Source organism: Mytilus californianus, unplaced genomic scaffold, assembly GCF_021869535.1.
Source record: "Mytilus californianus isolate M0D057914Y unplaced genomic scaffold, xbMytCali1.0.p SCAF_3, whole genome shotgun sequence".
Taxonomy (NCBI): domain Eukaryota; kingdom Metazoa; phylum Mollusca; class Bivalvia; order Mytilida; family Mytilidae; genus Mytilus; species Mytilus californianus.
In genome coordinates, this window is record NW_026262679.1 from 53,566,973 (window position 1) to 54,143,688 (window position 576,716).

The 576,716-nt window shown below is 31.8% G+C and overlaps 4 protein-coding genes and 9 long non-coding RNA genes across 20 annotated transcripts; 9 read left to right on the forward strand and 4 right to left on the reverse strand.

The window, feature by feature from the left end:
- Positions 1 to 4,233: 4,233 nt before the first annotated feature.
- Positions 4,234 to 64,536, forward strand: LOC127734874 (galactose-1-phosphate uridylyltransferase-like). 2 transcript variants are annotated; one of them, XM_052244923.1, is made up of 10 exons: positions 4,234 to 4,355; positions 47,716 to 47,885; positions 48,891 to 48,966; positions 50,928 to 51,106; positions 52,153 to 52,209; positions 53,511 to 53,633; positions 56,084 to 56,216; positions 58,158 to 58,241; positions 60,989 to 61,143; positions 64,099 to 64,536. In XM_052244923.1, the coding sequence occupies exons 1-10, from the start codon at positions 4,334 to 4,336 to the stop codon at positions 64,147 to 64,149; spliced, it is 1,050 nt and encodes a 349-aa protein (XP_052100883.1). In that variant the 5' UTR covers positions 4,234 to 4,333; the 3' UTR covers positions 64,150 to 64,536. The 2 variants fall into 2 exon arrangements, with proteins under 2 accessions (XP_052100883.1, XP_052100884.1); XM_052244924.1 differs by lacking the exon at positions 4,234 to 4,355 and adding an exon at positions 43,315 to 43,590.
- Positions 64,537 to 69,293: 4,757 nt separating this feature from the next.
- Positions 69,294 to 77,849, reverse strand: LOC127734872 (G2/mitotic-specific cyclin-B-like). The gene is made up of 8 exons (XM_052244920.1): positions 77,686 to 77,849; positions 75,448 to 75,723; positions 74,861 to 75,088; positions 72,992 to 73,150; positions 72,327 to 72,563; positions 71,775 to 71,915; positions 71,258 to 71,362; positions 69,294 to 70,365 (listed from the first exon to the last, which is right to left on the reverse strand). Exons 1-8 carry the CDS (start codon positions 77,710 to 77,712, stop codon positions 70,249 to 70,251), a joined length of 1,290 nt encoding a protein of 429 aa, XP_052100880.1. The 5' UTR covers positions 77,713 to 77,849; the 3' UTR covers positions 69,294 to 70,248.
- Positions 77,850 to 78,128: 279 nt separating this feature from the next.
- Positions 78,129 to 397,580, forward strand: LOC127734858 (focadhesin-like). Its single transcript, XM_052244903.1, has 39 exons — positions 78,129 to 78,172; positions 81,177 to 81,264; positions 228,119 to 228,193; positions 228,478 to 228,632; positions 229,323 to 229,430; positions 262,918 to 263,019; positions 271,592 to 271,766; positions 272,804 to 272,995; positions 273,455 to 273,542; positions 285,587 to 285,777; positions 300,100 to 300,372; positions 303,312 to 303,416; positions 309,306 to 309,514; positions 311,173 to 311,299; positions 311,701 to 311,759; positions 329,556 to 329,631; positions 330,535 to 330,669; positions 331,272 to 331,413; positions 334,454 to 334,764; positions 338,565 to 338,657; positions 339,824 to 339,912; positions 342,668 to 342,709; positions 345,592 to 345,817; positions 355,958 to 356,209; positions 358,075 to 358,142; positions 358,626 to 358,770; positions 359,683 to 359,802; positions 367,759 to 367,881; positions 369,911 to 369,988; positions 370,917 to 371,088; positions 373,973 to 374,053; positions 386,676 to 386,801; positions 389,383 to 389,498; positions 390,516 to 390,758; positions 391,807 to 392,006; positions 393,496 to 393,670; positions 394,176 to 394,388; positions 395,904 to 395,973; positions 397,466 to 397,580. Exons 2-39 carry the CDS (start codon positions 81,211 to 81,213, stop codon positions 397,543 to 397,545), a joined length of 5,289 nt encoding a protein of 1,762 aa, XP_052100863.1. The 5' UTR covers positions 78,129 to 78,172; positions 81,177 to 81,210; the 3' UTR covers positions 397,546 to 397,580.
- LOC127734871 (FMRFamide receptor-like) lies at positions 123,230 to 170,775 on the reverse strand. Of its 2 annotated transcripts, none has more exons than XM_052244919.1 (2): positions 170,695 to 170,775; positions 123,230 to 124,961 (listed from the first exon to the last, which is right to left on the reverse strand). In XM_052244919.1, the coding sequence occupies exon 2, from the start codon at positions 124,804 to 124,806 to the stop codon at positions 123,400 to 123,402; it is 1,407 nt and encodes a 468-aa protein (XP_052100879.1). In that variant the 5' UTR covers positions 124,807 to 124,961; positions 170,695 to 170,775; the 3' UTR covers positions 123,230 to 123,399. The 2 variants fall into 2 exon arrangements, with proteins under 2 accessions (XP_052100879.1, XP_052100878.1); XM_052244918.1 differs by lacking the exon at positions 170,695 to 170,775 and adding an exon at positions 135,717 to 135,815.
- Positions 397,581 to 406,096: 8,516 nt separating the features above from the next.
- On the reverse strand, positions 406,097 to 410,645 carry LOC127734896 (uncharacterized). Its single transcript, XR_007997816.1, has 4 exons — positions 410,422 to 410,645; positions 409,807 to 409,874; positions 408,455 to 408,530; positions 406,097 to 406,236 (listed from the first exon to the last, which is right to left on the reverse strand). It is a non-coding gene; the product is annotated as an uncharacterized LOC127734896 (long non-coding RNA).
- A 7,085-nt stretch (positions 410,646 to 417,730) lies between these two features.
- Positions 417,731 to 435,012, forward strand: LOC127734881 (uncharacterized). 5 transcript variants are annotated; one of them, XR_007997800.1, is made up of 6 exons: positions 417,731 to 417,956; positions 422,569 to 422,661; positions 423,986 to 424,131; positions 425,839 to 426,016; positions 427,497 to 427,565; positions 432,177 to 435,012. It is a non-coding gene; the product is annotated as an uncharacterized LOC127734881 (long non-coding RNA). The 5 variants fall into 5 exon arrangements; XR_007997798.1 differs by having other exon boundaries at positions 425,843 to 426,016; XR_007997799.1 differs by having other exon boundaries at positions 417,815 to 417,956; positions 423,986 to 424,052; positions 425,843 to 426,016.
- A 26,491-nt stretch (positions 435,013 to 461,503) lies between these two features.
- On the reverse strand, positions 461,504 to 465,682 carry LOC127734880 (uncharacterized). Of its 2 annotated transcripts, XR_007997797.1 has the most exons (5): positions 465,304 to 465,682; positions 464,646 to 464,680; positions 463,383 to 463,455; positions 462,736 to 462,853; positions 461,504 to 461,676 (listed from the first exon to the last, which is right to left on the reverse strand). It is a non-coding gene; the product is annotated as an uncharacterized LOC127734880 (long non-coding RNA). The 2 variants fall into 2 exon arrangements; XR_007997796.1 differs by lacking the exon at positions 465,304 to 465,682 and having other exon boundaries at positions 464,646 to 465,297.
- Positions 465,683 to 493,269: 27,587 nt separating this feature from the next.
- LOC127734892 (uncharacterized) lies at positions 493,270 to 522,892 on the forward strand. The gene is made up of 5 exons (XR_007997813.1): positions 493,270 to 493,387; positions 513,012 to 513,081; positions 513,570 to 513,637; positions 522,433 to 522,507; positions 522,810 to 522,892. It is a non-coding gene; the product is annotated as an uncharacterized LOC127734892 (long non-coding RNA).
- Positions 522,893 to 535,253: 12,361 nt separating this feature from the next.
- On the forward strand, positions 535,254 to 537,286 carry LOC127734895 (uncharacterized). The gene is made up of 4 exons (XR_007997815.1): positions 535,254 to 535,324; positions 535,611 to 535,684; positions 536,827 to 536,903; positions 537,211 to 537,286. It is a non-coding gene; the product is annotated as an uncharacterized LOC127734895 (long non-coding RNA).
- Positions 537,287 to 545,611: 8,325 nt separating this feature from the next.
- On the forward strand, positions 545,612 to 547,735 carry LOC127734894 (uncharacterized). The gene is made up of 6 exons (XR_007997814.1): positions 545,612 to 545,679; positions 546,168 to 546,235; positions 546,533 to 546,607; positions 546,910 to 546,989; positions 547,294 to 547,367; positions 547,655 to 547,735. It is a non-coding gene; the product is annotated as an uncharacterized LOC127734894 (long non-coding RNA).
- Positions 547,736 to 549,627: 1,892 nt separating this feature from the next.
- On the forward strand, positions 549,628 to 550,620 carry LOC127734898 (uncharacterized). Its single transcript, XR_007997818.1, has 3 exons — positions 549,628 to 549,695; positions 550,184 to 550,251; positions 550,549 to 550,620. It is a non-coding gene; the product is annotated as an uncharacterized LOC127734898 (long non-coding RNA).
- A 3,019-nt stretch (positions 550,621 to 553,639) lies between these two features.
- LOC127734897 (uncharacterized) lies at positions 553,640 to 554,635 on the forward strand. Its single transcript, XR_007997817.1, has 3 exons — positions 553,640 to 553,710; positions 554,199 to 554,266; positions 554,564 to 554,635. It is a non-coding gene; the product is annotated as an uncharacterized LOC127734897 (long non-coding RNA).
- Positions 554,636 to 563,357: 8,722 nt separating this feature from the next.
- On the forward strand, positions 563,358 to 571,100 carry LOC127734884 (uncharacterized). Its single transcript, XR_007997805.1, has 8 exons — positions 563,358 to 563,434; positions 563,721 to 563,794; positions 564,933 to 565,009; positions 565,317 to 565,392; positions 565,701 to 565,770; positions 566,258 to 566,325; positions 570,641 to 570,715; positions 571,018 to 571,100. It is a non-coding gene; the product is annotated as an uncharacterized LOC127734884 (long non-coding RNA).
- Positions 571,101 to 576,716: the final 5,616 nt, after the last annotated feature.

The window sequence follows — 576,716 nt, forward strand, 5'->3', positions numbered from 1 at the left end:
GCAGTGGGTTTAAACGTTTTAACTTTCATCCTACCTGAAACAATAGTGTAACATCACAACATAGGAAGACACACTATAAAATATCAATTGAAATGGCTTAACTCAATCAAACGACATATTAACAAAAACAAGTGAACATACACTGAACGAATAAATTTGATCTATGACACAGTGTTAATACAAAATTATTAAACAAGGGGGTTAGATGCAAAACAATATCAGAAAGACAACCATAACCTTGGACAAAATGCCGCCAAATAAAATAACGCACACAGGTGTATATATATGAACTGCTCACTTGTACAATTTCCTTGGGGAATTGTGCATTGTATACAGATCGTATGAAAATAATAATACAATGCATGCCCAGTTCAACAAACAATTGTAAAACTAGACATGCTCAGCTCTGCAAAATTAGGTGACAAAACATACCTCGACCAACGTACTTATAATTATTTGATTTACTGTTGAATTTGTTCTCGTCTTGAATAAATTTATAAAGATGCGTGTAATATTTGCCACTTAACTTTACACATACAACAGTCAATGAATAAGGCTTCCGATCGTGTGGGTAATTATTAATATACCGCGGTCGGATAACGTAGCCGGATATTGCAATTGATACCATTTCAGGTTTGCTAGTTTGCATAACAAAATGCTTCACTGTTCTACGATGTTTTTGTTGCATGCGTTTGGTTTGAATTGATCCTTTCGTGTATTTTCCTCCTTGTATTTTGATTTTTCTTTCTGACTCCTCTGGTATTTACTTGAAGTCGCAGATAGCATGTCACCCGACACGGCCTTCAACAATTACCGCAACCAATATAGTGAACGGTAAGTCAAATCTTATAAAAAGAAAACATCTGTGAAAGTTTCGCGATGGATCTGAAATTTGATCAGATTGTTTTAGGCTATAAAAGGTCAATGGATAACAAGATGTGAAATTATATTCAAAAGACGAAACTAACGGTCTGATCAGTTAAACTATTAATATTCATAACATATTAAACTTTATTCATTGGTATTTCCAAGGATTTTAATAGTCGTGATATAAAAAAATCCTTAGTGTTTCACTATGATAGTTATTTCATAGACATATTTTCACAGATAGAAGAGGGGTGGTTGAGAAATCTTTGTTTTCATGTGTGTTTTTTTCCTTCTTTTTTCGCATATATACATAGTATATACACATTTAAAGGAAAAGAAAAGAAAAACCGAATACAAAGACCAATGGTTTATTTCCAACATATGTTTTCATGAAATTATTTGACATTTTGTCCATAATATGAAAAGTGGGGGTAAGAAGCCATATCCGAGTCCGGACTACACAAACATATCGTATTATTTGAAACTGAAGCCACGCAAAATCCGATACACCGTGTCAAAATACAGAAATTTACATACAGTGAAAATCGCACTGGTTAATCATTCTATGTCATGATATGACACGTAGAAGAAGCCAATTTACGTGTATACTGTCATCTACCAAAACTCACCCTCATGAAGCCATTTTGGGTTTTCGTTTTCCGTTAAAAAGCAGATGCAGTAGGTTTATACTTCAAACACGTTAATCTGGTTAATACTGAATACACCGTACCGAATCACTATTAATATCAGAAATGGTTGCTTTCACGAGACAGCAGCGAGCAGAGTATATCCGTCTTCATGCAAACGAACGGAAATACCGTCTGGCAAAGAAACAGGTTAGGTTCCTTGAAGAAAAAATTCGGTCCATTCAGAAAAGATTCGAAAGGGCTAGTGCGTCTAACCAAAAAGTGTATGCAGAGATGTACTGGTCTCGTCTCCAGGTCTCGGAACGAATGATGCTCATCTACTTGAAGTATGCTGTTTCCAAGTTTGACGATGTCATTCGCCAAGTTAACCTGTTGGTAAACAATGACGAAGATTTTGTACAAAATGATGGAGAGGCTAATATGTAGACACGATCAGAAATATAAATTTCTAAGAAACAGCTCTTTTAAGAGCTACATAATTTTTAAAAAAAGAATGTCTAATTGTTTGTGTTGTGAATATTTTTCTATTTAGATTTTTAGGTAATAAAAAAAGTGTAGTCTGTAATATGAACTGACACGAAAAAATCATTCGTGCATAACCATTCACGTTCATTTTCTTCATTTTTTTATTTCTTGGTTTTGTTTTCATCAGACAAGCTTGCGTACGGATTCTTGTGGTTCAATGTCTATAAACTGACAAATTTAATAATAATTGAAAAATGATATTTTAATCAAATTAGAAAAGTATAATTAAGCAGTAATAATAATAATAATAATAATGGCTTTATTTAAAGAGGGTCACTCAATAAGCATTCACTTATCTAGCTTGAGACACTCACAAAAAACATACAGAACAAGTATTACAAATATTACAATTTTTGAACATAAAATTAAACTTTTACGCTAAATGATTGTCTGTAGAAAAAGAAACTTTAAGACAAAATTATACATTATACACAAACATTAAAAAGACATGATATAGTTCAAGAGTTGTTACATATCATTTATAGTTAAAAAAAATCTACACATTTTCCTTTTAAAAAATCCAAGATTTTCACATAGTTTTATTTCATTGGTAGTTTATATGTGAATGATTTTTTCATCGAATTTGTATTAGGCCTCACTACAGCTAGATTATTATTTTCAGAAGATCTTAAATTTCTGCTGTGTAGGTTTATAATTGGACAACATAGTTCTTTAAGGTAACAAGGTGCTTTATTATTAAGAATTTTAAAGTAGATGTTAGTATTGATGCATCCAGTATAATGCTGGCAGCTCTTTTCTTCATCTTAGCAATTCTTTTAATTCCATCTGCATTACAATTTTCCCATATTGAGCAACAAAAATCAAATATGGGCACAATATCAGCATTATAAAATAATTTTCTACTACTAATGTCTAAATTTTTCTTAATTCTGAATAGCAGCTGCAATACGAGAACTTATACTTTTACATACATTATCAATTTGAAATTTCCAGTCTAAATTTTAATCAATATATATATACATAGAAGCTTTTGTGTTTCGATACTGGATGGTATTGGTCTATCTTGTATTGATATATTTAGTTTATGACCTACCAAAGCTCGTTTTTGATTCGTTCCAACCAGCAGATTTATTACCATTTTGTTGTTTAAACACCAATTATTTATAGTGTTGGCATCATGGTTTAGTTTCTCTCTATCTCTTACTTATTTATACCATGGGTATGAAGAGTTGTTTCATCAGCATACATGTCAATGACTGAATTTGATGCCTCTAAAGACATATCATTTATGAATAAAACGAACAGTAGGGGGGACCTAAAATGGATCCTTAAGGAACCCCATATTTGATTAAATCAGAATCTGTAGCTGTATCACCTGAACACTTTTTTGTGGTTTATTAGAGAGGTATGACACGAGTCATTTCACTGAATGATCTGAGACTTTGTATAAATGTAATTTATTGCAGAGAATGAGATGATCAACAAGGTCAAATGCTTTTTTTCGGATCGAGAAAGACTTTCCTGCAATAGTCCCGTCGTCAATATATTTAAGCCAGTTACCTCATCTGAACTGAATAAATACCATGGCAATTAACTTCAAATTATACCGGTTAAATAGAAATATGGCAGTCCCACTGGCTACGATTACCCACAATTTAAAAAGTAACAATTGTTTCTTCCGAGACTAATTGCCGAAATGTATTTTCTGAAGAGGGACTCGATTTCATACGGAAATTGCAAGTAACAATAACATATTTTTTATGGTTACCTGCAGTTATTATTCCAAACCCTGGAACCCCCCTGGATCCGCCACTGACAATATTGCATCATGTATATAGATGAAAAATATGCCAATTAGATAAAAAAAAAATGATGAAATTCCAACCAATGTTATGAAAGAGGGTTGGGTTGGGGGTCTTTATTTCTGTATTCTAATAAATGTTAGGCCGTTTTCTCTATTCTTTATAAATTTTACAAAAAATACACGAACATTCTTAATCAATGCTGTACATGGTTTAAACCTTAACTAAATAGGAAATCGCACACATTTGAAGCTCAGTTTTTCTTACCACTTGAAGCATTAATACAAAGGAGATGGCAAATATCATATACAGTATTAGGTTTATCATCAATTATATGGAACCAAAACTTAACAATTCTATGTTTTCTCAAAATGAGTTTCAAAGGGATAGTTGTTGCATATTATTTTTATTCCGGTTTATGATTTTCAGACAAACCATTTCTCCTGCTGAAGCTAAACACCAACAACGTTTCTGCATCCTCTTTGAATTTTTATTAGATTTTATGTAATTTAAGACCTCGGTTTGCTTCGAATGGCAAATTTCGACCCGAATGGTGAGATATTATTGTTTAATTAAATGTCTGATAAATTCAATTAAAAGTAATTGTGTAATGCAAGATTAAAAGTTGACTGAAGGTTAACCGGTAAGTTAGGCTGAAGACCGAAAACCTTATAGTTAGAAAAGATCGATATCAACCTATCTTTATTTGCATACATCCAGCCCACCTGATCAGACAACTATATCTTTACACACAAAACTTCTTTTTTTCTAGTATAGTCTACTCTAATATAATATGAGGAAGGCGCTACCTTGAATGCCAGCTTACCCGAAATCTATGTCCTACATATTGATTGATTGTTGGTTTGCTTAACGCCCAGTGGCAAATATTTCATGCATGTTAATGACGAAGGTCCTACATATAGTTTTTGTCTAAAATAAAATAATAGGTTTAGATGGAAAATGTTTAGGGAAAGATCATTGAACTTCAAAAGGCAGAAGGGGGTATGGTATTTTTTTTTGCTTTGGTGCGTCGCAGGAAGGCGTCAAAGCAAAAATTTAAAATAGCCTTCCTGGACGTCATAATTATTTGGACTAGTATTTTTCTTTAAAAAATGGTGACAAAAATTACTCTGTTCAAGCAGAGGACAAAAAAAAATATTCTGAATCCAGATTTTCCCCATACCTTCTAGTGTTATATTTTGACTAAATAATTTTGATTGATAGCATTGAAGTGCTTCACGTGTAAAAAATCTGACTCAAACAAAAAACCATACCTCCCCCCTTTGAAGCTAAATGGTTGCTCCCATATTGTTTTCTGCTGAAAATGAATTTATTGGTGATTTATATAAATGACAATGCTTACATTCATTATCTTGTGCATTTTCATATCCATTTTTTTTTCTTTGCAAATTTTACAAAATTTAAAACAATAAGACATTTGTTTAATTTCAAAACTATGAATACTGTTATACAATCCATAACTTTATTAAATTAATTTTTTGTTGATTTTCATGAAAAGGTGGACGATTTGGAATATCTTTTTCATCAATATCTAAAAGTTGTAGCTGTTTTTTTTATTTAGTATTGCAAACAACGCTTTCTGTTTGTTGAATTATTTTTACTTTCTAAATTAGCTGGTTGTTCATATTGTATTCCCAGTTTCCTGCATCTCATATATATGTGATCAGCAAGAGGTGCATTCTGATTGTTAAAAGAAGAGTTTGAATTTACAGTGAGCCTGTTTAGAATAATGTTTTGATCAGATTTTTCATTTTCATCTAAGCATATAAGGAACCATAAATAGGATTGTTAAGTTGATAATCTAAAGATTTTGCTATTTTCTAGGATGCTATTTAAAATTTGAGGGGAGAACACTGCTCAGCAGTATAAATGTATTCCTGATCATCTTCTTTTTGTGGGTTTCTACATCAATTTCATGTACTAATTCAGAGTCGGTTTTTATGTTATTACTTGCATAATTTGTTTTATTAGCTTACTTTTCAAGTTTTTATACGACGGCAAAATAAAATTGAGAATGGAAATGGGGAATATGTCAAAAATTTGCTTTCGAGTAATGCTATCATGTCACTGTTGCTGTCCGAAGACACATTTGGTTTCCAGACAATAACCTTAGTTTAAGTAAATGGATCTCTATGACAATGTATGAAATTGTACCAGAAGGTTCAATACACAAAAGGAAGGTTAGAATTGATTTTGGGGGTTATGGTACCAACAGATTAGGAGTCAGTGGTAAAAAGCAACATTTTTGGGTTGTTTTTTCCAATAATTTTGGGGTTTTTTCTCCAAAAATTTACCATTTTTACATTGATTATTTCTCCATTTTGTTCTCATTTATATATAAATGCAACAAATACTGATATGGCAGGTGATACACACGAAACAGTGTGTGTAAATTATTTTATCGGTAATTTGTGCATTTTTCCTTTGATGTGTACTCCTTGTCCTTGATAATGTCGACGTCATTATCAGTGGACTGGTCATGATATAGAAAATATATTGGGTTAGTTCGCAATTGACATGCACAAGTGCACCGCAAAAGGATCTTCTTTCCCTTTAATTCACAAAATTGCACATGATTTTTTCGCAGAAATGCACACGTTATTTCATGAATGAAATGCTTGTCATTGTTTGAAACTTTCAGTAATCAGCTGGCAATAAAACGTTAGTTTAGCCTTTTTGAACGATTCACTGATTGTGTGAAAATTTGAACAGAAAATGTACGATAAACCTGATAAAATTGCGGAATTATTGATAGCTTTCCTTACTATTCAGAAGAGTCTTAGGACATACCACTAACATATCGTCCATGCTATTCCGAATTGAGTTTTTATTCCTACATAGTCTGGCATGGCTGGTGCTGTTCCAAGTTGTCTTCTTTTTCTGCATGTTTCTTGAGAAGTATTTGTTTGACCTGGTCGGTCACTATAAAGTGTTACAATTCATATTTAGACGCAACACATAAATAGTGACCAAAAAGGTTCCGCTTTCACATGCATGACATGAGAGAATCTAGAAAAAAAATTAAATGTACACATTTTCAACATTTTTGTGGGACTATCATATAAAATTAAGGAGATATGTAGTTGGAGACTGCTGCTGAATAGAAATGTTTGGGCTCACCTGATACCTGTTTTCAAATTAGTCCATGTTAAAGTTTGAAGGGTCCAAAATTAAAATATGTTTGATTTCAACTGACATAAAATTTTTGGTGTTTTTTATATGCTGAATCTACATCTGTGGTTGTATCAGGCTGTGCTTGGCGAAGCATTTTATTGCTGTTTTGTTTGTACTTTATTTTATTTTGGTCATGAAAATTAACTTGTAGTTGTGAAGTTGCTAACATTTTTAAAAGTTGATAATAAGATAACTTCGCATGGTGACGACACTGATGTTTTCGTAGATTTACTTTTTCCCAGGAATGCTTCATCTGTTGATACATGTATATTCTCACTGTGAACGAATTGTGTATATTTGAATATATTAACCTATGTTGAAAGACGTGTATAATGTCAAATCATAACAATACAAAATTGTTTTGTCTCAAAAAAAAACTTGTAAGATTTCTGCAGTTATTTTTGTTGAATACATTCATACACATAGGGTGCAAATTGGGTACTTGGTGCAATTTGGGTACTGTGACGTTATAGCCATAATTGTTTATTGCTTTAATAGGTTGAAATGTGCACCTGATAAAAGTATTCGGTAGAGTGAAAATGTTTTGATCAGGTTTAAACTGACGCATAAAATATACAGGTGACTGCGGGAGGCAAATATTTATATTGCCTCCAAATAATGTGTCTGCAGCTTGAATTTCAAAGGATGTAGCCCACATACTTCCAAGTAACATGCTCTATACCTACCAAAAGTCATGGTATTATCATGGGTTATCATAACTCCATCGTAATTCCCATAAAATCCAATTTTGGACAATATGGGAGCATACAATATATACCTAAATGTATCACTCAGACTCAAGTCTCCTTTTACAATGATTAAACTTAGAGAGTGAAAAAAAAACCAGTCTCCATCTCCTGGGACTGTTTAAGGTAGATATGTGTCATAATTAATGACAAGATTTGTTGAGAGTTTGTCAAAGGAAGTACAGTGACAGTCTACAAAATTATAAGATTGTGAATTTGAATATATATATTTTTTTTAAACTTTTGTTAAGTTTTGAATTTCAACTGCATTTGTCTGTTAGCTAGGAATAACAGTGACCACATTCCACAGTATAACCAACTTCATTATCACTGTAACTTGATATTGGAAATTCTCTAGCAGATTTTACTAGTATACTACCTTCACCTCCGCCTCCGGCTACGTTTCTCCCAAAATGTATTGCTTGCAGAGGGTTTTTCTGTGTTCCCACGGCTGGACGGAACTTTTACACTACAAATGTTATCATTAATTATGATATTGTGACTTTTAAATGAAGTACCTGTGGTAAATTAGGAGATTTGTCACTGATAATGGAAAGATGAAGCAGACGATGAAAACATGGCGTAAGATGTTGTTGTCCAAACTTCGGTTATTTCCGTGGTACAATAAAATTTAAATAAACTGCACAAGTTACTAAAATTTCTAAATTCTTGTTTTTGTAAACAAATAAAAATTCATGTCGTATTTAACATCGAATTTATTCCGTTTTGTCCCGTTTTTTCAAGATCGCGATTAAACGAGAATCTGGCAGCCATTAAAAATATAGGTTAAACTAATGTCCTGAAATTGTCCTTACGGATATTCCAATGCTAATTTCGTTTTCATTATTTGAAGAATTGACCTTATATTTGGAGCCAAGCAAGAATACAATGTTTATTTAATAAATATTATGAAAATAAAAGAAAACAAATATTTTTAAGAGTTAGATAACTTGACTTGATCTACTTCGAAAATTAAAAAAAAAAAACGTACGAGATTTAACGAGAGTGACGAAACTTTTTAGATGGTCCAAGGACACAGTTATCGTCCTTTGGTTTTCGTTGTCTACGAATATAGTCCCTAGTGTGAACAGTGTATAACTTGCATTTTTTTTTTAATACACTTTCCAAATTTATTTCTTGATATTTTATGCATGAAATATTAAGTAAGGGGATGAAATAACATGTTAAAAAAATTTGGGTGCTGAATCTTTATGTTAAGTAGTGATTGGGTCCAGTTAAAAAAGGTCAAAAATTAGAATGTCGGAAGCTGTCAAACTGAATTTTAGCCCCCCTTAACACAGAATTGTCAATATTTTGAGTTAGAGCTGGTAGAAGTTTCTATTATTTTGATATTATTTGTATCAATAGTAGTACACTACACTGTAAACATCTTTTTGAGATAGAGCAGGTGCGATTTTTTTAATTTGAATTTATTGTCTAAAAGAAATGCACTACGAAATAACTGTGTTCTCGGGCCTAAGAGATGAATTCCGTAAATGTAGATTCTGTACTTTGGCAACTTTCCTGAATGGTTTTCTGGTTTCAATTTGTCAAACTCAATAAAAGTAAAGGATTTACATCTTTGTTTGACAGAAATTCTGTTAAAATGTCCCATTTTGGCATTATACGGCTAAAATAAGCATTTCAAAGCAGTTTCCATTTTATGCCTAAGAGCCATGCTGACTTTCTATCTGACAGCTTTTTATGTTCCTGATATTTGTGTTTCTATGCTTAAATCAAATTTAATTAACCATCTGTGAACTCGGAATCTAGAGAAAAGTAGATTATCACAGAAAAAATGTGCAGAATATTTGTATTTATGTCCCTGGTTAAACGGCCTGTTTGATGTATGTGAAATGTGAAGAGCTTTGTATATAAAATCTGTAGTCCGTCACAAATATTTCACTAAATCTGTTAAAAAAAACACTTTACAATGATCAGTACACCCTATTCATTTCATATGCTACCATAATTTTCTTCTTTAGGATAGTAAGTGGTTCAAATATATGCCAAGTGAGGCTAAAACTACATGCAAGTTTTCCATTGAAAAGGGAAAAACTGTCATCAGACCATATTGTCTGCAAAAAAAAGTTGAATTCAAGAGTCCTTTTGCAATTAGACTTCTTGTATCATGACTTCTTAGCATAGAAATGAGCAAAAAGTAACAAATTTCAATTCCTTATAGCCTCTGTGTGCATTTTTATATGTAAATATGGGCTACGGCCTAAATCGACTCTAAATAATTCTCAGTCTTACATGGCCTAAGACCATTTTATACTCATGTGGTATGCTTTTTGTAACTTTTCTTTACATTTAAAGTACATTTAATATATATGGAAGAATAATGTATGGTTAAAAACTTTCAAAAACTTCAAATTGGTTGAAAAAAATGCATGTTTATGTAAGGCTTCCCTTAATTCGAAAATCTCTATTTTCAGGCACAGGCTCATATAAATTTGACTTTTGAATAACTGTAATAAATCTGATAAATCAAATGAGTGTTCCGTTGCTTTTAATACTTATTATATTAAATTCAAGAGTATTTAAAAAGCAAATTTTTGCAATATTTAAATTTTTTAGGCCAAAATCTTGACAGTTGAAAATATTTGATTTAAACATCAAAAATAAACATCCAAATTTCAATATTAAAATGGCCCTAGTTTCTATAATATATATCCTATGGCCATGAAACTTGGCCAACTATCTTACAATTGCCTAAGCTTAAGTCATGCAAAGTTTTATTAAAATTGGTCAAGTCTTTCTATCCTATTAGGTCCAAGGACACAGTTATCGTCCTTTGGTTTTCGTTGTCTACGAATATAGTCCCTAGTGTGAACAGTGTATAACTTGCATTTTTTTTTTAATACACTTTCCAAATTTATTTCTTGATATTTTATGCATGAAATATTAAGTAAGGGGATGAAATAACATGTTAAAAAAATTTGGGTGCTGAATCTTTATGTTAAGTAGTGATTGGGTCCAGTTAAAAAAGGTCAAAAATTAGAATGTCGGAAGCTGTCAAACTGAATTTTAGCCCCCCTTAACACAGAATTGTCAATATTTTGAGTTAGAGCTGGTAGAAGTTTCTATTATTTTGATATTATTTGTATCAATAGTAGTACACTACACTGTAAACATCTTTTTGAGATAGAGCAGGTGCGATTTTTTTAATTTGAATTTATTGTCTAAAAGAAATGCACTACGAAATAACTGTGTTCTCGGGCCTAAGAGATGAATTCCGTAAATGTAGATTCTGTACTTTGGCAACTTTCCTGAATGGTTTTCTGGTTTCAATTTGTCAAACTCAATAAAAGTAAAGGATTTACATCTTTGTTTGACAGAAATTCTGTTAAAATGTCCCATTTTGGCATTATACGGCTAAAATAAGCATTTCAAAGCAGTTTCCATTTTATGCCTAAGAGCCATGCTGACTTTCTATCTGACAGCTTTTTATGTTCCTGATATTTGTGTTTCTATGCTTAAATCAAATTTAATTAACCATCTGTGAACTCGGAATCTAGAGAAAAGTAGATTATCACAGAAAAAATGTGCAGAATATTTGTATTTATGTCCCTGGTTAAACGGCCTGTTTGATGTATGTGAAATGTGAAGAGCTTTGTATATAAAATCTGTAGTCCGTCACAAATATTTCACTAAATCTGTTAAAAAAAACACTTTACAATGATCAGTACACCCTATTCATTTCATATGCTACCATAATTTTCTTCTTTAGGATAGTAAGTGGTTCAAATATATGCCAAGTGAGGCTAAAACTACATGCAAGTTTTCCATTGAAAAGGGAAAAACTGTCATCAGACCATATTGTCTGCAAAAAAAAGTTGAATTCAAGAGTCCTTTTGCAATTAGACTTCTTGTATCATGACTTCTTAGCATAGAAATGAGCAAAAAGTAACAAATTTCAATTCCTTATAGCCTCTGTGTGCATTTTTATATGTAAATATGGGCTACGGCCTAAATCGACTCTAAATAATTCTCAGTCTTACATGGCCTAAGACCATTTTATACTCATGTGGTATGCTTTTTGTAACTTTTCTTTACATTTAAAGTACATTTAATATATATGGAAGAATAATGTATGGTTAAAAACTTTCAAAAACTTCAAATTGGTTGAAAAAAATGCATGTTTATGTAAGGCTTCCCTTAATTCGAAAATCTCTATTTTCAGGCACAGGCTCATATAAATTTGACTTTTGAATAACTGTAATAAATCTGATAAATCAAATGAGTGTTCCGTTGCTTTTAATACTTATTATATTAAATTCAAGAGTATTTAAAAAGCAAATTTTTGCAATATTTAAATTTTTTAGGCCAAAATCTTGACAGTTGAAAATATTTGATTTAAACATCAAAAATAAACATCCAAATTTCAATATTAAAATGGCCCTAGTTTCTATAATATATATCCTATGGCCATGAAACTTGGCCAACTATCTTACAATTGCCTAAGCTTAAGTCATGCAAAGTTTTATTAAAATTGGTCAAGTCTTTCTATCCTATTAGGTCCAAGGACACAGTTATCGTCCTTTGGTTTTCGTTGTCTACGAATATAGTCCCTAGTGTGAACAGTGTATAACTTGCATTTTTTTTTTAATACACTTTCCAAATTTATTTCTTGATATTTTATGCATGAAATATTAAGTAAGGGGATGAAATAACATGTTAAAAAAATTTGGGTGCTGAATCTTTATGTTAAGTAGTGATTGGGTCCAGTTAAAAAAGGTCAAAAATTAGAATGTCGGAAGCTGTCAAACTGAATTTTAGCCCCCCTTAACACAGAATTGTCAATATTTTGAGTTAGAGCTGGTAGAAGTTTCTATTATTTTGATATTATTTGTATCAATAGTAGTACACTACACTGTAAACATCTTTTTGAGATAGAGCAGGTGCGATTTTTTTAATTTGAATTTATTGTCTAAAAGAAATGCACTACGAAATAACTGTGTTCTCGGGCCTAAGAGATGAATTCCGTAAATGTAGATTCTGTACTTTGGCAACTTTCCTGAATGGTTTTCTGGTTTCAATTTGTCAAACTCAATAAAAGTAAAGGATTTACATCTTTGTTTGACAGAAATTCTGTTAAAATGTCCCATTTTGGCATTATACGGCTAAAATAAGCATTTCAAAGCAGTTTCCATTTTATGCCTAAGAGCCATGCTGACTTTCTATCTGACAGCTTTTTATGTTCCTGATATTTGTGTTTCTATGCTTAAATCAAATTTAATTAACCATCTGTGAACTCGGAATCTAGAGAAAAGTAGATTATCACAGAAAAAATGTGCAGAATATTTGTATTTATGTCCCTGGTTAAACGGCCTGTTTGATGTATGTGAAATGTGAAGAGCTTTGTATATAAAATCTGTAGTCCGTCACAAATATTTCACTAAATCTGTTAAAAAAAACACTTTACAATGATCAGTACACCCTATTCATTTCATATGCTACCATAATTTTCTTCTTTAGGATAGTAAGTGGTTCAAATATATGCCAAGTGAGGCTAAAACTACATGCAAGTTTTCCATTGAAAAGGGAAAAACTGTCATCAGACCATATTGTCTGCAAAAAAAAGTTGAATTCAAGAGTCCTTTTGCAATTAGACTTCTTGTATCATGACTTCTTAGCATAGAAATGAGCAAAAAGTAACAAATTTCAATTCCTTATAGCCTCTGTGTGCATTTTTATATGTAAATATGGGCTACGGCCTAAATCGACTCTAAATAATTCTCAGTCTTACATGGCCTAAGACCATTTTATACTCATGTGGTATGCTTTTTGTAACTTTTCTTTACATTTAAAGTACATTTAATATATATGGAAGAATAATGTATGGTTAAAAACTTTCAAAAACTTCAAATTGGTTGAAAAAAATGCATGTTTATGTAAGGCTTCCCTTAATTCGAAAATCTCTATTTTCAGGCACAGGCTCATATAAATTTGACTTTTGAATAACTGTAATAAATCTGATAAATCAAATGAGTGTTCCGTTGCTTTTAATACTTATTATATTAAATTCAAGAGTATTTAAAAAGCAAATTTTTGCAATATTTAAATTTTTTAGGCCAAAATCTTGACAGTTGAAAATATTTGATTTAAACATCAAAAATAAACATCCAAATTTCAATATTAAAATGGCCCTAGTTTCTATAATATATATCCTATGGCCATGAAACTTGGCCAACTATCTTACAATTGCCTAAGCTTAAGTCATGCAAAGTTTTATTAAAATTGGTCAAGTCTTTCTATCCTATTAGGTCCAAGGACACAGTTATCGTCCTTTGGTTTTCGTTGTCTACGAATATAGTCCCTAGTGTGAACAGTGTATAACTTGCATTTTTTTTTTAATACACTTTCCAAATTTATTTCTTGATATTTTATGCATGAAATATTAAGTAAGGGGATGAAATAACATGTTAAAAAAATTTGGGTGCTGAATCTTTATGTTAAGTAGTGATTGGGTCCAGTTAAAAAAGGTCAAAAATTAGAATGTCGGAAGCTGTCAAACTGAATTTTAGCCCCCCTTAACACAGAATTGTCAATATTTTGAGTTAGAGCTGGTAGAAGTTTCTATTATTTTGATATTATTTGTATCAATAGTAGTACACTACACTGTAAACATCTTTTTGAGATAGAGCAGGTGCGATTTTTTTAATTTGAATTTATTGTCTAAAAGAAATGCACTACGAAATAACTGTGTTCTCGGGCCTAAGAGATGAATTCCGTAAATGTAGATTCTGTACTTTGGCAACTTTCCTGAATGGTTTTCTGGTTTCAATTTGTCAAACTCAATAAAAGTAAAGGATTTACATCTTTGTTTGACAGAAATTCTGTTAAAATGTCCCATTTTGGCATTATACGGCTAAAATAAGCATTTCAAAGCAGTTTCCATTTTATGCCTAAGAGCCATGCTGACTTTCTATCTGACAGCTTTTTATGTTCCTGATATTTGTGTTTCTATGCTTAAATCAAATTTAATTAACCATCTGTGAACTCGGAATCTAGAGAAAAGTAGATTATCACAGAAAAAATGTGCAGAATATTTGTATTTATGTCCCTGGTTAAACGGCCTGTTTGATGTATGTGAAATGTGAAGAGCTTTGTATATAAAATCTGTAGTCCGTCACAAATATTTCACTAAATCTGTTAAAAAAAACACTTTACAATGATCAGTACACCCTATTCATTTCATATGCTACCATAATTTTCTTCTTTAGGATAGTAAGTGGTTCAAATATATGCCAAGTGAGGCTAAAACTACATGCAAGTTTTCCATTGAAAAGGGAAAAACTGTCATCAGACCATATTGTCTGCAAAAAAAAGTTGAATTCAAGAGTCCTTTTGCAATTAGACTTCTTGTATCATGACTTCTTAGCATAGAAATGAGCAAAAAGTAACAAATTTCAATTCCTTATAGCCTCTGTGTGCATTTTTATATGTAAATATGGGCTACGGCCTAAATCGACTCTAAATAATTCTCAGTCTTACATGGCCTAAGACCATTTTATACTCATGTGGTATGCTTTTTGTAACTTTTCTTTACATTTAAAGTACATTTAATATATATGGAAGAATAATGTATGGTTAAAAACTTTCAAAAACTTCAAATTGGTTGAAAAAAATGCATGTTTATGTAAGGCTTCCCTTAATTCGAAAATCTCTATTTTCAGGCACAGGCTCATATAAATTTGACTTTTGAATAACTGTAATAAATCTGATAAATCAAATGAGTGTTCCGTTGCTTTTAATACTTATTATATTAAATTCAAGAGTATTTAAAAAGCAAATTTTTGCAATATTTAAATTTTTTAGGCCAAAATCTTGACAGTTGAAAATATTTGATTTAAACATCAAAAATAAACATCCAAATTTCAATATTAAAATGGCCCTAGTTTCTATAATATATATCCTATGGCCATGAAACTTGGCCAACTATCTTACAATTGCCTAAGCTTAAGTCATGCAAAGTTTTATTAAAATTGGTCAAGTCTTTCTATCCTATTAGGTCCAAGGACACAGTTATCGTCCTTTGGTTTTCGTTGTCTACGAATATAGTCCCTAGTGTGAACAGTGTATAACTTGCATTTTTTTTTTAATACACTTTCCAAATTTATTTCTTGATATTTTATGCATGAAATATTAAGTAAGGGGATGAAATAACATGTTAAAAAAATTTGGGTGCTGAATCTTTATGTTAAGTAGTGATTGGGTCCAGTTAAAAAAGGTCAAAAATTAGAATGTCGGAAGCTGTCAAACTGAATTTTAGCCCCCCTTAACACAGAATTGTCAATATTTTGAGTTAGAGCTGGTAGAAGTTTCTATTATTTTGATATTATTTGTATCAATAGTAGTACACTACACTGTAAACATCTTTTTGAGATAGAGCAGGTGCGATTTTTTTAATTTGAATTTATTGTCTAAAAGAAATGCACTACGAAATAACTGTGTTCTCGGGCCTAAGAGATGAATTCCGTAAATGTAGATTCTGTACTTTGGCAACTTTCCTGAATGGTTTTCTGGTTTCAATTTGTCAAACTCAATAAAAGTAAAGGATTTACATCTTTGTTTGACAGAAATTCTGTTAAAATGTCCCATTTTGGCATTATACGGCTAAAATAAGCATTTCAAAGCAGTTTCCATTTTATGCCTAAGAGCCATGCTGACTTTCTATCTGACAGCTTTTTATGTTCCTGATATTTGTGTTTCTATGCTTAAATCAAATTTAATTAACCATCTGTGAACTCGGAATCTAGAGAAAAGTAGATTATCACAGAAAAAATGTGCAGAATATTTGTATTTATGTCCCTGGTTAAACGGCCTGTTTGATGTATGTGAAATGTGAAGAGCTTTGTATATAAAATCTGTAGTCCGTCACAAATATTTCACTAAATCTGTTAAAAAAAACACTTTACAATGATCAGTACACCCTATTCATTTCATATGCTACCATAATTTTCTTCTTTAGGATAGTAAGTGGTTCAAATATATGCCAAGTGAGGCTAAAACTACATGCAAGTTTTCCATTGAAAAGGGAAAAACTGTCATCAGACCATATTGTCTGCAAAAAAAAGTTGAATTCAAGAGTCCTTTTGCAATTAGACTTCTTGTATCATGACTTCTTAGCATAGAAATGAGCAAAAAGTAACAAATTTCAATTCCTTATAGCCTCTGTGTGCATTTTTATATGTAAATATGGGCTACGGCCTAAATCGACTCTAAATAATTCTCAGTCTTACATGGCCTAAGACCATTTTATACTCATGTGGTATGCTTTTTGTAACTTTTCTTTACATTTAAAGTACATTTAATATATATGGAAGAATAATGTATGGTTAAAAACTTTCAAAAACTTCAAATTGGTTGAAAAAAATGCATGTTTATGTAAGGCTTCCCTTAATTCGAAAATCTCTATTTTCAGGCACAGGCTCATATAAATTTGACTTTTGAATAACTGTAATAAATCTGATAAATCAAATGAGTGTTCCGTTGCTTTTAATACTTATTATATTAAATTCAAGAGTATTTAAAAAGCAAATTTTTGCAATATTTAAATTTTTTAGGCCAAAATCTTGACAGTTGAAAATATTTGATTTAAACATCAAAAATAAACATCCAAATTTCAATATTAAAATGGCCCTAGTTTCTATAATATATATCCTATGGCCATGAAACTTGGCCAACTATCTTACAATTGCCTAAGCTTAAGTCATGCAAAGTTTTATTAAAATTGGTCAAGTCTTTCTATCCTATTAGGTCCAAGGACACAGTTATCGTCCTTTGGTTTTCGTTGTCTACGAATATAGTCCCTAGTGTGAACAGTGTATAACTTGCATTTTTTTTTTAATACACTTTCCAAATTTATTTCTTGATATTTTATGCATGAAATATTAAGTAAGGGGATGAAATAACATGTTAAAAAAATTTGGGTGCTGAATCTTTATGTTAAGTAGTGATTGGGTCCAGTTAAAAAAGGTCAAAAATTAGAATGTCGGAAGCTGTCAAACTGAATTTTAGCCCCCCTTAACACAGAATTGTCAATATTTTGAGTTAGAGCTGGTAGAAGTTTCTATTATTTTGATATTATTTGTATCAATAGTAGTACACTACACTGTAAACATCTTTTTGAGATAGAGCAGGTGCGATTTTTTTAATTTGAATTTATTGTCTAAAAGAAATGCACTACGAAATAACTGTGTTCTCGGGCCTAAGAGATGAATTCCGTAAATGTAGATTCTGTACTTTGGCAACTTTCCTGAATGGTTTTCTGGTTTCAATTTGTCAAACTCAATAAAAGTAAAGGATTTACATCTTTGTTTGACAGAAATTCTGTTAAAATGTCCCATTTTGGCATTATACGGCTAAAATAAGCATTTCAAAGCAGTTTCCATTTTATGCCTAAGAGCCATGCTGACTTTCTATCTGACAGCTTTTTATGTTCCTGATATTTGTGTTTCTATGCTTAAATCAAATTTAATTAACCATCTGTGAACTCGGAATCTAGAGAAAAGTAGATTATCACAGAAAAAATGTGCAGAATATTTGTATTTATGTCCCTGGTTAAACGGCCTGTTTGATGTATGTGAAATGTGAAGAGCTTTGTATATAAAATCTGTAGTCCGTCACAAATATTTCACTAAATCTGTTAAAAAAAACACTTTACAATGATCAGTACACCCTATTCATTTCATATGCTACCATAATTTTCTTCTTTAGGATAGTAAGTGGTTCAAATATATGCCAAGTGAGGCTAAAACTACATGCAAGTTTTCCATTGAAAAGGGAAAAACTGTCATCAGACCATATTGTCTGCAAAAAAAAGTTGAATTCAAGAGTCCTTTTGCAATTAGACTTCTTGTATCATGACTTCTTAGCATAGAAATGAGCAAAAAGTAACAAATTTCAATTCCTTATAGCCTCTGTGTGCATTTTTATATGTAAATATGGGCTACGGCCTAAATCGACTCTAAATAATTCTCAGTCTTACATGGCCTAAGACCATTTTATACTCATGTGGTATGCTTTTTGTAACTTTTCTTTACATTTAAAGTACATTTAATATATATGGAAGAATAATGTATGGTTAAAAACTTTCAAAAACTTCAAATTGGTTGAAAAAAATGCATGTTTATGTAAGGCTTCCCTTAATTCGAAAATCTCTATTTTCAGGCACAGGCTCATATAAATTTGACTTTTGAATAACTGTAATAAATCTGATAAATCAAATGAGTGTTCCGTTGCTTTTAATACTTATTATATTAAATTCAAGAGTATTTAAAAAGCAAATTTTTGCAATATTTAAATTTTTTAGGCCAAAATCTTGACAGTTGAAAATATTTGATTTAAACATCAAAAATAAACATCCAAATTTCAATATTAAAATGGCCCTAGTTTCTATAATATATATCCTATGGCCATGAAACTTGGCCAACTATCTTACAATTGCCTAAGCTTAAGTCATGCAAAGTTTTATTAAAATTGGTCAAGTCTTTCTATCCTATTAGGTCCAAGGACACAGTTATCGTCCTTTGGTTTTCGTTGTCTACGAATATAGTCCCTAGTGTGAACAGTGTATAACTTGCATTTTTTTTTTAATACACTTTCCAAATTTATTTCTTGATATTTTATGCATGAAATATTAAGTAAGGGGATGAAATAACATGTTAAAAAAATTTGGGTGCTGAATCTTTATGTTAAGTAGTGATTGGGTCCAGTTAAAAAAGGTCAAAAATTAGAATGTCGGAAGCTGTCAAACTGAATTTTAGCCCCCCTTAACACAGAATTGTCAATATTTTGAGTTAGAGCTGGTAGAAGTTTCTATTATTTTGATATTATTTGTATCAATAGTAGTACACTACACTGTAAACATCTTTTTGAGATAGAGCAGGTGCGATTTTTTTAATTTGAATTTATTGTCTAAAAGAAATGCACTACGAAATAACTGTGTTCTCGGGCCTAAGAGATGAATTCCGTAAATGTAGATTCTGTACTTTGGCAACTTTCCTGAATGGTTTTCTGGTTTCAATTTGTCAAACTCAATAAAAGTAAAGGATTTACATCTTTGTTTGACAGAAATTCTGTTAAAATGTCCCATTTTGGCATTATACGGCTAAAATAAGCATTTCAAAGCAGTTTCCATTTTATGCCTAAGAGCCATGCTGACTTTCTATCTGACAGCTTTTTATGTTCCTGATATTTGTGTTTCTATGCTTAAATCAAATTTAATTAACCATCTGTGAACTCGGAATCTAGAGAAAAGTAGATTATCACAGAAAAAATGTGCAGAATATTTGTATTTATGTCCCTGGTTAAACGGCCTGTTTGATGTATGTGAAATGTGAAGAGCTTTGTATATAAAATCTGTAGTCCGTCACAAATATTTCACTAAATCTGTTAAAAAAAACACTTTACAATGATCAGTACACCCTATTCATTTCATATGCTACCATAATTTTCTTCTTTAGGATAGTAAGTGGTTCAAATATATGCCAAGTGAGGCTAAAACTACATGCAAGTTTTCCATTGAAAAGGGAAAAACTGTCATCAGACCATATTGTCTGCAAAAAAAAGTTGAATTCAAGAGTCCTTTTGCAATTAGACTTCTTGTATCATGACTTCTTAGCATAGAAATGAGCAAAAAGTAACAAATTTCAATTCCTTATAGCCTCTGTGTGCATTTTTATATGTAAATATGGGCTACGGCCTAAATCGACTCTAAATAATTCTCAGTCTTACATGGCCTAAGACCATTTTATACTCATGTGGTATGCTTTTTGTAACTTTTCTTTACATTTAAAGTACATTTAATATATATGGAAGAATAATGTATGGTTAAAAACTTTCAAAAACTTCAAATTGGTTGAAAAAAATGCATGTTTATGTAAGGCTTCCCTTAATTCGAAAATCTCTATTTTCAGGCACAGGCTCATATAAATTTGACTTTTGAATAACTGTAATAAATCTGATAAATCAAATGAGTGTTCCGTTGCTTTTAATACTTATTATATTAAATTCAAGAGTATTTAAAAAGCAAATTTTTGCAATATTTAAATTTTTTAGGCCAAAATCTTGACAGTTGAAAATATTTGATTTAAACATCAAAAATAAACATCCAAATTTCAATATTAAAATGGCCCTAGTTTCTATAATATATATCCTATGGCCATGAAACTTGGCCAACTATCTTACAATTGCCTAAGCTTAAGTCATGCAAAGTTTTATTAAAATTGGTCAAGTCTTTCTATCCTATTAGGTCCAAGGACACAGTTATCGTCCTTTGGTTTTCGTTGTCTACGAATATAGTCCCTAGTGTGAACAGTGTATAACTTGCATTTTTTTTTTAATACACTTTCCAAATTTATTTCTTGATATTTTATGCATGAAATATTAAGTAAGGGGATGAAATAACATGTTAAAAAAATTTGGGTGCTGAATCTTTATGTTAAGTAGTGATTGGGTCCAGTTAAAAAAGGTCAAAAATTAGAATGTCGGAAGCTGTCAAACTGAATTTTAGCCCCCCTTAACACAGAATTGTCAATATTTTGAGTTAGAGCTGGTAGAAGTTTCTATTATTTTGATATTATTTGTATCAATAGTAGTACACTACACTGTAAACATCTTTTTGAGATAGAGCAGGTGCGATTTTTTTAATTTGAATTTATTGTCTAAAAGAAATGCACTACGAAATAACTGTGTTCTCGGGCCTAAGAGATGAATTCCGTAAATGTAGATTCTGTACTTTGGCAACTTTCCTGAATGGTTTTCTGGTTTCAATTTGTCAAACTCAATAAAAGTAAAGGATTTACATCTTTGTTTGACAGAAATTCTGTTAAAATGTCCCATTTTGGCATTATACGGCTAAAATAAGCATTTCAAAGCAGTTTCCATTTTATGCCTAAGAGCCATGCTGACTTTCTATCTGACAGCTTTTTATGTTCCTGATATTTGTGTTTCTATGCTTAAATCAAATTTAATTAACCATCTGTGAACTCGGAATCTAGAGAAAAGTAGATTATCACAGAAAAAATGTGCAGAATATTTGTATTTATGTCCCTGGTTAAACGGCCTGTTTGATGTATGTGAAATGTGAAGAGCTTTGTATATAAAATCTGTAGTCCGTCACAAATATTTCACTAAATCTGTTAAAAAAAACACTTTACAATGATCAGTACACCCTATTCATTTCATATGCTACCATAATTTTCTTCTTTAGGATAGTAAGTGGTTCAAATATATGCCAAGTGAGGCTAAAACTACATGCAAGTTTTCCATTGAAAAGGGAAAAACTGTCATCAGACCATATTGTCTGCAAAAAAAAGTTGAATTCAAGAGTCCTTTTGCAATTAGACTTCTTGTATCATGACTTCTTAGCATAGAAATGAGCAAAAAGTAACAAATTTCAATTCCTTATAGCCTCTGTGTGCATTTTTATATGTAAATATGGGCTACGGCCTAAATCGACTCTAAATAATTCTCAGTCTTACATGGCCTAAGACCATTTTATACTCATGTGGTATGCTTTTTGTAACTTTTCTTTACATTTAAAGTACATTTAATATATATGGAAGAATAATGTATGGTTAAAAACTTTCAAAAACTTCAAATTGGTTGAAAAAAATGCATGTTTATGTAAGGCTTCCCTTAATTCGAAAATCTCTATTTTCAGGCACAGGCTCATATAAATTTGACTTTTGAATAACTGTAATAAATCTGATAAATCAAATGAGTGTTCCGTTGCTTTTAATACTTATTATATTAAATTCAAGAGTATTTAAAAAGCAAATTTTTGCAATATTTAAATTTTTTAGGCCAAAATCTTGACAGTTGAAAATATTTGATTTAAACATCAAAAATAAACATCCAAATTTCAATATTAAAATGGCCCTAGTTTCTATAATATATATCCTATGGCCATGAAACTTGGCCAACTATCTTACAATTGCCTAAGCTTAAGTCATGCAAAGTTTTATTAAAATTGGTCAAGTCTTTCTATCCTATTAGGTCCAAGGACACAGTTATCGTCCTTTGGTTTTCGTTGTCTACGAATATAGTCCCTAGTGTGAACAGTGTATAACTTGCATTTTTTTTTTAATACACTTTCCAAATTTATTTCTTGATATTTTATGCATGAAATATTAAGTAAGGGGATGAAATAACATGTTAAAAAAATTTGGGTGCTGAATCTTTATGTTAAGTAGTGATTGGGTCCAGTTAAAAAAGGTCAAAAATTAGAATGTCGGAAGCTGTCAAACTGAATTTTAGCCCCCCTTAACACAGAATTGTCAATATTTTGAGTTAGAGCTGGTAGAAGTTTCTATTATTTTGATATTATTTGTATCAATAGTAGTACACTACACTGTAAACATCTTTTTGAGATAGAGCAGGTGCGATTTTTTTAATTTGAATTTATTGTCTAAAAGAAATGCACTACGAAATAACTGTGTTCTCGGGCCTAAGAGATGAATTCCGTAAATGTAGATTCTGTACTTTGGCAACTTTCCTGAATGGTTTTCTGGTTTCAATTTGTCAAACTCAATAAAAGTAAAGGATTTACATCTTTGTTTGACAGAAATTCTGTTAAAATGTCCCATTTTGGCATTATACGGCTAAAATAAGCATTTCAAAGCAGTTTCCATTTTATGCCTAAGAGCCATGCTGACTTTCTATCTGACAGCTTTTTATGTTCCTGATATTTGTGTTTCTATGCTTAAATCAAATTTAATTAACCATCTGTGAACTCGGAATCTAGAGAAAAGTAGATTATCACAGAAAAAATGTGCAGAATATTTGTATTTATGTCCCTGGTTAAACGGCCTGTTTGATGTATGTGAAATGTGAAGAGCTTTGTATATAAAATCTGTAGTCCGTCACAAATATTTCACTAAATCTGTTAAAAAAAACACTTTACAATGATCAGTACACCCTATTCATTTCATATGCTACCATAATTTTCTTCTTTAGGATAGTAAGTGGTTCAAATATATGCCAAGTGAGGCTAAAACTACATGCAAGTTTTCCATTGAAAAGGGAAAAACTGTCATCAGACCATATTGTCTGCAAAAAAAAGTTGAATTCAAGAGTCCTTTTGCAATTAGACTTCTTGTATCATGACTTCTTAGCATAGAAATGAGCAAAAAGTAACAAATTTCAATTCCTTATAGCCTCTGTGTGCATTTTTATATGTAAATATGGGCTACGGCCTAAATCGACTCTAAATAATTCTCAGTCTTACATGGCCTAAGACCATTTTATACTCATGTGGTATGCTTTTTGTAACTTTTCTTTACATTTAAAGTACATTTAATATATATGGAAGAATAATGTATGGTTAAAAACTTTCAAAAACTTCAAATTGGTTGAAAAAAATGCATGTTTATGTAAGGCTTCCCTTAATTCGAAAATCTCTATTTTCAGGCACAGGCTCATATAAATTTGACTTTTGAATAACTGTAATAAATCTGATAAATCAAATGAGTGTTCCGTTGCTTTTAATACTTATTATATTAAATTCAAGAGTATTTAAAAAGCAAATTTTTGCAATATTTAAATTTTTTAGGCCAAAATCTTGACAGTTGAAAATATTTGATTTAAACATCAAAAATAAACATCCAAATTTCAATATTAAAATGGCCCTAGTTTCTATAATATATATCCTATGGCCATGAAACTTGGCCAACTATCTTACAATTGCCTAAGCTTAAGTCATGCAAAGTTTTATTAAAATTGGTCAAGTCTTTCTATCCTATTAGGTCCAAGGACACAGTTATCGTCCTTTGGTTTTCGTTGTCTACGAATATAGTCCCTAGTGTGAACAGTGTATAACTTGCATTTTTTTTTTAATACACTTTCCAAATTTATTTCTTGATATTTTATGCATGAAATATTAAGTAAGGGGATGAAATAACATGTTAAAAAAATTTGGGTGCTGAATCTTTATGTTAAGTAGTGATTGGGTCCAGTTAAAAAAGGTCAAAAATTAGAATGTCGGAAGCTGTCAAACTGAATTTTAGCCCCCCTTAACACAGAATTGTCAATATTTTGAGTTAGAGCTGGTAGAAGTTTCTATTATTTTGATATTATTTGTATCAATAGTAGTACACTACACTGTAAACATCTTTTTGAGATAGAGCAGGTGCGATTTTTTTAATTTGAATTTATTGTCTAAAAGAAATGCACTACGAAATAACTGTGTTCTCGGGCCTAAGAGATGAATTCCGTAAATGTAGATTCTGTACTTTGGCAACTTTCCTGAATGGTTTTCTGGTTTCAATTTGTCAAACTCAATAAAAGTAAAGGATTTACATCTTTGTTTGACAGAAATTCTGTTAAAATGTCCCATTTTGGCATTATACGGCTAAAATAAGCATTTCAAAGCAGTTTCCATTTTATGCCTAAGAGCCATGCTGACTTTCTATCTGACAGCTTTTTATGTTCCTGATATTTGTGTTTCTATGCTTAAATCAAATTTAATTAACCATCTGTGAACTCGGAATCTAGAGAAAAGTAGATTATCACAGAAAAAATGTGCAGAATATTTGTATTTATGTCCCTGGTTAAACGGCCTGTTTGATGTATGTGAAATGTGAAGAGCTTTGTATATAAAATCTGTAGTCCGTCACAAATATTTCACTAAATCTGTTAAAAAAAACACTTTACAATGATCAGTACACCCTATTCATTTCATATGCTACCATAATTTTCTTCTTTAGGATAGTAAGTGGTTCAAATATATGCCAAGTGAGGCTAAAACTACATGCAAGTTTTCCATTGAAAAGGGAAAAACTGTCATCAGACCATATTGTCTGCAAAAAAAAGTTGAATTCAAGAGTCCTTTTGCAATTAGACTTCTTGTATCATGACTTCTTAGCATAGAAATGAGCAAAAAGTAACAAATTTCAATTCCTTATAGCCTCTGTGTGCATTTTTATATGTAAATATGGGCTACGGCCTAAATCGACTCTAAATAATTCTCAGTCTTACATGGCCTAAGACCATTTTATACTCATGTGGTATGCTTTTTGTAACTTTTCTTTACATTTAAAGTACATTTAATATATATGGAAGAATAATGTATGGTTAAAAACTTTCAAAAACTTCAAATTGGTTGAAAAAAATGCATGTTTATGTAAGGCTTCCCTTAATTCGAAAATCTCTATTTTCAGGCACAGGCTCATATAAATTTGAAGAGATGAATTCCGTAAATGTAGATTCTGTACTTTGGCAACTTTCCTGAATGGTTTTCTGGTTTCAATTTGTCAAACTCAATAAAAGTAAAGGATTTACATCTTTGTTTGACAGAAATTCTGTTAAAATGTCCCATTTTGGCATTATACGGCTAAAATAAGCATTTCAAAGCAGTTTCCATTTTATGCCTAAGAGCCATGCTGACTTTCTATCTGACAGCTTTTTATGTTCCTGATATTTGTGTTTCTATGCTTAAATCAAATTTAATTAACCATCTGTGAACTCGGAATCTAGAGAAAAGTAGATTATCACAGAAAAAATGTGCAGAATATTTGTATTTATGTCCCTGGTTAAACGGCCTGTTTGATGTATGTGAAATGTGAAGAGCTTTGTATATAAAATCTGTAGTCCGTCACAAATATTTCACTAAATCTGTTAAAAAAAACACTTTACAATGATCAGTACACCCTATTCATTTCATATGCTACCATAATTTTCTTCTTTAGGATAGTAAGTGGTTCAAATATATGCCAAGTGAGGCTAAAACTACATGCAAGTTTTCCATTGAAAAGGGAAAAACTGTCATCAGACCATATTGTCTGCAAAAAAAAGTTGAATTCAAGAGTCCTTTTGCAATTAGACTTCTTGTATCATGACTTCTTAGCATAGAAATGAGCAAAAAGTAACAAATTTCAATTCCTTATAGCCTCTGTGTGCATTTTTATATGTAAATATGGGCTACGGCCTAAATCGACTCTAAATAATTCTCAGTCTTACATGGCCTAAGACCATTTTATACTCATGTGGTATGCTTTTTGTAACTTTTCTTTACATTTAAAGTACATTTAATATATATGGAAGAATAATGTATGGTTAAAAACTTTCAAAAACTTCAAATTGGTTGAAAAAAATGCATGTTTATGTAAGGCTTCCCTTAATTCGAAAATCTCTATTTTCAGGCACAGGCTCATATAAATTTGACTTTTGAATAACTGTAATAAATCTGATAAATCAAATGAGTGTTCCGTTGCTTTTAATACTTATTATATTAAATTCAAGAGTATTTAAAAAGCAAATTTTTGCAATATTTAAATTTTTTAGGCCAAAATCTTGACAGTTGAAAATATTTGATTTAAACATCAAAAATAAACATCCAAATTTCAATATTAAAATGGCCCTAGTTTCTATAATATATATCCTATGGCCATGAAACTTGGCCAACTATCTTACAATTGCCTAAGCTTAAGTCATGCAAAGTTTTATTAAAATTGGTCAAGTCTTTCTATCCTATTAGGTCCAAGGACACAGTTATCGTCCTTTGGTTTTCGTTGTCTACGAATATAGTCCCTAGTGTGAACAGTGTATAACTTGCATTTTTTTTTTAATACACTTTCCAAATTTATTTCTTGATATTTTATGCATGAAATATTAAGTAAGGGGATGAAATAACATGTTAAAAAAATTTGGGTGCTGAATCTTTATGTTAAGTAGTGATTGGGTCCAGTTAAAAAAGGTCAAAAATTAGAATGTCGGAAGCTGTCAAACTGAATTTTAGCCCCCCTTAACACAGAATTGTCAATATTTTGAGTTAGAGCTGGTAGAAGTTTCTATTATTTTGATATTATTTGTATCAATAGTAGTACACTACACTGTAAACATCTTTTTGAGATAGAGCAGGTGCGATTTTTTTAATTTGAATTTATTGTCTAAAAGAAATGCACTACGAAATAACTGTGTTCTCGGGCCTAAGAGATGAATTCCGTAAATGTAGATTCTGTACTTTGGCAACTTTCCTGAATGGTTTTCTGGTTTCAATTTGTCAAACTCAATAAAAGTAAAGGATTTACATCTTTGTTTGACAGAAATTCTGTTAAAATGTCCCATTTTGGCATTATACGGCTAAAATAAGCATTTCAAAGCAGTTTCCATTTTATGCCTAAGAGCCATGCTGACTTTCTATCTGACAGCTTTTTATGTTCCTGATATTTGTGTTTCTATGCTTAAATCAAATTTAATTAACCATCTGTGAACTCGGAATCTAGAGAAAAGTAGATTATCACAGAAAAAATGTGCAGAATATTTGTATTTATGTCCCTGGTTAAACGGCCTGTTTGATGTATGTGAAATGTGAAGAGCTTTGTATATAAAATCTGTAGTCCGTCACAAATATTTCACTAAATCTGTTAAAAAAAACACTTTACAATGATCAGTACACCCTATTCATTTCATATGCTACCATAATTTTCTTCTTTAGGATAGTAAGTGGTTCAAATATATGCCAAGTGAGGCTAAAACTACATGCAAGTTTTCCATTGAAAAGGGAAAAACTGTCATCAGACCATATTGTCTGCAAAAAAAAGTTGAATTCAAGAGTCCTTTTGCAATTAGACTTCTTGTATCATGACTTCTTAGCATAGAAATGAGCAAAAAGTAACAAATTTCAATTCCTTATAGCCTCTGTGTGCATTTTTATATGTAAATATGGGCTACGGCCTAAATCGACTCTAAATAATTCTCAGTCTTACATGGCCTAAGACCATTTTATACTCATGTGGTATGCTTTTTGTAACTTTTCTTTACATTTAAAGTACATTTAATATATATGGAAGAATAATGTATGGTTAAAAACTTTCAAAAACTTCAAATTGGTTGAAAAAAATGCATGTTTATGTAAGGCTTCCCTTAATTCGAAAATCTCTATTTTCAGGCACAGGCTCATATAAATTTGACTTTTGAATAACTGTAATAAATCTGATAAATCAAATGAGTGTTCCGTTGCTTTTAATACTTATTATATTAAATTCAAGAGTATTTAAAAAGCAAATTTTTGCAATATTTAAATTTTTTAGGCCAAAATCTTGACAGTTGAAAATATTTGATTTAAACATCAAAAATAAACATCCAAATTTCAATATTAAAATGGCCCTAGTTTCTATAATATATATCCTATGGCCATGAAACTTGGCCAACTATCTTACAATTGCCTAAGCTTAAGTCATGCAAAGTTTTATTAAAATTGGTCAAGTCTTTCTATCCTATTAGGTCCAAGGACACAGTTATCGTCCTTTGGTTTTCGTTGTCTACGAATATAGTCCCTAGTGTGAACAGTGTATAACTTGCATTTTTTTTTTAATACACTTTCCAAATTTATTTCTTGATATTTTATGCATGAAATATTAAGTAAGGGGATGAAATAACATGTTAAAAAAATTTGGGTGCTGAATCTTTATGTTAAGTAGTGATTGGGTCCAGTTAAAAAAGGTCAAAAATTAGAATGTCGGAAGCTGTCAAACTGAATTTTAGCCCCCCTTAACACAGAATTGTCAATATTTTGAGTTAGAGCTGGTAGAAGTTTCTATTATTTTGATATTATTTGTATCAATAGTAGTACACTACACTGTAAACATCTTTTTGAGATAGAGCAGGTGCGATTTTTTTAATTTGAATTTATTGTCTAAAAGAAATGCACTACGAAATAACTGTGTTCTCGGGCCTAAGAGATGAATTCCGTAAATGTAGATTCTGTACTTTGGCAACTTTCCTGAATGGTTTTCTGGTTTCAATTTGTCAAACTCAATAAAAGTAAAGGATTTACATCTTTGTTTGACAGAAATTCTGTTAAAATGTCCCATTTTGGCATTATACGGCTAAAATAAGCATTTCAAAGCAGTTTCCATTTTATGCCTAAGAGCCATGCTGACTTTCTATCTGACAGCTTTTTATGTTCCTGATATTTGTGTTTCTATGCTTAAATCAAATTTAATTAACCATCTGTGAACTCGGAATCTAGAGAAAAGTAGATTATCACAGAAAAAATGTGCAGAATATTTGTATTTATGTCCCTGGTTAAACGGCCTGTTTGATGTATGTGAAATGTGAAGAGCTTTGTATATAAAATCTGTAGTCCGTCACAAATATTTCACTAAATCTGTTAAAAAAAACACTTTACAATGATCAGTACACCCTATTCATTTCATATGCTACCATAATTTTCTTCTTTAGGATAGTAAGTGGTTCAAATATATGCCAAGTGAGGCTAAAACTACATGCAAGTTTTCCATTGAAAAGGGAAAAACTGTCATCAGACCATATTGTCTGCAAAAAAAAGTTGAATTCAAGAGTCCTTTTGCAATTAGACTTCTTGTATCATGACTTCTTAGCATAGAAATGAGCAAAAAGTAACAAATTTCAATTCCTTATAGCCTCTGTGTGCATTTTTATATGTAAATATGGGCTACGGCCTAAATCGACTCTAAATAATTCTCAGTCTTACATGGCCTAAGACCATTTTATACTCATGTGGTATGCTTTTTGTAACTTTTCTTTACATTTAAAGTACATTTAATATATATGGAAGAATAATGTATGGTTAAAAACTTTCAAAAACTTCAAATTGGTTGAAAAAAATGCATGTTTATGTAAGGCTTCCCTTAATTCGAAAATCTCTATTTTCAGGCACAGGCTCATATAAATTTGACTTTTGAATAACTGTAATAAATCTGATAAATCAAATGAGTGTTCCGTTGCTTTTAATACTTATTATATTAAATTCAAGAGTATTTAAAAAGCAAATTTTTGCAATATTTAAATTTTTTAGGCCAAAATCTTGACAGTTGAAAATATTTGATTTAAACATCAAAAATAAACATCCAAATTTCAATATTAAAATGGCCCTAGTTTCTATAATATATATCCTATGGCCATGAAACTTGGCCAACTATCTTACAATTGCCTAAGCTTAAGTCATGCAAAGTTTTATTAAAATTGGTCAAGTCTTTCTATCCTATTAGGTCCAAGGACACAGTTATCGTCCTTTGGTTTTCGTTGTCTACGAATATAGTCCCTAGTGTGAACAGTGTATAACTTGCATTTTTTTTTTAATACACTTTCCAAATTTATTTCTTGATATTTTATGCATGAAATATTAAGTAAGGGGATGAAATAACATGTTAAAAAAATTTGGGTGCTGAATCTTTATGTTAAGTAGTGATTGGGTCCAGTTAAAAAAGGTCAAAAATTAGAATGTCGGAAGCTGTCAAACTGAATTTTAGCCCCCCTTAACACAGAATTGTCAATATTTTGAGTTAGAGCTGGTAGAAGTTTCTATTATTTTGATATTATTTGTATCAATAGTAGTACACTACACTGTAAAAATCTTTTTGAGATAGAGCAGGTGCGATTTTTTTAATTTGAATTTATTGTCTAAAAGAAATGCACTACGAAATAACTGTGTTCTCGGGCCAGATTGCTCATGTAGAGAGAGTTATCGTTCTTTATTCCAATTCGATGCTTCTACCATAAGTGCCAGCTAAAGCTGGCATATCAATCCAAAGTGTCTCATATAATAAGTTACATGCCTGTAATAACTAAGCCTTGTTAACCCTCTTGATGCCTCATTAAAAAAATCAACGTTTCGACGTTGCCAATGGGCAATGACAATTTGACGTCGCCAGTACCAAATTCTTTTGACGTCGTCTTTTTGGCGTTTTTTTTTCTCATATTGATTTATAAAGTTGTTTTTTCTACGCGACCGGCATTCACAATAGCGGTGACCAGGAGATCATTTTGATAATGCTAAATTGACCGATTAAAATCTTTCTATACAAATTTGCTTCTTGATGGACCAAGGAGACTCAAGAATGTAAAGTTAACTGATAAATTTTTGAAAATACTGTTGAATTTGTGCAATTTACGTGTTAATTACTTTACCCATTTAAAATTTCGACTGATATAATTCTCCAAAACGCAAGACCAATTGTTAAAAGTTCTTTTTTTAATTGCAAGGGAATATTGTAAAGTATTATGCAATACGTATTTGCCACCTACAATTTGGCTATATATTTTCATATCATAACAGTTTTTAAAAAGATATTTTAGGGTTTTATCTTCGATTGTTTTTGTTTTCTACTGATGTGAACATTGATATTAATATTTTGCAAACTAATTTGGGTAAAATATATGACAAACTTCGGGATGAAAAATTATTGTTTATATCACCAGTAAAAGATAATTGTCCAAGGATAAATATTACTTATAAACATATTAGATTTGTGATTTTTTTCTATTAGTTGATTGAAATCCAATTAGAAATAACTTTATAAAATTTATATTTAAAAAATGTAATATATAGCCAAAAGTTGTTCGTGAAAAATACTTCTCGGCCACTGTATAAAAAGGAGTTGTACATAATTTCTTCTAAAAGGGTAATGAAAGGTCAGTTATAATCGTTTTCCCCCATGTTCAAGAACTTTTATTTTTCTATAAGTAACATTTTGATTTAACAATTACCGATAAAAAAGAAGGCGAGTAATGTCGTGATATTTTAACCTAGCAACATTGTCCTGTGCGGTCTCTATACATAAACCATGTGAGCAGTAGTCTTTTTTTTATATTACATGTAAGAACATTTTTTTCTTGCATTTAATGTTTAGGGATAAATTCAAAAGACGGGCTTAAATTTATCTTAACTTGTCTCGACACGGGACTATTAAATATATGAAGTTATATGGGTCATTTAAAAAAAATGTCGAATTTTCAGTACACCCATGCTAATTTTTTTATTTCTAATGGAAATTTCAGTTGTAATTGCTTAAATGAAAACTTGTAGGATTTATGATTCAGAACATTAATAATAAACACGATTTACATCTATTTTCATAAGATTAAAATGTATTTAAGTCCGATTTTTGGGTAATTTGTGTGCGTACAGTTTCAGAAAAACACATTTCAAATGATTTTTTCCGATTTTCTGATCGCCTTGATATCTGGAAAAGGGACTTTTTAAGAACGTTAATAATTACTCTAGCGAAAAATCATAGCTTATTTATCATTATATGTAACATTTTATCTACAAACTTAATTCAATCCGCGTACATGAAGTTCATGTCCATCCTGTTACCGCCACTTAAATCAGCCGTTAAATTATTCTCCCTATGAATATTGAATTAGTCAGTGTTGATTTCAAAAGTGCAAAGTAACCTTTACATTTAACACAGCACGTTTCTTGAACGACAGTGTAGAGAAAAGAAATTTCAAAACATTTAGTGAAAAAAAATAGAGGGTACTTTTTTTCATGTCGTGCTGTTACCAACAATTTTGATTAATTACACCAAAAGTATACGTGTAAAAAGTGCAATAACGTGTTGGAAACCAAATTCACAACAGAAAAACATTATCACCTCACCAAAGGGAGTAGTTATTTCACAACAGCATTCGAAAATGAAGAAATTTGTCTATCCTGTTATGTCTATCCTGTTACTATGGTTGCTATGGTTACAGTAACAGGATAGACAATTGTAGACAGAAACGTCGTTAAAAAGTTTATCATAACATATAGTTGTAAACAGAATGAAATCTTTCGTTGTTTGAACTCATCTTAAGGTTATAACGTCTTAATCTTCCCAATTTAGCATTTGCAGGTGCAATACTGATATCGGTAACAGGATAGACAAAAAGGTAACAGGATAGAACTTTATACAGTGATATACCATTAACGTACGTTCCTGTTACCAATGAAATAAAGACAAAAGTAAACTAACATGTGAGGGATTTACTTGATGTTGGGTTTATTTGAAAGAGAGAAAAAATGCCGAACAATATGAATTGCTATCTTAGACTTGCATTACTGGTGGTAATTTTTACAACCTTTGAAAACCAATTTTTAGAGGCATTTTTCAGTACAACCTGGAAAATTGGCAAATAATCTATTATTTCACAAAATGAATATATATAGAAGTTTATTCTCTTGAAAACCATCTAATTGGGTACGAAAAACAAGCTTAAAATTTTATCTAAACCTTTTCTTAATAACCCAAAATTTCTTTTGAAAATGGTAACAGGAGAGACAAAATATTGTACCACCTATCAAAAAATGTTTCAAGATATTCTTGTATGACATTAATAAGATTGCATCTTTTAATATGTTGTTCTATAAGTACTGTTTGTTTTGATTTGCTTATGTAGAGGGTTGTTTGAATAAGTAACTTTTAATAAATTTTTCAATTTCAAAATTCGACATTTTTTGAAAATGACCCATATAGATGTGATTGCGTATTGAATGTTTGTCAACCTCTGTTTGTCATGATTTTTTTTAATTTATTGTGTCTTTTGATGTAGGCCTAAACCACTTCTTTTTATCTTGGAGATGGGGTATTGAAGGTAACAAGATTCCTTTTGTGTAAATTTCTGTAGAACAACCTCAATTTCAAAAACATACAGCAAATAAAAAACAGTATGAAAGAAAGTATTGCCCGAAAAAGAAAATAATTTTAGTACCCATACTCCTTGTATTCTTCACCTGCAAAACAACTTATATCATTTCTAAATGGTATATTTTACATCATTAACCAAATCAAAAGGTTAAAAATAGTTCCAGATTTTAGAGGCCGTAATAACCGCTGCTGGTTTTGTGTAAAAAAAATTGTGCCAGTAGAGGGTGTCTCCTCTTATATATCTTTTCGTGTTCTCTTCTAACGAATGCATAGACATTGTGTGTTCATTTTGTATTTTTTAATGTGAATCATCGCACAGAGAAGTACGATTATCGACAAGATCCTTTTAAGTTAAATTACAAAAATGAATTTCGAACACTCGGAGAACATATTGTTTCATCAGTTTATTCTCTATAATTTATTTATGAATATTTCATGACCAGGTCTGTGGTATCTGTTTAGTGAAATTCAAATCCCTAGCTTCTGTTAAATCCGGAAAAGTCAGACTTCAAATAAAAAATACTGGTCCCTCAGGCTTTAAAATTTCAAGCTGGATACAGATGGTGCATGCATGGCTAAAAATACCAAAATAATGTCAAAAACATTCAGTAACTTTCATTTTTTTTTTGGAAAATGACGCTATCAGCGGCATGTTTCCGATACCATTGACCAGAACTAACGGAAGTTGATTATGCCTCCGCCTACCGCACTCGGTTTCATATTTACTATTTAACATACTGACTGGAATCTGATTGTATTTCGCTACACTCGAACAAAGTGCTGTAGTCGGACGGGAACCAGTTTACATACGTTATTTTATTTACCAAAAAGATATCTTGAACTGTCCATATGTTTTTTGTTATTAAATGGTATTTGGAGCTATCCCTTTGTTATATTTTTCATATTTATTCGAGCTTTGACTTTTATGCACATGTCTTACAATCGTAAACAATCGGTATGTATACATGATAAATAGATCCGATTTGTTATGGTGTTGGACTTTTTACCCTCCAATGATCAGCAATCGCTAGACAAAATAGTTCTCCTAAATAATGTCAGCCTTTCATGCCATTTCAACTTTACAATCATTAAAAAAGTAATAATCGGAATCATTTTGATATTCATTGGATAGAAACTGGTCTTTATCCAGATTTACGAAGATTTTAATAATCGGAAATTAGTAATACGGTTATACCCACGCGGTGCGTATGAATCTTTGTTTACAAAGTTATAGCAGCAGAGTCTGTAACTGTATCATTATTAATTAACTACACTGTTATTGTACTTAATATGATGAAAACTGCATATGCAATATAAGATGTCAACTCGGCCAATACAGATTTTTTTTCCGTATTGGCCGAGTTCTGATCCGGCCAAAACAGGATTTCGGAACGTCTCTAGTTTTTAGATCGTAAGTCACGATAAAATTCAAACTGAAAGTAAACAGTTGTTTGTACGACGCAGTTTTTATTTACTCACCATAAAGAAGCTGAAACGTTCAGTATGGCATATATGTTATGTTAAAGACGGTCCCATTCATTTGAAAAGCATTTTGAAAGTAGACGATGAAATTATTTCAGGTTTGTGGAATGAGTAAATTATCACAAAGTTCATTTCTTGACGACCTCATAATTTCATCATGTCGATGGTACAAATCGATTTTTATACGACCGCAAAAAAAATTTTGTGGTCGTATATTGGTATGACGTTGGCGTCGTCGTCGTCGTCGTCCAACGTCGTCGTCGTCCAGCGTCGTCGTCCGAAGACACATTAGTTTTCGCACTCTAACTTTAGTTTAAGTGAATGGATCTCAATGAAATTTTACCATAAGGTTCAATACCACAAAAGGAAGGTGGGGATTGATTTTGGAGGTTATGGTACCAACAGTTTAGGAATTAGGGGCCAAAAATAAGCATTTTTGTAACTTCTAGACATAACTTGTGTGTAAGTGTATGGATCTCTCTGACATTGTACCACAAGGTTCCATATCACAAAGGGAATGCTGGGATTGATTTTGGGGGTAATTGCCTCCAAATTTTAGGAATTAGGGGCCAAAAAGGGGAAAAAACAAGCATTTTTCTAGTTTCATGACAATAACTTGAGTGTAAGTTTATGGATCTCTCTGACATTGTATCACAAGGTTCCATATCACAAAGGGAATGCTGGGATTGATTTTGGGGGTAATTGCCTCCAAATTTTAGGAATTAGGGGCAAAAAAGGGGCAAAAAACAAGCATTTTTCTAGTTTCATGACAATAACTTGTGTGTAAGTGCATGGATCTTTATGAAATTGTACTACAAGGTTCCATATCACAAAGGGAAAGCTGGAATTGAGTTTGGGGGTAATTGCCTCCAAAAAGTTTAGGAAAAAGGGGCCAAAAATAAGCATTTTTCTAATTTCCAGACAATAACTTGTGTTCAAGTGTATGGATCTCTCTGAAATTGTACTGCAAGGTACCATATCACAAAGGGAAGGCTGGGATTGATTTTGGGGGTAATTCCCTCAAAATTTTAGTAATTAGGGGCCATAAAAGGGCAAAAAAACAAGCATTTTTCTATATTCAGGACAATAACTTGTGTGAAAGTGTATGGATCTTTATGAAATTGTACTGCAAGGTTCCATATCACGAAGGGAAAGCTGGGTTTGAGTTTGGGGGTAATTGCCGTAAACATTTAGGAATTTGGGGCCAAAAAGGGGCCAAAAAACGAGCATTTTTCTAGTTTCCAGACAATAACTTGTGTTCAAGTGTATGGATCTCTCTGAAATTGTACTGCAAGTTACCATACCACAAAGGGAAGGCTGGGATTGAGTTTGGGGGTGATGAATCATAAGGGGGTTCAAAAAATTTGGGGGGGGGGGATTTTTTTTTCCTTTTTTTTTCTTTAAAATTTTCCATTTTAAATTGGTTATTTCTGATTTATATATAAAAGCAAATAATAATGATATGGTCTGAATAGGTAAATTAAAAAATTTTAAGTTCTTAGACCACTTTCATTCTGTGTAAGAAACCTATGCTGTGTCAAATATTTAATTACAATCCAAATTCAGTGCTGTATCAAGCTTGAATGTTGTGTCCATACTTGCCCCAACTGTTCAGGGTTCGACCTCTGCGGTCATATCAAGCTGCGCCCCAGCGGAGCATTTTATTACTGTTTACTTTTGCTTCTCATGTTTTGTAAACGGTCTTTTATTTTTAAACCCGAACCAGGCATATGCATTCTGTAATTGCGCAAATCTTCGTTCTTTGGTCAATTGGCTTATGGATAGTTGTATCAATTTCAACTCTTACATTATTTTTTTTTTAAATATATTTGCATTACACATGCAATGGCAGTACCTTTCCAATTACTATTTATGTGTTGTGTCTAAATTAAAGTTGTAACACTTTATAGTGACTGGAAAGGGTAGAAAAATTCATCAGATGAGAAAAGGCTGAAGATACATGGAAACGGCACCAAATCATTAGATATTGCATCTTATAAAAAGAAACTGAGATTTGGATAGTTCCACTTCAAGGTAAAAATGTTTATCTCTTGTGAAATGAAATAAAAAAATATTGTAACACTGCAGTTAATTAATAAAGATACTATTACATGTATTTCTGTATTGGCCTTATTGTTGGTCCTCGGCCAGCAGTATTGGCCTTCGGCTTCGCCTCAGACCAGTACACCAAGACATGGACCAATAACAAGGACAATACAGAAATACTTACGCAATAATATTATAGAATGACAGTATGGTTCAATAGCGGGAATCAGCCCCTCAACTACTTTTTACATAAATATTAACTTCTGGCTTCAACTCCTTGTTCGTCTTGTCTGGAGATCTTGTTGTAGTTCCAGTTAGGCAAGCATTTTAGAGACTTATCCCGTCCATCCTCTCTTGACTTGTAATTTCTGGTGATAGATTTTGCCGCTTGACGTTGTATCCTTTCAAGCTTGTTTTTTTTTTGTTACCGTGTAGGGGTCCCATACTATGGCTCCATATTAAATTGTAAGATCCATTCCTAAAGGTCTAGATCATTGTTCTAATCTGACACAAATTTCAATAACTGGAATGCTACCCAAGTTGAATATATGGTGACCTACTAGAACAGCATTATCACTATTGAAATTGTGTTTAATACCATGATTGTTCAATGTCATTAACTTAAATGGAGACAGACATTTGGCCTGAAAGGTGGTGTGGGAGTGCAAAATCAAAAACTAACTGACTATGATATATGGTTAAAGAATGAATATCAATTACATCGGTCAACATGGTCAAGGGCAGAGTTGTTATGAAATAACAATATGGCAGAGAAGTGGTTTCAAGTTTCATATAAAGCGACCTGACTGACATGAAATAAAAAATCAAAGGAGTATCCCTAATGTCTAATCTTCAAGGTGAAATAAAACTAGTAAAACAATGTTATACTATTGTCTAAATCTACAGAAATATAATTTGCTTCAAGTAACAGAAATAACTAGGTCACTAGTAACTTATTTAATGAGTATGTGGGGTATAAGAGCTTGATAACAACAGGCTCTTCATAATCATTTGGTTTGAAAAGGATGCTAGTAGTCGATATTCTTGATTTAGAAAAATGTAATTGTAAGACAAAAATCACATTACTTAGAATACTTTAGATCATTCAGGTAGTCTTTATTTATATGTACAAAAGAACAGCCAGTAGTCATTGGATATTGTAGATCATTCAAATAGTCTTGACCTATTTATTAGTACAAAAGAACAGCCAGTAGTCAATGGATATTGTAGATCATTCTGGTAGTCTTGACCTATTTATTTATAGAAAAAAACAGCCAGTAGTCATTGGATACTGTAGATCATTCAGGTAGTCTTGTCACGGTGTTCTCCCCAGGCCCTTAAAGGACCGCGATGTATAATTTTTTACCGTGGTGGTATCGTTCTTACCGCGATGTATAATTTTTCTCCGTGGTGCTAAAATTATCAGTTAAAAAATCGTAAATCGGTAAAGTTTTAAACGACTTGTTGAATCTTTTCCGTGCGGTATAAAATTCCAGGTGAAATTTGACCAGTTCAAACCAGTTCAACACGGATTGTTACACCACGTGATCGATTTACCTTTATGAGGTTAACCTTTGTTGATTGGATTTAATCGATGTAATTAACACTTTTTACATGATTCTTTTGTGTTTTAATTTAGAGATCATAACTTTATGATCAAAGATAACTATTTTAAGGCTTCAGTCACCACCTGGAAAGTCGGCAAATACTTTGTACACAAACCGTGTTGACCCGATAGTTGTACACAAGACGGTTCATATTTTGTACATTATAAAGTTAGCTCAATACTTATATTATAGTTTTATATGTCTCTGATTAAACCATGGCCAACATTATCTTTAATTATGACATAATTATTGCATGATATTCCGGTTTCAAACTGTCAACAAGTAATTCAAAGGGGAAGGATCACATGACCCAGTTAGTTCACGTAGAATATTCAAGATTATTTACAATTAACTGCAATCTATTCTATTTTATAAATAAAATGCATGACTGTACCTTCAAACTGGATATCTATATCCATATGATCATTAATGAATAACAGAAGTGATCTTGCAATTTTAATCCATAAGCACATGTTAAATCTATTTATATCTACTTCCTGTCATTTAGGCGGGAAAATGGGGAGACTTTGTTGTTGACATTGAATATGGTTACTTATAGATCTATAGACCTAAGATAAATTTATAGATTTAGGAATTCTTTTTAAATGGATCATGACAAATAAAGATTTTAGATTTCAGTGCAGTATGAAGTCTATATCTATGTTTGATTATCACCAAAGACAAGAAAGGTTAATATTTACATGTAAAGGAAATCTATGGCAAAATGTTTGAAAATTTATGAAAAATTTCTTTTTATTAAAATTTAAGATAGAAACTGGTTCAAATTATAACACAATTTTGTTCTTGTTAATTTTATATCTCCCTATGACAGGAATCCTTTCACATACAACAACTTTCTTTCCAGAAACTAGAAAGTTTTTTAAATTGAACATTTTTGTTCTCTTTTGAATCTGGGAACAGTATATCTAACAATATATATGTTCCTGTTTGAATGATATTTTATTTTTATTGATCATGAATTTTATAAAAGATTTAATTACTTTAAATTTAGATGAATATTATGTAATGAATCATGTTTTATTTATTTTAAAAAAATATTAAAAGTATACAAACTGTTTATTGATCTTTTTAACCAATAATATTCTGACATAACACAGTACCACAGTATTAAACAAAACAAGAGACATAAAAACTGCAGTAACTAGAAATATAGCGACGCCATGCGACACAACTGATTGTATGAATCATTTCACCAAGCTGTTCACATGCGTTACCCTGGTGCTATCCAAAAATCCTGGGGAGAACACTCAGTGAGTTGACCTATACATTTGTACTAAAAAAACAGCCAGTTGTCATCTTCACATAACACACACATATACGAATATCAATTATATGCTTGCGAGACATGTTGGAATGTTAAACTAATTACGGTATGTGAAAATCAAGACTTGCATAAAAAATATCACAATATTAGAGACAGTGGCGTCATTTTTCCTCAGAGCTTTCAGCTCTTTGATTTCAATAAATGATTAAAAAGTTGTGTGTTATACTTGAACATGAGTATGAATAAGCCATATAGTATTAGAGATGAGGTTTTTCACTACAGTCTAGTCTATATTTAATAAGACCTTATGTAGTATTATGAATTAGGTCATTAATTTTCTCAATTGAATTATTTCACATTTTTCATTTCGGGGCCTTCTATAGGCGACTAGTGGTATTGTTTTTCTCATCGTTGAAGGCCGTACGGTTGCCTGCAATACTGCTGACATCCACTTCTTTTCAACTTTGGTTTATTGTTGTCTCATTTGCAGTTATACCACATTCCCTTATTTTTATATTATAAGTATAAAATATTGGTCACTGAACTAAATGACATGCAATTAATTAATCGTAAATTCAGTTTTAAAATAGCTTTACTTAAAATTTGAATTAAATATTTCGTCTATCAACTATGTGAAGCCGACTGAAATTGTCCGTCAATAATGCACCATATAATGTTTAATGACACGATTTCATTCTAAAATGTTTGTAAAATATTTTTCCTGCGGTGTTCACACAAATAAAACAGTCGAAGTTCACGAAATATATGTTTGTAAAAAATGGAATTAAACCTTTCCTCCTTCACGACAGGAACTCAGCTAGCAATAATAAGGAACACTTTGAAACATCAAAAGGAGTTAAAAACATGGTTAAATTTCAATTATCAAAAACTAATAAATACGAAATTTTGTTTATCAAATTAAAGTAAAGTATTTGTCGCTTATCAGTCAAACACCATTTGGGTAAAAGGAACTCAATTTAGATAAGAAACTGTAGGCATTGGCAGTGTGTATTTTATCGACAATGTTAGGGAATTTCTGTTGAGTTCCATGTTTAAAATTAGTGTTCTTCTAAATTTTCACAACTCCAAATCTCAATATTCTTTTGATATTTAGCGAGTCCTAACTGTGCGTTCTCTTGGGCCATGATTCTGTCATGGGTGGACCGATTTCCCGTTTCGGACTGAGAGGGTAAACACATAAACATTACTATTCGAACATACGTAATGTGCGAAACTTTCTAAAGTACTTTTCAACACAGCTTGACGAATATGTCGGATATGCGGTTAATAAAGTGTTTTATATTATGTTAGTCTGGTAAGTTACAATGCCAAAAAAAGGGCGGCCCGGTCTTGTTGTTCAATTATCTTGTGTTTCCAGCTCTTATGTCAATCTTTAAATCGTCAGCATCAGTGTCATGTGCGTGCATGCAAATATAAAAACCAACGTTGTCGTTTGCCGCTGGAAGACGGGTTTTTTTTTCAGAGAAAGAAAACTCAATTTACTTGTGCCATAATTATAACGTCACAATGACGTCATGGATATTACGTCATTGCTCCAAAATACACTAAGATGACTGATGGTCAACAATGTTATAACGCATTAATTATTTAGTGTAGTATAGGTTGCAAAGTTTTGATTTATAATATATACTTATTGTAATATTGCTGAAACGACATATATGTCGCCTTGGCATCAAACCCCCAAACGACTTATATGTCGCTTTGGCATCAACACTGAAACGACATATATGTCGCTTTGGCATTAAGAGGGTTAATGTTATATGTTACATCTAAGTTTATCACTTAAAAGCCTTGTGTCATAGACGTATTTACACTTGTATGCAAATTTGTCTGCCATTACGTAAAATCACACAGGTTCCCGTAAACTTTGACATCATAATTCAAAACATTTGACGTCACAATTAAAAAGTGATTGTAGCCTGACGTCAAAAGGTGATTCGGGGTCGATCTAAGGTCATTCGGAGGCAAAATATAGCTAAATACCAAAAGTGTAAATACGTTTATTGATTTACCATAGCTGATAAAAAATGTAATAATTTAATTGGAGAATTAGTTATCAAGGCTATGTATTAAGTTACTGCGCAAAGTTTCAAGCATTCCCAAGTGCCAACTAAAAATAAAAAATTTTCTGATTTATTTAGCAAATAACAAACATACATGACATATGTCACTACAGATTAAGAAAATTTTAGAAACAAAGAGTAGACAACTCATGAAAGTATCTGTAATAACACATGTATGTTATTTTTTCTAAAAACTTATTTAAGGTTCATCATAACAAATGGACAACAATGGCTGTATTTACACCTCAAAAAACTTCTCTGAGTACAGACTAACCTGTCCAGTTTGAAAAGTTTTAAGGCCTGGTATCCACTAGATATATAAAAGTTAAATGCATTTTGTGTTTCAGAAAGATAAAATCTTTTTTGGATTTTGATGGGCATTTTTTTTAGTTCCTGCAGATGGTGTTAAAATAAACTAAGTTGGGATACATCTTTGAGATGTTCCCTCTCAGGTAACAACTGTATTGTATAATGTATTGATTGTCCTTGATTGGAATAGACAATAGATATCTACACAACTATACGTGAGTTAAAGGGTCTAACTGAGTGGACAGGTTAGTCTGTACTCAGAGTAGTTTTTGAGGTGTAAATACAGCCATTGTTGTCCATTTGTTATGATGAACCTTAAGTTATATCCTTAACTACTTGGGGCGTGTTTTTTTGTTTTTCGGTAGTGAGCCAGAAGAGGTCCATTTCTATTTTTTTGCATTGGGAAGATCTTCTGTTCCTCTCCTATCTCTTCTTTTTAAATAGGTGGTTTAGACGGCAGAGGCATATAACAAACATGGCGTCGTTTAGTCTAAACAACATTAATAAATTTATGAATTCAGATATAATAGAATGTGTGCTGTGTGATTAACGTTTTTATGGTATTGCAGCCTTAGAACATCCCTGTAGGGACGATAACCTGGATAAATATAAAAACTACATGAACAATCAAAGTAAGGGGACAACTTTTTTATATTCTGGAGAGGGGGGAAGGGAGCAGGATAATTTTTTTGCGGATTTATTATACATTTTAATATGTCCCTAAGCATGCCATGCCTATTTTCAGCTCACACTAGGCCTCCATATTCCTTTTCAAAATCCTCATGTCCCCCATCCCTACCAAAAAAAAAAAAAAAAAAAAATAGCAAATGGTTTTTGTCGAGCCTGCGACTTTTGTCGCAGAAAGCTCGACATAGGGATAGCGATCCGGCGGCGGCGGCGGCGGCGGCGGCGGCGGCGGCGTTAGCTCACTTCTTAAAAGCTTTATATTTTAGAAGGTGGAAGGTCTGGATGCTTCATACTTTGTATATGGATGCCTCATGTTACGAAGTTTCCGTCAGTCACATGTCAAATGTCCTTGACCTCATTTTCATGGTTCAGTGACTACTTGAAAAAAAAGTTAAGATTTTTTGTAATGTTAGATTCTCTCTTATTATAAGTAATAAGATAACTATATTTGGTATGTGCGTACCTTGCAAGGTCCTCATGCCCGTCAGACAGTTTTCACTTGACCTCGACCTCATTTCATGGATCAGTGAACAAGGTTAAGTTTTGGTGGTCAAGTCCATATCTCAGATACTATAAGCAATAGGTCTAGTATATTCGGTGTATGGAAGGACTGTAAGGTGTACATGTCCAACTGGCAGGTGTCATCTGACCTTGACCTCATTTTCATGGTTCAGTGGTTATAGTTAAGTTTTTGTGTTTTGGTCTGTTTTTCTCATACTGTATGCCATAGGTCTACTATATTTGGTGTATGGAATGATTGTAAGGTGTACATGTCTAGCGGGCAGGTGTCATCTGACCTTGACCTCATTTTCATGGTTCAGTGGTCAAAGTTAAGTTTTTGAGTTTTAGTCTTTTTTTCTAATACTATGTGCAATAGTTCAACTATATTTGGTATGTGCGTACCTTGCAAGGTCCTCATGCCCTTCAGACAGTTTTCACTTGACCTCGACCTCATTTCATGGATCAATGAACAAGGTTAAGTTTTGGTGGTCAAGTCCATATCTCAGATACTATAAGCAATAGGTCTAGTATATTCGGTGTATGGAAGGACTGTAAGGTGTACATGTCCAACTGGCAGGTGTCATCTGACCTTGACCTCATTTTCATGGTTCAGTGGTTATAGTTAAGTTTTTGTGTTTTGGTCTGTTTTTCTTATACTATATGCAATAGTTCAACTATATTTGGTGTATGGAAATATTTTATGATCTATTTGGCAGTCACGCAGGTTTTATTTGACCTTGACCTCATTTTCAAGGTTCATTGCTCAGTGTTAAGTTTTTGTGTTTTGGTCTGTTTTTCTTAAACTATAAGCAATAGGTCAACTCTATTTGTTGTATGGAAGAATTGTTAGCTGTACATGCCTGCCTAGCATAGTTCATCTGACCTTGACCTCATTTTCATGGTTCATTGGTCAATGTTTAGTTTACTTGGTTAATGTTAAGTTTATGTGACAGTTGTAATAAAGCTTTATATTTAGGACTATCAACATAATATCAATGATTAGTAAAGAAGGCGAGACATTTCAGCGTGTGCACTCTTGTCTCCTTATTCAACACGAGTTTAAAATGATTGGTAGTTTGTTGCTGAATTTTAATGTCCAGGGACAGATATTTCATGCATTTTCTGGAAAAACACGCGTCTAAAAGTCAGGTATATAATATAAAAGTAAGGAGATGTGGTATGATTGCCAATGAGAAAACTATCAATTGGATTTCAAATTAAGGGGATATAAGGAATTATAGGTAACCGTATGGCCGTCAACCATGACAAAACTCCATACCGTATAGTCGGCTATTAAAGGCCTCGACATGAAAAATGTAAAACAATTGAATCGAAAAAACTAACGGCCTTATTATATATAACAAAAACAATTTACAAATATCAAATATGAGGCAACACTGAGGGCAACACACATAAACCAAAGACAAACACTGAACTTCATGCACCTGACTTGGCACAGGCACATTAAGAATATGGCAGGGTTAAACATGTTTATGATCGATCAATTCTTCCCTAAACTGGGACAGTGATGTAACTGTACAACATAAGAACAAAGTCAAACTATAAAAATCAGTTGCAATAGTAATAACTCAAAAGATTAGAGACACAAATAAATAAAACCCAACTAACATTATGACAATAGACACAAAGCATCGAAATAAGAGTATTTTCAGTTACTGAAAGTTTGTTCAAAGCCAATTACAACTAACAAATAAATCTTGTTCCCCAAACTAAAGTATCAATCATTACACAATCAACGGATTTAGTAATAAACAGTCTGGGAAACGCCATGACCATGTATACCTTGTATACATATACAATCAAAAAGTCGTGGTCCGAAGGTTTTGACCATCAGAATTTTGCAATAGAAATAAAAGTTAGGACCAGCAGATTTTCTTCAAGGGCCACCAGGGAAAAAGATTTTGAGGACTCAGCAATATCTTTTATATATGCAAAAATAATCTAGTTCTTTACTTTAAAAAATTTAATAGACAAGATGTCCAAACAAATATTGAAAAATTCTTGTACAGTTTAAGATTATTCTTTAAAATCACATGGTCGGCGCTTCTAGTCAGATTTTAGTTAGTAAAGTATAAAGAAAAATTTTTTACGAACACAGCGATTTCTTCCAACCAATTTTGTTTGTTTTTACACTTATTGTATAATTACACCAATGCTGAAACACATCTTAATTTTCTAATTAATCATCGTAAACTTCATTTATGTCATCCAACATAAAAAAATCTGATATATTCGACGGCAAATAGATTTTTTGTTTTATTGCTTCTTCTACAGAATATCTCCAGAAGAGGTCCAGATTCATTTTTTTTGACTCTTCACCAGAAGACGTTCTGGAGATGTACAGAAGAGACCAATGAAACACGCCCTTGGTGTCTGTCGTTTTTTTTCCCTTGAAGAATACATTACTTCAGCCAAATGCAGATGACATAAACTATCCTTTATTTATTTGTGTACAATTTTTCCAGGATATATTACAATAGTGTATAATTTCCACATGGACATTTTTTTCTTGCTTACTGATTTTGATATTTTTTAAACCTCCAAAAAGGGCCATGCCCTTTTTGTTTTTAATCATACACCCTTAAAAAACAACTTTTAAGAGTGTTTTAAATTCACAGCTAAACAAAGGATAAGTTATACTAAACATGGAAAAACTAACCTAGGACAATAGTTCTTCTGCAAATTATACACTAGTGCTGTAGTGTAACTTGTCCTCTGGAAAAAATACACTGGTGGAAGGAATCCACTGTTACACTTGTTCTGAAATTGTTTCCCTATCATCCTTTATAACAAGGTATATATAGGTAATTTTTTTCAAGGAGAATTGCCTGTGATCCAAACCCTCTCATATGTATCATTAATTCCTTTTTGGATTCTGTGTAGGAAGGCTTTTTCTGAGGGCGACCAAATCAGAAAATCACTGCAGACACAGAATCCCAAAAGAAATTTATTAATGTACTACATGTACTAATTAAGTATTCAGTATATATAAGAAATCCAAAATAGTATATTTCTCCTAGTAAAATATATTCATGTCATTAGTGTTCTTACCAAATAAATATGCAGAAATAATTTCTGTGGAAATCTTAATTCTTTACTTAGAAACTAAGTCTGACACTTATTTTCCTAGGATAAGTGTTAACGCCAATGGCATGAAGAGCCCTACATGTATTTGACAAAACAAATTTGGAGAATTACAAAATCATGTGATTTTTGCATGAAAATAATTGATAGATATGTGTAAACTTAAATTGTATGATCTTCCAAATATAATAAGCAGTTGTCTAAAGAACATCTGGGACGTCTTTTCAGTTTATACTGTCAACTTAACCATTACTTCTAAGTGTTAGAAGAAAAGTATGACTTGGTACAGGTATAAAATGTGATGAAGTTAAACCAGTTTTACATACACATAAACCTCCCCCATTGCCAATCTAGACTGTATCTTGAAAAGTAAAAAACACACAAAAACACTGCACAATCCATACCACATCACATACTAAACTATTTATTAAATGAATGATTATAATAACAATATTATTTTTCAGAACATCCTCACATAAGATTTAACCCTTTGAAGGATGAATGGGTAACAGTTTCTCCACATCGTATGAAGCGACCATGGCAAGGACAAGTAGAAAAACCCCAGGAATCTGAAGTTCCCAGATTTGATCCAAAGAATCCTCTTTGTCCAGGAGTAACCAGACCAAATGGAAAAGTAAAAGAATTTAATTCAGTATTCCAATACCATTATAACTCTGGTGTAAAAAAATCTTGCGACAAACATATAAATTCTGTATTAAACAGCTTAAGATCAATTTCCTTCCAATAAACTGCTAACTAAAACTCAATGAGAACACTGGAAACATTTTGATATGTAAGCAGTTTACAGTTTTATGAATAAAGAAAGATATATGGGGTAAATGTCAATGAGATAATCCCAATGAGACAAAAACACTACTTCTTTCGTTTGATCCTCATTGTACTGAACAAGTGCTATTTCCAAGAAAGGATAATAACTCATATGATTAAAATCAATGAATCAAATTCCTGCTCTCGGAAATAATTATAAGTAAAACGCTGTATTTATTAATCCCCTTCCGACGAAGTTGTAGGGGACTTTAGGTTTGCACTCTGTCTGTCTGTCTGTCTGTCTGTCCGTCTGTCAGTCTGGCAAATCAGTTTTCCACACTTTTTTTCTTCGTGCTTGAAGATATTGATTTGAAATTTGGTATATAGCTTTATCATGACAAGTTACAGATCAAGTTCGAATTTTGTTCTGGTCTGATGAGTTTGTGCAGAGTTATGGTCCTTGGACTTAGAAAATTCACTCAAATAATCAGTTTTCCGCACTTTTTTTTTTCATGCTTGAAGATATTGATTTAATAATTGGTATATAGTTTTATCATGACAAGTTACAGATCAAGTCCTAATTTTGTTCGGGTCTGATGTCGTGCAGAGTTATCATATGGTCCTTGGACTTAAAAAATTCACTCAAAGTATCAGTTTTCCACACTTTTTTTCGTCATGCTTGAAGATATTGACTTGATATTTGTTATATAGTTTACACCAGGACAAGTTATAGATCAAGTTAGCATTTTGTTCCAGTACAATGAATTCTTAACCGGTAGGGGACTATGTATTGCCATACAATACTCTCAGAATGCTTGTATTTTATAATTCTAATTTTCTTTATGGACATTATTTTGTTTTATTAACACAGGTTACCCCAGAATATGACAGTACATATGTATTTACAAACGATTTTCCAGCATTACTAGAGGAAGGACCTGCACCAGGTATACACAAAACATAAGAAAACACCAATTTGATATTTACCTGGCCTTAACAAAGTGTCAGTGGGAGCTATAATTGCTATCACTTGGTGCCTGTTGTTGTTTTGGTCTTTCTGTTATTAGAAAAAAAACTTTTCCTATGTATGGACATTTAACCAATGGAAAAATTGAATGCAAACTTGGCCTGATAATCCTTAATGGTGTGTTATTTCAAATTGAGTCCAGTGTTCTGACAGATCAACCAACATAGCTATGGATACTTCAAGTAGAACATGGGTAGAATCGCAAAATTTTAGTTATTCCTGACGCTTTTGTTTTTGTAAATACATGAAGTATTCTACTATTTTTTTAGTTCGTAATGTTGAAATAAACTGTTGTTTTTGAATCTCAGTAATAATGATAAACTAGCCAAAGATGAATAACTCTGGTTAATTTCAAGGAAAATCCAATTCCCACTGGTTAGGAGGCATACTAAGGATTTAATTGACACAACACATCATGTTGTTTGAGGTTTTACATTTTAATGAACCAACTTTTTAGTATTACCAAGGCTGTAAGTTTAAAGCAACTATAAAAATTAAAAAAATTTTACACGTGCAATAAAATTTTGTTAAGTAGGAATTAAGATTAACTGTGGATTCATTTATTTTTGTAACATCCAATTTTTGTGGATTGAGGTAAAATGGTATTTTCGTTGATATTTGATTTTGTGGTTTTGCCAAAATACATACCTGCCAACCTCTGAAACCCTCAAAGAGGGAGATCTCCCCCTCAGCTCTCTCCCCCTCAGCTCTGACAGCTGAGGGGGAGATTTTAGGCGAACGACATTTTCAAGTTAAATATATGACCTGTTTATGTATTCATCTACAAAACACCAATAAGAGTGAATAAATATACAGTATTTCTTCAATTCATGGTTATAAACTATACAAGGTGGTTTTTTTTAGCCTTTTTCAATACCTCCAAGTCTCATAACTCATAACATTCCATATTTTGATTTTGTTGTGAGTCTCACACTAAGCATGCTTTCAAACATCGTACAGACCACCAGAAGAAATCTAAAATTTGATTGAACATGATGTGCAAAAAGATTCATTGCCAAGTGAACTTGATCGTAAAAATTGAAAATCTTTCATTCAAATCTGCTTGACATTAAGATTTGCAGTTATCTATTTTTTCTTTTTTACACTATCGCTTGGTCCAGACAAAGACCTCTATCTTATTGGAGTTGACATAGCAGAACTGAATTTCGATTATTTATATATTGAACATAAAAACAACTGACCAAAGTTTTCAAATGATCGGCGATGTTTATTTATTTCTGTTGAAAGTAATGAAAAAGCCAGAGAATTACGAACGCGGGTTATTCCAGGTCAAAATATCTGAAAGCAGGAGATTTTATACTCCCGCGCAGGAGTGGACCGGCAAGCAGGAGATTTCCGGAATTTTGTTGTTTGCGCGGGAGACTCCCGCTCAAAACAGGAGGGTTGGCAGGTATGCAAAGAAGCATACATGGAGTACCTTAGCTGTATTTTGCAAAACCTTTCAGAATTTTGAGTCCTCATTGCTCTTCAACTTCATACTATATTTTGCCTTTTTACTTTTTTTATATGAGCTTCAATGATCAGTTTTTTTGTAGACAAAATGTGAGTCTGGTGTACAAAATTATAGGCCTGTTATCTTTGATGAGTTTTTTTGCTCATTGTTGAAGGCTGTGCAGTGACCTATAGTTGTTATTAAACATCTACATCATTTGGTCTCTGTTTGATAGTTGTCTCATTGGTAATCATACCACATCTCTTTATTTTATATACAAACCTATAGAGAAATTGTAAATTTGTAACTTATTTGTTGAACACTTAATTTCATTGTTAACCTATACCACAAAATCCAAGTATATATTGCTATCCTGTACAAGAATACAAATGAATCCACAGTAAGTGTTTTTTTATTTGATTTTTCAGCACCAAGTGATGATCCTTTATTCCAAGCAGCGGCAGGATTTGGGACATGTAAAGTAATATGTTTTCATCCTCACTCTGATGTCACTCTGCCAATCATGTCAAAAGAGGAGGTACGAGCTGTGATTGACAAGTGGGCAGAGATCAATGTAGATCTTGGCAAGAAGTACACATGGGTGCAGGTAAATATCATATTTATGAAAGGAGATATTGAGAGTAATTTAATTAGTCATCAAGCCAACAACACAAAATAAAACCCCATAGGTCATTTAGAGGTCAACATACAGTCTTCAACAATAGACAAGTGACTGTGCTATATTTCAGACTTAAAACAAAGTGTGGATACAGAGACTACCAAAGGTCTGCTGCCATTAACACTAAACCTACAAGAAAAAACTTGAAGGTTAATAGACAGTATTTCTGAATTTTATGTAATTTTAAAATTGAGAAATGGGGAATATGTCAAAGAGACAACAATCCGACCAAAGAGCAGAAAACAGCTGAAGGCCACCAATTGGTCTTTAATGCAGCGAGAAAATCCCGCAGCTGGTCCTCAGCTGGCCCCTAAATAAAATTGTGTGCTAGTTCAGTGAAAATGGACGTCACACTAAACTCCAAAACATAAGAATGAACTAAAATTAAAAAACATACTAGACTAACAAAGGCCAGAGGCTCCTGACTTGGGACAGGCGAAAAATGCGGTGGGTTGAAAAATTTTATGCATTTATCACTCATTTAACTGCATCTGAATATCGTAAAAAATGATATATTTAGCATTTATACTTCTAGAAATATAATCAATTAAAAATTTGTGAAAAATGTCTTTAAATGTATAGAGTGCTAATGTTGCCAATAACTGGGTAAAATCTCTCATTTTGTTTGGAAAAGCATTGAAATATGAAATTATGAGCATCAACATGCCACAATAAAACTGAAAATCAAGAAGGAATGATCTCATTGCTAACTTCTATTTTGCATATAAAAATTGACTGTTAAAAAAATTTCAGGAAAAAATCAACATTAAGATCTGTTAGATCTGTATGGTATGTCTTCAAGTATTTATAAGAAATTATTACAGATGCAATATTTGATTATTTAATTGAAACCATTACAGATTCAACATTTTATTGTTTATTCATAACCATGATTTGATAGTTCAGAAGTTTTAATTTAGGTTATAAATTTGATAGCAGTTCTAATATTTTTATGTATGTTTTTGTTTTTATAGATTTTTGAAAATAAAGGAAGTATTAACGGATGTTCTAATCCACACCCTCACTGCCAGGTAATAATTGTTCCATATTGTTTCGTCAGAAAACATTTTAAGATACATTTTTCATCTTCATTGAAAGATAATGTACCTTTCTGTGTAGATGGAATTTGTTGCTATAATATTCCATGAGTTATAATTGTTAATAAAAGGATAAGAGGGTCTGGATTTGGAAAGGGGGTCTTTATTTTTGTATTCTTTAAATTTTTAGGCCAAGTTTCTTTATTCTTTATAATTTTTGCCAATTATTCTCTACTCTTTATATGTGAGCACCCAACTATTCTGTTTTCTTTATTTTACGACCATTTTCCTCCATTCTTTATTTTTTGCCCATTATTCTCTATTCTGTTAACCCCATCTAGACCCTCATATAATGTGTACAGAATATTCATTTGTTCATCAATCCTTAAAATAATCTGAGAACCACTTCTCATCAGAATCTGCTGAACAAACCCTAAAAATTGATGGTGCTACAGCGTTGGACCTTCATGGGACCGTCATGGCAATACATACACCCAGGGTGCCATGCTTTGACTAATAGGAGGGCAGCCGTCGTCAGACTTCAGCCAATCTTAATTCATTTCTTCACCTTGTAATGTAATTGTACATCCTGTATTTGATTCCCATAAGCAGTCAAATTGAAACATTCCTGTATAATTATATATTTATAATTGTGTTCTTGCAAATCATTTCATTAAACCTTTTATGAACTCACCTTATTGATTCAGTTTCTGCATTTATGAAGGATTCAAAGTTGCCATACTATATAGCATTCAAATCGTGGAATTCTCCTTTGTATAGATGTAATTGCAAACACCATCTCCTAAACCACTAAATGAATTTCATTTGAATACATATCTGTATTATCTTATACATATCATTATTGTCAACGAGGGGGTTTTTTAACGACCTTGACTACTCATGAGGGTTTTGCAAGGTCATTATTGTTTCTTTACTTATGTCTATTTATAATAATCATTTTATGTCACATGCCCTTCATGTGGAATTCAGCCAAATTAATGTCATTTTTACTGTTTATAATATAGTAACTATTGTGCATCAGTGTTTGAATTCTGTATTTATGTTTTATATGATCAGATTTAAGAAGAAGTAAAATTTAGGAACAACTTTACTTAATATCATCATATTTTTATATACCACAGGAAAGGAAATAATTTTACATGAAAATCAAGTCTGAGTTTTTATGTGTTTGCAAGATCAATGTTGAATCTTTGTGAATCTTCTATGTTAATAATATTAAAATGATTTTGAATTAATATTCAAATTACTAGTAATATTCTTAAAATTTTTTTTAGGTTTGGGCTAGTTCTTTCTTGCCTAATGAACCAATGGTAAAAAATAGAACACAAAAACAGTATTACACAAAACATGGAACGCCTATGCTAGTGGATTATGTTAAAAAAGAACTTCAAAAACAGGTATGAGAGATAAATTTTTTTACTTAAGGTCTGGACCATTATTTTCACACCATGTTGCTAAATTATAGCTATAACTTAGATGCTATGAATTAAGATATTTCTTTTCTGACCTCACTTCCTGTGAGACAGCCTACATGCCATGGTTTTGTGTAATTTTTAAACAGCTTTTTAATCCCTTTGATAAGATGAAAAAATAAAACAAACTACAACAGGTTTGCAAGATAAGGAAATTTCCAAAACCCTCTTATTAAGAGATTCAGTTATCTGCAATGGAAGTTTTCCTTTGAAAGAAGAAAACGAAATTTGGTTCAAAACTTATCATAAATAACTTTTGTAAAAGGAAGCAAGTTGTCTCTTATCTATTTACATAAACAAATCTTTTTTTTAATGCCCCACCTTACATATTAATGATTTGCTGTATGTGCACTTATCCATCAATCTGTATGTTTGTCCGAGTCAGGTTAAAGTTTTGTTTTCAGGTAGGTTTAAGTTTTTGTTGAAGGTATTTTGTGATCACATCAACTTGAAACTTGGTGCACATAATTATTATGAATATAACTTTTAAATAAATATGTTAAGTTAGGGTTTAAAACCACGATTTTGCAGTTTACTGAACATGAAAAAATGTAATAGTGCCAGTGGTGCATGCTGTCCTATGAACACATTATTTTCATGTTTTAATTCCATGGTTCATTTGTTGTTTACCAACTTTTGGGGCACATTGTAGAAGAACAACACCAAGGACACTTTAACAGTACTCTGTTTTGTGTGTCTTTTTTTTCATTTCTGCTGATATTAAGCAAGGAATATGACATTGGAATAAATTAGTGTTGTCAAATTGAACAGTTTTGCCTATCCGGTTAGTCAGGTAATCTTTCGACCGATTAACCGGTAGTTAAGTTGATGTTTATAGACCTTATCTATAGTACCCTACAAATGTATGTTTTTATGATATGACAAATTGAAGTCTATCCTTGGGTATTATAAGGCTAGGCTTTGAGCGTTCCTGGTGAAGTTTATTTTTAATCATCCGATTCTACTGTATCTACTATGAAGTTTGTAACTTCAGATTAAGAAGATGAATATCATCTTAATCTGGTCGAGTTGACATTGTCTGAAACTGCTGATTGTTTCAATTTGAGATGATTAAGCCTGTTACTCGTACCACCAAATATACATTAATGCCATTCACATGATTTGCATTTTACCATTTTTTAGTCTGCATTTCATTTAAAGTATGACAAAACCTTGGACGATGGAGGTGGCATATTTACATGTAGGTGTATGCAATATTAAATCAAAAATGAAAATGAAATAATGAAGTAAATCGTGAAATGTAATCAACTGTTCAAAATACATGCATGCTAATTATGGTTACTTTTATCTAAATCTTGCCCTGAGGTGATAGAATTAAAAAAAAAGTCTGGTTAACCGGTTAGGGTTTTTGGTATTCAATATTCGGTCCTTCCGACGGTTAACAGGTTAATCGTCGACAACACTAGAATAAATAAATCAAAATCAAGCTTCACTCTTTGAAAGAATGCACTCTGAATGCATATTCAATGAAAAGAAAGTATTTGTGGTAAATAAACATGAAACAATGGTTTGAATATATATACATTTATTATATACCCTGTCTGAAACCTTAATGCTCATATATTGCAGATTACCCCTGCCTTAATGTAATTTCCAGTACCAAGTATTTGTTAAACACTCACCATGAAGTTTATACATTCAGTGCATGTTTCTGTATATTCTATGTACTTCACTTAAATGCACTCTTTTTTTCATCTTGACATTAATTTTTTTTACGTTAGAAATATTTTTTAAATTAAAAGTTAGTTTTCAAGTGCACTGTTTGTATGAAAGTGACTTTTTCTGTATCATGTATCATTGAGGATACTCATAACTTTTTACCCTTTGTGAGCCTATTACATTCTTTTATTTGCATGTAGATTTAAGACCAGAGATGTATTTAGGACCAGGGGGCCCAGTGTGCCCTTATGGAGCTACATTTATGGTTAATGCATAGGCCTTTTACAAGGTCTACCCCCAACATTGCTTAGTTTGCCCCTCCTGCTTTCAATTGGGATTAAAAACATCAGATATACACAGGTTTTTTCTTGAATATGAACTGACATCTCTGCGTTGTTATCCATCACAAAACTAGATACATTTGTAATCCGTAATATATTGTATATATATATCAGTTACTGTAAATTCAGAAATTATTGCATGCATTTATTATTGCGATTTTTCACAAATGGACAAAAATGTGAGTTTAATTATTGCGATTAAAAAAAAATCTGCATAAAGAAATATGTTTCAGTTATCAAAATGTGAGTTCTGATTATTGCGATACTCACCCATTTGCATTATTCGCATTAATAAAAACCTCACAATAATTTCTGAATCTACAGTAATATTTTATTAAAACAATCTGTTTTCAGGAGAGAATAGTTTTACAGAATGATCATTGGGTGTGGCTTGTACCATACTGGGCTGTGTGGCCATATGAAACCATGCTATTACCACAACGACATGTACTTAGGCTAGAAGATCTAACCAATGAAGAAAGAGATGGTGTGTGTTCTGTATGTACCAACCAATCAAATCTCATTTGAAAGTTGGTGAACTTTGAATAGCATAATTCTAAATATTTTATTTAGTAAAAAATAATAGGGACATGCAAGAATTTTACTGATTTTTTTCTGTACTGCACATAGATCACCACAGCAAAATCATTAAAGCTTACATACAGGATTTGCATTGATTTTAGTTGAAGTTTGAAAATTCAAATAAGGCTTTGTTCATTCAAAATGCTAATTTTCTAAATATATTTTACCCAATATCAGTTTGAATTCATCAAGGTATAGAAACTGGTCAACTGGTAGAATACTTTAGCTTATTGCTAGTGAACAGTTGTTAGTATGAAATAAATGAAACATAATCAGGGATCTCCATGGATGAAAATTTAACGATGGAGGAACTTTCATCTTGACAAAACCCCATGTCTACTGCGTGTCGTGATGGAAAGTATTTCAATCCTCCATTTCTATGTAAGGAATGGTGAACAGACTAATATATTGCTTATTATATTTATTTCATTATAGAATAACCAATATTTTCATTAATTGTCATTTGTAACAATTTCAGTGTCAAGCCTGCAAGGCTCCGGTTTAGTCAAGAATGGCCACTAGCTGTCCTAAAGGTTTCCAAGTCGTTTTCTTGCTATTTTGGTAATTGTTTAGGACTTAAAAATTGGAGGGATCTTTTTTTCAATGTCAAATTCAGAAGTCATGAACCATGTCCGGTATCAAAGATTTGCAGCATTACCAACAAGAAGTTTCGCACCAGTTTTGTAAAAAGTTGAATAAAGATTTGGAGGGCAAACGGTTACAACTTAAAATGGTTTTAATGACTTTAAACTGCAAATTTTATAGTAATAGACTATGCAACATGCATCTTTCGATTCTGAATGTAAACCAGATGTATTAATTTGATTTTAAGCTACAAAATGAATTCGGAATTACGATACACAATTTCTTCAGATTATCAAGTTGCAGTTAATATTCATGTATTTACTTTTAAAATTGATTCAATAATATCAATAATTGTTGTAGTCGTGTTGTTTGGCATGAAATTATGTTCTGTTTTACATCTTATTTTGTAATCATTTAAAAAGGCTGATTGTGTAAGTCAATATAAAAGCACGTGTTTGACTCGTTAAACTTTTTTCTTTGTAACTGGATTTAAAATTTATTTTTCAATCTAAATTTTCATTAGCATTTGCTGAAACGTAAATAAATAATGCAATTAAATGTCTATCTTGATAAAGTGTTCTCCTGTTGGGTGTGTTGATCTACCCGTACAAGTGACTAGCGATCTTTATCCGGATATCCCTCAGGGCTTTACAACTGTAATCAGGAGGACCCTTTGGATTATAATACAATAAGGGTTATGCAATTACATGCAATTGATTATAATTGCTAAAAAAAATGGCGGCGGCTAGCAAAAAGAAAACAAATTTTGACAATGGTGGGGATCATTTGACGATGGCAGAAGATAATTTAACAATGGCGGTGCACCATCATAAAACAGGTCATGGAGATCCCTGCATAATTAAGATTGTTCTTTAGTTATTTACTGTCTATTTTCTGAAATTGGAATAATTTTGAACTCATACTTTTCAGCAACACTGGTATAAAAAAGTTTTACTTATATATGATTAGTGATTAGTTCTATACCTTGTTTAATTGAGCAAAAAAATAATGGTATGTTTTCTAAAAAAAAGTTATTGTGTACATGTAATTTTAATAATTTAGCGACAGTTTTACATGTATTTGATATACCAGTACTTTTATAAAAGGGAGATAATTTACAGCAAAATCAACGACATGTAATATTTATGTTACACTCAACTATAATCATGTCCATGTAATATTATGTTTTCAACATAACTATTAAAACAGGCAATTATATTTTAAATAACTTTTATAAATAAATTGTTTTTTTGTTTTTCAGCTTTAGCAGATATAACCAAACAGCTGTTGACAAAATATGATAACATGTTTGAAGTCTCTTTCCCCTATTCCATGGGATGGCATGGTTTGTATAATCTTTATTTGTCTGCAAATTTTCCACTAATATAATGGTATGGTGTTTTTTGTAGATACAATCACTTATTTTCTAGATGATTGATCATTCTGAAATTTTAACACTATACAGTTATTTCCTTTGCCTGCTGGAGATATTAAGATTTCTTCACCCAAAAAAGACTTTTCAAGATGAACAAAACTTCATATCTCCCTAAGCCAAGGGAAATGAATTTTTTATTCCCCTGCCTATACTTATTTGTTTATTTTTTACATACATTTTTTTCTTATTTGCTTGCTTTTATAACTAAACACAACATAAACATTTATAAACAGTACCTATCAAAAGTTAATTATTTATTCTATGACAAGTTTTTAAAAGACCGCAAAAAATTTTGAGGTCGTATATTGGTATCACTTCGTCGTCGTTGGTGTTGTCCAAAGACATTTGGTTTCCGGACAATAACTTTAGTAAATGTAAATAGAAATCTATGAAATTTAAACACAAGGTTTATATCCACAAAAGGAAGGTTGGGATTGATTTTGGGGGTTATTGTCCTAACAGTTTAGGAATTAGGACCCAAATAAGCATTTTTCTAGTTTCCAGACAATAACTTGTGGAATGGTGTATGGATCTCTCTGAAATTATACCACAAGTTTCCATACCACAAAGGGATGGTTAGGATTGGCTTCGGGGGGTTATGGCTCAAAACGTTTAGGAATTAGGGGCAAAAAAGGGGGAAAAACCAGGGTTTCCTGGTTAATGGACAATTAAAAAAAAGTACAATGTTATGTTTGGATTACCTCCCTTACACTGCTTTTAAATTATGTATAAAGAAATGTTGTATTGTCTTGAGGTGATTAGCTGTCAATTTATTTTTAGAAGTTACTATTTAAAAGTGTTGATTAAGGAATATTAATTTTAGCCATGTTTTAAAAATGTATTTCATTTTCTATTTTAAGACTTTTATGATGTATTTAAATGGGTAATTATGTTTGCAAACTCCATTGGAAATTTGAATTGAGATTATGACCATATCTTGAGGGAAAGAATTATTTTTTTTGGAAAAGGGGGGGGGGGGGGAGGTGAAAAAAAAATTGGGGGGGGGGGTAAAAAAGAAATTGTGAGGGGTACAATTTTTTCTCATTTCAGATTTCAGAAATTAAAAAGAAAATTTCTTCAAATATTAATTTTTTTTGCAAAAAAAGGGGGGGGGGGGGTAAAAAAAAAATTTGGGGGGGGGGGGTTCAATTTGCAACAGCGTAGTGTATTGCTCAAAAGCAAAAAAAAAAGGGGGGGGTCAATTTTTTTTTTTTAATTTTTTTTTTTGGGGGGGGGGGGGGGGGGGGGGTCAATTTCGCAACAGCATAGTGTATTGCACAAAAGCAAAAAATTGAATATAAATTCAAATCATATAACCAATTCTAAGTTCTTTGACTACAGTTATTCTGTGTCAGAAACCTATTATGTGTCAAATATTTAATTACAATCCAAATTCAGACCTGTATCAAGCGCGAATATTGTGTCCATTTTTGCCCCAACTGTTCAGGGTTGGACCTCTGCGGTCGTATCTAGCTGCGCTCGGCGAAGCAATTTATTTTCTGTTTTGTTTTTTACATCTAAAATAATTTTGAATATGATAACCACTAAACTATCGCTATTTTAAGATATCATTCACTGCATTATGTTCATTTATATAACTGTGTGCATTTTTGCACGAGGTAGTCCTGATGTTCAGAGAGAAATATGATACTCAGAGGGGAATATGAATTTCGTTCAATGTCAAGTAGGATAGTCTCAACTAAATCAAATGTTGATTTCACTATCAATATTAACATGCAGTAGAATAAAATCATATATGCCACTAAAACAAGCTTTAGAATGTATGCAGGGGTTGTAGTCAAATTCTTTTTAAAACATGGATACCAATGGGCCAAAACTGTAACTTTTTGCATGTTAATTGTTACTCCATTTTTTTTTAGTATAAATTATTTAAAATATTAACAGATATGAATCACCTCTTACTGACATATGTCTGAGTCATTCAGAATAAATTTCAAATAAAATTCATTTTGAAGAAAGACTATTGACCAGGAAGAAATGTTCTTGCTGAATGTAAAACTGTACACAGAAATGTTTTTTCCTAATGTTAAACAGTACTCAGAAATGTTACTGCTTATATTAGACAGTACTCATAGATGTTAGTTTCGCTATTTAACATCCTGATACCAATTTCTATGCCAAATTTTATGCATTTGATGTATCACTTTTTTATTCATGATTGATTGATGGCTGCTTAACATTCAACATATTCATAACATACTAATGGGAAATATCACCTATGTACTAGTTCATGAAGATAACTTTGTACTAGTCCATGAAGATAACCTTCTTTGTGTTAGTCCAGATTTTTCTAACTCCACACCAACCAGTCCTTGCTTCTACTTGTCAATGCAATATGTTGAGTAGAGAAGCATTGAATACAAATTTTAATATCTTTGGTTTGACAAAAGGCAAATAAGACCCATGACCTCTAGCACACCAGGAAAGCATATGGTTAAAGAGACTACCAAGGCCTTGAAATGTTTTAACTATAAAGCTCTGCAAGTATATGATATGTTATGAATGCATTGTTTTCTAAGTGTGTGATAATCGAAATTCTGATATTGATGAATTGCCACTTATATGATTTGCTTGCTTTGGAAATGATTCTTCAGATATGTAATACAATTATAATTATTTACTGAATGTGTTTTTAGGTGCCCCAACAGGACCACGATTGAAAGATGACAATCAACATTGGCAGTTACATGCCATGTATTATCCCCCTTTATTGAGGTCTGCAACAGTAAAGAAATTTATGGTTGGGTATGAAATGTTGGCACAACCTCAGCGGGATCTTACAGCTGAACAGGTAATGTAAAAAAATATTGAGGAAACTATTACTTTTATGCCCCTTCCGTAGCGGAGGGGGTATTAAGTGTTATACTTGTCTGTCTGTACGTCTGTACGTCCCGAAATTGGTTTCCTATCTCTAACTTAACCAAATGTAATGAAACTTGTACACAATGCTTATTACCACAAAACTCAGATCAAGTTCGAATTTTGGGTGGCGTCACTATAACTGTTCTTGTCATACATGTAAATCTCCCGACGGGAGTACAATAATCCCGTTTTCAGGGGCCTCCTCCCGTCCTCCTGTTGAAGAGAAAAAAATCCTGTGTATAAAATATTTCATGAATTAAAATTTTCAGGCGCCATTTTTTTTACTACGATGATTACAAATGTTTGTTAATGAAAACAAAAAAACCCGAGAGTACCGAACATATCCGGTGTAACTGACATTACCTGTACACAACATGTGTAGATTTGACAAGGCCAACGGTTAATTACATGTAACAAGTGATAATAGTTTGATTGCATAATAAACAGGTGTCAGCTCAGGTGATAGAATATTAATATGGCTTCTGTCTATGGCACATGCAAAGGATGATTAAAGGGAAATACCGGCAATGATCAGCTGATGATAGAAAAGTGGAATGTTGTTGTCAAAACATTATTGCCAATATTGGAAGGTTTTGAAGCCGAAAAAAAACATTTCAAATTGAGAATGGAAATGGGGAATGTGTCAAAGAGACAACAACCTGATTTAATTAACTTTCAACTCATTAAAAAAAAATGCCTATTTCGCACTCCAATGCTTACATTAAAGGATTTTCATCATGCTCAACAAGATCCAAACTGACAGCAGAAAACATTGACTCAAAGACAATTCACAGCATCCTGAGTATCAAAAATAAACAAACTGTTACCAGGATCAGGATTACTTTATATATATATTGTAGAGTCAAGTTTATTGAAAGCAGCCACGTCAACTTGTACAGTTGTACTTTTTAGTCTTACATGGCCAAGTGTCAAAGACCAGTGATTCAGTAATTAAATAATATATTTCAATGGTATATAGATCTATATAGACAGTGATTTAGCTAAAAATAGTAAAATACTTTACACTGTTTGAGTCTTTAGTTTTCTAGAAAAGGACTTTCTTAATGCTTAAAAACCTTGCATTACTATTGTTATTGTTTGTTATTTTTTTCCATTTATTTATGTTATAAATGTATAGCATATTTCTTTCTTATTTATCTATACCAATGATATTGAATACAAATAAAAGGAGATGGAGACATGAATACAAATCTATACACAAAGAAAAGGTCATAGCGCTATATTTACAAGCAATTATCAAAAACAAAGCAAGAAACATATAGATTCCACCATTGCAACAAGTGTGTTACGATATTTCTCCACTCGAGACAGTTAAAATTTTAATATTTAAAGCACAAAGCTTATTGAGCTCTTGGAATATTAAAATTTAACTGTTGAGAGTGGAGAAATATCGTAATACACGAGTTATAGTGGTGGAATCTGTTTCTCTAATGATTTTTATCCTTCCTTTTCAAAGATTTGCAGAAAGTTGTGTTCTTTATTTGTCACAATCTGGAATTCAGAAGAAACCAAGAAAATTTAACGTCATAATTAAATTTCGACCAATAATTTGCCGAGAACAGATATTTCACTGGTGAGGAGAACATTTTTTTCACAATTGGTTGGGAAATGTGAAAATAGTGACAAAATTAGAGAAAGATTCTTCTCTAATTTTTTTGCTACTTTCACATTTCTTGATCGGTGTAAGAAAAATATTTCTCCTCACTAGTGAAATATCTGTTCTCGGCAAATGATTGGTCGAAATTTAATTGTGACGTCATGAAATAAGGCGACCATGCCTGATGACGTCACATAAAAAGTACACAATTTTCTTCAAATCTTTGAAAAGGAAGGATAGAAATCATTAGAAAAACAGATTCCACCACTAAAACTCGTGTATTACAATATTTATCCACTTTCAACAGTTAAATTTTAATTATTTAAAAAGCTCGGCAAGCCTCACGCTTTAAATATTAAAATCTAACTGTCTCGAGTGGGGAAATATCGTAACACACTTGTTACAATGGTGGAATCTATATTTCTCAATATTTCCTTCTGCAATGTGATATCATTCGGATAGAAAGGCTACAAAGGTACTATAAACACATTACATTCGGATGGAAGGTTGAAGAAAAAACATTTAAAAGACAATTTCTACATCATACGGTTACATTTACGACAAAATTTATGTCGATAAAAAACCTGATCTGAGTCCTAATCTCCTGACCAAAATTTCCAAATCTCCTGATCTGAATTTCACAGTCCATCACATGTATGTCTTGAGTTATGTCCCTTTATAATGTTATATGCAAGCGAGGGCATCATATTGTGTCCCACTGACACATTTTCTATTTATTTTTAAAGATATGTCCAACAGCATTAAAACCAAGAAAAAATCCATTGAAAAAAAAATTAAAACTTGACATTACAATGACAAATGTAAAAATCAAAACAAAATTTGCCTTTTTAATAACACTGAGAAATTATTCACTGTCAATGTTTCTGCATTTAAATTGTGCATTTCTAATATGTATGAAAAAATATCAATAAATTTTACAAAAATTCAAATTATTGTAAAGGTCATGCTGTGCATGTACTGATTTTATGTCATGGATGGATACCCCATATCCTTGTTTTTCTATTACCAAAAGAGAAATCAATAACTTTTCCAAAATATAGTTCAATGCTCTCTAAGCTTCAGTCAATAAAGGTCACTGTGAAATAGACATCCTTAACATAGCTGCTATAATTTGTATAACAGGTGGAAATCTACATTGTATAAGAATATAAATTTCCCAGTTAATTGCTGCACTGGGTTGTATCTCTATAAATCATAGTCATTTGTTTTAAAACAGTATTACATATCAGTTTTTTTCTTTTTTAGGCAGCAGAGAAACTTAGAAAACTACCAGATATACATTACAAACTTAGATAGACTTTTTTATTTTAAATGATGGTAGTCTTTTGTAGAAAAATATTGTGAGGGAAGACATTTATAAAAAAAATATATTGTGATGGCAATCATTTGTATAAAATATAAATTGTGACGGCAGAATTTTGTTGAAATAAATTTTGAGGGAAGACTTTTGTAGAAAATATTGTGAGGGATAATTAATTGTAATGGCAGGCATTAGTATGAAAAAAGTGTGAGGGAAGACTTTTGTATGAAAAAAATAAACTGTGATGGCAGAGTTTTGTATAAAGAAAACATTGTGATTACAGAAACATATTTTTGAGAACTGTACTGTGATATGCAAGATTTGTCTATCATCTTTTGTCAAATACTAATAATCTGTGGATTAAAATTATATTTGTGCTAAAATCAAGATTTACGACTTACTCAGGCCACTTTGATCGCAGACAGTTTTGGCTGTGCTATTTGGTTTTGATCTGCAAAATGTTTCATTATTTTGGTTTCAACTGCTCTCTGAAGTGTACAATCAAGAAAAAAAACCATGCTGTTTGCACTGAAATTGATACCTGTATTTACAAGCACATAAGAACTATTTTCCTGATTTGTCAATAGTATCAGTTTGAATAATTTCTATGCATAATGGTATTCTGGTCTGCAGGTTACACAAAGTCATATAATTTACGAACAGTAGTATATTGTAGTGTTACTGGTCGTATGTTGTACGACATTTTGTGAAACACTTGTCAACTGTGTATTTTACTGTTGTTAACATCCTAAATCATGAATGTGTAGGCAGATTTCTTTCAACTTTTCTAGAGGGTGTTTTGCACAAATGTAGAAACAATTTGAACATTCTTGTTTCTAAAAATTCTACATCAGGAAACTAATGTCTTAGCAGCAAAAGTTGCAACTTGAAATGATTTGATGCTATAAAAATTTTTTTATACATTGTAAATAAGTCAGTATTTCTTGGTACAATATATTTACAGTCACAGCATTACACAGAGTTCTCAAGGTTTTAAAAAAGTTACATCTTACAAGGTCTATCCAAATTATTTTTGCAAAGAATTCAGCTCAAGCTGGTTCTAGGGGCCGTTTTAAACTTGCAGTGAGTTGAGAGTTTTTTTACTCCGTGTTGAAGGCCTCACTGTGACTTTGAGATGAAGAACAGCAATAAAAGTGCTGTTCCTTTGCTTTTTGTTTGTTTTTGGCTGTGCATGTACTGATTTTGTGTTATGGATATATACCCCATATCCTTTGTTTTTCTGTTATTTAAAAGTTAACTGGAATCACCCAAAAATACTAGACAAAAAAAAACAGACCACATTAATCCCCAATACCCAACTCTCCTACAAACAAACATATGGTATGGGTTTTTCTCATTGTTGAAGCCGTACCGTTGCCTATAAATGCTTACATCCACTTCATTTGAACTTTGGTGGATAGTTGTTCCATTGGCAATCATACCACATCTCCTTATTTTTGTCCCCCGCGTCACGCGTTGTGGGGGACATGGAAATACCAGGCATCCGTCTGTGTCCGTCCTTCTGGTCTTGTTAGCACTCTCACAGGTACAATTCTTGCCAATTTTTATATAACTTATACTATAGGTTAATATCAGCAACATCTGCCCCTTGGAAATATAAAATATGTGCAACGCGGGGGACATTGGAACTCTGTTCTTTTATTATACATGTATATATTAAAACAACAACAAACAACAGTCAAGATAGCCTGACTTGATACAGGCCCAAAATATGGTGGGGTTAAACCATTTTTATGAATGAATAAACCTCCATCTTAAATGGCAATTTGAATCTTGATTCTGAAGATTCTGTAATAGTTATACACCGAGGGATAGGTGAGTCTGGATAAGAAACCCCGTCGGCCGGAGGGGTTTCTTATCCAGACACGCCGTATCCCGAGGTGTATAACTAACTTACACCCCATTCTAAACTCTATATTTGTTAACATTGATTATTAAATGAAAAAAAAAAACGATAGCATATTTATTGACAATATCAAACCATGATTTATAAAAATATTTTTTTTATTACACGAAACCCCACTAGTAACCTTTCTTTGGTTATCTTCGTTCAAACTTTGACAAGTGAGTATATTTTACAAATGTCAAAGTTGTTTTGCATATTCCCGTTAAATCCATGTAGTAATATGGATCAGCAGGTCAAGGTTGACTGTTTCGTGTATTCTTATTACAAACAAAACATACATCATGCTCCTGGTATACAGTTGTCAATATGGACGGGTATAAGACGGACGACATTTTGTGGCAAGTGTTGGATCTGGTAGAAGAGACTAAAGATAAAGGCAATACTATTACCCAAAGTAGTTACCTGTATCAGTTTAATAAAGGTAATCATAACTGTATTTTATATCTTACGATTTTATCAAAAACAAACCCCCCCCCTTCTTCTCGAGAATAAACAAACATTCATATTCGAACATACTAAGGGATAGGTGTGTCTGCATTAGAAACCCGACTACCAGACACGCTCAACATAAAATATTTAATATAGATAGAGGAACTCCCTTTTTGGGACAATCAGGGGCTGATCCAGCCGGGGGTTCCCAACTCAAGAGAAAAAAAGGGGGGGGGGGGGGTCCAACCATTCAAATGCATTGATCTTTTAAATAAAAGTCGGGTTCAACCCGCGGAAACCCCAACCCCTGATCGGCCACTGGGTAACCGGGGGTGGGGGTCCGGGAGTTTTAATCCCCATTTTTTGAAAGATCAATGCTTTAGAATAGAGACATATGACTGGGATAAAAAAAAAAGTACCTTCAAGCAAAAGAGTATTTAAAGGATTATTTTTGTATTCCATATTTTGTAGTGAACACTATTAGTACTTTCTTATGTTCATGCTATTTAAAAAATAATCAATTTCTTTTGTTACGAATAACAATGGACTTTGTTTGCGGGATGTAGAAGCAGGGGTTTCCAGAAACCCCGCTCGTCACACCCTGTGGTCAAAATCCATTGTTATTCGTAAAAATAGATCTATTCAATTTACACTTGTTTCAGAAATAGAAACTAAGGAGTATAACAATAGAACTGGGGTGTAATTTTAAATGCTGTATGATCAAGCAACATATCTTTTTATACAAACTGTCTAAGCCTATTGTGAAATCAAAATAGGTGACCGATGACAGTTCCTGTTGTTTAACCCCTTCTTTAGTGTTCTCAATAAGTTGACTGAACCTTTATCATGGTTTTTTTTATTCACAAAATTTTCTATGACATTATATTATTCCATAAAAAACAAATTGGTTCAAAAGATGCTTTAGCCAAGTGTCAACATCTAATATTGTTAGGAAATAATTTGAGTGAGCAAACAAAGGGATACTCACTGTCCCTGAATACTGTTAGTATATCTAAAAACTTTCCAAAATGGAAACCAAGCGAAATATTTATTACAGTCTTCTAGGAGACAATGTCCCTTTTAACATGTAGGAGAGGGAATGCATATCTTCAGGTAGTACTAAAACTATGTAAAGTTTTATTAATATCCTCATTAGCTGTTTTGGAGTTTCACTTATGAGAGACTTTTACCATATATTGCAATATTGATGCAAGTTCATCTCCTCTTTGGATTGTATTCCTTTATGAACATCCTCAGGGTTTTAAAATAGTTTCATCAATGTCCATTTGGCTGTTTAGGAGTTGCACTCACTTCAATATTGCATTAAGAAGTTATTTTGCTTAGTTTTTTCTGTTCCCTATTCTAACAGACTTTAAACTCTTAAATCGAGTTTAACTGTGTGTTTGTTTGTTCCACATTGGCAAGAGGTATTAGGGGAGGGTTGAGATCTGACATGTTTAACCCTGCCGCATTATTGCACCTGTCCTAAGTAAGGAACCTCTGACCTTTGTTAGTCGTGTATGTTTTTTTAATTTTGTGATTTCAGTGTGATATCCATTTTAGCTGAACTAGTATACATTGTTTACAGAACAGCTGAAGCCCACCTCTGGGTGAAGGATTTTCTGGCTGTGTTGAATACCCAGTAGTGGCCTTGGGATGTTTTCTAACCAAGAAATGAGCTGTCAATTTTTCTGTATTTTGAAGGGGCTTACAGGCTTGTTTGACCTGCCATGTTCTATGCCTATTTTCCAATCTATCAAGAACCACAACTCCTGAATAGTAAAAGTGAACATGCTGAAATGTCTGCTATTTTTTTTAAATCATATTGAATAAGAATGATGGTTATGGTCAAGGTCAAGATAAACCAAACCACAAAACCTAAATATTATTCAATATACCATGAAATTTAGGTCATGATCAGATGAAACCTGTCAGTGGGACATGTACAACTTAATCATTCCATACACCAAACTTTTAAACTTGATGACCGATTCATGAAATGAGGTTGAGGTAATGTCAACCCTGTATGATAGACATGTCGACGTTGCAAGGAATCCATCTACCAAATAGTTTTCCTATTACTCATAAGTGAGAAAATCCCATTACAAAACAATCAATTTTTTATTCAAGCAGTAACTCGATCTGACATGAAAATGAGGTGAAGGACAATAGACATGTGATGGAAATTTCGTAATATAAGGTATCTGCAAGCAACCAGGTATTCTACAATCGGAAATATAAAGCTTTATACAAATAGTTGTTGGTTCTTGTACTGACATCAACATGTACAGTGGATAGTTTGAAAATTACTTGATAAATTTATTGTTCAGTTTGTTATAAGCTGTTTAGCTCAAAATTGGTTTACTCATTGGTTTAATGAGTGGGAACCTTCATTTGAATTATAAAAAGATCCTATTAAAAATTCATCATATGCAAGACAGGAATAAAATACAGAATCCATATCAATCACATCTCAGAAAATGTATGAGGGGATTATTCATTTTAAAATAGCTGCACCTATGTGAGGGTTGTTCAATCAAAGCATACATGGTACCCAGGGAAGGCACTTAAAAAAAAAAAGCCACCATGCTTAACATTAATAAAAAATCTGCATACATTTAACACTCCAGACCCAATCTTTGATGCAAATTGAAGTTGCCTTCACTGGATTACATGCACGTTTGTATTGAATCATCCAATATTTACTTTTTGATAACTATCAATGCAACAGTATACCCTTATATCTCATTTTTTTTGTAGACCAATAAAAAACCATACACTTGATTTATTACAAAATATTTTATATACATAAATACATGAGACAAATACATAAATAAAAACAATACTACACATGTAATAAATGCAACACCAGATGACGACAAGAATATGAAAGACTTCTCTTTAAAGCAATTCCCTAATATCATAATATATTTTAAACCTAAATATCATGATGTCAAATCAATTATTTGGAACAAAGGTAAAATAAAAAGCTCCCTCCCTCAGACTAGGTTTATGACATATGTGTCAATGTAAAATTATTTTTTTACAAATTAAGACTGGGGAAAAAAAATTTCTAGATAAATACTTAACAACCCTAATAAAAAAAGAAACATATTTTATAATTTTAAATCCATTTTTGTGAATACTGAAATGATAACCTGATATTGATTATGACCCCCATGAATTTATGTATGGTGACTTATATAAAATTACCCTCAACTACACTAAATTCTAAACTCAAAATTTAAAAACTTAAAAAGATAAAATTCTGGTAATGTCAACGAAACAACCAAGAGTTCTATTACCTTTGATGAATGTTAAAAATATGTCATGGTTAGTTCAAAATCAAACACTTTCAAGAAAAAATTCTGCATTTTATAAAGATGATTTCCTTTCTGATAATAAACCCCATGTACAAAATCTATATAAATTCCTCTAGTTATGTATAAATATAAAAAAATAAAAAAGATAAAAATTAAACTTTAAACTTCATGATCCATTTTTGACATAACATACAATTGGGCTTCTATTTAAAATAAAGATAGTTCTAGAATTGCTATTTTAAAAATCACAGGAGCATGATTTGGGTCACTGATCGACACATCTTGTAGTCTCTCGCTCACATTCATTACCACAACCAAACACCACATTCCTTTTTTAAGGCAATAAGTTAGGACGTGCATTCACTCATGCTTTCATTCACACAGTGCCACCATTTAAAAACAATTGTTCATTTTGATCATGAGACATTCTGTAATGCTGCTGCTGCTGCAAGATCTTTGATCTGTTGAGATTTCAATTCTGGAATGGTGCTAATTTTCATGAATTTGGAACTGGAATATTTTGTTTTTACAGCCTGTAATGAAAATTAAATTTATTTACATCTAGTGGCAGGAATTAATCAATACAAAATAAAATGTCACACACTGTATTACTAAATAATTCCAGTTATATGTTATTGATTGGGCAATACTGTGGTATTCTAAAAGATCCATTGGGTAACATTGTGGTTTTCAAAAGTTATCACTTTTCATATCACACAAGTATGAATTCCTACACAGGCAAACCATTTTTGTAAGTGTTCATGAAATGCACTTAATATTATGCAAAGTAATAAGGGTTACTTTTCAGAGTTTATGTAAACTCAACCTCTCACTGAAACTTGTCTCCTTAAGCTAAATCCAGTTTTGGTAGTGAATGAGTAGGCGGAGTTTACACCTTTAAATTTTGCCTTCACTGGATAACTTAAAATATCAAAACAAAATCAGTTTAAATCTTCATAAACTGCAACTTCAGAAAATTCTCAAATATCTATTAATTTTCTTATTTGTCATGTAGAATCTTAACAAAATAATACATTAAATTAAAATTGCTAAGAAAAAAACCTGACCTCACAGGACAACTTTTCAAAATTCTAATTATAGATTACCCAAGGATCTACAAATGAGTGTTACAGGGTACAATTTCAGTTAAGGATGATCACTGAGAAACTTCATAGAATATGAAAGACCATAGATAATCTACTTATTTTCCAAGGCAATATCAATGATGTTAGGTTATGATGTCAACCAAGTCTCACTCTTCTGAGAAAAAAACCTGTCTCAGTAGAGTAGCTCAAGATTGAAAATTATCACAAAGATCAAAGGAAAATTTATGAGACTATTGAGTATTGATACACAACCCTTATCCTTTCTTTTTCACAATACAGTCAATTCTGTGCTTGAAGTTGTTCCTTTAAAAAAACTTACTGTAAGTTTACTGTTTTCTGCTTTTACGACTAGACTGGCTAATTTTTGCATTGTGTGGACTAATTCAGTTTCTTCATAACTACTATAATGGGCTAATGTGTCATTCTGAAATATGAAAAAATATTTATAAGGACCAACTCAGACTCATTACAATACTAATTGTCCTTAACTTACACAATTTTTAAGTCTCTTTTTTCAATGCATTGGCTAATGTTAAATAACAAAGATCTCACAATTGAGCAAGTCATTTTGGCTAGCATATATTCGTATCTTGCATGTCCAAGAATGTTATTTTATGAGTTTCAATTTTAGGAACAATTTTCTGAAGCTAGATATATTTTTTTTCATTCTGTAAATCAGAAATGTCATAAGTCACAAATAGACATTTACATCATACAAGTTCAAGTGTAGTTACTGTACACAATTGAAACAAACAAATTAAATTGACCATTTATATGCATGTAGATAATTTTAAAAATATTCTGGCAGATGTAGATCTGTTTTAACCAAAACTTACCCATTTACTACCATCAAGTAATCTGTTAGCTAAACATAAGGCTGATGAAGCTATTTCGGACGGATACACCTGCACCATGTCATACTCGATAATGGTCAGCTCCATTAGATATTTGGCAAGGGTATGTTTGTTTGCATCAACCTGTAATCAATATCAAATATTCATCAGTTATTACCCCAGTTACAATTGAATCAATAACAATAGAAGTTTTTCTTTTATGTTGTGACCTTGAAGTTAAGTTCAATGCCAACTTCAATTGTCTAGATTTATTTTTTTCAAGTTGTTTTTCAAAAGTTGTGTGAATCATAGGCATATAAAGCTTAACAAGTCATATTAATTGAGTACGTTGAATACTGTAGGAGAATTAATGCGAGATATATATGAATATAGGTTTTACCCCTCAACATATACATGAGATGCTTAGCCGTAGAAATTTCCTCCTAGTCCAAACAAAAGTGCTTGTGAAATTGCACTGGAAAAAAAAAAACAGTTAATGTATACAAGCTTGGTTCTTGCGAAAAATTTCAACAGATTCAAGAATATTCTGTTTACCTGTCCAGCTTTAGAATTCCTCCTCAAGAAATGTAAACAAAGAGGTTTTCCAACACTAAAGTCTAATGAGCGTAATATAATTCCTTCCATGTCACGAATCTCTTTCTTAGTATAAGCATTGTCTGTTATATACACAAAGTCAGCTACTTCAGGTGCATACATTTCTTCATATTTAGATGCTATTAACATTGATGTTACACCAACTAATTGTAATTTATTTCTAGATACCGGATGTTCCTGAAATGAAAGAAATGTGTTTTATTTTCTTATATTGTAAGTTTATTTAATAGGGGATATTTCTATCATCTCATACATTGAGAATAATTTCTCTTCCCTCTACAATTCATTGTCTTTTTTAAAATCATTTTGTTTCAGTAACAAGCATGTTGAAACAATATCAAAACTATCAAAGAAAATCCTCTCTCTAGAATGTATACATGTACAACATTTGTATAAGTGAAATACTTAAATATGAAGAGGCAAAATATTAAACGGAAATCTTTTTATAATATGGAAAAGAAGCATGCGATCTTTTTGCTACTCATACTTGTGTGCATGTGCACACCATTTTCAATCGTAGATCTTTTGTTATTTCTTCTTGTTTTTCGAAGCATTCCCACTGTCATGAAAAAAAATATCCTTATTGTAAGTTTCAAAATAATTACCTGTAAAAACCTGTCTATAATGGCTACTGTAAGGTAGAGTGTTTCCTGTAGTAAGTGAAATCTGTGGTGTACTTGACATAACCAGTCTATTAATATGGATCTCATTTTGCCAGTAATTTCTTGTCCTTCTAAATAACCATGCTTCACTGGATATTTATCCTGAAATCGCAATAAAGAATACATTCCACTACAACTTCACGACCATCAAAATGTTCAGTTGATTGTATACCCGCTCTAATATGATAAAAACTTATCATTTAATGTTATAGTTGTTTACTCAAGTGTTCTCCCCAGGATTTTTGGATAGCACCAGGGTAACACATGCTCTTGGTAAAGTGATTTGTATAATGTGTCGTGTCATGTTGTGTCGCTTACCTATATTTCTAGTTACTGTTGTTTTTATGTCTTTTGTTTTGTTTTAATACTGTGGTACTGGGTTATGTAGACATTGAGTCAGAAAATTATTGGTAAAAGAGAAGTAAATCAATAAACAGTTTGTATACTTGAATATCTTTTTAAAATAAATAAAACATGATTCATTACTAAATAATTATAGTAATTAAATCTTTTATAAAATCCATGATCAATATAAAATATCATTTAAGAGTTCAATTTAAACAACTTTCTAGTTTCTAGATTGAAAATTTTTGTATATAAAAGGATTCCTGTCTTAAGGAGACATAGAATTTACAAGAACTAATATTGTTTTATTGTTTGAACCAGTTTCTATCTTAAATTCTAATAAAAAAAAAATTTCATAAACTTTTTTAACATTTTGCCATAAATATAAATTTCATGTAAATATTAAAACTTTTTTGTCTTTGGTGATGACCATACATAGATACAGACTAAATACTGCACTAAAACCTTAATCTTTATTTGACATGATCCATTTAAAAAGAATTCCTTAATCTATCTAAGGTCTATAGTAGTATAGATCTATAAGTAACCATATTCAATGTCAACAACAAAGTCTCCCTATGTTCCCACCTAAATGACAGGAAGTAGATATAAATAGATTTCAACATGTGCTTATGGATATTGTTTATTTCTTTCATTAATTTTGGATATAGATATTCAGTTTGAAGGTACAGTCGTGCATTTTATTTATAAAATAGATTGCAATTAATTGTAAATAAACGAATTTTCTACTTGAATTAACTGGGTCATGTGATATTAGTCCCGAGATTACTCTGGTGGCCAGGGCTGTTTTGCCAGGCATGCTGGGGCCGTAGTTTTTTGTGATCATAAAATTATCTGGTTTGACAAAATTCACCTGGAATTTTATACAGCACAGAAAAGATTTAACAAGTCGTTTAAAACTTTACCGATTTACTATTTTTTAACTGAAAATTTTAGCACCACGGACAAAAATTATACATCGTGGTAAGACAGATAGAACCACGGTAAAAAATTATACATTGCAGGCCCGCGGTCCTTTAAGGGCCTGGGGAGAACACTGGTTTACTTAACCCCACAGATCAGTCATATGTAATTTGACATCCATGCTTAAATCATCATCAGTGAGAGTCGAAATAAAATGTAAAACGCATTTATATTGTAAATAAAAAAAATTTAAAGAGATTTTTCTAGTAATTTCCTGTAACTGCCTTGATCATGTTATTACTGAAACATTGGACAGGATTAAATTCCATCCATCATATAAGACATTTTACTTGTTCAACCAAATTTTCCTCTGGTACAAGACCAACACTTTTGGGGATCTTTGAAATAGCTAAATATATTGAAAGGGATAAACATCTCCCATCTTTTTTTGTCTCAATTTTAAACATGTTAAATGTTTCTTACAGGTTTTCATCACATTATAAATTCTAAAATAAGATAAATGCTTTACAATGGCTTGCATACCTCCAATTCTCTCATATAGTCATATATCTCATTAACATATTCACTAACGAGTTGTGGGTTGTCTTTGTCATTAACATCAATATCTTCCACTCTTGAGAGAGCCTTTGAGAATGCCTCTTCTTTATTGGCACTTATGTCCATACATTCTGGGACAGATGTAGAAGGAGGTCTGGCACTGGAGACAGGTTTCGAAAATTGACTGATCTGTTCTAACTGTATTTCATTGTTCTGTCAAATAAAGGTGAACATGCAAAATCATTCTTTTAAATTGTAGTTATTGAACATATTAAATATTAAACATGCAAATACGCTGGTCAAATGTGAAAACTTTCTGTTAAACTTTGATAAAATTCAAATTATGTCAGTTTTTGTCTTTTCATTTTTTTTGTCAAGACTTATATATGTTGCTTTCATCGCAGTTCTGGTGTTCCAATTAAATATTTGTACAGTATTGCCTTATCTATTATATCTGGTAATGGTATTATTTTGCATTTACTATCAGCTATTCATATGGTAATCTTTGTTGTAGACTTGTCATTTCATTTGTATAACATGTATGGAATTACATGTACATAAATAATACTTACAGAAACTGTTTCGACTAGAGATTTGAGTGACGTAGTTCCTTTGTTTTTATTTAGCACCTTTAATTTGTCAGCTGGCTGGATTATTTCTTTCTTAATTGCTGCTGGTTTCCTGTTTGGGTCAATTGATATTGCTTTGACCTTGTTTCCAATGTCACCAAGAGCTGACCTTTGGCCTGTCTGTGAAGTAGGTCGACCTGCCATTGTTTTGGCTAATAATGCAGCATCTGGATTCTCTCTGTTAAGTGGCATTTTGTGAGTTTGACTCATAATGTTTGCCTGGAATGACAATAATGTACATATAAAACTAAAAAAGATTTCAGTGGGATTATTGAAAAATTAATATACATGTACAGAAAAAGATGACATATTTATAACTTGTTTTTGGATCCAATTGTTTATAATGTATTATCTTTATACATATATACATTATCATGATTTGATTTTTGAATAAAATATTGTTTAAACCAACAGATTTCCTAATGAGAGATACCAATGTATTTCATTCTAACTAACAAGCAATTTACTATTCAAGTTATATTTCATGACCTTGAGGGCACTATAAATCTAACTTGTTTTAATTCCCTTTTTCTATTTGCTGTTTATATTATAAATGTGTTGCCTTAGGTCCTGGGAGGACAGGTGAAAAGATCATGTAACAAACCAAATTTTCAATAAGCATGTATATTATTGCTAACAACTATAAATTTTTATTCTTCACATGTAAATCAGGTCACAAATAATCATTCAGCTACTTTTTTTGTGCCAAGTTTTAATTGCCTAATCCTTAACTTCTACCATTCTATGTCATTTGGTCTCTGGTGGTCTCTTCTCATTGACATTGGCAATCATACCACACCATCTTATTTTTTAACCTGTACAATTTCTTGTAAAAATACTTTTATTCAATAAAAAAACAACATAATTCAACAAACCTAACCAAAATGCTCATTAGCATTTATTATTTTTCATATATGTAAATTAATATTGTTCAAAATGTTTTAGCTGCAAATTGTTTTTAAAAACTTTTTGAAGTGTGTTTTCTTAAGTATGTCCAGAAATATGGTTTTGAAAACTGTTTACTCCCTAAATATACAAGAAACATATGGTCTTCTAGATTTTTTTTTGGATAGCTATGTAATATTTTTTTTCCCCTAGATGATAAATTACTAAGAAGCACAGGTTCCACCTCCCTCAGGCAAAGTTGATTTTGGCTGAATTTATAATTATATGGGTTGGGTATTTTTTTAGGTCCCTGTTGGACATTTAGCTCAGATAGCTCTATATGTATCTAAATATCCCCGTCTTTTGAATTTTTGGGTTTAGCATTTCTGGTAAATAGCGATATTTTCATTATTTTAAGGTACATGTAACAACTTCATATAGCATTACACACAAAATATAACTTGCTGTGTGCATTCTCAGTGTTCAGAAAAGGTTGAAAGTCGAATTGAATTAATGTTATTATTATGTTAAGTCTTCAGTTCTAGCAAGGCCTAAAAAATGTTAGCAGGAACACATGTACATGTATACACCTTATCGCTATTTGTCCGCCATTACTGGACATCACACAGGTTCCCGTAAAATTTTGACGTCATAATACCAAATGTTTGACGCCACAATGGAAAAGTGATTGTTGTATGACGTCAAAAGTTCGAGCGGGACAGATTCTCGGGTCAAGCGGGATTAGCGATAAGGTGTATTATTTAAAGGTTTGTTTAAACTTTATAATTATAAAGTTTTTTCAGAGAATAGCCTGCAAAAACTCCCAAAAATTATGGGGTTACATACAAATTTTATATCATGTGTACAAAGAAAAGGGGGATGGTCAACCTCCATTTATGAAAAAAAATTGAACATGCACGTGGTGCAAGAAAGCTGGTGATTTGTAAATCCAAGGTTGAGCAAACAATGTACCATGAGAAAAAACAAAGGTCCATACTGGTTTATGCAAAAAAAATGTCATGGACAAGTTTATTCCTGCCAACCGTGACGGATACGAATTTTGTTTTATTTACAAATTTTGGACAAATTTCATCGTTTTTGAGCTAAATAAACAATAACTTATATGCAAAATGTTGTATTTATAAATGCTTTACTTTATTTTTCCTGAAATAATGTCCGTTTCATTAAATAAATTTACCTACTTGGGTCGTCAAAACATGTCCGAGTTTGTTTCGCAGCATTTGGACGATATATTCTTAACGCGAAATTGCATAAATTAGACCACTTTTCACTTACCGATTGTGCTCTTGTAGTCAAAGCCATTTTATCTTGTAAAACGTATTATATTTTTTGCATCAGCTATGAAAAAACTGCAACTTTGACCAATGTTACTCCTTGCCTATTTTCATAGCATACTGACGTTTTCCATTGAAATTCTCTGCGGGCTAATTCAAATGAACCGCTGCGTTTTCATTGGTTCATTTTCTACACAACATCTTTCTGATTGGTCGATAGATTGTTACTTGTATCGGATAATTTTTTTCGTCAAAAAATGTATAACGGTGTTCTAAAATGTTCTTATTTCTAAAGACATACAATTATTAACATTTAAAAATTTCTAAAATATTTTGATTGCATTTATCACAGTTTTAAAAAGTGGTTTCACTTTGAAGGTAATCATTCGGAAACTTTTTGATTTTTTCATTTAAATGAATGAAGAGTTTTTTCCGAATGAAATTTCGAGCGAGAAAATGAAACAAGACTTTACACGTTTATTTACAAGGTGCTAAATGTAGTTAAATGGTCATGAATGAACAGATCTGCAAGTCTGTACATAATTCCATTAACGCGTCTTCTATTAATAGACAAAAATAACATATATATCCACGGAATATATTCAATATAAAATTATTTATAATAGGCATGAAAACACATGTGAAATCAAAAAGTGTTACATTCCTTAAATTATCTTTGATTTGTTTGTACTTGTAAATTGGATATTTTCAAAAATGATAATGAAATTTTAACAACAAAATGTACTTTAAAACTATAAAATCAATGATTGAATTACATGCTTAAAATGTTATTTGGTTTTTAAAAATACTTTATAAAATGTACAGTGCAATACTACACAATTAATGTTGCACAAAAAAGGAAAAAACTGAATATTTCCAATAATTGATTAAATGAAGGTTTCTTTAGCTCAAGCTTCAGATAATGAATTAATAAAAAGATAATTTATTAAACTCTTTTGGTAAAAAAGTACCAGTAATCATAAAAATTTCAGTTTTACTTTTATATTTTTTGGCATAAAATTACTTTGGAAATGCTGTACATGTTTGGAGGTATAAAAGGTTATCTTAAGTTCCTTTTAGTATGTACTATAGTTTGATAATCCTCAGATTTATCAACAACAGAATGAATCTATTTTGAGGCTATAATTGATGGATTAGAGAGCCAGTTTTACTATTATTAATAAATCTATATCATAAATTGTAGAACTTTTTACATTCTATAAACTTTAATGTCACATTTGAGCATTTTGTAGCAAGAAGAAAATGTATAGAACAAAGATCACAATATGGCTTTTTTTTATTAAGAAATAACTTGAAATGTCGGACTCAAGAGATGTGTCAGGTGCTAGGAAGAGTAACCCTATTTTCTTAAACAAATAAAAGTTTAGATTAAGCCACAGAAATAGTTATTTTCATTAATTATAAAAGAAAACTTCAAGAGAATGTGATTCATGTATTGCATATATTTCATTTATAGTTCATATCTGTAGAATCTCTGATAATGCTTACATATGCAAAAATAAAAGGATTGACTTTGCATTATAAACATTTTTAACGGATTAGTATTTTAAACTTTTTTACCACAACTTTATATATTGGCAAGCTGCATAATGTAATATACATACAGATTTTAAACTTGCAAGTCAGTGGGAGGACAATTATCAAAGAATTGTTATTATTTTAAAATATTTTTAGCTGTTATTCTCAACTAAAAGAATTTTTTAGTTGTAATTATTTGTTTTAAATATTTTAATTAATGAAACAAATATTTCTGTAATTTATTTTCTTAGGGTATGCTTAAAATAGCTCATGATATATATTAAAAGGCTTATGAAGAGTTGCATCACATTTACAAAAATTTGTTAATGAAAAAATTCAGAATAAGTTAACGTGTACAGGCAAACATGCAGTGAATATGAAACACAAGGGTCAACCCAAAGTTTTTTTTTGGAACACATGTAAAAACTGCAAACAATGAAATTTACACATTGGTGGGATCTTTTGGAAGAAAAAAAATATTGTTAATCCAAGTTTAAGAAGAATACGTCAATAGTAAATGAACATATCTAGCTATTTGTAACAATAGATCTATTCATTAAGCAAATTGATTTAAAATTTTGATTAAATCTTATTGAGGTTTTCTCAGATTACTGAATAGAAACTTCATTGTCCACACAGTCAATGTAAAAAGTGGGAAAAGATTCATTTTTTTTTCACTTTTAATTTCTCAAAATTTAGTCCTCAGAATTTTTATTTATAATTGTAGCCTTCAGGTATAAATGGTGAATATTTTAAGAAAGTTTAAGGATATGTTCTTTTTTTGTCATTGATTGATATGCTGCCATTCACCTGTTCGTTATTATGTTCATTTATTGGTAACTGCATCAAGTCTACATTTATTTGAATTTTTATTCAGGTTCATTTCTCAGAAACATATGTATACAGTAAAGTATCAGTAATATTTTACTACTGCAGATCTCTTATTTAAGTTCAGTGCTCTTCTGGGGCCTCAGTGACCGAGTGGTCTAAGTAGTTTCAACTACTGTATCACTAGCCTGTCAACACTGAGGTTGTGAGTTCAAACCCTGAGGTGGCAGTTGTGCGTGACTACGATCTTAATTGACAAGAATTGTCAGTTTTCCTGTGGAAGGTCTGTGATTCCCTCAGGGCTCTCAGGCTTCCTCCACCAATTGAAATACTCTTTCAGAAACTTTTGAAACACTGTGACAAACATTTTTCAAGGGACATCAGTATTATAAGATTTAGTTTTCACTTGAATTTGTATCCTAGTTGATACTGTGCTAAATTTGTTTGTTTTTTATGCCCCATCTATGATAGTAGAAGGGCATTGTGTTTTCTCGTTCGGTGTCCCTCTGTCTGTCTGTTAGTCCCATATCCATAAAAGTTTTAGTTCAAGGTAGTTTCAGGTCACATCAACATGAAACATAGTACACATCTTCTTTATGAAGTGAACTGTTTAATTTATATGCCAAATAAGGGTTTTGACCCAGATTTGGTGGTTCACTGACCAAGGAAATGTGATAGTGCGTTTCACGTTAAAGTTTTGGTTTAAATAAGTTTGTGGTAATATCAACATGAAATGTAGAACACATGTTCCATATGAAGTGAATTGTTTATTATATGCCAAATTATGGTTTTGACATAGATTTTGTTGTTCACTTAACATGGAAATGTGATAGTGCAAGTGAGGCATGGTGTCCCCATAATGGACACATATTTTTGTTTTTCATATTTTTTTAAGGGGGAATCTAAAATGCAAATTTCTGTCATTTGACACTAAATTATGAAAGAGAGATAACTTAAAATACATTGTACCTTTTAAAACTCACTTAAAATAATGACAAAATTTAGTTATGTTATAAAATTTATGTCATAGATAATAGAACATAAACTTTCATTACAGTTTGAAGAGCATAAGAGACAATCCAGTGAGGTGTTTTCCTATTCTATTTTTAACTTCTACATTTTCAGTTTTACACAGTGTGAATAAGGGAAATAACTGAAGATGGAAGAATTGAAGAGAAGATTGGAATTTAATAACATTTCAGTGCAGATTCAGGTAGGAAATAAGTTTTGCATTTATGATTTTAATAAGGTCATGTCAATAAGTCATTAAAAAAAAATATGAGACAGAAAGTTTAAATTGATACTGATTTTTCATCCACATAGTCATTTAAAGTATAACTGAGTTAGACACTGAAACTGGCCTCGATGTTTTACTTCACATCATTGTAATGACCACATGAAATTATTCTTTAAGAATTCCATAGGTTTTTTTTTATCTCCTTATGATCAACGCCAGGCTCTTTCTAATCTATATCATTCTACATGAGACTGATTACTTTTTTGAGCATTTATTCTTCTTGTTTGTGTTTACACATTGTCAGGCTTTTGTTCTGACATGTTTGAATACAAATTTACTTTTACAAATTGTGACTTGGATGGAGAGTTGTCTCATTGGCACTCATACCACATCTTCTTATATCTATGTATGACATTGTAATGGAAGAAAACTTTATATTCAAAGCTCAAATAAGATAATTGCCTTCTCAGGACTCTTTCTGGTGGTTTTTTGTCGAGCCTGCGACTCTGTCGCCGAAAGCTCGACATAGGGATAGTGATCTGGCGGCGGCGGCGGCGTTAGCTTACTTCTTAAAAGCTTTATATTTTAGAAGGTGGAAGACCTGGATGCTTCATACTTTGTATATGGATGCCTCATGTTACGAAGTTTCCGTCAGTCACATGTCCAATGTCCTTGACCTCATTTTCATGGTTCAGTGACTACTTGAAAAAAAAGTTAACATGTATTGTAATGTTAAATTCTCTCTTATAATAAGTAGTAGGATAACTAAATTTGGTATGTGCGTACCTTGCAAGGTCCTCATGCCCGTCAGACAGTTTTCACTTGACCTCGACCTCATTTTATGGATCAGTGAACAAGGTTAAGTTTTGGTGGTCAAGTCCATATCTCAGATACTATAAGCAATAGGTCTAGTATATTCGGTGTATGGAAGGACTGTAAGGTGTACATGTCCAACTGGCAGGTGTCATTTGACCTTGACCTCATTTTCATGGTTCAGTGGTCAAAGTTAAGATTTTTAGTTTTGGTCTTTTTTTCTAAGACTATATGCAATAGGTCAACTATATTTGGTGTATGGAAATATTTTATGATCTATATGTCAGTCGCGCAGGTTTTATTTGACCTTGACCTCATTTTCACAGTTCATTGCTCAGTGTTAAGTTTTTGTGTTTTGGTCCGTTTTTCTTAAACTATTAGCAATAGGTCAACTATATTTGTTGTATGGAAGAATTGTTAGCTGTACATGCCTGCCTAGCATGGTTCATCTGACCTTGACCTCATTTTCATGGTTCATTGGTCAATGTTTAGTTTTCTTGGTTAATGTTAAGTTTATGTGACAGTTGTAATAAAACTTTATATTTAGGACTATCAACATAATATCAGTGATTAGTAAAGAAGGCGAGACATTTCAGTGTGTGCACTCTTGTGAACATATTTGATCATCCCTTTGAACATTGGACAGTTACAATAAAGACTCCAACACTGCATGCCGAGAATTCTAGACAATGAAATCTTAACCCTTGGGTGTCTGAGATTTCCAGTTGTAGTGGTCTTTCTGCTGCTGTATTCTTTATTTTCCACTTCAAAATAGATATATCTATACTATTAAAAGAGAAGACCTCATTTTGTGTGTCGCTTCTCTTCCTTCCACCATGTCCACAATAAATAAATCATCATGCCTCTGTGTCCTATAGGTACCTTGCATAGTCGCATTTGTCATCCATTCTTATGATTATTCAGTTTGGGTTATTTGGGGAGAAAAACGAAAATAAAGACTTCCGGATATTGTTTCAGTCATCAGACCGATTTTTAAGTCATAGACAAGACTTCCGGTTTTAAACTTGCAAATAATTTTCATAAGTCCTCGGGGACAGGACAATCATTTTCGCGTTTATCTGCATGTATACTATGATTATACTACTATAATATATAGAGACTCTCTATAGATTATAGCAGTGATCGCCGTGGAGAAGAAACTTGAAATTGATAGTTAATATCACATACACTTTATAATACACGTATGTTCATAGTATACAGAAACGCGAAAATATTGGAATTCAACAGAAAAAAAAAAAAATAACGGACTTTGGAAAAAAGAGGGAGGGCTTAAAAATATTGTCCTGTCTCCAAGTACCTATGATTTTTGATACCTTTTCTGAAATTGTCCAGACATAACTGGCGGATCAAAAAATTTTCATAAGGATGGGGGGGCATACACATCTTTTTCTTATTTCAAATTGCTTAAAGTGTGCAGGGTCGGGGAAAACCCATAAGTTCACCTCACTGCACTGAGGGGGGGGGGGGGGGGGGGGTTGCACTGACTTCCTAAGAGGGGTCCCGCTCCAGTCATGCATCATTGATTCCCTATATAATCAACAAATTTTTCCCACAAGGAGGGGGGGGGTGGTCCGAGCCCCCTGAAAAACCCTCTAAATCCGCCTCTGCATGTAATCTTTTACAAAAATTCATCCTACTACAGTTTACATACTTTCAACCAAGCTCTAAATGCCCGCGATTTCGAGGGTGTGTTCTAGTATATATATACATTATTAACAATTAATAACATGTCATTTTTGTTGAGCCTGCAACTTTTGTCGCAGAAAGCTCGACATAGGGATAGTGATAACTTCTTAAAAGCTTTATGTTTTAGAAGCTAGAAGACCTGGATGCTTCATACTTTGTATATAAATGCCTTATGTTAAGAAGTTTCAGTCAGTCATATGTTCATTGTCCTTGACCTCATTTTCATGGTTCAGTGACATTATTTGTAATGTTAATTTCTTTCTTATAGTGAGTAATATGATAACTATATTTAGTATGTGCGTACCTTGCAAGGTCCTCATGCCCATCAGACAATTTTCATTTGACCTCGACCTCATTTCATGGATCAGTGAACAAGGTTAAGTTTTCGTGGTCAAGTCCATATATCAGATACTATAAGCAGTAGGTCTACTATATTTGGTATATGGAATGATTGTAAGGTGTACGTTTCCAACTAGTAGGTGTCATCTGACCTTGACCTCATTTTCATGGTTCATTGGTCAAAGTTAAGTTTTTGAGTTTTGGTCTTTTTTTCTAATACTATATGCAATAGGTCAACTATATTTGGTGTATGGAAATATTTTATGATGTACATGTCAGTCTCACAGATTTTATTTGACCTTGACCACATTTTTACGGTTCATTTCTCAGTGTTAAGTTTTTGTGTTTTGGCCTGTTTTTCTTCAACTATAAGCAGTAGATCAACTATATATGTTGTATGGAAGGATTGTAAGGTGTATATGTCTGTCTGGCAGGTATCATCTGACCTTGACCTCATTTTCATGGTTCATTGGTCAATGTTAAGTTTTCCTGGTTAAGTTTGTTTCTTAGATACTATAAGCAATAGGTCAACTATATTTAATGCATAAATTGATTGTAAGGTGTACATGTCTGTCTGGCATGGTTCATCTGACCTTGACCTCATTTTCATGGTTCATTGGTCAATGTTGAGTTTTCTTGGTTAAGACTGTTTCTTAGATCTGTAAGCAATAGGTCAACTATGTTTGGTTTATTGAATGATTGTAAGGTGTACATGTATTTCTTGTTTGGTATATCTGACCTTGACCTCATTTTCTTGGATCATGTTAAGTTTATGTGTTACTTGTAGTAAAGCTTTATATTTAGGACTATCAACATAAAATCAATGGTTAGTAAAGAAGGCAAGACATTTCAGCGTGTGCACTCATGTTCCTTTATTGGTGTAGAACATGTCTTCTCTCGATATAAAAATATGGATAATAAACTTTCCAGAAGAACTTTTGACCTTTGTACTTTGTAGCTGTTAACTACAGAAAGTAATGAAGTTGTAAATGTACATTAAATAAGATAAGCAACAACTGAGCAATTATATAGATGATCATATTGGTATATGCTACACGTACTTGCAAAAATGGAGACATTATCATTTTCATCAGTTAAAAATGAAATTTTTAAAAACACTATATATTCTTTTTTGAATTTGCTTTATTTTTTTTTAATGCATTAGAACAATTACCTTGTTTATGAATCAAATATATGTGATTTGATTTTTATGTTGAGAAAATTTAGACATAGTAGTGTTTAATTAAGGGGAGATAATTAAGAGTTTATCACTTCAAGTCAACCTGTTTTTGCACATTTATGTGAAATATCAAGAAAAAAAGAAGGATATCTAATTTTAATTTAAGTCTGAAAGTGATCAACATTTTCTCCTTGAAAACTGATAATTTTTACTGATTATTTTCAGTTAAAAGAATACTCCTCCTCAGGGAAAAATACAATGGCCTATACTTTTAAAATTGAATCTTGAATGTTTATACCTTGAATTCTCTGTTAGTAATATAAGAATTCATCTTACAAAGATTATAATGAATTGTGTCTACCTTAAGGGCGAAGACCTTGTACAGTTATTATACACGACAGTAAGAATAAATGTGCAAGACCCCTTTGTTTTGATGTAAACAGTTTGATTAAAACAATTTTTAAATACATGTATAAATGCTCTACACAGGGATCTATAAGATTTCTGAAAGTGTTGTGATTTGAAAATAGCAAAGCTGACAAGTTTGAAAAATGAGATATGTATATTATTTTATCCATCAGATTTATATTGTGGACTTCTGTGGATTTACCCAGTATAATAATTTGTTGGGTATTTGAGAATTCTTGAAAAACTCAGCAGACCTTCCTAATTTCCTGATTTAGGGATGATTTCCACCTAAAATCCTCAATTATATATAAACCAGATACTTTAAAACAGACTTTCAAAGGAGTTAATAATTCATTTGAGCACATACTGTTATATACTCATTCAAAACCATGTGATATTAGATTAAGCATTTATGACAATGTTTATAAGATGCATTTGGTCCCCTTGTGCTTGAAATTCCCCATGGAGAATTTGAAAACGAGGCAGGTAAAGTAAAGGTGACCCACAAATTTAACTGTTCAACAAAGTACAGATTTCCCTTAGGCTTGTATGTAGAAATGAAATAAAGTATTCCAAAAAAAGAATATTTCTTTAATACAAGAAAATTGGAAAAAAGCAAAATAACTAAATTCACAGTATTTCACAGTGCAGAAAATGCAGATAATTATTGATTATCTATATGGATTTGAAAACAAGAGGGAGTTTCTCATGTAGCCTAAAACCTCAATGATTTGAAGGACCATAGATCATCTGTTCATCGTAATTTACCTTTGGAATATTAATGACGATGGCTTTACGATGTCATCGAGTTCTCACTCTACTCAACTGAGAAGAAAAACATTCTCAGTCTGAAAATTATCACACAAAAAGATCAAAGCAAAATTTAAGAAAAAAGTGATAATAATAAAATAAATAAGTTAACAAAATGTTTGATGAATCTAGTGTTTATATTAGCACCATGGGTTTTTCATTGATTAGAGTGAAGTGTTTACAATAGGTGTCAACACATGAGTGTAAAGTTAAGAATATTTACTTGGGATTGATGTGATAGGATATAAAGTGTTGATAACCTGAATACATTTGTGTAATGAAAATAAAATATTAAAAAAGATAATGTGTTTAATTTTGATTATCTGAATACATTTGTATATAAATGAAAATAAAATAAGATTATATGTTTTATTTTGCCTTACATCCAAGTTCTAAAATTATGTAACTTGCTTTCATTAAGATATCCTAGACCTTTAGATAAAGGCTTTGGGCATTCAGTCTAGGTGGCCGAAAGGTTTAAGTAGTTCAACTCTGAGGTTGTGAGTTCAAACTTTGCTTGTGGTGAGTTGTGTTTGACTCTAATCTTAATTGACAAGAATCACAGTTTACTTACAAAATTGTTTTGGCTCTCTCAGAGTCGGACTCTCAGACTTCTTCTGCCAACAAAAACTGCCCACATTTATATAGCCTTGGGCGCTGAAAGTGCAGTTTAAGAACAATAAGTAATCAAACATAAATGGACCAATCAAATAATTTTAGAAGCAGGAGACAAGTAATTTTGCATTTTTTTGTTGCCACTGCATAGATTTTGTTTGTAACAGACCAGCAGTTCTTATTTCCATTTCAATGATATCTGTATAACTGATGCCTGTCTGTTTCAAAATTTAGGATAACTCTGAATGATATAGACATTGTCTATATCGATCAAAGTAATTCTAAATGAAACAGCTTATTTTGATTGGTGAGTTTATGAAAAACTGTGACAACAAATAATAATCATAAATAATAAATTATCAAAGGTACATAATGATATCTGATTTAAGTAAAAAGTTTGAGATATTGAAGAAACCCTATAGAAAATACTATGGTTGGCTATATTTTTTTTTTTTGTGTTGTTGATGATTACCCAACATTTCCTTGTGTTTATTTGTATTATTGTTGTTTCTTCCTTTTTTTCCAAAAAAACAACATACTTTAAAATATATAACCACACTTTCCTTCCAAAGTGTTCATAATCATAGTCTTTGTATAAACAATGGGTTTAAGATAATCTGATTAAAGTTGGGAAACACTTTAACTAAATATAGACATCCTTATTAGAAGATTTATTGTGCTTAATCTTAGGATGATTAATCTGATTACTTCAGTAATGTGAATTGAATGTTGTTGCAGGTAAAATGAAAAATATTAATAGTTTGTTTGTAGATGTCAAGATTCAAGATGTCATCTATGCAATCTCCATAGGGGGAGATCTTACATATAAAGAAAATTTTGAGTTTGAGATTTGCCACTGACAACTTATTTTATGTTTTTATGCCCCCGTCATAGAGGAGGGGCATTAAGTTTTACCCCTGTCCTTCCGTACATCCATACATGCCAAAATTGGTTTCCGTTCTCTAACTTTAGTTTGCCTCAACAAATAGTATGAAACTTATACATAATGCTTATTACCACAAAACTCAGATCAAGTACGAATTTGGGTAGCGTCACTTTTACCTTTCTTGAGTTATGTCCCTTTATAAAATTATATGTAAACGGGGGCATCATCTGTGTCCCATGGGCATATTCCTCAATTATCTTCTTGGATGTTTTTATGCTAAAGGAATATGTGGGGTATAAGGCAATGAGACAGCAGCATACTCTTGACAATAGAATCATAATAAAATGTTATTAGTTTAAACTACACATGTATGGTAAATACACATTGCAAAAAAATTTAATTATTTATGGATAAAAGTATTTCCCTTCAAGATTTGACTGAAATTTCCTATTACTTTCCAAAGGTGATCAATATTAAAATCTTTATTATTGCAAGGTTCTAGTATTGACATTTTTCACTTTTTTAATATGAGGTACACTTTTTTGAAATGAATGGAAAACAAATTATGTTAATGTGCTTATTCGAAAGAAACTTTGACAACGTTTATAAAAGTATGGTTCCCCATGGTCATTTTATTTTGTGAGAAAGTCCCTGTATGACATTTAGAAAATAAAAGTTGTAATGTCTGACATGCTCCTTAAATGCAGTTTTGAAGCTGAACGTATTGGTGAATAGGATATTTATGTATGAGGAGATGAAAAGTATGATACATCATTAAGACTGCAACCAAAAACCAAGAAGAAAAACTAAACAGTAAAGACATACAGAGGCCAACCTATGATTTTCTAAAATAGATAAGGGTCTATGTCATACATCAAGGTCTTTATTGCCCGAGTCAGATGGAAGTGGTGAATTTTAGCAAAGACCACTAAAGTTTTACCATCTACATCAATTCTTTAAGTTCTGAGATAATTCTGTACTATATAGGTCTTAGAATGTCAGGGTCAATAAAACTTTAACTACCATAATGATTGTTTACTACAGTAGATTATCGGAACACCTTAATCCTGTTAATCTTAAAATGAAAAAAGTATGTTATTAAATAAGTTGATTAGTCCAGTTTTAAGACAGACAGGTGTGTTTTTCTAATAATTTAAATAACAAAATATGTAAAATACATGTGATATAACTAGACTGTTCATGAAATTTAGCATTTGATAAGACATCAGGTCTGGTTAATATTTGAAACATTTTTATCAGACCATACAATAATTGTAGATAGTGCATCTACATTGCAAGTATTTTATTTTACTTCAGTCATTTGCTTGTTCTGTCAGTTTAGGTAATATCTTTTTTTTTTCTATCCTGCAAAACATAAAGATATGAATAAGTCCAACTAATATAGATGCATGTAATATAGCTATGTATATTTCTTCCTACAAAGCTGCAGTAGCAACAAATTTAAGCAATAACAAATTTCTAAGGGTCTACGAGTTCATATTTAACAATGTCTATAGATGTTACTTGTTTGAAGCCCTGCAAATAGAATTTGGCAGATATTACAGGCATTCACACCAGTAGATAAAAGGGAAAAAGCAAGATCATGGTTGTAAAAAATACCAGACATACCAACAAAAAGTAAATCACCACCCCAAACCCTCTGACATGTGACTATCCCACTCGCCTTACAATTACAGCCCCTCTGGCCATGTTATTACTGGGGATCTAAACACAATTCAACATGAAAATCTCCGAAAGGTGATTTCTCATGGTTTTAAGTTTAGAGAACCCCAACACATCAATTGGAACCATAACTTCAAAATAATTATGGATTCCATTGAGGACTACACCAGAGCATGGGCTAAACGAGAAGAAGTTGAACTGGACACTTTGTCAGAATGGGTCAAAACAATCAGGTCTCTGATAAAACGTCGCATTCATAAGTTGAAAAACTGTGTGAATGATCGACCAAAGTCCGTTTTCAGAGACAAAAAGGCTGTGAAATGTCTATCATCTCTTCATGATAAGTATGTTGTTGTTCCTGTGGACAAAGCTTCAAATAATATTATCTTTGTATGTAAATTGTATTACTACAGGTGTCTTGTAAAAGAATTAGGAATAAATGAGCATTCAGGTAATCCCACATACAAAAACATATCATTTGATAAGGATGAGATTTTGGCGAATCATAAGTCCTTCATGGCTTCAATGAACATTGCATTAAACAACAAATCGGAGGACTTACCTTGTTTGTATTGGATACCTAAACTTCACAAAATTCCGTACAAACAACGGTACATTACCGGCTCATCTGCATGTTCCACTAGAGAATTGTCCATTAGATTGACTAAAATTATGTCCGCAGTGAAAGAGGGTCTTCAGAAATACTGTGAAACTGTTTACTCGCGTAGTGGTATTAACCATATGTGGATTCTTAAAAACTCTAAAGAACTTCTGGATAATTTTAAATCTCGGTCTTTTTCTGAAATTAGTTCTATCAAAACTTTTGATTTTTCAACCTTGTATACCACCATTCCCCATGTGAAATTGAAAACTGTCTAAAAGAAATAATCCACAATGCTTTTCAACATAAAAATGATAGCATACGCTATAAATTTATTACTTTGGGATACCATAAGGCATATTTTGTTAATAGTGAACAAAAGGGTAAAACATGCTACACAGAGGAACAAGTGATCAGTATGCTGGAGTTTCTTATTGACAACATATTTGTTGAATTTGGTGGTAGACTTTTTCAACAAACTGTTGGCATTCCTATGGGAAAGAAATGTGCACCTCTCCTTGCCGACCTCTTCTTATTTTCATATGAATCGGAGTTCCTTCAGACACTTGTCAAAAACAAGAAGATCAAGGAAGCCAGGTTATTTAATTTCACTTTCACATATATTGATGATGTTCTTTCCATTAACAATCCAAACTTTTCTGATGTGGTTCCAATAATATATCCACCAGAACTAGAAATTAAAGAAACAACAGACACGGCTTCCTCCGCCTCATTTTCAGACTTATACCTCGAATTTGACATACACAGTCATCTCAGTACCAGAATCTATGACAAACGAGACGATTTTAATTTTGAAATTATCAATTTCCCCCACCTTAGTAGTAATATACCAACTTCACCTGCATATGGGATATACATTTCCCAACGTATTCGGTATTTAAGAACTTATTAGGTATCCAACCCCTTCTGGATTTATGTGCTGCTTCAAACAAAGTGTTTATCTGATACATGTAACAAAATTTCACAGCGCTTGTTGTAGCAAATAACATGGCAAAGTTTACACATGCTAACATGACACAGAGTCTACAACAGGTAATCACTTCCAGTAACCAAAGAAGTGTTATATGTTTTTGTCAAAAGTGTTCATGTTAGAGCTGCATATGTTGCAACCACTGGTTGACAAGTAGTTACAGTGAGATATTTTACTTGAAAATGGAAACATACATCTGATGTATACTTTGTTTTATGCATAGACATTGTTTAATTTAATTGTGCAGTAGCTGTTATTGCTACCCCTGCAAAATGTATCAATTGTTGACATCAAAATATATGATATATGTAGCTGTGCAACTTTTATCATTTATAGATCAGTTATATGTGGCAGCTATTTTCCTTGCTACACATATCAGTTATTGACCAGTCAATAAAAAAGCTGCATGTAGCCGATTATTTCTTTGCAATATGTATCTATTGTTTATGTCTTTATATGTTACAGTTGGTTTCTTTGCTACATGTTTATTTTGTGGACTGTGTTTCTGGTTTTTTTGCTACACAAAGTAGCTGTTGATTTTGTTTTATTATAAGTGTGTCAGTCCTTGACTTTTCTATTTGTAGCAACAGCTGTTTTCTTTGATGCACATAACAATTATTGACTTGAACATGTAGCAGCTTATATATTTGCTTCATTTAGCAGTTATACAGTTATTTACTTTCTACATGTGTAGCAGCTGTTTTTTACACATTGGAACTGTTGACCTTGCTACATGGACCAACTGTTTTCTCTGCTACAAGTAGCAGCTTTGTGACAAACTTGTAGTCCCAAGTGCAGCCGATGAAGATAAGTTCAGAAACACTTGTTGTGCACACAGAAATCCTATAACATGTATTTTGCACACCTATGACCCATGTGGGTAATATGAGATATAATCATAATTTTGCTCTAACCAGTCGAATTTAAATCAAAACTTGACATGGATGATATATTTGGAAGTTCTTTAAATAAAATCTGCCAGAGACGATATTTGATTCTGATTTACCAATTTGAAAGAAATCTCTTAAAAACCAAGGAAAAATATTATGAAGTTTTTAATGAGATTCATGAATGAAAGAACCACTACAAACGATTCTCAGTTTTAATAAAGATGGGGTGGCTTAAATGGTGATAGTGTAGTTCATAACTCCCATTAAAATCCTATGGAACCCAAATTTTCATCAATCTCTTTGAAGCTGTGTGTCCAAAAGTCAGATTTATGTCAATGAAAGTAGAGTTAAAAACTTTTTTGTAAATTATGTCTTCAAAGAGTAATGTGACAATTTGCACAAAATTTTGAATCTGGATATTATCAATAAAGCCATTTCCTCAAATTTGAATGCAATGAACCGAACTGACAATACTGTCCAAACACTGAAAAAGGTATAGACTGTATAGCAATTTCTGGCTTCATTTCTGTTGTACTGGTATAAAAAACGATGGTTCAAAAACACTGCATTACAGGGAGAAGACTTTATCAGGGTGATGTGTAGCGATGACTTTGTATATGAAGATCGTAATTCTAATGAGGCACTCTATGAACGAAAAAAAACATTGAGGAGTTAGGACTAGTCTTAGTTTATAACTTTTACACATATTACTAGTATATGAATTTTGGTCTGGTACGGTCATTTTGATCTTAACAGGAACTGAAAAGTCTGAACAATAAATTATTCAGCTTTTCAGTCAATTTTCAGACTTATCCACTGCGGTAAATTCAGTACTGTTAAGACAATTCGCTTACAGTCAATGCAGTACTGTTAAGACAATTCATCTTACAGTCAATTCAGTACTGTTCAGTAGCATTTCAGACAATTCAGTACGGTGTTGATGTGTACAGGTAAATTGCAGCTACTGAACAGTCTGGGAATATATACTGAACAGATCTTGATTGACTGCAAGCGAAATGTCTGAACAGTACTGAATTTAATGCAATGAAAAAGTCTTAAAATTGACTGAAAAACTGAAAATGACTTAATATTTTATTGTTCAGTCTTTTGAAAACCTGTTCAGATCAAAATGACTGTTTCAGATAAAAAATGGTTTACAATGTATATATACAGAACAAAACAACATCAAGAGTAAAACTAACATTAGAGGCTTTCCCAAACAAGCGACGAAAAAGAACATATCTTAAGAAAGCAAAAAGGTAAAATTACAAAAATACCGAACTCCAAAGAAATTTCGAAAAGATAAAGTCTCTTATCAAATGGCAAAATTAAAAGCTCAAACACATCAAACGAATGAGAACAACTGTCAAATTCCTGACGGTACAGACATTTCCTTATGTAGAAAATGGTGGATTAAAAATGGTTTTATAGCTAGCTAAACCTTTCACCTGTTTGACAGTCGCATAGGACCAGAATCCTAAACCTAAAAAATGAAACGGACCAACTGGAAAAAAGTTGTGAATAGTCTAAACAAAACAGATGCTAATATCCTCCAGATTAATGCATCGTCAAACTCAAACATTCTGTTCCCCTGATCAATACGAAAATCACCACCCTGAAAACACTTGGTTGTCAATAAAAAACTAAATAAATTTTAAAAGATGACCTATGGACTACATTTTAAGAAGGCTGGATGTACAAATGGTACATAATATGTACATAAATAGAGCATTGGCAACTCAACTAGCACTGCAAGACAGCCTCAATCAAAGGACGTAATCCTCTCCTTACTATTTTTGTTTTGTTTTATTAAAACAGAATCGAGGTATGATCAAACAAGAAAAAGCAGCGAATTTTATATGGGATACATCGACGATCAATCTGCATATGATGCTGTGTAGTATGGCATTATTCTTGACAAGTTAGAATAGATTGTTAATTATCTCCTTTCTTCTGGATTATCAGGGATTTTGATGACTCTGATGTACCATTAACAGTTTCTAAGGAAGCAACTCATTTAGATATTTCAAGAAGTTGGGAAGTTGGAAAAAGATAGCCAAGTAAATGTATCAAATAGAATATGACAAGCAAGACGAATTTGAATGCATTGATGGAAACAAGGATGCCTGGGACAAACGGATTGGATTCAGTGACATCCTATTTATACATCCCGCCATCATGTTATTCTGCTATGGTCATTTTTTGCATTCTTGTCTTTCATTCTTGCGTATGTTCTTTGTCTAAAGAGTGTCTATATGCCATTTTGTTTTTCTTTGTTGACATAGTTGTTTGTTTTTAAAGTGATTAAGATTATAACACAATGTTGACTGCTATTCCCCAATTTTCGACATTTTGTACTTATTATGTCTGTTTGTTTTGCCCACACATTGTTGTCAATATAATGGAATTCTATGCGACTGTCATACAAGTGTGAGGTTTAATTAGCTAAAACACGGTTTAATTCACCATTTTCTACATAAGGAAATGCCTGTACCAAGTCAGGAATATGACAGTTGTTTTCCATTCGTTTGGTGTGTTTGAGCTTTTGATTTTATCCTACAGAATCTATATAACATCTATCTTCTACCAAGACTGCTGTATTGACTGTATGGAAACCATTCGATTAAATAAAACCAAAATGGCACAGCTATAAGCATTTCACATGATAACTCAAAGTCATCTCCAATCTTTACCTCAGCTAATAGTTATAGATGTCATATGTCTCATGACAGAAGGACTATAAATTGAAGCTGAGTTACACAGAAAACAGCATTAATATTTTAACAATTAGTTTTTTTTTTGCAAAAACTTGAAAGACAAGAAATCATTATTAGAAATTTTGTCTATTAATTACGAGAATCAAAACAATCATCTCTCAACATTTAGAGAAGTATTGGCTAAATACGGACGGTCTCCTTCACAGAATCTACAAAGGAATATACATGGATCTTTCAATCAGTTTAATTGAGGTCTGGAGCTGGCATGTCAGTAACTGCTAGTAGTCTGTTGTTATTTATGTATTATTGTCATTTTGTTTATTTTCTTTTGTTTCCTATTCTGACATCGGACTCGGACTTCTCTTAAACTGAGTTTTACTGTGCGTACTGTTATAGGGGGAGGGTTGAGATGTCAAAAAACATGTTTAACCCCGCCGCATTTTTGCGCCTGTCCCAAGTCAGGAGCCTCTGGCCTTTGTTAGTCTTGTATCATTTTTAATTTTAGTTTCTTGTGTATAATTTGGAGTTTAGTATGACGTCCATTATCATTGAACTAGTATACATATTTGTTTAGGGGCCAGCTGAAGGACGCCTCCGGGTGCGGGAGTTTCTCGCTGCATTGAAGACCCATTGGTGGCCTTCGGCTGTTGTCTGCTCTATGGTCGGGTTGTTGTCTCTTTGACACATTCCCCATTACCATTCTCAATTTTATGTACCTACATAAATATGCTGGAAATCTTTAGTAACGAGGAAACTTGACGAAGTTGAATCCAAAACATCACTGATGGATATGGAAACAAAACAGCTTTCCATAGGAAGAAATCATCCAGTCGGGAATATACATGATAAAACAAAATCTGAAGTCAGCAAAGCCCGAAATTCTGTTCTTTATCAGGTACATGTATGCCCAACTCCAAAAGAGTTATGTCAGCTGTGTGGTTTTTTTTTAAATTTAATAAGAATATTGCACATTTCCTTCTGAAAGTCTTTTGTTTGCTAAACTAGTGTATTTTATTTTGAACCGATTAAAGAAAGAGCTACATAGCACACCAAAGCTAAAACCCGAGAATATGTATTGCATTGCAAACTGAACATTATCAGACTTATGTTTGACCTTAGGTACTTTGTGCTAGTATATTTCTGGACAGTAACGTGATAAACATTGTTGAAGCACAGACAAGCGAATTGTGTTACAAACTATATACTGCCTCAGCAATTGACTTTAGATGGATGTAGCTAGTAATTTAATGTCATTTTTGGTCATATTGCTAATATTCGGCTTTGAGCGTTCCTGATGAAGGTTAATCCAGAAAAGCGCTTTGGACACATGCAATTAATTGCATGTTGTTTTCATTTTTTTATGCCCCCGCCGTAGCGGAGGGGGCATTAAGTTTTACCCTTGTCCGTCTGTACGTATGTACGTCCCAAAATTGTTTCCGTTCTCTAACTTTAGTTTGCCTCAACCAAATGTTATGAAACTTATACTTATGCTTATTACCACAAAACACAGATCAGGATTGAATTTTGGTGGCGTCACTTTTACCGTTCTAGAGTTATGCCCCTTTACAAATGGAAAAATTGTTGAATTTTTCGTTTCCGTTCTCTAACTTAAGTTTGCCTCAACCAAATGTTATGAAACTTATACACAATGCTTATTACCACAAAATACAGATCTCAAATTTGAATTTTGGTGGCGTCACTTATACCGTTCTATAGTTATGCCCCTTTACAAATGGAAAAATTGCTGAATTTTTCGTTTCCGTTCTCTAATTTTAGTATGCCTCAACCAAATCTTATGAAACTTATACACAATGCTTATTACCACAAAACACAGATCATGTTTGAATTTTGGTGGCGTCACTTTAACCGTTCTAGAGTTATGCCCCTTTATAAATGGAAAAATTAAAAAAAAAATATTATCTTCTAAATATCAAGTAATTTTAAAATTGGAGTTATCTTCCTTTGTCCATGATTATAGTTGAATCAACTACAATCAATGCTTTTTACAATGCAATGTTTAATTTTAACTTCCACTGATAAAACACAGATCCAGTTGAATTTGGATAGTGTCACTTTAACCATTATTGATTTATGCCCCTTTATAAATCGAAAGATTGTTAAATTTTTAGTTTCCATTCTGTAACTTAAGTTTGCCCCAACCAAACATTTTGAAACCTATACACAATATTCATTACCACAAAACTAAGATCAAGTACAAATTTTTTGTTTCTGTTTTCTAACTTTAGTTTGACACAACCAAATGTTATGAAACTTATACAGAATGCTTATTACTACATAATACAGATTAAGTACGAAATTTGGTACCGACACTTTTACCATTCTTGAGTTATGTCCCTTTATAAACATAAAAATTGATGAATTTTTCGTTTCCGTTCTCTAACTTTAGTTTGTTTCAACCAAATGTTATAAAACTTATACACAACCGTTCTAGAGTTATGCGTGTTTACAAATAGAAAAATTGCAGAATTTTTAGTTTCTTTTCTCTATTTAAGTTAGCCTCAACCAAATGTTATGAGACTTACACACAATGCTTATTACCACTAAACTCAGATCAAGTTCAAATTTGGGTAGCGTCACTTTTACCGTTCTTCAGTTATGTCCCTTTATAACTTTATGATATGCAAGCGGGGGCATCATCTGTGTCCACATGTGGACACTATCCACATTTATTTTTATATAGAACGCTTGAAAATGCTTGTGACAATGGGTGGTTGGGGTCTTCAGACAAACAGTTTTACATCAAAATATCTCAAAACTTACTAATAGACTGTTGAAATTTATATTAAGTACAGAATTGTTTATAGTTACCGTTGTATTTTGCCTTTTAAAGGTTGGCAGTTTTTATTTGATTTATCTATTGGATTTACAAAGTAAGCTGATACAAACAGAAGAAGAAAGAAGTATAATGATATGTATAGAGTAACAATAAAAAGCAGAGTGTTGTACACTGAAGTTTGGATATGTGCCGATTTCAAGAGTTTTGCTGTAATTTTTTACACTGCTTTTCAGTGATGATATTTGTTTGGTTGTTTAACGACTGAAACACCCAATGCTTAAGGAGTTACGAATATTTTTTTCAAGCTCATTTCCCGTTTTGCTCGCAATTTATCTCCCCCAAGTGTTCAGTGACTAAGGCATGCTTTATCCACGAGTACACACAAGGATACGCACTTTATTTAAATTTTCAGTTGAAGTATATTTTTAATTGTTATAGAAATTTTATGCAATGCTGACCTTCTATTGTTTATTTACTCTTTTGACCATTTTGGTGGTAACATTTCTCTCTTCACTAGTTTGGAAATCAAACTTTTAGGCAGAAATCACGTCGAACTCACCACATTCGCTATCGTGTTTGAGTTACTGTTCTTTTAACGTTGATGAACACCTTCCTGCAAGACTTCTCTTTTATTGCATATAGAAAAAAAATCTTTTTGTTAGAATAGTTTAAATGCTAAAAATACATTCGTAGTTAAAGGATGGATCTTTGTTGGATTAACAAAAATAAAAAATGAATAGTTGATGCGTCTGTAAACGTTTGTTTTTCTTTCAGTGAAAAGTGTCAGTCGAAATTGTTTTTTCAGTAAACTTATTTTTTTCTATGTTACTAAAAGATTTTATCAATGAGTTTGAAAAAAATTAAATATTTCAATCACCAGAATTACTGTGTAAATAAATTTCAAGTAGACTGTAATTAGAAAACGCCCAAGGAATAAGTACAAATGGAAACGTACTCAGTTTTCTGTACGTAATATTTAAGATCACTATTTGTTTAAGATAATTTAAATTTTATGGTACATGTAAGTATTACCTATAATTGCAAATAAAAACCCAAGACATTGTTGTTCTTTCGTAATAATTTGATGAAATTATTTTATTGGTATATCTTGAAAGCATTGAAAATCCATCAGACAATCACATTCATTAAAAAAAAATGATCGTGCGATCAGTTAAAATATTTGTTACGAAACACAATTAGATTTTTGTTTTTCTTATCAATTGTGTTTATAGGATTGTCTGAGTTATAACCAAGATGTGTCTTAAAGATAAGTAAAATAAAGTATGAAGTCTGATAGGAAACGAGTCCTTATTCCGCTTTTAATTGATTATAAAGCACAATAAGTTGTTTCTCAAACCTTGCATACTACACGATAACAAGATACGATATATTTATTGATTCTTTAGACTGTTTGTACTTTTTTTTTAAAGAATACACAACAGAAATGCGCTTGAATGCTTGTTACTCCACAGTTTTGATTTAAGTTATCTTAATTTATTTATTATCTAGTATTTGGATTTCACAAATGTTGGTCATGCCCGTTACCTGATGGAACTTTACCTGATGGAAGTTATTCAAGAACTGTCAGACATGTGTTGTGTGCAATTAAAATAGGGATCATACTTTTATATGTTTTCACGCGGAAATAATAAAATGGGGTTAAAATTTATAAACTACCGTTATTGTTATATCGTATGGAAAAAAGCAAGGACTTATTACTGTATTTGGCCTTGATGAGTAAATGAAGCCTGGTATCTATGTTGAGTTTATTAAATAAGTGAAGATAAGTTAAAATTTTACAGAATATATACAAAAAATAATTGAAACACAAAAAAATATTTAGAAAAAGGAGGATCCATTCCCCAAGCGCATGTGAAGGCAAATAAAATCTCTTAGTATCATACACATATGTCCGATTTTTTTTACTGATATGCTTAGGAATGCATATAGGGCTTCTCAAGATGAATGCAAATAAGCTAGAATTAGCCTTTAACTTGCATTTCGCTTTAGATAGATGATGTCCTTTCACAAAATAATTCAGTTTGTTGAACGCATCTATCCCATCGAACTTCGGATAAATGATACCATTGATACTGTACAGTTAAGTCTGCCTCATATCTTGACTTACATCTAGAAATTGACAATGAGGGTCGTTTGAGAACGAAACTTTATGATAAAAAGGATGAGTACAGCTTCACAATGTGAACTTTCCATTTCTATGGAGCAACAGTCCAACAGCTACTGCATATGGAGTATTTATCTCCCAGTTGATTCCAGAGCTTGGGTTACCTATTATTATTTCCTAGATAGAGGGTTTCTGATTACAAGGAAGAAGTTACACCAAAGGTTCCTAGTGGTAAAGTTGAAGTCATCCTTTCGAAGGTTTTACAGACGCCACCACAAGTTGGTGGATCGTTATCAAATATCAATTACAGATGACCACTGACCGAACCGTTTTAGTATAACTCCAATCCAGATATGAAAGGAGGAATTAATATTGAAGGTAATATCATGAGAGGACTGTTACTCTGTAGAAGAACGCAACATCATGACCAAAAGAAAAACGACGAAAAGACAAACAACAGTACACAAAACACAAGACGAACAAAATATTGAGCAACTAGAAACCCGCAAAATATGGGAATAAAAACATGTGGCCCGGAAGGGTAATCCGTTACATTAGTGACATTCGACTTGTAACTCCAGTTAAATGCGCTGATGAGTCAAATGTGGTGATAAGGCAGCAACGATGACGGATTGTAAATTTCGCTTGTCTAATCCTAGTTTATCACGAAATTTACAAAAACCATCGATACATGTAGATATTTTAACCCAAAAACTTGACCGAAAGTGAAAGGAAAACAGGGGGTTTCAGGACAGCATAGACATTAAAAAATAAGATAGCAACAAAAGAGAACACGGCAACCTAAATCAACCTCAACACTAAGCCCTATATATAAAAGTCAAGATGAACTCGGATGCCCAAGAAGGATAACTATATATATAGATCCTGTTACATTAGTGGCAATCGTCGTGTTGCTCATGGCAAGAAAAGTTTTTGTGATAAGTCTATAAATCAACTATCTTTACGAATTCGTAAGATTTTTTTATAGGCGGTTTTATTTATTCAAAAATATTGATTTGTGGACGGGCCTATAACACGCTATTGGGGCAGTTGTTTATTATGCTGTTTATTTATATTTATTACTTCCACATTCGTCGTTTCAATAAGATTTGAAGTGTTTTTACTTTTAAAGGGAAAAAGAGATTCACAAAAATCCGAAATTTGGGACTTTCTTTATCTTGCTCAACGATGAGGGCTTTTCCCAATCTTTTGAGACCTCCCAGCAATTGTCAAAACGATAAACAGCATTAAAAGCCATGTCCCTTTCATACATCGGTTATTCCTTTGATCTCATGTTACAACCAATCCATATCTTTCCTTTCTCAGTCTGTATCATTTACATTCGACGCTGTAAGAATAGTAACAATCAGTTCCTAGTATAAGTCAATCGTTCTTTTCATTTATTTGAATGAAGTGTCAATATTGCCATGCAGTTTTATGGTATAAAAGAGTAAGTATGACAATCCTAAAAACTGTTATTACGTCTGTGAATAAAAGGAATGCTATAAGGTAAACAGTTTAACAGAGATTTTAATTTTAACGCATCGCAGAAATCACATGCTTATAAAGAAGACCCACTTTGTGCTGATTTGGATGCATACATATCGACACATATCACCTGGGTTCTAATTAAATCACATGTGGAAACTTGATTCTTATTTTTTATTTTGTTGAATAAGTCCAAAACCAGCTTTAGGAACAATATATTGAAGACCCTTTCTTAAAATTCCTCAAGAATTTAGAATCGGGGCAATCTGATTAAAACACAGACCCTGTGTCCACGAATCGTTTACATGTAACGAAGCGTGGGCACAGAATCTGTATTTTTTATCAGATTGGAATCAGGGACGAAACCATTACGTCCAGGAGCAGTTTTCTATTATTAAATAATCACTCAAACAAAATGGTATTATTTTAAAACGATTTAGGTCTATTGATTGAGAGATTCTATAAAAGAAAGGCTAATTTCGTGCTGTTCAATTGGCATACATGACAAAAATGCCACATTGGTTCCTTTTCAGCCCGATTGGACATCACATTTCCATAATTTTTCTTTGAAACCACATGGCTTATCCGAACATAATGTATCGGAGGGCCTTCATAAAATATAATGTAAAATTTCATTTACAAGAAATTGGTCTATAAATGAATCTGATCGAGTAATTTGAGAAAGTATCCGTAGCCATACATCCAAGTGACCGATTAATGCACTAGTGCGATGAATTCATCAAAAATAAAAGCGATGCCCTGGTTGATTGCTCTTCCTTGGAAAAATAGTCTGTGAAATTTCATAATACAAAGTTTGACGAAGAAAAAGTATTCTTGAAGATTTATAAGAGAGCAGGAACTCAAAGAAAACATGGTGTTTTGGCGTCAATATGCGACAGAAGTAGTTTAATTAGATTTCCTGTAAATGAACGTTTATGGGTATTCGATTTGTCAATTAATATACGGATGTGTCCATACCCACAAATGTAGAATTGATAGATAGCATTAAAATTTTTATGGGTCTTGGGGGTTAAACATGTCACTAGAAATATATACTGGAAACACCGATAACCGTATTGGAAGCTGCTTTAAAAGTGAAAAATACCAGATATTGCTGCATATGAAGCACTCCCCTGGATTGTAAAGCTCACAAAGTAGATTTAAGAGTGAAATGGCTGATGGTTGAATGCGATTGATTGGTCTGTTTTTACTTAAAGGTCCATTTTATGGTGATGTATGAAATAGCAAAAGTAAAAAAAAAAAAAAAAAAAAAAAATTAGTTTGTTCTTGCATTCTGCTTTTTATCTAGACAACCACGTAATGAGTTATAATTCTATAATAGTTATTGAAGAACTGGTCATTATCATGATATATGGACTGTCCTACGGGCAGTCCATGTATCACAATAATGACCAGTTCTTCAATATTTATTATGTTTATTTCATTGAGGAACCATGTTTTTAAAAATTCTCATAAATTCAAATTGTTCAAAGCAAACTCGAGTTATTGTACGATTTCTATAGGAAAGAGTGGAGACCAATCATAGTGATAACTATCAGTCACTGCCATTTATTTAAGTGCAATTTTTCAGTATATGAATACAAAATAAAGTTTTCTATTATTTTATGATTCTTGTTGCTGAGTAGATTGTCTCTATCAGCATCGGAAAGTACGGCAAAATGATCATTTGAGTTGTCTGTAGCAGACGTGCCTTCCAGTTCAGCCATGTTCCAAACGTCTGAATCGCGATTGCGTTTTATTAAAGGGACATCACTCTAAACAGAGAAACCACGCCCCACTGGTCATTAACATGTAAAAGTCCGTTAACTACCGGTTTTCAGGTCCGTTTTTTCTGTTAAAGACCGATGGAATTTTTTACTAAAGAATAAAGAATGTCATGTGGCCCCTTGTTACCCAATAAGAGAAGCTAATTCTTAACCGATATGGGAATAAAAAGAAATAAACTTAGAATTAGAATATAATATTTTTAAAAGATATTCTGACATTAAACCTACAATAAATCTGACAAATACACACGTGACCGAATAATCATAACTTTCTCGGATTATGATGGGCAGAAATTTGCACATCCTACGCATTGTTTGATATTAACAAGACTATTATCGGTCAAAGTTGGTGGTATCGTAGTATTAAACCCACCGTGTCAATACGGTGATAAACTGTATTATCTAATATCGTATTATTTTGATATTCATGCCATGAAATATGATATCTCGCAATTTTTTTCAATTTAACAACTCTCATACAAAGACAAGATAGAAATATAAATGACAGCCTGCGATTACATCAACGGAACCAATCTACAGATTTAAGTGCTGTTCTTTTCTTCAAAATGAACTTTTTGTGATATTTGAACTCAGAAATAAAAGTCTAGTTTCCTGGTTAATTGTAAGAAGCTGATAACGTCAAAAGAAAAACAATCGTATGTCGGTTTTCACTTTCCTATTAAGACTATTTAAAACCATAAATGATTCCAATGTTGTTTGTTAAGTCTTGTTTCATTAGTGGGCACAATAGCAACCAAACAGTTTATACACGTATAAAACCGTTTCATAATGTCAAGAGTATGATTGTATACACAAGGGAAATAGTTCTGTAAATGTTGAAAGATTTTTTTTTACCTAAACAGGATTTTAGTGCATTTCATTGAAAATTTTGGATTATATGTTAAAATGGTTATTTTGACTGAGTTGATATGTGTGTACCTGGTCTTTTACTCACAACCTTTCAAATTGAGTTTCGGTGTGTTCTCATGTTGTTACAGTACTTTATTGGAGGGTTGTGCGCTCACAAACATGTTCACGTCCCAAGCCATGAGCCTGTAATACAGTGTTGTCATTGGTTGCTGTCTGCCGAAATTAATTTTCGTTCATTGGTGTAGTATTAATCAAGCCGTTTGGTCTTCTCGTTTCACATTTTGTCATTCCGGGGACTTTTATAGCTTGCTATACGGCATGAGATATGTTCATTTTTGAAGATCGTACAATGCAGGCCTGTAGTTGTTCATCTTTGTCATTTGATCTTTAATGGAGAGTTGTCTCATTGGCAATCATAACACATATCCTTATTTTCGGTGAAAAAAAGGATGTCAAATAAGGCCCTTCCAGCCCCTGTCCGTACATCAAACTCATTGTAGGGTATTCGTTTAAACTATTTTCTGTCAAAGTCATCGTATCAACAAACTTGCTTTGAATACAAATATAAGAGATGCGGTATGATTGCCAATGAGAAAACTATCAACCCGATGATTGTTTTTGTATAGATCAAATTCTAAATAATATGGTAAGTTCAGGTTAACATGTCGGAAGTTTTACGGACGACTTTTTTGACCCATTACAAAATCTTTGTCGCAGATGACTATACGTAAATGTTCCAAATGTAGAAACCACAGTCTTCCTTTTTTTCTCTGAATGATTTGATCAAGTCTTGTCCCTGGATTTGTACTTGTCATGCGCAACACGGTGGGTTTCTCTGCTGGAATTGGAACTGCTAACCCTTCCGGTTTGTAGGATTTTTGTTTCTCTCTCAAATTTTCTGTGAAGTGAATGGTTGCATAGTATTTGTTTTTCTCTGTCCTCCATTAACAAGTGAGTTTTGATATCCATCTTGATATCGTCTTTCTTTTTGAATGACTATAAAAATAAAAATAAAGGTTATTTGAATCATCTGCTTGATACTATGTCTATAGTAATTGCTAATATATCCAATATGCAAGGACTGAGTAAAGAACTGTTTTATTTACACGAGTACCAAATCGACTGGATCATGAGAAAAATTCAAATCAAAATAGCGAATATCGAAGTAACAATACATGTAGAAAACGCAAAATAAAAAAAAAACAGGACTTGTTTATACACATTTCTTAACTGTCACATACAGGGAGAATCAATAATGGTAGCAAATCATTGAATGGAAAATAACTAACGAAAAGAAAATAATGGTTAAAAACGAGTATGATACAGGAAGTTATTTTGCCAAAGAATTTATATGACAACTGCGTTTAAATTGGGATCAAAACTAAGAATCTCGAGCACAAAGAAAATTGAACAGCGATCACGTCAAACTTAAGCTTTAAATATAATAAATATTTGCTTAATTGCATTACATAGATGTTTCATAAGAATTCCATCATTTTGGTTGTCAGAGAACAATCACTTTATGTTATAAAAGGGGATGTTTTATATCCTAATTAAACACAATATTTATGACTGCGTGAGCTTTCCATGGCAACGTCACAACAATGCATAGGATAATAATTTAAACAAAACAGCTGAAAAGCTTGATGTATGTCGATTTTTTTGGGGGGTTTTGTTTCAACATAATATAGTTATTGCAAGAACTAAATTCACATGGTTGTAAAATCGTAGACCGTGCGCACATTTATAGCTTAAAACGCGGAAGAAGTGTTTTGAGTCAACGCTTTTACGTCCAGTTAAAACTACAAAAAGAACCATTCGGTTTTCAAATAGATACAGTATAAAATGTTGAATAACTTTTGCCCCTTTCGGTTATATAGGTCCTAACATTTCTACATATTTATACATCTCTGACTTTTAAAATGTTTTCGGGTTGAGGGTTCCCGATGAAGGTCAATGCAGACGCACGAAATTAAAAAAAAGTGTTAAATACGACTTTTTCTTTTATAAAAGTAATTACTGGTAGCTGTTATTATCTGAGTGCTGATATTAAAGGTATCATAGTGCTATAAATGTAAATATTTTCATATGTTTATCAGCTTAAAGGGGGATTAGTTTGACAGTCGAACAATACTTACAACTCTATAGAGAATTGTCGTGTAATGCGATTTCAACAGTGTATTTGGTCAGTAGTATTATATATAAAAATAAAAAGATGTGGTATGATTGCCAATGAGACAACTCTCCACAAGAGACCAAATGACACAGAAATCAACAACGATAGGTCACCGTACCAGAAAATTAACGGCCTAATTTATGTACAAAATAATGAACGAAAAACAAATATGTTACACAGCAACAAACGACAACCACTATATTACAGGCTCCTGACTTCGGACAAGTATGTCTGTTTCTTCCTGATTTCTTTTAATTGTCATCAACTAAGTTTGATTGTTTGAACATGATCCTATGCACATCATTATTGCAAGAAGAATACCGAACTGTATTTGACTTCTGAATTTAGTTGTTGATCCGATCAATGGACTGACAACTCCTCTGATTAATTTAACAACTTTATTTGCAACGTGTTTTGATTTTAGAAATCATATGTATTTTCCCATTACTTTTTGTTTTATTGTATATATGTATACACCCACTCCTGAAGCGACAGGTAATGATAGAAAACAACAATGAAAGATTGCAACATGTGTTGACCTTTGAAATGATATCTAGTTATCTTTGCCAATTTAAAAACTTCTTTTTGAGCGCACCTTGTACAAAAGGCCATTGTGAGCTTTTCTAACCTCTCTCCCAACCTCTAAGAAAATCTCTGAAACTTTGCTACCTAATTCTACTGGCTCCACTCCTGAAATAGTTCAGATTGCATGTAAATAAACATTAAATTTTGTACTTGTAATGCCAAAAGTATGTAAGCTTTTTCTAGTTTGATTCAATTTGTTATTTATTTCAGTAGTGCCATAATGACTGATTACGTTGTAATTAATTACTTTGTCAGATATGCGTTGACCTGTTTTCTATAATAAGCGAACCATTAACCTATGGCAAAAGATAAGTTTGCCCGCTGTTTCGTGAAATATCGAACACTCATGCACTGCACCGAGATCGCGTAAGATTGGCAGCTCTTGTAGGAAATGTTTTTTGCAAAAAAGGAATTGTTACTGGCTTAGATTATCGTGCGTAATGTTTGTTCGATTGCCCATCATCAGTCTATCTGGAGATAAGCTTATTATTTATTAGACTGAGGATGACTTCAAATTTCTTTAGTTGTCGTTCATGTACTATTTATTGTCCATCTGTAAATCTCGGTTATGTTTTAAAAAAATTAATGATGGATTGTATTACGTAACTCTGTGAATGGTATTTCTTGTAAGTCCAAGGATGGTTTATTTTAAAATCAATTAACTGACTAAAGCAGATACTATTAAAAAGTGTACTTTACTTCATTGTTTTGGCTACGAAGTTCTTATGACTTGTTTTTCGTTTAAAACTATGATACGATTTTTATTTAATTAAAGCACAAACATGTTCATTTGTTATTGTACCATAGTTTTCGATTACTAGTAATTAATATTTGTATATCAATGAAATTGATTTGGGGGGGGGGGGGATTCTTAGATTAATCCTTGTTTTTTTTATTAAAATCTTAATTGCCTAGGATTGTCAGTTTTAGTCTTAGATGCATGATTTTTTTATTAGTTGTTATTGGCTTTGAATTAGCTGTCAGTAACTGCGAGTACTCTCAGATCTGTACTTAGTGTCTTTTTGTTGTAGGGATGTATAAGTACCCTGCCACATCCACTCTGTGTTTTTGTTATATGTATTTCTGTTTGTATCCATCTGATGAGTTAAGCCTTTTTTAACTGATTTTTACAGTTTGTTCTTATGTTGTACTGTTACACCACTGTCCCAGGTTAGGGCGCCCGCTAACATGTTTAACCCCGCCACATTCTGTATGTGCCTGACCCAAGTCAGGAGCCTGTATTTCAGTGGTTGTCGTTTGTTTCTGTGTATCATATTTGTTTTTCGTTCATTATGTTATACATAAATTAGGCCGTTAGTTTTCTCGTTTGAATTGTTTTACATTAGTCATTTCGGGGTCTTTTATAGCTGACTATGCGGTATAGGTTTTGCTCATTGTTGAAGGCGGTACGGTGACCTATAGTTGTTGATTTCTGTGTCATTTGGTCTCTTGTGGAGAGTTGTCTCGTTGGCAAGTATACCACATCTTCTTATTTTTATATATACCATATCACAGAATACTAGCTTACTAATCGGTATGGGTTTTGCTCATTGTTGAAAACCTATAGATGTTAACTTCTATGTCATTTGGTCTCTGATGGAGAGTTGTCTCATTGGCCATCATACCACATCTATTTATTTTGTTTAACAGTTACTGAAAGCAAACTAAAGATACTTTAAAAACTTGCTAATATAAAATAATACGGTTTTACACTTTAATTAGATTTGTTTTTGCAAAAAAAAAAATGTATTGATATAATACAACTTATTCCCTTTTTACTATTTGTCAATTTCTTCCGTATTCAATTATACGTGGAAGTGTTGATTTAATTGGCAATTTAATACCATAGGAAACTTTTCTGTTGTATGATCTTGCGTCAAACCTATTAACTGAGTCGATTATTGATAATAACTGTAATTAAAATTATGTAACTGAATCATACTAACGATGTTCCTTAGAAGAATCGAAGCTATTTGTAAAGATGAATGAAAAAGGGAGATTTGGTCCGCTTTTCTATCAAAATACAAATGTGATTGTACCGATTTCAGGACCACGGGTTTTTCCATCAGATACGCTGAAGACCAAAAGATCGAAAAGCCAAATGCGTATAACATTTATAAAGGTTAATATTCACTTATTATATTAAAACCTTATTTACGACTAAGACTGATTTAGCTTTGTATGTAAACCAGGCATGAAATATAATGCAATCATCAGTCCGTTTTGACCTCGTTTGGTAGCCAATTTGGTTGCATTTAGTCTTAGATTAAGAAAAAAATATTAATAACTGTGTGATATATTGAACAAAGTACGTGTACAAGTCCTTATTGGCCCATCATGAAAATGAATGTCTTTTGCATTTCAATATTGGAAAAAAGCTATAAAACAGTCTTACTTTACAAAGTTTGGCTACCTTTTCCAATATGCTTAAAAGAGGAAGAATGTCCACAGTTCATTTCTTTATAGGAGTAAAGTAATACGAGGTCACGTGAGTACAATGTCGTGTCGTTTTGTTTGACTCACTTAAGGTCATATAAGATTCTGTATCAACGGATCTTCCAATGACTGCAATATACTACTATCCCGTTCGTCAATAAATAGTACTTGATTCCCAAGATACATTTGGTAAATACCGATGTAAGACTCGCTTTACCGAGAGAAAAAAAGTTTGATGACATTTCAGCTTAGGACGAAAAATATATATTACTAGAATATATTTCTGAGGCTTATAAACTAATGTCGGTAAATAATTCATCGGATTATACGACTTGGTTAATATTCTGGTTACCTTCAGTTAGACAGATCTGAATATATAATGTAACTTTTCAATTTACTGTCTGACGTCTTGTTTGATACTGATCAAAGCTGTGATCTTCATTATACCAAAGGCCTAGCTGGGTTGACCTTTAAGTTTATTGATTGCCATTTGAAGACGAAGAGAAATTGCACAACATTACGTAGTTGTCCCGGGGATACTTATTTGATATATGCATAGATTTGCAATGAATGCATTTCTAAAACAGACTTGCTCAGTTGGGTAAGGGATTAAGGGATGATTATATTAGAATTTTAATGCTAAGTAGTTCCTTTGAAATCCTCGCTCTGAATACATCAAACGTGATTTCTGCAAAATCAATGTCAGCGAAAAAGTAGATCTTTGAAAATTCCCAATAAGCATCAGATTGACATTCATGAAAGTAATCAAAGCGGTTGTCATTTGTAAGAAATATAAACAAATGTATGTACAACTATTCATTTAAAAATGCTTCCAGGGTTATATTTTTTAAGCACTTTAGTAAATTGTTCATCTGTTATATATGAACTGCGAACATAATTAATATTGTACTAGTGAATTTTTACTTACCATGGCTGTATTTGAACTATTTTTTTACTAGATAACGAACTCGCCAAGTGAAGCGTTCATTCGTCCGTCCGTTCCTCGTCAGTCTGTCTGTCTATAACTTTTGTTACTTATTATCCAGCAGTAAGGAATGCGTCTAGACATTTTTCTTAAACTATATAATGCTCGGCTGCAGCGTGGAAGCAATTTTCATATCTACCTGGAAGACACTTCTTGTTTGACTATTGTACTGTGAATTCTTAATATATCAACCGATCATTAAATTATATATGACTCAGCTTCTGTATTACTTTTTTTTTTTGATTTTGAACAATAAATTGTGGAGCAGTATTGCGTAAGGGACTTCCTGTCTGTTTAAAGATATAAGTAATTTATTATACTCACTGAACGTGGAATGAAATAAGTACTTTATTATATCCACTGAACATGGGATAACATTTTTATTGTTCATCCAAACATTTTCGGGGTATACTTTTCATCCATGCAACTTCTTATTCATATTCTCATGATTATACATACTTCATACAAACTTCAATGGTGTTTGTATTCTGTTGTCTCATATTGTATTTTCTTATTATCTCATATTGTATTTCCGTGTAGTCTCTTATTATATATTTCCTGAAGTCTCATAGTGTGAATATTATTTCTGTAGTTTTAGTGGGTGGTTGTGTAATTATTTCTGTAGTTTTAGTGGGAGGTTGTGTAATTATTTTGTAACTGTTGGGTGGTCCTGATAGAGCAAATCTCAATTAACCCTCTTAGTGCGGGCCGTTTTACAAAACACTGTCCAGAAACGGCACAATTTCAGTACCAAATATCATTTTAAGTCAATTGTTATAAAATCTTGTATTTTCAATTGATAATTAATGACATAATAAGATATATAGTAATCACGTTTATTTTTTTTTAAAAAACGTTGCTAATATGACATCATTTAACGTCATAAGGTAAGAACGTCACGTCTTCAGCAAGTTTGGCGCTTTTCAATTAAATAACGTCAAGCACTTTGCAATGCTAAGAAGAAAAACAGAACTTTTTTTCCGAAACGTAATGCAACCACAAGAAACGTATTATTTCACTTACGAAAGCGTTAAAAGAACTATTTGAACCCTATACAATTTATCTTTCTTATGTCATGATTTTAAGATGGGGGCATGTAGCTGTATCTTTATTTGGTCAACAGAAAAAAACATACATTTTTCCAAATTTTTAATTCGGTTCAATGACAGTTCACATCACCAATCGTAACACATCGTATATATACATCTAGTAATACAGCAAACAACACAGTAGTTAATGAATTTCACAAGTTATTTTACTCTTCGTGTTGACGTTGCTTGTGTTTGTGATAGTCCTTGAAACACTTTCCCAGACAGAGACCTTCTCTGCACTGTTGGCACCAAGTTCTAACCTTCCGTTTATGACAGGAAACACAACTCCTCCTCTTTCTTCGAGGGATTTCAAACAGGAAATGCTCTGATGTTGCTCTACGAGCCATTTCTTCTCCATTCCTACCCAAAACTCGACTTTGAATGTTATGCTCCCCAATTAAGCCAGTCACAATTTCCTGTTGAAACTGGAGATGGGTTAACTTTTTCCCCAAGAGGAATGATCTCTTGTGGCAAATATATGCATTCACTGTAAGCAGGAATTGTATAATATATATATAGCTAAATAATAGTTTTGAATTCTTTGGAAATATTTTACATAATTAAGTTTCGTCCAAAATCGTTTCAGCGATTACGTCATTGTGTGACTGTCGTGCAACGACATTTGGACTTTATGAGCAATACCAATATTGTAGTTCGTACATGAAATGTATCATAGTTATATCATAAAAAGCACTCTTAAACATGTTTAAACCCGCCACATTCTTCCTGTGCCTGCTCAAACAAGGAGTCTATAGTTCAGTGGTTGTCGTTGGTTGTCGTTGGTTCATGTTTTTCAGATTTGTTTTTCGTAAACTGTTTTGTTATAAATTAGGCCGACAGTTTTCTCAATCGAATTGTTTCATATTTTCTTGTCGGAGCCTTTTACAGCCGACCTTACGGTATGGGTTTTTCTTATTGTTGAAGGAATTACGATTGTCTATGATTGCTTAGTACATCCACTTCATTTGAACTTTTGTGGATAGTTGTCTCTTTGGCAATCATACCACAGCTCCTTATTTTTTATATTATACAGTTACGTTATATTTTTGGCATCCTGAACTCAGCTAACTAAGATACTACTTTAATGATAAGGATAACGAATATATAAACAATAACTGTTTAGTGTCTTTAAATATCAGCTGTATTTGTACGAGGCTAAGAAACAGGTGTAATGCGAGCTTAAGCGAGCTATTACTCCTGTTTTGAGCCGAGTATAAATACAGCTGATATTTAAAGACACTAAACAGTTATTGTCTTTATCCTGCAATTAATTTTGTTCATTTTTTTTCCCATCCCAATCGTTGAATTTGTTTTTTGAAAGAAATCGAAATGACTAAAACGCGGACCGGAATGAGGACCCCAAACAGTAATTTGACATAACCGTTCGCTCGCAACAGAAGCAGGATACCAGGAGACTATATACTTCTAGTATACGTATATCGCTTCGTGTTATCTGTACACCTGTATTTATATAATAGAAAGGTCGATTGCAGGATAAAATAGCATATGCATGTTGAAATGTTTGCTAATAAGACGGACGTTGGTATTCTACCGCAATGATCATTTGAGCAGATGCAGTAGGTAGTCGTAAATTCATTGACGATTGGTTATCGGAATCACTTTGTATACGTATATATATATATATGAACAATAAATAATTGCCATTCGGTTTTTTTTCTTGTTAGATGGCACATTTTATTATTGAAAAAATAATTGTATTATAAATGATTAAAATACTAACCACAAGCAGTCAATAAAAGATTAACAAGAATCTTTTTCCAAAGTTTCACTGAACGTATGTCTGGATCATAAACTGAGATAAGTTGATCTCCTAAATCTACTCCCCCCATGTTTTCATTGTAAGTATGGACAACTCCCGGAGCGACTTTTTCCTTTCCCTTAGAATTTGAAGCAGTTTCCAACCTTGCAATAAAAATAACTTATCAAATCAGATTCATAATAGACTATAACTTTACTTTCATATTACAGATTTGCCTGTATATGCTACAACAGAAAATCGTCACCATTTTTATTTTTCTTTATTTATTATTATCATCATAAATTATCTTCGTTTTAATTTTTTTAATTTATAACTATCATCATCAATTATCATTATTGTTATTGTTGTTGTTGTTGTTGTTGTTTACTATTTCTTTTATTACTATTACTTTTATCATTAATATTATTCTTATTATTATTATCATTAGTATTTTCTGAACACTCTATACATCAAATTACAAAGTTATTAAAACTTCAATTATGAATTCAAAGGTTCTTATATTTAGCTTATCTAAACATAGCTTAAATGAACATAACAAACCTGCAATGATCAGACGATGTAAGAAATCGCACCTGTCGACGATCAGACCAATGAATTGCCAGTACATTTCCCTGCATTGACCGTTCCTTTAGGGGTTTTTAAGGTTTTGAAACTCAATGGCATTCCCTTTCTGCCTGCTATGACTGTTCCGGTCGAGTAAGTGCCATTACCAAGTACAATACAGCAACCCACATAATTGAGCATAAAAGACCAATTACCGGCTCCAAACAAACTAACCCAAGGCTAACATAAGGGTTTTCTGTGTGTAAACTAAAACATAGTATCAGCAAATCATACTGTCTTAACGAGTTCTGTGCCACAGGGCCGATTATCGGCCCAAAGTCATACTCATGTCAGTGCCAAAGGGCCGATTCATCGGCCAATTCAAATAATGTTATGAACTACGTAATGCACTATGACGTCGCCGTTTTTGCGCTAAATTTAATTCCTCCATCTTGTAATTTTCGCGCGTTTTTTTACCAATATTAAAAAATATGGATTATGAAATTTATGAAAAAAAAATTATGTAAGGATTCTTTTATAAATATTATAGAATAATAGATATACTAATTATATTTAGAAGTATAGAGTCTCAAATTTACTCTCTTTTTTTCAGCGCTTTTGCAGTATATTTTATAGATGCATTTTAGGCTTACTTTCCTGAAATTTTCAAGGGTTTACTTTAAAAAATGTATCGTAGTAAAATGAATATAAGTAAAAATGTAAATACATAAAATATAGAAGATAGAAATTATGCAAATAAGAACAAAATACATTTACAAAGAACGGGTGAGAAAAAACGCAAGTAACAAAAAACCAAAAAAACTCAAAAACGTGAAAAGATGAAAAGTACGCAAAAAAGTGCAGTACACATTAATGACGTAATTGAGCTAATGACGTCATCCATTAATGCATCCATCGGATTATGGCTTATCCTAACCCTTGGTTTCGAGTTTATCCTCCGGCCGAAGTTAGGGATCACAGACAATTTTAGAAATGTAGGATATAAAAGAATGCTGCCGAGAAATGCCAGACCCATTGTCTATTTCATGCTGATTTTCAACAATTCATTCAATGAAGAAGTTTGTCTTTAAAACAAACAGGTAGTTTTAAGCCCATGTTCCTTTAAAAAACCACCAGTGAATTTTTATTCATAACGCTAAAATCAATTTAATTTTGGCCCTTCAGAAACACTCGGCATACAAATAGAATTTTGAGTTCCTGCCTGAGTAAGTCAGCCTGCAACGTTCTATGTAAGGAAGAACCTGCCTGTCCGACAATGCGCCAGCCATGTAATGTGGAGCAAGGGTTCTCTACTAGGGGATGAGACTAGGCGTCTCATCTGCAGCCGGGGTATGGAAGGTCTGCATGGAAATAGCCTAAGTGCTAGTAGAGTAGCAATTTTCGGGATATACTTTTCATGCATGCAACTTATTATTCATATTCTTATGATTATACATACTTTAAATATATTGTGTTTACGTTATTTGTTTCGCCGTCTTTAATAAATACGCATTTATGTTTTCAATACACGAAATTCGATCGAAAGTAGTCCCGGTAAATGTGGGCGTGTCTAATAATTGTGTGCTTTATTGGGTCATAAAACTATCGACCAATTAGAATGTCAGAATCGTGAAGTTATTATCTAATGTAATTATTCTATGATATTTCAGAACAAATCTCAATTTTTATAATTAATATTACGATTCTTTGACACTAAATATCGCGTGCATTTTCGCTACGATCTCTCAAAACTTAGGACAAGAATAACACAAGTATGCTGAAAATATGAATGAAATTATGTAAAACAATTTCATTCGGAAGATCAAATTACTTTTGCTTTAATCAAATATTCCCAAAATTGATATGACTTTCAGGAATGATTAACGTACGATCTTTTTAAAAACTTAGACAAGAATGACACAATTATTTTGAAAACATGAATGAAATTATGTAAAACTATTCGATTTAGCAGACTTTATTACTTTTTGCTTAAATCAAATATTCCAAAAATTGATACAAATTTCATGTTTAATTTTCAGATGATTGCCTGAGTTAACTAACAATGTCATTCAGGCATTGAATCCATTATTTTTGCAGACAATGACTAGCTAATCAATGGAAAAAGTAATTCATATAAAATAATTATTTCTGCATTATAACTATAACCAGAAATATGTTTAGAACACTTTAGAATTTTTAGTTTCTGGATGATTAATTGAATTTTCTTTGCTGATTTAGTATGAAACTTATGGTGATGAAATGCATAAGTAAGGGGAAAAACCCTTTCAATTATCAAGTTTACGGTCAAGGTCGTAGTTGCTAAAATAGTCTTAAAAAGATTGAAATATGATATGCAGTTTGTTGTTTCTGGGTTATTACTTGATGTACTCTCACGTAGTAGTTATATGATAATTGAAATTTCACCAGAATATTGGTTTCTGGATTAGATGTCTTTGAAGAGAATTTTTTTTTCATAAATAAGTGTCCAAGACGTGCCAATGTATAGCTTGGGTAAAGAAAAACACTATCCTATTTTTTCAACCTGGTACTCCAAACGTTTTTCCTATATATTAGGTTTGCATGGAAAGTATATTAAAAAATTTGGTTAGATCATTAGGACTTGTTATTTGTATTTTGCACTAATAGTTTTGGGTTTGTAGTTGGCCATCCAACAATGTACAGTTCGGGGAACATTGGAGGCCGTGCCAACTTTCTAGAAAAACAAAGGATATGAGGTATCCATCCATGACACAAAATCAGTACATGCACAGCAAAACTTATCTTTTTGTTTTCGCCACAGTAAATGGGCGTTTTTTTCAATCATATATGTTCTAATATCTATAAAATGTATCAGTAATGAAATTTAAGATTTTGGCAGCTTGCATCACTTTCTAGTCCGACTTTCCGTGTTGGTCTAGTACAAAGGTCAGTTTGACGTGCTCGTTTACTTTAGTGTCTGTTATTAAAGTTTAAAGTTATATCTCATGGAGATTCAGTTTAACGTGAATGCATAGGCACTTTATTAGTGAAAACAATGAAAAACTATACTAGATTAAGATTATGTATTTATATTCCATTCTATTATTCAAAATAACGTTGATAATTTAAATAAGCAACATGTATATTTGTTTGCGCTCACTCTTGAGGATTTCAGTATCCAGGCAATGTTTTATCTACTTGCCATGTCTCACTCAGAAATTTACATGTATATTCTGTAACATGTATGGCCTAGTTTAATTGCTTTGAGTTTTTCATTATCTGTATCATCATCTGTTTGTAAGTAGGTCTGCGCCACTGTCTGTTAATATATTATTGTTTATAATACTTTCAATATTCTAGTTCAGTACTCTGGTACTGAATAAGCTTTCGCTGTTTGGATAATTGCACTTCCTTTGGGCAATCCTATCGATGTCAGTTTATCTCATTAGTCAAGCTGAGCTAGGGAATAAAGACATGACATTCACAGCCAAGTTTGTTTTATTCTTTCTCTATACCTTTAAGTTAAGACTAAACGGAAGATGAATACTAAACTGTCTATTTTGATTTTTCGATAACAAATTGCCTGCATTGGCGTACCGAAGTTGTTTCGCATTCAAAGAACCTTGTATGCTCATAAATATACAATACTAAGTTTATGATCGTTTATGATAGAAGCTATATAGTTGAGGGTTTTTACGGAATAAAAAAGGAGGCCTTTCTGTTTTTGTTTGACTCCCGAAATTAGAATACAAATTGAAAGTGGAATTTGAACTTAAAGGAGTCTAAATAACCGATATCCCTTTATAAATGTATTACTTGGGCAGCTTCATTTTAATATTAGAAATGCACAGTTGGTTGGCTTGTAAAAATCATTAAAACAACTCCCAAGAATCTATGTCCTGGCATTTCCATGGACATTCTTAAATGTATACCCACTGAAGCTCTTTTCATTTTATTGAAGTTGAAAGATGACTAGCTTTAAATTTTGAGCGGACAATACGTTGGTAAGATGTGCTGACTTTCGTGTTTTTGTTGCTTTGTCATATTTCAGACCTAATGTACTCAGTTTAACTGTTTCTACATCTCTTCGAGTCGCTTTTAAGATGTACTTTTGGGGGTATTGACCTTTATATATTTTAGGACGGGTGGGGCAAAGTGATGTCGAGCGGGCAGGCTTGCGGGGAAAGTGGGTACCTATTTTTATTATCACCTCCTTCTACCGTTTTCAACACAGACCACTGAAACTCAACAGAAAGATTGCACATATGTTAAAGTTGTGTACCTGCTTTTATGAAATTGTTTGGTGATTTTTATATAAAATACCGATCATAGATATGCACAAACACAAACATATGCCAATGAGACAACTATCTAATAGAGTCCGTTCGAATCGGATTTAAGAAACTTTATATAGGTAACCGTACGGTCATTTTTCAGCAACATTTACGAAATACGATACCAGTTTTGAGTAATCAACTCCTCATATAGTTTCCAACCAAGATCCCGTAAACTTCACAGAAACATTGCACATGGCAGGGCCATTTTCCCCTGAATTCATTTCACACAAGTACCGTTTTCTAAAAAAAAAATCTTATATCTTTTCTCAAATTCACAGTATCATAGATTCAGATGTGCACTTTAAAGTTTTAACAACATTTTGATAGGTTTTCAAACATGTGACCAAATTATAAATGCCTCAGAATGTTTCTATCTACATTGATTACTGAAGAACAAGTTTGACAAAGAAGAAAACCAAGTTAATTTTAAGCAAATAGCGATTTTATTTGAGATCTAACATATTTCCACACACAGCGAATTATTGATAATAAAAATACTGAAAAGACTTTGTATGCCTTGGCGTATTCATTACTCATTGTCCAATTTCACTGAACATTTCTTTACGTGTTGGCGTACAGCGATTTCCTCATCATGTTACGGAAAATCTTTGTTGGAATTATATTAAATAATGTCACGAAACATACTGTCCACATTCGTTAAGATCAAAGTGATTACTTAGTTGTGTCTTACTTTGGATGTAGTCCAGTTATAACGGAAAGAATATGTCGTATCCTGTCGATAATGGTGTGTCCAATTAGACCTATTAGCACTAATATATTTGTAATGGCTGAAAGGGTGTTTTAAGATCCGTTTCCATGACCTTAAGTTGGCTTCGAAACAGTAAATGATACAACAAACATCGAAGTACCTTAATGAAACAATAAACATTGAAACACTGAATGAAAACAAAAGGAAACAGACAATAGAAATAAGAAGATATGGTATGAGTGCCTATGATACAACTCTCCCTCCAAGTCATAATGTGTAAAAAGTTAACAATTATAGGTCAAAGTACGGCCTTCAACACGGAGCCTTGGCTCACACCGAACAGCAAGCTATAAAGGGCCACAAAATGACTTGTGTAAAACAATTCAAACAGGAAAACCAACTGTCTAATCTATATAAAAAAAGGGAAACGATAATAATAATAATAATAATAATAATAATAATAATAATAATGATGGAATTCGTTCTTTAAATAAACCAAACGCTATCATTTGGTCAAACCTGAGACTAGTAGTACTATAACAACATATTATTTTTTTGTTCGACATTTTACATTTATTTTGTGCTATTTTACTATAGGGTAAATATATGTTCATATCTTTCGATTCATGCCATTTCGGACCACACTGTTCTTGTCAGTTGGTCTTAAGAGCTAAATACTATATAAATAACACATAGCTGAGAGGGTGATAGAGTAGATTGTTACCACGAGAAAACATTGTCAACCGCGGCGAAGCCAAGGTTGACAATGCTTTTTCGAGGGGTACCAATCTGCTCTATCACCCTCTCAGCTATGTGCTATTTAATTTATTATACTGAATGTCCTATCATTATTGTCTTCTGCAGATGAATTGTATTTAAAAGTATTTTCTATGACGTCACGTACATAACAACGTTACAGGTATTAGAAAAACCAACAGAAGTGAAGCAAAATGTTCTATTTTTTTTTATTTTGACGGTCAAATAATAAAATCTGAACCAAAACGTAGAACTTAAGCATTGTCTTTAATTACTTGATGTAAATTCTATTCATTGTCCTTTGAATTGTCGATTTTTGATTGGTCTGGACGAGAGGGTGACATTCAAAAAAATTGTCACCCGCTCAGCCATGTGATAGAGTAAATTAACACCCTCGTATTAGCCAATCAAAATATGACATTTTAACGTGAAGTATTATAATAAGTAATGTAATCCATCAGTAAATATAAAAAATTGTTATAATGCATGTGTTATTCCCGTATCCCCATTTGATGTTAGTGCATGTGTTATTCCCGTATCTCCATTTGATGTTAGTGCATGTGTTATTCTCGTACTTCAATTTGATTTTAACCGCCTCGTTGTCCTCGTGGTAGCGTGTTCGCCTCGAGTGCGGGAGGTCGTGTGTTTGAACCCCGGCTGGGTCAAACCAAAGACTTTAAAATTGGTATTTGCTGCTTCTCCGCTAAGCACGCGGCATTGAGGAGTAAGAGCAAAGACTGGTCGGCTGGGAGTCAGAATAATGTGTCCTGGTAAGGTGACATGTCTTCCTGCGGACTGTTACCTTGTGAACTAGCACGTTAAAAATCCGGTTCAGCGTGTCGGTCTAGTACAAAGCAGGGTTAATATTCATATTACATTAACATGTTCTCGTCCTGAATATGCATATTAATTTACCGCTGGACGTTAAGCAGCCATCCATCATCATCATCATCATCATCATCATCCATTTGATTTTAGATGGATTTAAATGGAGGTAACGAATTGTCAAAGATTTAGTGATGCAAGCAAGACCCTCTTATTGGAAACTCGATACTCCGCTAGCAAAAACATTTCTTTACCGTTAAGCGCAATTTGTTCGGAATGGTAAAATATATTAGTCGGTGTGTGTGTGTGTGTGTGTGCAAATATTGTTAATAAAAGATATAGTTTAAATGCCGATACCGGTAATTGATTGATGATTAACACCACTTTCAGCACTATTGGCAATTTTGTGGCGGTTAGTTGTTATTGGTGGATGAAGCCGGAGTGCCCGGAAATAACCATTGATCTTCGGCACAATCGAAACTCCTACTCAATTACGATTGGAGTCGTGCGCATCTGCCATGTGCGGGATTCGAACTCACAACTTTAGTGTTGACAGGCGAGTGATACAGTAGTTTGATTACTTCGACCACTCGTCGACCGAGGCCCTCTTAAATGTCGATGGAACAGCAACCCAACAACACAGTTAACCTAAATAGGCGAGTGGAGGTCACTCACTATGCGATCGTTAATCATGAATAGACTGATAAAAGCATTCTCTTTTATTTTCAAAAGAAACAACAAAACAAAAATAGTTATTCTCGTATAAAATCAACACTCCTGTCAATTATACTGACAAATGATTGGGAAACCATTTGTTAGAATAGAATAAGTATTATCTGTTGCAGTGAGAGGTTGATTGCATAAACACGAATTTTCAATAAAACTGCAAAGAACTTAAATAATGCCTCTGTCTAGTGGTGATTTCTTTTGTCTTTTAAATACTGTCTTTCGGTTTTCATTGATGGATAATGTCTGCTCTCTTGAATTTAGGTCTCATAAATTGTAAGTAATTGAAGAAAACGAATTTTATATATTCATAAAAGTAAGAAAAACAGTTTTCATTAACTGGGGCCAGTGGTCGAAACTCAATATTAGTATCGCATATGTTTTATGTATTTTGCATTCCAAACATTGGAACTTGAATGTGCCTAATACAGGCTACTTATATCCCTACAATCAAAGTGTCAGAGTTTAGGTACAAAATTGAATTACTAGTATCCCAGATATCTTCTCAAATGATTAAAAATGGAACCTTGATGTACGGTTTGAAATTAGCAGATTATGTATATGTCTATAACGTTTTCAAACTAGGATAATTGTCACTATAGATTTGTTTTTAAATTTTGATTACCGGTGAGGTGATATGTTTTATTTTGGAAACATAGATTACAGTGTGTTTAACATGTTTTATATGGTGTTGGAATAACTATATTAGACGTCCTCTCGATTTAGGGTTTTGTCATTGGAAAGGGAGCAAAAACAAAACTGAAACATGGAAATGAAAACAATAGAAATCGCATGGACTCAAAACGGAATGAGACCAATTGCGGTTGACAAGGTGATCATGAATATAACAATTACAAAGTCGTATAAAGTAATTAATATCAAAGCCGGTGATATGAGATGGACGTGTTGTATATAGGCAGGACCGGAGGCAATCTAATTAAAATATAGATCTCGGATTCCGAGATCTATATTTAGTATGTAGTATAACGTAGTATAACGAAATCCGAGATCTATATTTTAATTAGATTGGACCGGAGGTTGGCGTACAGAGTGACTGCGGTTTAAAATTAAAAAAAAAACCGCTTTAGTAAGTAACTCTTTACTAATATGTTATACTATTGCTTATTTGATATGAGTGACAGATGTTGGTGTAGTCAAAGATTGTTCTGACGTCTGACGTCCTTTTTGAGGAGTTGCTGGGGACAATGGGACGTGTTTGGTATACTTCAATGAAATGGAAACCCGACAGCATTATTAAACAAAAACAATCTAGAGAACACTACATCATTTTCAATAATAGAAACGTTACTACCATTTGTCAAGCTCGAAATCACCCCTAAACTAGACGTGTTGTAAGTAAATTTGACAGATTACCATGGATGTCCCATCGATTATGAATGTCTAAATGACAAAAAAAAAAAAACCCAAGAAATAAATTCCTCACAGCCATTGAAAAGGTTTTTGATTAAGAATAGTCTGATTAACAAATAGGTTGGGGTACATATATCCTTTACGGCTAGAGACTTATATCATCAGGACCGGTCCGTTTTTCCATATTCTGTTTAACTCATGCATACGTATGCCTATAAGTATCATTAACATCATACGGAGAAAGGCAAAACAAGACTAAGGTATTGCATGCTAAACCAGCAAACGGTTATCGAGCCTTTTCACTTTTATTCTGTTGCTCGTGGATAGTAGTCTTGGTTTGCTGAAACGAAGAGCAGACTCCTATGATATATTTTCAAACAGTATTTGAAATTCGTATTTTTTGCTTACTACCTTAGGACCATCTTCAAACCAATGCCAATTATAGAGCTGAAAATATTCTGTATGTAGTGTAGTAATTATCAAATTTAATATCCACTCACCATTGCTCTTTATTACAGCAATCCGGTATTACTTTCTAATTTTTTTTTTATTCTATCGGTCTTACCATCGCATTTATCACACTATTCAGCTCTACATAAAATCCCATGTATCTTGGCTCTGTGAAGACAAATGTCTTGGACCTGGCCTTAATATCGTTTAACCAGACTTATCATCGACCTATCAAGTCCTCTACCGTCTTGTTTCCTTGATGAAAACCTCACAAATGCAATTTGATAAGTCGATTATCATATTTTCCATATATGTTCGACACAATATGAAGCTTTTGATCTCGCTTGCTGCGCTTACTAACCAAAAAGTTTCATATTATGATTCGAAGATATCGGTATGCAAAAAACTTTATAATCGGTACATTTTCAAGGCGAAGTTGAAATATCTCAGCACTATTAAATGCAAAATCACAAAAAACAAACACATTTCAAATTGTACGTTTATAACAATAACAGTTTGACATAATTCGTGAAAACGGGACTGTATAATAAAAGGGATGACATTTTTGCCATTTGGAGTACCTGTGAGCTTTAACATCGTACTGTCTTTTCTTTTGAGCTGTAATTTATAATAACATTGAAAGAAAACAAATATTTTAAATGGGTGACGGTGGACAACTAGAGTTTGGCGTTTTGATCATGTCACAGAGTTCTGATTCTTCTTGAATGCTTCCCCTGTAGTCATAGTTTCTGTTACGACAGCGGCCATTTTCAAATTTCTGACGGCCTACTTTTGGTAAAGGTAGTAAATCGGTTCTGGAATGTGGTGTATATTTAGAAATAAGTGTGTTATGAGTACATGATAAGTCCGCCATCTGATAATGCAATCCCTTTTTACCTTTTAACACTCTATACTTATTTCCTGTAGTAGTTGAAGCTAAAACTGTTGAGTGTGGATAAGTTAAAGAATTAAAGTTTTCTCCGTGAACAAGACATCTACAGAACGTCCGAATGAAAGTTCTTCGGAATTTTTGTCCAAAAGCACAGTAGAGTATGAAGTTTATAGCACTATTGAATGTAACCATGAAATTACGAATTGTTGACAGAATCTGCCACCCGTACATATGTATGACATAACTATTCACAGAAAACGCTACGTTGTACACCAAAGCAGGTAATTGGCATATCATAAACACTATGACAACAGATACCAACATGATTGTCACATTATTTTCACGTGACTGCCTGACGTTCATATCTTTCCGCTGCTGGTGTGACCTTCTTACCGCAAAGATAAGAAATGTATTTAAAACTGCTAATGATGTAAGAGGTATGAAGAACATAACGAAAAGATAAAGCCACAAAAAATAGACTTGACGGTATACGTTATTTTTTCCGAAATCTGTAAACGCATAATCCAGTTCTGTGGTGTTCGTTGTGTTATTATCTCGGCGGATGATCTCATAGTCAAACCACCGATTTACGTTGAATAGGAATGACGTCACAGACACAAAGGCAATAACGAGTCGTGCTCTGGCTATAGTGCACATCCGAGCTGCTTTAAGTGGGTGACAGACGGCTATGTACCGCTCAACCGTGAAAGATACGGTCAACCATAAAGTTGCTGTTTGAGCAATTAAGGCGAACGGGTACATATATTTGACAATATACGGAAACACATATCCTTTAAATCCAATTGACAGCTGTGGCAACACCATTAGACAGAACGTTCCCAGGAGCACCATACCATCCCAGACAGCCAGTGCTGTAAGGTAACAATTTGTGGATGAATGCATTGTTCTTCTAGTCAATACTATCACTGTCAAACTGTTGCCAATAAGACCGAGAACGATAATTATTATAGCCATAAACCCGTTCATGTATCTTTCTAGTAGGACCGAATCTACAAGATGATGCTGCTGACTGTCAACAGCGATTGGTAGAAATGTTGTAATATCCAAGTGCTGTGATTGATCTCTTGGAAAGGACGGATTCCAGCCGGTTTTATTGGAAATAAACGACAGCATCGGGGTATCCTCCGTTTCCATAGCAACTACCTGCATTTGAATATGGTCTTTCGGAATCTTTAACTTGGGGGAAAAAAGGTGACTCTAATATGCTGATCTCTTTGATGTTATTGTGATGGAAATATAGTTCCTTTCGGTTCGATTGTAATTGTTGAGTGAATTACTGGATTAACGATTCGCATGACTCTTTCCTGAAAATGTAATGAAAATGCATTATTCAGCTGGAATAATTATTTAAAATGAAAATTCTGGACTCTTTTATTCACTGAAACACTCGTACAAAAGTTCCATGCTAAAAGAACTAAAGCAGAAATACATGTCCGACTATCTCAAACTTAAAGCATTTGTAATCTCCAAGGAGAATTTTATTTGACTATACAGACAATTTTCATCTGTATTTAACACGAAAACAACGTGTAGGAATTAATTACGGTTTAGTACTCCCTCTATATTTGTGCATTGATTAATTCAGAATTATATATTATTTTTGTTAGAAGTCTGGAATTTTTTTTTTTCACACGTCTTAAATTACTTTAGACATTCATGGTACCATATATTTTGCATTTTGAATTACACTTACAGTTATCCTATAAATTTCGTCTATCCATAATATTCTCAAAATGACTTATTTTCACAGAAACTATAAGCCTCGATCTGAGATAGTAAACTACTGATTTATTGTTTTTTTTTGTATTGTTGACTTTGTAGACTATTTTCTTCATGAAATGTCAATATTTTATTCCGTTATTGCAAACTTAAACAATACACATCAAAGAATAATTAGTAAAACAAATATATATACTAGTATATATTAGTGAACTGTAAATACACAATAGGATTATCCCTTATCAAGAACATGTGTTACATACATTCTTCACAACTAAGAAACGTGAAATTCTATAATTTCATTGGTCGTAAGCACTTTACTATATTCTAACTTGCCTTGTGAATGAAATTTATAATCATGACAATGTCCATGAATTACTCTTTGAAACCAAACAAATTATTTGAATCAAAATCATGATTCATTAGGATTTAATTTTTAAGATGAAGTATGTGAAAGTTTCGTAGAAATCCATCAATTAAAAGGCAAACATTCCTGTCTTTGCAAAATAAAAACCACACTTGAAAAGCCAAAATTTCCTTTTCCTTTATCCAATTTGACAAGCTTTGCAAACCTACCTACTCAATTTATACTCTTTTATTTGTCATTATGAATCGTCCTGAATATGGCATGAAACATTTGCCACTGGAAGTTAAGCAAACTACAATCTATGTAGCAATGATATAAACAGAGGGTAAAGAAATACAGCAAAATGGAATGAAAATAAGTAGCTGTTTATGTTTTTCGCCTCATTGGTAAGAAAAATTCGTCAATTCGTCAACAACCATAAAAAAAATACGAAAAAAGATGAATAATTGTATATCATAATGGAATTCCCTTGATGCCAAACGTAGCGTGTGAAAACTTTGAGCAAACAAACGATCTTAAATAACACCGTATAATGAAAAAGTTCTTCCAATTTCATGATAATCATTTCAGTCACAAAAAAATATTCCGTTCGATTCTTTCGAATGTAGAAATTAAAATGATCGGGTGCGCAGTCATATTGCGCACTATTAATCAAATAACTGATAACCTACATTTGAAGTAACTACATTTGAAGTGAAACGGACAATAATGCAAATATGCTTACACCAATAACCGAACTTATGCTGAATCATCAATTTTATTAACTGGCAATAATATCAATGGCCTTTTTAATCAGCAATATAATTGTGTTTTACCACCTCGTAAATTCACCTCCCGATTCCAGTTACGTAACAATTTGCTACGATAATTGTATTCATTAGAAAGTCGTTTATCCACCAAACTTTCAATATCATTGCAAGTTTGGCTTTGTTGTTGTTTTTGATTAGCACATTTAATCGTTTCAGATTGAATTGACAAGATTCAGTGTTTTATAATTACCATTTTTATTTCTATGAATGGAATTATTGATAGTTGTGAAATTGATATTGTACTGAAAAAAGGGCGCGTTACTTTTAAAGAAATATTTCACAAAAGTTTCTGTGAAGGTTCAACTCTTGGATAATTGGATCGAATGATTACAGCCTGATTGACACCTTTATATATACAATGTGATAGGAACTGTGGAGAAAATCAAAATGACCCTTTGTTTACCCTTTTCGAATAATTCTTCTTTCAGTTGAATGAACTTTCAGCCTTCTTCCCAATATAGAGATCAACTGCATGAGGTAGATTCTTATTAGACTTTGGATGTTAGATGTTGGAGAATAATGAACTGTCAATATAATTATGTAGTCATGTTCATTACATTAAAGTGACGATGACCGTTGTTTATATGTAATAACGGCTAATCTTCTATATTAACCCCAATTTACACATTTCAGAAATTGGCAGTAAATCCAATAAAGTCGTAATCATGTACGACTGTTACCCAGAGGCATTGTTTTAACTAACGGTCGTTATCATGAAGGCTGTTACCCAGATGCATTGTTAAAACTAACGATAGGATGACAGAGCTAAGAATCTCCTTCTGTTAATGATGTCGCTCTTATGTTTGACGACACAATTACTCCTGGGAACACACGGATTTTGAAGGAGTACATACAGGCGAAGAAATAGCGTTCAAGTGGAAAACTACAGTGAAAGAGAGAAAAAAAGATTGATATTTGTGATAAGCAATGTCGTCAGTCATATAAAAATTATTCAACATTGGGCCATTTTGAGAGATAAATGGTACCTACGTACCCTTGTACATTGATAACAGACCTCAAACTTCTCCTTGGACTTATAATTAAAAGATAAAATGAGACGTGGTGTGATCGCCAATTAGAAAACAACCCAACGATACCACCCTTAAAAAAGCCAAAACAAAATACATATAAGAACAAAGACCCAAAATGCGACATATCGGCGGATTTTTGCTTGGCTTGAGCAACTTGATAAGTGACACTTTTGGAGCAGGAACAGCTAACCCTCCCGGGACACACATTTTAAATTCGGATTTGTTGTGGGGTTCGTGTTCAGTGTAGTGTTTGTGAACTGTTGTTTGTCTTTTTCGACTTTTTTCTTTTGATCATGGTGTTGTCTGTTTTTCGTTAACCAATAGTTAATAGTTGTCTTGTATCCTTTACTTTATTCCAATGCTTTCATAGCACCAAACTTTACACGTCTATAGCAATTATTTGAATGCATTTGAGATGAAAGCTAACACATTTTGTACCGGATTTACTTAATATATTGCTACAATTGACGTCAAGCCAATCAAGCTAAATGTTTGTGTGAAACACATTTATATTTACTAAACATATTGTTATAATTGACGTCCGAGCCAATCAAGCTCTATATTTGTGCGGAACACATATATTGTTTCCGATTTGATTTCTTGTTCTATAATTATAGTAATATCACAAATAAAGAAAACAGCAATGACAAGTCACGAATGCAAAACAATTTCGTTATTGCTTTATGAACGTATTACGTGATATATTCTGGAAAATATTTATTTTAGAAGTTTTGACGCCGAAACATGCAACTTTTCAATCACAAATAACTTCAATTCGTACCATCAATCATAATACTTTTCTGTCATCATAAAATGCCTCAAAAATTTAAATTATGATAAAATAGAATCTGTATGGAAATATTTTTTGTTGCTTTTTACCGATTTGAATAACGTTTTAGGGAAGATTCAAGAATAATATCAGTCAGCAAATCTTAATGTTATGGTATCGTTAGGTTGTTGCCGCCGTATTGTTGTATACCCCCGGAATATCCTTTTATGTATACTTAATTCGTATTCATATTGAACAGATATATAATGTTCTGAGGAATATTTGCGAAAAATACTAATTGAGGTACAGTGATTTATTACAAAACACCTTATATAAGAATACTGGATTTTGATTGATTGATAGCCGGTATATTTTTATGCCCCACCTAGGGGCATTATGTTTTTCGGTCTGTCCGTCCGTCCGTCCGTCTGTCCCGCTTCAGGTTAAAGTTTTTGGTCAAGGTAGTTTTTGATGAAGTTGAAGTCCAATCAACTTGAAACTTAGTACACATTTTTCCTATATATGATCTTTCTAATTTTAATGCCAAATTAGAGTTTTGACCCCCCAATTTCACGGTCCACTGAACATAGATAATGATAGTGCGAGTGGGGCATCCGTGTTCTATGGACACATTCTTGTTTCTTATATTTTGACGATTTTTTCTTCGTTGGTGACAATTAAGTGTTTCTTTCACGAATTTTGGCGGATATGCCACAATAACTTCTGTCGTGTGGTTGGCAAGCCTCTTCCCCCAGAACCATTCGAAAAGTTCCGTACGTCTCGGCAAATTTTAAAAGCAATACGATTAATAAAAAAAAATAATTGATCGAAGGGATTTGAATACACAGTCCACTGCAAATGGGGGTATACCTATGTATCCCCAGCTTTTTCTTTTAAGTATTACCACAACCTTAAATAACATTTGTTTTGGACGGATATTTGTGAAAAAATACAAGTCTTGTGACGAAATTTCTCTTGCCTGTCGATTCTAGTAATTTTATTGTGTTGATAGGTATTTTATCGCAAATACACTTCCATAAAATTGTATGTCTGTTCATTACATGTAAGCATCTGTTTCTAAGTATACAGAAACTAATGTTTTTCGGTTATTTTTTGGAAATGGTTCTACCCATAAGACTTAGACAAGCTTGAAGATGTCATGGATATCTGAAGTTTCTTTTTCAAGGTTTCCCTTTCTACTTCCTAATAGTATTTACATTTTGTTCCATTAGCCAGTAATTTGCAATTGCTTTAGAACCATTAGCAAATAATTTCAATTACTTGTTGTACCACTAGTAGGCACATATATTAGGCCTGATTGTTAAAACGTTTCCATGCATACACTGACGAAGTGCAATTTTCGTTGTGCAAGGAATAGTTTTTTTTTACACGTTCCGGCGTCCGTAATCTCTTTTTATCACCATGCTTGCACCTTTATGTTTTGTAGGATGCTCTTTATTTTATCGTTTTAACATAGATCAGATCAATGGTTGTCATATGTTTAGATTTTTTACATTTTATGGGAACCTTTTTTTTTTTAACTATACGTTTTGTGTTTGTTCATTATTGAAGTCCGTATTGTGACCTATAGTTGTGTATATTCACATCATTTGGTCTGGTGGATAGTTGTGTAATTGGCAATCGTACCAGAAATCCTCATTTTTAGCTCACCGGGGCCCGAAGGGGCCCCATGTGAGCTTATGCCATCACTTGGCGTCCGTCGTCGTCCGTCGTCTGTCGTCGTCGTCTGTCGTCGTCGTCTGGCGTCGTCGTCTGTCGTCGTCGTCTGTTGTCGTCTGTCGTCGTAAACTATTTCAAAAATCTTCTCCTCTGAAACTACTGGGCCAAATACCTTCAAACTGTAACTTAATGTTCCTTAGGGTATCTAGTTTATAATTTGTATCCGAAGTTTTGATCCATCGACAAACATGGCCGCCATGGCTAAAAATAGAACATAGGGGTCAAATGCAGTTTTTTGCTTATATCTCAAAAACTAAAGCTTTTAGAGCAAATCTAAAAGGAGTAAAATTGTTCAATTGGTCAAGATCTATCAGCCCTGAAATTTTCAGACGAATCGAACAACTCATTGTTGGGTTGCTGCCACTGGTTGTTTTAAGGAAATTTTGCAGTTTTTGGTTATTATCTTGAATATTATTGAAGATAAAGATAAACTGTAAACAGCAATACTGTTCAGCAAAGTAAGATCTACAAAAAAGTTTAATATGACCAAAATTGTCAATTTGACCCCTTAAGGAGTTATTGCCCTTTAAGGACAATTTTACACAAGTTGTTTTATGTTTTTTAACTTTAAAAATCTTCTCAAATGAATCTATTATAAATTTTTTATTTCATTTCCTTGTACGTCAAGAAACATAGACACTATGGCTTAAAATGGAACATGGGTAAAAAGCAAAAATAATCATTGATGAAAGATTTAAGCAAAAAAAATAACAGGTGAGCGATTCAGGCTCTTGAGAGCCTCTTGTTTTTTAATGTCAGATGAAAAGTAAGTTAAATCTTTGCGGAAATCAGAAACAAAAATCCAAATTGGAATGCACATTTTGTAAAATAATGATAACAAAAATGTATTTTTATCTGTCCAAGTCTTAAGCTACCATATAGATATTGTCATAATTAGACATTGATGTTAGATTTGGCGCCATCAGTTCAGTCTAAAAAAAAATAGAACCTGCATTAAAAAAATGATGGAAGTAGAATAATAAATTAATACCATTGTGATTAGAAATCCTTGTGTGTGACAAAGGTATAAACGATTATGCATGATAAATGGATTAATTTCCAATGTATCACTGATCTTTTCTTCCTGGGGATTTGGCACTATCTTTTCGATAGTTATAAAAACATGCATGGTTTATGTGTATTACAGCAACGATTAATTGAAAGTCGTTGCTCATATTTTTTTAACCTGTACATAATAGTAATCAGTCATATGAATTATATTTATCAACTCGTATATGTTTATAAAGTCATAGAAGTCATTGGCTATGAGATTCCATAACAGAACAATAAGTAGGTGTCATTAGACGTTCTGAATACACAACAAAAAACACGGTTACTAAAAAGATAGCCAATCAAAGATTTATTAACTTTTACAATATAAAACGTAAATACGATTGAAAATGAGTATTAAGGTTCATTTTTTTTCAAAAGCCATGTTTAGTCGCAAAAAATTATAAAGTCACAACGGTTATTTTCATTTGAGGTCAAGGTAAGATTAACACATCCCACACAACCAAACGGATACTTCTGTGCAAGACGTTCTTCTTGATATTTTTTCAAGCGTTGTAGTATAAAGGGAATACTATTATTCATGTATTGTTATGGTATGCATTTTATTTTTACTCGGCAAGCCTCGCACTTCTTCCTGTTATAAGTAATCAGGTTAAAAACCATAAGGACATTTTAATATTTTTTTGTCAGTATTGGTTGATCTGAAATTTACACATTTGATAAGTAAAAATATTGGAGTCGGTTTCACAAAAAAACGTACGACTAAGATTTGTCGTAAGTCATGAACAATTCAGTATACTTACGATCAATCTTAATCGTAAGTTTTTTTGTGAAACCGACTCCTGGCTGTTAAATATGACATCTGACTTATTTTTATAATTAAATAAGTTACATTACATCATACACATCTCTATAATCTACAAAGCAATGTTCTTGTCATCGAGTTCAATATAAACGTCAGCGATTTCAAAAAAAGTATTGTTGTAATTTTGTTCATTTTTTTTCAATATTAATTTCAGCACTAATTTCATAAGTATGATACTGGCTGTCAAATATTAATAACTGATAATTTTTTATAATTCAATATTTCACATTAAAACATACTCATCTTTCAGATTTATATCTTGTGGAAATGAAAAATAGAAGTTTATGACGTCAACTGACATTTAAAAAATGATCATTTCAAAACAAGATCAGGTGCTTAGTATAAATACGTAGCTACTGAAGATTTAGTACGATTCAAAAGCGCACGAAGTGTATTGTAATTTATCTCGTGTTATTAATATGATCCAAGGACAAAACCCTCCGATGAACCATGTGTTTTATTGTGTTTCTTTATTTGCATTGGGAATATTAAATTTTTAATCTGTTTTTAATGACGACAGGAAAAAAAATTGGTTTTTTGAATTTTGTTTGATTTGCATTTGTGGTTTTTGTCTTTTTTTTATTCTGTTATTAAGATGATAGTATAAAAATAAGGAGATGTGGTATTTTTGTCAATGAGACAACTAAATCTTCACCAGAGACAAAGGAGCAGTTACATTAGTGCATAAAATTTCTTTTTTCTATCTCAGACATCATTTCAGACTAAAACGATATGCGTGTACTTGTGCCGCAGAAACTTTTTAACCTTTCCATCAAATATTAATCACATTCTAAATATATATAAAAAATAATGGAATCTTATAAGTAGTCATAACAACTCATAGTTTTTTTTGTTTGTATATAAATATATATTATTTGTTTCATTGGCAATCATACCACATCTCCTTATTTTATATTATTTATTTAATCGTTATTTCTTATGCTTGTAACTGGTATTTTTTTTACATTTTCGTTAAAAGCTTTTATATTTTTTGGCATGTAGTTTTGTTATAAATAATAAGGAGTTTTAGAGTAAACGCTTATGAGACAGGAAAACCTTACGACAAAAAAAAAAGAAGATCTGCCATTACTAGAGCAAGCAGATTTTCTAACCGGCACAAAAAATATCAGACAACAACTGACGAGTTTCTTAGGTAAGTCAGACACATTAACATGTGACGATGTGGAAAAAAAGATTTTGACAATCAACAGTTCACTTTTTGACCTGATTGATGAATAGATTGATTGATTGGTTGTTCAACGGTTTGCTTAACTTTCAGTGGCAAATATTACATGCATGTTCAGGACGAGAACAAATCCACAATAAAACATTAGATAGGTCTTGTAATAGGGGGTCGACTGGGATGACAGGAGGAAAATTTGGAATGGCACCGGAACATTTAGATATTTAATAGGGACAGAAAAGCCTTGCAACAGGCCTCTAACGGACCTCTCAAAGAATTTTGTAACGGTTCTTAACGTGCCAAAAGCGTGGCACTCTCTCTTCACGATGCATCAGTTTTAATGTCCCATTCTGACTGTATGGGGCTGCGTATTTATAAATCCCTCCCATCCAAACGGATATGCCCAATTTTAGCGAGGGTTATACTGCCTGTCGGATGATGCTTAAACCATTCGAGAGTGTTTAAGTATGATCAACATTAATTATAAGCGTAGGAATTGTACCCTTTGTAGGTACCTCTATATAACTCGTGCCGTTTGTAAAAATGCGCAAGCGGTGACCTTAAAACAACGCGCGGTTTCGATTGAATACGTAATATGTAATATACACACCAAGTTTAAAGATACTGTCGATAGCTGATTATCTAATTGCAGATTTTCATTTGGGCATTCAAAGCGTCGTACTAACCTCTCGTCGTGACGATGAGATTGAACGAGTTTCTTTTGCCAGTGATTGATTAACACATATGACCCTATTTAGCCTGGGGAGAATCGAACTCAACATAACATCTGCTAGTCAATTTCAGATAATAGAAACTTTACGGAATGAGCTACGAAGTAAGGAACAATAAACGATGATCTGTATGATTAGACAATGTAATAAACGTTAGTAAGACGCTTGCTAAATGGACATCCATTTTTAGGTTCCGGTGTAATAAGGGTAATAGTTGGCATTTGTGTGCTTGCTTTGCACGTCAAAGAGTCGGTAGGGATTCTTATTTAAAGCTTATCGAAAATAATCTTGTTTCCAGTGATAGTCAAAAGTATCTGCACCCTGTCTTGGTTTTGTTTAGTTTAGTATTTGTCTTTTCGTCTGTTTTCTTTTTGTCATGGTATTTTCATCCCGTCTTTAAAATATGATTTTGATTGTCAAAGCTCCCTTTCGTATATACTTACTTTTTTAAATTTAAATTTAAATTTAAAAAGAGCAAACTTGCTAACATGTAAATTATAATTATTCTTTAAGAGAAGTGCGATACAGGAGTAGGCAAAAAAGATTAACTTATCGGTAGGTCAAAATTCAGATAAGGTAATTTACATACCCTAACTCCTCCCAAAATCACGGCAAACGCTGTATATCTTACCCAACCCAATCCCTTTATTCGGTTAGCCCAATCTCATCCTGGGCAGGCTCTGTAATGGCAATGACCTATCAGAAATCTCGACTACATCCGCGTAAACTTGTTGTTCACGCTTTGTATTTTCATGATGTTTTAATATCTGCTGATTCATTTTGCAAAGCCGTTTCCATTCTCTATTGTATATTCTATATAATAGTCGGTTGGCAATTAATTTGTTCTACATTGAAAGAAAATATTTATCAGCATGTACAATAGTATGGCTTTCTCATTTTGATAGCTAAATTACTATAGATCTTTAATTTCAATTTTGCCATATACTATTGTTATATTTAATTGATTCTTCAAGTAGACATCATAATCCGTTAGTCATGCTGTTATACTTAAATCGTTGTCCATTACATGGCTTTATAATGTGTTATATTGATCAATTTAGTCAATACTTTATGCTGACAAGATGGCATGTTTCTTAAGTTTTATCGACACGGAAAAAAATAAATGAGTATACTGTATACGAAATATTGCGTTTCCTGGTAAACTGAAATTTTGAAACACACGAAGGAGACAATGTAGCGATGTAGAAATAAGGCACATAAGTTCAAGTATGATATACCAACTATATTCAACTCAAAACTTCGTATACAACCTTGAGACCTTTGTAGTATGGGTGTTTGCCAATTGTTGAAGAACCGACATTAACTCATAAATTACATATACTAATAACAGGAATGTTGAGTATACGGCAATTAGATAAAAACCCAACAACAGAGAAAAAAACTCACAAAAGACATGTTCATTTTCTTTTTCTCATCATTTTTTTTTTGGTAGTTACACTCTCATACTTAACTCTTTACTGTTATTTTGAATCCTTGAAAAAAGAAGAACGTTTTAGAGTTTACTTATCTAGTAATTTAAACATTTAAGACACACTATAGTATTTCCTAATTTTACCGTTTAGTCTTTTTACAACAAATTAACTTTCAAAATTATATTTACTGTCATGGTGAACATTTTCAACTCCATACACTATTTAATGGCCTGGAGCACCACTGAAGAGACATTTATTGTCGAAATGCGTATCTGGTGAGCAAAATTGGTATCGCTAATGCTATTAAACTGCATAACGACCATTCTTGCTTAATCATGTTCAACAGAAAATATTTGATAAATATACAGTAAATTTAACCAGATAAGAGTAAAACAACTTACATGAAACACGTCTATAGCTGTACGTAGATTATGATACTGTGTCAAAATATGACAGCCAAGCCCTTGTACAAGTCCTTGGATTGTGATGATGTTTTTGTCATATTGCCTCCGCAATATGTCGGTTATAAAACTAGGTTATATATTTTAATTTTATGTTAGTTTTCATGTTTAGAAATTCTGCACTAAAAATACAGAATTTAGTGTGTTAAGGTTATAACTGGCACAAGTGGCTCAGTTGAAATTTCATAATAAATATGATTTGCGGATGATAGAAGTAAACTATCATTTTTTTCACAAGGTCGTTTAACACTTGCGAAAGATATAGAGATCTACCGAGGGTTTAAACATCTATGGAAGAAGTATGTGTCCGTCCGTCCGTCCTCATTTCAAGTAGTCATACACTTTTTGAGATTGTGAAGCATAGAAATAAAACATGAAAGGTTAAACATATTTTTTACATTTGAAATTTGAAATGATACATGTATACCTTCACATGTCCTTTGGCCAGTGAGTTGATTTAATTTGGAGTAGATTGTCATTGTAAACACAATTCCAATATTGAAGCTGGCGAACATATTAACTAGAATGTCAGCTTTAATTTTGTTAACATTTTGCAAACACAACTCCATCATTATCCTAATAAAAAATTATATAAATACCCGTATTAGTTCGCCTAAAAAGCTGGTAAAGTTCGGTATTGAATCATTTATTCAAGTCTCAATTTGTTAACATTGCAGTGTTGTTAAAACTCCAAAGTACATATATGAAGCTGTGATGTCATGAATTTTATAAGAAACTGAAAGGGTCCTGGTGTGAAATGAAATAAGTGGTAATCGCTTTTCTTTTTTCAGAATTTTTTATTTATATGTTAAAATCGTTCGTCGACCAGATGGATATATATCCGATTGTAGGTTAATTGTGTTGGCTGTTCTGTGGAGGTTTTGTAGTTTCCATGCTCCCACACGTTTTATTTTTGTTTTTATTTCACACTTAAGTGTTGGGCAAATATACCTGAAGAAGGTTTAAAGAAAATTAGATAAAAACCCAACATCTTGCTCACGGAAATTGGGGTCTTGCGTGATTTTTAATATGAGAAATAATATGAGCCAATCGGGTAGCTAGACAAACAGCCATGTGCAAGAAATATCCGACATAGACAATAGTCACTCTTTTATTGGACTATTAGCTTTCTGGTCTCAACGTCAGCCAATTTAGATTTTATAAGAATAATAACCTGTTACTATTAATAATCTGTCATCAGTGTTTAAGCAACACGTGAGGAATCTTAAATTCTGGCTTGGCAGATGCAGGATTCACGAAGAAAGACAATGACCTCTGCTTGGAGGGCAATTGAAAGTTCGTGACAGGTTTAATGAAATGAAAAAAAAAATAGAATATCAATTTCAGTGAAGAAGAAAACTTGACAGTTTTGTAATATTCTAGTTAGATGCTGTTCTCAGAAAGGTCACTCGGGGTTCAGTAATCAAAGTATGTATAAAAGAAAGATATACAAATCAATTTGTGTCAAACTTATCGTAGGTGTCAGTTTCAATGATTTGATCGTAAAATTGTAAAACAACTCTAAACGTCAATAGAAACCACTAAAGGCATCATTAACTGTAAATTGCTGTACATCTAGGATATGTTGATTTTACTGTAACATTCAATGTCCCTCCTCTTCCTTGACACGGAGTTTTAAAGGTGAATCAGCTAAGAATTCGACAAAAAATAAAATCTGTTTTTTGTTTTGTTTGAAACATTCAAAGGAGCGGAATAAAAGCTAGAATTCAGGGCAGACCTATACACGCATGTTAGATTTCTACATGATGCCAAACATACCACAATTAGTTGGAAAAATGAAATAGTCTCATTTAAATATGCGGATTTTACTAAAACTGTAGCAGAGGTAAAAAAAAACCGAATTGACTCAAAAAATATGAAATTGAGATGATTGATATATATGTCGTGTACAAGTTGTAATTTTGAACAAATTATAATTTGTACACGCTTTTGGTACACGTTATTATTATTTTACCAACCTCTTTCTTTCAACCGGGGATACCAGTTTGTCTTCAATGATTATCTAGCTTGATGTTTATAGCTCAAAATTTTCTTCAACCTAACATTAAGCGCTTGTCCCCCTCTTGCAAAGACTTGTTTTTGTTTCATCCAATTGTGTAGAGATTTGCAAAATACAGAAACTGTGTACACAATTATATTTAACAATAACAACTAGTATACAACTTACCATTCTAGAAAATGCCTTGTATTTAGTAGGATTGTACGTTATATTTGTAGACCTGTTTGTTTCATTATTTGTATCTTATATTACCCTGAATTATACATGAATAATTGCTTGTTCACGTGTGAATGAGTAGGTTTGACTGTTCACACCATAGATGTGTGAAGAGTTAACACCCACAACAGTTATAATTTCGTGTTATATGTTTATGTATTGACGTTCACTTGATGATAAAAATAAAAAATTAATGTAGAATTATATTAAAGGAATGGTCAAAGAGACATAACATTGGATTATGGAATATTTACGCTAGTCTCATGACAATATAGATGAACAACCTAATGACCGGTGGTGTTCAAAATATTTGGCGGGAAATTCCATGCGTACGTGATAATGATTGTGCTAAAGTAGAAATCTACAAGAAAATAGGTCAATTGTAAAATCATGTTAACATTGAACATGTGCAACTTTAGAGATTCTACCAGGTAGACTGTGTCTAGTATAATACGATCTTAGTATTTCACCTCTGGAGAAAATAAAATTATCAAATTTAAAGCGCGAGGCTTTCCGAAAATTCAAGTTCGAAGGAGGAGAAATATCGTATTGCAGACTGATTTTGCGTTAGCAAATTTTTGTTCTTCCCTCAGCGGGATTCGGACCCTTGCTTCTGTGATATCGTGGCAACACCGCCTGCACTGTGTCCAGCGCTCTAGACCACTCGGCCACCTAGGCTACATAAAAATATAGCTTTCGGTGGCCTAGTGTTACCTTTCCTCGTCAGTAGAATCTAGAGTTGTAACACAGTGCATGATATATTAGGCATGAAGATGGAATTGATTGCAGATTAGCTAAATTATCTATCGTAAAGGATCGTAAGATGCAGTAACAGAAATAATTATTTGATAAGTAGATATATAATGGGCAAAGTTTATCTTTCTTTTTTCAATGATCTGCAAACTGATAATGTTCTTTCTATGTGATGTCGTATTCATGGTCGACTTTTCTCGTGACGTCAAAATAGCGAAATTAGAAGGATGCTAGGAAATTTTACGCCATTATCGAATTTTGACCAATGGATTTTTCAGATCAGACGAACCACACGTTGATTATAAAAAAAATAACCAACTGCTTGGCGAAACTATAAATCAGTTAAGAATTATATAAGTTGAGATAAATGAAAAATGAAATACTTACATTTCACAAATGATAATGCTTTGAAAAATATTTAACACTAAGTTCCATGTACTCGAGAGAGTTATCGAAGGCTCACGCAGTTACTTAGTCACAACATTCTGTGGATAAGTCTTGATTTGAGCTATTTTTGTATACTAGTAAATTGCGATATATCACATATTTTGAAATGTTTTGCTTAGATTCGATATAATATGATTTAATGTCCTTTATAAGGTAAGTCAGACACAAGTGGTTACATAAATGCGTCACAGTTATACCATTCATCATAAGTTTGATTCACATTGTATTTCTTAAATGGAAGAATAAAAAAGATACCATACGAGTTATGCCCTTATAATCTCCATTTAATCAGAAAATTATTTTGGAATGATTTTGTTTCTCGACCCACTCGTTTAGGAGTTGAATGAATCATTTGGGTATTCTGCAATGTCTTCAATTCCATTCTCATCTTAAACACCAATACAAGGACTGTTCGTCAACAAAAGTGTTAGTTTCAGTTCAATTGTCTGTCAACAAATTTTACTCTTATCGAAAGCTATAGGATGTCCATAGAAGGGATCGGAAATAGTTACGTCAATCACATATTACTGTGAAACAAATTAAGTTTGAAAAAAAAAAAAAATTAATAAATTGAATTTCAGTAAAATTTGATTTTCCGTAGGTAGCAATTGATCTCTGATAATTACTTGATCACATTTTTGGGGATAGTAATCCAGTATACTGATGTCATTCTACACTAATATAATTTTTATAAAAAATCTTTGTAAAAAAAGTACTGAAATTGATATGTCGTGATCTTGATACATACAAATTGATATGTTGACTTTAAATCGCATAATGAACTTTCATTCGTATTTTTAAACGCAATGAACATTATGAACACGACAGAACGAGAAAATTTTTTGCACAAAGAACGTATACATAGTATGCTTAGCACCATTTTTTTCAAACTACATTAGATATGGATAGGGCTATGGATTTTCTTGGGGGTGGGGGGATAGATAAATCATTTTTTGGACGGAAAGGGCTGTTTATTATTAATGCTGATGGCTACCATTAATTTAAGTTTTTAACGATTTTTTCTTCATTTTAGACATATTTAGTTGTTGCAAAATACGTTACTAAAATTTTTCAATTATTAGAGGTTTACAATATAGAAGTACTCTAGTTTTTCAAGGACAAACTCACATCTAGTCAGTCAAATGAATTTTTCATTGATTAAGATTTGATACTTATACTATTTGAATACTGTCGTTCAGATAAGGAAAATGATGTGTTTTTTGACCGTATTCTTGTTGTTAATTGTACATAATTCAGTACCAATTCTCTTTACTACTCCACAGAAAAAGTGACGAGCCGGTTGAACTTCATTGACTTGGAGCAATGTATCTTTAAACAGTGTTTTTCTTTAGTAATGGATTCTTTATACCCCTAGAGATCATACTAGGAACATAAAAATGTCCTTGTCACTTGGAGGTGATTAGAAATCAACATATCGTACTAAAAGAATTTAAAAGACGTATTACTCCTCACGGGAATATGTTATAAATGATGCACACACAATGCAAGTAGAAGTTTTAATAACGTGTAAAGGCATATTAATCCCTTGATGTTCTTATAGAATAGGTTGCAAGCTTAATAATTTCATTTAAAAGCTTAGAAATTGCACTATTGAAAGTATGAAGTAATTTCTTAAAAACGGAAATTTACCGCGGGAATAATTAATTTGTTCATGTCAAACCTGTACTATTTCAAATATAAAACAAATTATGCTCTCTCTCTATATATATAATCTGATCCTATTCCAAGTATTTCCACGTATTTTTTAATTGAAGAAGCAAGCTGCAGGAATATTGAATAAAATGAAAAGATTTTCTATTATAATGTAATAAAAAAAAGCTTATCAATGATACTAGGCTTATAACGCCAGACGCGCGTTTCGTGAACAAGAGACTCATCAGTGACGCTAGAATAAAAAAAAGTTAAAAATTCCAAATAGAGTACGAAGTACTTTTATTTCATTCTTTAAAAGCTAGTTTGTTAACAAAAAAACAGAAGACGGGTGTTGAACATTATCGACTTAGTGAAACATCCATATGGGAAATTAAAAAACAGTTATGTCTATACCACAGTGTGTTTCATTTATAATGGATTGTTAATACCTCCCGAGATCACCCGAATGCTCATGTCATTTGTGGAAGAGATTACAAATCAACATGTTAGAAAAATCTTTATAAGACACATTGTTCCATTCAACAGTGTATGGAGAATGTTAAGAAGCCGAGAAAAGCACTAACAAATTACAAATTAGAAAACTGTAATTCCTTATAATTCTAATACTGCAGATTGCTTCTTAAAACGAGTTCATTTAAAAGCATAAAAAAATCGAACGCAAGATCAATGATATATCAATAATATAATAATAGTCCCAATTTTCCCGTGAATAACAATTGCTAATTTTTAGTCGAAGGTTAAATGTTAGACTTGATATCTAGATCTTTTGATATGAGAAGAGTTCAATCATACAGTAATGTAACTGAAATGTCTCATGTTGATGCAGTTAAACAATTCAACTTTAAAAAAATACAAAAAGATTTAAAACCCCTCTGTGGTCTTGTAGTGCGGTGGTATGTGCATTCCACCATTCTCGTGGCATTAAGGAGTATTAGAGTAAAGCCTGTCGGCATAATTTGTCCCAGGAGGGTGACATGTTAAGACTGTTACCTTTCGAACAGTGACGTTAGATTTTAGCTTAGCACATCAATCTTGTACAAAGCATAGTTCATATTTATATCCCATTAGCATGCTCTCGTCCTGATATGCATGTATAATTTGCCACTCACGCGCGACGTGTACAACCATTCCATCCATCCATCTGTCTGATTTGAATATTCTAGCGGTAAGATAATTTGGTTAAATAATATAAAATAAAATGAAGCTTATAATTTTAAGACAACAGAAAAGACGTTTTTGTAATGACAATGTAATTGTTGAAATTTCCACAAAAGTTCCGAGTATTATATCAGAGTTGGTTTAATATTTGAAATAAGATTTTCCATTTCTAAACGATTAATTTCTTATGGGGAATGGTAAGACTTTTTGGTAACCATTTCATCCCTGTCCTTATATCAATGAAGTAACTGCAATTGTTGTCTCGAAAATTTGTATTAGTTGACAATGACACTGTGTCTTTTTAAGTCAACAAGATATGTTATGTTTTTTTGCAACGGAAAATAAAGTTTGGCGAACATGGCTATAATCATTGAGTTGACCTATGTTTCCTCCTTATCGATAAATGTTAGCCTCGTTATCGTAATATAATTCCTGTGTTCGTGTTCATTTTATAACTTTTTTTACGTTATCAATAATGTTAGTCCATTAGGTTGGAAATAAATGATACTACCAACCGAATCTTCACGGTCTTAAAAATCGGTATGTAGAAATAACAAACAAAAAAAAAACAAACAACAAAACAATTGATTTTGAATTAAACGAAAATAAATAGGTTAATAAGCTATTAGGAAAGATATAAGATTGAGCTACGGCATACATGCTTCTAATTTTGTTTTTGATTAATTTACCATTAACAATTTTTATGATTAATGAATTCATTACATATTAATGATAAATTCAAAGATATATGCCACTGGATCTTATTCGCTAACTGAAATTAAAATAAAATCGAATGTTGCAATGCTGCTAACTTAAGTGCCACATGACCGACCCGTAACGGCATTTTTATTATGAAGCTCTTCAATGTCTTAAATATCAGACTTCTCAAAATGTTTGCTTTAATTAGAAGAAACCTGCTAAACTTGATCCAGAAAATGTAGATGTATGTTTGATGAGTGATTATTTACTGCCTGTGTTGATATAGAAGATGTCTGGGGTTTCCAATTGCAAAATAAGAGCTTTCGAGATGACTGCCGATCCTCCAGAGCACCTGATTTCACCTTTTTTTCGGAAAGGGTTGTATTGCCCATAATTAGTTTTTTATGTGTAATATTCCGTTTGTTTTTTCCTTTGACTATTGAGTTGTCATTTTTGATTCCTCTTATGTTTTTATTGCTCCCATACTTTGGCATCTTCCTACCTTTTTGCATGATTCATGATAAGAAACGGAGTAAAACAAACGTTATCTTCAACTCCTATGAAATTAAGAATTTACTCAACAGTAATAAAAGAATTATCGTCAACTGTAATGTAGTGTTGCATCTCCAATATCATTTTATTCACTAAACAAAAAAATGGGTTGTGTGTTTTCACATTACCAAATTTGTTTTGCATCAATAGGGGAGAAGTATGTTATTCTTAAATTAAGCAATATAGCTGCGACCAACGACGAACATCGACGGTCCCGTTTTTAAAGACTCACATTTATGTTGTTAAGAGAAATAAGCAGAACGGCCAACTTCGTTTCATTTGACCACAAACATAGTAACCCTTCATTGGTTGCAATAGTGAATTAAACCGTAAGTGCAACGAGGGCAGAACATCAGAAAAAAAACCCAGCACAAATTCACCTAATTGACATGACATATATTGTACTTTAGCTCAATTGGTAGAACAGTTCCCAGGGTTCGATCTCTGGTTTTACAGTGATAACTTTGGAAGTAATATCTTTTATTGTAACCTACACATGTATACACTGTTATGACAATTTATGATATTATTTAATGTCGGTTAAATAGCAATATCATATTATTTTCAATATGTTTATGATCAGGAAACAATAAGTGCTATATTATTTTGCATGTTGATTGTCGTTACTAATGGTTTGTTAAGAGAAATAAGCAGAACGGCCAACTTCGTTTCATTTGACCACAAACATTTTTCGTTGTCAATTCGTGTTGTTAATAAGCATGTGTTTAGATTTGAATGTAATGTTATTGTGTTTTATAATAATAACTGCTATAACAGTTTCCAATTATCGACTAAATGTATTCTTGCTAATATTCTTTGTATCACATTATTGATACATGTATATTGGATTTTGTAGTTGGCATTTGTATTGCATGGGCGTTTTCATTTGTCAAGATTCAAGATTCTTTATTTCTTAAGCACCATATAGATTCAATGGTACAAAGAAGTTCATCAATAGTTATAACATAACATAAACATACATGACAAGATGAGATGAACAAAAAAATCCCCCCCCAAAAAACAGTAGTATTGACCAAAAAGAAAAAAGAAAAAGGATGTGTGCTAAAGGCGTTATTTAGCACAAAAAAAAAAAGTTTTATACAATTTTATGATTTTTGTGTAAAAAAAAAAGAAAGGTATGTGCCAAGTTTAAACTGTAAGGCCTATACAAAATTATAAATATTCACGGAGGTTAAATGTTTGAAGGACTGTATGAATTTTTTTTTTTACAAAAATAAATATTCTGACACATATTTGTGAGGTTGAACTACCTAAACTTGAGGGTAGTTGTTCATGTAGGCAAACACTTTGTGAAAGTATTTTTCGATTGGCGCATGCGCTCAATATTTTCTGGTCCAAAAGCAATTTAGAATCATTAGTGACCAACACCTATGCCATGATGGATTCTTAAATACTTGTTTATCCAAATTTCTAAATAATAAATGGATTGTAAAAAAGTGAAGACGATACAAATAAAAATATAATTTGAAGACAACCTTGACCAAAAAAAAACAATGACGAGACGACAAACATTAGTCCTCAAACACTTCGTGACTGAAGACTAAATCTCGAGTTGAACTCAGTTGTTCCCGAAGTCAACTCAGTCAAATACCTACGTTCATCGGTTTTCATCTAGTGTTTCTTTTTTTAATTAAGAATTGAATGCTTCTTTTTGTAAATTTATTGGGGTGTTTCCGCGCTTCATACAAAATGTACTTCGATCAACGCTTTTACACCCCTATAAAATTACTAAAGAAGCATGCAATACTTATAATTACATTATTTTGCTAGGATCATAAAAACTCGATTTCTATCAAGTTTTTCTTTTATTTACCTGTGCACTTTTTTGTGGAAGCTCGTGTCATCATGAATGTTACATTTCATTTTGAAATTTGAAATGAAGGTTAATTTCAGAATGACGCGAGATTGCTGTTAGCCAATCAAAATAACGTATTATAATGAAACATACATGTAATGTAATTATTGTAGAAGTTGTAAATACTCACTGAAGAAGATGGCCATCATTCAAGAGGTCATGAACTATAGATAATCCGAGTTGACACATGATAGTGAAACTTGTTATGATTTGATTAGTTTGTTCCTTCCGGTCACTCATGGCTAAGAATATAAGATTTCATTCATTTATTTCTGTAAGCTTGAACTCATACGGAATTATGTTTTCCATTTTAAGAAAGAGGAAATCATATTAATACAGGACTAAGCATTTCACTACAGTAACATAAATCGTTTTATATAATTGATGCCGCGATACGAATTAGGGCAAATGTCTCTTTTAAAAGTAATAGTGGGGGCCAAAAATATTTGAGAACTTGAAATTTAGAAGACCTGGTAATGAATTAAACAATGTAAAAGGTAGAACCAAATATGTCACTGGGATCAGATGTTTACACGAGTGGATGAATTATTTGATAGGGGTATGTATGAGAGGTAGCCAATTCGTCAATCCGAGGTATACATCAGGGGGAACGAATTCATTGATACTAGGGATAACATCTGGTAATAAATAGAATGTACTAAATTAATGTTGCATGAATGCTGCCGGTGGTCACTTTGGGGAATAAGTCAAACACAGGTATTACATTTGAAGCTTGGCAAAACTGATATAATTCCGATTTCTTTGTCACTGGACAACGCATTGTGGAACCGAATCACAGAAACAAGCGAACAGAAACGTGTATTTGATCAAGACCTTTTGTCTTCTGAATGAATACTAGTTTATCGCACAATATTTATATGGATATCAGACGTAAGTAAGACAGTAATCCAACGGCACACACAACTAAACTCATCTGTTCATGTAAGTATTGGTACACAATTTCTACTCACATTTTCATAACGATTTTAGAAATATACACCGTGGATACATTCGAATACTGGCGCATTGTGACACACAGTTACAAGATACCAACATTAATGTAAATGATGAGGTTAAGATTTTATATATTGTATGTGCATAAAAGCCACAAATGCTGCCTATTATTCCAATAGAAATGTCGTTATTTCAATAATACTTTGTGCTGTTGACAATGACATCCATCTAAACTAGCAAATTAAATGGTGAATTGGATGTTCAGAGATTCTGTCATAGAAGTGTGATAGATTGATAGTAGATAATTGAACAAATGTTCATGTCAGATTTGTTCATGACATGGAATAATTGTCATATAATTCTCACTAGAAAAATGATAGTTCAGATAACTGGGACAAGTGATGCTAAAGAGACAATCATTGAATTTTATTGAGCTCGTTGCAATCTTAGTTACATACACATATACTTGTTTAGACCCTTGGCGATGAAGAGCTTGGAATATTGGATATATAGACACTTGTCTGTATTTTACTGAACACATTGTTATCTTAATAACATACACATATATTGGAAATTTAGTCCTTAGGCGACTTAAAACGCGTTGAATATATTGTAAACTTGCGTATTTTCGTGGGGTTTTTTTTTTTGCAATTTCAATTTTTCATTTTTTATCGCGGGTTAAATTCTTGCTTAAACGACACATTCGCACTTTTTATCAATATACTAGATTTCAGTTTATTAAAAACAAATCGCGCGGTGGTATTATCGCGCATTCGACGTACACGCGAAATAAGCAAAAATAGCACCCACTATGAGTTTTCCACGTTTACATAATTATACATAGACAGAATGAGTTTCCTGTACAAGAACAATATGTCGCGTGTTGCACCCATTATAACAAAGAATGACAGGGCCCAATACGACATTGACAAAACAATTTCAAATTTTTACAATATGTGTATGGACTGCAATAATTTCTAAATCAGTCTATGAAAAGGATAAACATCCGTTCTGATGATTCTTTATCTCTTTATTATTATTTAGGTAGATTCACTGTGTACCGCATTCTTGGATTGTACAATAGCAGTACACAATCGGTCTAGTTCTTTGCCTAAATCTGCAAATTTTGTAACAGATTTGCAATTTATGCGTAAGGCTGTTTATTTGAATAAAGAAAAATAAGTGATTTATTGCATTATCCAAAATGTTTTAAAAAATACCAAATTTTTGTTTTTTTAGAATCAATTTTTCAACTTGGTAACTCTTATAGTTAAAATTTTATACTGGGTTGATAGTGAAATTTTCATTTTTTTACTTGTAGAAAGAAAACAAGTTCGGTGACACCATTTTTTCTTTTTCTTTTCTTAAAGCATATTATAAGACCTATCTTCTCATATTTTATTTCAAAATTCTATATTATAGAATTCTTTTTATTCACAAAAAAGTGTTTTTTCATGAACAATCTATGCAAATTTGGGCAATTTTGCACTACTTGTAGTTTGAAAATTAGCACGGTGACCCATACTTTTTATTATGTTTTTGAAAAAAAGCAAAGTAAAATCTTCATTTTGGCAAAGTATAAAAAAATTATATCTGAGGAAATATATACCGACGATCCACCTTAAGTTTCCTTTGAATATTGGGAACAACGTCCTTCAAATTGAAAGGATAAGGTCCGGTAAGGTCTAGTTTTGGCCTAATATTCGAAGTACATTTAATGAAAGATTTTTGACATTTTACAAACACTTAAGTGTCTACTTTAGTCGATTCAATTAGTGTATGTAAAAGATTTTAACTGATTTGGTCATTAGAGAAGCTCAAATTCACGCTTAAATATGAAAAATCTATCAAATATGCCATAAACGTCATTTTTCAGATGGTTTTTGTCTAAAATGGAAGTGGCCGGATTCGTGTTCAGGCTCAACCTTTATATATGTTATGTATTATCATCAAATACAACATGTATTCAAACATTAAGACTGCATGAACACAAATGCGGCCACTTCCATTTTAGACAAAAACCGTCTAAAAATTAGCACAAATGCTAAAATTGTGAAGATTTCAGTAATATTGCACGAATTTATGATGCTATTACCTACTGCGTGTGCATTGTATTGCCAAAAACAGCCCATATTTATGGAACAGAAGTATTCTCCTTTCCAATAAATAGCTGAAAGTTTACATTTTAACATATTGGTAAAAATGCTATATTTTGGGGCCAAAAAGGGGTCTTACCGGGCCTACTCCTTTTATTATTTCTATTGTCTCACCTACAGTTTGTGTTCATGTGGCTGACAAAAGTATATATGGCAATTTACATGGTAATTTTATTTATGATGCCAAAAAGAAATGCGACGATCAAAATTGATAAGTCGAAGAGACTGATGAAACTTTGGCCGAAAAACGATGTGGAAAGGGTCGCATGAAATGATCGGATAACTTTTTTTTCTACAATTACTACAAAATATGCTCCGTAGAAAATATCGCATTCTGTTGAAAATTTAATATTCTAAAGTTTCAAGACTATAAAATGCTTTTTTTTTTACATTGAAATCCGGTGCATATGTATTCTGGGCATTGCACAAGATTGTGTATTTCTAGACTGTTGCTTAGCGAAATCTACTCCGAAGTACAGCCACTGATATAATAGTGTAGCAAGGCATTGTTTCATGTAAACATGTAAAGTACTATTACTTTAAGCGTGCAAGCTTTCTTTGCGTGACCACGACTAAATTTAATGGACTTGCTTAGTTAGCAATAAATGTATATTCTTTTTATTTGCGAGTTTCATGCATATTTAGATGAGAATTTACTCAATACAGTCAATAACCGTCATAACTGACCTTAGATACTTTTGATTGGTTTAGTTCGTATTCGCTCCGATCGTTGCCATTTTAATAATGGGAATTATCACGTAAATGGGCGGTGTTGTTGTCACACCTTCAAGTCTTCCACTCCTAATACTTGGCTTTAAAATGTTTTCCAACATGGAATAAGATGAAGATAAATTATATAGTAGCAAATCCTAGAAGTCAAAATTACTATATTTATAAAATTGTAACACCCTAAAGACATGTTAAGAAAGAAGGACAAAGACAGCACTAAAGTTCACCCGGTTAGGCATTAAATCTCAAAGGATAAAATCCCAAGAACAAAAAGAGAATTACTTATCAAACTGGAACTTATCGTCATGAAATAATATGACAGAATATTTGTCTTATGATGAAAAAAAAAAAAAAAAACATTATTTTCTATTTTTCGTAATTTGGTGTTGAACTGAACTTATGATTGAAAAGATTGGGTATACGTCAATGTGCAGAAACCCAACGACAAAAAAAGTATAAAGATGTCAATCTGAACTGAGATTGTAACACACTTACAATTTGTATACCATGTTTAAAATATTTTTAAATGGTATGTCTTCCACTGCATTTTGACGTCCACCCTATGAAAACGTGTTTGAAACGAGGTTGTAAAATCTTAAGAACGTTGGAAAAATCGGCATATACACTTACAACTATAGCTTGAGATCATCAATTACTGACAGACAATTGAATGCTTATCAGTCTATTCAATAAATAGTATGAGATTATGTTACGCTGATTATTTAGTTCTAGAAGTCGGTGATCTTTACTGCCAGAAAAAAAAGTGCAGTACGAACTATTCACGTTAGCAAGTTTGCGCATTGACTGTTCCGTCTACTATCTCAGCGGCCTCGGTGATTGTTGTAGTTCTATAGTGATAAAATCAATTTGTTGACATTTAAATTGATGACATCGGCAATAAAAATTATTCTTAAAGCTCAATTACGCAGCGACATCCTAGGAACATGCGGCTTTATCCTGGTTAATTAGAAACTTCAGAGAGCTAAGTTTTCTTTCATTCTTGCTTAGCTGTATATTATGCAAGCAATAGATTCTTAATTACGTCCTAAATGGGATGGGCATTGCATTTCTTTACAAATTAACTTGTATTATATTTATTGAAAAATATAATTTAATTTTCAGATCAGCTTGTGATTATGAACTATCGTCCGTTACTATATTTATTGCTGATTATTAAAATATTAATAAGCAAGCCTTGAAATCCATCGATAAGTATAATGGTTTTGTTTATTATGATTCGAAGCTTTTAATGTCCCTTTGGTATCCTTCATCTCTCTTTTAATTCTATCGTTGTTTCAATGAGAGAAAGCTTGAGCTTTAAAAAAAATATGAAGACATTTTATGAGCTTATTTTTGCCGTATTTCTTACGCTTGAAGATATTCTCCAGGAAGCGAGACTAAAGCTGATTTTACTCTGACTGAGTGCGATAATATATCCCTATATGTTATTTCCCCCTGTTACGCTTTATACAAATATCCAATCTTTTTAATCTGTGTAAGGGGGAAATCATTTTGTAAGAGAGCATCAGCTATTAACTTTTATATTGTTTCTGTCTTCTTTATGTTTTTTTGTATTTGTTTTATTGTTATTCAATGTGACAAGGTAATGATGTGTTTAAAAAGATTATAGAAATAACACTTAACGCTACATTTTTATTAAGGGAGCTACCATTTGATTTTTATGGGGGCTAGGATGAACAATTTTGTCCTGCATTTTTTTTAAGTTGTAATCTCTGTCCTGCCTTTTTATTTTTCACTCTATTCGGTCCTGCCTTATTTTTTATTAGTTTATCCTGACTTTTTTTACATAAATTGTCATCCGGCCTTTTTTTTTTGCCAAGTTGCTCATCTTGATTTTTTTTTAACTCAAAACTCCTGTCCTGCCCTTTTTTCAAATTTCATCCTAGCCCCCCCCCCCCCCCTAAAAATTTAATGGTAGCTCCCTAACCACGTTTGCCTGTGGTCAGTTCGTCATAATTGGCTGCTGCAATCTAAATTACTAGACGCAGCATATGCAAATCTATACCGTCAAGTTATGCAAATAAAGCCAATTCGATTAAACGTTTTGATTTCAACAGCCAACATAAAAAAGATGAAGCTTCTAGTTCATTGAAAATATAATAGATACCAAGTAATTGGCCATTTCAGAATCTATACTACTAAGGGTAATTTAATTTAGGACGTTTTTAACCAATCACCACGTTTTGGTGTACACTTTGGAGAATATAACCCAGAATACATTAGATTCTAAAACTGCGAAATTGTGTAATTATCAGGCTTTATTAAATTTAGGTAGTGTAAAAATATCATTTTCTAATGTTACACTAGTCCTGGCTTGTGTTCAGGGCTATGATACTGAGAAATATAACACAGTAAATTGAATAGCAATGATATTCGGCGATTTAAAAGCTTCTGCTGGTTAAGAAATGTTTTTTTAAAACTGTAAGAAATGCCAGAGTCTACAATGGCATGTTTATTACAAGTGGCCTCCTGTTTTATTTCGGCTGATGTGTTTTTATTACATATATGGATTATGTTAACATTAGCCATGAATATTTTACGCGTAATTTCTTATCAATTAAACCTCAAAGGAATAGATATTACGTCACCTTCTTGGTTTAATGGCACCCTAAAAAAAAAAAAAAAAAAAGAGAAAGAAAGTAAAAACCAAGCAAAGAAGCAAGCGAAATATACGCAAGAAAAGACATAGTTCACCCGTGTTCCGGTATTGCCTCATTAACGTGACAAAAAAAAAGTCCAGCAAATATTCGAGAAATTACTTGTTTTCTAAATCATTTTACGGAATGCAATTATTCCGTTTTATTCATTCTGTCAAAATATTTAAAAGAAAACACAATTAATCGGATAACCTCTATTCGTATTAAAAGAGGCAAATTCAAATGCTTGGAATTAATATTTTACCATTTTTTTCTTATCGTATAAGGATTTACCGGATTACATTAGTTTTATCTATCAACCGAAGTAATCATTGCACTAAATAAACCGCGAGTCTTCAATCAATCATAAATCCTGAAATTAATTTAGCATGTGTTAATCCCCAGTATTAATTAAATTCTCAAAAAGACGCAAAAATAAAAAGTTTTCCAATCATGTAAAATTGGGAGACGAAATTAGGCTTACAGAAGTTAATTGATCTTAGCATCCAGTTATTATGATCGTCTCAACGTTCAAGGATATAGCATAAACTTGTTATCAATAAAAACAGCAGTCAAAAACAAAACGAATTTGACGCACATTCAGTTCACGAACAATAAAATCGTGACATCTCTCTTTGAGATCAAATTGTTATTGTATTAAGAGTGTCGTATATCAATTTTGTACGACACCCGTGTCGAAACGTGGGAAATTTTTTAGTCACATATAAAAAAAGTCGAAAATTTCAAACCACCAGAACCAGTCACAATGGCATATACACAGGGAAGGAGGTGATTTGTTTAATCATGAAACAAAATCCCTACCCACACTTGAGAAAATCTAGATCAAAGGAACAATGCTTGTGTTGCTTTTCTTATTTGAAGTCAAAACGAGGCCTTCAACACCGAACAAAATCTCACACATCGATCAACTTCGTAACGATTCCTAGCATTGGTAACTGGTTTCATTAAAAAAACAATATACGAGATCTTAAAATGACATTTACTAAGCTGGTGTAAAACTGCACGATTTTAGGACTACTTCTTTCAACTACGAATCATTCCAGAATAATCTACTCAAAAGATATCTGAAACTTTAGAGATTAATTAATACATTGTCAATTTTGATGTTGGCCAATGTTTATTCGTATCACTTTTCTCTAGGTGAAATGTTTTCTTAAGCTGTACTGAAAAAACAGAGGTAAAAGAATAAGAATCTTATTTCCTGACTCAAATCGTCTTAATTGAAAGGTGCAATATACAGATAACTCCAGTAAAACGGGACAAAAATATCAAATTACTTTTCTGTTGGCTTTTTTTATTTGCGGTAAAGAACATATTATTTTCATCTTGTGTATGATTTTGCGATATTTTATTCCCCCCCCCCCCCCCCCCCCCCCCCCCCCCCCCCCCCCCCCCCCCCGTGAAAATGTGAAAATGGTACTTATTCATTTCTTACAAATTGTGAAATTTTATTTTTTTGTTGTTCAATAGTGATTTGTTTAAACGGCGTTTAATGTGGTTTTTTTTTTTTAATTTGCGATAATGAACATCTTGTTTTCATCTTGTACGTAATATTGCACTTTACGTTTTTATCGTAAAAATGGTTCTTATTCATTTCTTACAAATCGTGAGAAAATTTTTATGTCTTCCTTTACGATCAAGCTAAATATTAATCCTTTTATTGATCTCCTCAGTGTTTGATCCTTTCAAAACTGTAAATTCATGAATTCTGTCTTTTGTAGAATACTTTGAAGTTTGTATAAATTTGATTTACTTCAGGCATAATCCTTGTTAGAAAGGAAATTGTACTCCTTTTGGATTCAACGGAGATATTGTTGACGTACTGACTGCTTTTGGATTTCCAAACCTTAGAACACAAGCGCTTATTGTAGAATAAATTTATAGAATAAATCTTCCTACGTGACAAAAAGGGTACAAATTATGTGATTGTGAATTTTGAAATGATATTCTTTTGATATATTTACAAGTTTCAGCATAGGAAGAAATATGAAAATGAATTTACCAGGCAAGAATTAATATAAAAAACAAGCCGGAGATACGGCATGATTGCCAATGAGACACCTATCGACTTACAAGGCTAAAGGGAGACAACTATCCACTTACAAGACTAAAGGGAGACAACTATCCACTTACAAGACTTGTACATATTCGGCTTTTAAATATTCGGCTTTGAGCGTTCCTGATGAAGGTAAACCCAGAAAAGCGCTTCGGCCGCATGAAATTATTTAACGTGTTGTTTTCATTTTTTATGGACAAGGATGTTTACAACTGCGAGTCTCCATACGGCCTTCAGAAATAATCAAAAGCTCTACCATATAGTAAGCTATAAAAAGTCACATATGAAAAAATATGAAAAAAAGACAATATTACTGCCTGAATTTAGCTAATAACAGTATACCAAAAATATTTATGACTTGTAAATTCATACTTTGGACATTTTATTTGCTTGCATTTCGAAGAAAACCATTATCACAATGAATGGGCATCAAGAAAAATATTAAGCAACAAAATTATTAGTATTAAGATTCGCAACTTATGAAGCTGAGATGCAAGTCTTCGATGGAAGACACGATGCATGTAAGAGAGATCCACAATCGGATTAAAGGCGCATTAGCTGTTCACCGATTTGACTCAAATTCTCATATTTGATTTATAACATGATACAAAAACGTATATCTAAATTAAAATAAGTCTGAAATAAACCATTAACAATGCATGGCGTCGATAATGTATATCAGCATTTCGTGTATATTTTAGTCTAGACGCCATCTAAATAACCATTGAGATAACCTCCGAAGACTGCCGACGGTCACATAACCCGATATAAAAAAAATAAGTTAATCATCCTTTTTACCTGTACAAGAATGTTTTTTTGTGGATCGAATCAGTCAACGAAATGGTTCACCTTTGTTTCACTTTCAGTGTTGACATTCTTTTCCTTTTAATGGCTGAACACGCCTAATACATGCTTAACCAATCTCTAGCTTAGGGTTTAATTTGAAGGTCACATGAATACGGATTCAATGGGGGTCGAATTATTCACTTGCAAGTGAATAATTCATCAGCGATGGTTCTTAGCTTATTTTGACAAAATTGAACTAAACTTGCTGCTAAAAGCGAACTTTTATTTCACTATTTCACTTTCATTAATGATTGAACAAAAAAAAATCATATTTTAATTTTTTTTATATCTCGTATTTAATGCCCCTTTAAAATACAGCTCCTGTGTCAACGCTTTGCTTAGAACGACATGACATCACTCTGCTCTACTTTCTGTTCTTGCTATTATAACATCAGCCAATAGAATTTCAGCCTTCAAATTTTTAAAGGTAAGTATCATTACGACAAAAAAGAGAATCCCGAAAGGTCGATCTTTAAAACAGAAAGTTGAACTGAGCGTTGTCAGATAGATCCTTATAAGCAAAAGGTGGATACATGATCTGTATTTTATTGAGACTAAGATATTCATTGAATGGTCGTTTAAGTACAACAAATGGCGAAGACAATGTTTTGCCTTGGACAGACCTAGTCTGGGTTGTACAAAACGTGTAAACAATCGTCAAAATTTAACCAGTTTTTGGAGGTAAATTTATAATGACAAATGGTCTATACTACAGACGATATAGACAACGTGTATGTTTAAGGCCGTGTCTCATTGACGTCAAGATATTTCACAACTGCTTTTATTCACATAAAGTTGTGAAAAATAATAATTAATCCGTAGATAATATTATGCACTATCTTATTATTTTGCCAACGCCTTCTTGGACTAAAAAAGTACGCAACAAATACTGATCGACTCGGAATAAAAATAATGTGTCCGATTAAGACCAGTATGGATTTGCAAAATAAATTTTTTTGACTAAGATTATCGATAAAGTGCAAAAAAGGTTCAAAGTTTATATCTGATTAGCATGACTGTCCTTGTTAAGAAGATGCATGTAATAGTTGCCGCTGGGCGTTAAATATATGTACCCTAAGTCAACTGTCATGAACTTTGTCTTATCTGTCTTTGAACTTAAACCGCGTGTATATGAATATGTGATGTTTATTAACAAATAATTGTACGTTTATTTTTATTATTGAAGATATTTCTTAATAGAGGAAATTGCCAATGGAAAAAAAAAATATATTTCCCCAGAATGATAGATCACCTCTTTCACTGTATAGTAGTTACAATGTAAGAAATTGGCTCTTCTTGAAGTGTTTAATAATTTAACAAAAGTAATAATTTAAAGTAATGTAACATTAGTTAAAAATATACAGAACGCTTTGTTTGATTTCTTATGAACAACATTTCTACATTAAGATTTTAGGTAGCCACTTCACAAGCTTCGATTCTCTTTGCGACACTTGCCCTACTTAGTGACCTATCATCATTAATTCGTTGGTTTGACAGTACTCAATTTCAACCCACACCAATAGTTAATTCATATGGGACTGAAACGTATTAGACAAATGTCAATTGACTGTCATTCATCATACTTTCACCAATGAATGAATGAATGAATTAACAACTAATTTAAAGGAACGAGCGCGACGTACGATGTTTTCGGTATTTTTTTTAATATTTTTTTTTTGCTTCTGCGTTTTTATTTTTTTGTGTTTTTTTTTCTCTCTGGAAGTTGGCTTTAATAGCAGGTATTTGATAGTGTCTTGACGACTTTTCGGTACAGTATATGCTCATAGATGAAGGCCGCACGGCGACCTATAATTGCTTAAATCCACGTCATTTGGATTGTTGGATAGCTGTCTCATTATCACATCTAATTTTATGTTAATTATGTCATAGAAACAAAACTTATCTGTCGATGTTCATTATTTATATTTCTTGGTTAATAGACATACTAAAATGATCTAACAGATGCGTTTAAATTCTCTGTGGTACGATTGATCTATATAGAGTTTGCATTTTTTCTTGTATCACTATGCATGAGCATTTATCTGGAACGTATGAAAATTCTACCCTCCAAATTATACGATAACAATATTTGTTTGATCAGAAGTTATTTTCAATAAATACGCAAAGATTTTTACTTTTTTGTTTTTTGTTTAGAAAAAACCAAGTTGACTGCATGCGATGTCAAAAGACCTTTAAAGAGAAGAATCATCTGCTATGTACTAAATTACATCATATAATGAAAGAAATTGATTTTATGATGGAATTCGTTTCGTGTGAAAAGTTCGTAAGGATCATGTTTTAACTTAGTCAGTTGTTTTGAAACTCGGTTAAATAATTATATTAAAGTATCAAGTGAAATCCTAAAAATCTAGAAGAACTTAGGGCTTAAATGTCTTGTATCGATATTTAATACGTAGAAGTTGATATTTTAAGTCATATAAATGTCTTATAGCCACCGTTTGTCATGATCTCATATTTTATGTTGTATAGTCAGTGGTTTTACAAGGAAAGGCACAACAAATTTAATTGAATTCCATCCATTTTCTGTCGAGATCCTTCCACATTCATTTCAGCTGATTTCCTGCTAAAATGTGTAAAACTATTACGCGAACCAATAAATCAGTTAAGTTTTTATTTTATCTATTGGGAAAATGATATTTTATATTAATAGGCATAACTATTTTGTCTGCTATTTCTTTCAAGCTAATGTAATACAACTTTGTATTTACTGTTGACTGATGGTATTTCTCTGAAAAATTAAAAACCTTGAACTCGTATAAGATAAACAAAAAGGGAAAAAGTTACCAAGGAGGTTAAACAAAAATGCGAAGAAAAACAACAGCAATACACGGAACACTAAAGATTAAGCAGCACACACCCAACAAAAACCAGTAGTGAACTCAGGTGCTCCGGAAGAGTAAGCATTGCCTGAAAATTCATTCGCACTACTTTTGGAAGGTTGTATCTTAAACTGATGTTCATCTAACTTTCCATACGTCCAGGTATAAAACAGACACAACACTTGTAATATCATGATTCAAAATGCATGGAGTTATGCTATGTGCATCGGCACGGTTGGCATATTTTGCAAGGAACATGGCAAAACTTAATAATGTTAGATTGACTTTAGCAGACAAGTGGGATCTGCGACAGAGATAAAATGCACAGGGAAGTAAAGAAAATGAAACAATGGAAAGATCACCCATCTTATGATGGCGACCGAAGTACCTGTGAAGTGACCATTTCGGTCGTTGTAGCTTTCTTGATACATTTTCAAACATTAAAATGGGAGGTTTACCGAGCATTTAAGATAAAAAAAAATTAACTATCAAGCATTTAAATTTTAAAATCTATCTATTGAAAGTGTATAAATATAGTCATCAAAGATAAAGTGGAAGAATCGTTTTTTTTTTTTTTAGGAATGTAATGGAAAATGCTTTGTGGAGTGTTCCGAATGGAAATAGCGGGAATTACACAAGAGATTTGTCGTTTGTAACCCAATAGGTTTTTTTTTTAAACAGGTCTGCAGTAACTTTAAAAAAACAAATTTTGCACCCAAGGTTACAATAGCAAAAAAATTTTTATAATGAAATGGGGGGAAAAAAAAAAATGAGAAAATGGGTAAAGATGCATGAATCGTGGCAATTGTATATTTTAAATATTAAATGTAAAGGTTACTGGCCGGCGAATTTTTTTTCATGCATCACTACGGGGAAATGCCCGAAGATTTAAAAAAAAAACTTTAACAGAGAATTTGAAAATGAATCAAAGGAACATACCTTTAACTCATGGAATATTTGTATCCGTACGGAGATGGTTCGAAATATATTGAGCACTTGTCTATCAACACATCAAAGTCAACTACCCTGTTTATCATGAAACGTGCAAAGAGTTAAAAAGAATTACAAATATCGGTCATTTGATATTCTGTTGAAAAGAACATGCTCACTTACGCCTTAATTTCAATACAACAAAGTCTATGACATGGATTGTCGAGTAAACTCCTCATCTTTCATGTAATTCAAAATAGTAGTATTACTTGATTAAAATTCCCTGATCGAACGTAGGTTCAATGTATTACAGTATATTTTATTTATCATGGTATTAACTACGCACTTATGGTTAAAGTCGAAAAAAATAAATGCCACAAAATGCTTCATCATGTTCATAGAGAACTGTTAAGAATTGATCTTTACGAATCCCACAAAAATCGAGGTCGAACTCGGGTTAACAGTAGTGTTTCTTGTTTTGTTACCTATGGCAGGTACACATATGGTTATATGTTTCATTTGCTAACAAGTCATAGACAAATAAATAAAAGCGGCATTCAATGATGAGTCCCAAACACGGAAAGGAGAATGGTATTGTGGCTACAAGAACCGCGACTTATCAATGGGCATCTGTGACCTTGATTTTCCCTAACGGTGAACTAATTCATCATGGCGCCCTTGAATATTTCAATAACATTAGTTATATCCTATAACTTGATGACCAACATGTGCAACGAAAAGTATAAATATAAGTATAAAAACTAGCTATTTAATTCACATACGATAGATTTGTGAAATGATAAAATATACCAATGCTTTGTGAACATATGCCTTTCAACAATCACGAATAGCTCATCGCTGTTAATCGCACTAGGTTGTTGAATCTTTGAGTCATTATCTGTGGTAACCATATAGTTCACCAAAGAAAAAAATCATTTGAATTGTCCCTCAGGTTTTTGGCGAAATATCTAAAGCAATTTCTTGTGACTTAGTAAACCTACATAATCAAGCATCTTACGCTTGCATTAATTTTAAATGATACATGCTTTGTGTCTTAAATAAGAAATCGACGAGGATTATTAAAATTCTATAAATAAATACTGAATTTCTATTTAAGTGTAATTTGCTCATTAACAATCCGTACGATGCATTCACCGAAATTGCAGATCATTGTAAGGATCTTTGGCATTGAATTTATCAGATTAAATGTTTATGGTATCTTTGGGTCTATTGTTTCTGCTAAATTATTCATAACTTTCCTCCTTGGCTGAACAGATTTTATCATCTGATGCGATGATATATCGTGACCTATACCTAGTTTTAGTATTCTAACGAATCTGAATAATTGATAAGATAACGAAGTAGGGTAGAATGTTTGATTTTATATAAATGGTTTCCTCCATAAAAATCTTAGATATTCCACGAACAATTGAATTATTAAGCTGTAAATGTTTCCCCAATAATACTGCGTATCTTATGGCGATTGCTTACCGATTTTTGTTTCTTTATTGGTGATAGATTTATTCTCGCAGACCGACTTTAGAAGTACTGTGATTTCAAAGAAGCTTTAAGAAAATTAGGATATTAAATATAATCCAAAAGGATAGTTTTTTGTATGGCGGATGTCTTTTTAAAAGTAAAATAAGTTTATGAAAGATATTCTAATATGTCGGGGAATTTTTTAATGTTAAGATAAAATAATAATAATAAAAAAAAGAGTCATGGAATATATTTTTTTTTGTCGCGATAGGGGAGGGGCATTATGTTTTCCGGTCTGTTTGTCCGTCTCAGATTAAAGTTTTGAATTGAGGTAGTTTGTGGTAACATCATAGGTCACATGTTTATTATGAAGTGAACTCTTTGATGAATATGCCAAATTAGGTTTTGACCCAGATTTCACGGTTCACTTATGGACACATTTTGTTGTTATTTTTCATCTAGTGAAGCAGTATTTGCACTCATTTTTCGAGCACCTTACTTGATACCTGGTTTTAAAATGATTTCGTACTGATTAATGATTTGTTATTCAATATTTGCTTTTTAATTTGAGTTTCTGAATTCCCTACAGCAGTTTTTTTTTTTAAATATGACATGAATGGCACTCCTTTTGTATATATACTTATAGGCAACGTTTTATTTTAATCGCAATATCTTTTATAAGATTTTTTGCTGACATGTGTTTTTTACGACCGAAACATTTTTGCGGCTGTATAATGGTATGGCGATGTCATTTGTTTTCCAGACAATAACTTGAGTATAAGTGAATGGATCTCCATGAAATTGTACAACAAGGTTCTATACCACAAAAAGAAGGTTGGGATAGGGTTTTGGGGTTATTGTCCTAACTGTTTAGGAATAAATGGACAAAAACAAACATTTTTCTTGTTACAGGACAATAACTTGTGTATAAGTGTATGGCTATCTATGACATTGTATCACAAGGTTCCTTACCGCTAAAGGAAGGTTGGGATTGATTTTGGGCCCGAACCGTTTAGGAATCAGGCGCCAAAAAGGGGCAAAAAACAAGCATTCATTAATTGTTTTCTCTATTTCTGGACCAATTTCAATTAGATTTAATTCAAAATCTTGAATTCTTGGGGTTTTTTAATATGCTGTATCTAACTTTTGTGTATTTAGCTTTTGGTTTTTGGGCCCCGTTTTAAAATTGGTCCAAAGGGTCCAAAATTAAACTTTGTTTTGTTTCAACAAAAATTGAATGCATGGCGTTCTTTTATATGCTGAATATCTATCCGTGTATTTAGATTTTGGATTTTGGGCCCCGTTATCAAATTGGTCCATATTAAGGTACAAAGGGTCCAAATTAAACTTAGTTTGATTAAAAAAAAAAGAATTCTTGGGGTTCTTTAATATGCTAAATCCAAACATATATTAATATTTTTGATTTTTGAGTCGGTCCAAATCGGGATCAAAAATAAACTTTGTTTGATTTCAACAAAAATTGAATGCATGGGGTTCTTTGATATGCTGAATCTAACCGTGTATTTAGATTTTGGATTTTGGACCCCGTTATCAAATTGATTCACATTGAGATCCAATGGTTCAAAATTGAACTTTTAGAATTGAGAATGGAAACGGGGAATGTGTCAAAGAGAATTGAATTCTTGGGGTTCATTTATATGCTGAATCTAACCATGTATTTTGATCTTTGATATTGGGCCATAATAGTTAAATGTCCTATTCTAAATTTTTAAGTTCTCAGACCACATTCCTTCTGTGTCAGAAACCTATGCTGTGTCAAATATGTAATCACTTAATCACAATTTAGAGCTGTTTCAAGCTTGAATGTTGTGTCCATGCCCCAACTGTTCAGGGTTCGACTTCTGCTGTCGTATCAAGCTACGACCTGTGGAGCATTTGATTTGATTTGTTAAGGTCTCAGTTCTCCTTTCTTGATGCTGTTAAAACACGTATGGTCTCAAATGATTTTCGGTGCAAAATTTTACAAAAACAATTTTCAAGTTAATGGCGCTCAATAAAATGGATAAAAAGCTCTCCATGAAATATATCCTGCAGTATCTTTTATATTCAAACTGCTTTAGTTTTGATTTTGATGTAGCGAGTGAAACAAATTCATTACACTTTTTAAGATTAACTGTTAAAAATAGATCTAAAGTCTGTTGCTCTTTAAATGACTATTGTGTTTGACACTTTTTTAGCCTTGGTTTGTCCTTGCACCGACAGACTGTCAACTTCTTCAGTCATTATTATTAAAGCAGTCGAGATATTTTTGCGTGTCCAATATTGCTGCATTTATGTATAATTTACCTCATTATTTTAAGAATAGCAACAGTCTGTCAAACCTCATCCCTAAACCATTTGTTTAAAAAGAAAGTTCACTGAACGTTTGATAACTGATACTAGGATCATTTAACTCTTATCTGATGAAGACACTGAATTGTCCCCGCTAAGGGCTATTGAAAATCCTTTATGTCACGTATCATAGTATGAGTTATCATTTTGAACGGAAATACGACTTCCCCTCTCCATTGAACAGAGACCATTTTTGAAATAATCTTCAGACTCTTCCTTCCGAAAAATGCCTTTGTATGTATTGCATTCGTTAATTTTTGTAATATTTTTCTACGTCAATTATAAATAAGAAGATGTGGTATGAGTTCCAATGAGACAACAATCCATTCAAGTCACAACGTGTAAAAAGTAAACAATTATAGGTCAAAGTACGGCCTTCAACACGGAGCCTTGGCTCACACCGAACAGCAAGCTATAAAGGGCCCCAAAAAGACTAGTGTAAAACAATTCAAACAGGAAAACAAATTGTCTGCTTTTCAGAATAATTCGATGCAATTATAAACAATTTCTTCAATTTTCAAAGATAGCCGATACCAATCCTTGATATTTATTGATAACAACTTAACATCCTTTATATTCACAGTTAACCGCTACAAATCATTGATAGTTACCGATAACTGGTAAAAATCCATCATTTTCACCGATAAATGCTTCAAATCCTCGATATTCACCGATAACGTCTATAAATGGTCTTGAAAGTAAGTAAATAATGCTAGAGATGTCATTAAATTACATAATTAAGTAACCAATGAAGCTTTCCTTCAGTTACTGTCAAGTGTTATCGGACAATTGCACAACCAAAATTGAAGAATGTCTCGCAGCACCATCGAGATATTTGTAAGAATTTTTAATGAATTTACGGGTTCGATTTGATAGTGGAAATGAGACGACTGTTGAGATTGTTGTAAAAGGGGGACAATATCCAAAGGAGGACCATCAAAAACATAACAGAACTAAAAGTAACAACACCGTAATGAGCCTCCTCATGGGGTTTTTGATTATGTGATTACTTGGCCGTTTTTTTATAGTGATTATTTGATTACCAGACCAAATATTTCATGATTATTTGGTTATTTGATAATCTAGAACTGTATTTTTGATTATTTGATTATCTTGCTTAAAAAAAAAATTAATGATTATGTGATTATATTGGCAAAAAAATTGTGATTATGTGATTACTTGGACACCCCCATGAGGGGCCTCCATAATCAAATAGGGAAACAAAGATCGAAAGGAAAAAAAAGGTTCATAGCATATTTAACAGAAAACCAATGATTTAAAAAAACGAACCCCACAAAAAAAAGGGGGGGGGGGTTAAACTCATGTGTTCCGGCAGGTTATGCAGTCCCAACTAAATTAGAAGCTCCTGTCGTGTTGTTCGTAAATCGTCGCAGTAGGTGATGTAACAATTAAGGAAAAGAAGACGGTATTGCCGCTACACGACCAGCGGAATATAACCATGGTCATCTGTGATACAGATATATTCCATGACGGTCCACTCTATTATAATGTTTCCCGTTAAACTTTGGAAAATATGACTTCTACATTACACTTCAATGGCTTCTTTGCTAGCAGGGAGTAAGGCTTGAGAAAACTCTAATATATCTTATTTGACGTTATTTTAAATAGTAATAACATTTTTTATTGGTTTTATTTCAATATTTTGAAATTACTCTAAAACATTTGACCTGGTGACGAGTAAATGTTACGCGGATATGTACGGAAAACGTGTAGAAAAAAATGACGCCCTTTAACGTGTTGTTAATTCGACAAACGCCTGAATTGTTCTCGCTGCCATTAAAAAGTTATAAACTTCATTAAAATTGCAATCTACCACACATTACTGCATATCCCTTATCAAAGATACCTACAGTATAATGATCGGGGAGAGCTAATGCATCACATTGATCGGAAGGAACGTTTATGGTGACTTAGGTTCTAATGCACACTATTAATTATTCATTATGTCACTCGTGTCTGAGCAGGTTTTATCATCGACAGCTATTATGTATGGTAGCCTCTATTCCCTTCAAATGCCTAGATTTGTTACAGTTCATATATAGGGTTAATAATTGAAAACCAAGTAGGGTAAAATATTCGATTATGAATTAATGGATTTCCTCGTAAAATACAAAAGAGATAACTTGATACATTGAAACTGCAAATCTTACGATACATTGGAACTGCAAATCTTACGATACATTGAAACTGCAAATCTTACGATACATTGGAACTACAAATCTTACGATACATTGGAACTACAAATCTTACGATACATTGGAACTACAAATCTTACGATACATTGAAACTGCAAATCTTACGATACATTGGAACTACAAATCTTACGATACATTGAAACTGCAAATCTTACGATACATTGGAACTACAAATCTTACGATACATTGAAACTGCAAATCTTACGATACATTGGAACTACAAATCTTACGATACATTGGAACTGCAAATCTTACGATACATTGGAACTACAAATGTTACGATACATTGGAACTACAAATCTTACGATACATTGGAACTGCAAATCTTACGATACATTGGAACTGCAAATCTAACGATACATTGGAACTACAAATGTTACGATACATTGGAACTACAAATCTTACGATACATTGAAACTGCAAATCTTACGATACATTGGAACTACAAATCTTACGATGATAGCAAACATTTTATTTTTATTTTGGTGATTTATACTACCAAACAACTTAAGCATCAAAATGGTCCCAAGAAAGGTTTTATAACATTACGGAAATATTATGAAAGGAATTATTTATCTAATTTCAAACATTTTTAAAGGATAAACCTATATATCAAGTGTCGAAAACCGGAGGGCAATATATGAACGATACCTATCAAATGCAACGAGATAGTCGTTGCAATCGATGCAAAATATCTTTGCCGTTTCGGATTACCCAACATCACGCTAGAGTTAGCATTGGCCTTAAGTTTTAGTTTAGGTATTTCTTGTTCTTTGTTTGGCTTGTTGGTATATTGTCGTCTTGATTAAGGTTTTCTTTTTTTTCTTCTTTCATTTACTTTTTACGAAAGTTATTCACATTCTCTAGATTAAAAAAAGGATGTTGATTCAAATGTGAAACTATCAGACTTGAAGGAATAGTATAAATGACAGTTTTCTAAATGGAAACAAACATGGTCCGTTCGTTACTGCCATTTGGCTCAACAACACTTAAAAGTTTTGAAACGTAGTTGTATCTACTAGACCCGTCTATCTACCTGTATGTGCTATATAATGTGTTTTCCCGGATTTGATTATGAATCAGTTTTCTTATCTTACAATGTACTAGTAGCACCTGCTGTAGCGTTCCATTTCATTGAATTCATTTTGCGAAACTCTAAAGCATAGTTTTTGGGAAGATATAGTTTTTTTAGTTACGAGTCTTCTTGCAATTAAGATTTTCATTTTATTGTATTTATCCTACATTATAAGTGTTTCGTCACCGTTTTAGTATTCATTTCTATGTTGCATGTCCTCTTTTGAAGTTTGGTACTACATTTTCATCGACCTTGTAGTAATATGGTTACATTATTGTTTCGTGAACTTTAGCACAGTTTTCATTTCCAGATATTGTAGAGTTCATACCAATTTTCGTTGGATAAATGAACAGTTGAACTCTTAAACCTAGTCTGTATATTTTGATTAAGCATTACTAATAAGATTGATTGATAGTTTATTATAGAGGTTTTTGTACAAAACTATCTAATTGTTTAAACAATTTCAAATAAATAAGCAAATGAAATTTGTTAACTAATTACTTCAATCATAAGATGCTTTTTTGATGGAGCTTTTAACATGTTTCTGTCAGCGAATAATGCATAAATCTTTACAAAGGCACAAATGGCCGACCTCAAACTTAATAAAAATGGTTAAAAATGAATTAAGCTTGAAATGCGATGTACTATTTCAAGTATTTTACGTCAAAATTGCCACGTTTATAGAGTGAAACACATCATTTTGTAACTTAATTGTCGTTTTGATAGTCATGATAGTGTCAACAAATGTTATTACATTTGAACTAGTAACAGAAGAATATAATTGGAGGAATGATAAGATCGGCTATCTGGCACCTGAAATTGCTAAAATATTAAAAATGTTCAAGTCTTTCATTATTTTGCAAATTTCATTGATAAATGAATAGGGTGATATATAAGCTGGATAAAAGTTGTGTTTTTGATTTTAAATGTAACATTGCTTCTGCTGATTTGTGAAGATTTAAACGTCGCAGTGAACGTTTTTGCCGTAATGTAAAAAAGTATAACAAAAATACCGAACACCAAGGTAAATTCAAAAAGGGGACGTCCACAAAAACTGACAAAATCAAACATTATCAATCAACAGAACGAGTGAAAAACAACTTATGTTGTTTATGAATGGCCATTTATTATGTTTGCAGGATATATTGATATTAATGATATATTATTTGTTTTGAATATTAATTTGGGGTTATTTGTACCTCCTCCCAGTATAGAAAACGGAAAAAAATCTTATATACGGAATTCATTATACAAGCTTGAACATGAATATTGTAATTTCACAATGCGCTGTCTTGTAGGCAGTACTAATAATAATTAAAAACACGAAGGTTTTTCTACGCACTGGCATTGATGACCTTGACCAGATTTAGCACGAGTTTTGGGGATTGTTTTCCAATTTCTTCAAACTTCGTAACCGATATGGACTTCAAACTGTAAGGATTGTCCAGAGCGCAACTTGTAAGTCTTATGTTGACAAAACGCACGTCTGGTGTACTTTGTTATAAACCTGATATCTTTGATATTTTTTTTAAGTGCAGTTAAAAGACTTCATGTTTAAATGATCTTCAAATAAACCAAGAAACAGATTTATATTTATGTGACATTTGTCTCGTTACGTTAACGGATAGTCAAACTCTATCAACGCTATTCTTTTAGAGTAGTTGTCTGTAATTGAAGTTTCAAAGACATGATTTCAATATCTTACTAAAACTTTTATTAAGAATTGAATATTAAACAGTAATTTTCAATTTAAACTGTACGTTCCCAGCCCACATACAAACAACGAATGCCTTCCATGTACAACTAGACAATGACATATCCACTAAATATTCTTTCGAAAATTAAAATCCTTGCACGTGCACAAATGATTGTGAATATCCATTCTAACGGACAACAACCAGTTTTCCCGATAGAATATCAAGACTCACAATTCAGAAATAGGCTCATGCACCATATAACCTAAAGCGTTTATATTGTATTCCATAACTCTGTTAATTATAAACAATCTGTTCATTCCATTGATTGTTCTGCTTCGATCTTTTGTATAAATACCATAAGGTTATCATGTAAAAACTCTCTCAGTTATTAATTAAGTGATACATTTATATCGCTGCTTCGTTAATCTCTAAACAAAAAAAAAAACCACAAAACCTATTCAGCATCATCAACTCAGCGTTTATTAATCGTTATTTTCTAACAAGTACTGTACTAATATTTATATGGTGTTTTAATGTTTTAAAGCATCTGAGCGATGTCCTATGAAAGTTTTGCTTTTGCCTCGGTGCAAGCTGTAGTGTAAATAAAAGAATGTCAAGAAGGTTAGATCAGACAAGCAGTTGGTGTCATTTAATTAGCTTAAAACTTAAATCAATAATTTTATTAATTATATTTGAATTAACATTATTTGTTTTCTTGTTCATTCTGGTAGCTCTTTTACATGTATTATATTTTCATGAATTGTAGTATAAAAAAATAATTTGAAAATAAACTATGTTAATGGATAAAGTATGTTCGTGTAGATTCCTTCTACAATTTATGTAATAACTAGACTATGCAAACAGCTGAACGATATTGGCCTTATTCACTATTGGTCACTCGAATGAAAAAAATGAGTGTTATAGATATTACTATTGATCTTCAGATACTAGTGAATCAAAAGACGATTGTCAGTCAAATTTCATAAAAAAAAAGTTTTTTAATTCAAAATTTCCTGTTTAAAAAATTTTCTCATTCAAGTTAAGCAAAAAAAAAAAAAAAGAGAAGGAATTGTTGACATAGTTCAGTTAAGGAAAAATGGCTGTTAACCGAACACATAAAAAAAATTGTTGAATAAGTGTCGTCGGCAGCATGCTTATAATGATTGAATAGCATAGAGGTACACATTTATATGTTCAATGAAATCTGTCTAATCAACATTTCTTGAAGGTTTCGGTCTAATAGGACAGGTGTTGGTTTCACGTGGTATTCCAACATAGATGCACATTTTTGGTTTAAAGGTTTGGCTTAAACTGGTTTTGCGGTACCTACGGTTCATGGAGTGTATGGTTTAAACTGGTTACTGTTGTAACAGTAAGACGGAAAACTGATTGCCCTTTGTGACGCTTATCAACTGGTTGAACATAATTGATTTTGTAATGTCTTATATTACGGTCAAACCTCTGCAATATTTAAAAATATAATTTGTACTCTAAAGGATTTACAATGACTCGTTTGAAATTTGTCACCACAACATAACCTTACTCCCTTTGCTCTTGGTAAAATTGTAGATATTAAACATTTGACATATTTTAACAGTTTCGGGCATCTCTAAAATTTTTTACACTTTAATCACAAGTTTGCAGTTATGTGTATCATTGTTCCTTTTCCAATCATATTTTAATCTCAAAAAACATGTTTAACCCCGCCGCATTTTTGCGCCTGTCCCAAGTCAGGAGCCTCTGGCCTTTGTTAGTCTTGTATCATTTTTAATTTTAGTTTCCTGTGTATAATTTGGAGTTTAGTATGACGTCCATTATCACTGAACTAGTATACATATTTGTTTAGGGGCCAGCTGAAGGACGCCTTCGGGTGCGGGAGTTTCTCGCTGCATTGAAGACCCATTGGTGGCCTTCGGCTGTTGTCTGCTCTGTGGTCGGGTTGTTGTCTCTTTGACACATTCCCCATTTCCATTCTCAATTTTATACATCTGCGTTTATTTATTTGTTATTGCTTAAGAGGTAATTTACACCATTTCAATGGCAGCAAAAGTCCTATTCACCAATTTCAGCATCTGCCTTCTTGAGATTCTGGTATTTAAAGTTACGCATAGCTGCTTTCCCCGTTGTACAGCGAACTAAAAATAATCAGCTGGCTTTTAAAATCACACGTGACAGATAGGAGGTAAATCACGATCAACTTTGTGCAGTGGCGTAGCTGCAATGTAGCATTGTAAGCATGTGCTTACAAATATTTTTTTTAATTTTCATTAAGAATTTTACGATAATCGTTCAGCTTTTGGGGGCTACCACCCCCAGACGCCCGGCTTACAATTAATAATCCAGTGGCGACGCCACTGAAATGTTTCTATTAATTTATTTGTTAGGTGACGAATAAAGATTGAAACCCATTATATGCAAAAGTCGATGTTCATATCTTTTTATATGGTAATCCCTCGAAACATGTATTTGCAAAAGCAAAAGTCACTATCTGTCTTATTTTAAGACGATTTCTAAAGTAACTCTGCTAAAATGAGTAACATACTTATAAAATGAAAACAACACGTTATAAATGTCATGCGTCCGAAGCGCTTACACAATAGTTTTCTGAGGGTCAACGATTCTCAAAACGTTTCATTGCAATTTATAATAGCTTTGGACCCTAAATGATATTTTATGATTCGTATGAAATCTGTCACCCAACTTTCACCTTACTTTTCTCTTGATATAACTGGTTCACTTGTAAAAGAAGAAGAACAGCTTTTACTAAGGGAATCCCTAACAACATTGCGTACAAAAACGAAATTGTCTCGGTACAAAAGAAATTAACGCAAGTTGTTATAGTGTTATATTATTGTAGTAAAAAATGTTAGAAGGGTCCCTATGTTGCGCACGCTTAGAAAAAAAGGCAGGCCTCTTTAAGCTGTGCATTAGTCAGTTAAATTTGCAAGTGCTAGACTCGTCTTAAAAATGCAATCACTTAAATATCAATTCTTTATTAAAGTTCACAACTTATTTTATAACTTAAAAAAAACAAACTTTAACCAGCTATCAATCAGTCAAGCAATGTTTTTGTGTTGAAAAAAAAGATAAAAAAAATCATAAAAATCATGATGTTTATCATAAATTGAAAATGAAATCAGTGTAGAACTATATTTTAGTTCAAAACCTTTTTCTTTTTGGTGAATATTTAAATAATTACCAAATGATGCAATTATTATTTTAAGAAATTAAAAATTGAATTGACAAACTAATACTGGAATCCCGTATACTTATAACGATTCTTTACTTGGGAATTGGAATAAATATAATAATGCAGAAAAAGTATTGTTTATCAATTACCACCGATGCATTTACAGATATATTAATAGAAATTATAAAATGTTAAGAAATATTTACTTATTTTTTTGGTGTATTTGGCAAAACCCATAGAACGCATACATTTGAATTATAAAAAAACTTTTGTTTTCAAAATTATTTCAAATCTATCATCGCTATTGCTATTCACAAAATCTTACCTGTTAATCCATAAAGGTAGAACAAGTTCTATGAAAAGAAAAAAAATCCAATTCTCGGTATATAGATATCTATGATGAGAGAGTTAAACAACTCATATCGCCAGCAAATTTCACAGTATCTTTTTACCAATAACAGTTTTATCTATATCGTTATTTTATAAAAAGAAATCTTATCACTCAGTCATTAAGCGAATATTCGAGGAAAAATAATGTGATAATTTGATAGTTATTTCGTATTTACAGTAGTACATATGATCAATAACATTTTCACTCCATTCACAAGCTTACGTTACGACCACTACTCACAATATATCTAACAGTTATTGAATTCACCTTAACAAATCATTTGTTTCACCCGACTATGCTATACGGTTTCATCTCTTCTTCCTTTCATATAAGAATAACCAATGATCAGCTGTATCGAATATTTTCTTTTCTTCAGCATTGATTCCTTGCATCGTGAAATCTTTAATTTTTTAAATGACATTTACTAGCATATAATTTACGCTCAGTCCGTACGTGTACTTTGAAATTCAAAATGCATTGAAATTTAAAATGCATTACTTTAAGGGATAATGATTGCATTAAAGTCCGTGTATTATAGTAAATTTATTAGCCAGGATTTTAGATCTGTTAGTTTCTTCCTTAGGATGATTACAATTTTTTTGTCTTCACATCTAGGTTGATTACAATTGTTTGTCTTCACATCTAGGTTGATCACAATTGTTTGTCTTCACATCTAGGTTGATCACAATTGTCTGTCTTCACATCTAGGTTGATCACAATAGTTTGTCTTCACATTTAGGTTGATTACAATTGTTTGTCTTCACATCTAGGTTGATCCAAATGTTTTGTCTTCAAATCTAGGTTGATCACAATTGTTTGTCTTCACATTTAGGTTGATTACAATTGTTTGTCTTCACATCTAGGTTGATTACAATTGTTTGTCTTCACATTTAGGTTGATCAAATTGTCTTCACATTTAGGTTGATTACAATTGTTTGTCATCACATCTAGGTTGATCACAATTGTTTGTCTTCACATTTAGGTTGATTACAATTGTTTGTCTTCACATCTAGGTTGATCCCAATGTTTTGTCTTCAAATCTAGGTTGATCACAATTGTTTGTCTTCACATTTAGGTATCCCCAAGGGTGACTGGGGAATAGAAGTATGGTCACCATTGGTCTTCCTCCGACCGGCAGTAAAACCACCTCCAAAGTGGGGCGTCCGTTTGGCTGTGCGGGATGTACAAATTTGCAGCCACGTCCGGTCAGAATGGGGACGTTAACTCCGATGTCTCGTGTAAAGAGAGTGCCACGCTCTTTGCACGTTAAGAACCCTTGCAACAACTCTTTGAGGGGTCCGTAGGTTGCCTGTTGCAAGGCAAAATTTCTGTGCCTATCCAATATACCCTCATTTTCCAGTGGCAGTCCAAATTTCCCCGACCATCATCCCGGATGACCTCTTTTACAAGACCTACCTATTGTATTTATTGTTAACTTGTTCTCGTCCTGAACATGCATGAAATATTTGCCACTGGACGTTAAGCAACCAATAATCAATCAATCAATCACATTTAGGTTGATTACAATTGTTTGTCTTCACATCTAGGTTGATTACAATTGTTTGTCTTCACATTTAGGTTGATCAAAATTGTTTGTCTTCACATCTTGGTTGATCACAATTGTTTGTCTTCACATTTAGGTTGATCACAATTTTTTGTCTTCACATCTAGGTTGATAAATAATGTTTGTCTCCACATCTAGGTTGATCACAATTGTTTGTCTTCACATTAAGGTTGATCACAATTGTTTGTATTCACATCTAGGTTGATCACAATTGTTTGTATTCATATCTAGGTTGATTACAATTTTTTGTCTTCAAATCTAGGTTGATCACAATGTTTTGTCTTTACAACTAAAATATTAACTTATACATATCTTTAATTTTTGTAAATTGATTTTTTAGGAAGAAATAATTATAGATATGAATTTAGATTTTAAATTTGAACTGAAAGTTAACTGTAGATTGTTACAGCAGATGATGCATACCTGATAGGCATTACAACGATGTTTAAGCAATTGCAGAAAGAATGAACGCATTGTCGTGCTGAGCATGCCCATTCGTAATTTTAGGTATCGGAAAACGGGAAAATGGGAAAAAGGTAAACCGGGAAATAGGTATCCAACAGAAGCACCCACACGTTAAAACTGATCACTACAGAGCTGCTACCAAATGTGAAGTGGTTATGTCCGGTAATACTACATAAAATATGTGACGAAATATTTTAGGTTTATTCGATAAATTGAAAGTTCCAGGTATGGGCAAACAGGAAGTAGGTGTCGGACAGATCTGAAAAGTACTAATACGTTACAACTCATCTTTGTAAAGCTGTTTCCAAATAAATTTCAAGTCTTTCTGTTTAGTAGTTTTTAAGAAAAAAGTGACGAAAATATTAGGTTTACAAACGGACAGACTGACGGATGGACGAACTGAGAAGTTAAATGCAATATAACAAGAATATAAACAGAAAGTCCTAGTTCACACAAATCAGCCAAACTTAGAGTATGGGGTGATGAAATCTTGTCAGTAGATCTGTTTTGTCCATAACCATGCATAAAAAGTTGACAGTATACAGTACACATGTGTATTTTAGTAAGTAACACGTTTCCAAATAACGAGCCTTTTCATTTTCACCTCATATTAGTAGTCTTTTCAATGTTGCACAAACTCTATATTGCTCTTACGACGTCTGCTATTTGTAGGAGACACATTTTAGACGTCTTTCCTGATTGTTTTTGTGTTGTTGCGTTGTTGTCTCATTGATTGACGCATGACCAACATCTCTTTAATTGCCCCCACCACCCGTGCGACGCTTTGTGTGGGATAAAGAAATACTGGGCGTCCTTCTGTCCATCCGTGCATCTGTCTGTCCGGTCTTGTTAGCGCTCTCACGGGTAAAATTCCTGCCAGACTTTTATCAAACTTATATCATAGGTTTCTATCAGCAATGTCTTGGACAAGTTCGACAAATAGTGCCGATCAACGAATTTCAAAAGAGTTATGCCCTTGAAAATCTAAATTATATGGAAAATTGCATTGTAATCGCTCTCACGTGTACAACTTTTGAGATCAATACATGTCGAATCCGCGGAGGAGGGGGCATTAAGTGTTACCCTTGCCCGTCCGTACGCAAGTCCCAAAAATTGGTTTCCGTTCTCTAACTTAAGTTTTTCTCAGCTAAATGTTATGAAACTTATACACAATGCTTATTTGCATAAAACAGAGATCAAGTTTAAATTTGGGTGGCGTCATCTTTACAGTTCTCTAGTTATGGCCCTTTATAACGTTATATGCAAGCGAGCGAATCATCTGTGTCCCATGGACACATTCTCCATTTATTTATTTTATTCAAGGTTTAAAATTTCGGATCCATGGATTCGACATGATTGATCACGTAACTTAAATGGAGATATTTGTTGTTAATTACCTATACATATAGAAATAAGAAGATGTGGTATGAGTGCCAATGAGACAACTCTCCATCCAAGTCACAATGTGTAAAAAGTAAACAAGTATAGGTCAAAGTACGGCCTTCAACACGGAGCCTTGGCTCACACTGAACAGCAAGCTATTAAGGGCCTCAAAATGACAAGTGTAAAACAATTTAAACAGGAAAACCAACGGTCTAATCTATATTAAAAACGAGAAACGAGAAACACTTAAGAACCACATCAACAAACGACAACCACTGAAACAGGTTCCTGACTTAGGACAGGTGCAAACAAATGCAGCGGGTTTAAATGTTTTAACAGGCGCCAACCTTCACCCTAACCATAAATAGTAGTGTAACATTACAACATAGAAAGACACACTATAAAATATCAATTGAAATGGCCTAACTAAATCAAATAGACATATTAACAAAAACAAGTAAACATACACAGAACGAATAAATTTGATGTTCCTTTTTGGGTTGTCTTTTGAAAACATTGGAAGTTTGCGTACGACCTTCTATGACATTGGACATATTAACTGAAGAAGTGAAATCGATTGAACATAAAGATATGCAAACACATTTGTAGTAATAAATCTTTTGTAAATCTACAATATGCATTTAAGAAAAAATAATTCTATATAAAATGTGTACGTGAATGACAGGGAATTCGAAGTAGTTGCTGTAATATAAACGATTGACCTTCCTTTTATTTCTTATGGTAAACATTTTTACTTTCCCTTAAAAGTGATCGTCAAAACGAACATGTCTTTATCCACTGCTTACGCCAAGATGCTAATTAATTTGGTAATTTGGTCTTGTGGATTTACATTGAATCTCTTTATAGACTGGTCATAAGTCAAGGTGACTGTCATGTACGCGTAATTTATGGCTGATGAAAATGGAGATATCGAATTATCGTAACGAATAAATTGTGGAAAATGAAAATTCTTCTGAAAACAACTAATTAGTATGTTGTTGTTTTTGAAAGAACTGACAAGAGAATGTCTCTTTAGCCATCTTGTAGTTAATAAACAAATCTTGAATGCGCAAATAAAAAATAAAAAAGTCAGAGTAATATATTCTTAATGATATATTTCAGAAATGCTGTTTAATTATCACATAAGGAATAAAGCCACAAATTCATAGCCCCATTGCTTTCTATGTTAAATTCTGCAATTTCAAGCATTTATGGCTACGTTGTCTTAAGTTCAAATAAAGTGACAGTCATTTCATGTCAAAACTATACCTTATCCTGACTTGTACTGAAAAATTCAACATACCTTTAATCGCATATTAGAGCGCACTGGTTCCTGGAAGTATGATAGTACAAAACAGGTACCTCTGATCTGAACAACAGGGCAAATGTGCCCTCCTATTATAATTTTAGATGCTTTTTTTTTTATTCAAAAGAAACTTTCAACAAGAATTCATTCTACAGTGCTCCCAAGTCCCTAGATTACCCAAATATGTTACCTATTGACAAAATTACAGCTATGCGTAGGAACTATTTTGTTTAAATTATGTACTTTTTTCTTGTATGTTCTTTCAGACCAGGCCCGAATTAGTGGTTATATACCATAAAAAAAATTATACGTGAATATTTTAACAAAATCCATTAATAATTAGTAAACAACATAGGGAAAACACCGAATTTTCCTACAATTCAGAAACAAAATGATTGTATTTGTATCTGAAGGACAAAACATAGCCTGAAGGACGAAACATAGCTGGAAGGACAAAACATAGCCTGAAGGACAAAACATAGCATGAAGGACAAAACATAGCCTGAAGGACGAAACATAGCTGGAAGGACAAAACATAGCTTCTAATAGAAATTTGAATTTGATTTTGACAGACGTTCTCATTCATTGAATAAATTCTTAGAATATGAATCATACTTTTGAGTCAGGATCGTTAAGCAACCCTCATTTGGTTACAAATATGAATTGATTTAACGTAATCAAGACTTCAATGCGCATAAAGCTGTGATATTGGTTGAAAGACTTTTGAATTAGGCTTATGTAATAAAATTCAAGGGATCTTGGACTCTTTAAATGAGAGTCGCTTTGACTTTTTAAATGAGGCCATTTTCTCAAAGTCCCTCAACCTTTACTAAAATTAATAATTAATAAATGAATTTCAACAACATATTGGCGTATTTTAGACATGTGAGCAAATTATAAATACCAAAAGATGACTCAACACTTCAATTTTGATAGAATTTGTCATACTTTGAATATTTATAAAAACGGAACAAGTAGAAAATTCTCAACCAGCACCAATATTCCTATGAAAGTAAAGCTATTTATTGATTTGGAGATACAAATTGATTCATGTTGGCTCATAAAAGATGTTCGACAAAGCAAAATAAAAAAAAGTATTTCAAAATTTGCCTGTACTACTAATTTCTAGCGCTGATTGATATTTTAGATTTTATGGATGTATGCAAATTTGTTAAAAAGATCTTTGAATTTAATATCGTAGAATCTGTAAAATTAAAATTCCAGTAGATTTCAATTGTACCTTCCGATTGTGAAATTACGTGCAAGTGAAACCAATAGAGGGGAAATTTGTCCTATATATTTAGTTTCAACAGTAAAAAGTCTCTAGTGTATCTGTACGGGCGATTTTTTTTTTTCTTCATTTTATATCTTTTTAAACTAAAACAAAAACGTATGTGAATCTTCATTTGGGATAAGATGCCAATGAAACAACTATCCATAAAGTCCATATGACAAAGATGTTAACAATTACAGGTCACCATAAAACGGCCTTCAACAGTGACGAAAACCCATACCATATATAATATATATATATTGTATGGGTTTTAAAAAAACTCTGGCATGACAAAATGTGCAACATTTCAGAAGAGAAAACCAAGCGCCTGATTTATACTTCAACAATGAAGGAAAACAAATATGTTTATATAATGAGAGAGGGCCGAACTTTTAAACCTTTGAGCCAGTGGGAATTTTGTTTGTTTATTTGAAACTGACATATTGTTCTTTTGAGGGGAGATCAGTATAATCGATCTATAATTGTATTTTCATGAGCGTGTACAAACCACATGGGAAACAGAAAGCATGTGCACGTTAGATTATTAAATTTTAATTCATATAATTGCGCATTTTTCAAACTTAACAAGTCTCAATGGGGGTGTCAAAATTCGCGTGCATGTTTTTTTTCTTTTTCATGTTGTAATGGAAATAAATCATAAAATACTTATTAATGAGCATATAATTTGCACTCACTGAAAATATATTTTAATGATGCAGTTGTTATCAGTTTTTCTATGAATTTTGCGATATCAAATAGCAATAAATGAAAAGAAAGCTAAATATTCAGCAGACAATTGTAACGTGTTGTGATGGCAATAATATTTATAAATGGCGACGATAGTTAACGAAACAAAAACGACAATCTTAATGCAATAATATAACTTTTGTATAAAACCGGTTTATTTATGACGGACAAAGGTGTTTTGAAAACCAGACAAATAAAAACTGTACAATGTAGGAATATATTTTTATACGTCGAAAGCTATTAAGTTTCTTATATGTTAAAACACGAAAGTTGATATATGTTCTGTATACATATTAAGCTTCATCTATAGATATAACACAAATGCAATCTTTTAAAATTGATGCTCCAATTAGACTATCGACAAAAATAAGATGACCTCCAAGAATGACAAAGAATTGTTGACAATGTATCAAAAGTTAGTTCTTAGAAACATTAATCATTTGTTTCTCCAAAATTATAGATGTAATATTATTTTTGTTGACGAAATGATTGCCGATATACATTGAAACAAATAAAACGATAAATCTACGTTTAGTCATATCTAGAGGTCAACATAGGACTAATATCTATACCATTATTATACCCCGCTTTAAAAAAGTGGGGGTATACTGTTTTACCTCTGTCTGTACGTCCATCCCATGAATATTTTTCGTCGCATCTTTCTCAGGAACTACATCATAAGGATTTCTGAAATTTGGTTTCAGGGTTTATATAAGTCAGCTATACCGTGTGATACGTTTTCAGATTCATCACAACTTCCTGGGCGGGCCGGGGTATCATCAGTGAGCAGTAGCTCGCAGTTTCACTTGTTTTCCGAGTCTTAATGAAATAAACACTTTATAAATTTCGTGCGTTCGAAGCTTTTTTTCTGGATTAACCTTTACCAGGAACGCTCAAACCTAAGCATTTGGAAGCCAGGGATCATAAATACGCCGAAAAATATGGCAAAAAGGGACATACATGGAATAGCCAAATTCTTCTAAGGTCAACTTTGCTTGAGGGAGCGTTGCTTTCAAAACCAAAAGAGTCTTCCCTTAAGGGTATACTGTAATAATTTTATCTTTGCGTATTCAAAGTTGAAAAGTCATATGGATTATCACTTATTGGTTGAAATATATGTGTGTATGAAATATGCATTATATGGCTGCTCGCTACAACAGAAATAAATTGAAAATTATTAAGTCTGCTCGAATATTAGTTTGCCATTTCATTGACCTTAGACATGTTCCGATTGGTCGTAATTGCATTCGATATTCTCATTCTTATTACTGGATTAAATAGAGAGTACTCCGTTGGGTACAACATGTGGAAAAGAAATCACTTAGCCCTCTGGATCTCCTCAGTTAATCTCTGTTTAAGTGGGTTAATATTCAGCTTTATTGTTTCATGATAGTTTTTTTGTTTTTTTCTCTCTTTGGATTAGATCTATCGTTTCTTTTTGAAGCAGCATCCATATTTTTGAAATTGACTAATTTATTAAAAAAAACAAATTTGTTTTATCGACTTCATAAGACAAACACATATAGAACTATAGATTCCTAGATTCACAAACTAATCATGGAAATAAGATCTACCTTGTAAGTAAGGCTTAAATTTTCTTCACATTTTTATATATCATTAAAGCTGCAAGTTGTCGAATTTCATTATAAATGTTTTCACACGAATTGGTTGACCGATATAATATGTCTTTGTCTAAACTCACGTGAGACACGTTTTCGCGGTCTTTGAGCTGAAGACACGAGAACAGACGTCGGATCTGTGTATTTATATATTGTGTCCTATATCCTATCGTGAACAAGTCTCTCTCATGGCGGGTGATGTTTGCATACTAGAAAACGTTAACAGGTCGAGGTACCTGGTCTGCTTTTTAGACCATATGATTCCCTGACCGTTTTTTCTCTTGGTTTGTACATTTAAACTGGATTAACGAGTTTTGAACATTGGTAAACTGCTATAGCCTCTTTTATATAGCGTTGAGAAAAATATAAATCCTAAAGTTTTATGGAGGTTGCCAATTTTAAATGCTGATTCAGTAGAATTTCTTTTTCTGACTTATGGTTAGTGCTCAATTGATACTACTTCATATGCTTAAGTTTAATACTCAGTCTGTTAGGAGATGGTATAAAAATTGCATCACGTTTCAACTTTGAATTAAATAAATCAAGCGAAAGTAATATATCTTTTTTATGTTGATAATGGAACTCGCCTTATTTCATTATCCAAACGCTTTCTCTGTGCGACTGGGTTAACATAGCAATCCTACGAGACTGTAAGTGCGCAAAGCACTTTACGCTTATATTCCCTACGCTATATCCAGAATTTAATTGTTTAGAAGAATTTTATTTTATTATATATTATTATTATTTATTCATTTTTTATTTTAAGCTGCACTTGTAGATTAACATTAAATCCATGCTGTACTGATCCTCAAATACAATTTAATGAAAATTGCCAGTAAAAATGAACTGACCAAGAAATTTAATCGATTCTAACTGAAAGATCATCAAATATTATAGAACAGGAACTATCATTCGTCACTTCTTTCATTCCATGTAACATATATATTAAACCGAGAAAAAAACCCGTACATTGTTATTAAAAGAAGGAAAGTCTTGCTTCCAAGCATGTAAATATCTTCTTTGTCTGGCTTTAATGATATTTTGGTGTATTTAATGTGTACGTGAAAAGAATTGCAGATTACTTTAGTTGACTTATTTACAATTTCATGTCGTTGAAAGTAGAGAATGTCAGGTGCGATTATAAATTCAATACTAAAATCCGAGTATTCTATGAAAAACGTGTCATGCGGTCGCCTGCTGCAGCTATTGTTTCACTTGGGAAATTGCCATAAATTCAGGAACTCCGATTAATTAGGTATCTTATAAACTAAATAGAAATGACCATAAAATGAAGAAAATAGTATATAAATACCGGTATACAGTATTTTGTGAAAGATAATGTGCAAGTTTAGGCAGATTCTGTTTTTAAAATTAGATATATAGAAATGACAATAAAATAAAGAAGATATTGGACAAATATACAGTATTTTTGAAAGGTAATGTACAAGTTTAGGCGGATTCTGTTTAAATGTATGACGATGTGTGCCCACCAATGAACCAAACTGGAACCGTGTCTAAATGTAAGAATCCAATTGATTAAATGGATTTAAAATTAAAAAGTGGGCGCAAAATTGTAATTTCTGCATTTCATTTTCGTTCATGCATTCTGTTAATCAATCATTTCTAGCTTATTGACGTTCCTTGTATTACTACGCTTCTATATTTCAATGTCACTGTATCCATTGTAATAAATATCCGTTATAAAAAGACCAGCTATACATTTAAACTGTCATGTTGTAGTTATATCCATCATTCTAGATGTTTTCTAATATTAGTACTATTTATTTTCATTGCAAATAATTGAACTTTTGAAATATAGTGGGAGTTACTTTAACAGTAGCGGCATACACCCACAGGCGATGCGAATTTTTAAACAGAAGAATTACTTTTGTTTTGTCTTACCCTGCTTTGTATTTAACAGATAACACGATGCTTCTTTGTTTCAAACCGTTGTTGCGGATATAATTTATATAAAATGTGATTTTTCTTTATTAGATGTTATTAATTTAAATTTGATGTTGCTTCTTGAATTCTTGTAAACCATATTTGTTCATACGAGCATTTGCGCAAGTAAGCATCTGATGTATACGATTATTTAATATTGGGTAACATTCCAATTCTTTTCGTTCAGCTTGAGTTTGGAAAACAAAACCAAATTGGATCATTGAATTAAGTGTTAATTTCTTTTTTTTCCTTAAAATTTTATAATGTTCATGGAAGATATTTAGTAGTTTCTGTATCTGTCTGTTGTTACAAAAAAACATCATGTCCTTCGAATGTTTGTGTTTCTGTTTTGCTTAGTGGATATCTGATTGACTTGTACTAGGTTTAATCCCCCATTTTCTACATAAGGAAATGATTGTACCAAGTCAAGAATATGACAGCCGTTTTCCGTACGTTTGATGTATTTGAGCTTTTGATTTTGCCAATTGATAAGGGACTTTCCGTTTTGAATTTTCCTTGGAGTTCGGTATTTTTGTTATTTTACTTTTTACAGTACGTCGCATGTTATTTTATCTATTTAACCGAATAAGAAGCAGTTTCAACAAAATGTTTGTGATATTGATTATTTCGAGGAAAAAATTGCGAATAAGAAGCAGTTGTAAATTATGTTAAGACACTGAATATTTTTGAAGATGAGATTGAGATAAAAGATCCCGACCAGTACTTTTTTAAAAATATAATGTTAACCTGTCCATAGTAGTAATTTTCAAAAGTTAAATTAAGAAACATTTAGTCGTTTTAAATTGGAAGAAACATCTATTATTGGAGTCTGCTTATTTTAGAATTGATAAATAATACATAATAAAGAAGCGATAGTAGTTTACCAATGTTCAGAATTCGTTGATTCATTTGGAATATACCAACCATAACAAAAAGACAAACATATGCAGAACGAGTTGACGAACTATAGATTCCTAGTTTCCCAATTAGTCTCGGTAATAAGATCTACCTTGTACGCAACTCTTCAACTTTTTTACATGTTAGATATCAATAAAGCTGCAGGTTTTGGAATTTCATGGTAATTATTTTATCATTAATTGGTTGACCGAAACGATGTGTCTGCGTCAAAACTCACGTGAGGCATGTTTTCGCTGTCTAAAATCTGAAGACACGAGTGCAGTCGTCTGATTTGTGTATTTGTCGATTGTGTTCTATACCCTATCGTGACAATTTTGACTGAGTCCCCCCTTAATGGCGGATGATATATGCATACTAGGGTACGCTCAACTTGTCGATGTACCCAGTCTCGCTCCGTTTTGACCATGCGATTCCCTGACGCGTTTCTCTTGGTTTGTATATTAAAACTGCGTTAACGAGTTTGAACATTGGTAAACTACTATAACCTTTTTTTAAGCTCACCTGGCCGAAAGGCAAAGTGAGCTTTTCTCCTCACTTGGCGTTCGTCGTCCGTCATCGTCGTTGTGGTCGTCCGTCGTAGTTAACTTTTACAAAAATCTTCTCCTCTCAATCATCTGGGCCAAATTTAACCAAACTTGGCCACAATCATTATTGGGGTATCTAGTTAAAAAAATTTGTCCAATGACCCCGCCAGCCAACCAAGATAGCCGACATAGCTAAAAATAGAACATAGGGGTAAAATGCAAGTTTTGCCTATAATTTTGAAAACCGCTATAAATAGAGAAAATCTGGGGAAAAAAACAATGTTGAGCTCTACGTATTATTCATTCACGTCAAAACTGTCAAACGATTTCTCATAGGAGTTATTACCCTTAAAAGATGAATTTTATCATTTTTAAAATGTTTTGCCTATTATCTCGAAAATTATAATAGATAGACAGAAACTTTAAACAGCAAGACAAGATCTACAAATAAATTTTCATGGCTGAAATCTTCAATCAACTCCTTATTAGAGTTATTGTCCTTTAATGATAATTTTTCCCATTTTTGCCTTATGTCTTGAAAACGGCTATAGATAGATAGATAGAAACTCCAAATAGCACAAATGATCAGCAAGACAAGATCTACAAATAAGCCAAAATGACAGAAATCTGCAGTCGACTTGATGACAATTTTTAACATTTTTTTTGCATTTTTTGCCTATTATCTTGAAAACCATAATAGATAAATAGAAACTTTAAAAAGGAAAAATTATCAGTAGGATAAGATCTACAAATATGTCAACATGACTGAAATTGTCAGTGATCTTTTAATAGAGTTATTCCCCTTTAATGATAAATTTTACTAAAAAGTGTCTGTTGTTAAAGATGCAGGTGAGCGACACAGGCTCTTTCATAGCAATGACAAACAAAAAAATGTTATTTACGAAGTTTTATTGAGGGTGCCAATGTATATTGCTGATTTAGTAGAATATTTTTCTGACTTTGGTGGTTAGAACTTAATTAAATACTTCTTAATATGCTAAGATTAAGTGATCGATTCAGTCCGTTAGAAGATGGTTACAAATTCGATTTCGGTCCAACTTTGAAGTAAAAAAATCAAGCCAAATCATATATCTTTTGTATGTTAATTATAGAAACTTCTCCTTATTTGATTATCCAAACGCTTTCTAGGTGTGACAGGGTTAAACATAGCAACCCTACGAGACTTGTAATGCGCTAAGCACTTTACGCTTCTATTCAGGAAGATGACTGTTGTTTTTCCATTCGTTTGATGTGTTTAAGCTTTTGATTTTGCCATTTGATAACGGATCTCCGTTTTGAATTTTCCTTGGAGTTCGGTATTTTTGTGATTTTACTTTTCCCTACGCTATATTCAGAAATAATTGTTTAAAAGAATTTTATTTTATTATGTATTATTATTCTTTAAAGCTGCACTTTTAGATTAGCATTAAACCCATGCTGTACTGATCATCAAATACAATTTATTGAAACCTTGCCGCAAAAGATAAACTAACCATGAAACAATCGATTCTAGCTGACATATCATCGAATATTATAGCTCTGCAACTATCTATTATTCGTCACTTGGTTCCTTCCATGCAACGTATATTATAAACTGAAAAAACCCGTACATGGTTATTAAAAGCATGGAAATATCTTCTTTGTATGGCTTTAATGATATGTCGTGTATTTATGCTGTACGTCATAAGAATTGCCGACCACTTTAGTTGACTTATTTACAATTTCATGTTGAAAATACAGAATGTCAGGTTCGATTATAATTTTAATACTAAAATCAAGTTGTTATATGTAAAACGTGTCACGCGGTAGCCTACTGCAGCTATTCTTTCACTTGGAAAGTAGCTAGTATTTATTTAGAAAATCCGATAAATTAGGTGTCTTATAAACTAAATAAAAATGACCATACAATATAGAAGATAGTATATACATACCGGTATACAGTAATTTGCGAAAGATAATGCGCAAGATTTAGGCAGATTCTGTTTAATAGTACGAAGATGAGAGCCCACATTGAACCAAACTGGAACCCTGTCTAGCTGTAAGAATCCAATTTATGAAATGGATTTAAAAATTACAAAGTGGGCGCAAAATAGCAATTTTTGCATTTCATTTTCGTTCATACATTCAGTCAAATAGTCATTTCTAGCATATTGACGTTCCTTGTATTATTACATTTGTAAATTCCAAAGTCAATGTTTCCCATGTAATAAATTTCCGTTATAAAAAGACCGGCTATATATTTGAGCTGTCATGTTGTAGTGATACATATCATTCTTGATGTTCTCTAATATTAGTACCATTTATTTTCATTGTGAATAATTGAACTTTTGAAATATAGTGGGAGTTTTATTCTACAGAAGCGACTTACACCTAGATTGTATAAAACAATCAACTTCCCCATAGGCGACAATAGCAGCCTTTTTCGAGAAACCATGCTAGAATAAAGACAAAATATGAGGACAATAATTTTTAGTCTAAATATAGCTTCCCGTTGCTTTTCTTATCGAAATTTGTTCCTATCTCTCTTGCCTATTAATTCTGCACTTAAAGTATTTGTCTCATCACATCGTAGAAAAGACTTCTCAGTACCTGTAGGGCAAAGGAAAATACGTCTCTACCAATTGTCCATATACGTCAAAGCTGTCAGACGACTTCATATAGGAGTTATTGCCCTTAAATTACAAATTTTACCTTTTTTTTCATTTTGCCTATTTTCTATAATTTGAATTGCAAAAATGATCAGCAAGACAAGTTCTACAAATAAGTCTCATGGTCGAAATCATCAGTCGACTCCTTAGTAGAGCTGTTGCCCTTTGATGACGATTTTTACCAATTTTTTGCGTTCTTGCCTGACAATGTTTTTATCTTAAAAATTATAATAGATAGATAGAAACTTAAATAAGCAAAACTGATCAGCAAAACAAGATCTACAATAACAACAAATGGAGGAAATAGTCCGACGGCTCCTTATTGGAGTTATTGCCCTTTAAAGACGATTTTTACCATTTTTTTTTGCGAATTGCCTTATATGATAAAAATCATAATAGATAAATAGACACTTTAAATCACAAAAATGATCAGCTAGTTAAGATCTACTTACAAATTTTGCCGATATAGTTAGTAGACTCTCACTATTTATAGGAGTGATTGTCCTTAAATGAGAATTTATTCTACCCTCTTTTGTGTTTTAAGCAAAAACTAAAGAAGATAGAGAGAAACTAAAGAGACTAAATGATCAGCAATACAAGATCAACAAAACAGAGATTGTTGTCATGAATTTCTATTCTCGTCTACAATGTTGGAGCGTGCCCTTTGTTGAATATGCGCATAGACCGAGGTGAGCGACACAGGCTCTTGAGAGCCTCTAGTTTTAAAGCATTGACAAAAAAAATATGAGTTCTGAAGTTTTATGGAGGTTGCTAATTTTTATTGCTGATTCAGTATAATTTCTTTTCCTCTGACTTTGATGGTTTAATAGAGATAAATTAATAATATTTCATATGCTTAAGTGTAAGACTCAGCCGGTTAGAAGATGGTAAAGTATAAGACTTTAAAATAAAAAAAATCACGTGGAAATAATAAATCTTTTTTATGTTAACTATGGGACCTTCGTCTTCGTTTTTTATACAAATGCATTTTCGGTGCAACAAGTTTAAACATAGCAATACTACGAGACTCTTAATACGCAGAACACTTTACGTTTTTATTCCCTACGCTATATTCCAAAATTTAATTGTTTATAAGAATTTTATTATATATAATTATTATTTATTCATTCAATTTTTTGAGCCTGCACTTGTAGATTAACATTAAACTCATGCTGTACTGATCATCAGATACAATTGAATGAACTTGTATCAGTAAAAATAAACTGACCATAAAATATAATGGATTCTCATTGACAGATCATCGAACATTTCTCTACTGGAACTATCATCCACACTTGACTCCTTCCATGGAACATATATTTTAAACTAAATAAAAAAACGTATATGGTTATTAAAAGAAGGAAGGTTTTGCTTCCAAGCATGTAAATATCTTCTTTGTCTGGCTTTAATAATATTTTGGCGTATTCATGCTGTACGCCAAAGGAATTGCAGATTACTTTAGTTGACTTATATACAATTTCATGTTGTTGAAAGGAGAGAATATCACGTGCGATTATAATTTCAATACTTAAATCTGGGTATTCTATGAAAAAACGTGTCACGCAGTCGCCTGCTGCAGCTATTCTTTCACCTGGAAAAATGGCAAGTATTAATTTAGGAAATCCGATAAATTAGGTATTTTATAAACTAAATAGATATTACAATCAAATAAAGTAGATAGTGTACAGCTATACAGTATTATTTGAAAGGTAATGTGCAAGTTTAGGCGGTATTGTTTAAATGTATGACGATGTGTGCCCACAATGAACCAAACTGAAACCCTGTCTAGCTGATAGAATCCAATGTATGAAATGGATTTTAAATTTAAAAAGTGGGCGCAAAATTGCAATTTCTGCATTTCATTTTCGTTCGTGCATTTAGTCAATCAATCATTTCTCGCTTAATGACGTTCAATGCATTATTACATTTGTATATTTCAAGGTCACTGTATCCAATGTAACAAATTTCCGTTGAAAAAGACCGGCCATACATTTAAACTGTCATGTTGTAGCGAAATCCATCATTCTAGATATTTTCTAATATTAGTACCATTTATTTTCATTACACATACAGTCGATGCAAATTTTTTAACAGAAGAGTTACCTTACCCTGCTTTGTGGTAACCAGATAGCACATGCGTCTGTGTTACAAGCCGTTTTTGGAGATATGATTTATTTAAAAATAAGATTTTTCTGAATTAGATGTTATTAATTTTAATTTGATGTTGCATTTAAATTCTTGTCAACCATATTTGATCATGCAAGCATCCGTACAAGTAAGCATCTGACGTATACCATGTATACGATTATTTAATATTGAGTTGAATTCCACACCGTTATATTGTACACGATCTAACGGGTCAGAATTATTGTGATGACATGATAGTAACAGGCTTTATATATTTTTTATGTAATGTGTGTACAGCAGCAAATCATATATACGAAAGTTATCTTGATTAAGTTAATCGTATACTAGTATGTCCGAGTTAAAGATTATTTGCAGGAGGAATACTTTTGTTATGACTACCTGATATAAAAAGATGGATTACCACATGTCGTTTTAAGTAGTTTTTAAATATACCAAATAGATATACTCACATGTTTTTCATATATTTAGGTTTGAACGTTCCTGATGAAGGTAAAACAAGAACAATGGTTCGAACAAACGGAAGTAATAAAGTATTATTTTTATTTGAACTTTCTCTTTAATACTAAATGATCATTGTTCTATATTATACACTGTAATACGAATTTCTTTTCTTGCGGTAATTTTCACACCAAAATCGTGTTTTCTTGACTTCTAAGGACCTTTATGAATGAAATATTTTAGGCTATACAGCTGCTGATATGAGAATCGTCAGCCTTGCAAGTGCTCACAAGCCAATTGTTCTGAACATATTTTGGTGAGATTCTAATGATAGTTTTAGTTAAGTTCGGAAATGTGTGCAGATTGAAATTATAGTCATGGTCTTTAGAAACATAAATTACATATAAGTTGTCTTATGAGCGTTTTTACGCTTTCGTTTCTCGACGAATTTTGATGGAATTATTCATATTAGAACTACCACTACCAAGTCGATTTAACGGGAGTTATGGCCATTAGAAGTATATGTACGTGACGAACTGGCTTTTATTTGTTCACACGCCTACATTTTTCGAACGGTTTTGACGAAAATTATTTGAATGGTTTATATCGGCAGACTCTTGAGAACTAAAATGACTACACAGTGATTTTAGTTAACTTATAGTTTTGTCAACCTTTAACACAAGTGGAGCAGGATCTGATTACCCTTCTGGTGCACCTGAGATCATCCATGGTTTTTTGATGGGGTTTTTGTTGCTCAGTTTTGAGTTTTTATGTTGTGTTTTGTATACTGTTTGGGTTCTTTTTTCGTTGTTTGCCATGGCATTGTCATTTTATTTTTGATTTATGAGTTTGAATGTCCGTTTGGTATCTTTCGCCTGTCTTTTAAAGATAAAGAAATAAAGCTTGACCGTAATTGAAGCTGCATACGACTATCAGGAAGAAAAGGTTATTTCAAAATATAGGATTGATTTCAGCGAAATCGGACATTGAATTCTACTTTGTTATATTCAGTACTGAAGTTTTTTCCGTATTTGTTGGTGTATGTGTGTGTTTTTTTTCTTATGACAATGTTAGTCACTTATAAATTTCGCGGCTGTGCACATTTGAACCTTTTTTTGTTGTTGGTATCTTAATGTTTTTTTCCTTAAATTTGGATTATTTTCATGAAACATATTTGGTAGTTCTGTATATATACACTTCTCTGTTGTTGCAAAGTGTATCTGTGTGTTTTTGTTTTGTTTGACTTGTACAGTACGTCGCTTGTAATTTTATTTATATAGCCGAATAAGAAGCAGGTTGAAGCAATTTTTGTGACATTAAATATTTCGTGGAAAAGAAGCAGTTTTGAATAATGATATTAAGATGAAAGATCTAACCAGTACTACGTTAAAACAGAAAGTTTAACCTTCCCATAGTAGTAATTTTTAAAAGTTAAGTTAAGACACGATGCTTTTTATTCAAACAAATTAATCGGTTTTTAATTGGAAGAAACAATCTATTATCGGATGCTCATTTTAAAAATTAAAAATAATACATTAGAAAAAAGCGACAGTAGGTTACCGATGTTCCAAATTCGTTAGTTCATTTGAAAAGTTCCAACCAAGACCAACAGATCCTTAAGGAATTGCAAACTCCAAACAGAGCGATGCCAGGTGCGTCGACAAGATAACATGTCGCCTGCTATAGATGCAAATTATTAGTTTGAGTAGATGCTGGAGGTTCTTTAAGTTAAATATGTTTTATATGACCTTATGTTTGGATAGAAAAAAGTATAACAACAATACCGTACGCCAAGGTAGATTAAAAAAGGGTAAGTCCATAAAAACTGGAGTGTTTGTGTGCAGTAGAAATTACAGTGTTCTTTGGTCATGTCAGTTAAGATTTTTTTTAAATTCTTTTGTATTAAATGTAAATAGGGGTTAAATGTAACATATAAGTGTTGGCCGGTGTATACAAATATGGTCATTCTTGGACTCTTTCCATCCGGGAGTAACACCGATTGTAAAGAGGGGCATTATATTGTCTGTGTGGAATGCATAAACACCCAGCAACGTCAGGACAGAAAAGGAACATTCAATCCGATTCCACGTATAGACAGAGTGTCATGTTCTCTGCATTTAGAGAACCATTGTAACTACTCTTGAAGGGTTCGTAGGAGGCCTGTTACAAGGCAAAATGTTAAAAATTTACCGGAATGTTTATCTGTTTTTCACGATTAATCACATTACATTTGGTATTAGTATATCTTTCCTCAAATTAAATTCTGCATGAAAAAGAACTGATGTAAAATTATTTCTGAATTTGAAATGAAAAATACATGTCACTTTTAAATTGACCTTCTTTACTTAAAATAGCTTCGTTAAATTTGCAATCATTTAGAATTGAAGCCTCACTAAATACAAACATAGTATTCATTGAAATGTTCAACATATGTTTATATGTGATTCTATTGGGATATTATTATTGAGATAAATCGCTTCGTATTCGTATATGCATAGCTGCAACTAAAAAATGAAATCAAAACAAAGATACATTATTTGGTATCGCCAATTTCAAGTCTTAAATTTAAGAGAGTACTTGGTTGACGTCTGACTATGGCAGACTGAAACAATGTTATTTTGCTTAACTGTACTGGAAAAACGTTCGAATGACAGGTGAAGTTGGCAATTACTGAGTCGCAAATCAGTCTTCATTCAGTGCAAACTAATAAAAAATTGGAAGACAAACAGCTGTCTTCGCTTACATATTCACGATATTCATTGAATCAATCAAACGAAATGGGTTTACCGACCGATTGACTTGATGCAGTAAGGTGACAGCGTTGTTATCATGGTTTAGATTATAGGCAAAATTAGTTAAATGATGTTCAAATCTAATAAATCCACTAAGAAAGTACAAATCAGTGCTTAAAACAAACAAATAAAGGATTTGCATGAACTCCAAAAGGATCGATACCAGGTGCATCGACATCCTCCACCATGCAAATCCACACTCATTCAAATGTCACAATCGGGGGTATCACACAACCGGTAAGTTTGAAGATAAAACGACTATTCTAGTATTTAAAGATGTTAAGACTGCGAAGAATGTCGCTAGTTAGTTAGGACACAGACACAAAGTATCGGTGAACTATTTCCTGATGGTGGCCATAAAACTTTTGTAGACGAAACACGCATGTGGTGTACAAAATTGTAAGTCTGGTATTTATGTGTTTATATACCTATATGGAGTTATTTCCTTTCAGACCTATAGTTCATTCGCTTGAAGAAACAACTCTGACGATACAATTTTTTCATTGAAATGTGCTTCAATGCATACATCAATGACATGTGTATGAAACTGTGCCCTAAGGTCGCTTATTTATTTGAACAATTCTGACACCTTCGGTGTGTTATACGACAATAATTTAATTTTGGACGAAACATGTCTTCTGATTGACTGAAAGTTTTATGTATATCAGATCAATAGACATAATTTTGTCATGTGTCCGCGACGTCATCAACGTTTTTTCATGATTTACTTCTTAAACATGGAATTTAGAATTAAGGTATAAGGAATGACTGTAATATTTTACATAAAAATGTAGTGCACACTGAATAATTTGCTAAAATGTGCACCACATTTTTGAGGTTATTTCGAAAAGACAGGAAAAATATTACAGTCATTCCTTAAAGAAAAAACTTAAAATATGCATTATCTATAACGTATACTGCCCTTGTTGTATTTGTACGTTATAAAATGTGCGAGTAATCATAAGTAATCTTAAAAATCTCATTCAAATGAATGACAAATACTTACTCTGAAAACAGACAATGATATTGAGATCATGCTGGCATTCACCACAGAAGATATTCACTGAACTTTTGTGATACAAAAAACTCTTGATCAGACAAGACTGATATAAACAACATATTAAAAACTTCACAGAAATTATCTTAGCAAGGCCTTGTTGAATGTTATGACTTTGTTAAACAATACAATACAAAACAATACACTTAATGTTATTGTAAATTAAAGACGCTGCATATGGTGTTATACTAACAAACAATTTATTTCAACTATTATTGTTGATTCTTGATGGTTGGTTATGTAAAAATAAAGTAACAATGCAATATAGCCGTGAACAAAATGTTATCGTTTCGCTTATAAGATTTAATACAAGCATATACCATGACTTATTCTCTTATCTTTTGGGTCTTCTGTAGGTTTTATTAAGAGCTTCTGACCAGGGAGCACTTATACCAATTATTAACGGTATTTAACACTTAACAGAAGATCTCTTTGTTGGTCTTAACTAAATGCCGTGACTTTCTTGCCGATTCTCTTTCAGATTTGGATAGTTTATAACACCAAGGGAATTACGTGTTATTGCCAATGCGACTTTTTTTTTCACTGAAGACCAAATGACCAGAATGGAAATAAGTTAAGTCACCGTACAACCTTTAACGGTGATAAAAACCCATATCGTATAACAAGCTATAAAAGCCCCGGCATAATATAATGTAAATAATTGAAAAGAGAAACCAAAGGTCTGATTTGTGTGAAAAACAATTTGGCGATCAGCAACCAAAGACAGTCAATATGTTAAAGCTCCTGACTTGAGACCGGAACATATAGAATAAGGAGGGGTAAAGCATGTTTGTGAACGCTTATCCCTCCCCTATTCTGAGGCTTTTGTGTACCAGCACAACATAAGAAAAACTTGTTAACTTCAGTTGGAAAGAGCTTGACCCCTCAGATCGGAACAAAAAATTAAAATAAAAAACAAAAACAAACTGTGACAAGACACAAAGTACCGATCTAAGGGTAATAGACAACACCGGTACACATTATAAACATTATTTTCCATTTCACAAAAATTCCCTCAACTATGAAAATCTTGGATATCATGACATGATTTAAAAAAAATGTTTATTATAAAAAAGTTATCATTGCTTAAAAACTTTTGATATTAAAATCTTTCTTTGACATTAAGTTGTGATCATATTGATTTATAGATATTTTCCTTGAAAGTTTTCATTTCCCCATTATTTTCAGACCGTAAGTTATCAATACAAATTTTTAAATTGTTTTTATTGTTCACCAGAGACTGCTTTGATTCATTTGGTGAGAACAATAGATATCATAATTTTTATTGAAAAGATGGTGAGATCCATGTTTATTCAACACAATCATACAGCTACTATCACAATTTAACTAAACGTTAATTTTCGACTGTTATTTTTCTTACATACTTGTTGACAGAAATAATGTGTCGGTGTCTAAACTCAAAAGAAAACTTTGTTACGGTCTTAGATCTGATACTAGAATAGTCATCAGATCTGTGAGTTAAACGATTGTGTCATGTGAATTATGATCAGAATAAAAAGAATCTCCGGTTCTTAATTATATACTTTTGAGGACAAATTTGTGCTTGCTTTAAAAATTTATTTATAATGCTTCTAAGAGAAAATATGCAAATGATATAAAAACCAATCACAGATAGCCAGCAATTTTTATCTCTATGTCATATTCCCTTCACAAATGTCTGCGCCCTTGTAACTTGTACATTACAACCATATTCCCTTTCATGACCTTTTGACTCAGTCTGGATTCGCATGACGGATAACGAACGCAAAGTAGGAGATGCTTACCCTATTAACGAATCAATTTTCGCTCCTTTGTAGTCCATATGATGTTCTCAGCTGTTTTTTTTTATTTTTGTATATTCAAAATGGATTCAAAGGTGACTTGGGAATAGAAATATGGTCAACATTGGTCATCCTCCGACGGGCAGTAAAACCCTCGCTAAAGTGGGGCGTATGTTTGGCTGTGCAGGATGTACAAGTACGCAGCAACGTCCGGTCAGAATGGGGACGTTGAATCCGATGCCGCGTGTTAAAGAGAGTGCCACGCTCTGTGCACGTTAAGAGCAACAACTCTTTGAGGTTTTTAAAAACCATTTTTTATTTGCATTTCAGGAAAAACGGCAGCAATTTCGATCGATATGATCAATCCATATCCAAAAAAACATATTGTTGCTAAAGATTGGCCCTTGTGGTTCAACTATCTTTTCGAGTACTTCAATTTTTCAGTTTTTATTGAGTCAACATTTAGATAAAAAAAAACTGCCATTTTTGTCAAATATGTCAAATTCGACACGTTCATGACGTCATTGTGATATCAGATCTAGAAAAGACATTTCTGCACTTAAGTAACAAGATTATATCACCATGTTCGTTGATCGATAAAACTAACATGCTTTTGAAGGAACTAAAGATGTTTACTATTTTATTATTTCATGAGCCCATTGAATGCGTTAATTATACTTGTTCTTTTTTCAACTACGTCAGTTCTCTTTACCACCGCATACTTTTTAAACTTGATTATAAAGCTGAGGATATTTATATATCGAAGACAAAAACACCTCTGTAGTGATCACTACTATTGCCTTTAATTTACATCTAATATAGATTGACATTTTATAAATTGCAGTTTTTTAAAGAAAAATACCATGACATATACTCTGCAAAAGTATCAGAAAGTGAAAAGGATCTAATGCATTTATAAGCATCAGAGGATTATCTTTTTGTCCTAGTGATACTTGTATGCAAATGATTGAATGCGTTGATTAAAATTGGGAAGGATATTAATTAATATTTCAAAAATACCAAACCATCTTTGAGGTGTTGGAAAATTTCTTTTCGTTGAAGTTGTAGTATTGAAATAATTTTACATTTTTTATTAATTCTATTATCATTCTTAGTAAAGATATGACGCATATTATGTTTAAAGGTCAAAAGGATCTTCGTTATGCAGTTATAAAGATCAGGATATATATTCAAGAGGGACTATTTTAGTTAAAATGCGTCTGATCTTATTTGTTTTGCATATAAAAGCAAATAAAACATGTTTAAATGACAACTTTTGTTCAAAACAAGATTACGAAGGTGCATGGTGACATTTACTTTGAACCAAACGTACTATGTTCATTAAAAACGTAGATAAATAACAAAAAGCGGAAACAGGCTCTCGGGGAAATTTAAAACCGCGCCGATGTTATCATAGTGTTATTTCACGTTCTTAGAACTAGCTACGAATTCGACAACAAACAGAAATGCGATTTTTGTTGTTGCAAACATTATAAAAGCGGAATAAAGAAATAATATTTCGCTTTTAGCAGTCAGTTTTATTCATTTTCGTTAAAGAAAAAAAAAAGTTGTATTATTGACTTGCAAGTCAATATTCAACTAATTTAAATAAGTATCCATGCAACCTTTGGTTTGACCTTTTTGCGCATGTATTCAGCTTGTGGTTGCCATCATGTTCATGCAGCAAAAGAAAAATTATATCAACTGATCCGGCTCACAAAGAATTATTCTTATACAGGTAAAACGATGATTTTACATATATTTTTAACCTATAACATGAAATCAAATAGGCATAGAAAAATTCCGATTGCACGTGCTCGCTATCTATTTATATGTTTACTTATGTTTAAATCGGGTTATATGATTGTCGGCAGTCTGCGGATGTCACTCAATAGATAATTAGATGGCGTCTGGTATAAACTACGCACAAAGTGCTGATACAAAATAGCGAGCCCATGCATTGTTGATTGTTTCTTTTGGACTTTTTTTAATTTGAATATACATGTTAGTATGTTATAAATAAAATATGAGAAATCGGTTAAATCCGTGAACATGAATTTAACAGCTAATGCCCCTTTAATATACCGGAGAGATAGTCTGATCTTTAAATTTACCAATTGATTTATATTCCCTATCTTGACTTTTTGACAAAGCACGGATTGTCATTGCGGTTGACACATGCATAGCATGAGACGCTTACCTTTTCGACGTACCTTCATAGTCAATTTCCGTTTGGAATTTATGCATTCAGCTCAGGATCATTTTTTTAAATTTTGGCTGGTATATTCAAAATTGTTTTTTTAGTTTTGAATATCGGTAAATATGTGTTGCCTCTTTTTAAATATCTATGGTTAAGGGAGAAATAAAAGCCACATTTCAGATAAACTTGCTCAGAAAATCTGAAAAAAAACCACAGACTTAACTTGAGGTGATATTTTGATCATTTCCTATTTACCTTTTTATTCTGTATAAATTTACCCAGGAAAGGATTTCAATATGTTTCATCGAACATTTAGTTCGCTTATTAAGGTACACGTTGAAATGAACACTTGATAAATTTGGTAAATCGTGCGTCCGAAGCGTTGTTCTAGATTCACCTTTGTAAAATACACTCAAACTTAAACATTTAAGAGCCTGCAGTGTAAATACGTTAAAACGTTAATAGCAAAATGCAGATTAACAGAAAAGCTATATTCATTTGTCAATTTTGCCTGAGGGAGTTGAAACCTCAATTTCTGAATAATTTCTTAATTCATGAATGGAGAATTTTTTGATAAATCGTGTCAGTATGATGCACTGACTACTGAGTTGATGATACCCTTGGGGTCTAACAGTCCACCAGCAGCGGTATCGACCCTGTGCTAGTAAATGAAATAAACACTTACATGTATTAAAATCAGATAACTTCATTTTTACACGGAGTTACTCGACTGCAGTTTTCATTCTTTGGTTATTCCTTATCCTGACTCTTACATCCTCTTTATTTGAACTTTGGTGGATAGTTGTCTCATTGGCAATCATAACACATCTCCTTAATTTTATATTTGCTCTTTAATACTTATTTCAGACAGCTGCAAATTGTAATAATAACTAATCATATCAATTTCAGTGTGTACCACACAAATTAAGATTGATTGATTGATTGTGTTTAATACCATTTTCAGCATGATTGGCTACGCCATGGCGGTTAGATTTTATTAGTGGAGGAAGCTTGGTTGCTCGGAAAAGAACCAACGACCTTCTTGAAGAAAACTGACTATCCTAATCAATTAAGTTTGGAGTCGAGCGTGCCACGTGCGCTGTCACAAATTGAGAAATTTTATATTTATAACTTATCTTCTATAATAATTTGTACTATGATATAAGCGAAGTTGGTTGATGTGTACTAGAAACCTATATACCACAAAGTCGTATTTGATATTTATAAATGTGTGCGTCATCTTTAGTGATTTAAAATTTTCATTCAAATGAATGACAAATACCTTATTTGTCATATAGTGAATAATGTTTAGCTCATGTGGCCATCCACTACAGGAGATATTCTTTTAACGTTTGCGTCATTAAGAACTTCTGATCAGACAACTCTATACAAATTGCGTAATTCATAACATGTTCTAATTCAGGCCTTGACCGAATTTTTTTACCTTTTTACCAAAATAGGCCACAAGCATGAGGTTTGTCACTCTTTCACTTCTGGTAATTGATATATTGTTAATAATAAAAATAATTTATTTCAAAGTGAAAACATTATAAACCAATATAATAATTTAGTTCATTTATGTCTGAAATCAACGTATTTGCATTGTATTGGTGCTTAAAAAACTTCATTTCGTGATTGCTACGTTTAGACCTGCAATGAACATATTTTTCCCCCAGATAAAAATTCGGTCGTAAGCAAAAGTAGGTATGCGTTGAATAAAGAATGTCCTTGATTTTTAAATTTTGAATGTCACTTAAAAAAAATAGTTTTATTGGAATAACCCCATTAATTTAATTTGTAATGATTTCAAGATGTTGCGTTTATAGATAACAAACAAGTATTAGATTAGCATCACTGAGGGGTATACGTCAATGAGACACCAAATCATAAATCATTCAGAAGCAATTTATTACAGAAACTATCGAAGATCTGCATTCAACACTTAATTCCACACAATGACCACACAAAAAAAAAACAAAAAAAAAAACCAACACATTGAGATATGGCAAACGACAAAAATATTGATGTGATTCTTATTTTTCTTTTAAATCGCGGTCATTTGACTTACAAATTCTACCATAAGTAATATTTAAGGTAGCACAATACAAAAGCAATTAAATTTTATCAGTATTTCATTTTCAGCTGTTTTTGTTACTTCTTAATATTCCAAAAACCACTAAAGAAAAATTTATTTACATATCTTGCACTGTTAATGAGTTTTGATGATAATTAGTTTTATAAACAAATGCACGTGTCTGACTGATACAAGATAAGAACATGTGGGCAGTATTTTGTGGTGTATCAATAGAATCATTTGATAGCTTTATGACCACTGACCAGCAATAAAAATAACAGTTATGAAAAAAGAGGTGGATTAGGGATTTATGGAAAAATGAAGATAATGAATTCCAAATAAAAATACATTTCTATATTTGAGCTGCCAGGAGAAAAAAAAACACTACTTGAAGATTTAGAGGGAATCAAAATATAAATGTACAGATATTAAACAAATATAATTGTACAACAATTAATGTTGCTGATGTTTATACTAGAATTTCTTGAAGAGAATGTTTAAATATGAATTTTTTTTTAAAGGAAAATACAAATTAAATATTTCATTTTCAAACTGCAAAAAAGAAAAAAAATCTACTTTGTGTAAAACGCCATATTGTCATTGTATACAATTATAATTCTAGAAATCCCCCATAAGGATCCTCTAGACTGACCAACTAATCATTTTGTGTACACATGCATAACTTAATTTTTGTAACAAAGCAAAAGTCGAAATATATTATTTTATATACTAAAAGAATAAAATCCATTTTGAAAAAAAGTAAATGCAATGTGTAATTAAATTTCTGAGATCATTAATAGTCAAGGTTTATCATGGTGGGCGGAGTTTTGACCATATCAGTAGCAATTGACTTACAGCTAGGTCAATAATGATATAACATCTCCCGCCAGATCTGATTTTTGATGCATAGGGTGTGCATTTTCTTTATATATTTAGAATTGCTCACAAGCAATGCTTTCTTACTGGTCAAAACCTAATTGATACATGATTAAAGGCCAATCCTGAAGTATCCCCATGGTACATGTGTGAATTATATTGAAGTTGATGGGGTACAAGTAGGAAAATCCTTATTTATTCAATTGTGACACATTCATTTTTGTCATGAAAATGTAGTTTTAAATTAAATTAGCTCCTAGATGGGTGCCCCTATATGCCTATGTTCCTTGATCAGTTATCTTCAAAACTGTGTCTCAGATCTCCAAAAACATCAATAGAACAAATTTTATACCTAATTAAATTTAGTGATCTCTTATGAATTGAGGTTGCAAACTTCATTGAAGGTTTATGAGAGAATGAAATACAATAGGAACAATCTGAGACACGGTTTTGGAGGTCAAACTGTGTTGTACAAGAATCTATAAAATATTTTGGGATGGTATGAATAACAAAGAAGCTAATGTCAGTCATGTGTGGACATCACAATAAAGCAACTAATTACATAATAATTAATCATGTAATAATTATGTCATAATGAAATTATCTCCATTTGAAAGATTAATATTTTTTCTTTCATTTGGTACCTTATTTATAAAATTTAAAGCTTGATGAAATAAATTACATCAGTTTAAATTTGTCTGATTGGGGGTGAAAAAATCTTTGTATTGTGCTACCTTAAAAGTAAAATTCAGTGCAAAAAGCACCTGACTCTTAAATGTTTAATAGTCAATAAAAAATGCAAGAACAATTGTTGACATTTTGAATTGAAAGTGATGCCTGCTTCTTTTGTCAGAAAGTAAAACCCACCATTGGCTATCGAAATAAAGATATTCAATTGGAACTGATCGATTAAATAATATTGTTCTAAATAATGGAAATGAAAAAAAATTCCGAACAGATAAAACTATAGGTGACCTGATGATATCTCATCATTACTAATTTCGTTTCCTTATGGAATCCTTACATGCTTTCTAGTGCTTGTCTCTTGGAACTGAAACAGTAGGTTTATTTCTCTTTACTTGACTGCAATTTTCAGACTTTGGTCGTTCCTCATTTTGACTATTAACTATTAAATACTTTTTTCAGACAACTAGGATTTTATTGTTCGAATTCAGTATGGATTACTCATCCTGAGAAATCGTGATCTCTACGTCATTCGGACTCTGATGGATATTTTTTCATTAGATATGTGGGTCATCTTTCGTGATCTCACTCAATGGAATGATAAATACTTAATCTTAAGCATAGATAATTATATATAGCTCACGTGGTCATTCATTACACGAGTTAGTCTTTTCCATTTGCGCCCTTTGCCTGCATATATAAAGTTCTTCATATTGCCAGCTCTGATATAAATCGTATTTAACACTTCACAAATGTTCTAAGCAGGAAAAGTAGAAGGGGAGATACCAAGGGGGCAATCAAAAACCATAGGCAAAAAAAAAAAAGACTTAACACCAAGACCAACACAAAAAAGACGAACATACAAACAAAACACGAATCCCTCTAAAAACGGGGATGCACTCGCTTTGAAGGATAGGGAGTTCCTGCTCCTTCAAGTGCACCCGTCGAGCTGCTTTATAACAAGTGAAATTTCGGTACAGTGTACTTTTATGATAATTGCAACTGCAACTGATTTTCAAAGACTATATGAGACTTTCGTGCATTATTATTAAATTGTTTTTGGAGGGAGAAGGGAAGGGTCCGTCCGTGTATTTTGTGGCGGTTTTTTATTCTCAACATTTTGACATATCTTTACTCGGTCGTATGTCTCTGTTTCAACTTTTGTTGTTTTCAAAAAGGAATGGTTGAGACGTGTAAATAATCAAAATGCTGTGGGAGTAATTTATCTTTCAATTGAAACGTATTACAAATTTGTTATTAAACTTTTTGAAGTTTAATGAGCAATACGTTGTAATTGCCATATTTTTTGTTCGACAGGAGAATTGTTTTACACTTGATACGAAATGTAATTACAACATAATTGATTATGTGAACGTTATGTAATATAAACACCACTTTATTGCATTCATGGTAGTTTCCAAGTCAAGTTACATGAGACCCATTATTGCATAGTGTGAATACGTAAACAGAAAAGTGTATTTGTTAACCTTAGTCGATGTTCTCCTTTTATTTAATTTTTTAGCTTGAACTGGATAAGACCATATTGCCTTTGGGACCTTCATAGATTTGTGTACCCAATTATTAGTGCTATTTTGTATTACGACTGAAATTATCAGTTTACAAGTTATTCTGACGTCATCTTGGATTGATTGATCGTTAAATTGTCTCAATGATGTGTTCGTCGTCTCTAATATCCTAAGTTTTTATTTGCCTATTCATTTTCAGTTTGCATTGCACAGGGTTTAGGAATAAAACCTCTAATTCATAGCCCCATTCATTTTTTTCTATGTTAAAATTCTGCAAGTTCAAGCATCAATGGCTACTTTGTTTTAAGTTCAAACAAAGTGGCAGTAATTTCATAACAAAACTATACCTTATCCTGACTTGTGCTGAAAAATTCAACATACCTTTAATTGCATATTAGAGCACACTGGTTTCGGACGTTTGGTAGTACAAAAACAGGTACTTCTGATCTGAAAACAAGGCAAATGTGCACTCCTATTATAATTTCATATATTCTTTTTATTATTTAAAAAAATCTTTCAACAAGGCTTCTACAGTGATCCCAAGTCCTTAACTTTCATTTGATACCAAAATTACCCAAATATTTTACTTATTGACAAAGTTACAGCTATGCGTAGGAACTATTTTGTTTAAAATATGTACTACTTTCTTGTATGTTCTTTCTGACCGGGCCCACATTAGTGGTTCTATACCATTAGTTGGATCGTATTAAACACACGTTTGTTTAAGTAGAACGTATGGTAAAGGCTTATTTTGGCCAACAAAGTCTAATTAATCTTTGGAAAGACATATACTGCTAAGTAATGATTTGTCAGATATCAATATTCATATATATTCTTAATTTGGTATTATACATTTGCTTTAAACCTTAATTTTTCTTTCATTCTGTTATCGTAAAATCTACAAAAAGCTGTCAAATATCCTTGTTTTCAGATCTTATCATGAAAAAGTTGCAACCTTACCAAAAAAAGAGATTTTGCTAAAAGTTATCTATAATACAAAAATGATTATTTGAGTGAAGAATCACATTTAAATTCACCGAACCTATGTATGAAATGGCTATTTTATATCAATTATATGATTTTTTTATAATGGTGCAGTGACCTCACATTGACATTTCTATATTATTTGTAAATTAACTCTAGGATTGAAGGATCATATTACTTTTTGTGATTTCAGGGGTCAAATAATGGCTCCTCTTTTTATTTTGACATGCAGATAATGAAGAAGGATGTCTCATAAGTTGTAGCACATTTTAGTTATGGCAAACAGGTGATGATATATTTAGCAAAAACTACTATCGAAAATCAAGATATCAAATTGTTTAAAATTCCGATTCTACCTATCCGTTTTTAGAATTCCATAAGCACATAAAACAAAAGGACAAATATATCCCGTATAATCCTTATCAATAATCTTACTTGCCCAATCACGCAAAAGGAATAATGTAAACAAATTGTGATAAGTAGAGCTATTTTATAGTATAGTTATGAATAAGTCAAGGACTATTAGGTGTCGATTAAATGATTAGTTAATGTTCCTTTTAAGATATTTTTTATATTAACATCCATCGGAACATAAATGTCTTGAAGCAATGTTATAAAGTCCTTGTTTGATATTATATCTTTCAGTAATAACATTATTTCTTCCGTTAGGTCAGTTGGAAGGGAATGTATATTAAAGTATATAATGCAATTATCACACAAATTTACAGAACCTATAAGCAATATATGAAAGTTACAGAGCTTGAAATACTGTTCTTCATATTAAATTTTGCTGTTGTACGTGATCAATGTAAATATGGATCACAGCTAAGTTATCTCAAATGAAGGACAAGGATGTAACCACAAAACTTTCAATGAAGAGCAAAACCCGCACCGTATTATAAGCTGTAAACTGTCCTTGGCTAACAAAATGTGAAACAGTTCAAAAGAGAAAACCAACGGTCTGATTTAATGAAGCTTATAACTTTAAATGAAAAACAATTATGACAGACATTTACAAACAACGAACGCTGGACTTTACAGATGCGTTGCATTGACATGTATATAACGGATGTAGTGGTTAATCATATTTGTAAGCGGTCAATCCTCACTTTACACGGAACAGTGATGTAACAGTGCAACATTAGAACAAACGTTGAAAAGGATTTGACTTATCAAGTCAGTACTGAGCATGAAAAACAACTAACAAAATGACAAAAGAAACTAATGACTGTATTTTTTATTATGTATAGGATGTCATAGAATCTTATTTTTTGTTGTGTTAAAATACTATCATCTTATTTCCGTTAATAAGGTTACATGTTTAACCAATAACAATAAGGAGTTTAACTCAGATAAAACGACGTGTATCAACAAAATTTATATTTAAAAGGATAAAAATAAAGAGATGTGTTATAATTTGCAATTAGACGACTATCCATCAGAGACTAAATGACGATGATATTTATTACATAACGTTTCCTCAAAATGTATCAAATGAAGTAACATTCGGATTTAAATAGTAAATGTCTTGAAGATTTTAAAATCTTATTGATTAACCCTTTGTTTAGCCCTGCGCTAACGTAATTTATACAATAGCATAACAGTGGAAATTTAAGTCTGAAACACAATGTTGCAACCACAATAATTACATCGGGGAGTTAGATGACTATAATTCTTATTCTTCTGTGATGGTTTTCTTGAAACACATGATTCCTTTTCAGACAGTATTTAAGCAGTAGTTGTCTTTTCCATAAAGTTCCATAAAGTTCTATCAATACTATTACTGTTTATTTTGTATTGGATATTTTGGAATAGTATTTTACGTAATGTTTCAATACTATCGTATTTTCATAAATAAGGTTACATATTTGACGCAGTAACTTCGGGAGTTAACTCCGCTAACTCGACGTTTCAACAAAATTTATATTTTAAAGTATAAAGATAAGGAGATGTTGTATAATTGATAATAAGACAGGTTTCCGCCAGAGACCAAAGGGCGATGATGTTTATTACATAACACTTCCTCAATATATATAAGATGAAGTAACAGTATTGAACAGTAAATATCTTGAAGATTTTAAAATCTTATTGATTTACCCTTTGTTTAGCCCTGCACAAACGTAATTCATACTGTAGCATAACATTGGAAATTTAAGTCTGAAACACAAAGTTGCAACCACAATAATTACATTAAGGAAGTAGTTGACTTTAAATCTTATTCTTCTGTGACGGTTTTTTTGAAAACAAATGATTCCTTTTCCCACAGAATTTGAATGGTAGTTGTCTTTTTCATAAAAGTTCTATAAATATTAATTAAACAACCTGTATTCTCTATTATATCATCTTTAAATACTTTTCTACGCTTAGATTTTTATAACAATGTTTCAATCCGGACAACGTCAGCACAGTATATGCTATAAAAAAATTACAGACATTTTTCTGAATGAGATGGTAGATTTAACAAGTTGGGTCTGAATTAACATCGTACTTCTTCAGACGTTTTCTTAATGCTTCTCTTGTGTAAAGAAGTAGAACAAAAATACCGAACTCCAAGGAGGAGACTTCAATAAAGAGGTTATAGTTCGATTAAACTTTCTTGTCTGTCTTTTTAAAAATATCTAAGTTACGGGAAACAGTAAACTAGCTATGGCACAATTGTGAAAGTTTGAGAACTTTGAAATTTTTGCATAATTTACATGCTTTCCTCTTTTATTCTAAAAAATAATGAATAAATGAATATTCAAAGAGAGGCGAAGAATACCAAAGGGACATTCAAACTTTTAAGTCGAAAATAAACTGACATCGCCATGGCTAAAAAAGAAAAAGACAAACAGACAAACAACAGTGAACAAAACACAACATAGACAAAAAAAAAAAGACTGAGCAACCCCACCAAAAATGGAAGAGTTTGGACGAATCCCACCAAAAACTGGGGTTTATCTCAGGTGCTCCGGAAGGGTAGGCAGATCCTGCCCCACATGTGGCACCCGTCGTGTTGCTCATGCTAGTACACACCCGGTGATAAGTCTAATTCAGTAGGTCACATTCGGGGAAAAGGGAACGGGATTGTAGTTACGACAATTGGAATATATATGTTGTCATCTGTGAAACGGATATTCCATAACGGTCAACCAACTCGTGATGGCGTCCGTAAAATTTACGAAGGGTCGATTTCAACTTCACCACCTGGATCTTTTGGTTTAATAGATTCCTTGTGAGCAGCAACCCTTTATCAAGGAAATAATGATAGGAAATACAAGCCCTTGAATATCGTATCAAGTGGGAGATATATAGTCCGTCGGCAGGCGCTGCTGGAATGTTGCTACATAATACTAGTAATGGAAAGTTCGCAATTGGGAAGCTGAAATAATCTCTTTTTCTCGTAAAGTTTTGTTTTCAAACGACCATCATTGTCAATTTCTAGATGTAAGACAAGATACGAATCAGACTTCAAAGTTGTAACTCGAAGGCATTCAAACAATGAAAAATGTTTGAAAAATTATCCAAAAATCTCTGAATTTACATCTGTTTGAAATATTCTATTCCATAATATTTTGAAAGTTAAATATTTAAGTGTACATTTTTTTCATTTCGCCTCCACCGAAGTTCCACTGGAATTTCTCCGGCATCCACGTTTTGAAAGCCATTTCTGATAAATGTACTGTCGTAAAGATATTAGAGACAAAGTGATCTACAATCATGTAGTTTTGTGAAAAGATATGTCAAGAGGAGTACAAACTGTATTGCAGGGATCCAGAAAATTGGGACAATGGACCTATAATTAACGCTTCATTGACATATATATAGTTTTGACAGATGAATTCATTTTTTTTTTATAATAAGTGACTTACAGTGACATGTTTATTAATTGGAGTAAAGATGTTTTAAAGTGTGTAACGCCCTCCCATTAAAAGTATGCATTTTGGCCGGTAGTTTTTTTAATATATAAATATATATATATAAACAAATCTAAATTGAAATCAACGTTCAAAACTATGTTTGCGTTGGATAAAAACCGCAATATTTATACGTGTGCAAGTAAAACAAATGTATATATATATATATATTCAAGTTTAACATCCAAGTTCATTTTGCAGGTATTAAGTTACATCAATTCATTCCTTTTCTCAATGGCGTGGAATTTAACCATATATCAGCTTCAACTATTATATTCGGTTTATCAAGCCAATTTGAGGACAAGGTGAAATTTAGAATGGCACCATGAACAGTTCTGGAAAGGGCAAATTGCTACAATACTTCAAGGAAAAGATATATCTAAAATCCTCATTTGGAATACCGGCCCACTGTCCCCGCTTGTAGTGTGTTTCTTGTTTTCAATACTTAATTTTCTGTTATATGTTTTCCTGAATATTGTATCTCTTTTCCTTTTTATGGCCCCGCAACAAAGTTGTCCAGGCCATATAGTTTTACCCTTGTCGGTCATTCCGTCATTCTGTCATTCCGCAACAAACCATTATACGTATTCTAAACGCCTTCAGATATTGGGCTGATGTTTGGTATGTGAGTTAACCATGACGAGTTACAGATCAAGTTTAAGTTTTGTTCCGCTCTGCTAAATTTTGCCGAAATTACGGGCTTTGGACTTGATAAATTGTTGAAATTCACAGTTATACGGATTTTTTTTTCTATACGCTTTCAGATATTGGGCTGATTTTGTGGTATGTGAGTTAACCATGATGAGTTACAGATCAAGTTTAAGTTTCGTTCCGCTCTGCTAATTTTTGCCGAAATTACGGACTTAGGACTTTGATAAATTGTTGAAAATCACAGTTATCCGGACTTTTTTTCTAAACGCCGTTCAGATATTGGGCTGATTTTTTGTATGTGAGTTAACCATAATGTGTTACAGATCGAGTTTAAGTTTCGTTCTGCTCTGCTGATTTTTGCCGAAATTACTGGTTTTGGACTTTGAAAAATGTTGAAAATCAGTTATACAGACTTTTTTTTCTATACGCCTTCAGATTTTGGGTTTGAGAGATTGTTTGGTATGTGAGTTAACCATGACGAGTTACAGATCAAGTTTAAGTTTTGTTCCGCTCTGCTAAATTTTGCCGAAATTACGGGCTTTGGACTTGATAAATTGTTGAAAATCACAGTTATACAGACTTTTTTTTCTATACGTCTTCAGATTTTGCGCTGATTTTTGATATGTGAGTCTACCATGATGAGTTACAGATCAAATTTATGTTTCGTTCCGCATGTCGTTTCAACACATCTTGTTAGATCTGCAGTACATACACTTCCTGTTTGCTGATAGTTTGAAATTTAACAACTCATTGATAAAGGAAATTTTTCATCAAACTAGTATTGGTCTTGAGAGCTTGATACTATCCATGCATGTTTGTGTCCACATGTGTTGTTGAAATTGCAGAATTTTCAACTTTTTGAGACGGGGCCATTCGTGTCGTTCCGACACATCTAGTTTTTTTGATAAATGTGCTATAAGTCCTTTTTAAGTTAACAATTTTTGAAGACCAACTTAATTATTTCTTTTTGAACAACTATCGCATAGCCTTGACCTCATTGCCATGACGTAGTGACATTCATCGGCTTGAAACAATGTCTGAATATAATTGACAGGATTTGCGTGTAGTAGTCTTTTCATGAATTCCGTCTCAGCATTGTGGTAAATATAATTTATATCAGTTCTTTGTTGAATCTGAAATATATATCATAAACTTCGAAAACAACTTAGAATGCTAAATTTGTAGTATATTCACATATACGAAGAACATAAAGGTCATTGACCTAAAAAATAAAGTATGTCCGGACAGATATATCAAGTGTGTCAAGAAAGAGGAATTCATTAACTAGCCTTCATTCTACAGACGCATTAATAATACTAAACTGAAATAAAACTTCCGGGTCTACCGAAACTTTCGTTGCTTATCCCATGGTTTTAATGAGAAAAACAGATGTTTTATTGTCAAATTGATTGAAAATCTGCATCAGTTTGTCGAACAAAATAAGATTTTAATATGTTACCACTAATCCGTAAAGTGCAATAAACAATCTTATTTGTCTTTAAACAAGAGCCAGTTCCCATATCAGGATGAGACCTTGTTCCTTTAATTTCCTAAAAAGGATAATATAGTGCTGTACATTTAAAAACTTTCTATAATTGAACCAAAAAAATGTGTTTATAAATTATGGAAATTTACATTTATAGTAAATGTTTTTTTTTACAAAACTTTCGTATCGCCGTCAACAAAGTCAAGTTTTAGGAAAGACATCGATAACAGTCTCCGGTGACGCTATTTTCAAGTTATATATAAAACAGCGTTGCTTGACAGTTATATGATTGATTAGACATGCTCTGTCTATTTTTTTCTTCTTCCATATTTCAGTTAATAAAAATCCTAAGCATGAAAGGCAACATTTTTATGTTTTACTGAATCCCGCTAAAATTTTGTCATATGTAAATTGCTCATATTCGGTCTTTGCATTCAATAATTATAATTTATACATTTTCGTCCGTTTTGTGTCGTCTAACGGTGACGCTCTTTTTTTTTTTGATTAAAATGATTAACACGAAATTGCTGCCAGGTATCTTGAGTTACCTAAAGTAATTCAAAATTGCCTGTATATTCTTCCCGGTTACAACTTGTATACGTACATGGTACATGTGTTTCAGGTATCACCTATATAACCTTGTATTTATAATGACGGGTGTTCTTCGTAGAGCAGATAAAGGCAACAGTAGTATACCGCTGTTCGAAATTCATAAATCGATTGAGAAAAAACAAATCCGGGTTACAAACTAAAACTGAGGGAAACACATTAAATATAAGAGGAGAACTACGACACAACAGAAACACAACATTAAAATGTAACACACACAGAAACGAACTATAATATAACAGTGGCCATTTTCCTGACTTGGTACAGGACATTTTAAGAAAAAAATGGTGGGTTGAACCTGGTTTTGTGGCTAGCCAAACCTCCCGCTTTTATGGCAATGTTAAATATAACATTAAAATGACAACATTACATGACAGGACTACAATAGAAATAAATGGAAGGACATATAGGACAGAGAAACATACGAATAATAGCTAACAAAAGGTACCAGGTTTAAAATTAAATACGCAAGACGCGCGTTTCGTCCACACAAGACTAACCAGTCGCTCGGATCAAAAAAGTTCGAAAGCCAAAACAAGTACAAAGTTTAAGAGCATTTAGGACCAAAAGTTCCAAAAAGTTGTGCCAAATACGGCTAAGGTTATAAGTCTGGGATAAGAAAATCCTTAGTATTTAGAATAATTCATACTTTTGCAAACAGTAAATTTATAAAAAAATTTACTATATAATAGATATACATGATAACACCGAAGTGGTGACTAACTACAGAATAAATACTGATACATAAAACAACATCAACCAGCTCATAAAAATTCACAGCCGAGTTAGCCAAGAGATCAACGCAAAAAAAAAAGGTGACGTCACATTTAAATTTCTGAAATTTCCCCAAAATAGGATAGAATTAGGATAGAATTCAAGATTTGGTTTAAAATACCCATATAACATTTATTAATAACAATGAAAATTACAATACTAATTAATATAAAATGTGGTAGTAATTAGATAATTAATAGTGTTATCTAGCTATGTCGGTGTTTCTTCTAAATCAAACTGTAAACCAAATATATCGTATAACTTTAGTTGACCCAAACTAAAATCTAATTAATGAACTGGGTGATTAATTATCTTTACCATAACACACGAATACAACAGAAAAAAATAAGATATACAACTACAAACGATAAGACATTTGACAAAATCCGATGAGAATAACAAAATCCGATGAGAATAATAAATATAACATCCGATGAGAATAACAAAATCCGATGAGAATAACAAATATAACATCGAAACTGCCTACTTTTCCACATCACCCGGGTTAGAAATTCCTATTGCAATAATATTAGCGAGGTTTATGCTGTTCAAACTAAGTTTTCGTAGTTGAGTTTTGTACATCATTGCTTGTCTTTTCGTTTTTTCTGCATTTGTTCATAATATGTAAGGAATTCTTTCCTTCTATTTATGTTATATTTTTCATATAAATCGGAAACAATATGGATATGTAAAATACATTCTTGAATAGTATATTTCTTTCTGAATCCATTCTCTTGCTTCGCCTTATTATCAGATTACAACATGTGTTGACAAATATGTCTGGATGGACTTTCAAATTTTTTTCTATGTTTAAAAAAAAGAAGATGTGCTATAATTGCCAATGAGATTACTTCCCACCAAAGGCCAAATTGCACACAGACATTGAAGACGAATATTAGGTTAGTAGCTTGATTTGTGTATTAAAGTAGAAAAAAATAAGAATGACACGCGGTCGGAATGATAAAGTCCCTAACGACAAGTACTATTGTTAAGGCAATTCCTGTCACTTAAAAAAAGTTGAATATATTAACAGAGATTTTTTTATAAAAAGTACACAAGCGGATGTTTCTTTTTATATTCAAATGATTTACACAAGTCCGTCACTTGGATTTATGTTTCTCCGTGTTTACGGTGAATAATCTATTATTTCAGCGTCGAAGGCTTTACGCGACTTAAAAGGATTAGGAAAAAAGCTGTATACATTGTATAGTTGTATTCAGATTATACTTGTTATTGTTAAACCCAGTTTAACTTAAATAAATACATAAACACTTGTTCTTTGTTTTTCCATACGAAGCATGGTTTTGTGCGATTTTTGTTTTCCCATTGATACTTCGATTGAGCTTTAAATGTTTTTCCCTGCCCCTGCCAAATATATTTTGACTTCGCATATCCATTTGAAGTACTACGGCGAATGTGTTTATATACATTATTTCATGTGTATAGTGATCCGTTGGAGAATTAAGTTAGTTCCTCTTGATTTGGTTATCAGGTTTGGGCATTTTGTCATGGATGAACACTTGCAGTTGCTTCAGGATGTTGTGGCAGGTGTTAAAACATTTATTACCGTCGTTGCCAGGCAGGAAAAGTGATCCAAATTGTATCTTTGATCCTCGTTATAAAATCAGTTTTCTTAATTGTAATTGTAATGCTAACCCACATTTTATTTGACTGTTATAAAAAATTCGTAAAGGCGATTCGTTTGTTGACACAACATTTTCATAACAGTGCAAGGTAAAATATGGCGTGCTAAAGAAGATTTTCATTTAGTCTTTTGATCTTCTAGCTAACTGGGACGGTATTAAAAAAGATGTGGGTTATATGCTTATGACATCAATCAGTAAAGCAACGACAAAAACAAAAACCAAACTTTTCAATCTTTGACATTCTAATCTTATTTTGGTATGAAGTAAAGAAATCTTGATATTAATTGTCTTACTATCCAGCCTCATACAAAAAGCCGCCTGCTTATCTTAGACTGTTTATACTATCGGAGTATCCGTCATTTTTTACACTAATGAGCAATTAATTTGTTTTTTTAAGAGTTTCCATTACCATTATATATTATAATTTCATCACATTATTCTTAATCCGGGAAAATAGCTTCTTTGTTCGCAACTACGACTTAAAAGCGTGATAAATACATAACTGAGAGAGATGACGGTCATTGTGAATATAATGAGATTTTAGATATACGTCAATGAAACAGACACCAAAAGACATCTAAAGGTCAATATATGGTCTTCAACGATAGGCACGTGTCTGAACAGTCTGTCATATATATCCTTGGCGTGTAAATATACTGCTTTGAACGTTCCTGATGAAGGTAAATCTAGAAAAGCTCCTCGGATGCATGAAATTTATAAAGTGTTGTTATCATTTCAAATAAAAAAGCCACTACCGAAGATTTACTTTCAGCAATTAGTTGCTACAAGAAGAAATAGTTCAAAAGAAGCACTGAAGAGGTGAATGAATTAGGACTGGCGCATGGTCAGTTTTGAGGTTAATAAACTATTTTTAGAACACCGACTTAAATACTCGATGACGTGTACCTTTTTTTTATCTTCTCAAACCGTAGTTGACGCTGTCAATTTATTTGCATTTTTCAGTGAGGAAAAAGATGTCTTGTATTTGGTGCTCATCTTTAAATAGCGAATCATTTTTTTTCGGGGGGGGGGGGGGGGGGGGGGGGAAGGGGTTTTTACTGAACACTTTTTTTTTAATTATCGTATCTTTGTTAGTGTTACAGGTAAGCGTTATGACAAGGTGATACATTTAGATATATTTTTTTCACAGTTTGTCATACATATTTAAAGTGAACAACATTCATTTCCCTCGACAGTCACTAAATCTACACTTTTATGCTTATCCAAATGAAAAAAAATCTAATTATGAGGTCCTTTGAAATGCTAGTGAAGTCAGATAACTACCTTCTAAGACAGATTAAATGCCTAAGAGCAGAATTTCTTAGATGCAAGCTATACAATCAGTCTTCTACAGGAAATTACTTTTATATAAGTATAAACCAAGTTATTTATTTTCTCATTTTTCTACTTTTGTTTCATTTTTGTAGTTGAATTTCAATGGCTATGTAGGCAGATATAAAAAAAAAATCATTAAATATACCAGATAACCTCTTTTTGGTTCTGAATATGCTTGAATTGATTTTCACTGGACGTGAAACAAAAACCAGTCAATTAGTTAAACTTTTTCATACTTCCGCCAAAACAAGCTGATGCATTGTGAATAAAAGAGGGACGAAAGATACCAGAGGGACAGTCAAACTCATAGATCGAAAACAAACTGACAACGCCATGGCCAAAAATAAAAAGACAAACAGACAAATAATAGTACAGATGACACAACATAGAAAACTAAAGACTAAGCAACACGAACCCCACCAAAAACTGGGGGTGATCTCAGGTGCTCCGGAAGGGTAAGAAGATCCTGCTCCACATGAATAAACTCATCAATCCTAGATGCCAAGATTAAAATTTTGTACGCCAGGCGCGCGTTTCGTCTTCAAATGTCTCAGCAGTGATGCTTAAATAAAAAAAGTTAAAAAGTAAAAAAAAAAAAAAATTGATGTCGATGAGCTGTGAGGATCCCTAATTCCGAAAGGTTTTGATAAATACAGCTAAGATCATCTATTCCTGGGGGTAGAAAATCCTTAGTATTTCGAAAACTTTCATCGTTTTGTAAACAGTTCATTTATTGTTATGACCATATCAATGATAATTCATGTCGACACAGAAGTGCAGACAGACTACTTATCTGTTGATACCCTCAGGGAGGAAACAACCACCAGCAGTGGCTTCGAACCAGTGGTTGCAAATACACTCGTCATAGATCTTAACAGTAAAATTAAGCTGATTGAATTAAGTTACTGACATTTGGTACCTTCCATTCTTTTGACTATGATAGAAAAGGGAAAACAAAAGAATTGAACATTTTATCAAATAATGTATGGTGCAGGAGAATAAGCAGTTCTTATCCGCTTCTATTACTAAACATGTGAAAAGGTTTTAAGAAAGTTTTAAGAAAACTTTCAAATATTCTTTAGTACTAGCGAAGTTGACTTTACAAACCTTAGACTATATGTTATCCTTTACAGTATCAAGTTAAATTCAATACATTTTACTTTGATTTACTGACATATTTTTTTACATTTCATTTCTCATTCGATCAGAATTGTTTCTGCAAGTTAATGAATGTTCAAATGCATTTCAATTTAACTGTCAGAATTTCTTCAAAACATAATGACCCTGTGCTCAGTTCTTAACTTATTTGTGAAGCGAAATTATTTCGATTTTGCAATTCCATTAAACTGATTATCATGCAAAAAATAAACGATGTGAAAGATATCGTTGCTGGAGTATTACTCTTCTGCATTGTATTATGTAGGCAGTTACTAACAAAATAAGGATTGGCTTCCCCGAGACTCTGGCAATACCTATTTATTTTTGTTTATGTCTACCAATGGAATAACCAAAGGTAAATTGCAAAACATACGATGAAAATGTGTTCTCAAATCCACTAAACTCTGGGAAATCGTCATCATTGTTGATGTTTATTTTTGTCTGACTGTCTTATCTTCTCGATTTTCATAACATTTTGGTGTCTTATATCTTTAGTTTGTAACGTTGCACATTACCCTTGATACTGTATTTTGTATGAATTACTGCATACGATATTAGTTGTATCAAAGATCAATATTTAATGAACATCCTTTAGAACAATGTCTTTTGGGTTGTGAATAAGAATGAACGGTTCTATGTTAGCTTCTTGCCGTTTTCAACTTTCATTCATCGTATAATTGGTAATTTCGTCATCAACCTTATTGACATCTTTCTGATTTGTCCAATGACCATTCATTAATCACTGGTCGCAGTCTTCCAATCTGGACAATGTAATAATCACCTCGTCAAACATGATTCCAGATAATTAAGTTCCTGGTAATACTTGCTTTCTGATATATCACAATAATATAGTCAACAAATAGTATTATCATCTCTTCCCAATTTTATTTTGTTATCGTGATTGTTTCGCATTTAGCATTGCCTTGATAATTATATATTGTGGCTTGTAGTTTTCAGTTTACGTAAGTAACAATTTTTAAGGAATAATATACAGTCAGAAAAGCCAGAAGTAGCAGATTCACTTTTCCTGTATCATCTTTGTTCTCGATGTTTTCTAGTATTTTTTAAGTAAAAATAAAAAATAGAAGATAGTAGATATAGGAAGATGTGGTATGAGTGCCAATGAGACAACTCTCCATCCAAGTAACAATTTATAAAAGTAAACCATTATAGGTCAAGAGTACAGATGAAATAACGTCTAGGAAAATATCACCAGATTACCAAATAAAACTTAGACAATGCCAAACAGTCGCGCCCATATGTACCTTTAACCAAACTTACAACTAAGGATTTTCAAGACGAACTCCCATGTGTCAAGCAGATCTATTTTAAGCGGCGATGTCGGCGGTGTGAGCAATCGTAGATACAATTTACCTCAAGATCTTCTGCTTTTTGTTTCAAGGTTAAGATGATTGTCAAATAGTTATTTTTCGATCGACTTTGTTCATAAATCCTTCATTTAGGAGTCTTTGTTGTGATTGAACTTTGGAGAACTTGAAACCTGTAGCCTCATTTTTATGCGCTTCTGTCTAGGTTTACGGGTTGTTTGAGTGAATAAAAAGGTGTTTTCTTTAACCAGTGATATATGTGGATTCGCTGCAATGAGGTTTTTTTTCCATTAGAAATATGTATAGCCACGATCTTATCAGACCTACCAACTATCCTGATTTATGGGGGATATCCCCCATGAGAGGTGATTACCTGAATTTTGAAATTCTTTATTTCATAAACTGAGCACCTCAAAACAGACATTCAAATGAGTTAAAAGGGATTTTAATTATATACATACACATTCAAACAATATAGTAGTAGATTAAAAACACTTATGACAATAAAAGAGGAACATAAGTTCTTCTTGCGCTTAAAATCCCCCATGAAGATAAGTTGGCAGGTATGTCTTATATTCACATTTCAGTGATGTAATTAAATTTTTGATTTTCTTTCTGCGAAAATCACTGAGATAGAGACATAACTAAGCTATTTTGGAGACAACATTTACATGCAATTTGTACATAAAAATTCCGTTAATAAGGCAAACAAGTTAAGAAATATCTTTTTTTATCACTCACTTGGCTAATAAATTGATTGACAAATGTTATTGTAAAGCTACGATTGTCAAATATTTTGGGCAGTGCATGTTGTTTTTCTAACACTTTTTATACGACCGCAAAAATTAAAAATTTTTGGTCGTATATTGGTATGACGTTGGCGTCGTCGTCGTCGTCGTCGTCGTCGTCGTCGTCGTCGTCTGGCGTCGTCCGGCGTCGTCCGAAGACACATTGGTTTTCGCACTCTAACTTTAGTTTAAGTGAATGGATCTCCATGAAATTTTACCATAAGGTTCAATACCACGAAAGGAAGGTTGGGATTGATTTTGGGGGTTATGGTACCAACAGTTAAGGAATTAGGGGCCAAAAAGGGGTCAGAAATAAGCATTTTTGTAACTTCCAGACATAACTTGTGTGTAAGTGTATGGATCTCTCTGACATTGTACCACAAGGTTCCATATCACATAGGGAAGGCTGTAATTGATTTTGGGGGTAATTGCCTCAAAATTTTAGGAATTAGGGGCCAAAAAAGGGGCAAAAAACAAGCATTTTTCTAGTTTCATGACACTAACTTGTGTGTAAGTGTTTGGATATTTCTTAAATTATACTACAAGGTTCCATATCACAAAGGGAAAGCTGGAATTGAGTTTGAGGGTAATTGCCCGAAACGTTTAGGAATTGGGGGCCAAAAAGGGGCCAAAAATAAGCATTTTTCTAGTTTCCAGACAATAACTTGTGTTCAAGTGTATGGATCTCTCTGAAATTGTACTGCAAGATACCATACCACAAAGGGAAGGCTGGGATTGAGTTTGGGTGTGATGAATCATAAGGGGTTTCCAAAAATTTGGGGGGGGGGGGGGGGGTTCTTTTTTTTTCTTTTTTTCCTTTTTTTTTTTCTTTTAAAATTTTCCATTTTAAGTTGGTTATTTCTGATTTATATTTTAAAGCAAATAAGAATGATATGGTAGGAGATACACACCAAACAGGATGTGTAAATTATTATACAATAAGTATTGTGCAATAGCAAGAAATTTTCAATTGCACAGTATCATGAGTATTGCACAATAGCAAGAAATCTTCAATTGCACAGTATTGCGCAATAGCAAGAAATCTTCAATTGCACAGTATTGCGCAATAGCAAGAAATATCCAATAGCACAATATTGCGCAATAGCAAGAAATTGTCAATTGTACAGTATTGCGCAATAGCAAGAAATATTCAATTGCACATTATTGTGCAAAAGAATATACTTCGTATAAATTGCTTATTTCTTGATCAATTTCAATGGGGTTTTATTCTTGAATTTTTGGGGTTCTTTAATATGCTGAATCTAACCATGTATTAAGTTTTTGGATTTTGGGCCCCGTTTTTAAATTGGTCCACATTGAGGTCCAAAGGGTCCAAAATTTAACTTTGTTTGATTTCATCAAAAATTGAATTATTGGGGTTCTTTGATATGCCGAATCTAACCGTGTATTTAGATTCTTAATTTTTGGTTCCGTTTTCAAATTGGTCTACATAAAGGTGCAAAGGGTCCAAAATTAAACTTAGTTTGATTTCAACAAAAATTGAATATATGGGGTTCTTTGATATGCTGAATCTAACCATGGATTTAGATTTTTGATTATGGGCCCAGTTTTCAAGTTGGTCCAAATCGGGGTCCAAAATTAAACTTTATTTGATTTCAACAAAAATTGAACATATGGGGTTCTTTGATATGCTGAATCTAACCATGTATTTAGATTTTTGATTATGGGCCCAGTTTTCAAGTTGGTCCAAATCGGGGTCCAAAATTAAACTTTGTTTGATTTCAACAAAAATTTAATATATGGGGTTCTTTCATATGCTGAATCTAACCGTGTATTAAGTTTTTGGATTTTGGGCCCCGTTTTTAAATTGGTCCACATTGAGGTCCAAAGGGTCCAAAATTAAACTTTGTTAGATTTCATCAAAAATTGAATTATTGGGGTTCTTTGATATGCCGAATCTAACCGTGTATTTAGATTCTTAATTTTTGGTTCCGTTTTCAAATTGGTCTACATAAAGGTCCAAAGGGTCCAAAATTAAACTTAGTTTGATTTTAACAAAAATTGAATTTTTAGGGTTCTTTGATATGCTGAATCTAAACATGTGTTTAGATTTTTGATTATGGGCCCAGTTTTCAAGTTGGTCCAAATCGGGGTCCAAAATTAAACTTTGTTTGATTTCAACAAAAATTGAATATATGGGGTTCTTTGATATGCTGAATCTAACCATGTATTTAGATTTTTGATTTTTGGGCCCCGTTATCAACTTTGTCCACATTGAGATCAAAAGGGTCCAAAATTAAACTTTGTTAGATTTCATCAAAAATTGAATTCTTGGGGTTCTTTGATATGCTGAATCTAACCATGTATTTAGATTTTGGATATTGGACCATAATAGGTGAATGTCCAATTTAAAAATTTTAAGTTCTTAGACCACATTCATTCTGTGTCAGAAACCTATGCTGTGTCAAATATTTAATCACAATCCAAATTCAGAGCTGTATCAAGCTTGAATGTTGTGTCCATACTTGCCCCAACTGTTCAGGGTTCGACCTCTGCGGTCGTATCAAGCTGCGCCCTGCGGAGCATTTTATTAAGCTATATGATGAAATTTATTCAGTTATGCAGCTACCAATTATATTTTATTGAAATGCATGATTTCGTTATTGAAAAACAAGAACTTTAAGTTTGCCATTGCTTTTAATAACCTCTAGTATTATTCGAAGCGGTGTTATTATTAAGTTTATTTGAATGTATTTTGTCTTCTTTTAGACACGTTTAATTGAATTAAAGTATTTTCTCGTTTTTGTTTTACCTTTTGAAATTTTGTGAATTTTCAGTTTTGTTTTCCCATTGATCAAGATAATACGGGGATGATGTAGTAATTACAAAACCCGGTTGATGATTGCCGCCTATTTAGGTTGCCGTCATGAGACGGGAATTTGGCATTGGTTTCCTCTACGTCTTAAAATTAAATGTGTCCGAGCAATTTTGTAGGATAATTTGACATTTATTGCAGGTTTTGGATAGTCTTTTTTGATTAATTCACAACTCGCTACTGGTGTTTTTCTATCTTGCCATGCGGTGTCTATATTTCACCCGCTACATGAAATGCACTTGAGTTTATTCCGTTGGAAATGAAATCCAACTGAAAATACGTAATGGAATTTTCCTGCTACTATATTTCCCCTATTAGGTAAATAAACTCATCATACATACCAGGCTTAAAATTTTGTATGCAAGAAGCGCATTTTGTCTACAAAAGACAAATCAATGATGCTCGAATCAAAAAAAAAAAAAAAAAAATTAAGGCCAAATAAATTACGAAGTTGCCGAACATTGAGGATCCAAATTTCCGAAAAGGTTTGCCAAATATAGCTACGGTAATCTATTTCTGATGTAGAAAATCTTTAGTTTTTCGAAAACTGCAAAGTTCTGTAAAAGTTAATGTTCAATTACGACGATATCAATGATTATGCATGTCAACACAGAAGTTCTGACTTCTGGGCTGGGGATACCCTCGGAGAGGTAAGATAGCACTGTCGGAAAATTATACGAAATGTGAAATTGTCTAAGACAATCGTTGGTGGCTGTTTAATGAGTGCACGTGGCATCTAGATAACTATTTCGTTCCTCTATTACACCTAATAATGGCAAAATTAATAAATGCAGATTTCTACTTACTCTTTATACGAAAAGTTATTTATAAATGTAGAAAAAAAATCTTCGAATACTGGATCGTGCCTTTTCACTAATCTTTCCTTGTAAGATATCAATAGGGCAAACTTTCAGATACCAATGTCAAATCCAAATTATTATGCCTAATTACACGGGTTTAATTACTTTTCTCCCACTTATTGTTTATTTTCAGTAAATTGCTACGATATCTGTCTGAAAGGTTATATAACTAACTAAATGAACTAAAAATAATGACACGATATAACTCTTCTTGACGTAATTTGCTGGTGCCATATGATATGAGAGTAGAAGACAGAAATTAAAATCAAATGGTTAAGACCTTCGATTTTTCTGTAAGATTAAACATATTCTTTGGTGACTTCATTTAGGATGGTTCGAAGGGGTGATTTCATTTAGGATGGTTCGAAGAATTGCTCCCTCCAGCGATGTAATGGCTAATTTTTCGTCTCGATGGTTATGATCATGTTGTTGTTTAGACATTTCAGCTTATATGATAGGTTAATGTTGGAAGAACAGCCATGTGTGTACGTTTAGGCTATAACAGTTATTATATAGTATGTCATATTTCTAAAAGATCTAACAGTTTATGAAGGCATAAAGATGGCTCAAAACTGCAATGTTGAAAGATGTTGGTAAATTTGAAGAAGTGTTTAATAAGATTAAAAATATGCCACTATGAAAAATTTATTTTAAAACTTATTATTTGAGATGACCATCCAGTTTTAAACTTGTACGACTATTGTCTGTCCATAATGTAAATGAATTGAATGATTTAGGAAACTTATTATATCTTAGATCCGTAATTGTGACAGTATTGTATATTCTCTGTTGTGATTTGTACATTAAATACTGGCTGCTGAACACTTGATTCTATTGAGCTGTGAATAGTTATTAAAAAAGTAAAATCACAAAAATACTGAACTCCGAGGAAAATTCTAAAAAGAAAGTCCCTAATCAAATGGCAAAATCAAAAGCTCAAACACATCAAACGAATGGATAACAACTGTCATATTCCTGACTTGGTACAGGCATTTTCTTATGTAGAAAATGGTGGATTAAACCTGGTTTTAAAGCTAGCTAAACCTCTCACTTGTATGACAGTCGCATCAAATTCCATTATATTGACAACGATGTGTGAACAAAACAAACAGACACAATAGGTAAAAATGTCACAAATAGGGGTACAACAGCAACACGAACCCCACCAAAAACTGGGGGTGATCTCAGGTGCTCCGGAAGGGTAAGCAGATCCTGCTCCTCATGTAGCACCCGTCGTGTTGCTCATGTTATTACAAAGCCGTTAAATAGTCTAATTTGGTAGATCACATTCGTGAAAAGGGAACGGGATTGTAGTTACGACATAAGGAACATATCCGATATCATCTGTGAAACGGATATTCCAGAACGGTCAACCAACTCGTGATGGCGTCCGTAAAATTTATGAAGTGATGATTTCAACTTCACCATTTGGAACTCTTGGTTTAAAAATGAAAAGGTCACAATTAGGAGCTGAAATCATCTCTTTTGTCGTAAAGTTTTGTTTTCAACCGACCCTCATAGTCAATTTCTAGATATAAGTCCTAATCGAATGGCAAATTCAATAGCGGAAACACATCAAACGAATGGATGACAACTGTCATATTCCTGACTTGGTACAGGCATTTTCTTATTTGAAATGTTTATATTGTATGAGCTGTATGTCTTACGAATAAAGTTACTATTTTTTTATTATGTAATACAAATTCATACAAAATACTCTTTAACAAAAGATCATAGTTCTATTTTAAGTATAGATATTTGTTTCTTTCAATATACGATAAAAGTGTCATTGAGTTTAATAAATTGTTTTTACTATAAACATGTAAAACTGTCACATTGTTTCAAAATTGGCCACAAATGCAATGACTGGACGTTGCTTCCATTGTTGGTGCTTTTCTTAAATATTTCCGTTCTGGTGATAAAGAGGATGTCGTAGTACAAACATTTCACATATTAATTTAAACATTTCTGTGTCTAAGTCCAGTTAAAAGACATTTTAAAAGTATTTGATTACTAATGTCAAAATGTACTAAGAACAAGTATGATATACGTCGATAAAAAAATCCCCACTAAATCTAAAGTCAAATATATTATTTACAAATTGTCGAAAGCAGTTTATTTTCAATACACATAAATAAAAAAAAGCTTCTGAAATAAAATTTTCTCTAGTCTTTTTACATTAGAACCACTGCAATGAATTACGTTGTCGGTTTTAATTTGAGAATTAAGAAAGTCCAATGCTTTTGACCACTGTGTTGAAATTCGTCGTCTAGGCGTTTGTTTTAAGATAACCCATCTGTTATGGTAGAGAATACATGTTTATATCGCTGTACAAATTAACTAACTTTATATGTATTCATTCTCTTTTATTTCCTTTAAAAAAAATAATACTAGGGATAACCGTTATATTAGTTACTTTAGTGATTTGGGAGTTTACCATAATTTCCGACAGGAGCCTCACTGAAAATATTTAATCAATATTGCGGTTGCTCTTCTACGAATAGGTGCACCTGAACTTCAAAAATTTAAAATTAGAACGTGTTTATCTTATTTCTAATTAAAACCGCGAATAACAAGTATCATATAATCATACGATAAACGTCAAATTTTTGAAGCATTCCTATGTTACGCCCATGTACAAGAATACGATCAAAACGTCATAGCGATGAATTAAAATTCTAATTATCTTTTGAAAGTAAATCTTTAGGACGTTGTTTGTGTCTAATGCGACGAAAATCGCAGAAGGCGAGACATAGGTGTTGCTTTTCCAGCGACGGCGGCGTCGTTTTTGTCATTGGCGACGTCAACAAATTGTTAAAGAGGGACGAAAGATACCAAAGGGACATTTAAGTGTTCTACTTAAGTTAGTTTGATAGGAACTACTTGTGATGGATCAATGATATTTTCTTTAAAGTTGCATAACTATCGGTACATATCAGTTTGACGACTCTTTCGAGGGCATGTCCCATATGTTAGGGTCCAGCGACTCTCAATTAACAATAAATTTTCGATGTTAAGGTTTCTGCTTAAGTTAGTTTGATAGGAATTACTTGTAAGAGATCAATGATACATTCTATAAAATTGCATAACTATCAGTACATATCAGTTTGACGACTATTTCGAGGGCATGTCCCCTATGTCAGGGTTCAGCGACTTTAAATTAACAATCAATTTTCGATGTTAAGTTTTCTGCTTAAGTTAGTTTGACAGGAACTATTTGTAATAGATCAATGATATATTCTATAGAGTTTCATTACTATCAGTACAAATCAGTTTGACGACTATTTCGAGGCCCGGTCCCCTAGGCCATGGTCCAATGACGTTGAATTCATTAGCAATTCTCAACCTTAAGTTTTTCTGCTTTAATCAGTTTGATAGGAACTACTTGTGATAGATCAATGATATGTTCTATAAAGTTGCATTACTATCAGTACATATCAGTTTGATGACTATTTCGAGGCCCTGTCCCCTAGTTTATGGTTCAGTGGCTTTGAATTGATTAGCAATTTTCAATGTTCAGTTTTCTGTCTCTGTTTTGTGTCTGTACTGCGACCGCAAAAGGGGAGACAATTATATTTTCTGTAAAGTTGCATGAATATCAGTTTATATCAGCTTGACGTTCTTGCTGAAAAGCTGCCCTCTCTGTCATGGTCCAGCAACTTTGAATCAATTAACAATTGTGCTGTCCATCGGATTGTCTTTTTCGGAATTTTTTGCCGACAGTGTGTTAACAGTTTATTTTATTATCAAATTTTCACTCCCGTCAATGAAACAGATTTAGGGTAAAATGGCCATAATGTTTGTAATTGTGAATTCCATAATTCTCAAGCATAGTCATTAAAATCTAGAGTATATGTTTTCTCACATTTTCATAGCCCAGTTTCACTTGTTAGGGTTTAAATGATTATATCGAGGTGAGGTTGGGATAAGACGTTAGTTACCAAAACACATAATAACCTTTTCAATCAATGGCTATAGGTTTCCCTTAATACAGAAGTTTTATTTAATGCAACAACTTTATACAGAATTCCAGAAAAAATGAAAGTATTTATTGTCTAAAAAGTGTTAATTTTAGCTGTTATTATCATATTCTAATTCCATGGTATAGGTTTGTAGAAGTCAACACAAGGATAAAGGCAATGTATGATAATCAATTTAAGCATTATACCTTAAGGTTCAGTTTGTTTCAAGGGAAGCACTTGATTCATTTTAATGGCTTATCTGAGTCAACAAACAGAATATAAGGGAAATGTGGGTTATACGTTGACGAGACCAAATCGGCTTTGCAAGCGGGTTTTTATTCTATATTCCGTTTGGGAGACAAAATAATCTGACGATGGAATGTGTTTCCTTTGGGGAAAGTAACAGAAAAGAAATCCTCACATGGAAAAGCAATAAATATAAACTAAGAACGGTCCTCCTCAAAATACTTCCCAGACGGGAAACAAACCTTTCGTGTTACATTTCGTTAGTTCTTCTTTTTGGGAACATTTCAAATGTAAAATATTCACCGAATGGAAGTTTCTTCTTCTCGTTTATCTTCTATCCAATAAACATTATGATGCCCTTCTCGTGACGGATTTATAGATAAAACTTCAGCCGGCGATAGGGCATATCGTCATATTTACAAAAGTATCCTTTCTCAGTGTTCGTTGCATATACTAGCTTGGTTAACTTGAAACGGCGTTTTTTTTTATTATACTATAATATTTGTTCCTGATAGGACAAATATTTAATACTCTTTCTTCCGTCAGGAACAAATACTGAAATATTTCTTCCAGTACAAATAATGTTCCAGAATATTTCAGCCATTTGGAACTAATATTGTAAAGGAAATTCTTTTCAATACATGATCATAAAAAAGGCATTTTGAGTTATCTCTTTAAAAAAAACTATTCATTACTATTGCTTTATTTATATAACAACTTCAATACATTCTGAAAAATTTCAACCGTCTTCAAAAGAAATGCTAGAATGTAATGATACCGGATACCAAAAGATTACACGAACTCTAAAAACAGACTTTACATCATGCATATGAAATGCTTTAAACAGGAATATGATCATAGCCCTTCCCATCCCACTATCGAATACTTAGAGCATAACTCATCTCCAATGTATTATCTGGTGTTCTTTACGGATATTAAAAGTTGTGCTAGAGATTTATGTAAACAATATCCTTATAATCTGTTTGAATTGGACTTGTCTCTTAAATGATTGTAGAATTCAAAACAATCAATTTTCTAACCTAAGACAATATGGATTTCATTTAAATATTAAAGAAGTTCTAAGGAAAAATGACAAAAAAATTGTATTCATAAGTAAAAGTTTTGCCGTATTGTTGATGTTTTATGTAATTTTTTTGTCTTTGTATAATTAAATTGAAATGGTGCATTATTTGAGATCGTCTTTGTTGTTTTTATAGATGCTTGTTTTCCGTAATTGCGTAAAATACAAATGGTAGACGGGTACTGATATTTGGGATTCTGTCATCTGTTAATATTTTTAATTAATCCCTTAAATACATTAATAATGTATCTAAGGGATTTAATTTTAAACAGGAATATGATCATAGCCCTTCCCATCCCACTATCGAATACTTAGAGCATAACTCATCTCCAATGTATTATTTGGTGTTCTTTACGGGTCTTTCGTAGATTTTTGGAATAACATGTACATGTACTTTCATCAGAATGAAATTAAAATACATCATGGTCTTTCGTAGATTTTTGGAATAACATGTACATGTACTTTCATCAGAATGAAATTAAAATACATCATGGTCTTTCGTAGATTTTTGGAATAACATGTACATGTACTCTCATCAGAATGAAATTAAAATACATCATGGTCTTTCGTAGATTTTTGGAATAACATGTACATGTACTTTCATCAGAATGAAATTATCTTTATTTGCTAGTCACTAATTCAATATGAAAAAATATGTCTATAGTATTCGAAGTATATTTTTGCTGTTAGTACAATACATACATCTGTTTCCTTAATTATTGATTTGTCTTGTTATAATATTATCATACGACTGCCCCGTTTAAGATATTCGATTCTGTATTTTATCATTTTCATTATAAATGAAATTTGAGAATAACGTACTCTTCATCAGAATGAAATTATTCTTATTTACCAGTAACTACTTCAATATATAAAATCTTTGCCTATGGTATTCGTATATGTTTTTTTCCTCGATTTAATAATTTTGGATATTAAATTTTCTTGAGGGCCATAATTGTTTATTATCAAAGGTACATGTACATGTACAAGATAAATAGAGAATATCATATGACTGTTTCAATATTACATTCTTATCAATCCGAGATTCCAATGTAATCGCCAAGAGTTCTGATCGAAGAATTATATTTGCTGAGGGTTGATATGATGTATGATATTGAAAAAAGCCATATCATATACACTTTATTATATACCTCAAGTAGATGTTTTTCACGTGACATGACGTAATGTGGATTAAGGGTATAGCCGTGATTGAGATCGATGGGCTGACGTCATACAGATTAGGTGTTTGATTAAGCCTTTGCAATCGTGACTGATATCGATATCTTCTTGGATTGCTGTTATAACTCGCTTGCCATTGATTGTATTACACTTACAATTTCCTTATATTTACTACTAAGTATATAATAAATTTATTTATTTGCCTATCATGACTTCCTAACTACACCAGGACATAAAACAAACATGAAATAGGACTAAACTTAAAAAGATATCGTTGAATGCATATGTGAAAAAATATTTCAACAAACTATGGGTGATTTATATACTTTGACTCTCAGCGTTTGATATTGATTCCCGTATTGGTTGATTTAAGTATAAGTATATCAAATATATTTCATATGGTATTACACCGATTAGAATTAAGATGTTGTTTTGTTTTTTTTTATCGAAGGATTGTTTGGTGTGTTTCCATTGCCTTTGTCTTTATACCCCCGCTCCGAAAGAGTATATGCTGGTCCATACGTCCCTCCCTCCGTCAAATGAAATTGTTATGGCATTTTCTCAGGAACAACAAATCAGATCAAGATGAAATTTCCTATCATGTTGCATGTAAGCATGCATTATCGTTTTATGCGGTATCGCATCCATCGCTTATCTATTGTATGCTTACCGATACTTATTCCTGGGTATATCTTTATCTTTATTATATTGCATTTCTTTATAAAAAAAACTAGAGCATATGATTAATAATATAATTAAAATTAAATATTCGTACGCAGCGACCAAGCATAACACAAAGTTACCTAGTGCAGAGATTTAGTTGTAATTAGATTAATATAATTACACAATGCATGTGATATATATAAGTCAAAATGGTATGATAAAACGTTTGAATTCTCAAATTCACGCAAAGTTAGACCAATATACACTTAAGAACAAAAATGTCTTATTTGCTACTTTCTCATTCATAAACTGACATCGAAAAAAAAACCTTGACTTGTAAAATTGATGAATTATTAAGTTGAATTTAACATGTTTAAACCGATAGAAACTTACACTTAACCAGTCTCAAATGAAAATATGAAATCTGACAAGAATAATAAATGATATTGTAATATCTGACCCAATACAACTGTAAAATATATATTTTTGAGCATCCACTGCGTCAATTGCATATCATCTATAAAACTAAATGGGGTGACCTGTTTTTTTTTTCTTTTTCTTTCCTTGAATTACTAGATATAATAAATCGGTATGGCATGAAGCCTACATGTAGATTATTATCCTCATATTACATGTGTAGTTATTCTAATGTATGATTTAACCTACATTTCGATGAGTGCTTACATCTCATATATTCCAGCGATCTTGAGATTAAACTTCCAACAGTCAATTTCCTATTTACACTCTCTGCTCCTCGTATGACCATAAAAATCTCAGTTCGTACTATATATAGGCTCGTGTATTTACACACTATACGGACCTCATTGACAGGGGTCTTAACCTTACACAGAAACTGCTTCTATAGAGTTAAGAGAAAAATTACTGAAATCAACACTTTATAAGTTTTACGGTCACTATCGCGAATTGGAAGACCGATACGATGGGTCGGTGTCTTAACTCACAAGCGTTTTCGTGTTTTCGTAGTGTGAGATCTTTCGATTGCACTATTGTCGTCTGATCTGTGATTATTGATTGTTGAAATGCGCATCTGGTGCAGAAAATTGGTACCGATTATGTTATTATATGATTGTGTCCTATTCTCAATTGTGACATTTTGACTGAGTGTGAACTTGCATGACGGGTAGTGCATGCATAGGAGACGTCTAACCTATTGACACACCCGGTCTCGCTCCTTTTGTGGTTCAAACGATTCCTCGGTTTTTGTTTGTTACCTTGATTTGTCTCTTTAATCGATTTGCGAGATTTGAAAATCGGTACACTCATGTCGCCTTTATTTACCATTGGCCTAGCCGGTCTCGATCCCTTCGGAATTCATTCGAATCCCTCAGTTTTGTGTTTTAACCTTAATTTGTATCTTCTTAATTGAGTAGTGAGAGTGGAACATCGGTAAACTAGTTATTTACAATTGGTCTAGCCGGTCTCGATCCCTTCGGAGTTCATTCGATTCCCTTAGTTTTGTGTTTTTACCTTAATTTGTATCTTCTTAATTGAGTAGTGAGAGTGGAACATCGGTAAACTAGTAATTTACAATTGGTCTAGCCGGTCTCGATCCCTTCGGAATTCATTCGAGTCCCTCAGTTTTGTGTTTTTACCTTAATTTGTATCTTCTTAATTGAGTAGTGAGAGTGGAAGGAACATTGGTAAACTAGAAATTTACAATTACGACTTTTTTATGATATGAGACATCAAAGGTTAATTTATAGACAAGGTTTGCGTTGTTTGTATCCACATTGCTCCCTATATCTAACAAATATCTATATGGTATAGGTATTTTCTTTCTTCCGAAGTACAAGAAAGCAGGTTAAGTCGATAGGTTCGACTTTGACGGCAAAGTCGTTAAGACAAATCTGTTGTTGAAATTTTTTACTTTTATTTATTTCTTTTGCAGGCCATTCGAAAGCTAAAATTAGACATCAGCAAAAAGAAAGAGAAATATGGAACAATCATAGAATCCACGCCACAGGTAAGAGCATGTCTCAGAAGATTTGTATCATCTAAAATATGCATCTAGTAAAAGAAGGAAGCCTATCCATGATAACTTATTAGCTTTTCATCTTTTGTGAAATGGCAGATTTTAGGATAAAATAAAATATTCCCGCCTTCTTTATTTTCAAATGGAGACGAATGTCATTGCTTCTAGATTGCTAAATGGAAGTATAGAAATCCCCTAGAAAGTACGCATACTTTTAACTTAACCTCATGAAATTGCGATTTTTTTTTATTATATATTAATTAACTTTTTTAAAGGTGGATGAACTGACCATACTTTTAGAGAAATGTACAGACAAGAACAATATACTAGCAGTTACTTGTTGTAATGCCGTGGTCGATTTAGTCCAACTAGGAGTCATTGAATATGATTTTATCATGAGATGTCTTTTGAACTTGGTACCGTCAGCAAAGTAAGTTGATGTAAAACTTTGTTTTCCTAATGTTACATTAATATTTGTTCCCCCCGAACATATCATATACTATGTGACATAAAATCATATACACATTTGATGTAAGGAAGCATCTATGAGATTGAACAGGTATATACAGACAAGTTCACTCTTGGCTTGGATTTTACGCTTCGTTAACTTAAAGGGAGTCTAACATTCAAGCATTAACAGTGAACTTTGGTGGTTTATTCTCACGGCTCGTACGCGCCACATAAAACTTTTAAAATGATTGGAGAACTGTTTATTTTTAGATTTAAAATACCGAGGATTTTTTTAAAATCTTTTCACTTCCATAACTGGTTTACTTATCTTACTTAACTTTGTGACTGTAAATCATTTATGTTTTATAAAGAACAGGTTGATAAATGAAATACATGTTTTGAAAGTTCTATCATGGCATATACCTAAATTAAAGTACATACGTACAATAGAACATGTGGACCACGTCTTTTCCAGCAAATGTTCCTGAAAGAATTTACTTTCTTCCCCCTCCTGTGTCCAAAGAACTGTGTGGAAATTCACATCGACGTAGATTCTTTCATAAAATTGCTATTATTGTCTATGAATTATGATTATAATGAATTATGAACACTGTTACAATATTTAAAAAAATGAAGTGCTGATCTAATTATTTCATGACATAACTTTCAGAAACCTAAATGGAATTATACAGGCAATAACAGCGCTGTTAAAGCTTCAGTTGGCTGTTGCTATCAACACAAATCAAGATGGCACATTTGTTTCACCATATACCTTAAGGTAGGAGACATTGTGATGATAATGCTTGTATTAAGTTAATGAGGCATGTTTGACTTTATCAATCGTATTACTCCCCCTTGAAACTTAAATGAACATTGTCATTTACAACAAGTAATTTAATTTGAAATATATATTTGTTTGAGCTAATTATGTGTAATTTTGCTTATATAGAAATGAGATGCATGCGAAAAACAGGTATATTTGCAAAAAAATGAAGTATATAAAGATGAAAACGGAGAAAATTTAAAAAAAAAATCGTTTTTTTGATAGGAAAATAATCCAACAATTAACAAAATCATTTTTTTTTATAAATAAAAATACTTATGGTCTAACCTAAAACTTGGAATAGATCAACTTAGCTGTATTTGGCAATTCTTTCAGAATTTTGGGTCCTCAATGCTGTTTAACTTCGTACTTTATTTGTCCTTTTTAACTTTTTTTAATTCGAGCTTCACTGGTGAGTCTTTTGTAGATGAAACGTCCGTCAGGCGTACACAATTTTTATCCTGTTATCTATGATGAGTTTATTATACATATGACAAATTGATAGATACTACCTACCAGGCACATCTGTAAGCTTTCGTTACTACTATTATATGTTATTATACGGCTAATTGGAATATCCTTCCTAAACTGAGTCCCTTATTAAATTTAATTACAAATAAGCATTATTTCGAGGAGAAAATATTGTTAATGATAACCTTAAATATTTATATTGTCTCACGAGTGACATTGGGTACCGCACCAGAAACCGTATTTTATTGAACTGTTAAATTAAATATTAAACAAAGCTATGTGTATACACATAAGTGATTAGCCTTAACATTTAAATAAATTAGTGACCAACGAAACTATTGGATAATTATACATCTGTTGACCAAAATGTAAATAGAAGGACAAATTCTGCGTTTAGGGCCAAATTGTTTACCATAATGATATTTCAGACAGTTTAATCTGGCTAGGAAATTAATCTAACAAAACAGGATTTTCATAATTTTTGAATATATACCATAGCAATTTTGATATAGAATACTACCGAAAGTAGAAGCTCTGCTTCATATCTTAATCTTTTCCTAGATATTGACACAGCTTATGTTCACTCTATACGACTTCAGCGATAGGGGTGTACTTCTTACACAAAAACTGCTCCAACAGAGTTATGAAGAAGATCGGCTGAAATCAAAACTACAGAAGGTTTAGGGTTACTATCACGAATTGGTTGACCGATACGATGTATCTTCGCCACAACTCACTAGCGAGATGTTTCGATGTCTTAGGTCTTTATACACCAGTATAGTCGTCTGATAGTCCCTTGTGTTTCATTCCTGATTGTGCCATATTGCCGCAGTGTGGATTCGCATGGTGACTAATGCATGCAAAGCAGGAGACGCTTACCCTGTCGACGCACCCGGTCGCACTCCTTTTGCAGTTCGTGCAAATCCCACAGGTTTTGTTTGTAACCTTAATTTGTCTATACTGAATTAATTTCCGAGGTTTGAACATCGGTAAACTACTGTCGCCTTAATTTATGCGACATGTTCTTGAATCTTTACATGATATATTCGTCTAATTGCATAATTATATTTTTCCACTTTTCAATCTTTTCAAAAATAACATTAGCAAAATTAACGATTTCCTATGCTTATAACAGACGTGTAAGCGCGTATAAATAGATCTGAGTTTTAATCAGATTGGGTTGGCCATGATTGAATTGTGATATTTTGTACAACCTCCATCCAACAAAATAAAACGTTCCTTTTTACGACTTTTCAAATAATTGAAATCATCCTGAATTCCAACGATTTCATAAGAAGAAAAAAATTGGAAGGCGATTAGGTAAGCTTCCTATCGAAAGTGGACCACTTGTCAGTAAGCTATCCTAGTACTCCTCATCAGTAAGGTATAAACTTGACCACTAGAAAAAATAAGTTAACTTGTAATAAAGCTTGGCACCTTGTCTGCAAGTTAGCTTGTAGCGAAGCTTGCAATTGACCCTTTGTCAGTAAGTTTCTTAGTAGTTTGCTAGCAAAACTTGACCCGTTGAAAAGTTGGCTTTCTGACTTGTGTATTGTGTAAAATTTAAAATTGATTTAGTTGATTGGTTGATATTTGCTAAAGGTTCATTGGCAAATGTTTCATTCACATTAGGGAAGATAACAAAATTATGCAATTAATCAATTCAAAGGGTTTTGTTTGCAAAGTGGGTCGACCCTGACGAGAATTAAGGGAGGACAATTGGAATGCCACTTGAAAATATTGTATCTTAGATAGTAAAAATAACATTAACGGTACCTATTTTCTGCACCAGATGCGCATCTCGACAATAAATGTCTCTTCAGTGATACTCGAGGCCAAAATGTTTGAAAAACCAAAACGTTGGAAGAGCTGATGAAACAAAAAAGGGCCTTAAGATTGGTTAAACATTTTTCTGCAACAGGCCACCTGCGGACTATTAACAAAGTTGTTGCTAAATGCTTGAATATGTCGAGAGCATGACACCCTCGAAACACAGGACAGCAAATTAACGTCCCCTTTCCAAGCGGATGTGTATGCGTGTCGGTATACAAAAAGTAAAAATATCAACCACAGCCAAACGGACACCCTTTCATCATGGGTTTTATTGCTGGACGGGAAAAGTCCAGTTTACAATATATATTTTACCCCAGTCAGCCTTGGGGAAAAGACGCATAGAAGATGATGTTGGTGTTTTAGGAAGTAAAATTGATAGTCGGAAATATTTTAGTTTTGAAACAGGAGGCTATCATAAATTTCTGTACTTTTATTACAAGCAACTGATTATAAGTTCCACCAAGTTTTCTAAAAAATAAGTTGAAGCCTAATCCGATTCAATTTAAAGTGCAAATTTTTGTTGGACAAAATGTGACCCTTCATACAATTAAAACTAGACAATTGGATAAAGGATTTGCAGTAATATAACGAGAATACAACATTGATGGATCAAATATATGTTATCTCAAATTGTACAGTGGACACTTTAAGCTAGGAAAAAGTCATCAATGTAAGTTATCTTCTATTAATGAAATTTTAATGGATTTCATGATAAAGTGAGAAATTGCCAGATTTACGAAAAGTAATTTGATTTATCTCTTTATGACTTTATGTACTTTTACATAGAAGGTGTAAATTGACCAATCTTCAAAAAGTACATTTGAAGATTAATAATATGGCTGCTTTATGTCGCGTCAGATACGTGAAAATCGTGCAGATGATCTATTTTTCGTTTTCTAGTACTTTTCTGTTGTGCGTGTACAAATTTGTTAGATAAATAGAGTATGGAACCTTGATATCATCAGTTTGATTTATTAGCCCACCTTGCCTGAAGGGCCAAGTGAGCTTTTCTCATCACTTGGCGTCCGTCGTCCGTCGTCGTCGTCGTTAACTGTTTACATTTTGAACTTCTTCTAGAGAACCACTGAATGGAATGAAACCAAACATGGCATAAATGTTCCTTATGAGGTGCTGACCAAGTGTTGTTTTTTGTAGCCGATCCATCATCCAAGATGGCCGCCAGCGGGAGACTTCGTTTAACATAGGACCCTATAGACAATACATACAAATGTCTTCTTTTTGAGAACCACTGAATGGAATGAAACCAAACATGGCATGAATGTTCCTTATGAGTTGCTGACTAAGTGTTGTTACTTTGTAGCTGATCCATCGTCCAAGATGGCCGCCAGCGGGAGACTTCGTTTAACATAGGACCCTATGGACAATACATACTAATGTCTTCTTTTAGAGAACCACTGAATAGAATTAAGCCAAACATGGCATGAATGTTCCTTATGAGGTGCTGACCAAGTGTTGTTACTTTGAAGCGGATCCATCATCCAAGATGGCGGCCAGAAAGGGACTTAGTTTAACATAGAACCCTATGGGAAATACATACAAATGTTTTCTTTTAGAGAACCACTGAATAGAATGAAATAAAACATAACAGGAATGTTCCTTATGAGGTGCTGACCAAGTGTTGTAACTTTGTAGCCAATCAATCATCCAAGATGGCCGCCAGTGGGGACTTAGTTTAACATTGGACCCTATGTACAATACATACAAATGTCTTCTTTTAGAGAACCACTGAATGGAATGAAACCAAACATGACATGGATGTTCCTTATGAGGTGCTGAACAAGTGTTGTTACTTTGTAGCCAATCAATTAGCCAAGGTGGCTGCCAGAGGGGAACTTAGTTTAACAAAGGACCCTTTGGGAAATATATACAAATGTCTTCTTCTAGAAAACTGCTTAATGGATTGAAACCAAACATGGTATGAATGTTTCTTTTTAGGTGCTGACCAAGTGTTGTTACTTTGTAGCTGATTTGTCATCCAAGATGGCTGCCAGCAGGGGGAGTAAGTTTACGTAGGACCCTATGGGAAATTCATACAAATGTTTTCTTCTAGAGAACCACTGAATAGAATGAAGCCAAACATGGCATGAATGTTCTTAATGAGGTGCTGACCAAGTGTTGTTACTTTGTAGCCGAACCATCATCCAAGATGGCTGCCAGCAGGGGACTTAGTTTAACATAAGACCCTATGGGAAATACATGCAAATGCTTCTTCTAGAGGAGCACTGAATGGAATGAAACCAAACATGGCATAAATGTGCCTTATGAGGTGTATGAAGTGTTGCTACTTTATTGCCGATTTACTGTTCAAGATGGCCACCAGGATTTTTTATTAAATTACGGGGCAAATATTAAACCAAATTTGGCCTCAATCATTATTAAGGTATCTGTTATGATTTTAATCTATTTTTACATGATTTCTAAAACCAAAGTAGAATCAGGTAAGCGACACAGGCTCTTGAGAGCCTTTTGTTTTTCATGCTCCAATGGACTTACGAAGTTAATATTTCGATTACTAATACACTATCATTTAAAGAAGCACTATGCTTGACCAATTTTGCACACACTAAAGTATCCATTTAGTTTAGTCCCTGTCGTCGGTTTGGTCCCATTGATATATATTTAAAAAATAAATAAGAATATACCAAGGAGTGGGCAATAAATATCATAAAGTGAAAGACAGGCAATACCGTGGCAAACAGTAAAAAAGACGAAAAGACAGGACCAAAATATGCGTTTTGGAAACCGAGGATTGTGAAACTCGAACCATAACAAACTGGACTTTGGGAAACTAACGATCATTTGATGAATCACATTTAAAGGTTACTCTGGAAAAGAGAAGGCGTTTACTGAAATTGTATCACCTAATATCATTGCCATTATTATGTAACACCATTTCAGCAGCTTCTAAGTATCTTTCCCACTTTCAACAATTGATATGATATTCCAGAGATCATGTTTCTTGGTTATATGATTGCTGCTTACAAGAGAGCTACATAACCAATGGCTCTTTGTGGTAAAGTTGAAATTATTTGTTCTAAAGATTTACGGACGCCATCATGACATTATTGACAGTTACGTTACGGAATATCTGTTAGAAATGATCACGAATACGTTCCATCTGTGGTAGCCATGTTTATGACTTGTCACCGAATGCGATTGCTACTGCGCTTTAGTTTTTCATAGCAAAAAGAAAGGTATCTCTAGTGGAACAGCAGCTGTCAACCCTTTCCGATCACTTGAAGACATTAATGTTATTTTTTGCGATTCGTGTTGTTTAATCTTCACTTTTATGTGAAAAGGTTTACGTTCTGTATGTTTCAATTCGTCATTTTGCTGTTGGTCATACATGATGATATCTTTCCTTTTAAAACTGTTTTCATTATCCACCTTCAGGATCTTCTTCTATTACCCGAAAGGGTGTAAATTAGTTGGCTTGATAATGTCTTTATATAAAAAACTGGAATAGGCTATGTATGTTTTTTTATGCCCCCACCGCTGCAGATGGGGCATTAAATGTTACATTTGTCCGTCTTCAAAGTCCCGAAATTGGTTTCCGTTCACTTACTTTAGTTTGCCTTAACCAAATGCTATGAAACTTATACACAATCCTTAATACCACAAAACACAGATTAAAATTTGAATTTGGGTGGTGTCACTTTTACAGATATAGAGTTATGCCCCTTTACAAATGGAAAAATTGCTGAATTTTTCGTTTCCGTTCTCTAACTTTAGTTTGCCTGACCAAATGATATGAAACTTATATACAATGTTTATTACCACAAAACTCAGATCAAGTTCGAATTTGGGTGGCGTCAATTTTACCGTTCTTGAGTTATGTCCTTTTATAACGTTATATGCAAGCAGGGGTATCATCTGTGTCCGATGGACACATTCTCCATTTATTTATTCACGTTTCAAATTCCTTCACTCAATGAAAAAAGTATTAATAAAAAAAAACACCTATGTAAATTAAAAAATAGTAAGTCGATAAAAACTGACAAAACCAAACGTTAGACATAATCAACCCACTATCATATTCGTGACTTGGTACGGACATTTTCTGAAGAAAATAGTGGGTTAAACCTGGTTTTATAGGTAACTAAACCTCCGAAATTTATGACAATTGTTTATATTTCCGTTATATTGACACAACTGGATGATCAACCCAAAGAGACATAATAGGTAAATGATTTATGACTACCAGCCACCATCAAACTTTGGTTAGTAGATTGTCTCATCTGCGTGAAAAGACTATATCTTAGCGAGAGCTGTAGCGAAATCTGTGTCAATTAAAACGATATAATTCTTTGCAAATTTAATTCAGTGCCTTTGTGAACTGTATGCTTTTACATAATTCACTATTTGTATATAGAAATATGAATTTAAAATAAGTCTCAGTTTATTAATTTACACAAGACTTGTCATAGAGTTAATAGGCATAAGTGAAAATGCACTTTTTGACTTTTTAAATATTGGTTTTACAGAAGAAAGCGAAGACAGTAAAATATTCGCCATGTTACAACTTAACAAATGGGCACAGTACCTTACAGTACAAGATCATTTACGTGATATAAAATGTTGTTGTTTCTTTTAGGTTAAGACAATATTGTTAGTAATTGAATTGACTATGAAAGGTTTGTTTGTATTTGTATGATTTCCTTTCTAATTTTGCGAGCCACTAATTACCCATCTACCAGTGTCTGATATGCCTTCGGTCAATGTTTACGTTGAGACTTTACCGGTTCCGATACTATTTAGTTTTTATACGACCGCAAACATTTTTTTGGGATCGTATAATGGTATGATGTCGTCGTCGTCTGCGTCTGCGTCGTCGTCTGCGTCGTCGTCCGAAGACACATTGGTTTCCGGACAATAACTTTAGTTTAAGTGAATGGATCTTGATGAAATTTTTTAAGAAGGTTCAATACCACAAAAGAAAGGTTGGGATTGATTTTGGGGATGATGGTCCCAACCATTTAGGAGTTAGGGGCCCAAAAAGGGGCCCAAAACAAGCATTTTTCTAGTTTCAGGATAATAACTTGTGTATAAGTATTTGAATTGCTCTGAAATTGTACCACAATGTTTAATACCACAAGTAGAAGGTTGGGATTCATTTTAGGGGTTATGGGCCAACAGTTTAGTAATTAAGGGCCAAAAACGAGCATTTTTCTAGTTTCCAGACAATAACGTGTGTGAAAGTGTATGGATCTCTCTGACATTGTACCACAAGGTTCCATACAACTAGTGGAAGGCTGGGATGGAGTTTGGGGTGAATTGCTCCAAACATGTAGGAATTAGGGGCCCAAAAAAGGGCCAAAAACAAGCATTTTTCTAGTTTCCAGACAATAACTTGTGTGTAAGTGTATGGATCTCTCTGAAATTGTACCACAAGGTTCCATACTACAAAGGAAAGGCTGGGATTGAGTTTTGGGGTTATTGCTCCAAGGGGGGTTTCAAAAAGTTGGGGGGGGGGGGGATTTTTTTTCCAATTTTTTTTCAACGATTCATATTTTGTTTTCAAAATATTTTAAAATTTCGAATTTTTGAAAAGTTTCAAGACGAAATCTTCAATTGCACAGTATTGCGCAATGGATTTATAAGATCTTTGACTACATTTATTTTCTGTCAAAAACCTATATTATGTCAAAAATTTGATTACAATCCAAATTCAGACAGTATCAAGCTTGAATAGTGTGTCCAAATTTGCTACCTCTGCGGTCGTATCAGGCTGCGCTCAGCGAAGCATTTTATTAACATACAAATTGAATATGTATTATTGTGATTTTTGAGGGAAAACAATTCTTAATTTGGTTTCCAAAACGGATAATACATATATAAATATAGTTTGCGTAGGTTCTGTCCATGAAATATATGTCCTTAGTACAACTTTAGATTCAATTGAATAATAAACAAACAGTAAAATGTATGTATTCATCCTGTATGTTTTATAAACTGCACAAAAACTCCAATTTTGGATTTAGGGGAAACATATTTTTTTGTTAATCATATTTTGTTTTAGGACTATACATTATAGGAGTACATCACGCACTTGGCGTTTCTATTTTTACAATAAGACAAAATGCGTTATATTTTTTTATCTAACAGAAGTTTTACATTGACACTAAATTTATTTTACAACCACACGACATATCCCCGATTGGCAACTGTCTACAAACCATGTGTGAAATAATGATATACTGTATTAAGCGTCCTTGGAATCAAGCTAATAAGACACCAGGTGTTTAATTAACTTTTATTTGTCTAACCTTACGAAGTATTGCAGTAGAGTGGGATTAGAATTACAGTAATTTTAACGTCAGATATCTTGATTACTTTCCCATTAATGTCCTTATGATAGAATTGAATGAGATGGGTGCCATTTAGAAGAAGCAACATGAAAACAAAAGGAAAATGTTCGTGTTTCCCTAATTTATTTCACACCAGGGTCTTTCAGTCTAAACTTCACACAAAAAAAGCTAAATATGTTTATTTTATGCTTCTTACACCATTTGGTCGAATTTTGGAAGAGAACGCATATACTTCCCAAATTATAAAAAAGCGTAACTGATAATCCAATCTGTAATTTTGATAGTATTTGGTAAATTTGGGGTTTTTAGTTTTATGAAAATCATAGTAATAAAAGAATAAGGATATATTTTTACCTTTCAGATTGAAACTGAACATATATTGTCCGAATGTTTTTCGAAAATTTTCGTCAGTTTATCAAAACTATATCTTTGGAAAAACGTCTTTCAGGTATACATGTATCTTTTAAATTCTTTGATATTCCAATTGCATAACATTTCATCAGCTTTCCTATTTGATCCTTTAATTAAAACAAGTAGTATTAATGAACCTTATCACTATCATATATCACCAGCATCAATGTAATTAAGAAGGAAAAACCACGGACAAACTTTCACGAATAATATGATTAGAAAAACCGAAGTTCAACACAGTGATGTGATGTTTCATTGTTTTTTTTAGCAATGTATCTTTAAAATCTGACGTAGGCAATGTTCTTTTGCTCAAAGGAATCTACTTTTTATGGATTGTATGCTACGTTTAAAATTTAGCCGATTAATATTAGATCTGTAATTTGTATTAGGACATTTTTTGTCTTTCCAACTGCGGGATTTGACAACATGCTTATGTGACATCGTGGCAATTTCGCTTGCACAATGTTCAGCGCTAGACCCATCGGCCAACTATGCTATATTAAAGAATAGCTTTCGTAAGTGCAGCGATGTCTTTATCGACGATTGTATCAAAGAACATCGTATAAGTATTTCATTCATACTTTGAATCTACATGATCTACATAGAACTATATTATATAAGTTGATGAAAACTGTCTATTTTCCCTAGCGGTTGTTTGGTTATGACAGGAATCGAAATGATATTAATTCTTATCATAGCTATACAGCTCACAGAATTGAATACATTGATTCTATAAAAAGGGATTGTCAACAAAGTTTATTTCTTTAGAACTTGATTGCAATTGAATAAAAATAATCTTATTCACTGCATAACGCAGAGAAAATATAGACATATATATGTGATGGCAGTTTTTATTGTTCTCCTAGTCATATCATGCAATCTTTTCTAGACACATTTTTAAAATGTTCTTGTTCTGAGTATGAATTTAAAATTGGAACTAGAATTTAAGCAAGCAGCAGTCGATCAATTTTTCAAATGTGAGGTCTTTTTCAGCAGCTTATGAAAAGTATGATCTTCTTTTGATATAACATTCAGAAAGTCTTTTCTTTTCTTTCCAATCTTTCAGTTGTTTTCGTCCAGTAATTAGTTCTCATTCACCGACCTCAGTAACAACGCGCATAAACAAATGTTGTTGAATAGCTTAATTGAAGGTAAACAAAGCAGAACTTAGAATTGTATTTTTAAATGCGGGTGTATTGATTACACACTGAAAAATTTCGGATAAGTGGAAACCTTAATAGTTTTCTAAATGCTCATGCAAAGCCCTTTTGGTTTATAGTCCTATATTCAGACCAAATGGTAATTAATTTTAATCCAAGGTGCCTATGAAATCAATCACCAATTCGAATATTTTGGTCCTATGCATTACAACATTTAACGAGTAGTGTGATTTTAATTGCTAAACCATGCAGAAATCCTACTCCCACTGGTTTCCGTCCATTAATCAGTTTTTTTGGCACCGATTTTAGTAACTAGTGATCTTCAAAATTGCAAGTTGTTTATCTGATTGTTGGGAGCTTTAACGTGCAAATAAATCTTCATTAGAGCACCCCTTGCAATTTATATCAGTTTTATTGTCGTTTGAGGTCTGTATGGATCAATCAATGTAATGTTTAAATCCATTTTATAACACAACGAAAAATGCTTTACATTCCAAATATCCGATTTGATTTCTTACATAGAAATGAGGGAGTTCCTATACGAAAATTACATTTCAAATTTCATTTTATTTAAATTGGATTATACGTCATCAGTCAAATGATGAGTGGTTGATTTTGGAAGGCTAAGCAAATCGTATTTACCCGCTTTTAAAATTGCCAAGCACCTTATTTCTTTTCCAGAATTTTCCGCAAAAATGCATTGAAAAACTAACAAAAACTTGCTTATAGCACGAGGAAAATAATCGAATAAACAGTTTGTCATCAATGGTTGTGGTAATTGTGTAGCATAAATGCATAATTTTTGTGTAGGAATTAAAAAAAAAAAAAAAAAAAAACGTGCATCAATCGGCATAAGGTTGATTTCTGTCGGGCCTGCAACATTTATGTCTAGGAAGCGAGACATTGCGATCCTACATTCCGTCGGTGTCGGTGGCGTCAACATTTAGGTAAAGTTTGTGGTTAAAGTTTTTTGTATGAAATTTTGACAGAAGCTTCTATAACATAAACGGTACCAGTTTGATTGTACTAGATGCGCAATTCGACAATAAATGTCTCTATTTGACCAAAAGACAGTATCCAGAGCAAAATTTTGAAAATATATTTTTGACTAATTTTTCCGTGTTTTACTGATAAATGGACCTTTTTATACAGTGAACATTGAGATACAGTTAAATGTTAACTGATGACAGAACTTAGTTTTGTGTTTATGCCGGCAGTAAACATGTAGATGTAGCATGTAGTCTGGTGTTAAAGGTTGTTGAAATAGAACACAATCAGTAAAATTACGGCTAAGACTATTCTGGTATCTAAAGATCAAAGACTGCGAAAACAGGACGATAGTGAGTTAAAGCACAGACATATCGTATCGATCAACCAATTCGCGATGGTGACCGTAAAACTTATGAAGTGTCGATTTCAGTTGTTCTTCCTCGTGACTCTGTTGGAGCCATTTTTTACTTTGTACAATGGCATAGTTTTAACATATCTTGCTCCTGCATGTTCACCTTTTAAAAACTTCATTTACAGGGTGGGTTGCTGACATAACCATTGTTAATTTTGGTAGTGCTTCAATATTGCAATCACTGGAATAAAAAATGTTAAAACAAAATTCCTTATTCAGTGTATTTCAAATGAAGTCGTCTATAGCATATAACTGTTGCTTTGCTGATAGCGAATTTGATTGTTATTTAATTTTTCATGACGGAATTGTTGATCAATGGATGTTATGTAATGTTGCAATTCATTAAGTGTTGTTATGTATAAATATATTTTGATTAAATGTTCCTTCTTGGTTTTTGTTTATAGTAATCTAATCTTGATCAAAGTCGTTGCTCTCTTCCTGACCAAATTCCAGAATTCCTTAAAGAATGTATATTTAGCTTTTGATTCGACCTTACCTGAACTATTGTGTCTTTGATGGAACGACAAAAATATTGCACTGCATCAGTATCATAGTGTGGTACATTATACAGCTCTTTGATTGAGTTTTGATTACAGATTCTTTCATGGTTTTCATTTAAATTAATTTAATCTTGGAGTAAGTTCTTATTTTGCAATCGTTTATTTACCTATTGAAATGTCAGCGTTTAATTTTATACTTTGCATGGTTAACTTGGTTTTAATTTTCCGGATTATATGAACTTAAATTATTTTCTCTAGCCTAAACTCAATGGTGATTACGTAAGTGGCATTTTATTATATTTTCCGGCAATTCCTCAAATTGAAGTAATATCATAAAGGTCTCTTTTTTCAATGTAATGTCATTTGTCAGTCAGAATGAACAATTTTTGATAAATTTGTGCTACATCTCAAGAAATTGTATTCTCTTATTTTTCTTTAGTTTTCAATTAAGGTTTAGTAGTATTGATATGTATATTCAGAATATTGTAAAACAATTGGTATTATTCATATTTTAGAGATAAAATCCTAGTTAAAACAGCGAATCTTCCAATTTAAAAATAAAAAAAATATGATTAAATTTCCACAGATGATTAACAATACCAGACAGTTACTAGTAATCACTTTATTTATTTTTGATTATTATCATTTAAATTACTTTATAATCTAAGAAATCGTTGTGCATTGTTGGATAACGTAGTGTTTAATTGACATATTTTCAAAAGGATTATGATTTATTTCTTTGTTTTTATTGTTCTTTGATATTTTAAAGATTATTTTTGTCGGATATAAAACGTTCGCATTGTGCAGCCGATTTTATGAATATGTAACAGGAATATTAATTACCCTCAACATTATCTGTTCATCAACAAGACGCCTGAAAAGAATTTCGGAAGAGGAAATGGTTTCGATTATTTCTTGAATCATAATTTACCACGTGACGTTTTAAAATACCAGGTTACAAAATTGTCAACACGAATTCGGTTATCTTCGTAATTTTGTATGCAAAATTTAGAATCAAGGTATCTTTAAGTGCGATATACACTTCAAGATATCGTAGTCTCAGTATGAACATTGTTACAAGTATCAGGAACTGCAAATTTACAGACAAAATGTACACGTATCAATTAAATCATGACAATACCAAATCCTGGCTACTTGACGGACCGTAAACTGGTTGCATTGATATTCCACCTTCAGCTGTATCCGCCCATATAGAAGTGAAAAACCAACAACAACCACTGCATTACAAAGTCCAAAACCTTATGCAAACGTTGAAGACCAAATAAAACACAAAAGTACCAAAAGTAAAGATAAACCCGGACAAGGACTTAGAGCTATGAATCGGGACAGAGATGCATTCCTTATTTCAAAAAAAAAATCTTCGAAAGCGTCAAATATCTTGATCGTTTCATATTGTTTGACCTTAACGAATTTACATGCTTTGCAAAATGACATAAGAATAATGATTAGTTATTATTATCTTAAGACAATTGTCCTACTTCAAATGTCCTACTTAGGAAGCAACTTGACACTTTCAGAAACAAATGGATTGATGATTTACCGTGGAATTATTTCTCAAGTTTAATGTGATGAGACATGCGAAATAATGGCATGTGTCAGTTTGTATCTGGTAAAATGTCAGACGAGAAAGACCACAGAAAATAAGGCAAAATCATAGCCTTATTAAATGAAGATTGTGTTTCATTGCTAAAGAGATTTTCAAGTAATTATAGTTGTGAAAGGCTGACATTGCAAGATATCGGTTTTCATTGCATTCGTCAATTTTTTTCTTTAAGTGTCCAATGTTGGCGCCCTTTGTGAATAGTTTTTAGGGATTTTGCTCTTCTCTATTTTTATATTTGTTTGGTCCATTATCAGCAAACTTTATTTAAAGTAAATTCTATGTCTTTTCAATTCTAACACTTTTGAATAAATTATCTTATATGTCTAGAAAATAAGCGTTCGAAAAATTAAACAGAGAGCAACAAAACTGGTTACAAACATTTACCAAAAAACTAATGAAAATACAGCGTCCACAATCACACATGCTGGATGACATAGAGAAATTATTTTTATTAAAATATGAAACAAAAAATATGAGACTTATTATTCAACCAAGGATTTTTATAATAATATTTTAATGTTTGTTTCAAACGATTAGTACTAATAAGTCTTTAGCAGCAAACATTATTACATTATCACTGCCACTAACACTTTTGAATAAATTATCTGTGTAATCATTGTGATGTTAGTTGCCCTGATGTCATATGGCATATTTGGACTTGCTGGGTTCATGCAAAAGCTACCAGAGCAATCTCTGACTTTGTGACGGGTGTTTGTATCCACTGCAATGACAAGAAGGTAAAGTGGAGTAAATAAGTCAATAATCATAACTATCATCGAGTTTTTGTGTCGAACTGCGCGTATGTTTTCCTTGCGTGTGTACATTATATATACAATAATTAATAATTCACACACCTTGTTAAATGGGCATTTAAAAAGTCGGAATGCGAATACATATGTTCAAACTCTTTTAGGTCATTTTTTAGTAGCAACAAACAAAAGAACTATGTCAATTGGACATGCTTTGATACTATATCTGCCCTTGAATTTTTACTCCATAACATTTTTGTTCGCTTTTGAGATTCCGTATATCGTCAGGTTATCGGAATTCCAATGGGGACTAACTGTGCACCACTTATTGCGGACCTATTTCTGTATTGTTATGAGTTACAATTTATGACTAAAATCAGCAAAGACCCATCAAACAACATCTTATATAAAAAATTAACAATACTTCTAGATATTTGGATGATATATTGGCTCTCAATAATGACGACTTCAGTATGTATACTAAAGAAATTTATCCTGTTGAACTTGCTTTAAATAAATCTAATACAGACAATGACCACTGTTCTTTCCTCGATCTTGATATCTATATCATTAACGGGAAGCTAAATACAAAAATTTATGATAAAAGAGATGATTTTTTATTACCTATCGTTAATTATCCATTTTTAGATGGTGACGTTCCCTTGTCACCATCTTATGGTGTTTATATATCTCAACTTGTACGATTCGCTCGTGTATGTAACAACGTATTAGATTTTAGCGAGAGAAATTTATGTATTACTGAAAAATTATTACACCAGGGTTTTCGATATCATAAACTAGTCAAAACGTTTACTAAATTTTCTCATCGGTATAAGGACATCATTCGTAAATATAACTCAACATGCAGACATCTTATACGTTCGGGTATTTCACATCCAATCTTTTATGGTAATATTCTTTACAAAGCACAAAAATGTCAGTTTTCACCTCAAAAGCTAACAAAACCTTTAAACAGATTTATTAAGAAGGCATATAGTTACGTTACTGTTGTCAGGTCATTAAAGATTGCATATTTTGGCATTAATATTGATTCACTTATAGGGTCTTTGCATCGGAATTAACACATTTATTCTAAAACCAGTTGTTGGCATGACACGGGTTATGTTCTTCTCATATATTTTATGACGGTATAATACTAAACCCCTAACAGGAGGGATTGTGCCTGATATTCATATGATGAAGACATAATCTTTCAAGCAGTTTAATTAAGGTCTGGAGCTGGCTTGTCAGTAACTGCTAGTAGTCTGTTGTTATTTATGTATTATTGTCATTTTGTTTATTTTCTTTTGTTTCCTATTCTGACATCAGACTCGGACTTCTTTTATACTGAGTTTTACTGTGCGTACTGTTGTGCGTTTGTTTTTTCTACATTGGCTAGAGGTATAGGGGGAGGGTTGAGATCTCAAAAAACATGTTTAACTCCGCCGCATTTTTGCGCCTGTCCCAAGTCAGGAGCCTCTGGTCTTTGTTAGTCTTGTATCATTTTTTATTTTAGTTTCCTGTGTATAATTTGGAGTTTAGTATGACGTCCATTATCACTGAACTAGTATACCTATTTGTTTAGGGGCCAGCTGAAGGACGCCTCCGGGTGCGGGAGTTTCTCGCTGCATTGAAGACCCATTGGTGGCCTTCAGCTGTTGTCTGCTCTATGGTCGGGTTCTTGTCTCTTTGACACATTCCCCATTTCCATTCTCAATTTTAATATTGATAGCATCAAATAGTGAAATGGTTTTATTTATGGATATGATATATCTATTGAAAACGTGTTTACGCAGTTTCTATTAGTCCGCACAAAAAATCCTGCTCATCACAAGGTCAAGGCCATGAACTATTATTTATAAAATCCACAGAAAAGATATCAAAACGTGTACGGAAATATTCCGTTCCATAGCACCTTCCGTTTTAATCCCATAACGCTCAAGTCGGAGGTGCTCCTCGACCGTCATTCTTTCCTGTAAGTTTTGCGTACTTTTTTAATCTATCCATCATATATTTGGTTTCAAGCCAAATAAGAAGTTACAGATCAAGTTAGAGTTGCTTTCCTGACTTTGTGTATTTAGAACATGGAAAATTGTTTGAAAATATCATTTTCTTATATTTGTTTCTGTAATGCCTTATTAAATTGATTAGATATTTGGCTTGTAGTCCTATCTCAAGAAATTTTAAAAAGTTATATTTTTGTCCTTGTGGAGACTTTTTTCGGAAGTTGTGACCTTTTGACAGAAAATAGATTTTTTCAGTGATGCCTGCAGTTTTTGAAAGAGACGCGAAAGATACCAAAGGGACATTCAAACTCAAAAGTCGAAAATAAACTGACAACGCCATGGCTAAAAAAAGAAAAAAAAAGACCAACAGACAAACAATAGTACACAAAACACAACATAAAAAACTAAAGACTGAGCAACACGAACCCCAACCAAAATCTAGTACTTTGGTTTTCAGTCGTATCTTAAGACGTTACTGATAAAGGTTGAGTTTCGCTCCAGTTGGGTTGGTTTTTGCAAGAGGTTTGGTCCTCGGATATGGAAAATGGCTTGCAAATATCTTTTTGTCTGTTACAGATGGAAAATGGCTTGCAAATATCTTTTTGTCCGTTACAGATCGAAAATTTGTTGAGATAAAAACTTTTAGCGAAATAAAAAAAACCTTGATGCTTCAAGGGTTGAATTTAGTTCTGCAGTTGTTGACCATATCTGCATCTTTAAATTAGTATTCTGACACAACTAATGATAAGATGGAAAAAGGTCGGATTACTTACTTTAAAATCATTTGAACTATGCTATTACATTATTACTATTATTTGGTGTTGTGTTTGACGTTGCCATAAAAGCGGGAGGTTTGGCATGCCACAAAACCAGGTTCAACCCACCATTTGTTTTCTAAAAATGTCCTGTACCAAGTCAGGAAAATGGCTATTGTTATATTATAGTTCGTTTCTGTGTGTGTTACATTTTAATGTTGTGTTTTTGTTGTGTCGTTGATCTCCTCTTATATTTGATGCGTTTCCCTCAGTTTTAGTTTGTAACCCGGATTTGTTTTTATCTCTATCGATTTATGAGTTTTCGAACAGCGGTATACTACTGTTGCCTTTATCTATTAGTGTATTTTGATTTGTTGACACAATTCTTGCACTTGTCCATGCATTTTTGTCCATATTCATGTATAGATGCTTCACAAATTTTTTGTGTGTGAATAGTCCAGTTTGAATTTCGACTTTTTGTCGAGCCTTCGACTTTTGTCGAAATAGCGAGACATAGCGATCCTACATTCCGTCGGCGTCGTCGTCGTCGTCGTCGTCGTCGGCGGCGTCCACAAATATTCACTCTGTGGTTAAAGTTTTTGAAATTTTAATAACTTTCTTAAACCATCCTGGATTTGTACTAAACTTGGACAGAAGCTTGTTTATGATCATAAGATAGTATCCAGAAGTAAATTTTGTAAAAATAAAATTCCATTTTTTCCGTATTTTACTTATAAATGGACTTAGTTTTTCTGCCAGGAAACATGACATTCACTCTGTGGTTAAAGTTTTTGAAATTTTAATAACTTTCTTAAACTATCCTGGATTTCTACCAAACTTGGAAAGAAGCTTGTTTATGATCATAAGATAGTATCCAGAAGTAAATTTTGTAAAAAACAAATTCCATTTTTTCCGTATTTTACTTATAAATGGACTTAGTTTTTCTGCCAGGAAACATTACATTCACTCTGTGGTTGAAGTTTTTGAAAATTTAATAACTTTCTTAAACTATCCTGGATTTCTACCAAACTTGGACAGAAGCTTGTTTATGATCATAAGATAGTATCCAGAAGTAAATATTGTAAAAAAAAAATTCCATTTTTTCCGTATTTTTCTTATAAATGGACTTAGTTTTTCTGCCAGTTAACATTACATTCACTCTGTGGTTAAAGTTTTTGAAATTTTAACAACTTTCTTAAACTATCCTGGATTTGTACCAAACTTGGACAGAAGCTTGTTTATGATTAAAGCTAGTATCTTGAAGGAAATTTTGTTAAAATTTTATTCCATTTTTTCTGTATTTTACTTATAAATGGACTTAGTTTTTCTTCCAGTTAACATTACATACTGTCTGCAGTTTAAGTTTTTAAAACATTTATTAGATTCATAAACTATCCTGGATTTTAAACAAACTTGGACAGAAGCTACTTACAATCAAAAGATAGAATAGAGAGGAATATTTTTATTAAATGTTTTTCCTCTTTTGTTGAGCCTGCGATTAACAGCAAAAGTAGGCGAGACACTGGGTTCCGCGGAACCCTTACGAATTTTTTTATTATAAAAGTTATATTTTCTTGTTTTCGTGCATGTCTGAAGATGTCACGATCTTTTAATTGTTTTGCGAAATTGTTTTAGTTGCAATTGGTTCAAAGGAAAAGATGAAATTTTGTAATTTCAAAAGTTCATATATATGTTACTTTTTGTGATTGTATAAAAAACATATCAATTTCTTTGTTTATATTGTAGTTCGCATTGTATAGGCTGTAATTGTTTTGTCACGAAACTAGCAAGAGTTAGTTACCTCGGGGTATCATTAAATGGAACAAAAACATGCCGTGATATAAAATAAACCTCAGTTTTTAGAATTTTTCTTTGTCATATGTGTTTTCTTTGGAGTAACGAAATTCGAATAGTTATCATGAAATAAAACACAGATTAAGTAAAGCCAAACAAATTCAAATTCATATGAAGAATATTTAAATAAATTTTAAATTTTAAGAAACATATCAATATCTTTGTTTATTTTATTAGTTTGCATTGTATAGGCTGTAATTGTTTTGTCACGAAACGAGCAAGAGTTTGTTACCTCGGGGTATCATTAAATGGAACCAAAACGTCCTGTGTAATGAACTAAACCGCAGTTTTAAGAAGATTAACTTATCTTTTGAAAATGTGTCAGAAAAGTTTCTTGGTCATATGTGTTTTCTTTTGAGAAACGGACGAATAAAGTTAAAATAGTTATAATTGAATAAAAATATGATAAAGTTATAAAGCAAAACTAAATCAAATTCATTTGTATGGTATTAGAATTGAATATGAGAATCCTTGTACCGGAGAGAAGTCATGATGAAAAATATCCTTCCCACGCACCATTTATACATCATAAAAATACTGAATGTTATGAGAAATATCAGGATGATATCATGTAAAAATGTCACATTCATGTGAAATTTTGTGGCTTTTATAACAGGGGTTTTCGAAAACATTTATGAAAAGTTGTGCAAATGTTACATATGATATTACAGAACGTATTAAGACAGTATAAACATATCTATTTAACCCCTTAGCTAGAGATGAATTACGCATGAACTAGGCGTATTCAGCTATTAAAAGGAAAAGATCAATACCTCATCTCCTTATTTTTATATGGTTTCTGAAGCGGATGTTTTATTATAAAAATACCCATTTAAATTATACTTTGACATTTTCTCAGTTGAACAGTTAAGGTACATGAAACTTGTGTTTGATTAGGTTAATTTATATTTGGGTTTTTATGGACGAGAATATTTTGCTTTTTTTGATAAAACAATGCTTGAAATAAAAAGTAGTGTAGGAAAGTTGCAGTAAGGAGATTACTATATGTTGCGATGAACGTCTTGAAATTTTGTTTAAATATAATTGTCAATTATATTTGAAAACCATTATCTTCTGGTGTTTATTAACCATTACATTTCAATGTTCCCGCTGAATATCTTCAGCTGTGCTTTTATGACACTTTTTTCGAAACATTAATACATTTTGTAAAATGGTAAATTAAAAAATTTTGATAACATTTTGATATAATATTTCAAACACAGTTGTGTGAATTGTATTGTGAATATATTGAAAATGTATCTTCAAAAATGTTTTCTAATGTTAACACGAAATTATAAAGATGTTTTCTGATATTATTATGAACAGTAGAACAATGGTCATTGTTAATATTTGTATGTTCTTTTTAAAGGGACATAAGCTACGAGATATAAAAATATTAAAATATGATTTTTTTTTGTTCAATCATTAATGAAAGTGAAATAGTGAAATAATAATTCGCTTTTAGCAGCAAGTTTGGTTCAATTTTGTCAAAATGAGCCAAGAAACAATGCTGATGAATTTTTCACCTGCAAGTGAATAATTCGACCTCATTGAAACCGTATTCATGTGACCTTCTTTTTAACCCCTTAGCTAGAGATGGGTTACGCATGAACTAGGCGTGTTCAGCTATTTAAAGGAAAAGAACGTCAACATTGAAAGTAAAACAAGGGTAAACCATTTGGTTAACTGATTCGATTCACAAAAACTCATTCTTATACAGGTAAAAACGATGATTAACATATTTGTTTAACCTATAATAATGTTCAAATGGTGTCCGCCAAGGGGATAATTTATCGCCTACTTTATTTGCTTTATTTGTCAACGATTTAGTTATTTAAATTAAAGATCTAGAGACTGGAATACCTTGTGATAATTTGAAAATCAGTCTTCTTTTATATGCAGACGAAAATGATATGCAACGTTGCTTATATGTTTTGTACAGTTGGTGCCAACGCTGGAGACTTAGTGTTAATTGTTCAAAATCAAATGTCATGCATTTTAGAAAACAGCGTGTCCCACAAAGCAACTTTACAAGATTGGACCAAATAGTTTACAATATGTTATTCAATACAAATATCTGGGCGTTATTTTCCATGATAAAATGGATTTTAGTGTTGCCACCGAAACATTAGGTAAAGCTGAAGGCCGGGCACTAGGAGGGATGATATCAAAAATTCACAATATAAGGATGTTAGATTTTAAACATTCTTTAACCCTTTTCGAGTCATGTGTCTTACCAGTCATTAAGTATTGTGCAGGTGTTTGGGGATATAAAACATACCACTCCATTGAAGCAGTACAAAACCGTGTTGTTAGATACTTTTTAGGATTACACAGATTTGTACCAGTTGTTTCTCTGAACAGTGAACTAGGATGGTTACAGCCCACTTTAAGACGGTGGATTTGTTTGGTAAGAAGATGGAATCGTCTTGTAAAAATGGACAATGATAGACTTACGAAAAAGGTATTTCTTTGGAACTATAACAAATCAGGCCAGTGGAACACTCAGATGAAGAACATTTTTCACAAAGTGGACATGGACAGTTGCTATGAAAATGTAAATGTATGCAACATTGAACTATTTAAAACGAAAATTATGGAAATACTGTGAAAACGATTGGACTTGTAAAATCACTACTCTCCCAAAATTAAGGTCTTACATTACGATTAAACATCAGTACGAGACTGAACTTTAAGTCAAAATGAACATCAAGAAACAAGAACGATCAGTTATCGAACAATTTCGCTGTGGTATACTACCTTTGCGCATTGAAACTGGGCTCCTGGTGAACGTTTCTGCACCTTATGCGACGACGAATCTGTCGAAGATGAAAAACATTTCTTATTGTACTGTAAAGCTTACAATAATTTAAAACACTTGTTATTTGATTCAGTGAACATTGATCAGTAATTTTATAGATAATAGAACATTTGCTAATTTGATGACACATCACCAAAGACAAACCGCCAAATATTTAAAATTTATTTTTCTGTAAAAGGAAGGAACTTTTTTAGTAATAATCTCACATTGCTTATTGAAAATATTGACATTAAGTTTAAAGTGACTTATAGGTCCAACGTGCTGGGTGTAATTTAAAATAACTATTGTATTATTAATACTTAATATTATTTATGCTACACATGTCACTATGATAAATGATCTACTTGCTTTCTTACTGAAATCAAACAGACCTAGACAAATTCAATTGCACGTGTTCGCTATCTATTTATATTTATATTTATAATAAAATTGAGAATGGAAATGGGGAATGTGTCAAAGAGACAACAACCCGACCAAAGAGCAGGAAGCAGCCCAAGGCCACCAATGGGTCTTCAACACAGCGAGAAAATCCCACACCTGGAATGTGTACCAGTTCAGTGAAAATGGGCGTCACACTAAACTCCGAAACATATAAATGAACTTAAATTAAAAAAACATACAAGACTTACAAAAGTCCGAGGCTCCTAACTTGGGACAGGCGCAAAAATGCGGCGGGGTTCAACATGTTTTGTGAGATCTCAACTCTCCCACTATACCTCTGGCCAATGTAGAATAAACAAACGCACAGTAAAACTCAGTTTAAAGAAGTCCGATTCCGATGTCAGAATAGGTAACAGAAGAAACTAAGCAAAATGACAATGAAACATAAATTAAAAAAGGACTACTAGCAGTTACTGACATGCCAGCTCCAGACCTCAATTAAACTGACTGAAAGGTTATGTCTTCATCATATGAAAATCAAGCACAATCCCTCCCGTTAGGGATTTAGTATCATACCATCATAAAATATAGGAGAAGAACATAACTCGTATCTTGCCAACAACTGGTTTTAGAATAATGTGTTTTTTTCCGATACAAAGACCCTATTAATGAATCAATATTAATGCCAAAATATGCCACCTTTAATGACCTGACAACAGTATCGTAACTATATCCCTTCTGAATAAGTCTGTTTAAAGGTTTGGTGAATGACGACATTTTTGTGCTTTGTATAGAATATTACCATAAAAGATTGGATGTAAAATACCTGAACGTATAAGATGTCTGCATGTTGATTTATATTTACGAATGATGTCCTTGTACCAATGATAAAATTTAGTAAATGTTTAAAATTTGACTAGTTTGTGATATCGAAAAGCTGGTGTAATATTTTTTCAATAATACAGAAATTTCTTTCGTTAAAATCAAACACGTTGTTACATACACGAGCGAATCGAACAAGTTGATATATATAAACACCATAAGATGGTGACAAGGGACCGTCACCATCTAAAAATGGATAATTAACAATAGGAAATGAAAAATCATCTCTTTTATCGTACATTTTGGTATTGAGCTTCCCGTTATATGTTATATGACCGTCGGATGTCTTTAGAGGTCACCTCGATGGTTAATTAGATGGCGTCTAGGCTAAAATACACAAGAAAAATGCGGACACAAATTATCGAGTGCATGCATTGTTAAATGTTCATTTTAGAGTGTTTTCAAGTTTGATATACGTTTATGAAGGGTTATAAATCAAATATAAGAATTTGAGTCGAATCGGTGAACATGAATTTGACAGCTAATGACCCTTTAAACATATTTTATACTGATACCGTTTCGACAAAATTTATCTTTTAACTTAATAACGATGTTTAAATGATTTTGAATTGCTTTAATCAAAGTATTTATATGACAATTCATAAATGTTCTAAATATGATTTGTGCTAGCTTGGTTTTACTGAAATACTAGCAACTGCTAAGAAAACCAATTGCAAATGAAAATAGGCAAAACGAGCTCTTTTATAAAAACAGAGCAGATGTTCCAGTCAAATCGTCTTCAAACAAAGTTCCATGCATGAATGTCCTAGTTACATATACATTGGTGATTTTCCTGAATAAAATAATAAGTTGTTATTCCTCTTTCATTAATGGTTCTAGTTGCTCTGTTTTGTTTTTGGTTTTCTATGTTGTGTTTTGTATACTGTTGTTTGCCTTATGCTCTTTTTTAGTTTTTTGCCTTGGCACTGTCAGTTTGTGTGTTCGACTTATGAGTTTGAATGTCCGTTTGGTGTCCTTCGCCTCTCTTTTATACTGCATGACCTGATTTCAATCAGATGGATGTTTAAAAGAGACGAGAACAAGATATCATCGATGTTTCATTTCAGACAGTTCGAAATGCTCAACATAATATTTAGATTAATTTATTGATTACTTCCTTGATTTTGGCATTGTTCAGCTGATTTTGATTAAATGTAGAAAGCATTTGAATTTGTATTTGCTCTGCATTTACATTTGTCTCGCCTCGACGAAGTCGCGGAGGCAACGCTTAGGCCTGCTGTTTCTGGCGTCGGCGTTGGCTTTGTTGCGTTAAGTCAGTTCAATTGGAACTACCAATGTTATGTCAGTGATGTTTGGTATGCAGTTGTATCAGCCTAAGCACACTCATATTCGTGGGGAATGTTTGCCTCAGTCATTGTCTATTGCCTGAAACCTTTGCTTAGTTTAACGTAATGAATTGTGACTAGGCCAGTCTAAGGGCAACCACTTATACTTATTCTATGATATTTTCTATGCAGTTGTATCTGCGTTAGCACATTTGATATGCATGGAGATTATTTGACCCCGTGCACCTCGTCATGCTCTATTGACTTCTAAACTTTTACATTCTAAAGTTTGTTATTGGGTCAGTTTAAGATGAACCACCTCTAATAAGTAAATGGTATTTGGTATGTTGTTGTATTAGTACATCTAATTTCCATCAAGATTATATGACCCCATGGCCTAATTTATGGAAAATTTGCATAGTAAATTACATGTTAAAGTTTGTAAGTATGCCAGTTTAGAGGAATAACTCATGATAGCTCAATGATATTTGGTAGGCTTTGGTATTAACATTTGTATATCTTATTTCCATGGCGTCTTTTTTGCCCTTTATCTTCAGTCATGGTTCGTTTAATTCAAAATTTTTCCATAGTTTGCACGTTAAAGTTTTTCAATTTAATATCGACATTTGCATTTTACTATCAAAATTATATACAGATGAAACATATCTCTATGTCAACAGTTCATTTATAGTAGTTAACTCGCAGTTACATTTATTTTAAGCTCTGCTTGGTCTTACTATGCACAAGTACGTTGCAAAAAAATATGATATTTGTTATCAGGCTATCTATCTTGACAAATTTTTCATATGCATTTCATGAATGTATGGAAAATATCGAGACTTCGCACTTTTGACTTCTGTAAAAACATAAAATTTTAACATACTTTATTTCTTTGCTAATTACAAAATTTGTCAATCTGACAATTCGGGATTTGTTACTATAACACTATATTCTTGCTTTTTGTGACATATTTTTCAAAGGAAAGATTCTAGTCTCTTAAAGGAGGAAAGATAAAATAGATTCCTCATTGTCAATGTCTTTTCTTTAACTTGTGGCTACATATCCTTTGAAATAAGATAATCATAGTTTCTTGATTTAATTGTTTTGTTCTTCACGACCCACACTTTCTACACCTGGGAAATCATCTTAGAAGCTATCCGTGAAGGCGTCATCTCTTTTGAATGGTCAGTTATAATCTTGTTGAACAAAAATCTTTTTAAAATTTTTGCACTATATATATATATATATATATACAACTCGTCAAAACATCAGCCCAACAATGTTAGATCTGTAAATTTGCTTTCGCAAATTTTTAGTTCTTCCCTCGCCGGGATTCGAACTCATGCTACTGAGATATCGTGACACCAATTCGCCTGCACTGTAACCGACGCGCTAGACCACCCGACCACCTAGGCTTCACAATAATAAAGCTTTCGGTGACCGGGTGTTACCTTTCCTCGTCAGTTTTAATCTAGCGTTGTAATACAGTACATGATACATAAGGCATGAAGATGGAATAGTTACAGATCAGCTGAAATATCTATTGTAAAGGATCCTACAAATTAATGCAAGATACAGTCACAGAAATAATTATATTTATAAGTACGTCTGAACCAGTGACAACTCTACAACAGATTTATCCATCGGATCAACATCACTGCTGGTGATCCGATGAATAAATCTGTTGTAGAGTTGTCACTGGTTCAGAAGTACTTATATATATCTATTTATATACAAGAATTACTTGCATAAAAAAGTAATTAAAATGTAATGCCTTTATCAGTGACTTTTAAATGGGTTCATACAAAGCATACAAAGGAGCAGTCCTTCAAGGACAACATGTTTTTCGTACGTTCATGACGAACTTCCAGATCCTAAATCAAATATGTCTTTGTATTGTCATTCGTCTTTTCATTAAAATAAAACGATGAACAGTGGGAGTCACGTAATCTATGGATATGATATATAACTATCCCCAGCCTAATGTTGTACATGCACATGGCTTTATAGCATACTTTTTACTTATATTTTGATTACACATACTTTCTTCGTTATTCGTTTACAGTTATTTAGTCTTGAACAATGTCGACGCCGTTGCTTTCTGCATCACCAAATTACAGATTTTTGAAAAAAAAAATGTCTGTCTACGTTTTGATTTGACCAATCCTAAAAAAAAATTGCCTTCGATGGAACAATAATGAAATTGCATTACATCAGTATGAAATTTTACTGCAAACATAATTATCTGCAGTGGAGTTTTTGATTAAAGATTCGTTCATGGTTTTCTTTCAAATTAATTTTGTGTAGGACAAAATTCTTATTTTGTGATCACTCATTTACAAATTGCAATGGTAGTGTCTAATTTTGGACTTTGCTTGACCTACTTTTTTCTTTTAAGACTTATAAAAACTTCTCATTTTAACTATAGCCGCAATTAGATTGTGATTACGTAACTGACATGTTTAACTTTTGTCTGACAGTTCTTACAATTTTAAGAAAAATCTTAATATTAATGTCATTAGTTAGTCAGAATGAACTATGTTTTTACAAATCACATGTCTGCTATATCATAAAGGTATTCTTTATATGTTTTCAGATTTTCAAATTCTGTTTTGAAATTATGATATACATTGTATATCCAGATTATTGAAAATAATCGGTATGGTTCGTTTTAAAGGTGATCCCTTGTCCGGATTGGGCTAAACTTTAAGATCTTTTTGGTTTGATCAGCTCTTCAACGTTTGTATAAGTTTTGGATTATCAAATATTTCGGTCTCGAGCATCACTGAAGGGACATAAATTGTCGAAATGCGCATCTGTTGCAGTAAAATGATACCGTTAATGTTTTTACAAATAAATGTTACCTTTTGTCGGATTTTCATCAAACTTTTACAGATACCGGTAATAAGCAATTCGAGGTATTCTGTCTTAATACCATAATTTTCAATATGTTAAGACACTTCATTTGCATTTTTTTATGCACTTATCATGGTCGCAGAATGCGAGACATAGGGGTTGAAGGTAGGAGACCTAGATGCTTCATACCTTTTATTCAGATACTTTTAGCTTATGTTACAAAGTTTCAGTCTGTCATATGTCCATTGTCTTTGACCTCTTTTCTTGCTTCAGCGACTGCTTGAAAAATGTATAGTGCGAGACATAGGGATTACTATCTCTTTGTAAACTCTGTATAAAGCTATTTTAGAAGGTATAAAACCTGGATGTTTCATACCTTGTTTGCAGAAGCCTTCTCTAACGAAGTTTCCGTCTGCCATTTGTCCATTGTCCTTACTCTCATTTTTGTCGAGCCTTCGACTTTTGTCGAAAAAGCGAGACATAGCGATCCTACATTCCGTCGTCGTCGGCGGCGTCCACAAATATTCACTCTGTGGTTAAAGTTCTTGAAATTTTAATAACTTTCTTAAACTATCCTGGATTTCTACTAAACTTGGACAGAAGCTTGTTTATGGTCACAAGATGATATTCAAAAGTAAATTTTGTAAAAAAAAAAATTCCATTTTTTCCGTATTTTACTTATAAATGGACTTTTTCTGCCAGAAAACATTACATTCACTCTGTGGTTATAGTTTTTGAAATTTGAATAACTTTCTTAAACTATCCTGGATTTGTACCAAACTTGGACAGAAGCTTGTTTATGATTAAAAGCTAGTATCTAGAAGGAAATTTTGTTCCATTTTTCCCGATTTTACTTATAATTGGACTTAGTTTTTCTTCCAGTTAACATTACATACAGTCTGCAGTTTAAGTTTTTAAAACATTTATTAGATTCATAAACTATCCTGGATTTTTACCAAACTTGGACTAATGCTACTTACAATCAAAAGATTGTATAGAGAGGAATAGTTTTATTAACTTTTATCCTCATTTTTGTTGAGCCTGCGATTAACAGCAAAAGTAGGCGAGACACTGGGTTCCGCGGAACCCTTACGAATTTTCAATGTTCAGCGAATGCTTGAAAAAAAATTTTTTTTTTTGTCGTGTGAAATTTACTAATTATGAGTAACAGGAAAACTTTATTTAGTATATAGGATCCTTTTAAGGTCTACATATCCATCATACAGGGTTCACCTGACCTCGACCTTATTTCGTGTATGAAAGTCATTGGTCTCTGGTGAACAGTTGTCTCATTTGAAATCACACCAAATTTTCCATTTCTATATTCTAATATGTAGGTAGAGATGAACTATCGTTCATTGCAAAAGTACATATTTTGTTTACAAAACAAACTATGCAATGCATAAAAACAGATCAATATCTTTGTTTTATTAATAGTTTGATTCTTATTGTCACGAAATTAGCTCAGAGTTGTTAATATAAACTCGTGTCGTCATTAGATGAAAGATCAAAAGCTGTGAAATAAACAAAACCATCTTCTGTTACAGACAAAAAGTATGAATTTTGTCAGTCATGTTTGTATTCTATCCAAAATTGAACAAAACAAATTAAAATAGTAATAATAAAATTAAAAAAAACCATAAAGTTTAAGCAAAACAAAAAAAAGTAACTTCTAACTTATTTGTAGGATATAAAAAATACAGTGAACAAATATGTAGACTAAGATGTCATGATTAAAAATATCATTCCCATGAAAAAATTTATACATCATAAAAATACAATATAATATGGGAAATATCGAGGTGTTATATGCAAATGTTAAAAGCATGCTACAGTTTGTGAATCTTACAACAATGTTATTCACAAATCTGTTTCTTCAAAATATTGTGCAAATGTTACAGGTTATTGCAAAGAATGTATTAAAACGGTATGAACATATCTTTTTTTCGAAACCGTTCTCATAACACGACAAAACTATACATTTGAATGATGTTTTGATGTTTTGTTTTCCTAACAAATTTAGAAACATTTAAAAATAGCTTAGTATGATAGAGAACTGCTGCTTACAGGGAAGATTATGAATCAGGGGTTCCTATTGGTAAAATTGAAGTCATCATTTTATCATAAAACAAGAACAAATGTTCCAAGAAAATCGTTTCAAGTAATACACCATTATTGTATTTCCATGTTAAACAAATCTGTTTTATGAATAAAAGTTAAAGCTTTTGGAAAATGTAAAACATATGCTTAATTTTCTTCTTTTTAAATGAAAGACCTGATATTAATGAGATAGACTACGTGATTATAGGAGACGTGAGAAATATCTCGACCAGTCAAAGTTTCATGTCACAGAGTTGGTATTGCTTAATTTTGTTTTTTTGTTTTTTTGTTGATTATTAAATAAAGAAACCCTTTCAAATTGCGTTTGATTTTACACGAAAGAAATGTTTTATTCATAATGATTTTTTTGTAGTATAAATCCTATTTTTGTAACCCGCGAATACATTTATCATAAAAGTCTACTTGTGTTTGACTGTGCATCGGTTAGTCTGACAATGAATATTTTTCAGTCCATCAATCTTGACACATTTGGTTTTTGTTTACCTTAGAATATACTGGTACGTGAAGACTTGATGTTATTTTTCTGCCAAAGGATCTACCTTTACAAAAAGAACACTCGTAATCTCTTTAAAGGAAAAAAAGATATAATGTCTATATCATGGGCTAAACTATTGACTCCATATTCCTTCTTGAAGTGAAAGAATCCTTGTGTATTGCCTTTATTGTCCAGTCATAATCACTAACTTTTCCTACCCATGGGAAATTATGTTTGACGCTAACCTTGAAAGCACCTTCCGTTTTTGAATGGTCAGTCGTAATTCAAGATAGTTTAGGAAAATCTTTTACTGTTGTTTACTATCACCACTTGTTTTTAATATTCGCATGTTAGCAGGAGTATATACATACTAAAGACCTCGTTTTATGTAAGCTTGCTTAAACCATAGGTACAAATTTCTCAGAAAAAGTTGACTATGGACGAGATTGTCTATTTGATTAAGGACCTTTTGGTTTTTATTCTCATACGTTTTATATTTTATAGTTGTCTCAAACTTTTGGTCACAAGCAAACCTGATAAAGGTTTTTCTAGAAACAGGTGCTGTGAACACGGAAATCGTGTTATTTGTTTTCATGAGATATAATTTTGCTATTTTACTAAACCACATGGGTATTTTGACAATCAATGTCTCTTCGGTGATGCCTGAGGCCAAAATATTTGAAAATCCAAATTAAGTGAAGCCAAACACGGACAACTAGCAAAGTGAACACTTTGTTAGTTCTTTTCACAAACAGCTTATTTTTATGTTTTATAATTATAAAAAAAATGCTTAAAAAAACAGCTATATTTAACATTTAGCTATAATATTAACCTCCTGAATTTTGCTACACTGTCCCTCAGGAAAAATTATAAAAAATTCTAGAGATTATTTTATGATGTGTTTCCCTCAGTTTTGGTTTGTGACCCGGATTTGTTTCAGTTAAATCGATTTATGACTAATGAACAGCGGTATACTACTATTGCCTTTATTTATATTATTTGATTTTTTCAACTATCTAGACTCTATACTCTCACCTTAATTAGTTTTAAATAATGATTTAAATTTTTTAAACGTCATTGAATTTTTTAAAATTTTACAGATAATTGTAAATCTTCATAAAAAATATATATACAAATGTTTATACCAAATAATTTATTTTTTTTTGTCTCGCCTGAGACGAAAGTCGCAGTATGCGAGACATAGGTTTTACTATCCGGCGGCGTAAACTATTTGTATAAAGCTTAATATTTCATAAGGTAGAAGACCTGGATGCTTCATACCTTGTATGCAGATACCTTATGTTACGAAGTCTACGTCTGTCCAATGCCTATTGTCCTTGACCTCTTTTTCATGGTTTTTTTGTCATGTGAATTTCTCACTTATTATGAGTAATAGGATAACTATATTTGGTATATGGGTTCCTTGCAACGTCTACATGTCCGTCAGACAGGGTTAACCTGACCTCGACCTCAATTCATGGATCAGTTATCAAGGTTAAAGTTACGTGATTATGTCGGTTTCTCAGATACTACAAGCAGCAGGTCAGCTATTTGTGGTGTATGGAGTGATTGTAAGTGGTACATGTCAGACTGACAGATTTCACCTGACCTTGATCTCATTTTCATGGTTCATTAGTCAATGTTAAGTTTTTGTGTTTTATTCTGTTTTTTCAGATATTAATAGCAATAGGTCAACTATAATTGGTGTATGGAATGATTGTAAGGTGTACATGTCTGTCTAGCCAGTATCATCTGACCTTGACCTCATTTCCATGGTGCATTGGATAACATTAAGTTTTCTGTATTTTGGTCTGTTTTTCAATTACCATAAGCAATGGGTCAACTATATTTGGTTTATGGAATGATTGTAAGGTGTACATGTCTGTGTGACAGTTTTTTTTATCTGACCTTGACCTCATTGTCATTGTAGTAAAACCTTTATCTTTAATACTTTCAACAGAAAATCAATGGTCGGTAAAACGGGCGAGACATTTCAACTGTGCACTCTTGTTTTCAAGAGCAGCGCTGATATTAGAGAATACAATGGTTGTTTTATAATGGACCAACTCGGTTTTGTCATTTGTTAATTTTTTTTTGTCAGTGGAGTAGGTTCAATAAGACCACTATTTCTATCTTAAATTCCATGTAAGGATATAATGGCAATTGCTACAATAAATAATAGGTAAAACAACTGTTAAAAGGAAAAACATGTATTTTTGAAAATGGCAACTACAATTAGTATAAGTTTTAATTTCCACCAAATTGAAACAAATCAATCCAGCCAGTTTTCATTGGTCTTTACAACCAGATACATAAAGTGCATGTGCGGACAAAACAGATCTTATGACATTATGTTTGTTATGACAAATATCATATCTTAACTTGAATATTGAGTTTGTAGAACCCTGTGCACTATGTCTTCTAGGCATATATTCAATGAAATCCAGACGTTTGCTTCACATTTCAACAAAATCAATATTTGTAGCCTATTTGAGGTGTAATTGTCAACGTTACATTTGACAATTTTAACCGGCTTTGGCTATACTTTTTTGTCCTTTTTGGTTTATAGCTCTTATCTTTTTAATAAGCTTTGGATTTTCAATTATTTTGTCCTCGAGCATCACTGAAGAGACATTAATTGTCGAAATGCGCATCTGGTGCAAAAAAATTGGGACCGTTAATGTTATTATCCATATACTTGAAACACGTTTCATCTCATGTCAAGAGACTTAATATTACGGCCAAAATGAGGCCCTTACCACACCTCCTTTGCAAAGTCCACGCTCTTGGTTAGCTTTCTATGTGTAAACGTTATTTTCATTAATTGTTAGAAACCAATATGTTGTAGGAGAAAAATTCTATTTTCCGCCTTTTTCCCATCCGTCCACCTATCTGCTATGCGATATTCTAAAATAAAGACTTCTCCAACACCTATGCTAATTCAAGGAGCATCCACAGATAATGATAATAAATAAACTCATCATAGATACCAGGATTGAAGTTTTGTATTTGCGCCAGACGCGCGTTTCGTCTACAAAAGACTCATCAGTGACGCTCGAATCAAAAACAGTTAAAAAGGCCAAATAAAGTACGAAGTTGAAGAGCATTTAGGAACAAACATTCATAAAAGTTTTGTCAAATACAGCTAAGGTAATCTATTCCTGAGGTAGAAAAGCCTTAGTATTCCAAAACTACAAAGTTTTGTAAACAGTTAATTTATAATTATGACCATATCAATGATAATTCATGTCAACACAGAAGTGCTGACTACTGGGTTGGTGATACCCTCGGGGAATAAAAACTCAACCAGCAGTTGTATCGGCCCAGTGGTTGTAAATAAACTCATCATAGATACCAGGATTGAAATTTTGTTTTTGCGCAAGACGCGCGTTTCGTCTACAAAAGACTGTAGCCTGTTGCAAAAAATAAATTTGCATGCATTTAAAAAAAAAAGTTAAAGATTAATCAAAATCTTAATTACGGTTTGAACAGGAACAGTAAATTTTGGAAACATTTTGTCTTTCAGATTGCCACCACATCCTTTCATAACAGTTTTGAACAACAGACCAGAGTCATGGCCACAAATTCTTCAGGAATTTTCACATTTGTGTCATAGTGAGAATATAAGGTATGTCAATTAAGTTTAGCGTCAGACCAGAGACATATTCTACAATATAGTAAAATTTAGTTGTCTACTAATTAACGGCATACTTCTTTCCGATTTTTTCTACTTGAATTTAATGGAAACTCATCAAAGATATCAGGCTTATAATTTAATCGACAAACGCGTGTATCTTCTACATAAGCCTCATCAGTGACGCTCGAATAATAACAGTTGAAATGCTACAGTCAATTACGATGAAAAAGAACATAAAAAAAAACTTCAAAATTCTAAATTGTTGTGCCAAACCTGGTTATGCCTGGGGTAAAAAAAACCTTCTTGTAAATAATTGTATTATTTTATTAGCATTAAATTAACAGAAAATGACCGTAAAAAGGATCTTTCATGTCAACACAGAAACCCAGACTACTGAGCTTGTGATACCCCGAGGAAAGAAACGATCACCAGAATTAAACTCTCATCACAGTTACTAGGCTTTTAATTTACAACTAATACGCAAGACACCCTTTTTGTTTATGATAAATGAGAAATTGCTCTCGTGTTCGTAAACAATATTGAAAATCTGTAACGAAATTCATAACTTTTGCATTTTTTGGTATTTTGAACAATCTAGAACAATATATCAGATGGAAGACACATTCGTAAATCAAATAAGAAAACATCCATCTCTTTCTTGGTTGAAAATTTGTACTTAATGTCTAAAACTCTAAGAAGAATCTTACTTTTGTGAAACTTACTTGTTGGTAAAATGTGATGAAATTTGTGTAAGGCAAAGGGTGTGTGACTCTTTTGGTAAGGGAATTCAAGTTTCTGTAATCTATACACTTTTGTATATTTACCTTTGTACATTGTACGTTCCTGAAATATTGGTTATATATCTGACAAAATAAGCAAACAATATATCTATTATTCCAGTTCTTTTGTCTGTTAAATTCAAAAACAGAAGTTCATCTGCAATTGTTAATTTTCAAATATTTGTGCTATATTACAAGTAGAAATATTTAAAAAGTCTGGTCTGATAACTGACAAGGATAATTAAGCTGAAGAAAGGATTTAAAGCAAACTATGTAATCAATAACAATATCAAAAAAAGATTTGTATTTCTACTCATAATATGGAAATATAATAAAAAATCATGGAGTAAATGGTGAACTACTGTCCAAATCGTTTTTGAAATTACTGAATAGAAAAAAATTGAGAACGGAAATGGGGAATGCGTCAAAGTGACAACAATCCGACCAAAGAGCAAAAACACAGCCCAAGCCTACCAATGGGTCTTCAACACAGCGAGAAAATCTCGCACGCGGAGGCGGGATTCAGCTGGTCCCTAAACAATAATGTATACTAGTTCCGCAATAATGGACGTCACTCTAAAGTTAAACTCTGAAACATATAAATGAACCAAAATTTAAAAAAACACAAGACTTACAAAGACCAGAGGTTTCTAACTTGAGACAGTCGTAAAATTGAGGCGGGGTTAAACATGTTTTGTGAGATCTCAACCCTCCCCCTATACCTCTAGTCAATGTGGAAAAAACAAACACACAGTAATACGCACAGTAAAATTAAGTTTAAAAAAAGTCTGAGTCTGATGTTAGAATAGGTAACAAAGTACTACAACTTAATAGACACAATAATAGTCAGTTAATTGATATTATGAATACTGTAAATTAAGAAATTAATGTGTGCATTTATAAATGTGAATCCTTGACCACTGGCAAAAATGCGAAATCTATTTAATGCGATTGCAAAAATTGTATGAAGGAAAATCATCGCTGAAATTATGAATGCTAGTTTTTATTGTAGCGAACCTGATACTGTCATATTTTTCACATTCATAAAAACATCGCAATAATTTCTGAACTTACAGTATTTGTTTGCCATATTATGATTAGAAATGAAGATGTTTATAAACTAATTGATGACATGTTTGGTTTTAAATCCTTTCTACAGCCTAAAATTCCATGCCAGTTATCAAATAAGACTTTTTAATTAATGATTTTTAAATGATTTTAAGCTTTAACAAAGTAGAAAAATCCTTTGCACTATAATTGAATCTCTGAAAACTGGGTCAAAACTTGAAATATTGTGAAATATAGACTTAGAAAAGGATGCTATCATGTTCCATTAATCAGACACTGTAATTAAGATTACCACCAATAGCATGGGCATGTACTAGCTGGCATCAGGAACCACAGACAAAACATAACACAGATTTTACATGAAAAAGTGCAGTTAACTTCTAGTTGCTATGATTTGATTGATGGAAGTCATGAAATAAATACTTGGAAAAATAAAGAAGAAAATTGTGTCAGATTGATACAAAAATCAAATACAGCATCTATTATATTTTGTTGCAAGCTCTATATTATAAAGTAATATAAAAATGACTTTATTATTATTTTTTATTCTATTTTGTATGCAAAACAAATGTAGAACGTGATTATAGAACATTGATCATCTGAGAAAATATTGTAAATTGATGCATTGTAAATAGTAATAAAAAACCAATAAGGGGTTATTAGTTCATTTTGTTTTTCCAGGTTTGTCTCCCATTTGATACATGTAACTATTCCTTAATGATCATGGATAAAACCAATTTTGACACATTTGTTTCTTGTCCTAAAAATTTAGTGTTTGTTAACAAAACTAAAACATTTCCCATTGAGCCTATACTGAAAATACCTATTCTCAGCAAAAAACAATCAATTACATTTATCAATAATACAAAACTTGTAAAACCTTGCATAAGTGTAAAATTTTGATGAAAATAAAAACTGATAATATTCGTTTTTGTATGAACAAGGTTATACATATTAAGGTATCCTTTGTAAATGGAGTAGAGGTAAGTACTTTTAAGATAAATTGCAAATTTAACATTTGAAATACAAAAAATTGATTGAAGCTTTGTTCAATTTTTCATGTCAAAAGGTTCCAATGTTACTGCAGACCCTCCTGAAGTGTGTTTGTTTCAACAAAAGTAACTTTTTAAAGCCTTCTGCAGAAATCTAAATTAAATCGAACAATTGCAACAAAATAAGTTAATATATGAAAACTAGTCTGTAAAAATAATGATATTAAAATATTGATATTATAATGACTAGAAAACCTTCAATTTCAGAGTATCAAATTTACTAACATGAGAAAAACAATGAGTGCAACATGTGGTGCAGGATCTGCTTACCCTTCCAGATCATCTGAGATCACCGCAATATGTGTTGGGGTTCCTGTTGCTCAGTCTTTAGTATATGTTGTGTTTTGTATATATTGTTTGTCTTTTGGTTGTTTTTCGTTTTTTGCCAATGCATTATTAGTTCATTTTTGACTTTAAATTTAATCACAACCTTCAAAGACCTTTATCAATTTAGAGCTTCCAATGTGATATTAGGCTCTTGTTTATTGTTTGATCCCATATGTGTCTCTATACTTTTGGATTGCTCAAACACTGTTTCAGTAGTCAATATCATATATCAATGGATTGCTCAAACACTGTTCCAGTAGTCAAGATCATATATACAAATGGATTGCTCAAACACTGTTACAGTAGTCAATATCATATACTAATGGATTGCTCAAACACTGTTACAGTAGTCAATATCATATACCAATGGATTGCTCAAACACTGTTACAGTATCCAATATCATATACTAATGGATTGCTCAAACACTGTTACAGTAGTCAATATCATATACTAATAGATTGTTCAAACACTGTTACAGTAGTCAATATCATATACTAATTGATTGCTCAAACACTGTTACAGTAGTCAATATCATATACCAATGGATTGCTCACACACTTACAGTAGTCAATATTGTATGCCAATGGATTGCTCAAACACTGTTACAGTAGTCAATATCATATACAAATGGATTGCTCAAACACTGTTACAGTAGTCAATATCATATACCAATGGATTGCTCGAACAGTGTTACAGTAGTCAATATCATATATTAATGGATTGCCACAAAACCAGGTTCAACCCACCATTTTTTTCTTAAAATGTCCTGTACCAAGTCAGGAAAATGGCCATTGTTATATTATAGTTCGTTTCTGTGTGTGTCAAACACTGTTACAGTAGTCAATATCATATACCAATGGATTGCTCAAACAGTGTTACAGTAGTCAATATCATATACTAATGGATTGCTCAAACAATATAACAGTAGTCACTAACATATACTAATGCATTGCTAAAACAATATTACAGTAGTCAATATCATATACTAATGGATTGCTCAAACACTGTTACAGTATTCAATATCATATACTAATGGATTGCTCAAACACTGTTACAGTAGTCAATAGCATATACCGATGGATTGCTCAAACACTTACAGTAGTCAATATCATACCGATTGATTGCTCAAACAGTGTTACAGTAGTCAATATCATATACCAATAGATTGTTCAAACGCTTACAGTAGTCAATATTGTATGCAAATGGATTGTTCAAACACTGTTACAGAAGTCAATAGCATATACCGATGGATTGCTGAAACAGTGTTAAAGTTAGTCAATATCATATACCAATGGATTGCTCGAACAGTGTTACAGTAGTCAATATCATATACTAATGGATTGCTCAAACACTGTTACAGTAGTCAATAGCATATACCAATGGATTGCTGAAACAGTGTTAAAGTTAGTCAATATCATATACCAATGGATTGCTCGAACAGTGTTACAGTAGTCAATATCATATACTAATGGATTGCTCAAACAGTGTTACAGTAGTCAATATCATATACTAATGGATTGCTCAAACAATATAACAGTAGTCACTAACATATACTAATGCATTGCTAAAACAATATTACAGTAGTCAATATCATATACTAATGGATTGCTCAAACACTGTTACAGTATTCAATATCATATACTTATGGATTGGTCAAACACTGTTACAGTAGTCAATATCATATACTGATGGATTGCTCAAACACTTACAGTAGTCAATATCATACCGATTGATTGCTCAAACAGTGTTACAGTAGTCAATATCATATACCAATAGATTGTTCAAACGCTTACAGTAGTCAATATTGTATGCAAATGGATTGTTCAAACACTGTTACAGAAGTCAATAGCATATACCGATGGATTGCTGAAACAGTGTTAAAGTTAGTCAATATCATATACCAATGGATTGCTCGAACAGTGTTACAGTAGTCAATATCATATACTAATGGATTGCTCAAACACTGTTACAGTAGTCAATAGCATATACCAATGGATTGCTGAAACAGTGTTAAAGTTAGTCAATATCATATACCAATGGATTGCTCGAACAGTGTTACAGTAGTCAATATCATATACTAATGGATTGCTCAAACACTGTTACAGTAGTCAATAGCATATACCGATGGATTGCTGAAACAGTGTTAAAGTTAGTCAATATCATATACCGATGGATTGCTCAAACACTTACAGTAGTCAATATTGTATGCCAATGGACTGTTCAAACGGTGTTACAGTAGTCAATATCATATACCAATGGATTGCTCAAACATTTACAGTAGTCAATAATGTATACTTCTATTCATTTACATTGAAATATTGCATTTTGGTTCTTTTTCCAAATCTCATTAAAACAACAAATTAGTTGGTGGATTACTCTGTAGCATAGTGAATTAAAATGCTATTTTGATAAGATTGGTGTGTATTTTGTCTTTTAAGATTGTTATATTACCAAGAAAAACAATTAAAAATTGTAAACAGTATTGGCTATGGCTTCCTATAGTTTTTATGGTGATTATACAGACAATGGGTTGTTCAATAAATCTTTTTCTGTTGAAATTGAGAGTTCATTAGCTTAAGTGAGAAAAATTTGAATACTGTTAAAAAAAAGCTCTGTAGTTTCTAAACTGTAGAGAAAAACTATGAGGGTGGAAATTCCATGAAGGATTTTGCTGTTATGAAGCATTCCTATTTTGTAAAACTTGCAAAAATGTGTGTATGGCAAAGGGTGGATGAACTTTTTGAAATGAAATTCGAGTTTCTGTAATCTATACACATTTGTACATATTATCTTTCTTTTGGTTTTCGTTTACAGAAATTGCTTTTGTGATATATTGATAATATTATTAACCCGTCATTTTACTGTCCCATAAAGGGAGAGATCCAATCTTTCTGAACACAAAAGAACCTTTGCAACAAGTCTTTTCCAAAGATTGCATGTCTGACCAGATAGCCAACATTTCTTTTTTTCAAGTGGGAATCCTAATTTCCTGCCCTTTCTTCTGTTCTGATAGACCTTCTTTGCAGAATCTACCAATTAGATTAATTGCTAAATTATTCTCGTCATGAATATTCATAAATTATTGGCTCATGGACTTAGCACCAGCAAATAAGCAAGCTATCAATATATCTGCTATTCCTGTTTTTTATCTGTTAAATTCAATAACAGAAGTTATGGTGATAATTTAGACAGTTAGTTGTTCATTAAAACTTTTTCAATTGATATTGAGACTTCATTAGCTTAAGTTAGATAAAATTGAATATTTAAAAAAATGGAAGAGACTTAATAATTATAAGATTTTTCATCCCAGAAATTGTCATTGAAGTAACAAGTGAGATCATTAATGAATATTTTTTCCCTTGGTTTAACCATGAGTAAAAAGGCATCTGGTTTGAGTTGAATTTATTCTCTAAAGTACATATTAAATGTGAGAAAGAAAGAAGATTATCACTCTTGTTAAATGCACAAAGTTCTCATTTATCCTTAATATCAAAATGTTTTCAGTCCCTATTATCAAGATATTTTCAGTTGTTCTCTTTCCATTACACTGTCAGTTCTTATTAAAAAAGGTTTTCAGTTATTTTCCACAAAATGATGTTAGAAATTCTTACTGCTTTTTACTGTCATCCCTTATTATAAAGAAACTGTCAGTCATCCTCGAATCACTATATTGTCAGTTATTATCAATATATCGTTAGTTCTTCTCATTGCAAAAAACTGTCAGACCTTTGGTACAAAATCAAATATGAATGCACTTTAATGTCAGTCCTCATTCTCCAAATACCTGTTAGTCATGCTTATTGCACTATACTGTCAGTTCTTTTCACCAAAATACTACCAGTGGTTCTTATTGAAATATACTCTCAGTCCATATCATTGAAATTCGTCAGTCATTCATATTGCAATACACTGTCAGTTGGTATCATTACACTATGCTGTCAGTCATTCTACTTACTGTATACCATAAAATTCATACCATCAACATTGTACCAGTTCTTTGTCAAATACTGTCATTCTTTCGCAATGCACTATATTTTCAAAAACTGTCACTTCAATCAGCAAAGTATTGTCAGTTCTTATCTTATAAACTCTGTCAATATATATCATTCCGCTTTATACTGTCAGTCCTTTTCATTGCAATATACTGTCAGTTCTGATTAAAATACTGTCATTTGATCCCATATTACTAAACTGTCAGTCATTGTCATTGCATTATGCTGCCAGGCATTGGCATTTCACTATGCTGTCAATTCTTATAATAAAAAATGCTCTAAGTCATTCTCCTTACAATAAACTCAGTTCATACCATCAAAACGCTGTGAGTAATTTTCATTGCAACAAACTGTCAATTCTTATCTTTAAAATTCTGTCACAGTCAGTTCTCATTGCACTGTACTGTCAGTTCTTATCATTAAATTAATGTCAGTTATCTTCATTGCAATATCCTACATGTCCTTTTTAAAATAATGTCAGTTGTTCTTATTGCAATATCCTATCAGTCCTTATCAAAATATTATCAGTCATTCTCATTGCAATAAACTGTCAGATCTTATATTATAAATATTATCAGTCATTCTCATTGCAATATACTGTCAGTTCTTATCATCAAAATATTATCATTGATTCTCATTGCAATATACTGTCAGTTCTTATATTAAAAATATCATGGGTCATTCTCATTGCAACATACTTTCAGTTCTTATCATCAAAATAATGTCAGTTGTTCTCATTACAATATATACTGTCAGTTCTTATCATTAAAATAATGCATTTGTTCTCATTGAAATATCCAACAAGTCATTGTCATCAAAATAATGTCAGTTGTTCACATTGCAATATCCAACAAGTCCTTGTCATCAAAATAATGTCAGTTGTTCTCATTGCAATATCCAACAAGTCCTTGTCATCAAAATAATGTCAGTTGTTCTCATTGCAATATCCAACAAGTCCTTGTCATCAAAATAATATCAGTCATTCTCATTGCAATATACTGTCAGTTCTTATCATCAAAATAATGTCAGTTGTTTTCATTGCAATATACTGTCAGTTTTTTATCAAAATAATATCAGTTGTTCTCATTGCAATATCCTATCAATCGTTATAATCAAAATACTGTCAGTCTTTCGATTTGCAAAATTTTTAATCATCAAAATAGTAATAACAAAACAACTGTAGCATTGAAATATACCAACTTATTGGAATTTTTGTAAATTTATTCTTGTTTCAAATCTGCATGAAATATTTGCTATTTGACACTAAGTAAATAGCAATCAATCTATCAGTAAAACAATCAAAAGAATTTCTGTTTGCAATTAATGAATCTGTCTTTCTTTCAGTGTGAGAACAAGCTGTATTTCCTTAATGGAACCATTCCTGAAGTTTGTACTCCTAGAACCTCAGCAAAGTCTACAGTTTCTGTCCATGAGGGTAAACTTACAGCAAACACTTTTGCAGGTTGCTTCAGAGGACAGTGTATTAAAATTCCTAGTGAAAATTTTACCATGCTTCCAGGTTTGTAGTAGTTTACCAGAAATATGTCAATGTAGAATAGAAATGTTTTTTTAATGTAGATTGGGTGTCTTCCACCATCTTGGATTGTAAAATAGCAGGAAACAATCGGTTTAGATCTTTAATGAAATGGGCAAGTTTCAAGAGAAGAATGTAAATCATTTGTAAAACTTTGTGTTTTATAATATTTTTACTATTGTTTGATTCAATTTTTTTCCACTTTGCCATTTAAGGGGAGAAAACTGAGATAAAGTTAACTTTTATAAAGAAATGTGTTATGAATTTAACTACTTTGTTTTGCAGCAAGAAAGCAAGTCATGTGACCCAAATTTTTCTTTTTATTTCCTGAAAGCATATAAAGCTAGAGCTATCTTTAAATTCAATGGTTTAGGTCTTTTTTGTACAAAATAGGAGTTTCCATGCATAATCTATACAAAATATGACAATTTTGCACAACCTGTAGCTTGATAAGAAGCCATGTGAGCCATATGTTTTATTATATTTTTGAAAGAAAAAAACATGATATAAATTACATTATGACAAATTTTCAAAAATTCTATGGATTTTAATTTAGACACCCCATCTACCTTAATTTGTAAATAATATAAAAATAAGAAGATGTGGTATAATTGCCAATGAAACAACTCTCCACCAGAGACCAAATGACATAAAAGTTAACAACTACATGTCACCCTACATCCTTCAACAATGAGAAAAACCCATACCGCATAGTCAACATATATATGATTAAAATTGTTAATATAAGATAAAACATAATATATAATGTCAGATTTTATATTTTAGTCTTTTATGTATCTGATATTTTTAATTCTAATAAATATGACATGTAAGGCCACATTTGATTGGATGGTGTCTGCCGCCAATTTCATAGTAATTGGCAAAACCCCAGTCAATGCTCATGTTGGTTTTAAAAAAAAATATTTTTGTCGTTGTTTTTATTTTCTTCTGTTGTTATTTGAATTGACCAAAAAGGAAAAAGAACATATAAAAAGATAACTTGTTTTTAATTATATTTATAGGTGAACACTCCAGATTCCTTGACAATGACTGGCCAGTTTCTGTCAGAACTCCTGTCAATTGTCAAGAGCCATCAAGAGTTATCTGTTCTTGTTAGATTTGGATTCTCCCTATGTTTGCAGAGCACCCAACTGCAAATAAACTATTCAATCTTAGCAAGAAGTCTGCAAAATTGTATAATGAACAGCAAAGTGGTAAGTTAATGCTTTCTACCAAATGTGCATACTTTGAAAATAATGATTAAATCACTTTGGAAGAATTTGTTCAAATTGGAATTAAGGAAATGCATGTTATATAAAAAAAAATGGCAGAAGTGGTGTTAATTTCAATGAGGCAGGCTGCAGCAACCCATAAGACTTATTAAGTGTCTGTACCATGTTTGAACCACAACAACATCATCATCCTTTTAATTCCATACAATTTGTTCAATAGCTCTAAAATGATTTTGTGAAAATTGTTCAAGTCCACATTTTTTTGTAATGCCTGCAAATCTGGAGTTCATTTTAGGAAATTAGGTAATGAGGACAGCTAGTAGTATAGCATTTTTATAATGATAACTTACAGGTCTAGTCTGTATTTCATTATGGTTGATCATCTTTTTTGGATAAGGCTGCATGACTGGTCATTCGGATTTTAATTCTTTTATTTTGCAGAATATAATGTCAGACACAAATATAGTTGCTATAGCAACAATTCTGTCAACCAGTCCTAAAGAATATATTGGTCCAATAGTCAACATAGGTAAGTCTGTTCTTTGATGTTATATCATAGCAAATACTGAATAGGGTTATTGCAATGTTCTTTAGGAGCATTGTCTTGAGTAGTATATCATATTGAAAGAGATTGCACATGCAAAATTAGGTGCAGATAAGGAAAGGGTGCTGTATTGAATGGCCATATTGATTTTCTTTTTATGATTTTATGTGAATCAAGTAAGTCAACTACTACCCCCTTCCCCCTAAATCTGCAACTGAATATGATCTGGTAAGGGATAATATTTATGAACTTCGGCTGTTTACTGCTCTTTGGTCGGGTTGTTGTCTCTTTGACACATTCCCCAATCTCAATTTTATTCCATGCAATAACCCTTTTATGATATAGCAGAAACTTGCTTTCATGGAACTTTCCCTTGTTTTCACAAAGATGAGACTTCTTTTAGGGGGTTTTATATTTAGCCTATGTTTTGCTAGTTATGGCTGCAAGTGGAGCATAGCCTTAAGAATTAGAAACCTCTTTTTTTAAATGTTTTTAAACTGAACATTGAATGAGAGGAATGGTGGAAGGGTCATTATTATGATTTTGAGATATCTTACATGTAAATTGAGATGAGATCTTTGAAAGCAACAAAATACAACATAGAATAGAGCTCTTGCATTATTATATTCCGCCTTATTAAAAATTTAAAGAAAGTTGGAAAGTTTCTAATACTGACTTGTTTTTGGATGAAATAGTCATGCTGGTGTTAACATTTAATCACAGTTAAAAACACATTTGGAAAAAGAATAATTGCATGCAGGAAGTAATTTATTTCACTTTAATTACATTATATAGATGTCATAAGGATTCCATCATTTTGATTGGATGACAAAAATTGTATGGTGTTTTAAAGTGATGTTTTATATTCCAACAAAAGGCAAATCCATGACTGCACATGCTGTCTATGACAACATTTTGACATTGCTTTGAGATATTTAAAACAAAACAAATTAAAAGTTTTCAAGGTTGTAAAAGTGTTGACCATGCACACATTTTAAGTTTTTAGCAGTTAAACACTTCATACAAAATGTGCTTCTAGTATTCAGTTCTTAATAAAAAATATGACCAAACAGCTGATTAAATTGCAAAAAAATAATAATTGGCAGTTCTAAGGGATTAATTTGGTATTGTCATTGTCTCATTTTGTTTTATGATATCATTTGATTTCATTGTTGCATTTTCAAACAAATACATAAAACATATGTGTAGCCGTTCTTAAATAAATGCAATCTATAAAATGTAGTTTAACAATTCTATGGCATCATATTCCAGTTGAAAATCACAACAAAACATAAAAGTTTGACAAAGGTGGCTCTTGTTGTCTTCAATTCTGTACAGTTTAATTTTTTAGGTAATTTTTGTCTATTCTCAGTTAATTTTGCCATTGTCAATTATTCCCTATTCTTTATATTTTAGCACCCTATTAATTTATATTCTTATTTTTTGGCCTATTTTTCTACTCTCTTTATTTTTTTGCCCATTTTTCTGTGGACTTGGCCATTCATTCTTTATTCTGTAAACCCCATCGAACCCTTATAAAGTAATAGAAGATAACCAGGAACAATTTGGAATGTACATGTTTCTAGGTTATACATATTTAATTTGTCCATTTGGATATCAAAAGCAGGGTTAGCTGGAAAAAAGGATAAAAACTATATCCCTGTCTTACAAATTGGATGGGCCCAATTTGCATATGGTACAGTGATGATTTCAGGCAAATTGTTTCCATTTTTTTCACATGCTTTATAAAGCTCATAGTTTACTATGTTTCGTAAAATTGATAAAAGGCCATGTATTGCTATTTTAAAAACTTTTCGTTCATTGTGAAATGACTATTTATTTCCCGTTATTAAATGCGTATACCTTTTATTTTACAAACTTAATTATTTGACAATACCATGCATTTTATGTCAAACAGCTGAGCAACAAAGCAGAACAAAATACATTGTAATAAAGTGAACACAGTAATACTAAATATATTTTACGTCTTAGAAGATATTTTTTATCATTTAATTTCCACCGATCGACCAAACCAAGCCAAAATCTTTCACATAAAAAATCTGTAAACTAAAATTTAAAATTTTTTTCCTTAAAAGGTCATTGTAGTAATATGTTGCTGTATGAAATCTTCTCAAAAGTACTGCTACTGACTTTAAATTATAAGACGGCATGATATCTATATTAATAGGCCAAGTCCTTTGCACTTGATTTCAGTAACTGCAGACATTCTTTAATGGAATATGAATCAGTATTGTTTTACTTGTCAATGTGTAATTTGTCTTCAGCATTACCAATGTCAATTGCTTTTTCTGAACAGATGATGCGGCATTGAAAAGTACGTTTTTTCTTAAACAAATTGATGTTGATGGTAGATCTTTGGTAGCCTCAGCTGTTGAATTCATTCACAACCTGTCTACAGACTTAGGACAATTTATAGTGTTTAGCTAAAGATGCCAAAAAACCACATCTCCTTTCATTCAATTCCTTAGTGATTAGGTTATTTTTTTATTGATTCACAAATGCCTTGGCTTTAAGCTATTGTTTCAGAGAATATTTAATAAAAAATACTGCCAAATATCATATTTGGATTGAGCCAAAAATATTTTGTGTCTTTTATATTAATTATATAGTATCTATGTCAAAACATCACAAAAAATGCCTGCAATGTAGAAAAGTCTGCTTAATTAAAAACGAGAGTATTAGAAAATGTTCTGGAAGACTTTTTATTTCACATTTTTATATCTAATGCACTTTTAGGTGTTTGATATGTATATAATTAACCAGGGCCAAAAATAAAATTAATATTTTGCCTACCTTCCCACCTAAAAAGCTGCATACCCGAAAAATTTTATGACACAAATCGTTTCAAATTTAAAAAAAAAAATGTTCATGCATACTCTAAAGTTGTTTTCTTGTCTAAAACATGTAACTTATGTTGTTGGCCAAAAAAATAAAAAGAAAAAGTCCTACCTTCCTAAGAATTTGTGAAGGGTGGCCAAAGATATCAAATATGTTCAGATTTGACAATACTTTTTTAGTTCAGGTTATGAAAATTATAAGTTATTCTTTTTGGAATAAGCATGTAGGATAAGTAATAAACCTAAATTAAAGCTTGAAGGTTACGCTTTGAATTATTTGCAGAATAAACATATACCTTTTCTATTTCTGGTATCAGCAGTGTAGCTATATGAAAGAATTTAACAATATAATTAGAAGGATTCTTTTCTTCGGTAAGCCTGAGATTGTGACAGATTTGTACTATAATAAGAAAGCTTCTGTGTTATTACATGTTAAAAATCCCAAATTGATTCTGCACGAGGATTATGACACCACCTACGCTGATTAAGAACAACTTGACACATTCAATCTTTCTTTTTTCAAATAGGTCCTCAATTTCACATCAACATTGTAACATTATGTCAAAAAATCCCATGATTACTGGAAATTAGTTGCATTTGTTTGTCTTCAGCAAAGACTGTTTTCTTTTTGTTTTAGTTCAGATTTAATTGATGAAAAATTGACAATTTTTCTTAAGGTACAGAAACTGTTGTTTGATTGAGGTATTTTCCTTCGTAATCAGTATCAATGTCTTTGTGAATTAAAGACTCATTTGTCTTGCAGTAGGCCTTTATTCAAATCAATTAGAGGTCGAGATTAAATCTTCCTAACAAAGTGAGATTTTAAGACTGAAATTGTCAGCATCCAAAAGTTTAATTTTCCTTCATTTTATAACCCATGAATACTGGTTTGTTATTAGGCAAAGTACACTAGACATCAGTTAGTGACAGACTTGAATTTAACTACATTTAGCATACAAAACTTAGACATGCTTAAAATTCTTGATTTTCTTTTAAAGACAAATTGTATCACCTAGAAGGACTCCCCTCTCTCTGCTACACTCCACAAACCGTATGATTATCAAAATTTGCCATGGCCTATAGCTACCCATGACAAAAATCTCCAGTAAACCATGGTCAGAGGCAAATAATTTCAAAAGGGCCACAGCAAATAATTTACAGATCAATTAAGGCACTATTTATTCAACATGACAGAAACACTATAAAATCCAAAAATATTGACCCTACCCATGTTAAAAGCAAAGAAAAGCCACAAGATGTAAAAAAATATTTAATTTTCAAATAGGAAAATGTAAAAAAGCAACATGACACTGGAAGTAACATTTAGACAGCACCACTAACATTTTTTATCAAAAAAAGATCGAGTTTATGCCTTTACAAATGGAAAAATTTGTACTAATATTTTTTAATAAAAAAAAAAGATTGAGTTTGAATTTTGGTTGCATCACTTTTACCGTTCTAGGGTTATGCCCTTTACAAAAAGAAAAGTTCTCTAACTTAAGTTTGCCTCAATCGAATGTTATGAAACTTAAACACAATGCTTATTACCACAAAACTCAGATCAAATTTGAATTTGGGTAGCGTCACTCTTACTGTTCTTGAGTTATGTCCCTTTATAATGTTATATACAAGCGGGGCATCATCTGTGTCCCATGGACACATTCCCCATTTATTGACATTATTTCCTGTTGGTCATATTTTAATTAAGTATTTTCAAATTAAACATATCACATAGTGCAAACTGGATATCAAATTATAGTGAAGAATAATTTGTACACTTTTATTTAGGATACAGTAAAGTCGATAGGATCTTAATTTACAATGAGAAGAAGCGGATTATTTTTATTCTCTTTTAAAAGCAATTACATATTAGTGCATGTGGTTGGAAATTAAGATCAAATATGAATACATCATAAAAAATAAGCATGTAAGTACTGAAGCGTGTAGAGCGTGTTTAGTTCTTTAACCATATGCCTCAAATTTGATATATCCTAAATCAGAACTTCATGGTATATTTATTCATCCTACACAACTTAACTCTGCTCCCTGGGGTTTATAGCAATAGGAAAGAAAAAAAATATATCTGTATTTCTTTATATTAGTTTCAATTTTGATGATGTTGAATGCAAGGCCTTTTATTTTTGTGCTTAGAGTATAAAAGAATAATCTCTCTAATTCTAAGCTGATTGATAGCTTCTCCCAACGGTTAAATATGTTTTTTAATCACTATGTGGTAACTAATTGTGGTTTGCTTGATCTCAGTATTGCATTGGTCAAAATTCCGTTATGATGTCAAAAAAAAAATTGGTGGAATTTGAACTGATTTTGTCACATCAAAAGGCTACCATGTCTGAAAATCTTTCACAGAAAAAAACACAAAACCACATGTCTGTCCTCATTAGAAAAACATATTCCACCACCTTATCTTGTGCATTGAGATATTTTACCACCCTCAACAGTTTTTTTTTTTAATTATAATTGTAAATACTCGGCAAACCTTGTGTTTTAATTTTGAAAATTTAACTGCCTTAAGAGAAGTGAAATATTGTTTCTTATACAATGCAGTGGTAGAATCCATATATCAACACTGTAGATGTTTCTATGACAGCTGAAACAATTAAAATCTAAAACACGCAAAAAATGAATTTATTACATTGTGCGTAGGATTTAGCTTTAGGGATAAAATTCAAATTTAAATATTTTGAAGTGTTAGCAAAATTTTAAACAATTATTTGGCAGTTTTACAGTTTTTTTTGTGACCAAATTGAATAGTGAATTATGCATCAGTCACGCATTGTATACAACAAGACCCTGATCTGAAGATAATCTCAGCTTCTCGTATATTCTGAATATCTAAGCGTATTGCTTTATTGAAGTAGTCCATGATATTTTAATGATGAAATCCTTATTAAACAATAAGAGGGATAAATAAGATTGGAAAATAAAGGATGGATCAAATTCCCGATCAATTAGATAGCAGGATGTTTATCCAGGAAGAAGGAAGACGTTATGTGGTTTTATAGAATCAATTATCTCTTTTTTAGCATAGCAATGGCCATTGTACATAGTTGTAGTATATGTTATACTTTTAAAAGGGCTTTCCATGATATTGAAAGTGAAAAATCAGGAATACAGAAAAAAATAAAATCTTTGGGAGAGGGGAGGTGGGATGGGTCTTACAACTCAGAATAAGAACTTTATCACAGATAAGATAAAATCATAGATTTTCAAATGTTCTTGCATATTTGAATTGTGTCCAGACTTTTTTTGTCTCCCGTCGAAGGTTATGCTCGAGGACATAGAAATACTAGGCATCTGTCAGTCTATCTGTTCGCCTTGTCTTGTTAACCCTCTCACATGTACATTTCCTGCCTGACTTTTATGAAATTCATATCAAAGGTTCATATCAGCAATGTATAAGACAATTTCAAAAATCAGTACTGATCAACAATTTTAAAAGAAATATTGGAAATATTAATGATATGGGAAATTGCATTGTAAGTGCTTTCAAGTCTACATTTCTTGTAGGATTCTTATGCATTTTATATTCAAGGGTTTATATTAGCAATGTCTGAGATGAGTTTGACTATCAGCACTGATCAATAATTTTTACCTGAGTTATGTCTATAGAGAGTTGCATTTTAGGTGCTCAAACACCTACCTTGAATTCTTATGAAGGTTTTGTCAAAGGCTTATATCAGTTAGGTATTGGAAAAGGGATCAGTAAGGTATTGGAACTTGGAAGAGTGCTGACCAACTATTTTTACATGAGTTATGCCCTAGGAAATCTAAATATATTGAAAATAACATTTTTGCAATCTCATATTTACATTTCTTATAAGATAAAGTTTGTAAAAAATTTTAAAGAATCAAAGAAAAATAAAGATTTTTGTAGCTTTTGCCCTTGGACAGATAAAATATGTGCAACCTGGTGGGCATTGGAACTGTTCTTTTATTTATTTTACATAATAAACATATAACTGCGTAAAATAAAAATAAGATGTGGTATGATTGCCAATGAGACAAAATGACGAAGAAGGTTAGCAACTATAGTCCACTATACAGCCTTCAACAATGAGCAAATGTTGTACTCCATGACAGGACGGGATAAATGTCACACACTGCTGCATTTGGTCATGCTTATCTGACTAGGACATGTACAACTGGATACCAAATTTCATAAAAAATTACAAATAAAGCCAATTACATATCTTTTGCCTGAATGTTGTATTAGGAACTTTGGCAATCTTTAAACAAAGGACTGCAAATGATTGGTCAAGATGATCAATGAAATAAAACTATTTTTTTATGCAGATATTTTGTTAATTTTATCTGTTGGAAAGAGAATATTTAAGATATAATTTGTTTTTATTTCCTTTTTTTCATAAGTGGAGATAACTCAGGTAATTCAATTTTATAAAATTATATTCTGTAAAGTTATTAATTTTGTCATGTGACAAGAAAATAAGTATGTGACCATTTTTCTTTTTGCTTTCTGAGATAACTTTATATTTCACCTTAGGTTTACATGAGAGTTACCAGATTTTTTACAACAATCTCTTTTTACATTTCAAATATATACAACTTAAAACCTGCAAGAAAATTGGTGAACAGATGAATAATTTTGCTGTAAATTCATACAAATTGTCAAACAAGACAACATGCTAAGCTCGTCTTTATATGCATTAATAATCTTGTCACTGACTATATGGATAATAGAAGAAGAAGGTCAATCCAATCTAATACTACAAATGGGATGAAGTGTAAGATTTAAGTCAACACAACCTTGTTTGTACTTTGAAATTGATTATACTGACAAATGTTATACAAAACACTTAAGGTTCTTTGATAACTCTCACTATGAAGTTTGAAGAGACTCCATTTTCTTTCAAATACATCGATTAACTAAAGCTTAATTACAATTCTGATATCAAATATGGTCTATAACTTTAGAGTATATATTTCATAACAATATATGAAGACAGTCTTTAAGGTTTTCATTTCGTTTTTTAAAGTAGATTTTTTCTTGATTGACACCCCATCTGTTCTAAGAGTTATCTCCCCAGGAGTTATAAACTTGTTGGTAATGTCTTGTATTGGTACATGTACTTGATATATCAAAAGCTCCTTGAAGAAGATGTATGACAAGTATGTAATTGTCTCAAAAACTAGAAAACAATCATGGTGAGCTGAGATATTCATTTAAAAAAAAAACATAAGAAACACTTAAAACAAAATGAAATATGATTTTTTCATTTGTGTTGTTAAATTATAAACCTGTTCTTCTTAAAATTGGGACTACATGCATGATTCACTTGTTCAATCTTTTTTCAGTATTGAATTGTTTGGAAATGGACAAAAAGATCTTATAATAAAATGCATGTTATCCACAACATGCTGGTGTGTTAAAATTTTAATTTTTTTTATTACCATGTTGAAATTAAAATTGCTTTGTTAAATGACTTGAGTAGGGGTCCAGATGGGGTTTACAAAATAGAGATTAATGGACAGAAAACAGTAAAAAGAGAAGTGTGTGTGTGTGTGTGGGGGGGGGGGGGGGGGGGGGGGGGAGAAAAGAGAATAATTGGGGGTGCTAAAATATAGAATAGAGTATAATGAACCAAAAACATAAAGAGTTGAAAATTATGAGCCAAAAAAGGGTGATTTTATCTTAGATTCTACATGAGAGTGATTTAATTAAATGGTTACTAGATTTTTGTCGAGCCTTCGACTTTTGGCGAAAAAACGAGACATAGTGATCCTACATTCCTTCGTCGGCAGCGGCGTCCACAAATATTCACTCTGTGGTTAAAGTTTTTGAAATTTTAATAACTTTCTTAAACTATCCTGGATGTCTACCAAACTTGGACAGAAGCTTGTTTATGATCATAAGAAAATATTCAAAAGTAAATTCTGAAGAAAAAAAAATTCCCATTTTTTCCGTATTTTACTTATAAATGGACTTAGTTTTTCTGCCAGGAAACATTACATTCACTCTGTGGTTAAAGTTTTTGAAATTTTAATAACTTTCTTAAACTATCCTGGATTTCTACCAAACTTGGAATGAAGCTTGTTTATGATCATAAGATAGTATCCAGAAGTAAATTTTGTAAAAAAAAAAAAATCCATTTTTTCTGTATTTTACTTATAAATGGACTTAGTTTTTCTGCCAGTTAACATTACATTCACTCTGTGGTTAAAGTTTTTAAAATTTTAACAACTTTCTTAAACTATCCTGGATTTGTACCAAACTTGGACAGAAGCTTGTTTATGATTAAAAGCTAGTATCTAGAAGGAAATTTTGTTAAAATTTTGTTCCATTTTTTCCATATTTTACTTATAAATTGACTTGGTTTTTCTTCCAGTTAGCATTACATACAGTCTGCAGTTTAAGTTTTTAAAACATTTATTAGATTCATAAACTATCCTGGATTTTTACCAAACTTTGACAGAAGCTACTTACAATCAAAAGATAGTATAGAGAGGAATATTTTTATTAATTTTTTTCCTCATTTTTGTCTCGCCTTGACGGAGTCAAAAAGCGAGACATAGGTATGCTGTTGTCAGCGACGGCGACAGCGGCGGCGGCGGTGTCAACAATGTATTAGTTTGTGATTAGGTCTAGTTCATGGTGAACCACTAGTGGTAGGTCAATGATATTTGGTATGCAGTTGTATTAGCATTGGCACATCTCATTACCATGGAGATTATTTGGCCCCGCCCCCTCAGTCAAGTTCGATTGACTTTGAAACTTTTCATAGTTTACATGTATTAGTTTGTGATTAGGTCAATTTATGGAGAACCACTAGTGGTAGGTCAATGATATTTGGTATGCAGTTGTATAAGCATTGGCATATCTCATTTCCATGGAGATTATTTGGCTCCACCCCCTTAGTCATGGTCTATAGACTTTCAAAATTTTGCTAAGTTAACATGTATTAGTTTGTGATTAGGTCAGTTCAAGGGGAACCATTAGTGGTAGGCCAATGTTAATTGGTGTTCAGTTGTATAGGCATTAGCACATCTCATTTCCATGGAGAATATTTGGCCACGCCCCCTCAGTCATGGTTTATTTACTTTGAAACTTTAGCTTAGTTTACATGTATTAGTTTGTGATTAGATCAGTTTAAGATGAACTGCTAATGTTAAGTCAATGATATTTGGTATGCAAATTTATTGGCATTTGCAAGTATCGTTTCCATGGAGATTATATAGCCCCACCCCTGATCATGGTTCATTGACTTTGAAACTTTTACATAGTTTACAAGTTAATGTTTGTGTTTAGGTTTGTTTAAAGGGAACAACTTATAATAAGTTAATGGTATTTGGTATGCAGTTGTATTAGCATTGGCACATCTCATTTCCTTGGAGATTTTTTAGCCATGTACCTTCAGTCATGGTTCATCGACTTTGAATATTTGCATAACTTACATGTTAAAATATTGCTATTTTAATTTCAACATTTGCATTATCAAAATTACAAAAAGGCGAGACATATCTCTGTGATAACAGTTTATTGTTGAGCCTGTGATTAACAGCAAAAGTAGGCGAGACACTGGGTTCCGCGGAACCCTTACAAATTTTTTTATAATCTTTATTATTATTTCAAATACAACTTAAGACCTTCAAATAAATTGGTGAACAGATGAATAATATTTCTGTTGTAAATTCATACAAACTGTCAAACAGGAAAACATGCTATTAGCTAGTCTTTTTATACATTGATAATCTTATCAGTGAATCGGACTATTGGTAATAGAAGAAGGAGGTAAATCCAATAAATGCTACAAATGGGATGAAGTGTAAGTCAATCAAAACCTTGTATGTACTTTGAAACTGATTATACTGACAAATTAATGTTATACAAAACACTTAAGGTTCTTTGATAGCTCTCACGTGCACTGTTATGTGTGTATAGATATAAAAATAAGAAGATGTGGCATGATTACCAATGGGATAACTATCCATCAGTGTTTAAATAAAGTGGAATTATAAGCAATTATAGGTCACCTTCAACAGAGACCATTTTCTTTTGAACACATAGATTAAGAGCTCAATTACTATTCTGATATCAAATCTGCTTTATAATCATAGAGTATATACGTAATAACAATATTCATATGCAGACAGTCTTTATGGTTTTGTTTTGTTTTTTTTATTCTTGGTACTAGTATTTTCTTGATCGACAACCTTTCTGTTCTAAGAGTTATCCCCCCTGGAGTTATAAACTTGTTATGAATGACTTGTATTGGTACTTGATATATTAAAAGTTCCTTGAGGAAGATGATTCTGGTATAACAAGCATGTAATTGTCTCAAAAAAGTGATGCTTTGCAGTTTTATTGTACTGAATGGCAAATTAGTTAGTTTGAAAAGTGTCAGATATAAGATATAGAATTCACATCAGTGCACTTTCTCAGTATAAATAAACTCATCATAGATACAAGGATTCAAATTTTGTATGCCAGAAGCGCGTTTCGTCTACAAAAGACTCATCAGTGACGCTTGAATCAAAACAGTTCAAAGAAGCCAAATATAGTATGAAGTTGAAGAGCTTTGACGACCCAAAATTCCGAAAGGTTTTCCAAATAAAGCTAAGGTAATCTAATTTATAAACAACAGGGTGTAAATTTGGTCAAATGATAGTATTTCTTGAGTGGCAAAATGGAAAAGGGGCTCCAAGTAGGTCTGACAAGACTGTGTTTCTAATCCTTTACTTCTTTTTACCTCAAATTTAAAAAATAAATCCTGAATAACCCAATTATTATTTGTTAAAGAAAAAAAACCAAAAAATTTATATGTCAGAAAAAGTTAGGTTTTTTTTCCAGTCCAGGAGTTGTTTTCACCAAAAAACTTACGACTAAGATTGATCGTTACGGTATACTGAATTGTTCATGATCAATCTTAGTTGTCTTCTTCTATTTTTTAAAAATCTTTTTCCATATGTCTGTATTGGCTCATTAGTAAATTGTGAAATGTATCATTTTAGTACATTGTGTAAAATCTTGTATAAGGTGGCTTATCCGTAGAACTATTTGAGGTCTGCTTGAGCTTTTTTCAATACCTAAAATTATTTTGAATAACTCACCTAAAAATAGAATTGCTTACTTGCACTGAAAAAGCCAACATATTAAAGGTTTCTATTATTATAAGCATTTCAATTTTTTTTCAGCTAATTGGGTTTTGAAGGACTCCTCCTGGAACCCTGTTGTTGTTGGAATGCTTGCCTTACCTACACTTGTACTGGTAACCATTCCCTCTGTAACACAGACAGGGAACAAGACAGCTCAGCAGCTAGAGCAAGGAATTAGGTCCTTGCTGTCAACAGTGAAGAAAATTTTGATAGACAAAGAAACAAAAAAGGTTAGTCAGACTCCTAAATTGTTAAAATAGAAGGCCAATGAAGGATTCCAACTAAGAGACTTATGGATTTTATCAATAAAAATTCTTTTTAGTGATGGACTTTAGTTAAGGTGTTTAAAAAGATAGTTTTTCTCATGGATAGTTTGTCTCATGTATCCCATGTGTTGAACTAGTCATTTGCATTGAATGCTGTAGAAGGTAACTATTTTGTGTCCTGTATGCTAATCCAACAGTATTCAAAAGTTTCACAATGATTGCACAGTCAGATTGAAGATTTGGACCTCCTATGTGAAAGATCTAAGTTATTTCTTAGGTTTCTCAATTGTGTTTTTTCTCCCCGTCATTGAATAAAACCGAGGGTACAGAGTTACGACATTTTGCAACTTCAGTTATTAACCTATAGCAGTATTCAAAGTTGCATTTGGGTCAAATGTGGAATTGATATTATTTTACTATTTTTCAGGATAAATCCACACGTTTTTAGATGTGATTAATTGAAATTTTTTTTGAAATGAAAAAGATTCTGCTGCTTTGCCCATTGAATCATCTGTTTGCTTAATACAAGTCAGGTACATCTGTGTCACGCAAACAACCTAAATATATATTGTTTATCTCTTATTTTGTGTATTTTTCCTTTGAACTTTTTTTGTGATAATTTTTCATATTATGCTACTCGCTTGAGATAGAAAATTATCGTCAGAAACTAAGAGCGTGAAAATTAACGACGTCCTAGGCAAAATAGCGATAAACAGATTATCAATGGTCTTTAAACCTGGAGAATGTTTCTCTGCCACATCTCATCTCAGGGTTGTAGCCCTTCGATGAGATTGTAGCTGAGAAACACCCTCTCGTTTGAAAAACCATCGATAATCTATAAATAACATGAAGAAAACCAACACAACATACAAATCTTGCTATAATTAGTAAAACTGGATTCAGTTCCTAAATATAAAAGTATACAGGTACTTTGGTCTGAGAATTTTTTGAACTACCATGGGAACTACTTTATTCGTGCATTTTACTGGTTGGCACCTAGAATTGACGAAGAATTTCCTATCTTTTTGCTGCTGAAGGCTGTTCTGCATGTATATGTATATGTAGATCTGGTCTTGTTTTTTCTCAGTGTATTGCATTACAATATATGTTTCTTTATTTGAAATTGTTTTAATAATTCAATTGAATCCTACTTTTATTTCCTTTGATATCTTTCAATGAAATATTTTTAGATAAAAGATCTGTTAAGTTATTTGAAAAAAATATTTTATTAATGCCAATATCTTCATGCCTTCCATATTAGGTTCTCTGAATTTAAAAAATAATGCTGTACAATTGAAATTTATATCCTTCCCATCATGCCCATATAAACCTGTTTTGTTGATCTCTGACAGAACAGATCGATACCCGCAACAAATACTCTGGTGCAACTAATAACATACAAGAATAAAACTTTTTGTTTAAATATAGTGTTTTCTATCTAAAATATACAGTCCTGTGACTTATTATCATGTAAGACTTATAGAACAAAATATACATTTCTCAGGTTTTCATTATAAATTCTTTAACACATTGTCTCATGCGTGCACATTACAAATTTTTACTAAACTTTTCCATTAAAATTTTGTGTTTTAAGTTAACACCTTTTTGAAGACTGAACATAATCTTAGTGCATTTGAACTTAATCAATAATGAAAAATAATCTATAAGAAAATTGGTAAGTATCAACCAACAATGTCACATTTTGCCGACTCTTAGAATATCGAAATGGTTAATAAAATCTTATCAAATTCATTATGACATCAGGAAGAAAAATGTTCATTATGTTTTTGATAAAATATTAATGAAATATGCATAACTTTATTTGGGTTTAATATAAAAAAAAAAAGATGTAGCATGATTGCCTATATATGAGACAACTCTCCACCAGACACCAAATGGCGCAGAAGTTTAAGCAACAATTTAGGTAATTGTAAGCCTTTAACAATGAGCAAAACCCATACCTCACAGCAAGCCATAAAAAAAAAAGTACAAAAGTACAAATGTGAAACAATACAAATGAGAAAAGTAACAGCCTGATTTATGTTTAAGTCCACTTTGTAAAAGAACTATATGTCCTGTTCATGCATGCAATATTTGCCACTGGACGTTAAGCAATCAACAATCAGCCAATAAAAGAACTAGTAGATCTTTAACCATAACTTTGTGTTCTGCATCCATCTGTTGTTAGATAACTTCATTTTGTTTTCAATACCTAAATTGTATGTATTGAAAAATTATATATTTGTTTACACATATTCAGAATTTAAAACACTTTAATATAAGTGTGTATTATTTTAATCTAAAGAGCACCACCATAAACTTAGTAGAAATAAGGAGATGTGGTATGAGTGCCAATGAGACAACTCTCCATCCAAGTCACAATGTATAAAAAGTAAACAATTATAGGTCAAAGTACAGCCTTCAACACTGAGCCTTGGCTCACACCGAACAGCAAGCTATAAAGGGCCCCAAAATGAAGAAGTTTACATTTACTGTTCATGATGGTCAATCTTGAATGATTCACTGACACATTTCCTAATATAACTGTCTTTTATGTACCAGTGGTCAGCAAAGGTCAAGGTTTTTAGCTGGCAAATAATGTTCATAAAAAAAAATAAAGTAATACTGACGAGTTGATTTGCCACCTAACCAGATTTACTAAGACACTACAACAAAACAATTTGTCTGTTTTATGAGCAACAAAGCGGGTGCCACATGTGGGGCAGGATCTGCTTACCCTTCTGGTGCATCTCAGATTAACCCCAAGCTTTTGGTGGGGTTTGTTTTGCTCAGTCTTTTCTATGTTGTGTTTTGTGTACTGTTAATTTGTCTTTTTCTTTTTTAGCCAAAGCGTTGTCAGTTTATTTTCGGCTTATGAGTTTGAATGATCCTTTGGTATCTTTTGCCTCTCTTTTATAAAGTCTACTGTTAGATTCAAAATTTGATACATTTAACGATTAACTATCAGATTTGTTTTAAAAATGACACCCTTCATGTATCATGAAGTATATTCAATGTTATATAGAAACTTGTAAACATATTAGGTATTCAGAAAAGTGGGAAGACTGGATGTGATAAGCATATAATCTATATATAAAACCTTTCTTTGAAAAGAACTATGATGTGGTACGTTTCTTATGCCCTTAAATTTCCATGTGGGGACTTATGAAGGGGACTTGTATATTAAGGGTAGTGATATGTGTCTTCCATTAGTGGCATTGAAAGAATTGGACTGTAATTATTATGTTTTAGGGACCAAATAAGGTCATTATTTCATACTCCCCTTCAGAAAATTTCTGAAATTCAGAAAATTCATACTGAAACTATCTACAGATAGTTATTAACTTTGAAGTTTACAATAATGTTTACCAATGGTCACAAGACTTTTGATTATAGGATTTACTCTCTGACTGCACTTGTTTGACCATTTTATAATTTTTTTTTAACAATCAGTACAAATTCATCTAATGAATTGGTTGCACTGAAACAAATTTATGTGATTGTATTTCACAATCCCATTGGCATTTTGGGTGGGTTAAAATGTAATTTCTCGGTTAATAAGCTGATGACGTCTACATTGTTTCTCCGAGCAAACAACTTTTTTCCTCATAACTTGCACTTTACACATTTTCGAAAATTAAAGCTTTCAATTTTTCAAAATAGTCGAAGAAGTTTCATGATGATTAATAATATTGCACCAAAAGTACATATTACGATGTCCGACATAGGATTTTTCTCATAAAAGAAGACTTTAAATTAACATTACTCACGATTTTTATTGTACTGACTTTAAATGGTTTGCAGTTTATTAGAAGAATTGTATAAGAATAAGCTGTTCAATTAAGATTGTTTAATTGAGGAAGAGAAATTTATCAATGTATTGTAAGGATTACGATCCTTCTTTAGAACATAAAGCCCAAATCTTGAAACTAATGTTTTGTGACAGATAACTGTCAGCCCGGAAGAGAAAGCTTGTCACGGAAAAGTGCTAACATGTAGAAGTAAACAAAGATGGTTTTCAAAGATGAATGAAACTTTTTGAAAAATAATTTCTTGCTGGTAGAACTTACAAAAGAAGCATTATACTTTAAATAGATCGATGTTCTTCTTATTAAAAATTATGTTTAGATTTTTTCTATTTATTCATCTGAATAGGATCTTAGACATAAATATGAAATCTGTGATTTACGCTTATATGAGAATTTATATTTTAAAAGTACATTTCAAAATCAAATGGTCAAAGTGGATATATGATAAAGGTCAATTGGACAGCAATCAATGATACCAATAAAAACAAAATAAAACCAGAAAGACATCAAGTGATCAAAATATGATCTTACAAATTAGACATTGAAGTGTCTATACCATATGTCCATCTGTTTTGATCACTTGCAGCTAAGTCTAGACATGTGAATTTATTTAACTGAGTTGGTGACTTTGATATTCAAATGAATGGAGATTTTCTAAGGTTCTTTGTAGTTTATTACCAGAGTACAATATTTGAACTCTGAAAAAAAAGAAAATTATGAATGTGAATAAAAGATCAATATAAAATATACTGTTAATATGCATATATAAATATTACAGACGGTTTATGATTTGGTTGCAATGACTCAAGATTCAGTGTAACTAGAACTATTCAATGCACATCTACAAGGGAGTGCATTAATTCATTAGTCATGTGATATATACATCAAATGTTAAGTGTCCTTTAACAAGCAGATCTCTTTGACTTAAAATTTTTATATCAGGCTAAGTACCGTAATCAATTTTGCTGTTAAAAATACCCCATATTAATCTTTTTATTTAAATTGACTAATTATGTCTTGTGTATAGACAGATGGGGGTGTTTGATGTCCTACGCAGCAACTTAATGCTCTAATGCAAACTTTTTTCTGACAATCTATGCACTCGCCTCCCTTAAAAACATATTTTTTAATAAAGATATGAAAAATATGTCTATCTTCAGTCTGCTGCACTGCAGTCCTGTAGCCAAAATCCTGGACAATAGTATTTTTGTTTGACATAATAATCAGTCCTTGTTTTTACCCTTTTTAACCATTGGCTTCGGCTACAGTTTAGACATCAGGTCACACAAATGATAATATAAATAAGAAGATGTGGTATGAGTGCTAATGAGACAACTCTCCATCCAAGTCACAATGTATAAAAAGTAAACAATTATAGGTCAAAGTACGACCTTCAACACGGAACCTTAGCTCACACCGAACAGCAAGCTAAAAAAGGGCCCCAAAATGACTGGTGTAAAACAATTCAAATAGGAAAACCAACGGTCTAATTTATATAAAAAAAAACGAGAAACGAGAAACACTTATGAACCACACCAACAAACGACAACTACTGATCAACAGGCTCCTGACTTACGACAGGTGCATAAAAATGCAGCGGGTTTAAACATTTTAACAGATGCCAACCTTCAACACGGAGCCTTGGCTCACACCGAACAGTCAAACTATAAAGGGCCCCAAAATGACTAGTGTAAAACCATTCGAACAGGAAAACCAACAGTCTAATCTATATAAAAATAATGAGAAATGAGAAACACTTATGAACCACACCAACAAACAACAACTACTGATCAACAGGCTCCTGACCTAGGACCTTCTTCAGTGTAATTTTTTTTTTATTGCAAATGAGTGAATGGTTGTATATAGAGCTAACCATTGGAGGTTAAGAATTATGGCTTTATGAATAATTTTTGGCAAATTTCTTTTCGTGAAAAAATCTATGTATTAGGGTTGCAAAAAAAAATATTTTTGTTAATGTAAAAATTGAAGGAAAAGTTTATCAATAAATGGTGAAACAATTCCAGTTATACTTAAGAAAACAAGGAAGAGAAAATACAGAGAGAGGCAATCATAAACCACAAAAAAAAATAAAAAAATACAAACTCCATGGTCACCTTAAAAAAAAACCAAAAAGAGTAACAATCCAAGTTGTTTGATGAATGTTCAGTGGTAAATATTTCCTACATATTCATGACAGTTTTATTGTATTAGATACTGTCTAATTTATATTTTTTCATTAGTTGTATGATATGTGAAGACAAATATGTAAATAGCGACCTAGTTTTATCAGATTCTAACTCTACAATGCAGTATAAATTCATTTTTCTAACACAATTTAAATAATACTGAAACATGCAGACACATAAATTTCATTATTACCAAGAATAAATAAACGAATTGTTGAGAGAGATGTGGTTTGATATTAAATTGCATAAAAACTTTAAAAAAATATATGAAAATTTTTCAGCAAAAAGCCAGACTAATTACACTTCTTACAAGTAATAAGACTATATATTGAACTGGATTACTAGGAAAGTACACAAAAGTAAATTTTATTAACATTTAAAAGCTATGTAAATGTTCCATGTACTGTAAGTGCCTAATATTCTTGCTAAGATTCTATATTGTGTTTTATTCGTCATTGAATGGAAATCAGTACTATTACTAAGGCCGTAAGATAACTTGTATTAAGTAGAACTATAACCGTAGGCCTTGTCTGAAAAGGATAAAAAAAAAATCAGAAATGTTGTCACTTACGTAACCAAAAAAATCTGTAAATGGATGTTGGAGTAGCCGTAAATTGTCAGAATAAATTATACTGATACTCCATAGATAAATTGTTTGATTGAGAACTGATTGTAAAACCTTACCGTAATAGGATGTACTATGGTTGATTATTAAAAAGAAAAAAGATAGAAAAAGGATAAAAATAACCAGAAATGTTGTCACTTACATAACCAAAAAAATTCTGTAAATGGATGTTAGAGTAGCCGTAAATTGTCAGAATAAATTATACCAATACTCCATAGATAAATTGTTTGATTGAGAACTGATTGTAAAACCTTAATAGGATATACTATGGTTAATTATTAAAAAGAAAATAGATAGAAATGAGTGTTTTTTGTATTAGTATCAGGGTAATTAAAAGTTGTAGTCCATTAGAAATATTGCACTTTATACTAATTGAGTTTTCACTTCTGTTTAGGTAAAAGGTCTGAGTGGGATTGTGAAGGATATGGTAAATTAGAGGAAATGGGTTAAACTTTGTGTAAAGAGGGGGAAATTGAAAAAGAGGTCCAAATTGAATTGAGAACTAAGCAAAAAGAGCTTGTGTAATTTAACCATGGTACAACAAGACTGTAACAATTTATAGAAAATAGAATGACTGGTGTTTTAGTACCGATATGTGCTTTATTATTGTGTGTTTAATGTCTAGTGGCAAATGTTTCATGAAAATGCAGGATAAGAACAAGTCAACAATAAATCCAATAGTAATTTCTGTTAAGTGGGTCTACCAGTATGAAAGGGTTTAGGAGGGGGGGACTTGGAGTGCCACAGGAAATGTTAGATATGGGAAGATATTTTGCCTTGCAACAAACCACCTATAAACCCCTAAAAGATTTGTGGCAAGAATTTGTCAACAATCAAAAGAGCATGGTATCAAAATAATCTCCCTTTAAAATACATCATGGGTTTTCTGCCAGACAGGGTTTTTAGATATTATCAGGACATTAAATATAAGGAGTTCAGGATAGTTATATGTTCAAAATATATAAAAGGAATAGGGTGAAATGGAATGTGGCATTTTAGGGGAAAAAATCAGTTTAACTGGTAATATGAACAGATTAATAAGCTAGCAAAATAGATTAATTTTTATTATTATTTAGAAATCCATTAAATGTGTGTGTAAAGTCTAAACTAATATATATATAATAAAATAACTGCATGAACATTAAAAATATTAAATTATTCTTGGTAACTCCAAATTGATATGGCAGAAAATGCCTCACTGGTGCTATATTCATTTAAATTGATCCAAATTGCTAACAAATTAGATTTATTTACTTAAAAGATCTGTAAAGGTCATGTGTACCGTTCCTGTATAATGTTGTAATACTGCAATAATTTGTCATTGAACAATACTTGGGACACTCAAACTAAGACCATTCATTTTCTTTGCATTAAAGTTGTATTGTAACTGAAATTTTTGTCTGAAAAGGACAAAATATAGAAATTTTGTATTTACAGACAAATTTGTATTTGGATTTTGGAGTTGTATATTTATATTCCAGACTATATGGGTATTTGTACCATACATGTATGGTCATAAATATATGTGTATACTAATATGGTCAAACCATATGAGTATATACTCATTTAGTTATTAACGGGCCAAACCATATGAATTTTTATACCATACAGGTATTTTTCTCAGGAACACAAAGCTTGTTCTCCAAACCAAAATTGTCACAAGTTACTAACTTAAATTCATAATATCTTTGATATTTGTCTGAATCTTAGTGTATCTGTTATCTTGCCTTTGCTAGCATTATTTAAAGCGTGTTTATTATGTTAACCTTTTTGTACGTAGTAAAACCACAGGAGTTTGGGGCATAGATTCTATTTCTCAGTGTTTAGATTAATTTTTCTTAATTTCTTTTAATTTCAACTTCTTTTCACTTAATTGTGTTCTTGTTCCCATTTATACAATTATAAATTATCACATGTGGAGCAGGATCTGCTTACCCTTCCGGAGCACCTGAGATCACCCCCAGTTTTTGGTGGGGTTCGTGTTGCTTAGTCTTTAGTTTTCTATGTTGTGTCTTGTGTACTATTGTTTGTCTGTTTGTCTTTTTATTTTTTAGCCATGGCATTGTCAGTTTATTTTCGATCTATGAGTTTGACTGTCCCTCTGGTATCTTTCGCCCCTCTTTTTATCAATAGGAAATACATGGTGTCCCTCTAATCTTATTTTGCACATAAGAATAGAGGGACATCACATACTATCTATATATTGTTATTGTAAGATCGTATGAATAGGAACAGGAACACATTAAATAAAATAAAATAATTTGAATTATTTAAGAAATTTGAATTTACTGAAAACAAATTTAAACACCAAAGCAAAATATAAAATAAAAAAGAGAAGGTTCAATGTTCCAAGTGCCTTTGAGTAAAATAGTTGACTTCTTGTTTAACGGTTCATTTAGATTTTTCTTAAATTTGCATTTCAAAGTCGACATATTGTGTTCATAAGATAAAATCGATAATGACCATGTAAAAATGCATTTACTATAATTTTACCTTGTGAGTAAAATCCACTTTGTTTCATTTATCATATAAAAATGAATTAACACAAGATTGTATAAGTTAAAATTTAATTTTAAAAATTCTTTATTTGTAACACCTTGAAGGGTCATACAGCAATGTACATCGTATTAATTACCCAAGCATATTCATATGGTCAGAGCATATGAGTGTATACGCATATGGTCATGACCATTGGCGTATGGTCCAAATACTCATATGGTCCAGAACATATATAACTAATTTGTATATGTCAAAACACTTTGGATCAATATTCAGTGTATGAATTAAATGAAAATTAATAATACGACTTTATTACTATTAAATATTGATAATTAAAAAATAAGTATGATGCAATAAGCATTCTGGCATACGTATTATGGAAATGATAGAATTAAGTTTGTACAAATGCAGGTTAATTTCCTTTTAATTTCAGGTAGAAGGTGTGGGATGACACCGAAAAGGGCAAATGGGCAAAAAATAAATGAATTATATCTCTTTCCTGAAATGCACTTCCTATAGCTTGAATAAAGATATGAAAATTATAATTTTGATCAAGTTATTTCCTCTTGGGGACGAATTATTGGTTTGCTGCAATGAATATCGGTGGTGAAAATATATTACAGTGGATTCCTCTTAATTGCAATGTTAAAGAAAATTATGCAATTATGAGAAAATATTTATGTAATAAAATAATTATTCAAAAAGTATTTTCACCTTTTCTTTTGAAATTATGTGTAAATTGTTATATACTTGAGACTGATGAAGGACCTCATAATGTTGTCAATACAAACAAAGAATAGACACAATAATTGCTTCTTTTAAACACAATGTTGTGCATTTTTATTTCCTGATTTTCTTTATTTTAAATTGGTAATATTATAAAAATAAATCCATTTTTTGAGCTCACCTGGCCCAAAGGGCCAAGTGAGCTTTTCTCATCACTTGGCGTCCGTCGTCCGTCGTCTGTCCTCGTCCGTCTTCGTTATCTTTTACAAAAATCTTCTCCTCTGAAACTACATGGCCAAATTAAACCAAACTTGGCCACAATCATCATTGGGATATCTTGTTTAAAAAATGTGTCCGGTGACCCGGCCAACCAACCAAGATGGCCGCCATGGCTAAAAATATAACATAGGGGTAAAATGTAGATTTTGGCTTATATCTCTGAAACCAAAGCATTTAGAGCAAATCTGACATGGGGAAAAAATTGTTTATCAGGTCAAGATCTATCTGCCCTGAAATTTTCAGATGAATCTGACAACCCGTTGTTGGGTTGCTGCCCCTGAATTGGTAATTTTAAGGAAATTTTGCCGGTTTAGTTATTATCTTGAATATTGTTATAGATAGAGATAAACTGTAAACAGCAATAATGTTCAGCAAAGTAAGATCTACAATTAAGTCAACTTAACCAAAATGGTCAGTTGACCCCTTAAGGAGTTATTGCCCTTTATAGTAAATTTTTTACAATTTTTATAAATTTTGTAAATTTTTGTAAATTTTTACAAAATATTTTCCACTGTAACTACTGGGCCAAGTTCATTATAGATAGAGATAATTGTAAGCAGCAAGAATGTTCAGTAAAGTAAGATCTACAAACACATCACCATCACCAAAACACAATTTTGTCATGAATCCATCTGTGTCCTTTGTTTAATATGCACATATACCAAGGTGAGCGACACAGGCTCTTTAGAGCCTCTAGTTCTAGAATAATATACTTTTCATACAATTTATTTCAGACATTTTTAATGCAATGAACTGGAATTCTAGTATTGACCTATGCAATTGATAGAAATATTTAACATAAAATTAAGAGATATGAAACGGTTTTGTGAAATTATGCAAATAACAGTATTTACAGCGTTCACTGTATTTTAAAAACTTTAAGTGAAGGTACCAAGCTTTCATTTTACGAGGATGTTGTTATTTTGAATTTCGGCAGCCGACTACCTCCTAAAGTAGCATTATAATTGTTGGTCTAGTCTGATTAGGGTAAAGTACTTAAATTTGTGATTACATAATGCAAGAAATCCATAAAGGAATACCATTATAGTTGTATATGTCCAAATAAGTTGAATTAATGCTCTTTTAATAAATTGCTTGAGAAATTGGTTATAAAACCTGATTATGATGTAAAATCGTTAATTATAGGAAAAGAATAGATTGTCATTAGCTTTCTTGTATAAGTACCAAGGTAGTCTGTAGTAGGCCATCTGAAGTCCTGCACTTTATGCTTATGGTAAAGTTCAGCAAGTAGATAATTTGTTGACGTTGAAGTACGAACTTTGGCTTAATATTGAAGGAAGAGAGAGAGAAAAAAGGGGAGAATCTAAATAGGGTCTGATATAAATTTGTTAAAAAATTGAAGGAACTTGTTTGAGAGGGATTTTGGACAGAGGTTGAAGATCACAGATTTAAGTGGGAACTAAGAGAAATTTAAAAAAAAATAATATATGGAAATGGGGTGGGAGCATGAATGGTAAAAAAATAGTAATAGAATTATATACCCTTTCGTTAACTTCTTAAACTTGCATTCCATAGAAATGTTTGGGTAAATAATTCAGTTTAAATATCTGTTAAATTAAAAGAAAAATGGTTGCCAGAGTGAAATTAAATGAGGATAATATTCTTTATATATGAATTTTTTGAAGTTTTTGATGAAGGCTGATTTCTATGTGCATGATCTTGGCATTGTTTGGAAAAACGTAAATCTAATTATCAGCATGGAAAGAGAGATACCGGCAGCTAGAAACCAAGAAAGTAAAGCCTAGGCTATGTAAATTTTTTGTCTCGCATGCGATGAACGTCGCAGAATTCAAAACATAGAGATTCTACTGGCAACAACAGTGGCAGCATCAGCGTAAACTATTTGAATAAAGCTTTACATTTCAGAAGGTGGATGACTATATTTGGTATATGAGATCCTTGCAATGTCTTCATGTCTGTCAGACAGGATTTGCCTGACTTTTGGCCTTATTTCATGGATCAGTAAGCAAGGTTAAATTTTTCATGTATCTAAGATACTATAAGCAATAGTCAACTATATTTGGTGTATGGAATGATTTGTATGGTATACATGTCCATTTGGCAGGGTTCATTTGACTTTGACATTATTTTCATGGTTCATTAATCTTATCTGATTAGGTCCATATCTCAGATACTTACACAATTCAATAGATCAACTATATTCAGCGGCAGATTCAAGGGGACAGAAAGGTCGTACAAAATATATCATTTTTTACCATAAAATCGTATAAAAACTTTTCACTTTGCTACAATGTGCAGTTTTTTCTACGGTTTTATGTTAGGGTTATAGAATAACATCCCCTTTCAAAATTTCGGGATCTACCCCGGATATTTTGTGTAATAAATGGTTGTTAAGTGTTCATGTCTTTCTTGCAGGGTTCTTCAAAAGACACTATAACATGTCAACAGTTTTCCAGTTCAGTGAAGTGTCTTTACAAAATGTCAAGCTCTACTCTACCTCCTGAGTCTTCCAGTATTGTCTATACATAATGTCGAGCACTACTTCACCATCCTATTTTCCTTTTATGTTCATTTATTAAATTATAATGTGTGTGATCTAGCCTATTTGTGTTTTGGCATAAAACAACTTATAATCCTACAATCCATCTTTATATTTATATGTGGTCCTTCTGATGAAAGATTTTTTTTCATAATATTGAAGGCCTCAAGTAAATTTATTTGTTGATTTTTATATTAAATCATCATTTATAATATTACATCTTCTCTTATATTCATTGTCTTAGATGTTTATAAAAGCTGTCAATTCGATTATTTCCGGACGACAACACAGGCTAAAGTAATAGTTTGATAATCAGCTGTTCGAATTACCAAACATAGCACTTCAATTTCCTCATTGCGTAATTGACATACATGATGGAAATGAGATGGTCTTGATTTAAAATTGAATAGTAATAAAGAATGATGAAATTTATTTTAGGAAATCTCTCAGCGCTGTTTACTTTAAGATTCAAAGCTTTGTACTATTGTGATATATATCACAAATTTAATTTCCACAATAAGTCAGTTAAGTTGATTAAAGGTATAGATAGACTTTTGAGATGAACAAAATGATCAGAAATGACTATTTGAACCCTAAAACAAAAAAATGAACAAATATATCTCTCTCAAGATTATTTCCAAGACAGAAAAACTGCAGAAGATATTGTTTTCATTTGAAAAATTAAAGACACATTTAGTTGTTAAGGTATACACTGGTACAAAATATAAGCCCCAGAACATTTTTTTAGTAATACATCTGGTTAAACTTTTATTGAATTAAGCACAAATGAGCACTAATTAGAAAACAGCACTGTTACCTATTCTAAAGGATATTTTCTTCTGGGATCACTGTCAAACTTAATCTTTAAACAAGCTAACAGCAGTTTTACCTTTTTTAAAGAATATTTGCTTCTCAGATCATTGTCAAACTTAATCTTAATATTTCCTAACTCATCTAGCTTTTTCCTATAAAGCTAAAAACCTTAAAAACGGCCAGAAACCCCTTAAATTTCTAATTGTTTTTTAAAAACTCATATTTAAATACACATTTGGTAGAATTTTTTGAAATTTCATTATATTTTTTTCATGTCGTTAAAGAGTAATTTCTCTGCATAGGTTTTTTCTCTCCAAAAGAACATCTTATCCCTTTGATATATTCCGCCTCTCTTTTAATTACCAGTAATGATAATATTAAGAGGAATGATACAGTACAATGGATTCATTAAAAAACTTGTCATGTGTGAAAATGTTGTTATTTTGAACTTTAGCAGCAAATTTTCTTAAAGATGCCTTGTGGGTCTTTGAAAAAGAGCAGAGCCATACTTCATAGAAGGATCTAGATACATACTACTTATTGTTATTAATAGAACGATTATAAATATGTATATACTAGGTTGTATAGTGACCTATATTTGCTTACATCCACATCAATTTGGTCTCTGGTGAAAAGTTGTCTCATTGGCAATCATACCACATCTCTTTATTTTATAGTCTTCAATTTTAAATGTTTTACAAATCATTGATTCTAAGAAATCCCTTTCCTTATATAATTTATATATATTTTATCTCTTGTTATAGTAAAAAAAATATTTTAATATGAAAGTTTTAATTTATTACTTCTGAGAATATTACTTTTTTTCAGAGCAACCAAGATAACAATGGATTTGAGTTCACCATGACTTCAGAAGGATACCAGTGTCAAGAAATGTCAGTTCTAGCTAACCAGATGTGGACAGATATCAGATATGCAGAAACGTGGCTATTGAATCTAAAGTCATGTATTCCAAAGATGAAGACTGTCCCTGTTAACATAACCAATATGGTGGCATCACTTTTCCTGCTTTCCAAGACTGAGATGCTATCAGACATAGGAATACAGACCCTGGTTGAAATTGCTAAACAGGATGTTAGTCAGGTAGAGAGAGTTTTTGGTGTTTTTTGTTTACTATTTTAAAGACTTAACCAAAAAATGAAAAGTTTGGATTTATGAAAAATAAACCATTTCAAATTCCTTGCCTCTTTCCTTTGACTGCTTTGGAAATAAGAGATTTCAGCTTCATTTATCCCTTTTAGCAGATAGAGTTGAATTGTAGGGATCACTATAATTATACTGTTTGCTTTATCTGCATTGTCTTTGTCTTTCATGCTGTCATAAAACTTTACTCAGTACTCGGAGTATACATTAATTTGTGCTCGAAACATCAAATCTAGTATTTTCATTGATTGATTTCTGGGCCTAAGTACTTTAATTGTACTTCAAATTTTTATGACTGTAAGGCCAGGGCTTCTGGTCATAAAACATCACTCAGTACTAATAGTTCAAAATTTGTGCTCAAAATACCAAATCCAGTAATTTGATTGGTTGATTTCTGCAGGGTCTGAGTACGATAATCTTACTCCAAATTTTATGACTGTAGTGCCAGACTTTATTTTGTGAAACTGCAGTGCCTATTTAATCATTAGACCGAAAGAAACCAAGCTAATATACAGACTCTTCTACGTCAAGTGAAGAAAGTGCACTTCATAATTTGGTATTTGATCACTGTGACATTGATTTTTGGGATATTCCTTTTCAAACAAAACTTTTCAGTAGTTGACAATCATCTTTGATGGAAGATTCGTATGTCTCAAAGTTTTACGGAAAGAAATGTAAACAAATGGGTCCATCCTAACACATTGATAAAACTCTAAAATCAATAACAGAAGTATAATAATAGACTCTAAGTCACAGTTTGCCAATTACTGGTCTTATATAACATAAAAATGAGTTTTACTGTTTAAGTAAAAAATGACATTCAGTTTGATTTATCAGTTCTTTAAAGCTAACTTTTACATTGTCCAAATAATGAGACTCTACAATGTTGCAGTAGATAGCAAGATTTCTGAGGAGAAGGTCTGTGAAACAATAAAAAGTGTCATGAAAAAAGTATAAATAAAAGGAAACTTTGGGGATAGATCATAGGAAGCAACTTAAAAGTACAATAAATTTAGAAATATAATACTGTGGACTCATTATTATTTGTTGGATACTCATTTTTGTTGAATTCTTTGATAAAGGTGAACCAGGAAGTTTAAAAATGAAAACGAAACGTTATAAATTTCATGCGTCCGAAGCGCTTTTCTGGATTTACCTTCATCAGGAATGCTCAAAGCCGAATATTTGAAAGCCAAGAATGTATAAGAACCAAAAAAGTTGAAGAGCTAAAAACCAAAAAGACATAAAAAATAGCCAAATCCATCTAAGACCAACTTTGTATGAGGGAGTTGAAACCTTAGTTTCTTTATAATTTCAAAAATATTCAACATAGTACAAATTTTCTACAAATTGGATGCAAAATTTTGCATGACCATGAAATCAAATACCAAGAAATTACATTTTTTCATCAATCCACAAAAATTGATAGACACGAAAATGAATGAATCCACAGTATACTATTAAAAATTATAAAGATGTTTTAAAAATTCTAAAATTTTACCAAAATATTGCTGATTATTTTATTATGACAGACACACATTACCAAAAAGATATTTGTACTAAAAGTTTTTCTAATCATATTCTATCTCCAGTTGAAATTTTTTTTTTACCTCAGTTCAGTTATATGTTTTAACGCAGGAAATTATCACTGAAAAAGCTGTTTTCTACAAATTCTGTTTATTTCACAATGTATGCACAAAATCCTATAATTGGTAATCATAATTTAAATTATAGCTGCTAATTTTGGCTTATTTTGACAGCTTTTAAGTGGTAACTATGTCTGTAAAACTTATCCAATAACTGGGACACATCACCTAGCTTTAAATCTTTTTAAATTTGCTATTTTACTGACTAAATTTGATATACTTTTAAATTTCAACAATTTTATTCGAATTAGCTGTTTTTGTTTCATGGAATTGAAGAAATTTTTATTGCATGACTCTATTGATATTTAAGCTACCATCCTTAATTTAAAACCATTTCAAATAATAATGTTTAGAAACCTTAATTTATTAAAAGAGAAGCTCTCGTTTCAAATATGATTTAGAATTTTTGTTGTAGTGCAAAATGCCTCGGTAGGAATTTTATTGAAATATTTATTAAAAATATAAAGAAAAGCATTTATTTCATAGAACAATCATACTCAGCAATTCTAGAAATAATTTTATTATTAAATGATTTGAATTCTAATTTTCTGAGAAATTTTTCATTTCTGAAGTTTTTTTTCAAAAAGGTGTATGGCCTCATATAAACTTGGAATTCATCTATTTATGGCTTCAAAATGTTATTATTTTAAGTACAAGTGCCCTTTAATTAATTGTATTATTGCTGAGAAAAGTTGTTTAAATATTAATTCTATTTTTACAGCTGCAAAGTTGATTGAACCTTCACTTAAATTGTTGTAACCTTCAATTAGGGAAATATACATTTTATAAAATGAGCTGCACTGTTACCAATTGTGGAAAAAATAAACAAACAATGGTTTAAACTAATAGAATTCAGATAGCAATTTTCTTGGTTTCAGAAAAATTAATTGAATTTTAAATATATTTTCCAGCATGCAATATACTATTTAATATTTCTTGCAAGTTGCACTTTAAGAGAACATGATTAAACTAATAAAAACGAAGAACCTGTTGGTTGATATGTGTAAAGAGTTTTATTTGGCCTAAATAAATATGACATTGATATATTACACAATTGGATGAATTTTGCTTCAAAATAATTGATTAGGTTTGTCTAGAGTACATACTGAGGAAATTACATACTCAGATTTTTTACCTATTATTAAAAACATTTGATTTAAATGAATTACATACCCCTGTTTCTTGTGATTTTGAATTACATATTATATTTATTTATTTTTTTTATATTATTAGTCACCAAATTTTCTTCCTTTGATACTTTGTAAACTTGGCATGGAGACTAACTGGGACGTAAAACTCAAAATTCTCAAGTCACTTCCTGCAATTGCAAGACATAAGGTAAGAATTGTTGTGAATTCATATACTAGGCACAGAACACTGAAGCAATCAAAAAATGGTAGCTGCACTGTGCAGGTTTTTTATTGTGTTTTAGTTTTACTGCATTTGGTCTAGATAGGCAAAGTATGGGGTTAATATGCACTTAATACACCCATCATTTTGTAACTGTACACAGTCAGGCTATATGAACCATGTGTTTTTTCAATGTTGTTGGTTTCTTTTGGTTTTTTTTCCCTGGAGGATTTGGGTATTGGTGGTTCGTGTGGTCTGTTGTACAGTGTGGTTTTTCTGATGAATCCTGTTTTCCTTATTTACGTATTATTTTAAAAACTTGGTGAGGTGTTGTATTTTGATGCATCAGGGATTTTTTGGCGTTTGAACCGATAGACTGTCACTTTTTCTATGTACTTTTATGAAGGTGAAGGTTAAGCTCTATAAAAAAAAGCAACTGGCTTCCCAGCCACATTTAATTATTTCTGTTTCAATATAAAACCTTGTCTGACAGTTGTTTTCTTCTTACGGTATATCTTAATTTTTTATGTCTTTAAAAGATCTAGCTTTTCACGTGGATCAATTATCACCCTTGAATTCATTCTTTTACAGCTTGTTTAGACTAGAAATAATTTAAAGTTTGACATGTCATATACAGGGTATGGCCTAGATAGGCAAAGCAGGCAGTTTGTGTGCATGTAAAAGTTATTTAACCTTAACATTCAGAAACTTGGCATTGGTTTTATTCTTAGTTCTTTGTGTTTATTTCTTTAAAAGAATTTCATGTTGATGAGTAGCCTCCCTTGTGTTCATTCTTTTAGTCTAGGGATGATTTAAAGTTTTACATATTATATAAAGACTCTATCATTAATAAATGTACCTTTACAAGAGTTCTTTTTGATATTTTTGTGTTTTTTCAGTTTCTGTTTCATTGACATATACCCCGCATTTCCATTTATTCATACTGTGTATAGTTATTTTCTTTTCTATTGTGTATAGGCATGGAAATTATTACTTCATTGTCCAGGTCAGTCATACTTTAAACAAATGCCCTTCTTTTCTTCTGTGTAAGATTACTATTCCAGAAACGTTCGTTGTAGGTTAAATCTATTGAAATTTGTTGTTTTGTACTATGTCAATCAATTGTTATACATTGTAGCTTTAATATTATATAGATTCCAATGAATGTAAACCAGTCAGTGCATTATTTGTTTAATTGACTGATTGATGACTGTTTGACACAATGTTAGCATACATATATGCATGGGCTTTGTCATGGCAAATGTTAAATGATTCAGCTCAATATGAATAACTTTTTCATATTACTAGAATGGCATTTGCCAGTATTATTATGAGACAATATCTAGATTCACAAGTTATATTAAATCCTTTATTGAATTTTCTGATTTTAAGCTCACCTGTGGCAAAAAATGTTCAGAATGTTGAGCTCTACCTATTGTTTGTTTCAGTCAAAACTATCAGACAACTTCTTTTAGAGGTATTGCCCTTTAATGATGATTTTTAACAATTTTTTGCGTTGTTGCCTAATAGCTTAAAAACTATAATAGATAGATAGAATATTTTAAAAAGCAAAATTGATCAGCAAAACAAGATCTACAAATCATTCAACATAACTGAAATGATTAGTCAACTCCTTTTTGAAGTTATTGCCCTTTAATAACAATTTTCCCATTTTTTCCAATTTTTGCCTATTGGCCCAAGACCACAATTAATGATCCCGATTTTCGTTGTCCACGAATATAGTTCCTTTTAATTAGAGTGTATTTTTTCTTAATTTTTTTTCTTTCCCTTCCTCACTCATTTCTTAGTTTTTTGTGGGTGGAAATAAAAGAAGAGAGGTGAAATAAACTTTTGGATGTTGTATTTTAACTGATTTTGATATGGAAAGAGTGATTAGGCCAGGTGCAAAAAGGTGATATTTACAGTTTTCGGAACATCTCTTGACTTGTCCATAGGGGTATGGATGTGTATTGGCTAAATTTGTAAGAGTCATTGGTTCAATCTTTCTGAATTTTGGATATATTTTTGGACTAGTACTATACATTACACACACAAAAGATTTGACAAAAATGCAAGGTGCAATTTTTTTAATGAAACAAAACGTTATAAAGAACTAATGGGGGAATTTAATTGTGGTCTGTGGCCTAAGAGGTGAATTCAGGAAATATTGAATTTGTACTTTGACAACTTCACTGAATGATCTATTGGTATTAATTTGTCAAACTACATGAGAATAAATGATTTCCACTTTTATTTGATAGAAATTTTGTAAAAAAGTGACATTTCAGCCTACATGCCCAAAATTGAACTTTTTCAGTTGTTTCAATATTTTTACAAAAGTAGCATGCTTACTTTCTCTCTGACAGATTTTTCTGGTTTTCTATTTGTGTTTGTGGTATCTAATGTAGATGTTTAACTCATTTTTGAACACTGAACACAAAAAAAAGTAGATAAAATCAGAATAAGAGTGCAAAATGTGCTGCTTTAATGGTCTTAGTCTAACGGTCAGTATGAAGCAAGTGAAAAATGAGGTTCTATGCACATACAAGTTGAATTCCTTTTAGCAGATTTCACTGAATCTGTATCAAAAGCACTTATTACTGGTTGTTTGACCTTGTCTGTTTCACAGGCTACCTTTATTTTATTTTGTTTGATAGCTAGTGGTTAAAATATTGGCCTTTTGAGGCTGAAATTTCATGCCGGTTTTAAAAAGTAAAGTAAATAACTTTGCTTCAAATCATACTGTCTACATATATAGTTGAAAGTGACAGTCATGTTACATCCAGGCTCCATGTTTTATCATATCTAAACAAAGATTTGAGCAAAAAGAAGCATATCTCTATCTACCATATCATTTATATGCTTTTTAATATGCAAATGTGGGGAACGACCTAAATTGACAACCTGTTTTTTTAAGCTTGACATTGCTGAAGACAATTTTATTCACATGTGTTATGCTATTTGAAACTTATATTTCCATTAAAAGCACATTTATAACATGTAAAAGGTTTTTTTATAACTTAACAACTTCAGAAAATTGTGGTAAGTGAAAAATATTACATTTCATATAAGGCCTCACATCATTTGAAAACCTCTATTTTTTGGCACAGGCTCATATAAAATTTACTTCTGGCCATTTTTTATAAGTCTGAAACATGAAGTATGCTATCTGTTGCTTTTAATAGGTGATAACTTATACATAGAAACATTAAAAAATGTAAGTTTTGGTATATTTTGGTTTTTAGAAGCCCAAATTTGATAGTTGAAATTGTTCTAATTCAACGCCACAATTCAGCACCCAAAGTTCAGATATAAAAAACGCCACATTTTTTATAATTGGTATCATATGGCTTTGAAACTTTGTTAACTGTTTTATAATACACTAAACTTAAATCATGCCAAGTTTTATTAGAATTGGTCAAGTTTTAGACCCCTAATAGGCCCAAGACCACAATTAATGATCCCGCTTTTCGTCGTCCACGAATATAGTTCCTTTTAATTAGAGTGTATTTTTTCTTAATTTTTTTTCTTTCCCTTCCTCACTCATTTCTTAGTTTTTTGTGGGTGGAAATAAAAGAAGAGAGGTGAAATAAACTTTTGGATGTTGTATTTTAACTGATTTTGATATGGAAAGAGTGATTAGGCCAGGTGCAAAAAGGTGATATTTACAGTTTTCGGAACATCTCTTGACTTGTCCATAGGGGTATGGATGTGTATTGGCTAAATTTGTAAGAGTCATTGGTTCAATCTTTCTGAATTTTGGATATATTTTTGGACTAGTACTATACATTACACACACAAAAGATTTGACAAAAATGCAAGGTGCAATTTTTTTAATGAAACAAAACGTTATAAAGAACTAATAGGGGAATTTAATTGTGGTCTGTGGCCTATTACTTTGAGAACTGTCATAGATATATAGAAGCTTTAAATAGCACAAATAATCAACAAGACAAGATCTACAAATAAGCCATAATGGCCGAATTCTTCAGTTCTCTCATTATTTGAGTTTTTGCTCTTAAATGATAATTTTTGATGTTTTCATTATTATCTTGAAAACTATGATAGATAGATAAATAGAAACTTTAAAAAGGAAAAGTTATCAGCAGGACAAGATCTACAAATATGCCAACATGACTGAAATTGTCAGTAAACTCTTAATAGATTTATTCCCCGTTAATGAGGATTTTTACTAAAAAGTGGCCATTGTTGAAGATGCAGGTGAGCGACACAGGCTCTTTAGAGCCTCTAGTTTGACAAACTTTGAGCTTTTCAAATTATTTTTGAAACCTGACAAGGCAAGATCAAAAAGGCTACAACAATGAATTTTTTGGATTTTCCTCAAAATTCATATTTTCTGAGTTATTTTATAGATGTCTAGTACCATACTTGAAATGAATTTATATTTGTGTATACAATGGAGTTTAAAGGGGCATTAGCTACGAGATATCCAAAAAATTAGATTATGATATTTTTTTTGTTCAATCATTAATGAAAGTGAAATAGTGAAATAATAATTCGCTTTTAGCAGCCTGTTTGGTTCAATTTTGTCAAAATAAGCTAAGAAACATCGCTGATGAATTATTCACTTGTAAGTGAATAATTCGACCTCAATGAATCCATATTCATGTGACCTTCAATTTAACCCCTTAGCTAGAGTTGGGTTAGGCATGAATTAAGCGTGTTTAGTAATTAGAAGGAAAAGAATGTCAACATTGAAAGTGAAACAAGGGTAAACCATTTGATTGACTGATTCAATCTACAAAAACTCATTCTTGTACAGGTAAAAACAATGATTAACATATATTTTTAACCTATAATATGAAATCAAACAGACCTTGAAAAATCCAATTGCACGAGTTTGCTATCTATTTATATCTATGTTTAGGTTTATATCGGGTTATATGACCGTTGGCAGTCTTCGGAGGTCTCCTCAATGGTTAATTAGATGGCATCTAGACTAAAATACACACGAAATGATGATACATATTATCGAGCCCATGCATAGTAAATTGTTTATTTTAGACTTTTTATAATTTGGATATACGTTTTAGTATGTTATAAATCAAACATGAGAATTTGAGTCAAATAGGTGACCACCAATTTGACAGCTAATGCCCCTTTAAGGTATCTTTACAAATTTAAAATTATGGTAAAAAAATGTAAAAAGATATGAGTGTGGCAATCAACAAGTATTTGTTAAATAAAGAATTATTATTATTGTTGTTATTATTATCATTATTATTATTATCAAAATACATTGATCAATGAGAGACAGAAAGCAAAAAAGAGGAAAAAAACAAACAACTAGTACTGTCCACAAAACACTTCACTGAAAACTGAGGATTGACTGATACCAGGTGTGAACTCATATGCAGAGAAAGATATCCAGTTTCTTCTCTAAAACCACTTTTAAAACTGAGCAACAGGAACCGATCAGGTGCTTGTGAACAGCACAGGACTGTGGCTATGAAAAAGAAATGACACTCATGCTCATGTGTGTGACCCATTTTTCTGGAATAACAGTCATTGTGTATGTTTGAGACCAAAAGTTTAGAAAGCCAAAAAATGAAATAAAAAAAATTTGAGATCATAATGATTAAAAGGACCAGTAAATGGTATGTATTTCTTGAAAAACATGTTCTATACATAAAATTGTACGTTACATCGCAATCTGAGTTTCATTGGTGCAAGAACACGAGATTAACTGTCGTAAAACGCCAATGTTTTGCAAGTAACAAACATCCTGCTATGCATCGTCGACTGACCAATCATAAGCAATCACTCTAGCAGTGAGTCTCCTGTCAATATGTATTAGCCCAAGTAATCATTAAACCCATGCAGTGATGAAATCACTATGTATTTATGTAATTTCAGGTTTGTGTTGGACCTGTGATGAAAACTATCCAATCTTTAGGCACCACACCAGCATTAAGACCTCTGTCCCTGAGTCTGATGGTAGACCTATGGCAGTTACAAGACAGATGTTTTCCTCATCTGCTGCAGATGATTTCAGATTACTCCACTGGAAGTTATGATGTACAGCTGGCTAGAGCTAAGGCTTTGTTAGAAGTCTGTAAAATAAGGTGAGTAAATTGTGACAAAAGGATGGATGTAGCCATCATTTGTGGTCTTGTGGATTCAATTATTTTTCGTTGATACCAATTTTTAGTGGATTGATGAAAAATTATATTTTCATGGATATTTGATTTCATGGTTTTGCCAAAGTCTGCACACAAGCCTATAGAAAATTTTTACTTTGTATAAAATTTAAATGTGTGGACTATCTATACCCACAAAATCCACAAAAATTGCTGTCTTACTACTAATAATGAATCCACAGTATTGTGTACATGTAAATTTATATGTCTTCATGGCTTTATAAGAATGAAGATACATTGTATGTGGTATGATTTCCAAAAGACCAAAGGACAAGGATGTTAACTACTTCAGATCACTAGACAGCATACATCCTTCAACAATGAACACAACCCATACCACATACTGTGGATTCATTATTATTCGCTGGATACCAATTTCCCTGGATTTCATGGGTATTGGTTAACCACAAATTTAATTATTATACTTCATGTCAAAATGCCAGATTTTGATTGGTTAATATGAGGGAGACAATTTACTATATCCCATTGCAAATACTCTGTTACCCTTCACGGAGACGCTTGCTCAAGTGTGCGCTTTAATAAATATGGATAATTTTTTTTATATACAAGACGACATAGTTTATTACTTTGAATTTGAAATTTGATAGACAGTAATAACAGAACATTCAGTATAATAGAGTACTTTGACCTATAATGGTTTACTTTTACAACTTGTGACTTGGATGGAGATTTGTAACCCCTCGAAAAGGCATTGTCAACCTTGGATTCGCCTCAGTTGAAAATGTTTTCTCAGGGTAACAATATGCTCTATCACACTCTCAGCTAACTGTTATTTATATAATGTTCAATGAAGTACAAATTTGCTATAAGCTTGTGTATAGGCTCCAAATCAAATATCCACGAAAATTGAATATTTCCTCAATCCATGAATATTTATAAATAAAAAACAAAAGCAAATGAATTCACAGTAATGAGCTATAAAAGATTTTGATAACAAAATTGAAAACAACACAACAGAGAAAAATAAGAAACTGATTTAAACTGATAACATAACAAGAAAAATAATTATATCAGACAGCATCCTACAACAAGCACACTACTGGCTCTTGTCTTGGGACTGGCATTTAAAAAATGGGGAGGTGTTTATACATGTTTGTGTTCATCCTAACCTTGGACAGTGGTGTAACAGCACATCATTAGAAAAATCTGTAAAAATCAGTTGGTTTATGATTTACAGGCACCCCTGTAGTATTTTTCATTTTATTGAATGTTTAAGTGGAAAGGGTTTTGGTTTTTTTTCAATTTTTCACAAGGTTATTAGTTGTTGAACTTCAGCAATTTAGGGGGAAATTTCCCATACACTGTACATTTATTGTCTCTCAAAGTTTCTTTGCAATTTATTAGCAAGTACCTCTGTATTTTAAGACTATGATCTGTAATTTGGGACAAAAATGGAATTAAATACAATGTTTTATCTAAAAAAAAAGTGCTACTTAGATCCAAGAAGTGTGAGGTATGATGTGTTGACAATTAATATTAAGGTTATTATTAGTATAGTCACATATTGCAATTATTGATCATGGTGGTCCAAGAAAATATAATTCAATTTGTTTTTATTTCAGACCAGAACAACATGGGACTGACATGTTAGGACCTTTGTCAGATATTTTAAACACTTTTAGTAAAGAGGAGGAAGGTCCCATTGCAGCTATGGCACTTGAGGGTCTTTACTACCTGTGTGAATCTGATGTAAGTTATGTAAAGATAAAGTAAAGACGTTGAATTTACCATTACTTTGAATTAAAGAGATGGAGGCTAATTTTTTCATAAACATTTTAACTTTTTCTTCATAAACCTAAATAAGTTATATAATTTATTAACAGATGTAAACTTGATCTCTAAATTGATTGGTTTTATTTTGTGCTGTAAGGTTACTTCTATACATATACCCTGCGATCCCATTGGTATAGTGGGATAATGAGGAAACCAATTATTTTATTGCATGTTGTTTCTCATGACAAAATGAAAGTCATGTACAATATTGATGATTTTTCACTTCTGCCATTCAGGAGTTTTGGTCCTTGATTGATGGAATGATCCTTGACTAAAGAAATATAATGAATTCAATAATATTTTTTTTTTAACTTTAGGTTATTGACATCAAGTCAGCTTGGGATGTGTTGTCTGTTAAACTTAGTACTGATACAAGGTTAGTCAATACAGTGAATGAACTTGTTCACAGCATTTGAAACAAACCTTAAAATAAACATTATGTAAAACACGATTTTTCAATGTTGAAGACACAGTAACAAAATAGATAGTATGTAAAAAATGAATACTAGTATACATATTTGTTAAGGGGCCAGCTGAAGGACGCCTCCGGGTGCGGGAGTTTCTCGCTGCATTGAAGACCCATTGGTGGCCTTTGGCTGTTGTCTGCTCTAAGGTCGGGTTGTTGTCTCTTTGATACATTTCCCATTTCCATTCTCAATTTTATGGTGACTTTGTGTTTATTAGTACCAATTAAAGAGAAATTCATGTCATATTAAAAAAATCTGTGATCAATTTGGAGATTTTATGAAATTCTAATAACATTATTGATAAAAAAATATGTCATTTTTAATTTCCTTTTATCATTTGTGATGTTTTTGTAAAGTACTGTGCATTCATTATTATTTTTGGAGTTCTAATTTTTCGTGGATTTTGTGATAAACGTGAACTGCAAATTCAAAGTATCAATGAAACACAAATTTCCTATAGTCTCGTATGCAGAATTTTCGAAAACCATGAAATCAACTATCCACAAAATATACAATTTCTCCTGAATGCACACAAATTGGTAACCAAAAAAACAAAATTAATCCACTTTACCAAAATTTAAGAACAATTTTAATTATTGCAGTACAAGTATGAATCCAATAGAAAAAAAAATAAGCCATAGTTTATTGGTCTAGAATCTTATTTAATATTTTGCTTTTGGCATTTGAAGATGTAAAAATTGTCAACATCATCATTTCATCACAGATTATAGTTTGCAATTAATATCTTGTCATATAGATAATTTCAAATTGAAACTTATGCAATTTCTTCCGACAGTTATAGTAATTCTTATAATTTCACCCACATTAACTCGATTATGTAACAGTGCCATCAGCTTTTCTTGCACGGAATATTAATATAAAATTCTATCATCAATATAAGCTTAAAAATTCCACCCCCTGAACGATCTCATTAAATAGGATTAAACAGAATACAGGAATTCACAACAGTTTATCTTTTATTGGAAATGTTCAAATTAGTTAATTCATCTTAGATATTGCACTCTTGTGAAATACAAGATTAATTATAAAAAAAATTTCCCAAGAAACATTGGCCTGTTTAAGAGATTTACTAAAAGTTGGTCATACTAATGATCAATGACTGGACATTTTTATGCCCCAGCTACGATAGTAGAGGGGCATTATGTTTTCTGGTCTGTGCGTCCGTTTTTTCGTTCGTCCGTCCGTCCGTTCGTCCCTCTGTCCCGCTGCAGGTTTAAGTTTTTGGTCAAGGTAGTTTTTGATGAAGTTTAAGTCCAATCAATTTGAAACTTAGTACACATGTTCCCTATGATATGATCTTTTTCTAATTTTAATGCCAAATTAGAGTTTTGACCCCAATTTCACGGTCCACTGAACATAGAAAATGATAGTGTGAGTGGGGCATCCGTGTACTATGGACACATTCTTGTTATTCATATTTTACACTTAGTCCATATACCACTGCTGGTGGATTTCTATGGTTCCAGAGGATATCATCAGTTCAGTTGTTAGTGCTTTACACTGACATGATATAATAACATACGGTTCTGAAATTCTCTGTTCATCAATTTAGAAATTATTAAGAAACTAAGGTTCTTGAAGGTAAAGTTGACCTCAGGTGTATTTGGCTACTATTTTTAATTTTCGTTTGGTCATATTCATTCCAGTATTCAAGAATTTATACATCTTTGGCTTTCAAAGTTTTTGGGTTTGATCGTTTCTGATGAAGATAAATCCAGAATTATTTTTATTTTTTTTATAAATGATAAGTGATAATAAATTTACCAACACTGACACACACTAAGAGATTTTTGTTGAAATTTGCATTTAGATACTTTAGCAATTAATTCAGTTTTATTCATATTGAGGTTTGAAAAGTTATATCAGTGACATTGTGTTACATTTAATAGTATTGGAACATTTTTGTAATAATTGCCAACCTTTTTAACTTTGGCTGAAGTTCAATTTGCATGCTTTAGATTTTGATTTACATGGTCAGATCCATTAGTTATAGATTGTCCATATAATTCTTTTGAGGTTGGGATATCAGTATTTTGTAGACACACATTTTGTTAAAATGTTATCGATTTCAGCTCCATAATCTATGAAATTTAAAACTTTTTTTATTTTATGATTATCTGTTCTTACAAATTGTTTTTAATCTTTTCATTATTATTGAAAGGAGATGTGGAGGTATATTTCAATGAGACAGTTACCCTACAACTAAAAAAAACCAAGAAATCTAACAGTGCATACCACTTACTTTCTTAAAAAATGGGAAAATGTCTAAAGAGGTCAAGCACGAAACTGCCCAGTGTCTTGACAAGAAGATTATACTTTTATCAGAGACTTTCAAAGATCTATCCTAATACCAAATTCCCAAAAGAAGAAGAAACTATCAAGATAACACTAAAGACAACCCCTGCATTATGCTGTCTTTAATCCTTTGATTGAGGATGTCTGGAGAATTTGCACTTTTCATAGAAGTAGCTGCCTTGAACCATATTAAATGCATAATTTCTCTAGAAATATCTTATAAGAGGAGGAATAAGCTGTTGTTTTGAAGTGCACTTTGATTAAATTAATCATTTGAAGCAGGGGCAAATATATAAATGGAAGTCTTTTTCAATACTTCAAGATGACATGGAATGACTTCTTTGATGTTGTTGTTTTAACACCCAATATTAGACTTCATGGTGCAGAAAAAGTTTTATTAAGAAAATTTCTGCTGAGGTGCTTGGTGTTGAAATGAAATAAGTCATTAACTAATTAATTATGTCCCCAACCATGGTATTATGAAAAAACTTGTTAAAAAAACAAGAGTACCGGTAGCGAACATCTTTACAGATAATAATTCACAGTGGTAAATCTGATTTTGTCTGACAGTTTATTATAATTCATTTAGGGATGATAAAAACATATTCTGTGTCTCTATTATGATATGGATTAAGCCCTAGCTAGATTTCTCATTAACTACATACCAATATGATAAACGTGAATAAAAAACGGCAGAATTTTTTTACTGCAAGTTGATGTCCTAAGCTAAAATAAACATTAGTGTACTAATTTGATTAATTTATCTCAATATTAGGGAGCTACCATTTGATTTTTATGGGGGGGCTAGGATGAAATTTGAAAAAAATAGGCAGGACAGGAGTTTTTAGTAAAAAAAAGGCAGGATGATAATTTGTGTAAAAAAATTCAGGATAAACTAGTAAAAAAAAGGCAGGACCGAATAGAGTAAAAAATAAAAATGCAGGACAGAGATTACAACTAAAAAAAAAAGCAGGACAAAATTTTTCATCCTAGCCCCCCCATAAGAATCAAATGCTAGCTCCCTTATTTGGTCTGTCCTTAATCCTTTGATTGAAGATGTCTAAAAGAATTTGTTATTTTCATATAAGTCGCTGCCTTGAAACATATTTCTCTAGAATACCTTGTAAGAGCAGATATAATGATAAAACACTGTTGTTTTGAAGTGCACTTTGGTTAGATTAATCATTTGAAGCAGGGACAATTATATAAATTGAAGTGTTTTACAATGCTTCAAGATGGCATGGAATGACTTCTTAGATATTGTCATAACACCCACGATAAGACTTCATGGTGAAGAAATACTTTCAGCAAGATAAATCTCTGCTGAAGTGTTATGTCTTGAAGTGAAATAAGTCATGAACTAATTAATTATGTCCCCAACCATTTTATTATGAATAATGTTGATTCGTCTGTTTCAAAATAACAAGCTTTTTAAATGACTGCTATAAATTGATAGTCTATAATTAATGGAACTTCAAAAGCATGTCCTTGTTTTTGATATATAAGCCATTGAAAATTTTGAGGGACTTGATTCTCTCTAGATTTTTTGTTTATCTAACATTGACACCTTTTTTCTTTCAAAAACTATGAAAAAATAACAAAGATTTTATAAGATTTTGAAAATTATCTTTTTAAACTATATGTAATAAAATTATGAAAATAAAAGTATGGGCAATCTGGTCGAAATTTTAATGGCACTACATGGATAAAACCAGAGGATTCTGAATATCTGACAAAAATCCAAAAACAAGAGGAGCAAACGTCCTTAATGATAATCACAGCAGTAAATCAGATTTATCTGACAGTTTATTATAATTCATTTAGCATGACAAAAACAAAACATTTCTGTGTCTCTTATATGATATGGATTGAACCCTAGCTAGCTAGACGTCTCATTAACTTCACACCAATATGATAAAAGTGAATATTGAAGGCAGATATTTCATACATCAAGTTGATGACTAGAGCTCAAAGAACATTAGTGTACTAATTTGTTTCATTTATCTCTATATAATCAGGTCATAGATCTAGAAAACTGAATTTTTAAACATACGGCACCTACATTGCACATTTGTCCCACCTGCCTAAGTGTTTTGTTATTCCAAATTAGGGAGCTATGCATTTTTTTTAGTTGTGATCTCTGTCCTACCTTTTTTATTTTTCACTCTATTTGGTCCTGCCTTTTTATTTTTCACTCTATTTGGTCCTGCCTTTTTATTTTTCACCCTATTTGGTCCTGCCTTTTTTTTATTAGTTTATCCTGACTTTTTTTACATAAATTGTCATCCTGCCTTTTTTTTTTTGCCAAGTTGCTCATCCTGCCTTTTTTTTTACTCAAAACTCCTGTCCTGACTTTTTTTTCAAAGGAGTAGGTCCAGTAAGACCCCTTTTTGGGCCCAAAATAAAGCAGTTTTACAAAATTGTTAGAATGTAAACTTTTAGCTATTTATTGGAAAGTAGAATACTTCTTTTACATAAATATGGGTTGTTTTTGACAATACAATGCACATGTATCGGGTACTAGCATCATTAAGTAATGCTAAATTACTGAAATCTTCATAATTTTAGCATTCAAGTTAAATTTTAGACGGTTTCCGTCTTAAATGGAAGTGGCCGCATTTGTGTTCATTCTTAATATTTAAATGTAAGTTGTATTTGATGATAGTACATAACATATATAAAGGTTGAGAATGAACACGGATGCGGCCACTTTAATTTTTGACAAAAACCATCTGAAAAATGACATATTATGGCATATTTAATAGATTTTTCATATTTAAGCTTGAATTTGAGCGTCTTTAATGACTAAATCTGTTCAAATCTTTCACATAAACTAATTGAATCGACTGAAGTAGACACTTAAGCGTTTAAAAAGTGTCCAAAATCTATCATCAAATGAACCTGAAGTTTGAGGCCCAAATCGGTCCTTACCGGACCTACTCCTTTCATCCTAGCCCCCCCCCCCCCCCAAAAATCAAATGGTAGCTCCCTTAGTTTATTGTCTTAATTATCTTTCATATTAAGTTAGTCATTTGTGCGTGTTCAATCATTCCATCTAATTATATGATTAGATGTCCATTTAAAAGCTGGAGACGAAGAAGGACAAACATAATCAACAGGAAACCTTGGATAATCATACAACCTATATTTTATGCTTGAGCAACTTGATTTGGTTTTGTTTATATTGAGGTCCAAATTGTTAATACATAGGTTACATTTTGTTACAATTTAAAGTAAAATATAGTTCTGGTCATAATTATTACACTTTATACTTAGTTTAAGTTTTGCATATTGGTCTTAGTAATATGAGTGTCTGATATTTCTTTTGAAAATAGGATATTGTTATCTTGTAAAAAAGATGTTATTGAAGCTCTATAATGTATAAAATATAAATAATTATTTTGTATGCCTTACCATATATTTTTTCTGGTTTGTGTCTATTGTTAATCTGTTCTTGTCAATAATTGTTCTTTTCTAGATTTGGATACGTCAGTTGTACACAGGAAACTCTATACAAAATTAAATATATAAAAGACAATTTTTCGTTTCCTGTTGTTAAATTTTCTCTTTTTGACGTAGATATTCTTTTGTTTCCCTTCTCACAGTGTTTATATTTCCAAACTTGTTTGCAATGCTTATGTCGATGTGTTACTGGCAATGAATAGTCAGGGATTTCATTACCACCAGTTACTTAAATCCTTAACTAAATTCTGTTCATAGACACAAAGATTTGGTTTGGAAGTTTGGCTTAACCTGTAAAAACAATAAACAGGATATCACATCCCAATGTTCATGATGATGTTGTTAATAGAGCCCATAAATTTAGACATGATCCCAATATAAACTTATTGATCTTTTGAATAATCTTATCCTGAAAGGTTATTTATCACAAAATGTTGTGTTGAAATGAAATAATTCTCTTGAATTAATTATTTATGAATCAAATCAAATAATAATGAATAAATCTGTCCTTTATGACTTAAAGCAGTATATCAGATTTTGTCTGGCAGTTTATTAGTATTCATTTTGCAATGATTAAACCTGTCCCATGTCTTCAATATGATTTAGATGAAAGTCAGCTAGATTTTTCATTAACCATATACAAGTATGATGACAGTGCCTAAAGTATTGGCAAAACTTTCATTAATCCTATTTTATGACCCTAGCTCAAAGATCATTGCCTACTCATTGATATGGTTTATTTATCTCTATATTATTTGGTCATCGATCTAGAAACCAAATTTTCTTATACACTCTTGACACTAGTGTTGTAGATTTTTTCCCACCTGCCTAATTGTTTTTATTCCAAGTTAGTTTATTGTCTTAATATCTTTTATATTAGGTTTGTCATTTGTGCGTGTTTGTTGATTCCAACTAATCTTACTACCAGATGTCCTTTGAGTATAACTGACCTTTGCTTACTTTAATTGTAAAAATGTTGGTTGATATCAGGGAGTGTGATTTTGGAATTAGGGTCTTCCTTATTGGCGAGTATTTTTTTAAACTTAATAACCTTTCTTTGAAAATTCTTTCTGGATTCTAGGTCTGCATTTGGCTCTAACATTATAGTTATAAACAGTGAGCAACAGGGAGCCTGAACCTTTGTGTTGTAATGTATGCATAATATCAACTCTTGCTTTCTATGTTTGAATGTATTTGTGCATGACTTGATATGTATATTTTGTTTGTTGTGCTTTTGATTTGTCAGTTTAAAAAAATCTTCAGAGCTTATGTTTGTAATTGTATTCCGTATACCAACTTTAAAAAAAGCTTTATGTCTTATGTTTTATGTCTATGACTTGGATATTACCAGTTTGGACTCAGGTACTTACAGGATTCCAGAAAGGTTAATGATTTTCTGCTTGACTTACAGCAGTTTAAGCAGATACCAATGATCCCTGTTAACTACTTTCAGTGTTATGTTTTGTGGAAAGTTATTTGTCTGTTGCATAAACATCAATTTTTAGTATAGTCTAGTAGTTTAGAATTATATTCTCAAAGATTAGAAATTATTAGGGAACATATTTATTTTTAAATCAGGTGTAGATTGGGAAAGGGGTATTCAAAGAGTGTTCCAACTGTGCTTCCACCTGTGTGAGTTTTCATCCATCCTATTAAATTTTGGTCACACTTTCAGTGGGGATCACAAATCAGAGCTCCCTGAAATTCAGTATCAGGCTTCATTTGAGCATGGTTAACATTGTAAAGCATTTTGATATTCATGACCTATCCACTTCCTATTTACAGAATAGTTCTATATTCTTACACATAATGGCCGTATATAAAATTTTTGTCATATTTTTCTCAGGAACAAATCAAATCTTCCTGAAATTTGGTTTCAAGCTTCATGTGATTATGGTATACGGTGTGACACAAATTTCAATTACTCATCCACTTCCTGTTTACATAATACTTATATTTTTACACATAATGGCCATGTATGAAACTGTCGTTGCATTTTTCTAAAGAACCAGAAATCAAGTCTTTCTGAAATTTGGAATCAACTTTCATGGGAGCATGCTATACCTTATGATGAGTTTTTACATTCATCACTCATCCACTTCCTGTTTACCAATTGCACATACTTATAGTGGGGTATCATCTGTTAGGAATAGCTCACAGAGTTTAATTTGTTTTATCACGTCACCTGTATGTGGTGTAAAATTTATCTCCATGTCTATTTGGTAATTAAAAACTTTACATCGAGCTGAAATAAACGCAGTTGCTTATCTGTTTGTAATATTAAATAAAAATAAGCAGACATCTTGCTGATTTCTCATAGTTCAATATACATGTCAACTCTTTTTTACCACACTTTCTTCACCTTATTTGGATATGATGACCATCATGTAAAATTTAATTGGTTAGTTATGAACCAATCAGTCTTTACTATCATTCTTCTTGGTAGGTGACTGAAATACATTGGTACTTTGTTCCAGATCTTGAACCAGGAAGAGAAATGAATCTAGAAACTATTGAAGTTTAATACACTTAATCAAAACAATATTTCTTTTCCAGGAAGTGTAATGAGTCAACCGTGTTGTCGAAACTATTGGAATTTCATACATTTAATGGAAACCATAGTTCTTTATGGTTTTTATTGTGTTTTTATTAATTTTCTTATTACTTTTTAAACGCTTTTTCTATTTATCTGTCCAATTTGTCAATTATATGAGAATTACTGGACACTACTGTCTTATATAATAACATAACTGTTTTATTTCAGAGAATACTTATTTTCAATCATGCTTAGGACGTAAATACTTTTTGAGTGTGCTTTCACATTTCTATACTTATAGTAGTGTTATGGTGTCTCATAACCTTGGCAAGTATTTTAAGAATAAAAACTACATATTCAATCTTCAGCTACTTTTAAGTTTAGAAATCTTATAAACTTTTGAGCCTTAATGTTTAAAAAGAACACTTGTACCGGAATCATGTGACGGCATGATCTTCCGTTGTGCTGCTGTTATGAAATGTTAAACTATTTTCACTGAAATAAGAAAACAAAAAAATACAAACCAATTATGAAACATGTTTAATAATGTCTGCAGGAAATTTCTGCAATTATAGTGGCTTCACAAAACATAAGAGCGTTATATTTTTTGCAATTTGTTAGTTCAAAAAGGATAAAGTATGATATTGAAAGAAATTCTTCAATTTGCAGAAATAATTGTCAGTCAATGTACTAAAATAAAACCTGAAATGTTTGTTTTAAAAATTCTTTATCATAGATTATGCAACCTAAAACAACTGTCGGTTCTGTAGAATGGAAAAATTCACAATATCAAGGCTTAGTGAATTCTAACTGGGTTTGAAATTATATACAGTTTTTTGAGGTAATGCTTGTTGGTTATTGTTAGGTAACGACCATTTAACTTCAAGGGGGTGGGGGTTATGGTTTTTTCCTAAAAAAAAAATTCTGATCCCCAGTTTGATGGAAAAAAAATATTTTGGTCAGGTACTAGATTACAAAAAAAAATATTCTGAATCCAGATTTTCCCCATACCTTATACCGGGTAGTGTTAAATTTTGAAAAAAATAATTGATTGATAGCATCGAAAAACTAAAAAAAAAATGTTCCCTTAATTGTGCCAAATTGTTCTTTGAATGGCAATATCAGCAAATTTATTTTATAATTAATTTGAATCAGGCTTTCCAAAAGAAATGGTTATTAATCAAGGTAGTAATAATTAGTAGACCTGCAGCACCCAGACATTCTATATGATAACTTGAGAACTGATCAACCATTCTTCTTTCATATTTTAATATGTTGTTTCTCATCACAAGATGAAGGTCAAATTTGACCATTCATTCTGTTCATGAGTTATGGCTCTTGATACCTTAAAGATTATTTTCAAAAAGCTATTTCAAATTGTAGAGATAGTAAAGCTTTTTGGAAATATATCAAAAGTTTGAATCCAAAACAATCTCAAAATATTATACCCCATTTAGAATATAAAAACAGTGTCATTGAAAAAGATATCGATATAGCAAATATGTTCAATGTACATTTTTAAAGATTGCCGAAGTTCTAGTTGGTACTTGTATATACCAAGTAATGATGATCTTGGTCCAAATTTTGATGTTCTCAATACTTTTGTTTAATCAATGTTAGATAATAAAGAAGAAAATTCACAAAAACCAGAAAATCAAACTATATTTAAAAAGACTTGACAAATCCAATAAACCTCAGATTATATGATGTTGGACCAAACCTTTTGGTCATATGCAGGTATGTCATTGCTTCAGCTTAAAATATATGTTAAATCTCTAAAAAGTAAAAAATGTGGGAAATATTATAGTATTTTTAAAACTGCAAGAATTTTTCCAATTTTAAAAATGATTATGCTTATAATCCTGATGACTTTAGACTATTTACCTTGTCTTTCCAAAATCTTTGAAAGACATATTGCTGATAAATTTTGTACATATTTGAATAAAGACAACCTTCCCAATGATTAACAGTCAGGTTTCAGACATAAACATTTGTGCATCACTGTACTGACCAAATTTGTAGATAATTCATTGATTAACATATATTGAACGTAGAGTTGTTTTTGTTTGTTTGAAGAAAGTATTTGACTTGGTAAATCAATTGACTTGGTAAATCGTTTTGTTTGGTTAAGAAAACTTGAATGCTATTATGATCAATTATACTTTGTCTGATACAAAATACAGTAAAACTGGCATACTACAAGGTTCCATTCTTCGGCCTCTTTTATTTATATTATATATTTTACATAGAAAAATGTTTTCATAGTAAATGTAATGATGTACATACATTAAATGCAAACCTTCAAGGAGATATAGATATCGAAGAAAAATGGTGTGCTGAAAATTTTATGAAATTAAACTGCATAAAATGTAAATCGATGATTACTGGAGAGAGAATTTGTTCTACTGGGGTTGATTTAGGTGTCTATATTTTAGGTGAAAGATTAGACACTGTAAATTGTTAAAAACTTTTTGGTTTACATATTGACAATAATTTGAATTGGATTGAACAAATAAAAAGGATGTCTTATGTTATATCAAATAGAATTAACTTATTGCAAAAGATACAAAAGTTTTTACCTATAATGCATGTATGTATCATTTATATTAATGCCTATTTACTCATAGTTATATACTTTCTAACTGCGTTTTTCCAAACTTTTTGCACCTTATTTGGGTATGATGACCATCATTTCACATTTATTTTGTTGGTAATGAACCAATCAGTCTTTACTATCATTCTACTTGGTAGCTATATATATAGGTGACCGAAATGCTTTGGCACTTTGTTCCAGATCTTGAACCAGGAAGTGTAAAGAATCTAGAAACTATAGTAATTTTAAATATTTAATGGAAACAACATTTCTTTATCCTGGAAGTGTAAATGAATCTAGAAGCTATTAGAATTTCATACATTTAATGGATGGAAGCCATAGTTCTTTATAATTTTATACTTTGCTGTATTAATAGTTTTATTACTTTTATATGGTTTTTCAATTTATCTGTCCAATTTGTCAATTAGATGAAAATTACTGAACATTGCTCTTATATATAATAATATTTCGGTTTTATATCAGAGATTACGTACTGTTTTGTCAATCACTCTCAGGACGTAGAAACTTTTTAAGTGTATTTTTACATTTCTGTACTTATAGTACTTTTTCTGTATCTCAAATTGGAAAGTATTTTAAGGATAAAGCATACATATTCATCTGTAGCTACAGTTAAGTTTAGAAATCTTATAAACTTATGAAAATGAGATAAAATCCTTAAAGTTTTGAAAGATCTCATGTACCTGGTATCTTGTGATGGATTGATCTTTAAAGTTCTGCTGTAATGAAACGTTGAACTGTTTTCACTGAAAAGACAAAACAAAACAAAAAATACCAATTACGAAGAATGTTTTATAATGACTGCAGAATTTTTTTGCAATTATAGTGGCTTCACATGCATAAGAGACAGTATATTTTTTGCAATTTGTTATTTTAAAAAGAATAAAGTAAGAAATTCTTGAATTCGCAGGAATAAATATGTCAGTCAATGTACTTTAATAAAACCTGAATTTTTTGTTTTAAAAAATTCCTTTTTGTAATTATGCAACTTAAATCACAGAAAGTTCGGCAGAATGGAAAATTTCACAATATTATATCAGTATCCGCAAATTAAATTTGATATTAATTGGAATCAGGCTTTCCAACTGAACTGCAGCTCCCAGACATTCCATATGATAACTTGAGAACTGATCAACCAATCTTTTTTTCATATTTTGATATGTTGTTTCTTGTCACAAAATGGAGTTTAAATTTGAATTTGACTATTTCCATTCATTCTGTTGAGGAGTTCAACTTCTAGACATTAATACATTAAAAGCATGTTTTCAAAATGCTATTTCAAATTGTAGAGATTACAAGTAAAACTATTTGGAAGTATATTAAAAGTTTGATTAAAAAAAAACTCAAAATATTATACCCCATTTAGAATATGAAAACAGAGACATTTAAAATGATATTGATATGCAAATACTTTCATATACATTTTTTAAAGATTGTTGAAGTTCTATTTGAGTCTTTTAAATGTATTTAATGATGATGATGGTCCAAATTGTAATATACTCACTAGTTTTGTATTCACTGTAATATACTCAATAGTTTTGAATTCACTGTAATATACTCAATAGTTTTGTATTCACTGTAATATACTCAATAGTTTTGTATTCACTGTAATATACTCAATAGTTTTGTATTCACAATACCAAAATCAGCATTCTAGATCTAAAAATATATTTAAAAAGGACTTGACAAATCTAAATCAACTGGTTAGACCAAAAACATTTGGCAAATGCAGTAATATCATTGCTACAGATTTAACATATATGTTAAATCTTTATATAGTAAAAAATGTGGAAAATATCAGAGTATTATTTAAAGACTGCAAGAATTTGTCCTATAATTTAAATAAATGTGGATAGTGTCCACATGTGGACACAGATAATGCCCCCGCTTGCATATCATATAGTTATAAAGGGACATAACTGAAGAACGGTAAAAGTGACGCTACCCAAATTTGAACTTGATCTGAGTTTTGTGGTAATAAGCATTGTGTGTAAGTCTCATAACATGTAGTAATAAGCATTGTGTATAAGTTTCATAACATTTGGTTGAGGCAAACTAAAGTAAGAAAACGGAAACAAAAAATTTGTACTTGATCTTAGTTTTGTGGTAATGAATATTGTGTTTAGGTTTCATAATGTTTGGTTGGGGCAAACTTAAGTTACAGAACGGAAACTAAAAATTTTGCAATCTTTCAATTTATAAAGGGGCATAACTCAATAATGGTTAAAGTGACACTACCCAAATTCAGCTTGATCTGTGTTTTATCAGTGGAAGTCAAAATTAAACATTGCATTGTATAAAGCATTGATTGTAGTTGATTCAACTATAATCATGGACAAAGGAAGATAACTCCAATGTAAAAAATTACTTGATATTTAGAAGAAAGTTATAATTTTGCAATTTTTCCATTTATAAAGGGGCATAACTCTAGAACTGTTAAAGTGACGCCACCAAAATTCAAACTTGATCTGTGTTTTGTGGTAATAAGCATTGTGTATAAGTTTCATAACATTTTGTTGAGGCAAACTCAAGTTAGAGAACGGAAACCAATTTTGGGACATACGGACGGACGTACATAGGTACGTATGTACAGACGGACAAAGGTAAAACTTAATGCCCCCACCACTACGGCAGGGGCATAAAAAGTGATCTAATGTTATCCAGGTTACAGTTATAGACATATTGCAAATTTCCCTTGTCTTTCCAAAATCATTAAAAGACATATTGCTGATAAATTTTATGCATATTCCAATAAAATAACCTTCTCAATGATTCACAGTCAGTTTCAAGGCTCAACATTTGAGCATCACATCACTTACTAATATTGTAGATGAATGGTTAACAAACATTGATAATAGAGAGATCAAAAGGAGTTGTATTTTTAGATATAAAGAAAGCATTTGACTTGGTAAATCGTTTTATTTTGTTAAGAAAACTTAAATATTCTAATTTTTTAAATGTTACATTAGATTAATTTCAGTCATACTTGCTTAAATGAATGAATACAGCAAGTTAAGATTAATAATGCTATGTCTGATATGAAATACCGTAAAAACTAGTGTACCACTAGGTTCCATCCACTTTACCTAAAAAAATCAAACATAGATTTGTATGCATATGACTTTCCTTTTCATAGTAAATGTAAAGATGTACATATCTTAAATACAAACCTTCAAAAAGATATAAACATCATAGAAAACTGGCATGCTGAAAATTAGATGAAGTTAAACCCCATAAAATGTAAATCAATGATTATTGGATCTAGATAGAGGATTTGTTCTACTGGGGTTGAAATAGTGTCTATATTTCAGGTGAAATATATTAAACACTAAATTGTGGAAAACTTCTTGGTTTATATATTGACAATAATTTAAATTGGATTGAATAAATAAATAAGATGTCTTATTTTATGTTAAATAGAACTAAGTCATTGCAAAATATACGAAAGATTTAACCTATACATATATGTATCATTTTTATTTATACCTATTTACTCATAGTTATATACTTTCTAACTCTCTTTTTCTACACTTTCTTGTGACTTATCGAATTAGATTTATCACTGGATTTGTACTTACATGAGCAACATGATGGGTGCCCCATGTGGAGCAGGATCTGCTTAATCTTCCAGGGCACCTAAGTTCAACCCCTGTTTTTGGTGGGGTTCGTGTTTTGTATACTGTTGTTTGTCTATTGGTCCTTTTCTATTTTTGCCATGGCTTTGTCAGTTTGTATGAGTTTGAACGTCCCTTTGGCATTAACCGCCTCTCTTTTTCTTCACCTTATTTGGATATGATGACTTTTCATTTGCTATGTTAGTAATGAACCAATCAGTCTATACTATCATTCTACTTGGTAGGTGACTGAATGTGGAAGCATTTTTTGTTTTAGATCTTGAACAAGGAAGTATAATCAATCTAGAAACTATTGGAATTTCATACACTGGAATGGCAACAATTTTTTTTTTATCCTGGAAGTGTAATGAATCTTAGAAGCTATTAGAATTTCATACATTTAATGGAAGCCATTAAGTTCTTTATGGTTTTTATTTATTGCTTTATTATTTGTATTATTACTTTTTATATGGTTTTTCAATTTATCTGTCCAATTTGTCAATTAGATGAGAATTACTGAACATTGCTGTCTTATATAATAACATTACTGTTTTATCTCAGAAAATAATGTTCGTCAATCATGTTCAGGATGTAGAAACTTTTTTAAGTCTATGTAGGCATTTATGTACTGTAGATTTACTATGTTGCATAACCTTGGCAAGTCTATTTTTTAGGTTAAAAGGCACATATTCAATCTGCAGCTACATTTAAGTTTAGAAATCTTATAAACTTTTGAATAGGAGCTAAAATCCTTATAAAGTTTTAAAAGATCTTGTGTATTAGTATCTTGTGATGGCATGATCTTTATAGTGCTGCTGTAATGAAATGATGAACTGTTTTCACTAATATAAGAAAAAGAAAAAAAAACACATTCCAATTATGAAGAATGTTTTATAATAAGACTGCAGTCAATTTCTGCAATTATAGTGGCTTCAAAAACACATGATACAGTTTACTTTTTCCAATTTGTAAGTTCAAAAAGGAGGAAGTACGATATAAATTCTTGAATTGGCAGAGATAAATGATGTCAGTTAATGTACTACATTAAAACCTGCTATTTTTGTTTATAAAATTCCTTTTCATAGATTATACAGCCTTAAATCACAATAAGTTCAGTGGAATGGAAAAATTCACAATATATTAGCTGACTGATTTAAAATCTCTTTGAAATGATATATAGAGAAATTATTAATAAACCTAAAAATATATCTATATGCTGATAATCTAATACTTTGAGAAATGGTTGTTGTTGGTTATATTTTAACTGATCCGCATTTTTTTCTATTTTCCGTTTTTTAAATCAAAATTGGCATGTATGTAATGAAAAAGTTAGTAAGCTATTCAACAGAAAATTTTGGTTATTAATTGGGAGTAGTAATTATAGTAGGATGACAGGCCTTCAGATCCATGCCATTCCATACAATAGCTGAAGTACAGTGCAACCAATCCTTTTTATATTTTAGTATGTTGCTTCTCATGACAAAATGGAGGTCAAGTTTGAATTTGACTATTTTCAATTATGCTGTTCAGGAGTAAGGGCCCTTGATTGCTTTAACAATGCCACTAATGAATTAAACAAAGACTTGGTTTACTGTCGTTATAAGATCATAAAAATTTGCAGCCATATAATGGTATGGCGATGTCGTCATCTTTTTTGTTCTATGACATTTGGTTTCCAGACAATAACTTGAGTATAAGTGTATGGAACTCTTTGAAATTGTACCACAAGGTTCCATACCACAAAATGAAGGTATGGATTGATCTTGAGGGTTATAACCTTATATTTTGGGAATTAGGGGCCAAAAAGGGGCCAACTACCAGCATTTTTCTTGTTTCAGGACAATAACTTGTGTATAAGTGCATGGATCTCTATGAAATTGAAACACTATGTTCCATATCACAAAAAGAAGGTTTGGATTGATTTTGGGGGTTATGACCCAAACCATTTAGGAATTAGTGGTCAAAAAGGGGCCAAAAACAAGGATTTTCAGGTTTCCAGACAATAACGAGTATAAGTCTATGGATCTCAAGGTTGGAAGGTTGTGATTGATTTTGGGGGTTAAAGCCCTAACTGTTTAGGAATAAGGGGCCAAAAACAATACTTTTCTCAGACTTTGTATAAGTTGTTTATTTTTTGACCAATTTGAAAGGGGTTGAACTCAAAGTCTTGAATTCTTGGGGTTCCTTAATATGCTGAATCTAACCGTGTATATAGATTTTGGATTTTTGAGCCCCATTTTAAATTGGTCTGCTTTGAGGTCCAAAGTGTGCAAATTTAAACTTTGTTGGATTTCATCAAAAATTGAATATATGGGGTTCTTTGATATGCTGAATCTAACTGCATATTCAGAATTTTGATTTTGGGCCTGGTTTTCAAATTGGTCCACATTAAGGTCCAAAGGGTCCAACATTAAACTTTTAAAAATAAGAAGATGTGGTATGATTGCCAGTGAGACAACTTAGTTTGTTTTAACAAAAATTGAATTCTTGGGGTTCTTTGATATGCTGAATCTAACTATGTATTTAGATTTTTAATTTTGGGCCTAGTTTTCAAGTTGGTCTAAATTGGGGTCCAAAATTAAAGTTTATTTGATTTCAACAAAAATTGAATATATGGAGTTCTTTGATATGCTGAATCTAACTGTGTATTTTGGATTTTGGACCTGTTATCAAATTGGACCACATTGAGGTCCAAAGGGTCACACATTAAACTTTGTTTGATTTCATCAGAAATTGAATTCATGGGGTTCTTTGATATGCTGAATCTAACCATGTATATAGATTTTAGATTTTGGACATTGGACCATAATAGGTAAATGTCCAGTTTTAAATTTTTAAGTTCTTAGGCCACATTCATTTTGTGTCAGAAATCTATGCTGTGTCAAATATTTAATCACAATCCAAATTCAGAACTGTATAAAGCTGGAATGTTGTGTCTATACTTGCCCCAACTGTTCAATGATCGACCTCTGTGGTCGTATCAAGCTGCCTCCTGCGGAGCATTTTATTTTGTAGATGTCCTTTTTGTACAAAATTATAACCATGGTATCTTCGATAAGCTTTTTTTTCAGCATACTGTTACTCAATTTTGTTTTCTGTAAAAAGATTGAGGTGCATGATATGGCATACATAAATTTGAATTATTATATTTTTTTTTAAATTCCAGACCAGTTGTGGTGGAGAAAATATGTGATCTGTTTTCATTGGTTCCAGACCATGCAGTTGACACACCAGAATATCAGGTATGTCTTTTGTTATAGTTGATATACCAATATGTCAGCTGTATCGCTTATGTCAGAACTTGCAGTTAACTCACCAGGAATTTTTTCATTTAGCTGATACATATAGATTCTACCACTGCATTGAGTGTGATATGATATTTCTCCACTTTAGGTGTAATACCACCAAATCATAATATGTCACATCCGGTTTCATACAAAAAAGGGTCACAAAAAATATTCTGTTGAATTTGACAGCTGTAGGAAGTTAACCCTGCATTTCATTGCAGAAAAAAATTTCTGAGTCATATATCTTGGGTGTTTCAAGCACTTTTTTTATTTGGTGTTTCTATAAAATATTCTGGAAACTTGAGGTTACATGGTTACTAAAGCTTATGAACAGGAAAAAAAGTGGTGAAAATTTGATTGGTTAACTTCCAGTGATGGTTATCTTATATGCAATGAAATGTTATGTGAAATTTTGTCTGTAGTACTAGATAGGATAAAACTTTACTCATATCAAGTATTTCTTTATTTGAAACAAAGATAAATTCTGCACAATTTTTTGAAAATAAACAATTTAACAAAGACTAATAGGGGAAAATCAATGGTGGTATTTTACTCCTCCAGAAATATAGTATTGCTTGAGATTTGGTGGTAGAATCTGTTTCTCTAATGATTTTTAGATGATATGCAGACAAACTTTAATCCTTCTTTTCCAATGATCTGCAAAAAGATTTGTTCTTTCTATATAAAGTCATTCTATTTGCACAAGAATTTTCTGAATCTTCGGTAATGTTTCCATAAATGTAAGACTTGTTTGAAATTAAATAATTAATTGATAATTACATCTTTGCTTCATTTTATATATTTATAGCAAAAGTTGTTTTTATAAACATTCAAAAGTAAAATTGTCTTTACTTTCAGAAATTTGTATTTGACACAGTAAGAAACCTGTGGTTGCTGTCTACAAGTCTGTACGATAATGTATCCCAGGCTGCCTTCCAGGCATTATCCATGTTCCCTGCTGATCTGTTTAAAATGTCCCATCTTCCTCAAACAGTAAGTATAGAATTAATATTTAATATTTTACACAAATGTCTTTTGGATGAAAAGTTTTTGAGGCAGCCTTTTAATTTTGGAATAAAGCTGATGAATTTATGCACAGAAAAAAGTTATGGGTCCTCGTGGCTGATTGGTCTAGGTAGTTCATTTACAGTGATCATTAGCCTGTCAACTCTGAGGTTATTAGTTCAAACTCTGCTTGTGGCGAGGTGTATTTGACTTTGATCTTAATTGAAAAGGATTGCCAGTTTTCCTGCCAATGTCAGTGGTTCTCTCAGGATACTCTGCCTTAATTGTTCCACCATTAAAAAATGGTTGCCGTGATATAGCCAAGGTTGCCGAAAGGCACATTTAAACACCAACAAACAAACAAACCATAAAAGTGCTGTTCCTTTGCTTATTGTGTGTTTTTTTTTTTTTTTTTTTTTTTTTGCTGTGCATGTACTGATTTTGTGTCGTGGATGGATACCCCATATCCTTTGTTTTTCTATCAGAAAGCTAGGTTTTCGGTATCTTTTTGTAAGCCATTTTATTCTGACTTAGTATTAAACCATAATCAAATGTTTGATATGCTTAATATCTTGAATTTGTTTTAACAGCTGATAGAAGACTTTATAGATCAGGCAAAGATAATATCAGCACAAGGGGAGACAACTCTAACTGTGGATGATGTTTGGCCTAACATTCCAGCCTTACTCTATGTCAGATTATTGAAGCATATTAGAAAAGGAAGTCATAAAGGTAATAACTTTTATTTACAGTATGGTAGTGATTTTCTGAATTGACTTTAAACTTTACCATAACAAGAGCGAAACATAATCAATGTGACTGTTGATTCATTTATTTTTGTTTGACCTTAGTTTTTGTGGAATTAGACTTTATGGGTACTTGATTTTATGGTATTTACTATTATAATACTATAACAATTAAATCCATGAAAATTATTTCTTGGTGTATTATAATTCAACCTTAGTATTGAATGCATTATAATTCAAGGTTCAGCAATATATACCAATTAAATCCATGAAAATTAGTTCTCCATGAATTATAATTTAACCTCAGTATAAAAATGTGAAAGAACTTTAAAGCAGGAGCGTATCCAGGATTTAAGGTTAAAGGGACATGACTTTAATAAATTTAGCGAGAGTAGTGAGTTTGAATTTTTTTGAAAATATTTTTAAAGCCAAAAAAAAAATTTTTTGAAATTTTTAGATGGATGTGCACATGGTGGACCAATCTTATGTACCTTTGTAAATTTATTCATAATACAAGTGATATATTTCTTAGATTATGCCTTCAAAGGACTTTAATATGTATTTTTAATTACTAGTCTGACTGTACTCTCAATTAATTTGGTCAATAGATTTGACCTAAGGAAACCCTGTGCTCAATCTACATATATCAAACCATGTCTGAAGTGGTCTTATTTATGAAGTTTGAAGCTATCTAAATGTAAATTGAATGGATTAGAATATGGATAAAGACATGATTTGCATTGGAAAAAGATTGATTAAAAGCATGTTACAGAATTCTTTGTTATAATTATTTCCTCCTTACAGACAAAACAATTTATAATATTATCAGTTGTAATGCTTTATTAAAATTAAAAATAAGTAACCTTCATATTTATAGTCTGGAAAAGGACTGGTAACCTTAATTTATACAACTGTACGATATTGCTACGTAAGCATGAATTTATGATGTTTGCCGCTCATCAGGGTAAAAATTATCCTCAATGTCTTAAAATCTTTCTGGCTTCTTCATAGACTGTGCATTAATAAATTTTGCCCAGTATCATTTCAAAATCACTTCTAGTAAAAAATATTTAAATTCTTGTTATTTATAGAATATAGCAAAAAATTCATACAGTTAAATGAAACTTTTTTCAAAACATTTCATGTGAAAAATCCGGAGACATCTTTTGCTGCCCAAATTTTCTAATTTTTCACATGCTTAATCTCAAAAACAAGCTCACAGACTTTAAGTTTATTTTTCCATTATTTTGATGTTTTTAAGAATTGAATGTTTCTTATTGTAATTTTATTGGGGTGTAAAAGCGTTGACCAAAGCACATTTTTTATGGCACTTCATACTAAAAATGTCTGCATGATGCTTTTACACCCCTATACAATTACAAAAAGAAGCATTGAATTCTTATAATTACTTTATTACATTTTTATGCTACAGCCATAAAATAAAGTATGCTACAGCTATGAAATAAATTATCAGAACAAATTTTTCGATTGTTTTCATATGCATTGTTGTGAAGTAGTCACAGGCAGCATGTTGAATTTTATTGGGAAATAAAATCTAACTTTGGCTTTTTCAGCCAATCAAAAGGACATATTCTTATGAAACATAGATGTAATGTAATCATTAAACATTAAACTGTATCCAATGAAAAAGACTTCATTTTATAGGAATATGTTGTTATAAAAGAATTGTAATTGCTGACATCCATAAGCACTTTAATTTCTTTGGTGAGATTTAATCAGATGTCCAATTTTTGAAATTCCTGAAACACATGCATCATGTGACATATAGTATTGCAGTCATCCACCCAAATAATTAATTGGATTATGTAAACATCCTTAAGCAGTATTTCTCTTCTTGGTGAGATTTATGCAGCTGTTCAATTTTAGGAATTTCCGCATAAAAATATTTTTGTATGTAGTACCCGGAAGTTTTACGTCCTTGTCCATTGAACTTTGGTGAATAGTCGTCTCATCAGCATTCAAACCACATCTCCTTAGTTTTACTTCCTTGTCCATTGGACTTTGGTGAATAGTTGTCTCATCGGCATTCAAACCACATCTCCTTAGTTTTACTTCCTTGTCCATTGGACTTTGGTGAATAGTTGTCTCATCGGCATTCAAACCACATCTCCTTAGTTTTATGATTAAGGTTCATAGATTGGAATTAATGTAGACAAGCAAACAATTGGTTTTTGTCTAGCAAGTTACAAAAGTCATGGCAGCAAGACTTGTAGGGATGATGTTTCTCTTGTCAGTGTCTGCTGTGTTAACAATTGTTAAATTTGTGATTAGGTCAAATAGGCGAGACATATATCCGCGAATTAACTTTTTATTTCGTACTTGAAGGCAAATAAATGTGTAGAAGTATGATAGCTATTTCAGTGCACAGATCAGTACACATATTTCTAGAATAATTTTCATGAGATAAGATATCGTCCAAAAGTTTCTGAAACAAAATGCCTTGTGAAATATAGTAGCATCAATACCAGAAACTGGCACAAATACTAAATAGCAAAAATTGCTTAAGATTGACCTTTGTTTGAGGGAGTAAAACCGTAGTTATAGTACAATTACTTGTATATTTAATTCCTTACCTGAAAATAAAGTTGTTGTAGTTGGAATCATGCCAGTATCTGATGATTAGCTACTTAACAGATGGTTCTTTATGGTACTGACAGTCCACAAGCAGTAGCCTTATTCAATGGAAAAATATTACTAGTAATTAATACCAAAATTCCCTGCTTTGACTTTCGACGATTTCGTCAATTGACCACTTTTTTATAAGTAAAAGGTTTAAAATATAACAATAAAATGGTTTTCAGAAATCAACTGAACTCTTGAGGTGTCAATGCAATACCTAGAAAAAAAGCAAGCACATATAATTTATATTTGGCTTAAAGGAAATGCTATACAGAAAATATAAATACATGAATGACTTATCTGTATAATATTTTTTTTTTAAATGTCATAGTGTAATATATATCATAAAGTTATCAAACAAATGAATATTTTCATCTCTCAAATAGGCTATGAAGCATTTCTTACATCAATGGTTGCTAAGGAAGTAGAAAAGTTACCAAGGGGGATTTACCACTCATCACTACGGCGACAGGGAGCAGCATCCAATCAGGGTAAAGCTGTTGGATCTATCCCATCATTCCTCTTGTCTCAGTACCAGAAGACAAAACAGCCTGGATTACGACCTGGATTAGCTGCTGGATTACTGTTTAGTTATGATCCACCAGTAGAAGTTGGGAGAGATGGTAGGCCGAGAAGACATTACATCATGTCCCATAGTAAATCCTTTCAGCAAATGTTTACAACACTTATGCATGAGGTAACATATAAATTTCTCATATGGTTTTCTGTGTCTTGAATTATTTCTTCACTTTAGATGGTTGAAGCATTAATTTACGTATTAACCAATAATTTTCATTCAAATGGTTGATTCTATTGTTATTTTAAAAAGTAATTCCCTCTCAAACTCTATGTAAAAGTCATTCAAACTTTTATTCATTTGTAAGTGAAATTGCTTTGAGGTATGGGTTTTGCTCATTGTAAAGGCAGTACAGTGACCTATAGTTGCTAACCGTCTATGTCATTTGGTCTCTTTTGGAGAGGTGTCTCAGCAGCAATCATACCACATCTTATTTTCATTTGGTCCAGTTTACACAACAATAAAACAGAAAAAAAATGTGCTTAATCCTATAATAACATTGTCTTCCTTACATTAAAGATTCAGTGGGTAACAAAAGGTTATTTACATCTTGACTATAAGATTGGAGGGTAACAATAGGGTTGTTTGTTACCTGTGGAAATCAATGTTGGAAAAACATCCCTCAGTCACATGACTGTTTTCTTTAGGTGGATGTAAATTTGACCCCAAAAAAAACAATAATGATCTTTTTCAGTATGCAGACTTTTGAGAAATTTTAAAACTAATATGCATAAGGAGAGGTTGTTTTGGTGAACACTTAGAAGGTTTTTTCACCTTTGAGAACCAATTTTCATAATTAACATTATCACGAATCATCACATTTAACCAAGGATTTGATCCTTGATTTAACCAACCAAAGGATAAGGTGCAAAAAGGACCAAAATTGTTGATTTTGTAAATTCAGAAATTATTGTGTGCATTTATTATTGCGATTTTGCAATGACAGACCAAAATGCAAGAATGATTATTGCGATTACAGGAAAGCTGTGTACAAATGTTTGTGTCAGATTTTCAGAATGTGAGTTCTTATTATTACGATATTAATTCACCAAGTCGCATTATTTGCAATAATAAAAACCTTGCAATAATTTCTGAATTTACAGTATTTAAAACTTAAAAATGCTAGTATAAGGATCTTACAACAGCTGTAGTTATTACATTATAGCATAGTACCTGTTAAACTTTTTTGTAAAAAAAATATAGATTTTGAAAATTTTAAAATGATATTCAGAATTGCAAATACAAATGTATAGAGTGCCTGCAAGAACCAATAAACAATTTGCTACAGTCCAAGTTTTCTCTTGTAATTGGTTTTTTGGGGATTCTTGCATGATTTTGAATTTCCATTCTAGATTAAGGCATTAAAGGTTAATCTCCCGTAAATGCAGAAGATTTTATATTTTAAACAAAAAAATACATAAAAATTAGCTTGTAAAGAGTTGATTGGTCTCTTGTGCTGATGGGTATAATACACATAGCTACACATCAGCAAAATTAAATCAACTGACACCTTATGGTACATTTTAATCAGTGAACTGTTCCTCACTTTGGTAATGGAAAACAAAATCCTCTGACAACTGTACAATTTCCATGAACCTTCTGTCATAAAAAGAAAGGTTTTAATACTGCAACTTGATTTATTTTTGTAGGTATCAAGAACAAAATTCTCCAACAATCTTGCTTATTTTTATATACCCCTGAGTGGTTTTTATTTTAAAACTTTCAATAACCAAAAACCAGACATACAGACCTTAAAGTACTCTTTAATCTGAAAATTGTTCTTCCCTTTGGTTATGAAATGTAAAAAAACATCTTCTCACAAACAAAAAAATTGTACAATTTCTTTCAATCTACAGAATTGCAAAAAATATAACCATAGAGTTTTAATACTGAATCTAAAAAAATCTTTTTTCAGCGAATAGATAATTGCTTCCGTTATGCCACAAGAAAAAAATCCTCCCACAGTCAATTGTTTACTATTACAAATGACCATGAGTATTTTTTGGTTCTTTGATGATCTGAAACATGACAGACAGATATTTTTTTGTAATATGCTATTTACTGATTAAAAGTAAATTGGCAATAAAGAACTATCTTGTATTTCATTTAGATATACAATATCAAAAGCAGTTTTATATTTGTAGATCATATTATTAAATATCTATATATCATATTTTTATCATTTGATCAACATGATCAACGGTCTGTCAAGCTTTACGATTTATAACTTTTGACAATTTTGTATTTTTTCTTTTTTTGTCTAAAAATGATTTATTATGCTTTCGTTTAAAAAAAATTAAGTTTTTGAGAATTGAAATAGAAAAAAATTGTAGCTTGTTCTTGTAGCTTGTATATTTTGCTACAAAATCATTACAAAGGGGAAATTGATATGAGGATCATGCTTGCATCTTCTAAGGTATTATGTAATATTTGTAAAAAATTTGTTCAAATTTGTGTTTGTTTTTTCAATCCAAAATGCTATAATAAGTAGCCAATAGCCTGTTAGAGCAAATAAGGAAGACATTTGATGTCTTAAAACCGAATTTATCTGTAAAAAACAACTGAAACTCAATTTGCCTATTTTTTTTTTATCAAAATGAAATTGAAAAAGTAAGTGGACAAATTAAAAGAATAAGAGATAATAGCTCTTGTATCAAGGAAGTTAAAACTCAAGTTGCAAAAACAGACATAATCAAGAATTGTACTTTAAAGAAAGACTATTCAAATATTCAATACTATTTCAGTTGTTTTGGAAATGACAAGATATAATGAGAGATGTTTCGACCATTAGAAAAGATTAGAATATTTTTATTATACGATATGATTACCGGGTAGTCTGAGTTCTGAAACTATAATTTTGCTAGATAAGGCAGGAAATCCGACTTGTTTGGTTTTTTGTTTTTCTTTTTTCAACAAATAGGTTACTAAGATTTTTTCAAAAACTTCAAACAACTGTTTCAGATACTGTGAAACCTGTCTCAGAAAAATGAAATACCAAGGGAGTAAGACTCATAATTTAAAAAACAGACAAAAACCATTGGAAAAAGAAAAAATAACCAAACTTACAAACGATAGTCTGCAAACATTACATAAATACACAGAAACCTGAAGACTGAATACCAATAACACCAGCCCCACTAAATACAGGACATGAACTATCTAAAGAACCCTGCATAAAAGAGAGTCTGTGTCAATGAAATGTCTTTTAAAAAGTTTCAGAATTTTACAATAGAAAACAATTTATTGCTATTTTCTTAAATTTGGCTTCGATTCTTATGTGTGAAAGTTTTCCATCTCAAGTTACTCTACTGAGAATGTTTTTTCTCAGTCAAGTAGAATGAGAACACGAGGACGTCAAAAGCCATTGACATTAGCTAGGAAAATAGCGATAAACAGTTTATCTATTGTCTTTCAACTAGAGCAAGTTTTTCGTCTACATCTCATCTTGCGGTTTTTGCCCTTCAAGGAGATTGTAACTGAGAAATTTTCTCTAGTTTTTCAAAACCATAGATAATTTTTTTTGTCAGTCATTTTCTTCATTGATTAAAGTCATTGTAAGTTTTGTCTATTCCGGCCAATTTATTTTTCTTCACATTTTATTAAAGTCAGTCATAAAAGATGTAAAAATACTAATTTTCTTACTTGATAGATCTTGAAAAGCAGTAAAAGTTACTCAATATTATAAAATTGTAGCACAGTGATTGATATTATCTGCCTTAAATAAAAAACTATACAGTGCAGATATTAAAGCTAGCCTAACAGCCTGTATTTTTGACAGACAAAAGCATTATTCAGGATATGGAAATTTTTTTATTTTATAGTCTATTCATTACATTCTGAACTGTTTTAACAAAATCACAGAATATTGCTGTGGGGAAAATATTTCATATAGAAATGTAATGGAGTTAATCTAATTTCAGGTTCCAATCCAGCCGTCAGAATGGCACAGAACGCTTGTCATTCCACAAGGATGGACATCATTTATGGACAGGTTGTTTACAGCCATGTTAGAGGTATGAAGTTTGTAGTTTTTTCTAGCAAAAACAAGTAGTTAAATTTTATTTCCCATTGTCCAGTGGCAAATTTTTCAAGTAATCAATAGGTAGGATATGTAAAGTGGGTAAATTATTAAAGGCGGGAGATTTTGAATACCACATGAAGAAGAGGGCGTTTAGGTAGGCACATTTGTTACTGTCTAGTTACTGATACATGTCACCTACAAAGCCCTTAAAATGGTTGTTACAAAGGTCCTTATCTTGCAAAGGGTGTTGGAATATTGGCAAAAAGTAAAATAACAAAAATACCGAACTCCAAGGAAAATTCAAAATGGAAAGTCCTTTATCAAATGTCAAAATCAAAAGCTCAAAATACTCCAAAGGAATGGAAAACAACAGTCATATTTCTGACTTGGTACAGGCATTTACTTATGTAAAAAATAGTGGATTAAACCTGGTTTTATAGCTAGCTAAACCTCAAGGATTCAACATAGGTATTGTAGGGTTTTGCTGCATATTGTTACTTCCCTTATTGCCAAACGTGTGTCCCTCAGCATGGGTCTTACCAACAATGGAGGGTGACAAGACATCCTTCTCATGAATCAGTTGCCTAGAATCAAAACATTTTACAGGACAAATCAATTACAAAGTTGAAGAACATGAAAACCAAAAATTCCAAGGAAAGATGTGCCAAATCTTGCTAAGGCCATCTATACCTTGCAGTTGAAAAACAGCATGTTTCGAATGATTTTTAGTTTATCAATAGTAAATTTGAATAGTAAAATGACAGCTTCATTGATATTGATAGTCATTACAGAAGTGTTGGCTACTGAGCTGGTCATACTTTTAGGGGTTTTGCCCGTGTGATTGTAAAAAGTCATCAAGTGGGAATACTGGGGAAAATGTAAAATCAAAGAACTTTTTCACTATTTTTCACCTTGACAGTTGCTTGAAGGTCATCAGCAATGATCTGAAGTGCTTATATTTTACACGATGATCTTATATGTCAAATCAAAGATCTTTTTCACTATTCCTTACCTTGACATTTGCTTGAAGGTGGTCAACAATGATTTTAAGTGCATACATTTTACACGAAGATCTTGTATGTCATCTTTTATTTGACAGTTGATATGTGTTTTATCAGTTGTTTGGGAATTTTTTCTTAACTACCATCTCTATTTTAGGGTAGAACAGCAGAGATTGAACTTCAGTTGAAGAGAGAACATACAACTGAACATGAGGCTGAAGAAAAACAACTAGCTGCCTGGCTTTGGTAGATATTAGATCTAATGCAATTATTATCTAATGCAAAAAACTTTGCTAGGTTAAGATTGTATTATTAAAACTATAATTTGAAATTTCTTAATATGTATATTTCTATAAAATACAAACCTATGTTACAGTAACTTTCAGGGATTTACAATAATTAATTTTTCAAAAGGGGTAGAGGGTTAAGAGCCATTTAAAGGGATTTTCACACCTACTACAATGATATCAATATACAATATACTGAATACATATCAATAGTGCTAGATTTTTTTTATTTTAAGAAAGCTTAAAGTATTCCAGAACAGTTATTTCACTAGGTCAAAGTCACAGTAATTAATAGACTGAAATTGGTGCACAAATTTAGTTGATGATATTTTTTTAACCATATGTCTTACCTTCACCCAATGGAATTTCAGCTTTTGAATTCTTGAAGGTGTGCATCATTACACCAAAAATTCATAAGGGTTCCGCGTAACCCAGTGCCTCGCCTACTTTTGCTGTTAGTCACAGGCTCACCAAAAATGGGGAAAAAGTTATTAAAAATTTTTCTAGATACTATCTTTTGATTGTAAGAAGCTTCTATCCAAATTTGGTAAAAATCCACGATGGTTTATGAATCTAATAAATATTTTAAAAACTTTAACTGCAGACTGTATGTAATGTTAACTGGAAGAAAAACTAAGTCCATTTATAAGTAATATACGGAAAAACAGGAAATAAATTTTTCTTCTAGATACTAGCTTTTGATCATAAACAAGCTTCTGTCCAAGTTTGGTAGAAATCCAGGATAGTTTAAGAAAGTTATTAAAATTTTAAAAACTTTAACCACAGAGTGAATGTAATGTTAACTGCCAGAAAAACTAAGTCCATTTAAAAGTAAAATACGGAAAAACAGGATTTTGTTTTTTACAAAATTACTTCTGGATACTATCTTATGATCATAAACAAGCTTCTGTCCAAGTTTGGTAGAAATCCAGGAAAATTTAAGAAAGTTATTAAAATTTCAAAAACTTTAACCACAGAGTGATTATTTGTGGACGCCGACGACGAAACCGACGACGGAATGTAGGATTGCTATGTCTCGCTTTTGCGACAAAAGTCGCAGGCTCGACAAAAACCTGCAGAGGATCCAAAAAGGTCTTTTAGAACATTGTCAGATGGAAACACTGGGTCTGTATTTAAATCAGATGTCTTCTTTTGAGAAGATCTTTACCAATATTTGGTGGATATTGTGCCTTGGGTGATAAATATCTCTTACAATTTTGAGGTCATTGGGTCTAAGGTTAATTATAGTAGCAATTGATAGGCTAAAATTGGGGTACAATTTGAAATAGTTTAAAACCATATGTACAATCTTGACCAAGCTTAGCTATAAAATTCCCCTTGGAAAGAACAAGACATTTGTCAATTTTTGTGTCAGTTGGTCAAAGGTTAAGATCATAATACCTACAAATAAACTGATTTTTTGGAAAAGTTTTGTTTCTTGATTTTCTTTTAAATCCTTGAATGTACTAAAAAATATTAGACAATTATCAAAAATAGAAAACTGAAGGCCTTTAAACAACTTAATTGTCCAAAATGTCCTTGGAATTGGATTAATACTACTGGCTGAACTTTTTTCACCAAATATTATAGAAAAAATACTATTTTAATTTCTATCTTCAGGAGAGCTTAAATAAATAATTATTGCCAGGACAAAAGATGTAGTGACGTCTAACAATTGTATTTTTCTCTATAACAAAATATTTTGAAGATGATGATGTTCCATTAGCAATGATTAGTGACTGAGTAACCTTCCATTAAATATTCCTGCACCAGGAAAATTTGAAAAAATTAACAGAATGGGACCAATTTAATGTAGATTTAGTTCAATTTGGAATGGTTTGCGCACAACATGTTTAATTTGAGACCAATCAAAACCAGAAAAACATTGTCTAGATAAAGGTTGAATGACTGTCCTTGAAAAAAGATCATTTTTGTCCTGAGAGTCCTTTGAAAGTTGTTAAATCTTATCATAAAAAAACGAGTATGAACCCTGGCGATGGATGACAAATAGAAAAAAACCTCAATAAGGAAATCTGAAGTAGAAAAGTAGTCAGACAACTTAATTATTCCATTAACATGCAATATGGGAGTCCTGGAAAGAAGTTGAACATCATTGACATGGATATTAAATGGAAAAAAAAAGACTTCAAATGTATAATTTAACTTTATGTACTTGGAAAGTTCAGTGTCCTTTACCCTCTAATGTATAAATAATTTTCCTGAATTTTATATCAATGCAATATGTTAGGAAAATTGGTGGATCAATGAATAAAATGCATACCTGTCACTTTTTGTCAATTTTTTATTGTATATTTCATTGAATGTGACCTACCGAATTAGACTTCTCACACAGTTTGTAGGTACATGAGCAAAACAACAGGTGCCACATGTGGAGCAGGATCTGCTTACCCTTCTGGAGCACCTGAAATCACCCCCAGTTTTTGGTGGGGTTTGTGTTGCTCAGTCTTTCGTTTTCTATGTTGTGTTTTGTGAACTGTTGTTTGTCCTTTCGTTGTTTTTGTTTTTTTGCCATGGCTTTGTTAGTTTGTTTTGAACTTATCAGTTTGAATATCCCTTTGGTATCTTTCCCCTCTCTTTTAAAAATACATTTGCTCCAACTTGAATGCGCAAGAAATTTTTAGTTTTTATACTGTATTAAAATTTCAAATTTTAGTGGCTATATATCATGTAAGTATATCTATTCTTCATTTTAGGGTTAGAGGAGAAATAACTGGTATGATCAAGACAGCTTCTAGGTAAGGGACATGTAGTAAAATTCTGACTTTCATATACAACAACTAATGACTGACTCTCACTAGAATGAACTTCTGTGGCAGTGTGTGTAGGTAATTGTTGATTAATTTGACTTATCACCGGGTTTTTGCTTACATGAGCAACACAACGGGTGCCACTTGAGTAGCAGGAAGTCATCCCTTTGTAAATTTTACAGACGCCATTACGAGTTGGTTGACGGTTATGGAATATCTGTTTCACAGATGATAGCAGAAATCCAATTGTTGTAACTACAATCCCATCCCCAAACCCGAATGTGACCTACCGAATTAGACTTATTACGGGGTTTGTACTAACATGAGCAAGACGATGGGTGCCACATGTGGAGCAGGATCTGCTTACCCTTCCGGAGCACCTGAGATCACCCCCAGTTTTTGGTGGGGTTTGTATAAATTGTATTGCTCAGTCTTTTTATGTTGTGTTTTGTAAACTGTTGTTTGTCTTATGGTCTTTCCCTTTTTTTTCAATGGCATTGTCAGTTTATTTTCAACTTATGAGTTTAAATGTCCCATTGGTATCTTTCGCCTCTCTATTAATTTATTACATGTAATGAAAAATTCCTGTATATAGTATAATTAGTCTAAATCACACTAAATTTAATTTGTTTCTCAAAATATGTGATATTTAGATTTGTGATTCAGTGAAAATTTTTACCTTTTAAAACAGCAATGAATCTTGTTAAATATGAATGAACATCCTATTTGATAACCATCTGTTCATTATACCCCTGCTTAATGATTTCAATGAAGCATTCAGAATACTTTTTGGGTGCAATAGGCAGTTGTTCTGGATGATATATTTTTTTACAAAGTTAAAATTTTAGGAAGTAATTAAGCACTCATTCACACTGTTCTGCAGCTTCATAAGTTAATAAGAAATTAGAAACAAATTTGGAGTGAGGGAAATGTTTGTGTCAGCTGAAAACTGTTAACTTTAAGAGTAGTGATTATCAGACAAGTATTGAATTGTGAATCATAGCTTTTATGCTTAATTTATTTAAGTTTTATTTTTATGCCCCCACGTAGCGGAGGGGGCATTAAGTTCTACCCTTGTCCGTGTGTACGTCTGTACGTCCCAAAATTGGTTACCGTTCTAGAGTTATACCCCTTTACAAATGGAAAAATTGCTGAAATATTCGTTTCTGTTCTCTAACTTTAGTTTGCCTCAACCCAATGTTATGAAACTTATGCACAATGCCAATTACCACAAAACACAGATCACGTTATTTACAAGCGGGGGAATCATCTGTGTCCCATGGACACATTCCCCATTTATTTATCTTTTATATTATAAAAAGACTTTGTTTATTGTTGGAACCATTAAATTTAAGAAGGTTTACTCTCATCTGCAATGAGGTTTGAATTAAAAATGGCTGCCATTAATGGAGGAAAAACACTTTTCTTTTTTTTCTTTATTATATTGGGATAGAGGCTGTTTTCTTGCTTACTTAAGTTCTTTCATGGTTAATCTTTAAAGTGAAGATATCTTTCTGAAGTGACCTGAATTTATACCGTTTAGGATTTAAGACTTATAATTTTGTATCAATTTGTTTTGTACATCATGAGTTCATCCTGCTTTGTTAATTGGCTCTATTTGAGTTATCTGCACCTGAATTGACATTAAAAAATGTCTTTTCAAACATCATATTATTTTGTTTTAAGAGTGCTTGCAGAACAGAATGTTTGCTTTACAAATACAATTAAAACTGACACTCACAGACAATAACATAAGGTGTGTCAGTCTGTTTAGAGAACAGCGAGATTTAATTAAACAGCTGATATAATCAACTTGTCAATTTTAATTGAAAGCATAAGAAAACTTTCGATTAAAGATATTTTAAAATTGAATTTCTGTGCTTCCTTGCCAATATGTACTTTCTTAATGGGATTGTTTATTTATTTTTTTAATATGATTAAAATATGATTAGCTTGCATTTGTGGAAATTTTCTTCCTGTTGTCTGGTTCTTAACTATTGTGTTAGCATTATAAGCAATCATCCCTGATTACACCTCACAAGAATAGTAACATATTTTTGCAAGTCGCCAGAAGGTCTAGGGAATGTAAAAAATAGCTTACATATTAACTTGAGTCATTTATGAAACTAATTCTTCCTGTCAATCTCAAATGTGATACAATATTTCCCCACTCTCATAAGCAGCAGTCAGACTATGGTGACATTCAGGTGACATTATAATGGAAGTTTGTCCATTTACTTGTCCTGGTTGGACTTTACTCTTGGTCATTTTGGTTTTTATCACCTCTTCAATGTTTGTATTAGCTGGTTTTGAACTTTCTAATATGTTGACCTCCAACAGCACCGAAGAGACTTTACTAGTTAAAAAATGCATTAGCTGCATTAAAATTGGTTATAATTTTTCAGAAATAGTTTTGCTAAACCAGCAAAGAGCAGAAGGGTGGCCCAACTTTTTTTTTTGCCATCGAGTGGATACACTACAAATTTCACTTATTGTGAGAATATCTTTATTGGCAATTTAGAACTCATTTGCCTTTTTGTATATTTTTGTAATTTTACCAAATTACTGTTATTTCATAGCAGATAAACCATGAAAAGGAAACGCTTTTAACTAATATTAAAGAACTTTCAAATATTATATTTTTAGACCCTTTTCTTAAGAAATTAATGCAATATTTATGTTAACTTCGCAAATAATGAATGAGGCTTAACTTCACAATATTAAATCATGCTTGATAAGTTTTACTAGTTATATTATTCTTCAATATGTGTAGGAAGTGCATTCACATATTTGTTGGATGTTGAATATAGATGCATGCTAAAACATTGTATTCAAAATAGTCCATGTATTTTCTGTAATTTTAATTGTAGGGGAAACCCAGGTATCCAGTCAAATTCTATTTATGCCTTGGCTGGTTTGGCAGTCACTATAAACAGATATGGATCCAACTTGGATAAAGAAAGTCTAGAAGTTGCAGAAGGGAGCACTGAATATTTGAGTCATTCTCATTGGTTAACAGTTGTCATGGATACCATAATGTGCTTGGCAGATGTCAATCATAAACCCAAGGGAGCCTTGTTGGGCTTATGTCAACAGGTATATACATATAGGCTTGTATGAAGAGTCTGTCAAACCCATGAAATCAAAATCAAGTACCTACAAGAATAAAATTTTTCTTCAATCCACAAAAAACTGGTATCTACAGATATAAATGAATCCCCAGTGTGTAGTGCTTCCTGTGAGTATCTGGGTGTAACATAATCTTTAATCCAATTTTCTCCTCTTTAAGACCTGAACTATATAACAATGTATAGTACAGCAGTGCATCCTATGTTTATTTTTTATGAAATATACATACTATATCAGAGTTCTCAAAAAGCAGCGGTCCAAAAAACTTTTGACAACAAAATTTGCTAAGGACAGATACTATTTTGGTATTTTGCAATAGAAATAATAGCGAGAACCAGCAGATTTTCTTCACAGACCACCTGGAAAAGATTTCAAGAACTCTGCTATATTGGGTTCTGTTGACCTCTCTATCAGTTTTGAACATTGTAAACTACTGTTGCCTCATAATGTTCAACAGATTTGCATGATCATTCAACTCTTAGATTTTTTTTCAATTTTGTTATGCACACTACACAGCCATGAGTCAGTCTTTTGCTTGTTTTTAAAATCTATTTCTCTCTTCAAATTTGAGGGGTAATTTTTCCAAACAACCTGCTTGCTGGAAACTGTTCTTCCTGGTTTAACAAATAATTTTTTTTCCCTGACATTTTGCATTTATTAATATAAAAATAAGGAGATGTGGTATGATTGCCATTGAGACAACTATCCACCAAGTTCAAATGAAGTGAATGCATTAGTATATATTTATGAATGACATCATTCTGAATCTGAAGTAATATATGGTAAATGATATGGATACTACAAAAATAAATCAGTTTCCAGTATCACAGTTAGGAAATTAAATTTTATAGTGTTTGTTTCTCAAGCTTTTTTTGGAAAAATTAATCAATTCCTTATTAAAATGAAATAGAAATGAGACTCACAATGTTTTCTTTGAAATAATACCTTTTAAAACATAAAAGGTTTTTTTTATTTCACATTTTGCCTTGAGTCTTTTCAAGAGGGTCAATTCATTGCTTGCTCAGGTTCTAAACGTTGCATTTCAAACTCTTTTCCTTCGTTTGAAATAATATATCGTTCTAAAATCTAAAAGTACAAAGATTTAATTTAATATATTTTAATTTCTATTAAATATTTGTTGGTTTAATATTACTAAAAAGAAATTGCTCTTTGAAAAATTGTAGAATATCTATTTTAGATCATTATTTACTGAACGATTCTGAAACGTTCCAGAGGAAAAATTGAATTATAGCATTCTTTTATATAATTAAATTTTTTTTGGATGGCTGCTAAAATAATAATCTTTAAAAATTCCTAATGGAATTTCATATGATATAAGAAAGAGTTTTCTAAGCTCATATGTGTTACATCAAAACAATGGATATTTATGCTTCTGGGAAATGATTTTTATGTAACATATGTCAATTTCAAAGAAAATGGCATAATTTCTTCTGTCAAAAAAATAATGAGCTGTCTTTGATATATATGCCTTCTTTGTAATTGATGAATGAAAGGCAATCAAGTACAATTTTAATTTTTTATACGACCGCAAAAATCTTTTTGAAATTGTATAATGGTATGATGTCATCGTTGTCTGCGTCTGCGTTGTCGTCCGAAGACACATTGGTTTCGGGACAATAACTTTAGTTTAAGTGAATGGATCTCTATGAAATTTTTTAGGAAGGTTCAATACCACAAAAGGATAACTTTAGTTTAAGTGAATGGATCTCTATGAATTTTTTTAAGAAGATTCAATACCACAAAAGGAAGGTTGGGATTGGGGCCCAAAACAAGCATTTTTCTAGTATCAGGATAATAACTTGTGTATAAGTATTTCGATTGCTCTGAAATTGTACCATAATGTTTAATACCACAAGTAGAAGGTTGGGATTCATTTTAGGGGTTATCGGGGCCAACAATTTAGGAATTAAGGGCCAAAAAGTGGCCAAAAACAAGCATTTTTCTAGTTTCCAGACAATAACTTGTGTGTAAGTGTATGGATCTCTCTGACATTGTACCACAAGGTTACATATAACAAAGGGAAGGCTGGGATTGAGTTTGGGGTTAATTGCCTCAAACATGTAGGAATTAGGGGCCAAAAAAGGGCCAAAAACAAGCATTTTTCTAGTTTCCAGACAATAACTTGTGTGAAAGTGTATGGATCTCTCTGAGATTGTACTACAAGGTTCCATACTACAAAGAAAAGGCTGGGATTGAGTTTTGGGGTTATTGCTTCAAGGGTGGTTTTCAATCTTTCAAAAAGTTCGGGGATTTTTTTCCCAATTTTTTTACGGGATTCATATTTTTATTTCAAAATTTTTAAAGTTTCGAATTTTTGAAAAGCTTCAAGAAGAAATCTTCAGTTGCACAGTATTGTGCAATGGATTTATAAGATCTTTGACCAAATTTATTTTGTGTCAGAAACATATATTATGTCAAAAATTTGATCACATCCAAATTCAGACAGTATCAAGTTTGAATATTGTGTCCAAATTTGCCCCAACTGTTCAGGGTTCAAACTCTGCGGTCGTATCAGGCTGCGCTCAGCGAAGCATTTTATTTCATGAGCACTTAATTAGGTTAAAGACGTTGATTGATTAATTGTTGGTGTTTAATATTCAAAAAGAACAAAAAGGTTATATACATGTACCAAGGCAATGAACATGAAATGGAAATGTATTGAAAAAAGGGGATGGGTTGGGACACACAAAGGGAACAATCGGCCACAAGAAATACAGGGAGAACTGTGTATGGACACATAATATATTAGAGGACCTGCAGAATTGTACCATATTTTTTACTTGAAGGGTTCATAAATACTTGTGTTCTGTACATATTACAGATTTTGAATGCTAATGTATTTATCTGTGACATATGTTATGGGACTTTAAAAATCAATTTAGAATATACAAAAACGATGCATTGGCCGATCCAGGGGGTGTTCCGGAGTTTGGAACCCCCTTTTTCAAAATGACTGGATCCATGCTGCAATGTATGTTATATCTAATGTATGCTTGATAGGAAAAAGTAGTGCATAATTACATCTCTTTTTTTTTCATTGGTCTCAATCCCAAAAGGTAAAACTTTCAGAAAAAAGATCTTGGAACCACCTTATGTAATAGAATGCCTTTATAATTATGAAGATTATTTGATTATCATCTTTGACCATGCATTAGTTGTTACTTCATGAAATTTACCTGGATAGATGCATGTTGGTTAAAGGTGACATTGTTGATAAACATTTTTTTTCGAAAGCAATCCCTGTCATATTATAGGTATTACTACATTAATTTTACCGGATTTCATTTATTTTGCTATATTTGATCATATTACTCAGTATGGTAGTTTGCTCATCTTGTTTTTGATTTTTTGTCAGATGTTCTGATATTTTGTTTTATCCATATAATAGTGCCATTCAAAATTTTTCCCTCTAACACCTACTTTTCTTTTCATAATTTTGTTACATAAATTTTAAAAGACATTTTTGAAAATACTATAAATTCCTGTTATTTTTTCAAAGATTTTGAAAGAAAAAAGGTGCCAATGTTAAATGTATGAAAAATCTAGAGAGAATCATTTCCCGCCAAATTATCAATGGCTTTTGTCTCAAAAACAAAGATACGGTCCTAAATTCATTTCATCTGCTTTTTAGTTCCATTATATATATACTACTGTCAGTAGTTTAAAAAGCTTGTTATTTAAAAACAGAGCAGCTAACATCCTTAAGTACTTTCAAAACAAAAAAGACAAATGTAATTGAATTTTAATTTTTATTATCTGCCGTAGCGGAGAGGGAATTAATTTTTACCCTTGTCCGTCTGTACGTCCGTCCGTCCGTCCGTCCGTACGTACGTCTATCCGTACGTCCCAAAATTGGTTTCCGTTCTTTAACTTAAGTTTGCCTCAACCATATGTTATGAAACTTATACACAATGCTTATTACCACAAAACACAGATGAAGTTTGAATTTTGGTGGCGTCACTTTTACCTTTCTAGAGTTATGCCCCTTTACAAATGAAAAAATTGCTGAATTTTTCGTTTCCATTCTCTAACTTTAGTTTGCCTCAACCAAATTTTATGAAACTTATACACCATACTTAATACAACGAAACACAGATCAAGTTTGAATTTTGGTGGTGTCACTTTCTCTGTTCTAGAGTTATGCCCCTTTACAAATGGAACAATTGCTGAATTTTTTTAGCATACATTCATATCTGTGTGTTACTCAGTTTGACAATTTTGGATGATCATGAGATGAAAAACTAGAACTACATCCTACATTTACTAAATTATGATTGATTTTTCATGTCCATTCCAAAGACCTCAAGTTTAATGAAATATAGGACAATAAATATAAATGAATCAAAATCAAAAATTGATGTCACTTACAAATTATTCAAATGACAGAATTGCTTATGCCATTTCATCATGTCATTTCTAAGTGAAATATGTGACATTACACAGAAGGAGACATGATTTATGTGAAATACCACAGCATATAAGAGGGTCTGGATGGGGGTTCTTTTTTTTTTTTTATATTTTAGACCATTTTTCACCCACTCTTTGTCTTTTTCACCCATTGTTCTCTATTCTTTATATTTTAACACCCCATTATTCTCTATTCTATATTTTTTTACCTATTTTTCTCTATTCTTTATTTTTTGACCTATTTTTCTCTATTCTTTCTTTATTTTTTTTTTAACACTTTTTTCCCATTATGCTTTATTCTGTAAACACCATCCAGACATTTATATAAATGAGTCGTTGTATAAGGGGACATAAATCATTTAACTGAGTAATGAAAACTTCAAAATTATTATTAGAAGTCAGAAGTCTCATGTTTCTGTTATATTAGCATGTCAAAAACATTCCTTGGACGAAAAAGGGTCAGTACATAAATACCATATTATATAAATAACACATAGCTGAGAGGGTGATAGAGCAGATTGTTACACCAAGAAAACATTGTCAACTGAGGCGAAGCCAAGGTTGACAATGTCTTTTTCGAGGGGTAACAATCTGCTCTATCAACCTCTCAGATATGTGTTATTTAATTTATTATACTGAATGTATTGTTATTACTGTCTATTAAATTTCAAATTCAAAGTAATAAACTATGACGTCTTGTATATAACAACCATCCGTATTTATTAAAGCGCACACTTGAGCAAACGTCTCCCTGAAGGGTAATAGAGTATTTGTCATGGGATAGAGTAAATTGTCTCACTCGTATTAACCAATGAAAATCTAGCATTTTGACATGAAGTATAATAATCTAAAATAACATTTGTTACACTGACTGTTTATGGTCTGTGAGTACATAAATGTCATATTTCAAAATAACATCTGTTACAATTCCTTTTTTGATTAATTACTAAGTATACCACTGCACCCTGTTTGGAAATACATTTCTTAAGCATCATAAACAAATCATGTGTTAACTCTATTACTTGGACAGCTGAACTATGTCAGAGTGTGTACTAAGTGGATAAAAGTAACAATTGCTTCTCTATAAGGTGAACCATGAATTTTTATACGCCTGTTCTAGACGGGACATATTATTGTTTACCATATTTGGTCCATCCTTCTGTTAACACATTGTACAATAACTCAAATTTGCTTTTTCCAATTTTCTTATCATAAACACACAATACATTTGCTTTTTATGTATCCTTTTGTGCTATGGTAATGTACTCTTTTTTGTTTCTAAGCGAGCACAAGTCAAATAGTCAAAATTTTGCATAATTTTGCCATTTTACTGAAATTTCTATCATTTCATGGCTGTATATCTCCTGAAAAGGGTTATACTTTGTCCTTTCAGACAACACTTTTTCCTCATTGTTATAAACAAATAAGCCGAATAATGTGATACATTTCCTCTGATCTTCTTTAAAATAAATGATAAATATAGGTTCATAGGCCACTAAGTTCATTGCCAATTTTCTCTTATGTGTTAATTTGATATATCATATTGTCTAGATGTGGCCAATATGATGAATGCCATAGTTAGAGGGAACGAAATATTGGTTAAATTTTCTAAATCAATTGTCAAGTGAGATTATAAATTGAACTCGGTTAAGTTAGTATGTCAATTGTTTATAAATTAGCTCAGACTGTATTGGTATTGGTTTGGTGTATAGGGAGTCAGAAAATCACGATAATCTTACGTTGGCTTCAATAGATCTTTTAACATCTGCTGCAGCGAGTATTGAATTATACATTCAGGATTTCCTTTATGATATCCTGCAAGTTCTTCTGAGGATTTAAGTACAAATAAAACAAAACTTCTTTTTTTTAAACCCCTTAAGTCATTATTCTTCTTGCAAATCCTGACTACATTCAATTCATTATTTCGGTACAGTGCTATTATTTGGTTATCATCATTACAAATGTAAAGTCACAGTACCCAAATGGCACTGAATACCAAAATTGCACCTATTTAGCAAAAATACCCAAGATATATGTTTATGACCCAGAAATGTTTTACTACAATGAAATGTAGGATCAATTACCTACAACTGTCAAATTCAAGGGAATATTTTTTTTCGACCTATTTTCGTATGCAACCGGATGTGACGTACTATGATTTGGTGGTATTACACCTAAAGACATGTCTTGTCCTGCTCTAATTAAGTACCTATGCATTATTACATGTCTTGTCCTGCTCTAGTAGTACCTATGCATTATGACATGTCTTGTCCTGCTCTAGTAGAACCTATGCATTATGAGATGTCTTGTCCTGCTCTAATTAAGTACCTATGCATTATGACATGTCTTGTCCTGCTCTAGTAGTACCTATGCATTATGACATGTCTTGTCCTGCTCTAGTAGTACCTATGCATTATGACATGTCTTGTCCTGCTCTAGTAGTACCTATGCATTATGACATGTCTTGTCCTGCTCTAGTAGTACCTATGCATTATGACATGTCTTGTCCTGCTCTAGTAGTACCTATGCATTATGACATGTCATGTCCTGCTCTAATTAAGTACCTATGCATTATGACATGTCTTGTCCTGCTCTAGTTAAGTACCTATGCATTATGACATGTCTTGTCCTGCTCTAGTAGTACCTATGCATTATGAACCTCAATTCAAAGGTCACCTCTCTCATAAATTATTTATCTTTTGATCCTATCGTGACCTTTATTTACAGGTTTGACTGTATATACATGTATATATTGTACTTGTACATTTAGCAATTAAATATATGTGTAAAATATCAATACTTAAACTTGATCTTTGGAAGGGTTGAGATCTCGCAAAACTTGTTTGACCCCGACACATTTTTGCGCCTGTCCGGAGGTCTGGAACCTCTGGCCTTTGTTTTTTTTCTAAATTTTGGTTCTTTTGTATGTTTTGGAGTTTTTGGTGTGGCGTCCATTTCGTTGCACTGGTATACATTATTGTTTGGGGACCGGCTGTGGCCTGCCTCTGGGTACTGTTTTTTTCGCTGCTCTGAAGACCCATTGGTGGCCATCAGCTGTTTTCTCCTCTATAGTCAAAAAAAAAAAAAAAAAAAATAACAATGGAAATCCTAAAACTTTTCTTAGAGACTAAACGATTTGTATTATTATGATTTGACATTATACACATCTTTCAACATAGCTAAATATATTGAAATATACACAAAATGTTCACACTATATATCAACAGATGAAGTATTCACTCCAGAAAGTAAAATCTACGGAAATGTCACATGGCGACGTCCACAGAAAGTCAACTTGTAAAAATGATCAATCAAAATAAGTTGCAGGCATCTATGTCTAAAAAAATGAATAGTAAGCATGAACTATTGTCAAATGGTTCTAAATATGTAAAGAAATAAAACAAAACATCAGTTATTCAATTTTTACGGATGTGAATTTAAGCATGGATGCAATTTGGTAACTCAGTCGTTCGGAGGTCAGTTCAAACCCATTTTTCTATGATTCAAAATTCAAAATTAAATTGGTGGAACTATATAGTAAATAAGGGTGAGCTTGCATGGTGAATCTTGTTTATTGGTTTTCTTTGCAATTGAATTGATTTTTTTTTTTAAATTCAATTCAGTCACCATTAAATGATACAAATAATTAATTCATTAATTGATTAGCTAAAATAACATGTCAATGTGCTATGGCAGCTAGTCTGTTATTTGAACAAATAATGTTAAATAACAAATTTTTAATAATTTTTTAAAAACATACAACTACTTATAGTCAAATTATGATGAACATGGAGATGTTTTTTCTCCAAAGTGGAAGATTTTCCTCCCTCCCCCCCAGGTCAGAGGAAGATTCCCAGATTTTAAAAAAGATATTGGGGGCCTCTTAATTAATAAGATTAGTATATCATGAAGGTATGTGACGATACTTTTATTTAGATACTAAAATATTATTTAATGACACTTTTACATTAATATTTTTGACTTTTTACCTTTTTCAATAATGAATTGTCTGTGTGAGTTTCTATAACTTTCTAGACAATTTGCTGTTGACGCTAAAAAGTACTAAAATTAAATTGCTTTCTGAAAAAAATGTATTGCACAAATCTGTAAAATTATAAGAATATTAACATTTGCCAATGTTGTTAAAGTGAAAAATAATTTACTGGTAAAGATAATCTTAGACATCAACTTTATAAATAAGAAAATCAGATATTGTAAAAAATTATTATTCTGTTCATTGGCAAGGAAATGTTCTCTTAAAATTGTAATTAAAAGCTATATAAAGAGATTTGTCTTTAGTAATCCCTCAATAAATGGCCATAACTCGTATATGGTAAATATTTAATCCTCTGTAATAGAACTTAATCTGTATTATGTAATCCATGACTCTATGATGCTAACTAGAGATTGTTCAAAGTAAGATTGCAGCTTAGTTTGAAATAGCAGTTTCATTGAAAAAAAGAAATTATGTTTTCTGGTCTGTATTAAGCAAGGTACAACCAGTCCAGTTTTGATCTCATATTTATTGATAATTAATGTGTCAATTGTAAGAGCAGACTATTTATGTAATTATATTTGCACTGTTGTTATTGCTTTTTCCCACCCAATTATGTATTGATGCCTGTATGGATATAATTAGTTGCTATACAATTCACTATTACCGTAAAAATAAATATTGGTAATTATTACCTGAAAAATATATTATTTTGCAAGAAATTTATTACGGGTACTATGAAAATGTAACTGTATATAGTAATTAGATAAAGGTGCTTGCTTGGATAAAAATTAACCTAATTTTTAGGAAAATAACCTTTCATGGCAACATTGTTGTGTAAAAAAAGGTATTTTTGTATATCAGTGTGAGACAACAATCAGAAGAGAACATGATCTTAAGGTCAACATTTAGTCTTCAACGTCAGACAAGTGTCTATCCATTATGAGGGTCTGGTTTAGTTTTTAGCTATAAATAAAAAAGATGTGTTGCATGTGTCAAATAGACAGCTACTGAACAACACAATCAAAGCAAACCAACAAACATCTAGAGGTCAACTAACTATTTTAGTAATCAACCCTCAAACTTTTTCAAAACAATCATTGGAATAACAAAAAATTGTGAGAAAAGGTACTTAACGTAATCGTATTGGTACTACAAATAACAAAAACAACAACAAATAAAACAATACTAGTACCTTATCAAAGCATGCTTAGGATAACTGAAAACTGGCGGGGTTCAGAACACCAAAGGGAGTTAACTATTAAAAAATCAGCTGAATGTTTTAATCACATTACTATAAGTAAAGAGAAATCAAGATTCTCAAAGATCAAAATTAGTGATTGTCAAAAGGCTATATATCCAATGAAATTTTTCCTGTAAATTGTGTAGTTCAAATCTAGAATTTTTTTTTTTTAGTCAACAGTTCAAAGTAAATATTTTGTCAAAATTTATGAAAATTAAATGGGCCAAATCTATTTTAGTGTTGGGTACCCCCTTAAAGTTCTTAATCTTGTGATTTTGAAAACATAGTTTCTTACACTAAAAGACATTAACCATTATCCTTGTCATCAGCAAGTGGTAATCATGAGGCTTTGAGTTCAGTTTATTTGTAATTCTGTAATTGTTGAAAGTATGCCAAAAGATTGTTCCAGAATTTAACATATTTTTATTTTTATTTTTTGCAGAGATCATCAGATGACAAACTGCCAGCCAGTACATTAGCCCAGGCAACAGCCAGTGTGGCCCTCAGTCAAATTGTACCTATATTGATATCTAATGATTCCTCAAGAATTTTGCCATGTATCAGATTGTTGTTGTCAAGGTTACCAGGAACAAGAGAAGAATCACCAGTTTTACAGTTTCATGCAGGACTTGGACTTGGAATGTTCTTGGCTAGAATATTTGAGGAACATTTCTCTGATGTTTGTGGTTCACAGGTAGATCTTTCTTTTTGGGAATATTGATTGCCAGGATATTTTAAAACACTTTTCTTTTTTGGCTGTCTTATCTCAATTAAGTATTAATGTCAAATTCCAATTGTATAGTGGATAAAATATAACTTGAAGTTCCAAGGTATTACATGATGGATGTTTATGATGGAATATTTGAGGACAGTTTCTAATATATGTATTTAGGTCTAGGAAAATGGAAAATGAAATACTAAATTCAAAGATATTTTCAAGCCATCATAATTGTTCCCTTAATCACAAAAATATTAGTTTACCATACATATACTTTTAACATGTTCTTTTACTGCCAAACAAACACAGTAATATTATCTTTTAATAAAAGAAAATGAAGGCTATACAACAATGAGACGGCAACCAAATAAGACAAAGAATCAAAATAAAATGTAAAGGGCATCTTTAATGATAAAAAAGAGTGTAAAAACATTTTGAATAAATTAAATGAAAAAATCTGCCAACAACGTCAAATTCTCAAAATAACAAAAAAACGTTGTAGTAAGCTTTCTTAATAAGGCTTAGTCAAGCTAAAGAGGTCTGTTTAGTGGAAAACTGTCCAATATGATGGATGTCAGAGCCCTGTTATTTTACACGTGAGAAAAAATTATTTTGGAAAAATAAGAAAATTTTGAAAAATTGCAGGCAATTTACAAATCATTTCCAGTAAGGAGCTCTTAAGATTATAACTTATGTGTTTATGGATTATAAGGCAAATATTGTTAAACCATAAATAATCTGTTACAAATTATGCCTCAAGTGAGTTATGTTTTTCACAGTTAATTTTGTAATCAATATTAGGCTAGGCTAGACAGTGACCTTCAATTTTTTAGCAGAAAACTGATTATTATTAGTCTTATGGAAATGCGTGGGAAAGAAATTAGGTTTTCATGTTGATAAGTGGGAGCGTAATTTGTGATGTCAATTATTAGACTCATTGTCAACATACAGAGAAATCTTAGTTTTGCACCAAAACACATTATTTTAAGTTTCCATTGTTAATTAAATTTATGCTGTGAAATTTCTTTGAAATCTATTTACAAAATTCATACATTCATGCCATTTTTGACAAAATTAGGTTGAAATTTACAATTGAATTAAAATTGCATTGTGATTTTCATTTCAAGGATATATGTAATATGAAATTAGTTCTAAAAATTGAATGAATTTCAGAGTTTGAAATGTGACTATATAAGCATGATGAATATGGTATAAATAGAGTAAATGGGTATTAAATGTAGGTTTTTCTTATATAACTAGGCCATTCCTCTCAAACTTTGAAGTATTATTTCACATATAGCTTTAGTATGTGATTAATTGATTGACGGATGTTGAGTGTCCAGCTGCAAATCTTTCATTCATAATCAGTACTATTACATGCTTATTTTATATGATCAAACCTTCTTTGCACAAGACTTACAGGGGCAGAGACAGAGACAGAGGAAAGGGGGCGTAATTGTGGAAAATGGTATTTCTTTTGCTAAATATTGATATTTTTACTGATGATAGGGGGAACATAGTCATCATACACCCTCTATGCCCTTGGAAACACAGCTGACTTTCACAGTGCATTGGATTTTTATAGTGTTAGCATACAGCAGCAGGAAGCCATGTCATTATTATTTCTTATTAAGCAACAGAGAAAAGAGAATAAAACCCACTACCTAGTACTCAAGGGGAGCAATCTATCAAGCGAACATGGAGGTCTTTCATATTCAAAAGGTCAAATCAGCACTTTTGTACCATCTCCTCAGTTTTGTTTAATCTGTTTAAAAAAAAATTGTAAATAATGCTAATGCTATGTCAAACAAGAAACTGTACTCATCACTGTCCCATTTCAGGGTATGGTAGAGATCTGGAAGACACTTGACAGTTTTGAAGAATGTTGTTTTTCAACAAAAGACAATAGGTAAGAACAAACAACCAATCAATATGTAATAGGAAAAGGGATCTGGAATGGATTCATGACAAAAAAAAACCAAACACACATAGCAAACATCAAAGAAAAGGAACAACACTTTATTGCAGTTCTTCATCTTAAAGTCAACGTTAAGCAAAATCCCTATTTAGTTCAAGATACCCATATAGCACTTGTTTTTGCAGAATTTACATGCTGTATATGGGCAGAAAAATCTAACAAATATAGCATTATTTGCCTGATAATTTCATTGCAAGATTCAGAAACAATACAAACATTAAATATTTTTTCACCTGCAAGTGAATATAATAAAGGGTATTTTTAAAGAAAAAGTACACTAAGCCAGTTTTCACCGATATTTTTCAAAATAAGGGGTGGACAATTATTGTATATAATCTGAACTGTTACAATGCCTATCTAAAAAATATGATGGTAATTTTACCATAATTTCTCATGCAATGTATTATACTTTAGACAAGGATGTTTGCTAGGACTAGCTATGGCTATAAGTGCCATGTGTGAGGAAGGGAAGACCGAAGCCAGAGCACACGTCTCCTTAGTGTTTGACAAACTGTCTGGACAACTTGAAGCTTCAAAGGAGAAAGATATAGCTTATCAGGTAGGCAAACTATGACCCATTATTAAGGTACACCTGCCTTCACTTTATTGCCTGAAAAAGATCTAAATTAATGCTGAAATCCAAAATATTTTTTTTATTGATACAAAGGAAACATCCAAAACTTGTAAATTGTAGAAATAAAAGACAGCAACATGGCAAAAAATTACAGAAATACAAACAAATCCACAGCACACCCCGTACAAAACTAAAAACTGAGCAACATGAACTCTGGGATGAACTCAGGTGCTCTGGAAGGGTAAGCAGTTTCTGCTCCACAGGTGGCACCCATCGTGTTTGTCATGCAAGTACAAATTCGGTGACAAGTAATGTCTTATGTCCAATGAAAAAATATTATCATTAAAAGGACAAATAAGGACAGAAAAAAATCAGGGTTTCTGCACTAAATACTAACAGCAATATGAAAATAAAGAGATGTGGTATCATTGCCTATTACACAACTGTCTACCAGTGACCAAAAGACAAGGATGTTAACAATAGATCACCATACAGCCTTCAACAATGAGCAAAATCTATACTGTATAGTAAAAGTCCCTGGCATGACAAACTCAAAAGAGAAAACTTACAGCCTGATTAATGCTAAAAACTATAAACAAGAAAAAAATATGACGGACAGCAACAAACGACAACTACTGAAATACAAGCATCCGATAGGGACAGGCTTATCTAGAATGATGTGAGGTTAAACTTGTTTGTGAGCACTCAACCCTGCCCCAACCAGGAACAGTAGTGTAACAGCACAACACAAGAACAAACCACAATAATTGCATTAAAAAAAGAAGAAAGAATTCATAAAGGGAAGTTGATGATGGTTTTAATTTTACCATCTATAAAGGAAAAAATATATATATTAGAATCAAAAGATCATAAATATTTATTTTATATATTATGTAGGCTTTGTCTGTATGCTTGGCATGTGTATCTGGTGCAGCCTTCAGCAGTAATATCATATCACCAGACCAGGTCAACAAGGTTATTGATAGCTTTGTCAAGGTCAACACAGATAATCCTCAGGTATGTTACCATGATTAACTCATTGATAGATTTGTTAAATTATGTTTCCATAACAATGGAGGTCATTGTTAATTTCAAGGTAATCTTAGCACACAAAATCAGCATGAATTTTTTCACTATGCCAGTAGGACAAAGCTATTTGAGCAAGTCAATTTAAGAAATCCTTAGAAATTTTATCACTAATACAAGAAGGTCTTTTTTATTACTAATGCAAGAAGGTCTTTTATAGCTTTTTGAAGACTAGAATAGAACATTATCAAACATATAAGATCATATTTGACATTCTTGTCAAAATTTGAAGTTAAATTCTTATTTAAGATAAGTCAGGAGTCCATTATCTTAGTAATGGCTTCTTGTAATGGTCATACATTGTAGTCTAGTCTGTCTACAGATTCAATCTAAACAAATTGCAACAGAAAAGATTTTTTGAATATCATATGAGATTATTATAGCACATTAACATTAAAAAAGTCTAACAAAATCGTACGGTCGGAAATCGGTGAAAATTGAAAATAAAAATAACGGTGATGTGCCTACCGATTCATGTCAGAAATGGTCCGCCATATCGACAAGGGGAGAAGACTCTTACATATGTCAATTTATAGAAACCTACTGAGTAGATGATATCACTGAAAGAATCGCTAACATAAATTTATGTTATTATACAAATATGCTGGTAAGTGTTTTTTTAACATACCCTAATGTTTTATGTGTATTTATATATTCGGAAATGCGTCTAGAAATGAATTAGACGTACAAAAGTTCTTGACGCAGGTCAAACGACAAAGATCGCTATATTTTTGTTTATTTCAAAGAAAATAAATACAATCAACTACCTTTACGTAAAATCAACTAAATTTAAACTAAAGAAGTCCAAAATATAGCAATAAAAATAATTTAAAGTAACATAGTAAGACTCGTCCCTAACGAAAACAAAAAAGTATGGAACGCCAAATTAACAAAAATGGATAGTCATAATTACAATTTCGTCGATTTTGCACTTATTACTATAGCCAAAGCCTTTATTCTTAACTAATATTGCATTTTCTTCATATAACTAATTGTAAATAATTATTTTCTTCCTTTTTTAATGAATTATTGCCGAAAATAAACTATTTTGTAACTTTATTTCAGCTATCACTTGAAGTGACCTATGTTCGATTCAGCGTCATTATTTTATTGGAGCTAACCACAGTCACTGTGCTAATTGTTTAGCGCAAGGAACATTTCTATATCAGGTACTATATTATATTATTCTGAATTTCTTATTTCCATGAAAATAATTTATCACAATGGAGTCAAAAATATTTGATTGCGTATCTTGCTCTATCAATAAGTCAATTCAAAATGAATGGTTAACAAACAAATGTACGAAATATGCTACAGTAAAACACAATCGAAAGTTTTCAAGTAGGGAAAACATCGAACATAGTATACTTTTAAATGCTTTATGATAAATATTGTGCTTAGTTCAAGCTGCTCGTTTCTGTGTGTACTTTGTATATTTTGTCTTGTTTGTTTTTATGTCCTTTTTCGTTTTCTCGGACGCGATTTAAGCCCATTGATTCAACCTCTCTTGTCATCTTTTTTGACACTTCGGTATTCTCGCTTTTCAAATAATTCATTATCTTCAGTAGTGTTAGAATTCCTAAGAAATTGAGAAATGGACAAATGAATTACAGTGTATAGACACACTAAAAAAGAAACATCACACGAACAAGAAAACATTATTATTTAGAGTCAACGTTGTTAATTCTTCTTGTTCCGAATAATATTATAATGTGTATTGATATGTTATATGACATATAATGATTAAAGTATGCATCAACAAATAATGTGTGTTCTTACTCTTTTCAGCTACAACTATACCATGGAGAAATGCATTGTGTGCCTAAAAGATGACCAACCAACAACGCTGATCAAATTGCGACAAAAAGGTTGTCTTGGAATCATCAGAGCTAGCCAGGAAAGAGGAGACTGTTTGTCCGCATTAGAGGGTAATTTTGTCCATCAACTCTGCAGGAAAACATATACCAATCCAAATGATATAAAGAAATACAAAAAAGAAAAACTTGTTCTACGAGAAACAAATACAAACACTCCAAAATTACGATCAAAGTCCCATTTTGATTTTAAACATCATTGTTTATTCTGTGGAAATGAAGCAACAGACTCCAAGAAAAAAGACAAAAATGTATTTCCAGTTCGTACTGATGATTTTGAGAGTAGCATACAAGATGCTTGTGATCTTCGAAATGATGATTGGGCAGCCGAGGTTCGCGGAAGACTTGAGAGCGTGAGCGACCTCCATGCAGCGGATGCTGTTTATCACCAGGCATGTAGTGTAAACTTCCGCACGTGCAAAAATATTCCTGTATTTCGTTCTCCCATATCACCGGACGCAAAGCCTGAAAACAAAAGAGGAAGGCCAGCTTTGCAAGAAGACGGCTTCTACAAAATAGTCGACTTCCTTTAACATCATGACGACGAACAGATTTCGATATCAGATCTTGTTGAAAAAATGGACGAGATGTGTGATGGGAATGCTTATAGCCAGATATATTTGAAGAAAAGACTGAAGCAACATTTTGGAGACGAAATCATTATTACCGATATACCAGGTAAAAAAAGTGTTGTAACTCTACGAGAAACCGTGAGTTGCATTCTTCAGGACTATTACCAGAGGCCAAGTAATCTAAATCCAGATGACGAAAAGAGAGCTTTGATCAAAGCAGCTGCCAAACTGATAAAAAGCGACATCCGATCTGTAGATACCACAAAGTCTATTTATCCAACTCCAGCCAACATTGCATCAGTTGATACAAATTTATCATACTTACCCGAAAGCCTGCTGTTATTCCTTTCTACTATATTTTCTGAGAAGGACCCATTAGTGAAAATAGCTTCCATAGGACAAGCAGTAATGCAAGCTTCACGACCTCGAGCACTTATTACACCGCTTCAACTCGGTCTAGGAGTACAAGTGCATCACAACTTCGCTTCACGATTTCTTGTGTCCACATTGAACAGCTTAGGATTTTGTTCGTCATACTATGAAGTCCAGAAGTTTGAATCAAGTGCTGCAGCTGTACAAGGAGTTGACCTTCCAGGCGATGTAAGCAACAGCTTTGTACAATTTGTAGCAGATAACGTTGACCACAACACAAGAACGATAGACGGCCTCAACACTTTTCATGGCATGGGCATAATAGCTGGAATTACGCCCGGTACGAAGAGAACACAACCCATTCCTAGAATAGCTTTTTCTACTGATGAAATAAAAGCATTAGCAAAGATAGAGATAAAATATTACAAACCTCAATCAGATCGCATGGCTGAATTAAGTTATGCTGAGTTGAAAAACTTAAACACACTGGATAAGACTTTTCGTCTTGATCTGCTGTCGGTTATTGTTTGGCCTTTCAAGTATCCAATACCAATGTGGTCTGGCTTCATGCAGATGGTTCAGACAGGAGACTACCCAGGAAAATCATCGGTTTCATTCCTGCCTATGATAGATTTAAATGCTTCGGACATGACCTGTATTTATTCCACATTGAACTTCGTCGCCAAACAAGCAAAGCGTTATGACATAACAGCAATCTTGACTTTTGATCAACCTCTGTATTGGAAAGCCTTCTCAATTTTTGAAAACGAAAATCCAGGAAGCACCTTGAAGTCTATGGTTTTACGATTAGGACCATTCCACACAGAGATGAGCTTCCTCGGCTCAATAGGGAATCTTATGAGTAATACTGGTTTGAAAGAGATGTTAGAACTCATATACGCTCCGAATGCCGTCACGCATATCCTTAGCGGAAAAGCTGTAGCTAGAGCTTTTAGAGGTCACATGTTGGTGGATACAGCACTGTATTGTTTGTTGATTGCAGAGATATTCAATATTGACGTATCTAAACTTTTGGAAGAACCCAATTCAACCCTTGAAACAACTGAAATGAAGGAAATTGATGAATTATATTCCCAATTATCCTCTGGAGAGCTGTCAGCTTTAGAAGCGGGTGAATCGGACGTCTTGAAAAACCTAGAAACAACGGTCCGGAGAAAAACTGAAATCTTAAAGCAAAGTCGTACAGCAAAGTTGTGGCTGCAATATTCAGAAATGCTTCAGGTTTTAAGACAATTTATCAAAGCAGAGAGAACCGGTAACTGGCCTCTTCATTTGCAAAGCATCCAAGCAATGTTGCCCTTTTTGGCTGCATCTGGACATAATCTGTACACGAAAACAGCATACGTTTACTTAATGACAATGCAATCTTTAGACAAAGAACATTCTGATGTGTATGCTAATTTTATCAATGGGAATCATGTCATAAGACGCAGCAATAGGTACTGGGCTGGAATATCTTCAGATTTATTTATAGAACAAGTCCTAATGAGAAGTGTGAAAACAGCGGGTGGATTGACGAGAGGTCGAGGAATGACCGAAAGCCAGCGTTCCCTTTGGCTTATGTCCATGCCAGCATGTGCTGAGATTAATCAAGCTATGCAGGATTTGTCCGGGGTAGGATACTTTTCTAGTGAACAACACAAAGACGAAACACATGCAAGACAAAAAAAGGACACTAACGACATTCAAACTCTTCTCACGTTCTTGAAAAGTCGGAATCCATTCATTGATTCAGAGGTAGACCGTTCACCACGAAACATTGAGACAGGAGTAGTAGCTGATAAAACCGTGAATGTAGATGATGCCAAAAAGGTTGGGACTTCCATTCTACAAGAACTAGTAGGAAAGAATATAGCTGATCACACGTTTAGGAGAAAGAAACAAGCCATTACGCTTGGAAACAAAGTTCAGGCAAAACTTGACAGCGAACCTATCAGAATAGATTCACAGCTCCTTTTTCAGAGATGCACCACTGCTGCGCATGGTATTTTCGAAGATATTTCAGAGATATTTCAATTTGAATTATGCGGAGTTCCTTCATCAATATTTGAAACCACGGGCCTTCCAAGAGAACCCCAAAAATCAACCCTTGCCGAATATATGTGGAATTTGATTGAACTTAAACCAAAAGCACCAACAGAAACCCACTTTGTACTTGATGGTGGTTCTAATATACACCGTTTACCATGGACAAAAGGAGCTACAGTTGACACCATATGTATGACTTACGTCAATTATGTTAGCAATCACTATAAAGATGCAACTGTTGTGTTTGACGGATATCCATCAGTTCCAACTACAAAAGATGTAACTCATTTCAGACGTACTAAAGGAATCATATCTCCAAAAGTCAATTTTAACAATGACACACCAATTAAAACAAAAAAAGATGAATTTCTTTCAAATTCAGAAAATAAACAGCACTTTATCAATACCCTTGGAGAAAAACTTAAGGACGGACATGTTCAAGTTATCCATGCAGAAGACGATGCCGATCTAAAGATTGTGCTTACAGCAATAGAAAAGTCGGCACAACATACAACTACCGTCATAGGAGAAGACACTGACCTACTCATACTGCTCTGTTATCATTCAAAAGATACTATAAACAAGATTTCTTTCAAATCAGAAGCCAAGCAAAACACTCACGAAATAAAGATTTGGGACATAACAGAGACAAGGAGAAAAATTGGACCACTTGTTTGCAATATTTTGCCATTCATTCACGCCTTTAGCGGATGCGACACAACATCTCGAATTTTTGGTCAAGGCAAGGGCACGGTTTTCAAGAAAATTAGTACTAACATTAAATTACAAGATCATGCAGCTGTCTTTTGCCAGGAGTCTAATGTCGAGAGCCTTCATAATGCAGGAGAACAAATCTTTGTTGCATTATATGGAGGGTTACAAGATGTTGAAACATTAGATATGCTGCGCTACAGAATATTCGCCTCCAAAGTTTGCGTTGGAAATATATATGTACAAGTGCACACCCTCCCACCAACATCTGACGCTGCTAAGCTACATTGCATGAGAGTTTATCATCAAACTCAAGTTTGGATTGGGAAAGGTGATAAATTAGATCCAAAGGACTGGGGTTGGCATGTTGAGGACAATAAATTGCTTCCTTCCAATTAGAAAAATACTACCACCGGCTCCCGAAAAGCTTCTTAGGATAATCAGATGTAATTGCAAATTGAACTGTGACACAAAACGATGCTCCTGTCGTAAACACGGAATAGACTGTTCCCCAGCATGTGGGGAATGTCGGGGAATGAATTGTTCAAATACAAGTAACATTACAGAAGCCGATGAACTTGACGACATGTGAAGGCATCAATATGCATGTACATTGCAGAGACATATAACTATACATTAAGAAGACTTATATCAAAATTGTCTGTTTTTTGTTAAATTAAAACAAAATCAAATATTTTCAAAGATAAATTTTTCAGAAATTATATTTATCATCCTAATACTTTTAGGTGAAAACAAAAGTAACCAAGTAAAAATCAAAGTAATCAATTATTGAACAGTTTAGGCCATTTATTGTATTAATTCAATGAATGTTATAACAAATCTAACATTAATACATTTTTTGTAGAAATTTATTTCATTTTTTTTTGGGAGAGGGGGGGGGGGGGGGTAATTTTGGACTAATTTCGTTGATAGATAAATAGATTTTCCTTAAAACAACCGTTTGCTTTCTTTTTTCACTTCTTAAATAATTGTAAATAATTGTGTTAAATGTTGTCCTTCAAAGCTGCCTTCAAAATAAAACGTTTGAAAACAGCCATATATGAATCTCAAATATATGGGTTTTTTTTTGCAATTTTTTGTGATTTTATCATTAAAAGGGATAATTTTACCAATAAATTCTAACTCTGGATTGTAAATTTTACATCGGAAATGTTCTTTGTAGTTGTTTTTGTCATCTGAATTCGTTTTTGACATTTGATTGGCTAACATAGTGCCATAATTTCGATTTTCAAAATTTTTTCACAATTTCATCGATTTTTGGTTAAAATCAATGTTTTTAGCCCAAAATGGTGATTTCCGATCGTACGATTTTTCTAGACTTTTCATATATGATTGTGTCATGCTTTGGTATTGTAAAACCGTTGAAACCATTTCTGTTGCAATTTGTTTAGATTTATGCAATATTTGCCGTAGACAGACTAGACTATTGATCAATGATGAAACTGTCAAGTTTACTGATTCTTTATCAATGAAATGTTTTTTAAGACTGCATGAATTGTGAAACAACAAATGCAGTATTAACATACATAAGAGTAGACACATTTCTAAAATAAGATAGCCTTTAAAAAATTTCATTGAAAATTAAGAATGAAATACTTTTATTGCCAACCAAATGAAACTTTTCCACAGATTCATCTATTGTTCAATATAAACTTTTGTCAGTTCTATTGTCCCATTGAATAAATACAGTATAGCTATTGTTCTCTGTGTAGTTTTTCACTGGGACCTTTAAATTTCTTCTAAGATAACTATCACTCATTGATTATTTTACCTGAGTAAAAAAAATTATAGCTATTGTATTTATTCAATGGGACAATAGAACTGACAAAAGTTTAAATAGATTGAACAATAAGAGATGAATCTGTTGAAAAGTTTCATTTGGTTCGCAATAAAAGTAAGGATTATTTACATACCGCTACTAGGTTAAATTTTCCAAAACATTTTGCAACAATATTGCATTATTAACAAAAGTAGAATAATATACTGTAGATTCATAAAATTTTGCATGAATTTATTATTGCAATCGTTAAATCATCAATAAAATGCAAGATCAGACAGATATTGCAATATCAGGAAATGTTAAATACAAATAATGCTAAAAAAAAAAATATGATATATGAGTTTTAATTTTTGTGAACCTATCCAGTCACAATTTTTTACAATGATAAAATCATTGCAAAAATATCTGAATTAACAGTTCTAAACAGTATGTTGTTCATGTTGTGTTGCTGTCACAATAATAATACATCTTTCTCTCTTCTGATTCATCTGTCTTTCCATTTATACAGATAACAGGAGTAAGTCTGGCCCTAGGAATGCTGTGTTATAGTATCAGTAAAACAGGACATCCTACTATCGGTGAAGTGAAGATCTTATTGTACGGAAAATGGATGGCTACTTTGAAGAAAATGGTAACCAAGAAATTAACTTCTGTTTGTTTGTTCTGACAGTGTTAAATTTCCATCAATCAATCAATATGCTAGAATTTTATCATTTCTCTTGGCCATTCAGAGCTTTGATATATGTATGTAGCCTTGTTTATTGAAGGGGTTGCCCTACATCTATATTCCTTTAAAAAAATTTCACATCAACTATTCCATAAATGTTTGGAAATCTTTTATATTCCTAAAATATTTGAAGGAATCACTAAAAAAAATTGAAAATATTGCTTATCCCAAAAACAAAACAGATAACAAATATGGCATAAACTGAAAATGGAAATAAGGTAAGCAGAGGAATGAAATACAAAAATAAATAACTGGTCAAATGTAAAACTATTAAACTGTGTAACATAAACTCTTGACTTGATAGGTGGACACTTTTTCGCTTAAAGATGTTATATCCTCACTTAGTCTGGACATTTTTATTCCCTGTTTACTTAATATCCCTTAGCAAAGACCTTTCAGGTAAAAATATTGAGCCAAAATTGTTCTGGTTTTTATCTTAATTCTTTTTTAGGTTTTTATACACCCTTTTTAAAAGTGGAGGCTTTATTACAATCACCTTGTCTGTATATCGATCAGTCTTTCATAAGCAAAAACCTTTCATGTGAAATTATTGAGCCAACATTGTTCTGGTTTTTATTTTTATTCTTTTGGGCTTCTATACCCCACTACAAAAGTGTGGGTTATATTGCTGTCACCTTGTCTGTCTATCAGTCTTTCTATTCGTCCACACCCTTTTCTCTGGAACTGCTAAATAGAACAATTTCATTTTTGGTCAGCAGCTTAACAGTGATGAGTTGTAACTGTCAGACACCTTCTTTCTTTTTCTCCAATACCTTAGATATTTCAATGAACTTAAAATTTGTCTTTCACACATTTCTTCAGTACTACTGATCAAACTGACTTCATATTTGGTCATTTCTCTCCCCCAGATGGTTATGTACCCAACATGTCAAATCATTGTTAGATCACCCGTAAGGTGAGTTGCTATTGTATAATCAGTTTGCCAATGATGAGTTTTTACTTGGAAGACTTCTACTTCCTGTTTGTTGCTACTTTGAATTTTTCAACATTTTGAATGAAAACAAATATTTTCGTCACACTTTTCTCAAAAACTACACTGAACAGAATGACTTTATATTTAATCAGCAGGTTGACAGGGATGAGATGTAACTAACACCTAGTTCCTGTTTTCTTATACATTTTGTACTTCAATTAAATAGTAAGGAAATACTAAACATGACAACTTGTGTATTCTTGTTTAAATTTAGCAGTTTTGACCTTTTACAGGTTGTTGAATGTATCTTTGAACAGTTCTTCATTATTGTACATAAGATGAATGGCTTTCCAAAGTGTCAGCCATTTTGATTTTGGTACTGTCTGCAAATTAATTTGGTTGTTCACTTCATCACATACAAGGTCCTTGTAACTGTGTATTTTAGTCCTTAGAAGCCTTCTAGTGATATTTATTTTTAAATTTGCTTTATTTGCACTTAAGTATGCAACTAGTAAAACCATTCATGTGCTCAAAACATTTGTCATTAGCCTCCAAAAACCTTGTTTACTTAAGTTCAAAGCAAAACATCATATGAGACCTGACAGTAGAGCTATTAGAGATAAGAGCTTGTAATGTCTTTTAATGAGATATGAGTGACATCTAAAGTGTAGTCTTAGGTTTTAAAACTGTTTTTTTTAATCTACAAATAAATTATATCAAAATAAGGTTAAAAAAATCATTTAAGGGCAAATGCACTCAAGACAAAGTAAATGAAACATGTCACTAGCCTCCAAAAACCTTGGCAAAAATTTATAGAAAATAAATTTTAACTGGAAATAAATTTCAAGATTTATTTCTTACTTAGCCATTGGATAAAATTTATTGTCAACAAATTTGAAAGCTTTTAAGATTAAGTAGATATTTATTAAATTGAAAAAATCTTAAGCAAGTGTCAAGTTTTCCTAGACCAGTAATTTAGAAATGATTTTTTTTTGACAGGATGAAGATTCCATGGTGACTTTGGCTTGTTTAAATGGTTTGATTGCTTTGGTTGGATCTGAAAGAACTTTGATTCCAGTGAGTGAAGACTGTAATATTACTGTGGATTCACTTATTTTCGTGGGTACCGATTTTTGTGGATGAAGGAAAACTTACATATTCGTGGATATTTAATTTCGTGGTTTTGCCGAAGTTTGCATACAAGCCTATAGGAAATTTGTCATTCGTTGAACATTTAATTTCGTGGTTCACCTTTACCCACGAAATCTACGAAAATTGGTATCCAACGAATAATAATGAATCCACAGTATATAGATATGAATTTATTTGAGTAAAGTTTTTTTTTATGAAAATGAACAAAAGCATTGATGAAATTTTACATTAGCAGAATTCAAAGGTTTTTTAAAGGGGTGACAAATCTGATGGGTTAAAGGGGACAACTCTTTAAATCATTTGTAACATTCACTTTCATCAATGCTTTTTAAGAGTTCATGTGACATAGAATTAAAATAGTTGTACTACTTTGAATCTTAGAATATATCTATGTTAGTCCTTGACACAAATGTACCACACGGGTGGAAAAGAGTGGCAGTCATTTTGGGAGATATGTCACTTAAAGTGTGTCTACTTCCAAAAGTAGATAAAAAAATATAACTCATAAGAATAAAGATGGCACAAAACAGATGTACTGGAAAGTTTTTTTCATTTACCAAAAATTCATACATTCAAACACAATGGTGGATCTAAAACTTATTAATAATGAAATATAAATAGATAAGGGCTTAGATTTTTTTTTTCCTTTTACCTGATCACCTGTTGTATTTGTGATATAGAAAGAACTTCAATTATAGAGATTGAAAGATATGCTGTGATTTTTCATGAGAAAATGTGTTTTGATTGAGATTGTTCTGGTCATGGTTTCTATACAGAATCAAAGTTTTTTTTCTGTTAGTGTCAATCATAAATGTTGCCATGGATACCATTAACAAGATAATCTTATGTTCAGGTACAAAGTAATACTTCCATGTTAGGTGGGGATGTAAATGTAGATGTAATTATCAAACATGCCATGGACACTGTTTTAAAGGGAGATAACTTTGGAATACAGAGTAACTGTTCTTGGATGTTAGGACATCTGTATTTGTCTGCCTGTGCTGTAGCTGAGACCAGGGCAAGTGGTAAGTCTTGACGGTCATACATATATAGTTTTTTATAAAGCAAAAGTGAACAGATTCAGTTCATACTGTTTTTTGGTAATGGCACTTTGTCTGCATCTTAACAGGTTTTCAGGTACAAATGTGAATTGTTACCATTAATATTAGCAATGTTGACATTAACAACAACATGACATTAACAGATATTAATGTGAAATCATACTAAATTTGGCACAAAATTTTTTTAAGATTTTCACTTCTAAGTGATTTATCATTTAAAAAAAAAATTATTCACCAAATGGAATTTTCCAACTAGAAGTAGATATTATCTAACAATTTGCAGGTATTGTTGAAAACATCTATCTAGTGGTGTTTCATTTTGTCTGTATGACATTCGGCCATACATGATGATATATAACAGTAAAGGAACAAATATGCAATAGGAGGGGCACAGTTAGTTTCCATTTGAGTACCAATAACTTGACAGTATACTGTAATAATACACCAAAATTAGTAAAAATATAATGATGCAAAAAAAATAATTTGCATTTCTAATAAGTGTATTCTTTGTTAGTTGTATATGTGTGACAGACACACAGAGATTATCAAAAAACCATCCTCTTAATTAAGAAATGTTTTGTTCGATAAGATTATATGGTATTGTCTTATACAGAATAATGAAATCATCAATCAATGGAGAACTGGCCCTCACTGGAATGTAAGCATGCTTGTGAGGAGACCTGATTTTTGAATTGCTGTTGCTTTGGCAAATAAATATCCAATTTTTAAGTCCTGCTCCACTGAATTTGAAATAGTTTTCTTATCAGATGAGTTTTTGATGTGCAATGCATATTTCAAAATGAATTCTACTTTCAAATAAATGCATTAATATGACAGCTTAACAAATTATTTTTTTGTTTTCTTTTACTGCAAGGAATTCTCACCATATAAGTCTTGGTAGTTTTTTCTTTTGTAAATTGAATAAAGAATTTATTGACTCTATAGGGACAAAAATATGAACAGAAATTGATTTTTGTAAACAGTAATTTTCAATAAAAAATTTTAAATGATAACACAAGACATTTAACAATGACAGAAAAAAAATTGACATGTCAAAAAAGAAAATGATTAATAAAAGAAATAGATGTAAATGGAAATATAAATGATAGAATTTTCCTGTTAAATTAATTACAGTATGACAGAAACTGTAAATCAATGTGATTCAAAAATAATTTAATGAAAGCATTCAATAATCTGTCAAAAATGTCAAGGTTGGAGTATTTATTTTATGATTTAAGTAGATCTAAACTATACAAAATTTGTTTCTTTTTACTATCATATGAAAAAGCTTCTCTTTCTTTGAATATTGTTTACATTAGTTGTCAATACCTGATCCAAAAAGATTTTTTTGCTTTCATCATCTGTATTAAGTTTTTTGGGGGATAGAAGAGAGGGAATGTCAATAGTTTTGATTTTTTTAAAAGATAATTTTTTTTCTATATTGTCAAGGTTATTTGAGTTTGTGTCCTTCAGGGCGAAACCATTAACCATATTTTTGTGCCTCCGCCGTAGCGGAGGGGGCATTAAGTTTTACCCTTGTCCGTCCATACGTACCTACCTACCAAAGTTGGTTTGCGTTCTCTAACTTTAGTTTGCATCAAGCAAATATTATTAAACTTATACAAATTGCTTATTACCACAAAATACAGATCAAGTTTGAATTTTGGTGGTGTCACTTTGATCATTCTAGAGTTATGCCCCTTTACATATGGAAAAATTGCTGAATTTTCCGTTTCCGTTCTCTAACTTTAGTTTGCCTCAACCAAATGTTATGAAACTTATACACAATGCTTATTACCACAAAACACAGATCCAGTTTAAATTTTGATGGCGTCACTTCAACGGTTCTAGAGTTATGCTCCTTTGCAAAAGGAAAAATTGCTGAATTTTTCATTTATGTTCTCTAACTTTAGTTTGCCTCTCCAAAATGGTATGAAACTTATACACAATGCTTATTACCACAAAATACAGATCAAGTTGGAATTTTTGTGGTGTCACTATAATCGTTCTAGAGTTATGCCCCTTTACAAATGGAAAAATTGCTGAATTTTTCATTACTGTTCTCTAACTTTAGTGTTCAACCAAATGTTATGAAACTTATACACAATGCTTATTACCACAAAACACAGATCAAGTGTGAATTTTGGTGGCGTCACTTTAATTGTTCAATAGTTATGCCCCTTTACAAATGGAAAAATTGATGAATTTTTCGTTACCGTTCTCTAACTTTAGTTTGTTTCAACCAAATGTTATGAAACTTATACACAATACTTATTACCACAAAATACAGATCAAGTTTGAATTTTGGTGGTGTCACTTCAACCGTTGTAGAGTTATGCCCCTTTACAAATGGAAAAATTGCTGAATTTTTTGTTTCCATTCTCTAACTTAAGTTTGCCTCAACCAAATGTTATGAAACTTATACACAATACTTATTACCACAAAACTCAGATCAATTACAAATTTGGGTAGCATCACTTTTACTGTTCTTCAGTTATGTCCCTTTATAACTTTATATGATATGCAAGCGTGGGCATCATCTGTGTCCCATGGACACATTCCCCATTTATTTTTTAAATCAAGCATCGTCAAAAAATTTAAATCTGAACTTTTTCTATCACCCCCATCTAATTAAAATTAAATTTTTTCACTTGTTCATTTTTTCAATGGTTAGACGCTCCTATGCAGCAAGCAACCTTAAAAAATGAGCAAGTGCAGAGATTTAAGTTTAATTAGATTGCTTACACCCTCAAGGCACTTAGACTGTAAATTAATTTCCTTTCATCTATATTTTCTGACAAAATGTATGATATAATTCAGTGTTTTTTTTTCATATTTTCAATTACAGTACCACCCAATTATTCTTATTTGCCGGAACACAGCTTTGTAAGGGCTCTCACAGACTGTCTTCTGGAAGCTGCTAAAGTTGGTATGTAATTACTATAATATAGATTATATAATGAAGTTCAACAAAGCTAGATGTACTGATAAGAATTTTACATTTTAAGCAGAAGCAGATTTAGAGAGACATAAGGGGCATGCAGCCATGAAAAATTTAAAACCATGCTTTCATTAAAAATTTAGTAAATGATATAGAATTTATAAAGGGGTTGTGGGGACAATTTATAATCTGACTCTTACATAAGAAACAACAGCTATTCAGTTTGACGTTTTACTTGTGACTAACAAAACCTAAGGTGACCTTGGATACAACAGTAATTTGCTATCGCTGTCTTCAGCTGTATCGAATCTGAAAAAATTACCGAAAACTGTGTATAACACATCACAGTACTGCAATGTCTCCTTCATAAATATCAGATTTCTCACTGTAAATTATGAAATTACTGTAAACCAACTAATTTTCGCGAGCGATTTATTTTCGCGACTTTCGCGAGTAGAAAAATAACGCGAATTTAAATCGACGCAAACATTTTAAACTTGGATCTTTCCTTATTTAACTACATCAAGTGAATATGAAAATTGCGAAATCAAATCGCCAAGAAGTGGACTAGAAAGGGCTAAACGCGAAATAAAGTATCTGTGAAAATAAGTTGGTTTACAGTACATGGAAACCTTTAAACAGCAAACCACAATTGCAGAAAGTTATTTGTACATTTACATGCCTTCATCTTTGATGCATTATATGAGACACATAGCTTTTTTTACATGTAAGAATATAATTAATTAAAATGCCTCATGAATCTGAATATAATTTTAAAGTATGTAAGTGACCAGCCCAATTTATACATAACCATAAACTGAGAAAGTGCGTATTTAATTATATCCTTTTTACTTACGTTTCAAATAATGTGAGTGACATATACTGCTTGTAGAACACATATGTATACATTATGGATTGTTAGGTCCTGAGATAATGTCAGTGGCAGTTTTCAGGCAAATTAATATTTATATACATGTATATATAAACTTGCGAATCCAGAAGTGGATTGAAAATATGCCCGTTTCAAGACATATAATCTTGAATCTTATACAAACTTTAAAATGTCATGTTTGAGAATAGTTCTGTTATATTAAGTATAGGAATTGAATGTGTTGAATCATCAAGTTTGAGTTTGAGATACTTGTAAGGTTTAGTTCAAGCTCAAGTTCAAGTTCAAGTTCAAGTTCAAGTTGGACAAATTAGTTTTAGATAACAATGTTTGTTTCTAAGTTTCTAAAAAATCAAAAGTTTAAAATTACAAATAGCAAATCAATCTGAAAATAGTAACAAAATATAATACTGTAATGAAAGAAGTTGGAAGAGGCCCAGTATAATCTAAAACATTCAATAAAATGGAGATTGGAAATGATATTTAAGTAGAATAACAGACAACAAAATAAAACATAAAACCAAAGATCAACCAACAAGAATTCATAAACCCCAAAGTGTGGTGTTTCAAAAAATTAAATGATAATTTTCAATCCAGTATATATTTTTTATAATATTTGTGTTTTAACTTCCTTTTACTGAGTCATTTACTTAAACTATAGATATTTAACTAACCTCAAACTGTGTCTGAAACATAAATAGATCTGGAAAATATAAGTACAAAAAAAACCTGATTGCATCATTAAGAATCATGAAATATAAAAGATAAGAAGATTATGTTGGTTTCAAGTTCAGAGAAGCTATTTAGCAAGAACTCTTTTAGTCTTTTGAAGCCACCAAAGGTTAAAGGGTCTGTATTATAAAGATTATAATTTAGTTTGATAAAGCCAGATGTACTTATCATTGGATTAGTACATGTTGGTCGGGAGAAAATTTTCATTAACACAGGGTTCCATATAAGGGATCTTAAACTTATTACTGATACACTTGATAAATTATTTACCTATAAAGATTCTTATTTTGTCATTTAAATGTTAAAATTGTATATCATTAATAAGTAGAAGGTTTTGTGCCACAAAATTTGGTTTTAACCTACCTCTTACACTAAGCAGGCTTTTAAATTGTTGTTCCACATGGCATGTAATATTTGTAGTGTTTTTACATTGTTTGCCAATATTTTTTGAATTTAGATCTTTGAAATTTCTTTTGAATTTTGTACATCGTTATCAGGATTACTACCAAACTTATACAAGTTATATGTTTGCTTGAAATTTTCATTTCAGTTAGAATTTATTCTTTGAGATATCTAAATATTAGTTTTTGTATTGCAATTAGTTATTACTTAGGTATGGCACAATGTTCAATTGACTTTAACTAAGTTTTACAAGAAAAAAAACTGGTTTCAAGACCTGCTATTTTATAACAGCCTTTAATAGATTTAAAATAAAATTCTCAACTTGCAAGAAAATTGGTTAAGACTTAAAGATTTTGGTTTGTTAAAGTTTCAAACTACCAGTACCATGGGTAAGAAATGCAGCTTTTACTATAGTTTGAAAGCATGGTATAACAATTTAAAAAAGGAAACTAGCCACACTTCTAGGAGTCATATAAGTAAGGATAAACATATAAATATGCAACACTACTTACAAGAAAGTTGAAACTAGGCTTCTTCAAATTCGAAGCTGCTGATTTTGTATAACAAAGGAAAATGTTCAGTAACTGATGGAGAAAGCTTTATTAAATTTGTTTGTAACTACTTTTCTATAAGTCAGAAAGTTTGGAGTGACAGTTTCAAAATTAAACATTAAGAGTGCTCACAAAAAACCCTTCGAAAGTACGTAACAATTGACTTGGCATCTGGATTATGTAAAAGATTATAATTTTATATGTTTCAAGAGGTTTATTGTTGAAGGAAACCTAATAATAGTTGTCAACTGTTATGAAACAAGACAGTTTATCTGCTTTATATAGTTCTTAATTAAGAAAAAAATATTTGTACTCGTTCACGTCAGATTCTTGTGTAAACAATAGAAAGTTTAAAAGAAAGACACATATATGCAGTAAAATTCTTCGATGTTTTAAAATAATCTTGATTTTATTGATACCGGTAAGTGAATTGGATGATACAGTCTGGACTCTTCAGTGCAGAAATGTCAGGTGTACTGTGACTATGATATGTCATTAACATGTGGAAATTGACATATTTGACCTTAAATTGACATTTAAATTAAAGATAGTTTTAGGCAAATTAGATAAAGGCTACACTGCTGTACCAAAAACAGATTGAAATTGGCTTTTGAACATCTAAAGGATGTTATTTAATAGATTTTATTAATATATAACTTTTTTTATTTTTGAAACCAGAGGGCCAAAAATGATCACATTGTACCGTCTGCTTCAGAGAAGTTAGCTAATATTGGCAATCATGCCACATCTTTTTGTTTTTATTTTGAAAGTACATAACAATTAACTTGCCATCTGGATTATGTAAAATATTCTTAACTTAATATGATTTGAGAGATTTATTGTTGAAGGAAAGGAAATAATAGTTGTCATTACTCATTAAATAATCTTCATTTTATTGATAAGTGAACAGGATGATATAATCTGGACCCTTCAGTGCAGAAATGTCAGTTGTACTGTGACTATGATATGTCATGACCATGTTGAAATTGACATATTTGACGTAAAATTGCCAATTAATTAAAAATAGTTTTTGGCAAATTTAACAATATGCTACTACCTTACCAAAAAAAAAAATTACCCATATCAACATCTTTGTATGAGATATCTTGCAGCAAATTATCTTTTTGGATAATTCTGTGTCTCATATCTAAATATAAACTTCAAAACAATGCTAATTTGGCATTTCTAGCAATTTTTCATGAAATAAAAAAACCTGGGAACCCCTAAGTAAGTATCTGACAAATTAAAAAGTCTGACTAGACCAATTTGAAAATAAGGAGATGTGGTAACATATGATTGCCAATGAGACAGCTATCCACCAGAGTACAAATGAAGTGAATTGTCTTTTGAAGATCTAAAGGATGTTATTGAATATGTTTATATATATAACGCTTCAATTTACAAAACCAGAGGGCCAAAAAGTGGTCATATTATACCTTCTGCTTAGAGAAGTTAGCTGCTAAATGTATTCTTCAGACTCCTAAAAGCCAGGTATGTTTTCTCTGATGTATTGGGTAAAATTTATTTATGTTTTTGTTTTAGTTTTTTTTTCCTTTTTGTTCTTACTTTCAGTATGATTCATTGATTAATCGATGATAGCTGTTTGCTTAAAATTCCTTGCTTGGGTTGAAAAAAATTGCATTCATATTCAGGACTAGATCAAGTTATATCAATTTAAAGGATCCAAAAAGTTGGCTAACATGGAGCTATATATAATAATGGCATTAAAAAACAAGGGAGCTTTTTTGGGTAGAGTCAGAACTTAACCAGTATTTAACCTATAAACCTGCCAAAAAGCTGTCAATAATGTTCTTTAACATACAAAAAGAATATCCAATTCTCACACAGTAGATGCTTGCCTTGGATAAATATCCCTTAGACAGGGTTAACTTAAATCTAGAAAAAAGACAAGTTGAAGGTTAACCCTTTCCCTTTCACACCGGTACAGCTTACCGGTGAAGCAAATTTTAAGATATTTTTTTGGCATTTAGTCTTGTTTCATTGTCATTCGCTTACGTACAGATGTGGTTAAGGGCTCAAATTAATCCTCAGAATACCAGCAATGTGATTTAATGTGCATCAAACTTCTGTCAATTCACCTGTTACTGACATGAATTTTTTCTGTAAAAACCATTTTTATTTCTTCAAATTTTAAAGAATATTTTCACAAAGAAGTGCATAGAAAACTGTTCTTTTGAGGGGAATTATGACTTTTTTCAATAACTGTGCAGTGAGTTTTTGAAGAATAGTATTAAAATAATAGTTCTAACTTGTACACTAGTTAAAAATGTAATTTTTAGTGTACCAGTGCAATCACAAACTTGAAATGCGCTAAAAATCCATAGTCATTTCTTAAAGATTTTATTGTAAAAGAGACAAAAACCACAATATATCCTGAAATTTTTAGCAAAGTTGAAATAGATGTAACAAAACATGGTTTCGTAAGTGATGGGGTATGATAAAGTTGAAAACACTTTTGTTTAATTGAAGGAACATGTGTATGTCAATAGAAACATGAGACAGACTAAGGACTGGATTCCTCCTATATTTGCGTAAAATCATGCATTTGGCAACAAAAATATATCATCTTAACACTTTTAAAATTTCTAAAAGAAAACAAGCTGGATGAGGATCTTCTTATGTTTTTTTTTCTCTCACATCTTGAGTAGTAGACTTAAGTACTAAAATTTCAATATATTTCTAAAGATGCCAGTGGTGCAGGGGTATGCTGAACTAACCCACCGCGGAAAGACCGCATGTTCGAATTTCACTGCCGAAGGTGGAAAATTATTTCCTATATTAAATGTAACTTAACTTAACTTTACTTTCAGTTTCAAAAAGAAAACCAACGAACCCCCCCCCATCCCCTTTTCCCCATTTGCTCCATTGGGCTCGGTCAAGGGTGCGCCACATCAAGTTATCATTGGTAATTCAATGAATTTTTCCCTTGTAAAAACAGAATTTAGGTTACTGCTTGACTGAAAACGATTTAGACAAAAAACTGTCAGAGTTTGAATTTAGACGAAAAGAGCTTCTGAAATCAGTTATATTGAATGTTACGGACATCCATATTTCAAGGCATATAGCACGTATTTCCTCTTTTAATACCAATATGACAACTTGTCTGTCTTTAACAGACTTGGGGCATTGTGTTTCCACCAAAACCTTACCCTATTAATAATATGTCTCTACACAACTTTTCCCTGAAGGATTTCGTATTTTTCCACATTTTCTCCAAAAGTCATGTGACGTTTGGAAACATACCACATGACCAAAAAAGGACGAATTATCTTCAAACTTAATTTTCTGATATATTTGACCAATTATCTTTCATATGAGCCCAACATGGCATGTGCATGACCATTCAGGTGTGAATGCAGTATTCAATTGAACTTTGATAGTGTCTTTTCGATAAGTAAAGGTCTAAAATGCCTGAAAGAGAAAGGGTTAAGATGCCTTATAAAGTTATTGTTGTTTGTGTATTAAAATTTACAAAAAACGGTCTCACTCTTATCACCCCTAAACATACTGAGTCATTTGTATGTTATGTAATTCAATTAACTTATCAAATCTTGATGATTAGAAGGTTATTGACCTTGGTCTCGGCAGTGTAAAGATAGGCATGACCCTGTCTTCCATATCTGGTTTTTGCTGAACAAAGAATATATGACATTTTTTATTTTACAATCAAACTGTTACTTTTGCAGTTTTTCAGTCTTATTGTAATTAAATTTTGAATAAAATAAAATTGTAAGTTATCATCAACTCAGTTTGAAGTAACTTTTGTAAATGACCATTACTTGTGACATGCAATGCTTTGCTCCAGCTAAAAGATAAACATCCATCTTTTTGTAAGATTTAGGAAGGAAATGTTTTAGACAACTGTTTTTCTATCGTTAACCTTATAAAGTTACTCAGACTGATTTCCGAAAGCTGATTAACTTAGTGTGACACAATTGATCTAGTAAACTTTCTTACAGACAGATTTCTGAAATATGCTTGGCTTCACGAAGTTTATCTTATTGTCTTAAAATGAAATCAAAAATTGTTCACCATCCATAACAAACTGGAAAGAATGTCTTAATTCATTCTTTGAAGACTATGACAATATATCAAATAATCAAAGATATTTTTAACCACAAGATTCAAGAGTGTAGTTCAATGCTGTTGAATAATATTTCATGACAAATTAAACAGGACTATGGATAAATTTCGCATTCAGGTCTATTTATCAAAAAACATATTGGCGGGGGGGTGGGCTTGGTGACGAAGTGGTCTAAGTAGTTCTTCTACAGCAGTGATTTCTTGCCTCATCGTGTCAACTCTCAGTTGCTGATTTAGGGGGCAAGGCCCCCATTATGGAGCTGCATTTATAATTAATGCATAGACTTTTTACATATTTTGGGGCCCCCATTTTTCAATATCCTGGATTTGCATCTGAGGCTGTGAGTTTGAAACCCACTTGCGATGAGGTGTGTTTGACTCTGATCTTTATTGACAAGGATTACTAGTTTTCCTGCTGAGGATTGGTGGTTCTCTGCCGGTACTTCGGCTTGCTCTACCAAAAAAATTTAGCTGCAATGATATATCATATATTTAAGATATTTTACCATTACTTTTGAATTTAAGACGTGATGTAGGGTGTAGGACTGTAGGTTTAGCGAGACTATAACTGAACAACATAACAAAATAATAAAAGACATCTATAGGTTATAATCTTCAGAAACTGTTGTTACCATATCTTCAACTCTCAATTACCATTTACAGACTGGATCGTGAATAAACTTAACAAATACCACTAGATATCTGTCATTGGAGACTGCAATAAAGGTGAAAGTCTTTTGTAGAGAACATCATTGTTGATAGTGTTTTTTGGTTGGGCATTATTTTCTGCATTGAATTCACAGCACATTTTCAGTGATAGATGGGATTTAAATAGATTTTAGCAGTGAAGATTTTTTTTTTTGCTCAGGTAGCAGTACACAGTAAGAAGTTTAGTTCCACATTTTGGCCATGGTGAATTTTTAAAATATGAAATTTTTTGTGCAATAAAATTGATTTTTAGATAGCTGAAGAATAATATAGCCTTCAAAGTGGGTTTATAAGACAATCAAGATTGTTTTTTGCATGTTTTATAGGTAATTTTTCTGTTTGACAGTCCGTATTTTTACATCCTTACTGCATATAGGTCCAGAAATTATTGTAGTGTTTTTCAACAAATATTTGACCCTCAAACTTTTCATTTCAAATTTATTGAAAAATGAGGTGAAATGCATATGATTTTTTTTGGACCTCCTGATAGATAAATGTCAATAGTTTCAGAAAAGGTATCACTCTAATGGATTGAAATTCTTCTTTGGACCAAATTTTGGGGACTTTTGTGACATTTTCAGTTTTTTTCCTAACTGTGTATTGCTACCTTTAGTTAAGTGTAACTAAAGGCCACTTGATCATTATGGAGACGGACACGCATGTATCCCTGGATTTATATGGGGTATGGCAACTATGGTCTGTTAAATATTTTGCCAAGAGTAGTTAATAGGTTATTTTTTGTTTTGACTTATTGCATGTGCAAATTAAGTAATTTTAATCTCTCATTTTGTATGGTACCTGTTACTATCTTTTAGTGGGCTCCATGTCTCCACTTACTCTTAATTATCCCCTGTAAGAGAATATATGATCAATCATGTTATGAAAATTAAGGCCTAATTTTTTCAAATTATTTCAACGTTCAAATGTTATATTTCAACAGTTGTACTCTGTTTGCTCTTCAACTTCGTACTTTATTTGACCTTAATAACTTTTTCTATTTGAGCTCAACAGATTAGTCTTTGTAGACTGCATCTAGCATACAAAATTTTAAGCCTGGTATATATTATGAGTTTATTTGTTAGACTGATTTACTAGACAATCTTATTTCAGATTACAAATCTCAGCTTGGAAATATATCCCAAAATGTTTTAGTGACCTTTCAGTCCAACCTTCATTTATGTCAAGAGCTTAAATCGCCTTTGAAAATCTCATATCACTGCCTCATAACTGCAATAAACTCTGTACTTTGGAGCTATCAAGTAATTTTAAACACACTTAAAAATTTCCAGATTTTCAGGACATTGCTTTATGGTAAATGTCAATGCTAATGAAATTTTATGAGCATGATGAAATAAAGGATGGATCAGACTCATTAAAGACCATCCTGTTACATGTATTTAGTTGGAAGATAGATCCATAACAATGTTTGCTCATCAGAATGTCTGACCTATGATTATCAAAGGTTATTATATTTAAAGAACACGAAACATTTCCCCATTAAGGTAATATCTTTTTCTAAAGAATTAGAGGGAGTTTATGCTCTAAAATTACAATACAGAATTCTTTTTTTTTTTTTCTTGTTGTGTCTTCATTTTCAAAACATTTTGTATATTAATTGAATGTGGGGTAAAAAATGATCTGGTTTTAAATAGTTTGTAAAGAAAATATTGTTACACATGTACTTTAATTGAAATCAGCACCCATCTACCCAACAAATTACAGATATGATCTGTAACAGAAACATATTAAGTAATTCCTTTAATCTAAAATTTTCCTTGTATGCTAGAGTTCAAGGGTTTGATCTCTAGCCTGGTCAAACCAAATCCATTATAACTGATATTTGCTGCTTCTCTGATCTTCTAAGCAAGTGGCATTAAGGTGTAAGATCAAAGAATGTAAGGCTCAGAGTCAGAACAATGTGTCCAGGTAGGGTGACATGTCACCTAGGGACTGTTACCTTGTGAACTAGTACCATTTACATCATGCTTAGCCTGTCTGTCAAGTACAAAGCAGGGTTCCTATTTAAATTGCATTAACAAGTTCTCATCTTAAAAATTTCTCTGTAATTCTCTGTAGTTTGAGTATATTCCTGGTAATTTAGAGCTTAACATATTGTCTTTATTTGACCTAATACCACAGATCTCCCTTTCAGTGTATGTGTTCTTAGTTGCTGTCTCACTGACCTTATACCATAGATCTCCTTTTCAGTTCATGTGTCCTTGACTTGCTATCTCATTGACCTTATACCACAGGTCTCTTTTTTCAGTTTATGTGTCCTTGGTTTGCTGTCTCATTGACCTCATACCACAGATCTCCTTTTCAGTTTATGTGTCCTTGACTTGCTGTCTCATTGACCTTAAACCACTGATCTCCTTTTTAGTTTATGTGTTTTTGATTTACTGTCTCACTGACCTTATTTATACCACAGGTCTCCTTTTCAGTTTATGTGTCCTTGACTTGTTGTCTCACTGACCTTATACCACAGATCTCCTTTTCAGTTTATGTGTCCTTGACTTGCTGTCTCATTGACTTATACTCGAATCTCCTTTTCAGTAATGATGTCCTTGACTTGCTGTCTCACTGACCTTATACCACTGATCTCCTTTCCAGTCCATGTGTCCTTGACTTGCTGTCTCATTGACTTAAACCACAGATCTCCTTTTCAGTTCATGTGTCCTTGACTTGTTGTCTCATTGACTTATACCACAGATCTCCTTTTCAGTTTATGTGTCCTTGACTTGCTGTCTCACTGACTTATACTCAAATCTCCTTTTCAGTAATGATGTCCTTGACTTGCTGTCTAACTGACCTTATACCACTGATCTCCTTTCCAGTTCATGTGTCCTTGACTTGCTGTCTCATTGACTTATACCACAGATCTCCTTTTCAGTTCATGTGTCCTTGACTTGTTGTCTCATTGACTTATACCACAGATCTCCTTTTCAGTTTATGTGTCCTTGACTTGCTGTCTCACTGACTTATACTCAAATCTTCTTTTCAGTAATGATGTCCTTGACTTGCTGTCTCACTGACCTTATACCACAGATCTCCTTTTCAGTTTATGTGTCCTTGACTTGCTGTTTTACTGACCTTATACCACAGGTCTCCTTTTCAGTTTATGTGTCCTTGACTTGCTGTCTCACTGACCTTATACCACAGATCTCCTTTTCAGTTTATGTGTCCTTGACTTGCTGTCTCACTGACTTTATACCACAGGTATCCTTTTCAGTTTATGTGTCCTTGGTTTGCTGTCTCATTGACTTATACTGTAGATCTCCATTTCAGTAATGATGACCTTGACTTGCTGGTTCACTGACTTTATACCACAGGTCTCTTTTTCAGTTTATGTGTTCTTGACTAGCTGTCTCAATGACTTTATATGACAGATCCTCTTTATTCTTATTCCAAAAGGATATCTGATTATAAATCTTTTTATCATAAAAGTAGATGTTGATTAGAATCTGAGTGGAGAGATTAATACAATGAGAAATTCCACACTAAGTCTGTGGACCTTCAAAAACTGGATTTTGCATTGTATAGTTTAAACAGACCTTGAAAGTGTGCAAAATAACAATTATTCTCCTTTCAAATTCAATATAACTGCCTCAATTAAATAATCATAATTGCCTTGAAAGCAGAATCTTCTAATACATGTGTATTATGTAGCCTTTTACAAATCTTTCACTACAGTTATCTTTGAAAAACATTGACTCATATCCTCATGCAATATAATAATGTTTTTGTAAATGAGTATCCACCTCATTAAAAGTCTTTAATGTATAAATATCAAGTATGCAGTTATCACTGCACAAACCTTGTAGCAGATGTAATTTTGTGTTAGAGTTAGTTATCACTGCACAAACCTTGTAGCAGATGTAATTTTGTGTTAGAGTTAGTTATCACTGCACAAACCTTGTAGCAGATGTAATTTTGTGTTAGAGTTAGTTATCACTGCACAGACCTTGTAGCAGATGTAATTTTGTGTTAGAGTTAGTTATCACTGCACAAACCTTGTAGCAGATGTAATTTTGTGTTAGAGTTAGTTATCACTGCACAAACCTTGTAGCAGATGTAATTTTGTGTTAGAGTTATGCTTCATTTTATTTTTAAATTGCTGAATTAGATAATAGATGCTCTGTTTATTTCAATATATCCTGTCCCAAATGAAGCTCAACTTCCTAACACACACAAACACACACCTTTATAAAGGAAATTGTTCAGAGAGCTGAATTTGAAAAGAAATACATCACATTTTCCATATCTATCAGTATGGGGGAATTTTTTGATGTCCTGTTTCACATTAAATACAATACATGTAGTAATTAATTAATAGATATGTTAAATGTTCATAGGGGACTTGGAGGCTGAGTTTTCTTAGTAGTCAAACAACTGTATTACTTGCCTGTTAACACTGAGGTTGTGAGTTCAAACCCCAAACTTGACAGGTGAGCTAGTCTTCAATCTTAATTGACTAGCATTATCATTTTTCCTGCTGTAGGTCAGTGGTTCTCTCTTGGCACTCCTGCTTCCTCCACCAATTGACAGCTATAAAATAGCCAATAGTGCCAAAAGTGGCATTAGACATGAATCAATCAATTAAATGTTCAAAATCAATATGAAATTATGGAAATGTTGTATGATTGCTAATGAGACAACTCTAGACCAAAGGATGATCTCGAGGATGTTAACAGCTTTAGGGCACTGTACATAGCCTTCAGCAATAAGCAATGGAGGAAAATCTATGCAAATGGAAAAAATTATTATATCATACAGTTTTTTTTTTTACCAGTATATAATGACTCACGTATCCTTGTTTGGTTAGGGAGCTTCCATTTGATTTTTATGGGGGGGGGGGGGGGGGATGAAATTTGAAAAAATAGGCAGGACAGGAGTTTTGAGTAAAAAAAAAAGGCAGGATGAGACACTGCAAAAAAAAAAAAGGCAGGACGACAATTTATGTAAAAAACAGTCAGGATAAACTAAAAAAAAAAAAGGCAGGACCAAATAGAGTAAAAAATAAAAAGGCAGGACAGAGATTACAACTTAAAAAAAAAATCCAGGACAAAATTTTTCATCCTAGCCCCCCCCCCCATAAAAATCAAATGGCAGCTCCCTTAGAGCTTGTTTAATTGGAATCACTATTAAAAAAAATGTATAACTATACAAAAAAATCATATCTTAAATTAATTACTGTAATAATGTTATCCATATGACTATTTTACAGGTCCAGAATCTATACCACCAGAACTGGTACAGATAACCTTGACATCTATTCAGGAGGAAGTCACTAGAGTGCTGCCACCTGTGAACTGGGCTGGTATTCTAACTCCGCTGATGAGGATTAATTTCGGTATTTATTTCTGTAGCAAAATTGTATATATTAGCGGTAGTCAAGTTAATTTAAATTACTGATATTTTTTTTATTATAACGCAATAGATATGAAAAATCCCTTTTCTGTTTGTATTCATATTTCTTATAAACCTTGATGGCCTGAAAAGAAGATAGGAAATCTGCACAAGTGATTGTGTTTGGATAAAGGGTCTATACCTACATAATTTTTTTAATTTAACAAAGAATTTTCAAATCATATTTTCCAAATTTTTTGGGGTAGGGTAAACTTAGAATAAAACATCAAATGACAAGGCTGTATGCCTAATTTGGACTGGAAATTAATGTTTATATAGTTGGAATAAACACTCAGCCATTTAGGGTCAAAATTTAATTTACCGTAAACCTTAATTTGCAGAAAAAATAAGTTTTCAAGGATGCTTCAGAATTTATTTAGCATGATTGTATTGACACAAAAAAAACAGAGTAGGAGTGTTGATGTCTTGTGTCTTTTCATAAGATAAAATTTTAAATTGCGGCTCATCCTTTTCTTTTGAAACTTTAATTTTATAGATAAACATGTTGATTTCTTACTTGTACCTGTTATTCCAAACTCTCTATTCATTAAGACTATGCCCTGTAGAAATTTTAGCCTTTTTCATAGAAAGAAATATTTTAACTATCACTCTAATTATCTTTTAGCAGAAAAAAAAAACTAATAATCTTTCCCTACTTCCTTCCTTTTTTTCATGATGAAAGTCAGTCTAAGATCCTGTTATTGTTGCCAAATGGCTGCAGACATTCCTTATTCATTTCAAATTCATATGCCATACTTAGAATCAAAGTACTAAAGTACTGAACATCGGATGACCGCAAGTTATTGTGGATGTCACAAGCACTTGTCTCAGAAAAAAAATTACATCTTTATACCTGAAAGTGAGGTTAATGTACAGATGTATTTTTTTCTGAGACAAGTTCTTGTGTGGAAGATAAATAAGTGAAAGGGAATTCAACATCACCGTAATAACTATTATATATATATATAAATATATATGTATTGTAGTGATACAAATCAATATACTCTGGTTTATATTAATATTAATATTTGTATATTACAGTTACATGTATATATAATTTTCATCCATTTGTATATCATTCTATTCTACTAATTATTAATAGTGCAGTGCAAGTGCATGGTGGACACTCTTCTATAATAATTCGATTTTTTGTATAGATTGGATTTGAGTAGGCATTCATATTTTCCCGCAAAACAAGAGAGCAAGGACCAATAACTCTGCATGTATCTGTATATAATCTTCACCTCCTTTATAGGAGATTGCAATCGTTCTTGAGATATTCTTCCGCATGTGTTAACACAATTTTTCTGTATGTCTGCATGTACGTCTGCATAGATATTAATATTTTTTACTTACATACATATAAAACATTTTAATATTATTAAATTATGTTCTAAAAAAATATTTGATGAGTATTCATTGAAGAAATGAATATATAGCAAGCGATAAGGAATGTTATTTTGCACTCGATGATGTCGGCGTATTAAAGGTTTATAGATCGGTTAAAAACCCAAAACTAATTTACATAATGGAAATTTAGGCGATAGCAATACACCAGAATGACCTAACGGTCATCCGCTGTAAAAAAGTATGAGATACCAAGAGAGAAATCAATATGATAAGTAAAACTAATGACAGACATGTTAAAGAGGATGAATTGGCAAACAATATTCCACTAAATACACTTACACAGAAACCTAAGATGGGCAGCGAAAACCCCTCCAAAAAACTATTGGTAAAAACTCATTGGCTAATATAGTTTTACCATGGCTTCTATATTGATGATTATTTTTTGCAATTCGACAGATAGTTTTTAATCTTAATGAGTGTTATAAAAAATGAATGTTCCTGACAATAAAATGGCTCTGATGAATCTTAGATTAATCTTTTTTACCTGAGCAATCTTGATTTCAGTACTCAACATTTGTTTAAAATCCAGATAAAATTTTAATTGAATCAACCAGTATTTGCAAGAAAATTGGCTCTGATTTGAGCTCAGAATTCGTAGAAAATTCTTTATTTTACAAGAAAACAAGACCCTAGGCACAACTACTCTTTTGTTTGTAAATGAGTTTTAATGCTGTTTGAAATCTCATTCAATTAAAAATTTTAAAAAATGGAAAACAGACAAATCAGTTTTGTCTGTTTTCCATTTTTTTAAATTTTTAATTGAATGAGATTTCAACAGCATTAAAACTATAAAAATATGCAATCAATTTTTATAAATACATATTTTGTCAGCAACTACAGGATCTGTAAATTATATGCATACTAATATCATACATAAAAACAGTACCTTAAATATATCAAAAGAAGTAAGAGTAAATGTGGGCATGTACATAATTGTTTTATCATTGGTTCAAATGCTAGAATTATATGAAACTTCTATGTTCATCTGAAGAAACTGTGTATCTACAGTTTTACACTTATAATCTGAAAAATGTTGTAAGAATAGTTGTATGAATTTTTATGCAGTGTTCAACTTCCAGAATGTTTTTTAAAATGTTTTTTCTCTATTTGGCTAGGTGACGAAGTACAGAAATTATGCTTACAGTTGGCAGTTAACCAGAGTATTGCCTCACCGACAGCTGTCATGTTCTTATCCTCATGGATGACAGCTCCATTATTTAACACATTAAGTGTAAGCTGTTGTTTTCATTTAATTGAAAAAAATTCAGGAAGCTTAACTTTTTGTTCTTTTAAACTACATTTTGCAATCTCAGTATCCTTGACAATGAAATTTCAACCAATCAGAATGTTAGAAACAGTGGTATTTATAATACATCACAATTTCTGAATTTCTCTATTTGATCTAAAGAAATGAGTTAAAAATATGTTGGTATAAGGCATATGAAATTATTAGAGATGAAAGAAACATTTATAAGCTTTCATCATACTACCAGGCCTGCAACCAATGTTTCTGAATGAGGTACATAGAGATGATAAAAAATCATTTTGTAACACATTTCTCAGCCTTGATGGTCTAGCGATAGCACTCTCTCCTTGAGTGTGATAGGTTGTCATTCCAAAACAAGGCCAGGTCATACCAGACTTGAAAGTTGGTATTTGCTACTTCGTCTCTGAGCACTCAGAATTTAGGAGTACCATAGGAGCATAGCTTGTCAACTGGGAATCAATTTGTCTGGGTAGGGTGACATGTCTTCCTGCAGACTGTTGCCTTGTGAACCAGGACATTAAAAATCTGGCTCACTTTGACTGTCTAGTACAAAGCAGGTTTTATATAAAAATAAGAAGATGTGGTATAATTGCCAATGAGAAAACTCTCCACCAGAGACCAAATGACATAAAAGTGAACAGCTATAGGTCACCGTATGGTCTTCAACAATGATCAAAATCTATTTATATCCATTTCACATTATCATGTTCTTGTCCTGAATATGCATTGAATTTGCCGCTAGACATTAAACAGCTATCGGTTATCAACATCATCATCATCATAGTTGTTGTCATATCATCAATCATTTGTTTAAGTCTTGTATAATTGATCTCTACAATCTAGAATGTTGATCAAATACACACATGCAAAAAATTGACAGGATGATTTGTTTATTCAGGATTCACAGTCGGATTCACATTAAGTTATTTATTCTAAAATAGAAATCACAAATAGATTGATATTATGTTTTGTTTTTTGCAGATTAATTGTAAACAAACATTATACAAGGCCTTGCCACTTTTGATTAAATCAGTGGCTCCATCTGTTATTAAGACATTTTTAGAAAGAGGAGGAGTAGACATTTTGTCTTCTGCTGATCTGCAGGACAAACAGGAAGTGCTAAAGGGGTTACACAAATCATTACAAGTTCCTGACCCTCCAGATTCTATTACAAGTGTTCTGTATCAGTGTCTTGAATGTCTGTACAAACTTGATTTAAAGGAGGTATGTACATGTATATATGTACTTTACTGAAGAACAGCAATAAAAGCGCTGTTCCTTTGCTTATTTTGTGTTTTTTTGCTGTGCATGTACTGATTTTGTGTCATGGATGGATACCCCATATCCTTTGTTTTTCTATTATACTGTTAAATTAACAGATGTTGCAATCTTTGAAAAGGCTTTCTAGGGGTTGAACTCATTAATATTATTTATTTTAAAAATTACATTGATAAGCTGATACATTTATAGTTAGACCCTTTTTCTGAAGGGAGGGGGGTATAATGGTTTATGCCTGTTTGCCTGTCTGTCTCAAACTATAAATCAGAGTTTCCTGATATTTGGTATGAAGCTTCCTGATAGCATGTTAGACTGTGTGATGTATTTCAGATTCAATATGCACTCATCTATCAGTTTACTGAATATTCTTATATTCTTACACAAAATGGCCTTGTATGTAAATTTGATCAATTTTATTCTCAGGAACTACAAATCAAAGCTTTTTAATTTTGAGTGTAATATATTGTGTGATACTATTTTACATCCATCACTCATCAACTTCCTGTTTTCAAAATGCTTGTTTTTTTGCCTGTTTCACCAACAGCAATAGTAAGTCTAGTAAACAATCCACTCTGTCTGTCCGTTTGTCCGAAAGGTAGTTTGATAATCATGAGTTGTAGCAAGCAATTTTAAGATTTGTCCTGCAGCTACTTCTTGTTTGCTGATAGTTTGAAATTTTAATTAATTATACACAGTGACACAGGTCCAGACCTGTATTGGTCTTGTTTTATCCAACTTGCAAGAAAAATGGATTTGCACATGTACAACCTAATGTACTGATATATTATTCTTCTACTGAATTGATATATGTAAAACTGACCAATGACAAAACAAACAAAAAAATTTAAAAACACAAGATATTTCCAAAATTAAGAACAACAGTTTCTAACATTCCCTAAAGAGATTTCACAATATTTTGAAAATAGACAAAAGTTTAAAACACTGTAATAAATTATGATGCCACAATACATATGTTTTTTTATTATATTTTAAGCCATCTTTGATGTGTATATTTGGTGAATGTTTTACTGAAGTGCCAGATCAAATATTTGACAAGATTACAAGTGATGATTTAACAGCAGAAGATTCTTGCTACAAAGGAATATTCATCAGATGTTATCTTGTGTCCAAAGGAAAACAACCCATGGCAACATTGAATTCATGTATTGATAAAGCAATCAACAGTAATAGTTTGTAAGTAATGATTTATATCCAGTAAGAGTCATCTTTGATTTCCATGTATTTTAAATAAGTATGAAAGGAATTTTTAAATGTGTGTATGAAACTCTTTGTAAAATCTTACTACATGTATATTATTTCAATTTTATGAAAGGATAGATTTTAAAAATTATATTTATTAGATTTTGAGAAGAAAAAAAACTTTGTCAAACCCTCATGGAATATTAAGAAACCTTGACAGGATCTTCATAATGATGAAGAGATAGCATTTGAAGTTTTTTTGTTTTATTTATCAATCTCTATTTTACTTTGATTAGTGGATGCATAGTTTTGTTGGAGCTTACATTTAGATAATAATAATTACATATAAATTATTGGGTTAAAGTTTTTTCATAATGTAACATCAATAACCTATTCAAACCTTCATGGATGAATTTCAGTAAACTTTTACAAAAGTTTCTTTATAATTTAGAGATACTTTTTTGTTGCATTGTATGATCTTATAATTAGTTAGTAGGCCAATAATACTGAGTTGTATGGGTGTAGGTGATTTTAAGATCTGCTAGGTTGGTTTTTCCATTCTGAGAATACTTTGATTATTTGTATATCCTTGGAGCATTGCATGCCTTTCTCATTAATGTCTAATTAACAGTGGGGTACTCATTGCATAAGGTTGAAATTCTTGTTCACAAATGAGACATATTATAACATGATAAAACTAATGGTGACATTATATGTGCTTTACCAGAACTAAAAATTAACAACTAACAAATATTTTGTTTACTTTTCAACACCCTGTGTCTAACTTGTACAGAAACCTCGGTGGCCAAGTGGTATTAGTAGAATAACTACTGTATAACTAGACTGTCAACACTGATGTTGTGAGTCTGAGCCCACATATACGTGCCAGGTGCGTTTGAATCCAATATTAATTGACTATGATTGCCAGTTTTCTTGATGAAGGTCGTTTTTTTCTCCAGGCACTGCAGTTTCCTTTACCAAGAAAAACTGGCTGTCACAGAATAGCCAATAGTGCTGAAAGAGGCGTTAAACACCAACAATCAATCAATTAATCTAGGTTGTGGCAAAGATCAAGCTTTAATCTTGCTGTGGAAGATTTTTTCAGTTTATTTTAATGATAATTTAGTAAATTAAACTTATATTTTGAATTTATCAAATTAAAGAATAATAAAAAGTTTTATATCTGATTTATATAAGACCTATTTTTGAAAACTCTGAATAAAGAGCATTGTGTTGGAAATTTGCGATTGGAGGCTTAGTCAGCGACTCTTTTCGCAAAAAATCTTACGATTAAAATTGATCGTAAGTTATACTGAAATGTGTATGACTTACGAGTATTTTTACTCTTAAGATTTTTTGTGAAAAGAGCCGCAGGATTATAATGGTGTGACATTCCTGGATTTACAATGATATTGTTATTGCAAGCAGCTATTGATAAAAAAATATGTCTTTATTTTAATAAATTTTTTTTTATAAAATTTAGAGACACAGCTGATTTAACAAGGTTATTACAGAGCACATTGTACCAGATATTACATTGTCAGTCTGAGTATACTGGAACAATTCAGTGTGTCCAGTGGTTCCTAGAGCTGTTAGGACATACTCGTAATATTACCAATGGTGTGATGGAAATTTCTAAAGATGTTGAGATGGCACAGGTATCATAAACTAAACAAATAATCTAAGGATTGTAGTGAATGCTGATAAAAGTACCAAAAGACTTATTTGTGTTCCCAAAATCTGCTTGAATTTAGGTCAAAGTAGTAGGGTTGGTAACTGGTCTTTTATGCTTGTATATTTTTCTCCCATTACCTACTTGTCTTGGATAATATCACAGTTCCAGATGGTTTAATGAAAGAATATGCAGTTCAGTGTTCAAAATAGTCTTTCTAGATAAATAAGATAAGTATTTTACAAGAGGGAAAAGACTGCTGGATACTTGAAGCAAAAATGAAAACTTTAAATGCCTTTTAAGTACAACTTCATATTAAATCAGTCAAAAACAAAATATTTTTTATTAGTTTTGATTTTTATGGAACCTTTATCGATGCAGTTTACGCAACAGATTGCAAACATTTCTGAGTTTACAATGTATAAATAAGAATTCAACAAATTTATGATATATAATGCACAATTTAAAAGCTGTGACATATCTTCTTTCAGGTTTTAGATTTCTGTTGTAATATCGTGTCAAGTGCTCTGTGTTTATGGACATCAACTATAGCTGTGCCATTTCTGATGATTAACAACAACTACTTCTCACTTGATGTGGAGCAAAGATGCAACATAGGATTCCTGCTACATCCTGGATTGTCCTGCCTGCCATCATGTATAGAAAATATTCAAAACAATCCTTGGGATCAGCTTTCACCAAATGTAGGTTATCAACATCTAGCAAAAATTATGTTCAAAAGATTTTTAACTATATGGTCCGAGTACACAGTTATTTCGTAGTGCATTTCTTTTAGACAATAAATGAAAATAAAAAAAATCCCACCTGCGCTTTCTCAATAATATTTTTACAGTGTGTTGTACTACTTTTGGGACAAATTATATCAAAATTATAGAAAACTTCATTGGCTCTAACTCAAAATATGGACAATTCTATGTTAAGGGGGTCTTGAAATCTTTTGACAGCTTCCAAAGTGCTAATTTTTAACCTTTTTCAGCTGGACCAAATCACTACTTTACTTTACAATTCATGACCCAAATTTTTTTACAGTGTAATTTCATCCCCCTACTTGCTATTTGAGGCATAAAACATGAAGGAATACATTTGGAAGGGGTACTAAAAAAATTGGCAAGCAACACACTGTCCACACTAGGGACTTTATTCGTGGACAACGAAAATCAAAGGACGATAACTGTGTACTCGGACCATATGTCTTGAACTTGAAGTGAGACTGTGAGTTTTTGCTGTGTATTGAAGGTTCACTGTAACTTTGAGATGAAGGACAGCAATAACACCGACGTTCTTTTGCTATTGGTTCAGTCAAGTGGTTGGTAAAGTCACAAATTTATTCACCACAACTCTTCCTTTCCATCACATTTAGTTTATGTTGTTAGATTTTTAATTTTTGTTATTTTCAGAATTAAAACAAGGAAGTAAGATATGAACCATTATTTTTCTCCTAAAATTACAAAAAATTGTAAAATTCTTCAATCCGTTCAGATTTATTTTAAATTTGTTGATAAATGAATTCTTTTGATGTCCATATGATGTCATACACAACCATGTTGAAATTACAGGTACTTTTAAAATATGGTTTTGAAGACCATAAAAAGCCAAAGTGAATTAATTTGTATCTGAAAGATGATAGATAAAAGTACTTCCAAAAGAATTTTGATTTTGGCTAAGAATGGTCTTCTCATTCATTTTCTGGATGAATGCTACAAAAACATTTTTTCCATCTTTAGGCATTTATAATTTGGTCACATGTTCAAAAATATTTTGAAATATTATTTAAACCTTGAAGTTCACTTATGAACCTATGATACTGTATTTCAATAAAGAACGAAAAACTTTTAGAAAATAGCCTGGATGTGGAAGATATATGAGGGAAATTAGCCATTCCTCTTAATATGTCTCTAAAAGAAAAATATTGTATCTCTCTTGAAGCAGTGTAAGAATCTTTATCTATCAGCAGCAATTTTTGATTTTTAAAGAAATTAAAAGTGAGTTAAGTGACTATAAAGTTGTACAGCTTAGCTGTAAGGAACATTTTCATATATTTATCATGTTTGAACGAAACTTTTGTCAGTTTTGCAACTTTAAGATTCGTCTAGGATTGCTACTGTAAGATAGACAAACCAGTCAACCTCCTCATCTCCAATCTTAATACGCCCCCTGATGACCATTTCATTATACTATTTTTTTTTAAATCATTGTAGGTGATTGACTGGATAGGAATAATGGCATCCTCATCTGTCATTCCAGACAAAACAAGGAACATGGTAAAAGGTAGGTCACTTGTTTTTATTTTGCATGAGCACCAGAAAGGAGGGAATGGCTGGAGGGGCCCTTCGTTTCATTTATTTATAATTTTTAGACCCTTCTCTATTCTTTATTTATTTTGACCATTTTTCTCTTCTCTTTAATATTTAGCTAATTTTACTCTATTTTTATACGTCCATTTACGGGACGAATTATGGTATACCGTTGACCGTCTGCCTGTCCGTCATCAACATGTCGGACATTAACCCAAAAACGCTTTAACCAATATGCATGAAACTTTGGTGAATTGTTGATATCTATTCAGTATTGATGTAAGCTCCCTTTAGAATTTTATAACTTTTAGATTTTACATTTCCGAGTTATGGGGTTTTATTCATTAAAATAGGGGGGATTTTCCAGTTTTTGGACAATAACTCAAAACAATTTCACCAATTAGCAAGAAACTTTGGTGAATTGTTTATTTCTATCAACATGAGCTCCCTTTTGATTTTTTTTTAAATTTTAGACTATATGTTTCTGATTCATTACAAAAAGGGGGATTTTCGGACAATAACTCAAAAATGCTTTCAACATTTTTTATGAAACTTTGGTAAATTGTTTATATCTATTATTGTAAGCTCCCTTTTGACTTTTATATTTAAGATTTTACGTTTCCAAGTTTAAGATTTTATTCATAAAAATGGGTTGATTTTCAAGTTTTTGGACAATATCCTTAAAGTGCTTAGAGCAGTTTTCATTAAACTTTGATGACTGATTTATATCTATTAAGATAACCTCCCTTTAGTTTTTTTTATAAATTTCTGATATAACATTGAGAAGTTATTGTTTGTTTATAGTCTGACAACAGAATCACTTAGTATTGTGCAACAGCACAGTGTATTGCACAACAGCAAGAAACCTTTAATTGAATATAAAATCAAATCATATAACCAATTTCAAGTTCTTAAACTACATTTATTCAGAAACCTATAATATGTCAAATATTAATTACAATCCAAATTCAGACCTGTATCAAGCTTGAATATTGTGTCCATTTTTGCCCCAACTGTTCAGGGTTGGACCTCTGCAGGCGTATCAAGCTGTACTCAGCGAAGCAGTTTATTTTTTTTGGCCTGATATTCTGCATGTTTTGCGCATTATTCTCTATTCTGTAAACCCCATCCAGACCCTCAGAAAGGGGCCAAGCAGTGTAAGCCCATGATTGCTTAGTAAATAAGTATTTGACAAACAACACAAAAAAAAAATTCTCAAAACTTAATTCAAACACAAATTTAAATTCTGATATAGAAATGAACTATTCTTGAAGGTTGAAAAAATATTATTTTCTTAAAAAGTCAAAAATCTGAAAAATAAAATCAGATCTGAATTTATTGAGATTCAAGAAATATTTCTAACTGTTGCTTATTAGACTTTTTTTCTCTCTCTCTTAATTAAAATATCCAGCTTTATAAATGTAAATCTGTAATTTTTTAGTTCAAAAGATTTTTTTCATTTACAGCCAGTGGTATGATGCAACGACACATTAAAGATTTTCACAAAGCTGCAGTGTGGACAAAGTTTGTACATGACAGTATATAAACATTTAGGAAATTAGATAAATAAAATTATGCTTATATGCCTCTTGTTATGTTGTTAGTTTCAAAATATAAATTTCTTTTCTTCATTTTATTGATGGTAGTTTTCTTTGCATGAAGAGAAATATTTTGATAATTTTTTTTCAGGATTTGTAAAAGACTTCAGCTGTTACACTGAATGATTTGGATTTTTATGTGATTGAAGCACCTTTTGTGCTTTAATGAAAAACAGACAATAAATTTATCTAATAAGCATCTGTCCCTTCAATCTGTCCATCCATCCATCTGTATGTAAACACCTTATACAATAACTCAAATTTGCTAAAAACAATTCTCATTGAATTATTCACACATAAGGATTGACCGAAAAAAGTATCTTTTAATTTTGAAAATATTTTGGTTTGTCATTCCAGATTTATGGGACTTTAACTATCAGATTTTGGACAATTTTTCACCTATCACACACTAACTTCCCTTTTTGATTCTGAAATTTTTCTGTTTTATTGTTCCAGAGTTAAAGGACTATAACTGTCAGATTTTTGTTAAATTTTTCACATGTAGTATAATAACTTGAGAATGCTTGAATAGATTTACTTTAAACTTTACAGAATTGTTGGAATTAGTTAAAGTAAGGTACCTACTGATCTTGAAATTTTTGAATTTTCTGATTTTTTTATTCAAGAGTTATGGGATTTTAACAGTCAGATTAAAGGTGATTTTAATGTCACACACTAGCTCTAGTATACTCGGATCATTTAAAAACACAACAAACATTATACTGTTGTTGTGTTGAGACTGGTGATTGTTACACAACTTCAATATACAAAGAGGGTTTATTATGCATATGCGCTCTAGGTGCAGCTGTTTATTATATAAAACAATGACTGATTTTTCCTGCCAGCCATTTAATGTACAGCTTTAGAAATTGTTACAGTGTTGAGATTACAAATGTATTCATTTTAACGTAAAAAAAGCCAATGTCAATAAGACAGTAACCCAATAACACAGAAAAACCAAAAGACATCTAGAGATCAGAATACTCCGTCTCTTGAGCTGGCCAGTTTTATGCTGTTGATCTTTAATGTTGTGGTTTTCTTTTTGTTTAAACAGAAGCTGTTAATTCATATTGAAGGATTTTGTTGAAACCTTCTGTGAGTAAAAACACAATTTTCTTCTTAAAAATACTACAAATGACTGAGTGTCTAAAGCCAGGGTTTATGACATTTAAGTTTCTAGTAAATTCCATACATGTTAGAATGCAGTTAAAAAAATCTTTCTCTGATTTTTTTATGTCTTTATTAGATTAAATATCTTTATCAGGCATTTAAAACAATGAAAAACTAGAATAATTTCTCCTCTACCAATGCTACATTAGAGTGACCATCTGTGAAGAAAACCTTAAGAAAAAAAGCAAGATGTTAGGTTGCATTACGCAAGAAAAATTAACAGAACATGTAGGATCAAGGTAGACTCTTATGCCTATTCTCAAACAATATCAATTTGTCAATTTTACAATCTGGTTGAACCATAGGGGTAAGTGAAAGGACAAATCCTATAGTCAAATCATAGTCTCTGTAAAACATTCCTTTGCATGGCATTTTATAGTTTTAAGTTATTTTCCTGAACCATTTTTTTATATCTTTTTATTGCCAGTAGCAGTAAACCATTTCTTCAATGCATTTGAAAAGACAACACACAAGATATGGCTGTCAAAAGATTGATGAAGATATGTGAGCTTCAGTATTATGTTAATGAATTAAAAAAAAATGATGAGAATTCTATCTGGTATAATGCTAACATTTTTTAAATTGATGGAAAATGTGTTTATACTTAGTGACATCTCAACTTTCAGAAAGAGAAACCATTTGAAGAGTGAGGTTATCTTGAGATTGCACCTAAACAGTGCTGCCACCACATCAAACAATATCACAACTACTGAAATAAGCAAGGGCTACAACTCTTGAAGACTAAATACACATCTTACAAATCCACAAAAAAAGCTCAGTTTGTATTTAAAAGATTTGGTGAAGCAGTTCTTCATATACCAAACAGGAATCAAAAGTAATGAACAAGAAGACAGACATGATAGCTGTTTTTTTTCTAATTTGAATTGTTTTTGGTAATGTTTAGGTCTTTTATATCTGACTATACAGTATTGGTTTTGCTCATTGTTGAGGCTGAATGGTGACCTTCAGTTGCTTCCATCCACATCTTTTGGTCTCGGGTGGATATTGGCTCATTGGCAATCATACCACATCCCATTATTTGTAAACAAGTATCATAGCAAGGCTTATTAATCTGATTAAAAAACATGCTCTTTGTTTGGCTCTAGTGTGCTATGCATTTTAATCAGATTGATCTTTGGCATAATGATACAATTATTTTTTTAATTTCTTTCCTGATTAGTTGGATTCATTTATTGAATGAAAAATCTAAAAAAATGTCAAAATAAAAAGTAAATAAAACACAAAAGTTTGATTAATTTATTAAATGTAAAATCAAAAATCAAAAATAAAAAAAAATATAAGTACAAAAAATAAGGAAAACTCAAAAATGGATTATTGCACATTTTGTTCTTATGTTCAAATATCACAGATTTTAGCTACAGAATTCTCGTTGAACAAGTAGAACATCTGGTAACTTTGCATGGAAACCGTTCTTCTCATTGAACACCTAAAAATTTAAAAAAGGAAATTCAACTAATTGTAACAGAAAGATGTTTGATATACTAGCATAATCAAAGTCAAACACTAAAGCATTGAAACAGTACTTAAGATTGCTATTGATTAATTAATTCCTTTAAATTTGGTATTTCCTTTTTAACTGAAAGCTGTTGACATATCACTAATATAGTGTTTAAGCATAAACATGTACATGTATATATGATTGCCAATTTTCTTTCAAATTGTCAATTGTAAAGGGTTTACAAAATAGAAAAAAATAGCGAAAAGAGATGAAGATCCTCCTCTCTTCATCATGACCTTATTTTATTTATGTTACAGGGGCTTTTTGATTCTGGTATTTCTAAACATACATTAATGTCTGTCATATTTATTTTTCATTAATTGTTTTGTTATAAATTAGGCCGTTAGTTTTCTCAATTGAATTGTTTCATATTTTTCATGTTGGGGCCTTTTATAGCTGACTATACGGTATTGGTTTTTCTTACTGTTGAAGGCCGTACGGTTGCCTATAATTGCTTTCATCAACTTTATTTGAATTTTGTTGGATAGTTGTCTCAATGGCAATCATACCACATCTCCTTATTTTTATATTGTATTAATGTACTTGAATTTTTTACTAATTTCAACAGCTAACATATTTTACATTCAAGCTTTTGTGGCCATCTAAATAGAATTGACCATTTAATTTGACAACATTGATTAATACATGAATGAATTATGCTGTAATGCTCAGTCACATGACATAGATGCTTATGAAGATGTTAAATGAACCAACCTGAGGAAGAGTAAACTGGTATCTGCTGCTCATTTTTTGCACGAGAGTTTGTACTGATATGGTTGTGTGTATCCTTCTGTTATTAAAATAGATTGAAGAAAAAAATTGTAATGCATAATTGATTGTAAAAAAGAGTTTAATTTTCATCTATCCATATTTTGTGTATTGAATTGTCTTTATCCCTCCTCTATTTTATTCCATATTCTGTAATGTTTGTTTGCTTACAGTGACATTTATAACTCATGATTCATTTTTATCTCCATACTTTGTCATTGTTTCTAGTACAAATGCTAATGTTACAATTGGTTGATTGATTGTTGCTTGTTTAAGGTCCAGCGGCAACTATTTTATGCATGTTCAGGAGGAGTACACATTAGCAATTAATACAATAAGTAATTTCTGTAGGTTTCAAGAGTGCAATTATTTGTAAGTTGTAAACCATTTTCCATAGGGTACATACTTCATTTTATTTCCATACTCTTTGTGTTTCTATGGCATTGTTGATTTTTCTAAAAGGCTTAAAGCTATAGAGAAGCTGTGAGGAAATGCAAGAGACAGTAACCCAACTTTGAACAAAAAATACTTCAATGTCATTAATACTGTTTTCAATGATAAATAGTAGTTCAATAGTTTGAATGGCATCTGTATTTAAATTTACTTACTCGGATGTTGATGTTGGTTTCCTGTCGTTCACTTGGAATTCAATCAATTTAAATATGTCCTGTTCAAGCTGAAAAAAATAACAAATATTTGATTGGAAATGAAATGGTTTGTCTTTATTGACAAAGCCTTTTATCTTATCATTCACCATCCAATGATGGTAGACACAGACATATAATGTCATGGTATTGTTGAATATATACACCGCTTCTCGATATATCTAGCCCCAAAAAGTTCTCGTTTCAGAAGCTGTTCAGTAAATTCTATCTCATCCTAATCTTTCATTCAGCACGTGCATACAAATTTATAAATAAAACTTACACAGAATAGAAAGAAAACGTAAAGTGTAAAGTGTTTGAACTACTTGGACCACTTGGCAGGGCCACCTAGGCCCCTTTTAGTTGATTAAATCGATGTTTATTGTCTGTTGGCTTATAATGATTAATAATTACCTTCTTGATGGATGATCTTGTCTTGGATTCATGTTCAAGAACAGTATAGTACTTTTGTTCTGCCCTTTTTGCTAGCTTTAATTTTGCCTGCAGATGGTTCTGAACCTTGGACATTGCTGTTTGTTTTGAGCGCACTTCACGTTTACTTAAATTTTCTGCCATATAGTCATAGATCTTCTTTGAAGTATCTAAGTCATTTTGGTACTTTGCAACTTTGCTGTTGGCAAGCCAACACACCTGAAACGTGATTTTATTCATATTATTATATAACTATAACAGTCTACTACCAGAGACATATATACACATATATGTCTCTGGTACTACTAATGAATATCTGTTTAAAAAAACACTGAATCAAATCTTCAAGTGTCGCTTTTTATAAGCAAGTTGTCTCCTCTTTGAAATGTATTGTTGCAAAGTTTTTGTCAAAGCAAATTTTAATGACCAATTTCGTTGGTGTCCGTGAAAGAATAATTGATATATCTTTCTTATTTTAACAATTCCAGGGTGAAATCTCACACTATCCCTTTACTGTTTCTTTTTCCTTTTAATTGTAACATTATTATTGACAATTTAATATTTTTTTTACAATCCCTTTGGGACATTTTGATGTTTTTTTCCACCCGTTACTTTTTTATTAAATACATTATTGATGAATAGCGGCTGCACCGTGGTACCATGATTTTTTTAATGGTCCATTTTAAACTCACCTTTTGTTGCATTTGCAGTTGCTTGTAAATTTGTCTATGCAGTTTTATATCCTTTTCCATTTTTCTTATCTTCCTTTTACATAGGTCGATAATCTTGTTGTCAAATCTATAATATACGATAAGAATAAGTTAACATCAAAAACCAGTATAAAAAAAATAAAATCTATCTGTCAATAACAATTCTCAATTTCGTTATCAACAAAAAATTCAAAAGGTACTATCTTTTATAGTCGAAACATCAAAAAACTATCCGCATCTTCCAAAACCAAGCAAATATATAGCATAAAATGAAATTATGTACAATTTGTGTTTAAATTATTTAACATACTTACATTCCATTAAAAACATAACCTATTCCGTACATCCTTGGAATAAATATGGTCATGATGACATTTGTCTCTTCCATAATCCTTTAATTTTCTTTTAAAGTTGCTGAATCTCTGCGTGTATTTCTTTTCTCGTCGTTGTGAAGGAAAGAGAAGACTGGTGGGAAGGATTGACGTCACAATAAATACGTTTTTTAGTTGGACGTTAGAAGAAAATTGTGTAATAACGTCATAAACAGTTTTTGCCCAACAGAGTATTAACTCTGGGAGTGATAGGCAGGAGCTGGTTTAATTGAACCCCATACTAACGATTCATACATGACACAGTTGCCACCATTATTAAGATTTTAAAGGGTTTTTTTCGGCTGAAGATGACCTAAACTATTTGTATAAAGATTTATATCTCAGAAGGTAGAAGTGCAGGATGTTTCGAACCGTAGAAACAGATAGTATACACCATGCAAAGATGTTGCGTAGGGTATACTGTTTTTGACCCGTCCGTTCGTCAGTCCTGATTTTGTCATCGCAATTCCTCTTAAACCACACAACAGAATTGCATAAAACTTTGTAGATAATAAGGACACACTTTTAGACGTGCACATTGACAGGAAATTGCTTAGGAGTTATGCTCCTTTGAACTTGCAATTTTGGCCCAAATATACTACTGAAACAGTTTGTCATCGCAACTCCTCTGACACCACACCACAGAATTTAATGAAACTTTGTAGATAATAAGGACATACTATGTAGACGTTCATATGGACAGCAAATTACGACTCAATTTTTTTTCTAGGAGTTATGCCCTTTAAACTTACAATTTAAGCATACTTATATTATTGCAACAGTTTGTCATCGCAACTCCTCTGAAACCACACAACATAATTTCATGAAACTTTATAGATAATAAGGATATACTATATAGATGTTCATATCGACAGGAAATTAAGATTCAATTTTTTTCTAGGAGTTATGCCCTTCTGATTTAGAATATTGTCTATAATATACTACTGGAACAGTTTGTCAGTGAAACTCTTCTGAAACCACACAACAGAATTTGATGAAATTTGTAGATAATGTGGACATTATATGTAAGTGTGCATATCCACAAGACATTTTTATCAGTTGACTTTTGTAGGAATTATGAGTCTTTGAACTTAAGAATCTGTTGAGATTTTGTTTGCCCGTTGACAATGTGGAGGATTGGGATATGTGAGCGTGCTCACAAAGGTTCTTTCATTTTAATATCTTATGAAGTTTCTGCTTGCCATATGTTTATTGTCCTTTACCTAATTTTCAAGGTTCACCGACTGCTATATAGTTTTTTCATGCGAATTTCTTTCTTATGAGTAATAGGATAACTGTATTTGGAAAGTGGGATCTTTGGAGGTCTACATGACCGTCCGACAAAGCTCGATTGACCTCAGCCTCATTTCATAGATCAGTGACCAAGGTCAAGTTTGCGTCGTCAAGTCCGTATCTCTAGATACTATAATCTATAGGTCAACTATAAACTGGCAGAGTTCATCTGACCTTGACCTCATTTTTATGTTTAAGTGGTCAACGCCAGTTTTCGTAATTAGGTCAGTTTCTCAGATATTATAAGCAATAGGTTAACTATATTTAGTGTATGGTATGATTGTAAGTGTATATGTCCATCTGGCAGGGTTCATCTGACCTTGACCCCATTTACATTGATGGTTGATAATGTTAAGTTTATGTTATACTTGTAGTAAAACATTGATATTAAAGACTTTCAACATTTCATTTAATTCAATCATGATAATTATGTAAAGAAGATATTTTATTTCAGTGTTTGCAATCTTTTTCTATTCTGAACATCGATTCCGTAGTTTATTTTCGAAGCAAGTCTAGAATGTTCTGTTTAATTTGTTTTTTTGTTGAATTTAATTTATGTACATGTTTTCTCTTGACATGGCACAAGACCATGCCTTACTGTACTCTTTGTGACAAGAATGGCCTACGATATAAGAGGTACCGGAATATAAATAAAAGGTCTATATTAAGATATAGGTCAGAAAAATTTCCTTTACTTCTCCTAACTGTAGGGCTATTCAGAGCTTGACCTATGATATAGTCGTCTGTCTATCGTTTAAGACCGTATCTTGACCTCTAAATCTCTTTTGGTTTTTTTTTGTGTCGTTGGGTTGCTGTCCCATTGGTGTTTATCACACATATCCTTTATTTATAGGTACACTGCTAATTTCAAGTTAATAAAACGAAGTTGTGTTTCTGAAAGGCTGTAATTCCGTGGTTGTCGTTTGTTGCTGAATATCATATTTGTTTTTTCGTTGATTGTTTTGTACATAAATCAGGCCGTTGGTTTTCTCGTTTGAATTGTTTTACATTTATCATTTCGGGGCGTTTTATAGCTTACTGTGCGGTTTGCTCATTGTTAAAAGCCGTACGAATACCTATAGTTTTAACTTCTATGCCATTTGGTCTCTGGTTGAGAGTTGTCTCATTGACTATCATACCACATCTTCTTACTTTTATATCTTTTTATTTTGAGTATCGCAAATAGCTTAGTGGCGTTTATTCTTTGATTTGGGATGCGGACGTGCGGGCGTTTTTGCTCAAACTGTTGACGTGCTTTTACATGAAATATTCAACCAAATTGACTGTTTTTCAGAGTTTTGATATACTTATTATTGTCGTATACGTAACTGATGACAAAATAAAGGTCGATTTGAGTTCGGCAATGTCGATTTTCACTTTTGCCGTTCAGGAGTTATGGTCCTTGATTGATTGGAAAATGTCACTCTATGTCGTTTCCATGCATTATCCATTAACTTAGAAACTGTTCAACCAATGATTTTCAAATTGTTAAATGTTATTACTTTTTTATTATTTCCTTTCTCCTGATCAGCCAGAGATCAAAATATCAAATCTGAAATGAATATTCTTTGAAATATATCATGATTTATTCAGTACAGAAATGAAATAGAACACAAAAATGTATATTGCACATGTCTATATCTAGATATCACAGTTTTTATCTTTCGAATTCTCGTCTAATGAGGTCAACATCTGGTAATTTTGAATGGAATCCGTTTTTTTCATTGAACACCTGAAAAAAAATTAAATGATTGAAGAGACTGAGAAAATGACATTATTTAAATCAATGAATTCATATTATGTATAAAAGCTTATTACCAGAAAGTGCGGATCCAGCCATTTTGAAAAGGGGGTTTTCAACCCCTGTAACACCGGCCTACCTCGATTCGTCCAACTCGGGTTAGTAGAGTTTGTCGAGTTTCAATCGACCCCTCCCCCCACGCCCCCCCCCCCCCCCCCCCCCCCCCCCGAGTTTGACCTTTTTAACCTACCCGAGTTAACTCGATATCAACCCTGGGTTGAGGCAGGATTAGTAGAGTTACAAAATGGTGAGAAACAAGTACAGTAGAGAAGAGTATGATACAAAATAAATGAAATTTTACAAAACACAACCAAAGAAAGGGGCTGTTAAGTGAATTTAATTATGTTATTGTATTTTCGATTTACAAATATTATTCGTGTGTAAATGCTGTCGGTGATGTTTATCAATAGAACAGAAAAAAATATACTCCCGGTAATTTGAGTTGTTAAGATTGAAATGTGAATATGATTACGAAAATCCATTCCCTATATGATGGGACAGGAGGATTTTAAAAATTACTATATTGGCCTGAAAAAATACTCAGAAGTCATGATGATTTTATTATAACTAATATAACTTACGATCAATTGGTCGTGAGATATTTTGTAAAAAGAGCCCCTGGTAAAAACTGAAAATGAATAAATGATAGAATTCTCTAATTTAATCATATTACAAATTTGAACCGATGATAAAGTTGTTACTTGTCGATGTCCATAAAAAGAAATTTGACAACCGTTCCCATATTTATATATCTTCCATTTTGGGAGTCAACTCGAGAAGAGTTTTCACTTCGATTGGGAATGGTTGAGCACATGCGCATTATCATTGATTATAACTCTAGTCAACCCGAGTTGGACGAATCGAAGTAGCCCCATGAAACGTTCACATAATAATAAACAAAAATCGAAAAAGGGGGGTTCCAACCCCCGGAACACAGCCCCACCCCCTCTGGATCCGCCAATGTGTATAATGTAGCATAACTACAGTCAAACACTAAAGCATTTAAACAGTACTTAAGGTTGTTTTCTTTAAAATTGGTATTTTCATTTCAACTGATCTCTATATTCAAGTATTAACATGAAGACGTGATGACCAATTTTTTTTCCCACTAACCAATGTTATGAGTGTCTGGATGGGATTAACAAAATCATACAGAAAAATAGCCCTGAATAATTAAAGATTACAGAAATAATAACCCGTCATCATCTAACCCGAATAATCCAGTCGTTATATTACGATCACTACGAGAAAATTAGTGGATAGAGGGCGCTGAACTATTCGAGTTAGTCATCATCCAAACCCTGTCATTTATGTTACAGAGGCTTTTAAAAAAAAATTACCTTTAAAGAAAGGCAATTACTTGATTCTGGTATTTTTTTATTAATTTACATAAATTTTGACTGATTTCAAACATGCTGTTTAACATTAAGCTTTTGTGGCAATCAAATTTAAGGTTCTTGTGGACCCTATAGCTAAAATGGCCGTGTTTTCACTTCAAAATCTACTCTGTGTACAGACAAACCTGTGTATCTGGAAAAGTTTTAAAGCATAGCATGCGCTAGATAAATAAAATTCAAATGCATTGTATGTTTTAGAAAATTTAAAACTTAACTGAATTTTGCAGTGCACTTTTTTTCGTCCCTGCAGAAGATGATAAAATTAACAAACAGTTGAGTTTCACTTGATATGGTCCACTCAGGTACACAGTTTAAATCACCAATTATTGTCACGTATCTATTGTCCACCTATTGTCCAATTCAATCAATACAGTTCACTTCAATTATTACCTGTGGGGAAGTTCTCAAACCTCTTTCCCAACTTAGTTTATTTAGGCATCTTCTGGAGGAATGACTGAAAAAAGTGCACGGCAAAATCCTGTTATTTTTCTAATTTTCTCAAACATAGATTATATTTGAATTTTATTTATCTAGGGCATGCTATGCCTAAAAACTTTTCCAGATACACAGGTTTGTCTGTACACAGAGTAAATTTTGAGGTGAAAATGCAGCCATTTTAACCAAAGGGTCCACATGAACCTTAAAATAGAATTTACCGTTTGACAATATTGGTTAACGCATGAATGATTTATGCTGTAATTCTCAGTCACATGACATAGATGTTCATGAGGATAATAAATGAATGAACCAACCTGAGGAAGAGTAAACTGGTATCTGCTGCTCATTTTTTGCACAAGGGTTTGTACTGAGATGGTTGTATGTATCTTTCTAGAATTAAAATAAAATGAATAATATGGAATCCATAATTGATCACATAAGATAACAAAGGGACATTCAAACTCATAAATCGTAAAGCGATCAAAATATGATTAATATTCAATACACAACACAGAAAACTAGAGACGGCAACACTAACCCCACAAAGACCGATGGTGATCTCAGGTGCTATAGAAGGGTAAGCAGATCTTGCTCCACACGTGGCAATGTTGCTCATGTAAGTACAAACCCGGTGATAAGTCTTATTCGAGGAAAGAGGACGGGATTATGATGACAACTATTGAAACATACTCGTCATTTGTAAAACAGATATTCCATAGAGGTCAACCAACTCATGATGGCGTGCGTAAAATTTTAGAAAGAATGATTTCAACTTCACCACTGGGAAGTGTTTGATAGCTTCCTTGAAAGCAGCAAACCTCTATCAAGGAAATCATGATAGGAAATGCGAGCTCTGGAAAGTATGTTCAATTATCACCCATCTATATTTTTTCTATGGATTTTTTTTTCTTCCCTCTTCTGTATTGTTTGTTTGCTGACCGTGACATTTATAACTCATGTTTCATCTTATTTGCATTATTTTGATGTTTCTTTGTCATTGTTTCATTTACAAATGCTAATGTTACGATTGGTTGATTGATTGTTGCTTGTTTAACGTCCAGCGGCAACTATTTAATGCATGTTCAGGACGAGAAAACATTTAAAATTGATACAATAGGTATGTTCTGTAGGTTACAAGAGCACAATGATTTGTAATGCATTTTCCATAGGGTACATACTTCATTTTGTTTCCCTACTTTTTGTGTTTCTTTGTCATTGTTGATTTTTTTTAAAGCTGTTGTTACATACGAAGAAGAAGATATGTAGGAAATGTCTAGTGACAATAACCCAACAAAAAAGAATTAAAGGTCAACATACTGTCTAAAATGAGGAGATTGATTGTTTGTTTGATTGTTTTTCTATTTTCAACACTATTGGCTATTTCGTGGTCGTAAGTTTTTTTGTTTGTTTTTTTTTTGTTTTTGATGGAGGAAGCCGGATTGCCCGGAGAGAACCACCGGCCTTTGGCAGGAAAACTGACAATCCTAGTCAATTTAGAAGCGAGTCGAACGCACTTGCCACGTGAATGAATCGAACTCACCACCTCAGTGTAGACAAGCTAGTGATACAGCAGTTAAACTACTTAGACCACTCGGCCACCGATTTACCTTAAATGATAAGGAGATAAATATACTGACTGGCATCGGTTCATTTACATTTTACTTACACTACTGTTGGTGTCGGTTTCCTGTCGTTCACTTGGAGCTCAATCAAGTTGAACAAGTCCTGTTCAAGCTGAAAAAATAGTGATTGAAAATTAAATAGTGCTTCCTTTATTAGCAAACCCCTTTATCTTATCCTGCACCCTACAATGAGATGGTGAACCCAGATAAATATGATGTAATGTAAAAGTCTCTTGTTATACAGGTTTTTCGTACGTAGTTCATTAAAAATAAATATTTGATGTAAAGCACTTGCTTGGTTGTGGTATATCCTTTATTTTTCTGTATCTTTGTGTCTATCATGTATCAGACTGTCATGTGTTGGAGACGCTCATTATGTGTTTCATGCAACATTTTTCTACAGTGAAGTGCTAATTTTTAAAATGATTTTTTTTTAAATGAAAACAATGCGTTAAAAAATTTCATACGTCCAAAGTGTTCTTCTGGATTTTCCTTCATAAGGATTGCTCAAAGCCGAATATTTGAAAGCCGAGTATGTATAAGAACCGAAACAGTTGAAGAGCTATATGACAAAAAAAAACCCTAAAAATGGCCAAAACCATCTAAGGTCTTAGCTGTTTATTCGATGAAACTTATGTTTATGTATGTTTTATAATTACCATTTTGATGGATGCTCTAGTCTTGGATTCATGTTCAAGAATAGTTTGGTACTTCTGTTGTGCCGTATTCGCTTTCTTTAACTTTTCTTGAAGATGGTTCTGAATCTTGGATATTGCTTTTTGCTTTGCGCGCACCTCACGTTTACTTAAAGTTTCAGCGATGTGATCATAGATCTTCTTTGAAGTATCCAAGCAATTTTGGTACTTTGCGACTTTGCTGTTGACAAGCCAACACACCTGAAACGTGAATTTATTAATATAATTAAATAGCTTCTGTAAATATCTGTATAAATGAACCACTGACTCAATGCATTCAGAAAGCATATTAAATCATCTTATGGATTTATAGTGTTGCAAAGTTTTTGTCAAATGTCAAGTTTTTTAAAAGACCAATTTCGTTGGTGTCCCTTTTCAGGGAAAATGCATATTTCAATTTCAAGGGACAAATCTTGCTTAAACATTTCCTTTTTTTTTTTTTTACATTTGATGGTTACAATTTTCCCGACAATTTAATTTTTTCTGATCTTGTTTTACAATTTCTTTGGGACTTTTTTTTTACATTTTCATGTGTTGTAAGATGATGAATGGTTGCCATTTTTTTATAACCGAATTTTAAAATCACCTTTTGTTGCATTTGCAGTCGCCCGTAAATTTGTCTGTGTAGTTTTATCTCCTTTTCCATTTTTCTGATCTTCTTTTCACATTGTTCGATAATCTTCCTGTCAAACCTGCAATACAAGACATGACAAAAAAAGATGTAAATAGAACTAGCATAAGGGGTTAGAAACCATCTGTCTTTAACAACAAAAGTATTCAAAAGACAGCATCTTAACTTTTATGGTCGAAACATTAAACACCCTGTCCTTCACAAAAACCATTCAAATGTACAGTATTCAATAATTTCATTCCCAGTAATTAACATACTTACATTCCATCAAAAACATAACCTATTCCATACATCCTTGGAATATAAATAGTCATGACAACACCTGTCTCTTCCATGGTCTATTGATATTCTTTTTAAAAAATTGCCGAATCTTTGCGTGTATTTCTTTTCTGTCGTTGTGAAGGAAAGAGGAAACTGATGGGAGGGGCCGACGTCACAATGTAGAAATTTTTTAGTTGGACGTTGAGAGTATTTATGTAAAATAACGTCATAAACGGCTTTCGCCCAACGGAGTACTACCGCTGGGAAAGATATGCAGGAGCTGGTTTTATTGAACCCCAGAATGGTTCATGACACAGCTGCAACCATTATTGATACGATTTGTTTTTGACTGAAGATGGCTCTACAATGAAAACATTGTTACTCAACATCACGTTTAAAGGCCACCATTATTGAAACGATTTGTTTTTGACTGAAGATGGCTCTACAATGAAAACATTGTTACTCAACATCACGTTTAAAGGCCACCATTATTGAAACGATTTGTTTTTGACTGAAGGTGGCTCTACAATGAAAACATTGTTCCTCAACATCACGTTTAAAGCGATAAACACATATTTACTGTTTGTATGTATATCAGACTGATACCAACATCACGATTTATCCAGCTGTTAAGGGACAATCAATTGAATTATTTGGTGGGAGGAGCAGTAGGATTCAGAAAATGAATATCATGGCCGGTAAGAGCTAACAATGAATGATTTTGCTCAATGAATAATCTGCAATACAAAATTCAGATTTAAATTGAGAACAAAAGTGAACGACAAATTTCGCGCAAAAATAAGTATGTGCGAAGCAACATGTAAATAGTCAATCTGGACAAATCCTCCGAATACCACTCTCCTCTAGAATATCAAATGGTCGTCCATATAGCTTGTATGACCTTAACTACAGGTATGGAATGAAAAGTAGTAATTCATATTCAACACGGGGGTTCTCAACATAAAAATTTGGGTACAGACTTCCGGCTGGGGTTAACCCCCCCCACCCCTCCCCCGATGATATATTGACTCATACTAAAATCCCTACCCATTCATATATTTCATAGAAAAATCACAATCCATTTATAGTTTATATGTATTTCCAGCTATTATGACATCTTATCCGGATGTTAACCACATTGGATCATTCATATTATAAGATTAAAAAAAAAGATCAGAACATATTTTTTAGATACTTCTTAACAGAAGATGAACATTTATTACCCATTGATATATAACCTCCGTAAAATTTCACCCCATTGATATATTAGACATTCTAAAAAGTAACCCATACCAGCGGCACGTCTGTGTATACCTTTATATAGGAAGAGACCACCCCACCCCTCGTGATGTTCTGCTTTTTATGGTAATGGCATAGATATAGAACGTACCATTTAACTTTATATTTTTAAGTAATAGATTTATTAATAACGGTTATGATTATACTTTTGTTGTTTTGGATCTTTTATAAACATCGATAACCTATAGCTCGACACTGTTTTTGGCATTTAATTTCTGGATGTGTCTGATCTTGGCGTGGTACATGACCATGTCTTACTGTACTGTTTCTGGCGATTGCAATTTGATATCAACAGTGGAGTATGGCCTACAATATAAAAAAGACAAAATATTTTATTTCCTCAGACACAAACGTGTACAAGAGGTCAAAACATGATAAAGTATACACATAAATCGACAGCAGAGTAATGTATAATAGCACGTGATTTTCATGACATTGAGATATATACATTATATATTACCTATTAAGTTTAAAGGATTACATTTGTACAGATATCTTCCTATTTATTCAGTGATTGTGAGTACCTAAATATATATATAATGTATAAAAATTGTGTCTACAACAAATAAGTAATCTTTCTAAGAAAAGTACATACTTTCCTATACACCTTTATGTTGCACAATGAAAGTAAACCGATTAATTTCTGCCTTGAAGGATATTGTAAGTAATAATTAGGTACGAGATTTTGTCTAAGAAGTGACACACTAGGATGTGAACAAACACACATATAATGATATTCGTCGCCAATATTTTGATTACATAGATGACATATCCTATTTTCTTTTAAACTATTTTTCCATCTTCCCGTTTCAATTGGGAATTTAAGATTTGAGCATCTAAATTTAGCCATATACAATCTATCAGTATTTCCCAATCGTAGTAGATAGGGTTCTAATTCAAATATATTTTTGAATTTACCATAGAATTCTCCTCTTGAAGAATTATTAATTACAGAAAACCATTGTTGTATAAACTGATTTAAAATGTTTGGGTTTACTCTGGTGAAGTTGTATCATAAGTCCATATAAAATATTAGATAATTTATTCTCATTTGAGAGCATATCATTCCAAAATATAACCATGCGTAGTTTAATAGTAATATCAATGGGATAACGACCAAGTTCCCCGTAAACCATAAAATTTGGAGTACTTTTTCTCACGTGCAGAATATTTTTACAAAACTGCAAGTGCATCCGTTCCAGTCCCTGTTTATTTTCAAATCCCCATACTTCACTAGAGTAAATCATTATAGGTAGAATAAGACAATCAAATAACTTTAGCTGTATATCTACGGGAATTGCAATATTTCTTATCTTTCTGTATAGTGCATACAATGCTTTATTGGACTGTTCCAATAATTTTTTTCTAGCTGAACAAAAAGAGCCATTATAATTAAATATAATACCCAGATAAGTATATGAGTCTAAGACATCAATATTTTTACCATAAATTTTAAATTCTGATTTAACCTTGTATTTCTTTTTACTGAAAATTACAATTTTAGTTTTACTTGTATTAACTCTGAGTTTCCATTCATTACAATATTGCTCAAAAACTGTCAATGCATGTTGCAGATCCTCCTTTGACTCAGATAAAATAACTGTGTCATCTGCATATAATATTATAAAGATTTTTACATAACATAATAAGATTTCTTGGCATTTATCTGATATATTTTCAAGGTCTTTTACATCATTATCTAGTAAAAATTTCTCCAGATCATTCAAAAAGAGGGAAAAAAGAAAGGGGGATAAATTCTCCCCTTGTTTCACTCCTATATCACAATTAAAAATGCAGAAATATCCTTTCCCATTCTAATACATGTCTGGATATTCTGATACATGTTGTGTATAACTCTCAATATTTTGCCTTGAATATTATACTGTAGCATCTTTTGCCACAAACCAGCTCTCCAAACTGTATCAAATGCACTTTTGAAATCAATGAACGAGCAAAATAATTTTTTACCAAATGAAAAATAGATAGAAATAAGTGAATGTAAAATAAAAATATTATCCATAGTAGAAAACCCTTTTCTAAACCCAGCCTGTGCTCCTGTAATTAAGAACATTTTATCTGACAATTTATTTAATCTGTTATTGAGCACAGCAGTGAATGTTTTACTTTAGACATGAATTGAGAGTTATACCTCTGAAAGAATTCGGGTCAGATTTAGAACCCTTATTCCTGAAAATTGGAACCATTATTCCTTTGGTCCAGCATTCTGGTATAATACCCGTATCTAACACAATGTTAAATAACATTACATACACATTCATCATATCATCTAATGTACATTTCATATATTCATTCAATATGTTATCATATCCAGCAGATTTATTATTCTTTAAATTTTTTACAGCGTGACATTTTATTTCATCTGCTGTTATTGGAGAATTTATTATTTTTTCTATATCTGATAGTAAATTATTAACATCAATATCTATATCAATTTCATCATGTATATTAATTTCATTCATGGATTTAAAATAATCATATAATGTTTCTACAGATATATCACATTTCTCATCTTTTTTTGTGACAAATTTATTTAAAATTTTCCAAAACTCTTTCCCTTGTTTCTTTTATGTATTTCTCAATTTTTGTTCGAAGTCAAATTGATAGTTTTTGTATGCTTGGTTTGTAACCATCTTGTATGATTTACTTGTCTCGAGTAGCTGTTTGCGTGTTGCTTCATTTTTAAAAACGTTATAACGTTTTCTGGTTTTATGAAATTTTTTTCTCGACGAAAGACATTTATTAGTGTACCAGGGTTTTGAGTTCGGTTTCTTTCGTGATTTGTAGTGCGGTTTTGAAAGTGTTGTCTTTGCAGTATTGTGGAAAAGCTCATTTATTTCTGCGGTGACGTTGTCTATGTCTTGTTGGGTACATGTATCACGTGTGTATATGCTTTCAAGGTCATTCATAATATTGGTCAGTTGATCTTGACTATTGTGAAAAGTATTTACAAACTCGTTTCTTTTATTGTCGTTCCACTTGATTGAAGTAGAGTTTTGTGACGTATCATGTGTAATTTCATTATGTGTCAATACTGATTTCAAAACAATGTATATTGCATTGTGAACATCAGAAAAAAGTGGTACAAAATCAAGTATTTCAAATTCATCTACTAAAGAGAACAGTTTTGCTGATAAAAGCAAATAATCAATAACACTAACATTTTTACATGTAGTACGTCCAATACCTATATCAGAACCAAGTCTGGAGTTAGCTATATAAATATTGAGTTTTTTTTACACATATCTAACAATTTATGACCATAATTATTAATATTACAATGACACTCTGATGTTCGAGATAACGGTATATTTTGAAGCTTCAATTGTTCATAGTCTAACATATATGACAAAATTTCATTATCACTTTCTAACTCAAAAATATCAATCAATGACTCGTCGGGAACAATAAAATCATGTAGTGTTCCCGTTTTTGCATTAAAATCTCCAATAAGAGAGACAAACGAATTAAATTTATCAGCAAATTTTCAATTTCTTCAAATGCATCAGTATTTCCATATTTAGAATTTTCCGGTGGTATATAAATACATGTATACATAAGATTATTTTAAGTAAAGTGTAGGTCAAACAAATTTTCTAAATACTTTTGCTAACGCGGGGCTATTAAGTGCTTGACCAATTTAAGTATACACCTGTCTATGGTTAACGACTGTATATTCACCCGATCCTGCAATGTTAGCCAGTAATAGTGGAAATCTATTAGTAAAATTAGTCCGCTAGTAGTACTAATAACAGTATACATTTATACTGCACAGTACAAATGTTAGAAGTTGTAGAACTAACAACGTACAATATATACATATTACTTAGTACAAACACGGATCTTTTCCGGGATATTATGGCGTAGTATTACAGTTTCAGTGTTACCACTAATAAGGTTAACAACGTACTTGTTATATTACCCGGATCAACGCCGGGAACAACTTCTGCGGTAAGCGACTGCTTATGTCAGTTTTTGAAACAACACAAATTGTAATTATGGAGTATTACGATATTAGTCGTTATAAGCGACAGCTTTTATAGTTAAAACAATACTCTAAATAGTCCTTTTCTTTTCTTTTTTTTAACGAATGCTTGCTATTCTAAAAAGACTGATTTTGCTTACTCGGAATCATAAAAAGTTTATTTATTTTGTAAAAACGGCTTTTTATTTGTTGGCTTTAGATATATACCTCCACCTGAAGCTAGGCAATAGCTCTTTGGCCAATAAACATCAGACTGAAAAATGAAACTATATTCATTTTTTTCTTCATCTTTTTAGGTTTTATTGGAAAATAGTTGCTATGACGGATCAGTTAGATGATACCTCAGTTCTCACTCCAGCATGATGCAAAATGTATCAAAATAAGCATATATGACTTAAGGATGTTCGCTCATTTTTGTCAGATATTCGGAATCCTCTGGTTTTATCCATTTAGTACCCATTAAAAAATTTGCCCATTAAGCCCTACTTTTCTTTTCATAATTTTATTACATATAGATTAAAAAGTCATATTTGAAAATCTTATAAAACCTTGTTATTTTTTCATAGTTTTTGAAAGAAAATGCTGCCAATGTTAATTTTATGAAAAATCTAGAGAGAATCATTTCCCGCCAAATTTTCAATGGCTTATATCTCAAAAACAAGCACACGGACCTATCATTTTTTTCTTCTTTTTAAGTTCCGTTATGATATTCTATAAATTCATAACAGTCTTGTTATTTTGAAACAGAGTAGCAAACATCCTTAAACATAACAGTTGGATTATCCATACCTGCATGATGGATTGGATACGAAATTTATTAAATAAGCATTATATGACATAAATCGACATAATGCGAAGCATACTTTTCATAACAATTATTGAGAATAATCTGTACATTGCATGTGCATAATCTGTATATATAATTTTTGAGAATATGTTCATGTGCCATGGTATTGTTTACTATTTTGAGCGCTCTTGAATAAAGAATATGTTATAAGACAATTTCGCAGTGTAATATTTTTTAAGATATATTTTTTCGTTTACATGAATTTAGACGCATTTTTTTGGAAAAGCAGTTACAAATATATATCAAATATAAACCAGGATTTATAAATGTTTTAACCTATTTATCGCCCCGTTTATCACTCGATTTATTTTTTAATGTTCTAAATTATTTTTATTGGAATCTAGGCTAAACCTCGGTGCTACTTTTAGGTATGCACCCAGATCTACAACGTACGTCACGAGTCACGTGTTATTTGTAAGTTTCCAGCCGCCATTTTTGGAATTTTGAAGCGATCAAAGGTAAGTATTCTATGATTTATTTGCCATGAAAGCATGTATCGGTAAAAATATATAGACAAGCACATAACAGGGGTCGATACTGACATGGTTTAGCATTACTGTTTCATGTTAACACGACTTAACTTTTCAAACACTCTCAAAAACCGTGAGCGGATCCTGCATCTGTACAATGTCAACATTGACGTTTGTGAAAGTACTATCTTTTCCCTCGTAACAGAATGATAAATATCCGAGGGGGGGGGGGGGGGGGGGGGGGGGGGTACAAGTCAAATCGGCACCTGGTTAAATCGGCATCTAGTCAAATCCAATAATATTTCATTATTTGATACAATATAAACAGATAAATAATTCAAAAAATCTCAGTAAAAATGTATAAATGATCTTTCTATCTTTAAATTATTGTTGGGGTTTGGCTTTAATTTATATTACTCATTACATCTACATATAGCATGTATAGTTAAAAATCACCAAGCAGTTAGAATACATATTATAAGTTTTCTCAACAATCTATGACTGACGTTTTGAATAGTTATCTTTTCAATTGATATTAATAACTTTTATCAATTACAATTTACAGTTATTATTACATAATTTATTAACATGTTTGTTTGTTTTAAATCTAAACAGGTTGTTATTGATGTTTTTTTACTTTAAAAACTTAGTAAAATACATGAAGCCATTACACAAGCTGTTGTTGTTTGATCATGAGAAAATTAGAAGCAGGAAAAGGGGAAATTATGAGTCCCTTTCATTACTATCACTAATCAACCTTGAATGTCAATTAAGGTGTTTTTTTTCAGGAAAGTTTAAACAGCATTAAACCAACAATAATGGAAAATTCTCCTTTAGTCATGTTGGTTAAAACAGAGACATATATATGTCTCTGGTTAAAACATGCATAAAAATATCTATAAATACCGCGAATACACATCAAGTTGAATGGAAAAAATACATGCACAGAAACCACCCAAAAATGAAAATAAGTCAATATTTCTAGACAACGCCTTGTTTATTTTAATCTATTTGCTTCAAATACTGAAAATATTTAACATGGGTGGCGAAATGACTACATCGGGTGCCGATTTAACAAGGTACCAATTTTGACCAAGTGCAGATTTGATCTCAGGTTACATTTGTACAAGGAGACAAAATTCAGCTAAATACCAAAAATTGCAAATACAATTACACATAACCCAGAGATCATTATTTGCTTTCCAAAATAAATTACTGTACCAATCGGAATTTTAGCCTGTGACCCTTTGCACAGAAAGTCTCTGCTCTACCAACTCAGCTAAATGAGTAATCCACAAGCACATGTTTAAGTATCAACAAGGTAAGACCTAATGACATACCGGCAATGTCAACATCACTTACCCTGGCTGTGTAAGTGTAATTTCATTCCACCCTGTTTTTATTCCAGGTGACTGTTTTTCACTAGAGAATATTGGATGTAAATAGTGTGAAAGCGTCGATCTTGATCATTGTTTTTGTCCAGCCTGTGACTATTGTCGCAGAAAGCTCGACATAGGGATAGTGATCCGGCGGCAGCGTTAGCTAACTTCTTAAAAGCTTTATATTTTAGCAGGTAGAAGACCTGGATGCTTCATACTTTGTATAAAGATGCCTCATGTTACGAAGTTTCCGTCTGTCACATGTCCATTGTCCTTGACCTCATTTTCATTGTTCAGTGACTACTTGAAAAAAAAGTTAAGATTTTTTGTAATGTTAATTTCTCTCTCATTATGAGTAATAGTATAACTATATATGGTAAGGTATGTGCGTAGCTTGCAAGGTCCTTATGCCCGTCAGACAGTTTTCACTTGACCTCTACCTCATTTCATGGATCAGTGAACAAGGTTAAGTTTTGGTGATCAAGTCCATATCTCAGATACTATTAGCAATCGGTCTTATATATTCGGTGTATGGAAGGACTGTAAGGTGTACATGTCCAACTGGCAGGTGTCATCTGACCATGATCTCATTTTCATAGTTCAGTGGTTATAGTTAAGATTTTGTGTTTTGGTCTATTTCTCTTATACTGTATGCAATAGGTCTACTATATTTGGTGTATGGAATTATTTTATGATGTACATGTCAGTCTTGTAGGTTTTATTTGACCTTGACCTCATTTTCACGGTTCATTGCTCAGTGTTAAGTTTTTGTGTTTTGGTCTGTTTTTCTTAAACCATAAGCAATAGGTCAACTATATTTGTTGTATTGAAGAATTGTAAGCTGTACATCTCTGTCTGACATGGTTCATCTGACCTTGACCTCATTTTCATGGTTCATTGGTCAATGTTTAGTTTTCTTGGTTAAGTCTGTTTCTTAGAAACTATAAGCAATAGGTCAGCTATATTTTGTGTATTGAATAATTGTAAGGTGTACATGTATTTCTTGTTTGGTTTATATGACAGTGACCTCATTTTCTTGGATCATGTTAAGTTTATGTGATAGTTGTAGTAAAGCTTTATATTTAGGACTATCAACATAATATCAATGATTAGTATTTAAGAAGGCGAGACATTTCAGGATGTGCACTCTTGTGTTTATATTAGACCAGTTTATTGTTTAATACATAAATTAATAGGTTAAAATTAGAATAGTTTTCAAGGAACCAGTTTCATTATAAATAGATATTGACATTGAAGATATGATTTTATATCGAAGTCTACCAAAACGCAAATGCACAGAAAAACTTTAGCAATCCAGTATATATGAATATTGCAATTTAGTGACAATTTAAAAGCATATATTATATGATTTAATTGATGGTTTTCATTAGAAAAATTATCAAAATTTAATTTGTAAATAAATCATTATATTGTGTTATCATGTAGTGTTCAAAGTGAGTACTACATGTAAAATAGTTCATCAGAAGACATCACTGTATATGAATCTTAAATACTTAAGTGTGATAAATCCCAGTTCAAAGTAACTAGTGCAATCATTCCAGGTACAAAATCACTAGTCAGTAGTGTAATAATTCCTGGTTCAAAATCACTAGTGTTATTGTAAGCCATAATAGTGTCCTGTGAAAAAGTGTCCAGTTGGACAGTTTTTCATAGAATTTTGGTATTTAATAATGTCCATTGCCATGATATATTGTCCCTCAAGTAGACAGATTTTTACTGCAAAAGTTATGAAATAGTGTCCACCCACAGGACAAGTTTTCATACTAGTTGCTATTAAATTGTGTCCTCCAAGGGAAGTAATACAAAGGTCATTAAAAAGTTTTATTGTACTTGAAATTTTAATAAAATCAGAAGGATTGAGTAGAAATTGATTTATATAAACAAACAAATAATGGATGGAAGTGAATATAGATACATTTAAGTTCTAAGAAATACCCAGCTAATGCTAATAACAATGAAAGAAGAACAATAAGAAGGGAGTGTGTAAAGTATAAAATCAAATGTGAAGAACTTAACTATATTTATCATGAGAAGAAGGCAAAAGAAAATATTGAATTTTGGTATTAAATAATAATGTCCATTGCCATGCAATATTGTCCCCTAAGTGGACAGAATTTTACAGCAAAAGTTATGAAATATGGTCCACCTACAGGACTAGTTTTCGTAGTAATTGTTATCAAATTGTGTCCTCCAAGGAAAGTAATATTGAACAGCATCTGTTACTTGTTTGAATTTAAATCATTATACATGTATATATATATATATATATATATATATATGTTGAAAACATATACAAGTCTAAATTGAAAACGACGTTCAAACCTATGATTGCGTTGGATAAAAACCGCAATTTTTATATGTGTGCATATATATATATATATATATATATATATATATATATTAAAAAATAAGAAGATAAGGATGGTATGAGTGCCAATGAGACAACTCTCTGTCAAAGTAACAATGTATTTAAAGTTAGCAATTACAGAATTATAGTATTAAATAATGTCCATGTTCATGGACACTTTTTCATACCTGAGGACATAATTTCATAGGAAATTGTGTCCGGGACACATTTAAATAAGTAAATATTGTCCATGGACAGTATTTACTATGAAATAATGTCCGGTGGACATTATTTCATGGGGACATTAATAAATCCTACATTATCAGAATCCTGGTTCAAAACATTTATGTGAACATTCCATGGATGAAAAACACTAAGTTTACTTTGTCCATTTTTTACATAAATCAGCTATGCAAGTTAAATAGTTAATTCAAATATCCCCCAAAAATACCAAGCCCCATTTTTTATACATTTCCCCTTCAAAAAACTCTCTATAGAATTTTATCAAGAGTGGTGAATATTTTACTCTGGACCTGGATTAAAAACCCTAGTGAATTTTTGTTGGTGGATTATAAACACTTGGGATTTTCATCCTCCACTGGCGGAATCAAACCACTGTTACAACTGCATGTAGGTTTTACTTTTAACCAGTCCCTTGGTTTTTTTGTGTGTTGCTTAAGTGTTTTGTGTGTGGTTATAAATACACTTTGAAAATATGGAAAAAAAATTCAAATAGTTATAATTGCCATATAATAATAATAGTATAGGTAATATAATAATTTTTTTTTTTTATTACATATTGTGTGAAAAGATTGATTATGCTAATGGTTTGTTTATATTTTCTTTGTTGAAGCTCCGTGCCTAGACTGCAGTTTTTGGCAATTCTCAACATTAGGAAAGAAAACTTGAAAGAAAACTTGAAACAGCAACCAAGATACAGATACATGTATGAACAGTTATTGAATATGTAAAACTTTTATTTTAGCGTACTCAACATCACCTGATTTTGTACTTGAATTAACGTTTTCTGGCTTTCTAATGAACATTGAAAATTTATACTACTCTTATTGGAGACTCAGTTGCAGCAAATTACATTAAATTTAAATTCAAAAGAACACACATTCTAAAATTGAGAATCATTTGAGAACTGAAATGGGGAATGTGTCAAAGAGAAAACAACCCCACCAAAGAGCAGAAATAATCCAAAGGCTACAAATAGGTCTTCATCTCTAGCCAATGTAGAATAAACAATCAGCACTATGCACAAGTCCTAGTCACATGTCAGAATAGGTACATTGTAAATGAAGAAACTAAGCAAAATGACCATGATACATAAATTTACAAAGTTCTACTATCAGTTACTGGCATGCCAGTTCCAGATTTGAACTAAACTGATTGACAGATTATGTCTTCATCATATGAAAATCAAGCATAATCCCTCCTGTTTAGGGTGTAGTATCATACCATGGTTAAAAATATGAGAAGAACATAAAATTGAGAATGGAAATGGGGAATATGTCAAAGAGACAACAACCCGACCAAAGAGCAGACAACAGCCGAAAGGCCACCAATGGGTCTTCAATGCAGAGAGAAAATCCTGTATCTTGCCAATACCGGTACCTGGTTTTAGAATAAATGTGTTTACATCTGATTTAACGACCCTATGAATGAATCAATATTAATTCCAAAATATGCCATCTTTAATTACCCCAAAACAGTATCGTTACTATATATCCCTTCTAAATAAGTCAGATTAAACTTTTATAAACTGAGGTTTACTGGGGTGACTAACAACATTTTTGTGCTTTGTATAGAATATTACCATAAAATATTTGATGTGAAATTTAATTGCACATCCAAAGTGAAATACCTGAACGTATAAGATGTCTACATGTTGATCTTTATTTATGAATGATGTCCTTGTACCGATTATAATATTTCGTAAATGTTTTGACTAGTTTGTGATATCAAAAACTTTGATGTAATAATTTTCAGTAATACAGAAATTTCTTCCATTAAAATCAAATATGTTGTTACATACACGAGCGAATCGAACAAGTTCAGATATGTATAAACGTTACTCCATAAGATGGAGAGAATTGAATGTCAATAAATGTTTCTTATAATTAGTTCTTGAATAAATTCCAGTAGTATTGCTTTTTTCAAAGATAATATTGTATTATGATGTCATTTTGTGGGGAAAAAATCCCTCTAAACTATTCTATTAGTTAGCTAATTATTCACATACATGAATAAATCCTTATTTTCAGGTACATATGCCCTTAAAGTTTTTGATGAAGTTAAGAGCAAGATACTATCCCATCCAGCAGTGATACGGTATGACCAATTCCCAGACAATATGACAAAGAATAACAATTGGACACCAACAGTTCACATATGAGAAGATGTTTTTAGGGTAAACCACATTGCCGGTCTTCAAATGACACAGAAATTAACAACTATAAGGTCACCGTACCCCTTCAACAAAGAGCAAAACCAACACCACATACATGACATAGTCACCTATAAAAAGCCCCAAAATAAAAAAAAGTAAAACAATTCTAACGAGAAAACTAATGGCCTAATTTATGTAAAAAATAATATGTATTACTCAGCAACAAATAACAACTACTGAATTCGTAACATATGTTCCTGACATGGGACAGGCACATACAAATGTGCAGGATTAAACTAGTTTGAAGATGCCAACCCTTCCCCTAACCAGGAACAGTGGTGTAACAGTACATCATAACAACAAACTATAAACTTTAAATCAGTTGAAAAAGGCTTAACTCATCTCATGGATACGAATAGAATTACATGTAACAAAAACACAAATTGGACATGGATGAGTACTTGTACATCCCAACAACAAAAACTAGAAAACTAATGGCCTAAAGTAATTAATGAACAAAAAAATGAACGAAAAACAAATATGTCAAGAGTTTTGTGCCGACCACCTTTCCATCAGGTGGTCAGCTTTTTTTTCAAATTCCGTTTTTTTTTTTTCCGTTCCACACCGTAAAAATTTAAATACTAATTGCGCCTCGCTGATTTGTTTTCATAGACAAAAATGGCAGATCGTCAAATTTCAATGTTTTCTTTTATTAATCGGGGGAAGAGAAAGGCAGATGACGATGGTGATAAGGAAAATTCTAGGCCAAATAAGTCAACTAAAATGGATATTTGTATTGAAATTGTTGAAATTGAAAAAAAGCATCAAAACAACGGAAAAGGCACGCAAGCGAAGATAAATATGAACAGGACTTTAAATGGCTAATCGTCACAGAGGAAGATTATTACTGTTCTGTGTGCCAAAAATACAGCACTAAAGCGAGGAACAGGACAGAAACTTGGATCGATAGGCCATGCATTCGCAGGAGAAGGGAGTCCTGCAAAAGCCATCTAGCTAGCTGCTATCCGAGATGCACAAAACTAATTTGTCAAATCAAATCAAAGAAGAATATTTGACAGTTTATGTGACTACATCTATTTATTTTTGTTCAATTCCATTAAATGTGAATACAATACTAATCCTTCTTTTTGTGACCCCTACCCACAGTAAAAAAAAAACCAGGTTGGAAATGTTTTAAAAAAAACAACACCCCGTTGCAAGTGTTTTTTTCAAAACACCCACCTTACCTTAGTGAAAAAAGGGGAACACTGTATGTAACACAGCAACAATGGCAATTAATTAACCACTGAATAACAGGGTCCTGACTTGGACAGGCACAAACACTTAAAGTATAGATCTGAGAGTACTCACAGTTACTGACAGCTAGTTCATGTAGTTCAAAGCCAATAACAACTAATAAAAAAAATCATGCATCTAAGACTAATTAAATTATCAATTAATACACATGCAACATCCATATATATGTATATAACTATATGATATTTAGTTTGATTTTAATTTACTGATAACAAATCAATATTAATACCAATAAAAGCAATATTCAAAGATCTAATTACAGTGTTGATTTTGGTAACCTTTTCGAATAAGTTTTTTTAAAGGATCTATAAGTTTACCTGGATCGTTTCTAAATTTCTGGGCTAGGAAAACAATTTAACATATGATCAACATATACATTTGTACTCATATTTGTTCTTTTTTTCTTTTGAGGCAGACTTCATACATGTACAGGAGCTTCTAAGGAGGAATTGAAAAGAAGATTGCATTATCCTTAACTTCACATTTTGCTATAAAGATGATTTCCTTTTATTGAATAATTCAAAGAATGGTGACTTTGTTGAACGCATGTATCCCATTGAACTTGAAATAAAGGATTCAACAGATACAGGTAAATCTGCCTCATATCTTAACTGACATCTAGAAATAGACAATGAGGGTCGGTAAAGAACAAAACTTTGAAGACTAAAGAGATGATTTCATCTTACTAATTATGAACTTTATATTTCTGCAGTTACCACGATCCCAATATGGCGGAGGTAGAAATAAGTAAAATCGATTTCTGCTAATTTTCCGTTTAAATGTGTTGTTTTCAAGAACTACTCAGCCGCCAGGTTGATCTGTATGGTTTTGTTGTGTATGTGTGTTATAAATATCATGTATGGCCTCATTACCGAAATAATATCCATCAAATATTTTAGGAAGATAATCGTAACTTAAATAAAAAGATAATGGTAACTTGTGGACAAATCACTTGAAAGATTAATTGTAACTGCAGAATATTTCAATGATAATAGCTGTTGATTTTGATTTAAAAAAAAGAAAATCATCACTGGTGTTAAACTGATCATAGAAACTGCAGTTACCACTATCCCAATATGGCTGAAATAAGTAAAATCGATTTCTGTTAATTTCTCTGTAAACATGTTGTTTACGAGAATTAGTCTGCTGCTAGCTATGTTGATCTGTTGATGGGGACAGCGACTATATCTAAATGTTGCTTGAAAGTTTGATAGTGTTACCAGAAATAGTGCATACATAGTTATCTTAAACTAATTTACTTTTTGCTTTGTAGATATATATTCTATATATTTCGCAAAAGTTTAAATTGAGGGTAAATATTGATTGGTATTGAGTATACTTAAAGAGGTAAAACATGTACATGTATTCATTAATTTAAATGATTTTAAAGTTTTATTAGATAAAAAAATCAATCAATCAATAACCGTTTTAGCGTGCCCTTAGTACTGGCAACTTGGCTTGTGATACTCTCTGGGACTTGCAGTTCACTTACAGATATATCGACCTAGTAGTAGTTATAAGATTTTAAATAGTTACAATGATCTGGCGCTGCAACAGATGTGTATTTGACAACTCATATTAAGTCTTTTTTAAGTGATTCTCTAGACCAAAACCTAATATGCTACAAATGTCAATTGCCATAATTTGATCAAACTATCTTCTGTTTTTCTGGACAACTTGATATATCCTCTCTCTGAAACACAATTTGTTTTGACCTGCATCTCATTTTAGAATATAACTATGATTTCCCATTTTATGTTATGGCTTGATGGACAGACCGTATATCAAAAAGCTGTGATTAAAATAACTTGTCAATATTTTATGCTCAACCTATATATACCTATCACAATTTTCACAATAATTAAAAAATAAACATCACAAAAAATATTGATTTAAATGTAAAGTCCTATGCATACCAGTTATTTTTTTTTTAAATGTGAACTGTAGAAGCTAGGTCATTATTTGTATTGATATGCCAGGAATAGATTGTCATTATTCACAGTTATACTGTGGAACATGCTTTTTCCCCAACTGTCAAAATTATATTAAAAAATGTCTACTTCTTTCAGGTGAATCCTTGCTGGGTCATTGAAAAACCTACTGGAAGTTCTTCTGATACTGGAAATTGAAAACAAATGGTCAGTATGATTACATTACCAGCATTGTATAAAATTCCTGTGGTAAAGAGGATATCGATTGCTTGGGTAAATGTCAAGCATAAATACATTGTACTTCATTTCCACTTCATATTGACATTGTTGATGTCGGTGTATAAGATGATAATATGATGTTTTACAGTATTACAAAGGAAAATAATAGATTGTAAATTACCCAAGTTTATTCTCTTTATTTATATCTTAATTTTCTCTTTCCTTAGTTACAAATGTTGTTTTAACTTAATTAAGTGAGTGTTGAATGTAAAAAGATAGAGATGTGGTATGATTACCAATATGACAGCTATCCACAAATGATGTGGATATAAGGGACAATAAATAATGCCTTCAACAATGAGTATTAAAGATCTGAACTTGACAAATTAAAAAGAATAACGACCAGATTTATGACAAAATAAAATGAAAAACAATTAATATGGAAACTAACCACTGAATTTCAGGCTCCTGGTTCCAGATTTTGGACAAGCACATACAGATTTTAATTTGGTTTAACTTGTGAGCACTTAACCAAGGAATATTAACAATATGTAACAAAAAATCTCTCCTTTGGCTTACCTTCTATTGAGTTCTTGCATAGAGTTTTCCATCTATCAGGAAACTGACTTATTTAATTCAAGAAATCCACAATTATTTATTTTTATTTTTCTCTTTATATATTGCATTTTTTCCTTAATATATCAAAAGCTATAATAGAAGAGAAGAGAACGATACCAAATGAACATTCAAAAGACCAACAGACAACCAATAGTGCACAAAACATATAACAGTAAAGACTGAGCAACAAGGACCCCACCAAAAACTGGGAGTGTTCTCAGGTGATCTGGAAGGGTAGGCAGATCCTGCTCCACATATGACAATTGTATAGATGTAGAGATAATTTAACTTGGTTTAACTTGTGAGCACTTAAATATCAAAAATGGTCTAGTTTCTGGTGTCAAAATTTATGAAACCTGAAACTGTATTAAATGTTTCTCTTTTGTTTGGGACAGAATTAAGTATTTGTTTATGTGCATCACTAAAATATGCAAGACAGGCCCTACACCTGACAACCTCATGTTTTTTTATATGACTGCAAAAATATTTTGGGGTTTGCATAATGCTATGATGCTGTCGTTGTCGTCGTTGTCTGATGACACATTTGGTTACTGGACAATAACTTTAGTTAAAGTGAATTGATCTCCATGAAATTTTACAAGAAGGTTCAATACCACAAAAGGAAGGTTGGGATTGATTTTTGGTGTTATGGTACCAACAGTTCAGGATTTAGGGGCCAAAAATAAGTATTTTTATAGTTTCTGGACAATAAACTTGTGTGTAAGTGTATGTGTAGGATTAAATAGTGTCCCCCATGAAATTATGTCCCATGGACAAAATTTCACGGATATGACCTGTGAAATTTTGTCCAGGACAGAATTTTATTATAAAATATTGTCCACTTCTGTGTAAAAGTGTCCCTTGAAAAGATATTCTATTTTAACCTTTGTTGGATATTTTTTCATAGTGAAATCATGTCCAAATTGCATAAAAGTCTTGTCTAATACCAAACAATTTAATTACAATAAATAATAAGACTAAATCGACATTTGTTTTTAAATATACAGTAGGAATCAATGAACTGTTTTAACATCTTTGGATTGTCATTTTTAACAAGATCAATAATATCATGAATAATATTCATAAATACTCGATTGTCGCTTCTTCTTGCGCATACGTTTGGGTCTAAAAGGCATGTATATAAAACATTTCATTGTTTTTAATTTCAAATTGCTTGGCCTTCCTTCTAAATGATCTTCTTTCATTATTATTAAACTCTGGAGAGTATTGACCATCAAACAAAAAGTCATATAGCTGTTTATATTCACCACTTTCCATATTTGTTCACATCTGTTGTCTTGATTTAAATTTCAATTATGATTTGACTAATTGATTAAAACATTTCAATGATTGCTAAATTATGTCCCTTCTTTAGGGACAGAAAAAACAGCTACACTATGAAAAATTGTCCCATGTGACATATTTTTATAAAACATCTATGAAATTATGTCCAAGTACTAGGGACAATTTTTCACTAAGGGAGACACTATTTTATTGTCGAGCCTTCGACTTAAGTCGAAAAAGCGAGACATAGCGATCCTACATTCCGTCGGCGGCGTCCACAAATATTCACTCTGTGGTAAAGTTTTTCAAATTTTAATAACTTTCTTAAACTATCCTGGATTTCTACCAAACTTGGACAGAAGCTTGTTTATGATCATAAGATAGTATCCAGAAGTAAATTTTGTATAAATAAAATTCCATTTTTTCCGTATTTTACTTATAAATGGACTTAGTTTTTCTGCCAGGAAATATTACATTCACTCTGTGGTTAAAGTTTTTAAAATTTTAATAACTTTCTTAAACTATCCTGAGTTTGTACCAAACTTGGACAGAAGCTTGTTTATGATCATAAGATAGTATCCAGAAGTAAATTTTGTAAAAAAATTAATCCATTTTTTCCTTATTTTACTTTTAAATGGACTTAGATTTTCTGCCAGGAAACAACATATTCACTCTGTGGTTAAAGTTTATAAAATTTTAATAACTTTCTTATACTATTTTGGATTTGTACCAAACTTTGACAGAAGCTTGTTTATGATCAAAAGCTAGTATCTAGAAGGAAATTTTATAAAAAAATAAATCCATTTTTTCCGTATTTTAATTTTAAATGGACTTAGATTTTCTGCCAGGAAACAAAACATTCACTCTGTGGTTTAAGTTTTTAAAATTTTTATAACGTTCTTATACTATTTTGGATTTGTACCAAACTTGGACAGAAGCTTGTTTATGATCAAATGCTAGTATCTAGAAGGAAATTTTGTTTTCTTCCAGTTAACATTACATTCAGTCTGCAGTTAAAGTTTTTAAACATTTATTAGATTCATAAACTATCCTGGATTTTTACCAAACTTGGACAGAAGCTTCTTACAATCAAAAGATAGTATCAAGAGGAATATTTTTATTGATTTACTTCCTCATTTTTGTTGAGCCTGTGATTAACAGAAAAAGTAGGCGAGACACTGGGTTCCTCGGAACCCTTACAAATTTTAGTTTACAATATTGATATTCTGTCCCGTGAACGAAATTTCACAGATGAACTGTGAAATATAGTTCAAGAAGACACAATTTCATGGGACAATGGATCTCTCTGAAATTATACCACAAGGTTCCATATCACAAAGGGAAGGCTGTGATTGAGTTTGGGGGTAATTAATTGCCCCAAACATGCAGGACTCAGGGGCAAAAAAGGGGCCAAAAACAAGTTTTGTTTTCTAGTTTCCAGACAATAATTTGTGTTTAAGTGTATGGATCTCTCTAAAATTTGCCTACATGGTTCCATTCTACAAAGGGAAGGCTGGGTTTGAGTTTGGGGGTAATTGCTCCAGGGGGGGGGTTCAAACTTTTTTTAATTTCAAATTTTTTGTAAAGTTTTAAGAAGAAATCTTTAAATGCACAGTATTGCGCAATTGATTTTTAAGATCTTTGACAACATTTGTTTCTTGTCAGAAACCTATATTATGTCAAAAATTTGATCAGAATCCAAATTCAGACAGTAGCAAGCTTGAATATTGTGTCCAAATTTGCCCCAACTGTTCATGGTTCTCCCTCTGCGGTCGTATCAGGCTGCGCTCAGCGAAGCATTTCATTAGTTTCTTTGTTGATTTCAAAGGTATAGGGAAATCATGAATTTTAAATATCAAACAAAGTAAATATATCTTGTAGTCTAGTGTGTTTTAGTTGCATTGCATATCATATCTGTTATCCCTTGTAAAAGAAACTTTTCTTACGTTAGACTATATTTTTTTTCACAAAATAAAACAAATTATTTTTTCATATTACAACAGGGACAGCATTTTTTTTTACCACCACCACCCACAGAAATAAAAATTAATTAGAACAACACTCCCTTTGCATTTTGGTATTTCAAATACAACCACCCACATAAAATTTAAAAAAAAATACCTTCACTGGGGGGACATAATATTTTCTGGAACAGCCCTTATATGTTTTTTGGGGGACATAGTATTTTCTGGAACAGCCCTTTTATGTTTTAGTATAAAAAAAATAGATTTCAAATTTTATCTATTTCAAGTTGATAAACACAAAAAAACCTGTGATAAATTATCTATATTACTCCAACCCAGCTAGATATCAGATGTGGTATTAAGTTTGCCAATGAGACAACTCTCCACCAGAGACCTAATGATGTAGATGTTAATGATAAACCACACATTGAAATGCCTACCTGCTCATTCTGGATATGACATCAAATTTTTCATTATCGAAACAAAATACATTTTACTATCTGTAGCTAGTAACATTATTTTTATACTCTTCATAGATTAGTTTTTGCAAATTAAACTATCTCTTGCAGATGGATTCTATAATCAGAGGGGAGATGTGAAAAAAATCTTTATTAAAGTAGGTTGATAATTCAAATTGAAAAATTCAATTTTAGCACTAACAGGTGGTTTTGCATTTCATTTATTAAAAGTATTATAATTAATAATAGCCATGAAACAATGATTTTATTTTCAGGTCATTTTGGAAGAAAATTGATAGAGGAAAGATACAGATATACAAGAATTTCATATTTGAAATGCACTTAATATTTCTTTTGTATATGATCACCAAATTTTGGCAGTCAAATAAGGCCAATTAAAATTAATTGATAGATTTTCATCCCCGCCCGCCCCTCTGAAAATGTCCCGCTGCGATTTTTTTTATTTTTAAAAATATACGATTTCCGGATTTTGTTCATTTACGTTACCGGTAACCGCCGATAATTTCGATTCATTTAAACTTCCTTTTTCAAATTTCGGTTTTCGTATTTCTTCGAGTAATATAAGTCGACATATTCTTCTGCTCAATGATGACAACATTATCTTTTGAGAATATAGGTTGATTACTATAGAAGGACATAAATTATTCGGCTTACGAGTAATTGGCGTTGTCCAAGAACGGTAATCACGGTTTGTCACAAATTTCAGTGAATATAAAACCGTCGATTATTTTATTTATACAATGACATTGTGTAAGGAAATTTAGACTGTGAATGATATCCAAAGCGCAAAAATCGTGGAACACATTGATACAAAATCATGACTGGAATAAAGAAATTAACACAAGCACGAACTTGTGCGATTTATGACCGTATATTGAGTACAAAGAGTCGGCCAACGTACAAAATGTATTATAGCTGCCATGGCTTAGATTTACCTCCAAAGCTGTCATTTCAGCCCTTCAATAGAGTTATTAAATAACTTTTTTTTTTTGGTTCAGTTCATGTTTTACATTGTAATTATATTTGCACCTTGCATAAGAATCTTAAAAGCATGAACCCTAGTATTTTCAACACAGTTTGAGTTTTCATTTCACTCTGTACTCATAATATTTGTGTTGCATACCAATGCATATGCTTCATTTTATGGGCACTATAAATCATAACTTAGAAAGCAAAAAATGATCTATGTAGTCTAAAAGAGAACATTTTTCCACGTTTTTGCTATTTACTAAAAATTGGTTTCTAAAGCGGCAATTACATGTAGAACAATGGTTGCCAATCGGAAATATTGATTTAAGAATTAAAACAAAAATGTAGAATTCCTTATATAAACATGATATAAGCTTATTATTACCCTTGTACATTGTGTATATGAACAACACGTCTCAAAATGGTTAAGGAGGAAATAAAAATTAAAAAAATAAATCCTCCCACCCGCCCCATTTTTTTCAAAAATCTGGATGAAAATCTTCTTATTAATTTTAGTTGGCCTAATGGTATCATTGTTATCTTTGCCATATAAACAAATATACCTGGTAAAATTTGTTCATTAGAGGAAACTTTAATTACAAATATCTATTCACATTAAATTTAGATGATTTTTTTACCAATTTTTTAATTTTAAAAATAAATCAATTGTTTTTATTCTGTGGGATTCAAAATGTTTTGCCATTTATGATAATCTATTTATTTTGAATAGTCTGAAATACATTTCATGAAAATTTCAAATTCAAAATAAGGCCTCTACAGTGCATACTCCATCACAAATTGAGGTAATGTTAGTATTGATTCTGAGGTAAAGGAGTAGGGGCATTAAGGCCCAGTTTTGGCACAAGAAAATAAAATGTTTGACAACTTTTTCAAATTGGCACATAATGTTTGGAAATGCATTGAGTGAAGAAATATAAATGAAAAACATAAGATTGTTTATATGATGACGTCACAGTTACGTCATAATATGTACCGTTTTCATGAAAAAGATGAAAAATGCAGAATTTTCGCAATTTTTCATCGTTATTTCCATTACGGAAACATCGTGCGCAGCCAAGAAACAACAAAATAATTTAAGAGAAGCTTTATTATAACTATTGAAATAATCTCGCCAAATATAAAGTTGTTTCTTGGGTGCGCACATACTTTGCCAATCTTAAATATACTTAGAATTTGATGAAAAACAAGGAAATTCAAGAAATTTTATAAAATATACAAATTTCGTCATGGTTTGTTGCCATGGTAGCTCGTTTAATGTGAAATTTGTTTTTATTTTCTGAAAACCTTGTACCTTAGTCTAGTTAGGACAAATTTAAGGATATGTATGATAACTTTTAAATTTGCAGTAATATTTGGGCCAAATAAGGGGCTTATTGCCCCTGCTCCTTTGTTGCATTTATTATTTTAATGCGGTCAACATATTGCTAGGTCATCATATTAGTGTGTCCAGCATATTGTGGATTCATGAACAGTAATGAGTGCAAATTAGCATAAATATGTGGTCAATTTATGCTGAGACTACATAATTTTTTATTTTGGTTATTATTATTAGTATCCACAGTTGTTGTGCATCATAAATTTTTAGAAATGTCTTCTTATAACAGCATTTTAACAAAAACTTATATATAGATGTATTAAGATAAATTTAGTAACTTGTATTAGGACGTCAGCAAAAATTGATAAATAATATAGGCCTATTATGTATTCCATGGGACAGATTTTGTTTTAGTCCATTTTTGTATAAATGTTGCACCTTTATTTTATCTTTTTCTAGATTTTATATGTGGCTCCACTCCTCACCCATTGACATGCTGGTTAAAAAGTAAAGAACACTATATATATATGAATATTTCAGCAAATTATGGTGGCAAATCTGTTAATTTTTTTAGAATAGTCATAAATTTTGCCAAATTATGCAAAAAATATTGTTTTAACAAAAACCCACATACATTTTAGTGGAAAAGCCCTCACAAACTTTCATTGCTTATTAGCATAGATGCAACAAGAACATTAACTAGTTGATTTATAAATTGTAATGTTTGTGACTCATGTTGACTGAAATGACATTGTATGAAATAAAGTTTGTGCCAAAAAATATTATTACTAGTTTGAACCCAATATTATATGCAAGTTATTAGTACCTTACTGATGAAGTCAAAGGGAACTATAGGTTTGCACGCCGTTTGTCGGACTATCAGATCAAGTTAACAGTTTTCCACACTTTTTCGTCAGGCTTGAAGATATTTATTTGATATCTCTTGTATAGTTCTGATTGAATGCATTTGTTTTATTTTGTCTCCCCTGTGATGAAACACTATATTTTGGTGTATCGAATGATTGTAAGGTGTACAAGTCAGTCTGACAGCTACATGAACTGTACCATATTTTTATGGTTCATTGGTTAATGTTAAATTCTCACAGTTTGGTCTGTTTCTTAGATACTGTAAGCAGTAAGTCAACAGTATATGATGTATGGAATGATTGCAATCTGTACATTATATATGGTCTGATATTGAACTCATTTGTATGGTTCATTGGTCAATGATCAATTTTCATACTTGCCGGTACTTTGATTTCTCAGATGTTATCAACTATCAGATTTAGTGTGTGGTACGATTGTTTGGTGTATATGACCTTGATCCAACAGAGATTGTGGATTTAAGCAATTAAAGATTATCTGGCTTTCAACAAGGAACAATCGAATAACTCCGACTCATTTAGGTGCATGAAGGTTGTATAGAGTTTACTTATCGAAAAACTGTTTCATTGATATGTGAACGTTATATAGGTTCTATGCTTATCTGATAGCTCGAATAGCTCTGTTTCATTGGTGTATGAACGTTGTATAGGGTTATACACCTCAAATAAATTTGTCTCATTGGTATATGAACGTTATATAGGGTTTATACCCATCGAATAACTCTGTCTCATTGGTGTATGAACGTTGTATAGGGTATATACCCATCAAATATTGCTGTCTCATTGGTGTATAAACGTTGTATAGGGTCTATATCCATCAAATAACTGTCTCATTGGTGTATGAACGTTGTATAGGGTAATATACCCATTACATAATTGTCTCATTGGTGTATAAACGTTGTATAGGGTCTATATCCATCAAATAACTGTCTCATTGGTGTATGACCGTAAGGTTGTATATTGTTTATACCCATCGGAAAAACTTTGTCTCATTGGTGTATAAACGTTGTATAGGGTTTATACCCATCGAATAACTCTGTCTCATTGGTGTATGAACGTTGTATATGGTATATACCCATTATATAACTGTGTCTCATTGGTATATGAACGTTGTATAGGGTATATACCCATCGAATAACTTTGTCTCATTGATGTATGAACGTTGTATAGGGTATATACCCATCAAATATCGCTGTCTCATTGGTGTATGAACGTTGTATAGGGTATATACCCATTACATAATTGTCTCATTGTTGTATGAACGTTATATAGGGTTTATACCCATCGAATAACTCTGTCTCATTGGTGTATGAACGTTGTTTAGGGTTTATAACCATCGAATAACTCTGTCTCATTGTTGTATGAACGTTATATAGGGTTTATACCCATCGAATAACTCTGTCTCATTGGTGTATGAACGAATATAGGGTTTATACCCATTGAATAACTCTGTCTCATTGGTGATTAACGTTGTATAGGGTATATAACCATTATATATAACTGTGTCTCATTGGTATATGAACGTTGTATAGGGTTTATACCAACTGATTAACTGTGTATCATTGGTGTATGATCGTTGTATAGGGTTTATTCCCATGGAATAGCTCTGTCTCATTGGTGTATAAACGTTGTATAGGGTTTATACCCATCAGATATCTCTGTCTCATTGGTGTATGAACGTTGTATAGGGTATATACCCATTATATAACTGTGTCTCATTGGTGTATGACTGTTGCATACACTACAAACCAGTAAAAGTCTGAAATGGCCTATATCTGTACTCGACTGTACTGATTTTTACTCGACCAGTCTGAATTGGTCTGAAATTTACTTAATAATACTCGACTGTAGTCTGAACCATACTTAACAGTCTGAACTTCTACTCGACCTTTACTCGACTAGTACTTAACCATTTTATACGTGTCTGAACCATGCTCGACCTAGTCTGAACCATACTCGACCTAGTCTGAACCATACTCGACCTAGTCTGAACCATTCTCGACCTAGTCTGAATCATACTCGACCTAGTCTGAACCATATTCGACCAATTTAGTCTTAACCAAACTAGACCTATTTTTTGTATCTATCTATTGTTTTTCATCAATTTAGGAACTGTTTTTAACAACAGCTATTTCCCCTGGCTAGAAATTTCAACAACAATTTGAAATTACAAATGTATTCAATATAGCATTGAAACCAAAATTTCACAATAAACATAATATAACTTCAACACCATATTCATCAACACTTACATATATGTATCACCTTTAAAATAAAGATAAAACAAGCTGATCAAATAATCTCAAAACTGAATTGTGACTTATATTTTCAATGTTATTCAAAATTTTTTGAATGTTTCAGATATATTTTATGGTTACTGGACAGTATTAACCATTAACTTAAGCCTAGTACATGTATAGATTTATGGTGTCAGTTGAGTTTAGTTAATAATGCAGTGAACTTTTTTTTTATTAAAATATATATAAAATAGTATATAAAGCAACTTAATAAATTTAAAAAATGACACCCTTGTTTTGTAAAACCAAGAATTTAATATCATGATAATAGAACTTCCATAGTAATCCTTGATAACCTTTTAAAAAAGGAAATGTGTTCCAAAGTTGCAGAAAAAATTTATTTCAATTAAATTTAAATAACTTTTGTCAAAATTAAAGACATGGCATAAAGAAGCACTTTAATAAGGTTTAATTACCTCAGTACATGTGTGTTTTACAGGTAAAAGAAAGCCCTATTTTTCTTAAACTCGTGTATTACTTATCTAGTGAATTCAAAAGGCCTTGTGATTTAAGTTAAACAGGATGTTGCAATTTTGAATGAATGTTATTAAGAATTTAATACTCTCTGACCAGGTGTGATCTTTTTAATGAGTTTGCCCCAAGCAGGAGGTATTACTTAATACTTCACCACTAATCAGAGGAACAATTTTATTAATTTCTTTAATTTTTTATCCCTTTTTGATATATATATTATATATAATATATCCCAAATTATAATAAAATATTTATTTCCAATATAAGGTTTAACAATTGTGATTTTGTTGGCTGTTGTTGCCTCATTAAAAAGATAATTGTATAACTATTGTATGTAACCATGAAACCTATGTAGTTTTTATTTAGGAATTTAGAAAAATTAAGTTTTAAAAAAAAAAACATGCCAAACAAGAAGCACCTTAATAAGGTTTTATTACCCTCAGTATAGGTGTGGTTTTAAGGTAAAAAAAATCTTTTTTTTTTAACAAAACTCTAAACCTTTAAAATTAATATAATTAAATTATTATATAAGATAATTTGATTTAACTATCTCTATTTGATAAATCTGAGAATCATGTAAGGATGAAAAAATCTGTTTATGTATATATATATCTTTATTTTATTGTGGCTGTTGTCATGTCAGTTAAAAAGAAATTTATTTTAACAGTTAAAATTAAAAAAAAGTAAAGGTTATTTGGTCAAGTATGGTTTAGACTGGTCGAGTACTGTTCAGACCTTTGGTCGAGTATGGTTTAGACTGAAAAAATAGGTCGAGTACAGGTCGAGAATGGGTTAAGACTGTTTCAGACTGGTCGAGTAATAGTTCAGACTATTTTCAATGGCAAATATAAGGGTCAAGTACAAATCAGTACAGTCGAGTATGGTTAAGACTGGGGTCGAGTAATGTCCAGTAAAATTCAGACCAATTCAGACTGGTCGAGTAAAAATCAGTACAGTCGAGTACAGATATAGGCCATTTCAGACTTTTACTGGTTTGTAGTGATAGGGTTTATACCCGTTGAATAACTGTGAATCATTGGTGTATGAACGTTGTATAGGGTTTATACCCATCGAATAACTCTGTCTCATTGGTGTATGAACGTTGTATAGGGTATATACCCATCAAATATTGCTGTCTCATTGGTGTATAAACGTTGTATAGGGTCTATATCCATCAAATAACTGTCTCATTGGTGTATGAACGTTGTATAGGGTAATATACCCATTACATAATTGTCTCATTGGTGTATAAACGTTGTATAGGGTCTATATCCATCAAATAACTGTCTCATTGGTGTATGACCGTAAGGTTGTATATTGTTTATACCCATCGGAAAAACTTTGTCTCATTGGTGTATAAACGTTGTATAGGGTTTATACCCATCGAATAACTCTGTCTCATTGGTGTATGAACGTTGTATATGGTATATACCCATTATATAACTGTGTCTCATTGGTATATGAACGTTGTATAGGGTATATACCCATCGAATAACTTTGTCTCATTGGTATATGAACGTTATATAGGCTTTATACCCATCGAATAACTCTGTCTCATTGATGTATGAACGTTGTATAGGGTATATACCCATCAAATATCGCTGTCTCATTGGTGTATGAACGTTGTATAGGGTATATACCCATTACATAATTGTCTCATTGTTGTATGAACGTTATATAGGGTTTATACCCATCGAATAACTCTGTCTCATTGGTGTATGAACGTTGTTTAGGGTTTATAACCATCGAATAACTCTGTCTCATTGTTGTATGAACGTTATATAGGGTTTATACCCATCGAATAACTCTGTCTCATTGGTGTATGAACGAATATAGGGTTTATACCCATTGAATAACTCTGTCTCATTGGTGATTAACGTTGTATAGGGTATATAACCATTATATATAACTGTGTCTCATTGGTATATGAACGTTGTATAGGGTTTATACCAACTGATTAACTGTGTATCATTGGTGTATGATCGTTGTATAGGGTTTATTCCCATGGAATAGCTCTGTCTCATTGGTGTATAAACGTTGTATAGGGTTTATACCCATCAGATATCTCTGTCTCATTGGTGTATGAACGTTGTATAGGGTATATACCCATTATATAACTGTGTCTCATTGGTGTATGACTGTTGCATAGGGTTTATACCCGTTGAATAACTGTGAATCATTGGTGTATGAACGTTGTATAGGGTTTATACCCATCGAATAACTCTGTCTCATTGGTGTATGAACGTTGTATAGGGTATATACCCATCAAATATTGCTGTCTCATTGGTGTATAAACGTTGTATAGGGTCTATATCCATCAAATAACTGTCTCATTGGTGTATGAACGTTGTATAGGGTCTATATCCATCAAATAACTCTGTCTCATTGTTGTATGAACGTTGTATATATAGGGTAATATACCCATTACATAATTGTCTCATTGGTATATGCACGTTGTAGAAGGTTTATACCAACTGAATAACTGTATCATTGGTGTATGACCGTAAGGTTGTATATTGTTTATACCCATCGGAAAAACTTTGTCTCATTGGTGTATAAACGTTGTATAGGGTTTATACCCATCGAATAACTCTGTCTCATTGGTGTATGAACGTTGTATATGGTATATACCCATTATATAACTGTGTCTCATTGGTATATGAACGTTGTATAGGGTTTATAACCATCGAATAACTTTGTCTCATTGGTATATGAACGTTATATAGGGTTTATACCCATCTAATAACTCTGTCTCATTGATGTATGAACGTTGTATAGGGTATATACCCATCAAATATCGCTGTCTCATTGGTGTATGAACGTTGTATAGGGTATATACCCATTACATAATTGTCTCATTGTTGTATGAACGTTATATAGGGTTTATAACCATCGAATAACTCTGTCTCATTGTTGTATGAACGTTATATAGGGTTTATACCCATCGAATAACTCTGTCTCATTGATGTATGAACGTTGTATAGGGTATATACCCATCAAATATCGCTGTCTCATTGGTGTATGAACGTTGTATAGGGTATATACCCATTACATAATTGTCTCATTGGTGTATGAACGAATATAGGGTTTATACCCATTGAATAACTCTGTCTCATTGGTGATTAACGTTGTATAGGGTATATACCCATTATATAACTGTGTCTCATTGGTATATGAACGTTGTATAGGGTTTATACCAACTGATTAACTGTGTATCATTGGTGTATGATCGTTGTATAGGGTTTATTCCCATGGAATAGCTCTGTCTCATTGGTGTATGAACGTTGTATAGGGTATATACCCATCAAATATTGCTGTCTCATTGGTGTATAAACGTTGTATAGGGTCTATATCCAAAAATAACTGTCTCATTGGTGTATGAACGTTGTATAGGGTCTATATCCATCAAATAACTCTGTCTCATTGTTGTATGAACGTTGTATATATAGGGTAATATACCCATTACATAATTGTCTCATTGGTATATGCACGTTGTAGAAGGTTTATACCAACTGAATAACTGTATCATTGGTGTATGACCGTAAGGTTGTATATTGTTTATACCCATCGGAAAAACTTTGTCTCATTGGTGTATAAACGTTGTATAGGGTTTATACCCATTATATAACTGTGTCTCATTGGTGTATGAACGTTGTATAGGGTATATACCCATTATATAACTGTGTCTCATTGGTGTATGAACGTTGTATAGGGTATATACCCATTACATAACTGTGTCTCATTGGTATATGAACGTTGTAAAGGATTTATACCAATTGAATAACTCTGTCTCATTGGTGTATGAACATTAAATAGGGTTTATACCCATCGAATAACTCTGTCTCATTGGTGTATGAACGTTGTATAGGGTCTATATCCATCAAATAACTCTGTCTCATTGTTGTATGAACGTTATATAGGGTTTATACCCATAGAATAACTCTGTCTCATTGGTGTATGAACGTTGTTTAGTGTTTATAAACATTGAATAACTCTGTCTCTTGTTGTATGAACGTTATATAGGGTTTATACCCATTACATAACTGTCTCATTGGTGTATGAACGTTGTTTAGGATATATACCCTTTAAAACTGTGTCTCATTGGTATTTGAACGTTGTATATGGTTTATATACATCGAATAACTGTGTATCATTGGTGTATGACCGTTGTATAGGGTTTATATCTATTGGATAACTATGTCTCATTGGTATATGAACGTTCTATAGGGTTAATACTCATCGAATATCGCTGTCTCATTGGTGTATAAACGTTGTATAGGGTCTATATTCATCAAATAACTATGTCTCATTGGTGTATGAACGTTGTATAGGGTCTATATCCATCAAATAACTCTGTCTCATTGTTGTATGAACGTTATATAGGGTTTATACCCATAGAATAACTCTGTCTCATTGGTGTATGAACGTTGTTTAGTGTTTATAAACATTGAATAACTCTGTCTCTTGTTGTATGAACGTTATATAGGGTTTATACCCATCGAATATCTCTGTCTCATTTGTGTATGAACGTTGTTTAGGATATATACCCTTTAAAACTGTGTCTCATTGGTATTAAAACGTTGTATATGGTTTATATACATCGAATAACTGTGTATCATTGGTGTATAACCGTTGTGTAGGGTTTATATCTATTGGATAACTATGTCTCATTGGTATATGAACGTTCTATAGGGTTAATACTCATCGAATATCGCTGTCTCATTGGTGTATAAACGTTGTATAGGGTCTATATTCATCAAATAACTATGTCTCATTGGTGTATGAACGTTGTATAGGGTCTATATCCATCAAATAACTCTGTCTCATTGTTGTATGAACGTTATATAGGGTTTATACCCATCGAATAACCCTGTCTCATTGGTGTATGAACGTTGTTTAGGGTTTATAACCATTGAATAACTCTGTCTCTTGTTGTATGAACGTTATATAGGGTTTATACCCATTACATAACTGTCTCATTGGTGTATGAACGTTGTATATATAGGGTAATATACCCATTACACAACTGTCTCATTGGTATATGAACGTTGTAGAGGGTTTATACCAACTGAATAACTGTATCATTGGTGGATGACCGTTGTATATAGTTTATACCCATCGAAAAAACTTTGTCTCATTGGTGTATAAACGTTGTATAGGGTTTATACCAATCGAATAACTATGTCTAATTGGTGTATGAACGTTATATAGGGTTTATACCAATCGAATATCTCTGTCTCATTTGTGTATGAACGTGGTTTTAGGATATATACCGTTTAAAACTGTGTCTCATTGGTATATGAACGTTGTATATGGTTTATATACATCGAATAACTGTGTATCATTGGTGTATGGCCGTTATATAGGGTTTATATCTATTGGATAACTATGTCTAATTGGTATATGAACGTTCTATAGGGTAAATACTCATCGAATAACACTGTCTCATTGGTATATGAACGTTATATAGGGTATATACCCACCGAATAACTCTGTCTCATTGTTGTATAAACGTAATATAGGGTTTATACCCATCGAATAACTCTGTCTCATTGGTGTATAAACGTAATATAGGGTATATACCCATCGAATAACTCTGTCTCATTGTTGTATGAACGTTATATAGGGTTTATACCCATTATATAACTGTGTCTCATTGGTATATGAACGTTGTATAGGGTATATACCCATCGAATAACTTTGTCTCATTGATGTATGAACGTTGTATAGGGTATATACCCATCAAATATCGCTGTCTCATTGGTGTATGAACGTTGTATAGGGTATATACCCATTACATAATTGTCTCATTGTTGTATGAACGTTATATAGGGTTTATACCCATCGAATAACTCTGTCTCATTGGTGTATGAACGTTGTTTAGGGTTTATAACCATCGAATAACTCTGTCTCATTGTTGTATGAACGTTATATAGGGTTTATACCCATCGAATAACTCTGTCTCATTGGTGTATGAACGAATATAGGGTTTATACCCATTGAATAACTCTGTCTCATTGGTGATTAACGTTGTATAGGGTATATAACCATTATATATAACTGTGTCTCATTGGTATATGAACGTTGTATAGGGTTTATACCAACTGATTAACTGTGTATCATTGGTGTATGATCGTTGTATAGGGTTTATTCCCATGGAATAGCTCTGTCTCATTGGTGTATAAACGTTGTATAGGGTTTATACCCATCAGATATCTCTGTCTCATTGGTGTATGAACGTTGTATAGGGTATATACCCATTATATAACTGTGTCTCATTGGTGTATGACTGTTGCATACACTACAAACCAGTAAAAGTCTGAAATGGCCTATATCTGTACTCGACTGTACTGATTTTTACTCGACCAGTCTGAATTGGTCTGAAATTTACTTAATAATACTCGACTGTAGTCTGAACCATACTTAACAGTCTGAACTTCTACTCGACCTTTACTCGACTAGTACTTAACCATTTTATACGTGTCTGAACCATGCTCGACCTAGTCTGAACCATACTCGACCTAGTCTGAACCATACTCGACCTAGTCTGAACCATTCTCGACCTAGTCTGAATCATACTCGACCTAGTCTGAACCATATTCGACCAATTTAGTCTTAACCAAACTAGACCTATTTTTTGTATCTATCTATTGTTTTTCATCAATTTAGGAACTGTTTTTAACAACAGCTATTTCCCCTGGCTAGAAATTTCAACAACAATTTGAAATTACAAATGTATTCAATATAGCATTGAAACCAAAATTTCACAATAAACATAATATAACTTCAACACCATATTCATCAACACTTACATATATGTATCACCTTTAAAATAAAGATAAAACAAGCTGATCAAATAATCTCAAAACTGAATTGTGACTTATATTTTCAATGTTATTCAAAATTTTTTGAATGTTTCAGATATATTTTATGGTTACTGGACAGTATTAACCATTAACTTAAGCCTAGTACATGTATAGATTTATGGTGTCAGTTGAGTTTAGTTAATAATGCAGTGAACTTTTTTTTTATTAAAATATATATAAAATAGTATATAAAGCAACTTAATAAATTTAAAAAATGACACCCTTGTTTTGTAAAACCAAGAATTTAATATCATGATAATAGAACTTCCATAGTAATCCTTGATAACCTTTTAAAAAAGGAAATGTGTTCCAAAGTTGCAGAAAAAATTTATTTCAATTAAATTTAAATAACTTTTGTCAAAATTAAAGACATGGCATAAAGAAGCACTTTAATAAGGTTTAATTACCTCAGTACATGTGTGTTTTACAGGTAAAAGAAAGCCCTATTTTTCTTAAACTCGTGTATTACTTATCTAGTGAATTCAAAAGGCCTTGTGATTTAAGTTAAACAGGATGTTGCAATTTTGAATGAATGTTATTAAGAATTTAATACTCTCTGACCAGGTGTGATCTTTTTAATGAGTTTGCCCCAAGCAGGAGGTATTACTTAATACTTCACCACTAATCAGAGGAACAATTTTATTAATTTCTTTAATTTTTTATCCCTTTTTGATATATATATTATATATAATATATCCCAAATTATAATAAAATATTTATTTCCAATATAAGGTTTAACAATTGTGATTTTGTTGGCTGTTGTTGCCTCATTAAAAAGATAATTGTATAACTATTGTATGTAACCATGAAACCTATGTAGTTTTTATTTAGGAATTTAGAAAAATTAAGTTTTAAAAAAAAAAACATGCCAAACAAGAAGCACCTTAATAAGGTTTTATTACCCTCAGTATAGGTGTGGTTTTAAGGTAAAAAAAATCTTTTTTTTTTAACAAAACTCTAAACCTTTAAAATTAATATAATTAAATTATTATATAAGATAATTTGATTTAACTATCTCTATTTGATAAATCTGAGAATCATGTAAGGATGAAAAAATCTGTTTATGTATATATATATCTTTATTTTATTGTGGCTGTTGTCATGTCAGTTAAAAAGAAATTTATTTTAACAGTTAAAATTAAAAAAAAGTAAAGGTTATTTGGTCAAGTATGGTTTAGACTGGTCGAGTACTGTTCAGACCTTTGGTCGAGTATGGTTTAGACTGAAAAAATAGGTCGAGTACAGGTCGAGAATGGGTTAAGACTGTTTCAGACTGGTCGAGTAATAGTTCAGACTATTTTCAATGGCAAATATAAGGGTCAAGTACAAATCAGTACAGTCGAGTATGGTTAAGACTGGGGTCGAGTAATGTCCAGTAAAATTCAGACCAATTCAGACTGGTCGAGTAAAAATCAGTACAGTCGAGTACAGATATAGGCCATTTCAGACTTTTACTGGTTTGTAGTGATAGGGTTTATACCCGTTGAATAACTGTGAATCATTGGTGTATGAACGTTGTATAGGGTTTATACCCATCGAATAACTCTGTCTCATTGGTGTATGAACGTTGTATAGGGTATATACCCATCAAATATTGCTGTCTCATTGGTGTATAAACGTTGTATAGGGTCTATATCCATCAAATAACTGTCTCATTGGTGTATGAACGTTGTATAGGGTAATATACCCATTACATAATTGTCTCATTGGTGTATAAACGTTGTATAGGGTCTATATCCATCAAATAACTGTCTCATTGGTGTATGACCGTAAGGTTGTATATTGTTTATACCCATCGGAAAAACTTTGTCTCATTGGTGTATAAACGTTGTATAGGGTTTATACCCATCGAATAACTCTGTCTCATTGGTGTATGAACGTTGTATATGGTATATACCCATTATATAACTGTGTCTCATTGGTATATGAACGTTGTATAGGGTATATACCCATCGAATAACTTTGTCTCATTGGTATATGAACGTTATATAGGCTTTATACCCATCGAATAACTCTGTCTCATTGATGTATGAACGTTGTATAGGGTATATACCCATCAAATATCGCTGTCTCATTGGTGTATGAACGTTGTATAGGGTATATACCCATTACATAATTGTCTCATTGTTGTATGAACGTTATATAGGGTTTATACCCATCGAATAACTCTGTCTCATTGGTGTATGAACGTTGTTTAGGGTTTATAACCATCGAATAACTCTGTCTCATTGTTGTATGAACGTTATATAGGGTTTATACCCATCGAATAACTCTGTCTCATTGGTGTATGAACGAATATAGGGTTTATACCCATTGAATAACTCTGTCTCATTGGTGATTAACGTTGTATAGGGTATATAACCATTATATATAACTGTGTCTCATTGGTATATGAACGTTGTATAGGGTTTATACCAACTGATTAACTGTGTATCATTGGTGTATGATCGTTGTATAGGGTTTATTCCCATGGAATAGCTCTGTCTCATTGGTGTATAAACGTTGTATAGGGTTTATACCCATCAGATATCTCTGTCTCATTGGTGTATGAACGTTGTATAGGGTATATACCCATTATATAACTGTGTCTCATTGGTGTATGACTGTTGCATAGGGTTTATACCCGTTGAATAACTGTGAATCATTGGTGTATGAACGTTGTATAGGGTTTATACCCATCGAATAACTCTGTCTCATTGGTGTATGAACGTTGTATAGGGTATATACCCATCAAATATTGCTGTCTCATTGGTGTATAAACGTTGTATAGGGTCTATATCCATCAAATAACTGTCTCATTGGTGTATGAACGTTGTATAGGGTCTATATCCATCAAATAACTCTGTCTCATTGTTGTATGAACGTTGTATATATAGGGTAATATACCCATTACATAATTGTCTCATTGGTATATGCACGTTGTAGAAGGTTTATACCAACTGAATAACTGTATCATTGGTGTATGACCGTAAGGTTGTATATTGTTTATACCCATCGGAAAAACTTTGTCTCATTGGTGTATAAACGTTGTATAGGGTTTATACCCATCGAATAACTCTGTCTCATTGGTGTATGAACGTTGTATATGGTATATACCCATTATATAACTGTGTCTCATTGGTATATGAACGTTGTATAGGGTTTATAACCATCGAATAACTTTGTCTCATTGGTATATGAACGTTATATAGGGTTTATACCCATCTAATAACTCTGTCTCATTGATGTATGAACGTTGTATAGGGTATATACCCATCAAATATCGCTGTCTCATTGGTGTATGAACGTTGTATAGGGTATATACCCATTACATAATTGTCTCATTGTTGTATGAACGTTATATAGGGTTTATAACCATCGAATAACTCTGTCTCATTGTTGTATGAACGTTATATAGGGTTTATACCCATCGAATAACTCTGTCTCATTGATGTATGAACGTTGTATAGGGTATATACCCATCAAATATCGCTGTCTCATTGGTGTATGAACGTTGTATAGGGTATATACCCATTACATAATTGTCTCATTGGTGTATGAACGAATATAGGGTTTATACCCATTGAATAACTCTGTCTCATTGGTGATTAACGTTGTATAGGGTATATACCCATTATATAACTGTGTCTCATTGGTATATGAACGTTGTATAGGGTTTATACCAACTGATTAACTGTGTATCATTGGTGTATGATCGTTGTATAGGGTTTATTCCCATGGAATAGCTCTGTCTCATTGGTGTATGAACGTTGTATAGGGTATATACCCATCAAATATTGCTGTCTCATTGGTGTATAAACGTTGTATAGGGTCTATATCCAAAAATAACTGTCTCATTGGTGTATGAACGTTGTATAGGGTCTATATCCATCAAATAACTCTGTCTCATTGTTGTATGAACGTTGTATATATAGGGTAATATACCCATTACATAATTGTCTCATTGGTATATGCACGTTGTAGAAGGTTTATACCAACTGAATAACTGTATCATTGGTGTATGACCGTAAGGTTGTATATTGTTTATACCCATCGGAAAAACTTTGTCTCATTGGTGTATAAACGTTGTATAGGGTTTATACCCATTATATAACTGTGTCTCATTGGTGTATGAACGTTGTATAGGGTATATACCCATTATATAACTGTGTCTCATTGGTGTATGAACGTTGTATAGGGTATATACCCATTACATAACTGTGTCTCATTGGTATATGAACGTTGTAAAGGATTTATACCAATTGAATAACTCTGTCTCATTGGTGTATGAACGTTAAATAGGGTTTATACCCATCGAATAACTCTGTCTCATTGGTGTATGAACGTTGTATAGGGTCTATATCCATCAAATAACTCTGTCTCATTGTTGTATGAACGTTATATAGGGTTTATACCCATAGAATAACTCTGTCTCATTGGTGTATGAACGTTGTTTAGTGTTTATAAACATTGAATAACTCTGTCTCTTGTTGTATGAACGTTATATAGGGTTTATACCCATTACATAACTGTCTCATTGGTGTATGAACGTTGTTTAGGATATATACCCTTTAAAACTGTGTCTCATTGGTATTTGAACGTTGTATATGGTTTATATACATCGAATAACTGTGTATCATTGGTGTATGACCGTTGTATAGGGTTTATATCTATTGGATAACTATGTCTCATTGGTATATGAACGTTCTATAGGGTTAATACTCATCGAATATCGCTGTCTCATTGGTGTATAAACGTTGTATAGGGTCTATATTCATCAAATAACTATGTCTCATTGGTGTATGAACGTTGTATAGGGTCTATATCCATCAAATAACTCTGTCTCATTGTTGTATGAACGTTATATAGGGTTTATACCCATAGAATAACTCTGTCTCATTGGTGTATGAACGTTGTTTAGTGTTTATAAACATTGAATAACTCTGTCTCTTGTTGTATGAACGTTATATAGGGTTTATACCCATCGAATATCTCTGTCTCATTTGTGTATGAACGTTGTTTAGGATATATACCCTTTAAAACTGTGTCTCATTGGTATTAAAACGTTGTATATGGTTTATATACATCGAATAACTGTGTATCATTGGTGTATAACCGTTGTGTAGGGTTTATATCTATTGGATAACTATGTCTCATTGGTATATGAACGTTCTATAGGGTTAATACTCATCGAATATCGCTGTCTCATTGGTGTATAAACGTTGTATAGGGTCTATATTCATCAAATAACTATGTCTCATTGGTGTATGAACGTTGTATAGGGTCTATATCCATCAAATAACTCTGTCTCATTGTTGTATGAACGTTATATAGGGTTTATACCCATCGAATAACCCTGTCTCATTGGTGTATGAACGTTGTTTAGGGTTTATAACCATTGAATAACTCTGTCTCTTGTTGTATGAACGTTATATAGGGTTTATACCCATTACATAACTGTCTCATTGGTGTATGAACGTTGTATATATAGGGTAATATACCCATTACACAACTGTCTCATTGGTATATGAACGTTGTAGAGGGTTTATACCAACTGAATAACTGTATCATTGGTGGATGACCGTTGTATATAGTTTATACCCATCGAAAAAACTTTGTCTCATTGGTGTATAAACGTTGTATAGGGTTTATACCAATCGAATAACTATGTCTAATTGGTGTATGAACGTTATATAGGGTTTATACCAATCGAATATCTCTGTCTCATTTGTGTATGAACGTGGTTTTAGGATATATACCGTTTAAAACTGTGTCTCATTGGTATATGAACGTTGTATATGGTTTATATACATCGAATAACTGTGTATCATTGGTGTATGGCCGTTATATAGGGTTTATATCTATTGGATAACTATGTCTAATTGGTATATGAACGTTCTATAGGGTAAATACTCATCGAATAACACTGTCTCATTGGTATATGAACGTTATATAGGGTATATACCCACCGAATAACTCTGTCTCATTGTTGTATAAACGTAATATAGGGTTTATACCCATCGAATAACTCTGTCTCATTGGTGTATAAACGTAATATAGGGTATATACCCATCGAATAACTCTGTCTCATTGTTGTATGAACGTTATATAGGGTTTATACCCATCGAATAACTCTTTTTCGTTGGTGTATGAACGTTGTATAGGGTATATACCCGTTGAATAACTGTCTCATTGGTATATGAACGTTAAATAGGATTTATACCCATCGAATAACTCTGTCTCATTGGTGTAAGGACGATATAGGGTTTATACCCATCGAATAACTTTGTCTCATTGGTGTATAAACGTTGTATAGGGTCTATATGCATAACTGTGTCTCATTGGTGTATGAACGTTGTATAGGGTATATACCCATTATATAACTGTGTCTCATTGGTGTATGAACGTTGTATAGGGTTAATACCCATCGAATAACTTTGTCATGGTATATGAACGTTGTATAGGGTCTATACCCATCAAATAACAATGTCTCATTGGTGTATGAACGTTTACAGAGCATATATTTATCGAATAACTCTGTAGAAAAAGTAATTTAATTTGGCATTTCAATTAAAGTTGTCTTTAAGTATGTCGTTTTACCTGTGGTGCCACCGGTCAAGTAACCACTAGATTGATTGATTGATGTTTGTTTTACATCCAGGGACAAATATTTCATTCATGTTCAGGACGTGATCATATCAATACAATAGTTATGTAATGTAATCGCTAGACTCCGTCTGTGCAACAAACTATTTACGTCCATTGGCAATTATTTCATTCATGCTCAGAACGGGAACAAATTAATAATGTGAATACAATAGGTTGGTCATATAACCACAGGACTCAGCCGTCTGTCCAATTGACTGGACAGAGTTTTTTTCTCGGCTTCAACGAGACGAAATCCTTTTGTATTTGGTCTGCAGCTTGGTAATGTTGTAGCCATTAAATAAGTACAACCGCTGTGCAGCCACTCAATTGTCCACCTGTATACCTTTATATGTGTTAGCACTTCATCCGTATCACCATGTTTCAAATATATGTCCGCCTGTTTCGATAATATATATTTTATAAGACTGTATCTAAGAACCACTGACAATACTTACAGACTGTACGTAAGAACCACAGACAATACTTACAGACTGTATTTAAGAACCACAGACAATACCTAGACTGTATCTAAGAACCACAGACAATACTGACAGACTGCATGTAAGAACCAAAGACAATACTTACAGACTGTATCTAATTACCACAGACAATACTTACAGACAGTATGTAAGAAACATATAGACACTACTTTCAGACTGTATGTAAGAAACACAGACAATACTTACAGACTGAATCTAAGAACAACAGACAATACTTACAGACTGTACGTAAGAACCAAAGACAAAACTTACAGACCATATATAAGAACCACAGACAATACTTACAGACTGTACGTAAGAACCAAAGACTATACTTACAGACTATATATAAGAACCACAGACAATACTTACAGACTGTATATAAGTACCACAGACAATACTAACAGACTGTATCTTAGAACCACAGACAATACTGACAGACCGAATGTAAGAACCAAAGACAATACTGACAGAATGTATGTAAGAACCAAAGACAATACTTACAGACTGTATTTAAGTACCTCAGACAATACTAAGATTGTTTTTAAGAACCACAGACAATACTTACAGACTGTATCTAGGAATCACAGACAATACTTACAGACTGAATCTAAGAACCAAAGACTATACTTACAGACTATATATAAGAACCACAGACAATACTTACAGACTGTATATAAGTACCACAGACAATACTAACAGACTGTATCTTAGAACCACAGACAATACTGACAGACCGAATGTAAGAACCAAAGACAATACTGACAGACTGTATGTAAGAACCAAAGACAATACTTACAGACTGTATCTAAGTACCTCAGACAATACTAACAGATTGTTTTTAAGAACCACAGACAATACTTACAGACTGTATCTAGGAATCACAGACAATACTTACAGACTGAATCTAAGAACCACAGACAATACTTACAGACTGTACGTAAGAACCAAAGACAAAACTTACAGACTATATATAAGAACCACAGACAATACTTACAGACTGTATGTAAGAACCAAAGACAATACTTACAGACTGTATCTAAGTACCTCAGACAATACTAACAGATTGCTTTTAAGAACCACAGACAATACTTACAGACTGTATCTAGGAATCACAGACAATACTTACAGACTGAATCTAAGAACCACAGACAATACTTACAGACTGTATGTAAGAACCAAAGACAATACTTACAGACCATATATAAGTACCACAGACAATACTTACAGACCATATATAAGAACCACAGACAATACTTACATACCATATATAAGAACCACAGACAATACTTACAGACTGTATGTAAGAAACCTAGACAATACTTACAGACTGTAAAATTAAGTACCACAGACAATACTAACAGACTGTATCTTAGAACCACAGACAATACTGACAGACCGTATGTAAGAACCAAAGACAATACTGACAGACTGTATGTAAGAACCAAAGACAATACTTACAGACCATATATAAGTACCACAGACAATACTTACAGACTGTACTTAAGAACCAGACATTACGTACAGACTGTACGTAAGAACCAAAGACAATACTTACAGACTATATATAAGAACCACAGACAATACTTACAGACTGTAAGTAAGAACCAGACATTACTTACAGACTGTACGTAAGAACCAAAGACAGTACTTACAGACTATATATAACAAGAGTGCACACGCTGAAATGTCTCACCTTTTTTACTAATCATTGATATTATGTTGATAGTCCTAAATATAAAGCTTTACTACAACTATCACATAAACTTAACATGATCCAAGAAAATGAGGTCAAGGTCATATAAACCAAACAAGAAAAACATGTACACCTTACAATCATTCAATACACTAAATATAGTTGACCTATTGCTTATAGTTTCTAAGATACAGACTTAACCAAGAAAACTAAACATTGACCAATGAACCATGAAAATGAGGTCAAGGTCAGATGAACCATGCCAGGCAGACATGTACAGCTTGCAATTCTTCCATACAACAAATATAGTTGACCTATTGCTTATAGCTTAAGAAAAACAGACCAAAACACAAAAACTTAACACTGAGCAATGAACCGTGAAAATGAGGTCAAGGTCAAATAAAACCTGCAGGACAGACATATAGATCATAAAATATTTCCATACACCAAATATAGTTGAACTATTGCATAAAGTATTAGATAAAAAGACCAAAACTCAAAAACTTAACTTTGAACACTGAACCATGAAAATGAGGTCAAGGTCAGATGACACCTGCAAGCTAGACATGTACATCTTACAATTATTCCATACACCAAATATAGTAGACCTATTGCATACATTTTAAGAAAAACAGACCAAAACACAAAAACTTAATTATAACCACTGAACCATGCAAATGAGGTCAAGGTCAGATGACACCTGCCAGTTGGACATGTACACCTTACAGTCCTTCCATACACCAAATATACTAGACTTATTGCTTATAGTATCCGAGATATGGACTTGACCACCAAAACTTAACCTTGTTCACTGATCCATGAAATGAGGTCGAGGTCAAGTGAAAACTGTCTGACAGGCATGAGGACCTTGCAAGGTACGCACATACCAAATATAGTTATCCTATTACTTATAATAAGAGAGAATTTAACATTACAAAAAAATCTAAACTTTTTTTTCAAGTAGTCACTGAACCATGAAAATGAGGTCAAGGACATTGGACATGTGACTGACGGAAACTTCGTAACATGAGGCATCTATATACAAAGTATGAAGCATCCAGGTCTTCCACCTTCTAAAATATAAAGCTTCTAAGAAGCTAGCTAACGCCGCGGCCGCCGGATCACTATCCCTTTGTCAAGCTTTCTGCGACAAAAGTTGCAGGCTCGACAAAAACCACAGACAATACTGTCAGACTGTATGTAAGAACCAAAGACAATACTTACAGACTGTATCTAAGTACCTAAGACAATTCTAACAGACTTTTTTTAAGAACCACAGACAATACTTACTGGTTGTATCTAAAAACCACAGATAATACTGACAGACTGAATCTAAGAATCACAGACAATACTTACAGACTGTATCTAAGAACCACAGACAATAATGACAGACTGTATGTAAGAACCTTAGTCAATACTTACAGACTGTATCTAAGTACAACAGACAATACTAACAGACTGTATCTTAAAACCACAGACAATACTTACAGACTGTATCTAGGAACCACAGAAAATACTTACTGACTTTATCTAAGAACCACAGACAAAACTTACAGACTGAATCTAGGAACCACAGACAATACTTTCAGACTGTATCCAAGTACCACAGACAATACTTTCAAACTGTATCTAAGTACCACAGACACTACTTACAGGCTGTATTTAGGAACCACAGACAATACTGACAGAATGTATATTAGAAACTCAGACAATGCATACCAAGGTTTGCTGTGGGTAAATTATTTCAATTTGCCTTACATATTTTATCATCTATATTTCATAACTCATTGTCTCGTGTACATGCTTATATCTTTCATTATCTATATTTTACTGATTGTTTCATGTACATTTGCCTTATATCTTTCATAATCTATATTTAACTAAATTAGACTAATGCCTTTGTTTTTCTGCTTGTATAGGTACAGTAAAAGTACATTTCAAAGGCAAAACATCATATTTGACTTCTAAAAACACACAAGAGTGCACACACTGAAATGTCTCACCTGCTTTACTGACCTTTGATTTTATGAGTCTTATAGATTAAGGTTTCACTACAAGTATCACAGACAATTCACATTTTAGATAAATCCTGTCAGACACACATGCACACCTTACAATAATTCCATATACCAAATATAGTTGATCTATTGCTTATGTAGTACTTGAAAAAAAGACTAAAACACAAACAAGAGGCTCTCAAGAACCTGAATCGCTCACCTGTTTTTTTTTTTGCTTAAAATCTTTCCACAATGATAATTTTGCTTTTCAATATATATTAATGAGTGTAGTAAAAATTCCATTAAAATGTTCTTTGTATCTGTCATATCTTCAAAAGCGAAAAAAATGCATTTTACCCCCTATGTTCCATTTTAGTCATATGTTTCTTGACGTACAAGGAAATAAAATAAAAAATTTATACTAGATATTCTGAAACTCATTCAGCCTATGTTTTGCTGAAATTGATTCAGCAGTTTTAAAGCAAGCAAACTAGATGAACAAATTCAGAAAAATTGTCTTTAAAGGGCAGTAACTCCTTAAGGGGTCAATTGAAAATTTTGGTCATTAAACTTTTTTGTAGATCTTATTTTACTGAACATTTTTGCTGTTTACAGTTTATCTTTATTATTAATAATATTCAAGATAATAACTAAAAACTTCAAAATTTCCTTAAAATTACCAATTCAGTGGCAGCAACCCAACAATGGGTTGTTAGATTCATCTGAAAATTTCATGGCTGATAGAACTTGACCTAATGAACAATTTTACTTCCTATCAGATTTGCTCTAAATGCTTTAGTGTTTGAGATATAAGCCAACTAGAGGCTCTAAAGAGCCTGTGTCGCTCACCTTGGTCTATGTGCAAATTAAACAAAGGACACAGATGGATTCATGACAAAATTGTGTTTTGGTGATGGTGATGTGTTTGTAGATCTTACTTTACTGAACATTCTTGATGCTTACAATTATCTCTATCTATAATGAACTTGGCCCAGTAGTTTCAGTGGAAATTATTTTGTAAAAATTTACAAAATTTATGAAAATTGTTAAAAATTGATTATAAAGGGCAATAACTCCTTAAGGGGTCAATTGACCATTTTGGTCATCTTGACTTATTTGTAGGTCTTACTTTGCTGTACATTATTGCTGTTTACAGATTATCTCTATCTATAATAATATTCAAGATAATAACCAAAAGCTGAAAAAATTTCTAAAAATTACCAATTCAGGGGCAGCAACCCAACAACGGGTTGCCTGAATGGTCTGAAAATTTAAGGGCAGATAGATCTTGACCTAATGAACAGTTTTGTTTCTGAAAGATTTGCTCGAAATGCTTTGGGTTTAGATATATGAGTAAAAAACTGCATTTTACCCTATGTACTATTATTAGCCATGTCGGCCATCTTGGTTCGCAGGCGGGGTCATCAGACACAATTTTTAAACTACATACCCTAATGATGATTGTTTACAACTTTGGTTAAATTCATCTTAGTAGTTTCAGAGAAGATTTTTGTAAAAGATAACAAAAATTTACGAAAAATTGTTAAAAATTGACTATAAAAGGGCAATAACTCCTTAAGGGGTCAACTGCCCATTTTGGTCATGTTGACTTATTTGTAGAACTTACTTTGCTGAACATTATTGCTGTTTACAGTTTATCTCTATCTATAATAATATTCAAGATAATAACCAAATATGGCAAAATTTCCTTAAAATTACTAATTCAGGGGCAGCAACCTAACAACGGGTAGTCCAATTCATCTGAAAATTTCAGGGCAGATAGACCTTGACCTGATAAACATTTTTACCCAATGCCAGATTTGCTCTCAATGCTTTGGTTTCATAGATATAAGCCAAAATCTACATTTTACCCCTATGTTCTATTTTTAGCCATGGCGGCCATCTTGGTTGGTTGGCCTGGTCACCGGACACATTTTTTAAACTAGATACCCTAATGATGATTGTGGCCAAGTTTGGTTAAATTTGGCCCAGTAGTTTCAGAGGAGAAGATTTTTGTAAAAGTTTACGGACGACGGACGCCAAGTGATGAGAAAAGCTCACTTGGCCCTTTGGGCCAGGTGAGCTAATAACTGCATTTTACCCCTATGTTCAATTTTACCCATGGCGGTGGCGGCCATGTTTTTTGACGAAACAGAAAATAAAACATGGACTTTATTATAGATACCCTCAGAATCATTCAGCTTAAGTTTGGTTGGAATTGGTTTAATAGTTTCAGAGGAGAAGATTTTTTAAAGTAAGATAACATGATAAACAAATTGTGAAAAATTTTCCTCAAAATGCAATAACTCCTTAAGGGGTCAATTGACAATTTTGGTCATATCAACTTATTTGTAGATCTTACTTTGCTGAACATTTTTGCTGTTAAGTTTATCTTTATCATTAATAATATTCAAAATAATAACCAAAAACTGCAAAATTTCCTTAAAATTACCAATTTAGTGGCAGCAACCCAACAATGGGTTATCAGATTCATCTCAAAATTTCGAGGCTGATAGAACTTGACCTAATGAACACTTTTACCCCATGTCAGATTTGCTCTAAATGCTTTGGTTTTTGAGATAGAAGCCAAAAACTGCATTTTACCCCTATGTTCTATTTTTAGCCATGGCGGCCATGTTTTTAGACGAAACAAAAAATAAAACACAAACTTTATTCTAGATACCCTAAGGATCATTCAGCTAAAGTTTGGTAGGAATTGGTTCAGTAGTTTCAAAGGAGAAGATGTTTGAAATATTTTACACCAGACGGACGACGACGACGACAACGGACGACGACAACAGACACCAAGTGATGGCAAAAGCTCACAGTTCCTTTGGAACAGTGAGCTAAAAACTTAACATTGACCAGTGAATCATGAAAATTAGATCAAGGTCAGATGAAACCTGCCGGACTGACATGTACCCCTTACAATCATTACATACACAACCTATAATTGACATAATGCTTCCAGTATTTTAGAAATGGATCAGATCACATAACTTTAACATAAAATGAGGTCAAGGTCAGAAGAACCCTGTCTGACTGAAATGTAGACATTGCAAGGAACCCATATACCAAATAAAGTTATCCTATTACTCATAGTATGTAAGAAATTCACATGACAAACATTGTTTTTCTTTAAGCAGATGCTGAACCATGAAAATGAGGCTGAGGACAATGGACATTTGACAGAGGGAAATTTCGTAACATATGGTATCTGCAGCATCTAGGTCTTCTAACTTTTGAAATATAAAGCTTTATACAGACAAAAACTGAAATGAAAGGTGTTTTAAGAAAAATGATCCTGTAACATGATAAAGCCATGTATCATAATTTAAAACCATTACATATTGCATAGACTGTATCTAAGAACCACAGAAACAGCATACACGCTGCATGTTTGAATATTGGAAAAATACATTCAGACTAGATCTTGGAACTAGACATAACATACTGAGAATATCTAAGAATCACTGACAATACATACATGTATACATGTAGACCCTTTCTAAGAAACCCACATAATTCACACAGATTGTACCCTGATCTAGTTTTACTTAGTTAAAATAGTAGTCATCATTTAATAAAAAATCATTTCAAACATGCTTAGCTACAATACTAAGTCCAATGCAGGCTTTATATTGCATTCCTTCTGTAAACAGGAAATGTGAATTTGAATATGACAGTACAACCCTCTTGAAGCAATTTTCTCTCTTGTTTTCTATCTTTTGCAGTTTTATTTTCTATATCATGCAAGTTATATTTAAACGCCATATCTATTATTGGAACAGCTTTCCTTTTAATATACATATTGGATAAAAAATCAATCAAAAAATGTTTTAATTAGTTTTGTTCTTTATTATAAAACTTTTAATTTTTCTAAATTTGTATATAGGTAAATGAATACATTACCATAAATACCTAAATAAAGTTTACACAACATTTAAAGAAAATTATCTATACATTAGTGACATGCATAAAGCACAATTTATATTTATCATGCATAATATTATGGTATAAAACAAAATAGACAAAAAAGTAACCAATTAAAAAATATAGAGCAAGAGGTCACTATGTGGTTTTGAGAGATTTTTTTTTTAATAGGAAGACTAATTCAATTGACATTTTAATCTTTTATAATTTATAGACCAAACACATTATTAACAAATTTACCATTTTCAAAAATTAATAATGCACAAGCAATTTATCTTAGAAAGAGACAATATTTAATGCATTTCCTTTTATACATTTAAATAATTGTAAATTAATAAATTGTGATTTTTTGACTTTCTGTCTTGTAACTCTTAGTCCTTTGACTTCTTTCTGTTTTTCAACACATAATGTCAACAATCAACGAGCATAAAATGTGAATAGTCAATTCCAGTTTAAATATTCATCATAATTTAAAGTAAAATTATTTGTAATAATGAAGTATTTAAAGTAAAATTATTTGCAATAATGAAGTATTAGCATATCATAATCATTATGTATGTTTTTCTGTATTTACAACATTTAAAAATCACATTGTGAGGTATATTAAACTAGATGATAAATGCATCCTCTATACAATGAAGAAAATCCCCAATGAAAAATGAGATTTAGAACTAACCTGAATTATACAAAAAGAATCACTGGTGTGACACTTTCCAAAGTTTTTTTGTATGGAGTCTTCATAATTTTTTTTTTAGAAATTTGTATTTAATGTATGCCAAGATTCTCTTATCTTTATTTAGAGAGGCATCCATAGTGGACAGTCCTTATGGTATATATATTTTTTTCAAAACTAAACATAATTGGGGCGGGGGGGATTTATACTACACATATCAAGAAGAAAAAAAAACAGTTCATACCTACAAAATATTAGGTATTCAAGAATGACATCTTAATATTAGGAAATAAAAAAATTAAAGAAAGTAGTTGTCAATGGTACTCAAGTAGGAAAAGGTATAAAAAAACATCTAACACATTTCTAATAAACTGCTTCGCTGAGCGCAGCTGGATACGCCCGCAGAGGTCCAACCCTGAACAGCTGGGGCAAAAATAGACACAATATTCAAGCTTGATACAGGTCTGAATTTGGATTGTAATTAAATATTTGACATATTATAGGTTTCTGAATAAATGTAGTCAAAGAACTTGAAATTGGTTATATGAATTAAATTTATATTCAATTAAAGATTTCTTGCTGTTGTGCAATACACTGTGCTGTTGAGCAATACTTAGTAAATCTTTTGTCAGACTATAAACAAACAATAACTTCTCAATGTTATATCAGAAATTTATAAAAACCTAAAGGGAGGTTATCTTAATAGATATAAATCAGTCATCAAAGTTTAATGAAAACTGCTATAAGCAGTTTAAGGATATTGTCCAAAAACTTGAAAATCACCCCTTTTTTATGAATAAAATCTTATAACTTGGAAACGTAAAATCTTAAATTTATAATAATCAAAAGGGAGCTTACAACAATAGATATAAACAATTTACCAAAGATTCATAAAAAATGCTGAAAGCATTTTTGAGTTATTGTCAGAAAACTGGAAAATCCCCCTTTTTGTAATGAATAAAACCCCATAAATCAGAAACGTCTAGTCTAAAATTTATAAAAATCAAAAGGGAGCTCATGTCGATAGAAATAAACAATTCACCAAAGTTTCTTGCAAATTGGTGAAATTGTTTTTGAGTTATTGTCCAAAAACTGGAAAATTCCCCCTTTTTTAATGAATAAAACCCACAAAACTCGGAAACGGTAAATCCAAAATTTATAAAAAATGAAAGGGAGCTCACGTGAATAGATATAAACAATTCACCAAAGTTTCATGCATATTGGTTAAGGCATTTTTGAGTTAATGTCCGACATGTTGACTACGGACGGACGGACGGACAGACGGTCAATGGTATACCATAATACGTCCCGTAAACGGGCATATGAAAAGGAGAAATTATAAAACAGATATATCAGAACAATACATTTCCTGAATGTTACATTACTCTATCATAGTGGTAAAATATAAAACAAAAACTCAAAACTAAGTGCAATAAAACAAGTCTTCTCTGTTCTTTAAAATTGTTCTTGCCCTTCACTCTTTGACACTTGTATGGCAAGCACTAAGATTAGTCTTGATAAACCTAAAATGAAATGGCTTTCATGTAAAATTCACAAAATCTGGTTCAATTATAGAAATAAACATTCATTCTAAATGAAAAAAAATAAGTTTAAACTGTTTTGATCACATTTCCACAAGATGACCTGGCTTTTCTTTTGATATATTAAACTCAATTTGGAATGGTGTCTTCGTTTCTGATCTTCCAGTTTGGACATGTTGCAAAAAATACCTTTTTTGGTTTAAAAATATTTTATCAAGTATAATTCATTATACGACTGGAACATCTTTAGCTTGAAAGGTAGATCAAACTATCAAAAAATTAAGTGTGATTAAGCGTATCTAAATTTTTTAGAAAAAAAAAACTATTAAAATCAAGGGCAGATAATTACATTGATTTGATAGGACAATTTGTTTTGTTTTTATGGGCGGATAGACAGACAGGGTGATACCTATTATTTAATCACCTCAAAAACTTTGTGGGGTGTATAATAAGATGGATAAAGTACAAGATTATATCATGGCAGGAGGTTTTAAACAATAATCTTCAATAGAATTAGCATACAGTACAGTGTAACAATTATATCAGAATTATTTATTTTTTTTTATTTTGGATCTGGAAAATTAAAACTGTACCAGTAAGGTCTCTTCTTATTTTGAAATTAAAGGGAAAAAAAACTAAAAAAAAAAATAATTTGAGAAGACAGTAAAAGTTGATTTTTTGTTCAGGTCTTTAAATAATTCGATTTCTGAATTGATCAAATGTTTAATTAATCCCATGGAAACTGTTTGTAGCAGCATGTCCAGTCTGCCTTACTTCACCAGAGTACTAACCAGATTTTCCATTGGTCAATAAAACATAAAATTTCCATGAAAATTATGGTAAAGATGAATTTAAACATTATCCAATACGCCTGAATTATTAAATGGGTTTTAATGAAGTTGTTAATAGATATAAGAAGTTGTGGTATGAGTGCCAATGAGTTAAGTTTATATGTCTCAAATTAAAAGTATTTTTTTCAGATCAAATAATCCTAAATAAATTTCAGTCTCAAACATAGCATTTTTTTGGGGTGATTGATACCATTGTAGGTCCTGGATTTCTTTCAACATCACCAAATAACACCTGCTCGCTAAAACCTTCACTGTTGTTAAGGCAGATGTTCTTTTGGTTAAAATACTACTCTCAACTTCATTACACTCTGAAACAATATACACATAGATATATATTTATATTATTAGATACAGAACAGAGATAAAGAGTTTTCAGTTGCATTATATACACACTCTTTAACTTGATTGACTTAGTCAGATAAATGAAAAACGGTAAAAATCTTGAAAAAAATACAATTTCAACAACTAAAGATTGCTTAAACATGTTAAAAGTACATTAATAGTGAATGATTAACTGCAATAATTTATATAATATAAAAAGAACTTTTTACAAACACAAATCACCATGTTTAAGATTTTTTTATATATTTATACATAAACTATATTCAAAAGTAAGACTTTTAAAGAGGCAGTATATGCAGAAATAGCATTTTTCTTGAAAGAAATCAAACCTATCAACATATTTGTTTGTGCAAATGTAAATACATGTAATGCCTCTTTAAACTTAATTTAAAATTCAAGTCTGTTGTCAGATTGAAAATGGTGACAATAATGTATACAAAAATATTGTTATTTACTGTATCCAATTAAAACAAAATATCATCTATTATACACTACCAAATGCTCTTTGTGTATCATTCTCATCACAGAAACTCCCCTGTTCCTCAACAGCATTTTCTTTATTTGGTATCTAATAAAAAGAAAAAGCAAATTATATTGAAATTGACCACTCACACTACATATATGATGTATTTAAAAATAAATGGGGAATGTGTCCATGGGACACAGATGGACACAGATGATGCCCCCGCTTGCACATCATATAAAGTTATAAAGGGACATAACTGAAGAACGGTAAAAGTGAACCATTTGGTTGAGGCAAACTAAAGTTAGAGAACAGAAGCCAATTAACTTTGGGACGTACCAACGGACAAGGGTAAAACTTAATGACCCCTCCACTACGGCGGGCATAAAAAAAGAATTAAATGCTTGTTGATACCTGTATGTCCTTTTATTCCACGGGTTCAAATTCACTTTAGGCAAAGGAAGGTCCAGCCTGACCTTTGACCAATTATACTTAAAGGTCAACCCGTCACGAGGGTAAAGAATGTAAGTAACCACATAAGTTCCCTTTCAGTATAGTTGCATATATTAAGATCATTTTAATACTAAATTTTCATATTTTTGCTCAATATGTTTTTGTAATTTTTTTAAACTGCAAATATATTAAAGTACATCGGGTGTAACTAACTACCGGTGGGAAGGTCCAAACCAGTAAATGGAAGGTCATGGACCTTGGACCAACACCAATTTGAACACCTGTTTTCTATAAATCTTCCCCAAGTTCAAATATAAATAACACCATACAGCAGAATTAAATCCATATTAATTAAAGATGTTTGCTAGTCAGGTTTTTAAATTATTGTCAGATTTTGGAATTCCTCTAGTTCTGTCCATTTGAAAACCAAAATTTATTTTTGCCACTTCACTCATTTTTCTTTTCATAAATCTTTATTATGCCGGAGAGAAGCCATTTGTAAAAATCTTATCAAATTCTTGTAATTTTAGCATCCTAGCATTTTGTAATAGTGTTTGTGAAGTAAGATTTGTCAATGATAAAGATATCATAATTCAAGAGAGAATTTTTCCCTGAAAATTTTCAATAGCTTATATCTCAAAAACAAGCATAAACAACACAGTCCTTTAAGTATTTTAGCTCTTTTAGTTGTGAGTGAGTGAGTGAGTGAGTTTATTAATCTCCTATCAATATTTACCACTGTTCTGAAAAGCTTGATATTTTGAAACTGAGTAGAAAACATCCTTTAAGTAATTTACCATATTGTCAAATGGTGTGATGTATTCTGAATGTATATAACTAACCTGAAATGACGAATCTCTGTCTGTCTGAATTCTGCCTACAAAATAAATGAAGGCATAAGAACATAAATTCTTATTTATTTTTTGCTTATAACAATCATATAATAGTGCACATTAAAGACCCATTGGTGGCCTTGGGCTGTTTTCTACTCTTTGGTTGAGTTGTTGTCTCTTTGACACATTACCCGTTTCCATTCTTTATTCTATGTTGATCATTTTATAAATGTGTCAAGCCTTAGAAAATTAAATCTATTTTCTCATGTTTATAGCATGTTGTTTATTTCTCACATTAAGAGATATTTCTTGAATTACACTGCAAGGAGTGAATAAAAAATTGCATGAATATGATTGACTGGGAAATTATGGTGTAACATTCCAATTGGTTATATGATAAAAAGTACATGTATCCATAGTTACCTATTCAATTGTGTAATACACGCTTTCTTTTTTTCAAATGTCATGTACACACTTTTTAAATATTTACAAGCATTTTCTTACGTGATAGTTATTGGTTATGAGTTGTTTTTCGGTTCAACGTCCTTGAGTCCTTGAGTTCTTTGAATCGCTAATCTATCAAATGTTTCATTTTTGTTTTGGGAAGATGCCGAGTGTTTGAATGAAGGCTGTAGTTTCATGTAATATATGACATTATCAATCAAACCTTTTTTTATTTTTTTAGTATGGCCAAAATAACATGATCTATCAAAAAGTCTTCTTTTAAGCACATCACTGGACAAACAGGAAAATTAAAGGTGCTCTGCAACAATAATCACCATGAATTTAATTAAATGATCAACTATTGCATATATCCCATATCTCTGAACACAAAAAAGTTTCCTACTACGATGGCTTCAGTGAAAGTGGAAATATTAACACACATCTCTGAATACAAAAAAGTTTCATACTACGATGGCTTAATTCGGTGAAAGTGGAAATATATACCAAGAATAGCATTAAACAAGAACTCTGAACTAAAAAAATAACATACTTTAATATGTAATGCTTTGCATTATGAATTGGGCAGAAATGTTTAAAATAAATAAAATGTGTACCTTTTCTTCTTTCTTCATCACACACATTTTCTTCGTAGGCTGCATTGATATGGGTTCAAGCAGTTGCTTTTTTATGTGAGTCTATATTAAGTTTAAACAATCTATTACCGGGTACTATAAATCAGATTTTTCAGCATTAAGACAATAGTTTATGAGCAAACTATGATAATTGATGCTGAAGAACATTTTAATATTATCAAACCTGAAGTTAATATTACACTAAGTTAAATAAATGCATTCAAGATACATTGTAATGTAGTCCAAATATATTCTTTATATGATTTTGTCTTTTGGTTTTGAAGTAACACTATTAATGGATGGAAATGCAGAGATCTGATATATTTATGCAGTTCAATATATATATTTATATATATCAGCACAAGTCATTAAATATATGTTAGACTCAGATTGACGTCCGGTCTCTAATCGACGTCCAAATTTGACGTCACGTTCTAAAATCAGTGTCCAATATTTTAACCCTCTAATTGACGTCCAATGTGACATTATGAATCACAAAAACGACGTCTGATCGATGAGAGTCTCCTCTCATCGCAATGTCTATAAATTTCATTGAATCATTTATTTTCAAATTGATCTTTGTTTATATTATCTGTATCTTTTTGTCTTTTTGTGAAAATAAATGAAAACAACACGTTATAAATTTAATGCGTACGAAGCACTTTTCTTGATTTACCTTCATCAAAAACTAGTAGCTTACCGAAACAATTACTGTTTTCTTTTATTGGTATCAAAACTAGAAGCTCTCAAGAGCCTGTTTCGCTCACCTGATTCTACTTTGGTTTTGGAAATCATGTTAAAATAGATTAAAATCATAACAGATACCCTAATAATGAGCGAGGCCAAATTTGGTTTAATATTGGCCCTGTAATTTAATAAAAAATCCTGGTGGCCATCTTGAACAGTAAATCAGCAACAAAGTAGCAACACTTCATCAGCACCTCATAAGAAACATTTATGCCATGTTTGGTTTCATTCCATTCAGTGCACCTCTAGAAGAAGCATTTGTATGTATTTCCAATAGGGTCTTATGTCAAAGGAAGTCCCCCCGCTGGCGGCCATCGTGGATGAAGGATCAACTTCAAAGTAACAACACTTAGTCGGCACCTCATAAGGAACATTCATGCCATGTTTGGTTTCAATCCATTCAGTGGTTCTCTAAAAGAAGACATTTGTATGTATTGTCCATAGGGTCCTTTGTTAAACACTGTTCCCAGCTGGTGGCCATCTTGGATCATGGATCGGCTTCAAAGTAACAACACTTGGTCAGCACTTCATAAGGAACATTCATGCCATGTTTGGTTTCATTCCATTCAGTGGTTCTCTAAAAGAAGTGGTTCTTTAAAAGAAGACATTTGTATGTATTTCCCATAGGGTCCAATGTTAAACTAAGTCCCCCGCTGGCGGCCATCTTGGATGATGGATCAACACTTGGTCAGCACCTAATAAGGAACATTCAAGCCATGTTTGGTTTCATTCCATTCAGTGGTTCTCTAAAAGAAGACATTTGTAAATATTTCCCATAGGGTCCTATGTTAAACTAAGTCCCCAGCAGGTGGCCATCTTGGATTATGGATCGGCTTCAAAGTAGCAACACTTGGTCAGCACATCATAAGGAACATTCATGCCATGTTTGGTTTCATTCCATTCAGTGGTTCTCTAAAAGAAGACATTTGTATGTATTTCCCGTAGGGTCCTATGTTAAACTAAGTCCCCCGCTGCGGCCATCTTGGATGATGGATCGGCTTCAAAGTAACAACACTTGGTCAGCACCTCATAAGAAACATTCATGCCATGTTTGGTTTCATTCCATTCTGTGGTTCTCTAGAAGAAGTTCAAAATGAAAAAAGTTAACGACGACGACAGACGCCAAGTGATGAGAAAAGCTCACTTGGTCCTTCGGGCTAGGTGAGCTAATAAAAGGACAAATTTAACATCAGAAAATGACAATAAGACGATCACAGACATCATTATTACTTTACATGTACATGCATAATAATATTTTGGTGAAAGACCTTCATATTCTTGACCTACGTTGTCGTTTTCTTTTATTGTTCATATAAACAAATACATGTGGGTATACATTGTACGACAATGAGACAACAACCCAAAGACAAAGATAATCAAAAGATATCTAGAGGGCAGTACATCTATACAGACTCAAACAATAGAAAGAATAAAAACGTACGGCAAATTGTTGAAAAGTATTATAATTTGGTTATATTTTTCAACAACCGTTTTGAGTTATAGGTTCAACCCACCTTTGATAAAGATGAGATTTCACTGCGACATGTCCATAAAACGGACGTCAATTAGAGAAGCCAAAAAATTGACGTGGATTTGAGAACAACAAAAAAGACGTCGATTAGAGGGACATAAAATTGGTCGTTGATTTGGAATGTTATTTTATTGTGACGTCAGATTTGGACGTCGATTTGAGGAACGGACATCAATTAGAGACTGGACGTCGATCTGAGTCTTACATATATACAACAATACCTGATAAAAACTATGTTCCAGTAAAGCTTTGTTTGGTAGGACTACAGCCACATCCTCTGTGACCCCAAATACTAGATCACTTGTCTTTACCCTGTATCTATTAAAAATGCACTATATTAAATATGAAATGAAAGTAACTAAAAAATTAAACAGTCTTAAACTAAAAGAAAAGGAATTTCAGTAGTTGTACAATCATTAAGTAATATTGTTGGTAGGTTTTAATTTTTTTCAGCTCATGTGTAAGTGAGTCCACTTCAAAATTATATCAATGGCCATTCATTATCTCTTTTTAGTTTTTTTTTGTATCAGTGCTGTATCAAATAGACACAATTCATAATCTCTCCATGCATTATAGTGACCAAAGCATAATACCGTGCAGTTACTTTTGTGCATGATGATTAGGTCAATTGCCTTGTTTCTAACGATCTTATTATTCTTTAAATACGGTTTTACTAAAAAAAGCTATAAAACCAGGTTAAATCCATAATTTCCTTCATAAAAAATGCCTGTACCAAGTCAGGAATATGACAGTTGTTTTCTGATTCGCTTCATGTATTTGAGCTTTTGATTTTGCCATTTGATAACAGACTTTACATTTTGATTTTTCCTCGGAGTTCAGTATTTTTGTTACTTTACTTTTTACATGTAACTTGCATATCTATCTTATCTAAATATCATTTAATTCCTCTTGAAAGAAGATGTATCATGTGTAATAGGGCCATGTTTCTAGATGTTCAAAACAATAACACCATGCATTCTTGTAAGAGATTTACCAGGAAAAAGTACAAACGGGTTCAGAAATACACATTTTAAGGTTTAATGGCAAAATAATTATCATTCTTATGTAGGTATCTTAAAATAAATATGTAGTTCCAACTCAAACACCTTTGTATTTTTTTTCTGCAGAAGCCCTTTGTAAAATTGTTAACAAATAAAATAATGCATAGTTGAGCAAAACAAAAGATAAACAAATAAAGAGTAATGCAACAATGACCAACCCTGTTTCATAAGTGCCACTTCTTCATCTGTGAGACTACATTAAGAATTAAGAATTTTAAGTTTTATTTTTTGGGGATTAATTATTTAACATTTGATATTTATGAATAAAAAATACAGCATTTATTTTCCATCATAGATTTTATAAACACTTTATTTTGGAAAATGTATATAACATTTATCATGCATGTACCTGGTATAAATCGAAAAGAAAATTTTGATTTCATTCATGTCAATGTTGGATTTATCAGCCAAATAAAAAAAAAACATTAAATGTACAAAATACTATCTGATGTTCTGCTATGTTCTCCGGCCATCATTTATGGTATAATATTATTAATGACTATATATATATATATATATATACTATTATAAATGGCCATTTGTAGTCATACTATTCAAAATAATATGCTAACTGTTTTTTCTTTTTTTCTACCAATCTCAACTGAAGACACACTCCTCCTTTTGAATGTAGGGACTCCAATTGATTTCTTCATTTCCATACACTGTTATCAAAATTAAAAAAAAAATAACTTTATTAACCAATAACAAAAAATATGATATTTTTTAAAATATTAGCTTTTATTTTTGTGATATGTACACTTCACATAAAAACTGCATTTACAAATATAAAATGTGTGTAACCTGAATAAACTAGCACTTTGAGTCAACTCACACAAGGAAATCCCCCATCCAGCACTGCTATTTTTATATTTATTATAAATCTTTATTGCAATTAAGTTAAAAGTCGAGTTGCTTGAAAACGGGGAAAACTTTCTTAATTTTTTGGTGTACCTCTTTAACATTTTTGAATGATGATTCCTTATAGAATTGTATAACAGTATTGTTGATTCTTTATGTTACAAAAATGTAATCTCTGCACAAAGTATGGTTATTTTCTGAAGAAACAGATAGCCTTTTGAAATACTGTGGATTCATTATTATTCGTTGGATACCAATTTCCGTGGATTTCGTGGGTACAGGTAAACCATGAAATTAAATGTTCAACGAATAACATATTTTCAATAAGGGTTTATGAAGACTTTTGCAAAACCACGAAATCAAATATCCACGAAAATGCAAGTTTTTCCGCAATCCACGAAAATTGGTACCCACGAAAATAAGTGAATCCACAGTACAGCAGATGGCTTGTAGTTTAATTATTATTAAATTTCACAGCCAGCACCGTCATATTAAACATAAAGGGAGATAGTAACTAAACTATAGTACATATATGTAAAAGACCCTTTCTGCAAATTTCGTTAAGAATGGGCTCTTTGGGGCAGCTGTAGAGGCAATATTTGTTCGGGCAATTTCCAAGTATATTTCATTTGTCTACATGATTTATTTTCTTACGCTTGATTTGTTCAGTACAGTATACATTTTGTCTTGTATCTACAGTGTATCCTGTTTTATTTTAGAAAATGAACAATGTGTCACTCTCATAAAAGAATTTTAAGCGTGCATGACTTTCCAACATATAGACTATTATAAATAAGTATCGCATAACTTTTTCAAATCCTGCAATCAAAATACCGGGACCCTTTCTCATGCAGTGTATAACTTAAGTTCAAGTACATCTACATGTATGCTGTTCATTAAATGTAAAGTAAATCTGAAAATTCTGTTTAAAAAATCAGACGACACGACCGTTTAAATATGTGACTGTTTATATATATATAATTCTTAAGAAATAGGAGAAATATAATATTTTTGTTTATGTATCTCCCAAAACTTTGTTTGTAGGGTGTATAAAAACAAAAAGTGACAGACATTCCTCCGGCATATTTTCCATTCATTCTTATAATATTAGACATTATTTTCATACCTTAATATCAAACGTGGTTTTAGTTTGGTCTGACCTGTTGCATGCACAGGAAGTCTCACCACTTCAGCATAGGTCATCTTTGATGAACTAGATGCTGTATGAGATGGTGAAGTTGCAACCCCAGTTATGCACAGTGTTCTAATGGGGGCTTCCATCAATTCCATTGGTACAACTTGCTTCAGGTTGGAATTCCCTAGAATTAAAATGCTTCTCAACCTTTTCTGAAGTTTGTAAATCATATCTAAATAAATAAAATCGGTATACAACAGTTTGTCGGATCCACCACAGATTTGGCAATTTTTTCCATTTAATAATAAAGGAGCATAAATACATGTAACTCAAGAACGGTTACAGTGACGGGTGTCAAATTCAAACTTGATCTGTGTTTTGTGGTAATAAGTAGTGTATAAGTTTTATAACATTTGTTGGGACAAACTAAAGTTAGAGACAAGAAAAGAAAGATTCAGCAATTTTTGCGTTAATAAAGGGGCATAACTCACGAACGGTCAAAGTGATGCCACTCAAATTCGAATAAATTGATCTGTGTTCTGTGAAAAAAAGAATTGAGTGCAAATAAAGTAAGAAAATGGAAACCAATTTCTGTACAGACAGACATATGTATGGATGGACATCATGACAACAGTAAAAGTTAATGCCCCTTCAACTAGCAGTTGGGCATAACAAAAAAGTTATAATTATATTATTCATTCTGTCTAAGGATTCAGTTAATTTTCCAGATATTTTTTTTAACTTCAATCTATTTATATAGTTTGATTGGTGATTCATTCAGTGGTAAAATAATAAAAAAATCACACCAGATACATCATCTCATACAGGAATAGATAATTGTCACTAAATACTTGTGGCAAACTATTTTTTTTAGACCAGATACATTATCCAATACGAAAATAGATTGTCACTAAATACTTAGCTCTGTAGAGAACAGATATAACGTAACAGTACCCAAATTGCACTGAGTACACAAATTGCACATATTCAACAAAAACAGCTGTGGAAATCTTACAAGTTTTCTTTAAGAATAAACACTTAGTATTTTTATGATTTGACATTACACATGTCTTTTAACATAGCTGAATATATTTAAATATACACAAAACGTTCACAGTAAATATCAACAGATGAAGCTTTCACTGGAAAAAGTAAATCTACGGAATCGTCGTCATGCGAAGTTCTCAAAAAGTCATCATTTCTTATTAAATGGATAGTAAGCATGGACTAATGTCAAATTGTTCTAAATATTTGAAGAAATGGAACAAAACATCTAGCTGTTATTCAATTCTTAAGGATGTGAGTTTAAGAATGGCCGGCTGGCCGATGCAATTTGGGTACTCCTCGTAATGGAATCCTGGATCGTTTGGAGGTCGGTTCATACTCATTTTTCAATGATTCAATATGGATTCAAAATTAAATAGGTGTAACTATATAGTAAACAAGTATACATCTACAAAATAAACACAGATTGGAAACTTTTGTCTGCATCATAAAAAAACCTAGGTGAAAAAACTGTCAAAATAGGTGCAATTTGGGTACCGTCATGTTAGTTCTTAAATGTCTTCTCTAATGAAGAATTTGTGCGTTAGCAGGTCCATGTATCTGTATCTTTATATTTTCTGCCAATCTGTATCTTGTTATATAGCTTCTGCCAATGTAGGCACACCTCTTCAGAGTAGTGTATTTAACAACATGAATAAAAATATCTTCCACCAATATCACTGTACATTATTTACATTCTTGACGATAAAATTGGGCTTAATGTCAATTTAGACTGCATCAACACTTTAAAATCTAAAATATCTATCTAAAGATATCACTGTTTAAGAGTAGACATCAATTAATCACTTAAGGGTTTATATAAAGTTATTATCTACTTCTACTTCAATATAGGCACACCTTCAGTATGATCTTCTGAACAAGAAGACAAACATCAATATACTCTGGAACATGTTCAAAGAAGACCTAGAAAGCAGTACTAACCAGCATATACCTTCCAAAGTATGCAAGACTAAGGACAAAAACCCATGGATAACCCAGGAAATCAAAAAACTTATGAGACGAAGAGACCGAGCTTATAAAAAGAAAAAGAAATCAAACCATGCTACTGATGTTAAAAGATTTAAACAACTGAAACAAACCATCCAAAGAAAATCAAGACAAGCCTATTGGAAGTATATATAGAAGACATAATAACTCCAGAAGATAACGAGGACATCCGTTCACCAACAAAAAGATTCTGGACCTATATCAAACACAAGAAAAGTGATAAAAATGGAGTAGCACCACTTAGAAGAAATGGGAAATTAGAAACTGACCCAATAAATAAAGCAAATATTCTAAATGATCAATTTCAATCAGTCTTCTCTGCTGCATGTCCAATCAGTAAACGAGATTTTGAAAAGAAAAAACTCATGTCAGATCTACCAGAAAATTATCCAGACAGCGAACAAATAATCATCACAATTAATGGAGTGGAAAAACAGCTGAAAAATCTAAAACCACACAAGGCTGCTGGACCAGACAACATCAAGCCAATGATTCTGAAAGAACTAGCCAGTGAAATTGCTCCAATCTTAACCATCATATACAATTTTTCAATGGAGGAAGGAAAGATACCCGATGACTGGCGAACTGCAAATGTCACTCCGGCATATAAGAAAGGCCAGAAATACATAGCAGCTAACTATAGGCCAATATCCCTAACATGTATTTGCTGCAAAATAATAGAACACATAGTCACCAGTAACATCATGAAACATGCAGAGGTAAATAACATACTATACCCATTACAACACGGCTTCAGAAGTAAAAGATCATGTGAAACACAACTCCTTGAATGTATCGATGACATCACAAAAAACCTGGAAAACGGAAAACAATCAGATCTGCTAATACTTGACTTTTCAAAAGCTTTTGATAAGGTGTCCCACAGCTTACTCCTCCATAAATTACACCATTATGGCATCCGAAGTAAAACAAACAAATGGATAAAGGAATTTCTCACCAATAGAACCCAGGTAGTAGTTGTTGAAGGCGAAACATCTGACAAAGTAAAAGTAGAATCCGGAGTACAGCAAGGATCAGTATTAGGACCCAGTCTTTTTCTGTTCTACATCAACGACCTACCAGAAGGCTTACACTCCACAGTGAGACTGTTTGCGGACGATACTGTGGTCTATTTGACAATTTCATCAGACAGCGACTGCCATAAACTCCAAGAAGACCTGGACAAACTGGCAAAATGGGAAGAACTCTGGAAAATGGAGTTCCATCCTGAAAAATGTAGTGTCCTCACTGTTACAAAAAAGAAAAAGCCAACCAAGTGGGACTATAAACTCCACGGCCATACTCTGGTGCATGAAACATCAACTAAATACCTAGGCTGCACCATCGCAAATGATCTAGATTGGGGAGAACATATAAACAACATCACAGGAAAAGCCAGCCGAAGCCTTGGTTTCCTACATCGAAACCTCCACATTAGCTCAAAATCCATCAAAGAGCATGCCTATAAAATATTAGTAAGACCCCAAATGGAATACGCCACGACAGTATGGGACCCGTACCAGCAAAACCACATAGATAAAATTGAAAAGGTACAAAGAAGAGCTGCACGATATGTAACCAGCAGACATAGAAATAGATCAAGTGTCAGCAACATGATAAATGAATTAGGATGGAAAAGCTTACAAACAAGACGAAAAGAAGCACGACTCATCATGTGTTACAAAATAACAAACGACCTTGTAGCCATAGACAAGAATAAATATCTACAAAAACCAACAAGAAGCTCAAACCGGACAGGACAACATACTTACCTATTACAGCCAGCCACCAAAGACTGTAGGAAATGGTCCTTCTTCATAAACACCGTCAAGGATTGGAACAAACTGCCACCAGATACCGCCACAGCAAAGTCTCTTGAGATATTCAAGTCTCAAGTCACCAAAACCACAAACTAAATCAACAGAACAATTTGTTTTTATCCTCTTTTTAACCTGTTTTTAATCATGCGCAACTTGCCAGAATATTCATCATGTTGAATGTGGGCAGTATATGGAAGAAGAAGAAAAAAAAAAAAGATGCCATTTGATGGTGTTTTCAGTTTGGCAAGCGGCAATCCCGGTAAAGGTTTTTTTTTCTACACCGAACAAATTTTATTTGTTAATTCTAGAATTTAATTGCACTTTTATGTAAATATGACAATCTTGCAATAGGTACTAATATTAGCTGCCTGTTTTTTTTTATATAGCGTATTTCAAAAGAGAGAAAAAAAGAAACTTTGTTTTTGTTTACCTTTTCTACCTCACACGTAGAGAGCTAAAATAAAATATAAAACGGAATCAAAATCGGAATTCTTCCGGAGTAATCTCGTTTAATCAATCAATTTTTTAAATAAAATCTTTTTACACGTTGGCGTTTATGTTGTTTTCTCACTTTTGCAAGCATTTTATACACCGTTCAAGTTAATGTCTTTAATGAAATTGAAGGATACGGCGTTGCAAACAGCACTGTATGTAAAACCGAGTACATCTGGAAAACTTGTGTCGACTCGTTTAACATTTTCTAAAAATGATTTCATTACCCTCAATATCATTACCAGCTGATTACTATGATCAATCTGAATGTCATGTGGATATTTCTGTTTTGTTTCTTCTTTCAATGCTGTCTGTGCCTGACTAGTTGACGTTACTTCCTGAGTTGTTACGCCGATATTTCTAAGTCACGGCTTATCATTTTTTACCCGAAAAGGATCAGACAGCAAAGCCCTTCTTTTACCTCTTCTCGTGTATTGTGTGACTGATTTGGAAATTTTTCCTTATGAAAATCATGTTGGTGCCATTCAACACGCAATATTTCTTTGAATCAAAACAACCCTTGTCATGATTTTTGATGTCCCCGAATTGAACATATTTTGTTATAACTACCAGCAGGTAACATCTATACTGTACAGTATAAAAGTATACTGTTGTTAGTGTTACTAGCAGACTAATTTTACTAATAGATTCCCACTAATAGTGACTAATATTGCAGGATCGGCTGGTATATTTACCATTAGACTCTAGATGTCTTATATTGGTGTCTTTCGTGTCGTTCGGTTGCTGTCACATTTAACATCTCCTTTTATTCATAGGTACACTGCTACTTTAAATTGAAAAAAAAATATTATGGTATGGTTGCCAATGAGACAATTTTCCATCAGATACCAAATAACGTTGAACTTAGCATCTATATGTCACCGTACGGCCTTCAACAATGAACAAAACTCACACCGCATTTCAAACTAACAATTAAAACTAGAAAACTAACAGCCTTATACGATACAATAAACGAATAACAAATATGATATAAGAAGGTCTGGATGGGGGTTCCTCCATTTCTTTATTCTGTAATTTTTTTTCTCTATTCTCTATATTTTAGTACCCCATTATTTTCTATTCTGTATTTTTTTTTACCTATTTCTCTCTTTTTTTGGCCATTTATCCTGTTCTGTTTGCCCATCATTCTCTATTCTGTAAATCCTATCCAGACCCTCAAATAAGTCCATAAAACGAACTAGGATTTCTGACATGCTCTTTTAATTTTGAGTGTCGCAAGTGACCTATGTCGTTTATTTTTTTAACTTCTGTTGGTTTGGTTGCTTACCAATAATGTATTACTGTACTCCACATATCCTTATATCTACCAAATTGTGACTAGCACTATACAGACATTATAAACAGAAAACGACAAAGGTGCAAGTTATATTTAAAAATCAATGTTCATTTATGCGGACAATTTTAGGGGTTGGTTAACCCATTGTAAGGATATGATTTTTCACTGATTAAGTACAGAAAAATGCAAACCTTAAGGTTCGATCTCTCCAGTCTTGATTTTTGTACAAAATAATGAACGAAAAACAAATATGATATACAGCAACAAACGACAACCACTGAATTACAGGCTCCTGACTTGGGACATGCACATACATAATGTTGCGGGGTTAAACTAGTTTGAAGGCGCGCCAACCCTCCCCTAACCTAGGACAGTGGCGTAACAGTACAACATAAGAACACACTATAATCAAAGTACTGAAGTACTGAACATCGGATGACCGCAAGTTCTTGTGGATGGTCAAAAGCACTTGTCACAGAAAAAAATCACATATCTATACCTGAAACTGAGGTTAATGTACAGAGATATATTTTTTCTGAGACAAGTTCGTGCGTGGATGATGAATAAATGACATGAAATTCAACATCACCGTAATAACTATTATATTGTAGTGATACAAATCAGTATACTTCAGAATACAATGAAAATCAAATTTGACAGATGAAATTATTTGCGATATTGAGATAGAAATCTCGTGTCATCAATTTCTCAACATTCGGATCTTGGGATCATCTGAGTAAACAGTACGACATTATTTTCGTAATCTAGTATAATAGTACACATACTAAAAAAGTATATTTTTATGTACCCCTTGAGAGTTGTAAGTCCTTTAAATGACATGATGAAAAAGGCGGAGAATTGAGATCTTAAAATATCGATAAAAATTATTTTGACTACAGTTTAATTTATCTTTTTCTTAAATGTAAGGATTCAAGCTTACAGAAGAAGTGAACACCAATTTTAAAGACTTTGTGTTGGCTTTACTGTAGATAAAAACCGCAAAATTCATCATCAAATAACTATCGGTGACTGTGTTTGTAAGAACTAGACATTGTCTTCTAAATTAAACATATTTTTGCTTGCCGTCTAATTGGTCTTTACTCTTTTAGAGCCAGTATATTATTTTTCATTGCCTGTCTAAGGAACTTGGAAATAGGGAGACTTCTGAACACTTACCAATTTCGTTGAATACAATACACATTTCTGTTACAGTATGTAATCAAGACCAAAAAGTTTAGAAAATAAGACGCATAAATATACATATGCCAATGACATATCGTCCTGAACATGCGCGAAATATTAGCCACTGGACGTAAAGCAACAATCAATCAATCAGATCGAGAGTTTACGAAATTAAAAACTAGATCTGTAGCGATGTTCTTTTTTTTTCAAATTTCGTTTCTTGTTATTTAGCTAAATGTGTAAAATAAAGACCACATAACCATTCAATTTATTAAGTAAAACATAAAAATAAAACAAAAACACAAAAGTTATTTACAAAAAAATGATATGTGTCTCATCATCACAACAGTCTTTATCTTAGGAATTCACGTTTGACAAATTCAACATCTGGTAACTTTGTATGGAATCCATTCTTCTCAGTGAACTCCTGAAAAAAGAGATTTAAACAAATAAAAAGATATTTTTTTTCATTTTTTGATTCATCTATTTCCTGGAAATGTGTACCGCTAGTCCTATTCTCATTTGAATTAAGAGATATTATATTTTGTAATTAATGGCCCAAAATACTGTTTTAAACTGAGTAGATATCATTAATATTTCAAATATCTAACTTTCAATAAAAAAAAGGATTGTGTAGTTTAATGATTTACTACTAGTAATATCTTCTGTATAATGAGTTTTCGCTTATATTGTATAAAAAAACTTAACTTTGTTACGGTATTTACTCAGAATTTAAGTTATATTGTCTTTAGATTTTTTTTTACAATCAAGGATAAAATATGTAAAAGTGATGACCAATTTGTTTTCAGATTGCCAATCTTATAATGGACACAAAAACAAAAAAGAGTAGAGAAAATAAAAAAGAGAATAATAGTTCAAAGAATAAGCCTAAAAATTAAATACATTAATTTGTATTACAGAAGTGAAGTCCCTATCCTCTCCTGATCCTCTTTTTTTTATATAACAGAGGATTTTTTTTTGGAAATTTGCCCATTTAAAAAATTGAAACAGCTCAAGTTGATTCTAGTAACATGTTTTACAAGTTTTGTGACAATTCCACTTTTTTATTGATCGTTGACAATATTGCTTAATACATGAATGAGTTTTGCTGTAATTTTCAGTCACATGACATAGATGCGTATGAAGATAATTAATGAACCAACCTGAGGAAGAGTAAATTGGTATCTGCTGCTCATTTTTTGCACGAGAGTTTGTACTGATATGGTTGTGTGTATCCTTCTGTCACTAAAATAAAATGAAAAAAAAAATTGTAGCATATTATTGATCAAAAAGTTTGTTCAGTTTTCATTTATCCATATTTAATGTATGAAGTTATTTTTATTCCTCTTCTATTTGTCGTCCCTTTTCTGCTGTAACGATTGATTTATTAATTGATTGATAAAGATAAATGGGGAACAGGAACCCAACAAGAAAGACACTGAAATGTCAATAATACTGTTTTCAATGATAAGTAGTTATGTTATTGGACTGATATAGGTACATCCACATTTTACTTACACTGCTGTTGGTGTCGATGTCCTGTCGTTCACTTGGAACTCAATCAAATTGAATGTGTCCTGTTCAAGCTGAAAAATTAAAAAAAAATGTGTTTGAAAATTGAATAATGTCTCCTTATGGCAAACCTATTCATCTTGTCATGCAACCTGCAATGAGAAGGTTAACATAATGACATATGAAACCATGATATTATGATCAAAAGTAGCTGGTTGACAAGAAGTACGCCTCTCACCCAAAATTTATCATTTATAATTCAGTAGCAGATAAGTAAAATTAATATTTTATGTTGTATAACCTTTTGTGTGTCATGTTTCAGACTTGCGTGTGTTGGAAACGGTCGCCTGTGTTTCATGCAATATTGTTTCTACATTGAAGTGGCTAATCTTATTATAATTATGTAGTTAGCTGTTTAGTTGATTAAATTTATGTATATGTCTGCTTGGCTTATGATGTTTTATAGTTACCTTTTTGATGAATAACCTTGTCTTGGATTCAAGTTCGAGAAGAGTTTTGTACTTCTTTTCTGCCCTTTTCGCTTGCTTTAATTTTCCTTGAAGATGGTTCTGAATCTTATTCACGGTTCTTTGCTTCACACTTTCCCCACGTTTACTTAAATTTCCCGCCATGTAATCATAGATCTTCTTTGAGGTATTTAAGCAATTTTGGTACTTGGCAACTTTGCTGTTGGCAAGCCAACACACCTGAAACGTGAATTTATTGATAAAATTATAGAACTACTGTATAAAGTCAACCACTGAATGCATTCAGAAATCAAATTAAACCATCTTTGATTTGTATTGTTGCAAAGTTTTTGTAAAAGGAGGAAGTTTTAAATTTAATAAAGTTGTCAATTTTGTTGGTGCCCTGTAAGAAAAATGCATTTTTTCTTATATTTTAACAATTTTAATTAATTTCCTGGGACGAATCTTAATAATATCCTCTAACCGTTGAAGACATGAATTTATTCATTATACTACATGTATTACAACTACTGAATGTTTGTATAAAACTAGTTCCATCATTCAAGTATCGGTAGCTGAATGCGATTTGTACACTATTTGAAAAGTATTTTTGCCAAGTTCTATCAATTGCAAGTTTTAAAGGACAATTTTTTGGGAATATAACCTATTTTTCTTATATTCGAACAATTACGTGTGCATTCTTGCAATATGAATTTTTCCGTTTTTTCTTGATTTTGATGGTAACTATTTTTCCTTACGTTTTTATTTGATGTGCCTTTCTACTTTTTGCAGTCATTTTTTTGTGACCTTTTTCTGGTATAAGTGATGCCCCCTCCCCCGACGCATTTCCCCAATCAAATTTAAAGTTCAGTCACCTACCTTTTGCTGCTTTTGCAATTGCATGTAAATTTGTCTGTGCAAATTTAATTCTTTTTCCATTTCTCTGATCTTTTTCTCACATTGTTTGATAATCTTATTGTCAAATCTACAATATATCTATTTTTGCATTATATTTAAAAAATCACTGTTTTCTTCTTTCTTTTTTCTTTTTATCTATAAAAAGGTTTACCATTACGTAGATTGTGTAAAATTACTAAGGAAGTCCGAGGAAGCAACATTACATGACTTTGTTTGCTCATCTGGAAAAAAATATAATGCATTTGCAATTGGTGATTTACCATTTATTATTTTCTTTTTAATTTTAAGTTGGCTTCTTTGAAACAAATTTACCTAGTTACTTTATGTTGCTTTAGCCATTTAGGGGTCTTTTTGATAAAGTCCCTAGAAAAAGATAAGAAAAAAAAATGTAAATATCAAAACCAGTATAAAGAAAAATAAACCATTCTGTCGATAACAGTCCTTATTATAATTTAATTAACTAAAAAGTTTCAAAAAGCAGCATATTTTATGGTTGAAACATTCATGTTATACAAAATGTCCGCCCCTCCCCACAATATCGTAAAGGTATACCACAAATATTCGTTTCTAAATTATTCAAATACTTACATTCCTTTTAAAACATAATCTATTCCGTACATCCTTGGAATATATATGGTCATGATGATATCTGTCTGTTCCATAATCTTATTAATTTTCTTCTGAAAGTAGCTGAATCTCTGAGTTAATTTCTTTTCCCGTTGCAGTGAAGGAAATAAAAGACTGATGGGAAGGGCCGACGTCACAATGAAGACGTCTTCCAGTTGGTCGTTAAAACAACAATGTGTAACGACGTCATAAACGGTTTTCGCCCAGAGGAGTTCTCACGGTGTGCGTGTGGTTTTATTGAACCCAAGACTGTCCTTAGACTTATAACCAGGTGTGTAGTTAAATGAGCAACACAACGGTGCCACGAGTTGAGCAGGATATTCTTACCCTTCAGGAGCACCTTAGATTACCCCGTGTTTTTGGTGGGGTTTGTGTGGCTCAGTCTATAGTTTTCTATGTTGTGTTTTGTGTTTGTCTATTTGTCGTGATTCGTTTTTTGCCATGACATTGTCAGTTTATTTCCAACTTATGAGTTTGAATATCCCTTTGTTATCTTTAGGGGCGCAGGACGTTTTGGCTTTTTTACCTGTAACACAAGAGGACACTTGCGCTTAAACAATTTGGATATTTGCGCTCGTATGTTCATTCTATAGTTTGGAAAGTGCGAGGAACTCTTCCATCATAGTTTCTCTCAGATTGTTTCAATTTGTGAAGACCGAAAATTTTTACCACATGCTGTTCAGTATGACTTTGAAGAAAGATTCATGGCTATTATACGGAGACATATTTAGTAATTCGGGCTTTCTAGATGTCGGATATGAAATTTCATAAGCCTTTATCTCTAAAATAATTACAGTTACCTAATTTTTTTTCAGATAAAAGTGATATAACTTTTTTTTTCTTTTCACTTACTGAATAATGTGTAATTTTCAAATTTCTCATTGACTTATTGAAAATAATTTCCCCAAAAAAACAGGAGAATCATGTGGGATATTGGTCAGTGGAAAAGTAACCCAACATCTAACGAAAGAAAAGAATAACTTTAAGCTGTTACATAAATAAATGAATGTGCTGGTTTTTTTTTGTATTAAATGATTTTTAAACTTAATATATATATAGCCTATGTCCTACCAAAAAGCGCAAACGTCCCGCGCCGATCTTTGTCCTCTCTTTTATATTACAAGTTGCAACCTAAGTTAAACATTTTTTTTCCTGATGATAATTCTCCAATCCGGTTTTGGCTTTTTTTTTCCTTTTTGGTTTTGATCGTTTGTATTTGGTTTGGGATTTTCTAATATTTTGGCTTTGATCATCACCGAAGAGACATTAATTGTCGAAATGGACATCTTGTGCAGTAAAATTGGTACTGTTATTGTTATTATTCAATGTTACTCAATTTTCAACCAATTGACATCACTTTGTTGTTGTTCTTGGCATTGTGCAAGAACATTTTCCTGCATTGTTTATGACATTGGGCATCCTCTCTGAAGTACAGCTTTCAAAGTAGAGTATAAGACGGCATTTTTCAAAGCATGATAAGTCATGGGCGTATAGCTTACTTTCAGTAGGTAAAAACATTCTTTGGAACGATATAGTTTATTGTAGTTTTATTTTAATTTTTTTCTTATTTATCATAACATTTTTATAAACTAAAGAACTTTCATGTACTGATTTTTAAGATGATGACCGTGATGGAATCAGAAGTCATACAATATCTCCATTATCATTTAGACTTTTTCGAACGTTTTTAAGTTTTTCTCATGTCGTTAGAAATTTTGAATCCTGGAGGTGTTCCGAAATGATTTCTTTTGGTCCTATTTGATACTTACAACATGATGACAATCAAGAAAACATGCTCGGGCTTTCGCAGACATATCGCTGGAATTAGTGAAAAAGGTTCATTATAGGCATATTGTCGAGAAAATGATTTGTTTGTCAGCTAATGTTCCTAGACAAAGAAAACAACGAGAAAACCTTGTATAAATGACCTAGATCAAAGAGTCTGAGCTATGTTTGCTGTTAATAAAACACAAGTTGAGCAAAATGTCATTTATTCAGAAAATAATTTAAAATGCAACTTACATCTTAACAATTATAATAGTACTGCATAAATGACAATGACTTTAATAAGCAAAGGTGGGGGTTGAAAAAGTGCCACACCCTAACATAATAAACATCATAATAAACAGCTGCGCCATGAGCGCATGATACGCCCGTCGTCTTGTGTGTGAATTTTTATGCAATAAGCATAAATCGTTTCTGACATACGGGTCGACATGCGAAAACCCCCCTTTTTTTTAAAAAAAAACTCAATATCTCTAAATAAAATTTTGAATCAAAACCAAAAAGTATACAGATCTTTAGATTAATATAAATAAGAATTGTGTAAAATTTTAAGCAATAATCATAAATCGTTTTTGAGATACGGCGCGACATGTGAAAACCCCCTTTAAAAAAAAATCAATATCTCTAAAATAAAATTTTGAATCATAACCAAAAAGTATACAGATCTTTAGATTAATATAACTAAGAAGTGTGTAAAATTTTAAGCAATAATCATAAATCGTTACTTACGTACATCCGTATGTCCCAAAATTGGTTTCCGTTCTCTAACTTGAGTTTGCCTCAACCAAATGTTATGAAACTTATACACAATGCTAATTACCACAAAACACAGATCAAGTTTTAATTTTGGTGGCGTCACTATAACCGTTCTAGAGTTATGCCCCTTTATAAATGGAAAAATTGCAAAATTTTTAGTTTCCGTTCTCTTACTTAAGTTTGCCTCAACCAAATGTTATATAACTTATACACAATGCTTATTACCACCAAATACAGATCAAGGTTGAATTTTGATAGGGTCACTCTAACCGTTCTAGAGTTATGCCCCTTTATAAATGGAAAAATTACAAAAAATTTAGTTTCCGTTCTCTAACTTAAGTTTGCCTCAACCAAATGTTATGAAACTTATACACAATGCTTATTACCACAAAACACAGATCTAGTTTAAAATTTATCGGAATAAAGGGACATATCACCGACGTTGATAAGTTTGACCTGAACTTATCACGTCATCTTCCGGTTTGCTGGTGAAACAAAGAAAAACACTTGTTTCTATCATGCAAAATACGTAAATACAACCCGATAAATCGATTATCTGGATGTCTGCATATTGATATTGTAAAATATCAGCTGCTCGACACAATATGAAGCCTTTTTGATCTCGTTCGCTGCGCTCACTCGACAAAAAGCTTCATATTGTGACTCGCAGCTGATATTTTACGATATCAATATGCAGACAACCTGATAATCGGTACATAATATGTTTGTAAGGTGTACATTTGTTGTCTGGCAGGTCTCAGTTGACCTTGACTTCTTCAAATACTTCATGATTTCGTACTTGGATTAGGATATCTTTTACCGGTCAACAGGAGACATCTCACCCTTGACTTCATTTTAATAATTCAATTATAAATCTATGGTTTAGTTCTTAGACCAATTTCTTAGCATTGAATATCTCGAAATGTTTGCCACATTAAGTAAGAAACAATCATTTAATCAATCATTGATTCAGGTGAATTTTCTTGATACATTGAGTAGATATAAACGGAAGATGTGGTATGAGTGCCAATGAGACAACTCTCCACTCCCATCCAAGTCACAATTTGTAGACAATTAACAATTATAGGTCAAAGTACGGCCTTCAACATGGAGCCTTGGCTCACACCGAACAGCAAGCTATAAAAAGGGGGGCTAAAATTTTCTCTATTCTTATATTTTTATATTTTTTCCCATTATTCGCAATTCTATAAACCCCATCCATATCCTCATATAATGTCTCTGGTAAGATTAAATCAACATGATCTTAATTTTTAGTACATTTGTAAATTTGTAAATTTGTCTACAAAAGAATGAATCAAACTCGCAACAGACTCTTTAACGTGAAGTCATTGTACACATGTTTTTGAATTTTAACTTGATATATTCCTTAGGTTTCTTGTGGACAAAAAGGTTAATTTCAATGTGATATTGTGTGGCATTAAAGTGTACCATATAAGAGACACACGTCTACAATGGAAGACTTATATTTGAGTAATTGTAGTAGATAAAATCGGATTAAAGGGACATTTTTGGGGTTTGGCCAATGAAACAACAATAAAACAGCAAATAAAAACGAAAGGCATTTTACGATATGGTCTTCAAACAGATTCTAAAAACGTCAATAAATTTAACACAGATTTTCAAAGATGTACCATCAATAGTTAATTTTCAGATGAAATCCAGCTAGGTTTGTCTGTCTATGAAAAAGCAATCATCAATTAAGGATAATGTGCCCTTTTGGTGTTTCTATGTTGAACATATGGGAATTTTATTTTAAAAAATCCGCTACCTTTCCCCTAGTACTCCTATATTTGACAATTAGGTGCTTAATAGATAGAGTATTATTGCATGCAGCGCTAGCAATGATTCCCCTATAACAAATATATATATTTAAATATATTGGGTAAAACTGGGAATAGTATATCTGTCAATATATATGTTCCTGGGTAAAACAAGTACTAGTATAAATAAACAGCTGCGCCATGAGCGCATGATACGCCCGTCCCCTTTTCAAAGAATGAAGTTGAATAACTTTTCCATGTCATATTAGAAACTTATGAAAAACTAAAGGGAGGTTATCTTAATAGATATAAATCAGTCACCAAAGTTGATGAAAACTGCTCAAAGCACTTTAAGGATATTGTCCGAAAACTTGAAAACTAGTCACCCCTTTTTTATGAATAAAATCTCATAACTCGGAAAAGTAAAATCTAAAATTTATAAAAATCGAATGGGAGCTTATGACAATATATATAAACAATTTACCAAAGTTTCATGAAAACTACTGAAAGCATTTTTGAGTTATTGTCCGAAAACTTGAAAATCCCCCTTTTTTTAATGAATAAAACTCCATAACTAGTAAACGTAAAATCTGAAATTTATAAAAATCGAAAGGGAGCTTACGTCAATAGATGTAAACAATTCACCAAAGTTTCTTGCAAATTGGTGAAAGTGTTTTTGAGTTATTGTCCGAAAACTGGAAAATTCCTCTTTTTTTAATGAATAAAAACCCATAACTCGGAAACGAAAAATCTAAAATTTATAAAAAAAAAAAAAACGGCGAAAGTGAGCTCACGTCAATAGATATAAACAATTCACCAAAGTTTCATGCAAATTGGTTAAAGCATTTTCGAATTAATGTCCGACATGTTGACGACGGACGGACTGACAGACAACGGTATACCATAATACTTCCCGTAAACGGGCATATAAAAATGGACTTATTGAACTACACCTTCTAGTATAGGGTGTACTCGACTTTAGTTTTGGATTGTAAAGGTTGTTTATGGCTTTCTGTAAACAATTAACACCAGCACATCAAGGACCAGTGTCTGTAATGTGCGAATCCTGAAATGCCATTTTTACTGTATCCGTGATGAATTTCTGATGACGAATGATAAATAAACAGACGACAAATTCATGATTTTTGAAAAAAATAAGAAATTATATATATTATGTATTGTTTTTATAAATTCATGATATAGGTATGAGATGCGGACGGGTTTTCATCGCGCCTACAGCCATCCAGGTGTAAAATTGATACACAAATAGATAAATATTAAGAATAGTTCACGAACAGAGCGCACACGAGATTTATAAATAGCAGTTAAGTTTCATTTGCAGAATTTGGTTTTTTTTTTTGTGTTCTACCGCCACTTTTAAGCACCGCTTTTGGGCTATTTCATGGCGGCCAGTTTTTATTGGTGGAGGAAGCCGGAGTGCCCGGTGAAAACCATCGACCTTCGATAGGAAAACTGACAATCCTAGTAAATTAAGATTGGAGTCGAGTGCACCCGCACGAGCGGGGTTCGAACTCACAACCTCAGTGTTGACTGGCTAGTGATTACAGTAGTCACTACTTAGACCACTCGGCCACCGAGGCCCCTTCATTTGCAAAAAATGTATACCTTTTAACATAATTATTAATGTTGTATAACTTAAAACAGGTTTTGTTATTAAGCTTGTTGATACGGAATCAAATTCCACTATGCTGTTTTTGTGGTGCGATTCATGTTTACTGTCGAATAATAATATTAGACTTTCATTTTCACTCTAGGGCGATTCATTTCTATTGTACATGCGATGCATTTTCACAGAAGGACATTGATTAATTTTTATTATTTAAAGTCTTAATTCAGCCAACTCTCTAACAAAATTTATGAAGTCAGAAGGATTGATTATATATGCATATTTAGTGAGTGAAAGTCTGAGGTAATATATCAATAAATTCCGTAAAAAGGCATTTATTGCTTATATAGTCAATTCTATTTTCTTTAATAATTTGTCCAGATCCAGATCTATATGTAGGATTAAATTTATCCTTTCCTATGACACGCCATCATTGAATAGATATATCTTGGACAGCTAAGCGAATCCACGTCACCGAAAAACGTCATTAGAGCTATTTTCCTAATGCTTGTAGTTTAAAAGTGTGGTTGGCTTGCTTGCTTTGTTTGTATTAATGGTTGCTTAAGCATTGTAATTAAGATTAAGCATACATTTATACTAAAAAAAAAAGCAAGCAAGCCGACCAAACCTTTAAACTACAAGCATTAGGAAAATAGCTCTAATGGATGCATCTTAGATAACACAGAGCAGTCACAAAACGATCTTCATTTCAGTGATAGTTATAAACTGAGGGATAGGTGTTTCTTATCCAGACACGCCGTATCCCGAAGTGTATAACTAAGTTACACGCGATGCTTAACTCTATATTTGTTTACATTGAATACTAGTATTAAATGAAAAAGAACGGATAGCATTTTTATTGACAATATCAAACCATGATTAATAAGAAAAAAAATGTTTTTTTTTTAAATGAAAACCCACTAGTAACCTTATTCTGACGATCTTCATTCAAACTTTGACAAGTGAGTAGATTTTACAAATGTCAAAGTTGCCGTTTTGCATATCCCCGTTAAATCCATGTGCTTATATGGATCATCAGCAGGTCAATTTGGCCGTATCGTGCATTCTTGTATCAGTTGTCAATATGGACGGGTATAAGACGGACGACACTATGAGTCAGGCGTTGGATTTGGCAGAAGAGACTGAAGATAACGCAATATTAATGTATTTTACATGTTACAGTTTTATAAAAAAACCCCCCCCCCCCCCCCCCCCCCCCCTTTTCTCAACATTAATTATAAACATTCATATTCGAACATACTGAGGGATAGGTGTGTTTGGATTAGAAACCCGACGACCGGACGCGCTTAACCTTCAAAAATACAGATTGCATACTAGTATGTAGGAACCCCCTTTTTTTGGAAATAAGCCCACTCCTAGTAAAATATGTCTGGCACTTATTTTCCTATGAAAATTTTTATATATCCGTATTCTCATTTTTTGTCAATGAAAAAGTCCCTGTTAAATTTTATTTTTAAGACATTCTTTAAATTAATTAATATTAAAATTTAGAAAGGAACAATTATAATTACGTACATCATAAAAATCTGTGATATCTATTTTCCTATGAAAACAAGTCCGTTTAACTATATAAAAAAACGAACACCCATATTTTTTTTTATATATAGTGAAATATTTTTGTCTGTTAACCAATTTTAAAACATATAACAATTAAAAAACAAATTATTTCTTTCATTACAAATTTTCCTATAAAATAAAAGGACATGAATTTTATGCATCTTATAGATGTGTTTTTACTTCAATTATAGTTTGAAGCTTCGAGATATTTGTAAACTTTTAAATTATAGACACATTTTCATAAAACAGTCGATTGTGCATAAGCAGAAATTCCGCCGAAAAAAAATCCACAGAAAGAGAATAAATTGATCTTTTTAAAGTAATAAGGATGGACACCTCAGTCTGAGGAGCCAAACATTTCTAGAATTAAACTTTTTTCTTTACCTGATTTTTTTATTTATGTTACTGTAAAAAAGTAATTGATGAAGGAAAAGATCATATAGTGGTGCACTTCTTATTTTGCTTCGGCCATTTGAATTACCCCATTTTTATGATTTCGACATTTGTCATCAATTTTTACCCATTTTTGGGCTATTATCGTGAAAAAAATCAAAGTTATAAAATTAAACTCTTGTTCATTCTTTGACTATAAAAGACTAAGTGGACCAATCTGAATAATCTTAGCTTTAAAAAACGAATTATAGATCGTGTTAATATAAGAAAGTTTATAAAATGTTGTTGCTTTTTCGTGTCAAATTGAACATGCTGTAAATTTTTAAAATTTAGGATTTTTTTTTCTCCAAAAAAGCATATTATATTAACTTCTTTGCAATGAATGATTGAAAAATACATATCTAAGAAATTGAAAAGAAAAAAATGACATGGGATGTACATATTTTTGGTAAAATCACTTCGTTGTACAATTCATCAATTTTCTCAACATTTTGGATGATTACACTGACCGGATTGCTTATTAAAATTAAAAATATATATATCTAAAAAACTACTTATTGTTAGTACACAATTTTTTCACATAGTTCAGTTTGATTGTAATATTTTTTAAAATTCATTGATATTTTCCACTTGTATCACATGTTTTGGAAAAAGAAATCCCGAAAGAGATTTCAACGTGACTGAAACATCAGAAGAATACATCCTTTATTTGCATCTCTGCTCCCGGCGACAGTTTTTTTTTTGAAAAAATCCTAAAAAGGAGCAAAAATTTCATCAAAAAAGAGAAAGTCGAGTGCACCTTTCTATGTTCAAGCGTGTTTGAGTTTACCGTTCTGTCTTGAAAACGTATAAAGCAAATATATTTGATACATGATCTCGCATCATATTCTATTAGTTTTATATTTTAGGATACAGGTTGATTTAATATCATTAAAAAATCACAGTACTAAAAAATGAAATATGTGGGTCAAGTGAAATACCTTTCCGATGAGTCATAAAAGCAGAGTAGGTGTGTTCGAATGACAAATTTTTACTAAAAGTACTTGACAACAGACTTTTCAAGTGGGTCTTTGAAATGCATGACTTCAAAAAAACTTTATTTTAAGTGCGAGTTATCTTGGGTTATTTGTCTTCAACCTTTGAACATTTTTAGTCTGCCCTTCCTCGAAATATTTAATTAGAATTTTTTAAAATGTTTTCGAACTTTCGAAAATTACACCTGACAACCGATTAGACAATAATTTTTGACGAAATGCAGTACATTAAATGATGCTCAAAAGCTAATAGAGATACACATGTCTTTTAAAATACAACTTGCATGTAAGGGTCGTTATGGCGCTATGTGGATAAATTTGTCGGTTTTCAAGAACTAAATTGGCAGCGCGTCGATCATCCCTATAATGGCTTCCATTTTTACGATTGTACAAATTGGCTGGCGTAATTGGGAGATATTTTTGACGAAGTCGAATCCTGACTGATTAAAAGATTAATGCACAACTGTTACAGAACATAAAAATATAAGAATTAAAAAATCCATTGTTAACATGTAAATGATTTCTTTAATTTCACATTTTCTGAGTAAAATAAAGGACATGGACGTTTTTACCTTGAAATATTGATGACCTGAACATGAATTCTTATGAAAATTTGTCTGGGACATAAATTACTGACATCGGACTCACGACTAAATATATTATTATACTTCACGTTAAAATGCCATATTTTGATTGGCTAATACGAGGGTGTTAATTTACTCTATCACATGGCTGAGCGGGTGACAATTTTTTTGAATGTCACCCTCTCGTCCAGACCAATCAACAATCGATAATTTAAAGGACAATGAATTGAATTTACATCAAGTTATTACAGACGATGCTTAAGTTCTACGCTTTGGCTCAGATTCTATTATTTGACTGTCAGAGTTAAAAAATAAAACATCTTGCTTCACTTCTGTTGATTTTTCTAATACCCGTAACGTTGTTATGTACGTGACGTCATAGAAAATACTTTTGAATAAAATTCATCTGTAAAGACAATAATGATAGGACATTCAGTATAATAAATTAAATAACACATAGCTGAGAGGGTGATAGAGCAGATTGGTACCCCTCGAAAAAGCATTGTCAATCTTGGCTTCGCCGCGGTTGACAATGTTTTCTCGGGGTACCAATCTGCTCTATCACCCTATGAACATTTTATAATGGTAATATTTGTCCGCCCAGACACATTTATTAGGACTAATTTATCTCTTACACTTGAACACTAAGTATTTGTTTCTTTTGTGACAACCCTGTGATGAAATATAAAAGTTCAACAAACGCTATAGAGTGAGAGACCCATATTCGCCGCATAATTCGTTCATTTCCACTTACATCCGACCTACATTCGAATATTTGGAACTTTTTATGAAGGTTTCCGAAATTTAACTAGATGAAAAAAAATGTTTGATAAAGATATTATCTTGAAAACATTGGTTAATTGTTCTAAAAACGAACGCAAACTCAAGAGGAAATCAAACGGTTACAAGTTCGTGTACCATGGGGGACACATTTTCGCCGAAATGTATGATATGACCATCCTCATTATCCTAGTATATTATAAAAACGAATGTTTGCAATTACATGAATTAGCTTGAGAGATCATTCCTATACGATTTTTCTCACAAATATTTACTTTAAGACTGCGCATGATTGCCATATAAATCTTACATAATTGCCAAAATAATTTTGAAAACACCTGCGTATTTCTCAATATGTGCGAATAACCTTGGAAATGGGGTAAAGAAGAATATCAACAGTTGTAACATTACAAACAGCCTTTATCATCTATTTAGGCAAGTATTGGGTAAAGGCACACAAATTTTACAGAAAAAATAGCAAAACGGCGAAAATGTGTCCAAGGCGAATATGCGCCACCCACTCTAACTGTTTTATCTTTATGAAACTTCTTTCTGGTGATATTTTTGGTGTTGCTGCGGACAAAATATATTCTTTCTCCTTGCCTTATAAAAAGTTCAACTATTTTTTTTTATCAGAAGTTGCACTTGGCTCATAATAGGTTATTTGAAGTATTCCCAGGGTGGAGCAACTAAATACATGCTTAATTCGATTCATTATAACTTACGGTCACAATTTACTCGGTAAATCCGACAGAAGCCCAAATAAAATTAACCGAAAACTAATAAAAAGTGGTAATGAAAGAAAAAAAAACTCAGTCTTTTCTAGTAAACAAAAGCTGGTTTAAATTTATGATATTTCGAAGCACTGGAGTCTTCTCCAATATTAATCTCGTGTTTTTGATAATTTTTGTTTTACTGTAAAAAGTAGCCTTTACAAGGACCGCAGAGACGGACTTTTAGAGGAAGACTCCGAGCGGGGGTCCGCCCCCCCCCCCCTACCCCGTTTTTGTGGGAAAAATTTGGTTGACTATATAGGGAATCACTGAAGCATGACTGGACCGGGCCCCCTCGTAGGCAGTCGGTGGACTCCCCTTATGAAAATTTCCTGATCCGCCACTGAATAAGCCAGGTTCTTCATTCTGTATTCTTCGTAGTCATTTTTTTTTAATAATTCGCTCATTATTCTTTATCTTTTAAAACTATAATTAATTGATAACTGTATTCTGGACTTTGTTCTTTTCTGTAATCAGTATATTTTTACCCAATTCTTTCATTTTTGCAGTTATTCATGTTCTTTTCTGTAATCGGTACATTTTTTATCCATTTCTTTAATTTTCCCAATTTTTCTAATTATTCAGTTTATATTTTAGCACTCCACTATTCTCTATTCTTTATTATGTTTGCCCATTTTTCTCTATTTGTTATTTTTTTTTGCCATTAAATAAATTATAAATTAATTAAATTAAGGTTAACCCCCTTCCTTTACGGTTCATTGCACCACGTGCATTCTGTTTTTTATTGGCTACTATTGGCGGGATTTTCTATTGTTCTAATTTTTCAACTCTTGCTGGTGAATCCATTTTGATGTTCTAGCTAACACGTTACACTGAACCGGTGTTCACACATTTTACATTTTTTTTGAAAATTTCATCAATAAGGTAGGTTTTATTCTTTCTTTATAAATAACATATGGTTTAGTTATGTTCGCAGTGTGAATATCAAGTTTTAAATGTTGCACAGTATCGGAATGTCAAGTTTAGTTTGGTGACTATCGAAAACTTCTTGTAATCACTTTATGAAAAATACATTTGTGAATAAAGATAAGAATAGAAGATTTCATCATTCAACATGCATCTATAACTATAACTAGCCATAATACTCTCATTTTCCAGTGGGATTCTAATTTCCCTTAGGCCAAATAAAAATATGTGTGGTTCCAGTTACCCTATCTGCCCTATCTTTTTGTCTCAATAATAGCCTACCCTAAATATTTTTTGTTGTCTAGTCTGCGACTTCTGTCGCAGAAAGCTCGACATAGGGATAGTGATCTGGCGGCGGTGTTAGCTAACATCATAAAAGCTTTATTTTAGAAGGTGGAAGACCTGAATACACCTTATCAAGAATCTGTCCCGCTTGAACTTTTGACAGCATACAACAATCACTTTTCCATTGTGGCGTCAGATATTTTCTATTATGACGTCAAAATTTTACAGGAACTTTTGTGATGTCCAGTAATGCGGACAAATAGCGATAAGGTGTATGCTTCATACTTTGTATATAGATGCCTTATGTTACAAAGATTCCGTCTGTCATATGTCCATTGTCCTTGACCTCATTTTCATGGTTCAGTGACTACTTAAAAAAAGTTCAGAGTTTTTGTAATGTTAATTTCTTTCCTATTATGAGTAATAAGATAACTATATTTAGTATGTGCGTACCTTGCAAGGCCCTCATGTCCGTCGGACAGTTTTCATTTGACCTCGACCTGATTTCATGGATCAGTGGACAAGGTTAAGTTTTCATGGTCAAGTCCATGTATTATATACTATAATCAATAGGTCTACTATATTTGGTGTATGGAATGATTGTAAAGTGTACATGTCCAACTGGCAGGTGTCATCTGACCTTGACCTCATTTTCATGGTTCAGTGGTCAAAGTTAAGTTTTTGAGTTTTGGTCTTTTTTTCTAATATTATATGCAATAGGTCAACTATATTTGGTGTATGGAAATATTTTATGATGTAGATATCAGTCTTGCAGGTTTTATTTGACCTTAACCTCATTTTCATGGTTCATTGCTATTAAAGTGTTAAGTTTTTGTGTTTTGGTCTGTTTTTCTTAAACTATTAGCAATTGGTCAACTATATTTGTTGTATAGAAGAATTGTAAGCTGTATATGTCTGTCTGGCAGGTATCATCTGACCTTGACCTCATTTTGGTGGTTCATTGGTCAATGTTAAGTTTTCATGGTTAAGTTTGTTTCTTAGAGATACTATAAGCAATAGGTCAACTATATTTAGTGTATTGAATGATTATTAGGTGTACATGTATTTCTCGTTTGGTTTATCTGACCTTGACCTCATTTACTTGGATCGTGATACTTGTAGTAAAGCTTTATAATTAGGACTATCAAATCAGTGATTAGTAAAGAAGGCGAGACATTTCAGCCTGTGCACTCTTGTTTTTCATTAAGCACCGTGAAAGTCAGAATGTTGCTCCCATAGGCCTGAGGTAAAAAAAAAAAACAACATAAAAATAAAAAAAAATCCCTACCTATCTACCCTTACTTATTTTTAGATGTAAATGGAACCACACATACTATTTTATTTGGCCTTTCCGAACATCCAGAGATCATTTACAGGACTTACTTTTTGTATTTGTTATAAATTTGGTCTTGTCCTGAAAATGCATGAAATATTTGCCACTGGACGTAAAGCAAAAAATGTACCCTTTGGCTTAGAATTTTAAGTATAATAAATGGCTATTGTTTTGACCTAAACATTTACTTTTGACTACTGTCAAAGCTGTGTATCTGGACAAGTTTTGACAAAGCATGGACTAGATAATTGAAATTCGAATACATTTTATGTTTTAGAAAAATTGAATCTTAAGTTAAAAAATTCATGAAAACAATGGTGATAGTCTTTTTTTTTTTCTAAATGCCTTCACATAATTAGCTGATGTTAAGTATGTGAGTCTACAATGATGATGGTTATACAGTCTTTTTAGCTTACCTGGCCAAAATAGAGGAATTTTGACATGGGGGGAGGGGGCCAAAAATGTTCAGAATATTGAGCTCTACCAATTGTTCCATGTCAAAACTGTCAGGTGAATTCTTACAGAAGTTATTGCCCTTTAATGAATATTTTTTTATCATTTCCTTTGATGACAATTTTGACCATTTTTTTTGCAATTTTGCTGTATATCTTTAACATTATAATAAATAGATAGAAACTTAAATAAGCAAAGGTGATTGGAAAAATAAGCAAAGGTGATCGGAAAGACAAGATCTTCATTTAATACAATATGAGGAATTTTTCTGACATTTTCTTATTGGAGTTATTGCCTTTTAATGACAATTTTTTTTCTCAGTTTTTTGTCGAGCCTGCGACTTTTGTCGTAGAAAGCTCGACATAGGGATAGTGATCCGGCGGCGGCGGCTACAGCAGCGGCTTTAGCTAACTTCTTAAAAGCTTTATATTTTAGAAGGTGGAAGATCTGGATGCTTCATACTTTGTATATGGATGCCTCATGTTACGAAGTTTCCGTCAGTCACATGTCCAATGTCCTTGACCTCATTTTCATGGTTCAGTGACTACTTGAAAAAAGTTATGATTTTTTGTAATGTTAAATTCTCTCTTATTATGAGTAATAGGATAACTATATTTGGTATGTGCGTACCTTGCAAGGTCCTCATGCCCGTCAGACAGTTTTTACTTGACCTCGACCTCATTTCATGGATCAGTGAACAAGGTTAAGTTTTGGTGGTCAAGTCCATATATCTCAGATACTATAAGCAATAGGTCTAGTATATTCGGTGTATGGAAGGACTGTAAGGTGTACATGTCCAACTGGCAGGTGTCATCTGACCTTGACCTCATTTTCATGGTTCAGTGGTTATAGTTAAGTTTTTGTGTTTTGGTCTGTTTTTCTTATACTGTATGCAATAGGTCTACTATATTTGGTGTATGGAATGATTGTAAGGTGTACATGTCTAGCTGGCAGGTGTCATCTGACCTTGACCTCATTTTCATGGTTCAGTGGTTATAGTTAAGTTTTAGTGTTTTGGTCTGTTTTTCTTATACTGTATGCAATAGGTCTACTATATTTGGTGTATGGAATGATTGTAAGGTGTACATGTCTAGCTTGCATGTGTCATCTGACCTTGACCTCATTTTCATGGTTCAGTGGTCAAAGTTAAGTTTTTGAGTTTTGGTCTTTTTTTCTAATACTGTATGCAATAGTTCAACTATATTTGGTGTATGGAAATATTTTATGATAAAATTGAGAATGGAAATGGGGAATGTGTCAAAGAGACAACAACCCGACCATAGAACAGACAACAGCAGAAGGTCACCAACAGGTCTTCAATGCAGCGAGAAATTCCCGCACCCGGAGGCGTCCCTCAGCCAGCCCCTAAACAAATATATATACTAGTTCTGTGATAATGAACGCCATACTAAACTCCAAATTGTACACAAGAAACTAAAATTAAAAATAATACAAGACTAACAAAGGCCAGAGGCTCCTGACTTGGGACAGGCGCAAAAATGCGGCGGGGTTGAACATGTTTATGAGATCTCAACCCTCCCCCTATACCTCCAGCCAATGTAGAAAAGTAAATGCATAACAATACGCACATTAAAATTGATCTATATGTCAGTCATGCAGGTTTTATTTGACCTTGACCTCATTTTCAAGGTTCATTGCTCAGTGTTAAGTTTTTGTGTTTTGGTCTGTTTTTCTTAAACTATAAGCAATAGGTCAACTATATTTGTTGTATGGAAGAATTGTTAGCTGTACATGCCTGTCTAGCATGGTTCATCTGACCTTGACCTCATTTTCATGGTTCATTGGTCAATGTTTAGTTTACTTGGTTAATGTTAAGTTTATGTGACAGTTGTAATAAAGCTTTATATTTAGGACTATCAACATAATATCAATGATTAGTAAAGAAGGCGAGACATTTCAGCGTGTGCACTCTTGTTTGTATTTGCCTTATATGATTAATTAAATTATAATAGATAAATAGGGACTATAATGAATAACAAAAATAATCAGCCAGGCAAGGTCCACAAACAAGTCAAATTTTGTCGATATAGTGAGTCGACTGTCACTTTTCATAGGAATGATTGCTCTGAAATGAGGATTTTTTAACCCTCTTGTGTGTTTTGAGCAAAAACTGAAGAAGACAGAGGGAAACTTAACAGACAAAATGATCAGCTATACAAGATCAATTTTTATGTCATGAATTTTATTCTTGTCTACAATGTTTTATAGAGTCTATTGTTGATTATGCATTTAGACCTAGATGAGCGACACAGGCTCTTTAAAACCTCTAGTTTCCAAACGCCTTCACATATTTAGCTGATGTTTAGTATGTGAGTCTACAGTGAAGAGTTACAGAATTTACATTAAATTCTGCACCACTGATTTGTGCAGAAATTATGTGCTGTTTGGACTTCGAATATTTCATGAAAATAGCTGTTAATCAGACACTTTTTTTGTTTTTTAAATGCCTTCACATAATGAGCTGATTTTCAGTTCTACTATGGTGAGTTACAGATCGTGTAAATGTTTGTTTCCACTCGGCTGAATTTTAGTATGTGAGTTTATTATGAGTTACAGATCATGTTAATGTTTGTTTCCACTCTGCTGATTTTTAGTATGTGAGTTTATTATGAGTTACAGATCATGTTAATGTTTGTTTCCACTCTTTGTCTATGTTATAATTAGTCTATGAAAAGGTATATACTATCCAATTTAGCACATATTAACAACTGGAGTAATCTTTTAATTGCTCTATTGATACTTTATTTTGGCTGACTACTTGTATCACAGGTGTTGTAAAACGGAGCTCATTGACAAAGTTTTTGTAAATCTACTCACTAGTATCATTGTAAATTATGTGATTTTAAAAGGCCCTTGACTCCAGAATGAAAAGATGGTAGCTGCTGGTGTACATATGTAAGTATGTTTATTGATATAAAGCGGTGTTTTAACATCATGTACTTTATATGGTAAGATGACAAAACAAATTGACCAAAAGCAGGCAATAATTAAATTGCAGTGGAAGCTTTTATTTACATGTCTTGAAAACAAAACATTTTTCAATTTCACAGTAAAACTAAAGCTATAATAAATTTGAAGCATATAGATAGTATGCAGTGGTGGATCCAGGGGTTGGGGGTTGGAAAACCCCTTTTTTGGACAATCAATGCTTTTAAATGGGACATTTGGATAGAACACCCCCACCCCCCCTTTATCCTGGGTTGGAACCCCTTTTAAAAATGACTGGATCTGCCCCTGGTATGTCCCCATGGATAGTCTAGCAGATAGTCATTAAAAAGCAACTACCAATAGATCAAAGATCAGTGGCGGATCCAGAAATATTCATAAGTGGGGCCCACTGACTGCCTAAGAGGGGGCCCGCTGCAGTCATGCTTCAGTGATTCCCTATATAATCAACCAAATTTTTCCCAAAAAAGGGGGGGCCGGGCCGTATCTTCGCATGTGCACCTCAACTGTGAATCCGAAAGTTTCAAAATAATGATAAACAGATTTTTCCTTAATTTAACAAAGCATTTTATGTTAATTTCGAGTATCTTCGATGAGATTACGACTTCAACTCAACGACAAAAATACACGGATTTAGTTGTTCCGTCTGTGTTTAGATCTTTAAGGCAATCAAGTCATATTCTGGTTTGAGAAAACATGGGTTTTTTAAAACAAAAGTTATATTATTTCAGCATGTTATTTCGATATTGAAGAGTCAAGCACACACGTAAATCTGCTGGTGCTTTACACTTCAAACGATGCACCGTCAGTTCACAGAAATATCAATGTACGAACTAATGTCAGTTGACAGAATCCATATCGAAAGTACGTAGTTTTCATGGGCAGTCATTGTAGGAATGTCCCCAATGATAACCTTTATTGCCTTAAGTTTCAAAGTTTTAAGTGATCAAAATCTGGTTTTAACAAATAAATAGTCCAGCTTTTTACTGTTATTCTTCATGAAGGTAACCACATTACGACCCAGAGTACGGAACCAGTAATTCGTTGCTATCAATCGTATTTTTCATGAAACATCTCAGAAAATGACTGTTTGACACCTGACGAAAAAGGGCATTCTTACCCTCGTACTTTTGTGTAAATTTTTTAGATGAAAAACAAATATGATTAACAGCAGCAAATTAGTGGTTCTTGATTTGGGTCAAGCACATACAGAAAATGAACGGGTTAAAATTTAAATAGTGCTCAAAAGACCTGAGACAAATCTACATTGGATATATTTAGCATTTTTCAATATATGTTTATAATGAAGAAAACAAGTAACTGTGAACAACTATAACAATTCATGATTAACTGATTGATGTTGGTGTTAAACCCTACTTTAAGCACACTTGACTAAAGTCATCATACATGGTGGCCAGTTTTTTTTATAGGAAGGATATGCCTTTTATAGCTGACTATGCGGTATGGGCTTTGCTCATTGTTGAAGACTGTACGGTGACCTATAGTTGTTAATTTTTGTGTCATTTGGTCTCTTGTGAAGGGTCGTCTCATTGGCAATCATACCACATCTTTTTTTGTCGAGCCTTCGACTTTTGTCGAAAAAGCGAGACATAGAGATCCTACATTCCGTCAACGTCGTCGTCGGCGGCGTCCACAAATATTCACTCTGTGGTTAAAGTTTTTGAAATTTTAATAACTTTCTTAAACTATCCTGGATTTCTACCAAACTTGGACAGAAGCTTGTTTATGATCATAAGATAGTATCCAGAATTAAATTTTGTAAAAAAAAAAATCCAGTTTTTCCGTAATTTACTTATAAATGGACTTAGTTTTTCTGCCGGTAAATATTACATTCACTCTGTGGTTAAAGTTTTTAAAATTTTAATAACTTTCTTAAACTATCCTGGGTTTCTACCAAACTTGGACAGAAGCTTGTTTATGATCAAAAGCTAGTATCTAGAAGGAAATTTTGTAAAAAAATAAATCCATTTTTTTCGTATTTTACTTTTAAATGGACTTAGATTTTCTGCCAGGAAACAACATATTCACTCTGTGGTTAAAGTTTTTAAAATTTTAATAACTTTCTTATACTATTTTGGATTTGTACCAAACTTGGACAGAAGCTTGTTTATGATCAAATGCTAGTATCTAGAAGGAAATTTTGTTTTCTTCCAGTTAACATTACATTCAGTCTGCAGTTAAAGTTTTTAAACAGTTGTTTTAAATCATAAACTATCCTGGAATTTTACCAAACTTGGACTGAAGCTTCTTACAATCAAAAGATAGTATTAAGAGGAATATTTTTAATGATTTACTTCCTCATTTTTGTTGAGTCTGCGATTAACAGAAAAAGTAGGCGAGACACTGTGTTCCGCGGAACCCTTACAAATTTTTGGTTATTATCTTTAATATTATTATTAAAAAGATAAACTGTTAACAGCAATAATGTTCAGCAAAGTAAGATCTACAAATAAGTCAAACATACTACCAAAATTGTCAATTGACCCCTTAAGGAGTTATTGCCTTTTATAGTAAATTTTTAACAATTTGTTTGTAAATTTTTGTAATCTTTTACTAGAATCCTCTTCACTTAATCTACTGGTGCAAACAGAATTTTAACTTCTTGATTGAAAAATGTATCCGATGACCCTGCCATCCAACCAACATGGCCAACATGGCTAAAAATAGAACATAGTTGTTTATAGACAGTCAGAGGTACTACTTAAACAAGTGATTTCAGAATCACTTCCTCGAGTGATTTTGGCTGTGAAATATTAAAAATTTTCACACAGACTTTTTAAAATCACTGAAACAAGTAATTTTAGAAGTTAAAATGTAATCACTTTAATAAGTGTTTATAACATTTTCTTGATATTTTTCCCACAAGCTTGATTTTTTTATTGATAAAAAGACAACAATTCCATTGAAAAAACAACTATGTACATGCAGAAATTGTCTTTTGCTTGATAAGCCTGACACTTTAACAGTTTTTTTAAAATATGCAAAAACTGGAATAGTTTGTAGATCAGGTCATAACCTTGAAGTAGATCATTCTAACTCTTAAAGAAAACCAATCAGGTTACCTAATATTGTTGATCTTTGTCTGATAGTAAGAGTAGTTAATGAATTTTTGATTACAGAAAAATTCCCAAGGGTACTTTTAAAAGCTTTAGTGCACTAACTTACTGCCCAAGCACACTGATGAAATTAATATACAAAGAAAAAGGGATAATTGATTTATTTAGGAAAATTATAGAAAAGATTGTGAAAATATGGAAAATCAATGAAATTAGCATTTGAAGATCAAAGAAAACACTAAAATCACTTAAATAGGTGATAACTGAATTTATCAAATCACTGAAATAAGTGATGATGGAATCACTTGTTTAAGTAACACCCATGACTGATAGAAGGCTACAGGATAATTGTAAAAATAGAAATTTCACGATTTGAAAACTAATTATATATAATTAATTTTAATAATAAGGGGTCTTCAGTTACTATTGTAAACAGATATAAGATGTGGTATGAGTATATATATAAGAAGATGTGGTATGAGTGCCAGTGAGAGTTGTCTCACTGGCACTCATACCACATCTTCTTATATATATACTCATACCACAATTAAGTCACAATTTGTAAACCATTATAGGTCAAAGTACGGCCCAAGACTCAACATGGAGCCTTAGTCTACAATGGGATGACCTGATTTTTTTTTTTTTCATGGGACGGTGCAATTTTGGGGGGTTGGGGGGTTATAACTTCTGCTTGATATTTTCCATTTTCAGAATTTTTAATTAATTTTCTATAAACCATCATCATATTGTCTCTTTCGGCATCCTTATATTGGGTGAATGCTTCCCTGCCCAATTTTTTTGAAGGTCATTCTCGGTTTAGTTTCTAAATACTCTCTCATTTTGAGCTTATTTATAGTATGTGAGTCTACTTTAAAGAGTAACAGATCAAGGTTAGGTTTGATATAGTTTCATTGATTTTTGCTGAAGTTATGGGCTTAGTGGACTATGTGAAAGTAACATGTATAGAGACTTTTTTCTTAACTTTCACATATTGATATCACATATTGAGCTGATTTTCAGTATGTGAGTCTGCTTATGATGAGTTACAAATCAAATTTATGTTTAGTTCTGCTCCGCTGATATTTGCAGAAACAACAAGCTTTGGACTAGTAATATTTTTTTTAAATAACAGTTATGCAGACATATTTTGGTTCTGCTCCACTGATTTGTGCTGAAATAACAGGCTTTGGACATTGAAAATTTTTATGTGAGCAGGGCTATTCATGTTGTTCAGACATGTCTAGTATTTAAAAACATTTTTATGGCCCTGCAACAAAGTTGTTGGTCATATAGTTTTACCCTTGTCCGTCATTCCATCATTCCATCATTCCCCAACAAACCATTGTACACAATTTTTAGCTCACCTTTCCAAGGCTTTTGCCATCACTTGGCGTTCGTCGTCTTCAATGTCATCCATTGTCGTCCTCCATACAGTATGGACTTTTTTTAACATCTCCTGAAACTACTGAACCAATTCCAACTGTTAAGCTGAATGATCCTTAGGGTATCTAGAATAAAGTTTGTGGTTTATTTTCTGTTTCGTCAATGCGACCATGGCTAAAAACAGAACATAGGGGTAAAATGCAGTTTTTGGCTTATATCTCAAAAATAAAGTATTTAGAGCAAATCTGACATGGGGTAAACATGTTCATTAATGATTAGGTCAAGTTCTATCAGCCTTGAAATTTTTAGATGAATCTAACAACCCATTGTTGGGTTGCTGCCACTAAATTGGTAATTAAGTCTCCCAAATGAAGTTTGGGAAGACTTATTGGTTTTGCTCAGTTATTATTATTATTATTATTATTCTTCTTCTTCCGCCGCTTTTAAATTTGAACTTGTCCGCACCCGTTCTCCAAAACCGCTTGTCAGATTAACTTAGGGTTTCACAATATGTTAGACTAACATGTCTAGTGGTGCAATCAGGGTTTTGTTTGTGCAATGAGGTTTATTAAGGGGTACTTTGAGGGGCAAAAAGAAAGGGTTTTACTATAGAACCCTATGGGATTTTATTTTTTTTAATTTTCAAATTATTATAAATTGAAAACCGTTTGTGATAGGCACAATCTTTTTAATTGAAAATGTTCTAAATGATAAAGCACATTAAATGAAATACAGGGTTAGTCCCCAGGGGTCACCCCAACCCCCTGCCATTTAAGAAAGTTCTAATATCTTGTAAATGGTCGAGATCCCAACCCCTAAACCATATATATTCTGGTTTGTCATGCTAAGATGGTTTGAATGATATACAGGGTTAGTCCCCAGGGGTCATCCCGACCCCCTGCCATTTAAGAAAGTTCTAATATCTTGTAAATGGTCAAGATCCCCACCCCTAAACCATATATATTCTGGTTTGTCATGATAAAGCACATCAAATGAAATACAGGGTTAGTCCCCAGGGGTCAAACCCACCCCCTGCCATTTAAGAAAGTTCTAATATCTTGTAAGTGGTCAAGTTCCCCACCCCTAAACCATATATATTCTGGTTTGTCATGATAAGATTGTTTGAATGATATACAGGGTTAGTCCCTAGAGGTCATCCCGACCCCCTGCCATTTGAGAAAGTTCTAATATCTTGTAAACGGTCAAGATCCCCACCCATAAACCATATATTATCTGATTTGTCATGATAAAGCACATCAAATGAAATACAGGGTTAGTCCCCAGGGGTCACCCCCACCCCCTGCCATTTAAGAAAGTTCTAATATCTTGTAAGTGGTCAAGATCCCCACCCCTAAACCATATATATTCTGGTTTGTCAAACCAAGATGGTTTGAATGATATACAGGGTTAGTCCCCAGGGGTCATCCCGACCCCCTGCCATTTGAGAAATTTCTAATTTCTTGTAAATGGTCGAGATCCCCACCCATAAGCCATATATATTCCTGTTCATCATGTCTCGGAACATTTGAATGACGTAAACGGTCAGTCCCAAGGGGTTCCCCCCAACCCCCAATGTTCTAATATTGTGTAAATGGTTGAGATCCCCACCCCTAAACCATATATATTCCTGTTTGTCATGTCTCGAACATTTGAATGACGTATAGGGTCAGTCCCCAGGGGTTCCCCCCACCCCCAATGTTCTAGTATCTTGTAAATGGTCGAGATCCCTACCCCTAAACCATATATATTCTTGTTTGTCATGCCAAGATGATTTGAATGATATACAGGGTTAGTCCCCAGGCATCACTAATGCATATAACTTTACTGGACCAAACCAATTTTTACTGAACTTTGTCCAATGTCAGGCGACCCTGGGAATTACGAATTATGGGAGCTTCGTTTGGGAGACTTGGTAAGAGCATCCTGTTACAATCATTTCTTGCTTTAAGGAAATTTTGCAGTTTTTGGTTATTATCTTGAATACTATTATAGATGAAGATAAACAGCAAAAATGTTCAGCAAAGTAAGATCTACATATAAGTTTTATTATGACAAAAATTGTCAATTGACTACTTAAAGTTTGTGTTTTATTTTCAGTTTCCTCAGAAAACAGGGCTGACATGGCTGAAAATTTATTTTCAGTTTCCTCAGAAAACATGGTCGCCATGGCTAAAAATAGAACATAGGGTAAAATGCAGTTTTTGTCTCGCCTTGACTGAGTCAAAAAGCAAGACATAGATATGCTGTTTCCGGCGACGGCGGCTGCAGCGTCAACAATGTATTAGTTTGTGATTAGGTCTAGTTCATGGTGAACCACTAGTGATAGGTCAATGATATTTGGTATGCAGTTGTATTAGCATTAGCACATCTCATTACCATGGAGATTATTTGGCCCCGCCCCCTCAGTCAAGGTCTATTGACTTTGAAACTTTTGCTTAGTTTTCATGTACTAGTTTGTGATTAGGTCAGTTTAAGGGGAACCGTTTATGGTATGTCAATGATAATTGGTATGCAGTTGTATAAGGATTAGCACATCTCATTTCTATGGAGAATATTAGGTCCCTACCCCTCAGTCATGGTCTATTGAAAACTTTACATATATTAGTTTGTGATTAGGTCAGTTTATGGGGAACCACTAGTGTTAGGTCAATGATATTTGGTATGCAGTTGTATAAGCATTGACATATCTCATTTTCATGGAGATTATTTGGCCCCACCCCCTCATTCATGGTCTATTGATTTTGAAACTTTTGCTTAGTTTTCATGTACTAGTTTGTGATTAGGTCAGTTTAAGGGGAACCGTTAATGGTATGTCAATGATAATTGGTATGCAGTTGTATAAGGATTAGCACATCTCATTTCTATGGAGAATATTAGGTCCCTACCCCTCAGTCATGGTCTATTGACTTTGAAACTTTTGCTTAGTTTACATGTATTAGTTTGTGATTAGTTCAGTTTAAGATGAACCACAAATGTTAAGTCAATGATATTCGGTATGCAAATGTATTGGCATTTGCAAGTTTCATTTCAATTGAGATTATATAACCCCAGGCCACCCCCTAATTACGGTTCATTGACTTTAAAACTTTTACATAGTTTACAAGTCAATGTTTGTGTTTAGGTTTGTTTAAAGGGAACGACTTACGAAAAGTCAATGGTATTTGGTATGCAGTTGTATTAGCATTGGCACATCTCATTTCCATGGAGATTGTTTAGCCCTGTACCTTCAGTCATGGTTCATTGACTTTGAATATTTGCACAACTTACATGTTAAAGTACTGCTATTTTAATTTCAACATTTTCATTATCAAAATAACAAATAGGCGAGACATATCTCTGTGTTAACAGTTTATTGACTGATATCTCAAAAACTAAAGCATTTAGAGCAAATCAGACAAGAAGTTAAAGTATTCATTAGATCAAGGTCTATATATATAGCTACCTGTCCTGAAATAATCAGCCAAATCGGGTATCTGATTTTTAGGTTATTGCATGCCTCTGAATTGATGATTTTAAGGAAATTTTGCAGTTTTCAGTTATTATCTTGAATATTATTAATGATAAAGATAGTTAACTGTAAACAGCAAAAATGTTCAGTGAAGTAAGATCTACAAATAAGTTTAATGACCAAAATTGTCAATTGTCCTCTTAAGATGTTGTTGCCCTTCAAAAACAATTTTTCACAATTTGTTCATCTAGTTTGATTACTTTAAAAAAAGTCTTCTCATTTGAAACTGCTGAATCAATTTCAGACAAACTTGGGCTGAATGAGTTTCAGAGAAATTTACACGACATAGATATGTACTGTATATAAATAAATGTATTTGAGCTTTAAAAACCATGTTTTTTGCCAGTTTTTTTATTTCCAAATGGAGGACACAATTTCATGCACCAATAAAACAAAACCTCAATTTGTCTTATGGTCATCATCTGTTACTTTTTGTCAAGCCTGTGACTTCTGTCACAGAAAGCTCGACATAGGGATAGTGATCTGGCGGCAGCGGCATTAGCTAACTTCTTAAAACAGTAATATTTCAGAAGGAAGAAGACCTGGATCCTTCATACTTTGTGCATAGATGCCTTATGTTAAGAAGTTTCCTTCTGTCCTATGTCCATTGTCCTTGACCTCATTTTCATTGTTCAGTGACTACTTGAAAAAAATGTTATGATTTTTATTATTCTTAATTTCTCTCTTATGAGTAATAGGATAACTATATTTGGTATGTGCGTACCTTGCAAGGTCGTCATGCCCATCATACAGTTTTCACTTGACAGCAATCTCGTTTCATGGATCAGTGAACAAGGTTAAGTTTTCATGGTCAAGTCCATATCTGAGATACTATAAGCAATAGGTCTAATATATTTGGTGTATGGAATGATTATAAGGTGTACATGTCCAACTGGCAGGTGTTATCTGACCTTGACCTCATTTTCATGGTTCAGTGGTTATAGTTAAGTTTTTGTGTTCTCGTCTGTTTTATTATTAGCTCACCTGGCCCGAAGGTGTCGTCGTCGGCTTTTTACAAAATCTTCTCCTCTGAAACCACTGGGCCAAATTTAACCAAACTTGGCCACAATCATCATTAGGGTATCTAGTTTAAAAAATGTGTCCGATGACCTCGCCAACCAACCAAGATGGCCGCCATGGCTAAAAATAGAACATAGGGGTAAAAAGTAGATTTTGGCTTATATCTCTGAAACCAAAGCATTTAGAGTAAATCTGACATAGGGTAAAACTGATTATCAGGTCAAGATCTATCTGCCCTGAAATTTTCAGACAAATCTGACAACCTGTTGTTGGGTTGCTGCCCCTGAATTGGTAATTTTGAGGAAATTTTGCAGTTTTTGGTTATTATCTTGAATATTATTATAGATAGAGATAAACTGTAAACAGCAATAATGTTCAGCAAAGTAAGATCTACAAATAAGTTGTCATGACCAAAATTGTCAGTCGACCCCTTTAGGAGTTATTGCCCTTAATAGTCAATTTTTTACAATTTTTTGTAAATTTTTGTTATCTTTTTACTTTACAAAAATCTTCTACTCTGAAACTACTGAGACAAATTTAACCATACTTGGCCATAATCATTATTAGGGTATCTAGTTTAAAAAATTTGTCTGATGACCCCACCTTCCAACCATCATGGCCGACTTGGTTAAAAATAGAACATAGGGGTAAAATGCAGTTTTTGGTTTATATCTCTGAAACTAAAGCATTTAGAGCAAATCTAACAAGTGGCAAAAATGTTCATCAGATTTAGATTTATTTGCCCTGAAATTTTCAGACCAATCCGACAACTCGTTGTTGGGTTGCTGCCCCTGAGTTAGTAATTTTTTACAAAAATTTTGAAGTTTTTTGTTATTATCTTAGATATCATTTTTAATATCTAATATCTAATACTATTAATTATGATTTTAACCTTATTTTACATGATTTCCAAAGCATCAGTAAATACAGGTGAGCGACACAGGCTCTTGAGAGCCTCTAGTTACTGAATGCAATAGGTCAACTATATTTGGTATATGAAAATATTTTACGATGTACATGTCAGTCTGGCATGTTTTATTTGACCTCATTTTCACGGTTCATTGCTCAATTTTAAGATTTTGTTTTTTGGTCTTTTTTTCCAATACTTTAAGCAATAGGTCAACTATATTTGGCGTGTGGAATGATTGAAAGCTGTACATATCTGTCTGGCAATTATCATCTGACCATGACCTCATTTTCATGGTTCAATAGTCAATCTTAAGTTTTCCTGGTTAAGTTTGTTTCTGAGATACTATATGCAATAGGTCATCTATATTTAAAGCATGTAATGATTGTAGGGTGTACATGTCTGTCTGGCAGGGTTCATCTGATCTTGACCACATTTTCATGGCTCATTGATCATGGTTAAGTTTTCCTGGTTAAGTTTGTTTGATTGAAGTGCAATAGGTCAAATATATTAAAAGCATATTTGGTTAATGGAATGATTGTAATATTTACATGTATTTCTAGTTTGGTTTATCTGACTTTGACCTCACATTCTTGGATCATGTTTATGTTTGTTTTTCCTGAAACAACAGATTGAAGCTTTATAACAAATTGGTCTTTCTTTCATTCAAATTTATATTCTAATGCTGAATATTTTAATAAGAACGTATAGTAATTGTAATTATATACTTTTCTCTATTTCGGGATTTAACATAAAACATGCATCACATTATTTTCTGAATTGATTGCAACAGCAAAGAGTCTGGATTTAAAGCGTAAACTAATTAATAATTTTTGTTTTTGTTACAGATTATACAGCCTTAATATGTAACACTCCTATACCATGAAAGATGCTTTCACACATTAGGATGTTGCACATGTAGGTATTTGGTCATTATAATTGTTCTTAAAACTATGTTTATGTTTGTTAGGTAATAAAAATCCGTTTTTTCCTGAACAGTTTGACAAAAAGATGCTTTATGTTAAAATGGGTCTCGTAAAAGCAGACCTCTGCAGAGAGCAAACTTTAGATTTTGATATAACATTGATGAATTTAATGGGCGCTAATCTCGTAAAAGCAGATCCCCCAGCAGAGCTGATTACATAGTATGATAAATTGTGTTTATGGTAAAATGTATTTAGTTTTTTTGTCTGGCTCTATTTCATTATCAACCAGTTTGAAACTTTATTACAAATTGGTCTCAAAAAAATTTCTTCAAATTTATACTCTAATGAAATATATTCTTAATGGAATGTATAGTAATTATAAATATTCTTCTCCAACATGCAAAGATTAAATTCTGAAAAAATTGCAACAGCAAATAGTCTGTATTTAAAGGTGATATTAATTTATAGTTTTTGTTAAAGATACATCTAAATAAATTAATTGTCCGTAATTTAAGATTTGACATAAAACATGAATCACATTAATTTTTAAATTTTTTTAACAGCCATTAAATATTCTCTAAAGCTGATGCTAATTTAAATTTTTTCTTTTGTAACAGATACAGCCCAGATATGTTCCACTCCTACCCAATGAATATGGTTTCATGGTAGATGCACATTAGGATGTTTAACATGTAGGTAGTCATTACAATTGTACTTTAGACTATGTTTATATGTGTTGGGTAATAAATATCAGTTTTCTCGGGAACAACAGCTTAAATAAAATATTATTTCAACTTAGTGAGTGTACATATTTCTTTTGTTCAAATTTATAATCTAGTGAAGTAAATTTTAACATGAATGCGTAGTAATTTTAAATATTCTTGTGTCCAATTTAGGATTTGACATAAAATATGAGTGACATTTATTTTATAATTGTTGCAACAGCCAATAGTCTCTATTTGAAGCTGATACTAATTGATGATTTGGTTTTGTTATAGATACAGCCGAAATATGTTACACTCCTAGACAATGAAGATGGTTTCATGGTAGATTGATCACACATCTGGATACGTAGCATGTAGGTATTTGGTATTTTTAATTGTACTTTAAACTATGTTTATATGGTTTGCAGGTAACAAAAATAAGTTTTCCCTGGAAGCTTAAATTGGATTTGATAACAAATTGATTTAAAATTTCTTCAATTCAAATTTATACTCTTATGAAGATTATTTTAATGATTATGTATAGAAATTGTTTATATATCTTCAAATTAGGATTTTTCATCAAAAATGCATCATATTAATTTTGAATTAATTGCAACAACCAATATTCTCTATTTAAAGCTGATACTGATTTAGAGTTTTTGTTTTTGTTACAGATAGACTAGATATGTTACCCTCCTAGACAATGAAGATGCTTTCATGGTATACAGCACACGAAGATTTGTATCATGTAGGTATTTGGTCATTATAATTGTACTTTTAACTCTTTTTATATGTGTTGGGTAACAAAAATCAGTTTTCCCGTTGAACAACAGTTTAAAATTTTATTACAAATTTGTCGAACATTTCTTTTATTCAAATATTTACTGTAATAAGTTAAGTAATTGTAAATATTCTAGTCTCCAATTTAGGATTTGACATAAAACATGCATCACATTAATTTCTGAATTGATTGCAACATCAAATATTCCCTATTTAAAGCTGATACTAATTTACAATTTTTGTTTTTGTTACAGATAACGCCTAAATATGTTACACTCTTCGACAATGAAAATGGTTTCATTGTAGATAGCACATTAGGATGTCACATGTAGGTATTTCTTCATTACAATTTTTTTATTTAAACTAGGTTTATTAGCTCACCTGGCCCACAGGGCCAAGTGAGCTTTTCTCATCACTTGGCGTCCATCGTCGTCCGTTAACTTTTACAAAAATCTCCTCTGAAACTACTGAGCCAAATTTAACCAAACTTGGCCACAATCATCACTAGGGTATCTAGTTTTAAAAATGTGTCCGATGACCCCGCCTGCCAACCAAGATGGCCGACATGGCTAAAAATAGAACATAGGGGTAAAATGCAGTTTTTGGCTTATATCTCTGAAACTAAAGCATTTAGAGCAAATCTGACTATGGGTAAAAATGTTCATCAGGTTAAGATCTATCTGCCCTGAAATTTTCAGATGAATCAGACAACCCTTTGTTGGGTTGCTGCCCCTGAATTAGTAATTTTAAGGAAATTTTGCAGTTTTTTGTTATCTTGAATATTATTATAGATGGAGATAAACTGTAAACAGCCATTATGTTCAGCAAAGTCAGATCTACAAAGAAGTCAACATGACCAATATGGTCAATTGACCCCATAAGGAGTTATTGCCCTTTAAAGTCAAATTTAACAATTATTTGTAAATTTTTGTAATCTTTTACAAAAATCTTCTCTCCTGAAACAACTGAGACAAATTTAACCAAACTTGGCCACAATCATCACTAGGGTATCTAGTTTAATAAATGTGTCCGATGACCCTGCCTGCCAACCAACATGTCAGACATGGCTAAAAATAGAACTTTGGGGGAAAATGCAGTTTTTGACTTGTATTTCTGAAACTAAAGCAAATGTATAACGGTTGCATTATTTCATGCATCAATTGTAAATAAAAATATCAGGTGAGCGACACAGGCTCCTTGGAGCCTCTAGTATTTGTTAGGCATTAAAATCAGTTTTCACTGAAACAACAGATTGAAGCTTTATAACAAATTGGTCTAAAATTTCTTTTATTCCTATTTATATCCTAATGAAGTATATTTTAATAAGAATGTATAGTTATTGTAAATATACGTCTCCAATTTAGGATTTGACATAAAACATGCATCACATTAATTTCTGAATTGATTGCAACAGCAAATAGCTTTGATTTTGAAGCTGAAACTAATTTAAAATATTTGTTTTTGTTACAGATACTGCCTAAATATGTAAGACTCCTATACCATGAAAGATGCTTCCATTGCAGATAGCACATTAGGATTAGTCACATGTAGGTTTTTATTCATAACAATTGTTCTTAAAACTATGTTTATATTTGTTAGGTAATAAAAATCAGTTTTTCCTGGAACAACAGCTTGAAATTTTATTACAAATTGGTCCTACATTACATTTATTGAAATATTCACTGTAATGAGATATATTTTAATAAGAATGTATAGTGATTGTAAAAATTCTTGTCTCCAATTAAGGATTTGACATTACAACATGCATCACATTAATTTCTGAATTGATTGCAACAGCAAAAAGTCTGGATTAAAAGCTGAAATTAATGTTTATTTTTTTTTGTTTTCATTACAGATACAGCCTAAATATGTAAGACTCCTATACCATGAAAGATGCTTCCATTGCAGATGCACATTAGGATAAGTCACATGTAGGTATTTGGTCATAACAATTTTCCTTCAAACTATATTTATATTTGTTAGGTAATAAAAATCAGTTTTTTCCTGAAACAACAGATTGAAGCTTTATAACAAATTGGTCTAAAATTTCTTTCATTCAAATTTATACTCTTAATGCTGAATATTTTAATAAGAACGTATAGTAATTGTAATTATATACTTTTCTCTATTTTGGGATTTAACATAAAACATGCATCACATTATTTTCTGAATTGATTGCAACAGCAAAGAGTCTGGATTTAAAGCGTAAACTAATTAATAATTTTTGTTTTTGTTACAGATTATACAGCCTTAATATGTAACACTCCTATACCATGAAAGATGCTTTCACACATTAGGATGTTGCACATGTAGGTATTTGGTCATTACAATTGTTCTTAAAACTATGTTTATGTTTGTTAGGTAATAAAAATCCGTTTTTTCCTGAACAGTTTGACAAAAAGATGCTTTATGTTAAAATGGGTCTCGTAAAAGCAGACCTCTGCAGAGAGCAAACTTTAGATTTTGATATAACATTGATTAATTTAATGGGCGCTAATCTCGTAAAAGCAGATCCCCCAGCAGAGCTGATTACATAGTATGATAACTTGTGTTTATGGTAAAATGTATTTAGTTTTTTTGTCTGGCTCTATTTCATTATCAACCAATTTGAAACTTTATTACAAATTGGTCTCAAAAAAATTTCTTCAAATTTATACTCTAATGAAATATATTCTTAATGGAATGTATAGTAATTATAAATATTCTTCTCCAACATGCAAAGATTAAATTCTGAAAAAATTGCAACAGCAAATAGTCTGTATTTAAAGCTGATATTAATTTATAGTTTTTGTTAAAGATACATCTAAATATGTTGCACTCCTAGACAGAGAAGATTGATTCATGGCAGATAGGAAGAGTCAACATGTAAGTATTTGGTCATTACAATTGTACTTAAAACTATGTTAATATTTGGAAGTCAATAAAAATCTGTTTTCACTGAAACAATAGCTTAAAATTTTATTACAGATTGGTCTAAAATATCTTTTATTCGAATTTCAAATGTGGTATATTTTAATAAGAATGAAAGAGTAATTGTAAATTAATTGTCCGTAATTTAAGATTTGACATAAAACATGAATCACATTAATTTTTTAATTTTTTTAACAGCCATTAAATATTCTCTAAAAGCTGATGCTAATTTAATTTTTTTCTTTTGTAACAGATACAGCCCAGATATGTTCCACTCCTACCCAATGAATATGGTTTCATGGTAGATGCACATTAGGATGTTTAACATGTAGGTAGTCATTACAATTGTACTTTAGACTATGTTTATATGTGTTGGGTAATAAATATCAGTTTTCTCGGGAACAACAGCTTAAATAAAATATTATTTCAACTTAGTGTACATATTTCTTTTGTTCAAATTTATAATCTAGTGAAGTAAATTTTAACATGAATGCGTAGTAATTTTAAATATTCTTGTGTCCAATTTAGGATTTGACATAAAATATGAGTGACATTTATTTTATAATTGTTGCAACAGCCAATAGTCTCTATTTGAAGCTGATACTAATTGATGATTTGGTTTTGTTATAGATACAGCCGAAATATGTTACACTCCTAGACAATGAAGATGGTTTCATGGTAGATTGATCACACATCTGGATACGTAGCATGTAGGTATTTGGTATTTTTAATTGTACTTTAAACTATGTTTATATGGTTTGCAGGTAACAAAAATAAGTTTTCCCTGGAAGCTTAAATTAGATTTGATAACAAATTGATTTAAAATTTCTTCAATTCAAATTTATACTCTTATGAAGATTATTTTAATGATAATGTATAGAAATTGTTTATATACTTGTCTTCAAATTAGGATTTTTCATCAAAAATGCATCATATTAATTTTGAATTAATTGCAACAACCAATATTCTCTATTTAAAGCTGATACTGATTTAGAGTTTTTGTTTTTGTTACAGATAGACTAGATATGTTACCCTCCTAGACAATGAAGATGCTTTCATGGTATACAGCACACGAAGATTTGTATCATGTAGGTATTTGGTCATTATAATTGTACTTTTAACTCTTTTTATATGTGTTGGGTAACAAAAATCAGTTTTCCCGTTGAACAACAGTTTAAAATTTTGTTACAAATTTGTCCAACATTTCTTTTATTCAAATATTTACTGTAATAAGCTAAGTAATTGTAAATATTCTAGTCTCCAATTTAGGATTTGACATAAAACATGCATCACATTAATTTCTGAATTGATTGCAACATCAAATATTCCCTATTTAAAGCTGATACTAATTTACAATTTTTGTTTTTGTTACAGATAACGCCTAAATATGTTACACTCTTCGACAATGAAAATGGTTTCATTGTAGATAGCACATTAGGATGTCACATGTAGGTATTTATTCATTACAATTTTTTTATTTAAACTAGGTTTATTAGCTCACCTGCAAGTGAGCTTTTCTCATCACTTGGCGTCCGTCGTCGTCCCTTAACTTTTACAAAAATCTCCCCTGAAACTACTGGGCCAAATTTAACCAAACTTGGCCACAATCATCACTAGGGTATCTAGTTTTAAAAATGTGTCCGATGACCCCGCCTGCCAACCAAGATGGCCGACATGGCTAAAAATAGAACATAGGGGTAAAATGCAGTTTTTGGCTTATATCTCTGAAACTAAAGCATTTAGAGCAAATCTGACTGGGTAAAAATGTTCATCAGGTTAAGATCTATCTGCCCTGAAATTTTCAGATGAATCAGACAACCCTTTGTTGGGTTGCTGCCCCTGAATTAGTAATTTTAAGGAAATTTTGCAGTTTTTTGTTATCTTGAATATTATTATAGATGGAGATAAACTGTAAACAGCCATTATGTTCAGCAAAGTCAGATCTACAAAGAAGTCAACATGACCAATATACCCCATAAGGAGTTATTGCCCTTTAAAGTCAAATTTAACAATTATTCGTAAATTTTTGTAATCTTTTACAAAAATCTTCTCTCCTGAAACAACTGAGACAAATTTAACCAAACTTGGCCACAATCATCACTAGGGTATCTAGTTTAATAAATGTGTCCGATGACCCTGCCTGCCAACCAACATGTCAGACATTGCTAAAAATAGAACTTTGGGGGAAAATGCAGTTTTTGACTTGTATCTCTGAAACTAAAGCAAATGTATAACGGTTGCATTATTTCAGGCATCAATTGTAAATAAAAATATCAGGTGAGCGACACAGGCTCCTTGGAGCCTCTAGTATTTGTTAGGCATTAAAATCAGTTTTCACTGAAACAACAGATTGAAGCTTTATAACAAATTGGTCTAAAATTTCTTTTATTCCTATTTATATCCTAATGAAGTATATTTTAATAAGAATGTATAGTTATTGTAAATATACGTCTCCAATTTAGGATTTGACATAAAACATGCATCACATTAATTTCTGAATTGATTGCAACAGCAAATAGCTTTGATTTTGAAGCTGAAACTAATTTAAAATATTTGTTTTTGTTACAGATACTGCCTAAATATGTAAGACTCCTATACCATGAAAGATGCTTCCATTGCAGATAGCACATTAGGATTAGTCACATGTAGGTTTTTATTCATAACAATTGTTCTTAAAACTATGTTTATATTTGTTAGGTAATAAAAATCAGTTTTTCCTGGAACAACAGCTTGAAATTTTATTACAAATTGGTCCTACATTACATTTATTGAAATATTCACTGTAATGAGATATATTTTAATAAGAATGTATAGTGATTGTAAAAATTCTTGTCTCCAATTAAGGATTTGACATTACAACATGCATCACATTAATTTCTGAATTGATTGCAACAGCAAAAAGTCTGGATTATAAGCTGAAATTAATGTTTATTTTTTTTGTTTTCATTACAGATACAGCCTAAATATGTAAGACTCCTATACCATGAAAGATGCTTCCATTGCAGATGCACATTAGGATAAGTCACATGTAGGTATTTGGTCATTACAATTTTCCTTCAAACTATATTTATATTTGTTAGGTAATAAAAATCAGTTTTTTCCTGAAACAACAGATTGAAGCTTTATAACAAATTGGTCTAAAATTTCTTTCATTCAAATTTATACTCTTAATGCTGAATATTTTAATAAGAACGTATAGTAATTGTAATTATATACTTTTCTCTATTTCGGGATTTAACATAAAACATGCATCACATTATTTTCGGAATTGATTGCAACAGCAAAGAGTCTGGATTTAAAGCGTAAACTAATTAATAATTTTTGTTTTTGTTACAGATTATACAGCCTTAATATGTAACACTCCTATACCATGAAAGATGCTTTCACACATTAGGATGTTGCACATGTAGGTATTTGGTCATTACAATTGTTCTTAAAACTATGTTTATGTTTGTTAGGTAATAAAAATCCGTTTTTTCCTGAACAGTTTGACAAAAAGATGCTTTATGTTAAAATGGGTCTTGTAAAAGCAGACCTCTGCAGAGAGCAAACTTTAGATTTTGATATAACATTGATGAATTTAATGGGCGCTAATCTCGTAAAAGCAGATTCCCCAGCAGAGCTGATTACATAGTATGATAACTTGTGTTTATGGTAAAATGTATTTAGTTTTTTTGTCTGGCTCTATTTCATTATCAACCAATTTGAAACTTTATTACAAATTGGTCTCAAAAAAATTTCTTCAAATTTATACTCTAATGAAATATATTCTTGATGGAATGTATAGTAATTATAAATATTCTTCTCCAACATGCAAAGATTAAATTCTGAAAAAATTGCAACAGCAAATAGTCTGTATTTAAAGCTGATATTAATTTATAGTTTTTGTTAAAGATACATCTAAATATGTTGCACTCCTAGACAGAGAAGATGGATTCATGGCAGATAGGAAGAGTCAACATGTAAGTATTTGGTCATTACAATTGTACTTAAAACTATGTTAATATTTGGAAGTCAATAAAAATCTGTTTTCACTGAAACAATAGACACATTTATCAAGATCTGACCTCAAAAACATGTGCGCTGCCATTAAGGCGTCACGTGGTACGTCAGCCATAACAGTAGTGAAAGATAACGCACGTGCATCAACAACAACATTATCGATCTTTTGTTTACATTTTTATTTTATCCGTTTTTTCTTTAATTAAGTAATGGATAGTGGGAAAAAATATAAAAAAGGTGGTGGAAGTTCTTGTGCAGTCAATGGTTGCTCTAATAACCGTCGAAAATTAAATTTATGGAAAGAATCAATGTGTGAAATACACGGACAATTTCACGAAGACTGTGCGTGTTTAATTCCATATAAATTTCATCTAATGCCGTCGGATGGTCCAATTAGAGCAGAATGGACGAAGGCAATCAATAGAAAAACTTTGCCGAAAACAGTTTTCGTTTGCTCGGAACATTTTCTAGATGGATTGCCGACGGAAAGAAATCCATTTCCAAAACTTAAAATGGGTTATGAAACGAAAGTAACACCTGGCCGGCGCAAAATTCATAAACATGAATCAGATGTTAAAAAACGTAAATTGATTGACTGTGATGATGACAATTCAGATTTTGAAGAACTTGATTTAAGTCTTGAAGTAACTGACCAATCTTTACCCGAAGCCGTCTGTAGTTTTAACGTTGTCAACCCAATAACTACATGTGCGTCAACCCAATATGAAGAAACTGACTTTTTACTCCACAACGACCATTCATATGCACACGCATGGACTGACTTACAGGATAAATTTGCTCAAACAAACCTTACATTAACTGAGGAGAAAGGAGTGCAAATAAAATTGGATGGAGGTACAATGTCAGCTACCCGACATATTGTGACTGATAGTGACTCCTTACTTTATACTGGTGTAACGAAGGAAGTTTTTTTCACTTTGGTCGAGTGCATGTCCCAGTTTAACACTTTCAGCTTTCAACTCGATATTGCCGATCAAATAATGTTAGTTTTAATGAGGTTAAAACTTAACTTGATATATCAAGATATAGGCCATAGGTTTGGAATTTCTGATAGCCTAGCATGCAAAATGTTCAACTCTTGGATCCCATTGTTGGCAGATAAGTTGCAAGCTCTTATAATTTGGCTTCCAAGGGAAACATTAAGAGACTGCTGCCCAGAATCTTTCAGAGAAAACTACCCTCGAACAACGTGCATAATAGATTGTGCTGAGACATTTATCCAAAGACCTACTAATTTGAAAAGTCGGGGCGAGACATATAGCAACTATAAATCGCACAATACGGCTAAGTACATGGTAGGGATATCTCCTCATGGACAAATTATGTTCATATCAAAAGCGTTTGGTGGACGTGCAAGTGACAAATTTATTGTTGAAAAAAGTGGTTTCCTTAATTATCTGTTACCTGGTGATGAAATAATGGCTGATAGAGGCTTTACAATAGAGGATTTACTTTTCCCCCGAAGGGTTAAACTTAATATTCCGTCCTTTACTAAGGGTAAGCCACAATTGAGTGCTGAGGACGTCACTTCTACACGGAGGATTGCACGTGTTAGAATCCATGTAGAAAGAGCAATCAGGCGACTGAAAGTGTTTAAAATCTTGAGTGGTACAGTACCTGTGTCTTCACTAAAACTTTTTGACGACATTCTTATTGTTTGTGCTGCACTTGTGAATTTAAAATCTGATCTCATTAGAGATACATGTACAGAGGAGGACACTGAATAAATTATAGCAAAACCAATGTTGTACCGTATATAATTTTCTAGTAAATATGACTTCGTCCAATTAATTGTATTGTTTTGTTTTTTGTGTATAGATATAGTTGTTTTAAAAATTTTCGGTACTTGCACATCATATACATGTACTACAAATGACTATTGTACCAAACATTTTTTAAAAGATGCATACATGTGTGTAATATGTACCAAATAAAACAACCACTGTGTGGATAATAATAATGAGCCAATTACCAAAAGATAAAATTTCAACTACAATATTCTCACCACAAGACACCTTAGATCTTAGATATTTATGACATAACATGACATAATAAAATGTTACTTGTAAAACTTATACTTCATCATCCCATGATAAATATCAACACTGTGTAAACATTGTGTATCATTTGATCTCCAAGATAAACATTATTGATCTACATGTATATTCTTACATACTCAATTATCAATGGAAAAACAAAATGCCATGATTTTAAAATTGCAACTTGTATGAAGACAAATGGAAGAATATAGATATCTATTCACTTAGAAGATGCAAATTTTGCATTGTTCAAGAATTTAAGATACCATGAATAACCTAGTGTTTAGTTGATTGATTTATTGATTGCTTAACGTCCAGTGGCAAATATTTCGTGCATATTCAGGATGATAGCTTGATTGGTATCTTTAGTTGTGTTAACTGGGGGCAGTTCACATTAGAAACTTGACTACTGTAAAATCAGATATTAATTAATGTTTTTATTTATTTTAAAAATATTATTGATTAAGTAAAGCAACTTTAAGATACATATACATGTATATTTAATATTGAAATTTGACATGACAAGAATGAATGCACTAATTAATTTCTGAATTTACAGTATTAAATGATTTTCCTGATTAGCAACAAGAACACTTTGAGGGGGTTCATATATTTTTTTTAATTCTGAGGATTTTCATTATCAGCATATCTTTTCATTGAAATAATTAAAAATCATACATGTAAATAAATAAGAATGTTGTATCTACATTATACATTTACATGTATATTCAAGCAAAATATAGAAAAGAACTTGGTATTAATGTTCTACTTGATTAGTAAACATAATGAAAATACTAAATGACTTTAAATATTAAAATCCTAATGAAATGTGTATGATATCACAATCGCATAAATTTTTTAAAAGCTTTGCTGAAAACTAATCTATCATCTTCAATTTCATCAACAATAATATTCATCATTTTCTTGAAATAAAATGTACGCAGTCTAGCAACATGCTCACGTGCATATTGTTCATCATATGGTACTTCAATGAACTTAAATTCATCAGGATTTAGCCAAATTAAAAGTTTACATTTTCTTAGTCCAGTGCAAAACATAGTTAACTGAATTTGCATAAAAAATCCTCGATTCCCTTTCACTTTTAAAACTAAAATACCATTGTTATTCATATGAACATCATATTTTTGACCTGTGAATAGTTCATTCAATGTTGTCCACTTAACAGAAGGTACAGGACTTTTAATTTCCAGCAATGTGTCGTCATTTAAAATGCCATCCGGACTTGCAGATAACCAGTTCTCTTCTGATGATACATATGTTCCCTTTTCAACGACATGGTATCCATTTGTCAATAAATACTCCTTAGCTGCAATTTCACCTTCTTGACCGTGCTTTGTAAATTTGTTACCTACAAACTTTGGATGAAGATGTTCACGAATAAAGTTAGTACAGTCTGTAGTTTCCTTAATCGGAACTTTGCTTGCGCTGCTTGCAGTTATTCTAATTTTTCTTGCGTCTTTCCATAGAACACTCTTGCTCTGGTTAATAGTGTCAGTTTGTATTTTTTTAGTACGGGCCAAGTCGACAGCAAGATATTTAGAATAAAAGGATGAGCACCTTTGACAAGAACTTAATGAGTCATGTTCACCATGGTCTTTAGGAATGTTCTCCTTAACGGCTGGTTTGCTGACGAAACTTTTATTAATTGTTGTTCCTTTTAGTTTGAACAAGGGGAGAAGGGGAGACTGTTCTACAGCTGTTCTAAGTTCTTGGGAAGAACAATACATTGGTGTGTCACGAACACCTGGAGCATTTACATTGAAATCTTCTAGTAAATTTTCACCCTGCTTTGGTTTTTTGAACACTATGTTTGACAAAGGCCTTGGCTCAATGTTTCTCTTGGTACCTCTGTTCCACATGGCATTGTCATCTGTACAGCTAGCACCAGTCATGTTATTCCTGACTGCATGTTCAACCTTCCAAAGCACTGCACCTACATGGCTACAGGATAGCCCTTGTCCTGCCATACAAGTACACCATCCTTGTACAACGGTTCCGTCCATGGAGCAAATTACATAGGCTTCGTTCACCCTACTTACTGTCTGGGAAGCACGAACGTCTGCTTTCAAATACATTCTGCCATCCGAGAGAATGTTATGCAAAACTTTGTCAACATTGCCGCTCTGAAAATAGTTGTAGCTTTGGAGACTTTTAAAGTTTTTCATTTCTGCACCATCCACGGCTTTTGACGATATCAAATAATTAAAAATGTCCCCATACATGATGTTTGGCCACTTTCTCATGTCGTCAATCCACTCCGTTACGTTATTTAATTCTGAGGGCATTGATCTTTTCATCTGAGTAGTCATAATACAGGTAATAATCCAACAATTTTTACGCACTGATTCGCTTTGTTTACAATTTCTTTCACTAGTGCAATGGCGGACTGCTATCGTGACGCGCAAGCGGTAGTTATCTTATCAAAGGGCGATAATTGAATAAATCCGTCTATAGCTTAAAATTTTATTACAGATTGGTCTAAAATATCTTTTATTCGAATTTCAAATGTGGTATATTTTAATAAGAATGAAAGAGTAATTGTAAATTAATTGTCCGTAATTTAAGATTTGACATAAAACATGAATCACATTAATTTTTAAATTTTTTTAACAGCCATTAAATATTCTCTAAAGCTGATGCTAATTTAAATTTTTTCTTTTGTAACAGATACAGCCCAGATATGTTCCACTCCTACCCACTGAATATGGTTTCATGGTAGATGCACATTAGGATGTTTAACATGTAGGTAGTCATTACAATTGTACTTTAGACTATGTTTATATGTGTTGGGTAATAAATATCAGTTTTCTCGGGAACAACAGCTTAAATAAAATATTATTTCAACTTAGTGTACATATTTCTTTTGTTCAAATTTATAATCTAGTGAAGTAAATTTTAACATGAATGCGTAGTAATTTTAAATATTCTTGTGTCCAATTTAGGATTTGACATAAAATATGAGTGACATTTATTTTATAATTGTTGCAACAGCCAATAGTCTCTATTTGAAGCTGATACTAATTGATGATTTGGTTTTGTTATAGATACAGCCGAAATATGTTACACTCCTAGACAATGAAGATGGTTTCATGGTAGATTGATCACACATCTGGATACGTAGCATGTAGGTATTTGGTATTTTTAATTGTACTTTAAACTATGTTTATATGGTTTGCAGGTAACAAAAATAAGTTTTCCCTGGAAGCTTAAATTAGATTTGATAACAAATTGATTTAAAATTTCTTCAATTCAAATTTATACTCTTATGAAGATTATTTTAATGATAATGTATAGAAATTGTTTATATACTTGTCTTCAAATTAGGATTTTTCATCAAAAATGCATCATATTAATTTTGAATTAATTGCAACAACCAATATTCTCTATTTAAAGCTGATACTGATTTAGAGTTTTTGTTTTTGTTACAGATAGACTAGATATGTTACCCTCCTAGACAATGAAGATGCTTTCATGGTATACAGCACACGAAGATTTGTATCATGTAGGTATTTGGTCATTATAATTGTACTTTTAACTCTTTTTATATGTGTTGGGTAACAAAAATCAGTTTTCCCGTTGAACAACAGTTTAAAATTTTATTACAAATTTGTCGAACACTTCTTTTATTCAAATATTTACTGTAATAAGTTAAGTAATTGTAAATATTCTAGTCTCCAATTTAGGATTTGACATAAAACATGCATCACATTAATTTCTGAATTGATTGCAACATCAAATATTCCCTATTTAATGCTGATACTAATTTACAATTTTTGTTTTTGTTACAGATAACGCCTAAATATGTTACACTCTTCGACAATGAAAATGGTTTCATTGTAGATAGCACATTAGGATGTCACATGTAGGTATTTATTCATTACAATTTTTTTATTTAAACTAGGTTTATTAGCTCACCTGGCCCACAGGGCCAAGTGAGCTTTTCTCATCACTTGGCGTCCATCGTCGTCCGTTAACTTTTACAAAAATCTCCTCTGAAACTACTGAGCCAAATTTAACCAAACTTGGCCACAATCATCACTAGGGTATCTAGTTTTAAAAATTTGTCCGATGACCCCGCCTGCCAACCAAGATGGCCGACATGGCTAAAAATAGAACATAGGGGTAAAATGCAGTTTTTGGCTTATATCTCTGAAACTAAAGCATTTTTGACTATGGGTAAAAATGTTCATCAGGTTAAGATCTATCTGCCCTGAAATTTTCAGAAGAATCAGACAACCCTTTGTTGGGTTGCTGCCCCTGAATTAGTAATTTTAAGGAAATTTTGCAGTTTTTTGTTATCTTGAATATTATTATAGATGGAGATAAACTGTAAACAGCCATTATGTTCAGCAAAGTCAGATCTACAAAGAAGTCAACATGACCAATATGGTCAATTGACCCCATAAGGAGTTATTGCCCTTTAAAGTCAAATTTAACAATTATTCGTAAATTTTTGTAATCTTTTACAAAAATCTTCTCTCCTGAAACAACTGAGACAAATTTAACCAAACTTGGCCACAATCATCACTAGGGTATCTAGTTTAATAAATGTGTCCGATGACCCTGCCTGCCAACCAACATGTCAGACATGGCTAAAAATAGAACTTTGGGGGAAAATGCAGTTTTTGACTTGTATCTCTGAAACTAAAGCAAATGTATAACGGTTGCATTATTTCATGCATCAATTGTAAATAAAAATATCAGGTGAGCGACACAGGCTCCTTGGAGCCTCTAGTATTTGTTAGGCATTAAAATCAGTTTTCACTGAAACAACAGATTGAAGCTTTATAACAAATTGGTCTAAAATTTCTTTTATTCCTATTTATATCCTAATGAAGTATATTTTAATAAGAATGTATAGTTATTGTAAATATACGTCTCCAATTTAGGATTTGACATAAAACATGCATCACATTAATTTCTGAATTGATTGCAACAGCAAATAGCTTTGATTTTGAAGCTGAAACTAATTTAAAATATTTGTTTTTGTTACAGATACTGCCTAAATATGTAAGACTCCTATACCATGAAAGATGCTTCCATTGCAGATAGCACATTAGGATTAGTCACATGTAGGTTTTTATTCATAACAATTGTTCTTAAAACTATGTTTATATTTGTTAGGTAATAAAAATCAGTTTTTCCTGGAACAACAGCTTGAAATTTTATTACAAATTGGTCCTACATTACATTTATTGAAATATTCACTGTAATGAGATATATTTTAATAAGAATGTATAGTGATTGTAAAAATTCTTGTCTCCAATTAAGGATTTGACATTACAACATGCATCACATTAATTTCTGAATTGATTACAACAGCAAAAAGTCTGGATTAAAAGCTGAAATTAATGTTTATTTTTTTTGTTTTCATTACAGATACAGCCTAAATATGTAAGACTCCTATACCATGAAAGATGCTTCCATTGCAGATGCACATTAGGATAAGTCACATGTAGGTATTTGGTCATTACAATTTTCCTTCAAACTATATTTATATTTGTTAGGTAATAAAAATCAGTTTTTTCCTGAAACAACAGATTGAAGCTTTATAACAAATTGGTCTAAAATTTCTTTCATTCAAATTTATACTCTTAATGCTGAATATTTTAATAAGAACGTATAGTAATTGTAATTATATACTTTTCTCTATTTTGGGATTTAACATAAAACATGCATCACATTATTTTCTGAATTGATTGCAACAGCAAAGAGTCTGGATATAAAGCGTAAACTAATTAATAATTTTTGTTTTTGTTACAGATTATACAGCCTTAATATGTAACACTCCTATACCATGAAAGATGCTTTCACACATTAGGATGTTGCACATGTAGGTATTTGGTCATTACAATTGTTCTTAAAACTATGTTTATGTTTGTTAGGTAATAAAAATCCGTTTTTTCCTGAACAGTTTGACAAAAAGATGCTTTATGTTAAAATGGGTCTCGTAAAAGCAGACCTCTGCAGAGAGCAAACTTTAGATTTTGATATAACATTGATGAATTTAATGGGCGCTAATCTCGTAAAAGCAGATTCCCCAGCAGAGCTGATTACATAGTATGATAACTTGTGTTTATGGTAAAATGTATTTAGTTTTTTTGTCTGGCTCTATTTCATTATCAACCAATTTGAAACTTTATTACAAATTGGTCTCAAAAAAATTTCTTCAAATTTATACTCTAATGAAATATATTCTTAATGGAATGTATAGTAATTATAAATATTCTTCTCCAACATGCAAAGATTAAATTCTGAAAAAATTGCAACAGCAAATAGTCTGTATTTAAAGCTGATATTAATTTATAGTTTTTGTTAAAGATACATCTAAATATGTTGCACTCCTAGACAGAGAAGATGGATTCATGGCAGATAGGAAGAGTCAACATGTAAGTATTTGGTCATTACAATTGTACTTAAAACTATGTTAATATTTGGAAGTCAATAAAAATCTGTTTTCACTGAAACAATAGCTTAAAATTTTATTACAGATTGGTCTAAAATATCTTTTATTCGAATTTCAAATGTGGTATATTTTAATAAGAATGAAAGAGTAATTGTAAATTAATTGTCCGTAATTTAAGATTTGACATAAAACATGAATCACATTAATTTTTAAATTTTTTTAACAGCCATTAAATATTCTCTAAAGCTGATGCTAATTTAAATTTTTTCTTTTGTAACAGATACAGCCCAGATATGTTCCACTCCTACCCACTGAATATGGTTTCATGGTAGATGCACATTAGGATGTTTAACATGTAGGTAGTCATTACAATTGTACTTTAGACTATGTTTATATGTGTTGGGTAATAAATATCAGTTTTCTCGGGAACAACAGCTTAAATAAAATATTATTTCAACTTAGTGTACATATTTCTTTTGTTCAAATTTATAATCTAGTGAAGTAAATTTTAACATGAATGCGTAGTAATTTTAAATATTCTTGTGTCCAATTTAGGATTTGACATAAAATATGAGTGACATTTATTTTATAATTGTTGCAACAGCCAATAGTCTCTATTTGAAGCTGATACTAATTGATGATTTGGTTTTGTTATAGATACAGCCGAAATATGTTACACTCCTAGACAATGAAGATGGTTTCATGGTAGATTGATCACACATCTGGATACGTAGCATGTAGGTATTTGGTATTTTTAATTGTACTTTAAACTATGTTTATATGGTTTGCAGGTAACAAAAATAAGTTTTCCCTGGAAGCTTAAATTAGATTTGATAACAAATTGATTTAAAATTTCTTCAATTCAAATTTATACTCTTATGAAGATTATTTTAATGATAATGTATAGAAATTGTTTTTATACTTGTCTTCAAATTAGGATTTTTCATCAAAAATGCATCATATTAATTTTGAATTAATTGCAACAACCAATATTCTCTATTTAAAGCTGATACTGATTTAGAGTTTTTGTTTTTGTTACAGATAGACTAGATATGTTACCCTCCTAGACAATGAAGATGCTTTCATGGTATACAGCACACGAAGATTTGTATCATGTAGGTATTTGGTCATTATAATTGTACTTTTAACTCTTTTTATATGTGTTGGGTAACAAAAATCAGTTTTCCCGTTGAACAACAGTTTAAAATTTTATTACAAATTTGTCGAACATTTCTTTTATTCAAATATTTACTGTAATAAGTTAAGTAATTGTAAATATTCTAGTCTCCAATTTAGGATTTGACATAAAACATGCATCACATTAATTTCTGAATTGATTGCAACATCAAATATTCCCTATTTAATGCTGATACTAATTTACAATTTTTGTTTTTGTTACAGATAACGCCTAAATATGTTACACTCTTCGACAATGAAAATGGTTTCATTGTAGATAGCACATTAGGATGTCACATGTAGGTATTTATTCATTACAATTTTTTTATTTAAACTAGGTTTATTAGCTCACCTGGCCCACAGGGCCAAGTGAGCTTTTCTCATCACTTGGCGTCCATCGTCGTCCGTTAACTTTTACAAAAATCTCCTCTGAAACTACTGAGCCAAATTTAACCAAACTTGGCCACAATCATCACTAGGGTATCTAGTTTTAAAAATTTGTCCGATGACCCCGCCTGCCAACCAAGATGGCCGACATGGCTAAAAATAGAACATAGGGGTAAAATGCAGTTTTTGGCTTATATCTCTGAAACTAAAGCATTTTTGACTATGGGTAAAAATGTTCATCAGGTTAAGATCTATCTGCCCTGAAATTTTCAGAAGAATCAGACAACCCTTTGTTGGGTTGCTGCCCCTGAATTAGTAATTTTAAGGAAATTTTGCAGTTTTTTGTTATCTTGAATATTATTATAGATGGAGATAAACTGTAAACAGCCATTATGTTCAGCAAAGTCAGATCTACAAAGAAGTCAACATGACCAATATGGTCAATTGACCCCATAAGGAGTTATTGCCCTTTAAAGTCAAATTTAACAATTATTCGTAAATTTTTGTAATCTTTTACAAAAATCTTCTCTCCTGAAACAACTGAGACAAATTTAACCAAACTTGGCCACAATCATCACTAGGGTATCTAGTTTAATAAATGTGTCCGATGACCCTGCCTGCCAACCAACATGTCAGACATGGCTAAAAATAGAACTTTGGGGGAAAATGCAGTTTTTGACTTGTATCTCTGAAACTAAAGCAAATGTATAACGGTTGCATTATTTCATGCATCAATTGTAAATAAAAATATCAGGTGAGCGACACAGGCTCCTTGGAGCCTCTAGTATTTGTTAGGCATTAAAATCAGTTTTCACTGAAACAACAGATTGAAGCTTTATAACAAATTGGTCTAAAATTTCTTTTATTCCTATTTATATCCTAATGAAGTATATTTTAATAAGAATGTATAGTTATTGTAAATATACGTCTCCAATTTAGGATTTGACATAAAACATGCATCACATTAATTTCTGAATTGATTGCAACAGCAAATAGCTTTGATTTTGAAGCTGAAACTAATTTAAAATATTTGTTTTTGTTACAGATACTGCCTAAATATGTAAGACTCCTATACCATGAAAGATGCTTCCATTGCAGATAGCACATTAGGATTAGTCACATGTAGGTTTTTATTCATAACAATTGTTCTTAAAACTATGTTTATATTTGTTAGGTAATAAAAATCAGTTTTTCCTGGAACAACAGCTTGAAATTTTATTACAAATTGGTCCTACATTACATTTATTGAAATATTCACTGTAATGAGATATATTTTAATAAGAATGTATAGTGATTGTAAAAATTCTTGTCTCCAATTAAGGATTTGACATTACAACATGCATCACATTAATTTCTGAATTGATTACAACAGCAAAAAGTCTGGATTAAAAGCTGAAATTAATGTTTATTTTTTTTGTTTTCATTACAGATACAGCCTAAATATGTAAGACTCCTATACCATGAAAGATGCTTCCATTGCAGATGCACATTAGGATAAGTCACATGTAGGTATTTGGTCATTACAATTTTCCTTCAAACTATATTTATATTTGTTAGGTAATAAAAATCAGTTTTTTCCTGAAACAACAGATTGAAGCTTTATAACAAATTGGTCTAAAATTTCTTTCATTCAAATTTATACTCTTAATGCTGAATATTTTAATAAGAACGTATAGTAATTGTAATTATATACTTTTCTCTATTTTGGGATTTAACATAAAACATGCATCACATTATTTTCTGAATTGATTGCAACAGCAAAGAGTCTGGATATAAAGCGTAAACTAATTAATAATTTTTGTTTTTGTTACAGATTATACAGCCTTAATATGTAACACTCCTATACCATGAAAGATGCTTTCACACATTAGGATGTTGCACATGTAGGTATTTGGTCATTACAATTGTTCTTAAAACTATGTTTATGTTTGTTAGGTAATAAAAATCCGTTTTTTCCTGAACAGTTTGACAAAAAGATGCTTTATGTTAAAATGGGTCTCGTAAAAGCAGACCTCTGCAGAGAGCAAACTTTAGATTTTGATATAACATTGATGAATTTAATGGGCGCTAATCTCGTAAAAGCAGATTCCCCAGCAGAGCTGATTACATAGTATGATAACTTGTGTTTATGGTAAAATGTATTTAGTTTTTTTGTCTGGCTCTATTTCATTATCAACCAATTTGAAACTTTATTACAAATTGGTCTCAAAAAAATTTCTTCAAATTTATACTCTAATGAAATATATTCTTAATGGAATGTATAGTAATTATAAATATTCTTCTCCAACATGCAAAGATTAAATTCTGAAAAAATTGCAACAGCAAATAGTCTGTATTTAAAGCTGATATTAATTTATAGTTTTTGTTAAAGATACATCTAAATATGTTGCACTCCTAGACAGAGAAGATGGATTCATGGCAGATAGGAAGAGTCAACATGTAAGTATTTGGTCATTACAATTGTACTTAAAACTATGTTAATATTTGGAAGTCAATAAAAATCTGTTTTCACTGAAACAATAGCTTAAAATTTTATTACAGATTGGTCTAAAATATCTTTTATTCGAATTTCAAATGTGGTATATTTTAATAAGAATGAAAGAGTAATTGTAAATTAATTGTCCGTAATTTAAGATTTGACATAAAACATGAATCACATTAATTTTTAAATTTTTTTAACAGCCATTAAATATTCTCTAAAGCTGATGCTAATTTAAATTTTTTCTTTTGTAACAGATACAGCCCAGATATGTTCCACTCCTACCCACTGAATATGGTTTCATGGTAGATGCACATTAGGATGTTTAACATGTAGGTAGTCATTACAATTGTACTTTAGACTATGTTTATATGTGTTGGGTAATAAATATCAGTTTTCTCGGGAACAACAGCTTAAATAAAATATTATTTCAACTTAGTGTACATATTTCTTTTGTTCAAATTTATAATCTAGTGAAGTAAATTTTAACATGAATGCGTAGTAATTTTAAATATTCTTGTGTCCAATTTAGGATTTGACATAAAATATGAGTGACATTTATTTTATAATTGTTGCAACAGCCAATAGTCTCTATTTGAAGCTGATACTAATTGATGATTTGGTTTTGTTATAGATACAGCCGAAATATGTTACACTCCTAGACAATGAAGATGGTTTCATGGTAGATTGATCACACATCTGGATACGTAGCATGTAGGTATTTGGTATTTTTAATTGTACTTTAAACTATGTTTATATGGTTTGCAGGTAACAAAAATAAGTTTTCCCTGGAAGCTTAAATTAGATTTGATAACAAATTGATTTAAAATTTCTTCAATTCAAATTTATACTCTTATGAAGATTATTTTAATGATAATGTATAGAAATTGTTTATATACTTGTCTTCAAATTAGGATTTTTCATCAAAAATGCATCATATTAATTTTGAATTAATTGCAACAACCAATATTCTCTATTTAAAGCTGATACTGATTTAGAGTTTTTGTTTTTGTTACAGATAGACTAGATATGTTACCCTCCTAGACAATGAAGATGTTTTCTTGGTATACAGCACACGAAGATTTGTATCATGTAGGTATTTGGTCATTATAATTGTACTTTTAACTCTTTTTATATGTGTTGGGTAACAAAAATCAGTTTTCCCGTTGAACAACAGTTTAAAATTTTATTACAAATTTGTCGAACATTTCTTTTATTCAAATATTTACTGTAATAAGTTAAGTAATTGTAAATATTCTAGTCTCCAATTTAGGATTTGACATAAAACATGCATCACATTAATTTCTGAATTGATTGCAACATCAAATATTCCCTATTTAATGCTGATACTAATTTACAATTTTTGTTTTTGTTACAGATAACGCCTAAATATGTTACACTCTTCGACAATGAAAATGGTTTCATTGTAGATAGCACATTAGGATGTCACATGTAGGTATTTATTCATTACAATTTTTTTATTTAAACTAGGTTTATTAGCTCACCTGGCCCACAGGGCCAAGTGAGCTTTTCTCATCACTTGGCGTCCATCGTCGTCCGTTAACTTTTACAAAATACTTTTCTGAAACTACTGAGCCAAATTTAACCAAACTTGGCCACAATCATCACTAGGGTATCTAGTTTTAAAAATTTGTCCGATGACCCCGCCTGCCAACCAAGATGGCCGACATGGCTAAAAATAGAACATAGGGGTAAAATGCAGTTTTTGGCTTATATCTCTGAAACTAAAGCATTTTTGACTATGGGTAAAAATGTTCATCAGGTTAAGATCTATCTGCCCTGAAATTTTCAGAAGAATCAGACAACCCTTTGTTGGGTTGCTGCCCCTGAATTAGTAATTTTAAGGAAATTTTGCAGTTTTTTGTTATCTTGAATATTATTATAGATGGAGATAAACTGTAAACAGCCATTATGTTCAGCAAAGTCAGATCTACAAAGAAGTCAACATGACCAATATGGTCAATTGACCCCATAAGGAGTTATTGCCCTTTAAAGTCAAATTTAACAATTATTCGTAAATTTTTGTAATCTTTTACAAAAATCTTCTCTCCTGAAACAACTGAGACAAATTTAACCAAACTTGGCCACAATCATCACTAGGGTATCTAGTTTAATAAATGTGTCCGATGACCCTGCCTGCCAACCAACATGTCAGACATGGCTAAAAATAGAACTTTGGGGGAAAATGCAGTTTTTGACTTGTATCTCTGAAACTAAAGCAAATGTATAACGGTTGCATTATTTCATGCATCAATTGTAAATAAAAATATCAGGTGAGCGACACAGGCTCCTTGGAGCCTCTAGTATTTGTTAGGCATTAAAATCAGTTTTCACTGAAACAACAGATTGAAGCTTTATAACAAATTGGTCTAAAATTTCTTTTATTCCTATTTATATCCTAATGAAGTATATTTTAATAAGAATGTATAGTTATTGTAAATATACGTCTCCAATTTAGGATTTGACATAAAACATGCATCACATTAATTTCTGAATTGATTGCAACAGTAAATAGCTTTGATTTTGAAGCTGAAACTAATTTAAAATATTTGTTTTTGTTACAGATACTGCCTAAATATGTAAGACTCCTATACCATGAAAGATGCTTCCATTGCAGATAGCACATTAGGATTAGTCACATGTAGGTTTTTATTCATAACAATTGTTCTTAAAACTATGTTTATATTTGTTAGGTAATAAAAATCAGTTTTTCCTGGAACAACAGCTTGAAATTTTATTACAAATTGGTCCTACATTACATTTATTGAAATATTCACTGTAATGAGATATATTTTAATAAGAATGTATAGTGATTGTAAAAATTCTTGTCTCCAATTAAGGATTTGACATTACAACATGCATCACATTAATTTCTGAATTGATTACAACAGCAAAAAGTCTGGATTAAAAGCTGAAATTAATGTTTATTTTTTTTGTTTTCATTACAGATACAGCCTAAATATGTAAGACTCCTATACCATGAAAGATGCTTCCATTGCAGATGCACATTAGGATAAGTCACATGTAGGTATTTGGTCATTACAATTTTCCTTCAAACTATATTTATATTTGTTAGGTAATAAAAATCAGTTTTTTCCTGAAACAACAGATTGAAGCTTTATAACAATTTGGTCTAAAATTTCTTTCATTAAAATTTATACTCTTAATGCTGAATATTTTAATAAGAACGTATAGTAATTGTAATTATATACTTTTCTCTATTTTGGGATTTAACATAAAACATGCATCACATTATTTTCTGAATTGATTGCAACAGCAAAGAGTCTGGATATAAAGCGTAAACTAATTAATAATTTTTGTTTTTGTTACAGATTATACAGCCTTAATATGTAACACTCCTATACCATGAAAGATGCTTTCACACATTAGGATGTTGCACATGTAGGTATTTGGTCATTACAATTGTTCTTAAAACTATGTTTATGTTTGTTAGGTAATAAAAATCCGTTTTTTCCTGAACAGTTTGACAAAAAGATGCTTTATGTTAAAATGGGTCTCGTAAAAGCAGACCTCTGCAGAGAGCAAACTTTAGATTTTGATATAACATTGATGAATTTAATGGGCGCTAATCTCGTAAAAGCAGATTCCCCAGCAGAGCTGATTACATAGTATGATAACTTGTGTTTATGGTAAAATGTATTTAGTTTTTTTGTCTGGCTCTATTTCATTATCAACCAATTTGAAACTTTATTACAAATTGGTCTCAAAAAAATTTCTTCAAATTTATACTCTAATGAAATATATTCTTAATGGAATGTATAGTAATTATAAATATTCTTCTCCAACATGCAAAGATTAAATTCTGAAAAAATTGCAACAGCAAATAGTCTGTATTTAAAGCTGATATTAATTTATAGTTTTTGTTAAAGATACATCTAAATATGTTGCACTCCTAGACAGAGAAGATGGATTCATGGCAGATAGGAAGAGTCAACATGTAAGTATTTGGTCATTACAATTGTACTTAAAACTATGTTAATATTTGGAAGTCAATAAAAATCTGTTTTCACTGAAACAATAGCTTAAAATTTTATTACAGATTGGTCTAAAATATCTTTTATTCGAATTTCAAATGTGGTATATTTTAATAAGAATGAAAGAGTAATTGTAAATTAATTGTCCGTAATTTAAGATTTGACATAAAACATGAATCACATTAATTTTTAAATTTTTTTAACAGCCATTAAATATTCTCTAAAGCTGATGCTAATTTAAATTTTTTCTTTTGTAACAGATACAGCCCAGATATGTTCCACTCCTACCCACTGAATATGGTTTCATGGTAGATGCACATTAGGATGTTTAACATGTAGGTAGTCATTACAATTGTACTTTAGACTATGTTTATATGTGTTGGGTAATAAATATCAGTTTTCTCGGGAACAACAGCTTAAATAAAATATTATTTCAACTTAGTGTACATATTTCTTTTGTTCAAATTTATAATCTAGTGAAGTAAATTTTAACATGAATGCGTAGTAATTTTAAATATTCTTGTGTCCAATTTAGGATTTGACATAAAATATGAGTGACATTTATTTTATAATTGTTGCAACAGCCAATAGTCTCTATTTGAAGCTGATACTAATTGATGATTTGGTTTTGTTATAGATACAGCCGAAATATGTTACACTCCTAGACAATGAAGATGGTTTCATGGTAGATTGATCACACATCTGGATACGTAGCATGTAGGTATTTGGTATTTTTAATTGTACTTTAAACTATGTTTATATGGTTTGCAGGTAACAAAAATAAGTTTTCCCTGGAAGCTTAAATTAGATTTGATAACAAATTGATTTAAAATTTCTTCAATTCAAATTTATACTCTTATGAAGATTATTTTAATGATAATGTATAGAAATTGTTTATATACTTGTCTTCAAATTAGGATTTTTCATCAAAAATGCATCATATTAATTTTGAATTAATTGCAACAACCAATATTCTCTATTTAAAGCTGATACTGATTTAGAGTTTTTGTTTTTGTTACAGATAGACTAGATATGTTACCCTCCTAGACAATGAAGATGCTTTCATGGTATACAGCACACGAAGATTTGTATCATGTAGGTATTTGGTCATTATAATTGTACTTTTAACTCTTTTTATATGTGTTGGGTAACAAAAATCAGTTTTCCCGTTGAACAACAGTTTAAAATTTTATTACAAATTTGTCGAACATTTCTTTTATTCAAATATTTACTGTAATAAGTTAAGTAATTGTAAATATTCTAGTCTCCAATTTAGGATTTGACATAAAACATGCATCACATTAATTTCTGAATTGATTGCAACATCAAATATTCCCTATTTAAAGCTGATACTAATTTACAATTTTTGTTTTTGTTACAGATAACGCCTAAATATGTTACACTCTTCGACAATGAAAATGGTTTCATTGTAGATAGCACATTAGGATGTCACATGTAGGTATTTATTCATTACAATTTTTTTATTTAAACTAGGTTTATTAGCTCACCTGGCCCACAGGGCCAAGTGAGCTTTTCTCATCACTTGGCGTCCATCGTCGTCCGTTAACTTTTACAAAAATCTCCTCTGAAACTACTGGGCCAAATTTAACCAAACTTGGCCACAATCATCACTAGGGTATCTAGTTTTAAAAATGTGTCCGATGACCCCGCCTGCCAACCAAGATGGCCGACATGGCTAAAAATAGAACATAGGGGTAAAATGCAGTTTTTGGCTTATATCTCTGAAACTAAAGCATTTAGAGCAAATCTGACTATGGGTAAAAATGTTCATCAGGTTAAGATCTATCTGCCCTGAAATTTTCAGATGAATCCGACAACCCTTTGTTGGGTTGCTGCCCCTGAATTAGTAATTTTAAGGAAATTTTGCAGTTTTTTGTTATCTTGAATATTATTATAGATGGAGATAAACTGTAAACAGCCATTATGTTCAGCAAAGTCAGATCTACAAAGAAGTCAACATGACCAATATGGTCAATTGACCCCATAAGGAGTTATTGCCCTTTAAAGTCAAATTTAACAATTATTCGTAAATTTTTGTAATCTTTTACAAAAATCTTCTCTCCTGAAACAACTGAGACAAATTTAACCAAACTTGGCCACAATCATCACTAGGGTATCTAGTTTAATAAATGTGTCCGATGACCCTGCCTGCCAACCAACATGTCAGACATGGCTAAAAATAGAACTTTGGGGGAAAATGCAGTTTTTGACTTGTATCTCTGAAACTAAAGCAAATGTATAACGGTTGCATTATTTCATGCATCAATTGTAAATAAAAATATCAGGTGAGCGACACAGGCTCCTTGGAGCCTCTAGTATTTGTTAGGCATTAAAATCAGTTTTCACTGAAACAACAGATTGAAGCTTTATAACAAATTGGTCTAAAATTTCTTTTATTCCTATTTATATCCTAATGAAGTATATTTTAATAAGAATGTATAGTTATTGTAAATATACGTCTCCAATTTAGGATTTGACATAAAACATGCATCACATTAATTTCTGAATTGATTGCAACAGCAAATAGCTTTGATTTTGAAGCTGAAACTAATTTAAAATATTTGTTTTTGTTACAGATACTGCCTAAATATGTAAGACTCCTATACCATGAAAGATGCTTCCATTGCAGATAGCACATTAGGATAAGTCACATGTAGGTTTTTATTCATAACAATTGTTCTTAAAACTATGTTTATATTTGTTAGGTAATAAAAATCAGTTTTTCCTGGAACAACAGCTTGAAATTTTATTACAAATTGGTCCTACATTACATTTATTGAAATATTCACTGTAATGAGATATATTTTAATAAGAATGTATAGTGATTGTAAAAATTCTTGTCTCCAATTAAGGATTTGACATTACAACATGCATCACATTAATTTCTGAATTGATTACAACAGCAAAAAGTCTGGATTAAAAGCTGAAATTAATGTTTATTTTTTTTGTTTTCATTACAGATACAGCCTAAATATGTAAGACTCCTATACCATGAAAGATGCTTCCATTGCAGATGCACATTAGGATAAGTCACATGTAGGTATTTGGTCATTACAATTTTCCTTCAAACTATATTTATATTTGTTAGGTAATAAAAATCAGTTTTTTCCTGAAACAACAGATTGAAGCTTTATAACAATTTGGTCTAAAATTTCTTTCATTAAAATTTATACTCTTAATGCTGAATATTTTAATAAGAACGTATAGTAATTGTAATTATATACTTTTCTCTATTTTGGGATTTAACATAAAACATGCATCACATTATTTTCTGAATTGATTGCAACAGCAAAGAGTCTGGATATAAAGCGTAAACTAATGAATAATTTTTGTTTTTGTTACAGATTATACAGCCTTAATATGTAACACTCCTATACCATGAAAGATGCTTTCACACATTAGGATGTTGCACATGTAGGTATTTGGTCATTACAATTGTTCTTAAAACTATGTTTATGTTTGTTAGGTAATAAAAATCCGTTTTTTCCTGAACAGTTTGACAAAAAGATGCTTTATGTTAAAATGGGTCTCGTAAAAGCAAACCTCTGCAGAGAGCAAACTTTAGATTTTGATATAACATTGATGAATTTAATGGGCGCTAATCTCGTAAAAGCAGATTCCCCAGCAGAGCTGATTACATAGTATGATAACTTGTGTTTATGGTAAAATGTATTTACTTTTTTTGTCTGGCTCTATTTCATTATCAACCAATTTGAAACTTTATTACAAATTGGTCTCAAAAAAATTTCTTCAAATTTATACTCTAATGAAATATATTCTTAATGGAATGTATAGTAATTATAAATATTCTTCTCCAACATGCAAAGATTAAATTCTGAAAAAATTGCAACAGCAAATAGTCTGTATTTAAAGCTGATATTAATTTATAGTTTTTGTTAAAGATACATCTAAATATGTTGCACTCCTAGACAGAGAAGATGGATTCATGGCAGATAGGAAGAGTCAACATGTAAGTATTTGGTCATTACAATTGTACTTAAAACTATGTTAATATTTGGAAGTCAATAAAAATCTGTTTTCACTGAAACAATAGCTTAAAATTTTATTACAGATTGGTCTAAAATATCTTTTATTCGAATTTCAAATGTGGTATATTTTAATAAGAATGAAAGAGTAATTGTAAATTAATTGTCCGTAATTTAAGATTTGACATAAAACATGAATCACATTAATTTTTAAATTTTTTTAACAGCCATTAAATATTCTCTAAAGCTGATGCTAATTTAAATTTTTTCTTTTGTAACAGATACAGCCCAGATATGTTCCACTCCTACCCACTGAATATGGTTTCATGGTAGATGCACATTAGGATGTTTAACATGTAGGTAGTCATTACAATTGTACTCTAGACTATGTTTATATGTGTTGGGTAATAAATATCAGTTTTCTCGGGAACAACAGCTTAAATAAAATATTATTTCAACTTAGTGTACATATTTCTTTTGTTCAAATTTATAATCTAGTGAAGTAAATTTTAACATGAATGCGTAGTAATTTTAAATATTCTTGTGTCCAATTTAGGATTTGACATAAAATATGAGTGACATTTATTTTATAATTGTTGCAACAGCCAATAGTCTCTATTTGAAGCTGATACTAATTGATGATTTGGTTTTGTTATAGATACAGCCGAAATATGTTACACTCCTAGACAATGAAGATGGTTTCATGGTAGATTGATCACACATCTGGATACGTAGCATGTAGGTATTTGGTATTTTTAATTGTACTTTAAACTATGTTTATATGGTTTGCAGGTAACAAAAATAAGTTTTCCCTGGAAGCTTAAATTAGATTTGATAACAAATTGATTTAAAATTTCTTCAATTCAAATTTATACTCTTATGAAGATTATTTTAATGATAATGTATAGAAATTGTTTATATACTTGTCTTCAAATTAGGATTTTTCATCAAAAATGCATCATATTAATTTTGAATTAATTGCAACAACCAATATTCTCTATTTAAAGCTGATACTGATTTAGAGTTTTTGTTTTTGTTACAGATAGACTAGATATGTTACCCTCCTAGACAATGAAGATGCTTTCATGGTATACAGCACACGAAGATTTGTATCATGTAGGTATTTGGTCATTATAATTGTACTTTTAACTCTTTTTATATGTGTTGGGTAACAAAAATCAGTTTTCCCGTTGAACAACAGTTTAAAATTTTATTACAAATTTGTCGAACATTTCTTTTATTCAAATATTTACTGTAATAAGTTAAGTAATTGTAAATATTCTAGTCTCCAATTTAGGATTTGACATAAAACATGCATCACATTAATTTCTGAATTGATTGCAACATCAAATATTCCCTATTTAAAGCTGATACTAATTTACAATTTTTGTTTTTGTTACAGATAACGCCTAAATATGTTACACTCTTCGACAATGAAAATGGTTTCATTGTAGATAGCACATTAGGATGTCACATGTAGGTATTTATTCATTACAATTTTTTTATTTAAACTAGGTTTATTAGCTCACCTGGCCCACAGGGCCAAGTGAGCTTTTCTCATCACTTGGCGTCCATCGTCGTCCGTTAACTTTTACAAAAATCTCCTCTGAAACTACTGGGCCAAATTTAACCAAACTTGGCCACAATCATCACTAGGGTATCTAGTTTTAAAAATGTGTCCGATGACCCCGCCTGCCAACCAAGATGGCCGACATGGCTAAAAATAGAACATAGGGGTAAAATGCAGTTTTTGGCTTATATCTCTGAAACTAAAGCATTTAGAGCAAATCTGACTATGGGTAAAAATGTTCATCAGGTTAAGATCTATCTGCCCTGAAATTTTCAGATGAATCAGACAACCCTTTGTTGGGTTGCTGCCCCTGAATTAGTAATTTTAAGGAAATTTTGCAGTTTTTTGTTATCTTGAATATTATTATAGATGGAGATAAACTGTAAACAGCCATTATGTTCAGCAAAGTCAGATCTACAAAGAAGTCAACATGACCAATATGGTCAATTGACCCCATAAGGAGTTATTGCCCTTTAAAGTCAAATTTAACAATTATTCGTAAATTTTTGTAATCTTTTACAAAAATCTTCTCTCCTGAAACAACTGAGACAAATTTAACCAAACTTGGCCACAATCATCACTAGGGTATCTAGTTTAATAAATGTGTCCGATGACCCTGCCTGCCAACCAACATGTCAGACATGGCTAAAAATAGAACTTTGGGGGAAAATGCAGTTTTTGACTTGTATCTCTGAAACTAAAGCAAATGTATAACGGTTGCATTATTTCATGCATCAATTGTAAATAAAAATATCAGGTGAGCGACACAGGCTCCTTGGAGCCTCTAGTATTTGTTGGGCATTAAAATCAGTTTTCACTGAAACAACAGATTGAAGCTTTATAACAAATTGGTCTAAAATTTCTTTTATTCCTATTTATATCCTAATGAAGTATATTTTAATAAGAATGTATAGTTATTGTAAATATACGTCTCCAATTTAGGATTTGACATAAAACATGCATCACATTAATTTCTGAATTGATTGCAACAGCAAATAGCTTTGATTTTGAAGCTGAAACTAATTTAAAATATTTGTTTTTGTTACAGATACTGCCTAAATATGTAAGACTCCTATACCATGAAAGATGCTTCCATTGCAGATAGCACATTAGGATAAGTCACATGTAGGTTTTTATTCATAACAATTGTTCTTAAAACTATGTTTATATTTGTTAGGTAATAAAAATCAGTTTTTCCTGGAACAACAGCTTGAAATTTTATTACAAATTGGTCCTACATTACATTTATTGAAATATTCACTGTAATGAGATATATTTTAATAAGAATGTATAGTGATTGTAAAAATTCTTGTCTCCAATTAAGGATTTGACATTACAACATGCATCACATTAATTTCTGAATTGATTACAACAGCAAAAAGTCTGGATTAAAAGCTGAAATTAATGTTTATTTTTTTTGTTTTCATTACAGATACAGCCTAAATATGTAAGACTCCTATACCATGAAAGATGCTTCCATTGCAGATGCACATTAGGATAAGTCACATGTAGGTATTTGGTCATTACAATTTTCCTTCAAACTATATTTATATTTGTTAGGTAATAAAAATCAGTTTTTTCCTGAAACAACAGATTGAAGCTTTATAACAATTTGGTCTAAAATTTCTTTCATTAAAATTTATACTCTTAATGCTGAATATTTTAATAAGAACGTATAGTAATTGTAATTATATACTTTTCTCTATTTTGGGATTTAACATAAAACATGCATCACATTATTTTCTGAATTGATTGCAACAGCAAAGAGTCTGGATATAAAGCGTAAACTAATTAATAATTTTTGTTTTTGTTACAGATTATACAGCCTTAATATGTAACACTCCTATACCATGAAAGATGCTTTCACACATTAGGATGTTGCACATGTAGGTATTTGGTCATTACAATTGTTCTTAAAACTATGTTTATGTTTGTTAGGTAATAAAAATCCGTTTTTTCCTGAACAGTTTGACAAAAAGATGCTTTATGTTAAAATGGGTCTCGTAAAAGCAGACCTCTGCAGAGAGCAAACTTTAGATTTTGATATAACATTGATGAATTTAATGGGCGCTAATCTCGTAAAAGCAGATTCCCCAGCAGAGCTGATTACATAGTATGATAACTTGTGTTTATGGTAAAATGTATTTAGTTTTTTTGTCTGGCTCTATTTCATTATCAACCAATTTGAAACTTTATTACAAATTGGTCTCAAAAAAATTTCTTCAAATTTATACTCTAATGAAATATATTCTTAATGGAATGTATAGTAATTATAAATATTCTTCTCCAACATGCAAAGATTAAATTCTGAAAAAATTGCAACAGCAAATAGTCTGTATTTAAAGCTGATATTAATTTATAGTTTTTGTTAAAGATACATCTAAATATGTTGCACTCCTAGACAGAGAAGATGGATTCATGGCAGATAGGAAGAGTCAACATGTAAGTATTTGGTCATTACAATTGTACTTAAAACTATGTTAATATTTGGAAGTCAATAAAAATCTGTTTTCACTGAAACAATAGCTTAAAATTTTATTACAGATTGGTCTAAAATATCTTTTATTCGAATTTCAAATGTGGTATATTTTAATAAGAATGAAAGAGTAATTGTAAATTAATTGTCCGTAAATTAAGATTTGACATAAAACATGAATCACATTAATTTTTAAATTTTTTTAACAGCCATTAAATATTCTCTAAAGCTGATGCTAATTTAAATTTTTTCTTTTGTAACAGATACAGCCCAGATATGTTCCACTCCTACCCAATGAATATGGTTTCATGGTAGATGCACATTAGGATGTTTAACATGTAGGTAGTCATTACAATTGTACTTTAGACTATGTTTATATGTGTTGGGTAATAAATATCAGTTTTCTCGGGAACAACAGCTTAAATAAAATATTATTTCAACTTAGTGTACATATTTCTTTTGTTCAAATTTATAATCTAGTGAAGTAAATTTTAACATGAATGCGTAGTAATTTTAAATATTCTTGTGTCCAATTTAGGATTTGACATAAAATATGAGTGACATTTATTTTATAATTGTTGCAACAGCCAATAGTCTCTATTTGAAGCTGATACTAATTGATGATTTGGTTTTGTTATAGATACAGCCGAAATATGTTACACTCCTAGACAATGAAGATGGTTTCATGGTAGATTGATCACACATCTGGATACGTAGCATGTAGGTATTTGGTATTTTTAATTGTACTTTAAACTATGTTTATATGGTTTGCAGGTAACAAAAATAAGTTTTCCCTGGAAGCTTAAATTAGATTTGATAACAAATTGATTTAAAATTTCTTCAATTCAAATTTATACTCTTATGAAGATTATTTTAATGATAATGTATAGAAATTGTTTATATACTTGTCTTCAAATTAGGATTTTTCATCAAAAATGCATCATATTAATTTTGAATTAATTGCAACAACCAATATTCTCTATTTAAAGCTGATACTGATTTAGAGTTTTTGTTTTTGTTACAGATAGACTAGATATGTTACCCTCCTAGACAATGAAGATGCTTTCATGGTATACAGCACACGAAGATTTGTATCATGTAGGTATTTGGTCATTATAATTGTACTTTTAACTCTTTTTATATGTGTTGGGTAACAAAAATCAGTTTTCCCGTTGAACAACAGTTTAAAATTTTATTACAAATTTGTCGGAACATTTCTTTTATTCAAATATTTACTGTAAAAAGTTAAGTAATTGTAAATATTCTAGTCTCCAATTTAGGATTTGACATAAAACATGCATCACATTAATTTCTGAATTGATTGCAACATCAAATATTCCCTATTTAAAGCTGATACTAATTTACAATTTTTGTTTTTGTTACAGATAACGCCTAAATATGTTACACTCTTCGACAATGAAAATGGTTTCATTGTAGATAGCACATTAGGATGTCACATGTAGGTATTTATTCATTACAATTTTTTTATTTAAACTAGGTTTATTAGCTCACCTGACAGGGCCAAGTGAGCTTTTCTCATCACTTGGTGTCCGTCGTCGTCCGTTAACTTTTACAAAAATTTCCTCTGAAACTACTGGGCCAAATTTAACCAAACTTTTAAAAATGTGTCCGGTGACCCCGCCTGCCAACCAAGATGGCCGACATGGCTAAAAATAGAACATAGGGGTAAAATGCAGTTTTTGGCTTATATCTCTGAAACTAAAGCATTTAGAGCAAATCTGACTATGGGTAAAAATGTTCATCAGGTTAAGATCTATCTGCCCTGAAATTTTCAGATGAATCAGACAACCCTTTGTTGGGTTGCTGCCCCTGAATTAGTAATTTTAAGGAAATTTTGCAGTTTTTTGTTATCTTGAATATTATTATAGATGGAGATAAACTGTAAACAGCCATTATGTTCAGCAAAGTCAGATCTACAAAGAAGTCAACATGACCAATATACCCCATAAGGAGTTATTGCCCTTTAAAGTCAAATTTAACAATTATTCGTAAATTTTTGTAATCTTTTACAAAAATCTTCTCTCCTGAAACAACTGAGACAAATTTAACCAAACTTGGCCACAATCATCACTAGGGTATCTAGTTTAATAAATGTGTCCGATGACCCTGCCTGCCAACCAACATGTCAGACATGGCTAAAAATAGAACTTTGGGGGAAAATGCAGTTTTTGACTTGTATCTCTGAAACTAAAGCAAATGTATAACGGTTGCATTATTTCATGCATCAATTGTAAATAAAAATATCAGGTGAGCGACACAGGCTCCTTGGAGCCTCTAGTATTTGTTAGGCATTAAAATCAGTTTTCACTGAAACAACAGATTGAAGCTTTATAACAAATTGGTCTAAAATTTCTTTTATTCCTATTTATATCCTATTGAAGTATATTTTAATAAGAATGTATAGTTATTGTAAATATACGTCTCCAATTTAGGATTTGACATAAAACATGCATCACATTAATTTCTGAATTGATTGCAACAGCAAATAGCTTTGATTTTGAAGCTGAAACTAATTAAAAATATTTGTTTTTGTTACAGATACTGCCTAAATATGTAAGACTCCTATACCATGAAAGATGCTTCCATTGCAGATAGCACATTAGGATTAGTCACATGTAGGTTTTTATTCATAACAATTGTTCTTAAAACTATGTTTATATTTGTTAGGTAATAAAAATCAGTTTTTCCTGGAACAACAGCTTGAAATTTCATTACAAATTGGTCCTACATTACATTTATTGAAATATTCACTGTAATGAGATATATTTTAATAAGAATGTATAGTGATTGTAAAAATTCTTGTCTCCAATTAAGGATTTGACATTACAACATGCATCACATTAATTTCTGAATTGATTGCAACAGCAAAAAGTCTGGATTAAAAGCTGAAATTAATGTTTATTTTTTTTGTTTTCATTACAGATACAGCCTAAATATGTAAGACTCCTATACCATGAAAGATGCTTCCATTGCAGATGCACATTAGGATAAGTCACATGTAGGTATTTGGTCATTACAATTTTCCTTCAAACTATATTTATATTTGTTAGGTAATAAAAATCAGTTTTTTCCTGAAACAACAGATTGAAGCTTTATAACAAATTGGTCTAAAATTTCTTTCATTCAAATTTATACTCTTAATGCTGAATATTTTAATAAGAACGTATAGTAATTGTAATTATATACTTTTCTCTATTTTGGGATTTAACATAAAACATGCATCACATTATTTTCTGAATTGATTGCAACAGCAAAGAGTCTGGATATAAAGCGTAAACTAATTAATAATTTTTGTTTTTGTTACAGATTATACAGCCTTAATATGTAACACTCCTATACCATGAAAGATGCTTTCACACATTAGGATGTTGCACATGTAGGTATTTGGTCATTACAATTGTTCTTAAAACTATGTTTATGTTTGTTAGGTAATAAAAATCCGTTTTTTCCTGAACAGTTTGACAAAAAGATGCTTTATGTTAAAATGGGTCTCGTAAAAGCAGACCTCTGCAGAGAGCAAACTTTAGATTTTGATATAACATTGATGAATTTAATGGGCGCTAATCTCGTAAAAGCAGATTCCCCAGCAGAGCTGATTACATAGTATGATAACTTGTGTTTATGGTAAAATGTATTTAGTTTTTTTGTCTGGCTCTATTTCATTATCAACCAATTTGAAACTTTATTACAAATTGGTCTCAAAAAAATTTCTTCAAATTTATACTCTAATGAAATATATTCTTAATGGAATGTATAGTAATTATAAATATTCTTCTCCAACATGCAAAGATTAAATTCTGAAAAAATTGCAACAGCAAATAGTCTGTATTTAAAGCTGATATTAATTTATAGTTTTTGTTAAAGATACATCTAAATATGTTGCACTCCTAGACAGAGAAGATGGATTCATGGCAGATAGGAAGAGTCAACATGTAAGTATTTGGTCATTACAATTGTACTTAAAACTATGTTAATATTTGGAAGTCAATAAAAATCTGTTTTCACTGAAACAATAGCTTAAAATTTTATTACAGATTGGTCTAAAATATCTTTTATTCGAATTTCAAATGTGGTATATTTTAATAAGAATGAAAGAGTAATTGTAAATTAATTGTCCGTAATTTAAGATTTGACATAAAACATGAATCACATTAATTTTTAAATTTTTTTAACAGCCATTAAATATTCTCTAAAGCTGATGCTAATTTAAATTTTTTCTTTTGTAACAGATACAGCCCAGATATGTTCCACTCCTACCCACTGAATATGGTTTCATGGTAGATGCACATTAGGATGTTTAACATGTAGGTAGTCATTACAATTGTACTTTAGACTATGTTTATATGTGTTGGGTAATAAATATCAGTTTTCTCGGGAACAACAGCTTAAATAAAATATTATTTCAAATTAGTGTACATATTTCTTTTGTTCAAATTTATAATCTAGTGAAGTAAATTTTAACATGAATGCGTAGTAATTTTAAATATTCTTGTGTCCAATTTAGGATTTGACATAAAATATGAGTGACATTTGTTTTATAATTGTTGCAACAGCCAATAGTCTCTATTTGAAGCTGATACTAATTGATGATTTGGTTTTGTTATAGATACAGCCGAAATATGTTACACTCCTAGACAATGAAGATGGTTTCATGGTAGATTGATCACACATCTGGATACGTAGCATGTAGGTATTTGGTATTTTTAATTGTACTTTAAACTATGTTTATATGGTTTGCAGGTAACAAAAATAAGTTTTCCCTGGAAGCTTAAATTAGATTTGATAACAAATTGATTTAAAATTTCTTCAATTCAAATTTATTCTCTTATGAAGATTATTTTAATGATAATGTATAGAAATTGTTTATATACTTGTCTTCAAATTAGGATTTTTCATCAAAAATGCATCATATTAATTTTGAATTAATTGCAACAACCAATATTCTCTATTTAAAGCTGATACTGATTTAGAGTTTTTGTTTTTGTTACAGATAGACTAGATATGTTACCCTCCTAGACAATGAAGATGCTTTCATGGTATACAGCACACGAAGATTTGTATCATGTAGGTATTTGGTCATTATAATTGTACTTTTAACTCTTTTTATATGTGTTGGGTAACAAAAATCAGTTTTCCCGTTGAACAACAGTTTAAAATTTTATTACAAATTTGTCGGAACATTTCTTTTATTCAAATATTTACTGTAATAAGTTAAGTAATTGTAAATATTCTAGTCTCCAATTTAGGATTTGACATAAAACATGCATCACATTAATTTCTGAATTGATTGCAACATCAAATATTCCCTATTTAAAGCTGATACTAATTTACAATTTTTGTTTTTGTTACAGATAACGCCTAAATATGTTACACTCTTCGACAATGAAAATGGTTTCATTGTAGATAGCACATTAGGATGTCACATGTAGGTATTTATTCATTACAATTTTTTTATTTAAACTAGGTTTATTAGCTCACCTGACAGGGCCAAGTGAGCTTTTCTCATCACTTGGCGTCCGTCGTCGTCCGTTAACTTTTACAAAAATTTCCTCTGAAACTACTGGGCCAAATTTAACCAAACTAGGCCACAATCATCACTAGGGTATTTAGTTTTAAAAATGTGTCCGGTGACCCCGCCTGCCAACCAAGATGGCCGACATGGCTAAAAATAGAACATAGGGGTAAAATGCAGTTTTTGGCTTATATCTCTGAAACTAAAGCATTTAGAGCAAATCTGACTATGGGTATAAATGTTCATCAGGTTAAGATCTATCTGCCCTGAAATTTTCAGATGAATCAGACAACCCTTTGTTGGGTTGCTGCCCCTGAATTAGTAATTTTAAGGAAATTTTGCAGTTTTTTGTTATCTTGAATATTATTATAGATGGAGATAAACTGTAAACAGCCATTATGTTCAGCAAAGTCAGATCTACAAAGAAGTCAACATGACCAATATACCCCATAAGGAGTTATTGCCCTTTAAAGTCAAATTTAACAATTATTCGTAAATTTTTGTAATCTTTTACAAAAATCTTCTCTCCTGAAACAACTGAGACAAATTTAACCAAACTTGGCCACAATCATCACTAGGGTATCTAGTTTAATAAATGTGTCCGATGACCCTGCCTGCCAACCAACATGTCAGACATGGCTAAAAATAGAACTTTGGGGGAAAATGCAGTTTTTGACTTGTATCTCTGAAACTAAAGCAAATGTATAACGGTTGCATTATTTCATGCATCAATTGTAAATAAAAATATCAGGTGAGCGACACAGGCTCCTTGGAGCCTCTAGTATTTGTTAGGCATTAAAATCAGTTTTCACTGAAACAACAGATTGAAGCTTTATAACAAATTGGTCTAAAATTTCTTTTATTCCTATTTATATCCTATTGAAGTATATTTTAATAAGAATGTATAGTTATTGTAAATATACGTCTCCAATTTAGGATTTGACATAAAACATGCATCACATTAATTTCTGAATTGATTGCAACAGCAAATAGCTTTGATTTTGAAGCTGAAACTAATTAAAAATATTTGTTTTTGTTACAGATACTGCCTAAATATGTAAGACTCCTATACCATGAAAGATGCTTCCATTGCAGATAGCACATTAGGATTAGTCACATGTAGGTTTTTATTCATAACAATTGTTCTTAAAACTATGTTTATATTTGTTAGGTAATAAAAATCAGTTTTTCCTGGAACAACAGCTTGAAATTTCATTACAAATTGGTCCTACATTACATTTATTGAAATATTCACTGTAATGAGATATATTTTAATAAGAATGTATAGTGATTGTAAAAATTCTTGTCTCCAATTAAGGATTTGACATTACAACATGCATCACATTAATTTCTGAATTGATTGCAACAGCAAAAAGTCTGGATTAAAAGCTGAAATTAATGTTTATTTTTTTTGTTTTCATTACAGATACAGCCTAAATATGTAAGACTCCTATACCATGAAAGATGCTTCCATTGCAGATGCACATTAGGATAAGTCACATGTAGGTATTTGGTCATTACAATTTTCCTTCAAACTATATTTATATTTGTTAGGTAATAAAAATCAGTTTTTTCCTGAAACAACAGATTGAAGCTTTATAACAAATTGGTCTAAAATTTCTTTCATTCAAATTTATACTCTTAATGCTGAATATTTTAATAAGAACGTATAGTAATTGTAATTATATACTTTTCTCTATTTTGGGATTTAACATAAAACATGCATCACATTATTTTCTGAATTGATTGCAACAGCAAAGAGTCTGGATATAAAGCGTAAACTAATTAATAATTTTTGTTTTTGTTACAGATTATACAGCCTTAATATGTAACACTCCTATACCATGAAAGATGCTTTCACACATTAGGATGTTGCACATGTAGGTATTTGGTCATTACAATTGTTCTTAAAACTATGTTTATGTTTGTTAGGTAATAAAAATCCGTTTTTTCCTGAACAGTTTGACAAAAAGATGCTTTATGTTAAAATGGGTCTCGTAAAAGCAGACCTCTGCAGAGAGCAAACTTTAGATTTTGATATAACATTGATGAATTTAATGGGCGCTAATCTCGTAAAAGCAGATTCCCCAGCAGAGCTGATTACATAGTATGATAACTTGTGTTTATGGTAAAATGTATTTAGTTTTTTTGTCTGGCTCTATTTCATTATCAACCAATTTGAAACTTTATTACAAATTGGTCTCAAAAAAATTTCTTCAAATTTATACTCTAATGAAATATATTCTTAATGGAATGTATAGTAATTATAAATATTCTTCTCCAACATGCAAAGATTAAATTCTGAAAAAATTGCAACAGCAAATAGTCTGTATTTAAAGCTGATATTAATTTATAGTTTTTGTTAAAGATACATCTAAATATGTTGCACTCCTAGACAGAGAAGATGGATTCATGGCAGATAGGAAGAGTCAACATGTAAGTATTTGGTCATTACAATTGTACTTAAAACTATGTTAATATTTGGAAGTCAATAAAAATCTGTTTTCACTGAAACAATAGCTTAAAATTTTATTACAGATTGGTCTAAAATATCTCTTATTCGAATTTCAAATGTGGTATATTTTAATAAGAATGAAAGAGTAATTGTAAATTAATTGTCCGTAATTTAAGATTTGACTTAAAACATGAATCACATTAATTTTTAAATTTTTTTAACAGCCATTAAATATTCTCTAAAGCTGATGCTAATTTAAATTTTTTCTTTTGTAACAGATACAGCCCAGATATGTTCCACTCCTACCCAATGAATATGGTTTCATGGTAGATGCACATTAGGATGTTTAACATGTAGGTAGTCATTACAATTGTACTTTAGACTATGTTTATATGTGTTGGGTAATAAATATCAGTTTTCTCGGGAACAACAGCTTAAATAAAATATTATTTCAACTTAGTGTACATATTTCTTTTGTTCAAATTTATAATCTAGTGAAGTAAATTTTAACATGAATGCGTAGTAATTTTAAATATTCTTGTGTCCAATTTAGGATTTGACATAAAATATGAGTGACATTTATTTTATAATTGTTGCAACAGCCAATAGTCTCTATTTGAAGCTGATACTAATTGATGATTTGGTTTTGTTATAGATACAGCCGAAATATGTTACACTCCTGACAATGAAGATGGTTTCATGGTAGATTGATCACACATCTGGATACGTAGCATGTAGGTATTTGGTATTTTTAATTGTACTTTAAACTATGTTTATATGGTTTGCAGGTAACAAAAATAAGTTTTCCCTGGAAGCTTAAATTAGATTTGATAACAAATTGATTTAAAATTTCTTCAATTCAAATTTATACTCTTATGAAGATTATTTTAATGATAATGTATAGAAATTGTTTATATACTTGTCTTCAAATTAGGATTTTTCATCAAAAATGCATCATATTAATTTTGAATTAATTGCAACAACCAATATTCTCTATTTAAAGCTGATACTGATTTAGAGTTTTTGTTTTTGTTACAGATAGACTAGATATTTTACCCTCCTAGACAATGAAGATGCTTTCATGGTATACAGCACACGAAGATTTGTATCATGTAGGTATTTGGTCATTATAATTGTACTTTTAACTCTTTTTATATGTGTTGGGTAACAAAAATCAGTTTTCCCGTTGAACAACAGTTTAAAATTTTATTACAAATTTGTCGGAACATTTCTTTTATTCAAATATTTACTGTAATAAGTTAAGTAATTGTAAATATTCTAGTCTCCAATTTAGGATTTGACATAAAACATGCATCACATTAATTTCTGAATTGATTGCAACATCAAATATTCCCTATTTAAAGCTGATACTAATTTACAATTTTTGTTTTTGTTACAGATAACGCCTAAATATGTTACACTCTTCGACAATGAAAATGGTTTCATTGTAGATAGCACATTAGGATGTCACATGTAGGTATTTATTCATTACAATTTTTTTATTTAAACTAGGTTTATTAGCTCACCTGACAGGGCCAAGTGAGCTTTTCTCATCACTTGGCGTCCGTCGTCGTCCGTTAACTTTTACAAAAATTTCCTCTGAAACTACTGGGCCAAATTTAACCAAACTAGGCCACAATCATCACTAGGGTATTTAGTTTTAAAAATGTGTCCGGTGACCCCGCCTGCCAACCAAGATGGCCGACATGGCTAAAAATAGAACATAGGGGTAAAATGCAGTTTTTGGCTTATATCTCTGAAACTAAAGCATTTAGAGCAAATCTGACTATGGGTATAAATGTTCATCAGGTTAAGATCTATCTGCCCTGAAATTTTCAGATGAATCAGACAACCCTTTGTTGGGTTGCTGCCCCTGAATTAGTAATTTTAAGGAAATTTTGCAGTTTTTTGTTATCTTGAATATTATTATAGATGGAGATAAACTGTAAACAGCCATTATGTTCAGCAAAGTCAGATCTACAAAGAAGTCAACATGACCAATATACCCCATAAGGAGTTATTGCCCTTTAAAGTCAAATTTAACAATTATTCGTAAATTTTTGTAATCTTTTACAAAAATCTTCTCTCCTGAAACAACTGAGACAAATTTAACCAAACTTGGCCACAATCATCACTAGGGTATCTAGTTTAATAAATGTGTCCGATGACCCTGCCTGCCAACCAACATGTCAGACATGGCTAAAAATAGAACTTTGGGGGAAAATGCAGTTTTTGACTTGTATCTCTGAAACTAAAGCAAATGTATAACGGTTGCATTATTTCATGCATCAATTGTAAATAAAAATATCAGGTGAGCGACACAGGCTCCTTGGAGCCTCTAGTATTTGTTAGGCATTAAAATCAGTTTTCACTGAAACAACAGATTGAAGCTTTATAACAAATTGGTCTAAAATTTCTTTTATTCCTATTTATATCCTATTGAAGTATATTTTAATAAGAATGTATAGTTATTGTAAATATACGTCTCCAATTTAGGATTTGACATAAAACATGCATCACATTAATTTCTGAATTGATTGCAACAGCAAATAGCTTTGATTTTGAAGCTGAAACTAATTAAAAATATTTGTTTTTGTTACAGATACTGCCTAAATATGTAAGACTCCTATACCATGAAAGATGCTTCCATTGCAGATAGCACATTAGGATTAGTCACATGTAGGTTTTTATTCATAACAATTGTTCTTAAAACTATGTTTATATTTGTTAGGTAATAAAAATCAGTTTTTCCTGGAACAACAGCTTGAAATTTCATTACAAATTGGTCCTACATTACATTTATTGAAATATTCACTGTAATGAGATATATTTTAATAAGAATGTATAGTGATTGTAAAAATTCTTGTCTCCAATTAAGGATTTGACATTACAACATGCATCACATTAATTTCTGAATTGATTGCAACAGCAAAAAGTCTGGATTAAAAGCTGAAATTAATGTTTATTTTTTTTGTTTTCATTACAGATACAGCCTAAATATGTAAGACTCCTATACCATGAAAGATGCTTCCATTGCAGATGCACATTAGGATAAGTCACATGTAGGTATTTGGTCATTACAATTTTCCTTCAAACTATATTTATATTTGTTAGGTAATAAAAATCAGTTTTTTCCTGAAACAACAGATTGAAGCTTTATAACAAATTGGTCTAAAATTTCTTTCATTCAAATTTATACTCTTAATGCTGAATATTTTAATAAGAACGTATAGTAATTGTAATTATATACTTTTCTCTATTTTGGGATTTAACATAAAACATGCATCACATTATTTTCTGAATTGATTGCAACAGCAAAGAGTCTGGATATAAAGCGTAAACTAATTAATAATTTTTGTTTTTGTTACAGATTATACAGCCTTAATATGTAACACTCCTATACCATGAAAGATGCTTTCACACATTAGGATGTTGCACATGTAGGTATTTGGTCATTACAATTGTTCTTAAAACTATGTTTATGTTTGTTAGGTAATAAAAATCCGTTTTTTCCTGAACAGTTTGACAAAAAGATGCTTTATGTTAAAATGGGTCTCGTAAAAGCAGACCTCTGCAGAGAGCAAACTTTAGATTTTGATATAACATTGATGAATTTAATGGGCGCTAATCTCGTAAAAGCAGATTCCCCAGCAGAGCTGATTACATAGTATGATAACTTGTGTTTATGGTAAAATGTATTTAGTTTTTTTGTCTGGCTCTATTTCATTATCAACCAATTTGAAACTTTATTACAAATTGGTCTCAAAAAAATTTCTTCAAATTTATACTCTAATGAAATATATTCTTAATGGAATGTATAGTAATTATAAATATTCTTCTCCAACATGCAAAGATTAAATTCTGAAAAAATTGCAACAGCAAATAGTCTGTATTTAAAGCTGATATTAATTTATAGTTTTTGTTAAAGATACATCTAAATATGTTGCACTCCTAGACAGAGAAGATGGATTCATGGCAGATAGGAAGAGTCAACATGTAAGTATTTGGTCATTACAATTGTACTTAAAACTATGTTAATATTTGGAAGTCAATAAAAATCTGTTTTCACTGAAACAATAGCTTAAAATTTTATTACAGATTGGTCTAAAATATCTCTTATTCGAATTTCAAATGTGGTATATTTTAATAAGAATGAAAGAGTAATTGTAAATTAATTGTCCGTAATTTAAGATTTGACTTAAAACATGAATCACATTAATTTTTAAATTTTTTTAACAGCCATTAAATATTCTCTAAAGCTGATGCTAATTTAAATTTTTTCTTTTGTAACAGATACAGCCCAGATATGTTCCACTCCTACCCAATGAATATGGTTTCATGGTAGATGCACATTAGGATGTTTAACATGTAGGTAGTCATTACAATTGTACTTTAGACTATGTTTATATGTGTTGGGTAATAAATATCAGTTTTCTCGGGAACAACAGCTTAAATAAAATATTATTTCAACTTAGTGTACATATTTCTTTTGTTCAAATTTATAATCTAGTGAAGTAAATTTTAACATGAATGCGTAGTAATTTTAAATATTCTTGTGTCCAATTTAGGATTTGACATAAAATATGAGTGACATTTATTTTATAATTGTTGCAACAGCCAATAGTCTCTATTTGAAGCTGATACTAATTGATGATTTGGTTTTGTTATAGATACAGCCGAAATATGTTACACTCCTGACAATGAAGATGGTTTCATGGTAGATTGATCACACATCTGGATACGTAGCATGTAGGTATTTGGTATTTTTAATTGTACTTTAAACTATGTTTATATGGTTTGCAGGTAACAAAAATAAGTTTTCCCTGGAAGCTTAAATTAGATTTGATAACAAATTGATTTAAAATTTCTTCAATTCAAATTTATACTCTTATGAAGATTATTTTAATGATAATGTATAGAAATTGTTTATATACTTGTCTTCAAATTAGGATTTTTCATCAAAAATGCATCATATTAATTTTGAATTAATTGCAACAACCAATATTCTCTATTTAAAGCTGATACTGATTTAGAGTTTTTGTTTTTGTTACAGATAGACTAGATATGTTACCCTCCTAGACAATGAAGATGCTTTCATGGTATACAGCACACGAAGATTTGTATCATGTAGGTATTTGGTCATTATAATTGTACTTTTAACTCTTTTTATATGTGTTGGGTAACAAAAATCAGTTTTCCCGTTGAACAACAGTTTAAAATTTTATTACAAATTTGTCGGAACATTTCTTTTATTCAAATATTTACTGTAATAAGTTAAGTAATTGTAAATATTCTAGTCTCCAATTTAGGATTTGACATAAAACATGCATCACATTAATTTCTGAATTGATTGCAACATCAAATATTCCCTATTTAAAGCTGATACTAATTTACAATTTTTGTTTTTGTTACAGATAACGCCTAAATATGTTACACTCTTCGACAATGAAAATGGTTTCATTGTAGATAGCACATTAGGATGTCACATGTAGGTATTTATTCATTACAATTTTTTTATTTAAACTAGGTTTATTAGCTCACCTGACAGGGCCAAGTGAGCTTTTCTCATCACTTGGCGTCCGTCGTCGTCCGTTAACTTTTACAAAAATTTCCTCTGAAACTACTGGGCCAAATTTAACCAAACTAGGCCACAATCATCACTAGGGTATTTAGTTTTAAAAATGTGTCCGGTGACCCCGCCTGCCAACCAAGATGGCCGACATGGCTAAAAATAGAACATAGGGGTAAAATGCAGTTTTTGGCTTATATCTCTGAAACTAAAGCATTTAGAGCAAATCTGACTATGGGTATAAATGTTCATCAGGTTAAGATCTATCTGCCCTGAAATTTTCAGATGAATCAGACAACCCTTTGTTGGGTTGCTGCCCCTGAATTAGTAATTTTAAGGAAATTTTGCAGTTTTTTGTTATCTTGAATATTATTATAGATGGAGATAAACTGTAAACAGCCATTATGTTCAGCAAAGTCAGATCTACAAAGAAGTCAACATGACCAATATACCCCATAAGGAGTTATTGCCCTTTAAAGTCAAATTTAACAATTATTCGTAAATTTTTGTAATCTTTTACAAAAATCTTCTCTCCTGAAACAACTGAGACAAATTTAACCAAACTTGGCCACAATCATCACTAGGGTATCTAGTTTAATAAATGTGTCCGATGACCCTGCCTGCCAACCAACATGTCAGACATGGCTAAAAATAGAACTTTGGGGGAAAATGCAGTTTTTGACTTGTATCTCTGAAACTAAAGCAAATGTATAACGGTTGCATTATTTCATGCATCAATTGTAAATAAAAATATCAGGTGAGCGACACAGGCTCCTTGGAGCCTCTAGTATTTGTTAGGCATTAAAATCAGTTTTCACTGAAACAACAGATTGAAGCTTTATAACAAATTGGTCTAAAATTTCTTTTATTCCTATTTATATCCTATTGAAGTATATTTTAATAAGAATGTATAGTTATTGTAAATATACGTCTCCAATTTAGGATTTGACATAAAACATGCATCACATTAATTTCTGAATTGATTGCAACAGCAAATAGCTTTGATTTTGAAGCTGAAACTAATTAAAAATATTTGTTTTTGTTACAGATACTGCCTAAATATGTAAGACTCCTATACCATGAAAGATGCTTCCATTGCAGATAGCACATTAGGATTAGTCACATGTAGGTTTTTATTCATAACAATTGTTCTTAAAACTATGTTTATATTTGTTAGGTAATAAAAATCAGTTTTTCCTGGAACAACAGCTTGAAATTTCATTACAAATTGGTCCTACATTACATTTATTGAAATATTCACTGTAATGAGATATATTTTAATAAGAATGTATAGTGATTGTAAAAATTCTTGTCTCCAATTAAGGATTTGACATTACAACATGCATCACATTAATTTCTGAATTGATTGCAACAGCAAAAAGTCTGGATTAAAAGCTGAAATTAATGTTTATTTTTTTTGTTTTCATTACAGATACAGCCTAAATATGTAAGACTCCTATACCATGAAAGATGCTTCCATTGCAGATGCACATTAGGATAAGTCACATGTAGGTATTTGGTCATTACAATTTTCCTTCAAACTATATTTATATTTGTTAGGTAATAAAAATCAGTTTTTTCCTGAAACAACAGATTGAAGCTTTATAACAAATTGGTCTAAAATTTCTTTCATTCAAATTTATACTCTTAATGCTGAATATTTTAATAAGAACGTATAGTAATTGTAATTATATACTTTTCTCTATTTTGGGATTTAACATAAAACATGCATCACATTATTTTCTGAATTGATTGCAACAGCAAAGAGTCTGGATATAAAGCGTAAACTAATTAATAATTTTTGTTTTTGTTACAGATTATACAGCCTTAATATGTAACACTCCTATACCATGAAAGATGCTTTCACACATTAGGATGTTGCACATGTAGGTATTTGGTCATTACAATTGTTCTTAAAACTATGTTTATGTTTGTTAGGTAATAAAAATCCGTTTTTTCCTGAACAGTTTGACAAAAAGATGCTTTATGTTAAAATGGGTCTCGTAAAAGCAGACCTCTGCAGAGAGCAAACTTTAGATTTTGATATAACATTGATGAATTTAATGGGCGCTAATCTCGTAAAAGCAGATTCCCCAGCAGAGCTGATTACATAGTATGATAACTTGTGTTTATGGTAAAATGTATTTAGTTTTTTTGTCTGGCTCTATTTCATTATCAACCAATTTGAAACTTTATTACAAATTGGTCTCAAAAAAATTTCTTCAAATTTATACTCTAATGAAATATATTCTTAATGGAATGTATAGTAATTATAAATATTCTTCTCCAACATGCAAAGATTAAATTCTGAAAAAATTGCAACAGCAAATAGTCTGTATTTAAAGCTGATATTAATTTATAGTTTTTGTTAAAGATACATCTAAATATGTTGCACTCCTAGACAGAGAAGATGGATTCATGGCAGATAGGAAGAGTCAACATGTAAGTATTTGGTCATTACAATTGTACTTAAAACTATGTTAATATTTGGAAGTCAATAAAAATCTGTTTTCACTGAAACAATAGCTTAAAATTTTATTACAGATTGGTCTAAAATATCTTTTATTCGAATTTCAAATGTGGTATATTTTAATAAGAATGAAAGAGTAATTGTAAATTAATTGTCCGTAATTTAAGATTTGACATAAAACATGAATCACATTAATTTTTAAATTTTTTTAACAGCCATTAAATATTCTCTAAAGCTGATGCTAATTTAAATTTTTTCTTTTGTAACAGATACAGCCCAGATATGTTCCACTCCTACCCAATGAATATGGTTTCATGGTAGATGCACATTAGGATGTTTAACATGTAGGTAGTCATTACAATTGTACTTTAGACTATGTTTATATGTGTTGGGTAATAAATATCAGTTTTCTCGGGAACAACAGCTTAAATAAAATATTATTTCAACTTAGTGTACATATTTCTTTTGTTCAAATTTATAATCTAGTGAAGTAAATTTTAACATGAATGCGTAGTAATTTTAAATATTCTTGTGTCCAATTTAGGATTTGACATAAAATATGAGTGACATTTATTTTATAATTGTTGCAACAGCCAATAGTCTCTATTTGAAGCTGATACTAATTGATGATTTGGTTTTGTTATAGATACAGCCGAAATATGTTACACTCCTAGACAATGAAGATGGTTTCATGGTAGATTGATCACACATCTGGATACGTAGCATGTAGGTATTTGGTATTTTTAATTGTACTTTAAACTATGTTTATATGGTTTGCAGGTAACAAAAATAAGTTTTCCCTGGAAGCTTAAATTAGATTTGATAACAAATTGATTTAAAATTTCTTCAATTCAAATTTATACTCTTATGAAGATTATTTTAATGATAATGTATAGAAATTGTTTATATACTTGTCTTCAAATTAGGATTTTTCATCAAAAATGCATCATATTAATTTTGAATTAATTGCAACAACCAATATTCTCTATTTAAAGCTGATACTGATTTAGAGTTTTTGTTTTTGTTACAGATAGACTAGATATGTTACCCTCCTAGACAATGAAGATGCTTTCATGGTATACAGCACACGAAGATTTGTATCATGTAGGTATTTGGTCATTATAATTGTACTTTTAACTCTTTTTATATGTGTTGGGTAACAAAAATCAGTTTTCCCGTTGAACAACAGTTTAAAATTTTATTACAAATTTGTCGAACATTTCTTTTATTCAAATATTTACTGTAATAAGTTAAGTAATTGTAAATATTCTAGTCTCCAATTTAGGATTTGACATAAAACATGCATCACATTAATTTCTGAATTGATTGCAACATCAAATATTCCCTATTTAAAGCTGATACTAATTTACAATTTTTGTTTTTGTTACAGATAACGCCTAAATATGTTACACTCTTCGACAATGAAAATGGTTTCATTGTAGATAGCACATTAGGATGTCACATGTAGGTATTTATTCATTACAATTTTTTTATTTAAACTAGGTTTATTAGCTCACCTGACAGGGCCAAGTGAGCTTTTCTCATCACTTGGCGTCCGTCGTCGTCCGTTAACTTTTACAAAAATCTCCTCTGAAACTACTGGGCCAAATTTAACCAAACTTGGCCACAATCATCACTAGGGTATCTAGTTTTAAAAATGTGTCCGATGACCCCGCCTGCCAACCAAGATGGCCGACATGGCTAAAAATAGAACATAGGGGTAAAATGCAGTTTTTGGCTTATATCTCTGAAATTAAGCATTTAGAGCAAATCTGACTTGGGTAAAAATGTTCATCAGGTTAAGATCTATCTGCCCTGAAATTTTCAGATGAATCAGACAACCCTTTGTTGGGTTGCTGCCCCTGAATTAGTAATTTTAAGGAAATTTTGCAGTTTTTTGTTATCTTGAATATTATTAATAGATGGAGATAAACTGTAAACAGCCATTATGTTCAGCAAAGTCAGATCTACAAAGAAGTCAACATGACCAATATGGTCAATTGACCCCATAAGGAGTTATTGCCCTTTAAAGTCAAATTTAACAATTATTCGTAAATTTTTGTAATCTTTTACAAAAATCTTCTCTCCTGAAACAACTGAGACAAATTTAACCAAACTTGGCCACAATCATCACTAGGGTATCTAGTTTAATAAATGTGTCCGATGACCCTGCCTGCCAACCAACATGTCAGACATGGCTAAAAATAGAACTTTGGGGGAAAATGCAGTTTTTGACTTGTATCTCTGAAACTAAAGCAAATGTATAACGGTTGCATTATTTCATGCATCAATTGTAAATAAAAATATCAGGTGAGCGACACAGGCTCCTTGGAGCCTCTAGTATTTGTTAGGCATTAAAATCAGTTTTCACTGAAACAACAGATTGAAGCTTTATAACAAATTGGTCTAAAATTTCTTTTATTCCTATTTATATCCTAATGAAGTATATTTTAATAAGAATGTATAGTTATTGTAAATATACGTCTCCAATTTAGGATTTGACATAAAACATGCATCACATTAATTTCTGAATTGATTGCAACAGTAAATAGCTTTGATTTTGAAGCTGAAACTAATTAAAAATATTTGTTTTTGTTACAGATACTGCCTAAATATGTAAGACTCCTATACCATGAAAGATGCTTCCATTGCAGATAGCACATTAGGATTAGTCACATGTAGGTTTTTATTCATAACAATTGTTCTTAAAACTATGTTTATATTTGTTAGGTAATAAAAATCAGTTTTTCCTGGAACAACAGCTTGAAATTTTATTACAAATTGGTCCTACATTACATTTATTGAAATATTCACTGTAATGAGATATATTTTAATAAGAATGTATAGTGATTGTAAAAATTCTTGTCTCCAATTAAGGATTTGACATTACAACATGCATCACATTAATTTCTGAATTGATTGCAACAGCAAAAAGTCTGGATTAAAAGCTGAAATTAATGTTTATTTTTTTTGTTTTCATTACAGATACAGCCTAAATATGTAAGACTCCTATACCATGAAAGATGCTTCCATTGCAGATGCACATTAGGATAAGTCACATGTAGGTATTTGGTCATTACAATTTTCCTTCAAACTATATTTATATTTGTTAGGTAATAAAAATCAGTTTTTTCCTGAAACAACAGATTGAAGCTTTATAACAAATTGGTCTAAAATTTCTTTCATTCAAATTTATACTCTTAATGCTGAATATTTTAATAAGAACGTATAGTAATTGTAATTATATACTTTTCTCTATTTCGGGATTTAACATAAAACATGCATCACATTATTTTCTGAATTGATTGCAACAGCAAAGAGTCTGCATTTAAAGCGTAAACTAATTAATAATTTTTGTTTTTGTTACAGATTATACAGCCTTAATATGTAACACTCCTATACCATGAAAGATGCTTTCACACATTAGGATGTTGCACATGTAGGTATTTGGTCATTACAATTGTTCTTAAAACTATGTTTATGTTTGTTAGGTAATAAAAATCCGTTTTTTCCTGAACAGTTTGACAAAAAGATGCTTTATGTTAAAATGGGTCTCGTAAAAGCAGACCTCTGCAGAGAGCAAACTTTAGATTTTGATATAACATTGATGAATTTAATGGGCGCTAATCTCGTAAAAGCAGATCCCCCAGCAGAGCTGATTACATAGTATGATAAATTGTGTTTATGGTAAAATGTATTTAGTTTTTTTGTCTGGCTCTATTTCATTATCAACCAGTTTGAAACTTTTATTACAAATTGGTCTCAAAAAAATTTCTTCAAATTTATACTCTAATGAAATATATTCTTAATGGAATGTATAGTAATTATAAATATTCTTCAACATGCAAAGATTAAATTCTGAAAAAATTGCAACAGCAAATAGTCTGTATTTAAAGCTGATATTAATTTATAGTTTTTGTTAAAGATACATCTAAATATGTTGCACTCCTAGACAGAGAAGATGGATTCATGGCAGATAGGAAGAGTCAACATGTAAGTATTTGGTCATTACAATTGTACTTAAAACTATGTTAATATTTGGAAGTCAATAAAAATCTGTTTTCACTGAAACAATAGCTTAAAATTTTATTACAGATTGGTCTAAAATATCTTTTATTCGAATTTCAAATGTGGTATATTTTAATAAGAATGAAAGAGTAATTGTAAATTAATTGTCCGTAATTTAAGATTTGACATAAAACATGAATCACATTAATTTTTAAATTTTTTTAACAGCCATTAAATATTCTCTAAAGCTGATGCTAATTTAAATTTTTTCTTTTGTAACAGATACAGCCCAGATATGTTCCACTCCTACCCAATGAATATGGTTTCATGGTAGATGCACATTAGGATGTTTAACATGTAGGTAGTCATTACAATTGTACTTTAGACTATGTTTATATGTGTTGGGTAATAAATATCAGTTTTCTCGGGAACAACAGCTTAAATAAAATATTATTTCAAATTAGTGTACATATTTCTTTTGTTCAAATTTATAATCTAGTGAAGTAAATTTTAACATGAATGCGTAGTAATTTTAAATATTCTTGTGTCCAATTTAGGATTTGACATAAAATATGAGTGACATTTATTTTATAATTGTTGCAACAGCCAATAGTCTCTATTTGAAGCTGATACTAATTGATGATTTGGTTTTGTTATAGATACAGCCGAAATATGTTACACTCCTAGACAATGAAGATGGTTTCATGGTAGATTGATCACACATCTGGATACGTAGCATGTAGGTATTTGGTATTTTTAATTGTACTTTAAACTATGTTTATATGGTTTGCAGGTAACAAAAATAAGTTTTCCCTGGAAGCTTAAATTAGATTTGATAACAAATTGATTTAAAATTTCTTCAATTCAAATTTATACTCTTATGAAGATTATTTTAATGATAATGTATAGAAATTGTTTATATACTTGTCTTCAAATTAGGATTTTTCATCAAAAATGCATCATATTAATTTTGAATTAATTGCAACAACCAATATTCTCTATTTAAAGCTGATACTGATTTAGAGTTTTTGTTTTTGTTACAGATAGACTAGATATGTTACCCTCCTAGACAATGAAGATGCTTTCATGGTATACAGCACACGAAGATTTGTATCATGTAGGTATTTGGTCATTATAATTGTACTTTTAACTCTTTTTATATGTGTTGGGTAACAAAAATCAGTTTTCCCGTTGAACAACAGTTTAAAATTTTATTACAAATTTGTCGAACATTTCTTTTATTCAAATATTTACTGTAATAAGTTAAGTAATTGTAAATATTCTAGTCTCCAATTTAGGATTTGACATAAAACATGCATCACATTAATTTCTGAATTGATTGCAACATCAAAAATTCCCTATTTAAAGCTGATACTAATTTACAATTTTTGTTTTTGTTACAGATAACGCCTAAATATGTTGCACTCTTCGACAATGAAAATGGTTTCATTGTAGATAGCACATTAGGATGTCACATGTAGGTATTTATTCATTACAATTTTTTTATTTAAACTAGGTTTATTAGCTCACCTGACAGGGCCAAGTGAGCTTTTCTCATCACTTGGCGTCCGTCGTCGTCCGTTAACTTTTACAAAAATCTCCTCTGAAACTACTGGGCCAAATTTAACCAAACTTGGCCACAATCATCACTAGGGTATCTAGTTTTAAAAATGTGTCCGATGACCCCGCCTGCCAACCAAGATGGCCGACATGGCTAAAAATAGAACATAGGGGTAAAATGCAGTTTTTCTCTTATATCTCTGAAACTAAAGCATTTAGAGCAAATCTGACTGTGGGTAAAAATGTTCATCAGGTTAAGATCTATCTGCCCTGAAATTTTCAGATGAATCAGACAACCCTTTGTTGGGTTGCTGCCCCTGAATTAGTAATTTTAAGGAAATTTTGCAGTTTTTTGTTATCTTGAATATTATTATAGATGGAGATAAACTGTAAACAGCCATTATGTTCAGCAAAGTCAGATCTACAAAGAAGTCAACATGACCAATATGGTCAATTGACCCCATAAGGAGTTATTGCCCTTTAAAGTCAAATTTAACAATTATTCGTAAATTTTTGTAATCTTTTACAAAAATCTTCTCTCCTGAAACAACTGAGACAAATTTAACCAAACTTGGCCACAATCATCACTAGGGTATCTAGTTTAATAAATGTGTCCGATGACCCTGCCTGCCAACCAACATGTCAGACATGGCTAAAAATAGAACTTTGGGGGAAAATGCAGTTTTTGACTTGTATCTCTGAAACTAAAGCAAATGTATAACGGTTGCATTATTTCATGCATCAATTGTAAATAAAAATATCAGGTGAGCGACACAGGCTCCTTGGAGCCTCTAGTATTTGTTAGGCATTAAAATCAGTTTTCACTGAAACAACAGATTGAAGCTTTATAACAAATTGGTCTAAAATTTCTTTTATTCCTATTTATATCCTAATGAAGTATATTTTAATAAGAATGTATAGTTATTGTAAATATACGTCTCCAATTTAGGATTTGACATTAAACATGCATCACATTAATTTCTGAATTGATTGCAACAGCAAATAGCTTTGATTTTGAAGCTGAAACTAATTTAAAATATTTGTTTTTGTTACAGATACTGCCTAAATATGTAAGACTCCTATACCATGAAAGATGCTTCCATTGCAGATAGCACATTAGGATTAGTCACATGTAGGTTTTTATTCATAACAATTGTTCTTAAAACTATGTTTATATTTGTTAGGTAATAAAAATCAGTTTTTCCTGGAACAACAGCTTGAAATTTTATTACAAATTGGTCCTACATTACATTTATTGAAATATTCACTGTAATGAGATATATTTTAATAAGAATGTATAGTGATTGTAAAAATTCTTGTCTCCAATTAAGGATTTGACATTACAACATGCATCACATTAATTTCTGAATTGATTGCAACAGCAAAAAGTCTGGATTAAAAGCTGAAATTAATGTTTATTTTTTTTGTTTTCATTACAGATACAGCCTAAATATGTAAGACTCCTATACCATGAAAGATGCTTCCATTGCAGATGCACATTAGGATAAGTCACATGTAGGTATTTGGTCATTACAATTTTCCTTCAAACTATATTTATATTTGTTAGGTAATAAAAATCAGTTTTTTCCTGAAACAACAGATTGAAGCTTTATAACAAATTGGTCTAAAATTTCTTTCATTCAAATTTATACTCTTAATGCTGAATATTTTAATAAGAACGTATAGTAATTGTAATTGTATACTTTTCTCTATTTCGGGATTTAACATAAAACATGCATCACATTATTTTCTGAATTGATTGCAACAGCAAAGAGTCTGGATTTAAAGCGTAAACTAAGTAATAATTTTTGTTTTTGTTACAGATTATACAGCCTTAATATGTAACACTCCTATACCATGAAAGATGCTTTCACACATTAGGATGTTGCACATGTAGGTATTTGGTCATTATAATTGTTCTTAAAACTATGTTTATGTTTGTTAGGTAATAAAAATCCGTTTTTTCCTGAACAGTTTGACAAAAAGATGCTTTATGTTAAAATGGGTCTCGTAAAAGCAGACCTCTGCAGAGAGCAAACTAGATTTTGATATAACATTGATGAATTTAATGGGCGCTAATCTCGTAAAAGCAGATCCCCCAGCAGAGCTGATTACATAGTATGATAAATTGTGTTTATGGTAAAATGTATTTAGTTTTTTTGTCTGGCTCTATTTCATTATCAACCAGTTTGAAACTTTATTACAAATTGGTCTCAAAAAAATTTCTTCAAATTTATACTCTAATGAAATATATTCTTAATGGAATGTATAGTAATTATAAATATTCTTCTCCAACATGCAAAGATTAAATTCTGAAAAAATTGCAACAGCAAATAGTCTGTATTTAAAGCTGATATTAATTTATAGTTTTTGTTAAAAGATACATCAAAATATGTTGCACTCCTAGACAGAGAAGATGGATTCATGGCAGATAGGAAGAGTCAACATGTAAGTATTTGGTCATTACAATTGTACTTAAAACTATGTTAATATTTGGAAGTCAATAAAAATCTGTTTTCACTGAAACAATAGCTTAAAATTTTATTACAGATTGGTCTAAAATATCTTTTATTCGAATTTCAAATGTGGTATATTTTAATAAGAATGAAAGAGTAATTGTAAATTAATTGTCCGTAATTTAAGATTTGACATAAAACATGAATCACATTAATTTTTAAATTTTTTTAACAGCCATTAAATATTCTCTAAAGCTGATGCTAATTTAATTTTTTTCTTTTGTAACAGATACAGCCCAGATATGTTCCACTCCTACCCAATGAATATGGTTTCATGGTAGATGCACATTAGGATGTTTAACATGTAGGTAGTCATTACAATTGTACTTTAGACTATGTTTATATGTGTTGGGTAATAAATATCAGTTTTCTCAGGAACAACAGCTTAAATAAAATATTATTTCAAATTAGTGTACATATTTCTTTTGTTCAAATTTATAATCTAGTGAAGTAAATTTTAACATGAATGCGTTGTAATTTTAAATATTCTTGTGTCCAATTTAGGATTTGACATAAAATATGAGTGACATTTATTTTATAATTGTTGCAACAGCCAATAGTCTCTATTTGAAGCTGATACTAATTGATGATTTGGTTTTGTTATAGATACAGCCGAAATATGTTACACTCCTAGACAATGAAGATGGTTTCATGGTAGATTGATCACACATCTGGATACGTAGCATGTAGGTATTTGGTATTTTTAATTGTACTTTAAACTATGTTTATATGGTTTGCAGGTAACAAAAATAAGTTTTCCCTGGAAGCTTAAATTGGATTTGATAACAAATTGATTTAAAATTTCTTCAATTCAAATTTATACTCTTATGAAGATTATTTTAATGATAATGTATAGAAATTGTTTATATATCTTCAAATTAGGATTTTTCATCAAAAATGCATCATATTAATTTTGAATTAATTGCAACAACCAATATTCTCTATTTAAAGCTGATACTGATTTAGAGTTTTTGTTTTTGTTACAGATAGACTAGATATGTTACCCTCCTAGACAATGAAGATGCTTTCATGGTATACAGCACACGAAGATTTGTATCATGTAGGTATTTGGTCATTATAATTGTACTTTTAACTCTTTTTATATGTGTTGGGTAACAAAAATCAGTTTTCCCGTTGAACAACAGTTTAAAATTTTATTACAAATTTGTCGAACATTTCTTTTATTCAAATATTTACTGTAATAAGTTAAGTAATTGTAAATATTCTAGTCTCCAATTTAGGATTTGACATAAAACATGCATCACATTAATTTCTGAATTGATTGCAACATCAAATATTCCCTATTTAAAGCTGATACTAATTTACAATTTTTGTTTTTGTTACAGATAACGCCTAAATATGTTGCACTCTTCGACAATGAAAATGGTTTCATTGTAGATAGCACATTAGGATGTCACATGTAGGTATTTATTCATTACAATTTTTTTATTTAAACTAGGTTTATTAGCTCACCTGACAGGGCCAAGTGAGCTTTTCTCATCACTTGGCGTCCGTCGTCGTCCGTTAACTTTTACAAAAATCTCCTCTGAAACTACTGGGCCAAATTTAACCAAACTTGGCCACAATCATCACTAGGGTATCTAGTTTTAAAAATGTGTCCGATGACCCCGCCTGCCAACCAAGATGGCCGACATGGCTAAAAATAGAACATAAGGGTAAAATGCAGTTTTTGGCTTATATCTCTGAAACTAAAGCATTTTGAGCAAATCTGACTATGGGTAAAAATGTTCATCAGGTTAAGATCTATCTGCCCTGAAATTTTCAGATTAATCAGACAACCCTTTGTTGGGTTGCTGCCCCTGAATTAGTAATTTTAAGGAAATTTTGCAGTTTTTTGTTATCTTGAATATTATTATAGATGGAGATAAACTGTAAACAGCCATTATGTTCAGCAAAGTCAGATCTACAAAGAAGTCAACATGACCAATATGGTCAATTGACCCCATAAGGAGTTATTGCCCTTTAAAGTCAAATTTAACAATTATTCGTAAATTTTTGTAATCTTTTACAAAAATCTTCTCTCCTGAAACAACTGAGACAAATTTAACCAAACTTGGCCACAATCATCACTAGGGTATCTAGTTTAATAAATGTGTCCGATGACCCTGCCTGCCAACCAACATGTCAGACATGGCTAAAAATAGAACTTTGGGGGAAAATGCAGTTTTTGACTTGTATCTCTGAAACTAAAGCAAATGTATAACGGTTGCATTATTTCATGCATCAATTGTAAATAAAAATATCAGGTGAGCGACACAGGCTCCTTGGAGCCTCTAGTATTTGTTAGGCATTAAAATCAGTTTTCACTGAAACAACAGATTGAAGCTTTATAACAAATTGGTCTAAAATTTCTTTTATTCCTATTTATATCCTAATGAAGTATATTTTAATAAGAATGTATAGTTATTGTAAATATACGTCTCCAATTTAGGATTTGACATTAAACATGCATCACATTAATTTCTGAATTGATTGCAACAGCAAATAGCTTTGATTTTGAAGCTGAAACTAATTTAAAATATTTGTTTTTGTTACAGATACTGCCTAAATATGTAAGACTCCTATACCATGAAAGATGCTTCCATTGCAGATAGCACATTAGGATTAGTCACATGTAGGTTTTTATTCATAACAATTGTTCTTAAAACTATGTTTATATTTGTTAGGTAATAAAAATCAGTTTTTCCTGGAACAACAGCTTGAAATTTTATTACAAATTGGTCCTACATTACATTTATTGAAATATTCACTGTAATGAGATATATTTTAATAAGAATGTATAGTGATTGTAAAAATTCTTGTCTCCAATTAAGGATTTGACATTACAACATGCATCACATTAATTTCTGAATTGATTGCAACAGCAAAAAGTCTGGATTAAAAGCTGAAATTAATGTTTATTTTTTTTGTTTTCATTACAGATACAGCCTAAATATGTAAGACTCCTATACCATGAAAGATGCTTCCATTGCAGATGCACATTAGGATAAGTCACATGTAGGTATTTGGTCATTACAATTTTCCTTCAAACTATATTTATATTTGTTAGGTAATAAAAATCAGTTTTTTCCTGAAACAACAGATTGAAGCTTTATAACAAATTGGTCTAAAATTTCTTTCATTCAAATTTATACTCTTAATGCTGAATATTTTAATAAGAACGTATAGTAATTGTAATTGTATACTTTTCTCTATTTCGGGATTTAACATAAAACATGCATCACATTATTTTCTGAATTGATTGCAACAGCAAAGAGTCTGGATTTAAAGCGTAAACTAATTAATAATTTTTGTTTTTGTTACAGATTATACAGCCTTAATATGTAACACTCCTATACCATGAAAGATGCTTTCACACATTAGGATGTTGCACATGTAGGTATTTGGTCATTATAATTGTTCTTAAAACTATGTTTATGTTTGTTAGGTAATAAAAATCCGTTTTTTCCTGAACAGTTTGACAAAAAGATGCTTTATGTTAAAATGGGTCTCGTAAAAGCAGACCTCTGCAGAGAGCAAACTTTAGATTTTGATATAACATTGATGAATTTAATGGGCGCTAATCTCGTAAAAGCAGATCCCCCAGCAGAGCTGATTACATAGTATGATAAATTGTGTTTATAGTAAAATGTATTTAGTTTTTTTGTCTGGCTCTATTTCATTATCAACCAGTTTGAAACTTTTATTACAAATTGGTCTCAAAAAAATTTCTTCAAATTTATACTCTAATGAAATATATTCTTAATGGAATGTATAGTAATTATAAATATTCTTCAACATGCAAAGATTAAATTCTGAAAAAATTGCAACAGCAAATAGTCTGTATTTAAAGCTGATATTAATTTATAGTTTTTGTTAAAGATACATCTAAATATGTTGCACTCCTAGACAGAGAAGATGGATTCATGGCAGATAGGAAGAGTCAACATGTAAGTATTTGGTCATTACAATTGTACTTAAAACTATGTTAATATTTGGAAGTCAATAAAAATCTGTTTTCACTGAAACAATAGCTTAAAATTTTATTACAGATTGGTCTAAAATATCTTTTATTCGAATTTCAAATGTGGTATATTTTAATAAGAATGAAAGAGTAATTGTAAATTAATTGTCCGTAATTTAAGATTTGACATAAAACATGAATCACATTAATTTTTAAATTTTTTTAACAGCCATTAAATATTCTCTAAAGCTGATGCTAATTTAAATTTTTTCTTTTGTAACAGATACAGCCCAGATATGTTCCACTCCTACCCAATGAATATGGTTTCATGGTAGATGCACATTAGGATGTTTAACATGTAGGTAGTCATTACAATTGTACTTTAGACTATGTTTATATGTGTTGGGTAATAAATATCAGTTTTCTCAGGAACAACAGCTTAAATAAAATATTATTTCAAATTAGTGTACATATTTCTTTTGTTCAAATTTATAATCTAGTGAAGTAAATTTTAACATGAATGCGTTGTAATTTTAAATATTCTTGTGTCCAATTTAGGATTTGACATAAAATATGAGTGACATTTATTTTATAATTGTTGCAACAGCCAATAGTCTCTATTTGAAGCTGATACTAATTGATGATTTGGTTTTGTTATAGATACAGCCGAAATATGTTACACTCCTAGACAATGAAGATGGTTTCATGGTAGATTGATCACACATCTGGATACGTAGCATGTAGGTATTTGGTATTTTTAATTGTACTTTAAACTATGTTTATATGGTTTGCAGGTAACAAAAATAAGTTTTCCCTGGAAGCTTAAATTGGATTTGATAACAAATTGATTTAAAATTTCTTCAATTCAAATTTATACTCTTATGAAGATTATTTTAATGATAATGTATAGAAATTGTTTATATATCTTCAAATTAGGATTTTTCATCAAAAATGCATCATATTAATTTTGAATTAATTGCAACAACCAATATTCTCTATTTAAAGCTGATACTGATTTAGAGTTTTTGTTTTTGTTACAGATAGACTAGATATGTTACCCTCCTAGACAATGAAGATGCTTTCATGGTATACAGCACACGAAGATTTGTATCATGTAGGTATTTGGTCATTATAATTGTACTTTTAACTCTTTTTATATGTGTTGGGTAACAAAAATCAGTTTTCCCGTTGAACAACAGTTTAAAATTTTATTACAAATTTGTCGAACATTTCTTTTATTCAAATATTTACTGTAATAAGTTAAGTAATTGTAAATATTCTAGTCTCCAATTTAGGATTTGACATAAAACATGCATCACATTAATTTCTGAATTGATTGCAACATCAAATATTCCCTATTTAAAGCTGATACTAATTTACAATTTTTGTTTTTGTTACAGATAACGCCTAAATATGTTGCACTCTTCGACAATGAAAATGGTTTCATTGTAGATAGCACATTAGGATGTCACATGTAGGTATTTATTCATTACAATTTTTTTATTTAAACTAGGTTTATTAGCTCACCTGACAGGGCCAAGTGAGCTTTTCTCATCACTTGGCGTCCGTCGTCGTCCGTTAACTTTTACAAAAATCTCCTCTGAAACTACTGGGCCAAATTTAACCAAACTTGGCCACAATCATCACTAGGGTATCTAGTTTTAAAAATGTGTCCGATGACCCCGCCTGCCAACCAAGATGGCCGACATGGCTAAAAATAGAACATAAGGGTAAAATGCAGTTTTTGGCTTATATCTCTGAAACTAAAGCATTTTGAGCAAATCTGACTATGGGTAAAAATGTTCATCAGGTTAAGATCTATCTGCCCTGAAATTTTCAGATTAATCAGACAACCCTTTGTTGGGTTGCTGCCCCTGAATTAGTAATTTTAAGGAAATTTTGCAGTTTTTTGTTATCTTGAATATTATTATAGATGGAGATAAACTGTAAACAGCCATTATGTTCAGCAAAGTCAGATCTACAAAGAAGTCAACATGACCAATATGGTCAATTGACCCCATAAGGAGTTATTGCCCTTTAAAGTCAAATTTAACAATTATTCGTAAATTTTTGTAATCTTTTACAAAAATCTTCTCTCCTGAAACAACTGAGACAAATTTAACCAAACTTGGCCACAATCATCACTAGGGTATCTAGTTTAATAAATGTGTCCGATGACCCTGCCTGCCAACCAACATGTCAGACATGGCTAAAAATAGAACTTTGGGGGAAAATGCAGTTTTTGACTTGTATCTCTGAAACTAAAGCAAATGTATAACGGTTGCATTATTTCATGCATCAATTGTAAATAAAAATATCAGGTGAGCGACACAGGCTCCTTGGAGCCTCTAGTATTTGTTAGGCATTAAAATCAGTTTTCACTGAAACAACAGATTGAAGCTTTATAACAAATTGGTCTAAAATTTCTTTTATTCCTATTTATATCCTAATGAAGTATATTTTAATAAGAATGTATAGTTATTGTAAATATACGTCTCCAATTTAGGATTTGACATTAAACATGCATCACATTAATTTCTGAATTGATTGCAACAGCAAATAGCTTTGATTTTGAAGCTGAAACTAATTTAAAATATTTGTTTTTGTTACAGATACTGCCTAAATATGTAAGACTCCTATACCATGAAAGATGCTTCCATTGCAGATAGCACATTAGGATTAGTCACATGTAGGTTTTTATTCATAACAATTGTTCTTAAAACTATGTTTATATTTGTTAGGTAATAAAAATCAGTTTTTCCTGGAACAACAGCTTGAAATTTTATTACAAATTGGTCCTACATTACATTTATTGAAATATTCACTGTAATGAGATATATTTTAATAAGAATGTATAGTGATTGTAAAAATTCTTGTCTCCAATTAAGGATTTGACATTACACATTACAACATGCATCACATTAATTTCTGAATTGATTGCAACAGCAAAAAGTCTGGATTAAAAGCTGAAATTAATGTTTATTTTTTTTGTTTTCATTACAGATACAGCCTAAATATGTAAGACTCCTATACCATGAAAGATGCTTCCATTGCAGATGCACATTAGGATAAGTCACATGTAGGTATTTGGTCATTACAATTTTCCTTCAAACTATATTTATATTTGTTAGGTAATAAAAATCAGTTTTTTCCTGAAACAACAGATTGAAGCTTTATAACAAATTGGTCTAAAATTTCTTTCATTCAAATTTATACTCTTAATGCTGAATATTTTAATAAGAACGTATAGTAATTGTAATTGTATACTTTTCTCTATTTCGGGATTTAACATAAAACATGCATCACATTATTTTCTGAATTGATTGCAACAGCAAAGAGTCTGGATTTAAAGCGTAAACTAATTAATAATTTTTGTTTTTGTTACAGATTATACAGCCTTAATATGTAACACTCCTATACCATGAAAGATGCTTTCACACATTAGGATGTTGCACATGTAGGTATTTGGTCATTATAATTGTTCTTAAAACTATGTTTATGTTTGTTAGGTAATAAAAATCCGTTTTTTCCTGAACAGTTTGACAAAAAGATGCTTTATGTTAAAATGGGTCTCGTAAAAGCAGACCTCTGCAGAGAGCAAACTTTAGATTTTGATATAACATTGATGAATTTAATGGGCGCTAATCTCGTAAAAGCAGATCCCCCAGCAGAGCTGATTACATAGTATGATAAATTGTGTTTATGGTAAAATGTATTTAGTTTTTTTGTCTGGCTCTATTTCATTATCAACCAGTTTGAAACTTTTATTACAAATTGGTCTCAAAAAAATTTCTTCAAATTTATACTCTAATGAAATATATTCTTAATGGAATGTATAGTAATTATAAATATTCTTCAACATGCAAAGATTAAATTCTGAAAAAATTGCAACAGCAAATAGTCTGTATTTAAAGCTGATATTAATTTATAGTTTTTGTTAAAGATACATCTAAATATGTTGCACTCCTAGACAGAGAAGATGGATTCATGGCAGATAGGAAGAGTCAACATGTAAGTATTTGGTCATTACAATTGTACTTAAAACTATGTTAATATTTGGAAGTCAATAAAAATCTGTTTTCACTGAAACAATAGCTTAAAATTTTATTACAGATTGGTCTAAAATATCTTTTATTCGAATTTCAAATGTGGTATATTTTAATAAGAATGAAAGAGTAATTGTAAATTAATTGTCCGTAATTTAAGATTTGACATAAAACATGAATCACATTAATTTTTAAATTTTTTTAACAGCCATTAAATATTCTCTAAAGCTGATGCTAATTTAAATTTTTTCTTTTGTAACAGATACAGCCCAGATATGTTCCACTCCTACCCAATGAATATGGTTTCATGGTAGATGCACATTAGGATGTTTAACATGTAGGTAGTCATTACAATTGTACTTTAGACTATGTTTATATGTGTTGGGTAATAAATATCAGTTTTCTCGGGAACAACAGCTTAAATAAAATATTATTTCAACTTAGTGTACATATTTCTTTTGTTCAAATTTATAATCTAGTGAAGTAAATTTTAACATGAATGCGTAGTAATTTTAAATATTCTTGTGTCCAATTTAGGATTTGACATAAAATATGAGTGACATTTATTTTATAATTGTTGCAACAGCCAATAGTCTCTATTTGAAGCTGATACTAATTGATGATTTGGTTTTGTTATAGATACAGCCGAAATATGTTACACTCCTAGACAATGAAGATGGTTTCATGGTAGATTGATCACACATCTGGATACGTAGCATGTAGGTATTTGGTATTTTTAATTGTACTTTAAACTATGTTTATATGGTTTGCAGGTAACAAAAATAAGTTTTCCCTGGAAGCTTAAATTAGATTTGATAACAAATTGATTTACAATTTCTTCAATTCAAATTTATACTCTTATGAAGATTATTTTAATGATAATGTATAGAAATTGTTTATATACTTGTCTTCAAATTAGGATTTTTCATCAAAAATGCATCATATTAATTTTGAATTAATTGCAACAACCAATATTCTCTATTTAAAGCTGATACTGATTTAGAGTTTTTGTTTTTGTTACAGATAGACTAGATATGTTACCCTCCTAGACAATGAAGATGCTTTCATGGTATACAGCACACGAAGATTTGTATCATGTAGGTATTTGGTCATTATAATTGTACTTTTAACTCTTTTTATATGTGTTGGGTAACAAAAATCAGTTTTCCCGTTGAACAACAGTTTAAAATTTTATTACAAATTTGTCGAACATTTCTTTTATTCAAATATTTACTGTAATAAGTTAAGTAATTGTAAATATTCTAGTCTCCAATTTAGGATTTGACATAAAACATGCATCACATTAATTTCTGAATTGATTGCAACATCAAATATTCCCTATTTAAAGCTGATACTAATTTACAATTTTTGTTTTTGTTACAGATAACGCCTAAATATGTTACACTCTTCGACAATGAAAATGGTTTCATTGTAGATAGCACATTAGGATGTCACATGTAGGTATTTATTCATTACAATTTTTTTATTTAAACTAGGTTTATTAGCTCACCTGACAGGGCCAAGTGAGCTTTTCTCATCACTTGGCGTCCGTCGTCGTCCGTTAACTTTTACAAAAATCTCCTCTGAAACTACTGGGCCAAATTTAACCAAACTTGGCCACAATCATCACTAGGGTATCTAGTTTTAAAAATGTGTCCGATGACCCCGCCTGCCAACCAAGATGGCCGACATGGCTAAAAATAGAACATAGGGGTAAAATGCAGTTTTTTGCTTATATCTCTGAAACTAAAGCATTTAGAGCAAATCTGACTATGGGTAAAAATGTTCATCAGGTTAAGTTCTATCTGCCCTGAAATTTTTAGATGAATCGGACAACCCTTTGTTGGGTTGCTGCCCCTGAATTAGTAATTTTAAGGAAATTTTGCAGTTTTTTGTTATCTTGAATATTATTATAGATGGAGATAAACTGTAAACAGCCATTATGTTCAGCAAAGTCAGATCTACAAAGAAGTCAACATGACCAATATGGTCAATTGACCCCATAAGGAGTTATTGCCCTTTAAAGTCAAATTTAACAATTATTCGTAAATTTTTGTAATCTTTTACAAAAATCTTCTCTCCTGAAACAACTGAGACAAATTTAACCAAACTTGGCCACAATCATCACTAGGGTATCTAGTTTAATAAATGTGTCCGATGACCCTGCCTGCCAACCAACATGTCAGACATGGCTAAAAATAGAACTTTGGGGGAAAATGCAGTTTTTGACTTGTATCTCTGAAACTAAAGCAAATGTATAACGGTTCCATTATTTCATGCATCAATTGTAAATAAAAATATCAGGTGAGCGAC

Coding starts and splice junctions, on each gene's coding strand:
- LOC127734871 (XM_052244919.1), bottom strand. CDS start 124,806: ATGCAGGTAGTTGCTATGGAAACGGAGGATACCCCGATGCTGTCGTTT.
- LOC127734872 (XM_052244920.1), bottom strand. CDS start 77,712: ATGGCTTTGACTACAAGAGCACAATCG. Junction 72,564..72,991: donor TTATAGACAGGTTTTTACAG/GTAATTATTTTG, acceptor CTTTCATTTCAG/GAACATCCGGTATCTAGAAA. Junction 71,363..71,774: donor TACTTGATGGTAGTAAATGG/GTAAGTTTTGGT, acceptor TTCATATTTCAG/AATGACACATTAGCCCATTA.
- LOC127734874 (XM_052244923.1), top strand. CDS start 4,334: ATGGCAAATTTCGACCCGAATG. Junction 4,356..47,715: donor GGCAAATTTCGACCCGAATG/GTGAGATATTAT, acceptor ATTATTTTTCAG/AACATCCTCACATAAGATTT. Junction 56,217..58,157: donor AACCAATGAAGAAAGAGATG/GTGTGTGTTCTG, acceptor TTTGTTTTTCAG/CTTTAGCAGATATAACCAAA.
- LOC127734858 (XM_052244903.1), top strand. CDS start 81,211: ATGGAAGAATTGAAGAGAAGATTGGAATTTAATAACATTTCAGTGCAG. Junction 329,632..330,534: donor TTGACACACCAGAATATCAG/GTATGTCTTTTG, acceptor CTTTACTTTCAG/AAATTTGTATTTGACACAGT. Junction 339,913..342,667: donor CAACTAGCTGCCTGGCTTTG/GTAGATATTAGA, acceptor TCTTCATTTTAG/GGTTAGAGGAGAAATAACTG.